This window comes from Synchytrium microbalum (genome assembly GCF_006535985.1).
Source record: "Synchytrium microbalum strain JEL517 chromosome Unknown SmJEL517_scf0006, whole genome shotgun sequence".
Taxonomy (NCBI): Eukaryota; Fungi; Chytridiomycota; class Chytridiomycetes; order Synchytriales; family Synchytriaceae; genus Synchytrium; species Synchytrium microbalum.
Genome location: NW_022158355.1, coordinates 1 through 554,038, shown reverse-complemented (window position 1 = coordinate 554,038; position 554,038 = coordinate 1). Strand labels below are relative to the sequence as shown.

Here is a 554,038-nt window from a genome sequence, read left to right as displayed (position 1 = left end):
ATGACGCGTCCCCTGTGTATTTCCAGGTGTAGACCAAGTAAGACTCAGTTTTTACACACATTCGCACCATCTGCAACCAGAAGAATAAGGAGTTGGAGCTTTGACGATGCCGATCCTGCAGCCCGAGATGGCGAAGGACGACTCGGATGATCTCGACGACGTCGATGAGACATTCAATAAGTTTATATCAAAGCTGGAAAATCCAGACTCTGCAAGCCAGAATAGGTAAGCAGTGTTTGGAGTTTGGAGCTCATGTACAGTAGTTGGGGTTGGTGAATGCCCTGATACCTAAAGTCAAACCAATTCTTATTTAATTTAATCTGATAGCCAAGAATCCTCTGACGTAATGCATCACAGATCATCAGAGGCAGACCCCATCACACACTCGCAGAATTCGCCAACGATCTCAACCTTCCACAGATGCGATGCCATTCCAACATACCTCGTCAAGCAAATGCTGAATACCATCGCATCACCTCATCAACAAAAGACTATATTACGCTCAATACTATGGGACTTGGTCCGACAAATCACAGCTGAAGGTGTTGAACACATCCTCGACCAAATACTCTCGGGGTCCACTGACTGTGTATTGCATTTACTGGCAAATTCAACCCTACTGGCCGAGAAGATAGATCAGCTGGTGAGGGAACGACAAAGAGCCATGGCTATGATGCTATCTGGTGACGACCCTGGGCAATCAAACGCGAGAACTTCTCGGTTTGATGGCATGTCGTTGACGCCATCTGACGTGAATGAACTTATCTCCATGAAGTCGATGGAGTTGCCTCCCAATGCCGTCTTTGTTGGTGAGGGTTTGTGCTGCGCAATTCGTTGGGCACCACAAAGTTCTTTTTTGGTGCCCATCCAAACTCACTCACACCTCTTTGCTGAGCACAGTCGAAAATCCACTCACTGTGATGCATACTTTCTCCTGCAGGCAACATTCCACCGAGGATGCGTACAATCGAATGCAAAGATCAGATACGGTCTGGCTTCGTTTCTTATGGGTAATTTTCATGCCAGATACTTCCGCTGAACCCATTGCTTCATTGGCCTCTACTTCCTTCGCTCTATAGAAAACTCGACCGTAAAGTCGACATTTTCAGAATGTCCACCTGCTCAATTGCCCTCATCTCATTCCGCAACAGTAGAGGGGCAAATGCAGCCTTGGCAGGGAAAACAATCTTCGCTGATCGTGAATTGGCAGTCCAGACAAAGCCATTTGCTCGTGCCGATATTCTCAACTGGAACTCGAACCATCCTGCCGATATGGAGTCTCGACTTAAGCTTCTTGGAAAGTCTTCACCTCTATTGTCGAGAGAAGGTCGACACTACTCTCCACCACCACAGAGCGTCAGATACGACTCGCGGCCGAGATGGAATGAAACCCACCGCAAGCTGTCTGATGTATATGATGAAGAAAATGATGAGGAGGTCGTTGTCATCGACTCTGGGGAGCTACAAACCATTGTCGCTGTTGAAAAATTTACGCAAGGTATAAATGGCCGATGTTTGATTCCAGTATAATCGAAGACTCATCACCTTGGTATATGTCAGAATTCGAAGCTGACAAGGACGTTTCTACTCAGACAGATGTTTCTCGAATTGCTTTCGTTTCAAATGTATGGTGGACGAAAAGCCTCCGCGACAAAAAAACTCGTATGTCAAGGAAATAATGAACCTCTCGATGATTCTAGGAATCTCAGCCGGTCATTCAAGAAGCTCAATCTGAAATGCTGGACTCATCTATGTCTATCAAAGAACAGGGCAAACAACCATTTTCCATCAATGGAGCTTCCCAGGAAGATCTCGATGTTGTCAAGACTGAAGTAAAGGTCGAACCTATAGAAGATGATGTTGTCGAAATGGCTGCAGCTTCAAACAATAATGACCAAGTAGAAATCGAAGATGCTGACATGTCTGAAGCAGAGCCCATCAACCGACGAAAGATAAGGGGTCGAGGTGCCCTCACATCAATGTATTTGGGAGCGTTGCAATCTGAATCTCTCCACGAGAGTCAGAGGTACCGTGCAACTCCCGAACTACGTATCTATCAAGACGAGCCTGATAAATTTGATTACGGACGTCGTCCGAGACGAAGTATCAAAAGCGAGAGCACAAGGGAATGGGAACGAGAACGAGTCAAGAGAGCAAGAGAAGAATTACTCTCAAGAACTATATTCGTGGGTGAGTTTCATCCGCTCTTTGCTGTATAATTTCTATGTGTACTTTAATTAGAGGTTTGTGCTTGATTGCTCAGCCTGTTGTTGCAAATACTAGATGGATTGCCAGCACACGGCCGCCACTTGATGGACAGCTTGAGAGGTGGCGTCCAGCGGTATGATTACTGTCATTTCTCAGGTGTTAGCGATTGAACCACAGTCTCACGGTCCATTACTCCATAGGCCATGCGAGAGTGTCGAGTTGAGTACATTGAGTAATGGCCGAACGAGAGCAACCATTGTCCTCAGGTTCAGGCGGGATGCTCAATACTATATTGAAAATCCGCCACGAATAAAGGGCATACAATCTCAAACGAAGATGGCGGGTTCTACTCGAGAACGTTACGAAAGGTCGAGGTCACCTCGCCGATCAGAAAGCTACTCACCAACTCGTCACTTTGATACCGCAATCGAGTCCGCCATATACGATACGGGAGTTACTACCGTCAATGCTGTACCAAGCAACGGCGGTGGTGGTGGTCGTAGTAATCGAACTCGATTTTCCGTTTTGGAACGTAGCATTGATAGTGGCTCTGCAGGATCTTCTGCTACCGCTTCTACCGTGATGGCCAATACTTCCAACATGTATATTCCATCCCATCAACAACAACTACAACATCCACAACCCCTCACAACGTATTGGCCATCATCAACACCCACAAACATTCTACATATATCAAACATGCCAACCACAGATTATCAATTTCATATGATATATCATCCATACGAACCATTGCGTATTGATACTCGTACATCAAAGTCTCGTGGTGATCGATATGCATTCGTCACCTTTCAGACTGCTGAAGTGGTTTCCAAGATATTGGAAGCTTCACTGAGTAAGCATGTGGTTGAAGGTAGATTGATACAAATAGGATATGGTACCATCATTGCTGACTAGAAAAGGGTGCGAGAGGAGATGTGTTGCAAAATTTGTAAGGTATACAAAGGCCACATAGGGCAAGTTTAAATTTATTGCAAGATGTAAATCCATGTTCTTGTATTAGAATAGAACTCATAAATCATACTAGTAGTTTCAATGTTAGAGGTCACAGAGGCCAAATGAGCATTGAATCTGTCTTGTCAGTTGGGCATAGATTTACAAACGTAAAAGACGCGTCGCTGAGCTATTTCCTTGTAAGCCATGGTATTAATGTGAAGTGATCTATAAATCTATAAATGGTCTAAACTTTTACTTGATTCGCATTTTTCCAACCACAACGGAGAATGAAAATGAAGACTTCTGAGGAATCCGCCGTCAGAGAGACGTTGGACAACTTTATGTCAACGTTTGGAAAGCCTAAGAACCGGTTCTCTTCGAACCACATTAATTCACTCATCCAAAAATCATGTGATTACTAGGTAAGAAGAAGAAATAGTACGAAGCGAAGGACACCAGATATGCATACTCAACACTTGTATGATGGACGACACTATCGACATGCCTCTGAATTGGCTTCGACAAGACCTCTTTCAATTCTAAAACATCACCAGCGGACAATTGCAATCTTGAAACATAGATTTAACACTTTCTTTCATACATTTCCGCTAGATGAGCACTTTCACAGACAAATAAAGTCATCCATCCATCATAATCTGCAACTCTAGCTGCTGCACACCTTGGTTTTATGGTCTTGCCGTCAACATCACAAAAACACGCAATTCAGATTTCAAGCTCCAGGAGCGCCCGAACAAGTAAATGAAAGAGAGAAATACACCCTCCTAGTGTCATACTACTACTGTCTATAACCCTCCATCAATGCTGGCAAGGACCAGCTCTCGTTCATCATCAAAACATCACTGCTGCCAATTGCAATTTTGAAACTTGTAGCGTCAATTTTCATCTTAGTGATCGGATGGGACAGTTTGACTTGTTTCGTGGGATTGGGGATCGGCAGGGTCCTAAATTTAAGAAATATGTTGACGATTTACTTGACACGACTCATTCCAATGAGAGTGCTTCTCCTTAAACAATTGCTCAAATTGTATTCCTTTGCGACGATTGTTACAGTCATGTACATCGTCCGTCTGACTGAGTGTATACATCCACATGCTGCTAGTCTCATCAGATATATTATATCCTCGTTTCTCCTTACAGACTAAGCATCATTGTTTGCAGGACAACAATCAACATGAACTTTGGTCCAAGAAAAGCACAAAGCGCGATTTGCGATATGCCCCTGCGTGGCATTAGATCTCTGAGATCTTGGGCTTAGTAACGATGACAGTGAACTAGCAAAGAGCAAATCGACCCCAACGCGGTTAATGTATGCTTCCGTTTTAGCGGTGTTTTCTCCTTCGTTTTTTGCCCACTAGTCACGAACAAAGTACTACACTGAAAAAATCCAAAACTCAACTACAAAAGCAACCATGACTGCCGCAGCTGAGACCACTGTGACCTATGCCAAGGGCTCCGTAACTGTACCAACCGGTTTATTCATAAACGGCGAATTCGTACAAAGTGTTTCTGGAAAGAAGCTAGCTCTTTCAAACCCTTCTGACGGTCAAGTGAGCATATATAAAAAGTGTCTATCTAGCTTATCTCACACCAGAGTACTGATGTTTCCTACCTTTTTAGCTCCTTGCCGAGTTCTACGAAGGTAATTTTGTTTGTCATCAAATTAATGGTGTTGTTGCTTGCAACCCGAGTTTTTAAGTTGGATGGATGGAAGTGAGGCGAGCGTAGTTGGCATTGGTTGCGACCATCGTTGTGGCCTGTTACGATAGTCGATTGGCTGGTCTTCAGGCCATAAATCGATCCACCATTGTTGTCACACACAAGCTTTGAGGCCAAGAACGGAAAGGAACAATGCATTTGACCCTTCAAACTTGTCGGAATTAGTGTGAATGTCATTTTGAACCGTTAAAGTGGTCAACTATCGCTTCTAGCTCGATTTGTAATCCAACTTTTATTTGGGCAAAACCGGCTTCCGTTGTACACAACGAAACACAAAAGGGTTTTGAGATGTGGAAGAACCGACATGTAATAATCTAACCCGATGAATCGATAGGTGATGCCGCTGATGTCAACCTTGCCGTCAAGGCTGCCAAGGCTGCTTTCGTTGGATGGAGCAAAGTCCCACCAGCAGAACGAGGACGATTACTCTCCAAATTGGCTGACCTATACGACCGTGACTGTGATTTGTTGAGTGCCCTCGTTGTACTTGAAAACGGAAAGGACATCAACTCTGCCAAGGGTGAAGTCGTTGGATCCGCCAAGTTGTTGCGATACTATGCCGGTTGGTCAGACAAGTTACACGGAAAGGTCGTTGATGTTGGTAAGCCCATAAATAGATTCACTTTCGTTGATCGATGCGCTTGATTACTTATGTTATGGTTTTTTTTGTGTCTTAGATCCTTCCCTCCAAACCTACACCAGACACGAACCATTCGGTGTTGTTGGACAAATCATCCCCTGGAACGTCCCAATTGCCATGCAATCCTGGAAGTTCGGCCCAGCTTTGGCCTGTGGTAACTGTATCGTCATGAAGTTGTCTGAAAAGACCCCCATGGCTGGTCTCTACGTCGGAAAGCTCGTCAACGAAGTACGTAGAAACTCGATCTGAACTCTTGAACGCCTTCTCTCGATACAGGCGCTCATACCCAATTCTATAAATAGGCCGGTTTCCCACCAGGTGTCGTCAACTTGATCAACGGTTACGGTGCTACCGCTGGTTCCGCAATGGCTTCCCACATGGACATTTCCAAGATTGCCTTCACAGGTTCAACTGCCACTGGACGAAAAATCATGGCCATGGCTGCCGCATCCAACTTGAAGAAAGTTTCCCTCGAATTGGGAGGGTAAGATTACAGCTCACGTTCACGCGTTTTATCGAAGCAACAAAAACTCACCTTCGTCCTTGATATAGCAAATCCGCCCACATCGTCTTCAAAGACGCCAACATTGACAAGGCTGTCTTCTGGGCCTGTATCGGTATCTACGCCAACCAAGGACAAGCCTGCTCTGCTGGTTCTCGTCTATTCGTACACGCTGACATCTACGGTATACTTTGATTTGATCCAAAATTCTTGTTGCGTACAAAACTTTTCTAATACTCGTGTTTTAGACGAATTCGTTGAGAAGTTGGGCAAAGCTTCTCAAGCTTGGGCCGTCGGTGATCCATGGAACGAATCTACCCGTATCGGTGCCATCGTTGACCAAGTTCAATTCAACCGTGTCTTGGGATACATTGAAGCCGGAAAGAAGGCTGGTGCCAAGGTAGTTACCGGTGGTGGACGTCAAGGTGACAAGGTATGTGCTTATTTATCAGAAAAGGAGATCATATGATGACAACACTGACGAATATAACCTCAATATAGGGATTCTTTGTCCAACCTACCGTCTTTGCCAACGTTACCGACGACATGGTCATCGCCAAGGAAGAAATCTTTGGTCCCGTCGTCGTTGCCCTCAAATTCACTGACGAAGCCGATGTCATTGAACGTGCCAACAACACCGAATACGGTCTCGCTGCTGGTCTCCACACCACTTCAATCTCAACCGCTATGCGTGTTGCTAACGCTTTACAAGCCGGCAGTGTTTGTAAGTATAGCTCTTGTTTATATTATGATGGCAGGAGAAGAAAAAATAATCAACCGTGATACTGACAATGATTCCTCCCATAGTCATCAACGCTTACCACATCTACGCCGACTCTATGCCATTCGGAGGATACAAGCAATCCGGTATTGGACGAGAGAAGGGCAAATACGGTCTTTTGGAATACCAACAAGTCAAATCCATCTACGTTAACTTGGATTAAATGGCTTTTTGTGTACTCTTCTTGTGAATTTTTGTGACTTGCTAAATTCCTCCTAAAAAATCGAAATAAAATTGTGCTCACTTAAGCTCGTATACGCATTTTGAATGTTCAGCGCAATGTTTCAACTGATATATAAAAGCGTCATATGATGATACTTGTAGGCAAAGTTTATTATTGAATCCGTCATGTGGACAAACCAATTCAAAACGCTACATATAATGATGCTAGTAGGCAAACATTCGTCTCTACCAAGGGAGTATGCTTCCATCATAACTAAAGAACTTGCCACTATCCTCCTTCTTCAAACCATCCTGTACCTTGAGCAGAGAAGTAGCGGAATACTCAACAGTGATGGCAATGGGATTCTTTGTCTCGTCCAGACCAGGGTTCATATCAGTCATGACCAAACCAGGCTAAAACAAATAAAGGAACTGTGAGCACAGCATGGCAGCCGCCAATAAAACAACCCTGTGACAACTCACATGAATGGCAATAATAATCACATTCGGCGTAACAGCAGCCAACGTAGCCGACAACATATTCATAGCAGCCTTTGAAGCACGGTATGCTGGAGCAGCACTGTACTGGATTGTGGACGCAACAGCAGCGATACTACCCATCCCAGTAGAGATGTTCAAGACCTTGGGATCTTTACTTTTTTCCAGTAGCGGCAAGAATGCTAACGTTAAGTAGTATGCGGATAGGGAATTGGTGCTGAAGCTATCCAGGAATGCTTTTCGCGGTCTAGCACAAAAAATACAATCAGTCCCTGCTTGTATGTCCCCATACATGGAAACCAAGCAAACATACACATCAGCAAGTGGACCACCACCAATAGCAATGCCCGCATTGTTGATCAGATTATCAATACCGTTTGGATAAGCTGTGGTTACTTGTGCTGCGAATGCCTTGATGGAGACGTCACTGTCAACGTCGAGAGCAAAGATGTGGAGACGACCTGGGTATGTCTTGGCTAAATCATCTAGGTCTGTGGCTTTTGATGGTGTGCGGACGCCTGCGACGACTTGCGCCTTGTCGCTTTGGAGGAGAGTGTATTTCACGAGGCCGAATCCAATTCCCTGTGAGAACAAACGTCGTAATAGTTTAGTTAGACTACATAAAGATCAATTCAGTTTCGAATTGAATGTTCAAGGGACTGACTTACTCGGGAGGCACCAGCGATAACCGTGACTGACATTTTTGTAAGTGTTTGTTGCGCTTGTTGGGATTGACTGGAGGAAGTGTGAAGGCAAGCAAAGGACTGGCTAGCTAGTATCCCAGTTTAGTTTATTTGGGTGTTGGAACGCAGTGCAAACAACCGACCTTTTATACGTCTGAATGGTATTTCTCAGCAGGTGCCTTGTGGTTTTGAAAGGTTGGTTTTGTAATCCGTGACATGCGTAATTCCAATGTAGACATGCAAGGAAGGTCCACGAAGGAAATGATAATTACGTGCATACGAGTCCTAATATCAGTTCCAGATCTTGAGATTGATGTGCCAAATAGTGTGAAGGAAGTAAATTTATGATTGCGTAAAAGTACAGACCAAGTGTCAGTTTGCCTTTGGTTGACGCGACAATATGCCATCAATGGAATGCAAGCAATCCTAGAAATTTTAGAAATCTTGCGTGTCACGTTGGAGCACGTTCCATATCAAGCGTTGCGTATTTTCGTACTATAAGTACTGTAAGTTTTCGATGCTTCTGCTGGTGCTCCTAGTAAATGTTCTGCATCTTATTGAAAGGTCGAAGCACAGCTCACCTCTCAGCCATTATAAAAGGGCAGGGCTAACAAATCATGTTGGAAAGATGATGCTAGATTGACAATGTTTATTTTATGTTCAGATAGTCATAGACCCTATATCTTTTACCAAGGCAATATACTGCCATCGTAGCTATAGTACTTGCCACTGTCCTCCCTCTTCAAACCATCCTGTACCTTGAGCAAAGAAGTAGCTGAGGTATCTACGGTAATGGCAATTGGATGCTGGGTCAAGTCCAAGCGAGAGTTCATATCAGTGTCTACCAGACCAGGCTGAACAGGAAAAAGAAATTGTGAGTATAACATAATAACCTAAAAAGGGGGTTTAAGAAGACTTACATGAATGGCAATAATAGTCACGTTGGGCGAAACAGCAGCCAGCGTCGCCGACAACATATTCAGAGCAGCTTTTGAAGCCCGGTATGCAGGCATAGGACTATACTGGATTGTAGCAGCGACAGAAGCGATACTACCCAGCCCAGTAGAAATGTTCAAGACTTTAGCATCTTTACTCTTTTCCAAGAGAGGCAAGAATGCTACAGTCAAGTAGTATGCGGATAGTGCATTGGTGCTGAAACTATCCAGGAATGCCTTCCTTGGTCTGCGAAACAAAAAAAAGTATGAGTATCCTAAAGTTGCCAAAGCTTCCCAAGTAAATGTGGAACCAAACTTACACTTCAGCAAGCGGCTCAAACCCAATAGCAATACCGGCATTGTTGATGAGATTATCGATACCGTCTGGGAATGCTGCTGCTACTTGGGATGCGAATGTCTTGATAGAGTCGTCGCTGTCGACGTCTAGGACAAAGATGTGGAGACGGCCGGGGTATGCTTTTGCTAAATCGGCCAGGTCGGTCGCTTTTGAGGGTGTACGGACACCGGCAACGACTTGAGCCTTGTCGTTTTGTAAGAGAGTGTGTTTAACAAGGCCTAATCCGATTCCCTGAGAAAAGCAATGGGAGGAATCGTGCGTAAGCTTGTAGGCAGAACAGGAATACGAGATCAAATATTGAGAGCGTTACTTACTCGACTGGCACCAGCAATGACTGTGACGGACATTGTTTTCGAGTTTGTTGGAATTGTGGTTTACTGCTGAATGTGAAGCTAAAGCTTGTTGGCTAGGTCTTGTCTAAAATTTATTTAGGATTGTATTCTCTGATGTTGGAATGAAGTGCAAACGACGCCCTTTTTATACTGTGTCTGGCAATTTCTCAGCTCTTGTGTCGTCGGTTGACTTTGGTTTGAAATCAATGACATTCGTCATGCAGAGTAGAAGTGGACAGAATGTCAAGGAAGTAGATTAATAAATCGGTGCATCCGGTTCCTCGTATGAGATCTGGAGCTTGAAAATGACGTGCAAGACGGTGTTAAAACAAGGACTGCGTAATTGTGTAAACTGATCAAGTTTTTAGTTCGCTGGTGCTTGACGCCGGAAGATGTCTACAAATATACCGTCAACAATTATAAAACTCCTCTCTGCTTTTCACGTAAGAACACGTTCCATATCGAAGATTGCGTCTTTTCGCGTCGCTCATTGCTTACGCTTCACGATTTCCAATGAAAGTCACGGCAAAGATCGACTATTCAACCAATTCATGCAAGCTAGAGCCAGCAGACCAAACCAGATGAATTTTGCTAAGTATGCAATGTTTATTTATCATCCTGGAGTCATGGACCTATATCGTTTACAAAGGCAATATAGTTCCATCGTAACTATAGAATTTGCCACTATCCTCCTTCTTCAAACCGTCAAGCACCTTGAGCATAGAAGTAGCGGAGGTCTCTACGCTAATGGCGATGGGATTCTTTGTCAAGTCCAAGCGGGAGTTCATATCAGTGTCTACAAGACCAGGCTACGAGAAACGCGAGAGAGATTGGTGTGAGCTTATAGAGCTTTGTGACAATTGCAAACATACACAACCATTTCCAAGATCACTTACATGGATGGCAATAATCGTAACCTTTGGCGAGACGGCCGCGAGTACCGCAGACAGCATATTCATAGCAGTCTTAGACACACGGTATGCTGGAGCGGCACTGTACGCGATTGTCATCGGGAGAGCCCCGATGCTTCCCATTGCAGAGGATACATTAACCACTTTGGCATCTTTGCTCTTTTCCAGGAGAGGCAAGAGTGCTACCGTCAAGTAATATGCAGACAAGGTATTTGTGTTGAAGGTATCCAAGAATGCTTTTCTTGGTCTACAAAGGAAAATGCGTGAATATAGGCTGCAAGCACGACTGTCAAACGTCATAGGTTGAAACGTACATATCAGCAATATCCTCGAATCCAGGAAACACACCAGCATTGTTGAACAGATTATCAATGCCGTCGGGGAAGGCTGCTGTTACAGATGCTACAAATTCCTTGATGGAGTCGTCACTGTCGACATCCAGAGCAAAGATGTGGAGACGCCCAGGATATGTCTTGGCCAGAGCAGCTAGGTCTGTAGCTTTAGCCGGTGTTCGAACACCAGCTACGACTTGAGATGTGTCGTTCTGTGAGAGAGTGTATTTCGCGAGTCCGAGACCAATTCCCTATTGTTAAGTTGATGTTCCCTCAATATGTACATAATTCAACGTCAGATTCAAGACACGAGGACATACTCGAGACGCTCCAGCAATGACTGTAATCGACATTTTGTGTGTGTGAGAGTTTGTGTTTTGGTTGGGGTTTCTTGGAATTGTTCGGTTATTGAACCGATAGGTGGTATCTAAATTAGTTGCTTTTGACACTTGGAATGCACGTAGACAGGTCTCTCGTTCAGTATTACTCAGCTTTTCTTGAATGTAGGGAAATTTGAAACCCGCTCCGTGTGTAATGTGTAATCCAGCGGAGAACTGGATGGAATGAGAAAAGTGAGCCAATGAATTGGTGCATCACTGAGTCTCTATGTCAGTTCTGGGGACTGAGATCAGCTTCAGATTATGTGTCAAACGAAACTACTGCGTGTTTGCGTAAACCACAGATCAAGTTTCGAGCTTGCCGATTGCTATCGTGTTAAACGCGACCATTGGACTGAAAATAATTATAAAATTGACATCCGCTCGGCCATCTCGACGTCTTCTATATGGATCTTGTTGCATATGGGGTAGTTCACCTCTGGCTTGGACGTTTCATCATTGCGAACCTTCTTTTCCCTCAAAGGGACTCTTTGATTGTCTTTGGCATCTATTCTGCGACATTTGCATTAACGAAGCCATGCAAACGTTCAACCTGCTGAGCTTCGTTCTAGTGCTAGGCGTCTCCTTTGTTCGATGTAAGTCCATCAAATCTGTGGGGAAACTCTCTGTGGATTTGCAGCGATACTACTTACAAGACACTTCTCTACTGAAATAGCTGTGACCATAACCGGATCATCATTTACACTTGAATCTGCTGTAAACGGCTCGCAAGCTCAATTCACATTCACGGGTAACGTGATTTTCACGCAACATTTCATTTTGTGGGTTTGCTGCTGTGGTGAGGTGAACAGGTTCACTGACTATTCAAGCTCATTTATTTAGGTCAAACTAGTCAATGGATTGGTTTTGGTGTAGGCTCCAGGTACTTTGACTCTTTGCTCAACAGCGATTGCAATTCGGATATCTTTTTGGACAGCTCCTTGCGATGCACGATCTCACTCAAAAAGCTGACTCAACTCTGTCGCCTTCGATTCATGCAGTATGAGCCAAGCTGACATGATTATTGTTTGGTGCACTTCAACCACTTGTGTCGCTGGTCGAAGATACTCACAAGGAGAAATCATACCCACGTACTTTACGACACAAAACCTCGTAGTGCAATCTGAATCTGTTACTGGCCCTACGTTCAGGATCGTGGTGCAGCGACCGATGGTAAGTCTGTCATTCATCTCTTTCTGAAACTGGATTTTGACATTGTCGAACATGTGTTTTCTAGGCTGCTTTACAAACCCACGAAATGGCACTCTCTAGTGGTTCAAACTCGTACATATATGCTGTTGGTGGTTCACCTAATGTTGCCACTGCAAGCGCTACATTCAATCAACACAAGTAAGCCAAGTCGTTCATGTCACTGTCAACAACCTACTGACCGTTCCTTTCGATCAAAAACAGCCCCAACGATCAAAACTCTTTTAATGCTGATCTGTTCCCATCTGCTTCATCAACTGGCAACTCCACAGCCATAACAGTTGCTGGATCGACTGTTAACTATACATTGCTGATTCAAGCCCATGGTGGTATCATGGCTGCAGTTTGGGTGGTGATTACGCCTCTTGCTATTCTTATTGCTAGGAATTTCAAGGCACAGTTGGGCATATGGTATGGACAAAAAAAAGCTTTCTTGGGTCAACAAGTATATTGACTGTGTAACGAAACATGTCTCGACTTTTAAGGTGGTTCCGTTTACATGCCTCACTGGCTTTGATCATCATGGTGGGAACTGTCGTTGGTCTTCCAATAGCATACTATGCGCATTCTGTCACCTCAACTCCCCATTTCTCGTTTTCGTAAGTTTAATCGCAGTAAAACGAGCTGCAAGACTCCTTGACAAAATATCTCACAACGAACTTCTCAGTGATAATGGCATACACGTCGTCCTCGGACTCGCGATCATAGTCGGCGTCGTGGTACAATTTGCCTTGGGAATAGTCATCAACGCTCTTTTCAACCCACAACGAAAATCAGTCCCTCTCACTGACAAGCTCCATTGGTTTCTCGGACGCTTACTGACTCTAGCTGCAGTTGTCAATATCTGGTTTGGTCTGTCGCTATACGCGCAAAAGCAGTCACTGTCAGTTGCTCTATATGCTATATACGGCGTATGGTTGGCCATCCTGCTAGTCTTGATTATTGCTATTCAGTTTAGATACCCTGTTGTCCATCACCTTAAGGGAAAGATTGGGGATAAGATTATGGAAGGGGAGGAAGAGGAGCAGAATGTCGCAGTGGCTGCAAAGCGAAAAGTCGAGAATGAATGATGATGGTTGGCATGTTGGTTTTGTGGAGATGTTGACTTTGGGACCAATGTTCTATTACTTACTTCTTATATATGTGATATCATTTAAATCACACGGAATATATATATACCTCTCTGTCTCTTGAACCTTGAACGACCTTGCGTCTTTGTTTCGCCGTAAAAATGATACTATCTACGCCTTGGTTGTCGCGTCGCGGCCCAGACGGTCAGCAGCGAGGAGAATTTTGAATCGGATGCATCGATACATACGTAGAGAGACGCTACAACGTACATAGAGTTGCAAAACACGTCCATGGCGCGTCTTGTATCTCAAAGTTTCATAATCTTACTCAATTCTGCCAGATAAGCCTTCAGTCGACAAATCTCAACAATCACGGCCGCAGAGTAATTCAACCACCTATGTTATTGATGAGATAGTGCTCGGAAGTGTCGGAAGTCGCTGATTTTTGATTAAGAATGATTTCAAAGACGAAAATGAAGTCCTCGTACTATGTTATTATAGCACTTTTCTTGGGGATCGCTTTACTTAAAGGTACAACTTATTTTTCAGAGTTTCTGTTCGTTTGCTGTGAATGCGAGGAGCTATAAGATGCTATCAAGGCTGAAAACTCACTCGGAAATGAATGCCATTATTCCTCTCATCACACTTTTCTAGTCAATGACACAACATTTTTTAAACTAGTTGCAAGGGCTCAAGTCGTCATAAAAGCCGACCCAATGAGCATGAGCATATTCAAAGTAAACGCAACTCATGCGACCGTAACTCTAACGGGCCCAACCAACATCTGGTTGAGCATCGGCGTTGGGGCAACCAGTAAGCCATTGTTGTAGCTCTTCCGGATGAACTTCTTCTTCAAGCAACAGTCTAATTTAAATCCTTATCCATTTCAATCCAGTGTCCAACGCAGACTGTGTGGTAGCATGGGCCAACGGCGACAACAGTGTGACCGTCTCAAGACGCTTCTCATCTGGCCTTGCAGTGCCAATGAACTATCCAACACAAAACTTGCAGCTCGTCAACAAGACTGTGGCTGGAACGACATTTACTGTCGTTGTGGCACGTCCTATTGCTGCGATGGGCGCTAATGAGGTTGCTCTTGCATATGGAAACCAGGCGTATATATATGCGTTTGGGAGTGATAAGCCGACGAGTAATATGGCGAATGCTGCCTTTGGTATTCATACGTACGTATTTATTATTTATTCCATCTCAGTTTTTTTGTTGCGTTGTTTGGAATGCTATCATTGACGGACTTCTAACACTTATTTTTGCGAAGGCCAACTGCCAGGAAGGAATTCATGGCCAACTTTCTTGATGCAGTAGCTGCCCCTGCTGGTGGTAACGGAACTAGTGCTGCAGCATCCGTTACATTGGGTGGTCCATCACCATTATACCAGCCTTTAGTCCAATACCATGGTATACTACTGTTCTTTGCTTGGTGCGTTGCTGCTCCCGTAGGAGTTACCATAGCAAGGAATATGAAGAAAGAGCTTGGTGTATGGTGGTTTAGGTACGCTAAGAGTGGTTAATTGTAGATGGTGTGATTGTTGAACTCACTTTCTGACTTTTCTGTTTAGGTTCCATGCTCTTATTGGAACGACAGTCTTTCTCTCTCAAATGGTGGGAACGTATATGGCCTACTATGCACATAATTTGGTTTCGACGCTACCTCATTTCAGTTATGCGTAAGTGTGTTTTCGAAACCTCAATCAGATTTATAATTCGTCGTTGAAACTATGTTCTCTCCGAGTGTGGACCAAACCATCACAAAGACCCGTCGTATTCTCACCACTCAATCACTTTATAGCAACACTGGCGTACACGGCCCACTAGGCCTAATAATCACCCTCGCAACACCCACCCAGTTTTTCCTCGGTATCTTCATTGACCGTATGTGGTCTCCAGGTCGTCAGGGCATCCCCTGGTACGATAAGACACATTGGTGGATCGGCCGTATTATCTCCTTTGTGGGGATTGCCGTCACAGAAGCGGGTGTCAACTTGTATAATAAGAGCAACCCCATTGATTTTGGATGGATTATCTTGGTTTATGGATGGGTTGTTATTATTACGATACATGTAAGGAAGCGCAGAATTTACATGATTTTGTAGTTTGAGGTCGTTGGTGAACATTTTTTTTGTTTACGCCCAACAGCAGGTGTTTGCGGAATTGATATACCCTCCTATTCATCATACTGGTACGCACCAACCTATATTGATTAAACCTTCACAAGTTGTACATTGCATTGCTACGTCCTCACGCTCACTCCTATCTCAAATAGCCGAAAACAATGACCTGTTTGAAAGGGAGGATGCAAAGAGTCACGCGTAAGTACTCAAACACGAGTCAGAGAGCACGACTCAAAAAAATCAGGTTTATTGTAAATACTGTGTGGTTTTCCTCTCTTGTCAGTTGAGACGGCAAAGAAATTGTAAATGGTCGCTTACTGCTCTGTTTTGTGATGAGGTATTATTCACTTACTCACGTAATACATATACCTCCCTAACTGAATCTTGTTGTTGTCCGTTTCGACGGCGAACCGAAAAACGAGAGGTTTCAGATCGAGTATGCCCTACACGCGAAGGACGGTTCTATCACGTACGTAACAGTATCAACACGTAAAAAAAGCGCTGCAAGTTCTCAAATTTGATGTTACTCATCCTCTCTCTTTCCTGGCACACATGAGAACCATCACGCCGCAAAAACCAAACCCACTGTAGTTTTGAGTGACGAGAAGCTTTGACCTACTAAAACTTACTCTTAGGAGCAATCAGAATGTTTCCGAGCTCTAGAATGAAGAGCTCCTACTATGCCATCTTGGGATTTTTCCTGGCCATCTCATTTAGCTGGATTAGAGGTACAAATCAAGTTTTGAATGATTCTGTTGAACAAGGCAAAGGAAAGACGTATCGAAATCATGTCTAAAATATGTTGCAAAGATGATATATCACTCCATTCTGCGCCTTTCCCTACATCTGCATCTCCGTTCCACATTGCCTTCTCAAAACCATTACCAACTAACCCCACCAAATCCCATAGTAACAAATGCCCAAGCAGTTGTAATAAAAGCCGATCCAATGACCATGTCCATCTTCAAAGTAAACACCACCCACGCAACCGTGACCCTCTCAGGCCCAACAAACATCTGGCTGTCCATTGGTGTCGGTGCAACAATGTCCAATGCAGACTGTGTGGTTGCATGGGCAAATGCAGATAATACCGTGACAGTATCACGTCGCTTCAGTTCGGGGTTGACGGTGCCCATGAACTATCCAACGCAGAATTTGCAGATTCTGAATCAAACTGTTACGGGTGCTACGTTTACGGTTGTTGTGGCTCGACCTATTGCGGCTGTGGTTGCTAATGAGGTAGCGCTGGCGCCGGGTAATCAGGCTTATATATATGCGTTTGGGACGGATAAGCCGACTAGCAACAAGGCGGATTCTACTTTTGGGATTCATACGTATATCTGCTTTGTGCTTTTTGCCTTTTTTGACATTTATTTCCTTTGTGATTATACTGACATCTTGTGGTTTTACATAGCCCAACAGGCCGAAAAGAATTCATGGCCAACTTCATGGACGCCGTCGCAGCACCCGCTGGTGGCAACGGCACCGCTGCAGCCGCTGCACCAGTCACACTTGGTGGTCCATCCCCGCTCTACCAACCGCTCATCCAGTACCACGGCATCTTGCTCTTTTTCGCATGGTGTGTCGCTGCTCCAGTAGGAGTCACTATCGCGAGGTATGTAGTTGGTTGGCTACTTTTTATGGTGGCAGTTGGACTGATACTCTATTGCAAGGAACATGAAAAAAGAGCTGGGAGTATGGTGGTTTAGGTACTTGCCTTGCGAAAAAAAAATCATATCTTCATTATCTAGTATTGAAACATTCTGCTTTGTAGGTTCCACGCCATGTTGGGAACCACAATCTTCATCTCCCAAGTGGTGGGTGTGTATCTGGCGTACTATGCACACAATCTGGTTTCTACCCTACCACATTTCAGTTATGCGTGAGTATTCATTCTCATTTTGCAAAAACGACACGGTATATCTCAAATCTATCTTTCCTCCCTTATAGAAACACCGGCTTCCACGGCCCAATAGGCGGGCTCATCACCATCCTAACACCAGCTCAGTTCTTTCTCGGCATCTTCATCGACCGCATGTGGTCTCCAGGTCGACATGGGATTCCATGGTACGACAAGGCACATTGGTGGGTTGGTCGTATTGCTACTTTTACTGGTATTGGAGGTAAGAGTTCGTGCTTTCCTCGTTCTTCTTGTTCAATATACGTTTGTTTGGTGGGTGGGTGGGAGAAGGGGCTGGGCTGACGCATTCACTTACTAGTCACCGAAGCCGGCCTCGTATTATACCAGAAGAGCAACACGGTAGATCCTGGGTGGACAGTATTACTTTATGGATGGATTCTAATTGTCACTGTTCTTGTAAGAGATTTACATTGTTGTTCACCGTTGCAGAGCATTTTTCCTCTAACGGGTATTGCTTTGGCAATTTGTAGCAAGTGTTTGCCGAGTTGATCTACCCGCCGATTCATCATACTGGTACGAGTATCAGATTGCTTTGGCTATCGGGGTTTTCTTTGCCAATTGCTAACAGCCCTTGTCTCATATAGCTGAAAACCATGACCTGTTTGAAAAGGGTGATAAAGACCACTCCTAAGTCTTGATCGCGTTGTTAATATCAATCAAGTCCTGTGTTCTCCTTGGTGGTTTCCTGTTGTTTCTTAATGTGAAGAAGATAAACTGATTCGATCTGATTTCAAGTCATGTTTTCAGACATTCACGGGAAAATAAACATATTCTCTTTGTTTCCTATTCATCGTGATATGTATTTGAGGATTTTCACTTTATTAAACATCTCTTTTTCGTTTATATATTTACACCTCATTTTCTATTCAACAAAACCTGCCTACTTCACTTGAACTTGATAACCATCCTAACAGAAGTCCTTGCCAGTGATGGATCAGTAATAGCAAGTTCATCCCCATCATGCAACAAATCCTTCATCTTCTTCTCCAAGTTGGGTCGAAGCATTTCTTCAAGAGGTGGCGGACCACGAATATACAATGATTTGGTTCCAAGAGTTGCAGATGGTGCTTTCAATCGTCTAAGAAAAGATAGGCAAAAAGTAAAGAAAAATCCAAGAAAGAATGCCTTCGATTTTCAAATCCCACAACTTACAAGTCCTCAATCTCAATCAAGGATTCAAAGAATTCCGACAAGGTGCTTTCTGGATTGACATCCATCTTTCGTAGTTCTGAGCCACATACAGGACAGTCTGGCTTACGTTCTAATGCAAACGTGTTTGTGTATAAACCGGCATCAGCATTGTACATGATGTAGTTGTCAAGATGAGAAGCACAATTCGATACGAGTTTGAAGGCTTCGTTTGCACAAGCAGCTACGGATTTAGAGAAGTATGTTAACACGAGGAAAACAATTGCGACAAAAAAAGCACAACAAGAACAGACTACAGTGAAACTCAGCTCAAGATGACGATGCTGTTTCGAAATCTTCAAAGTAACACTAACTCACCAGCAACAAGAGCGTTTGTAGAAGCAATCGCGGGTATGATGTTTTTCACTACACCCTGCGTCAAGGAATACGTGACACCTTGAATGTTGAACTCTTTGGCTCGAGTTTGTGCCTTTTCCAACAACCATCGAATATGATCTGGATCATCACCATCCACTTTTTGTTCTAATATGAATGTGACAAGGGTGTGAGGTTGTAAAAGTAGGTTTCGAAGCGGAACCAAAACAAATCTGCAACTACAGACGTCTCATGGTTTAGGTCGTGCCAACACCAATCTCATAAGCATACATGTTGATAAACCAGCAAGATCACATCCGCATACCTGGAAAGTGCTTTGGCCACTCCAACACCGAAGCCCACTCAATGCAATGTTCAGGCATACGTGGCGTGTTTGCAATAGTACATATCGGAAAGGTAACAGGTTTGGTCTGTAAATCCAACGAGCATTCAAAGCACGCAGTCTTTCCAGGCAAGATGACACGAGCCTGACCTCGAACACCTTCCGTGCCGCCATCTACTATAGGTTTGAAGCTGACTGGATCTTCTGGGTCGTACATTCCAACAATCATCGAGTTGATCCAGCGACGTGCGTCTACAGAGTCGAGCCCACATATTACAATCTGGAATTGAGAGTAATAGGCTTCGTCCTTGTCTTGGATCTTTCCAAAGTATCTGGATATGGGGAGGGCGTGATGAGTGTTTGCGAGAGCAAAAACAGGGCAGATACTGGGTACTCACGGCGTGATATGGACACCAGGTACTCGTTTCATGACAAAGTTGGCAGCAACTGTGGCTTTAGGGCTGCCAACGTCCTTCATGCTAATGTAATTGAAGAAGAACAGGTCAGCTCTTGCGCTTGTAAACCAACCGCGTCTGTTGAGCACTTAGTACCCGTACCGAAACAAGAATTGTCGATTGAGATTGGATACATCGATCGTGTCCTAATATAATAAACTGTAAGCTTCAAGGATCATAACCGCTGTTTGTCTAAAATTCACAAGCTCCATACCATATCGATGACATGAATGTTTCGAAAACCCATCAAAGCGAGATCCTTGAGTAATTCACATCCCAATCCACCCGCTCCTATAACCAGAACTTTGACATAATTCCTCATGGCATCTTTGAGCTGAGCGCGGTCGATGTGAGAAGACAATGACGACAGGTAACAGCATAAATCCATTGAATGCTTCAAATTCAAGGCCTACATCATCTCCAGGTACGAATTCAGCAGTAGAATAAGGACCAACACGATCTAGCGAGTAGTCAATGTGCTGCCATCGTGAATCCCAGTCGTCGTAGGAAGGTAGAGTGTCCTCCATCTCCTCGTCGCTCTCATTATCGGCCATTGTATCGTTGAGCTCTCTCTTTCTATGCTTCTATGTGGTATTCGATGAGCTCCGATGTCAAATGAAGCTTGGATTATTATGATATGGAGAGGCTTTACGGGATTTTCAAGTACCAAGCACGGTCAAAGAAGGTCATGTTACATTCGATAATATTACTTGACGCGTGGGAACTGCCTAGCTCACTCCACCCCGTCGTATCCATCAAGCTCTGGATATAATCAGACTTGAAATCAGACATTCAAGAATCGTGTCGATCTGCTCAAGATCCCAAGATTTAATACAACTCTGAAGGCATTACGATATAAGAATATCATCCACCTATATGTTTCGCACGTGACGATGTCAGATTTAGTCACTCTCGAAACATGATCTCGGACAAAGTCGCATACATTCGCCAATCACCAAATCGCAACATAGAACCTGCATACAAGAACCAACGTATTATTGATTTTTTAATCAGGCAAGATCATGACCAAGCTATCACTCTCCTTCTGGCCTCTGAAACTGAAAAGGAATGGATCAAAGCTCGCAAGCAAGGCCGCAACACCTGTACCTGTTGCTATCCTTCCAACACCGTCACCAGCAGATTCATCAAATGTAGCCGAGAAATCTGCCTCAATTCAACCAATAACAGCGCTTGAAACCTTGTTACCAGCCTCATTGCCACCACAGCAATCAACATCACAGCAGCCTGCACCAACTTCCGCCACCACACCCAACACGATCGAACCGCGTGTATCAGTTAGTAAATCTGCAGCTAATATAGCCCGGAATCCAGCTCGAGGTGGTACATTTAGAAGAAAGTTTCGAAGTGGCAAGAAGCAGTTGGTGTCGATCATTCGTGAGAGATCTAGCCTAGATCCATATATGGTCGCTGTCTCAACCGTGCTTGTATGCTTGGAAGAAGATGCACGAGGAGTTGTGGGGTCTGTGCATCCCACTCTGCTGTCGGTGTTTGCCGTGGTGTCGTTGATTTATGATGATGAGCTGGATCATCCTGGAAATAGCGTTAGACGGGCTTTGCTTGGTCGTATGGCAGGTAAGCCTTTCGAACATGTTGCCGTAGTTAAGGACTGTGACTTCTTCTTCTTAGTGACGTATTTTGTGTTGGTGGTTTTAGCTTGACGCAACCCTTTTGTGTTTTACGCCGTACCAGAGCATTAAAATAACTGTAACCCATCTCTAGATGCCGCTTCAGCTTTACGGCCACTCCGAGAAGTCCGATATATTCAACGTATAGAAGACAACCTGAACTCGATTATGGAGACAATGTATGGAGCGGCCGTCTACCTCGAGTACTCTTGTAAAGGGGACTCAGCCACAAATGGTATATATTAGAGCTTGATTTCACCCTTGATCAAATTACATTGATGACATTTTGGAAACTTTTTAGCCGATATATTCCATAACCACATGAGATCCTTGCAACGAGTCAAGGAAGAATTCAGCTCTAGTATACTTCAGCATACACCGACACCTCCCCGGCTCCATGATAGTAGGATATCGCAGATGCTCGATATGATGGAAGACCCCTTCCAACAAGCAATAGCTAGTCAGACAGTTTCAGAAATCGAAGCTAGAGCCGCCGAAGCTCGCTTCTCATCTCGCTTGAGCGGTCACCTATCTGCACTCCGTCAAAACATGGAGGGAATATTTAGGAAACCCTACGAACGCATCCAGGATCCAGCATTTGCCACAATGTGGAGAGAAGAAAACTGGAGCGGTAGTGTCAATGCTCTCGTCCTGTTAGAAGCCATATACGAACGCAGAGGTGATTTCTTAAACCCTATCGAGCTCGAGAACTTATACTCTCAGTATTTAAAACCGCCATATTCGTCCTTCTTGGTTGAATATTTGGACACAGATGGGAATGCATCTGTTAGCATTGACGAGTTGAATTCGTTTGTGGCTAGTGTTCCGTCGTGCTTTACGATGGGAGAACAATTGGTGTATTTATCTGCAAGTAGTAGCGCTCATCTAGCACATTTAATCACTCAGTTGCAGCTAACGAGCTCTGCCATGAATGCAGTCGCAGAGAAGCTGCTGACTGCACCGAATGGCGTACATCCCACCGTATCGAGACGGTATGCGAGATGGTTGAATGAATGCTCGTAAGTAGTTACATCATGTTGATGGTTGCTCGCATCTGCTGCACCTTTCTGCATGAGACACGGTCTCGTTTTGGTATTTTTGCCAACATCTTCACCTCTTTAGATTCCTTCTCTCAAACCTCAAAAAGCCATGGCCATCCTGGTCATCCAAACCCCTAGACTCACCCACAGACCGTCTCGCCGAACGTCTCGAAGCCCACATCGAAAACGACGTGCAAGAACAACTAGAATCCACATCATCCAAGCTAGTGATCGCTGTCGCACGCCGTCATCCAGCACTAGGATCATGGCGCGGCGTACCCCTCACAGACGAAGAACTGCCCTCGCCAAACCAACCCCCCGAAACCACGATAGAAGAATCTGAGACGTTACGGTTTGACCCAATACGGGTTTTCATACAGCTTAGAGGGACGTTGGATTTGCATGTGCTTGCGCTTGAGTCGCATATCGCGTGGACGATTGAGCAGGGAATGCCGATTGTGGCTGGTGATGAGTCGTGTGGGCTGCTGACGAATACGGGGTTTGAGGCCATGCAGGTGGCCGAGTCGCGAGCAATGGAGGTACTGCTGAATGCGTTTGTGAATACACGGCATTGGGCGCAAATGGGGAGGGTTGATCCGAGGCTGCATTTTCAGTACAAGTTTGGTGGGATTTTCGCAAAGTAAGAACATTGATGTTTTGTCCGTTCCGTTTTTTGTTGGTATCGGAGGAATCTGACTATGGACATTTTGTAGATGGTATGAGCTGAGTCTGCAGCCAGAGCACAAGCATAGGTTTGCTTATAAGAGGTACGATGATGTGCTGGTGGGTGAGTTCGATGGTTGTTTGACTCCTGAGGTACGGTGAAGACAAGTTGGCCATTGAAGGCTCCACATTCACGGTTTTTTCTGCTCCTCAAATACTCAACATACTCACAAGTCTTTTGACGTAGATGGAAGCCGTCCATGAAATCAAACGAATACTGGATACCATGCAAAAGCAGCTACAGGCTTTGCAAAAGAATGTTATTAAGAAATAGGGTTTCGTTTGTGGTCCTGCACTTGTTTTATTTTTCCGTATCAAACTGTCAAGACCCCCTTTTTGAAACGATTCAAATTGTTGATATTAAGCATAAAATATATATAACTGGACATTCTTACTTTTGTGATGTTGTAAGTTCGTATCAGTTGCGTTTGACAATACTTTGGCCCCAAACCATAGAAAAATCGGGAGATGAATTCGCAACCGATATACTAGTACCAACCACCGTTGTACTTGAAACGATAACAAAACGAATACTACTACGACGACCCATCCACCATCCTCTTCCTCACCCCATCACCATCTCCACCACCCATAGCCAATCCACTCGACGCCGACACTCCCATCCCAGCACCTCCCATTCTCGACGCAATAGCCCGCCGGACAGGATTCACTCCCAAAACACTACTAATGGTCTGCCACACACTGTTTATCGTGTTTGAGAGCCAGCCTGTGATTACTGAATACCAAGGGGTTGTGTTGTTGTTGGTAGTGCTACTGGATTGAGGTCGAGTGCCACCACTGGACGATGAGGTGAGGACAGTGACGATTAGTGTTGAGGAAGGGATGAGGTCTAGGTCTATGGAGGAGAGGTGTTGCTTAGTGGGGAACAGGCAAACAAGGAACATATAATATAAGGATACCTTTGAGGCCCTTCGACTCCTCGCTACTCGTGAATTTCTTCCTTGGAAGCAATTGCGTAAACTCTACATTCGTCCAATTCTCTGATTCTTTGGCCTATAAAGTCTACAAGTCAGACACTGGCACCAAAAGAAAACCGAATAATGATCGCATCCGTACCTGCAACAACCACTCTTTGCAATTCAACAATGTATCATCAACCGAAAATCGTTCACGTAACGTCAATCCGTTCGGCAATCTGAATGCAATGGAGGCATGAGTTGGTGCAGGTTTTGGTGATTCTGGTTTCTGTGCTGCTGGAGATGTTTTGGGTTTTGTGGGAGTGTTTGAGGAAATTATTAGAGATGATTTTGGGGGTTGTGGCGGTGATTGTGATGGTGATGTTGTTGAAAATGGAGATTGAGGGGGAGTTTGCTGTCCTAGTTTTCGAATGTTTATTTTGACTGGACGTATTGTCGTGTCGGTTTCAGACGGTGTGCTAGTTGATGGTGATGATGACAATGGTGGTGACTGTGATGCCCATGCTGCTGTTGGCGGAGGTCGTGAAGTTGAAGTTGGTTGTGTAGCTGGCTGAGAAGATGAAGCTGAAGCTGGTTGTGTAGCTGGCTGAGAAGATGAAGACGACGCACTGCCACCACCAGCGGTACCACTGGCATTATTACTAGATCCACCACCTATATGTTTGTTCAGCCGTTCCACGACTGATGCTGGCGATAAGCTCTCCTCATCAAAGACAATATCGACAGCGACTCCCTGTTTGACGATATAAACAGACGGCGTCTTGAATAGCGGGTATATAGAGCTAAATTGCTGTTGCTGTTGCCCAGCAGCAAGTTTTATAGCGACCGAGCTGGATTTGATGAGTTGAGCGACCTGTCGAGCAAATGTGATGGGTTTTTGACGTTTAAGACGATAAACAAGGGGGCTATAGCTTACAGAATCAGATTCCAGTATACGTAATAGTCGTTCGTTTGCTTCCGACTCATCTAAGAGGGTGAACAGTCATTATGAGGCTCAACTGTTGGGTGATCTTTTAAAATACCATTGAAGTGCTGTACTTGCCAGTTATAAAGACGATAAAGAGTTTCGCGTCGCTTTGGGCAGATCTTATAGCTGCTTCTATTGGGCCCGTAAACCACATGGTTGTCCGTCTTTCTCTCAACGTCGTCGTTGATGTTGTTTTGCGAATTGTGAGTATGTTTGGACGCGAATGACAATTACATCTTGATAGGTAAACACGGGAGAATCAGTTATCTATACACTATAATATTTTTCGTGGCTCTTGACGCGAGAATTATCTGCACAGCCTTCGACACCAGACCGACAACTTTAAACCCAACAAACTCCAAACATCAAATCATGTCTACTACAGGCTCTCCCCAACCGTACGCAACGAGAACGCAATCTAATCTGGTTGCTCGAGGAACCTTCCGTGAGAGTGTTCCAAATGCAAGGAGGCCATCAGTCGCGCTAGTTGGAGGTACCATCAACGTCAACTTGCTCTGTTTCCAACCCTGAAATGATGGACGATAACAGATCAACATTTGACACGTTAGAAAACCATCCTCTACTTGCTCCAAATGGCATGATCGGATCCATTGCTGTAGAACCAACATGGACAGAGTCTCTCAAGCAGGCCATTCTTGGATCTGGATTGAATGTCTTGTTGGTACGCATGCGTCTAGTAACAACGATAGGGCCGAGGGAATTGTTTCTTGGATTCGTACCTGTAGACAAGTCACAATTACGCTGCAACGATCTATTCAATGTTTCAAGCATCCCAGTTTGCCCCAGGGGACCATCAGTTCGGACCAAATCTATCACACTAACGTCAAACTTTTCAAAGATCTGCATTCCACTGGGAGTCCTCTCTGCAAAGCTCGAATGGCCTGAATACGCTACATTCTTCTTGAACTTTTTCGCAATCATTCCGCTAGCTGGTTTGCTTGGATTCTGTACTGAAGAGGTTGCGTTGAGAGCTGGACAGGTAAGATCCCCATATTTGAACGTCAATCTAGATAAATCGCTCACGGTACTTATGCTATCTAGACGATCGGCGGGCTGATCAATGCCACCTTGGGAAACGCTGTTGAATTGGTAAGGATTGTCGACAACAACACGACATGACATACGACTCATTAAACCCTTTCTCACCACCTACTACAAGATTGTGGGAATTTTTGCTCTAAGAGAGGGACTAATCAATGTAGTTCAGGCGTCACTGCTTGGAAGTATTCTGTCAAACCTTTTGCTGGTTACTGGATTCTGCTTCTTCTTTGGAGGCTTGAAATATCACACACAGTCGTTCAATACGACTGCCGCTCAAACATCGGCGAGTCTAATGGCGCTGACTGTGTTTGCGTGAGTGTGCTTTGCGGCACGAAACAAACAAAGAAGAAGTTTATTACTGACCATTTTGTGTACACAATTAGATATCTCATTCCTGCAGCATACGTTATGCAGGCTTCGTCTGAGGATCCAGATACTCTCAAGCATGTCGAGAGTCTGAGTCGAGCAACAGCCGTAAGGTTTTGGTTTTGCATGGATTTCAAACATTGGTTGATTAGCTATTCCTAGATCATACTACTGATCATATACGTCTGTTTCCTCGTCTTCCAACTCCATACACATACCGTGAGTGAATTCTTCCAAACACCCCACGTTCAATCAATCCTCACTGCCGCCTGGCTTTTATCCTAGGCCATATTCAACGACACTACCCAACACCACGACACCGCCAACGATGCAGACGACGACGAAGAAGAATCCCCAACCCTAAACTTTAAATTCGCGATTGTACTCTTACTAATCGTAACAATCTTGATATCAGTCTGTGCCGACCTCCTTGTCGGCTCAATCGAGGGTCTGACATCCAAACTAGGTCTCACGCAATCATTTGTTGGAATCGTGTTGCTGCCGATAGTGGGTAACGCTGCAGAGCATTATACGGCCGTGCTTTGTGCTATTAAGAATAAGATGAATTTGGCTATTTCGGTTGCTGTCGGGTCGTCTATGCAGGTGAATGTAGCGTTGAATTTGTATTAGCATTTGAGTGGTGACTGACGTATTGAAAAACAGATTGCGTTGATGGTGACTCCCTTCTTGGTATTGCTTGGGTGGGTGCTTGATCAGCCATTGACGCTTGCATTCCCGCCGTTCTCGAGTGTTACGATATTTGTTGCTGTGTTTGTGGTTAACAGTCTGATACAAGATGGAGAGGTATGTAACGTGAATACAACCGCTTTGTGGCAACTTTGCTAACTCCTTGTTTCGCTTTCTAGTCGAATTGGATTGAAGGCAGCATGCTGCTAGCCGCATATTGCATCTTGGCTGTAGCCTTCTTTTACATTGCATAGATTCTTCTATTTCGTTTGTTGGCATATGGACTCTTGTTGATAAAGCAATATTTCTGTTATTAAACAACGCCAGGTTGTAAACGTTTGTAGTCGACTTGTTTGGACCCATTTGGCTTTCTTCTCGCTAACAACGTTGGATACACAATAAATATTGATTCACGAGGCCAGCAAAAGTGGTATTTAAGTGGTATTCTAGTTTTTACAAGTTCTCTTCTCTCTCCCCAATGATACAGTCTCCCAAGCACCAAGCACCCCCTCAGATAAAGTAATGCGCCAGGCGCTTCCTCACATCATCAGTCCCCACAAACAGTTTATCTGCCATCAAAACAGTTAGCCTAAACTCGTGTGCATACCAACCCACAAACACAAACTCACTAAGCGGAAACGCTCCAAACGTATCAGACATCAGATTCGTGCCCATAGCCCACCTGTCCAACCAAAAAATCAGCATCACCGTAAACACGCAAACAATCCACAGTCGTCCACTCACCCATCATCAAACACCTGACTAATCACAACTAAATCCCCCACACCCAGCTGCACCTCATCGCTCTCTTTCGGCCGATACGGGTACGCGACCATGAACGGCTCCTCGTGGTTTGGGAACGAGTGCCGTGACGATGAGGGCGTTACAGTCGCAGACCGCGACGTGTTGCGGTGTTCAAGCGACGGTGTTATCGCTCCCTCGGTTATCATGCTGCTATTGCTAGGCTGCTGTCCAGTTTCCTCGAGCAGGCGATCGGATGGGAGTGGGAGTGTGCGTGAGTTCGTGCCTGTGACGCGGGGAAGGCTACTGGTACCGTGGATGGCGACAGGGCGGGTTTTACTCATCATGAAGGGGCGTGAGATGCGTTTGTATATCGACCAGCGGTCATCTGATACGTCCATGTTTGGTTGAATGGGTTTTTGTTTTCGGCCGCTGATGTGGTGTTCCTCCATGTCATCGTCGTCGTCGTGTTTGATGCCGTTGAATTGGACGGCGGCGGGCTCGTAGTCTCCGTAGATGAATCCGGGACCTGTGTTCGGGTGTGGGCATTGTGAATGTCGTGACAACAATGCAATAGGCTGTGTGGTGGACTAGCTTTTCGACTGCTAACGTTTCGAAGATATGGCATACCAGAAATAGATATTGGCTCCTTTGACTGGTGGTGGTTGCGATAGGCGGATATGGCAAGGAAGCCGATGAAGCCTACAAAGACAAAACATCCAATTACAACTCCTGCTAACGACCCAGCAGATAATCCTGTACAAGAAGGAAAGCGACGCGTCAGTTTCGATGCAGAAAAGTTGATATTTGTAGCCATACCTGGATCCTTGATAACAACAGGAGGATCTGCCAAACTCCCACCGACATACGATAAGACGGTCACGGAGAGGAGGACGAATCGAAGACGTTCAAGCATGGTATGGCACACGACAACATATGCTGGACGTGGCCTCCAAATCCCAGGAATGTAAGTGCTAAACTGGTTGAGATTCACACCTCCGACGCACTAGCACGAAATCTACAAAAAAATACACAGCTTTCGTACTACGCACCCGTTTGAACGGTGAACTTGGTTTTGGCGTGACTTCTTTGTAATAATTAATTATGCTTGATCGTTTACAAGTGGCTAGTATTGTTATTATTTACATTCTCCTCCTCCTGCTCCTCCTCCTTCTTTTTGGTGATTGCTGATACAAGTTCCCGCAATACCCCTGTGACTTGTTCCACATTCCGTCGTTCAAGTGCAGAGCACTCAACCACAGTACATCCCGCTCGACTCCTCAGCTCCTCCATATTACTCTGCGCGGCATCAAGATCCGCCTTATTGGCAATCACAACACTGGGCTTATCGGTCAATCCAGATCTATACGCCTCGAGTTCAAACCGCAGCGTAGCCAAATCATCCCAAGGTGCATTCCCAGAAGCATCGATAACATAGACGAGTACCCGTGCTCGTTCAATGTGTCGTAAAAAGTTGTGGCCTAGCCCTTTGTTGAGATGAGCACCTGCGATTAGTCCGGGTATGTCTGCTACGGTGAGAGACCACGAGTCTGGCCACTGCACCGTTCCGATGTATGGGTTTAGGGTGGTGAATGGGTATGCAGCGATTTTCGGGTGGGCGTTGGATATAGCGGCTAGAAGACTGGATTTTCCTGCGTTAGGTATCCCTACTAGTCCACAGTCTGCTATAGTCTTCAGTTCTAGTTCTATAAACGTTTCGTAACCGTCTTCTCCTCGCCCTGCCATTCCAGGCCCTCGCATCTCTGCCGATACAAATGTCGGGTTTCCTGCTCCTCCACGACCACCTCGAGCTAGTACATGTCGTTCACCGTCCACCATTAAATCCAATTCAATTTTCGGTGGCGGCGGCATCCATTGCGGAGCCCGTTCCAATATATACTTCAATCGATCAGGGCGTGGGAAGTAATCATGACGGAATTTATACAATTGTCGAGCTAGCTGTACTTGCGGCGTCATCTCGTACTCTGCTTCACTGAGTTCATCCAATCCATCTACAGATATACTAGCACTGCGTCTTCTATACTCGTTCGTATACTCGGCCGGCGATGATGGATTCAAGATACTCTTGACATCGACTTTCTTACTGGATGGACTGGTATACCATTCAGGAGGATCAATCTCTTTTACTGTTGTGCCTATTGGTACGACTAGTCCTATATCAGCACCAGCAGACCCATGTCTTCCACTTCCTCGTCCTGCTTCGCCATTGTTGCCAACATATGTGGTCTGAATGCCGTGCAGAGATGTGAGTTCTTTGGAAGCTGATACGTGTATGTTGCCGCCGTTGCCTCCGGAGCCTCCATCTGCAGGTCCAAATGGTACTCGAGATGTCCGAGCAAATGATATTGCACCATCTCCTCCTCTTCCTCCACAAATCCGTAGCCTTTTATAATCAACAAAGCGCCGAGCCTATATAGAAAAATAGAGTGTTATCTTGGTGCATGCATCAGTGTTACGCTTTTATACCTTATTAAGAAACCTCGGCGAAGCTGTCATTTCTCATTTCTTGCAGTGTTTTTGATCAACAGAAAAAAAGTGCACAATGCTTTTTGCAGTGGACGCGACAACGATATAGGATCTTGCTCGTTTAATTTCTGTACAAATAGAGCCAGACGATGTCGACCAAACGACTTTGCGTTCTGGGGTTGAGACAACCCTACTCCTCCGCAACAACTTGTTCAAACGAACAGAACCTAGCAGAGACTCAAAAAGGGATCACTTGCAAAGATGGCCGATGTAAGTTATGAATTGTTGTTGGATCGTTATCGTTTCTATCATGCTTATGGTAGAACATGGTGTTGTTACATTGTTACATTGCAGCATTTTCCAGGTTTGCAGCTCTCCTACTAAAGCACAACATTACTAACAAATTCGCTCTCGGACAGATGTCCAGAGCTACTTCAAGCGATCAGCTCTTGGAAACCGACAAATCACCGTTACCTTCTCCGATCGCGTCACCACGTTTATCCAAGTTGCGTACCTCAAATAAAATTGGTGTTGTTACCGCCAAATCTCCTACTACTAAACGACGATCTCCTATTTCTCCAAAACCCAAGTACTCTCCAACTTCTCCAAAGGCTCTCTGGCGAGGATGCTGGCCTTTAGGTGAAGGTGTGTTTTTACTTTGAAAGTTTCGACTCAAGTTTCTCGGTCCCCACTGGTCCAACGTTATTCACTGAACCGCTTCCTCTTTAGGATGGACTGGCGACAAGAAGCCATGGTCTCGTAAGAAACGAGTCTATGCTGGAGCTATCTGTTGTGTCGTAACCACGATTCTACTATTGGTCATCTTGTTACCCATCATCTTTCTGGTTATAATCCCTGGAATCATTCGTTCCAGCATTGACAACTCCGTTTTCGCCATTAACTCCAACACAATCTCGAACGCTACCGAGACAAACTTTATTCTCAGGCTTGTTACGGATGTCAGCAACGCAGGTCCTAATGGATTTAGTGCTGTAATTAACTTTGAGACTCCTCTGTTTGTCGCTTACGGTGGAAAGACAATGCTTAGCATCCCAATGCCGGATTTGCAACTCTCAAACGGTAGGTCGTTTTGACGTATACTGTCTATAGTTCAACATCCTCAAACTTTTCAACAGGTGCTGGAACGTTTGATCAGACCGTGCTCGTCTCTATATTGGATAGTGCTACGTTTGCCGCCTTCAACAATGCACTCTACAGCCAAAACGAAGTTGCGTGGCAACTGACAGCTACTAATGGAGTGAGTTTTATGGGCCTTCACTATGGTGGATTGACACTCAACAAGACTCTAACCTTGGCTGGAATGAATGGACTACAATTCTCGACTTCAAACTTTGATATTTTACCGGCAGACAATAACGGCATTAAAATCCAAACGACTCAAACCACAATCAACCCATCTACATTTTCAATGCCGTTGGGTCAAGTCAGTTTCGCTTTATACAACCAGTCTGATTACGTCTATACATTGAACATTCCTGATTTCAACATCGTACCAGGTGTGTAAAGCATCGTAAACAGCTTTTTCTTGTCGTCGAAACTGAATTTAGCCAATGTAAGAATGTAAGAATATCGACTTAACTGACATTGTGTTTGTAGGCACCACATCCAGCAACAAGACTATTGATATCACACCCACATCATCAGAAAACATTACCGGAATAGCCAAACTCTTCACCCTCGGTGAATCCTCCACCCCAACGACTTTGAATATGGTCATTACTGGTGTGAACATTGGTGGAACTCAAGTCTCGTGGTTGAGCGGCCTTGCTATCGGCAGAAGTTATCCAATCGTGTTCCCTGCAGCCCCGTCAAACGTCATGTCTGGCATATCGTTCCCATTCACCTTATCTACCTTCGTGTCGGGAACTGCTCAAGGAACAGTCAACATCACCAACCCATTTAGTATCACTTTGAATATTACCAGTCTTGCCACCTCCGTCATGTGGTCTGGCACTCAGATTGGAAGAATGACTTACAACCAATCGATTATTGTGCCTCCTCATTCTACTGTTGTTAGTCCCACGCTGACGCTATTGTTATCGTTGCCTGCTAGTCAAGCTTTTTCAGTGAGTTCAATATGTTGGTGTTATTAGTCTTGCAGAAAACCCTCTAACAAGTACATGTCACAAATTTATGCAATTTAGGCTGCAGCAGCTTACGTTCAAAACAAGTTGAATCTCGATATAAACAGTTCAATTGGGCTCGGTGTCAGTGGATACACAATCCCTCTTGAACTCAACAGCCATAACGTTTCAGCTTCAAGTTTGTAGTAGATGAACAAACAATTTATAAGATTCTCTATATGATACGCTTGGAATATTATCGATTTCTATTCGGATTATAATAATACTAAGATTGAAATTCTGAGAACTGTTGCTACGGCGTTACGACAGCAAACTCAGTTGCGTCCATTACTGATTTCTGTGCGAGTGGCAGTATATAGTTGAAATTTGAGAGCAAAGACTAAAAGTTGGCATTGTAGCTCAACATTTGTCGGAAAATCAGTGGTAAACAGGACGACGATCAATTTGATTGGCTGTCATGTACCCAAATTCGGTCTTGTCGACAAGAAGCGACAACAAATTTGCTGACTTGAAAAGGGAAACTGACGGTCTGCCGCATGTCTTATGAGGCATGGGACTCAGTAAGTAATAATTTGTTGTTCGTAATCTGATAGCCCTCTAGTTTGAAACTCTCGCTGACTTGTAAACACTTTTCTCGCAGTTTTCACGTTCTTCTTCGACGGAGGAACTACTACCACCAGAAGGTCCAACTTCATTGACGATTGATCCATCGACAAAAAGAAATCAAGTTTCGATTGGGCCAGACACTAAAACTGCGGACTTGAAGGGACTGAAAACCAGCAGACGATTGACATCACCAACACCACAAAACTCTAGTAGCCCAGTTTCCACCAAGAGCAATGTAATACGATGCTGGCCTTGGTCTGCAAGCAAAGAGCCGTGGACCAGAAAACAGAAATGGATGGGATGGTGAGATCGCGCATCACCACACCACTTGATAACAAGTGTTTTTAATCTGATTTGGCTGCGAATAGTGGAATCTGTGCCCTTATTTCCGGATTGCTCTTTGGTGCTGTTATACTGCCGATAATCTTTTATGTGGTTATACCGTCTATGGTTTGTGAGTAAAGCATTTTGTATCTAGTTTTGAGCTTTTACCGTTTGCTGACTCTCGCTGTCTTATCATTTCAATTAGATTCGGGAGTTGGCTCTACCAAATTCAATATTGTGTCTACGAGTATATCTCAACCAACCGAAAACAACTTCTTGATGAGAGTCATTGCTGACGTTTCTAACGCCGGACCACAAGGATTCACAAACTACCTGGACTTTGAGACGCCGTTATATGTAGTCTACAATGGAGTTCCAATGCTCAGTATTCCTGTCGTCGGATTCAACATTCAAAACGGAGACGCACATATAGATCAGAACTATAATGTCAGCATTATCGACACACAAAAATTCTCAGACTTCAACGCCGCTCTATATGCGCAACCTAGCTTGGAATGGGGCTTATTAGCCAATGTTGGAGTAACTGTTGTTGGACTCCGGTATGGTGGCCTGAAACTAAACAAGAACGTAACGCTCAACGGCATGGGAGGCCTAAAAGTCAGCACCTCTGGATTTGATCTGGTGCCTACCGCTGGACAAGGAATCCAAGTCGAGACAACAACCGTTATAAACAATCCATCATCGTTTGCAATCCCCCTTGGAACTATCAACTTTGGCGTTTACAACGGCACACAATACCTCTATACGCTCTCAATGAGTGATGTCAATATCTTTCCCGGAATTCAAAGCCTAGAGAGACGAGTCGATATAACGCCAACTTCACAGTCGAACGTAACCGATTTGGTTAGATTATTTTCCTTTATGCTGGGCACCAAGAACCCATCCGTGACACTGGTGTTGAACGCTGTGAACGTTGGAGGTCCACAAGTGTCATGGATTTCGAAGCTCGCTATTGGTCTTAATTTCACGCTGGGAGTTTCTCAAGGTTCAAGCAACTCATCAATGATTTCTGGAGCCACTTTCAAACTAGACCTGGCTGCTTTGCTAGCTACGAAAACAACAGGAACAGTCAATATAACGAATCCATTCAGTATACCGTTGAACATCACCGGATTTACCCTTGTCGTTACTTGGCCGAATGGCGACACGGAAGTACAGATTGCCCAAATTGTAACGACGGAGCAATTCATCATTCCAGCATATACAACTACGACGACGCCAGTATTAACTTTGCAGCTGGTGTTTAGTAGTTTACAAGTTTTCAACGTAAGTTGTTTTCGAACTGTTTTTCAGTACATGGATCTTTCTAATTGATTTTCGATAATATCTACACACTTTAGGCACTTTGGGCCTACATATCGGGGACGTTTACTTCAAATTATCATGGTTTAATAACTTTGGGTGTTGGAGGCTACGTTTTGCCTCTTCAGTATGACTATTATAATGTTCCCTCACTCTTGTCATAAGCCAGTAAAACACAATCCGTATTGAGAAGCAGCTATAACATTGCGGCAACGCTTGTCGGGAATTTGTGAACTTGTGTTTGTGTGTTTGGTGTTTGTCGCCGTTGTTTCAAACAATTTCGATTGTAATTGCTTTACGAAGATTTATAAGTCCCCGCGTGATGAATAGAATCAACGTATCATATTACGCCACCTTTAGGCTTCCTGGTGATTGTATCTCGCTCGTACATTGCTCGTTGCGTCCAATCGTTTTAGAGGAAGAAAAGAGTCGAAGGCAAGGACAAATGGAAACGAATCTTGCGGCAGGTATACGCACACAGATTGTTCGGAACCTCTTGACAAGTAGATATCAAGCAAATGGAGCAGAATACTCAGGCTGCACAAGCTGCGAAGGTACTTGTTTGACTGTTTGTTGGATCTGGAGCTTCACCGCTAAACAACTGCTTAACTCCTTCCTCTACACACAAATGCTATTTCTTAGATTGCAGCAATGGCGCAATCCCGCCTATTGCAAATACATGACGAAGTTCGAGCTGCTGCAGTTCCATCTGCTGGTGTGGTAACCAGGAATCGTGAATCATTGGACCGAAGGGATTTACCGGCAGTTCCCAAGAACTATAACAGTACAGCATCTCCTGATTTACTGTACTCTCATGACGGCATTCATAGCAAGGAAAAGTTTGGTGGGAATTTTATGGTGGAAGATGATGAGTATGAGCGACCGACATCTTGTTGGAGGACTTGTTGGCCGATGGGAGAGGGTTGGACGGGTGATAGAGAGCCATGGAGCAAGTCTAAGCGACGTGTAGCCTGGTATGTGTTCCTCTAGCTTCTGAGAGGATCGGATGTCGTGATCAAACCAGTTTATGATAACCAATATACTGATCTTTTTTTGCATAGTATTGGCTGCGTGGGCATAACCATACTTCTCCTTGGAATCTTCTTGCCGCTGACATTCCTAGTCTTTATCCCATCTATAGCACGCAGTGCGGTCGCATCATCCCAATTCACAATCCAATCAGCTACAATCAGTCAAGCAACCAACACGAGCTTCACTTTGAGACTGATTGCTCAAGTATCTCAAGCTGGACCAGCTGGCACAACCGCAAATGTAAACTTTGAGAACCCAGTCTCGATATTATGGAATGGGACGCTATTGAGTAATATGACGATGGCGGACTTTAGTATATCTAGCGGATCTGCTTATATTGACCAAACGGTGACAGTTACGCTGTTAAACCCTTCCGCGTTTGTTGGATTTACAAGGTAAATCGTAGCACTCGCGGTGATTGCTTTGGTGTTCTGACGGTTTGTTTTGCCTTTTAGTGCTCTTTTTTACTCAACATCCCTTAACTGGCAGTTGGTATCAACAGTCGGAGTATCAGTCGTTGGCCTTCATTTCGGTGGCATACCACTGCAAAAGAATGTCACCATTCAAGGAATGAATGGACTAGGCTTCAACGTATCAAACTTTGATCTCGTGTCAACGGATACGAATCAAGGTGCTTCTGTCGTTGTAACAACCACCATAACAAACCCGTCTCCGTTCTCGATATCGCTGGGCACCATAGGAGTAGATTTGTGGAACTCTAGCTACTTTTTAGGCAACTTGACCTTCCCGAATTTCGTACTTACACCTGGAACGCAAACTGTAAACTTGACGACATGGTTGAGTCCACAGGCATTTGTGACTGAGAATGCAAGGATAACAAGAGTGTTTTCCTTCTTCTTGTCAAACACTAATGCTACAATCAATATTGTTGGAACTGGTGTAAATATCGGCGGTCCACAGGTGAACAAAAATCGATATGTACTAATGATTGATGACCCAAAGCTCACGTCTTTTCTTATTTCAGGTCCCATGGCTATCCAACGTCTTTGTCGGATCAACCCACCCAATATTATTCCAAGGATACACCTCACTAATCCAAAAATCACAATTCGCATTGTCGGTCTCAAACCTCTTTACTATGACCACTATGGGCTCTGTATATGTCAACAATCCATTCACAACACAGCAGAACATAACGGCTATTATGGCTAATATTAACTGGAAAAATCCAGTCACGGGGGCTACCATAAGTATTGGACAAATCAACTCGGCTGCGTCACAGTTTTTGCTACCAGGTAATGCAAAAAAAACCGTTCAAACTGCATGACGGATGACTAACAACTGTCTTCTAACTTTAGCTCATGCTATAACAAAAACACCAGCATTACCTATGGCGTTGCTCTTCAACAGTGTTGACTCACTCAATGTAAGATCATATCTCTCCATTTAACTTTTTCCAACAGATACTAATCACAAATACCATGTCATTAGGCCCTGCTATCCGTTTTGAACAACTCATTACAAGTCTACATCTCTGGACAAGTAACCTTGAGCGTCGGAGGCTATCCCATCTCAGTTACATTCAGCCAACAGGACGTTCCAGCAACAATAACTAGCAATCCATAGTTTCTTGCTTACTTTTGTAGAGTCGTTTTTTAGTTTGATTTATTATAACTTAGTATTTTTAACACACACATCTAACTGTGACAAAACTGTTGCGTGGCCGTTTACAAGAGGAAAGAAAAAAGCAAGGGATTTCTGACATTATTTACAGAAACTTGAGGGAGAGTTAGGGCATGGTAACCATTACGAGCTTCAGCACATCAGTGGCATTGCAAGGGGATAGTATAACATCCGTTCCGTTCACGGCAAGACAGAGTGATCCAGATTGACTAGGAGACATTACATCCGATTGCAGTACAAAAGCAGCCTGTGTTTGAAGGCTGGTCATGGACGTCATTGTCGACGTCACTAGAGCTAAAGCATCGGTGCTTGTAGCGAGTGGTGGCATAACACTTGGATCTATTATTGGTTCTATACTTGAGGCGAGCGGTGATGCCTGGCTACTTGAGGCTATTGGTGTTGCAGCAGCTACAGAGCTAGTCATTATTACTTCAGTTGAGGTATAAACGGCTACAGATGGTGATGGATCTAAGGTGGCACTCAGAGGTGCAGCGGATTCAGACACGACAGATGGTATGCTGGTAGCTGCTACAGAGTCAGTTGATGCGATAGCGATTGGTATGCTGGTAGCCGCTACAGAGTCTACAGTTGTGACGGCCGATGCGATAGAAGTGGCAGCAGGAGTCGGTGCTATGGTAGTATATATTGTCATGCCCAGTGATGTTGGCAGAATAACCACTTTCACGATTTCGGATGCAACAGCTGTTTCTAATAGTGCTGTACTTGTCGTGTCAGATACTACTATAATTGAAGTCATTGCCTGGTAACTTGAGGCCAGGCTCGTCGGTGTGATTGTTGGATTGACTGACGGTACAACATCGCTGGGCGAAGGACTAGAGGCCGCATTACTTGTTGCTGCAGCCGAATTCATTATCATTGTACTAGTAGCATCAATGGTGGTTATAATGTCGGTGCTGAGGACGACAGCAATCGTGGTATCAGTAGCCATACTTGGGCTTGAAGTGAATACCACCGGCATTATTGAGTTCGGAATGGTCGTGGCGTTCGGGCTGCTTACAATTGACGGTGCAGCTGACATTAAGACCTTTACCGGTGCAGCAGACGGTGCTGTAGTTGGCGATGGTGCTGCAGATGGTCCAGGAGATACTTGAGCGCCAGAGAATGCTGCCTGTACGTCCACTACATACCACATAGCGTTATTAGCTGTACAGTCACCCATAATCGTGGCTCCCCCACCATTGTCTAGAAAGCACGCTCCTGTCCCTTGATTCTTGATAGTAGTTAAGACTCGACTTGGACCTGTAGGAAGACTAGACAATTTCCATTGTTGTGACGGGTCGAAGAGTCTGCATCCACTTCCTTGCGGTAGTTTAGTTTGGGGAAGTTGGGTAAAACACATAGATGTTTGAAGATTCGTAAGTGCCATGGAATCAGGAAAAAACGCCCAAAGCTGTGGCGGATCGCCACTCTGATATGGGGATGAGAAGACCTGGTTGTAATGGTTACTGTTAGCAAGATAATGCTGTCAAGACATGAAAAAAATGCATCATATGACTGAGCTAGGGCGAAATTGAGCCAACTTGTGCAACTTTTCCCATCAACGGTGCCAAAACCACGTACAGATGTTCCTTGACTCTGACTACCCCCGTTTTCAAAGACACCACCAGAAGAGGCAGACGTAAAGTAGTATATTGCAAATTTGAGATTCAGCCCTGCTCCTCCTTGATTGTAGCTGTTTGCAGTAACAGATCCAGATAGCGCCAACGCGAGTAGAAAACAAACAGATGGCGAGAGGGACCTCATTGCGTGGTTCTCGATGGGCAATGTAAGTCTACGGATGTATAGTGCTGTCTTGACTTGGAGTCTTGGGTATAGCGACAGGGCGTTTGCTGCAGAAGATCCAGATCGTAAATGTTTCGGTTTTTGAAAAACGCCCACAAACAATCTGTCCAAAGAAAACTGTGCAAAATGTATTGATCCCATTATTAGTATGTAGAACGTAAGGTTCATACGCGTAATACTGCCATATTTGAAGCTGCTCCTCCCTTGACTTCAAAAAACCAAATTACTTTCGAGTTGTAAGTGACCTCTGAATTCCTCTTAACTATATTAGCATTCCAAGCTTGGAATCCATCTAGGAGCCACAACGCTTTATAAATTGCGAAAGTCATTCGCATACGACTTGCTCTGCTGTCAGTCGCATAAGCAAGAAATGGAACCATTCAGTGGCAAGTTTGGCCTCATAATACCAGAAAAGAAGAAGGGCCCATCAGCATCCCAAGCTGCTAGAATAGCCTTCAAGCAAAAGCTATCCAAAAACCCACTCTTTACCGGTAGTAAATCAGACGACGAAGACGACAATGACACTGAACTAGGCCAGCAACGAATCAATAAAGAGCTACGAGCAGTCCAGTCATCCAGATCGTCAGCTGTAGAACAAGAACACGCCAAAGCACTAGAAGAAGATCCAACTGTATTTGACTATGATGGTGTCTATGAAACATTAAAATCCGCTGAAGACTCGAAACGTAAGCAGCGCTCTCAAGGAGGAGGAGGAGACTCTGGAGGAGACCGTAAACCACGATATATGGCGAATCTCATCAAGGCTGCTGAAGCCCGTAAACTAGAGTCTGAACGAGTGGAGGAACGAAAAGTACAACGGGAACGAGAAGCTGAGGGTGAAATGTATGCAGACAAGGAAAAGTTTGTGACTGCTGCTTTTAGGGAACGTCAGGCAGAGCTCAAGAGGCTGGAAGAAGAAGAAAAGAAGAAGGAGGCGCTAGAATCTGATGTTACGAAAAGGAAGGACTTGACGGGCTTCTATCGTGATATGCTAAACAAGACTACAGCTGATAGATCTGTCGTTATAAATCCAACCAATAGTAATAGCATAAAACCCATAGCAGTCAAAGATGATGATGCCGACGACGATGAAGTGAAACTTCTAGTCAAGAAGGCTATATCATCTGGTCAAGTCAAAGTAAATGATTCAGAAGAAGTCGTTGACAAACGGCAACTATTAGGAGCTGGTCTAAACGTATCACGTAAAAAGACTCAGGAGATTGCTGATGAAGAAGCCAGACGAGCTCGTCAAGAAGAAGAAGATAGGAAACGCCAGTTACAACGACAAGCTGATGAAGAAGCTCGTCGAAAGAAACGAGAATTGGAAGATCGCAAACGAGAAGCGGAACGCAGGGCTCGTGAATTGCTCGAGTCTCAAGCTACAGAGGCTCAGGAAAAATCCAAACGGGAACGAGAAGAGGAGAAGGAGTCTCTTGCTAAAAAGATGGCAAAGAAGGCTACTGAAGCTGATGTATCAGATGCTCGAGCAAGATACTTGGCAAGGAAAAACCAAAAACCAGCTGCCAAAGAAGCATCAGACTCGGATGATGATTGAGTCTTCTATATCACCGCACGTATTGAAACATAGTAATTGTAAACGAAGCCTGATAAAAGAGTAACTTGCATCAGAATGCTGTATATATATGAGGCACTGCTGTACAATAAACATAGACCGTCTAAAATCCGACTCAGAAAGAAACGACTATTACGAGTAATATAATAAGAATAATGATCAGGCCACAGATAGCGCATTGTTGCTTTGGATCTAAAGATGAAGGAATTTAGATCGGGCTGGTCGGGCGGGCAAAATTAAACAATCTTCCAAACCTACCAGCATTAGCTTTTATGAACTCGTCCATTCGTTTATAAGCAGATCTTAATCGACCCTGCGTGTTATCCACACTTGTATCTAGATCCTCCAATAGCCTATTTCAAGAAGATATGTTAGCAGGAGGGCAAAAAAAACACAAATATGACAGCGGCTGACGAGTCGTACCTAGTCTGGTCATCTAACTCCTTGCCCATAACAACAGCCACATCCTTTAAATTAGTAACAGTATGTAACACATCTCCCATCTGATCTTCTTGCTCAGCCATAATAGTTGATTGAGCTTGTTGCTCTCGATCGACGTGTCTCTGATTCGACATTTTGTAGTCCTCTTGTGTCCTGCCGAATCTATCTGTGTTTGTGCGGGATGCGAGTAATGCCTGTTCAAAGTGTAGTGTTACTTTCGGTAGGAGAGTAAATTTCAAACGTTGAAGCCTTACAGATCGATCATCAGTCCTCTGATTTGGTTTTTTCGATTGTCGATCATTCAAGTTACTCCTCAGTTCCTGCGAAACATGATATAAGTGAGATCAGCATGCTGAAGTGCATTTCAGTGAAGATCTTGTCCTACATGTATAGCTCGTCGTGTCCTCGTTATAAAGTCTTTACGATTGCCGACTTCTCGAGCATCCAGTCGAAACTTTGATGGGTTGACTTCCACCACCTTGATTGTATCTATAAATATTCCACAGTTTCAATAAAAGAATTCTGTCTTTCAAACAAACTCCAAGCGAGCTTGCCTTCCAAATCGTGTAAATCCAATTCGATGCTCTGCAGTGCACTTCGAAGCTCGTCGACCTTCCACCGGACCTCGTCGCTATTGGACGATCCGGAGTCTACGAGCCGTGACCATTGCTGGTATAGCTTGTTTGCATTATTGAGAGAAGCCTCTACTTCACTGTCGTCAGGTCGGTGGAAATCTCGTTAGATTTGCGATCTATGTCGTAGAGCGAGTGGAAGGAATATCAAGACTCACTCTTTGACTGCGAAAAATGGATCTTCAGACATATTTTGCCAGCTTTACTGTTCTTTATATATGCCTTTGGCTGTGGAGCTTAAAACGATTCAAATCAAGAAACCCAATCAGGATTTGGTAAGTGGAGCAAGCCAAAAACTAGGAGATTTTTTTGGACGAAGCGCGCGCTTATATTGTCATTATATTAATCGACGCGTTATTTCTTCTTGTTACATAGTCTATACACACCAAGCCATGGTGGCATCAACCGCTGCCCAACATGAAGAACTCATGCCGCCTCCATTACGAACTCGCCGATCATCAACTCAGCTAATACAAGGTGTCATGCAGAGTGCTCCAGGTACACGCTCTCGTCTCCCATCCGATGTACCGCCATTAAACAATTCCATCATCATATTCGACGAGGACGACGAAATCCACATGGACAGTTCCAACAACCGTTTAAACATTGACGCAAATTCAACCAGTCAGGAATTACGAAAACATGCAAGCAGTATATCTCATCCTGCTGCTGTATTGGGTGTCTTTGAGAAATGGGCTCTCTTGCAAAATCAAGGGCTGGCTGCCTCTCGTAAAAATAGTAGTGATGAGCATGGCAATGGCCAACATGTGGCGACAGAGTACGATGAACTTTGTATGGAGGTGCTGACAGCGTTGGGTGAATTGGAAGCATCCATGGAGGAAGTTATGAGATGGAAGGATGGTTTTATTAGCAATCAGGGTGTTCCTTCTGTCGTTAAGCTCAAGCTTGTCATTATGTTTACAAGGCTGTTTAGAAGGTATGTCACCTGTCTGGTTTAGGTGGTATTGTCGAGACACGGACTGACAAGCTTGAACTCTTAGCAAATCGGATTTACATGAACCCCTGTTTGAGCTTATAAAGCAAGTCAAGGTCTATTCTCAGCCGTGGCAGGAAAGGAGGGAGGCATTGCTTGCTATTGAACACGACTTTGAAAAGTATGCATGCACTTGCGTCGTTTCCTTTTGCTGTGAGTCTCACCTTTTGCGATCTAGTCAAAAACACTTAGTGGATGTAGCTATTCGTAGAGTCGAACATTTGGAATCGCAAGTAAGCCCAGCAAAATGCAAGAGAATTCTTATCAGCTGACTCGATCATGTATATAGATAGCGAGGATGAAGAGTGAACGACGGATTGCTATGTGGGAGAGGCTTACACTTCGGATGCTTGTAAGTCGCTTATGCCACGCATACTTATCAACTAGGCCATTCCCAAGCACGATTATGACTCAAAATGTGATACTTCTAGGAGAAAGAGTCCATGAAGAGACAACAACTGGCTGCCAATTCAAAATTTAATGCTGCATTGTCGTATCCTGAAAATGTGGAAGAAGATGATGCTCGTCCAGCCACAAGACCAATAACACCTTCGATTCGCTTTGACGGTGAACTCACTCCTCGTAAATCAGTAGTCATCAAAGACTCGGTGACGTTTGAATCTCCAAGACCATCCAGGTTTTTAGTCATTGGCCGTTTGTGTGGATTGTTATCAGACCCTAACAAGTTTTCAAACCACTAGCCCGACCAGAGAGTCTACCCTGAAAGAGGAAATGAACGCAAGATCCTTAGAGTCTATAGCGTCGTCCAAGTCGAATTTGGAACGTCAGTCTGAAGAGACACAAACAGACTCGGAGCTTCCAGAATCGAACCTAGTATTATCGGAATCTAGTAAACCTCCAAGCGCTCCAGTTACCGTCACACCAGCCAAGATATCATCATCAGACTTTTTCATATCCGATGAGCCATCATGGAAGGCACCCAAATTTACTCATGATGCACTCGCAGAGTTTGAAAAGACTCTGCACACCCAACATCCCAATATCGAGAAACAGCTCGCCGAACTCCGAGACCTGAATGGCAGAGGAGCTGTCAAGAGTATCAAAGCAGATCTACCACCAGTAGTACTAGTCAAACGTGGTATCAAACCTGAATCACCATTGATTCGAGGATGGACAGTCACAGACACTGCAGACTTTAACAGGACGAATTTGCAGTCTGCTTTAACTGGTGACATGCCTTCGTGGCTCAGTTTTGATGGAGATGTGCATGTTGGTCGGCATGTGGGACAGTCGAAAGACACGATTAGTCTGAGTGCACGAGAATCAGAAACTAGCAACGGGAATGCTAATGGTCTTGCGTTCACAGCCAATGTTGTGGAGCTGACGTCTCCGTCACCGCCACGACAAAATTCAAATCCACCTCTTCCTGCACAGTATCGACAAGTTCAGGATGCGAATGAAGCCAAGATGAAGGCTATGGATGACAATTATAGGTACGCATATGTATACTCTGATATTTGAATTGTAAGATCGCTTCTTATGACATCTATGCTTTTTTGGTCCAGCTCACGAATCGCAGAGCTCTCTGCCAAAATACTGGCAACTGCTGACAAGCCCATGTCTCTCCTATGCCCATTACCAATGAATGGCGGCGCACTAAGCACCATTGCCTCCAAAGCAAGCTCACTGGGCAGCCTCTCATCAAGCCCATCAACGTCCTTATCGCAAATATCACCAAATCCAACCAAAGTGGCCTCCGTCGCATCAAATCGGCCGGAACAACCTGTTAGACCATATGCACCAATACGAGCAGCTTCCATAGCTGCTGTTCCATCTCATCAGCAGTCATCACAAAACGTCGCACAACAAATCCAACCACGAATGTCGATTGCCACGGCAAGGTCTTCCAGCACTCGAAATTCAGAGACTGGTAGCGAGGCGTCTGTTGTGGCTCAAAAGTCCATGCATGCCGAGTTCATGCCACATCCTGGTGCTGTTAAGGCTTCGGTGCCTATTGAGGCTGTTATGAGACATGGTACGTTTGCAAAAAAATTAGAATTTTCGTTTGCTTTATCTTTGGTGGCTGAAGAGTTAGAGCTACTGAGGGACGATATTGTGATAACAATGGTGTGCTGAGACAGTGACAATGTTTTAAAGCAGTTTATGGTGCATGTGCTCTCACAGCTCGCTGTGAATGACTGGTCGCGATTCCATGATATTTTTTGAGCTGGATTCACTAATAGTTGATGGCTCGTTATTCTAACACTCTATTTTCTGAATTAGTGGTTGAAAGTGTAAGGATTTTACCACAAGCTGAATCAAGACATTACGCTTCACCGCAATCTCAATCCAGACAACCTTCAACAACTTCAACAACTCATCCATCCACCATCAACTTGTTTGATTCTGCCAGGAAGAGAAGCACTATGAGATAATTGTTCACTTTTTCAAACAATACAAGTTCTAGTGGTTTTTGAAAACGCAAGTCCAAGTTCCCTTTTCTGATTGCTGGATCGAGATTTTCAGAAGAGAGTGTTTGGTTATCTAGCAATTTGCATTTGGTTATCTGGCTATTTGCATATCAAGCCAAGCAAGCTCCAAGGTTTCGTGCGGTTAGATCGCCGTGCTTGGGACGTTCTCTAGCTACTTCGAGGCACATCAGCAACCCAAATGGACTGTTTGACGGAAGGCTGGACTGTTTGGCTGTGTGCTTTACATTGCTTTGCTGGCAGTCTCTCCACCATGACAACCTAAAAAAACATAATCCAAAGACACAAGAACAATGTAATGTGTTGATTGATATGCTTCTAAATTTTATTGATTCAAAGATTGCACATATTGTACAATACTTTTATCAATACCATGGCACGTTCCCAGACACACCCGTTATATGCTTTGCCAAAGCATTGAGGCAGGTTGTGTCTGTTACGTTAGCAGGTGTACACGTTTCCTGCTCGTGTACACCCCACACCACGTCCAAAGTAATCCAAATGAATACTTCGTCAGTGTTGACAAAGCTTATCTTGACGTAAGGGCGAACCGTCAAGCAGCGAATGCACCAGATGAAAAACTTGATTCTTAAGAGTTGGGTGTCTTGAATCTAATGAGGTAGTAAATGAAGTGCCAAGTAAGTATTTAAACAATGAACAAACGTAACCAAAACTTCTCAATAATATAAAGACATCATCATCGACCAATATGCAAATTGACAAACGGCATCAAAAAACGCTAAAACAGCCAGAGAATCAATTCAAACGCATTCCCAAAGGGACCTTACTTGCGACTTGTCAAGATCCGTTACGTTGCGTAGTGCCGTTTCTATATAATTTAAGGTTGGCTTAGAGTGAGCCTCGTCAAAAAATTGCACTTCGCTACTGAACGAGCGCCAGCAATCCAACTCCACTCATCAATCACCCCGCTCGAGAGGACTCATGGTTCCCGTAGGTGAGATAAGGTGAGATGGTTTGTTTCTCTCGACACTAACATTTGGGAGGTTGCTCAATGCTCATTCGGGGACTTCCAACCGTCAGATGCTGAGTATTCGTGTAGTCGTACTAGATGTCTCCCCAGGAAAATGATCCTTCAAAGTAGACTATCAGTACGGTTGAATAATGCCCACCTCGATTAAAAGCAAGTGTTAGGAAACGCCTCCCGCGGTTCCGAGTAGTGGAGGATGATGGATGTATGTCTTGAGACTGCATTAATATGTAGATCTAATAGAAGCATAAGAGAGAATGTGTTAGATCTATGTTTGAAAATACCAATTGGCGGCAAGTGATGCTTTGGTGATGAAAGAGAGCTGGTTCTTCCCAGGATGGTATACATGGTTATGACCAATAGTATGATAAGCACAAAAAGTGTGCACTGCTCATGTTTACTTGCCTTATTGGGCACTCCTGTAATTTGAAATTGGAATTGCGTGATTTTGTAGATGTTGACGGCAAAACCAACAAACCAAGGGATACAGCAGCCAGAGTAGTGGAATATGAGGCACAGATGTTCTGAGATAACATGTTTCTTGTGTATCCAGTAGAAATGTATTTGGAGAATGTGTTAGATCTATGTTTCAAAATTTCAATTGGCGGCAAGTGATGTTTTGACGACGGAAACAGAGCGGGTTCTGGCCAGTATTGATAGATGGTGATAGCCAATGGCATCATCATTATGCAAAGTGTGCATTTATGATGTTCATTTACCTCATGGGGGGCTCCTCGACCTTGAAATCAGAATTGCGTGTTTTTGGTGCTGTTGACGGCAACACCATAAAACCAAGAGTACAGCCGCCAGAGTAGTGGCATATAATGGATGGATGTCTAAATATGGCAGAACTAGTGCTCATCTAGTAGAAGCATATGGGAGAATTTGTTAGATCTATGTGTCAATGGGCGGCAGGTGATGATTGTGACAAGGCAGGGGCCAATTCTTGCCAAATTTGATTGACACTGATAGCGGAATGCATCATAATAGTTCATAGAAGGCTCACCTGGTCTTCTGCTCTTCGTCGTATTCCTTCTTTATAGCCTTTCTAGTAATCACATCATTTTTCGATGTTTTGGAATTGTTGGGGGATAACTTCCTATTATAGTGTGGCCAAACGAATGCTCTCATTGGCTGGAAAACATCGACTTCGCATGAGCCCTGGGGCACACAAGCTGTCACGTATATGCTATGTTTTGTATTCTGTATATGTTTTACAGTCACTACCAATACTTCAATCCTTCGACCATTTAAAATGGTCCATTTCTACATCTAATTCCTGTACTAGACGTTCATCTTCACCCGGATACGTTCCGTTATCACCACCATTATAGACGCCATCTCCATCAGACAATCTTCTGGGAGGCGACGTTACAGGCTCGGGCATGAAATCATTCAGAAGATTCGAAATCGACATGGAAGGCTGCTGTTTTGAAGTCAAGTCATGTGAGGTGCCTTCGAGTCCTTCTACAACTATGACCTGTTGGTCGGCTGAGGATTTTTCTACTGTAGGTTCATTCGGGGCGTCAGCCGGGCCGTACACGAGATCCATCCAAGTGTCCAAATCACCCGAATCACTGATAGGTCGATATATTGATGGGCATGGATGAGCAAAGTCGGGTCCAAAATTGAGAGTTGCGGAGCCACCAAAGTAGGACGAAATTGCTGGATAGTACTTGCCTGTGAAATAAGAAAATCTATCAGTAAGTGACATACCAAACCTGAAACCCAACAGCTTGACTCAACCGAAAAACTACCAGTCTTACCAACAAATAGATTCGAGAACGCTGCTCCCAAATCAACACCATTCTTATAATATCGTATCTCGGAACCTAAAGCGATTTCCATGGGCCGAGATCGGAAGGGCATGTACACCTCTGTTGGATTCCACAATCGAGCCAATAGCAGTTTCATCTTTTCTGGAGCTGGCAATGATATCGATACACCAATAACATCTCCTGGTTTATACCCTGCCGAGAACAGCTCTGGTGCATTCTCTCTGGCTTTCGCTTGATGAAATAGAGCTCCGTCTGAATTTCGATACGAATAACTATAGGCATCATATCCACATGGTGCTTGCAGATCTCCAGAGATCTGAGACCAACCAATTCTACGATTAGAATCATTGTCATAATTCCACTCAAGAGAACGAGAGTATGCAAAACCAAGAGAAGGAGATTACCTCAGATGTCCTTTCTCAGTCAAAGGCTCATTGATCTTGACTTCAAAGTACCATTCTCCTTCCCAAACACCATGCGTGGCCTTAGCCATACGATATCCCTTCTCATTGTATACAGTCAATCCATCGTCCGAAATCACCATTTGAGGAGCAGCATGAGTAGTCTCGGTACTCATCCGCGCGTCCATATCTGGATTATCAATATCTGGATACATGGCTATAAGGGTGATGATAGTGGTGAGAATAAAGTCCCAATGAAATAACTTGAGATGCGCGAGCTTACTGATGCCAACTCGATCATCTTTGGGCTCCAAAGGATGTTTTTTCTTCCTCTTTGCTTTTGGTGCTCGACGAGACACTGTGTCTGCACCTTCCTCCTTCTCTTTTCTTCTTTTACTCTTGCCAGGCTATATGGAATTGTAAAAGGGTGAGAAAATCACAATCCTCAAGTACGTCTTTCGCCTTTTTTTGGGCCTTACCTCATCACCATTTTCGTGTTTCTTTTTCTTCTTCTTCCTGGGTTCTCCCGTTGTTGGGTCAATCTTTGGCTTTTTGGCCTCTCCATTCCTCTCCTTTGAGTAAAGCTTGCTTACTCCTGGAATCGCGACAAGCGTACCGTCAGGAGCAATATCAAATGTTGCGTCTCGTTTCTTCTTTTCAGTTAGGTCAATAGGAAACACCATCTGATCCATTGCCCAATAACCTATAAACGAAGAAGAATTCATTCACGATGGGAAGGTGTGTTGGATTTCGAGGAGGCGAAAAAGACCATCCCAGATAAGATGAAGACGGTGCAACCATGAACACCAAGGCAAACAGCAGCAGAGGATAGGAATCTGCTCCGAGGTAAGAAAGTTTCCAAAACACGCATATCAAAATGCCACCACCATTTACCTTGCTCGTTGTTGAAATGCTTTGTCCCAGACACGAAACGCGGAGCAGTCGACAAGCAACTCGTAACCGTATTCCTCCAAGTGGGAAACTTGTCACGAATCCAAAACCTGTCCCAATTCTCATCGACAAACACATGAATATCGTCTCTCCAGTGATAGTATTTCCGTCCATCCGGACCTTGTTTCGAGGTTGGTTTTGTATAGGTCATGTTGTATATGGCGAGATTTACGATTTCAATCCATGATACTGGTGTTCTTCGGATTACTTCGATTCCGTGTGTACAGTCTCGGCATTTGAGAGTGTAGAAGCCGTCTGCGAAGAGTGGTTTCTCTTTCCAGCCTTTGATGGCGTCGATGCACTCTATGAGGTCGTGAAAGAGTATTGGTAAAATCGCCAGAGATATAGGTTTTGCTTGTTCATTGGTCAAGGGGCGTAGCTATTCTTGCGAGCTCTTTCGCAACACGGTCATTCATCGCTTTACCTATATGATACTTCTTGCCACACTTCTTGCAAGATAAAAGCGGCCATCTCCTACATTACGTTGCAAGTGTGAGTGCGATCTCACTTGATTCCTGAACTTGGGTTTAATGTAGGCGAACGTACGAGTCTTTAGCCTCATTACAGCACATCTTGCCCTATATAGACAACATATTAAATCGAGTTCAATGAATAAATCAGGTTTGGTTTGTACCTTTCCAGACTTCTCCTTCTCTGGAGGAACGCTTGCAATCTTGGGTTCAACTCGTTTTCGTTTTCGAACTTCCTTGTCGATGAGGCTCTCTGATGGACGAGCTTCCTTGGTCTCTGCATGTTCTGAAACCTGTTCAGGCACCGATCCCATCGGTCTGTTCTCCTCCATCGATCGTGCGCACCAAGTTTGACGTTGTGAACACGTCGCAGTCGACACTTAACACTTGGAACGCTTTAAAAACTGCACACTTTGCTTATTTTTATATTTAATTAATATCAGACTACATACTCAGACTTTTCTAAAGGGGTATCATTGAAAGATCGCAGTTTTCTCCTTTGTTTGCTTTGAAGCTAGTTGCAGAAGACGCTTCTTGGTGTCTGGCTCTAGCGTAGCCATGAAAAGAGGAAACCTGAAATTGAAATTTATGGTTAGATCCAACCACGCTAATATCGCACAAAAAGTCTATTTACACATTCAGCAGAAGGCCCTGAGTTACTTCTTGATATGATGCCTTGAAGATCTCAACGTCGGGAGCAGCACCACCAGCTTTCGCTTGGTCGAATGCAGCAATCACAGCCTTGACCTGCCATGATGGTAGGTTCAACTCGTACAGACTTCCCTTTTCAAAGTACATTGTCACAATCCTGCGACATTCGGGGAGCAGTGCATCGGGTATTGGTTGAAGTGGGTGCTTGGTAGTAGTAGAGGTATTGGCGGAAGGCTCAGCAGATGGAGTCTTCGGGGACAGCAAGTCTGACGATTGTTTTGCTGGTTTCTGCATTAGCAGGTCAGAAGACTGTCTTCCAGTCACTTTAGGGAGATGTGGTGAATTAACAGTATTGACGGTTGATGAGTTCTTTCTATTACCACCAGCTGCGATCAACGCATCAAGGTTTTGTTGGTATAGTTTCATAATTTCCAAGATAAAGGCCACATTTTCAACACAGAATAGCTTAGCGGCATGGGCTTTCAGTCTATTAGCTAGGGCGGCATCCTGGAGCGTGGCTTGGAGAACCATTTCCTTTTCCGCTTCCGTTCGATTGGCGACTGATACTCGCCCTGCTGGTACTGTGAACGAAATCAAACGGTCTGTAACTCGATATGATTTCAATAGTGGTAGGAGCTAGGGGAGCATAGCAGTGGATCAGTATTGCGTTTAAAAGGGGTTGTCACCTCAGCCAACACATACGATGGAGCCGAATTGAAGAACACATCCTCCAATTGGTAGTATTGCGAAACCTGGAAACATGCTGTAGCTAGCATTTGATTGGATGGCGGTCATGCCAAAGTAAAGCAACATGGTCACGTACAACGCCGTCGACAGGATGATGATCTCTGTCCTTATGCCCAGCTATGAGTTCAAAGTGTTAGCCCTCAATTATCAAACACGCCCAAATTCAAGAGAGGACCTACCCCATCATGACAGTTTCGAGTTTTGATCAATAAGAACGGGATTGATATAGCAATTGAAGCCATCATCAGGTACGCTGGTGTGAATTCCCAATCGACTATAGTCGTGCTTGTGAGACATGATACTTTGGCGTTGACTCCATACAGAGGCGACACAACCAGGCCGACAATTTCGAAAATGATGATCAGAGCAAGCACAACCCAGAACGAAATCCAAAAGACCCGGTTGTTGTATTTGCGTGTTGCTTTAAAGTCGGGTTGTGTCTTGGAGGGCTCTAATTCTCCTTGCTTTAATTGGGCCTGCTGAGCATTGTAATTGTCGAATAGTTCGGCGGATTCTCCAATTGTTGCGAATAGCAATCTAACAATGATGGATTGGTATCAAACAGACCAAAATGCGTTGAAGATTCTGTGCCTTACAAAATACTCCAGATAGGCCCCACGAGAAACACCATGACGCAAGAACAGTTGGTGTCGTATTGCCAACTCTTCAAGAAACTTTGCAAATGCATGAACAGCCCTCCTCCGGCCATCATCAATGGAGGGAGAAAAGGGCGTTTCTGCAACGTGCGATCCTCGTAAAACCGTCTGACAAAGAGAGCAGTCGAGATAACAACGAATGCCATCCAAAATCCAGCTGAAAATTTAAACACAGTTAGCTTAAAGCCTAAAATGAACGGCACGTCATAACACTTACATCCATAGCGAATCAACAACACCGTCGAGTCAGAAATTGTGTGAAAGGTCGTCACATTGGTGGCCATGGTTGGCGGCTTCCTGAGCGACTTTCAAGTCCAGAAAAAACACAAGGAGAACGTGAAGGTTAATGTTCAGTGTTTAGTACTGCGCCCGAATTCTTAAAATGTTGATTGGTTCCAATATCCTCAGCACAAGGTGATGGCTTATTGGTAGCCGAAAACCGTCATCCATAGCCGGCATCGGATTTAAATTTCAACAAGGTTGTGCAAATGTGTGTGAGTGCGTTTCCACAATCAAACATTTGTACGGTTTTAATGGGGCTTTCCGTTATTAAAAAACAATTTCCTTTCGAAATACACTGAACTGAGCATCATGAAGATGAAAATAGGATGAAAATCCCGTTCTCGTCGCCACGATCTTCAAAGTTCCTTCCAACAGCAACAAGAACCACAAAATCACCATCAAGCGATCAAGCAATGCCAACAGCACCATCAACAGAAGCGTCATCAGCGTCGTCACAATGAGCTATAGTGAATGCAGTCTGTGTTATGGGAGTAGAGAATCAGCCTGTAAGTTGGCTTGATTATATTCTTCCTTCTTCACTTTTAATTTACATATCAGTCGCTTCACTAGTATATAATACTACAACGTCACGACGTTGAGAGATTACGGAATTCTCCTTTATCAGCTTAGTCTGTTTGTAAGCTGTTTGCAACAGACGCTTCTTCGCTTCAGGCTCTAGTGCGGCCATGAAGAGGGGAAAGCTAATGAATCCTTTGGTTGGTTAGATCTAAACGCGAATCAATAAAGACGCAATAACAACTTACACATTGCCCAAAAGGTCTTTAATCACTTCCTGATATGAAGCCTTGAAAATTTCAATGTCTGGAATAACACCCCCATTTTTCGACTCATCAAATGCGGCAATCACAGCCTTGAACTGCCATGCTGGTAAGTTCAACTCGTAGAGACTTCCCCTTTCATAGTACAATCTCACAATCCTGCGACACTCGGGGAGCAATGCATCAGGTATTGGCTGCTTGGTGGTAGTGGAGTCGTTGATGAACGGCATGCCTGACGATTTGGCGGGTTTCTTCATTAGCAGTTCAGAAGACTGTCTTCTGGTTAGCTTGCCGAGAGGTGATGGAGTAGCAATACCGACTGTCGCCGAACTGCCTTTGCTAGTGCCGATGGCGTCAAGGGTTTGTTGGTATAATTTCATGATTTCGAAGATAAAGGCCACATTTTCGCAACAAAACAGCTTTGCGGCGTGGGCCTTCAATCTATTAGCTAGAGCGACGTCCTGGAGCGTGGCTTGAAGAATCTCCTTCTCGTCTTCCGATTCACTAGCTGTAGGTGCTTGACCTGCTGGTATCCATAATGAACTCAACAGGTCTGAAACTCGATATGATCTCCATAGTGGCAGGAGCTGGGAAAGACGGTGTTAATCTTGTTTTGGTAAACCGATGCAAATCGCCAAAGACACATACAATGGAGGCGAAATGAAGAACGCATGCGCCAATTGGCAATATTGCCAGACTTGGGAATATGCTGGAGCCAGCTCTGGATTGTAGGATAGTCACGCCAAAGTAGACAAACGAGGTCACATATAATGTGACTGCCTCAATGATGATCTCTGTCTTGATGCCCAGCTGTGAGTTCGAATCCTGTTAGCCCTCTGATATTTCAGATCGTTTCAAAGAGAGAACTTACGCCGTCGTTACAGTTTCGGGTCTTTATCAACGTAACCACTAATGTAATAGCAATTGAAGCCATCATCGCGTATTGTGGCGCGGCCTCCCAGCCGACGAGAGTGGTACTGGTTAGGCAAGAAATTTTGGCATTCACTCCATACAGAGGCGATACAATCAAGCCGACGATTTCAAAAATGATGATGAAAGTAAGGAGGACCGAGAAGGAAACCCAAAAGACCCGGTTATTGTATTTGCGTGTTGCTTTGAAGTCTTGCTGAGGACTCGACGGCTCTAATTCTCCTTGCTTCAATTGGGCCTGCTGAGAGGTATAATTGTCGAATAGTTCGGCGGCTTCACCAATTGCTGCAAAAAGTATGCTACAGAGAGTTTCTGTGAGTCGTTTTATGTTACTTTGCCTGCGGGTTAAAGACTTGCTTGGAAAACTACAAACGTTAAATGGGCAATTCCAGTAACGTACAAAATACTCCAAATAGGCCCCAGGAGAAATGACATGATACAAGAACAGTTGGTGTTATCCTGCCAACTCTTGAAGAAAGATTGCAAATGCAGGAAGAATCCCCCAGCAGCCATCAGTATGGGAGGAAGAAACGGTCTCTTCTGCAAGGTGCGATCCTCCGGAACGCGTTTTACAAACAGGGCGGTAGAGAGGAGAACCAATGCCAGCCAAAATCCAGCTGGAATATAAACACAGTTAGTCTCAAACCTAAAACTCAAACAATTCCTGACGCTCACATCCATATCGAATAACGAGGGCAGTCGAATCAGAGAAAGTGCCTATGTTTGTCATATTGGAAGCCATTTGGAGTCTCCTCGGTCGACCTCCAAGACTGAAATTAGGCAAGAAAAACGTGAAATTTAAAATTGGATTGAATGCCAGGAGCTACTGCGCCCCCGTCGATTTCGAGGTTGTGGGGAGTTGGCTTGATCTTGAAAACCATAAATTTCCAAGAGATCAGATGGCAACAGCAGCATCGACAGTAGCGACATCAGCATCGTCACAGCGAGCCATCGTCAATGCAATCTGCGTAATAGGAGCAAAGAATCAGCCTCTTTTCATAAAATCATTCAACACGTTGCCAGAGTCGTCACAGCTTCATTACCACTACATTGCTCACATAAGTGTCGATATAATAGAGGAGAAAGGTATGTCATGTCGAGTATTATGACCTGTCTTTGTTTGCTTCTAGTTGCAGAGTGCCTGACATGAAATCAACATCTTGACGTGAACTAACTCGCAGCATCTTGTCGCCAAACAACTAGTGAATGGGAGCAAATTGACTGACCTCTATCTCGGCCTGCTATACAGCATGGAAGATTACAGTGTTTATGGATACGTGACCAATACAAGAGTCAAGTTCCTCATCGTGATCCAGCTTGCAGATTTCGCAGTTAAGGATGTCGAGCTCAAAAACGTACGCATCACTTTGGCAAATATGATGATTATTGACCTGTTTCTGCTATCTAACGCTTTTTGATTAGATCTTTCGAAAGATTCACCAGGCTTACGTGAACTTGATACTAAACCCGTTCTACGATCCGGAATCAAATCAATTAATTACATCGAAGTCGTTTACAAAGTCAATGGAAGAACTGGTCACGAAACCTTAGTTGTATTGAGGGTTTATGTATATAGTGACGTGGTGGGTGGGTATAGATAGTAAATTAATAACGACCAAAACCTATGATGACGAGCATTGTGCAAAGTGTAAATCGCGTCCAGTAATATTCTTTGGAATCAGTTTACACGATCTGCTTGCTTTTTTTCATTCATCCTTCCAATCAACCATCCTTGCTCTCAACTCCCAACATTGCCGTTTCGCTGTCTTGCTGACCTCACAACAAGTCAATTTGACGAAAGCGAAAGATTTGAAACCGCACAGCTACCCTCACAAAGATCTTGAAATCGAAGTTAAAGGCAAGTCGCTCAGCACTTCAAAGTCACAGTGGACAACCACTTGGGTGTTTTCCGTGGGTGTATGGTTGTGTTGAAGCTCCTGAAAGCTTGACCAGTTTGCTCCGAAACAAGTGATATCTGACATCATAACCAGTAGCTAACCTACTTGTATTCCTTAGTTTGGATCCTGACGGGGTACATCTTAAAAGGAGAGGCAGCCATTTTGAAATCAAACACACATCAGTTGGTCAGAAGCAAATGACCTCCGAGACAGCCAACGGGGAGGAGCCAATAATCATTAATTCAACAGTATCTGTAGTAGAATCTACAGGTCTAGCTGTTGTCGACTCGAATCCGTCCGTTGAAAAGACACTCAACAAGAAACGCTCTTTCATCGCTAAACTACGTGACAACGCAAAGGAGTCGGTCTCTTCTCTGCTACATCGAGATTCCAATAATACTAATACAGCTGTGAACGGTCTAGTTACCAAGTCGCCGATAGCTGATAATCTCATCGCCGAGTCAACAACAGCGACTAGTCCAGTAGTCCCACTAGAAGAACCAACAAAGGGACTCAACATACGTGTGCCAAGGATACTGAGAAAAGTGCCTTCCCTCGTCGACCTCTCTGCCGCATCTCGCAACAACCAGAATAATAGTGCTATTGATCAGGTAGCCACCGCAACAACAAACGGTACTGCCAACACTAGTACTCCCAACTCATCAACCACATCGACTCTATCCGTGGCCGAAAGTAATACAGCCACCGTATCTGCAACTTCCACCTTGTCCGAGGAACTCAACACCACCACAACCAACAATAAGACTCCCGAAGGAACACACACACCCGATAGTATAGCATCAACACCCGTCCTCACCGAATCAACAATCCCCGATTCATCGTTACCACCAACACCACCACAGACTCGATCATCTCGGCCTAGACCAGTATCCGCCTTCTTTACTACTCTGGGTAGAAGAGCATCTAGATTGGACTTTGGTGTAAAACCATTCTCGCATCCTGTAACTCCTCCGTTATCATCAACAACAACTTCATCCATGTTGAGTGTCGTATCATCACCTCAAGGTGATGTATTTGATGCTAGTAGTCTTCATCCGGATGATCCAGCTTATGTAGCACCTTCATCTGTACCAACTCCTGTTTCTGCTACTCTATCGCCGCCTGCTTTGACTGAAAAGGAAAGGAAGAATATGAAGAAACGGTCTAGTATGCTGGTTATGAGTAGTGGAGCCATGACTGGATTGTTCCAGAATGCCTTTAAGAGAGGTGGAGACAATCAGGTATGAGTCCATTCGAAAACTCCTTTTTTTTGCTTCACTCAGTTAAATCTAATTAAGATCTCTTCCCTTAACAGAGTTTTGTATCCGCTGCCACTGACAACACAAACGGCACAACTAATGACTCTGGTGTTGGAGGATTAGATCAAGTTGGTGGTATGGTTGGTCTTGCACCTCCTGTACCCAAAAAACGTCCCACTCCTACGCCAGCTCGACGAGGTACTGGACCCATCAGAGTAGTGGATGCCGAAGTCGGTCCCAACTCTTTCCAAAAGATCAAATTGATTGGAAAGGGTGATGTTGGTAAAGTCTACCTAGTGGTGAGTACATCAAAAGTTTACATTTATCTTTGGTTTCGCTTTCATCACTAACATGCTTTTGTGATTCGTTATAGCGGCGGAAGGATAACAACAAATTGTTTGCTATGAAAGTTTTGTCAAAGAAGGAGATGATAAAACGTAACAAGATCAAACGAGTTCTGGCCGAACAAGAAATTCTGGTATGCATTGTGGCAAAAAACTGACACTTGCACGATTTACAAATTGAAGAACACTAACACTTGTCACTCTTTTAGGCTACCTCAAACCATCCCTTCATTGTCACGCTGTATCATAGTTTCCAGAGTGACGAGTACCTGTACTTCATAATGGAGTATTGTTGTGGTGGAGAGTTCTTCAGGTACGAAGAGTTGCTGATAACGTGTTGATGGTTTTTTGCTGTTTCTCACGTACTTCTCTCGATTATTACAGGACACTCCAAAGTCGACCTGGCAAATGCATTCCTGAAAAGGATGCTCGTTTCTATGCTGCTGAAGTCATTTGTGCTCTGGAATACTTGCATCTTCTGGGATTTATCTATCGGGATTTGAAACCAGAAAGTACGTTCTATGCATCACGCTGTTCAGTGGTTTTTTTTCTCTCTACTCTCAGGGACACTGCAATCGGATTGAAACTAATACAATCATTGAACTGCTCGTAGACATCCTTTTGCATCAATCAGGTCACATCATGTTGACGGATTTTGACTTGTCAAAACCATCCATAGTGCCTGGCTCACCTACTATGGTTAAATCTTCGTCTCCATTCGCCATGCTATCGCCTACTACATTCTCCACTACATTCTCATCATCTGTAGTAGATACTAAGTCATGTACTGCTAATCTTCGTACCAACTCGTTTGTTGGAACTGAAGAGTATATAGCTCCCGAAGTGATTCGAGGGTGTGGCCACACATCAGCAGTAGATTGGTGGACGTTAGGTATCCTCATATACGAAATGTTGTATGGAACAACTCCATTTAAAGGACCCAACCGAAATGCTACCTTCTCCAACATTTTGCATAACGAAGCCACCTTCCCAGATTCACCATCAACGTCACCGGCAATCCGTAACTTGATTAAAAAGCTGTTGAACAAGAACGAAGATCGACGATTAGGATCACGAGCTGGTGCATCAGATGTTAAATCGCACCCTGTATTTAAAGGATTGAATTGGGCTCTCTTAAGACATGCTCCACCGCCGCTTGTGCCTGTAGTCAAGACTGCTACGGATACAGCCAACTTTAGACATATTAATGAATCCATTGAATTGGATTTGGAATATGAACGAGTTGTGACGGATAATTATAATGAGTTTGGAGATGATCCGTTTGATGGATTTGAATCAGGTATGTGTGTTTGGGTCATTTTGCGTTGTTAATCTGGATGGTGCTGTCGTTGTTGTTGCTCCACCGTGGAAACAGAAAAGTGTTAATATCCTCGAAGACTTAACAGATTGTTAACCTCTTACTCTTCACGCACATAGTTACAATCCATCATCAAAATGAGGAATCATACTCTTCCACTCCAATTACTTCCAGAGGTTCGTCAGCATCAGCTAGTAGAGCATCTGCAGGTCGATAAAGAGGGTTGGGTGGGTGGAGAAATGGAAGCTTTTTTAATAACAAAGGGTCAAAGAGTTATTTTGTGAGGGACGTCATGTGAGAGAAGCAATATTGCAAAACAATGCGTGTGTCTAGTAGTAGTAGTTTATCTTTGCTGTGTTTTAATATACTGTCTGTTTCAACGAAAAAAATGCCTCTTCACAGGTCATATATCTTTTACAATTTTATTGGGTCAAACATGAGCGATAATATTTTACAAAGAATTCTATAGAAAAAGCTAGATGGAGAAGCCATGCCTCTATTTCGACGTGAATCGAAATCCAGCGTCGATGAAAGCAGACAAGAGTTTCAAAAAGTCGTCCAAGTCCATCTTTGCCGGTCTCTTTTCACTTATGTCCAGCGCTTCCAATACACCCATGACTTTGGCCTTGACGTCAAAGTCTGCTGGTACAATCTAATGGAACGAAGGTGTTGGTCAATATCAGCGGGGGAACCCCCACGGAAGATGAGCTATAGTTTCACACCCTCTCACCTTTTGCTGTATACTACAAACAGTCTTATAATTATGCTCCAACACATCCAGCACAGCCTGACTCCTAAAATTCGCAGCACAAGTCTTATTCTTCCTCACAAACAAGATCCTCAACAATCCATCCCATTCATCAAAATCAACTGGCGGTGGTGGTTGCTTCAACTCGATTCGGACGACAGATGATTCGACTTTGGGCGGTGGTCTGAAATTGTTTTTCGAGACCTTCATTATGTGTTGGACTTTTGCGACTAGCTGCACGTTGGCTGAGAGGCGGCAGTAGAGGGGGTCACCGGGTTGGGCGACGAGACGGAGGGCGAATTCGCGTTGGAACATGAGGACGGCACATCTAGTGTAGAGAGAGGGGTTAGGCGACACCGCTGGGGTATATCGTGTCTGACTTGTCCATCATCAGGCAAGTCGAGATCCTTTCTTCACCTCCATATAGGCCGATGCTGAAGCAACTTGAAGACAAGTGGTGAAGATATCTGGTATGGCGTATTCGATATACAGATATCAAAGTATGGTAAATCCACCTTTAGAAAGTCTCCAACAATCATTTCAAGCTTGCGTTGTTGTGGCCTACAAATCAAAGACGATTGTGGTTTGAGCTTTCGAGTGTTGATCGGTGACGACGATTAGCGTGCTTGACTCACGTTCCCTGTACACGTTTTGACAGTTCAGCAGCTAATCTAGCGTCCATTTCCACTGCAATACACTAATATGTAGACGTGAAGTTAGCTCAGTTTGTACGAAAGACATTATCGTTCACTTTTTTTTGCTCCAATGTTTTGATCAAACTCACCTTCTTGGCCTTCTCAAGTATCTTGACGGTAACATTTCCGGTACCAGGACCAACTTCTAACACTGTATCAGTAGACTTGACTCCTGCCTATGTGTTCAAAAGCTTGAATCAAAAGCAAGAAAAAAAGCGATTTCTGCGCTGATTACCTTTTCAATGATGGAATTAACAACTAATGGATTCTTCAGAATATGTTGTCCCAGTTCCTTATTGAACATGGGACCAGCTGTTGTTTTGGCATTCTTCGCTATTGGTCTTCCTTTATCGACTTTCGGCATCTTTGTGTTTAAGGAAGACAGCGACGCGGACAGATCACTGGCCAATTCGCGGGGAGACATTGCATCTTGATATTTTGTCCTCACACTCTTTACAAAAGTCAAGCGTTCTGTTATCTCTATTCTGTTATCTTTACATTGAAGAGCTTTACAACAGTGCCCGTCCATACGGACGGACACAATTTGCCTATCTCAGCATTTTGTCTATTTCCACTTTTCAGGAAGATTGCGCCCTAAATTGAGCATTGGTCAGCGACAACTCCCAATAGCAACTGCAAAAGGGACGTACCCATAAGAAACTCGAAAACCACACTCGGATAGGATCATTGTAATGGAAACGACGGACCAGTATTGGTTGAGGAAGAGGCAACAAACCAACGAGAGTGCCGGATTGAAGGTACTGGACTACTTGCTTCTCATCATTCAGTCCTCGCTCTACACAAAAGGCCTCGATTTGGGGACCTAATGTGTCAATCAGGGATAATAGTACGGCTAAGGGGAGATGCTTCTTCCAGTAGTCAAACTACAAGATAGAATTGTCAGTGAGCAAAAAACCAACTTGATATACAGTATGGACGCAACCTTACCCATTCTTTTGAAGGCTGGAATCGATTCTTATGAGTCGTTGTTGGCGTAGATGGAGGTAACGATTCTTCACTGCCAGTACTCGGCAACTTTCCTTTGGCCTTTTCTGATAGCTCGTCTGTTGCGGTTGTGCTAGACGACTTTGACAATGTGCCTGGTGTTCCTTGAGATGCTTTGGCTGCTTTTGCTTCACGTATACGAGTCAATTCAGCCAATGCATTGGTATACGTCAAGTCATTCAAACTAACAACTTTATCTTTGGCTCTTATGAGTGAGTATACCAATTGGGAGTTTCCTACGAATACCGTGCCTGTTGAGTTTTTTTTTCTTTCAACAAAAAGTGTTTTGCGCTCACCTGCAACTTGGAATTGAATCAAATTGTTGAGTGTCTCAATCATATAAAACACAAGTTTATGATTCGGTTCTGCTGACAACAAGAATGCTGGATTGGAGAAGGACTGGAAAAGTGACAAAAGCTTATTTGAAGTCACAACGGTCAAGGATTTGATATATGGTGAGATATTCGTCATGGTAATCATAAAGTTTTCGTGTAGAGTAGCAATAGGGGTTCGAGATGTGGTGGTGATAATGTGATGAATGCTTAATATCAGGAAGTCTCCATAACATCCTGCTCCAAACACCGGTAGTAGTTTCATTACTGGACCTGCGAGACCTGCTGGATCGAACGACGTATTAAGCTGTACGGCAAAGTTTCGATCTTGAGATAGGATGTGGATCAAGAAGCAACAGAGTCGAATGACTCCCAATTGAGCTAATGATATATGAAGGAGTGTGAGGAGATGTTCGTGACAATCGTTGGCAAAAAAGACCTCTTGTCACTTGATACTCACTTGGGTCTGATTTGCCATCTAGGACAAAGTACAACATGGATGTGAGCAATACCAGCACCTTATCATTCTCCATTGTATATCGTGAGAACCTCTGTACAAGCAAAGTGTACGTTATGTGAGCGTGGCTTCAAAAATCAGGCTATTACAAAATGACACATACCTCATTCACTTCCAACAACTTCCATAACAACATCAATACTTCAGCATACAATGATACTCGCTTTGTTGATCCAGGGAGGTAGACATTGGCAGACTAGGCAAGATATTGTTTGAAGTCAGAGAGTCAGCTCGTGAAAAAAAGTACACTCAACGTCTCTTTAATCGAATTCAAGGAACTCACATCAATCGGATTCCTGATCAGCCTAGTGATTCCAGTCAAAACAAAATTGGAGTCTTGGACTCTATACATGCGAGACATATAGTACTGAAAGTCATTATGTCTGGTCACGTCTAGGTCGTTAAGATGCAAAGTTTGAGAGATTAGTATCATTGATTCGGTTTTATAAGAGGTAAGATGCTCTCGTACCGTTCGTAGGTGGTTGAGTGCTGGGTTCGGCAGATTTGGACTGTTTCGTTGGTGACGACGGTGGTTTATCGGCGTTTGCTGCTTTTGTGACTTCTCCCTCTGTTGAGCCTTCAGTTCCACTGTGTTGTTGTTCACCTGCTGCCTCTTCGTCGTCATCGTCAGAATCATTTTCTAGGTCTTTAGATGCAATGACTCGAGCAACTGCCTTGTAATCCAACAAGACTGTCAATGTTTGAAGGCAGAGAGTGACTAGTTGTTCTTGTATATCCGAAAAGAGAATCTGAGCAAAAAATAGCACATCAATTGGGCTATCAATCTGGTAAACGGATTCTGCATCCGGGGTCATGGAACTTACGTGGTTGTAAGGTATGAAAGTCCACGAGTTTGGGTCATAGTTCATGGCCGTATTCAGCAAGGAGCATAATACTGCCAATACTGCCCTCCTTTCCAATCCTGTAACAAACACACTTGCCCATCGATTGTCTATGGGTTGTAAATATTTGCGAGGTGTCAATGAGGGTGGTAAATAAAATAAACGTCGGTCTGAATAAACTTGTCACATAGCACTCAGCAAACAAAAAAAAGGCAGTGGCATCTACAAAGAACTTACCAAAGTTGAGCAGCTCAGTTGGAACAACATACATGCCATGAGACAACAAGACTAGAAACAATCTCATTGTCTCAATCCTAGCACAATCAACCTCTCGTGTGCTGTTTGGCCCAACATTCACACCAAGACCTGGAGCCCAAATCACATACTGGAGCCCGTTATGATCAGACACATAATCTGGCAATGTAAATCCACGAATAAATAGTAATTTCACCACAGCTGTACATAGTTTAGCTCCTAACGTGTCCTTGAGTCCGCCATCAGCACCTTCAGCCTTCCAGAAAAGGTTTTCTTCGATAGGCGATTGTGGGACTTCGAATATATATGGCAAGATTCGAGTTAAGATCCGTACAGCATTGATGACACGTTTGCCGACTTCCTTGTCAAAGGGTTCTGTCGAGTTGGTGAAGGTGAGGATGTGTTCGACACATTTCGTTAGGAGGGTTACTAGATTTTCTGGGGCTGTATCTCGTGTCTTTTTGATATCAGCTGGTGCGAATAGATTGTGCACATCCTCGCTAGTCTCTGGGGAATAAAAGAAAGGATCAAAGAACTCGTAGTCCCGAGGATTGATTTTCTGGAATTGCCAACACAGAAGAGTCAGAGACACGAGGCTTGACTCGTAGATATTCATTATTGCGATTACCTTGTTCTCATGGAGTTGAAACACGTTCTTCCTCAGCTGAAGCTTGGATTCAGCAGCACCCTATAGAAACAGAGAATGTTGGTTTTGCGAGTGTTCAATACCAATGGATGCAACTAGTTCGCTTCAAAATATGATCTAAACTATCGTGGCCATAACTGTACTTACCATGGCAGGCAAAACCTCCTCCAAAAACCAATGAGCTCTGTCGAGAAGGGATTTGAACAAACGGGGGACGACGAGGTGAAAGCAAAAGAGTGGTTTTCCAAATTTTACGTGACCAACCCGGCATTCGCCATTGAATCAATTGAATCAGCGAATCGTTGAATCTGGAATCTGGAACCGCAAACCATGGCATGACTTCTCGAAATATATGTTGTTTGTGTTTTGTAGCATATAATAATAACAGTTCGGTTCCGCCTGCTCCTTTTTATATTAACTACCGTGCTCCGCCAACGATTATATTGTTGATGGGAATATGCACGAGTTTGACAATAAACCCAATAAAGCCCATCAACAGAAAGCCGAGTCCCACAGATTGAGAGATTTTGATGAATTCTGTTAATGATTGAGGTGACGAGTGTTTTGTAAGTTCATAATGTTCCAAAAATTCCATTCCATTCATTCAATGCGCCAACGAGTCTGTTGACACAACCACAGTCTCTTTCGAGTATTTGACATGCGTGGACAAACAACGTGACAAACACACCCACAAATTCAATGCATCCATACGTCACGTATCTGTTCTCCAAATATGCACGTTAATCATTTCAAGGTGGCTTCACTGCCCTATTCGACGCCCACCACTTCACCTCCACCACCACATCAAATGTTCTGACATTTCGGCGCCCTTCAATGTATAGTGTCCAACAGAGAGCGACTGTGATCGGCATACCTTTTCTATCTGGTTTTGTACATCGATTTATCAACTGTATGCTGTCTTTGAAGAACTCTTTTGGCACTTCGATAAATTCAGTCAACACGTCGCTCATTTTTGATATTAAATCTAATAACAAGTGATTAGTCAAGAGAGATAAGGTATGAATACGAGTACTTGCAGATTGGATAATCCTGCTTACAGGTTATTCAAACCTTTTAGAACGGCTGGTCTTTACGATTCTCGAAATGTGAAATTAGGACAGAGACGTGAAGGAGAGGGAAAACTGCCATTCTTTGCCAAAAGGAGTCATGCCTCTGTAAGTATCAAGTATCAACATTTTATACCGCCTTTACTTGTTTTGTTATGAAAGAAACACGTTTATTTGCTTGTCTTTCTGTGAAATTGGACAACATTCTATTCTTTTGCCTATTAGGGCTACTAAACACAATATGTCCTTTGTACAATGGTGAGTGCAACTGCCGAGTAAGACAATATTCACTCTCTTTGACTTTTATTGACATGGAAGGCAACACCAATGTCAATGTCAAACACTGTCCAACATTCCCTTCATTCACCATAGGGCCGTTACTCTATCTCTATGTTGTAAGTCTCTGGATCTATACTGGCACTAATCTCTTGACTTGTCGAGCTGATTGACCGAATGAATTCCCATTGGTGTTGCTTGAGACACCTCAGACGACGCTTTTGGCTTTCTGTGTCCAATGAAACAATTGACCAGACCCACCATCTAGTGGTGATAATCTTCACTGTTGTTGTCTTGGTCGGGAGCTCAATCTCTGCAATAATTGGATGTTTGATGGCATTCATTCTCATCGTCATTGGGCTCATCACTGCCATATATTGGCGTCAACGACATTTACGGTAAGCAAGACAGTGCAACGTCTCCATTTGTCTCCATCCGACAAAGGAACTGACCACTCTGTCTTGGCTAGTGATAACAGCTCATCTGTTGGGGAATCCCATCGCTACGAATCATCAGATTCATCGTTCGCTTCCTGCGAAGAAGCATCATTGAGCTCACCCATTTTTGACGACGAGAATGACGACGTCGATTCTGCAGTTCCATCACCACTTTCGGTTTTGGACGACACTCATTCTACTCAACGTGATATGTCCTCAAGGCCGTTATCACCCGTCAGTCAAAGCGAATGACGTGAATCTGTGCCATCATGGGCTAAGAGCAATTTGATTCGATTGGATTGATCAGGACGATTGAGGTTTTGAACAATGTCGTAAAGCGCTCCATCGTTCTTGTGTTTTCACTGCTTTTTTTTTTGACGGAAAGGAAAAAACAAACGTTCGACTCCTGTGAATGCATATAAAGCTAGTAGGATTTGTATCTGTAAAGCTTTCAATATCTCATTTGTATTTAGGTTAAATGTTGCCGCAAATGGTTTCTTGGACAGGTTTCTTTATTTGAGACAGGTTTCTCTACTTGAAACGGTTTACTTGCTACGTATGCGAGCATATCATGGTTGATGAGACCAGAACAGGTATTGTCTTGAAAGTAGTTCCGGCCGAATTGCGAAAAACACATTCGTCTGTGATCTAGACGGCGAAATGAGAGCTATACTTTAGGAACACGTTTCCACGCGTTCTTATATGAAGTCTAACAACAGATCGCTCGAAGATTCCAGTGCAGAGCTTGATTGAGCCTTGTAGTAACAAACGGATGGGAGAAAAGGCAAGTCACACGACTCGAGACTGTGAAACATTACCTCACATTCCTCTTTCAACGAACCTCAATAGCGGAATAGTGCCAAAAAGCTCTTACAGCCATGACTGTTGCCGACAACAAGAGAGACGTGCTCATAGTAGGCAAGTAAACATCTGAAACTGTTTCTGCGGCTGTTGTTGCGTAGCACTAAAACTCTCTATTGGAATTTTGTCCTCCAGGGGCTGGATTTGGAGGTAACTCTAGGCTCTCACAGCTCTATTTCGTTTCTATATGGCATTTTGAACTGTTGCCGTACTGATCTGGTCGTCGATTAGGTCTCTACCAAACACATCTATTACACAACGAACGAGGTTATTCTACTCAGACGTTTGAGACTTCAGATGAGCCAGGAGGAGTACGTAGCTTTGCTCAATCATATCGATGTTTAAGCGGTTGTGTTAATCATGTTTTCGTATAGACTTGGAACTGGAACAGGTTTGCACTTTTGGCTTTCGTTCTTTTAGCTGTAGCTTGACGCCCATCCAAAAACAGGTATCCTGGAGCACGTGTTGACATTGTCTCACGAGTAAGTGCTTGATCAATTGCCTTCTATTGCCTTTTCCGTTATTTTTCGATCTTGTCTCACTTGGTGCACTGTGGCGGACATTTTGACTTGAAAATAGTGGACATTATGGATTCTAGAGTGTTTTGCTCCAAAAGCTGGAACTATCGCTGCTCATAGTGATCTTTATGAACCATGATTGTTGTCTGACAAAAACTCTGTTTCTTCTTCACAGGACTACTCCTTCAAGTTCGACAAGGAACTGTATAAGGAATGGAACTGGTCAGAGATCTACGCACCACAACCAGAACTGATGGCCTACGTCAAGCACATTGTCAAGCGTTACAACCTCGAACCTCTGATTCAATTCCGCTCCAAAGTCATAAGCGCTGTATGGTCCGACACGGATTTCAACTGGACTGTTACCGTCGATCACCAAACAGCTGATGGCAAATCCGAAACTCAAACCTGGGTTGGTCGACACTTGGTATTGGCTACTGGTTGTTTGTCTTGTCCAAACATTGTTCCATTCAATGGTATGAAGGAGTTCAAGGGCAAGATCTACCATACTGCTCAATGGTGAGTGGAAACATTCTCCCCTTCTTCGGTTATGATTACTGAACAAGAGATTTTTTCGCTATAATAGGCCCAAAGGAGGTGTTGATTTCACCGGCCAGCGTGTGGCTGTCATCGGAACTGGATCATCTGCTCTCCAATCCATCCCTATTATCGCAGCACAAGCTGAGCACTTGACCGTCTTCCAACGAACGGCCACTTACACTGTCCCAGCTTGGAACCGCAAGCTCGGAGCACATGAAATGGATGAAGATAAAGAGAATATGGATGGTCTACGTGCCGTTGGCATGAAATCAGCATTCGGTAATGCAGTGTTTGAAAACTATTTGAAGCAAATGAAGGATCATACTCCTGAAGAAATTGAAGCTCGATTTGAGAAGGTATAGGAGTCAGTGTAAATTGGATGTTTGGTTGTGACCTTGGTTCTCAAATCTATTTTAAATACTCTAGTTATGGAATGATGGTGGACTGTTCTTCTACGGTGCCTTCCCAGAAGTGAGTGCAACTCCCACCACTTGTTTTTATTTACGTCAGGATTTGAACTGTTTTCAAACCTTATTCAATGTCTTAGCTACTGATATCTCAAGAAACTTCAAATGCTGCCCGTGCCTTCTTCCACAAGAAGATCAAGGCTATCGTGAAGGATCCCAAGACTGTAAGACAACGTGATTTCAACGAAACGGTTCCCCTGAATAACATAAATCATCTCTGATAGGCTGAAATGCTTTGTCCTGAGCATCCTCCAGGTTGCAAACGTATTTGTGCTGACACCAAGTAAGTGTCTGTCGCCAGAGAAAAACATACACGAAAACCCCTTCATTGACTGCAACTGACTCAACATGTTATTATTAGCTACTGGGACACCTACAACCGTGAGAACGTCAAATTGGTCTCCATCAAAGGCAACCCACTTAAATCCGTTGGTGGTGAAGATGGTTACATTGTTCTTGAAAACGGTGAACGGGTCGGTCCATTCGATTCCATCGTCACTGCTGTTGGTTTCGATGCCATGACTGGATCGCTGGATAAGATAAACATTGTCGGTCAGAATGGATTGACTTTGAAAAAGGCTTGGAGTGCTGGTGAGTAACCATCAGTAAGAGTGTCTAGATACAGTGCGAAATTTGTTCGTGGCGTTGCTGGGATGTACCAAGAGGAAGTGCAAAAAAGTCTTACCAGAGTAATGAATACCATATTTTTCTGTGCTATATAGGCCCCGTCAACTACCTTGGTCTATTGATCCACGGCTTCCCCAACATGTATCACATTGCTGGACCTGGATCTCCCTCCGTTCTCGCCAACATGATTTACGCCGTGGAGCAACACGTGGAATGGATCGGAGACGCCATCGTCAAAATGGACAAGGAGCATGTCAAGTCTATCAACGCCTCAGAAGAAGCTCAGAACTTATGGGTCGGGTAAGCACCTTGCAGTAGGTGGCTCTATTTTGTTGGTCTTATATCATCTTGCTTGCCTATAGACACGTCAATGCAGTTGCAGACAGTACTCTTTTGGGAAGCTGTAATTCGTGGTATTTGGTGAGTCTTTCTTTTTTGCGATTTCCTCCAGAAGGGACCGTTCTCTGACTACTATATCATCCATTAGGGTGCTAACGTGCCTGGAAAACCAAGAGTATTCATGCCAGTGCTTGGATTCGGAGACTATGTCAACAAGTGTAACGAAGTACTTGCAAACGACTTTGAAGGTTGTATCCTCACTAAGTAAACTACAATTCTCGACATCTCTTACTCTCATTCCAAAAATAAGATCTAAAATTTAAACTCCCGTCAGTGGCATGAGCTGCAACAGTTGAACATCTTAGTTTTTAGTGCCATGTGCTGTGTTTTCATTCAACATGAACTACACACAAAAGGTCCTGCGATCGCTACTCGGATGACATGGACTCTCCATCGCGGACTGTATATATGATATTCTCTACGCGGTTAGCATCACGTTCATGTGTGTTTCAATAATAACGTGTTGCATGAGGTTCCGCTAACTGCTGCGACGCCAAGAAACGCGACCATTCATTTTGTCTACACGCAGGATCTTTGATTTTGATCCTGGATTGGCCATTTCCTTACTTCATTCATCGTCCAATTTACTGGAGCAGTGTGACTTCCCTTTTTCACCCCTGGATTCTGCAAACTCAACTAATTGCCATAACAACCTTAGGAAAAGAAGTTGCCAACCGGGCAAATCAAAACCATGGCAGTCAAAGCTTTGATCTGGGCTCTTATAGCTTCAATCTCTTCCCAGATATTGCAAGTAAAAGCCGATACTCCATGGACGTCTACCTCACAGAATGGCTATGACTTGTTTGCGAGTGAAACCAACTTAAGATTCCAAACGGATCTGCCTGCAGGATGTGCGCAAGCTGTACATGACGGGCTGAATGCGCCGGCACTCGCGTGTGGTTTTGGACTAATCGACAACATTATGACAAAGACTCCAGCTGCACTTACTACTGCCAATGTGGACGCAACTTGTAAAGCAGTCACGCAAGGATGTAATGCTGCGATTTCTGAATTCTTGTCGGCTACTACCATGTGTGGCACGCATGGGATCTTTTCACCTGTTCGAGGTATGAAGCACGATTAGCAATGTGAACAGGCGGGAGTCATCTAACTTTCTGTATCCTAGGCTCTCCACCTGACGACCACAAGACAGACTCTGGCAACAACAGCACAGAAGAGATGGTGGCTGCTGTAAGTACAGTATGATCTTGAACAAGCTTACCGTCAACCCAACTGCTAACTCCTCACATCGACTACCACAAGGTCTTGCAAGGCAATAGAGCAAACCTCGGAACAACAGGTCGTACCGTTATCAACTTGGCGAATCTGTTTGCATCGACCTGGGCAATGGTCTGTTCAAAGGACCCAACCACGCTACAGTACTGCTTAATAGAAGACGCTGCTATTGCTTCATCGGCCGGCATAGGATCTCAGTTTTATTATAATGACTTGAACGCCGCCAACATACATGCGACTATTGCCAAACAGGGGACACGACTGTGTAATAGATGCACACAAGCTCGGATGCCATTTGCTCAGCAAGTAAGTCCTACAAAAGCATCTTTTTAGGTTGTCCCCGCATGACTAACATCACCCTTTGAATCTTAGTACGCCGACATAGCAGTCTTGGCCGATGTGAATATAGTCACTTTGGCATTAGCAAACAATCAGGGTATTGGGTGCACTGGAACGTACACACTAGCCTCATTGGATGATCAATATGGAAACCCAATAAGTAATTCCACGACTTCGGGTACGCCGCCTGCTGGTAAGTCCCCCATCCTTAAATTCCCACTGTTTCTCAGCGCTTACCATCTTCTACGTAGGTTCTAGAACGACCACAGCTGCCGCTGCTGCCGCTACCACACTTACTAGTGTCTCGACCAACGATGCAGCTGGCGCATCAACAGCCTCGTCTAATGGCCCGGGATTTCCAACGACAGCTGTTGCAGTCTCTGTAGTTGGAGTAGTTGCTCTGGCAGCAATGGTCGCAGTGTAAGCTGCAACTATCGTGTGCTCAATAGCAACGAAATCTCCCTGAAGACCACTGCTTATCCAAGAACTAACCGTTTGCAACCGTTTTAGCGGTGTTATGCTGATACGGAGGTCACGTAACCGTAAAACATCAACAGGAGGCGTATCGAATTCCAACCCACAACCACCTATGCGCCCAATGTCATCAATTACGGCACAGTCACAACCACTGTCTGATGCTGGAGTGAACCGAATGAGTTACCAACCATCAACTTTCACCGACGCAGAGAGTGGCGATCTAGGAACTTCAGCATCATTGGCACGTCCGTCATTAATACGACCAGAAGCCGTCTCGACTCTTGGTCGTGGCCCAACATCATCAGCGGTGTAGGGGGTTTGCGCATCGCATCCAGTATATATATTTGTATTAAATTTTATGCACAATTAGCTAGTAACGCACGTAATATTACACCAGTACAATCCTGAAAAAAGTCATGTTCACGTGCGTGTTGTTGTTTCAACCTCAATGTCGCAACAGTGTTGTTTTTGACAGTTGGCAACTGATCTAAAGCGAGATATTGCTATCTTTATTCGTAGACTACTACAAGATGGGAGCCGGATCTTCTCAGTATCAAATCCACCAGCCTCCTCTATTGAAACAAAAGAACACAGTGTTGGAATTGTATTTGTTTTCTGCCTCTGCCAAAGATCCTAAAGAGAAAAGTCAGGCTTCTGTATTTGAATATCATACTAGAAAAGACAGTGTAGAATGGGTCAAATCAAGTGTCCATGTACGTTGCCTTGTAAACCGTGACATTTGATCTTAATTTGTGAACTGATCATCTTTTCGATTGTTTCAGAGACTCAGGCTTATACGACATCCTGGAATTATTAAATTTATTAGTGTACAAGGTATGAGAGCGCTTTGCATCAATCATCATTCCTGATGCACGTTGACACTGTTGTCTTCAACAGAGGAATCGTCGGATGTCGTGAGGATTGTCACAGAACCTGTCCTTCCACTTCGAATGTTGTTGAATACTCTCAGTCAAGAACATGTGATACTTGGTATACGTCAGATCATCGAGACTCTGGAATTCTTACACAGTGAAAAGCTCTGTCATAATAATTTGAGACTTGATTCGATATATATTTCGTCTGAAGGTAAAGTTGTCAATCTTAAGCTGTATGTCCGCTTATAGAATCATTGAACGTGAATTCTTAGATGGGAGGTGGCTCGTTGGAGGACTGGAAGCCATGACGCCTTTCAATGATTTGAATCCAGTTGTATTGGCAAAACTAAGAATGCTCGTTCCAGCAGACATTGTTCCTCCAGAAGATCTAGATCCCACCTTGGTACGTATATTGTTGAAATCGTCGTGTGCCCGCCGCGGGTTGTGGAAATCATAGCGTTGCAAACTTCCAAGATTTTTTTGTTGGAGCTTTGGCGTGTGTTAACCGTCCATGCAATTCTTCTTAAGCAAGGAGAGCCTGCTGCTAGGGATTCATACGCATTGGGGTTCTTGCTGTCAGACATAATATCACGCTTCCTTGTCTCGACCAAACCAATGTACCCACCAACTCCTGAGAACGCAGCTCCTCCATCAGAAGCAACCACGAAAACAGATGTCTCACCCACCAAAACAGATTCACCACCACCGTCAAACGTGTACGACTGGTATGGTCTACAGGATTGTGCCGACAAGATGCTCAGTAGACAGCCTGTCAAGCGTTTACGGGCGTCAGAGTGTCTAAGGCATCCATTCTTCTCCCATAATCCTTTTGCCAATGCAATAGCAGCGTTAGGAGGCATTCGTACTCTTGATGCCAGCAAGAAGACGCAAATGTTCGCGTAAGAGCAAATCAACCTAGATATACTATTCTTTTTGTGCATCAACTAATTTGTTTCCATCCTTAGAGAACTACCTGCCAAACTGTCAATGCTGTCTTCTCAAACCGTCGTCGAGTATATATTACCACTGTTACTTCAGCCTGAGATGTTCTCGGAACCAGGCTCGTCAGCAACTTTTGCCGTCCTATTTTCGTGTCGCAACCCTCAACCAATATTAACTCCCAGCGAGTACCAAACCCACATACTTCCATACATAAAGGCGAACTGGACCATTAGAAGACTTGACGTTCGCCGTGGTCTTCTAGAAACCTTTGAAGAATATCTGCACGCACTCGTGGAAACAGAACACAAATTCATAGAAACGGTGCTGCTCTCTGAAATCCTGATTGGTCTGGAAGAAATCGACATGGACGTGTATATAATGTCTATTAAGTGTCTTTGTATACTGGTGCCACGTATAGCGCTTACGGATTTGCCATCATCGACACGAGCCAATATAACAGACCCACTTCGACCTTCAGCAGAGATGTTAAGACCATCACCTTTAGAAGTCAGTGCCTCTTCAGTCGATCCTACAAGGCCTGATTCTGCTACTCAATCACGAGCAGGAGATTCCTCGAGTCAACAACTACCCGCTTCGATGAGTATACAGAGTATTGTCGATGGATTTGTGATTCCACATATATTGACGGTTGTGTGTATGGAGGATGTTGATGATGGTGTTTGGTGGCAGGTTGTTGAGAGTTGTGTTATGCTTTGGAAGAGGTTGTGTGTGTTAGAAGGTCGTTATAAGGTGAATCAGATAGACTGTTATGTGCTATTTCGCTACCCGAAACTGACCAATCGATTGATGTAGATGGCTCAACTGCGAATTCCGACCAGATCGTTGCTACGTCTTATATCCCTCATTCTCAAATCCAGCTCCTCAACCCGCAAAGTGTTCATAGTATCCAAACTTATACTATCGGATTTGACACCACAAGGCATGAACGCCCAATCGTTTGCCTTTTTGCATTGGGGACCTCGAGCAATCGAATTGCTGACCCCCATGTTAAGAGATGAATCCAAGGACTTGAGAACTATGGCCGCATCTTCCATTCAAAAACTCGCAACAGCAGTATCAGAGGCTATGGATCACGCACCTTCTGTGCTTCGACGACGAGATGAATCCGAATCTACAACCCAAAGGCTACGTCGAGTTACTCACCAACACTCTGCATCACGAAGAATCCGTCTACCACGAATGGGTCCAAGAGTCGCCGCACCTCAAAAGGAAGAAACAGCCGGTCCGATAAAGCTCTCTATAGATCGTAGTAGTTTAGATGCAGAAGATGATTGGGTTGATGAGCCTACGAGTGCTGGTGGTGAATCATCGACTACTGGTATGGAAAGTCTCAATAGTAGTAGTAGTAGCAGCAAGACGAAATCAACAACACCAGCACTATCTGCCACCTCGTCGTCAACAACGAAATCATCTAAGTTGACACCTATAGAAGAAAGCAGGGGTAGTCATGAGGAGTTATCCAGCAGTAGTGCCGCTACAAGGAGCTCAAAGTCTGAAAAGGAGGCTAGTCAGTCGACGTCTGGAAATCAACAACAGCAACAAAACTCGAAATCTAAACCTCAGCAAATCAACACGAATAATTCTACAGACAGCAAGTCGTCATATAAGCCCAGCCCACTTAGAATGGCTCAGTCTGCTGCTGTGTCGGATGATGCACTGTCAAGTAGCGCGTCGTCATTGGAGTCTCTTAGTTACGACCACAATACGCGTGACGTGAAGCTCAATTCACCTTAGATGTCAACACGATGTGACCGTGAAAAAAGGATGTATTGTATATAGAAAATAGAAGTCCGTATGTGCATACCAAGGATAATCCTTGTCCGCATAGATGCTTTTTTTTTGACGTGATTGGGGGACGATAAGAGGGCAAAACGGCTACTCTACGTTCTTACACGAGCGTTAAAACATGAGGAGAACTTGTATTTATAGAGTTTCGACGTCATAGATCGCGTAGGGAATGCTGTCATTCGACATTGGCGGTTTGTCAACTTCTTCAATCATCGAATTCTTTGACAAGATCTTAACAGCCATTGTGGAATCATTCATGACGACGTTACGACTAGCAAGGCTTATAACATCTTCACAGCCGCTGGCTACTATGGCTCCATTGTCGCAACGGCTAATGCCTGTAACTCTGCTGCAGCAGACTAGGAAACTTGCAACTGAAAGAGTGAGAATTCGTCAAGATTTCGCTTAATAGGTCTTAACAATGTCGTAATAGCACTTTAAACTAACATATTCATTGTCTATATAGCCTCCTCACTTTGTCAAGATTGTCGAAGTCGGACCACGAGACGGCCTGCAGAACGAAAAAACACACATCCCAGCCTCAACAAAAATATCCCTCATAAACTCGCTCGCATCCGCCGGCCTCCCCGTAATAGAATCCGCATCCTTCGTCTCCCCCAAATGGATTCCCCAAATGGGAGACGCGACACAAGTAATGACTGGAATCACCAAACTCCCTGATACAAACTACCCAGTCCTAACCCCCAACATTAAAGGCTACGAAGCAGCCATCAAAGCCGGTGCCAAAGAAGTAGCGATTTTCGGTGCTGCCAGTGAAGCATTCTCGAAAAAGAATATTAATTGCTCGATTGCTGAGAGTCTGGAACGGTTCAAGGAGGTTGCTGAGCGGGCGAAACGGGATGGGATTGCGGTGAGGGGGTATATATCTTGTGTGCTGGGGTGTCCGTATGAAGGGGATGTGCAGCCTGAGGCTGTTGCGGATGTCGCGAAAAAGCTGTATGAGATGGGGTGTTATGAGATATCGCTGGGTGATACTATTGGTGTTGGTAAGCCCCTTTGGTTATCGTTGGAGTATGATTTGAGACTGAAGTTTGTGTATAGGAACACCGGCCAAGATGTTTGATATGCTGGACGCTGTGCGCAAGCATGTACCGATTGAGAAACTCGCTGTGCATTGCCATGATACCTATGGACAGGCGCTTGCCAATATTCTAGCTGCGCTTCAGGTATTACATTGTTTATTTGGTACGCTTGAAAGCTCTTGCCAACCAAGACAATCTATCTTAGCTTGGCGTTCGAGTCGTAGACAGCTCAGTCGCAGGGCTCGGCGGATGTCCATACGCCAAAGGCGCGTCCGGAAATGTCGCTACAGAAGATGTACTGTACATGCTTCACGGCATGGGTTTTGTCACTGGTGCTGACTTGAACCAGGTGGTCAAGATTGGTGACTTTATATGTAAAGAGCTGAAACGGGCGAATGGAAGCAAGGTTGGGATTGCGATGCTGGCCAAGATGGAGCCGGAGACTGAGGCTAAGTTATAACTTAATTTTTTTTGTGTGTGTGGATAATATAAGGTGTCAGTATTTTATTCAATTTGTCCTTGTCGACACGATTCTTTTGTACGAGCTTGTTGCTAGCATGTATGGCTTGAATATCGTATTGGTAAAGTCTCTTCCAAGTTGGGTTTTGGAGAATATCAACCTCCATAACTTGACAGCCAGAACAATGACAAGACGTTAGACACCGTGAGCTAGTACGGAATTTTGAGAGTGCTACATTCTTGGACGAAACTAAAGTGACGCAACAGAAGACATAGAAACGTGCCAGATTGACTTTGGATGGAAGAAAATATATATCAGTCCTTCCTTTGAGTATCATTTTACTATAGCAAAATTGTTGACAAGCGCGTTTGCGTACATGTGTTTACGTGAAGTGCGACGAGAACGAAATCAACTTCCAAGTTGCACGAGGCAACTCCCAAATACAGCTAATCTATGCTATAGATCTATTTGAGGTGCTCTTACAAAAAAAGATGCTTTACAAAATGTGTATGTATGATTTGCATGTAAAAAAACTATGAGACAAAATCTTGCTCTTTTGCATTGACGTGATGACTATGTATGAAGATCAACAAACCACCCAAACTTCCTCTTACTCTATATATCACCTATGCCTTTCCTACCTTTACCCACTAGCAATTGACACGTCAGACCAGGCTTGCTGCATTTGAGCGATATCTTGCTCTACTCTACTATATTGCTCCAAGTTTGCTCCAAACTGCTGCGGAAACAAATCTTGCAAGACCTGGTGCAATTGCGTGCAACACAATGCAAATCGTGCCTCGACTTCTTCATCGTCACCCATTTCCGCCAACACTTTTTTTCTGACTGTATGGATGGCGGGTATTGGTGCGTCACCGTCAACAGCCATGCTTTGGTCAGCAGCTATTGCGGGACCGATTGCATTCATCATATTGAGTGGCTGGTTTGCGATGCCTGTTTCGTTGTTTCCTGAATAGTATTCATTCATCTTGACATATATACTCCAGAATAGCTCAAAGACACCTGGAGTCGTCCTAAAGCATTCGGCGATAGGTCGACATTCGTCAGCCCCATCCGCCACCAGTAGAGCATAAACTGTTTCTACACCAGTTTGCATGTCGACTTTGTTTGATTTCGAGACTGCGTATGCCAAAAACTTGAGGAGCGGAAGCAGGAATCCTGAGAGGAATATGAGTTGTATGCATTCTGTATCTTTTGATGTGGCAATCTAAGTTTATAAAAACAACGGTTAAAAAACCCATTTCATCCGTAACTGGCGGTACATTCCGTCACTTACTTGATGCACGACCCAGCAAGCTTGTTTTCTAACACCATTATTGAGAATCGTTTCATCTTCTAACGCTTCCAAGACACAAAACAAGAGCTCTGATTGCGTGACTAGTCGCCCTGAGGGACTTCCACAAATCAATGCTGCTATTGCCATATTTATAGATCGCACCGAAGGATTGTTGCCTTTATTTGGCAAGAACCGTTTGAGTGTGGCCAAAATTCCTGATTGAATCAATTGCTACGTGACATTTCGCAAATGTTAGTGGAGTTGGGTGACCATTCAGTCAAAAATATTCGCATTACCATAACGTTTTCATCAGAGGAGGCACCAATCTCATGAAGAGCTTTGAGTGCAGGTAGCAAAATTTCGAGGTTTGAGGCGGGTGTCCATCTGAAAGAGTAAAAAAAGGGTTAAGATCTTGGCGAAAATAGCAGCAATCGACGACAGTAGAGACTCCTACTCTATAATATCGACAAGATATGGTGTGACGTATGCGGGCATATGATTGAAGGCAGTCAAATCGTAAACAGTAAAGACCAAGCTCTACAAAACGCCAGGTAAGAAACGAGTAAACACAAGCAAAACCACGAGCAACGAATGCGTACCGTTTTGGTTGCTTGTGTGAGATGCCTATGACATTGCAACAGCTTAGAGAAGACACCTCCAGCATTTTCAATCTGTTCAGTCACATTGGAAGCTTCCAATCGTGTTCGATACAATTCGAGCTGTTCTGGTGTAGTTTGGATGAGATCAGACCTGATTTCAATCCAATGGGCTGTCTCTAACAATCGTCTGATGGCAGACAAGCACGAATCTGGTATCGAAACGTCTTGCTGATATCCTAGAGCTGGGAAGGCAAATGTGTGTATATCGGATAGGATTTCACTGATGGCGTTTATGATGCCACAAGATAGCATTTCTACGTGTATATCGGGCGACATTGATGAATGGGTTGAGGCCATGTTGTTGAGGACTTCGAGAGCGTTTATGTTTATGTTTGGTAGTGGTGATGCCAACATCGATACGAGGAGTGGAGTGAGGCCGGCCTTGTATATGAATATTGCTCCAGCTTCACAGGAAGATACTGGCACCAAGACGCTGATTGCTTCAAGGGTAACTGAGTCTGGCACAAAGTCGAGGGAGAGAAGTATTCGTGGGAGGTACTCCAATCCAGATTTGAGGGCATAGCCTACACGTCTGGCTGTACTCCTTGAATCTAGGGTGGAACGATAGTCAGAAATCATTCGAGAGATGTATCTGGATCGTTTCATACCAGGGATCTCTGTGAGATAATCTCGAAGTGTTGATAATGCCTGAGATTGGTATTCCTGATTCTGAAGCGCCAATATGATAGAGTTCTAAAATTAGTAACAAACGTGGTGAGATGTCTGTATTTCCGACTGATGGTAAACAGAAGAGCAAATGGGAAACGGCATGTGCTATGACTTGTCAGCATTTATCAATAAAAGATATCGCGATTTCTCACCAGTCGGCATTGCTCCGAGCTGTAGTCGTCGACCAGATTCCAATTTGATGATCTGTCGGTCTCTGCGACACCAATAGAAGACAATTGTAGTGTAAGAGAATCCAGATCGTCCGAGGAGATGGGAGCTCGTCTGTAGCTTCTATCCATTGTTGGAGCAAGCGGCTCTCGTGAGGGATTCATCTGATCACGTTCCAAACAAAATGTTGAGCAGAAGTGGCGTGTGATCTCCAAGTCGTGTCCTATCAGCAAATAATACCAATCTTGCTATATGATATTAGGTTTTGAGTTGCAATTTCTATCAAGATGTGAGGCCGTTTCTACTGTGCGGCGAAAACGTGTATGGGTGACGACAACTATAAAATGGTGAAAGAATCGGGGATGACGCGTCCAAGCTGGAGAGAACGTGTTGCTTTGCGGATTATGGCTACGTAGACGTGATAAAATCTTTGGATCTCGCTCATAGCTGTTGAAAACGCCATTCAACACAAAAGAGATAGATTTGATGGCTTTCAAACACGAGTCATGCTTTTCCGATCTGTAACATACAATGCCGTAGTTTCGAGGAGCTTATTGAAGAGATCGAGCTGCAAGTTCGCCATGGGGTTAGCCTTTTACATCCGCAAAATGACCAGCCTTTGCGTCAACCATCAACACAGGAGCAGACAGTAAGCAGCCATTGCGTCAACCATTAACACCGAGTCAATACAGAACCAATTTCTATCTCACAATGTTTCAAAGTTATCTGACTTTATTACTACGATACTTGTTAAAACACCAATAGACCAAAAATACCAACACCGTACACCTCTATATACTATTTTTTAATCAAACAATGTCACTTGTTCAAGGGCGGCCACCGTTGCTGAGCTTGCCAACAACCACTTCACCACGTTTAGCTTTTTCTAACCATTCAGCCCATTCAGCATCCTCCTGTTCCTTGGACACAGCCTTGATACCGAATGAACCAACTAGGAATAGACGGCCAAACAGTCTAGATCTCATCAATTCACCAGCTCGTTTAGGTTGGAATCGAGTCTTTAGGTCAGTTCGTACAAGGAAGACAGTGGTCTATGTTTGGAATTGTAGAGTGTAAGCCAAAGGGCATTTTGACAGAATGTGATGGAATACGCAAGTTCTTACCAACCAGCCAATGATGACCACGGCAGACACCCAGTAGAAATCGACTTGGTATGAGACTGGGTCAACTAGTGTAGATCCTGGAACGTGTACAATGTTGTTGTTGTAGATGGCTGTGAAGATGAGACCACCAATGACACCCTATCGAACAACGCAATATCAGGACGTGGTCGGTAACCATGATAAATGCCAAATAAACCTCACATCGAAAGACCAAGCAGTTAATATGAAACCGTGAGTAGCACCAGTCATTTTGCCACCAAACTGATCAGCCAAGAAAGCAGGGATCAGACCGAATCCGGCTCCGTAACACATGGTAGCGAGCTAAGGCGAGACGAGTTTAAAGCTAAATCTTGGATGTTGTCGAACTGAGCGAGATAATGACTTACGAAGATACAGAACAGGAAAGCACCGTATATTCCAGCTTGAGCAGAAGCCAAGATACCATAGATACAGGCGATTTGGCACGATAGGGTGAAGATGAACATTGGGCGACGTCCAAAGTAGTCAGACATTGTGGAGAAGCCGATACGACCAGTCATGTTAACGAGCGAGTTGATGGCAACCATTGTAGTTCCCTGTAAGACAAGATTGTGAGTACAAAGTGGAAAAGCACCAAGAGACAAGATATCTCATACTCACTTCGTATGCTGGCTTTCCGAACAATTGTTGGACCATGTTGGATAGACGGGAGACGATAAGGAGACCAGTTATAGAGTTACCCATCAACATAATGTCTAGAAAGTCATAACGAGTTAGCTTGCTGTTCAAGAAGGATAATTTTCACAACTTACACATGAAGATAAAATCAGCGGAGAAGATGAGTTGCAAAAGATCACGAGATGAGAAGAGGTTGGTCTTCACAGCTGGTTCGTCGACGACCAAGACACCAGATTCAGCAGACTTAAGGTCTTTTTCGGTAACAGAGGCAGCATGTTCAGCGTTGATGGCGGCTTCACCCTTAACAACGTTGACGTTGATGGCACCAACTTGGTAGCCTGGTGGGGGCACTCTGAAGAAGGGGACACATAACAACATGACGACGGCGTAAGTGATACCCTAATGAAAGAAAGAGAGTTGAGCACTCATTGTTTCGTGCTCTGGAATTGTTGCATCAACTTACGGTAACGAGGAAGGAGTAACCGACACCGTAGGTTGTGATCAAGTACGAGATGAAGTAAGAAGCAACCAATGTTCCACCACCAAACCCGGCAACAGCCTAAAAAACCTAAGAGTGAGCATTCTTGTTATGTTTTCGAAGAATTGCTGCTTGGGCTTACGAATCCAGAAGCAAGACCTCTCCAGTCAGGGAACCACTTTTGTAATGGGGATACCGGGGAAATGTATGTAAGACCGAAACCGATACCAGAGATGCCACCGTAACCGAGGAAGACCAATGCGTACTAAAAAATTGTAGGAATGAATTCACTTTGTTTGCATAAGAAGCTGCAGTGCCATGTTCTTACGATTCCAGTGAAACATCCAACAGCAGCTACAACATGACCGATCAAGAAGAGAGAGATACCCAGGAGGAGAGCTTTAACTGGACCAGCACGTTCTATTTTGATAATGACTAGTTAGTTACTGACAAAAACAAACAGCAACAAAGAGTGGCATTGGCATGATACACACCCAACCATGGACCCAGAGTAGCGGCACTGACACCGAAAAGACCGACAGCAACGTAGAAAACGTTGGGGGCTTGAGCGAGACCTGGGTTTGCCTTAAAATTTGCTGCTCCCCACATTAACGAGTCGAGAGGGGAATTATAATTGGACCATGCGTCTACAGGAGAATTGAGCAATTAGAAAATGTTGCCAGAATCTTGTTTTGTCTTGGAAGGACTTTACATAGAGATCCGACAGAGAGTTGTACTACATTAGGAGTTAGGCATGTGTGAGTCAACATGTGAAGGAAACGATGCAAACGAGAGATCCTCACCGAGCACAGCAGCAGGCAAAAGCGTCCATCTGTTAAACTTGGGGCCTGATGTTTTTGATCGTTAGAGAGTTCTCCGTATGCAACAAGGCTTGTGATAAATTTTTCTTCCAAATGCTTGAGCAAAACACATACCTGCTCGTATTCCAAGAGTGCCGAGTAGGTATTGTTCTCGTTCTAAAGGGTAGAAAACGAATTGTTAGATGATTATAACACGTTTCCGTGAATCCAGTGGCGTAGATCTTTCATAACATACCGATTTGTGCATCAGACCTTATCAAGGTCGTATTGTTGTACCAGCCGAGGATAGAATCACGAATACCCATTGTTGTTGTATGTCTTTGGGATGTTTGATGGAGTCGAAGTTGGTTTCTTGGATGTTAAAAGTTAGAGACAGGGCTGGAGACGTTTAATAGGGGTGAGCAAGAGAGCAAAAGGTGATACATCGGTGAAGCACGCACTCAGCTGACGAAAAATTTGCTCGTTCCATGAGCGCATATACTCCATTAGGGCTCACGAAGCCATGAAAAGACCCCTTCTCCATCAGTCATCGTCGAACAACTTCCAAGCCAGCAGCACCAGCGTGACAGGAAAAATTGATGATCTTGTGGGCCTTTTCCTGGAAAAATGCTCAGTAAGCAGGATCTTGGCAAGCTGGAAGCAAGGGGATTGTCAATCGGTGTCGAATGGAAGTATGGTATGGAGACTTCACAGAGTACTTTGTCAAAGTGGTTGTCTGGAACTCACCATCTCGGGCGGAAGACTTCATAAAGATTTCTTGTACATACAAGTCCTCACAGCAATATACAAGTATATTCACGACGTCAATTTTCCGAGTTCGATCCAGGTGTATTAGAGCTTCAAGCGAGCTTCATTCATTAGGTCCCAATGGGGTTAAAAGTTGTCGATGTTGAAGGTAATGTTGACTTGAGCCTTCCCACATTCGAACAAAGCAGACAGATTCCATGATCCATAGGAGATTGTAGCTAGCTCTCTACTGCAATTCATCTATCGTAACATAACAGTGGTAAGGAAGCACGTTTGAAGACGTAGCTGCATTCTCAAATCCTCAAAACCCAGCTCATCAATTCGAGAACTTATCCAAACTGACGATCATTCGTCCAGCTAACAACAGAAAGGCGTAAATGATAGTAAGATTACCTATGCATACGGCGTCTGCACTCTCCTGTCCCAACCATGGACTTTGACTCGTTGAATTGGGTTTGCGTCGTTGGACAAAAGGTTGGCAATTTTAATTCATGATGTAGTACGTCAAAACACTCAATCACACCCGATCACCCTCAAAATATATTGTAGTCCTAGGATATCTATTCAAAATTCTAACAATTACGTTGCAATTAAACTTGCTGTGCTCGCAGTCATCTCCACTAACGACATTCTCCTGCTCTCGAGTATCATTGGCTGTTTAGCTACAGCTGCTGTCTTTGTATTGACAGGCTTGATATCGACAGGAATCTTGACGGCAGAAGCCTCTGCAAACAAGGCTCTCATTTCTCGTAAAGCCGTCGCAATAGAGTCTGATAGAGCACTTGCATTCAGCTGCTTGAGACATGTAACGGTGACTAGAAGGCTGTTATTCTTGACGCAGTACGGGATGCCATAGGCATTGGCGCAGACTTGGCTCCTAGAGGTCCAGGTGGAGTCACATTAGTATTAGGTGGCTGGTGGTATTTGAATTTTAGAGTTTCTTACCATCCATAGCCTTCAAAACACTCTGAAGATACTTGAGAGGTAGATAATATCCAAGTCCTGGTGGCATCGTATTCTGGATCAGCAAACATACGTGGTATTTCTTCTCCGGATTTTATCTGGTGTTTCAATCCTGGAGCAAGGTGATGAGTGGAGAGTATTAAAATGGCTAAACTAACTTAAAATAACTCACCAAGAAGATGTCTATCCACTCCCTTGGCATCTACTGCTTCGCCCATCCGTTTTACGTGTGACGTGATGGCTTTCAACAACAGTTCAGCCTTTTCATGCATCTGCAAAAGCTTATTTAGAGGGCATAGAGGACATCGACTGGATCATTTAAGTACATACCGGAAGTGTCGGATCTCCCATAGCTTTGCACCAAGCAACAGATTCAACAGAGACAGTCCGGCAAGTTTCAGTTCGACCATACGCATACTTGCGAGTTTGGGCACTTTCATATGTCGGTTTACAGTAACCGTACATCTTATAGTATCCTAGTTGTATGGCCATTTGTACAAAAGCGTCTGGGGATACATTAAACTTCTTAATCTGTTGTTTCCCAAACTCATGGAATCCAAGCACCTTCATGTCTTCCCGGGCATTAAGGTCTTCAAAGGCCCATTCTGCACTTTTGATATGGAATAGTAGAGATTCATTTAGTTCCCATCCGAGTTTGGTGGGAAGCGGTAGACTTGACGAGATTTCTGGTGGCCCGTAATTTATCTTGCCCTTGTCAAGACTACCAAGAACACGAGTGTGAGGTAAAAAATCAAGAAAATCTACAATTTAAACAACTCACCTATCGATTATGAACTCCACCATTCGTCCTGTGCTCGTACCGTCGATCATGGAATGCTCACCAACAAATCCAGCTTTGCCGTTTTCGTAAATGAGATATTGACAAGTGACTTTTAGAAAGGACCTAGTTAGTTCGATTATCGAATGGCATGCAAGACGGATTTAGACTCTGTACCATCATTCCATCGGTTTCTTCCATCACCAAGCCATGTACTTCTAGACACGTCTGTTAGAGACTCTGGTGATCCATTTTCTAGCACAATCATGAATGAAGCCGATTCAATCTGGTCCAGTGATGCCAGGTTTACTGAGGATTCCAATAATTCACAACGAGCTTGAGCCCAAGCATCACGATTGTTTGCTGTCAGTGAACCAAGGCAAACATCCTTTGTTTGCCCAGCCATCTGCAAAACTCTTCTAATTTGACTTTTTGAAAGGTTGCAAGGTTAAGAAAGGTCTACTAGACGTTGCAAATCACCAAAGCTTACGTTTCAAGCTCGGCAGTATTGAGCTGTACACCAGATGCATGTACGGCAGACACCGAGTAGAATTTGCCGTTCCGGGATACTATAATATGATTGTTCTTGATCTTGTCTGATACACGGATAACGTCTGTCCCTGCTTTTGGAATTCGGCACGTGTTAAATAGCCACTGATATTGATCCATAGACAACGGCCCTGTGCGAGTGCTGTCTGCCTCCATCGTCTCACTAAGAAGTGTTGGGTTTGGATCAATTGAAGATCAACAACTGAACGGATGTTACGAGCTTCGTACTTGACGAGGATAGATTTGAAAGACAGTGCCGCAGTACAGATTTCTGCAGCCCGGCGAGCTTGATTGTTTAGGAGACGGGAGACATCTCTGAATACATAGTAATACGAAACCGTAATAACTGGGTCTCTAAACGATAGATATTGTTCTAACATCCATTTGTCAAATATCCTACACACATAAAGTTCATGGTCAGTATTCCAAATTTTAATTCAAGACTAATTTAGTGCAAATACCAGCTCGTCGGAGACGTTCGACTGTTTGGGTGCGGTCGCCCTTCAATACCTTCTACAACAAACTGACCCCAATTGGTACATTGACATGTAGAGTGTTCAATTAGCCTCTGCTGGAGAACTTGTCCAGAACCTTCAACGAATTCTCTAACATTTTGTTCAGCTCTCGAATAATGGCGATCAGACAAAAGGGGTCGAATCGATCTAAGATATCTTTGTGCTGTTTCTTGAAGGGAAGGTATTGGCAAAGAAGGCAAGGTTGCTTGATGTTTATAAAGGACCTTTGTCTCGTCTGAAGGAACTATTACGAAACGGTGCGTAAGCTGAAGTGGAATAACACAATGTGATTCAAGTGATCTTACCAAGAAGGTGCATTTGGATGAACAAAGCTGGGTGACTTGTATGCGAAAGGTCAGGCAAAGTGATCTAACAATGTTGTTCGAGTTATAGATGCTCCTACGAGTGTAAGTTTCCTGACGTTGTTATGTGGAAGGCGCGTGTTTGTGTGAATCAAAGTTGTGCGACAGAATGAAGTACATGTTCGACGAACTCGCATAGGTTATGATGGTTTAGCAGAGGCATCGATGATACAGAAGAACGCATTTTTGATATTTTTTGAGACTATGGCTCCCAATCTTTGCCATCGATAGCGTTTTTTATCCTGTCGCGTAAAAAGGAACAACTATAAATGATCCAACCTCATGCACAAGGCTTGTCTGGAAAAATGAGGCCAAAAACGATTGACTATGTGCAAAAATTGATTGCCTATGTGCTCCAAAGTTCTCTGTAAGAGCGATCGTTCGAATGATTTTCCTCACTTAGTTTTGAATATTCTTGCACCAGGCACATCTCTGCTACTCACCACAACAGATTCGCTGACTAAAGCATCTAACCTGACTTGGATGTGAACTCGATCCTGTTTCCGAGTCTGTCTGCAACACCTTGGGTCCAATCATTTTCGACCTTTTTTGGGACTCACCACCTTAATTCTATTTGTTTGCGTTGACAAAACGTAAATGCGTGCATTTCAACACCAAGACTCAATCGACGTAAGGGCAGTTGAAAGTCATTAGGAGACAAATGGCTTCTCTCTCTACTGCTTCGACCCTGTCATTAACTCTGGGGTTCGGCATTCCTCTTTTATTGGCAATCACACTTCTGCCAGCGGTTATCTATATCTATTCTCTGGTTACAAAACGTAAATCTAGTCAAAGTGAAATCACTTCCAGCAAGCTTTATGTGGAAGATCTCCATACCGTAACCATACTTCCAATAATCTCGCCGCCGAACTCCACCGTTGTCTCGCCTAGAGACATCAAGTCCCCAATGTCAGCACCATCTACCATATATAAATTGAATCCTAGCTCTCCTGCTGTATCACTCACTACGCTAACCAGTGCAGTCAATGGGACATATAGTAGATTCTTTAACAGGACTTCATTCACACCACCACCAGTTCCTATGCCAGCTGCCTATAAGAGAGCTACGTATGATATGAGCCCTTTGGTACACAGGAAGACTCAGAGGACAGTGCCAACTATAATATTGCCACCATCACCTCCAACTACAACGACAAACAAGCCATATTCTCCAGTATCTGTAGTGTCTGTTGTCTCGGCTGTATCATCTAGTGGGGTGTCTTCAGGTCCAACATTGGTCTTGGATGATGATGAGGATGACGTCCGGGCTCGTCAACTCACATCTCCTGAACCACTCAATACGGACGAGTTTGGGTATCTCAACAGATTATATGGGCTGGACCACAGTGAGACGTTGAACGAGTCGAATGGGTCTGAGGTTTGAAGTGGCTGTTGGATTTGGAGGTATATTACATTAGAACTGTTGGTCAAAATCCATATTTTCCACTCATCTATATTACTATAATATTGCAAATAATGTGTAAATATAACTTATAAATTGTAGACAAAACAAATCGATTGTAAAGGCATTTCAAGTCGTTTGGTAATAGACTAGTACGAGATCCCTCAGAACTGCAGCTCTGAAAAACGAATTGCGTAGTTTTCCAGAAAAACTCTTAAGACAACAACAAACAGTCGTCGGAAGGTAAAATAGCATTCACTTCGTACCTCATTCGGTGGCTTAAAAGATTCTAACAAAGAAAATTGACACGAAAATTTAAGGTTGCGAAACGATTCGCAAACTTCACATTATTGAACTGCAAGTTTATTGTTTTTTCAAAAAGCACGCGACCGGGGCCAGCTCTGAAGCAGACAGGAATCTGATTAGAATATTCGAATATGCGTGATGATGGATACAATGCTGGATTCGAGCCTGCTCGACCTGGACGGAAGCATTCATCATACGTAGCAAAACAAAGTCAGACCAGAGATCAAAGAGACCAACGAGAGTCTCAATATCAAGATTCGCATGGATCTTATGGTCCCATAACGCCCACAAATCCACGTCAACAATATGTCAACACGTCACCATATGCAGAACAGCAACCAACATCAGACATGAGGAGGATTAGCACAAACCACAACGAAAAGAGGCATAGATCGTCTCCGCCATCGCCAAATAGACCTCATATGATGACGTCGCCGATTAGTCGGGTTTCTACGGCTTCCTCAGTGCGTCGAAATGATGAAGTCGCACCACCATGGAATGCAACAACTACGCTAGATAAACGAGCCTCAGTCTCAGTTCACGGTATGATTTCTTACTGTGAAATTATTCTGTAAACGAAAACAACTTTTTTATTTCGAAAATAGCTATAGCATCTGGTGGACCACTTATCGTCAATTCACCACCAAGAATTCCACCTAGACTACCACCACCAAGACCACGTGAATCTGTCACGAATAAAGGTCCTCGTGCCTCAACTGCCAGCAGTGGTAGTCTCGTAAACACCTCACCATCAAAATCCGTACTCGAAGTAGCTAGACTGAAAGCTGCAAGGGAAGAGAGACGAGCTAAGCAAGCAGAAAGAAAACGAGAACTTCAAGATTTGAATCCAGATGAGCGTGAGAATCGAGAGTATATGAACTCGATAAAATCCTTCCGTGATGAATTTGATGCCCAGATTAATGCTCTCGGAGACAGAATACGGAATTCAGATAGCAACTCTGACAGAATAAGGGTTTGCATGCGTGCTAGGCCGGTAAACCATCGCGAATCTCAAGACCATCAATTTAACATTGTTACTGCTGTAAGTCCACGATAGTTTCAACGCTTTGAGTAGAACTGGCTTTTCTAATATGACATACTTTCTTAGCGCACTACATCGTTCCCGTTCTCCCACTGTTACATTCATGAGCCTCGCCAACGGGTTGATCAGGTTGGATATTTTTGTTGAGGAACAAATGATACATTCGCCTCTTCTTAACAGCCCAAATCTCTTGTAGACAAAAGAAGTAGTGCACCATCGTTTCATATTTGATGACGTATTCGACGATACCGCTTCAAACGCTGATGTTTATAACGCTGCCGTTCGACCACTAGTCGAAAGTGTGTTCAGAGGAGGAAAAGCGACTCTTTTCGCATATGGGCAAACTTCGTCTGGCAAGACGCACACAATGTACGTCTCGTCTTCGCTACATCCAGAATGTGAAAAGTACTCACCCAATCCTTCTACTAAATTAGTTTTGGAAATGACAAGGAGCCAGGAGTTTACGATTACGCGACACGAGATCTTTTCAAAATCTTGAAATCCAAACGTGGTGCATCCGACACGTTTGTACTCGAAGCTCAATTCTTTGAAATTTATGGTGGACGAGTGTTTGACTTGTTTGCAAAGAAAGCACGCGTTGAGCTTCTTGAAGATGCAAAAGGGAATGCTCGTCTAGTTGGGCTGTCCTCTATACCAACCGGGACGCCAGACGAGTTAAGGAGACTCGTCGCTGCTGGCTCATTGGAACGAACAACTGGAGCAACCGATGCCAATGAACAAAGTTCTCGTTCTCATGCGGTATTGCAACTGAGTATATTACGGGAAAGTGAAAACGGTAAAGGAATGGTACCTGTAGGACATCTGGCTCTTGTTGATCTAGCTGGAAGTGAACGAGGGGCTGATACGGCTGGCAAGGATGTGCCGAAACAACGACGAGTTGAAGCTGCCGAGATAAACAAGTGAGAACATCACGACTTTTCTTTTGTGAAATTCGTTGCTAATATTTGTTGTTTTAGGTCGTTGCTAGCCTTGAAGGAATGCATTCGAGCTCTTCATCGAAAGAATGCAGCCCACGATGAAGACAGACACGTTCCATTCCGAGCGTCAAAGCTGACACAGGTGCTAAGAGATAGCTTTATTGGTCCACAATCACAGACAGTGATGATTGCTGCTGTAGCTCCATCCAACGCCTCTGTCGAGCACACCTTAAATACTCTCCGATACGCTGACCGAGTGAAAGAGTTCCGTGGCACTGAAGGTAGCCGTGGGTTCGGCGGTGGAGAAGAAGTACAGCGACCTGGTCTCGACACCTATATTCAAGAAGATATGGATGATGACGTGTCTCCTGATGGAAGTCGTGAACTAAGGGACTCGTCAACATCGCAAAATGGTCTCCATCCACTTGTAGAAGGCTATGAAGGTGCGCAAGACCTTGCACGACCACCTTTAAGACCGTCATCGACATCAACGACAGCCTCCAACTCTCCTCGTCAACAAAAGAAGGCCATCCCACAACCGAAATCGTCTAGCCAAACACCCAAACTACCGAAAATAGAACCACCGTCTGCTACTTCTCACTTCCGATCACTGTCAGCCTTACTTGAAGAGGAAGACGCTCTCCACAGGCTTCACAAGTCCTCATTAGCCCAGTTACGAGACCTAGATGAAACAGAAGCCAGACTACTGGCTGAAGCTGCACGTCCAGATCACGATGTCGATTCATATCTAGAAGGCATTGAAAAGATGCTTCGACGCAGGAAAACAGTGTGGGATGTCTTGAATGAGAAGGTTAGCCTCTTTAGAAAGCACATTGACGAAGCAGAAAACTCCTAGACTTCATAAAAACGCATAAAAAGAACTCACGTGTATATATCTGACCTAATAACGACCTAATAATACATTGACAATAAAGCACATTCTTTCCTTATTTCTTCTGCAATCACATGCAAGCATGCTTGAGCAGGACTGATCAAGAGGGCCAAGGAAGGCAGTTTCCATTCGATAGACAGGTTTTGATTTGCGCCATCCGACTCAATCCCTCCAAGTCCGTCAGCAATTTCTAATGATGCTCGCAGAGCAGAAAAGTGAAGTCAGTGGAATTGCCACAGCAGTTTCATCGTTCCAAGCAAAAGAAAAGAACGAAATTAGTCTCAATGAAGGCGATACACTATACGTCCAGTACGTGCTTCTGTGCAGCGTTTGCTGTTTTGGGTGGGCATCACATGAAACGTCTCTTTTAACTTTGATCTCTGTAAACTAGAGACACTGCTAGTCCAGGATTCGTTACGGGCTTCAACTATTCATCAAGAGAAACGGGCCGCTTTCCATTGGTCGCTATAACAATGGCCACCAAACAGCCGGCTAGTAGTGTTCCAGAGGAAACCAGTAATCCCGAACCTCTGGACTCTACGAGCAGTACAGAGCCTGCATCGGCGTCGGACCAAGATTATTATGTTGTAGCAGCCGAGTATCGCCGAACCAGAGATGATGAACTGGACTTGAATGTTGGAGACAACGTAATCGTTGTTCAGGCCTATAACGATGGATGGTGCAGCGGCAGAAATATCACCACTTCTAGATCTGGCATGTTTGCTATGAATCTGATTGTCTCGAGAAAGGACGGATCTGTACATCCTGAATTCTTAAAATTGTTGGCAAGTGGTGACGTGGAACTACCTGAATCTAGTATTGATAGTCCAGTAGAAGCCAAAGCTCCAACTTTCGTTAATGAAGACGCGAGTTCATTTGCTATACAAACTCTAGCTCAAGAAAACTCTGAAGCTCGAGAGTTGTGGATAACGTCTTTTGGACCGACAACATATACAGTGTCTTTTAGTGATGTAGTGTCGGCTCTAGCAGGGTATTTTGAATCCCCACTAAATATTGAAGCTCTGAGGAATCGCTTAGATCCGTTGAACACGACAACGGTATCAGCTGTCGCCTTTAGAACGATCGCACGACGTTCAAACACTATGCATGGAGCTTTTGGAATGTTTGTGAAATCTCCAGAGGCAGTTGACGAGCAACGACGTGACTCAGTTTCGTCGTCAGCTGACGGATTTAGTGTAAGACATCGGCCATATTCGTTCGTCAAGCGCCGAATCTCATACCCTTCCTCTCTAGCTGCATCTTCAGAGGAGGCCAACAAGCTCTTCAATTGCTACGTCTAGATTGACTGTGGATACAAATGATCTTCGGGAACGCTTTCGTGTACGTCTACTATTGCAGTCACTGATTCTCACAACGCTCACCCTTCACACATCATCTTAGGTTCTGAACGGCACGGACGCTGAAAACCTCTTGGTAGAGTCACCATCTGTGCTCGAGTCGCCATACTCGACCGTATCACGTCGGCCGTCAGTTGCATCTATAGCACCAAGCACACGAGATGCACATGCAACCGTATCCAGAAAACCATCTGCAATCTCGATAGCAGGCTCTACGAGATCCACTGCAACCATCACTCAAGCACGTATACTTCGAGGCAAAGCATCTCTGGCGTCCATTTTCACTTCTCCCCAAAACAATACCAATAGTATTCCAACACAGTCCTCCTCTGAGCTGAAACCAGACCCGATACCGTCTCATGAATACCCACCGGCATCACTGTCAGCAGTAGATTCCACTTTATCACGAACATCAAACATATCAACTCTGCCCAGAAAGTCGTCTATGAGAGGACCCATGATTAGAATGTTTACAGGAGGTCCAGAAGGTGCCAAGGAATGGCCCATAACAAAAAGTCCCAATAGTACGTCAATACCAACGCCGGTAACCTTATTCAACACTAGTACCGCATATGTCCCCAATGATAAAGTGCTTGCCATGGCTACAGACCCATTTTGTGCTACACTTTACACGGCCGTAGGGATGACTGGTCGAATATTAGAATGGGACGCTGGTAGCGGTGCGCTAGTTGGAAGTAGGTATCCACCAAAAATAAAACCAACCGGTGGATTAGGTTCATTCTTATCGCCAAAGGATCCCAATGCGCCCGATTTGGCAAATTGTATTGCCTTTTCAGCCGGTAATTTATATACAGGTCACCAATCTGGATCAATCAATGTATGGAAGCTGTCGAGTGCAGCAGCTATAAGCGAGCAGCAAACTCTGAAAGGACATACTCAGGCCGTCAAAGCTTTTGACTCTCTGTTTGATACAGAGCTCGCATCTACCAGTGCTGATAAAACCATAAGGATATGGGACCTGAAAACCGAAACTGCTAAAGCTGTGATACATTCACAACAGTCTGTAAACGATGTAGCGTTTGATCATTGGCAACTAGGAATGATATATGGAGCTATGGGTAATAATATTGCTAGGTGGGATTCACGTGTCGGAAGCAAAGAAGGAGATTCTTGGTTTGCTCATGATAGAGGAGTGACTTCTATAGTGCTAGATTCTTCCCTGAACACTATTTGGTCTGGTGGAGGCGACAAGCTCTTAAAGTGCTTTGATTTGAGACGATTAGACAAACCTTTTATAGTGTGTAGAGGTCACGATGGTGCGTTAACTCAAGTCAAACTTGCAGGAGGAAGACTCTTTTCTGCTTCAGCGGACGGATATATTCGAGAGTGGGGTGTGCCTGATGGCAGAGCGTTAGGAACATATTGGAGGGCACACAGCAGCGTGACATCAATGGTTTTGCATGTACATGACGAGTAAATTAAAAAGTTCCAGTTAATAGTAGTAATAGTAATAATAAGTTTAATGCAGTTTAATTAAAGGTGTTTCACATTGCTTAACATAGATATCCCTTCCCAGTACAGAATGCATCACCAGGCAGCCATATCCTCTTTCTCACTATATGCAGCACCACGCCCAGAAACACTACCAATCCAAAGACAATCATGCCTCGATCAATCAAGTCTCGCCTGCTCATACTCAGCACGAGTCTCTTGGATGAGTCTGTAACCGAGTCGATTACTTTGTATCTGTCTGATGTTTGTGCAAGGGTATCGGTGGATGAAGCTATAATGGAATCTAGGTGTTATTGAAGTGCGATCATAGTCTTCGTTTGCGTGTGTTCATACCCAACACTTGAGCAGACTCTGTACTCTTCTGGACTTCTTCAGACATCATTTTCAATGCTTCTCGCATCGAGTCCGTCAGTTCATTACTAGCTGAAATGACCGAGTCCTTTGATCTAAAGCATATAGTAGCAGGTGTTTGTATCTGGCAACAAAGATTTGACTGAAACAGCACACGACACTCACGCCAATCGTTTGATTCGTTCAGCAGCAGCTTCCGAAGTGCCTTTTGACATGAGCTCTTGTCTATCTGCCTCTGCCTGTAACTGAGCATTCCTGTTTGCTGTCACTATAGCTTTACGAGACAATCCAGTCAATCTATACCAAGAGACGCGATGAATGAGTCCCTTGTTCCGAGAATAAATAAGAGACAATCCAGCGTGCCTACTTTTCGTGTTCGTCTTCTAATGGCTGCAGTAACCTCAAAATCAATCTTGTGTCTGATTCTCGATCTTCCTCCCAGGCTGATTCCTTAATTTGCTACATAACAGTATGGTATTTAGGTGACACACTTTACTATGAATTTCTGTCCTTGCTATTACCTCTACAGTTCTCCCTATGCTCTGAAGCAACCCTCTAATCTTGTTTGATTTTTCAGTTATGGCATGTGTCGAGAGTTTCCCATCCTGGCTCGTCAACTCATCTACAAGTGTCTTTGTCAAGTGCTCTGCTTTGGCTAGAGTGTCCAGCTTCTTTTGAACCACATCCCTTGGTTTCGACATTTAAACTTGCTTGAGGATTAACGAGTTGTAAGGTGCAGAATGAGGATGCAGTTCAAGAAGCGCTTTGTGCACGTGAGCTGAATTCAACTTTGACGCTGATACTGCTCTGTATTGCGTCGCTCGACGTGATTTTGGTGGACAATTTGATTTGTCGTAAATTTACTCAGACAACGCGTCAACAATTAGTTGCACCAACAAAAGTATCTTAAATTAATACATCCTACGTACTTACATGTATTTGAAGTGGATCCATGACGTTTTTATCCCTTGTTGCGTCATTTAAGTTTCATCAGCAAACATAACCCAGAGAGGCATCGGGTGCTCAATTCTGGACGAGCTCGCCTAAAAAGAAGACTACAGTCTCTTTATACGCCCGTGCTGATAACATCTGGCTCTCAAAATTTATCTCCTACCACTTACGTCGCCCGTGAAATGGCATCAACACGACGGATAGTGACTCTCTTCACAAAAGCTGGTCAATGTAGCCTATGTGACGATGCCAAAGAGGCGCTGCAACGAGTCCAGAAACGTGTAAGTTAGGATTAATCTGCTTCTGAAGCCCATACACCCGTAAATGGTTTCTGACATTTCATTTTGTAGGTTGTGTTTCAAGTCAAAGAGGTCGACATCTTACAGAACCCAAGTTGGAAGAGACTCTATCAATATGATATTCCTGTAATACACGTCGATGACAAGCTAGTGCAAAAGCACCGTGTCGATGAGGAAAAGCTGTACAAAATACTCACAAACTAAATTATATGTTAAGGCACAACAAAGGCACTCACGCGCGATTTTGGATACATTTTCTAGTCTGTTCGAATGAGGTTTATAACATAAAGAGCCTGATCTGCATCGTATAAACGAACCTCCGTCCACACTACATGTCGATTGCGTGAATTTTCTTTTCGCTCAAATCCACACATCAACAAACCAACTTGATACACTCTGATCCGCTAGTCATGACTCAAACAAAGGCCACCAACATCGTATGGCACGACGGTGCCTTCACCCGTCCAGAACGTGAAGCTCTCGCTAAGCAAAAAGTAAGCCTCTTGTTTCGTTTCACTTTGAGAGCACTCGCCCGTCCAACTTGATTCCAAGTTCCAACAATTCCTGTTTATAGGGCTTGACCGTATGGTTTACCGGCCTCTCAGCCTCTGGCAAATCCACAATTGCATCAGCTCTCGAGCAGCATTTACTTGTACTGGGTCTTCGTGCGTACCGACTAGACGGAGACAATATACGGTTTGGATTGAACAAGGATCTTGGTTTCTCGCCTGAAGATCGTGTGGAAAACATTAGAAGGATTGGAGAAGTATGTCTGCTTTGAACCTTTTGAGTGAGTGCTTAATAATTTACTTACATGTACAACAGGTCGCAAAGCTATTCGCAGATTCAGCTACGATTTCATTGACGTCCTTCATATCACCATACAAAGCTGATCGAGAACTGGCTAGAAAGTTACATGATGCTGCTGGATTGCCGTTTGTTGAGGTGTATGTTGATGTGCCTATAGAAGTAGCTGAGACGCGGGATCCAAAGGGATTGTACAAGAAGGCTCGAGCTGGATTGATCAAAGGTTTGGCAAGATGACAATTTTTGGTGTGTGAGTCAGTGGCTGAAACGACTTTCTGCAATAGAGTTCACTGGAATTGATGCCCCATATGAAGCGCCTGAGTCTCCTGAAATACATTTACGGGCTGATCAAGTCTCTGTTGAAGAGGCCGTGCAGGTAACAGTCGTTGTCGTTGAAAGTCAGATTGAATTCATACAGTAACTCTTGCTTGTTTTTGTAGATCGTGTTTGAGTATTTGGTATCCAAAGACCTTGTACCTGCCAAGAACTAGACTACAACTTTCTCACTAGACTCGTGTTTGCACTCCTCATCATGTTTATGCAGAGAGATATGCTTCTATGAACAAGCGACAACCTATTGGTTTGTGAATTTAGCAGCTCGTTTCTCTGCAAAGGCAGACATTCCTTCTTTTTGATCTTTCTGTTTACGGAGAAGAAGAAGCGTAAGTAGCCATATCCAGTGCAGTTCATTCAAACCTGAAAACGTACGGTAGCAAACGTAGAATGGAAGAGTCTTCTTTCCAAATGTAACCCTTCTTCCAACGACAATTCAAACGCTAAAAAAGCATTTATCGTCAGAACAATACTTCAAGCGTCTCCAGAACATCCACCTACACTTATTAACAGCCTCCTTAGCCATAACAACAACCGGCGACGAGTAACTCGCAATCACTTCAGCAGTCTTGACAGCCTCTTCCACCAACTTCTCAACAGGGTATACACGAGCAACCAACCCAGCCTTTTCAGCTTCTTCAGCTGAAATCATGTTGCCAGTCAAAACCAATTCCATTGCTTTGGATTTTCCTAGTGCGTGTGTCAAGCGTTGCGTACCACCTGCTCCTGGGATTGTGCCGAGCTTTATTTCCGGTTGGCCGAATTTGGCTGTTGCGCCGGCGTATATGAGATCGCACTATGCATAGACGAGGGTTGGTGAGAAGGGTGACGTGGTTTTGGTTAACGTGTTTGGCATACCATCATGGCGAGCTCACATCCACCACCAAGCTACAACAGAATGAGAACATGAGCATTGAGATCATTGATATGCAGAGCGAACTCTCCTCTTACAGCAAATCCATTGACAGCAGCAATAATCGGCTTTCGAATCTTGGTAATCCCCGTCCAGTCCGCAATGAAATTGCTCGTGTATATATCAGGGAAGGTCTTGTCCTTCATCTCCTTGATATCAGCACCAGCTAAACCAAAAAAACACTCTCGTCAACACCCTACTTTCTCAAAATCCCAAATCACAAAATTACCAGCAAATGCCTTCTCGCTTCCCGTCAAGACCATACACCCAACAGCCGCATCAGCATCAAAAGCCTTTAGAGCTTCATTCAATTCCTTCATGAGGGGCGATGAGAGTGCATTCAAGGCCTTTCGGCGATTCAGTTGGACGATTCCAACTTTGCCTTCTCGAGTCACTAGAATGTGTTCATATGAGGATGTAGTAGATGAGAAGCGAGCTAGTCGCTGAGAGACAAGGATTCGACGAGCACTGATGCCAAACATGGTGTTTTCGGGTTGTGTTGATTGTTGAGTGCGTCAACGTTTGTGATGTAAACCAAGGATGGACGAAAGTACCTGTAGAATATCCGCATACGGGTTCGAAACGTACTTTCAAACAGTAAACTGTAAATTCTATTACGTGAACTATACAACAAAACTAATCTTAATGCGACATTTTCTCAACCAATATATCGATAACCCCAGGATCTGCAAGTGTACTCGTGTCTCCTAAGACTGCTCGTATACGTTCTGGGTCGGCCAGATCAGCTTTGGTAACTTCCATAGAAGCGATCTTTCGCAACACCCTATTTTGTTTGAGCAGGCTGTTAGATCCACGTCGCTCTAACAAAATATCAACTGTTTGAGTAAATACCTTCTCATAATCTTCCCACTTCGAGTCTTTGGAAGATCAGGAGTGACAACCACACGTTTCGGTGTCGCAAATGGACCAATGGTAGTGCGCACTTGAGCAGACAGCCCCTTTTCAAGGTCAGAAGCACCAATATGATGTGACTTGGGTGTACAGAAGCAAACAAGTGCTTGTCTAACAGGCGGATATGGATATCAGCAAAAAACTTGGCGGTCAACAAACTTCTAACGAGCCAACACTCACCCAGTCACATCATCTGGAATTCCAACCACAGCAGCCTCAGCACAGCCAGGGTGCGCCACAAGAGCACTTTCAACTTCAGCTGTACTCATACGATGGCCAGATACGTTGATGACATCTGGACCACAACAAAAAGGGGGTATTGAGTATAATATATTGTAACAGATGCTAGCACTTTGATCTTCATACCATCAACACGTCCACGAATCCAGTAGTATCCATCGTGATCTCGAGAAACACCATCACCGGTGAAGTAGAATCTACACAGATGAAGCCCGAGTATGAGCCAACAAAAAAATACGAAATACTACCCCGACCGATACCCTTTGTAAGGCTTCATGTATACATCATGATATCTCCCATGGTCTCCATGAATGGTCCTAGCTACAGAAGGGAATGTCCCCTTCAATGCCAACACGCCAGTAGCTTCACCCTTCAACTCTGCACCAGTGGTGGGCTCCAAAATAACTGGCTCAATACCAAAGAATGGTAGAGTAGCAGAACCAGGTTTGACGGCATGAGAACCAGGCAGTGGTGTAAGGATGATGGATCCAGTTTCAGTTTGCCAGTAAGTGTCGACTACTGCTGCTGTTCCTCGACCAACCATGTTGTAGTACCACAGCCAAGTCTCGGGATTGATTGGTTCACCGACAGATCCGAGGACTCGCAGTGATGATAGGTCGTATGGGGTGATGAGGTCGTCGCCTAGAGGTCTTAGAGCACGGATGGCGGTAGGTGCCGTGTAGAATTGTGTCAGCTGGAAGGAGAAACGAATGAGCTATTCGTTTCTAGAGTACTGCATTGCGTCACTGACGATATGTCTACCTTGTGATCTTGAATACATTGCCTGTGACAAAAAAATAATCATCAATGACCGAATACAAAGAAAGTTGTGAATTTCCACGTATATCTTACCAGTATCTTGATCCATCTGGATATGTTGGTATCGATTCAAACAAGAATGTAGTGACTCCACAAGCCAATGGACCATAGACGATGTACTACGATTGAAGGGTGAGGAAACCAAAAATAAACCAGAATTGACTCCCTTTTGATCTTACAGAATGGCCAGTAATCCATCTAGTAGCCGGTGAAGATTAAGACGTTTCTCGTAACATACTTGCGTTGCGTAGGAACTTACCCAACATCAGCCATACAAGCATGACGATCACCTTCATGCAAATCAAAGACGTATTTGGAGGTAGCTGCAACGCTCATCAGGTAGCCCCCTGTTGTGTGAACCACACCCTTCGGTTTTCCTGTACTTCCTGACGTGTATCTAGAGCGACAAAGGTTGAGTTTTCCATCTTGGTGACATGCGATGCCATGCGTATGAATAAGACTTACAGCATGAAAAGTGGATCCTCAGAATCCATACTCTCAGCAGGACATACTGGTCTTTGAGTGGCAATCTCTTCGTTCCAGTATACATCACGACCCGGTGTCATTGCCACATCAGGGTTTCCAGTTCGTTGATACACAATCACGCTCTGATTGTTTGTTGGTTAGACGAGAAAAGAATCGATCAAAAAGTAATTATATCGTTGTACCTTGACATCAGGACACTCCTTTAGTGCTTCGTCTGCAATCTTCTTTAATCGAACAGATTTGCCACCACGACGACCCTCATCAGCCGTTATCAACAAGGAGCAAGATGCGTCTCGCATACGATCACGAAGTGCTATTCAAGTAGCATTACTGTTAATCGAACGGGTGTTTCTTTGGAAGACGGAGCGTTGCAGCAACGTAAGAGTTACCTTCGGCCGAGAAACCAGCGAAAATGACCTGTAGAAGCAAAATAGTGATCAGCAAAGACATTAACATGAGAGATAGATGTAGCTCTCTCCCCTCCACCCGCTCTTCATCCGAAACAGCAGCACTCTCTAAAAAGCACTTTCGTAAGACTTACAGAATGTATAGCCCCAATCCTCGCACACGCAAGCATAGCAATAGCAGCCTCTGGAATCATTGGCAAGTAGATCGCAACCGTATCTCCCTTCCTGACACCATACTTTTTCAGCACATTGGCAAATTGACAAACTTCAGCCAAGAGTTCCTTGTATGTGATGGTTTGAGAATTTCCTGGTTCGTCTGCTTCCCATATGATGGCGACCTAGTACATGGGCATGGACATGAGCGACAAAAAAATACAAGATACAATCGATATACGAGCTTACTCGATTTGGGTCCTTCACCGCCCAGCGATCCACACAATTGACACTTGCATTCAGCTGGCCTCCAGAAAACCAAGCTATGTCACCGTCTTCGTAGGATCCAGAGCGAACGACGTCGAAAGGCCGTTGCCAGACTAGCATTTCTTTGGCCATCTGTCACACGTGAAAGACACATCTTTTAACAAATGAAGCTCTTCTATGACACGGTATAAGTCATTCTGATAGAGGCCTAAACTTACACGCCCCCAAAACGCATCTGGGTCTTTGATCGACTCATCATACATCTTGTGATATGTAGCCATGTCAGGAATATGAGGTATTGGATTCCCAGCACGAATAGGTGGTGGCTGGTATGTTTTTACAGTTGGATCTTCCTTGTTCAGCACATTGTCCATGTCCAATTCACTATATTTACCAAAACGTGTGGAGTCAAATGAATCTTAATGGACAAACAAAACACACTTGATCTGACTGCTTTGACATACGTTTGAGCCTGACTGCTAGCTTGTGATAGCTTGGTTGATACATGGAAGGAAGAACGTTGGCCAAGTCTAGCGTGTAATGGTCGAGTTCCAACATTATTCGTTGCGTGAGAAACAGTGAGGTTTGGTGAAGCTGCGATGCAGCGTATTTGGGAGCGTGAGGCCTTAGCAACTACCCTGCTACAAGTCCTTGAAATAATCATATTGTTATTGCAGGCTTCTTGCAAAAACAGTTTGCGACAAGCTCGAAATTCCAATGAATCGAAGTTGTGCAACATGCGCAACATGAGCCGGCAAGCAAACCTTGGAACGCCTACTCACGCGTACGCAATTTACAATAATCTATCAATGTAAAGACATGTCGAATCTCTCAAAAGTAGTGTCTCATTTCGTCTAAATTTAGTGTTTATTTCCATTTTCAAATTCTTGTAGGCGATTCCTTAAGCCATTATCCCATTTATAGTTTATTGACTCATCTTTTCAATCAGTAACTCTACTACCGAAGGATCGGCAAGCGTCGAAGTGTCACCTAAGACTGCTCTTATTCTTTCTGGATCACCCAAATCGGCTTTGGTAACTTCCAATGCCGCGATCTTTCGCAACACCCTATTGATTTGATCAGATTTATCAGAAGACTGATTGATACGATATAAGATGCATTGCATAGCTTACCTCCTCATAATCTTTCCACTTCGCGTCTTGGGAAGATCAGGTGTAACAATCACACGTCGTGGTGACGCGAATGGACCAATGGTCGTTCGTACTTGAGCTGCGAGACTCTTTGCGAGGTCAGTGGATCCTCCAGCGTGATGTGATTTTGGTGTACAGAAGCAAACCAGTGCTTGTCTATGAATACGAGCGAGCAGTGAGCAAACAACGTCAGCGTAGGACTTGGAAGACTAGACTCACCCAGTCACATCATCTGGGATTCCAACGACAGCTGCTTCAGCACAACCAGGGTGAGCCACAAGTGCACTTTCAATCTCAGCTGTACTCATACGATGACCAGATACGTTGATGACATCTACAACTCAGTATGTAAGTTGCCGGGAAGCAAAAGAAATCATATGCCAAAACGATCATACCATCAACACGGCCACGAATCCAGTAGTATCCATCATGATCTCGAGAAACACCATCACCAGTGAAGTAGTAACTGCGGTGTTATACAACCGTTTAGAATGTGAGCCAAAAAAAATTCAATCATAGCGCTTCATACCCTCTGTAAGGCTTCATGTACACATCCAAGTAACGAGAATGGTTTCCATACACAGTCCTCGCAATACTTGGGAAGATACTCTTGATAGCCAACACACCAGTAGCTTCACCCTCTAACTCAACCCCGGTAGTAGGCTCCAGAATGACTGGCTCAATACCAAAGAATGGCAGAGTAGCGGACCCAGGTTTGACAGAGTGAGATCCAGGTAGCGGTGTAAGTATGATGGATCCAGTTTCAGTTTGCCAGTATGTGTCGACCACGGCTGCTTTGCCTCGACCGACCATGTTGTAGTACCAGAGCCAGGCATCAGGGTTGATTGGTTCACCGACGGATCCAATGACTCGTAGTGAGGAGAGGTCGTATGGCGTTACCATGTCGTCGCCGAAACGGCGAAGAGCACGGATGGCGGTTGGAGCAGTGTAGAATTGTGTCAACTAGATTCAAAAAAAAGCGATTAAATAAACCATCGCAAAAGAGCGTCGTGTCGCGCTGTGAATGTTTGTACCTTGTGGTCTTGAATACATTGCCTGTGAAAATACAAATTTGTCAGACAACGGCACGAAAGAAGCAAACACATTAAGGACACGAACGTTTCTTACCAGTATCGGGAAGCATTAGGGTAAGTTGGAATTGATTCAAAGATGAACGTGGTGACTCCACAAGCCAATGGACCGTAGACAATGTACTAAAGCTCAAATTTGAGCAAAAAAATAACAGGAAGAGAAATGAAACAGGAATTGATCTTACAGAATGACCAGTAATCCACCTAACAAATCTCATAGTTTAGATCCATTACCGTGTACAAGTGGCCTTGCATATTTTACGTACCCAACATCAGCCATACAAGCGTGACGATCTCCTTCATGCAGATCAAAGATATATTTGACTGTAGCAGTAACTCCCAACAAGTAACCACCTGTTGTATGAACGACACCCTTTGGCTTTCCTGTACTTCCTGATGTATAACTATAGGTAGATAGATCTCAGGTTTGGGTCATTATGACGTCGCACCAATGTATGATACATACAGCATGAAAAGTGGATCTTCAGGGTCCATACGTTCGGGTGGACACACTGGACGTTGTTCATCAGTCTCAACGTGCCAGTATACATCTCTGTCGGGCATCATTGGTACATCGGGGTTTCCAGTTCGTTGATATACAATGACGTTCTAGTGTACATTATGATGAGTATTGATGACATTTGGCCAGATGTCGATAGATTTGATTGGTAAGGTTGCTTACTCGAACCGAAGGGCATTCTTTGAGCGCTTCGTCTGCGATTTTTTTCAGATGGACTGTCTTGCCTCCACGTCTACCTTCATCCGCTGTGACAAGGATACCAGATTGAGCATCCTGCATACGATCACGAAGTGCTTATTTGAATATTGAGAGTTGGTTAGACTAGGGGTTTGTCGTGGCGATGAGAAAACATCAAGCGTAAGTTACCATCTGCCGAGAAACCACCAAACACCACCTATACGATCGACATGATGAATCGGTATTAGTGGATTTGGACGAAAAAGATCTCTGTCCCTCCCTCCTCGGTCGAAAACTTACCGAGTGTACAGCACCAATACGAGTACAAGCAAGCATAGCAACAGCTGCTTCTGGAACCATAGGCAAGTATATAGCAACGGAATCTCCTTTTTTGACACCAAACTTTTTCAGTACGTTGGCAAACTTGCAAACTTCTGCAAGCAGCTGCTTGTAAGTCATCGTCTCGACATTTCCTGGTTCATCAGCTTCCCAAATGATGGCGACCTATGATATACACAAGTCGAATTGTAAACGTAAATGAATGTAAAGCCTCTCAATTTTGATCTTGTTTTCAAAAATGGTGTGGCCCCAATATCTTACTCGATTTGGTTCCTTGATTGCGTGTCGGTCAACACAGTTGTAACTGACGTTCAGGAGACCACCCTGGAACCACGCGATATCACCGTCTTGGAAGGATCTATAGGTAATCAAAGGATCAACGCTGGCTTCAAGACACTTGAAACGAAGAGATGTGCCCGAGGCTTTCTCAAAAAGAGGGATGCGCCAAAGATTTTGGCACAAAAGTCACAATCATGTGTCAAATTATCAATGTGATCATAATTGATAATAAAAGCCTGCGTTTGCAAACATTTGTGACGTGGCGCTCGTCGTCTTCAAACCAACACCATTCCATGCAGCAAACACCCAATCAACTTTGCCAAGATTGATGCAAAACATACCCAGAGCGGACAGTATCAAATGGTCTCTGCCAGTCAAGTAGTTCATTGGCTAGCTAAAAAACGTTCCAAGCAAAAATGTGAGTTTGTGAAACTCGAAAACAAATGCAGGCTAGACAGCATACTCTGCCCCAAAATGCATCGGGATCTTTGATGGATTCATTATACATCTTATGGTATGTTTCCATATTGGGAACGTAAGGAGTGGGCGATAATGTTGGAGCGTTGAAGACAGCGCCGGATTTGTCTTCCTCATTGAGGACATTGGTCATATCCAGATCATCGGTCGTCATGTTTGGGTATCAATATGGTATTCTTCCTCGTTCTGCTGCCTCTACTGCCTGAGCTACAAATGATTCAACCTCGAACCTCTTCGTTGAAACTTTTTGCGCAGACCAAGCTCCCCTGTTTCACAGGACAGACTCAGCACCCTTTTGGACTTAAGACGCTCTTTCAAAGGAAGTAAGGCCATTGGAACGTGCGAATACGAATGCTGTCGCTTGCAGGCACGGAACTCGAGCAACCGCTGCTGCTTATTGCGTTAAACCCGTGCCTTCGGATTTACGGTTTGATGTTCAAAAATTTTACTATGCCGCAGACCAGATCCTAGCTTCAAAACACCTTATTGAAGTGTCTGAACCGGGATTTCACCACACAATTCGTCTTTGTGTCTACGCAATTACCAGAATCAGGCCTTTATATGATTTCAGCAGCATTTAAATACCAAAACTACGATTCACGAATCCAGAATAGGGGATTTTAAAGTGCTTCAGCAGTTAAATACTCGTAGATCATTCTAGCTCCACCCACAGTCATACAGGTGAAACTGGCATACATAGTAGTGATACCAAGCGTCGATCCTAGAGAAGCCATATTGATAGAAGCCACGACGAAGAGAGATGCATTTACCCAAGATCCGGTAATGATCAGAGCTTTAGTGACTGGTGAGAGACAGTCTGCGACAGTTGCCCCCAGTGCGAGTTGAATCGTGCCCATCATTATGTAGTCGATCTATATCAAATAGACAATCAATATGGTTGGATATGACCTTCAAAGTGTCAAGAAAGTGCGAAGAAAGAAATTCATTCCCTGTATCCAGGCTAGAACTAACAAACGGTTGGTGCAACACCCCAATGTGCGATGCTCAAATGTCGTGGGCAAAACCACCATTCCACCATATAAACAGAGCGACCGTTCATGAATGAACTCGCAGCTACTAGCGCTGCATTCTATTCATCTTACTAACTGCATCACTCTTCCTCATCTACACTTACATGGCCCTTCAAAAACAACGATCGTGACTTAATTGGACCATATGGTTCAGTAGGTTTCATTTTTGAAATAACCCAGCCCATGCAGATAGCAAGCTGGAGCTCCAGCAAGCCAGAGATAAGGAGCTCATTCTTCTTTACAACCCTTCCAGACATTTTTTCGTTTGCGTAAACAAGTAACACCAAGCGTGACAAACGAAGGGTTTAGCAATAGGAGCGTCGAATGGTGGTGGTCTAGAGCGCGATCTAGAGACTTGCGAAACTCATTTGACGCGTTTCATAAGACAATCGGTCAATCGTCAACTGTGAATGATGTTTATGTATAAAGGGTATGTGATCCACTGTGTGGTTTATATACATTATGTGGGTACAATTCGCTTCTGTCCTGCATTCAATATTTGAATCATCGTAGTAGCCTGTTCTTGCTCATTTTGTTCCTAATGATCCCACAATCAGCAACAAAAAAAATTCCAAAAGTCCATCAAGGGTGTAAGCACACGTACTCGTAAGTCTTGATCCTTTGTTCTCCAGCCGTTACAAAGTTTTGCAAACGTGCACGGAAATCCGTTTGAAGAATCAAATCATCATCCAGAATCTCCTCGTCGTCTTGATCAAGTAGATTCTGCACGTCCTTGATCATTCTCTCATATGATTGAGCCACAAGTGCAGTGGCATAATTCCTTTGTCAACGTGGGGAAGGTTTTAGTGCAACATGGCAGTCTAATGCATATAAATGCCAATCCTTTACCCGATTCGTTGATACAAGAAATCCTCATCTCTAAAATGCAATACTTTACGTTTCCGTTCACCCACAACTTTTGACGCCTGTCCGGTCTTGTTCTGATGTGCTGCATCAAGGAATGAAGATGATGGTGACGCGCGTGGAGTAGGCCGTTTATAAGTTGGTCGTGGATCACCACCTAATTCTTCTGGCAAATGATCCAACACCAAATCCTTGGCTACCTCATGAGCCCATGTCTTGAAGCTCTCTATAAATTCCGTATGCGAATGAAACCTTTGTAACGCGTCCATGGGTTTGTTTCGTTCATTCTCTCTAAATTTTCTAGCAATCTAAATGGTGAAAGGCTTGTGTCAGTCTGTGCAGACGTAGAGTTTACCGTTCTATGGCAACAATTTCAAGTGGTTCAACCTTTGCTGCTTGAATCTTTAGCTCAGCTCTACATTCTTCTTCCAGTTCTTCTGGTAGACCTTTGATGTTGCAGACGAGGATTTTTTGTATCTGCTGTTGAAGTGAAGGTAAATCTGTCCAATTGGAATACAACAGAGCCTGCTCATATTTATACGTATCAAATTTTGTGTCCAAGAAGTTCAAACCAACATAGCGACACGTACTTGCATACGAAGACGTTGTATAATCTCCAAGAACTCGCTCTTGTTTCTCAAATTGGGAGGAATCGAATCTTCAGCTTCCAGTTCTCGAGCCATAGCGAGCAGAGTTATTGGACTCCTTAGATCCTTGTCAGTGGCATTTCCCCAGATATCTATCACAGAGCCAAACGAGAAGCGATATCGTACGTATTCATCCGGTATAACGAGACGGTTCTCCTTGAATCTTTTGTACTCGTGAGAATCTAATGGGACAATAAACGAGACAATGAGGTCTAAACCCTTCAAATGATAGGTACGAGTCGAGATATTACCTCGCAATGCTTTGAACTCCAAGATGAAGAATTCCTGCTGATCATCAGGTGAGCCCGAGTATCTTCCAGCAAAGTCTATTGCTCGACGATCAGTATCGTTGCTCAAAAGGTAATGATATAGTAGTCGACAACACTGAACGTCTTGAGGAATGTATTCCCAAGACGCCATGACAGATCTAAAGTGGGGGTTGGTTTAGGGGGTCGTAATGAAGTGTAGCATATAAATAGCATCGCAGTCCAAATTGCTTCACTTCATCTTTACAAAATGGTTCATATACACAAACGTTTGCGGAAGTTGATGTTGGTGTTTTCAGCGAGTGAGGACACTTGATTCAGTAACTACACCACATTCTTACCCAGAATGAGAGCCCATTTCGTCATCCTATAAGGACAACCGTGTCAAAACCTCTGTTAAAACCCAACAACAAAAACACTTCCTGAAAAACGCACAGCAGTCAACGTGTCAAGCAAGGCCCACGAGGATGCTGATCTCGAATAACTCAGTACTTGACGTCACGTAGTCTCTTGTCTATCATATGACGTGCAATCGTCCCGTTTCTAAGAAGCGAAGTCGCGATACGAGCGCACTGTTCAACCCCTCAAGCTCGGCAGTCCCCAGCGCCTGGCAGACAGTTCTACAAGCTTATTCGTCTTTATTTCGCATTATTCACAATACACAGTTATTTACGGAATGTATGGGTCAGCCTCAATATTTCTCGACAGCAGCTATTAGTTTGGCCAAGTCACCAATTATCGTTTTACCAAACCGAACAATCTTTGATTTCGTGTTTAAAACTTCGATGGACTGTGTCAAGGCAGAGTAGCGTACAGCAAATGGTCGCTCCAAGGATAGTGAGTAATCCCTTTGTGAGAAACAGTAGGTGAGAAAGTGATCGAGCGATTCCTTAACGGGCACTCTTACTTTACTAGTTCTTTCATATCACTGAAGGACTCGGCAACATAGTAGACAGGTTGATATTCCGTAATGCTGTGGAAAGTGAATAACATGTGAATTCCGTGACTAGCAGGAACATCAGCTTTTTTCCTCCTTATTGCTTACGGGTACTTTTGCACTGCAGTCTTCAATGGATCAAAGGGTCGTTTCTCAGGCTTGTCTGTCAAGCAGTACTACACAGGCATGAATAGTCAGACTTGAAAAGCAGACCCGCTTCAGTTGCCTCCAACTCAACTCACTTCAAGTTCACCGAAACTGGAAAGCAAACCAGCTCCAAACGCCTTGACTTCATCACCTTGTCGACAGAGTCCAAATTCAACAGTAAACCAGTATATCGTTGCTAGCTTGTTAATATCCTAATTGTGGCGAATACACAGTTACTTTGCTGCGTGAGACTGAAGCATATAGTCATGCTGCCTACTTCATCTGTAGCTCCGAGACTAGCCAGTCCAATTTCCTACTCTTGCTATCGTCAGCGACACTCTCCACAACATCCATATAGCGACAACCACAAATGTAACGTACTTGAGAAAAGTCGGCAAAGTCAGGGTCTGCATATAGAGGTACGTGGCCAAGGAGTTCGTGACACACGTCTGTGCAGATTGGAAGCAACCAGTCAGGCGATACAAAAAGGCTGGACCATCTTTGCGTTCAAAAGGAAGAAGCATGATTACCTGGTTCAGGGGTGTAGAAAGGCTGGGATGTGTGACGCATGTACTGCGTCGAGTTGAAAACTCTGAACGCAAGCGAATTTAAGAAATCACGTGAAGATAAAAGACCTATTTTAGAATAGACGTTCAGGATACCTATAACCGAAAACCCAATTCCCAACATCAGCTCACCCATAACAGGCCTTAACGTCCAGCCAGTGCAATCTTTCAAAAAGTTTGAGACATCCTCCAATTGAGGAATGTTGTCATTTCGATATCCACAGTTTTGAACCAGTAACTTTGAGGATTGAAAAGCAATATTAGAGCTACTCTGAGCTTTGAGTGGATTGTTCAAGCAATTAAATGACTCACAGGGAGTACGTATTGCACCTCTCTTACGGCATGAGTTGGGTATAGCTTTGTAAGCCCATCAAAAATCACGCCCCATGTCTTGACTTCATCTGGAGTGTATTCAATATGGGGAAGTTTGCCTCCATGTCGAAACTCTCGAGCTAATCTCGTTATCTCTGCTCGTCGTTCCCTGACCAAATGGTGCAAACCATATAGTTGGGATCTGTCAAAGCTTGGTAAAGTTTCATATCCTGATACCTGTATTTGAGGTCCTTGAATCCAGGATGATCAGCATCCAATTCCTAGCATGATACAAGAAGTCAGCCAACACAACGTTCGTCAAGTTTTTTTTTGTCGATGGTCCCCCCTACCGCGCCGTAAGAGAGCACACGATCGGCGAATTGATCCAGGTCTGTAATCTTGCGAGGAAACCATGGAACTCCGAGAGTAGCTAAAAATCGAGAAGTCAGGATTCGAACGTCACAACAAAGTTCTCTAACCGCATGACTTCCAGACCAGGTAACGGTCAGCAGACATACTTGTCTCGGAATCTTTGGATCCAGAGGACACTACTTTGACGCCCTTGACACAATCTTTGAGTTTGGTCACGACATTGTCAACTTCACGTGAATCAGCGGCTACGAAATCGACAACAAAGTCATATTCTCCTCGATTCCGAGAAGGACGAGATTCAATCGAAGTCAAAGAGACATTCAATCTTCTGATCTCGAAAAGTACGTCGTCCAATGACCCAACTTTATCTGAGATGGAAAACCAGAGCGTCGTTGGTTGTTGAGCAATTTTGGCTTCATTCGTAGCAGATCCAGCACTATTTATACTATTACTATTCCATCGTAACGTAGATCCAATGGGTCGAGAAAATCGGGTTTGTGGAAGAAGAGATCCAAATGTTTGGCTCGAAAGGAGAATGCTATGAGGTGGTCTCCTTGATATTAGTCTTGAAATTCCCCATATAACCATGCCGGTTTTGGTTTGCAATGTACAATTGTAGGCACTGATCTGTGTGAAAATTGGCGATTACTGATGAAGTATGAAGTTTGGATTTAGAACGGGCTGAGAACGAGAAACTATGAAAGGGAAGACTGTACCATACTGTATTTGCTACCTGAGAGTGCAATGAGCGTGGTTATCACGTGAATACCGCCTCAATCGCGTCGTAGATCCTTAGCTGGGTTGATTTGGTTTCGCGAGGCGAAGAAATCAAGGAATACAAGACGAGAACTGCTCGAACTACACATATGTATTACTGTACGTGATTGAAAACTAACTGGTTTGCTTGGTGTGCAATGAGATCTATTCAGTTGATTTTGGTTTTTACTCAAAACTAGAACTAGTTCTGGCCAGACCTCTCCTCTTTGACTTCGACCTGAAAGCTAGTAAGTAGTAAAGCTAGGGCAGTTACGTCGTAATCCATACAAGAGCCATTCGCTCTTGACCACCAGCTTCAAGGGTCAGTGTCAGTCATCGTTGGTCATTGGAGCCAAGCCAGAACGAACAAGCTAGATGAAGCATGTAGACCCCTCTCAGAAAATTTATGACTAATATATAGAGGTACCACAATTGTGACAAGGTCCTTAGTTTGACTCACCAAAGCCTAAGCTACTTAAACAAGAGCAACCCAATTCTACTCCACACACAAAGTTTTCAAGCTCTTAATACTACTCACTCACCAACACAAAAACCTTACAAGCTCTCATAACAAACTTCCCAACTCGCACGCAAATCTTTGATAATAATCTCTGCTCAAATGGCCGTCACCGCTGATACTACTGCTCATGAGGTTGCTCATGAACATACTAAGGAGAATCACGAAGTCTCACGCACCATTGTCATTGCCATCGATTCTTCAGCTCATGCTGAATATGCGTTTCAATGGGCTATCGATGTGAGTACAATCTGATCCAAACTTCCCTACAGTTGCTGGCGTGGATGCTGACAGCTTATCAGCACTTTTTACTTACACAACTCCTTTCCTTTCGTAGAATATCATCAAGCCAGAGTCTGATGAAGTCATCTTACTCAACTGCCGACCTCTGCCCCCAGCACCTGGTGCATTCGAATTTGCCAGTAAGTGTTGATATCTTCGAACCTAATACTGACGCGGTTGACTCACCCGAGGTTTCTGCGATGACTAGCCAACGACTATGGATTACAAGAATACGAAACCAAGATGAAGGAGGCTGCCCATACTCTATTGAAGCAATACGGTGCCAAGTTAGCCCAGGCTCATGTAAGTTATGATGATTCAAGCTAAAAATCGCAGTGCCAACCGACTTCACCTTGTAGATACAATGCAAGGCTATTGCTATTCAAGGGGATGCCCGAGACTCAGTTAGTCGCAAGGTCGAGGAAGTGAATGCTGGTCTTCTGATATTGGGATCTCGAGGCCTTGGCCCAGTGAAAAGAACCGTCATGGTATGTAATCAAAGCCTGTTTTCTCGTTAAAGTAACAATGTTCTTACAACAGTCCAACTTTCTAGGGCTCTGTAAGCGACTATCTCGTCCATCATGTACATTGCCCAGTTCTTGTGGTCCGAGACATCAAGGAACATACCAAGGCATCAACTGCCGTTGACGCCAAGGCCGTCCCAGTTGCTAAAGCTGCTCCAGCTGCAGTCAAGGCTTGATTCCTCTCCTAAACCATTGTAGACGTCGTAATCTGTTACAATTGCCCATTTGAAATAAATGATTTGATTTAGTAATGAAAGAAATCAGAATGATATTGCGACTCATTGTTTGATACCAGGTTTGATGCGAGATACGTCGTATGCCTCAACTTCAATTACTATCACACTGAACGTTGACGTTGTTCAATGTCCATGTGAAAGAGAATCAGTAGAGCCGAGTTAAAAGAATGAGCTGGATATATGCTGATGTAGCTGATCGTCCTATACTGGAAGAGTTGGCTGTAGTTCCTCATGCCAGGTATGCCAAAAGCTCAACGAAACCAAGAATTGAATTTCAGTGCTTTCTACCAGCTCTACCATTGTCAGACTATGTGGAACAGATGCATTCGTTAGTAAACTGCAGTATTTGTATGGAGGCCATCGTTGGATCTACCCTTTGTCTATCGTAAACGAGCGTACCGACCAACATCAATCTTTTGCGCGTTTTGAAGCTAACTTCCAAACATCCAATTCGATTTTAGGATATCCCAGACGGTCATTCAAGCTCCACCGCAATCTAGACCATTTTCTTCTTCGTCCTGTGGTGCTCGTAATCGTCGTCCACCTACTCCATCATCGCCGTCAAGCTATGCGCCTCAACTACGCCCACTACGACGGGAGAGTCCATCTTCGGCAGCAGGACGATATGGTGGCCTGCTGAGTCCTGTATCTGGTGGAACTACTCCGATCAATCCAAAGTCTCGCAACTATCGACTGAATGGATTTATGGTTTGACCCACCTCGCAAACATGTGTATTTTATGTTTCTGACATGTAACTAAACGCATTGCTAGTCCAAGATTGAGGATCTGACCAAATCTCCTTCTGATGAAGGTCTGCCATCACTCACAAGCCCCAAATCTGAAAGACCATCCTCGTCAACTGGCAGAAGGCCAAAGTCATCATCGGGCTTTCTCTTCCAAACTACAAACAAGGGTAAGAAAAAGAGCGCTCCAACACCTCTATTTCGTGTGGATGCCAGCAACAGTAATAAAAAGGCCACTCCAACACTTCTATTTGGTATGGATGACGCCGGTTCTAGAGTAAATACACCTATAAATAAAGTTGCTATGTCTCCGCCCTCGGGCTTCAAGTACACTCCCAACATTCTCTATACCCAAAATGATGATGACTTGCTGACGGATGAAACTGTATATGATCAAATAAGTAATCCTCGATACATGGATGCTATTGGTACGGGTGTTGGTGATGAGACAGTCAAATCACCATCACCTTCTCAATACTCTGGTGGGAACGCTATGGAACCCGTGCTCATGCAATCACGACCTTCTACTGCATCAATAACAGCAGCAACACTACCATCCGCGTTTCAGTATCATCCTCGTCGTCTTACTACGGAACTTGACAAAGACGACCAGTGTGATGATGGCGAACGTGTCACTAAAAACATTTATGCAAATCAGGTTGAACGTTTGTTGAAGCAGCAGCAACATCAACAGTTTGAAGGAGATGAGACTGCTAAATGGGAGGCAGCGTATACAGAAGATGCTTTGAATGCGGGGAGATTGCCTGACGAGCAAATATAAGAGGAATGTGAGGGTGGATTCTATTGATAGTCTGCAAAAGACATTGAATTGTAATGAGTGGATCTTTCAGAAAGTAATGAGTACTTGTTAAACTTTTATTTTCCTCTATTATTAATGTCGTTCTTGTATATATACACGTATTTACACTCGTTTCAGTATCTGTCTATCTTTCTGGAAGCGCAACAGTATCCATATCATCGCGGCAGCGAGTGTCATTCCACCAGCATAAAATATAGCTGGATAGTAATTAGGAACTCCGTTAACAGTGAACTTGTCTATGATGATTCCAGCCAAAGGAGCTCCCATGAAGTTACCGACGAGCATCGGCAGATTGAGAACCGCAAACAGGAAAGGCAGTTTCTGAAGTCCAAAAGCTTCAGCCACCACTACCGGCAGCAAACTCACAAGTCCGCCTTGCACAAAGCCGTTAAACTATTAGAAAGGAAAGTCAATGGTGTGGCATGTGAGCGCAAGAATAATTAAAACAAGACGTGGCTTACCACGCTGAAGCCCATAGTATTCGCGTAGCTGGTTGCGGTTCCCCATACAGACAAGACTGCAATGGCACTCGAAGTACAACAAAACAACATCATGTTGAATCTGCCTAGCATGTCTGCACCAATTCCTATAAGAATTCGACCAAACAGTCCTGACAAATTATACATGGAGAGACAGAAAGCGCCCTGTACAATGAGAAATGACGTGTGAGTCACGCTTTTGATGTGGATATATTTTCAAACTGCGATCAATTGCGTACCTGTTGGGGAGTCGCTCCGAGGGAGACTGCAAACAAGGGTATATATGCCAACGGCACTAAAAAGCCACAGCTCTGTAGGAATTGCTGAAGACATAGCAAAAACACTTTGGAGTCTTTAAGGTCCCTCCAATCCTAGCGTCGAATGTGGTTTTAGCAATTTAGAGATTCCATAATGAAAAAGAAAAGGGCTAACATTTTTGGAAGACTTCTTGGATGGCGGTATCCTTTGTTTCATTAAAAACGATGCTGACATCAATACAGCTGCCAAAATCGAAGTCCTGTTAGCGGAACTCAACTCCAAAACCTGCGACTTTTTTTCCCCTCAATCTTACAGAAATTGAGAAGGGCGATGACTCGCAATGTCCAGTGACTTCCAAGTGTATCTAGCAAATATTGAATCAGAAGAGACTTGGTTAAGCCCCCAAGCCCTGTGCCCTGTAGAAACAAAGCTGTATTAATAACAAACATACATTCATCCAGCGCCAACCATAACAACTTTGAATGCCTACAGCTACAGCGATTCCAGTAGCGAGTCCCCGCTTCTTGTCAAACCACTGAGCAGGCAATGTAGCGCCCGGAAAATAGCAAAGTGCGGTCCCCACGGCACTCAGGAACCCTTGCGTCAGCAAAATAATAGAATATTGGTTTGCGAAACTTGCTGCCAATAGAGCAAGACCACCAATAGTAGCTCCGAGACGAACAGAGAATGCATATCCAAATCTTTGGATGACAAAGGCTACCGGAATCGCACAAAGCTAGAGGAGAGTCAGGCTTAATGCATAACAATAATCATTTGACGTTTCACTGAAAGTGATAATTCTTTGACGCTGACGGTGATGATACCAGTCAACAGTTGGACTTACGCTAACACCTCCAGTTTGAGCAGAACCAATTAGTGCCAACAATGGATTCGATTCTAGACCTTCAGCAACATAGTATCGCTGCCAGACGCCATAGCTCTGCGTATCTCCCCAAATCATCACATGAATGGCGAATCCCGCAAGAACTACACCCCACGCTGCGTATAACGTAGGATTAGGCAGAGATACTAGAGCATACATGACGACTTTTCTTGTCATGACTTGGGCATTGCCTTACCTATAAGTCGAAGAGTTAGAAAGAGATCCTAAGCAAATTTAATAGTTGCGACTATGACGATTTGGTCATGGCCTTACCTGTAAGTCCTCCATCAGGCGGGCCTTCGAGCACAGTAGATGGTGCTAAACTCTTTTGATCCAAGTTCACCACTTCCTCTACAATCGGAACCGCAATAGTAGTCTCATCCTTTTGATCAGCAGTTTTAGCCTTCCATGGTATCCAATTCGGTCTTCTCCTGGTTGAAAGTGGCATGGATTTGGCTTGAATGTCGTCCTCGTTTTGCAGCCCATTGTGGTCACCGTTCGGTGTAAGAGTTGTTATATTGGATACTAGAGTCAAGTCAGAGCTGAGATCAACCTCCTCGTCGTCTCCTATAGGTGCCATGGTTCAATGACGTCGGGTTTCGCCAAAAAAATCGATTCGTGGAAAAAGATAGGTTGAAACGTGACAAGGGCAAAGTGGTTAAGGCCGCTAATTGTAAGAAGATAGATGATTTTTGAGTGCGATTTATAGCATTTCGCTGGACCAGAGACTCAGAACTTGACGTGAACTATCTAGATTTTCTTAAGAGCGGCCATTTTGTTTGAAGATCTTACACCAACATTGATTCGAACATGGACTACACGCCATGTGAATACTTAGCTTTGTGATTATGTTTGCAATTGGTATTTTCTTGAAATCGCTGTCGTAACGATCCACTCAACTTACAATTCTGTTTGAAATCTCTATTTTACATTTTTATAAAGGGCAGACCCAAGTTACGATGCCTACGCCTTCGTGGCAAACCCAAATATATGATACATGAAATCCTTCCTCTCTGCTTCTTCATCTAACGGTATTATCTCCACGTTACCCCATCCATCCATCTCCTCAATCATCTCGTCCAAGTTTCGATCTATTCTACATCCGTTTGCACATAAACTCCATAGTGGTGCAATCCACAACTGCGAAAATCGACCGTTGGGATCTGGATGTCGAATATGTTCGATAAATACTAGTTTTCCTCCCGGTTTCAACAGGCGTTGCAGTGATTTTAGGGTCCTACGAGGTCGGTGCACACTACACAGAGTCAGCGTTGAGATAATCGTATCGAATTCGCCGTCCATGAGACGTCCCTTGTCAATGGCGTCTTCTATGGTGTCCACCACAGTTGTTGCCCTATCGGCGGACAATCCAGCTCTCCAGCATGCAGCTTCTATATACACCTTCATAGAGTTGTTGGGCTCTAAGCAAACCATAGATGATACGTTTGCACTCTTTATGTGCATCATGTCATGACCCTAGACAAAAAAACGAGCAACTTCAGTCCTATGCCATATGTCTGACATCCTTTTAACGTACCATTCCGCTTCCCACATCTAGCACTCTTCCCGTAACATTGTCTCTAAACAGCTCAGCCTAGCATCGACTAGATCAGGTCGGGTTGACAAAAAACGTTTTCATAGAAACTGGCATTGAGTCGTACCTTGCACCGTCGCATTAGCTGGTTCGAGTTAGAAATTTGTGCCCATTGACTGGTAAGAAAGAAGTAGTAAATATTTACTGAGTTGACTTCGTTCTGCAGCATGAACAACCAAACAAATGTTGTTTTGGTTGCTAACCTCCAAACGTTGAACCAGTATCGTTCTGTATACGAGCTCCAGTACAAGGACGAAAAGTCTCCAGTGACCTATGTTTGAGTGCAAAAAAAATTGGACACAGTGTTGGTAAAGGTCGACAAAGACGCCTTTTTCTCGTTACGCATACCAAGAATCGTTCCAAGCAATGAGCTACAGCGCCAATTCCGCAACGAATCCAAAATGGAAGCAATGTTATGATTGTGATTAGATGCTGCAGCAAGCCCATCTCGTGGTCTCCTTGGCCTCTGCGAGCTGTTATCGATCTGTGATACAAAAGAAAATATGGAATTGTGCGATGTGATTTGGACAGTAGAGCTTTTGGATGGGTAATATCAACGTGTCATAGCCTCGTGCATCCAGCTCTTTACAATTCGCCACTGTTCCCAAACGGTGAGAGGTCGTGTTCCACGCGAGATCATATTATTATAAACATAAAGGCCAAAAGTATGGTGCTTATGAGACCAAACACGTCCAGCGCGTTGATATTCGAGTTACTTGTCGTAGTTGTGTTGCTAGTGTTGGTATTATTCACTTTCAGAGGGGTTTGACCATACCAGCCAGTAGGAAACGATAATGATGGTTGTGTCCCGCACGTCAAATTAAGTGTAGCCAGCGGTACAGATGCGATAGATCCCAGCAGGAAGATGTCCGAGTACTATATCAAAGTGTTGGTTTCAGCAAAAAAAGCCTATCGTTGGCAGCAGATCCTCACACCTTTTGAGCGACGTCAGCCCTGCCCACTGAACACGGTGTACAAAGATTCAAGCCGTACGCCGACCGTAGCTGAGAATACACCTGTGACGTAACCAAGTCCTAATAAACCGGAAAAGTCAGGACAAACTACCTCTCCAAAGCTTCAAGATTTGTAGCAACTCACCAGCTGCCCCCAGTCCATGTTTGACGCAGCACCATAATTAGCTTTTTCAAGCATAACAGCATCATTAACGACACAGTATACCCCATTATACTGCGAGCAAATCAACGAATTGGCTCCAGCCAGCAGATCTATCATTGACTGAAGATTCCTTCCGTTGGGAAGGTTTGCTCGATTCCCCTGTAAGATTGCAGCGACACATTCCTGCGTGCTATTATTTTGTACGTTGGTCACTTTGGCTTCTGTTGGTACACCTCGTACTGGGTAAAAGAGAGTTTGGTCTGAAGAGCATGCTGTAGCTGCACTAGATACAACATTCTTCAAAGCTCCACTACAGGTTAATTGTGCGATTGGGGTACATATTTTATCCAGTAACGTTGCGTTCTGTGGTCCCAGTTTCGTGACGGTGAGTTCGGCAAAGTACCCAAGACCACATGCAACAGCTAGTTGATGAACTCAGTGAGAAGCACTTCAATAGGGCAATAGCAATAGTAAATGCTGCAAAGAGAGCATAGAGCTCGTTTCTTACCAGCATCAGCCAATGGCTGTCGCAATGCAGCTTGACACGTCTGTGATATTGTAGACTGCCACCGAAGATTTGTCCTGGCTATGAGGTAATCGATAAATGATACATTGGAAGCACTCTCGGGCCAAGGAAAGGCAGGTTCAGTCCTGGCGGAAGTCGTTGTGTTCGTTGTACTGTTTTGGGCGTTGATGGAGCTGATAAAGCTCAGGAAAGTGATCAGCAACCTAGCAACTGTAAGCCGCATTTCGATCTAAAAAGTGAAATCGTTAACATTCAGTATGTAACCGCTCAGTGAAGTGTCAAAAACGTACCCTTCACTGTCCCTATTGCAAGTGGCGGTGGTGCAACTTCCCAAAGGCCAAAGAAAAGGGTCGCTAAATCTTGTATGAGACCAGCTACAATGTAACGATTATTATAATTCACTTGCCAGCTCTCGTTGCTATGATGTAGGTCAACTTGACCTAGCTGTAGCAGGAAAGGTGAAAAGCGGAAGTCGCAAGGAATCGTGACAACATCCAGTTGCTCGACACAGATCAGCAGATCAGTATTGCTAAACGTATTGTGGCGCTTACAGATGTACTTTCAGTCAGTATTTGAAGCCGTACCATTCTTTATGAGAGGTTCTAAGTACGTCTACATATGAAGAAATCATTTACAACCATTTACAATATATACGCTTTAACAAAAGCTTTTTACAAATCTTCAGCATCGTCTATAAGCAGATCATTCTGCAGCCTTGTTTCAATATCATCATCTTCACAAACAACATCTTCAAAGTCTTCCTCTTGATTAGCAACAATAGTTGAGGGTATAACACGTGGTGACTTGCTGGCGTTGAATTGTGGGCGTTCCGTTACGGATAAGGTGGCAGTCTTTACCGCGTCGACGATCGGCGCAGCTATTAAGGTCACCTCGTCATCAGAGCCAAAGATCTCAGGATAGCGTTCTATGCAGTACATCAACCATAGACCTCCACCACCACCTTGGTTCCCTGAAGAGGAGACGGAGGCGATAGCCAGATCTTGCAGAGGGTCTTCGCTTCTAAATATGTTGGGCCCAAAAACAACTGTCAAGTTGTATGGTGTCATGAGATTATCTGATGATTGTTTAGATACGGCATGGAGCAAGAAAAAGATTGCCTTTAATAAGACACGGCTTGCGGGTGGCAGACTCGGTATAACGTTTGTGCGGATATAAATAGGGGCAGCAGCGTGCCCGAGAGCTGATTTCAACACCAAATATGAGGTTAGTTTCCATAACTCTCATACAGGACACAATTTTACTTACTTGAGAGAATCTTGAGAGAGTGGTAATGAGAAGCAGGAAAGATTGGCTGACTCAATTCTCGAAAAAACATCTTGATCAATACACACGGTAGATGCACATCATCGCACAAAGATGACAAGTCGACCTTCTCTCCTCTCTCGTATAGGACTTTTATGTCTTTCAGTCTTTGTGAGGAAGGGGAGCGCCGGAAGAGTCCTTCCGTCTTCAAATCTAGAAGTTCGTTTTAGACAAAGGACATTAGATTAACCACCGGAACTTACTGTCATCACGCCGTATATATGCTATACAGTCTGAAATCACAAGTGGCACTCCCAATTCACCGTCCTTGCCCATCATATCTTCTAGTCTGGCACCAAAGTAGCGTTTTGGTCCAAGTAACTGTTTTGGCTTCATCAAAGATGACGACTCTTTTGGTTCAAACTTTACATTAGCACTATTTGAAGACGTTTGCGGTTAGCTATTGAATGACTGGCAACGGTCAGTTGACTGCACTCGCTCTCGAACCACATCCGGTATAATCAGTTGCTTGATAGGAATGAGAGTTTCCAGCTGAGTGAGATTATGTACAGATATGACCTTCTTGAAGAATTTGGGACTAATGACTGTTCCCATTACTTGCAAAAGCAACTACAAACATGAAAAGAGTTGTTTAGATCCAATACATCTCTATGCACCCCACAAGGCAAACATCTTCACCTTGGTCAGCATATTAGGATGCACAATATAGAGATTTTTTAGATTCTTTCGGTATCTAACCACAATAAAATCGTCAATTTGCATCATCAAACTGCCAGGTCAGGGCGTTGTTGACTCACTTTCTTCCAAGTTGCTTATATGCACTATAAAACCATGTCATTGGTGGCTGATACGAAGCTCCAGACGAAAACAGCACGACCGCATAATCACTCTCTACAAACTGGTCGAGTCTGTCCTTGATCAAGCTATTTGGGCGAAAGTAGGCTATAGGGTCAGTACTCGAAGACAGGCGTCTCGAAGACAGGATCAAGCATCTGACAATGATCAAAGTTCATTGAGAATATGGCGACACTCACGCGAGCAAACGATCATAATTGGCATGCTTGGGATTTGGTAAGTAGCAACCGTATATTGCTAGTAGGGGGCGTGATTCAAAGTCGACACCTACAAAAAGACACTCAAATTCAGCATTCAGGGAAGATGTTGACATGATCTGCATGTTCTTCTATTCAAAATGCCCTACTCCATCCTCCCACACAAACGCGCTTTTCTGTAATCTTTACCTGATTCGAGTATAAGCCTTTTCGCCACCAGCTCCTGCAGATCCTCATCGGTGACGTCGCCAGTGCTCCTAGTTGGGCTGACCACCATAGCTTATTTCTTACTTGGAAGCCTGCTGCAGTGGTTTTTTTCAGACGATGAGTTTGCCTGCGACTCTGGTCGACGCATCCCAGGTTGGGATAGAAGAAGAACACGTACATTCTATTTATGAGAAGATAGCTCCTCACTTTTCAGACACGAGATATAAGGTTTTGTAGTTGAATCTTGTCGAAATTCCATCCAAGATCTAACACCTTTTTTTTGTGCTAGCCATGGCCTGTAGTTGACGCTTTCTTGAAGTACGCAATGAAGCTACACCATGGAATTTTCTTTGAAGTCACGTTTCTAACACGTTTTTCATGCCCTCAAAGAGACCTGCCAGATGGAATGTGTGGTCTAGGTTTGTGACTTGGAGAGGAGACACTAGCCGAATTTTTTGTGCTGATTTCCATCTCTTCAAGATATTGGCTGTGGGAATGGCAAGTACATGGGTGTCAACCCCAACATCTTTATTGTTGGTTCAGACAGGTAACATTTTCCTAACAGGATGTCATGGCTGTCTGGATCCATGAAGCAAGAATAAAGTCTTGATTCTCACAATACTACTCTACATAGGAGTCCATCACTATGTGGCATCGCTGCATCAAAGGGCCATTCATGTGTCGTTGCAGACACACTCGCACTTCCACATCCTTCATCACGCTTTGTACGTTAGCGCGATAAAAAGCATTATGGTATCCACAACGAATGCTTCTTCTCAAAAGTCTTGTTTCTACCATTAGGACTTTTGTCTAAGCATCGCAGTTATCCACCACCTGCACACACCTGAACGTCGCCTACGTGCCATAAAGGAAATGTTTAGGTATGTAGCCAGCGATATCATCCTTCCAATTGAATCCATTCTCGTGCTCCAAAAAACGAATCATTACAATTCCAGGATCCTAAAACCAGGTGGTAAAGCCCTAATCTTCGTATGGGCTCTCGAACAGGAAACCAAATACCGGACATTTGAAGGACAAGATGTTCTTGTACCTTGGAATCTTCCAAAGAGATACGGTGGTGCACGGACGTTAGAGAATGCAGTAGCTGATAATGTCGTGCTAGAGACTGATAAGATCTATCAGAGGTACTACCACATGTTTGTCAAGGGGGAATTAGAAGGTCTCATTACGCAAGCATGTCCAGATGCTATTCTAGAGTCCGGGTACCAGAGAGATAACTGGTATTGCATGGCAACAAAGGTTGGGTAGTGCTCGTTTCTTAGAATTGGAAAACTGATTGTACAAGAGATGCTATATGTAGATTTTAATTTGTTATACTTATACAAAGAATATTGTTTAGATACATAAAAAATTGCATTTTTCTCGATAACCAAGTGGCTTTTAGTTCGATCCCTTAAGGAAATTCATGAGTCGTGCCGGCTGACTACTTGGTACACGAGCCTTTGAGGCAGGTCTTGCCGGGGCGATAGGCGGTCTAGATGATCCACCCTATAAGACATTGTTCAACACACAAGTCAGAGCAGAGAAAACAACCGCAGTAACAGATTTGCTGATTCAAACCTGTTTGGAGGTATCACTACGAGCACTGACTTGGAAGGCCATAGCACGTCTCGCCCCTCTAGAATTCCCACCACCATCATCTTGACCCAGCTTCCCAAACCCTTTCTCTTTCTTGCCATCAAGTTCAACCGGTTGGTAGGACGATTGTCTGGCCGCTGCTAGAGCTGGTGACATCTACAAACCAACATCATCGTTCAGGTCCATGTTTGAAAGATCTCCCATATTTGTTTCAAACATGCACACTTACATAAGTCCCATTTTGAAACGAGGATGCGCCCAACTTGGGTCTCTGCGAAGGTACATTACGATTACGTATAATGGTCAGCACGTCAAAGTTGGGTAGAGGAGGAGCATCGTCTCTTCCAGCTCGAGGTGCATCGTCATTATCTGTACCAACCATCCCACCCAGGCCAAGACTACTCTGTCTGTGACGACGAGAACTCTTATCAATCTTCTTCTTGGGAGCACTATCCATCTCAGAATCAGCTTCTTCACCATCGTCCATATCACCCAAAGTAGAGAATTTATATTTGGGTCTCACATTCGACTTGTGTGGTGGTGCTGATTTCCTGTCTGGCTCCTAGAAAATCGTTTGAAAATAAAAATTTCGTCAGTCACTTAAACCAAAAACAGGAAACAAAATTCCGAATGTCATACTTCTGATTCGACTGACAGACTACGTCTCATTGCACTATTATAACTCAGTGTACTACCAGTGCGGATTAGTTCAGCTCGTATCATAGTGGCTGTTGAAACTTTAACATCCGCTCCTTCATCCTCTTCACCAGACTCGGAATCCAACTCGGAGGATTCTTGAAAGACAGCAGCAAATGCTGCAGTTTCCGGATTTTTTGCTGCAATCGCCAAAAGAAGTGAGCGAGCCAAGTATACACAAGATACAACACCTCGTTGCAACAATAACTCACCTAGTTTGAAAAGAGCTGATCCGTCATCTTCCAAACTACGATGGTGTCCTCGTTTACGATGACGAGCCTTGAATCGACGAATATCCTCGTCCGTATCTGAATCTGTATTAAACCCAATATCACGATCATCACCACCACGATCTCGTCGTCTTCTTTTAGACATTCCGCCAGCAGTAACATCTTCTAATAATGTGTCCACGGCCTTCTTGTCTGCGGCATCCATTTGTTGCCTATTGGCGAAAAAAAGTAGAGTAATAGTAGTCAATACAAGAGTATCACATTATCACACATTCCATAAAGCACGATGTTATTTAAAGGGACGATTTACATACCGATGCAATTCAACAACAGCCGAAAAATCCTCAATAACGTCATCATCACCACTCAATGGTCCGATATCTTGATCTTCAACATCTCCATCTACACCACCAGCTCCTTTAAATCCATCTTCTTCATCTTCAGAAGCTTCAGCATCAATAAACATGGACTTTTGTTCAACCTTTTTCAAAACCATTGGTTTATTAAAGATGGCATCCCAGCCAGTTGTTGCAGACGCATCCGTCTTGAGTTGTGAAGCAGGTATCAACAAAACCTCATCATCACCACCATCAGGTCGTGAATCTGATGCATTAGCATCCTCATCTTCGTCACTAGAATCTTCCGAGCTAGAGTTACTAGACTCATCACTGGAGTCACTATCCGACTCTATGATTCGTCTTCGTCGACGAGTGCCAAATCCAGCTGGCATTTCGTCGTCCCTGTCGAGACTGGTCACATCAGTTTTATCTGGAGATTCATCACTTTCCTTTACACCATTGGCATCACCATTGGACGAATCACCATTGTGACCACCGCCAGACATATGATTGTTGTCATCATTCTGAGGTATATCAGCCTGTTCAGCATCAGCTGCTGGTTGTGTTAGGAATCGTCCAGAGAGCAAATCCATTATATCTTCTTCTCTACTATCGTTCATGGCATCGAGTGACTGTTGCTTTATAGGTTGAGATTCAAACTTGCCCGACAGCAAATCGAATATATTATCATCTCTATTTGAATTAGAGTCTCCAGCATCGGGAGCTCTAACTGGCGGTGACGGGAATTTGCCAGACAAAAGACCAAATATTTCTTCATTGTTGGCTGCTTCTCCTTCTTCGTCATTATCTTTGGATATAGTCAAATCGTTAGCTCCTTCAGGTTTAAAGAAACGATCCAAAGCACCAGGCTTTGCCAGTCGCGTGGGTTTGAAGATGGGCTTTAGACGCTGAGTAGGCTGTACTATAGGTGCTTGAGTTGGAGCAGTATCGATTTCTGGTTCATAATTTTGTGCCAATGGAGTGGGTGGTCGTAAGAGCTGAGAATCAGAGGGCATGTTTTCTTGAGTCATGTTTGCCAACAATCTAAAAAGAGTTGAAGGACGTCAAATAGTTTTCTTTTGTGGCTTTGATTCATATTTGCTAGTTATAGATTTACCCATATGGCCGGTTATCATCATCGAAAGCAAAGTCATAGCGCGCAGACAGAGATCCAAACAACTCCATCTACGTCGCATTAGAATCAGTGATGAGGTTGTTTTCCTGCTTTTTTTGTTGCTCCATGACATAAGGTACCTGAGAATCAAGCGTTCCATCATCAGCACCATCATTGATAAGACCTCCATCGTCAGCCTATTGATATTCTGCGGTAAGTGGCGGTGATAAGGTCAATGTTTTTTCGCATTTCATACCCCATCAGGTTGGTCCTCATCCACAGACATCTTGTCATCCATTTCAGCAGTGTCCTCCAGATTCTCTCCAACGTTGTCATCATCTTCATGGTCATCGGTCACATCATGTAGCTGTATGTCCGGATATAGGGCATCGCCGTCATTCTAGGGTGAGTGCAGGACGCGAAAAAGAACGTCATTTGAGTTCACATTTGATGCCTACTAGGCAAACTTGCTTACCGGTCCTTCTATTCGAGCTTTCTTTGCATCTGGTTCTTGACCTTCAATACCTTCAGCAGCAGGTGCAACGACTCCACCAGCAGCTACTGCTGCTTGAAGAAGGGCCTTCTCTTCCTCTTCTCGTTGTCTTTCAGCTTCTCGTTCAAGACGTCGAGCTTCTTTGGCGGCTCTTCTAGATTCAGCCAAGGCTAGCCGATTCTGTTCTTCAGTTACAAGTTGAACCTTGATCTGATTTTTTGCAAGCTGAAATAAGGCAGCACTTCTAGCTGCACGATCTGCGTTTGGATTATGAGGCTGTATAAATGGCAGTATTCGTGGAGCTTGTGGTGTCTTTGGTCTGATTCGCTGATTACTTTCATCCAACAATTCGACTATCTCCAATTCAATATCTTCGTCATCGTCGTCATTCTCAGCTCGTTCACCTATGAGACGTGACACATTTTCGTTATGTCTGGCAATGGCAGCTGCTTCAGATATCGGAACTACTTTATCAAATGACAAGTCAAGCTGGTTTTTGGCTTGCGGTTTACGTTTAGCTGGTGTCTTCATGAAACTAGGAGATGCTGGATTTGATACTATTCTCGGAGACTTGCCACCAGCGGGTGATGGTAGTCTGGCGCCTAATAAACCTCGAGCAGGTGTTGTTGGTTTTGATGAGAATTTTTGCTGCATTAACTTTGGCGACGTTGGTGCAGATGTTGTGAGGTTGTTGGATGCGTCTCCTTCCGCCACTCCTTCCATTCCTATTATAATGTTTGGTGCATGAGGGTTTTTGAAACCGAATCCTTGTTGATCTGGCAAAACACTAGAGAAAGCCTCAACATCGTAAATTCCAGAGTCACTAGTTTGAAACAGATTAGAAATAGAGATCAAAAGATGATATGATTGTGAAAACGTCAATGTGAAAACTTACTCTGGGACTGACATTCCCAACTTGGTAAGCAACGACTTGAAGTTGAGGGACGGCTTCTTAATGTGTGGTTCATAATAAATATCTAGTTTACGTGTAAATTAGCATCACTCTGGCTTTGTCTGTTCGAAACGAAAAGCCTCACTCCGCTCAGCACGTTGTTTAGCAGCCTTCATTTCCTTCAACGCCTTTATAGTAGCCTTGCGCTGCTTTTTATTCAGCTTGAGTGATTCAATAGCACCTTCACCATCAGCATCATGTCTATGTTTCTTAAGCGTTTTTGGTTTTGTACTAGGTATGACTTCTTGACCGTCCGAGTCTAGCACTGCATCATCGTCTTCAGATTCAGATTGATCTGAAGATGGTTTACTTGAAGCTGGTTTACCAGCGGATTGTGGTTGACGCATTGGTGATGATAAATTACGTGGCGATTTACGACTAGGTGATGATGGCTTGTGTTTGGGAGATGAGTTCCATGATGAGCTATTTAGGTTTGACATAGATGGCATTGACTGTTTAATACGATCGGGGAACATCATATCTGATAGTTCATTGTCTTGCTGACCGACTCGATCGTCTTCGTCATCATCGTCGTCGTGGTTTATAAGTTTCATAGGTGCGTCATCAAGAGGCTTCTCCAGCGGTTGATCATCATCTTCAGGATATGCTAAAGTAGAGATCTGACGCCTTGTGTCGTCTGATTCGACATCAGGTAGGTTGTCATCGTCATCTTCCTCCCCCTCACGTTGATGACCATCTGGACTGCCATTCCTTGATGAATGGTTGCCAGTTGCATCATTTTCCTGTATCTCGTCATCATCACTATCTGGATCGATTATACTTGCACGTGCCTTTGTATTATCCATAAGACCACCATCATCGTCTACTGGTCGCAGCACTAGTTCTTTGTCCGTTCGTTCTGATTTCTCTGGTAGATCTGGTTCATCTAATTTATCTAGTTTGCGACGTCCATAAGTTATTGCTGCTCTTTTGATGGGCAGCTCTGGTTCCATTATTACTGAGCTGAATTTGAATTTGGTTGATTTTGGGAGGATTTTGTGTGGGGTATTGGAGGCTACGTAGTGTTGTCGATTGCTTTCTAGACGATAGAAATTACAGTAATGGAACAGCACAATTTGGATAATGCTCTATCACCCTCCTCTCAGTGTCAGATTCGAGTTTTGTCACGTACAAGCCAAGGTGAAGAAGATCAAGCATCTCAACTGCATTTGAATCGATGAACGCGTTAAGCTACTCAAATTTTGATTTTATTGTCTGAATTGTTTGTAAACGGGTCGTAATCTATACGCTACTTACATTTGTTCGCCTGACAATCTGAAAACTCAATTGTTACAAACATGCAGCAGAAAAGTCGTTCCTAAGCGCAAATAGACCGATCTCGTTGACAGTTGTGGTCGATCCGGACTCATAATCTTGATGCCGACACTCTGTTTCGGTTTTTAGATGGGCTGAGGGGGTCATCTCGAATAATTCACCGGGGGCCCAAGCAAAGATTGAATCAAATGCTGGAGAGTTTCATGTAGATGGCTTCTAATAACAAAATACGGCCTAATTTGACTCCAGTTTCCTCATCTCAGTCCTCTAGGCCGATAGTGCGATTGCCTGAAGGTGAGCTTCGATCGACATTTTTGCCAACCAACGTGATTTTTAACACATTTTGACATAGGGCTGGATGCCGAAACCTTAGAGGCCATACGCGCCGCCTGGGCTATTAAAGGAGTCGGTGGGTGTCACTGTTTGTCAATACTGAGCGAACGTTATAGCTGATGCTTGTGGTTTTCATCGCAGAGGCACGCCGAGCTTCAACGCCACTTTCAGACTCTCCGAAAGACGTCCCAACAACACCAACAAGTGATTTACGCCAAACCGGGACAGAGCCAAATACAATATGGGGTCTAGCCACGAAACTTTCAATGGGATCGTTAAACCAAAAGGAACGCAAACGTTCAGAGGATTCCGTGTCGATAACTTCATCCTTGACTGGTATACAGTCAACCACGGGAGACTTTGCTAAGGGAACATCAACTTTATCCGTTGGAGCACCTTCCTTAGCTAGTTCGACCACATCGTTGGTATGTTGGGTTGGGCTGAAGCACGCTGTGCAACGATTTCTTTGAACATCCATATTCATTGACATTTCAATATAGCCATCAATACAAGAGTTGCCACTGACTTCACCAGTTACCCCGCTTCTGCTGGATCAGCTGACAAAGACGCCCTCTGCAACATACTCGGACAGCAATCACGTACGTTGAAAGTCTCACATTTGGTGTTGCCCCAGGCCGAGTCTACCGCAATACTTAATTTCTCCACCAATAACAGGCGGAGGAAGAAGAGGGGGATAGGAAACTGCACGTGAGAAGGAACACTGACGAAACGCACGCCGAAATTTTTGGTGTGTAGGCTAGACTTGCCCAAAGAAGCAATCCCGCTCAGCTCGAAAGTACTCATTTAACACGGGGCGTTAACTTTAGGACCGTCTCCCCATACAAGAAACGTGTCAAGATTCAAGTCGTTCCGAGCTATGACCAGGAGTGAGGTTATGCTTTCAACAACACCAACCTCTACTCCATCAAGAGCATCTTCTCTTGCTGTCTCGCTTCATTCACCGCTCGATATAGACGATGTTTTACAATCAGGAGAGGACTTCTTGGGCATAAAACTGAACAAGCAGTAAAAAACCGAAGGATATCTATACATATGTGCCTCATTTTTTTGAATATCAACAGTTCCACAGTCTTAAGCAGTCAGTAAGGCTGGATCCGGTTAAACTTTGAAATTGGGCTATAATCTCCAAAGGTGTGCAAACACCGTGTTTCTTCACTATCAACTTTTGCATTCCCCGGCATACAAGTTTCACTTGAAGAACTCGAAAACAAGGTCATCCAAGACTATTCGCTATTTTCATTTCTTAATCTGTGGTAGCAACACGCAGATCGAAACCGAAATCGCACGCAAAATCCGATGCACACACCCACCGCAACAACCGCAAAGGCGCATTTTCTAGTTCTGATTTCTTTTCCGTATCATCAGCCTAGTTTATGGTAATACAGCAATTGAGGCTTATGCACAATCACCACCACCGGACCCACACCCAGGCAATTGCTTTTTTAAAACTTGTTTGTATTTCGTTTTAAAAGCTGTTTATTCTACGGCCCGTCCCACCACTGCCTACTTACTCGACTATCGGCCTCTCTCGCATTATTGAATTCAGGTAATTCTGGTCAGGTCATCGATATCAAGACATAGCTGACCGGTTCGATAATGGTTCTAGAACGAGAGGTTCTTTATCACCGTATTAATGCTGTGCAGGCGACTGGGTCACAATAGCAGTGCGGTGAGTCCAGATTAACCTTAATTTTTAACTTAAATGTTAGACAAAAATAGACTTGAATCCCTGACGTTTTGGTTGTTCCAATTGCGAATGACTGAAAATTGCATCTTGACTTGCCGCAACAGCAGCTATTAGGATGAGAAAGAAGTTTCAAGGCATGTTTCAGGAAGACCAAGTAGAAAACTGAGCAAAATGAGTCGTTTCACCAACGAGATGTTGGCGTTTCAGACTGAAGTTTCATGTCGCCACATTTCTTGAATTTGACATTCGGATTTTCCACCAAAAGTTGACAGTCGCATATGCATCAAGTGCCCTAAAGCCTCGGCATACCATACGGCGACATACCTGAATCATGCAGCCATATGCCACACTCCTTCTTCTGGCCATCATCATCAAACTAGTCGAGTGTGGATCCGTTTTCGTCAAGGACAAGCTCAAAGTAAATACTGAAACAAGAGCAAGAGGACTCCTTCCAGCTTTACAGCCGTTACAAGGCAATGGAGTAGTAGAAGACACCTGTATTCCTTCATTGAAACTTCATGAAACAGGCCAAGTGACTTTTTGACATCTCGTTTTTTGACAGTTTCAAACAAATGGACAAAGTTGTTTACATAATTGCAACCCATTAGCTATATTTCTGCCCTGGAGACTTTGTGTCCTTTACCATAGCTCGAAGCAGCGACTGGAAACCTCTTCTATTGTCAGTGCTGAAGGGTTCCCAAACTCAGCATTTTTGTTCGTCGCTCATTGACACTACAAATGGAGGCAAGTACTATAGCATCTTCAATCCATCGTTGCAATGAATCTCACAGATGTCATACATTAGGATGCTATCGTCATTTAGTTGCCGATGATGTTGATGCCAACGTGGACTCAACCAAGTTTCAAATATTTCCAGTGGAGAAAAAAGATGATGTCTGGTCTGTGATTCTCAAGGATCATAATGGTCTTTGGGTTCAAAGTACACAAAACAAGCCTGTTTCTGAAAAGAAGGTGTCTCGTGATGTATTGATGTGAGTGGTGATGTCGTCTATTGCATCTGAACCAAGCTTAATCAACTCATATTATCATTCCAAACGCCGGGCGTCCTCATCAGTGTCGATGTAAACCAGCCTGTTATGGCAACAAACGGAACAGCAGAAGTGTTTTATTTGGTACCAACTCGTAGAGTCATTGGCGACTATTGGTTGAAACGGGCTTCAGATGGCTGCTTTTTCAGGCAAGTTGGACGGGTGGTTGGTGAAGTAAGTACGCAAACTTGCTTTCGCCTAATTCTGAAATAAACTACAAACTCAATTAGCCATACTCTGAAACAAACACATTCGCCAACTCTTTAGTCACACAGTCGTCGCAGAAACCTGAAGGACGCTTTCGCCTGTGACACAGACGTCTATGATGGACTTGGTATCGGCATTGAACTAGTAGCTCCTCCACACGACAACGTTTACAGTGCATACTCGTTGAGTGTCACGGATCTCTCGATTCGATGGAAGGAAGGAATCTTGAAACAATCTGAAGCTCCAGGTCTACTCTCGTCAACTGTACTCAACTATGCAAATTTAGTCCCTCGCGCACAAATGGCGTCGTCCACTACTCGGACAGATTCCATTTCATTCAAAAAGGACAGGACGTGGGGTGCCAATATTGATGTTGGAAATTCATTTAATTTTGGGCCAAAGGTGTGTCTTTAATACTTATTTGGAACATGGCGATTATGACCTGAAGGAGGACTAACCCCGTTTTGGCAAACCAGGATGCTGGCGGATTAGGTATATCTCTCAACATTGCTGGCAGTTTAACCAGAACGACAACCCGTGGTACTGAAACAATGAATAGTTCTACTCAGTCCATCGACATGTCGTCGTACCCACCTAGCAACTCGGCAATGAGAATACGTGCGCAGATATCTCAAAGCTCGTTGGCTGATGTTCCCTTCTCTTATATCAATCATCGTACATTCTTTGATGGGACAGTGGCGTCGTGGAATGTGACTGGAACATTCAATGTTGCATGGTAAGTACGACGTCGATACTAAATACTTGCACCTTGGTTTCTTAATTGTGTGTTGATCCATTTCTAGGTTTGAACAGTCGAATGTCTGCTTTGGCCAACCTGTAGAAATGAAGGAAGGAGAGCCCATCGAGCTTGTAGACTGCCCACTAGACATAAATTAAGACAGAGTTTTCATCAGCAGTTTACGCAATGTACACAATGTATTCAATAAATTCAACATGCTGGCATTTTAAATGAGCCTTCTACTATACTTGAGAGGTGTGTTATGAACAATGTGCTATGGACAAATACTTTTTGTTTTTTCACAGCGACTGCATGAGCTTTTTCATAGCGTCACGAGCTTCCATCTTCTCGACGTCATTACATATTTCAAACACAAAATCACACTGTGTGATAAACGTTTTGATGGTACTACTCACTGTTCCTCCCTTTCCACCCCATATGTTCTTTGCAAGAGCAACCAATTGTTTAGTCGTGTTACAGTACCGTGAAGGATAGACATCTCCAAAAGTAGATATCCAGTGTTTCTCGAGAAGCAGCATTAGATTTAGAGCAGACCATGGAGGTTTATACGATGCTACCGATTTCCATTCGGGGCCAAATGTCTGTCGGAATAAGTCTGCAAAGAGTGCGCTAAGGTGAGACTCCAATATTTCAGCTAGAACGTCTGATGCAGGTTTCTCTGATGGGTTCGACAGTGTTGTTTGGGGTTCTGAGTATATTGATGGTACGTAATCTGGTAAAAAAAAAGGGTTTGAGAACGAAGATTCAACTCTAAGAAAACATGAGGATATCATCTCCCTTGCATACCTGAATCAATTTCCATCGCATCAGCTTCTACTCCATACACATCAGCGACAGGCGAAGTCCCAAAACCATTACTACTACTCTGATATGCCCCGTTTTCCTGTCTAAAACCAGGCCCCTGATGTCTATGATTCAGCCCCATATGAGTCAATATCCCATTAACGATTCCATGCGGTTCTGGCGTTGGCACTGTGGGTATGAATATAACTCCATGCGACATTGCCGTGACACATAAATTCTTGTCTAGAGAATACAAGAATGTATCTCTACACACATTCTGCTGTATATAGCAACAGCAGTCCAGTATCCTCTCGTCGTTCGTCAGTTCCTGTGTTGAAGGGAAGAGCGTTTCGCTCCTCTTTTGCGGTATAACGACTGGTAGTCGTGCATTCAAGGTCGTAAAGAGGAAGTCGATGGCTCGACGTGCTAGCATTGATAATTGCTGGGCTCCGTTGCTGTTGTTGGAGTTCTCGTATGTAGCTCTGCGATCATTTGCGTTCTAGCATGGACAAGAGAGTGAGTAAGTTCAATCTTCGGAACCTTTCAAGCTTGGCAAACAGATGGATACCTTTAGCCCGTCAAGCTCCCTCACTACAATCCATGGAATGATTAGCGCTATATCGATTGGAAGCACGTCCACCAAGTTTTTTATAAGTGACAGGTGCGAGATCAAGACATTTGTATCGACGACGATGGCAGCTGACGGTGGATTTACTCTTTCCACCTCCATCTACAAAACAGAAAAAAGGCCATGAGCATGATCTGGAATGGAAATCATCATCATCATCTCTACAGTTAGAGTAGTGTTGGACAAACATTTGATGTCAACAAAAGCTACGTTTATTCAATAGGGAAGTCGTCCAGAGAAGATTAAGAAGGCCGATCATTCGTAGCCAAGGAAGCGGCTTCTACTGACTTTTTCACTTCACATCGCCTCTGCGCCATACAACCAGTCCTTTGACCAAAGAAACAAGTGACTTACGCTGTCAAGGCCACTTTGAGCGAAAAGAGGTTTGGAGTTAGCATGCCGATACTGATAAATGCCATGGACGATAGGATCCTCCATTTGAGGTCCAAGCCGACAACTGGTTGAAGTTCCAATTCTTAAAATGGTTCTGTGCAGTACGGTGACATAAAGTACGGTGAGACATTTAAACGGACAGAACGTGTATTTATATAGATTTATATTAGTACAATGCTCCATGATCTCTCATGGCGCAATCCCAACCCCTCGACAGTGGCCAATAGCGTCGTCCGGCGTGAGAAAGAATTTCGGAATAATCACCACACTTGCCAGCACACATACCCCTATCCCAGGCACAATCCAGCTCAGTAACCCATGATCCCCCTTCCTCTTACTCTCCGCACTCCTCTCGCTCCCCTGATACAGCGAATACACCAGATACAAAACGACAATCAACAACCCAGCCCTCTCTCGACCACCTTCTGTCCTGACATCAAAGTATTCATCTACGTATGTGACTTCTGGATCTGTTAATATCGTGTATGCGGTGTTTAGGCACAGGGCAGCTTGGAAGGGAAGTGTTGGGATGAAGCCTGATATTTGGGAAATGGAGAATGCGTTTAGTGTTGCGAGGAGACATGCAGTGCCGTATGTCAGCATCCAGTATTCGGGATCTAAGGTGAGAATTTTGGACGGGAAACAATTAGCGATGGTGGTTTGGTCTTGGTCGTCTACCACGAAAAGTTCGAGAAGCTTGCGAAGTTGCAACTTGCCTGGATCATTTATCTGTACGTAGGTAGCGTATGCAAAGAATGCAGCAAACAAGTAATCAGAGATCTTCCGTGGAAGCGACATTTTATAGATGCCTGTGCGTAGTAGTGAAGTGCAGGTGTTTTGGTTCACTTGTTTGTGAACACAAAATATGAAAGGTCGACCGTCCCTGCACAAGAAAACGGCATATAGATACGTGTGAGTCAGCAAAATATCATCCAACTGCTAGATCAACGCAGTGTCACTGCTCCTTGGCTGTCCGACAGAACAAAAAGCAGCACTCCTACGCTCCACAGATCACAATCTCCTAGATCGCCATGGTTCTCAACCGACATCATACTTTTTGAAAGGTTTCTATTGGTTTACTTTAAAAAAGAAATGAAAAACAACAACAACAACAACAACAACATCTAAGTCACTCCAAACTTCTATCGTTGACTCAAATCATCACGTACTCCTCTACTTCCCCCAGTTCTTGGCAGCAGCACTCAACGTATCAGCGACCCTGAAGAAACGGTTGTGTGAGCGACCCAGCAAAAAAAGTGATCCAAAATAATCCTGATATATGACTTGCGTCCAACGACTTACAACAAGGTGATCATAGCATGTGGAGCGATACGAACATAATAAGTACCAAATCCACGGTAGAAGGCCATTGGTCCTTCATTGCTGATAACCTTCATAGCACAATCTATTGATCCCTTGTATGGAAGCACACCAGATGCATCAGGTCGTTGCCTTTGAAGACGGGTCTTTACGAAGTCAAATGGCAGTGAGAAGGCGGAAGCAGTGAAACCGGCGATTGCTGATGCTCCGAATGAGGTTGCGGCTGATGGTGGGGTGATCTAGCAGACAAAAGGTCAATCCATAAATTTCCACAAGACCAAAAGTTCATCACGATGCGTTTCAATACATCAATACACACCTTTTCAAGTTGAACCTTGGCTTCCGAGAACGTAGCCAACATTCCCAAATTCAATGCCATGGCACGAACGACGGTTGGACCAGCACCATTCCAGAGTGCCAATATGCCTTCTTCACGAGTGATTCGAGTCAATGCGTTCAATACACCGGTATAGTTTGCTCGTTGAGCCGCTGGCATGGTACCATCTGCTTGCATACGGATCAAGGCCAAATCACATGGGTTACCAACCTATGTTATGTTTGTGAAATCGTCTGAGCGAAAAAGTCTACGAGGAGGAAGGGATTGGTGTTTTCTTTACCATAGCTCCCAAACCACCAGCAGCAAGTCCAGCAAGTGCTCTTTGGCCAAAAGTGATTGGCTTTCCTGCATTGTATTCCTTGATTTGGTCCATGAAGGTGCTAGAGTATCCAAACGTGAGCAAAGACAGCGACAGGTCATCACATGAGTAAAGCATATGCTTCAAATCAATGATCCGCATTCAAGATATTATCACAGTCCACTGAGACATGCAAAGAACACTCTATACATAAATAGACGTGTTTTTTTTGTTTCGCACTCACTTGAACAAACCCAATCTAGCAGTAGTGTACGTAGCCTGACGCAACAAACCAGCAGACAAACCCTTGTATAACGACATGAAACCGTCCTTGGCGATGATTTGAGATGCGATCTTGATGGGAGAAGCGTTACCACCAGCACCCAAGAGTTGGATTCTGACTTTGACCATGTCTATGGCTGTTATATGAAATTTGCGTTAGTATTGGTTTCCGGTGTGTGAGTGTTGGCAATAGAGAAATAAGCCACTATGTTTGTATTATTGGTAGGTTCAACCAAACTAGAGTCGTCGACACAAAAGCTAGTATCTTCCCAAGCAGAGCGAAACCATCGTGACACCTACGTACGTTGAATGACAGCAGTAGCAGTCATGCCAGACAATCCTCCAAACAGAAAAGGCTGAATCGTGGTCCAGGTCGACATTTTTCTAATGTTTAATGATTCAAAGCTTTGTGGTTAGTTCCCGGATAAGAAAGGAACACTGCAGCATTTCCTCAATTGATCCCAAATAATGCATTGACGTTCATCCGATTAAAACTTGCACGAGCTTGCTTACTTGAAGAACTTTTTTTGTTTTGCGGAGTTTAGAAATCTAAAGGTGTTGAATTTGGTGAGGTGTGTGTTAGAATGAGCCTCGTTAGGACGAGTTCCTTGCGTTTACGTTGCCAAAACAATCGGAAATCAACTTACTTAGTACGTTCTTTAACTCTTCTTGGTGAAGCTTCGCTGCTGCTTTGTTGAAAAAAAAAAAGTCACGGACGAATTCTGTGTCGTCACTACCACTACCACCTTCGTGAAACCAAAATAAACTACATGATAGCCACTATGTTTGAAAATGATTTATGTGTTTCTGTACTTGAGCGTGCACGCGTGTTTAACATCTATGTATAACATGATCTTCTCCAACTCCCTCTACAATTCTAAACTTCTTCAAAATTCCTCTTCATATCTTGCCAAACTCATCATTCCTCTCCTTCTTCATCTGCTTCTTCCTCTTCTCCCTCAATTTCGTCACCACTATCATTCCCTTCCTCAGCATTACTATCACTAACAACTTCATCGTCATCAAGAGGAGTAACCCTTTTGCGAGACGGTTTACGTCCAGAATTGGGATGATCTTTGGTTCCCTTTCGTATCGTATCCAAATTATCAAGTCCCCATTGTATATTTTCAGAAAAGGTTCTGGTCTCCAATTTGGGAATACGGTTTCGTAACCAAACCCATTTGTCTTGTAGAGTATCTCCTGGCCTAACGAAAAGTGTCAATATTAAGTTCATATGGGTGCCTTTTTTGTCTCGAAAAAGCAGCGCTACCAACTTGAAAACACTTCGATGACTTTACCAGTATCGCCATCCATTCCTGCCAGCTCCAAGATTCCACCATTTGATTTCAGTTTCATCAACGGCATTTTGTTGCAGCATTCTAACAAAAAAAAGAGAAAATGAGAATTCTGTGTATCGTCCTTCCACTTTCCACTGACCGACCTGTCACCCTACTCTTACCTTTCCAGAAGCGTTTGATCATCGTCTCGATTCCAACGAGCTCCTGGCACTCCATAGAGCAATCCAGACTCGGCAGATAGCTTCACATGTAGACCATCATTCCTAGACAAAAAATATATGTTAGCTTTGGAGAGTGTATTGGCTCCACTACCACCAATTCCAGCATCACCATCACATACCATTTCCTCATACACTGATGTGGTCGACGACTTCCAACCTGCTTCGCCAAGTACGTCCAATCTCGAATAGCCATAGGATCCTTAACGTTTCGTTTTTCCATCAGTTCCTTGACAGCAGCAACAAGTTTATCTTCTTCTTCTTGCGACCATTTACCAGCCTTCATGAGTCCGGTATCTTTGGCTTCAACAACGCGATATCTTTCTTTACAATTGATACGACCCATATCTTCTTCAATACGCTTCCATTGATGACCGTGGAGTGTAACTAGTTCTCGTAGCTTGTTATCATCTTCTGCAGACCATGGTCCTTGACTGTGTAATGGGTAGCGTTGTAACAAGAATCGTTGTACTTGTTCCTTGGATCTATTTATACTAGCGTTTGTATGTATGATGGCAAAGACTTGTTGATGCAAGTGGGCATGAGTGCCTCCATATCGACGGCGAAGAAGCAGTGGAATATCTTCATCGGATATACGATATGATGTGAGATATTCTGCGAGTGCAGCATCTACGTTGTCACGTTCGGTTTTTGTAAAGGCACCACGAGCGGTTTCACCTCGGCTGATAGTTTGTTGGCGAGACGTTTCGGGTTTTTTATATTCTACACCAGATAGTGCTGATCGGAAGCGAGAGTATTTGTTTTTTCGTTTGGATGCAGAAGTGGAAGAGGCATTGCCTCCTTCATCATAATCGTCGTCGTCGGCATCTGCTTCTGGCTCTTCTTGTTCGTCTCGTTCTAGTTCTTCTCTATCGGGTTCACTTCTAGTAGTATCATCTGCTTCTTCTCGTGGTCCTGTATCTTCAGGTGCTATATATGTTGTTGGCACTATGGGACGTTGACCTGATTCTGCTTCACGGATGGGAGGTACAAAAGTCGGAGGAGGATCATCCATAACAGGGGGAGTTACATGCTTGTCCTTATTCTCCTTGCTCCTTTTACTCTGTTTGTCCTTCTTCTTCTTGGTCGTTTTGCTACCATCTTGTTTATCCATTTCGGCTGGTGGCAAGAAGTCGTCTATAGTTGGACCACGTGGTTCTATATCTTCTTCTTCGTTCATGATATGTTGCTCTGGTAGTGGTTGGAGAAGTTGCGACTGTTGTACCATACTCAGAATACTATTCAACAACGGAGAATCTGCATCACCAGTACCATTAGAAGTAGTAGTAGCAGCACCTTTACGACTTTTCTTTCGTTTAGGTTGGGGTAGAGGCTGCTCCTCACCTTCGGAATGACTGGGTAGGTGAGTACGCGTCAAGTCTTCCATTTCACGTGGGTCATCCAAATTACGATGTACATCGGCTATATCGGTATCCTGCTCTATAATGGGTGGAGTAGACATACGAGGCAGCATGGGACCGAGGAATGGACTATGCTGGTAGACAAATGGCTGAGGAGGGCTGACATGTTGTTGAACTTGTTGCTGTTGCTGTTGTTCAACAGGAGGAGTAGAGGATGTGGAAGCACCGGTAGTCAAGGCCAATAATTCCGCTTCCTTTTGCTTCTTTTTTAGCTTCATGAGTTTTTCCAAAGCCTTTGTTGCCGGAGGTTGTTGTTGTTGATCAGGTTGATCAGGAGTGCCATTGTTGATGTCAGTTCTATGTTTCCTTTTCTTCTTCTTTTTGATGATTGTGCCCGGAGCATCAGGTTGGGCATCGATAGGAGCTTCAGCAGATCGCTTCTTGCTCTTCTTTTCAATAATGGCTTCCACCTCCATCGTCATCCTAGTCCTACAAGACAGAAGAAAAAATCGTTAGGATCATAAGTAAAGGTCCGTAGTAATATAAGCAACAAGTAAAGCTCCATATCGACGTAACAAACTTGCCTGGCGAATGTGGTGATTGAACTCGTTGACGTTCTTCAATTGGGCTCACTTTCAATAATAGTCCCCAAAATGAACGTCTCAAGTCAAGGGGATTGTTTTGGCTAGAGAACCAGAAATGGAGAGACCAGCAGCCTTTCTTGACCAAATCAGCGAGGATCCAGAACTAGAACTCAAGAAGAAGAAGAGACTGAAGAAGAGAGACAGTTTCATTTTCTTGTTTATATACAAATATATACAAATTTTGTTCACAACATCATTTATGTGCACAATCATAGTCTCTGCAGAACCTGGTGTCAACAGAGCATATACATAACTCGACTTGTTTAACTACTTCTTGGATTCTTGTGTTCGCGGCCTCTCTTGGGGTTTTCTGCAGCATTTCTGTTTGTCAACGTCAACTAGACTAAAAAAAACGGCAAGAAACTGGGGTTATAGAGCAACGACAATACGAAAAGGTGAGAAGAGAGACTGCTAGAGCATATCCTGACAGCGGCGACATCGCTACGTTCCTGTGAACTATGTTGTTTGAACGTTTAAAGTTTGACCTTTTGACACGATACCACGTAGAAGTACGAACAATGGTCCGATTCCATCACCAGCCCTTTACATACAAGCATGAATGGCAGACTGTTACCGCCGCTATATGGCAAAAGTACCCAAATCCATTCGCTAGGCATGTCTTGACTGCAGATGTCATTGAACGAACTACGGACCCAGTCACAGGCAAGTCTTATGCAGAACAAGAAGGAGAGAGGAGGCTGTACATGAACGCAGCATCTAGATTACGACTACGTGAAAGAGCACTGTGACTCCCGCTCATGTCTTTGAACTTGCAAACTCAATGGTCACAAGATCCTTACAGCTAACCATCATCCAAATCCTTGTATTATAGGTATTATGCACACGACAAGGCTGTTTACAAAGGCTGGCATGATGCCCAAATGGGGTCGAACGGTATGTTGCTCATCAGACCTTACCGCAAGCTGCACGTCGTTCTGACTTGGACCGGTTACACCTTTCACTTCCTACCTAGTTCTTCAATGTCGCCGGCACAGCATACATAATCGAACACTCAACGATCGATCCAATAACTCGAGTAATGACTACCCAAACACGAAACTTGAGTCACTCGAAACTAATGCTGGTGCTTGAAACACAACGAATACGACCGCATCACGAAAACCCTGACTGGACTGTTGCTGATACCGAAGCCAAAATCATCTCAAATACTGCATTTGCTCCATTAAGAGGTCGAGTTGAAGAGTTTGGAGTGTCCAAGTTTCGGGAGAATTGCATCAAGGTACTGTGCTTTGCTGTTTGTTGATGGAAGGGGTTGCAATACTAAGCTTGATATTGACGTAGAGCTCGAATGGTCTCTTACGGGTCATACAGAGGCTCATCGGCAAGGCCGATCCTCATGAATTCGCTTGGGAGCCACTGTAAAACCACTTGTCTTTAACGACGTGTGTTTGGCACAAACTCTTATTATAAATTAGTTTAAGTAAATTGGAAAGTTTTGTATATGCATTAGGCAGCACAACTCGCAAATATATGGCTCATCATCAATCAGTCGCGATATGCTCTGGGGTTTATGTTCGTTATTTTGCTCGCTACGTTTAAGCTTCACAAGAGAAAGAGAGCATCGTTCTTGGAAAAGGAACTAGATCGAAACGTGCTGATCGTGTAAGTAACATGCTGGAACTGCTTGACTTTGGGGTTGAATTTGGCAAAGAACCGTGTTGATGACACATTCGTTTCGGTGATTTGCATAGATGTAATCAATCTTACTTCGAATCCATTATATTAGATTTATTGCCTTAATTTAATGGCCTTCTTTGACTGAGCCTGCGTCATCGACCAACCAAATCAAATCAGAAGTGAGCGAGATCACACATTGCGCTGCAGACAGCAGTTGACTCGATCTCAACCTTCACATCACGTCCTTCCTAGTTCAAACCAATGAGCTACAATCCACACCAAGTATCCCTCAAATCCCTGCTGGAAAGCAAGACCACCTCATACACACCCAAACCCGTCTTTGATACGCCCATATCCTGTAAACCGCAACAGCTCAAGAAATTTGCTCCTCCGAAAAAGAGTATATTATTGCCAGATGATCCACCTGAAAAGATTACAGATTTCTTTTATCGGCAAGAGGAGCTGAAATCTATGGTGCATTTTCGGAATGAGGGGCAAAGTGACGTTGGTTCGAGATCTAGAGGGCAGAGGATGGCTAATCATGTGTTGGGGAATATGATGGATTATGAGAAGAGTGTTATGTTGTGTGTTGAGGAAAATCATGTATGGTGTTTCTGGCATCAACGCTCCTGTTTTTAGCTTGTTTTGTCGTTCTCACGTGTTTGAAACTATAGAGATCTATAGCAGAAACACATCTATACATGCAGCAAACAATCAGCTCTGGCAAAAACCCTGAAAAGCTTCTGACTCGACTGGACGATGAAATGTCAGTCGAGGAGTCTCGTAAACGGCCAAGCACTGAACGGGTAATAGACATTGTTAGAAGGAAGAGGGCACAAGCTGAAGCAGCTGCAAACGCTAGTGACTCGATGGGAGGTGGTAGTAGTAGTGAAATAGGGCTCAACTATTGTCATTTTACCCATCGTACCAGTTTACATGAGCAATGTTAAATATATTTTCAATGCAGGTGTTTGAACTATTCATTACTATATATAACAGCATGTTTTGTGAATATAATCATATCATCATCAGTAGCAGCAAGTCTTTTAAGAATTTACACTTCTGGACTTTGAGTGACACCGTGGACACGAAACAAGGAGTTGTTCATGACACCCCGGTAGTTCCACAATGGATGATCAGGTTGTGTGTTTTGTGAAGTATCAACTACAGCGGGGGAAAAAGTCAAAGACCGCAATCACAGACCAAGTATATCGTCACTGAAACAACCACCACTTACAAGCTCGACAAACAATCTCGTTCTGTTCAGGCAAAAACTCAACACTCAATTCAAACAACGTCCAAGAAAACACAGGCCCAGCTTTTGGTTGACCATTATTGAGTGTAGCAACCATCCACTCTTTACCTCCATCGACAGATACATCCACACGTTCAATAGCTCGACCACCACCACTCAATGCATATCCTGATATAGTGACGGGCCCTGCTGGTAGCACTTGGTTGTTGACTGGACTGCAAATCACAGATTGTACATTGAGTTCTTGAATGGATGGGCATTTATTCCACCATTCACAAGCAGTGAGTTCGTTTGCTGAGGGTGGTAGGACTTTGTAGTCTAGCTGTTGGTAGAAGGCTGTACTCTCTTCCTCCTGAATTGAGATTTTGGATAGGTATTTGACCCATCGTGCACCTACACAATAAAGAAAATATGAGCAAAAGAGCCCGTACAAGCTAAGCTTCTATCAAATCACTTACCAATATGACCTGGAACAACCACCCGCAACGGAGCACCATGATCACGACATAAAGGCCTTCCATTCAATTCGTAACATAGCAAGACTTCTCCCAGCGGATCCATAGCTTTATCAAGTGGTATCGAAGCTCCATAGTTGGCGTCCTCTTCACACGCCTCGACAGAATTGAATGCCACGTGCATTTTTCGCTCACGTTGGAGAGGATTTGTTGGAATACCAATATGTTCCAGGACTTGACATAGTCGTGCACCACTCCATATGCAGTTACCAGTCGTGCCAGCACCTATTTCAGTTTTGACGGTGAGTGATGAAGAAAAACAGTGATGAAAACGACCCTATGAGCACGTTACAACTATTTTTACCCCATATGACTCCTTTCGTTGGCTTCACGTCGTTGAGACCATCTCGTCGGTTTCCAGCACACATGAGTACTGCTGTTGTTGATACTTTTTCGAACAGTGTTTTGATGTCGTTCACGGTTAAGGTTACAAGTCCATCTCGCACACCATGACCTGGAAGAGATTTTAGAGTTGAGAACAAATCCTTCACACGAACATCCGCCTTTGTTGAATCCAACAGAGCGTTATGTAAACAGCAAACAAGACATTACTAGCAAGTCCTTGCACCATGCACCACCCGTTCATGAGTTCCCACTTACCTTCAAAAACAATCTGATGATCATCGTGACCCGATAGCTCCGGCACTGGACCATGAGTACGGACAAAGAGATGTTGGGTGGGAGTCACAAATTCGTCATCTAGTTGATCAAGTGGAGTCTCTGCATTGAATGGGATTGCCTTGCGCATGATGAGTTGCGTTGATGCTCGGCATGGTTCTATAGGAGGTCAATGAAGATGATAGTGAGTTTATCGGCGTGATCCATCTCAAACTTGAGACTTTAATATTGAGAGCAACATACCTTTTGAATAGTCAAGTGATATGGGAATGGTAGTTTGCGCACGTGCTGGATCTGAATTTGGAGAGTGGAAAGAGCTATTCGCTACGGGCGGCATCGTGATGAAGAGTCCGAGATTCTGTTTAGTGTTTGCGTATGTTTGAACTGTCCTTTTCCGTCAAGGAACGAACGGCGACTGGGTTGTGATCTTAAATCACGGGTTCAGAACCAGCGTTGTGCGTTGTGTGGGGAAGCCTGTCGCCGTGGGAAGCGGCGTGTTTCAGACTAGTTAATGGGTCAGGGATTTTGCAAATTTATCTGATTTATTTGTCTCTTTGCCAGTTTGGGTAAAGATAAAATAAATCTGAGAAACAAAACATTCCACCAAATAAATGTAACCGACAGAGACTAGAAGCATCAAGTCATTCGCGCCTCTCACGCTGTTTTCTAGACATCTCCGCAATCCTGATTCACCTCCCGAGTGTTGGTCGTGGGATGCCAATCATTAAACCTTCACATTTGTACCAGTGTTAAAAACTCCATCAAGGAGCGAGTTAATCACAGAAGTAGGCTCTTCAAGGCCTTATTCCAGTTCGTAATTTAAAGAGAACATGAATTCTCGTATCGGCGTGTCCTTAGATTCGTCAATGCACGAATCCACTCCGATAAACACTGTAGGATATCGCCAACTTTCTATTTGTTGTTTGATATGCAACCCACAACGGACACCATATACTAATGATATTGTATTGATTTAGGGCCTATCCGTGCCGTTATTAGACGCGACAGCCACATCAACAAATAGCTTACGCTCAAGTGAACGAAGACTGCAATCTGTGACGCAACGACGTCAATCTCGAACAATGTCCCACATTCAATCTTTTATAAGAGTGAAAGTCGTAGTAGATGATTCTGGCACACTTCGGAAGCCTTTCGATATTACCATCAACCAGGCCTTCACTATTGAGCAAGTCGCGCATCAGATTGAAGCCGAGTATGCATTCAATGCTGGGTCTGAGGGAGCAGCGATTGTAGATGATGTAGAAACTGCTTCATTCAAACCATTGACCTGTGGTATGATTCATGATGCTGGGAATATGGAGCTCAAGTTTTCGGATGTCATTGGCAATGTGGTCAAGTTTAATGACACTTTGTTTATTACAAACACGTGGCTAGGTAAGGCATGAGAATTAGTTTAAACGTCATAGTTTGGCAGACCATCACCTTTTTTTGCCTTGATTTCTCATTTATATAATTCGGGTAGGTCCAGTGATACCGAAGACGTTAAAGACATCCAGTGGATCTGACAGTGGCAGCTTCCCAGAGATTGAGCGATCAGCCAAAAGCCGAATTTCTGAGCTTGACCGCCCGAAAACTCCTACATTGGAAGTTACATCCCATCATCTAATTCCTCTAATAACTTTGGAACAAAACAGGCTCCCCTCCCTCCGAGACATGAGCGAACTATCCCCAGCAAAATCCAAATTAAAACTCCTCTCTCGACAAAACAGTCACGCCTCTTCAATCTACACTCCACTCGATATCCAAAGTCGTAATAATCTCGCAGCATCCTCAACAACCACCGTTGACACTGATATTGACAATGAATTACAATCGCTGCTATACTCTCGTATCGGATTAGATTTCTTGAGAGAATTCTGTACGTGTGAATTCAGTCTCGAACCACTACTTTTCTGGATGGATTGCGAAGTGTATCAAAGCTCGGATCCATCAGTACGGCGAATACTGGCTAAATACATCTATCTGACGTACATTGAACCTACCGCTCCCTTACTTGTCAATCTCGCCAATGAAGTACGACGCAAGTTGCAGTGGGATGTCATATGTAGTCCGAGTGAATCGCTGGATATTACAGTGTTTGATGAAGCACAAGAAGATGCATATTGTATGCTGAGAGGATATCAGTATTTGCGATTCGAATCCAGTCCGTACATGCAGTCTTACATCAACAAACGTGAACGAGGTGAGTTCCGGAGGATCGAACTATGACAAACAAAAAACGGACCCAGATTGTCGATTTATAGACATTTCTCAAAATCATTGCTTCAATATTCACGTTATCTGATTTACTAACCAAATCTCCTTCTCCCATTGTGGCAGACCTGACCGAATACACCAAAGGACAAATCAAAGACTCATACGCCCAAACATTCCAACCAGATATGAACTTTATCCGACTAGCTTGTGCAAGTTTGGAAGATCCAGATTCGGCTACCTCCTTTGAGGCCATACGTAAACTAGCCAAGGGCCGTACCGACATCACCATCAGCTCGAAATCATTCAAAGAAATCGTCCTGAGCCAAATCATTTCTCAGTATTTCGTCGGACTACGAGCCAACGCAGCAGCAGCCTATTTCTCAGATACAGCTCGTCTAACATGGGGCTTGAAGGAACGCAAACTAGCCAAAGCCGACAAACTATCCAAATTCTTTGGCCAACGATTGACGAATTACGAGTTGCAAGAACAAGCTGTGGGACGCGTGCATGATCCAGCTGACGACGTGGCATCGTCTGTAGACAGTATGAATAGCAGTCCAGACCGACGCTCCCATCGCAAAAGCAGAAAGGAAGGAGCCAGTAACAAGAGTGATGCCAACAAGCGTCGTAAACGGGCTGGGAAACTAGAAACTATTTTCGGTGAACGACTACCCAAACGGCAACTCAAGGTGCAGAATCTTGTTGATCAGTCATCGGGTGGTGAAACTATGAGTGAAGAGGACGATGAGTGGGAAGATGTGTCGGAATCAACCATGACTCTACAATCTATGGATGTAGTAAAGGATGAAGAGCTAGTTCCGCTCCAAACCATCAACAAATTGACAAATCGCCAACGCAAAGTACTAGCCCAACGATCAGCCAAACTCAAGAACATGATGGGTGCTGCGTTACGTGAAGATGTAGCTGCTGGTCAAATGGGTCTCCCACATGGTTTGGACCGCGCTCTATCGGATTCTAGTCTCTTGACACCAGAACCTCAATCGTCCCCCGATGATGTCGCTACCCCATCATCATCCAACCCGTCTCCGACTAAATCACCGTTGCCACAGATCAATACGGATGTGATTTTGTCAAACCGTGACATGATGCGTAAACGTCTCGGCAAACTAGCTGATGTGTTGGGTGAACACATCACAGAAGATGAGTTAGAGCAAGCTAGTGTTACATCCAACCAAATGCTTTCAAGCCCTTCTGGATTGGCGTCATCGAGAAACTTGATGTCTCCACCATTGACTGCAGATGAACGACGAGATTATTTGAAACGTACTGCTAAATTGGACCGAATGTTTGGTGCTATGCCACCTAGCTTGTCAGTTGTTTCTCATTGCAGTGATAGCGCAGCAGCAGAAAAATCGATATCGCCCGCCTCTGCTTTGTCGACACCATCTTCTTCTGGATCTGATAAAGATTCACCTACCGCTCGCGCCCGGCGAGCTATCGCAAATGTAGACTTGATTCTTCAATCACCTGCCGACGTCCAAGTCGCAGTATTCGAAGCCATGGCCAGTGACGATGAAGACACCGAACTCCACGTAACCCATGACGAAACAGAACGTACCAGCTTTGTAACCGTGAAATCCCTACTCCCATCAACAACCAACAAAGAATCTCTCCAAAAGAAGCTGTTGAAACTAGAACGCCTACTCGGCCGTGACAATTCTGACGTGCAAGGAGCCATCCAAGCCCAACTTATTAACGACTTGGAGCAGAGCATTGAAGATCAAGTCAAAGATCAGGACGAGCAAGCACGACTAAAAGACGAGGTTGGACTACTACGAGATAAATACCGTATACGACCTCTTTTGAGCGACGGTTCGATTGGAACCTCTCTCAGTGATGAGGATCAATGGGTACCGGAAACCAAGAATGATTTAGGTGCTGAAGAGAGACGAGTGCTGACTAAGTCAGCCAAGAAATTGCATAAGGTGCTTGGTGAAGCACTAGATGAAAACACGATAAAAACAAGTGGTGTGCTTGGATTTAATAGCTTGGCAAGAAGTCCTACAAGCCCAACAAACTCTAGCCCGAATACTGCCGAACAAGAAAAGACGGCAATCGCAGCAACCATGCCACGATTATTCAAGCGTGATGATTCAAGTTTGAATGGGAGTGAAACGAATCTGATTGCTGCATTCAACCATTCACTCCCCGAACGAATAATCGAATCACCTTCTGCTACTTCTACCGTAACTAGTGCCATTACTGCGGACATCCCCGGTGACGATCGCGAAGAACGTCGTAAACGACTAGAAAAACTATCTGCTGTGCTTGGCCAGACCATTTCTCCCATGGCACTGGAAGAAGCCGCTGCAGCAGCGACCAAGACCCGTTCATTATCTGCCAACGAGCCTCAAACACCACTCAACGAAGACGAGCGCAAAATGCTGATGAAGAAGGCCAGCAAGCTTGAACGAGTGTTTGGAGAACTCCCACCTGCAAATGCATTATCGGAGGGCTTCACCAAAGCCCAGAAATCAATTCAGGGTGTGACGGAGCTTCTAGCATCACCGAATGAAAACATGCTGGGTAGACTGCTCGATACTATTATTGGACCTGGACCGGCTGCACTACCTGTATCTTCCAACGAGTTGAATATCCCATCCTCCTCATCAACATCCCCAGACTCCGCAAACGTCAGCGCCAGCTACCTTCCCGACCGCTCAGTCTCCATGTCCTCAACGCAATCCCACCAACCAACAATCCCGTCCTTTAACGATTTCAGTAACGGACCGGACAAGGAATCCCGTAAACGACGCCTAAAGAAACTGCGTAAATTCTTTGGTGGGAATGGCGCCGACCTCGGTGCACTAATTGAACAAGTCGTAATCAAGGAACTCGAAGCTTCGCTAGACTATGAGTTCAATTCCGAAGAAGAACGACTCCAAATCCGTCAAGAAGTCGAGCAATTACGTCCTCTCGTCAGACGCCAATCGCGTGCCATAGCCATGGAATTGAAACAAAACAAGTTTGGATTGACAACCATGTCTGAGGTATCGATTGTCAACAAGGAAGGATCGGAAGAGTCGCTTGCAAGTGCTAGTGGAAGTGAATCATCGTCTCGTCGAGTGAGTGTTGGTGCGCCTCCACCGATGGTTACTATTGGAATGCTGTCTCCGAAAACGAATGGTAGTAGGAGACCAAGTCGGGAAGCTGGGGTTGGAGCTAGGCTTTCGCAGATTATTCCATCGTCGAGCTCGAGTCAGCAGCAACACCATATGGACGTACCTGGACAAGAACGAATGGTGGTTTCTGGATCTATTCTGCCTGTACCGGATGCATCAACTACTAGCTTTTCAGAAGCGATTGGATCTTGGTTGGCTATTGGTTCTAACGGGTTGAAGAAACAGCAAGCGGTATCAGTTCCTGAGGTGCCTGAATCGAAACGCAAGGCATCCAAATGACACCAAGTAATTCTGTAATCGTTTCAGTCATAAAGTTTAATCATTTCAACAAAAGAGGATTGTAAACTATTTTTCAACTGTAATCAACACGAAAGCAAGTTATAGAAAACCGCTGATAATGATATCTATTGGTTGTTTTGTTTATGTTTTTTGAGCTCTTACAATTGGGAGCTCTTTGAATCATTTAAAATAAATGCATGTTGTTGTCAAATTCATTTCTCTATAGTTTACCACTGTTTTGAAGCTTCCCAATGCGTTCTACCAAAGCCTTTATCTGCGGTGTTCCCGATGCCACAGCAACTTTCCCCAACCCACCAGTCTTGATCACCACAACTCGTTTCGTCTTTCCACGTAAATCTTTAAGCGGCTGTGGTGCAAATGTCTCAAACGACACCTTCTTATTACTGCTACTAGTATTGATGGCCTCTTCTACCGTTTCAGGGAATTTACCTGGATGAGCAGGTGCTAGACATACAGTATACACTCTACCAGTACCACTAGACGGATTGATTTGATGAGCAGCATGTACGCCAACAGCGGAATGCGGATCCAGCAGGTATCCAGCTTCATTGTATGCTCTGATGGTAGCAGCTGTTTGAGGATTCGATGCTCGGACGGCATCAAATGTCTTTTTACCGAGACTTAATTCACTCGACGAGACAGAGAAGTGGCCTTGAGATTTCAATTCATTCATCCATCCTGCTACTTTGCTTGATGCTCTGGTATCATCGGTTGCAGAGACACGGGACGATGTAGTGTTGCTGGCTTCGTCACCACGAGCTAGATACCATAGCAGACGTTCAAAGTTTGAGCTGACTAGGATGTCCATGGCTGGTGATAGTGTTTGTCTGACTTCTGATGATGCACTATTACTACTATTACTATCGGATGGAGCATTCCTGGCATAAGACCCAGACTCGAAGAATCTCGTCAATATATCGTTTTCATTAGTAGCTATAATCAATCTATGTATAGGCAATCCCATTCTCAAAGCATAATATCCAGCCAAGATATCACCAAAGTTTCCGGTAGGCACACTATACTGCACTTTAGGCAGTTCACCCTTTACGACTTTACCATTCGAATCAATAATGACTCCTGTTCGTTTCACGAGTGCCAAGTACGAAGTAAAGTAGTAGATGATTTGCGCCAATATACGAGCGGCATTGATACTGTTTATAGCTGCCAGATGATACTTTTCCTTGAATTCCAAGTCACCGAACAAGTTTTTTACGATTTCTTGACAGTCGTCGAACGTTCCTTCTACAGCCACGTTGTGGACGTTGGCGTCTTGTACTGTCGTCATTTGCAGTTCTTGGATTGGCGATACTCGGTTGTGTGGATGCAGGATGATGACTTCGACTGCTTTCTTGCCTCGTAGACCATAGATGGCTGCTCCTCCTGTATCTCCTGACGTGGCTCCTACTACAGTTATATGTGGTGGGGTTGACTTTTTACTATTCCCACTAGATTTACCACCTTTAGCAGCCTGCCTAACCAGAAAATACTCAAACAAATTCCCCAGCACCTGCAACGCAACATCCTTGAACGCAAACGTTGGTCCATGAAACAATTCCAATGCATACATATCCCTCCTGTTCTGTACAACAGGCAATTCCACCAATGGAACCACATCTGGATGGCTAAATGTTCCAAAACTGGTTTCTAGCAGCTTGCGTAGGTCGGCAGCGGGTATTTCGTCACTGGATATGTAGAGTGACAGGATGTTGTAGGCAATGTGTGCGAATGGGAGTGAATGCCATGATAGGATGGTTGCTAGAGGGAGTTGGGGGATGGTATCGGGTACGTAGAGTCCACCATCTGGCGCTAGACCTTCAAAGACGGCTTCTTCAAAAGATATTGTTGAAGAGGATGATGAAGCTCGTGTTGACTTGAATCTCATTTCAGAGTTATAAGCTAAAGAGAAAGGGGACAGTTAGTACTTGATTAAAGGCTATAAGAACTGAGTTGACGATACCTGTAATGTCCTATATCTCCTTATAGTCGATAGTTTGCGAAAAAGAGTTTTTTTGAACAAAGTGGACGTGTCATCCGCAAACCAAAAACTATCCCGAAACACGTTGCTAGCAGCCTCAATACGTGATTTAATATTAGTTTTATAGCAAATCTTCTCGTCAAGCTCGTGTTTCGGTAGAGAATACTCTTAGACGCAATATGTACCAACTTTTTTTTTTCTCATCCAAACACATTACATTTTGTTGTTGGCAAAGAAGAAGAGATACAGAATAACCATAGTTCTAACTACTCACGATGAGGTTAGAAAAGTGCTATTTCTGCTCAAGTACCGTGTATCCAGGTCATGGAATACAGTTTGTGAGAAATGATGCTAAAGTAAGAATGTTTGAAGCATGCTTTCGTTGTTTCAAAGTAAATAACACATTTATTCACTAGATATTTCGATTCGTAAGTCTCATTCAAGACATCTCTAACTGAAGATACCTGCGTTAGCTTATGACCACTAACATCTTCACATTTTTTTGCAGTGTCGATCAAAATGTCATAAAAACTTCAAGATGAAACGAAACCCACGTAAAGTGGCATGGACTAAGGCATTCAGGAGAGCTCATGGCAAAGAAATGACTATTGTATGTCCTGAAGTAGATGTAGTATCTATTTTTTTGCTCAACGACCAGTCACTAATCTTACCTCACCCATCAGGACCCAACACTCGAATTCGAAAAACGACGCAACGTACCCGTCAAATACGATCGCGAACTAGTAGCTTCCACCGTCAAGGCCATGAAACGAGTCGCTGAAATCAAGGCCCGTCGTGAACGTGTATTCTACAAAAACCGTATGGTCAAGGCCGGAAAAAAGGAACACGAACGATCAGACATGCTCAAAGATATCTCGACACATATCGATTTGGTGGTGGCTCCTGGTGTCAGGGAACGTGTCAAGGAAAAGATTGCCGACGAAAAGAAAAAGGCGTCAACGACAAAGATGGAGGTCGACGAGTAATTCTAGTCTTCGTAGTTGTAGTAGTTGGGGATTCCGGTTTCTTATTGTTGGTGGGCTCGTGGAGCTGCTCTCTCTCTCGCATTGTATAGTAAATATAGCATACGGTCTGTGTTCTTTCAACGAGCCATCCATTTTTATTTGCAAGTTATGATCATGGATATTACGAAGACGAAGATTTGCTCTTTTCTTGCAACGACACTACACTTTGAGTCAACTCCCATAGTTGAGTCTTTGATTCTAAATGTTCAACTCTGAGATCATCCTACAGCAGTGGGCGAAAAGAGTCAGCCTTGCGCTAAATACCGTGTATGTAGACAGGATCTTACAATAGCTTTCAAAAGTTCATTTCTCAGCGTTTCTATATCGTCTTTTGTGGCAGCAACAGATTTGTGTGTCTTCAAATCTGGTTTTTCACAAAAGGGTTTTGTTAGAATGCGTCTTTTAGCTCAATACTCTACAACTGAACACATACCTTTCTCAACAGACACGATCTTCTTTGTATAATCTTTCACTTTGGCAACAGAAGTTGCAACATCTTCCACAGTAGATAGTAACGAGTTGCTGCTTTGTTGATACTCATCCAGCAAGAAAACATAGCATGCTAATCCTGTCAGCGAAGTTCCAACCAAGAAACCAGTCAAACTAATGAGGGTATGCCAAAGAAGAGTCAACTTCTGTGCGTTTGGACAAAATGTTTGATGTTGCAAAACAGCGAGGGCTCTCATTAATCACTCAAGAAGGACCATCACATTAAAAAGGAATGCATTCCCAATCTCGTACCTTCCGGAAAAGTAGCCTCCTCTTCGTGGTGGTGGAGGTTTGACGACTACAGGAGCAACAAATGTTGGTTGGGGTTGCGTAGCTGTTTCATTGAAACGCTTGGTGCTCTGCTTTATAGCGCGTATCAATGACGGCTGCTGGAGCATCCGTGACGTTATTGCTAGTCGTATCATGTTTGCAGATGTGTTGCTCAAATGGTGAACGAGCTATTGGCACGGACGGTCCATCATTACAGCACAGACACCTTAAACCGACGCGATAAATTACAGGTTGGAAGCTTAATTTATCTATTCACAGCAAAACTACACAATTGGTTCACGAAACTCTTCCTGATACAGCTCTTGACTAGTTCCAATCTCTAACAGTTACGTGACTACAAGAGCTTCACCAAACTCTTCTTGATACAGCTCCTGACTCGTTGCAACTCTTTCTCCTCTTTTCATCGCCAACGATCCAAACCCAGCAACCACAGAGCTCATATATTGAGCTTCCAGCTGTGGACCCATAAGTGCCCGTGGAGGATGCAATCTTCGGCGTCTATCTACAGCTTTTATACGTTCCGGACCACTAATCACCTACAACATCACCAAAAAGGGTAAGAAACCAACTGGACGTCTTTCTCGACAAGCACTCCTACCTTGAGAGTGTAAATCAAACTAAGATGTGAACCCCCCTCCGCTCTGCCCTCATCAATCAATGTAACAACCAAATGACAGACACGATCATATTCCTTGTCACTCATTCCAGGTATAAACTGCAGGAGATTGTGTTCACTTATTGATTGAAGAAGCAGACATGTGGATGCGACGATTTCTTTGTTTTTGCGGTATTTTTCCAAGTAGCTTAGAGCTATTACTGCGAGGGCTGGCATAGTTGAAAGTGATTCTTTGTACCCGAGCTGTGGGGTGGAATTGAGATGTGAAGTGAGTGGGTGGAGCAAAAAAACCACATGCGGAGGCAACACTATGAGAAGTCAACACACCCAAAGCTCTGAATCCCATATGATAGCACGTTGAGCATCATTCAGTGGCCTCAACGAATCATCCAGCGTCAATCGAAAGAACTCAAACAGTGGATCTGGACCACCAGTCGTGAACTTGTAATCAAGCAGCACCTGAGGAGCAGAGATTATGAGATTTGCTGCATCGATTCCTATATCGCAAAGATATCAATCAGAAACCCCATTCTTTAAACGTTTCATAAGAGTATCCTTACCTGCAAGCAAAGTCTCAACATGTTTTCCATCAGGCTTGATCAAAACATCAAGAATTTTGGGCAGACAGTTCACAGCTTGCAGCTTTGAAGGCGCATCTGAGTACGTCACGTCACAGATAAAAGTACAAGCCAGCAAGAAGACAGATTCCAGATTCGAGTGTGTTTCCAGCAAGCGATGTATAGGAGCCAACAGTTGGGATATTTGAGGTTTGCATTGTGGCTTCACAGCTACAAAAGTATGAAATTAAGCAAAGATGATCTTCTTTAAGAATGATTTAGCTTAAAAACCTCGACTTTGCCTACCAACCCAATGCTCAACCAACTCCTGAAATTCTATCCACGCATGCCCCCGTTCATGTGGATTCAAGCCAAGACTCATTCTATAATAGTCCGTCAAGCAGTTCAAGATACTTGATAAGGCGTTTGCAGCGAGTTGGGCACTGCGTCTTTCGTTAAATGATTGATGTTGAACTAGCTCCGTGAGGAACAAGATTTGAGGGCACAGAATGTCACGAAACGTATTATCATGAGCCTCTAAACAGTACCGGCAAGTAAAACTAGGTTGCTGCGTCTCCATATTCTCAGTGTCTTCCAGTTAAGCCAATGAAACTTGCGATGGGCCGTCGAGTTTTACGTAAGTTATATTCTTGCAATCTCTACTATATTTACGGTGCTTACAGCTTACAGTGTATATTTACACGTTGTTTACACTTCACATTTCCCATTGAGCAGCTAAATATTTTCGCTCACGGTTCTCATCTTGTATGGCTCGCTTTCGAGCAGCCATACACCTATATATAATCTGCTCTTCTCGTTCAACACGTTCCAAAATATCTCTCTAGGCAAAGAAAATTTGGTTACATGAGAATCGAGTACTCAAAACCGTGCTTTGTGTCGGGTTTTACTGCACACTTACATGTAATTGAGCTTGCAATTCCAATTCCTTCCTCTTTGTTGCTTCCCAACCATCATGTTTCGGACACCTTCCTTTATGTACACATACAGTTGCTGGGTTTGGGACGACAGACTCATCGGAAGACACACAACCAGGTTCAAGGTCTCCATTGACAATGAGATTCAACCTTGAATCAAAGCCACATACATTGACATGGAATTCATGAGCTCTCCTGACAGCATTTTCAACATCACCAATCCTATTATCGAGCCTCATTGATAAATCCGTCTGTTTGTGCTTTGTCTCTTCCAATACTTCGAGGCGTGCACAATCTTTTGCGTCTAGAGCTTTGCAATCTGGGATTGGATATTGCAAGACAGCCTTTCGTGCGGTTTGCAATATTTGTTCGGCAAGTATCTTGGAGTGAGTTGTTTCACATTCAACGTTGCAGTATTTCCTTGTTTGGCTTTTATGGATGGAAATTTTGCATTCGGGGTTTTCACAGTTTTTCTGTGTGAGTTTACATCCGGGGCAGAAAAAGATGGCGTCCTTGTCGAGAGTTGGACTGACACATCGGTAGTGGAAGGGTTTCTGGCATTGTCCACATCGGATACATGCGAGTGGGGTTGAGACTTCGAATGGTTGATGGCATATACATATTCGCACTACTCGTGATTTCTTCGCTGGTGGTTGGGGGTTTGTCGGTTGTCCTTCAGCTAGCACTTGCTTCTCCTTTTTTACATTACGGGTTTGAGCTACAGCTGCCGTCTAAGTTTCATTAAACGACTTAGATATGAGCGAAACATCGCAAAAACACCTATGTCTTCAAGCACTTACCTCCTTCCTTTTCTTTGGCATCCGAAACGTCGACACGTCAGCAGGCTCTACCGGAGGCGCAACAGGCCTCCCATTCAATCCGTCCTGACTGCTGATACTCCAACTACGTTTCAGCGTCTGTTGCTGCATCAGATTTATTGCATTGTAGTAAAACGGCATCGGTGGCATTGCTTTCGGAGTTGGCACTCCCGACAATGTATTCGGAGCTGTGTAATAATATGTGTATGGCGGTGTCGGTGCTTGTTGCAGTTGAGTTTGTGGTACATTTACATTTTGATACGTCGGTTGATATTTCGGTTGCGGAAACGAAGCGTACACTGGTTGTTGATATTGTGGTGATTTCATCAAATGTGGTGTTCCAGGCGCTAGAGCAGGCGACGATCCAAACCCCATATTCATCTTTGCTTGCATATAGTTCTGATACACGATGAGTGAGTGCTGCTGACTGTCGTCCTGCTTGTCTGGAATGTGTGCGTTGGTTGTTTGCGTATATCTCGGCAGAGCGTCTAGCAATGCCGATTGGGATACACTGATACGTGTCGGCATGGTCGGCATATTGGATTGTTCGTGCATCATGTATGACGATTGTTGCAGTTGGCCAGATAACTACCAAAATCAGGTCAGATCTCGAGCGACAAATGAGACCAGATCTCGACCAAACGACAAGGACAGGACATTTCTGAAACATACCTTAGTGTAGGGATTCATCTGTGGGCTCAGCGCATGGGCTAATGAATGGGCATTCCATGGAATAGACATTCTCCAAAAAACTGGCGACGGAAAAGAGTGTGAGATTGACGAACGAAGAATGAGTATCAAACCAGTCTTACGGCTATTCCAAGTGGTCTCTCAATCTGCTTCAATTCGCACTCGTGGTCTCTCCACGCCAGCGTGAAGAATCCCCTGTGTTTGCCTGAAACTGCAAACGTTCGTGGTGTGCGAACGAGTTCAAGTCTATTCAGGCCTCAACGATGCAGAGGAGGAACGTGTTGTTTGGACCTATGGAAACTGATCTGGATATATTTGGGTTGGAACGAGCCGGATCTAGCCAAACTTGCAGTTGGGCTGGTTGTCATAGAGAGATGCGCAGACCTTACCTCAGAACTCATTGTTGGACGTGAAAGTGCGCACATTGCATCAAGAAATTCAATATATTCAATATTCAAACTTATTAACGAGCGACCGGATACATACGACACGAAAAATATTTAGATGAAAAAGAGGAGGTTGATTCCAATACATATCAGCAACGTAGCTAGCCCAAGCACGGCTCCAGGATTCACTCCACTAGTAGCCGACGTGCCCACTTTCAATACGCCACCATCCGAATACATTGATAGTGAAGTCAAATTCATGTTGGTGCCAGTTGGGTTGGTGATGCTTTGGTACATGTTGGTGTATGATAAGCAATCGGCAACGGTTTTGATCTTGAATCCAGCTTGTGTTATCAGGTCTTGGGCTGGAAGGGCGTATGCGGCTGTAACGGTATACAAGTCGTGTTCTAGTGAGATTATGCCTGTTGTCAAGTTGGGAGCTGCAGCGACCCATTGCGATACGTTGCCAATAATCCATGATGGCGTGAAATTCAGGGCGGGGTTGTTGGATTTCCAGTCGGAGGTGTCACGGTTCCATCCCATCACTAAGTGGGATTGATGTTTGTTAGTGATGGATACTGTGAAATCTGATAAGATTCATAAACCAAATTCCAGCAGTTGATGCACTCACTTCTCAATCCCATAGCCTTATAAACCGACCTAGTTCGGTCGTCCTGGTCACCATAGGGTGTTCGAGTACAAGTAGGCACAATTCCAAGCACTTGGTAGACAGCTTTAGCAGTCCAATATGTATCAGTCACGATTTGCTCGTTGGTCATCGCGGTAGGTGCAGCATGTGCCCAAGTATGAAGACATATCTGATGTCCTTCGTTGTATGTCCGTAGTAAGATATCTGGTCTTTGCAAGACACGAGACCCGATTACGAAGAATGTTGCGTGGACGCCTAGAGATTTCAAATGATCCAGGACGGGGACTGTGTTGTTACTACAATGTCAAGGTAAGTGTGAGCAAACTAGAAATCCCTCCAACTCGCAAAGTGATGCGAATCCTGTCGATCACGCATTCATACCTTGACCCATCATCATACGTAGTAGCCCAATCACCCTTCGTAGGACACGTAGTATATTCACCGCCAACAGACGGATTACCCGCTCTCGTACACCCAACACATGTAAAATCACAAACGCCATTTGCTCCGTAATAGTCAATCAATGTCGGATCACAAGCAACACTAAACTGCATCGAGGCTGGTCGTATCGTAGCAGAAGCAAGTCCAGTAAGATTAATAGAAGCTACCCATTCCGGAACTACGGCAGGCACTCTGTCCGGTGTTGGCCATTGCCCTGGTAGACAGATTCCAGCATTGGCAGCACATTGAGCAACACTATACATGCTTCCTATCAATTTTGAAGAGGCGATGTGAATGAACTGTTTGATTAAACCCACGCTCGTCCCTTCCGTTCTAGTTTTCTTGCAGATTTTCAGGAATTGTGTTACGAAATTACCTGGCTTCGGAAAGGAGGAAGCATTGTACTGAGCCCATGTACCACTAAACAAGGCTGTAGCAGCCAGTAAAGTTGCTGTCCGTTTAGCCATTGTCGTCTTGGTCACTGAATTGTTGCCGTTTGCGTCTATTTCAGTTTGGTCAATGATTCAAACCCTAACCCTTGCTGACTTTTGGAAGAGGAGCTGGGAAGGAAGAATGTATAAGCATCAAAGCGAAATGTAACGTTAGTACCCAGTGGAGATAGCATCAGTAGAGATCCTTGGTGGTCACAACGAAATAGAAATACTAAGCACACGATTTTGGAGAGAACCACGAACTTAAAAACCCGCTACTTAAAAACACTGGCAAACGAAACGAAAGCACACCAACATATTCTTCATCAAGTCATTCTATTCTCCCATATAATAATTGGCAACAGTAAAGTAAACAAAAGACATTTCCTCCTCACAACTGGCAATCCCATCCTTTTTTACACACACATCATCCTCATTTATTCCTCTTCCTCCTGTTCCTCTTCTTGTAGTGGTACTCCACCTAATTCTATGACCTGACTCTGCAGTCTAGACACCAAGTCCTCTAACTCCTGGAGGCGCGACTGTTTGCGGTTACGGCTACGGCGAGCCGCTTCCGTATTGCGCTTACGTTTGGCTTGGGCTTCCGCCAGGATCTCTAATGGATCAGTAGGTCTATTGTGGGTTGTGAGCGTGTCGTTCTTTCCCCAACACTGCAACAAACACGACAAGAACTCAGTCTTACCTAGGCTTTGGCTTCCTTCCGACTTTGTTCTTCTTTCGAGGTTGCTCGTCTACAGCCGATGCAGCCCTCTTTCTACCAGAAGTAGCCACAGATGTCTCGGCAGCAAGACTAGCCAACAGAGCATTCAAGTCCTCCGATGACGTAGCAATAACAGGAGCCGGTACGACGTGGCTGGTTTCCAGCGCCTTGGCCATATGTTGCTTGAGCTCAAGAGTCGACAAGTTAGGCGACATTTGTCCCAAATGCTTCATGACTTCTGAAGCATACAACAATTCGTTTGGCGATAGAGTTGCTGGCTTCTGTAGAATGGAGGTTGAAGCACCCATTGGAAGGAAGGTCGCTTCTATTCCTGCTCCCATGGGAGCAAAGAAGTCGAGCGATTCCAATCCTTCTGGTGATGGCAAGAAGGTTTCTAGTGGTGAGCCAGCTGGACTGGTAAGAGGAGATTCAAGGTCGTCTTTGACCTATGTGTGTTCAGTGGGACGAGTAAGCGTCAAAAAGAATTCTTCCGGTATAACGTCACAATGTGATGAGTGATCAAGGCAAATATACGCACATATGGAGAAGAGAATGAAGAGAGTGGAGATTCACAGTCTTCTGAATAAATAGGCATGTCACCCATCCATGCGAGGATGTCTTCTTCACTCGACACGGTGGTGAGAGCCGGCGACGACCCAAAGTATGTAAGGTCTTCCACTGAGAGAGTAAAGAATGTGTTGTCAGATTTATTGTTTTAACGACCAATGCATTTTGAATGTGCATCCTTCAAAGCATCTCCCACTTCAAGCCACATGGGAAAAAAAAAACCACCGATCAGATGTTGACTTACTTTGAGTATAATTCATAAAAGTAATAGGAGTAATGGTACGGTAGATGTGATTATATTATAGGAGATTGTTGACACTGACACTGGCTACTACACTGACGTTGTTGCTGTTGTATTTGTTCTGACCGTTGTGATTGTGGTATTGGTTGGGCCATTTTGAGCGGGTTTTGACTAGATTGTTGCGAGATTGCGAGCTAGTAGCGAGCTGGGTTGTGTGGATTACTGTGGAGACATCTTATTGTCTTGGTATTGGTTTCTTTGTTTCTTTGTTGATTGAGATGGTGGGAACGAGTAAAAAAAATGTTTTTCCACCATCCAACATTCAGCCAAGCCACCCAGCAATTTCCATAGTGTCATCGGAAACTCAAATGAGGGAGTTTTCGTCTGCTAAATAAACGCGTCTGACGATTGATCGATACTGTATTTTCATTCGCCAAGTTGCGAACGATCTTCAATCGCTCAGACTCAGAAAAACGGTGGGAAACGCGACAACCGACCATCATGGCATATCTTGACCTGATCTTCGTTGTAGAGAGCCGTTGTTAACAGCTGATCATGACATTTGGGACCATTTGAGCGTCAGTTCTTACCACTCACAAGCAGTTCCGCCACAAAAACACCGCGGCAATGAAGTTTGACGACGCAGAGATCAAGAAGTCGAGCAATTCGACCCGTGCTTGCGATGCAACTGCCTTAGAATTCACGAAATTCACGTAGTTGACACGTCATTGAGCTGTATTCAGAGCAAAATTTCCATGGCGTCTATAAACTTTTGTCCCAACGGTAACAATTTGCTGGAAGAGTCTAGTAACAGCACATGGAATTTGGAATTTCCAAAATCATATCGACGAGAACTCCTCCATAATTCCACGTAAAACGTAGATGTGGCTGTGAATCGTGTGATTCAACCATTGTCTTTGCTCTCAACAGCTTTCCAACAAAGGATCAAAAAAGAGTCAACCAGGTCAATAAGCAATGTCTAGCCCAAGTCCAACTCCACCGCCAGGATATCCAGTGGATCCAAGGCCTCTTCCTCAAGGCTGGGTGAGTTATTTTCAGCATTGTTTGGTTGCAACTTGCCGTTTTTGAAGCTCGCCAAGTTGGCGTTCTCTTGACGGCTGAAACTAGTCTTGCAACCCTTTTGAGCTATTTTGGACTCATTTTCTATACTATGCTGGCCATGTTGATCGACCAAATCGCCATGAAACTCTGAAATATTCAACATAAATGTTTTTATAACCCTTCCTAACAAACCGTCTCACTTTAGGCCCAACAATGGTCTCAACAGTACAATTGCTTCTTCTACCACAATATCGCAACTGGAGAATCTGTATGTCCTTCTTTTCTGACTGTTTTCAAATTGTCGCTCAAACACAAACTTATGCTCATACTAGGTCTGGGTCGATCCGCGTGGTCCAATGCCATCTCCTCCCAGTGCTCCTCCCATGCCACTTGCGGGAATAAATCCGGCTATGGCTGCCGCATATGCTCCGGGCAGTACTAGCACACCGCCACCATATTCGTCTCAACAACAACCTCAATATCAACAACAACCTCAATATCAACAGCAACAACAACAATATCCAGTCCAACAACAATATCAGCAGCAGCAGCAACCTTATAGCGGTCAACCACAATACGCTCAGTATCCTCAGCAACAACAACCTCAGCAAGTCGTCTATTCTCAGCAACCAAACAGCAGTCAATCAGGAATGTCGGGCTTGGGAATGGGAGCGTTAGGAGGTGGTGCTGCAGGTAAACCCACCTTTCGTAAACTCTGACGTGGCACACTGTTCTTACCTTACCCTTCAAACTAGGCCTACTCGGCGGTGTGTTGCTAGGAGAGATGATGTCTGGAGGATTGGGTGGACATCATAATCATCATCATAACAACTACCCTCATCCTATGGGTGGTAAGCAACATGATTTCAACGATCTTGTATTCCTATCTCATCTCCAACCTTTTTTAGCTCCACCGTTCATGGGCGGCGGATTCGGACTACCATTTGGTGGAGGTGGAATGGGTATGGGTGGAATGGGAATGGGTGGAATGGGTCATCATCATCACCACCACAGGGTAAGCTATATCTGAACATGTTGACGTTTGTCTGTCTCGCTAACACACTCCGAACTCGTATCTAGTGGTAGCCTGCGGGAAGACCCAACAAAGTCATGTCGTGTCCGAGCTCTGTTCGCATTTCAATTATTTACTATTATCAATCTCCTTTTTTTGTTTAACGAAATGCAAATCTTTATTTGAACAAAGACGAATATGAAGTTCAATGTCTTCTGCTTTTGCGGACACGCAGTCGTGCCTTGCTGGTACAATGCCTGTTCGCATCTGACCGGCTGCTTGTTGTTGCACTTGTTTTGTTCAACGACAATGCAAATCTATATTGAAATGAACAAGAACAAAAATAAAGTATACAAGTCCAGTCTTTTGGGTTCTTTTTTTACTTCATGGACGTTCCACTCAACGACTTGCTTATTACGGCTTTACCAGCTTGTAGTGATGATTGTTTGCTTGCACTTGCTTGGGGTGCGGCAGCTAAAAATTTGGGAAGACATATGAGCTGATAACCTTCATTAAAGATTTGAACAACGTAAACACATACCAGCAGCAGCCTTCTTAGCAGCAGCCTCCGCGCGTTCCTTCTTGATGATAGCCAAACGTGCCAGATCTGAACGAGCTTGTTCAGTCCTTCCCTCGTTTTGTGCCTTCCAGAAGGCAGCTTGTGCTCGTTCCTTTTCCATTTGTTCTCTGATATGGGAGAAAATGACGTGTCATGGTTTGGAAGTGCGAAAAAAATTGCATGCAACTCTCGAAAGACGAATAGATCATTCCAAATCAACATACCGTTCACGACGCGACAACTCCCTCGGCGCACCACTCTTCCCCAACTCTGATACCTTGACATTTTGTCTCTTTGGTGCATTCGGATTACTTATATCTATAACTGACGCTGGTCCCTTCTTCTTATTGCCTTCTTCGGCATCATCATCGTCTTCGTCTGCATCACCACCACCACCGCTACGTTGTTGTGGTCGTCCCTTTATTTCGCTGGTATCAACTTCTTCATCGCCGTCGTCTTCGTCATCAGTGGTTTTGGAAGTTTTGGTAGGTTTAGATCGTGGTGTTGGTTCTTCATCATCATCGTCATCGGAATCATCAGTGTTTTCTCCTTCGGGCCTCTGCAAGCGAAAAAAAAAGCCAAGTTTGTAAGATTAATGTGACTCGTCATCAAATAATCCTATCAACAACGATCGTATACAAAGATTATCTCACTTCAATGCCTTCAGCTTCAGCGTCTTGGTCTCGTAGATTTTGAGTGAATCGTTTTGAACCTGGTTTTTTCACGAGTTTTGATGTCAATAAGGGTGTTTGGATATCAAGCATTCAACATATGATAAAGAGTGTTGATCAGTCTAGGAGGATTGCAAATAGAATGGGAACGTTACCTCCTCTCTTTGTCTTGTTGTACTTGCCCTACAGAATCACAACGAAAGCAAATTAACAAACTTTTGCCAATGAGATTTGACAATGACTGCAAAGCATTAAAGAAGCTCAAGCTCGACAAGGGATCTCATTTCATGCATACCTTTCGAGCAGCAGCTTGTGCACCTGCAGAACTCATTAGATTTGGCTCAAAGTTCACCGAGTAAGATATGTGCAGAAACTTGATCAGAAAGTAAAATGAGTTTGTGAACTTCTTAAAGATCTTTTCAGTAAAGAGCTCTACGTGACAGCCATGTCCACGACATCCAAAGCGCGTCGCAACGTTTCATTTGAACGACAAACTGCGACTCTCAAGCCAAAACAAAAATTCTTAACAAGTTTCCAGGCAGGTGAGGTATAAACTGCAGCTTTCTATTTCTACTGTACATTTTGAGACTATTACTGGTGTTGCTTAAAAACACAAATTCTTAACTACCATTCAAAACGCCCGCTTTGAAGATACGTTTCCTGTAATATGTATACGAAATCAAAGAGCCTTAAAGGCATGTTTCTTGTAATACGCCAATTCACCAATCGACTCCTTGATATCATCTAAAGCCCTAAGGTTTTGACAGCGTCAAACATTCTCGCGGCCAAAAAAACTTGTCAAACAGGATACACCGCACACATACCTATGCGTAAAGGCCTTCTGCGGCGCACCGCCAAACACATCCGGATACCACCTGCGTGTCAATTCCTTGACGGTCGAAACATCCACAATGCGATAATGCAAGAAATCCACCAATTTTGGCATTTCCTTTTTCAAGAATGCCTTGTCTGCATGCACAGTGTTGCCAGCGAGGGGCAGTTTGCCTTTCGGGACATGGTTTGATTCGAGAAAGGCAATGATTTGGGATTCGGCTTCGGATGTGGATGTTGGAGATGCGAGGACTGATGCTGTGAGGCCAGACTAGTATGCAAATAGTAGAATGAGAAATCGTGAATGTGGGGTGATCGTGTTGGTGGTAGTTGGGGTACCTCTCCATGCTGTTTAGTGCACCTGCCAAAAAGAAGATCGCCGTGTCAGCCACTTAAACAAAAGGTCAAGAAGCAGTGATTTGAATTTATTTACCATTCGCCCATAGCATCCATAACAGATTTGGGCTGATGGACAATGATATTGGGTCCTTCAGCAACAATGTTGAGATCTGCATCTGTTATAATGACAGCAATCCTGGCGTAACACACATGATGATCAGAGCAAGATAAAAGGTTTACTGTGTTCAATTTTGATTGCATACTCGATGATGTGCTCTGTATTGACATCCAATCCAGTCATCTATTGAAACAAACCAAAATGTGTCGGAAAGGTTGTCTTTCGAGCTATTGAAATCTATAGAAATTCGTGAGAGATTCATTAGTCCTACTCACTTCGCAGTCAATCCAAACAAGTCCATTTTCGATATTGGAAGCCATGCTTGTTTCTTATGTGTGTGATAAAATTGGTCGAAAAAAAACCGACGCAAACTGACCACCCATGAAAGCTATCTATATACACACAATACTCATGTTTACAAGTTGGTTACCGGTACATCACGTTGCAAAGCATCTACAACACGTTCATAGACGCGTAATATGGAAGATGCACTGTCAGCATCACTCTCCGTATCTTGACTGCCAACATCAGTAGCATCAACAGTCTGCATGATCCCAGCGTCATTCGCCACGCGTTTGACTCCGAAAGTTGACCCAATTTCATCCTTGAGCCTGACTGCGGACGCTAGTCTAGTTCGGGACAAGTTCGAATCACCGGTTTGGATTGTCATTCGAGCCAGACATGTCATAGAAGGCGTGTCCAGCCAAATAAGCCTAAAGAGTGATTTGCATGGGTGAGCTATTGGTAAGATGGATCTCTCTATTGAAAATCTAATACCTTGTTGGAGAGACGAATTGCTTCTTCAAAGCTTCCAATTCGGCCAAGTTGGTGGGGAAGTTGGCGAGTATCCAACCATGCTCAACACAGTCCGGTTGCCGAATCCTCTTGGCGACGAGTTGAGCTATTACATCGGTCGGTGCTATCATGCAAAAAATAAGGTAATCAGGCCTTCGTATGGCACAGGCAGCGACAATATCCGCATACCCTCATGAGGAGCACGCGTATAGCGTTGCAATGTGGCTCCAATCGTGCTACGTGCAGAGATCTGCTCCAGTATAACGATTCTTGGGGAGACTAGAATTTCGAAACCAGTCAAAACAGTGCGATGGATAACTTTACCAGAATGTAAGACGTTGGACGTACCTAAAACGCATCCATAACGGTTAGCGCATAGTTCTGCGACTTCTTCAGTCACATTTCCGGGTAACGATGACAACATCAATCTGATGCCCCTTGGTGCATTGGAAATTGGGGTTGTCGTCAGGAATGTCAGAGCAGCTTGAGCAGCATCGTCTACGACTCGTCCTAATCCTTCTTCAAATGTCCATTTGCGAGCACGAGAGGGGAAGAGGTCCATGACTCCGGGAATATGACGACGGAATTCTGCGAGGTTGAGCTTTAGAGTGGGTGCTGCATTGTAAGCTGACAGTAAAGTGTGATCTGGCACGTCGAATACAACTAGCAGCAAGATGATTGGGTTAATTCTTGACAACAGTTTGTTTCCGTTGATCTACATGTACCTAAATGGTTTGGCAATATTCCTCGTCTCGCGAGCAGGAGCCCCTGTTCTCGACTCTGCGGGAACCCTTCTAACACATATCCTCGTTCTTGAGTATCTGGATCCGACAAGGAGCTATTCAACAAGGCCATAACAATTGGATCTGGTACTGGTTTGCTCTTGTCCAAGTACGGTTTGGCCTGTAAACCCAATGTTGTGCCTTTAGTGACTGCCTGCTGGATTAGTTGTGAGACTGATATATATTGGCAGCCCAGTCGTCGAGCAATCAGTGAGGACTAAGTGCGTTGTAAACTGTTAGATAACATTCTTGTATGCATTTTTTTCGATATTCGTTCTCTCGTTTAAACGAATAGATCTGTACATGAACAGCGTACCACTGCCGAGATCCCAGATGTAGGAGGCCCGATGACTACGACGGAGGGTACTAGAAATAACAAATGTGAGTTGATCTCGGTCTTGTAACAAAATCAAGGAAATGTGATGAGAACAGAAGGAACCAAACAAGAAGTTACCTGGACGTTTACGTAGAGCACTGATCATCCAATCTATAGGTTTATCAGGCTGCTCTAGCAGCAGCCCGGAGAGCAACGACGACATGGTAGAGAACAAATCATTCTTTTCAGCATATTCTGACATGCCGAGATCTGGTTGATGTGCCATGTTGAGTGACCAGGACGGTGTCTAGACTGTCTTAGTTGTGGTAATTTCCGAGGATCTCCACGCTATTTTCTCTCCTAACTTTCTCTCCTTGATCTGTGTGATTGTGAACAAAATAGGCACAGTCGTTCGAAGATGACGACAGAGACAAGAACTTGCTCCCATGGCACTCTTTTCAACTTTGAACACGTATTTTATTTCATATTTGATTCTGGATTGCACACCGTGACAAAAAAGACTTCTTAACTCAACAAGTATCCTTCATTACATCTTTGCCTGAAGGGCAGCGTGATCATAACCAAGATTCATTTCCTCCCATTTAGGATGCATGATTGCATCATAATCTATGCGTGGGATGAAACTAAGATACAAAATTCACAACCCAAATCACAAACAATTCAACCACTTACAGTCATATCCCGATCCCGGCCAATGCAGGACGAATCCATTTGGACGTACGTACCAACCGCCGCACGGAAGAAGCCAAGTTACCTTATTCTCGCGATGCCACTTTTGAACGGAGTCGTTGAATGCAGCTTGTACGTCGGCTCTAGGTTCAACGTATCTCAGGCCCTTCTCCTGTTGAAGCCTGTGCACTACTTGAATCATGTAGTTGACTGATTGCTCAGCGTCAAGGTACAAGTTTCCAGCCAGTGGTGGAGTTAGCTACGTAGAATCAGCAGTCAGCGAATTCCCGAATTTTGCTACTGAAGTTTGGTGCGAAACATACTGGACCCAATCCGGTGAAGTAGTTTGGTAGTCCCGCAACCTTTCAAGAGTGACAGTTAAAAAATTGAAAGAATAGCAACTGAATTTTCTTGGCACTACATACCATAACACTCTTATAGGCGTTGGGTGATTCCTTCCACAACTCTATCATGGAAGTCGAACTGTTAGGTCATCCATACTTCAACGACATCAATGTGGTATAGATCAACCTTCCAAAGTTACACCACGAGCCTTGACGGGAAACGGCGGCCGGAAAGAGACATCAAATCCAGTAGCCAACACCATAGCTTCACACGGATGATGGGTCGTTGGTCCAGTGAGATTTTCCTTTGGTGCAGTGATGATCCCTGTGTCAAAACCGCTGAAGGAATCAGACATCTATTCTGGACAGCAATTCCAACTTCATCCATTTACCTGTGGCGTTGATTTCGACAATGGTGTCGAAAAGAACATTGACGTTAGGAAGCTGGCACCTACAGACGGCAAATTTCATGAATGGGAAGAACTGGAAGTTTTCAAGGCAAAACAATACTCACTTTTCGTAAAAGTCACTGATGGGTGTGAAACGTCTGCACCCGAATGGATAGTCCGGAGTGAGCTTTTTACGCAGTTCTGGATCCTTCACTTCCATCAGTTTGGCTCGAGCAGTTTCGGTAAACATCTTGTTGACCTGAAAAAAAGAGAAGTCATTTTATCATCCCGTCAAACTAGTATTTTGGCAAACTTTCAGTTTTACACATACCTCCGATTCAGCATTGTGGAAGCCTCCCAGCTTGAAGAATTCCTCTCCAAACGTTGCCCCTTCTTTATAATACTTCCAAGCATATCGCCCATCTTTAAACAACTCTCGTTGCTCTTCTCCCATCTCATCAGGCTCAAACATGGTCACCTAGGTCAATAATTAAAGTAAAAAATTCAGATCAAAACATCCTTCGTAACTCCAAGCAAAGCTCAAACATACTCACCATCCAACTTGGCGTTCGCAAATACAAATCCATTCTTTTACATTTCGGTGCCATGGCACAGAAGGTCTGCAACGCAGACGACCCACCACCAATCAACGCAACTTCCTTGTCCGAGTAATCATAACTACGATCAAACATGGCTGTATGCAGCTGCTTCCCAGCAAACGTCTCAACACCCTTGATGTCAGGAAGACTAGGTCGATTCAATAATCCGATTCCACTCATGAGAACGTCGCACTCATCGTTCACGATACGGCCTTGGATGTCGACTTGGACCTTCCATTTGTAGCGAGCTTCGTCCCATTCACAGTTGATTACTCTGGCATTATAGGTCACGGCTTCGTCGGCACCGTATTTCTTCACGCAGTGGTTTTGGTACTCCCAGATCTATCGAAGAGACGGGTTTGTCTTTAGTATGAACTGTGCAAGACGATCCCTCATCAGTACCTCATCAGAGCCTGCGTATGTTGCAGACCAGTTGTAGTTCTCGAATCGAAAGCAGTATCGGTGGGTAGTCACGTCACATCTGCAGCCAGGATACTAATTAGAGCAGAGATAATTTAGAGTCAAAATGTCCAATACTGCTTGTTTATTAGTTCTGCAAACGCGTACCTTGTTCTCCAACCACGTGCCACCCAAAGTCGAATTCTAGAGGTATATGTATATGTGACAGTGAGCACGCGTTTAAATCAGACTGGCAGCGAAAATTCACAAAAGTGGACCAAACCTTTTCGTAGATTCTAACGTTGGCTTTCTTGAGTCGCCATTGCTTCATGATCCCAAGAGTGATGCCCGTCATACCGAAGCCGATGAATATAATGTCACTAATTCAAAGTTTGAAAAGAATGAGTAATAGGTGGAAGCCCTGCCAAGGCAGCTCCAGCAGTAGTGTAACAGTTTGGAAGTCATAAACAGTTCAAGAAGACACGATACTTACACTTCTCTAAGTTCAGATTCCGGCAAATAATACGGGACATATTGACTTGTACGAACCACAGCGGCCTAAAATCGTGTTTGATCAGCGATTGTCATGACATGAAAAAATCCGACGGTTCTGAAAAAGGACATATCTCAGGAATGAAACCCGACAAATATAGATGAAATGTTCACTCACATCCTCTGGTGAAAGCCAAAATGGGTCATCGTGGGTTGCAGGTGAAACGTTTGTGGCGTTTCGAAGTTTTGCGAATGGATCAGGTAGTGCTTGGATTTCTTTTCTTATAGCATCCCAGTCTGGTGGAGCCAAGATATCCTGGACAGTTCCTTCAGTTTGGGCCATGATGCTAGCTCTTTTCGTCGTCGTGAGGTGTCGAATTGCGTCCAGGTCAGTCTTGTGCTGTCACACAATGTGCAACAAAACACCCCCACTCCATGACAGGCCCTTTTTGCGAGTTTTCTCCACGCGAGCGGGCCACCCCAGAGTAAATCACTTGAATCGTCCCAGCAAATCCTCAGAATGCCACAAGGGACCTGTTTTTTAACAAAACCGTAAGTGAATACGTGCACATGAATTCAAGATTGAGAAGCATCGAGGTCAAGAAGTTAAATTCAATAATAATATAGGTTCAATTACAAATTTCACTATTTTAGATCGTGACTACAACAAGGGATACCAATACAATGACATTAAAAATGAAATATTCAAAGTAAGTGCTGCCTGACGTAGTCTTAAACGAAGGACTTTCTGGTGCGCTATCTGCTGTTGTGAGGTTCACTTTGCCGTTTGTTGCAGGGTGAGAAACAGAGCCAACAGAAGTAGATCCCCCTGATGTCGAACCACCACTACTAGTTCCAGAAGATCCACCAGTATTGAAGTTGCGACGCTCTCTGCGGTATAGAGAAATTAGCGTGTTTTACGGATTGGAAAGAGATGCAACAGCAAAGCATGCCCAGCATTGTCGGAGCCACAGGCCATAGTGGTATCACACTTGCTCTTGCAAGCCTGAATATCTGTTTCTGAAGCACCAGTGACTATTGAAAGAAGATTGTTAGATTGAATAGTTGAGAACAGAACCAAGATTGCCTACCAACACAAGCTTGATTACAATCTTCGCTTTCTCCTTGGCATTGCAGTGTTTGAATAGGAAAGCGATGGATGCCAAGACCACCACTAGTTCCATCAGCGCAAGTCTGAACAGGAAAAGAGGGCGAGGTGTGAGATCGTTTTGTTCATTGCAAGTGTCAACTGCCGCAGACTTACACAAGCCCATGCTAGATTAGATGCATCACTAAATAGTCAGTTGAGGATCATGTTACTAAAATAGAGCGACAATGCGAGGAGCGTCGGTTTACCAAGTGTTAGTTTTAGGAAGAGCAGAACCCTTGTTGTAACAAGATTGCTGACAATATTGCTGGTTCTGCTGACAGACGTTTGATCTGTAGCCGAGTGACTCCTTTGATAAATCGTAACTGTAGTTTTGAGCTTGAGCCTGAAGCATCAACTGCAATAGAGGAATCACCAGCAGAAATATAAGAGCATTCATGTTTGGAAACAAGATCTGGTAAAATATAAGAGTCCAGGAGACGATGAAGAGAGTTGTCGGTTGGGAGAGTTTTTAAAGAGCGAGACGGGATAGTCATTCCCACGAGGTGTGATAGGCGTCATCCTCGCGAGGATTGAAGTGTCGCGATGACTTTGCCGCAAAGCACAGGAAGTCATAGGAGGTTGGTCTATAGGAGAGGTAAGATAACTTGTAGCCTATAACACTATGAATGTTAGCTCTACGCAGTCACGGTACGCTCTGTTCAGAGCCATCGAACGACGTGTCGTTTCAAAGTAACACGAACCAATTTCAAAGAAAGTAACGTTCACATACGCTACATACCTTCATTTATACTTGGTAGCTTAATCAGAAATGGCATCTGGAAACAAGGCCTTGACCGAAGAACATCGTAATGCCATCCGGGGAGTCTCCATGCTCGGAAAGCGAGCTCTTATTGGTAAGATTTGGAAGTTACGGCGCATTGGTGCCCCATTCAACATTGGATCGCTTGGAATTGAAAGTTCTTGATGTTTTCTTGTATTCACGGTTCATAATGGTCATGTACACCTCTACATTCGCGCGAAACGAACTGTTACTTACCACGATTTTACTTCATTTGAATCTAGTGGGTGGTACTCAAGGTAAATTGCCATTCAAGCTGTCGATGAACTATTACTTACCACACGTACTACAGGATTGGGACTAGGTGTCGGCTTGTCTCTAGCAAGACTTGGATGCAGTGTCGACGTCGCTGGGAGAAACCAAGATCTTGCCGACAAGGCCATTGCAAGGTCGGCCCATCATTCCATGCAACTGTCATGTCAAAGCTGACCTGACCTGTCATTAGATTCCAGAAACTCTCTCCACCCAACTCGAGAGCACATTTTAACTTTGTTCGCGTCGACCTTGAATCCATGCGGGATGTAAAGCGCTTTGCGCAATCATACTTGGATGCCAACAAAAATGCCGGATTGGATTATTTGGTTTGGACGGCAGGTCAACTTATGAATGCAAATGCTCCATTGAAGATCACTGATGAAGGTTGGTCGACAAATTCTTGAACAAGTGCTTGCAACTCTTGACCTGATTCCATTTACTCCTCAAGGACTGGAGAAATACTTTGCTATTGACTACTTATGCCGTTTTGTCGGGGTAAACATATTGATGCCATTGCTTAAGTCCCGACGTGATTCTCGCGTTCACTTTGTATTCGCTGCGGCTCATGCCGGACAAGCACTTGACTTTAATGACATTGAAGGAAAAAAGTCTGGTACAACGAAAGGATTGACGGCAGTCCCGCTTATGGTGGACCTTCTGGTCGAGGTATACTGACCGAAAATATATGTTTTAAGGGGACAAAGTGCTGACGTGTTTACTACCAAACAGAGTCTAGCAAAACGACATCCTGAAGTAAGCTTCATCCATCAACAACCAGGTCTAGTCGACACGGATCTGTTTACAAACAGCCAGATCTCAGCTGAAAACAGCTTGTTTGGCAACAAGAACATTAACCGAGACTTTTGGAAGAATGGTCGAACTGTTGAGGTAACTAGCGCAACATTAAACACTTTTTGAGCTGGAACTTAATCTTGTTTCCATCACTAGGAATGGGGAGATACAGCAGCTCTAGTTTTGTCATCATCTGAATACTCTGCTTCCAAGAGTCCGCTCTTACTGAATCCAATGGCTAAGGCCGTTCCACGTATAGAATGGGCAAACAAGCATCCGGAAGCAAACCAAAAGCTTTGGGATTATAGTGCACGCGTCAGTGGGCTCAGACTTACTGGGGACGCGTAAATACTAAGCTTCCTGTCTTCGGCATTACATAAAAAATTGTTTGAATTGCACCAATATATGAAATACCGCGTCTCAATTTTTTGTCGCTGTCCAGATTCCAACATGACAACTTAACAGACGCTGTCGCTCAAATCACTGTACACAGCTCAGGCGTCTTCCAATACCACGTCAACGTGATAAGCGAACTTCAGCTGTTTCTTAAGTCTTGTTCCACTCGTGGTGACTTCCAAACTAGGTCGAAACCGCAGTAGAGGTGAAAAGGGTGGTTAATAAGGCGTGAATACGTGTCATAAAAGCCAGGCAAGATGACCCTTCAATGGAGGTAAGCCGTCGCTAATCACAACTAGCTGCCATATCTCAAAAGTGTTATTCGCAATCTAAATTCTAAAGCTCAACGACCATCCCATCTCTAGGCAATTCAATTTCGTCGATCGCTACACCGTATCTGATCCAGCAGATCCATCTAAGCCTGTCCAATGGCTTCAGGCAAGGCATTATTGAAAAGATTGTGGAAAATCAAACCATCAACTTCATCTTTAAATTTTTATACAGGATTTGGATGTAACTAGTTCGACGAGTGGACGCGGCCATTTATTTTTTGGAGATGCTGCTGGGTCTGTGTATATGGTGGATCATACCATGGCTGTCGCATACTCGTTCCAGGCATATCATAAACGAGTGACACATTTGAAGATGTTGAAGCAGAAGAATGTGTTGGTTACTATTGGAGTATGGAAGTTGCAAGTTGATTGTTATGCTTTCTTGGAATGTTTACTTATCTTTTCCTCTTGGACTTAGGATGAAGACAACAATGTTCCAACCCTCAAAGTGTGGAATATGGACAAGACTGAGAAGGGATCACGGAGTCCTGTGTTGGCTCGATCGACTAAATTGCAGCATGGAAATAAAGTGTTTCCTGTAAGCCAAAAAACAACCTCATCTCTACAAGGACGTCTACTCACACCGAATCTCACAGGTTACTGCCTTTGCAGTTTTGGAAAACATGACACAGATCGCCGTAGGTATGGAGAATGGTGTCGTCATCCTCGTCAGAGGCGATATATCACGAGATCGATTTACCAAGCAAAAGACTATACATGAGGGTAGCGAGTGTATTACTGGTGGGTGTGGTCGCAACTTAGGCCCTGTTGCAGATTCGCTATACTAAATTTCGCATAATCACAGGTCTGGGATTCCGTGAAGATGGCAAATCGACGACTCTGTATATCATCACACTGGCCAAGGTGCTTACATGCATCACATCCAACAAAGATATTAAGGTATACCTCTTTTACTTCTTTTGTTCAGTTACGTGACGGTGACTCCACAATACATTTAGCAAACATTGGATGAGCATGGTTGTGATGTAGGCTGTGCGATACTTACAAATACTGATGACAATCAAGAAATGGTTATTGGGCGACGAGAGGTATAGTGGTCTGAGATGGATCTCATATCTTTAGACCGTTTAATTGAAGTACAAGTATAGGCGGTTTACTTTTATGGGCCAGATGGTCGTGGTCCTTGTTTCATCATTGATGGTTGGTCACGATGCAAACCCTGTTCTTTTTGCCTGCAGGACTAAAAATTTATTCTTGCGATTTACAGACGACAAGGTATCCATGACTTGGTTTCGAGGCTATGTCGCTATAGTGTCTAGTGGTACTCGTAGTGCAGTCACTTCATCTGGTTCAACACCATCGGCCGTCGCTGCTTATGGTGAATCGTCTACGGGTACCATCCTGACGCTGTATGATTTGAAAAACAAGTATATAGCCTACACGGGAACGTTTGGATTGACTGGATCTGGTGTTGATGAGCGGGGTATACCTATATTGTGTGTGTTGAGTGAATGGGGTGAACTTTTGGTTGTTACTCGTGACAAGAAGGTATCCGTTTGGAGAATCTTGCTCTTTTTCTAGCCGAGAAGCTCAAAATCAAATTGCCTCCATTCAAACTAACAACAAATGTTTAGATGTTTCGGTTGGAAGACAAGGACTTGTCAACAAAACTGGATTTGCTCTTCAAGAAAAACATGTATACTCTCGCCATTAATATCGTCACATCACAAACACAAGCGTCGGCCGTTATATCTGGTATGGCTCAAAGTCCCGTAGACGAATCGTCAATAGAAGCCACTCCTCCAGCTCCTGGTAGCGGTGGTGAATACGATTACGGCACAGTTGTAGAAATCTATCGACGCTATGGTGATCATCTATACGCCAAAGGCGAATTCGATGCTGCCATGGCACAATATCTCATGACTGCCGGACAGCTCGAACCATCATATGTCATTCGAAAGTTTTTAGATGCCCAACGTATACATAATCTTACGTCATATTTATCGCGGCTCCATGAATTGGGATTGGCTGGACCAGACCATACTACACTGCTACTCAATTGTTATACCAAGCTTCGTGATGCTCGTAAACTGTACGAGTTTATACGAGGTGCTGATGGAGTAGGTGGAGCCAATTTCGATGTAGAAACCGCTATACGTGTATGTCGACAAGCAGGATATCACGAGCATGCATTATGGCTTGCTGAGAAGCATGGTCAGCATGACTTGTACCTGGCAATCCAGGTTGAAGATTTAAAGGAATACTCATTGACTGTCCGGTATTTGGCTACACTGTCTCCGATAGAAGCAACGAGGGCATTGAAAAGATACGGGACCCTCATAGTCAAGGAAATGCCCAAGCAAGTCGCTGATCTGCTAGTGAAACTGTGTACGAGTAACACCACGACCAATACCAATCCGGAACAATTCATTCATTTGTTTGTTGGACGCCCTGAATGGTGTATAGAATTCCTGGAACGCGTCTTGGATAGTCAGAATCATAGTAATAATGGTATATCTCCTGTTGTTGCATCGATACAGGCTTCCGTTGTAGTAGGAAAGGATAAGGGCAAGAAACCAGCTCTTACTCCTGATACTGGTATTGGTGGTTTGGTTGGATCTTCTCCTATAACACCTCCTGCTCCACCAGAACGCCGAGAATTGAGTAGTGAAAGTATGCGAGTGATTTGTAATACCTTGTTGGAATTGTATTTGGATGATGTTTCTGGTGATGGTGCGGAGACGCTGAAGAAGGAAAGGCAGTCTCGAGCTATGGATTTGTTGAGGAATCCTCAGGTGAGTGGCGAGTCGAAACTCTGACTAGATTGAAGCGCATAACGTTGAATCTTTTTCTCGCTCTAGTCCAACTATGACGTGGATCATGCTTTGGTATTGTGTGAGATGCATTCATTTTCTGCTGGAACGCTCTTTCTGTATGAAAAGATGGGATTGTGAGTATTGATCAAGCAGAAGAAAATGCAGTCGGTTGAGCAAAATATGTCTGATTCATGACCTCTAAATCGCATTATAGACATAGCGGAATCTTGCAGTACTACATTGACCGTAACGATGTAGCAGGCATTATAGATTCGTGTAAGAAATACGGGTAAGTACATTTTGAACACAAGTAGTTATTCCGTTGCCACGTTTCTGACAAAAAACGGGACCTTTTGCTTGTGGACAGTGACAAGGACTCATCACTATGGACACGATCTCTCGCTCACTTTGCCGAACAATCATCTTCATCCACCGATGCAGCCACAGCACTAACACAAGTGCTAGATCAAATCGATCGCCGGAACTTGCTACCGCCGTTAGGTGTCGTCCAAGTATTGGCTAGAAACTCATCTGTCACCTTGGGGATGGTGAGAGACTATCTCATCAAGAGGATTGAGAATGAGAAGCGGTCGATTGATGAAGTAAGTTTGAGCGAAACATGCGAAGGTCGTCGCGAAGTGCTAACGTTTTTGTGGTTGCGAAAATCTAGGATCAAAAAGTTATTCGCGGATACAAGGAAGAGACTGATCGAATGAGAGCTCAGATTGATGAGTTCAAGAACAAGTGAGTGTTTATGTTGAACTGTGACAATCAGAACTCTTAATACTCGATCCCTTGAACTAGCCCTGTAATCTTCCAAGTGACACGTTGCTCATCATGTTCAGCCCCTCTCGAACTGCCTACCATTCACTTCCTCTGCAAGCATTCGTATCATCAAAGGTGTTTGGGAGATGCTGATTTGGAGTGTCCAAGGTCTGGAAATACTTTACTATTCTAGTTCGTTTTTTCTGCTCACGTCCTTCGTTTTTCGTCTCTTGAACAGATGTGCTCCAGATCACAGAGTCGTGAAGGAGTTGGTAGCTACACAGGAAGCCAATCATGGAAAGCACGATGTTTTTCTGCGACAACTGGATCGAGCAGACGACAAGTTTGCACTTATTGCCGAGTATTTCAGCAAGTCGCCGTTTGGTGTTGCTAGCGGAACAGCATAATCTTTGTATAGCTACGAATGAGGCTCATTGTGCAGTGTATATAATAATTACTCTTACAGCGAATCCTGTCTATATCATCCTCTTGCTTCTTGTAACTAGCATTGAAAAAAGGGTGGTATATGTGATATTATTTATTTATCTATTAGTTATTTTATTCCTTACTGATACTGTTACTAACACTATTTGCAGCCGCGATTGCTTTCACTGCATTTGACCCCAAACGACACGTTGTGTGCAAATCCTAATCAGTAATCTCCTTCTCTCCAATTCACCTGCCATTGACAAGACGACTTATCACGTCTTGCGTGTTGAAATACACTCCTCGTACATGCCGTGGCCCAGTGAACTTGGTTCGTGCATGCAGCATCCTGAAATTATCATACAACACAAAGTCACCCGGTTTGAGAAGTGTACGATATTGGAATCGGGGGTTGCGCTAAACTCGAAAAAAAAAATCTGATAAGCAATCCGTCTGAATTCTGTTGCATAAAGACACACTTACACATAGCTATAATTGAAGCAAAAACGGTCAGAGAAAACGCCTTAATTCCGAAACAAGAACCGAAATCGCCACAACTCACCAGCGAAAACTCGTTATACGCCCGATAAAACTCCCTCATCCTTTCAAAAGCCACCCCAACATGCGGCGCATGTGTAAAGTACGAGTACCGCACTTGCACCAGCTCTCCATTCCCATCTACCTGCAGTATCGGCGCGACATGCAGTTTTGAGAATGTCGCTTGTTTACGATCGAATCTGACTGGCACTTGTGAGAGAAGCTCGAAGGCTCGTTCGTCGACTAATTTGAGATACCGGGCGGCTTGTTTGATGTCGCAGAGGTAGCTTTCTCCTCCTAATGGAATTAGAGGAGGAGTGAGCGATGCAAGTTGGGGATATGAAGAGTGGTGGTAACCTTGATCTGCTGCTACGATGGATTGCAGGAGCTGCATTCCTGGTGGATTTGGGAGGAAGGGCTGGTCGGTGTGAACGTCTACTGGTGCATCTGTGTCTGCAGTTCGATAACAGTGGAATGAATTTGATTAGCAATTCAGCTTTCGCTGCTTATATCGGTTTGACTTACATCCCAATTGATCTAACAATGAGGAGGTTAGAAACGCGTTTACAGAGGGATAGGCGAGAACACCAATGAAGACTTGCCAGTATTGCTATTAGTGGTGTTGTCGGTTTTCAGATCTTCTATCCTTCCAAAATGCGTTGGGACGACTTCACATCCTTCGGGAATCAAGTGCAATATGAGAGCCTCGGTATCAAATCCAAAGTTTCGAACTAAGGCGTGCGTGTGGTCGTTACGTCAGGGAAGTTGTAAATTGTGTATGTAACTTATCATTACCAATAACCAAGCCCGAGTCACTCAACTTTGAGCCCATAGCTCTTCGAAACTCAGACACCTTGTCCACTCTAGACGAGTTAACTTTGCCAAAGGCTTCAAAGTTGAGCGACACTGCTCCCAAGTCACTGCTTGGTGGGAGGACTTCACGTCTGTTTAATCCGTATGCGTTTGCACGAAGAAACTCGTACGTAAGATCAGAGACATGATCATCGTCCCATATAATATGGATTCCAGTTTCGTTCGAAGAGACTGTTTTAGGTCTGATATCAGCTGGAAAATCGGTGGAGTCAATCATTCGTTCGAGAGTTTTGGGATGCCGGCAGCCTAGTGTGATTAGATGTTAATTTAGAGCATAAAAGTGTTTTCATAGGTTATGTACTTCACCATTGAGACAAGGACAATTATGTCTCAACCACTGGTAGTGATAATCGGCATGGTCGTCAGATCTAGGAAATTTAATCCTCAGATACGTTTCCCTTAAAACTGGTGGGACTGGCTTCAGCTCGGGAGATGCGGACGGGTGGGCTACAATCCTCGAGGTTGCAAATTGTCTAACAGTCCAGTTGGGTTGTAATCTCGGCCTGCGTCTTCTGAGAAAACCGTGGGTGGTTAGTAAACAAGTCGAAATAGATGAACGGAGAAGCTTACAGCTGGAGAGGGACAGCATATCGTAGGAGCGCCACGCTCGCAATGATTGCCCTGTGGAGTCTCATCGTTGAGGCTCCCTGGGCGACGTAACTTTGAGATGTGGAAACGAAGCAAAAGGTGAATTTGGAACACCACATCAGTAAGAGTACTTCAGTAATGGCGCTTTGAAGTTGATAGCCAAACAGTATAAAACAGTGCTTTGTGCAATTCGTTCGAGTGGAAGATTATGCAAGTGTATATAATAGATACTCTTACAAGCCAACTTCTACTATCTATATCCCCATCCTCCTGGTCCTCTCAAGTAACCCGTAGCAGTTCCATACACCTTGTTCCATTCTTCTAGAGATTTTGATAGTTCGGCCTTGTCTGATATGGAAGCGACAATCTCGCCACCTTCTAGTGGTTTTACAAAGTGATGTAGATGCAGTACTCGTGACAAGTCCGTATCAGCAGTATGTGGAAGAATTTGTTCTCGTAGGGCATTTAATGCTGTGTTGAAGACAAAAGGTAATAAGGTATACAGACTTGTATAAGGCTGGTGTAAATGCCTTACCAGCTGCGATACACAAATTCTTCAAATCAGAACCACTAAAATCTTTAGTCCTGTCGGCCACCTCTTTGATGATTTCGCCCCGAGACTTTGACGAATCTTCGACTACTTCATCACGAAGGAGGACATTCAAGATTTCAACTCGCTCATTGACATCCGGCAGGTTGACCAAAATTCGACGAGGAAGACGTCTTAAAACAGCTTCATCAAGGTCCTAATCATTAGTTCAGTGAGTGAATTTGGGGTTTGGTCGCTTCAATGAGCTACTGTCATTCGTTTTTTTACCATTGGTCGATTTGTCGCTCCAACAACTATAACTCCATTGTTCTCAGAGTTCAGACCATCCCATTCAAGCATAAACCTAAATGCGTCAATGTATCACATTTACGTGTCTGTGTTGAACAAAGTTGGTAATTCCTAACTTACTCGTTGATTGTAGAGGTCACATAACTCGGCTGATTTCTAGCTCTAGCTCTTAACAAGGCATCAATTTCCTATCAAGCTATGTGAGATACGTGTCTCAGTGAGATAAAAACAACAAAACGGGGTTTACATCGACGAAAATCACCGAAGGACGCATTTTTCTATTCAACAATCGTCAGCATCACAAGTGACATGCAAGGACAAATTCATAAAGACGACAGTAATTCTGTACCTAGCAAGACTGAAGAGACTCTTCACATTCTTCTCATTCTCGCCCACTAGACAAAAAAAAAGTTTTGGCACAGATGTCGAATTTGAAGAATATTGAACATTTTTCAACGTACCCCACATCGAGCTTAAACTAGACATCGAAACACTCAAAAAATTTGCCCCAGATTCATGAGCAACAGCTTTTGCCAACAGGGTCTTTCCCGTTCCTGGCGGTCCAAACAGCAAGACACCAGAAGTGGATGACTTTAAGATACCAGTTTTAAAAAGATCCGGCCTTCTCAACGGCAACCGTATCAGCTCATCTATAGTCTGCTTAGTCTTGGCGAGGCCACCGATGTTCGAGAATGATGTTCCAGAGGCAGACGGTGGGAGATAGCAAGCTGCGAGCAGTTTCTCTTCATGTTGATTAAGCCGCAACCGATCTCTCGGATTGGCAAACAACCCACTGAATTCTACACCACCTGCGAGGGTTGCCAGGGCGGTCTGAGAATGATTGAATATGCTAATTGAGGTTTCTAATGCCTTGGTGCTGGGAGTCTCTTGGTGACTGGAAGCCATAAATACTATTTTCTCAATTTCGGGTATAGACAGTGGTCGTTCTTCCAAAATACCAGCTATGCTGGGATTACTTCGAAGAAACGAGTCAGCGGTTGTTGCGTTCCCAAAATCCACATCTGCTGCGTGAGCTACGATATCAATCTCCTTGGCGTTATAGTCTCTATATATAACTTTACAGTCTGCCTTCATCTTATCCAAAAATGTTTTCATTCCCGTCTTGTCTAAAGGCGGGTAAACATTTACAGTGGATACTCCAATCCACTCATCAAGCGGTGTATCAAACTTTACAGCTCTTTGAGGCTTCTTCGAGCCTCCCATCATCCCCTCTAATGGATTCTCTGATCCGCCCGACGACGAGTCCTCGTCAGCAGGATCTACGTGAGTATCATCATCATGTCGTCCACTTAAAGAGGCCATCAATGCAGACTCTATGGAACCACCTGCTTGCGATTTGCCACCTCGTTTATTAAAAGTGGGCGTGGACGGGGCAATCAATACTACAGGGAGACGAGAGCTTCGGGCTTTACCTATAGCTTGTTGAATGGCAGAGAGAGTATCTTGGAGATTCAGTGATGGGGATTTTAACAGCTGCATGAGGTCTTCGTAATAAATTATAAGCGGGCGAGTTGTGGGCACCAATTTGTCTACAAGACCAGCGAAAAATATGTCAAACGCTGCCTGAATTAATGTAATCTGTTCCGGTTTATCTACTGTTGTTGATGATACTCGAGATGTTATCAAAGACATGGGCTTTCCATGAATCGTGTACGGTTTATAATACGGGTATGGAAGAAACGGAGAATCCGTCTCCTTCTGATCTGCATTATCGTTTTCTTGGCCGTTGTTCATCACCATTCCACCACTACCATTCAAACCTATACTGACCACTCCAATATTTCCAAGCCCAAATTTGGGACCTCGTCTCCGTCCTCCCTCTGCAGCCCTTGGCCAGCCACCAGAGTCACTACTGGGCTGTTTTATTGGAGGGTTGGCGAGCACCTCATAGCCAGACATACGTTCAAAGAGATCCATTGTGGTTATAGATAGATATGAAGCATGAAGTTCGGCAGCTAGCGATTCTATTATAGCTTGAAGATACTTTTCTGATCCCCTGAAAGGGCTCGAGAGCACTACAATTCCACTAGACTGACTAGGAATTTTCTCTCTTGATGGTGCGTCTTTACCTCTTGCTAACGCAAACGGTGGTTCTACTAGAGTTCTAATTATAGCCCTCAGCTCTGAGAGAGTTGAAGCATGCAATGGATGCGGAAAGGATTGTAGTGATGGCACTTTCTTGATATTATGCACATCTGCTTGCCGAGAAAGAAGTTTAGTATAAATTTAAATAAGAAGTTACTGCGATGGAAATTTACTGTTATTTTTAAGCAGAGACATATTAACTCCATCCGGTGCCTTTGGATGCTGGATCCTCGAAAGCAAAGAACGCATTATTGGCACCTCATTGCTCACTACAACCGATAATGGTACTGGCACGACACGTTCACTAAACGATCCACTCTTCACACGTGCAGTTCGTCTCGTGATGCTAGGATTCGAAAACACCATCGTGTCGTCAGCTCCAGGTTTCAAATCAGCTCCAAGTTTCGAGACCTCCTTTACAATCTCCTCAGGTTTCAGCGAGTTCAGGCCATCTACACCATGTTTTGCAACTAGATCCAAGCTTAACACGTCGACTGGATCTGGATTTGTGGGTTTCTCTGTTGATCGATCTGATGTTGGGATTTCCTTGTCCGATGTCGGTTTAGACGAGGACGATGAATCAACCGGGTCATCGCTACTGGGTTTCGGCTTGCTTGATGATGAGGCATTGCGTATTATAACGTGATTGACATGTGCTATTTGAAACCTGCATCTGGCAATGCTTCTGGAAAGCTTCATCCTATTACCACGGACCTAAAGAAAAGGAAGAGAGCTACAGAGAGTTATTTCACTTATTCGATTTCGAGGTCAATTTGATGCCAGTGTTTCTCCTTCAACTTGGAGCATTGACGTTTTGTCAAAACACCCAACTGAAGCTTAGAGAATTGCATAGAAGGTAAGGGCGTAGCGAGAGGAGAGATCACTCATGTTTTGCATCCACTACACATCTAACTGTCTCCCAAACTCTCACAGACATGACTGACACGTCACCAACCCTCCCAAGCAACACCCACCACATCTTCCTCTCGCCCCATCTCGATGACGTAGTATTCAGCTGTGGCGGCCTGATCGCATCCCTAACGCCACTATCGACCGTCGTAACCGTCACAGCCCTAACGGCCGACACGCCTCCCAAACCGTGGAGTGCATTCGTACATCAATTCCATTCAACATGGAGGGCTCAAGCTCCTGAACAGATCTATGCCGCTCGTCGTGTCGAAGATGTGAATGCACAAGAGATGTTAGGTGCGCGGTTGGTGCATCTTGGGCTTTTGGATGCGATTTATCGGGATCAGAAGAGGTGTGTTTTTGGTATGTAACAGAGTTTGGTCATTTGTGGAAGCTAAATACTTCAATTGATAGTTATGTGAGCGATAAGACGCTCTTTGCACCTCCAAATCCGAATGACGTGCTGCCGAGTCAACTGGTGCCAATCCTGGAAGGAATCGCCAAACAACTGCCATTTGCTACATTCTACGTCCCTCTCTCGATTGGAGAACACGTTGATCATCAGCTAGTGTGTCGATCCGCTATACTGGCATGGCTCGGTAAAGTCAAAGTCGTGTTTTACGAGGTATATGTACAGTTAAAGCCTTGATACCCGTACGCTACTCACCCTTTTTTTGGTGGTAGGACGCATACATACACTCATATCGCAGAAATGGATTCGAACGAGTCATAGATGACAAAATCAAAGCACTGAATCTGCCTGCCAAGTTTAAACTAACACCGTATATTGCCGACATCACCTCGACGTATAATACCAGGACGAGAGCGTCTCAGCAGTATGTTAGTCAGGTGCCGGGACTGGGGAAATCAGTGTGCGCCTTGTTTACTCCTTTTCTGTTGCTTGTCAGGAGAAACTCTGAAACTGTTTTAATTGTAGAACATTGGAAAACGTTGCCGACCTATTCCGCCCATACCACTCTCTCGTCGGCGAAAAGTTCTTAGGACCTGGCAGACTCGGAGAACGGTATTACCTCGTTGATGAGACACCAACCGTCAAGCTGTAATACAACCGTGCGTTACTATTCGTTTTGTCAAACAGCAAACCTTCCCACACGATCTTAAATAAACACTTACTTCTGAATCACAAACAAAACCTCTCGTCTTACATTCAAAACAATCCATACTGTCACAACAATCGTCTTACTCATCATGCTCCTTCTTCAAGCTCATCCTCACAACACTCCTAACATTCCTCCTCATCATCATCCCAAACGATGCACTATCAGCATCTGCGCTACCCAAAAGCCAGCAAATGCTGTATCTTTTGAACATACTGTTGTTGCAACCCCAGCAACTCCATCAGCCGTCGTGAGTAATACCACCTTACAATCACACAGCTTGAAAGCTATCACTACACCTGCGCCAGATGAGATTCGTACTGCGGCGATTAGTACAGCTCATACAGTGAGTTGTGATTGAGTGTCTGCCAACTTGTTGGATACGTGCTTATTACCGGTCGGCCTTTTTGGCAGGCTGCTGTATCCCATCACCTTGGAGCCGCGCCAGCAAAAGCTTTACGAGGCGGGGTACTCTGAAGGGTACTCACATGGTGTGTCTGGCTTCATCCAACCTTCAATTGTTATCGCCTCTCCTTTTGTCGCCTTGGCATTTCTTAATCATTTCAATACCAACACCCACACTCATTAATAGGATACAACAAAGCACAGACTCCATCACACGACCGCGTCGTATCCTTCTACGGGTCAGGATACCTGCCAGAAGATACTCCATGCTCTGGTCTCTCTACGTGGGAAGAATCTGACTATGATTGCTACCAGCACTCATAAACATGATAGTGGCGGTAGTGCTGGAGAGAAGAAGGTTGCTAAAGGTGGTGGCAAGAGTTGTACTCATTACCTTGGTGATGGTGTGTTGGATGTGAAGGTTGCTGGACATCAAGGTCTATAGGCAATGCTTGCAGTGCGAGTTTTTTGGGGTGCGATCTTGTTACATCAGTATGGAGGTACGATGCTGAACAGTTATATTATCATGATAATATTCATTATTTATCTGTCTGAATTTGATTCACAATGCACGTTTAAGACTCTTCAGTATCATTCATTCCTGTTTCACTTCTCAATGATCAAAACAAAACGACACAAACAACATAATCAACAAATAATAATATCATGTTGAAATACACATACAAGAGCATCTATTCCTAGCTTTGAACAAAGAGCAATACAGCTAATAATTATTCTTTTTGGCCTTTTGAACACCCCTTTTTTCTTCTACCATAGCTTGCGAAAAACAACTCGTATACATGCTCCTCCTTTGTGAAAACACGAATTCTCTCTCTCTTTTTCTCTCATCTCAACCAGCAAACCAATCATCATAAAAAGCATCAAGCTCATCCAACTTCGTGAGCTGGGACAACCACGGAACTGAAGCACTCCATTTCTTTTTCAAACCACCACCACCACCATCCTTGAATTCAGCATCTGTAGTAACGGATTCCATAGATCTCGAATTGGTGATGTTTGATAATACTGATGCTGATGATGGAGAAGTCAATACAGAGTATGGTGATAGTGGTGATATGGTGTCACCAGCCATTGGAAACCATTCACCACTGGTAGTAGTCGACCAGCTTGTAGTGGAATTGGTACTGATTTCATGAGGTGTGGAAGCATCATCAGAAGAAGACCACGTTGATGGAGTATTCGATTCTTCAGAAGACCATGTTGATGGCGGAGAGGGAGTATCCATAGTTGTCGCTGATGATGTATACGAGTGCGTTGGTGGAGTTGGGTGCTTGTTGAATGTGCTGTATACAATATCGACACTAGGAAGGGATGTAATGTGTGACGAATTGGGCGAGAGAAAAAAGAAGCCACTTCACTGCTTACGCCTTTTTCACGTCTTCCTCAGTCACCCCATTCACGAGTAGCTGAGACACATCATCCAGTACGTCAACGTATACGTTTCGCATCAAACCAGCATCCCTACATCAAGAATTAAAGAGTCAGAACAATGTAATATTTGCACAGATTATACTTGAGTAGAAAAACAACGTACTCCAACAGTTGTGTCAAGCAACTATCTTCCAAATTGAATTTTTTTGGCACTGCAACCATCGCTAAAAAAATGAGTCTGAGGACGCTCTTCGCACGTAATCAATGAGTTTTGCACCTTGGTGAGTGAGAAATACCTCATGATCTTGCCCTCGCGACTTGTATCCTCCTCCATCATCACGGCCTCCTTTTGCATATCCTTGAGTAGATTGGATTTGAGAGTGTTTTTGGTTGCAACCAAAAGTAGCCGTGATGGTCTTGACGCTAATACAGAAATGAGGAAATGATTGTTGAGAATCCCATGTTTTGACTTAAACTGCAAATGCATTCATGTTTCTAAGTTAAAGCTCTGAATTGCAGAAACGAAAACCTTACCACATATCAAACCCAATCTCATCATCTCCCACAATAAGAATCGAATGTCCTTTGGAAGACATTACGAGTTCAATCGTTGTCATGAATTGGTTTGCGATACGTCTAATGTTTACAAAGAAAAAACCGTTACTTCCAATTAGCGAAAACGTAAACAAGGAATGTAACAATCAAACGCGTCGATTTTTCTTGCCGAATTTCGTTTTGGGTTGAGCGTTTTCGTAGTTTCACTTGACTCCATCCTGGAGAGATTTTGATGAGTTTGGAATTTGAATATGAGGCTATAGAAAGGGGACTGTTTGAGCATTGGATATGGAAAATGCCACATAAAGACATGAACTTCTATGTCATTGTTGTCTTCGTCATGCTCTTTCTCACCTGCGAAGTTCATCGTGCTGCCTGTTCCTTTTCGATAAAGCTTTCAAAAACACCGTTCACTCGTCTAGCAGACAACTGGAATTTATCAAGTATGTAGCCTGATGCGATGTTTTAGAAGGTAGTATCGTTTAAACGATCGCTTCCTGTTTGCTTGGGCAAGAGTCAGCGTTTGTGGGGAGTTGACGTGAAGGACAGGAGAAATTAGACGGATTCTGACGCGTCACACGCGTCCAAAGGTCGAATGTTCCTTGAGTTCATGGGTTGAATGTTGAATGACGATCCGCGTGCCTAACGAAACATCAGTTCCTTCCCCAAAATGACGACACATCATGAGTTAAATGACAATTCGCATACAAAAACGTTCACGAATACATGGGTAATGACAAGAGCGAGGAATATACGAGCGGACTTATATTGACTTGAATACACGGATACAGCTAGAATACAAACCTAACTTGGAACTTCTATATTTTATGGCCTCGGACCACCCCTAGGACCACCACGAGGAGCACCATTGGGGTCTCCGAATTGGTCTATAGGAGTATAAGCAGGAGGCGGTGCGTCAGGCCGTGGAAGATCATAAAACGATGGATTAAAAGGCAATATCGGTTGTCCGTTGACCACAGTCTGTTGTGGTAACTCTCCTATAGATGATGGGGCAGATGGTAGCAGCGGTTGTCGTTCAGCATCACTTCCTCCTAATCCAGCTTCTGGGTCTTCTTCATCATATGCAGGAGCAGGTGATGAATATCCTGACAATCGACGACCGACAGATCGACAACACGATGTCATGTTTAGCCATAGTCGGTACATGCCTTCTACAACGCTCATTCCGAGCAAGTACAAGAGCTGTACTCCACACCACGATACAGTTATGATTAAGATACATACGGCACAGGCTGTTCCTAGCGACACAAATACGGCTACGACTGCACCTTTACGTTGAGCGTAATTCACATTTACGGTATATGAGTCTCCTATTGGTGGTGCTACGAGGAGTAGATAGTATGGTTCTTGCAGTGCCTTGAAGGCAAACTCACAATCACCCGCTCCAACCATACACGAGTGATCAGGTTTTGGATCTGTGAGGGCATAGGTATTTGATGTAATATAAAAGTCTGCGGTTCCTGACGTTCTAGCTTGGAAGTTGGTCTGTAGGAATATTATATAATACTCTGGATTATCATGCCCTTCCGTAATCAACGTATACTCTCCTACATTAGCAACCTGATCATGAATCTTCATGTCAGATCGCAACCCACCAGTCGTCCTCCACTGTTCAAAGGCTTCAGTAGATCGAATAATCAGCAAGCGACATGGCAGTCCAAGCGTAGTGAAACTCCACGATACTCCTAACGTCGATCCTCCTAAAAGATTGTATACCATATAGTGATACTGTCCGGCATTCAGAGCCACCTGTATACGTTTCGGCGGGAGGGTTATAATCTCTCCGACACGTGGTTTGGTTGTAAATATATATCCTTCTACGTCTGAAGCACCAGCGATTGTTAGGCTGTCTAGCCAACGACCGTCTACGTCTTCGAGGTATCGTTCGCCCATAATCAGTTGTTTGGTCATTTCAGATGGGTGTACGGTTGAGGCAGTTATGATGATTGTGATGATGAACCCAAACAAGATCATCAAGCAAAAGGAGCATGTCCACCTCCTTGTAACGAGAAGAAATGAGTCAGTGATTGCAATCAATTGATCAAACAACCATGACAAACAAGAGGAAGAGAGATAATGAATCGACTTTGATGACAATTAAGATGCAAGTAGCTTACCTTCCTGGATTTGACGGTACTGGAGGAATGCCACTAACTTGAACGTGGTGTCGAGGATGTGAATAAGATGGAGGTAGAGGCGGTTCTGGAGGCGTGTCAGGCACTCTGGGTATTGTTGTACGATATGATCTTTGCGTTGGACCATTTGCAAATGGCTGTCTATCATCGGGTATAGTAATCGGGACGTGTGTCTGATTTCGAGATCTTCCAAACAGATATCCCATCATTCCGCCCAGCACGACACCTATAACACGGCGAATAGTCAGTTCAAGTGTTTATATAGTCAGTCTTGTAAGTGGACGTACCTGGAAGAACACCTCGAAACCCATTTCCTTGGTTGTGATGGTTGTTGCCGTTACTTTGATTGTGATTGCTGTTCCCATTATGAAGGTGACTATGACCGCTATGATCTCCTGGAGACAGTAGATTCAGTGTTCCTGCTCCTTCCATGGCTCTAGAATATGAGTTGTTTCAAAGAAGCTTTGCTCTCGTCTGAAAAACGATTTGCTGGAAACAATGCGGAAATGCCACGAGCCACGAGAACTGAGAAGATGGTTGATTTGTGAGCAAATTCTGTCTAGTTCTCGCCTTTATTCACTTGAGAGAATGTGATCTACGCGACTTTGGGTAAACTTGTTTCAAAGCTTCATGAATTTGGAGTTTTCGTGACGATCACCGATCTGGGGATATGTTACCTACTAGCGACTAGGACGCTGAGTACATACTCTATAATGAGCACGTGGAACGCGTTCAACTCCACCAATTGACCAATCGGGCGAATTATTGACTTGATTGTCAGCCGTTGGCGAAAAATCACACTAAGCAAACCAAGTTTTGAAGAGTTTGAAGATTTCCGTCTCAGCATATTGACAAGAATAGCCAAGATCTATCGTATTAAAACGCCCTTAGCCACCAAACCCTCTTTCATCGTGTTGCTCTCGTTGCACCACTAATCCCAAAGCGACCAAACTTCAATTTTAATCTTTGCCCGCCCTTCGTCATTCCCATCTCGACAATCAAGGACGTCAAACTCAACCCATAATCAAGTACGTCACATGCATCCATGCGCCTCATTCTCGTCGAGCTCTGCAATTCGCCCAAAGTTTTTATCGTATGACGACACTAACATTTTATCTTTTAAAGGATGGCCCCAATAGATTCAACTCCTGCCGTCCCTGGCCAAAAGAAACCTGTCTCGGTATGAATATACATGCCATACATCTCTGCTATACATCACCGTCAAATCCCCATCAACCCCTGACATTAACACCACATATTCACCAGGCAATCAACTTGGCTATCGGAGCAGGTCTAAACATGTTTGAAGTATCAACTCTAGGCCAGCCATTCGAAGTCCTAAAGACCCATATGGCTGCTTCTCGTGGAGACACTCTGCTAGGGGCTATTAAAAAGACATACCAGCGTGGTGGTGTCTTTGGCTTCTACCAAGGCTTGATCCCTTGGGCTTGGATTGAAGCTGCTACAAAGGGTGCTGTGTTGATGTTTGCTGCCAGTGAGTTGGAATACCACTTTATGACTTATGGATTCTCGGGTCCGGCTTCTGGTATTCTAGGCGGTATGGGTGGTGGTATTGCTCAGGTGAGATAGAGATAGATGTGGGTTGTTGCAAGTGTATTTTGTTGATTGGCATGAGCTGTGAGGGACGTTGAGACTTTGAACATTTGCCAACAACAACAAAAACCGCCAACGTCAATAAGACATCTTTGACATGACACCCTTCAAACATATCTTCATCATCTCTTACTCACACTACACTCAAACCCCTACCACTAGGCATACACCACCATGGGGTTCTGTACATTTATGAAAACCGTCGAAGTCACCCGTCACAAAGAAGCCGGCGGTAAAACAACAATCCAAGTCGCCCGTGAAATCTTTGCCCGTGAAGGAATCCGTGGTATAAACAAGGGTGTCAACGCTGTCGCCGTCAGACAATGTACCAACTGGGGTTCTCGGTTTGGGTTTACTCGTATCGCCGAAGACGTTACTCGAACAATGACAAACAAGGAAAAGGGCGCTCCATTATCTCCTCTGCAAAAGATTATGGCTTCTGCTGTCGCCGGCGGCATCAGTTGTTGGAATCAGCCTATTGAAGTCATTCGTGTTGAAATGCAATCGCAAATCAAACAGGTTGGAAGACCTGAGAAGATGACTATTGCAAAGGCTGCTGGTTGGATTTATAAGAATAGTGGGTTTATGGGATTCTATCGTGGTGTTACTCCTCGTATCTGGTACGTGTCACACTACAGAACGGTTGCCTTTTTGGCGAAAGCTGTGATGGACAATAGTACTCATATGTACCTTTTTTCTAGTTTGGGTGTATGGCAAACTATTTGCATGGTCTTTGGTAGGTTATACAACAAAATCATCGACAGTTTTTTTCTTCGCTTGAAGTCACTGAAGCCAAACACCCAATTCAACACACGACATCTACTAACCCACGTCTTCAACAGGTGGAGACTCACTCAAGGCCTACGCTGCTGCTCGTTCCAAAAAGTAAAGCACCTCTAGCTCTACTTTATTATAGTTATCCATAATCGTTGGACTGTATTTTCGCCAGAGACACCGTTTATAGATATTTCCAACAAAACATGCCTCCTATTGCCCCTATATAACGCATAATTAGTAGTCTGTTTTAATCCGGATGCTTAAATTCATGCCTAAGCGAGTTCGCCCAGAAACCAATCTCACAGTATTGCGCAGCAACCCAATCAACAGCTTGAAAAGCCTTCGCACACGTTCACACACACACACACACACACACACTACACGTGTAAAGAAATTAATGGCAGACGAACACATACCACCACTTACAATCCCCCTCAAACACGACAAAACCGATGAGACACCATCCCCATCCCCAACAACAACATCCCCATCACGTAAAAATTTCAGAGCCAGTGTCGAGGAATTGAAGGCATCCGTACATTCCCTTACAGCCGAAGTAGAGCTCGCGAAAGAAACCGTTGCGTCTGTACAAGAAGACAGGAAAAAGATTACAGGCAGTGTAGCGAGTCTGAGTGATGCGATTAGGGACGGGAAAGTGTTGGTTACCGGGTCACTGGAAGGTGGTGTTGGTGGCTTAGGGAGGGAGAGGAATGGGAGTGTTGAGGGTGGGAAGATGAAAGGTTTGTTTTTTGGTGTTGTGATTAAAAACTATCGAGCGAGGCTAACGTGTTTTTGGGTGTAGGAGCACGAAGAAAGTCATCGATGCAGGAATCCGTTACGGCTGATGATAGTCTGTGGGGCGGGATGCGAGGTGAACCTGTTGGAAGGAAACTAGGTGAATCGACACCAACGGGAAGTGAGACCCAGGTTACTGCGCCAGTACAGCAAGCTCCACAGCCACAGCAGCCATCGGTTCCGGAAGAAGAGGAGAGACAGAGCCGTGTGTCTCGCAGCAAAGGGATACCACACCAACTACCACATGCACAACCCGCTGTGGCACTTCCACCGTTACCATCCGACAAGCCAGACACGATACGAAACAGCAAGGTTATCAAAGACCGTACATCAACAGTCCAGCCAAACCTTGCATCAGCCTTACACACCACATCAGCAAAATCCCCCGACCAACCCCGCACAGACTCCTACCACGTAGAACCCATCCACGCCCCATCCTCCTTCACACCGCACCGCTCAACACCATGGAAAAAACCATCGTCGGGTGGGCGTGGCAGTATGATACAATCGCTGAGTCTGGCGTACAAAGCCCAGAAGGTCGCTATTCAGGCGCCGGCGCTCGAGGCGGTTAATTTGGAGATTATTAATAGTGTTGCTGAGAAGGCTAGTAATGGTGTCAGGACCGAGGTTTCACGTATTGCTAGACCGGCATCACCGAAAAAGGGAGTTACTGTCAAGAAACCGAAACGGCCATCCACTGTGGATGTCAATGTGCAGGCGCAAGCTGGTGATGAGGATGAAGGGATATCAAGACTACTATGGGCACACCGTATTATTCCTTCCAAAGGTGGCCACGACGATACAGAAGAAGATATAGGGCTTGGTGATGTTGCGCCGAAGTACGTACATAATCCCAAACCGATACGGCCACGACGAGATACCAGCAGGACGTATCTGTCCATGATACCTGTTTCTCCATCGTCAGCAGCTTCTCCGGTAAAGGAAAGGGTGTCGGCAAACAAGCAGGATACGTTTGGCAGTGGTATTAAAGGGTCGTCGTTACATGCTACTCGTCCCCGGACAGCACAGAAACAGAGGCCGGCTACTGCTACGTTGTCGGTCGTTAATGTTGGAGGTGTAGGCTCGATGTAGGCGTTGATTCAACACGACAGCAGGGATGATCTAGTTTCGCGAATACATAATATCTATAGACAGTATTTAACATTAGCATTCAATTAATTTGAAAATCAAACAAAATAATGATACATACGCGAAGCTTGCGAAAATTTTCAAGAGGCAGCTTGGTTTGTTATCTTGCACAGTTTGACGAACAACACACAGCAATGACCACAAGGATACGAAAGCCCAAGAAGGATCGTCCACAGCAGCCTATCGTAACATCCGACAAAGAGGATACGGTTGACGCTACAGGCAAACCAAAGATAGACTTCACAGACTGGAAGGTCATCATAAAGTACTTTTGGCCATCCATTCTAGTAATCTGCTTTGCCCTAGCCTACTTTCTGGCCCTGCCCCACTACAAAGCTGCACTAAATAACCGGATCTTGAAAGTAACGGAAGAGTTCACCGGTGCGTGGTTTGATAAGGAGTGTTCTGAGAATCCAACATTTGTTGAAGGTATGTTTTTGTTGGCTGAGATACGGATTGTGTCATTTTAGATCATTTGTACACTATCAGAACTAACGTATTTGTGGTGTTTGTAGGATGCTCACCATCGATATGTGGTCGCTACATTACCGACAACTTTGCAACACCAAAAGAAGTCCGGATTTTGAAACTTATCGCAGACAAGGCCATGAATCTCTCAGATACGAACTCGTGTGCTACGATATTTGATATTCCTAGTGGTGCGGTTACGCTGAATGACAAGTTCGTGAATGTGTATGAGGTGGTCAAGGCTGCGAGAGCTCGAAATGTGGATGTTGATTGGATTACGGCGAAGGAGCTGGCTGTGCTTGAAAGAGGTATGCATGAATCTCGAGATCTAGTTGAAATGTATCTTTTGGAGCTAACTTACACGTTTCATTAGTCCAACACCGCATCAAAACACACGTAAAATCCATCTTTGGCGCACAAACCGTGCATCTCGCCAAGCCATCCTTCTTTAGCCGTATCGACGGTGGCAAGAAGCCTGCCACCGAGCACGACGAGTATTGGCACTCGCACGTCGACAGAGACCAATATGGGACATTTGTGTATACGGGACTGTTGTATCTGTCTAATGCCAAAACGGATTTCGTGGATGGGGAGTTCGTGTTTTTGGATGCTGATGAGAAGAGGTTGATTCTGCAGCCAAAGGAGGGGAGGTTGAGTTTGTTTACGAGTGGGAAGGAGAATACGCATCGGGTTAATAAGGTCAAGGAGGGGAGGAGGTATGCGTTGACTGTTGCGTTTGAATGTGGGGATACGCCTGTAGATTACAACGAACAATTACAACGAACAATTACAACGTAATCAACGTAGCAATAATTATAATCAACGATCCATCTCTAAACGCCTCCTCATGTGCTAGGTGGGTTGAGGGCGTCTGTGGTATAGATTTATTTGGACGGTTTTTGCATCGGCATCTGTATATAGATCAAGTTGTTTGCCATCTACAGGTATAGGCTAATTGAGGAGATTCTTGCATTAGCTTGGTAATGAACATTTCAACATTTGAGAAAACACATTCCGCATTCTTGGCGTCGTCTGAACTTTCAAGTTCGCAAGGCAGATTTTACACAAATGTCAAGCGGGTAAGATCCGACAGACATTGAACATTAAACAAGCCCTAGAATGTAAGTGTTCTGTGCTTTCCCGTCTATTCATTCAAAAATCTAGTTCTTCCTCACGAAGCAGTAGTTTTGATTTCTATTTATCCTCCGAAACCCTCGCTCCACAGTCGAACAAAATATCACTCGCATCATTCTTTCGGCAATTTGTGGTCATCTCAAAAATTATTCATTTATTTTGGAACTTTTGAATTGTCCCTTTTGTGGAGGTCTGCTAGAAACTAATCTCTCAATTTGAATCCCCACTCTTGAATTATCGGTTGCACTTTTCACACCTACGCAAAGCACCAGATCAAGAGAAGGATACTGCTATCATCATCTAGAGGTATATAGATCAACTTGGATTTTGTTTGTTGAGACTACATTGAGAGCAATTTCTGTATTAAAGGGTTGACTTTACACAAACCGCAGCCATCACATCATCGCATCAACTCATTATTATCTTTTTTTCTGGAAACAACGAAATTAGACAAGGACGCTAGTAGACATATCAGCTATAGATCGTTATTCCCTATTTTATCCCTCCTCGTATAACTATACTGTGCAAAGTAGTAGCCCTTCATTTCCGAAACTCCAAAAACACCACACGATGGACAACGAATCAATCCAAGTCCGATCGCTCAACGATATCACTCCACCACCATCCGAAACCGGCACAATCACACTATCCAGAGATAAAGGTCTCTTTGGAGCTGACCGCTGCCTGTTTGACAATACACACCACACATTGTCATTCTTTAGCTTTGATGAAGATGGAGAAGACCATATCCCACTCGCAGCTGATAAACCAGATTACTGTGATCCACCACCAACGCTACCGTTATCGTACCAGCAGTCGTCGGTATTGTGTCGTGAGAAGGGTGACGCCATTGTTAATTGTGAGATGACGGGTAATACCAATAACAGTAGTAACCAGTCGGGAAGTATACCAGTTGCATCATCACCTATACAACAGCATGACGACGATGATGCGTATATGCAGTTGTCGCTACCGGTGGTGTCTGATAGTATGGGTGCTAGTACTGGATTTACGGCTTCGTATCCAGTTTCAGGAGCAACTGCAGGGACTGGGACGCAACAGGTCGCGTATCCGTATAATATGTATTATACTCATTCTGGACAGTATTCTGGGAGTCCTATATCGCCAACTTCTGCAGCTCAGATTGGTGCGATGGCATCATCTCAACAGCAGCAGCAGCATCAGTCAACGTCTCCGACTCAGCAGTTGCAGGGGCAGGTTATTAATCAGGTGAGTTTACTGGTGGAATCAATATGGAATTTGTTGCTTGAAGTTGCTGTCGGGATGAAGATGGCCTGTGTCGTCACAGCGCTAATACTTCAATGTCTTGCAGATGTATTCTTTTTGCTCATGCTCAAACCTAACGAAACTTTTCTACATCTTCTAGTACATGTATGGAAACCAACCATACTACTATTACTCAACGGCGTACAGCAACTACCCACCAGGCTCCTACATGGCATCTCAACCAACTCGAGGCCCAGGTCGTCCATCAACTCGTCCAACAGTAGTATCAGCACCTCAATACCATCCATACCCACGTTCGCACCCAAATGCACCAATCACGATTCAAACAAATGCAACTCAACTCCAATTACAACATCATCAGCTCCAACAACAGCAACAACAGCACCAGCAAATCCAACAAGTCCAAATGCAAAACCAGCAACAGTTACAACAACATCAACAACAAATGCACCATCAACAACACCAACAACAAACAATAGGATTAAACCACTCAGTTATAAATAATCTCGCAATGAACATGTCTCAACAACAACAAGTACAGGTACCATTACAACCTACAACAGTATCGCCAGCCACAGTCGCTCCCATACCCGCATCTCAAATGCTGGGTACCCCCATCATCGTCGCCACCAAGACAACCGTATCATCACCAAGCACATCAGCATCCACATCCGCATCCACATCACCCATAATCAAATCTGTGTCTCTGCCCATTCGCTCACTGACACCCGTACAGCAAATACCACTCGAGCGAGCATCTCCACCACTCCAAGCACCGCAACAAAAGCCGAAAAACCGGGGCCGGGCACCGAAACAACCTGTAATCAAACCTGAAACGCAGGACGATGGGTTGATTCGTAGTGCAGTGTATTCAAGTGTGCCAGTGTATGAGTTCACCACTCGTGGCGTGTCGCTCATGAAGCGGGTCAAGGATGGGTTTATGAATGCGACGCAGATACTCAAGCTTGCTGGGATTGATAAGGGGAGACGGACCAAGATTTTGGAGAAGGAGGTGCATCCGAATGAGCATGAGAAGGTTCAGGGAGGGTAAGCGAATGTTGCGTTGTTGAAAAAGTTGGATGAGCCAATACTCATGCCTTTTTTTACAGATATGGAAAATACCAAGGAACTTGGGTACCATTCTCTCGTGGTATTCATCTAGCTCAGGAGTATGGTGTTGAGGAGTTGCTACGTCCGTTACTGGACTACAAGCGAGTAGAGAAATGAAAACATTGTTTGATTCTAAGTGGGACTTTGTGTGGGTGTATCACACGGACAGTTTTGTGTTTGTCAAGTCAAAAGAGCAAAAACCTCATATATCTCACCACCTCATTTCTATGTGTTGTAAGAAAATTGTAAAGTCAAAACAATCGTAAATAAATGGTCTATACCAACAAAAACCTCTTGTGGCCGTACAAATTACTTGAAAACACCATCTATATTCATCTGGAATTAAGCGTGCGAATCAACGACGCGAACGTCGAAAGCTCCCTCAACTGCTTCTCAGACCCTTCAGTCGGATCGCACCCCCACCGTCTCTCAGCCAAGAGTTTTTGGGCCTCATCAAAAGTCATTCCCTTGTTCTTTATCAGATATGCGATTACGACTGATGTTGACTGTGATGTCCTAGCGTGACAGTGTACAAGCACATGTGTGCGTGATTCAATCCCTGCATGGATGAACTCTAGCACTCCTCGATCGGTCAGCAAGTGTAATAGATCTTCAATCTCGTCATCTAGGAGTTTTAAGGCCATGTAGTATGAGAGGTTCTACAACGACGATAGCTTGGGTCCGAGCTCATGGTTTTTTGTGGTAGGTCAAGACCAAATGTCCAAAATCTCTTAAGAAAAAGCCACATTGCCAACACAACCATACCTTTCCATGGCCTAATTTCGCCTCCTTCAAAGTCTCCTTGTCGTTATCAGCAGCCAGATTCACCACCCAGCCTACAATACCATAGATTCCAGCCCTCATGGCAATTTCCTCTCCCGACACCCGCAAGTAGTCTTTGATATTTGAGATGTTGTCTTCTGAATCGTCAATGACAAAGAATTGTTGGCCGGTAGTACTGATGTCGGATGTTGGGGTTGATGCTGGCAGTTCTTGACGATCTCCTGCCTGTTCAATGGACTAGAAATTATGGATGTATAAACAGTTAGTATATTGATTGAAATGACGCGTAATTTGATGCATCAACATGTTGATATTTTTTTATGCTCCACATTCTTACTTTACGTCATCCACAGTAGTAACCTGCGTAGGAACAGGCTTGAGAGACTTTGTCAGATATGATCATCTCAAAATTTAAAAGTCATCAAAACAGTCGTGGAGGTATCTCAAAGGAAACAAGTTGGGAAACAGTGTCACAAACAGTCGTTTGACAACGAGCTATACTAGGATCCAACGAGAGACACACCAGCAAGCATATCCTTGAAGTCCGTTTACTGTATCAATCCAACGACGTTCTAACTCCAAGGATGGGAGCTGAAGACAGTCAAGCTGCAACCAAAGTGATTGTGGAGTACATGGACGCATGGAATAAGCAAGATTTGAAACGAACAAGGGCTACTCTCCACTATCCAAACTTTGTTATGGGTGGCGAGGAGCCGCTCATCACCAATGACTCCTTGGAAGGTATACGTCAACGACATTAGAATTTTTTTTTGGATTTTTTTTTGGCATCCATCAACCACCATACATGCATCAAACCATTCCCAATTACTAACTCCATATCATTCTAACATAGACGTATCAAAGCGCAACACCATTTTTCTATCCGGCTCTCCAGGATGGACACACTCCACAACCGACCACATGGAAATAATATCATCCAAACCTGGCGCCGTGTCCATCGCACTGCGATTTACAAGATATTCCAAGAACAAACCTCCCACATCTCATCGATCGCTATGTGAGTTTCGTTGTGATGTGTGTGTTTGACTGCTGGTGATGATGGTAGATGTGGCTGACATTACCAAAAATCTCAGACTATTGCATCAAGTCGACAAAGACTGGGAGATGGGGGATTCAGGCGCTGTTTCCGATGGAGTGATATTTATCGGATGGAATGTTGTGTTTTTGTTAGTTTACAAGTGAACTGCCCTTTTTTAAGTAATATGGAAATTGAATTGATTTGGCATGTGTATTGTCTGTTATGTTGTATGATGTTGGGAGGTGGCACGGGTTGTGGATGGAACATTCGCACTGGGGTTGCTCACTTTTTTTGGTCTTGGTCTCTAACCCATGACAAAAAACGAAAACAAACACCGCTTCCTTAGACAGTCATTCACTCCTCTTGCATGGAGCTGAATGGATACAAGAAATTTGAATGAAGCAAGATCAAATCAAAGTTCAACTTAATCGCCAGCTCGACGTTTAAGATGTCGTGATTTGGTTTCATGCGTTGTACACATCAATATATCTTTTTGATATGAACATGTATTGGGAATGAATAATATAATTAATATATGATATAATCAATATCGGAGGCCAAACGCGTCGAATTCGGGAGTTGCGTAGTCACTGTTATTCCTCCTGCTTTCTTATAAACGTTGTGGTTGAGAGGCGCATACTTGGTAAGAGAGGACGACGAAGCGCAATTGGCTCTAAAGCATTCTAGTCAATTCTTATGAACGCCTAGTCTTTTCCTATCGTCGCTTTCCAGATTACTCGTATCCTTTGACATCTAATCCACATTCATTGACAAAACATGATGGCCTCAATGACAGAAGAAGCAGTCAGGCTGCCTACTGAACTCATTAGAATACTGGAATATGTTGAAGATTATGGAGTGGTGGATATCATGACTCTTGGTCGTGTATCTCGTGCATCAAAACAGAATGAATGAGAACCACTTATTTTCGTTTCGACAATTTAGATACCCTACTACACTAATTACTCCTTGCGTAGGCTCTTCGTATACTGTACAGGACAGTGCCGCTTCCTGAGGAGACAAAGCATCGCTTGTGTTGTCATAAATTGGATGTCACACTCGCAAATGTCGCGACATTTGGTCAAAAGCATGTCAAGAAACTGCAACGTTTGCATATATTTACACGATCTCTTGAAGCTTATGGTTTGACTTGTTGTTGGTATGCAGTCCAAGAGAGTCGCAACTGTAAGTTCAGAGACTAAAGAAAATCTCAGTTCCAGCGATTTCAGACAGCTACAATTGGAAGAACATCGTGTTGCTCGCCTAATGCAACGTTGCAGCAATCTTCGTCATGTTGAAGTTTGCCAGGAATATGTCTGCATCCTGGAGCATGCTGGCGGTCTGGAGCATCTTCACCTTCAGTGCACGTTCGGGGACGAATTCGACTCTGCATCTATGGAAGCGGCAGTCCCTCGATCATTCCTCGAAAGGAATCTGAATTGCAAGCTACATATGGGAATTTGCGCAGCAGTTCCACCACGTATATTTGAGACGGCCGTGCAATTTATATATGTAGAAACCATATGTCATGAACCCTTGGTCTCACCGAAAACATTGTTTCGACTTCTACCAGGCACTAGCCTGACAAGTCGCAAGTCAGTGATTCTCCTTGATGAGATTTTGGAGGATTTGGAGGACTGCTCATGATTGGGATTTTTCCGAGTATTTTAATCTCAACGATGTAAACTGCACTTCTGGTCATGATCCCTTGGAGAAATATCGTCGTGTTTTGACATCTTTAGCATCGCCATCATGTAAGCTTCAAAGCTTAAGACTCGTCAGCAAATATGAAACAGGACTCCCTTGCACTTTAGTCTCCCGCTCCTTTTACGTCATGCCGCCACTCTTCGTAAAGTCACAACTACCATCTTGGACGATGTAGTATTCAATCCACCACTCGCAGTTTCATTCCCATATCTCGATGACCTTGCTATATACATGAATAAGCCTTCAGAAGAACTCTAACGTTTCCCTTCACTCTACCTTAGTTCATGGTCTGGAACAACTCAAGAATCTTTCTGATATGAATTGTGTATTTGTGAAAATGAGAAGTTGTATATAAAAGTGGATCCCAAAAACCAGAGTTAACGGTTATATTACAAAGAGAGAACCCCCTCTCCAAAATGTGGTTTATATTACCCACTCATTGAGGATTTGAACGACCAGCGTTCATACCTCTTTGAGAGTACTGTTTATTTGACATTGGTTGTTGTAATTGTTGCTGTGACTGCAGCTGATAATTCATCTGCTGCGATTGGTGATACTGCTGCATATGCTGTTGTTGATGCCACTGATGCTGCTGATGTTGCACTTGCTGGTTATAATCCTGAATCGGGCGATTCGAAGACGATACTACTTGAGGTCTAACAGTCACCATTGGCGAATGCTGCCTCACTACAGGTGAATTCCTCTCAGAATTCCCATCCTTATCACCACGCCCAAAGAGCGAAGCAAAGAAACTTGTCTTCTTCCTCTCCTGACTTCCTAGAGACACATTATCATCCTCCTCATCTATTATTCTGCGACGTTGCCGTTGCACTGGTGATGCTCCAGGCTCAGAGCCACCCCATTCTCTAGGACTCTCGTCAGCTATAAATCTACGAATTTCTGATATGGGTACCGTCCGTAGATTCGATGATGAGCCTACAAGTACTGGACCTCCTATTTCCTTGATTTCAGACTTAAATTTCTTATATTTCTTATGGTTTGGTGTTGCAAAGGATGTCAGTGTCACCGTGTTGTTGAGAGAATTTGGTGAGGAACCAGGTTGAGATGGTCTGGATCCTTCTGGGTTCTTTGTGGCTGATAATAGACGGGATATCCTGTTACGATTCTGTAGAGAATTGCCATTGTTGCCTTGAGTTGTGAGCACTTCTCCGACACCTGATATAGATTCAGCCAGTACAGAGCGTTCTAATGAAGCGTTACTTTCTTCTGATTCACGACGTTTACTAGTCCGTTCTGTTGCTGGCCGAGACATATTTTCAGCTGATCTCATCCGTCTTACATTATGATGATCTGATGAAGTCGATGCGAACTGCGGTGGCGGCTTATTTGGTGGTGGAGGAAGATGAGATAAGAATTCTATCTTGGCATCGTTATATTCCTGTTCCTGCTGCTGCTGTTGTGCCAGTTTATCTCGTTTCTGTTGTTCATGGAGCTCTCTATATTGTTCAGGAATTGGTGGTATAACTGATTCCTTTCTCGGTGGAAACACCTTCATATACGACTCCACCTTGTTTGAATCGTGACGTACTGGAAACTTCAATAGATTGTTGGCATCAGGTGGTGGGTGTCTACGTGGGGTTGGAGTTAACGATGTCTCTGGTCGAGGGGGTGGTATAGGTGATGGCGCGGTTACTGTTTTCTGACGACTAGGAGGTGGTGTTGCTGATTGCTTTGCTACTACATATGGTGCTGTTAGTGCATGAGCTGTCGCTGGTCCCGCGACCACAACAGCAGAAGCTGAAACTACGGTTGGCTGTTTACTGGAGCTAACACCATGCACTACAGCATTCTGAGCAGCTGTTGTAGGTAACTCCACAATCACTACATGTTTTTGAGACAGTTTGGCAGTCTTTTTACCATTGGTATTCTTCAAAATACCAGTCTTTACTACTGTGGTATCGGTTTCAGTACCATCACCATCTATAATGACCACTTCCTCCTCGTCCTTGCTTGGAGGTTCAGGTAGTTCATTTTGAATCGGAGTACTATTCATACTACTGCTACCAGCTTCATCCATCTCTTTGCGAATCGTGCTGATATGTATACTGTTGTAATTAGTATCAGGATGATCCTTTCGACTTGGACTACCAATCACACCACTGCTACTAGCAGTTTCAGGCATTTCTTTTCGAATCGGACTATTATTCACACTACTAATAGCACTATCATTCCGTGCTACTTTGGAAGACATTGGTGGTGGCGTAGGTCGTTTGGACTCTGCAGCTGGTGCACTATCTACTTTTCCTCGATTTGGTGTGTTTGATGCAGACGATGGTGGTGTTGGCAACTGCTTTACGTTAGAGGAATCTAGATTCATCTGTGGTGATGGTGCAGATGGTGTAGTAGCCAGCTGGTTTACAGTCGATTTTAGATTAATCTGTTTAAGTTCTACTTCCTTGCTTGAGTCAATCTGTTTTAGCATGTCTACAGTTTCTTGCGGCGGTGCATGCAACATAGACATGGTATGGCTCGGAATGTCTACAGAAAGCAACGACGACGAAGACACGGAGCTATTAGAAGACATTGGCGACATTGATAGCTTCTCCATCTTTAGTAGACCTACACAAAAAAACTATCAAGTCTCTACTGCGATTCTGTTCAAGTGCAGAACTCACTCGTCTCCGAATCCACAGTTCTGGAAAGCCGATTAGGAGAACTACGAATAGGAATACTTGGCAAAGCTCGATCCAGCGATGCTGCCGGCAACACTGGTGAAGAAAATGAGCTGCCGCGTTCTGGTGTTGTTGGCTCAGCCTAAATTCAGAAAACGCATTGAGACATTGTAGCAACGTCATAAAAGGCGGTAGCAGTTGTTCATGAGCAAACCGGGACATACTTGGAAAGAGTCCATGCTAAACTTTCTGTGAGGCACTGTTGCCGAATCAGGTGTTCTCACAGATACAGTCGGACCTTGATTGGGAGCTACATAAACCGGCTCGCTGTAATTGTTACTGCTAGTTCGTGATGCCGATGTCGGCATGGGTACGACTTTAGATAACGAATTATTTCGAGTCGGAGGTGTCATCTGTGGAGTAGGAGATGTTGGAGCCATCCCTGCCGGAGCAGCCGGCTTCGCAGTTGGTTTCGGCTTTGGTGACTTTGCTGCTACAGGACTTGTAGGCATTGGCACAAAAGATGTTGGGCTGGTCGGTGAGTTTGCGAAGAGACTGCTAAAGCTTGGTAATGATAGATCCAGCGTCGGTGGCCTGTCCAGACTATCAAAGATTCCCATAGTCGATTGTCTTTTCATAAACGAGAGTCTCTTTGGCGAAGGCAGTGTTGACGACCTGCGACTTTCATTCAAGCTTGTTGTAGTGTCCAGTTGTCCCAACTGGAACTTCTTGACTGTACTGCCTACAAAAGATTCGCCATCTACAGGGCTCTCCTCTCCTGTAGAATGAGATAGCAATGCGCTCTCTGCCGTGACATAAGATAACTCCTTCATCCGTGGGAAGGTCTCAAAGCTAAAGTGTTCGAAATTGGCTTCCCCTGAAGATGCTGAGCTCATGATTCAAGACCACCAAAGAGCCTATAAGATACTCGATACTAGTGTTGAAACAGACGTTAGAAGTCTCTCCTTGCTGGTACCACCCTTCCTCACAAACCAATCTGCTGGCAATATGCTGAAACGACTTGCGGCGATGTTGTTTTTCACGCCATTCACATGGAACTTACGATTGCAGAGGATGAAGCAATGCTCTGTGATGCTAATCATGGAATTGCACCGTCTCCTCCGGGCGTTGGTGTTGTTTTTGAGTCGAAAGGCGTGCGGTTTTTGAAAAGGTGAGGAGTGAGCGGTGCAGCTGTGATCAGACTAAACACCCCTCAAGTCGGACGCAATCTAGAATGTTATTGGGCGCATAATGCTCACTTCATACGTATTTGATCCTATCTCGTTTTGCGATAATTGAAAATAATAGAGTGCACATAACGCGAAATCTTCGTGCGGTTTGCTCGACAGGTAGTTATAGCAAGTCAGATTAATACAAGCAATTCTTACGTTTTAAGCACTTACATTCTCCCAAACTTTATATTCGAGACTGCAACTTGAACCCTGCGCCATCATACTCCCAGTGCTCATCCTTACCACCAAAGGTATCCACAGTCAACTTAGCAGCCTTCATATACACACCATTCGAATACCCATACTTGAGCTCATCCTGTTTGAATGCGCACACCAGTTTAGGTATATGATCGTCTTTGCTGGCGATTCCTTTGGCCATGACTTCAGACCACACATCCCCACCCTCACCTATCGGATACGATTCCACGACTTTTGAAGATACAGGCCATCCACCTTGAGCCCAACAAGCTATAATCAGCCCCTGTACAAAATATCGAAGTATTGCTACCTGATCTTCTGTTCGTCCATTCAAATACTTTACGATACATGATAGGGCGTGAGAAGCTGTTACTCCATGTGCCATAAAGAAGTCCAGTTTCGGTGGTGGTTTGTCATCTCTACTTCCAAAACTAGTGAAGGCATACATTGCGGCTGTTCTGATTTCTTTGACTTTATCTGCGATACTTGCTGTTGTGATGGTTTCACCTAACGACCACATATCCACATACTTGTTTATGATACTCGCTCCATTTCCAGATGCCGCATTATGAGCTCGGTCATCAAACTTGTCATTATGTTTTGCATTGCTCTTCAATTCCGAGTCGTTCATAGCCATACCTACAACCTCAACCAAAGACTTGTTTCCATCATGACTTCGAGTGTTTATCGGTGATATTGGGTTACTTCCAAAACACCAGAATGCCAACGCTTCAGACAAGAGTAGCGGGTGTTCGAATTCAAGAGCAAAGCCCATATGTATAAATGGATGGAAGGCTTCCGAGATCAGTGATGGTATAAGACGTGGTAGATATGTATATACGGTCTGGGAGAATCCCAAGCGTTCGATTTCAGAATCGAAAAAATCGCGATAGTCCTGCTTATACTTTTCTTGGCCTAGATGATGACTCCAGTTCTGAGCATTGATGTAGTTTATAGATGGTTTGGGAGTTTCTAGGTCTGTGAAACGAGAAGATGTCAAAGAGTACGCAAAAAAACGACGAGATCATAGCTCACATGACGCATGATAATCATAGCATTGTTGGATTCGTGATATAGGAGCCTTCAGCTTGTACAAGGAGAGCAAATCATGAGCCACATGAGATGCGAAATACCCGTGGTATACAATTTCGAAGCGCTTGTGGTTTTCCTAATGTTGATGGATGGACGCAAGGTTAGTAAACGAAAGAAACAAAACGATCAAAAGTATCAAATATTGATACGTAATTTTGATCGATGACAGAGTCTACATATGACCTCAACTTGGGTGTCAAACCTACCTCGAGCAGCCTAGTGACAAGCTTCCAGGACTCATCTGTCACAACAGGACGAAGTTGTAAATTGAGAGCTGTAGCCGACATTTTTGATATGCTCCTGAAAGTTGGCAATGGGATCTTCATGTGGTATGTGGTCCCCTTGAAACGGCCGTGTATTCGTTATGTCACGGGTTTACCGTTCTTATGCAGACGCGAAGTGAAAGCAACGGTATAACCCGTTTCATCCAGCGATTATATGAATCAGATCTTTAATTTACACTCACTTTAAAAATTACAAGCATATATCACACAACTTCCAACTACTTCCAAACCTTAATCACCCCTTGCCTATCGCCACTAACCAAAAGTGGATATGGCACTCTCAAAACACCCAGATCCACAATAGCATCCAAGTGACTAGTCAGACTTGGCGACGCCGCCAAGCCAATACCCAATCCAGATAAGAATCTAGCATCGGCTCCCATCGAATTACCCCCAGCAGAAGAATGAGTTGAACGATTATTGCTGTTTCCACTACCAGTTCCACTAATTGATCGTCCTGTTCCAGGTCGTCGTTGATTGTTTGTGTTGTTGATGACACCGGCTCCATAGAGATGCGATTGTGTATACTCGAGATTAAATGTTACATTTGCGTATTCGTGTGATCTAGTTGATGTTGGTTTTTGTGAGGCCGAGGAAAAAGGAAAGTTCTGCAGCTCTATATGCTTGTTAGGGTTACCAAGACAACTTACGCATATCGTGGTGCCAAATCATCAACATCTAACCCCGAAACCACATTGCTCAATTCAACATTCACAGTATCCCATAATCGAATCTTACGATCCGTACCACCCGTCAGCAGGAAGGGCAAATCAGGTTGCGAGACAATAGCTCGTACCGAATTGTCATAATTATTAATGGCTTCAGGAGCAAAGAGGGCAGGCACACCATCAAAGTCTGATTGTGAAGGTGGTTGTCGTGCCTTCATACCATTACCATACATTCGTTGCATTTCTTCAGCTGGATCAGCAGTGGTGCTACTATTACTACTATTATTATTACTTCCACTAGCATTGTTGACATTGATGGCATCAGCATTAGCAGATGTCAAACCTCCATGAGTTGGATTACTATTAGAATTACTATTACTGGTGGTATTACTACCACTACCAACAAGACACCACACTTCTCGACATTCAGCAGCTTCCAGATCCCAAGCAGAAACTTCACAATTACGTCCCTGCACAGCTACAAGAGCAAATTTCGTTGATCCATTCGATATAGCATTCGAACCAGTAGCTGATGCAGATATGGACGATGCAAGTCCATATGCTGGAGCTGTGTACGGTTCTAGACGATGTATACGGGCCTTGGCTGGATGGCCCCAAGATCGCACTCGTATACCAAATCGAATGTCCCACAATGACATGATACCACGTTCAGTTCCTGTTAACGCCCATGCTCTCCTTCTATCGAGAGTTAGAGCAGTCAATGCACCGTGATGTGCTGGAGAAGTGAATGTCCATGCTGGTCGTGAGCTGCGTAAATCTAATCCGACTAGTTTTCCTCTGGATGTCGCATAGACCAGCACAGATTCCATTTCTACAAGTGTGATGAGTTTGCTGAAAACGTAGGACCATCAAGAAGAGAAAAAACACTGAACAAAATCGTGATGTACCTGTGTCATAATGTTCCATACACACAGCACTCTCTCCTTCCTCCAACTGAAAGTGCCGCACAGGTATGTATCCATGATATTTTGGGCTGTTGGATTTCTGAAGATATTCAATCCTTTTCGTGTATGAGAGGTGCACGTTAGAACCGAGCGAGGCAAAAAAACGTAGACGTAAGTGTATTGCACCGATGACACATACCGACAAACATCAATCGTCCCATTCGTAGATGCAGAAGCAATGCTATGAGTCCCTTCACAGAATGCTATAGATCGAACTTCACCACCTAACCCATTGACTTAATTGTCAAATACATGTGGCGACCAAAAAAGTACATATTGAAGCTGATTGATAACTCGCCTTGCCGATAAGTTAGCCTCGCCTTATTCGTAACATTCCTTTCCAACCTCAATGAATCCCAAATCTTGACCGACCCATCTGTAGATGCCGAAGCGAAAAACGCATGATCTGGTGCAACTCTAATCTGCGTAATGGGGCCCTTGTGTTCTGTTAGATGAGCAACAAGAGTTCCTTCAGGTCTCCATTCTTTGATATCATTTGGATTCGAGGAGGCCGCAGAACCACTACCACCACCAGCTCTCCTTTGTCTACTGGACATACTGAATGTCGACGTTGCGACTTTGGGACCAAGTTCTAAGAAGAAGTACCAATAATGAGATTGTTTTGTCCATATCGGGCAGTCACGAACGCAAAAAATGACGTCTCGCAGTCACAAACAAACCTGGAATAGGAGGTGGAAACAACTCATACGTCTTCTTCTCCAACAATCTCTTAATATTCCTCTCACGACCAGCAAAGGGACTAGACCTCGGATCTTCCTTCAAACTGGCCCGATGATTATTCCCACTACCAGAATTACTTCCACCACCTCCATTGACCATATTCATCAATCTCTCAGAATCAGATGGATCAACAATACTAGCTTTCTTACTATGTCCACGATCCATCGGAACTGACGACGATGAAGACGATCCACCACCTCCTCCACTACCATGAATATCAATCATGCCACGAGCAGTTTCGCCACTAACTGCTACAGCAGCTGGTAGTTTCACTTGAGCACCACGTCCTACCATCACATTAGAGTAACTCTTGCCGCCACTTATTAGGCTGAGTGAGCTTGCTCCATCTTCAGAGCCTCCCGCTGCAGACAACGGTGAAAAGAATTCCGCAGAACCCTTTTCAGGAGTATTGTTGTTTGCTGCACCTGTTGAAGAAGTAGCAGCAGCAGGATGTAGGTTTCGTGATGGTGACATTATTGGTAGATCTGGATGTGTTTGTCGATGAGGACTTGTTGGTTGTGATGTTGGGTTTGGTGAATCTGATCGTCGAGTTTCTGTACGGATATTCGATTCTGTAGCTAGACGTGATAGCTGTGATAGAGCTTTCGGTTGTTCAAACTGTACGTTCAAGGAACGAGACGATGAGAAGCGACCAAAGAAAAAAATTTCAGGCAAGACTAACCTGAGAATCCTTCCCAGCTCCAGAATAATTCTTGGGTGGGTACAAGAACTCATTACGTGGTGTAATACCAAACGCTTTGAGATTTATTGTTCCAAACTTCAGTTCAGTCTCTTCAGTAAACAAGCGATTTACAGCATTCGAAGGAGGTGATTTTCTGTCAAGAAGAGAAATATTGACGTCAGTCAGTTGCTTCATTTGCACTTTAGAAAATCGACGAGTTCACCTTGACTTGGCCTGTGTACTCTTGAAAATATAATACTTCATAGCAAACAGTTTCTCCTTGTCTTCATCCGTCATTCCATGTTCACGTAACTTTTTCTCAAGATCATGCCTGCAACAAAACAGATTATCACCTGTCCATCAATGACATTTGTTGTCAACCTCTAGTACCTCTCAGCAGTCTTCCCAGTCGCAGCCTCATCATTAGAATCACGAGACGATTCTAAATCAGTCAAGGATCGCATGCCAATATCAGGTCGAGCAGGTGCTGCAGATTTCGAAGAGTGCTGAAGTGCTTGATCATACAAGACTCGACCAACCTACCCAAAAAATATGAGCCATGTGCGTGTTTCGTACCAAAACAAAAACGTTCTCTGCATATTGAACCATACTGGCTCTTTCAAACAATCCATTATCGCCAATTCAGTAATTTCAGGAATATCGCCTTTCAAAAAGGTACGTAATTGTGGATATATGACACATCGAACGTCAATGAGTGGCAGTAATCGTGCTACAGATACAATGAATGCGAGTGCACCTATTGAGCAAAAAGCGTCTGAGCAATTACTCTATGCGCATTGCATCCGCGCACACTCCTCTTACCATGTCTCAACCACACATTAGGATGACAAAGCAGCGGCAAAATCAAGCTTGCTAGCTCCTTTAGCTTGACTTTTTGAATCAATTTGACCTCAGCCAGGGAGGTTAACGAATTCAAAACTCGTTCAACGACAAACTCTTCCGAATCTTTGAAACGAGGACCAGAAATAAATGAGTGTTCCAATAGGATCTTAGCTGAAACGTTTTCTTTTTGCTTGCCTGTCAGAGCTTGTATCATCAACGGCAGAATATACTCTTCCAGCGATCGAGCTCCCACAAACATTCCGACCCCAACAACACTTTCAAAGAATGCGCTAATAATTTTGGCTTGAAATTGGAAACAAAAAACCGTAGCGTCCACCGTACGAATGCATACGCGCAATTCCATCTCTAGCCATACCTTCTAAGCTGCCACTCCAAATCATTCAAATACGTAATCATATGACTCAAAAACACATCATTCGTCTTTTGTTTGCCAAACAAGATACACAATCTTGGCATTTCACTCAGGAGGGCTCTCTTGACTGCTGGTTCAGTATCAACAAGCAGTGTTCCGACTTCATCTTGCACCATGTCCAGCAAGTCACGGAGTAGGACGTCGTGCGGTGGAGCGGTTAGCGATGAGTCTGAATCTGGATCAGAGGATCGAAGTGTTGCTGATAGGTCGAGGAATCGTTTTGCGGTTTCCGCTAAGCAAAAGAATGAAGTTTAAGACGTGCTATACACCGATTAAGTGATCTCCAATGATTACCCAGGCTAGCGATACATTGGGCATAAGTAGCTCGTACAAAGACTTCCGAGTCTGATGTAAATCGTCGTAGATTCGGTAGAATGTATTCTGGGAAGATGTTTGCATCCCCTGTTGATATGCTCTCCACCATCCATATCTTATTTGCGAAATGTCAGTCTCAAAACAACAAAAAAATGACGTAGTCACGACAACACTCACTATTTCAGTAAGAATCTTAACGGTCGTAGCTCTCACTATAGCAGCTTCGTCTGATAACAGCGAAACAAGATATGGCACAACACGGTCCAGCCGGTGTTCATCAGACAAGTGAATACTCAGGGCCAATAATAAGTCCAGAGCAAACAGTTTGGATGATGGGTACAGAGTGTTTCGTATGCATGAGCAGACAATGGATGTGAATATTAGACATCCATCAGCTAAAGGGGGAGGGGTGTTTGTATATGGATATGATGGAGACGAAAATATATTTTTTGTTGGGATGACTTTCAGCGAGACTTACCAGCTTCAGCTCTAGGTTTGATACTGACTGAAGAAACAGCATAATTGGGTATATTTAAATTGACGGGTAGCAAGCTAGCATTATTCGTTCCTGTTGCAACAAAATGTGTTGTAGAGAGCGAAAGAACGCTTAAACGGATGCAAAATATCCGGATCAGACAACCAGGGAATGAATACCTTGTCGAATCGGATCACCAGCCATTCCTCCAGGCTGTTCCGTCTTAGACTCATCTTTTACAGCAGATGGCCGTCTACTGGCACCTCCATCTGTTCCACCCATACCTAAAGCAACAGCAATCTTCCCAAAATCAGCATAAATTCGTTCAATTTTGGCATCAGCATCAGGAACAACCCATTTAGAATCCAACGATCCTGGCGTTGTTCCAGCAGACATGACACCCATGCTATCATATGTACTCGGAAGTGTGACTGCTAATGGTGTAGCAGATGCCGGATCTGTAACGGAAGCAACATATTGATGCAAGAATGAATAAAAGTATTCTGGAAACGCGGTTCCTCGACCACGACTTAGATACGATTCGGCAGATGATCGTTTCGTAGGATCTAGCTGTATCATTTGCTTCACGATATTTCGGATATGCTCGTCTTCGATTTTGGCTAGATCGGCAGTTGGTTCGTATTCTTTATTTCGATATCGAAGTAGCTGTGGGAATGTGAATAAGGGAGATCCTTCTAAGAATAGCTCAGCTATTGTACATCCCATTGAGAATATATCCATGGCTGCTGTAACCCGGCCTTCCGCGTCCTTGTCACCGAATAGATTCTCGCCTGGGGCACAGAATCGTTCGGGAGCTATATAGCAAGCTCTACGTGATGACGTGTCAAAGAAGAAGGAGAAGTCTGCAGGATTGTCTTCAGGGAGATATGTAGGTTTGAAGGGTGAAAAGTCTGCCAGGTAGGCCCAGTTCCATGATGTAACGAGGACATTCTCAGTTTTGATATCTCCATGATATATCTAGAGCGAGAGGAGTGTAAGAACGGCTGTCACATTTTTGGCAATCAAATCAGAGTATGGTTTTACGTGATGAGCGTGTGCTCCTGCTAAACCAGACAAGATTTGGAAGGCAATCCACTTCTTTTCAGCCAGAGTCAAGAATGGCCGTGTGCTAATATTAAAAGGTCAGCAAAAGCGCTTAAAAAACGAGGTATCCATGGTGAAGGTGGATAACGCGTTCAACCATCGTCCTGTCCCTTTACCTGATTCGATCATACAAGCTACTAAAAAAGTATTGTCGAATCAAGTATCCAGCTCGTTCCGTTTCGAATATACGTTGATAGGGAAAGCAATTCGGTATTTCGAGCAAGACATCGCGTTGATCTATCGTGACGATGATTGATAGTGAGAGTCTGAGTACATGAGTCCAAACGTGCGAATTCATAGATTGATTCTGCAGTAAAAACCGACAAGATCTATGTATAGATCATGTCCCCGTCACATACTCTGCAATTCCTTGACCCATTGTCTCAATGACACACTGATTTCAGGCTTGACAAAGATTTTGACGACAATGGGACCTTCTGGGTGCCTACAACGGATTGTTTTCAAGAATCTGGCACTACCCAAACTAGGTTAAACAAGTGTATGTTAAAGCTTTATGTCATAATATAGCTTGGAGATTTGTCAACTTTCATAACATCATTATCATACCTCCGTTCATACAGGACACTGGGAACCTCACTAACATATGAATCTATGCCAGCCGTGGTCGTACTCGGCGGAGTAGCACTTGATATTATGTTGCCCATTTGCTGATTGACTTGTTGATGTGAAGAGCGTGATCAAGAAGATCCACTTAAAGGCAAAGGAGGTGGAATCACGTCAATTTGAAGATATAGATCGTATTGAATTGAAATTTCTTAACGATTGCATACTTTAAATCCCGTGTTATTGGTGGTCTGTAGGCCTCAAAATCGTAATCAACAACGGCATCAAGAACTGCGAATGCAAGCGGTGGAACATCCCTCAAACCAGCTAGGACACGTTGGAAATTGCAAATGAGATCGAATTGAACGAGCCTCGTTGCTATTCCGCAGCGTTGATCATGGAAATCACGTTCTTGCTTCAAAACATCACCCACATTAAAACCCCATTGAAAACAGCTGACTTGGAATGAAGATCAATCCAATGATGGGCGTCGCAAAGGGCGACTATATTCTAGTTCCAAACGACGATCATCAGCCCATAGCACCTTCCAAAAGGAATCATCAAACCATCACACTGACGGTGCTAACAGCTCTAGCCCTTTTGGGGGTTCTCATCGTCGTCAACTGCAATACACATCGATATGATTTATTCATCCTCGACCTTATCAACCACAGAAAGGAATCTACCTATGCCGTAAGTTTGATCTGGCATTGTTTTGCATCGACATCACAAACCATATGTGACAATACGTTATGAAGCAGAACCACACATGGTTTAACGACATTTTGAACCAATAATCGACTTATTAATCTAATCCTTTCTTCCCCATCGTTAGATCGGCGTTGGCAAATACGACGCAACAGGTCCTATCGCAGGCGTGAATATGATGGGTTATGCTCAAACAAACCAGACTACTCATGGCATACATCAACGGCTATACGCTCGAGCATTCATCATCTATGACACTGTATCGAATAGACGTGTCGCCATCGTCAACTTGGACGCTGGCATGTCGGGAGCTGGTGTCAAACGTATGGCCGTTGCTCGCTTACAAGAAGAGTATGGTGACGTGTATCGTGATGATAACGTCATGATTTCTGGAACGCATACTCACTCGTAAGTGTTGACGCACGTGCACATAGCTGCTGTGCTTGAGACAATATCTTCTTAACCATTGTTATTTCTTCTTCATCAGCGGACCTGCTGGCTTCCTTCAATACGTCTTGTATCAAATCACTTCGCTGGGAGTAGTGGATCAAACTCTGCATGCTATGGTTGACGGAATCGTCGGTGCAATAGCGCGTGCTCATGAAAATCTGGAGCCCGGCACCATCAGAGTAGCTTTTGGTCATGTTTACAATGCTAGCATCAATAGGAGTCCAGCTGCTTATGACAGTGAGACATTTTGTATCTCTTACAGCAAGACTCTTTTCGCTAATTTACCAAATCTCTGAAAACAGACAATCCAGAAGCAGAACGTGCATTGTATGCCTCCCGAGTAGACACAGACATGACTCTCCTTCGCTTCGACTCGATATCTGGCACTCCATTAGGAATACTTACTTGGTTTGCTGTTCATTGCACTAGCATGAACAACACTAATGAGCTCGTTAGTGGAGATAATAAGGGTTATGCTGCGTACTTGATGGAACGTGAAATGGGGAATGGATTTGTAGCTGGATTTATGCAAAGTAATATGGGTGATGTGTCTCCTAATACTGAAGGACCCAAGTGTTTGGATACAGGATTGGAATGTGACTCAGTTTCTTCTACGTGCGATGGACGCAATGAGATGTGTGTTGCGCGAGGACCTGTGAGTACAGATTTCTATGATTATCATTCTGTCTTTTTTGCTGACATTGTACGTTTGATAGGGTTGGAGGATTGGAGACTTTGAGTCCACTCGAATCATTGGTGACTTGCAATATCGTGCAGCTCATGAACTCTTCCATAATACTTCGATATCTGTGCATGTATGTGTTCATGTTCCTTCGAATGTGGTGTAGTTTCTTTCGCTCACGTTATTTACCTCCAAAAACAGGGAGCAGTCGAATCCAGACTCAAATACATAGACATGACATCCGTCTCGCTAGAAGTAGACGGTCAACAAGTCAAAACATGTAAAGCCGCCATGGGCTTCAGTTTTGCAGCCGGAACTACAGATGGTACAGGAGCCTTCAATTTCATACAAGGAGATAACGGCACAATATCACACCCGTTTTGGAATGTCGTTAAAGGATTTGTCACGAAAAAGCCAAGTCAAGAACAAGTTGACTGTCATGCTCCCAAACCTATATTGCTTGATACTGGTGAATCGACTCGGCCTTATGCATGGCAGCCGTCTATTGTTGATGTACAGGTGTTTAAGGTTGGGAATGTCGTATTGTTGGGAGTGCCTGCTGAGTTCACGACCAGTAAGTGATTTCTACATCGTTTTTTCTTTGTTTTTTCGTTCTCCGTGACCCAACTAATTTAACGAATTGTTTCTTACTTTTTGTAACCAAAACAGTGGCTGGAAGGAGGGCACGACAGTCTGTAAAAGATACATTAAATACTCATGGTGTATTGAGTGAGGATGGTGTGGTCATATTGACTGGTCCAGCTGGTAGTTACTCAAGTTATGTGACGACGTTTGGTATGTTTGGCTTGTATGGACGTTGTCGGATTTTTTTTGCCTCAAACAAGTCACACGTAGAGGAATATCAAGTACAACGCTATGAAGGAGCTTCTACCATATTTGGTATGCATATGATGTCCAGATATTCTCGTTTCCACACCAGTGCAGGATATCAAGATTTTGACTCCAAATGACATCTGATAGGCCCTCATACACTGTCGGCATATATTCATCATCTGAATGAAATGGCAACATCACTAGTGCCTGGTAGTCCTCTTCTAGACAAGGGTATTCTTCAGAATTTTGTTGTTCTGTCCAACATGTTCTCTCGAAGTACTAAAGACAACTACCACATTTAGGCCTTCCCGTCCCAGATTTGATTGCAGAAGCTATTCGGCTTCAACCTGGAGTCGTGTATGATGGTGCACCCATCGGTGTCCAATTCGGAGATGTCAAGCAAGACATATCTCCCAGTTCAAGAAAGATTGTAGCTGGTGTTGGAGGTCATCATGGTCGTGGTGTGACTGTTTCGGCAGTGTTTTGGGCTGGTCATCCGAGAAATGATTTGATGACTGAAGGTATACACATGCGTTGAAGTCAGTTTGGTCATGCATCCACCTTACAGCGCTTTTTTGGTATGGTACAGGAACATACTTGACTGTCGATCGTCTTGAAAAAGATGACCGATGGTCAATGTATAGGACAGATAATGATTGGGATACCCGCTTGAAATGGGAGCAAACTGGTGCGTCTGTGCTTGGATGGAATCTAGCTACTGTGACGTGGGATGTTGGATCTGATGTTGAAGGTATACTTCACTCTACACTTGACTTTGTCTTTGGCTCGAACGGGGTTTAACTCTAAACAAAACAACCCTTTCTAGTCGGAACATATCGATTACATTACTATGGCTTCCACAAGCAATTTGGTTCTGGAAAGATACTACCTCATGAAGGGATCAGTTCCGCTTTTGAAGTGGTGCCCAATCTGTAAAAAAATGGACAACCTGCAAATTTATTATATTCCCCTGTACACAACCACCAACCCATTCTGATGCAAGCTAGCATTTGTACACCTTCGCTCCCTCCTCAATGAATATATCCGCTTCTCCTTCGACAACAAGTCCAATGTTGATACAGCTGTGCATACTGGTCTTTCTTTCCTTTTGATTGTTTTCTTTTGTTGGAATGGGGAATGGACATGTGGTTGGATTCACCCGAAGTAGAATGGGTGGCGTGTCTTCTAATACTGAAGGACCAAGTTGTTTGGATACAGGGTTGAAATGTGACTCGGTTTCTTCTTCGTGTGATGGACGTAATGAGATATTTGTTGCGCGAGGACCTGTGAGTACGTCAGATTCCGTAGCGGTACTCTATTCCCTTTTTTGGCTGACGTTTTTTTTTCCAGGGTTAGAAGATTGGAGACTTTGAGCTCACTCGAATCATTGGTCATTTGCAATATCGTGCAGCTCGGGAGCTCTTACATATTACTTCGATATCCCTGCATGTAAGAGTACATGTTTGCATCTTCATTATTTGAATTTTTTTGGTTCCTCCTCACCTTCATCTTGACTTTTTTGGTACGTTACAGGAACATACTTGACTGTCGATCGTCTTGAAAAGATGAGCAATGGACAACGTATGGAACTGAAGATGATTGGGATGCCCGACTGAAATGGGACCTGGTGCTTCTGTGCTTAGATGGAATCTAACTACTGTGACGTGGGGTGTTGGGTCTGATGTTGAAGGTATTCTACAGTCTACAGTCAACCTTCTTTTTTGGCTCGAACGTTTTGTTAGCGTCAAGCAAAACAACGCATCTAGTTGGAACATATCGATTACTATGGCTTCCACAAACAACTCGGTTCTGACCATATATTGCCTCATGAAGGGATCAGTTTTACTTTTGAAGTGGTGCCCCATCTGTAAAAAATGGAATACTTTTGCAACCTTCAATTTATATTAAACTCCCCTTGTACACAACCAACAACCCATTCTGATGCAAGCTAGCATTTGTACACCTTCGCTCCCTCCTCAAGGAATATGTTCTCTTCTTCGACAACAAGTCTAATATTGATCTTGGCGTGCCAACTAGTATTGATCTTGGCGTGCCAAGTGGTCTATTTTTCTTCCTTTGAATCAAATCTATTTCTGTTGGTGTCAACTTAAAAAGGGATTGCGAAAATATGATAAAAGGTGTTTGCCCCGATAAGAAGATGTTGGATTATTTTTAACGGCGAGGCCCCCCAAGGTATAAAAAGAGTTTGAAGACAGAGTAGACAATAAAATTTCTCTAAAAAGTCCCCCTGACTTATACGCCTTGCATGCCCATGCCACCAGTGAGGCTGCTCTTGGTTGGTGTTTCTAATGAAGAGAGGGTGTGAGCGAAATGCATAAAAAAGCGAGAGAAAAGGGGATTTCCACTCACCCCTCTTAAACATCGCAACGAGATAAAAGAAAAATGTCGCCGACAAGGTAATGGCACACAAAATGAGTGTGTCGGCCCTGATAAGGAGAGACAGCCATTCCAGTACGGCAAATGCAGCGTATAGGAATACTCGAGTTACATTTCGTTCAAAGAATTTGATAAAGTTGTCACTACCAGCAAAAAAAAAAAGATTTGAGCCGATTGGTTTAATAATAGCACTCCTTCAGTAACATTTAAGCAGAACGGGACCCAAGTTCTATAAACATTCAAACATCTACTTGCTCCTCAGTGGATTTTGGTAGATCAACGGGACTTACAATGTCGGGTTTGATGGACAGCATCGAGCCAACAAAGGGATTTCGAGAAAGACGAGGACGAAAGCGATTATCCATCCGATGATTGAGAAAATTGGGTTTCCCAATAGATTCATGATACCGAATATGATCAGGACTATTGTGTAAAAGAGGTAGGTAATGAGGGTTTGGTGAGTCAGACTGTTTCTGTGGTGTTTCTTCATAATACGAAGGAAAACAATGAAGGCTTTGTGGCACAGGCCAACAATGGCAGATCTGAGATTTTCATGAGTATAAAGTCCAACAAATCTGCTCCAGCTCCTCCTCCCTGTGATAAGTCAAACAAACACCTCCAACATTTTTGTGGACCTTTGACAGGTGCATGAGACGTGACTGATCCCGATATCAAACTTGCTTACAAATGACTGAGAGAATCGCCGACCTAAAATATATAAGAGTAACGACTTAGCATGCTTTTATTATATTCATGTCTGTCTTGCCGCCAATCCAAGAAACAGGCCAGATCTTGGTTCATGTATCGACTCAAGACCTAGACCCACAAATTACAGCCAAATGAGCTTCAAAAAAGACCTACCACTGTGCGTCTATTGAAAGGAAGAGCAAGAGTTAAAAGATGAAATGATATTCTCATTGCGATATAAAGCGTTCGATCTGTGGCATTTCTGGCAACGCGAAAGCCCAACATGGTTTTAGACACTTACAGAAGGTCATATGCCCAGAGCGGACCTCATCCATGCTACATAGGTATGGGGCTTGTTAGTGAAGTCGTGGTTGAATCTACAATCATGCCATCCATTTTGAAATAAAGACGCCACGCGGATACTGTCTTTGATAACGCTGCAATAATAGTATCATTGTGGCAGGAATACATACAATGACATTGCTGCTTTGTCTGTTAGTTGCTTTTGGAATGCCAAGGAGAGCTTTGGGGTGTTTGATGTGGGATGCCAAAGTGTGAAAATGTTGGCGGAACGTGATGAAGGATTAGTGGAGGAGTGATATCTTGTGAGGGAGAAAGAGGCATATGTTTGAAGCCAGGATTTACAGCTAACCAATTCAGGCGTCTTAGGGATCCGAACGAGGAATCTGACACGTCATCAACGCCAAGGACGGTGCTCAAGCAGGACACCGTGTTCTTCACGGTCCACGTGATATCAGGCGACAGTAACGTGAATGGGCGCCGCTGAACCTACTCTCTATTATATTCGCTGTTACAGCTCTTTAAAGGCAGGCAGCTCACGAGGTTGTGTGTTGTGCATTCACACTTGCATGCACAAGCACCAGATTATGCTGCTCGTCGTGCATGAGATGTAGATGCTTAGATATTGCCCAATGCACGGTTCTGCATCTGTGTGTGTTAGACGGGATGTTTTTCCAAGACCCGTTTCGACGTTTCTTACCACCTTGTCATCGGAATGCTCTTGGCCCTCATAGACGAAGAGAGGCACGATGTCTCGCAGACGAACGTTTTTTGGCTGTCAGGTCGTAAGCTTGACAGGCTGTTTGTCAAACGGGACTCTTCCCACACCATCCAAAATAAACTCTGGACCTTCCACGCACAAACACCTTTAATTCACTCTTAAATCTCTCAAAACACAAGCAACACCAAATTACAACAACGGTCTCAATAATCATGGTCCTCTGGAAGCTCACCTTGACAACAATTCTCGCATTCTTGCTGGTCATCCCTAACGAGAAGGCACTGGCAACCGCGTCTGGTCCCAGGCACAAATCAGCTACTGCTTTATCTCTTGATCATACTTCTACTGTAGTTGCTGCAAGTCTAGCTGCAGCTCCATCTATCGTCTCGGCCGACAATACACCGTCAACGCATAGTCTTGAAGCCATTACTACACCTGTACCAGATGAAATTCGAAGTGCTGCTTTGGCTGAAGCTCATATTGTGATAATAATCCGGTGGTGGAGTTCTTGTTGTAAGATAATTCGCTGAGCTTGGCCTCATTTTTTAGGATGCTGTATCTCGTCATCTTGAAGCTGGCCAACAAAAGCTGTACGAGCAAGGTTATTCTGAAGGCTATTCACATGGTATGTCTGCATTGAAGAATACATGCTGGTCTTCTTGTCAATTTTTTTGCTTGACCTATTGTTAATCATCTCTTGCCCCTACACCTTGCCCTACACCTTGTATAGGATACGGTAAAGGACGAGTCTCCTCACACGACCGAATCGTCTCATTCTACGGCTCTGGTTACTTGCCAGATGGTACTCCTTGCTCTGGTCTCTGCACTTGGAAGACAAGTGACTATGATGCAAGCAACACTCATGAACGGGATAGTGGTCATAAAACTGCAGAGAAGAAGGTTGCTGAAAAGAAAGAGAAGAGCCGTACTGATTCTCATCCAGATAATGTGCTGGGTCCTTTGAAGGTTGCTGGGCATCAGGGTCTATAAAGTGTTGCTGAATCTCGTTTTTAGGTTGTAATTGTTCTGTCAGTATGAAGAAGGGGACACCAGAACGAGCGATGCCGGGGGTTAGATTTGGTGCATATCTGAGAACTGATGATGACCTACTGAGTTTCAAGTTTCAAAAGTTGAAAAGCTGATCCCGCTTGATCTAGTAGTAATTCTGCGACGCGTGTTTCAGATCTCGCAGTTTCAAACTGTAGAAAACTACTCGTGAGTAGTTTGGGCGTAGTCAGCATTCTCGTTTCATTCATTTCTGCATCATCTGCAACATAGCATGTCCTGTGTAACTTTTGTTCAACAACGTTTTTTTTAGTGTTCTGATCGCCCAAGGAATCAAGAAGAAATTCACACGTCTGTTAGCCTGGATTGGTTCTCTATCTATACCTGGTTTCGGGTTTGTGGTGCGCTGGATTTCGCAAAGTCAAACAGTCATCAAGAACAAACCAGTGCTTGCGTATAACTCATCCGTGATTTTCCCTTTAAATGTGACTAACAATATTTCTTACGAATCGGTACATACATCGCCTGAATCGACTTCTCTATTATCTTATTTGGGGGTGTGAAATTCACCGAGATCTGCTTGCATATTTCCAAAAGTCGAGATATGACGATAACAACTGTAATATGAGCAATGAAGCGAGGAAATGAAGATCAATATCGTCGAAGCTTCAATTGAGTCGTTGCAGACTCCACCATCATCCTCGTCAACAACAGTGTATCATGCAAGCAAGGCCGACAAGCCTATGGCAAGACTATTAGCAGAAGGAAAGCTGGAAGGCAAGATTCCGATCCAGTACCCAAGTAATACGAGTTCTCAAAAGCAACATTTCTCTTTCAAACTCGACATGAATTCTAATAACGTGGACAAATCAGCAGCAATGTCACAATCCGATGATCTGATGTCTTTGGATCTTCCACGATCGTCTGCTACTGATACAGAATACAACAAGACATCCCAACGTACCTATTTCGATCCCAACGCTTCTCAACCTACGTTGAAAAAGAAGAAGATAATAACGTGGCAGAAGCGCGTGTACACATTCCTAACAGCACACAAGTCAAGTCGGCTAGGTATGTTGCACATTTTCTTGGTTGGCTTTTGTATGTTTGCGCCAACTTACATGATCTTTCGCTTGGAAGCCTGGTGGTGGCACGCTCTTGTAGTCTTCCTGGTCATTGCCTCCATTCTCACCATGTGTGGCGAAACTGTGCTAGCATGGAACGGCACAGATTTCCAACAAACAATATGGAATGGTGTCGAGATGTTTATTGCAATATTTTTAGGTGTTGAGTGGTTGGCCCGATTTTTACTGTTTCCAAGAAGGCCATGGTACACATTTCTTACCAAGGATTGGCTCAATGTGTGCGACGCAGTCGGTGTGCTGCCCTTTTTCATAGAAGTCGGCATTAAATCTTCGTCGAACGCCAAGGCCACTGCAGTCTTGAGATTATTTCGGCTTCTTCGATTATTCAAAGTTGTGAAGCGATCGAAACAGCTACAGTTGGTATGCGCTTTTTATATAGTTTTCATTTATATACGCTTCTCATATGTGAAATTTAGGTAGGAAAAGCCTTGGCCCGTGCTAAAGACGGTCTTTTCTTGCTCTTCAGTATTTACACCATTGGTGTAGTTACATGGTCGACTTGCATTTTTTACGCAGAAAACCAGTACTGTGATCTTGATCCGAACACTGGTGTACGTCCGATCGCAAAATCGTGCAGTAATTATGCAGAAGTCTCACATCAGTATATTGTAGTTCTACGTCTACGTCAAGAACGTAGGGGCTGACGCACTAGGGACGTATTGCTCCTTTCAGTCAATTCCTGATGCTTTTTGGTTTACGGTGGTGCGTTGTTCGTGTTTGATTTGGTTATCTGATGAAAGACGAACACGTTTTTGCATTGGGAGGACACTAGCAAAACGAGCCAGAATTAATGACTGCTTCTTTTTAGGTCACAATCAGCACAACTGGTTATGGCGACGTTGTACCTCACGGTTTGGCGGGGTAGGCTTGCTAGTAGCACAAACAGTCTACATCACTAACACAAAATGTATTCAACAGAAAGCTAGTCGCCGCCGCTACAATGCTTATGGCAATGCTGATTTTCAGTTTGCCCGTCACCTTGGTATCGGGATCATTGAATGAAGTCATCCAGGAGAGTCGATACCAACGCACATTGAAGAAATTCGAAGAGCAAGTGAAATTGCGGAGAGAGGCGTCGCCATCCCGAGAACGTTCCATAGGCGTGTATCGAGATGAAACCAAGGTCCTCTCACAAGCAATGCAAGAAGATCCATTGTCAGATCTACCACCAGTCTCTGAAGAACAAACGCAACCTCGTGCGTCAGCCTCACTTTTACAAGTCTCATCTCCCCACATGTCAGAAAGACAAAATGGAACCCCAACAATGAACCGAACAGTACTAAGGTCCTTGTCAGGTCTACGAAATACTTCCTTCACGAACGAAACAACACCCGAACCACCACCACCAATATCTTCTGCTGCCACTCCAACCACAACAAGAAGACGACCAGAGCCGAGATCTTATGCTGATGATAGACGCTTCTCCCTAAACTCGCCCTCCTTCAAAGAGATGCCAAGTGCTGGAATCTCTACCAGTGCAACCGGAGCAAAAGGACGTAGTGAACCACTTTTGCAAGATGCTGAAATGCAGTTCGCACCTCGTCATTCGGGAGCTCACGCTGCAGCAGGGATGAATATCTTGCTGGATTCGTTGAATCCGCATGGAGGCACATATCATGATATAAAAGATGTTATAAGAGCTGTTTTGAAACTCTCGGAGGCTTGTGACAGAGAGCTAGGGACTATTCATTCGAGAAAGACGGAGCTGCAGGCCATGAAAACTGCTATGGAGGTAATTTGTTGGTTGCTGACTTGCCATTTTTTGTCAACTCATTTGTTGCGTCTTCAATTAAGGATTGCGCATTGGTCTTGCACGACATACAAGGACGAGAGAGACAGGAATCTGTAACAGAAAGGACTGAAAAGACTGAAAAGGCGGAAAGGAGAAGCTCCAGGCCTGTATCTATGGTAGAAAGGCCGCCATCACCTAGAATGAGTGAATTTAACTCAACACAAAACCCAATACAATAGCGATATTATTGTTACCAATTCAAGTTATATATATTAGTTGATCTCCTTTCTTCCTCTATTTTAACTGAATTCAGTTTTTCATTTTACAAGGGTGTTTCTATTTACAGTGTGCTACTCTCTCTCCGTTTTACAAGGTTTAACTTGGACTCTCCTTTAGAAAATGTCAATTTGTGGTGTGTCTTACACCATGCTTGAAGGCTCGCGGGCTCCAGCCGCGCATCCCAAGCATTCTTCAAACATAGCCATATAATGACTGACGAGATAGATTGTGGATCCTAAAACAACAAAGTTCAATAAGAGACCAGCTCTGCAAGAACACGATACTGCTCTCCTCAAACATACCCATAAAGCGAATCAAGGACAGAATGGTCACAGACCAGAACAGGAAGGTCAAGAAGGGATTGACTGAACCTAATGCGGAAAAATGCGACTGAATACCACATCCTCATATGCATGCCATTCAAAATTCCTCACACACCTTGAATATCATGATGCAACCTAATGCGAAAAAAACTTTTCAAAAACCAAGCATTATAATCCAGCTGGGCATCTAAATACCGTACAGTGCAGTCTCCAAACTTGGGCTTGTGAAGACAATAATCATCAAAGCATTGGAAAACATCCACAAGAGCACAGTTCTTGTACGGAAGAGTTTGAACCAGTCTTCCATCTTGGTATTGGCATCTCGTTTCTGTTTTGGAGGCGCGACGCCCTTGTTGATTCGAACTGCTTCTAAGGATTTCATGGCAGTGGTCCAGCCTTGTGCAATAGCCACTTCGTTCACTTGGGCGACTGTGGCGGCGACGTCTTTGGGTTCGTTGGCTTTGTTGAGGCCTGATGGAGCTAGTCCTTGTTGTGAGCCTCCATTGTCACCTTGAAGTGAAAGAAAGTGTTGTTGGTCGTTTACGTTATTTCGGATTTGAGGAGAATGAGGGCAGTGCTTTACCTTTTGTACCCCAAGACACATCGTTCAAATTGCAAAAAGCGTAAACCATAAACAAATTGATGTATGAAGGCAATAGCAAGAAATATTGAATCATGCTTGTGACGATATGCCATGGGTCCATATGTAGGATACTCGAAACGACATAGACGCCATATGTGGCCGTGAGGGAAATCACGACGTCACGGAAAGTAGGTGAGCTTTTAAAGTCAAACCATATGTTGTTGCCACTATTTGCTGCTGCTACAATGGCTAAGTAGACAGAGTAGATTGCAAGGAAACTCCTGTATAAGGGTAGTAGGATCACGTTAGAAAAACACATAGTTTAGATGCCTCTAACACATCCTGATGATATACCAAGGGTCCGTATCATCAAACAAAAAAGCCGAACAACGCATGAACTTGCATGACAATAAAGATCGAAGCAAACAAGACGACAATCACGTAGTAGAGCGTTGAGGAGCCTTGAGGGCGATTTCCCATAGAGGAAATAAAGACAAGAACGATAGCGCCCAGGTAAACTTCTCGAATCACAGCAAATATTGTTGGACCCCATGGATAGAAAGCTAGTAGAAAACACAAACGATTAAAACAAAGGGAAAGCGCGGCAGTGCACAGGCTCACTACATACGATCGACACGAACTCCGAATCCTTGACGATGGGCATCAGCTGATAATACTTCAGAGTTGCTCAAGTCGAATACTGTTTAAAAGGTAGCGTTAGATCAAGAAGCGATACTTCTTGACACATGGAGATGTACATACAGAACTAACGAAAAATACAAGAATTAATACGTAATCTTTTCAATATAGGGATGGCAAAAAGGAAATGAAAAAAACTCACGTAGAACGACAAGTAGAAGAATGCAACACCAAACCACGTGAAGAAAATGTTGACTGCAGTATACAAGAGCTCAATCAACAGCAGCATCTTCCTGAAAATCGTGTGGCCCTGCGAGAAAAAAGGACTTGTAAACAGGAGGAAAGACACTCTATGGCAACACAAACACCTTACACTTCGGAAGATATAGTAGAAGTGAACGAGAGCATGTACAGAGGCAAAAAAACTACCATTCAGCCATCGTCGTCTTTGTGAGATGAGTTCAGGAAGGTTGTCTGGCACATCAGTCTCAGCCTTCGCAGATTTTACGTATTCAAGAATCCATGCTTGTTTGCGTTTTGTGACAAGTTCATAACACACTAAGAGAGCCAAAAACAAAGTCGCGTGGGTTATTTAATCATAAAGCAAGCTTTTAAAGCGTTCAAAGTGTTCCTTGTGACTTCTGTTGAAGAAATGGTAAATACACTCACAGATACGATCTTCAGCCAAGTACATGTTTGCCGCCATAATATCTTGACTGCCACCATGTAGTGCTTCACCACGGAAATAGACATCAAGAGGTCCATCAATCAAAGCCTATTTTGAGAAACTCGGTGAATGAGGTTTCATGATATGAGGGATTAGATGAAAAGGATTGTGGAAGACCATGACGATACCCTATATCGGTAAGCCGAAAACGCTCCAGGGAGCACAGAGATGAATCCAAACACACTTTCAAGTGGCTTGTCGAGAATGTTGGACATTCTAAGTGACAGATTGAGATTTTTTGAGAACCAGCGCAAGTACTACAAAAAAAAGTTGAATTTCAAATACATGAAGAATCTTACTTGTATTCAAAGTTTTGTGCAGCAACCAAGGGGTTCAACAGTTTGTTCCATGCAGTTCCCAGTTCAGCAGCAATTTCACCACAACATCCAGCCACTGCAGGATCCCTCTCAAAGGCACGAAACAGGTGATAGAAACTTGAATTGGTTGGTCTGGTTCCGACGTCAATCAGCATGCTAGGGTGTCAAGACGTTTTAGCAATCATACACAACGATCAACTCAAAATCCAGATTTACCAAGTCTCTGGTTGTAGAACTTTGCCGAAAGCGTTAAAGAACCAACGATGACTGTTGATCTTCTTGGCATTCTTCTCCTTGAGACAAAACAAGAACTACAAGAAAGACATGAGGTTTTCAAGCCAAAAACAAACGATGATTGTCCTGGCGTACCTGAACAGGAACATAGTCCTCCTCGGAAGTTCTGATTTCCATGTTTCGATTAACAGCGATTTGGGCAGTGTGTTCGAATACGTGAGCAACCACTTCCTTTTCCTGCACAGTAGTTTGCATCAAGCCGTCCATGTAGCAACCCATGACGTTGAGTACATCCAAGACCTTTGGGTTGATTTTGGTGCGTCCATCAGAAACGATTACTACTACGATATTCTTCCAGCCTTCTGAGCCCCAACTAGAAGAAAGAGCGTCATTGTGAGTAATTTAGAAAAGATCTCGTAATGTCGTGGAACAAGTGGTATCATAAGTCTTGGCTCAAAAAAGCGCACGATATAAACTTTCGACATGATTCAAGCTTCAGCTGATTTTTCTAATATATTATGATACTTGCCCATATTTTGAAGTTGTGCGGCAGAGATAGGCCACCTTTGAAAGTTATAAGTGACACGTCAGAACGGTGTTATAACCCAAAGCATGGTGAACTTTTCATAACCCTTACATTTCTCATCACAGCAGTCAAAGTCTTTGTAAACAACTCTTCAGATTCATTGTACATTGTGACTACGACTGCGATCTTTGTATGACGCCCGTACTCGGCTTGTCGCAAGGTGTAGTTTTGAGAATATTCATCAGCTCCACACGTGGCGGCAGTGTATCTATAGAGATGAATGTGATTTAAGCTGATGAATGAGACGCACAATCAAAGTGATCTTTTGAAAGATGTCTGAATCATCATACCGCAAAGTCGTGAATTCAGGTCCAATCTTGAATTTGGCATTCTTGAGAGTTTCATCAGAGACAGGTACTTCAACGACGTAGTTTCTATTCTTCATGTTTGGTACATGTCTGATGATGGTTTCTCGTCGTCGAATCGGATTTGGCGAGTTTGCGGCTGTTGCTGTTGATGTTCGAAGTGAATCGTCGAGGTAGAGTGATGTATCACTGAGCATGGAAGGAGCTGTAGTGATGATATTGGGAGGAGTAGGCAGGCCACGAGGAGATCTTGGAGGCTGCATCGGACTTGGACCTTTACCCAAATCCATTGTGTTTTGTTGTTGGCGCCTCGAGAAACTATTAAAGCGAAGAGCAGGGAATACTGTTAGTTCTAAGCAATGCATCTAATAGTTCCACCTGATAAGTACTTGTAAAATGAGTGTACTTGCCTCTCCAAATGATTCTACTTCTCTCTTTTCTATAATGCAGAGGCCTGCTCTGTGTATGCTGTATTTTACTTGTTTTAGGCGATGTAAACGTGACAAAGAGATAGCTTTTCAGCAAAGCACGGAGACTACGCATTATTGTTATTAGAACATGATCTTTCAGTACATCTTCGTGGCAAACGGAACGGTTGGATACAATGGATTATTTCTTGAATGAAGAATGTGCAAGTGCCGCAATGTCGATGGCAAGGAAACCAACAATCAGATAAGGCATAGTCAAGAATGTTTTCTGGTGCATCAGGTCTAATGTTATGGCGAGACCATCTTGCTCGCGCTAGTGAGATTTGGGTCGTCGGAAAGTTTGACTTCAACCTCGAATCAATTTACCAAGTTTAAGCTTGTTGGTGGTCTACGGTGAGATTTTCGCAGGTGATGCCCTTCAGAAAAGATCTAGTAGAAAGACGAGTCTCTTTCTACGTTGGAAGCCAACCCAAACAACCAACATCAAATGCACTTGCTGAGGACGAGCAGACAGATGGAAGATCAAACAAGACCAGACGGATGCAAGACCAGAGACGCAAGTCTATAACTGTAAAAAGGCCGTTGACCTCTTCCAAGATACGAGAGATTAGTTTATCGACGCAGTGGTTGCCGGTCCAGCCCCTGCAGACTCTTCAAGATCAAGCTGCTGCAAACTCTGAGCTCGCCAACAATAGTTCTAGTGCTCATTCAGAGCTCGCCAACAATGGTTCTAGTGCTCATTCCACTAGCAGTTTGATTCTACAATTTGGCCTGTATCAAGTCAAGTATGTCCCCTTCCAACAAAAAGGTCTTAAAAGTGTGATTGACCTCCCAACCAAGAAGTACCGAGGGTCTGCAACGGTGTCGACTCTGGATGCTAAAGGGATCTGTCTATGGAACAATGCCATGTCACACCTTGTCAGTCGTGTGGCCTTTGCATCGAAAATACGGTCTAACCGTGAGGGATTACAAGCGTTTTCGAAATGGACGTATTCTAGTGTCGCAGAATGCTTCATTGTTGGAGGAGATTCACCAGACTTACGTGTGCTGGACTTGGACTTTGTAGAACGAGCTAGCATTGTCACCAACCGCAATATTCTTTGCCTCCTGTACATTGAGTCTCGAAATGAAGTCGTGGCTGGTGAAATTGGCGGAATACACGTATATAGTCTGATCAAACGAATATCGAAATCCAAGAATGCCACATTCGATTTGAGAGTCCGATTAGATATTCGAGACCTGAGAGCTGATGATTGGGTGTCTAATGTTGCATACGATGAAACACTGCTCAAACTCTTTGGCATGAGTGAAACTGGAATCATCGTAAGTGTAGCGATGAAGTTGCTATTATCAGAGGTAACGAAGTACTTTAGATCTACGACATGGAATTAGGAATCCGAACGCACACACTAAAACTCGAGCCACTCGAAGTTGGAGTATCGGTAGCATTTTATCCTCCTCTCGAATATCTCGTTACTGGATCCAGAGACGGCAGGGGTATGAACAGGTCTTGAATTCTTCCTTTACTGGGACAACTGGTAACCCTTCTGTCACACTTAGTGCGAGTTTGGAATTCTCGGCTAAAGCCCCTCCACGAATTACGAGGACACACGCACCAAATATCCAGCTTGGCCCTCATGGAGAAAACCGACGTCAGTCCTTCCAGCTGGGGAACATTGCCTGTGTGCATATCTTCATCATGGGATGGTTCAATTCGACTGTGGCAAATAGAGACAGGCGAATGTTTGCAAAGAATCGACGTCGGACAACCCGTTCTGCAAATGTCTTTTATGTCACCCGATGTACTTGTGAGCGTCACTGACGATGCCATACAGCATTTTGGTATTGGAAGGCATCGTCTCTTCTTTTCGCAACTTGGGTAAGGACAATTCATGGCATTTTGTAATGCTCATTTTATTGAAATTTCAGATACATTTAGATCAACACCAACCATCTTACGCCGAATAAACTCTCTGCCTCCTCGGATTCTATGTGCAACAGTCGATGGAGCCATTCGATTCATTTCTCCAGTGTCTGGACAGACACTGTCCATAGGCTTTCCTTCGCTCGCCAATGTTGTGTTTACGAGTCTAGAATACGATCCAACACGAAGACGGATCTACGCATTCTCAAGTCAGTCATGCTTTGTGTATAGTGTTGCGACCAATCCTATGACGATCGTGGCGGAGCTAAAGACATCACGTACGTCTCCGCAATTGTAACGAGTGGTGATTTTGAAATATTGTTGACGCTTTTTTTGTGATTCTGACTAGCTGACCATACCGTATTCTGTGGAGTCTTCAATTCATATAATCAAACATACTTTGAGCTGTTATCTGGATCTCGAGATGGCAAGATCGAGAGACTTGATGTGGATGCTAACTTTCAAAGTCAGAGGCTGGCACTAGCCCATGCTGGTCCTCTTTCCATTTTGACCTTTGATTCAACAAACAACCATCTTGTATCTTACGGCAGTGGTACATCCAAAATTGTAGTTACACGAACCCCCGTCTACGTGAACTAACACAAAGTCATTAGATCTGGCAATAAAGATCTGGGAACCCGTTATGAGTCAAAGCAAGGACGGAATTTCATCTATTTCAGGCCTTTCGCTACTACAAGTGGTTTCACTTCCTATCAGCCTCACATCCCGTATATCATGCCTAAATCCCGCAACGAAATCCATAATATGTGAGATTCACGGGCACTTGAATGTCTTTGGTCTCACACCTGAAAATCAAGAGAAACTAGTACTGCAAGATCATGCAACAACGCTTCCATCAAAGGCGGTAGACTGTCTGTCATTATATGGTTGTTATGCTTCAGTTTCAGAAGATGGCGCCGTGAAAGTTTGGGATCATTCTGATGGATCTATGGTTCGAGAGGTTCAAATTGGCGCAAAGTCACAGACAATGTGCTTTGCAAATGAGAGGGGAGATCTTCTTGTCGGGACTGAACAAGGGATATCTATTGTAAGGTGTCAGGAATGTAAGTTGGTAACAAGTCTTTCAAGTCTTTTGCCAATTTTCTATGCAATTCTTGATTAATCGTTTTTTTGTCGTAGATATGCCTCCTCATCTAATTAGAAAGATATTGGATCTTGGACCCAAAGATGATTCTCTCGAGTCGCTCTTCCCATTTTCCGATGATGCAGATCTGTGGCACTATATCGAAGAGCGAGAGGTTTACGAAAGGTATCCCGAGGATGAAGAGCCTCCGACGATCTGTATGCTGACTCTCTGCCTCTATAGTTCTGGAAGAGTGAGTAAAGTCGGTTCATCTAGTCAGTGGTCAAGGCCAAGCTCTGCTACCCCGTTATCTAGTTCGTCGTGTCGTCTGCCAACTAGACGGGAACTCCAGCATCGTCGAATGAGAGTAAGTAAACAAAGCACAACAAAGGACAAACATTTCATAACCGAAATACTGTCATTATAGGAAACAAACGAAGCCGAATTCATTAATCGAGAAACTGCAGTCTTTCGACGTGGACAATCTCTGGGGCTTCCAAACCCATTCACAGAAGCTAATCCAGCACATTCATGGCAAATCAATAACGAAAATCCAACTCGAGATGTGGATACGATTATGGTTGAGAATGTTGAGTTGGGAGTATCTACTACGGACTTGTGTGTGGAGGTTGATGTTGTTAGTGAGGAGAGACCAACATCAGCAGCAGCTACGATTAGCCGTCACTCTGTAGTTCAAGCTGCCTTTGCAGACCCTGGTATGTACTTTAACTGTCTCATCGCAAGCAAAAAAAAGTGCTCAAAGAATTTTCCTGTACTAGAATACTCTCTAGATCCAACTCTACCAACAGCAACAGTATCAACCAAAATCGCCTCTCGTGTAAAACCTCGCAAAAAGATGACAAAGGAGCAAATTGCAGAAACCCACAAACGTCGAGAAGCACTTCGACTAGCCTTACAAAGACAAGGCTACAACCTTCCGAACTCGTTAGCACTGGAACGGGGCGTTGCTAGTGCAACGACACGAGGTAGACCAGGATACCAGCGTCCCATAAGAGCTCACCAAGATCCAGACGCTATCTTGCAATGGGAAGACGAACAATTTGAAATGAAGCCATTGTTCAATGATGATCTTGGTTCTGAATACGAGGAGGATGATGGTGGTGATACCGATTCTTCTAACTCGTCGGAAGGGACACCGTCTGAAGCGTCAGAGGATTCGAATAAGGTTGAGCGACGAGTACCAGTGTTACCACCTATTCAAGCCCCCACGACACAAGCCTCCATATCAAACAACGAAGTGGCTCCCACAATAGCTTTTGTAGTGAATGGACGGGATTCGACGTTAGAGCCGTTAACCAAAGTAGACCAAAAAGCAGCGGAAGCGTACACATGGGATTTAATGAAACAAGCAGATCTAACTGGCAAAAACCGTGACGAAACCCTTCATAAAGTGACTGAACAGTCCTGGTTTCCCGGGTTGGGCTCATTGGCATTCACCTTATTCAACATTATCAAGGTCGTAGTCCAAGTGTTACTTCATGCCGACAAATGGGAAGATCGCTGTGAAGCATCCAAAGCACTTTTATACCTATCTGCGACATTCCGAGATGATGTCAAAGATCCAGTGCGAGAGTTTATTCAACCGACACTCGAAGCTATGGCTGATGAATCGACGCATTGGAAGGTGCGAGCTACATGCTGTGCTCATATACTGGCGTTTGGGATATGGTCGGCTGAGGTGATTGCTGCTCTTATTGGGCGGCTGCAAGACTCTGAAGAGAAAGTGAGAGAAATTGCTGTCAAGGCTCTCATCAAGATTGGGATTAATACTACGGATGCGTTACGAGCTACGCTGGAACGGTTGGGTGCTCGTCATTTAAATCCAAATCTGGATATATGTTCTACTTATGTGCCTTTGGATGTAAGTTGTTGTCGTCGCCGATGTTGCAATTCTCTAGGTGCCGTTGACGTTTCTTTTTCGCTCACTGTAGATCTTGCTCGCAAAAATCTCACGAGAAAAGCTCGATCATAAACTGGACGAGACAAATCCAGATGTTGAACGATGGATTAGAACAGTACCAGATTTCTCTCCAACCGGATTGTCTCGACAAGCTAGTTACTATGAGCACTTGGCAGGTTACTTCTTCAAGGACGACAAACGACAAGTCATCTTGCCAGAGTACTTGACTAGCAGCGCTACCTACCGAAGCAGTGCTCGTGGTCGAGAAGATGAAACAGCCGGTCTCAACGCTCAACCTCTCTCACGCCCAGAAACAGCATACGTGTTATCACGACCAGGAACTCAGTCTGATATAGTCCGGGTCATGAAAGCTACTGGACCTTCACGACCATCAACAGCAAGGTTTTCAAGACCTGGTACGGCTTTTACTGGTTGCTCGACATCCAGTTCTCGTGCTACGACAGCCAAGGCACTGTCTCGCCCAACGACGAGAGAAAACCACCGTCCGTTTTCACCTGACTGGTCTGCGAAATATCATCCATCAGCAATTGAAAGACGGGAAAGTGGGTTCATAATGTAGCAAATGTTTCAATGTTTCTAGCCATTAATATTTCTAAATACAAGTTTAATACTATATGTAAAGGTGCGGACACGGTCAGGTGTTGGATTTATACCATAATTCAGGTGCGTTCATTTCTTTTTGCCCTTCTTGCCACCACCCTTCTTCTTGGAAGCCGATAACATCCCACCATACTCCATTATACCCTTAAATACCTCTGACGACATGTGTTCGGTGACTTTAACAGCCATAGTTGGCATAACCGGATTTCGTTTACGATCAACCAAAAACTGCAGCACAGTCTCTCCACCCTCAGATCCAATATCGTTTCCACGTAAATCCAATGTCGCAAGTGTAGTGTTAGTCGCCAGCGATCCCAGCAAAAGTTTCAAATGATTGATTTCTTTTTTCTCTCCATTCGGTAGTTGAGGCAGTATCCCGTTATTCGGCTGGTATGTTGAGGCATTGTATTTTTGGTATGGTGGCGGTATGCTTGTTGATGCGAGACTGAGAGATTTGAGGGACGAGTTGCTGGATAGTGCTCGTGACATGTGTGCGAATACGGAATGTGACAGGGGGTTTCCTGTTAAATCAAGTTCAAGTAGAGATGACCCAACGCCGAGAGCGAGTGAGAGGGCTTCGCCACATTCTGCACCTATATCAGCCCATTTTAACGATATGCATTTGGTGGCTTGGTTTGTTGTGGTTGCGTCGGGGTCGTAGTTGTCTCGTGCTTGTACGAGGCCTGCAAAGAATGATGCGACTGCACGTCCTCCTGCAAAATAATGTATAAGCATCCTTTCACTTTCAGAAAATTTGAATGTAACTGACCTAGATTGACATTATAATCCAAATTCACAAACTTCAAATCCTTGGCCTCAGCAGCAAGCCTGTTCAAGCATTGCGCTGAATCTGATCCTAAGTCACATCCCATCAAATGAAGCGTCGATACAGTACATCCCGGAGTCGTAATGAATTTCGTTATCGTGGATAGCGAATCAACCGTCAGCGGTATCCTCCACAGACAAAAAGTCGTTACTTGGTTGTATGCAGTGAATGCCTGCGTTATAGCGACCAATTCTCGTGACAGAAGCTGCTGCCTCGATAGTACAATCTAATAAAATTACAAAATGAGTCTTGATGATAGGGCGATCGATACAAGGCACACGTCGTGTGCATCGTGTTTTAAATTTCCCAAATGAACAAACCTTGTTTAACGATAACTCTGACTGCTGGGCATCACCAATAGCAGTCTGTACAGACTTTAATGGTTCAACTCCAAGCCTTTTACAGCTCTCTGAATATTCTCGTTTTAAATTCGTTATGCATTCCAATCGTTTCAGTTTCTCTTCTTCAGCTTTACTGCTCTTGTTCTTGCCACCACCATCAGCTTTCTTGGAGCCCTTCTTTGGAGCCGGCATCGTTCGAAATTACGTTTTTGAATGATGTCGCTTTCCAGGCTAGTACGGCTTCTTTCGAGAACAAGTTTGTAAATGGAAAGCGATTTTCGACACAAAAACCCTCAAAATTGTTGAATCAACCCAACAACACCCTACACACTCTGATGCAATCGGTGCACGACGTGTAGGAGGAGCGATGTAGACACAGGATAATTACAAAGGTGCAAATTTTTACTTACTGCACATGAAACGTGTGCACATTATGGTGCGACGGGACTGATGTAGATTATTGAATAAATACAGTTATGCGAATTTTTACAATACATGAAATGCTTCTATAATGCTATACTAAAACCCATCGTTCTTTACGACGCGTCTTTTCTCACTGAAACGATCTTCCTGGTAGGTCTCGAAGCTACCGTTATCGTCCGTGAGTGACCATGCCCGTGTCCGTGTCCAGCACTTAGTCTCAGGTAGTTATATGCGGCGATACCTAAAAATGCGACCAGATAATCAGCGATAATCAGCCTAGATACCTTTCGTTCTCTTCAGCAACTCACCAATAATGCTGATCCCAACACCAAGATACTGGATAAAATTCAGCATGTCTCCAAAGACAAACTCGGCAATAGCAATCACGAATACCTCTTTAGCGATACCAGCAACGCTCAACGTTACTACACTGGTCTTTTGTAGCAGCACTAGTTCCACCAGTGTCACTATAATAAACAAAAAAAGTTTTAAGAGTCACATTTTTTTTTGTATCAGCTTATAACCAACTTACTGCACAGCGCCAGCACACCACCACCAAACAGCAGCCCACAAGTCTCCGCACCGCGTCCAATCCCACTGAAGAACCCACTGCTGCCAACCATGCCCGTAGCCACTTCTCCAATAATACTGGCACACCCGATAACAACAGCCATTATCGGCGATATATAATACAGAGTATGTATCGGTGAATCGACACCTATATCGGTCGTCTGCAGCATGATTTGTGTCAGGGCCCACCGTAATCCAGAGAATATGGTTGCGGCGCTGATTAACAGGAAGCCAAACATGTCAAAGTGCACTTCGCCGACTATTGTTAGCGATACGCCTATGACAACGGGACGGGTTGGCAACACGGAAAAAAAACCGACGTGAGAAAGCTACATTGGTGAGATATCAGACTCTTACCAAATACAATCACGAATATCACTGCGATGAGAGAAGTTGTGATCTTTTCAAGACCAAACAGGAAGGCAAACAGGAGTACAAAGACGGGCACCGATGATTTTATCATCACGTAGAACTATACACAAAGCGTGTTAGATCAAGGAAGTCATATCCCCAAACCAAAAACGCATTGAGCTCACTGGCAACGACACGTAATGCAAAGACGCATTGCTCATACAAATATCTAAAAAAGGATGCAAACGTTCAGATTCACATAAGACATCCACAACCGACGTTGTACATTACTTTTTTACCTAGTGCACCAGCAAGAGCAGTTGGGATAACAAAAACCAAATAATGCCTCGCTGTAACCGTATTCGTCGGCAACGGATCATCCAGCTTATTAAAGCTCGTCTTAAACCCCTCTATACAAAACAGTGGGACACTCCCCTTCACCACAGCAGAGCAAAAGAGAAATTGCATTCCGGTGTGTATGGAACACATGAGCAATGGGAGGTTGAAATTATATTGATCCTATTGATTTGAAAATTTTGGAGAAGAGGAATGAGCCTCTGGCACGTTCTCGTTGTTGGAATGCGAGGGTTGGCGTGGAATTTCAAGGTGCCTATGCGGCTGAAATAGAGATTTAATGTTACCTTCCCTAGGAGCGTCTTGTTATAAAGACTCAGCGACGTACTAAACAGATACCTATTTGAACGAAATGTGTTAAACCACAAATGGTGACGCAGTTACTCCAAAAGCGAGAACTCATCTACCATAGCGCTATATACAGTAGATTCTTGAATGAGCTTGTTGGCAGATTAGCAGGAAATGGGCCAGGCAGTGTCGTTGAATGTGGGTTGAGGTTGATCGAGACTGATGCCTTACTCGGTGAGCTTTTGCCTGCATAGTTTGTAGGAACGGGCTGATACATCCATGCAACGTCAGAAATCGGGCCCTCACTCTCGTCCCTGCCTTCTTTTCTCCGTGTTGTTGACGACGAGGTCGACAACATTAACTGGTGAACGATGCACTGCATTCTAGATATAGAACGTGGTGTCTCGACGCGTTATTAATAAACTTGAACATAGATGATCATTCATTGATTGCAAAACGACACGAGAAAAAAATCGTTCCGGCAAACTGTGACTATGCGACAATCTCACAGTTCATTGCATTTTTAATAAGCACTATCTTCAACAGCCTCAATCTCTTGCTGCAATCGACCCAAGAAGGAAATAATTTCAATCACACGTTTGCGATTCCTCCTGATCTCTTCGTCATGAACACCCGAAATCACTTGCTCAGTGTCTTTTGCCGAGCCAGATACCAATGTGTCCTCCTACAAATGTCGTTGAATGTCAGACATGCTATGCTGTAAATGACAAGTATAGTGAGCTGGAAGATACCTGTTGATCTATCCTGGCCAGTCTAAAATCATGTGAGGCGTTCACACTGTTGGTTAACGAGTCCTTGTCTGATATGAGCTATATAACAAAAAAAATTGACCGTTGAAACCTTTGTATTTGATGAACTAATCAAATATTTTGAACTCACATCACGGAAATCATCATCAACATCATCGACAACTTCTCCCTTAGTGTATCGATCATAAGCAGCAGAAACCGCCTCAGTAAATCTTTCATGGAATTCCGTCTCGTATTCTCGTAATCTTGCAAAACACGTAGTAGCGAATTCAGAGATGCCGCTTGCGAGTTCGGTGTATGCTCGTTCGAATTCCTTGATTACGTCCTAATGAAGTGAGTCGATTTCGTCAAGACAACTGTCATGATGATTATCTACATGCCGAATTTTTTCTAACCTCTAATTGTTCTACAAGCTGCATCTCAGCTCTCATCATCAAGTCTGATAATCTCGTCCCTTCATCTCGTAGTGTTCTCAACGCATCATCGATTTCAGATTGCTCACGAAGACTAGCAACCATCTTCAATACCTACAACAAAACAAACGCTTGAGTATTCAAGACAGAAAGTCATCATTATAGAGACTCATACTTGTTTTTTGCCCCTCATAAACCGATCCAATTCCTTGGTAGCCTCCTCATCACCAGGAGCCCTCGCATCCTCAATAGCATACTTGAACCCATCAATCTCATTTACACGTTCTAAATGTCTCTTCATGACGAAATGTATCAATTCGTTAACGGCCACATCGAATTTTACACGGTATTGTTCGCGAATGTCGCTTATTCGATCGGTGTCGAGTGGGAGGAGGCGTACAAAGTCCTTGTCCTCGTTGAAGATCGAGTCGAATAGTTTGTCAAAGCCTGGAATGTGGGCTTCCTGTGTATATGGAAGGGTGGTGTCAACGAAACGATTCAAACAAAAAAAAAAGAGTACGACTCACAGCAAACTTGGCTCCCTCTTGTTGCGACTTGGTAGCAATAAGCTTCTTTTCAGTTGCAATACGTTCTTCTTCTTCCATTGCGATTATGTTGTCCATGTACTTGCTTCGAGCTTCCTTCATCTATGTCAAACTGATGAATGAGAAAACAAAAATTTTAAGAATACAAGCAACAACAGATCACACCTGTTCCTCATCAGCAAGTCTGTAATCCAGATACCTCAAGTTCCGTAACCTCGCGAGAATATACGGTCGGTAATCTTGTATCTTGCACAATGGGTTTCCAGCAAGATTAAGTACTCGAAGGTTTTCAAATCGTCGTAGGTATTCGATCTAAGTTTCCAAAACATCAGAAACGACAAAAAACAATGATCTGAAAAGCATTGGATGAAGCACACTCACAGCATCAACTCCAGATATTGCATTGTTTCCCAACGACAAGACATTCAACTGTGTCAGTGTATCCAATCCCTTCACTTCGGTAATGCGGTTGTTGTAGAGTGTCAAGTCCGTTAGTTTCGTGAGTTCTTCTAGGCCTTCAATAACAGCAATGTTGTTGAATGACAAGTCTGCGACAAAAAAATAACTTTAGCCAACTACATCAATATCACAATAATCAGTGATACGGACCCAACCACGTCAAGTTCTTAAGAAACCCGAGATTCTCTATCTTTTCTATAATATTATTGTCTAGCTGCAACTTGGTGAGGTTTTTGAACCGCCATAGATTGTCAATCTTCAAAATGTCTGTCAATGCAGAAAAGAAGTCAGTCACACAGGTTGATCAAACAAGCATTTTCAAACAAAGCTAAACACTATAAAACTCACTCTTGTAGTCCAATTGCAGACTAGTGACGTCTTCAGGATCAATTCCTTCCTCTTTTGTAAGAACTGAGATCTCGGCGGGTAGCTGCTGATCTACTCCCTTAGATAGTAGATCTTCATCTATAACCGTTGGCTCTGTACTGGAGTAGTTCATGGCTGCCTAGTTTGCCTTCTTTGGTTCCAGTTTAATGCTGGATTTTGTTCTGTGTTTTTGAAAAAGGTCAAGCAAACAGCTTATGGTCGCTTGGTCAGTATACCCAGACATGAATAGAGGATGTAGATAGATTCTCGAACAGATATAACACGTAATAGCAGATTTTCAACGTGTTTCAAGAGTTCAGACTACCTTTTGCATTGCTTTTTGTCAAAGCCTTAGAAAGCAGCAATCTGATGCACATGATATGAACCAAGACACGACCAAGCTCCTTTTATACAACTGAAGACGCGCTATACGTGCAGATGATGCAGCTTGAACCTTAAAAAACTACGTGAAGTAATCCTATTGTGGCTGCCCTGTCACATTATTTCAACATTCTTTGCCACTCAAAGTTGAGCAACTCTTCCAATATACTAGTTCCTCCCTACTACAACTCACATATGGGATCCTGTTGCAGCTCTGAAGAGCCTAAATCTGGCCATACTTTAGCATCAGCTACTCCATCACCAGGCAACACAATCCGCTCATCGCAAAGTGCTGGGTCTGCAACCGACCGTGAGAGAAGAGTCAAGGCTGCTGAAGCTCGAGCCAAGGTGAGGCTTGATGCGTGTCTTCTTGCTTTTTGTTGCCAAGTCTGTTGTTACCGTACATTTGTCGACATCAAAAATCCCAACAGTTGACCCAGTTTTTCTCTAGGCTGCGGAAACCAGAGGTGGTAACGGCGAACTCTCAAAGAAGCTCGCAATTCAAAAGCAAACCATTTCTCCCGGAAGGATACCCCCGGCTGCACCTGGGGAAGGAGATCAACCATTAAGAGTGAGAACATTTGCGATACACACTCTTTTGCAGTCACTCATCTCTTTTCTTGGTATAGTGGGACTGAGGTTTTCCTCGCCAAGTAGAGTACAAGACTGATTGTGGTGCTATTTCGCATGCAACAGCCAACCACAAATCTCGGATTTTATGATGTTTCATATGATCAGAAGTAAGATTTGCCAATTCATATTTGTTTATATATAATCAAAGTAGTTTTCTCAGATCCCAAAGAGCAATAATAATACAAGAAGTTTATTCAACAAATGACCAAGTTTCACAATCAACACATGCCTTTTCCACCCGACATTCAGGCACGTATTCCCATTTATCAAAGTACGTTTCAATGGCTCTGACCATAGAGTGCATCCGTATATCGAGGTTTGCAGATGCTCGTACTAGTTTTGGATCTTCAGCTGTTTCTACTGGTTGTCGGACTTCCTTTGGCAGAGTGTGTCTTACAGGTGCATCCACCTTTCGCAAGATAGGACGACCATTACTATCCGTCATTGGCTTTTGATATTCTTCGGGGTCATATAGACATGTCTTGCCGACATGGCATCGTGTTTCCAATGCATAGCCTCCATAGTAGCAACTAGAGGAAGCTCCATTACATACACCCAAAAAGATTGGATCTTGGGCATTCCCAAAGTGATATATCGGGAGCATGTCAAAGAGCCACGAGTAGTCTGGCACCGAGTCATGATTACGAGGTGGCGGTAAGAGACCTAGGCGTGATGCATACAGTACATCACCTGGGGCTTCATAGGCAAAGGCGGGTGCTCCGTTTGTGAAGGCTAGTAGGGCAGCTAAAGCTCCACCTAGAGAATGTCCTGTGAACCAAATAGATGCCCGAGGGTACATTATCCGTGCTTGCAGGTATATAGACTCTGCCAAATTATAATAGGAATCTGCGAAATTAGCTTGCTTTTGCACACATGAGACCGAGCATGTGGTAGAGTCTTGGCAGCAGTCACATATCGGTGTCCATGACCTATCTACTTTCGCGCAACAGCACGAGAACATCATATTGTCCTAAAGAGAGCGAGGAGTTGTTGGTTTGAAATGCAACCATAAGCTTGGAACAACGATCTCGAAAGAAAAAACATTAATGCAGCAGCAATATGATGCGATAACTTACATTGTACTTGTCACGTTTCGAAGTTGGTCCACCTCCAATACCAAAGACCTGTGCAGAAGTACCTTTGATGGCAATAACCAAAACATCTTCATCATCAGATTTAAAGACGTAGCCTCGAATACCATCAGAGTCCCAACCAAAAGGTAACGACTAGGCACAAAAAACCCAAATCAACACATGTCAATGACAACGACAAAAACCATGTCAATAAACAAGCACATATACACTCTAGACTTACAGCATTCCATCCGTCTACAGGTACCCATTCCTTCTTCACGGGCTCTGTATACGAGTCAAGAGTCATATATGCCATAGCTCTGACAGTATCCACGTCGCGAGCATTTGGCATAGCCCGGAGTTGAGTCCTTACGTTACCACTACCACTATCAGCACCACCCTGTTCTACAAAACTTGGCATGACTTCATGAATAGTAGATACGGTATAATAAGATTGTCGACCCGTAGCATCACATTCAGCTTTAATTTCAGATGGGTCCCAGTCCATTTGGGCGAACGAGTCCGGGGCGACGGTTCCACCACGATGAAATGCATGTGCGAGTCGGAATGTAGTCTGTTTTGTTACGGCATTCGAGGTTGTTGGTGCAGAGTCTTGTTCATTGTTGGGCGGCATCAGCCCTCGAGATAACGAGACGAGACATAAGAAGGCGAGGAAGGGCGATATGGATTTGTTCCTGAGAATCATTTTGAGGTTTCCTAGATGTCGTTGCTTGGACGATGCTAGTAAGTTTGAAGAGCTTTCTTGCAAGGAAAATGTTTCGACAAAACTAGAAGAAATCGCATCAGCTGATATACTCACGAACGACCGCACACTCCAATGCGAATGTGAAATGTTCGTGTAAATCACGTATGATGTATGATATTTGATTGTTACGTCCATATCTTCATTCCTCAAATACGTCAACTCGTTTGTCGTTTGTCTGTTGTCTCAAGCAAGAAGCTTGATCCAAAGGAGAACTTGCTGACTCCACCTTTTCAAGCAGGAGCAGGTCTCTAGCTTTGTAAGGACTCCTGTACACGTGCTGACAACGCTTACCATTTTATAAATCGGTCTATGATATACGATGCCTAAGAAAGTCTCCATTGTGTTTTGGGACATTGAGAATCTACAGCTCCCAAACAAGGAAAAAGATGGTATGAGCTTATTAGAACTTTGAAATCCATAGTTTCTCTACCGGCCACTCTCTCACAACTCCTCAAACAACTCCAGGTCAATCGCCACAAACCTGCATCAGGAATCTGAAGCTCCTAGCTCAACATGGCCTCGACCCAGCATCAACGGAACCATCGGAGTTGCTAGATATGATTGCGGTTGGGAATGTTGTCAACATGCCGGAACGCAACCGCAGAATTCTGTCGAACGCAAATGTGACGTTAATGGATTGCGCCAGTGAGAAGGAATCAGCTTCAGATCTGTCGTTGGTGGTAGAGGTGATGAAGTTTGTATACAGACACAAGCCGCCAGATGTCGGCCGAATCGTCATAGTATCCGGCGACTCTGATTTCCACAAGGTTGTAGGATTCCTCGACTTTGTTGGCTATGAAGTGCTGCTCGTGGTCAGAGACAAGGTATTTGGCTGTCAATTCATCAGCTTAAATGCAGCTTGCTGACTTGTACAACTAGGCTGTGGAGTACTTTAAGAGTGTCGGTGTTGTTGCTGGAGCGATAATATCCTGGGAAAAAAAGATATACGGCGCTCACGAAGAAGCTACTGCCAGCCAGGCGCATACCACAACCAACGGCACTACCACAACGAACGGTAGTAATATCAATAGCAGCAATAGCAGCCTCCTGGCCTCGCTGTCAAGGCCATCCTCGCCAACTCAAACTGCCAGCCCTGTAAAAAACAATCAAACAGCCGCCACCATGACGGCAACCGCCACATCAACACCTAAATCAAAGCCTCGCTCACAAGTAGAAACCATGTCTCCACAAGAAACATTTATAGATTTAACCGCAGTAGTAGCTCAAGGCATGAAATCCACAAAGCAGATTGAAATCTGTCTGACGGATTGCTGGCATCAGTATGGGTTCGATACGCTCAAAGAATATCTCGATGCTGCTGTAGAGAAGGGAATCGTGTGCAGGCAGGGTGATTTACTTGTCTTGCCACCTGTTGAAGCAAAGAAGGAGACAGTGAAACAGGGTACGACGCCGACAAAGGGGCCGACGACACCAAAACCTATCGCCAAAGTCGTTGACGCGATGGTTAGACAGAGGATGGTGTCTCAGGACTCTATATTATAGTGATACACTGTAGCTTTTAATACAGGCGCATCGTTTAGACGGTGCTAATAGCATATGTCAAATAGAAATAGAGAATTCGATATCGACGTACATCGTGAAGGGAGCCTTGCAGTTGCTGTTCCGGTCGAAATTGCTGTTGATACATGTTGCTTCTGTCCTGTCGCTGGGTTGACGAGGCTCTGGACATGCTTCACGAATTTTTGGCGTGCAGCAACATGGCAACATCGGACAGCTAGTTGACCACACGGTTCATTTGCGAAAAACACGACTTGATGACCCCCAAATGAATTCCAAGTTTGACCTGTCACTTCCAACCTTCTTCAGTGATGGGTAAAGGAAAGCTTGCGAGTGAAGGCGCGAGGATTTTTAAAAGGTTTAAATAGTTTAATAATACCGCTGGATAAGTCCATCAGGAGAAACCGTGGGACACTCCTGATGCAGTTGTGATGTGAAATGGCCGTTAAGAAGGTGATATGGCCGTTTGGCGTCAACTACAAACGGAATCAAAATGTACGTGATGGTTGTGCTTACGGACTGTAAAAATGCGTCAGAAAACGCAAGCAGCTCAAGATAGATCTCTATGATACATTTGAAGTTTGTATTTTATCTTAAATATGAGCAAAGGATTGTATCATATCTCCCCATTCCATCATGAGGAGTACAGCATCATTTTTATATACAAGTTTTATTGTTGATCAGCAGAGGCAGCAGCAGTATCACACAAGCACCACTTTTCAAACTCTACAAGCTGGCTCATAAGACTGAGATTCGGACTTATATGTGGTGCACGTTCCTTCACATACGTGTATGCTTGCCAAGCAGTCATATTCATCGACCTCATGATGTAAGCGATAACCAGAGAAGCTGACCGAGATACTCCTTGTTGGCAATTTACTAGCACGGCTCGGTTTTGGCCTCGTGCGGCATCGATAAAGCTAAAGGCTGAAGGGAGATGGGATATTATATGTGGTTCGTCGTGTGACCATGATAGGTTTTTATATACCAGTGTGTTGTTGTTTACGTGCTGTAGCGTTGATGGTGAAGTCACTGACGTTGATGGCGGTGGTGTGGTGATACTATTGCTGCTGTGACGTGATAATGTACTGTTGATTGATGAATCACTTACACATCTTTGATGGTGAGGGTTTTTATAGATGTGGTGTGCACGACGACTTAATGCTGGTGATGACTCTAATAGGTTGCGTAAGTTCTCATATAGCGCCATATCAGAGGGCGATGACACTGTATCCTCATACGACGAGTTGGAAGCCGTATCCGAGAAGCTGCATGATCCAGAAGAGTCTTCGTCCATAACAGGCCTTGGTGCTAAAGGACTAAGCAGAGAATTAAACAGTTCTTGTAGTTCTTCAGCTCCTTGAGATGTACCATCATCATCATGATGGTTTGACGCTCCTAATACAACCTCCTGTGCTACATTCAAAACATATCCTATGCCAAGTTTGATATTACGGCTGACATCCCTGGCGTTGATTTCGGAGCCGAGATACAGGTTTGGCAGTATAGCAGCTGGGCCATTCGTATACGGTGGTAGCGATATACTCGATTCACTGTTACTTTTACCATGTTTACTGGCACTATGAGGTGGTGTTGTGACAAATCCTAACGTTGGTCCTTGGAGTTCATATGTTGAGGTTGTTGGCGTCGACAATGGCGACGTAGATGCTGATCTTCTTGTTGCAATAGATAATTTAGGTGGATTTTTGGTGAAGGATAAAGGCGTCGGCCTTGATTTACGTCGGCCGTTGTTGGTTATGTCCAGATTTGAGAGCGCTGGCCCAGTGCAGACCAGAGAAGAGCGTTGAGAGGGCAACGTGTTTGATATTGTAGATAGCATTTTCCTAGCTATTTTCATGCAAGAAGGTCCTCCACACTCTCTCTATGCTATTAGAAAGTTTAAATATTAATTAACGGCCTGCAGCACAACTTTGCGAGCCCCGAACGATACACACCTCTCCCCACAACGAGACCTTAATTGGAAATGATCCAATGCTGCTACTATGCCTTGTAACTGTTTCTTGTTGACGAAGTTGGGAGAGAAAGCGAGGGACTGCTTTGATGTTTGTTGCGGCGAGAAACGGTGCAGTTCATTTTGGGTGGGAAGAGAGATGAAAAAGATCCACCACCAAAACAGACCCAGCTAGATAGAAAGAAAAGTGCCCTCCGGCAACTTTCAAGCTACCAGAGTGCCGTAGCAAAGGAAAATCTTGGAAACAAACACGCTGCACTGGTTGTCAAACTCGCAGCAAAACACACGAATTCAAGACACCAATATTGTGTATTATTAAACATTTATCGCATCGAGATGCACTCAAATCTTGAAGATCCTACTCACAATTATTCGATTGTTCTTTGACTGCGGAAACCATACCTGCTCAGACTCTCGTCATTGATCTTTGGTCCGAAAATTTTCAAGGTTTTGACATTGTTTTCAGCCGCCATTGAAGTCTGATCAGAGTCGGCGTACGCGAGACTGATCAGATGAAACGTGATTCGAGTCGCCTTGCAGTACTCCGCCGCCCGCCTGGTTCGCGAACTTTCGGCTTTTCGTTCACAATCGTCAAAAAACAGGAAGTGACAAACAAAAGACTTCTGAAAGGAGACTTTTCGAGGCGCAACGGCACAGGTATTCAACGCTCTTGCATCCAACAATCAATATCATCGCTCACAGTCCTCGTTCTAGCCGGTCAATACTCTGCTCTGGCCTAAAGTGGACACTTTTGAGACAAATCCGTCACCCAACAGATATTCACAGGAAAACCAAACACCTTAGATGTTGGTAGAGAGCTCGCCATCACTACTGAAACTGAATGCAATGTTCCCCCCTGCTACCTTGCTCTTACTGCCCAGACCTACTCCAACACATCACCAGCAACAACATCCACCGGCTCACAGCAACCACAACAGTATGATCTCCCAGCGTGAAATAGCCATCATGTTGGCCCAAACAGCCAGTCACAAACTGAATCAGGAACTATCACGCCATGCTTCTACGTCTATAAGGAAGGTTGTATTGATGCAAAACCTCCTTACGGCTATTCATGAAAGTTGGTCGAATGTCCAAAATGTCGGACGATACTCTGCTGCTGAATCATCATACAACTATGGAAGTAATTGTAATGGTAGTAATAGTAGGGACAATTCTGGATCTTGGTCGGCTGGTTCTAACGATGATATAGTAGAACTCACGTTGGAAGACATGGTCGTCGGAGTTGATTCATCACAACATAAACCATCATCACCAACAACAGACAGTATAGAAGCAGAAGAAGAAGATGGAACACCAAGTGAAACAGAAACTGAATCGGATTCCGGGTTGAGTGATTTAGATGCCCAATTCGAATCACTGCATCTAAGTCTGTCGCAACCACCAACACTACCACCACAAACATCTGCACCTCATGTGCCTCTACCTAGTACACCATCGAATAACAACAGCAATAGTAATAGTTATAATTATATCGTAAAGTCCAAGTCATGTCCCATCTACATCCCACCAGTGGATGATACTGATGATTCCTTCTTTGGTGATGAGGGATGTGGTGAGGATGGTGGTGGATGGGGATATGCTACCGAGAAGATCAAGGCTCTGGTGGTGCCATCCTCTAGACCTATAGTTATTGAGGCTTCTAGTGTATGGGAGACACCAAAGGAACTGGATATATTGGAACGATTGTTTGATGAACACATGTTTGGATCGCCTACCATGGCGATGTATGATGTCAGAGTCTAAAAGAGTCGGAACAATATGGGTTTGAGAGTGTGTGGGGGAGCGTGGAGCGGGTTTTGGCTGTTTGGTGAGATCTGTACATCGAAGGGTATTGACATAACAAACAAGAACGGACCTCTGTTATTAAATAAGTATTTAAAAGCTGGGACATTTAACGATGATATTCTAAAACAGTGTAGTGACAACTGAAATATATAATGACTGAAGATCTCAAAAAAACATAATCTTTTTGGCTAGAACGCAAGAACTGAGCTTCTAACGCGTCAAATCGGTCAGCAACACGTACATTTTGCACGGAACGTGTTCGCGAAGCCTCGATCAGATGTCTCGGGAAGGATTCACCACCATTTGAAATTTACACGTTGTGGTGAAGACAAAAGATCTTGTCACCTTGCATTTCTCTATCACTCTCGACGATCTTAATGAGTCGGAACGGAAGCATTCTCAACATTTCATCGGTAAGCTGCGAAATCATTAACTCTTGGCATCTCGTCTCAGCTCCGCTCAGACAAAAAACATCAAAACTGACTCAACTTTCAAAACAAACAGAACTCGATCATCGCATAACATATCAAACCAAGAATACGACCATCTATACAATGACTACAGAGCAAGTGCTACCCACAACTGAACAAGACGTCTTACCGAGCTTTGATGCACTGGCTCTGTCTTCATCAACCCAACTCAATCAACCACACGAACAGCAACAGCAGCAATCAGTAGAGCAAAAGATAAAGACTCTGATCTCTCCATTCCCACCATCGCCAATGTCTCCTAATAGTACCAATAGCACAAACGGAAGCAATGCTCTGTCTTCAATGTCACTACCACCACTTCATACTCCATCAATGGCACAAACTCGATCCTTGTCAAGTAACAATATTCGTGCTGGATCGCCCATTCGCGCTCGTTCGGATTCTCCTCATCCCTCTCTGTAAGTTGCATTGTATCGCATCGTGTGTCTCTCGATGTGTTTTTTCGGGAGATGGGTCTCAACATCCCAATGCTACTGTAAGCCATTCACACAACTAACTTGTTACAACCCCGTTGTGTATGCTAGAAATGGCAAAGAAGCAATAGACGAAAACGGACTCTCATGGCCAGCCCTCTCAACCAAAAACCGGATGACTGAATCTCCTCACGCTCGTCAAGGTCGTCTCGACAAACTCTCAGACGCCGTAAAAACAGTCCTGGGATGTCTCGGTGAAGACCCATCTCGCGAGGGCCTCCTCAAAACCCCCGACCGATTCGCCAAAGCAATGCTCTTCTTCACCAAGGGCTACGAAGAGACACTATACGATATCGTGAACGATGCAGTATTCGAAGAAGACCATGATGAAATGGTTATTGTTAAGGATATCGATATATTTAGTTTGTGTGAACATCATATGGTGCCCTTTATGGGGAAGGTCTCGATTGGATATATTCCTGATAAAAAGGTGCTGGGTTTGAGCAAGCTGGCTAGGATTGCTGAGATGTTTGCTAGGAGGTTGCAAGTGCAGGAACGCTTGACCAAGCAAATTGCTCTTGCTATTATGGATGTTTTGCAGCCACTTGGTGTTGCTGTTACTATTGAAGCCTCGTATGTTTCGTTATATCTGCTTTGTGTCTTCTTTTCTTTTGAGTACTATTTTCGTATCTACTTTACTCAAACACTTCCAACCATATAGGCACATGTGCATGGTCATGCGTGGTGTTGGAAAGCCAGGCTCCAAAACAGTCACATCCTGTATGTTGGGAGTTTTTAGGGAGGACCACAAGACTCGTGAAGAGTTTCTTCGTGTACGTAACCCTCGTCTCTAGAAACGGTGTTTTGGATAACGATGTATAAAAAAGAATAAGGATCTTACGCTTCCCCTCTCCCTCATTTTTTAAAGCTGTCTCGAGATTAAATAAAAACCCAAGAACCTCTCTCTCTGTCTCTCCATCTCATTTGTTGTCGTCGTCGAGTAGTCTCCCATAGAACTCTTTATATGTATATTTCGTAAAATAGAAACCAACGAGACAGATTATTTTGAAACTACTCCGTCTCTGTGTGTCTGATGTATTAACAATACAAGAAATATAAACAAATCGTTCGAGAATCTAAATGAGTGTCATTTTGATATAGTGGTATTGTTGTGTGTTTGACGAATGATTGAGAACATCCTGACTCAAAAGTCATCCAAATCATCCGAGCTGAAGCCATTACTTATATGCACATTCTCCAAATCAGCATTGTGCGGCGTTATGATATTCGCACTTCTAACCGAGTCGAAATCAACGTTTCCTGGCCTGGACAGTAACGGACGTCTGTTCCTATATTCACGCAAAACAGGGTCAGACCAAAGTCTTGAACGAAACACAAATCTCAGGAAACTCACTTTCTCAACATGAGCACCAGCCTCACAAACTGTATCCCATTCCTCACAACCAGCAACACCGTATCCAGCACCGCTTCTCGCGACCGTGCCTTTGTGCATTCGCCAAACAGCAGGTAGAGCAGTGTCATGCCGCATAAGAGCACCATTACGAGGTCGACAATGTTCCATGTTGATTTCCAGTATAGCTGTATGAGAAAAACTGTGAGATACGTGTGAGGGAAGGAGTTTGGAGTGTAGGGTACCTTTCCAAGCGCAATAAATCGAATCGACACTTCAGCAATCATTGTTAGGTTTACGACTGCTTCGAGGATGTAAAACCAGCCTGATGGACTACAAGAAAGAGAAAATGAGCTATGGCAACAGGGGCTACCAGTGCATTTCGTCGAGTTCAGCATACCACGTGTCAGATAACGACTATCAAGAGCAAACCGTCAGCGAAACACCCACTCCCAATACACCAAAACAACATCTCTTACCATTCCAACAGATATCAAACTCAACACCGCCATCACTAGATACAACCCCTTATAAAAGTTCGAATGCAGCAGCCTGTTTGCACCTGAATGTATGATTTCGGATGTCGTCAGCTTGTAGGAGCTGGGCATATTGTATGTCGAGCCAGTCCATGCTATGGAGGACGCGCCCAATACTGAGACGGGAGATGGTAGTTGGGATCCATTGCTAGTAAATTGGGAAATGTTGGTTAATGTGCGAATAAAGCGGGAAGAGTAGTAAAAGGAGGGTTTACAGGAAGGCGGCTTCGTCGGCATCAGCATCTACAGCAAGAGACGATCGTATCCAGCGTTGGGCCTTGACTTGGAAGGTTTGGGACATTTGCGTTGGTTGAGTTGCGGGGTTGAGGTTTGTGAGTTTTCAAAGACGAGCGAGAGCTGAAACCCTCACGAGTGGCGCATGAGGAATCCAGGATTTTCGCGTTTCTACATCATCTTTGATACTCTTCAAACTTGACGCAGAATCGCGGAATGATGTTTTTATTACCGCCAACAATATCAACTGCCAACACAATCTGTAATTCGTTGAAACAATGGGCGACCCTATATTTCTGTGGATACAGATCTTTAGGAGAGATGCTGAGAGGGCAAATCACCCTTCTGCCCCAGTCGAAGAGTTAAGGATGTGCAACAAAAGTAGAAATTGATCCCAAAGAGACTGCATGTTATGCACATTTACCGATCTGGTTGCTCAATGGAAAGTCTTTTGGATACACGCTGACAGGGAGATACGACAAACGCAAATTCTCACGGCCTATCAAGCTATCTGGTTTGTAGAGCGTATGGTTGGAGTAGGTTTAAAGTCGAACGCAGATGTCTATCAGGACGAGCTGGATACGGTCTTGTCCGCTGAAGCATCACAACGATGCAAGGTGTTGAAACTCTCTGTAAGCAATGAAAGTGCTGATTTGTCGGAGGTGAGCCCATATCCTGACGAAATGACTGATGAAGAGGTGCATCTTGAGAAATTGAAAATGGTTTATAGACTAGTCGAAGCCATCCGCGGCTCGACCGTAGATGGCCAGTAGGCTTGTCGACCATCGCTTGTAAATCCGTTGTTTCTTGTAAATTGCTGCATTATATAGATCTTGGATCTATATAGATCAAATAAATTATTAGATTCACATAGAAACCCCTTGTCAAGATCGCAAAACGCACTTTCAATTCGATCATACGGCAATATATAGAACAAGTCTCATTCGACTTGTACTCGGACGTTGACAATTGGAAAGTTGGACAAATTGGAAGATTTTCGGCGCAAAGGGTGCCACACCCGTTTCATCCTGACAACATATTTTTGCGTTCTGTGGTGCAAGAAAAGCTAGGATTTATGTTTGGAATTTAACTATATACAAGTTCGATGGTGGTTGTGTTGTTGTTGTGTTGTTACGTGACTGAGTTATTAGCTGTCACTTGACTCATTAACCAAGTCTCATAGAATTGTCACGTTTCGTCTTTTCTTGACTATTTTGGAAAAAAGGCTGGGTGATTTAGTGTTTGGCATCAATTTGTCACTAAATGGAATCTGGGCTTTTGAAAATCGAACTGAATCTGGGACAGATCATTTGACAATATTTGAGCGGGGTTGACTGCCATTCAGATGTTCCCAAAAACTTACGCTAATTGGATTGAGAAATCGACTGTATCCTCTTCGTCTTCCCATGTATCGTCCCAAACGTGTTCCTGTTGCTTTGATTCGTCAGTGTCTTCCCATGCTATGTATAGATGTAGGATTTAGTTGTTAGACGGTCTCTTTCCTGGTGAAATTAATGCTTGAAATTCGTGTCTCCTGTCGTGCAAGATTTGATACATGATGGTGGACTATCATACTCATGCAAATTCAAATTTTCAATTATCAGACATCAGCGGCTTCTTGGCGATATTCCAATTCCTCGTCTTGTTCCTCCGTACCGTCTTCGTGTTTGCAAAATGCTGATGACGAGTCTCCTCCTCCAACGACATAGCATCGTTGCAGATGCATTGACATGGATAATTCCAAGCAAAATATAGCACAATTCATCTGATCTCTTCTCCTCTTTTCCAAGTATCGTACCTTCAGTTGGAAAGTCTTCGAACTCATCGTCTTCCTCTAGCAAGACAATCTTCTTTTTGCTATCCTTGTCTTTATCCTCTACTTTGGCATCTTTGGAAGCAGGAGTAGCAGTCTTGGTATCTGCTGGTTTGGGTACTGGAACTGTCATTCTTGTTCTGGTATGCGTTTGAATGCGAATTCATGAATTATGAATGTGTAGCCTGTGAGGGAGCAAAACGAAATGAGGCCAGTCTGTATTATAAATCATCAGATTGCCTGGAAACACGCGTTTCGTCCAGCTTTAAGCAACGCAAAATTGCCAAATTGGCCCAAGACCTTGTTCATATCACATACAATGCAAAGCAAACATATGCACTAAGAATGAAATGAAAATAATTTCGTGATTTGTATGTAACTGAACGAATGCAAAGGGTTTCCGAGACTGGAAAGCGTCCTCCTGAGCAGCAGATCATGGTGGTTGTCCTAAAATGTTGCCGTCTATTCGTCACGATGTTTTGCAAGGGGTAAAAGGGAACCGCTGGAGGACATAACGATTCATTCGGCGTCTTTTAAGTACTAAGTCGGCGTAAATCACGTTCGTCTCACTGGACGTTTGCAGTAAAGTCTGTTTCCGCCGTTAACATTGGGTGGTGACAAAAGATCGTCAACACACTCAGACACGAAAACATGATGTGGAAGGCTGTGATCTTGCTGGCTTACTTTGCTGGCCTTGTATCATCGGCGCAGCTATTCACCACAACGGTATTCATCCCGTCGAACCATTCGGAATTCAGATGGACCGAGCTCGCCAGCCCTCCTGATGGTGCACCAGGTAAAATGCATTCAAGGACATGACTATCATGTCGACTCAACATTCCCTCCCTTTCCTTGCTCAAATCCCGTCTCAATTCCACAAAGACATCAAATCAGATTTCAGCTAACTTTTCTTTTACCTCCATCTGACTGCAAATAGCCATTTCAAAGACATCCTCCATTAGTATAGTGGGCAACAATGATGCTGCAAACAATCTGCAGGATCAAACCTGGGTGCGTTTGTTCAACTATAGAACTTTTTCGACATTGTTAGACACGCATGGGTTTCATGTCGAAAGCTAACACAGTCTCGTTATAGGGCACTGCATACCAGTTTGGAGGTGCTTCTTGTAACGATACCATCATACCTACTCCACCACCTGACAACTACAAGGTGTCGGCGTTCCTGCTCCTTCCATATCCACCAAACTCTGGACCATGCTCAGAGGCTGCATTGTTTGCGAGAGCCTTGAATTACTGTAAGATGATAAGTTTGCACTCACATTGCCACTCTGCATGTCGCTCCAAACACAATTCTACAAATGCACGTCCACTCCTTGACACGTAATCCTTTTTCTTAGCTGCCCAAGCGGTATTTTTCGCCTATTCACCAGCTCCAGCAGACTATTCAGGTGCAATCACAACAGCCATCAAAAGCACTTCCATATTCGTGCCTCTAGTGGGTCTCAATCTGAATGACTTTAGCAGCATGTTGACTGCGATACAATACTTTAATGCAATGGGAACTGTCTATCAAAACACTACCGCCTACAATTTTACAGAATACGGACCAGCAGTGAGAGCTGTACCTGGCTTCCTCGGTGTCGCCGCAGTATTAAACCCATCTGTAGCCAGCTCATCACTATTACTTCAATTCTTCCTCGCATTCGTTGCAGGTATCGTATTCGTCGGACTCCCATGTATATGTGGAGTACACCTCCTCGCCCGATACCGCCGTCGTCAACTCAACGGTGACTTGGCAGAAGGTGGACCTCTCCGAACCGGTAAACCAACACTCGACGCTCTAGATCTCGAAGCCCTCCCCGTAAAAGAATATCATCCGAAAAATAAAGGTGGACTGACTGATCCACCTGGCACACCGAATGGAGATAACGGACAAATGATATCTGCCTTGGAAATGATTAGAATGGATCGTATGAAGGCTAGACCTGTATCGGAACCAACTACACCAGTAGCTGCTATAACACGAGCTAATAACCCCTCTAGAGTGAATGTCCCGATTATACCGTCTTCATCATTAGGTGATGAAACACCATTACTTGCATCTGCTGGATCCTCTGTAAATAGCGTCGAGGGAGCCTTGTCGAATACTATGCCAAGCAGTCCGTCACGGACTATTGTAGCTGATCCTGAAGAAGAAATTAAGCCCGCTTCATTACCCGTATCACATAATTCATCTAGTGCTTCGTTAGGTGCAGATACCATACGACGTGCTACCCGTAAAACTAATCCAGAGACGGCTTCGATCGTCTCTGCAGCACCGACTATTGAGACTTGTGCTATATGTATAGAGCCGTATGAGGATGGAGAGTCTGTCAGGGTGTTGCCGTGTCATCACTTTTTCCATGCGGTTTGGTATGTAAATGTTGTTGGTGAATATCATGACAGTGCGAGTCATTAGCTTACCATTTCTCTGTTGTTCTTTTCGCAGTGTGGATCAATGGCTAAAGGAACGGGCAGCGGAATGTCCTATATGCAGAATCGAGAGTATGTTGACTCTTTCCATCTTCCTGTTTGCAAAGAAAAATATCGAGCTACAACAACTCCAAGAAAACCCAGCAACATCATAGACGTATGCTAACGCTACTTTTTCACCCACAGTCAAACCAGCACGATCCTCATTGTCGTCACAACGACAAAGGATAACCATGGACCTACTCAGGGACGACTCCTCTGCCATGTTTATCGCACCACCTACAAGGTCAACATCCGTATCCGTTACACCGATAGCCTCATCTTCTTCGTCTCCATCATCGCCAATATCGCCAATACATAGTGATACGACTACATTAGTCGAGTCTCCTGTTGAATCGAAACGGAATAGTGTTAGTGATGAAGAGGAAGTGGTGGTGGTTGGAGGTGGCTCTAGAGTGACATTTTCACCTGATACAAGAGATGAGAGTGGGGGAAACTGATTCAGTAATTGTATTTTGGATTTTTTTTGGTGGTCTTGCTAGGATTGTAGCAGAACGTTCTTTTTGTAATGTATTTTGCGAGATCCTTTTATTACTAAACATCAATTCGTATTGCTTCGTATATATGGCTTTCGCGGTTTGCTCGTAGATTTGGTTTTTCTGAGAAGTAATAGCGTACATACATCGCTTTTTTCGCTCACTTGTTTATATGACGATGCTTGTTTATGATTTGGCAACTTGATTCTGTGCTTATACAAATCGGGTTTATAAAATGATTTTTTCTTTTTTCCTCTCTCCCTACTCTTCATCATCGTCATTTCCTACTTGTAATCTCTTCCACACGACAGTTTACTTGTGCTGCACCCCATTTCCATTCGTCGCACCCCCCAGATCCTGGCTACTAGCCCCCGCAATACTCATCTTCCTCAAATTATCCATAACTTCACTGACTTCCTTTCTTGCAGGTCCCGGCACCGCCTCACCAGGTGCATTCCCACCCGGATCCGTAAAAGTACCCTCAAACCCTTCATCACCCTGATCTTCAAACGTTTCCTTAATCTTGGGTGAGCCTGGGGCTGATGCAGGTCGTCCAACACGTTTAGCGCCTTTGCCAGGTGATGGGTGCATGACAATCTGTGGCTGAGTGACGACATTAATAGGTTCAGGATACTGTTTATCGGTGGTAAACAACCCTCCATCCTCTACATCCCCTTCTTCAGCACCTGTCGAGTGATGTACAGACGACGATTCAAATAAATCGTCATCATCAACATCAGATCCTTCCGCCCATTCATCCTGTTCAGCAATCTCAGGCCACTTGCGACGTATCGCGACCCATCGTGCCTTCATATACTCGTACCCCATACGTTTCCAGTCTAGCAAGTCAGACAGCCGCTCGGTACGGTTTCGTTGATTGATGCGTTGACGGCGGGATTTCTGACAGAAGTCCATCATGCTGTCTGTTAGCTGCTGGACGGACTCCTCGACAGATTTCAGACGGCGGTCTACGATATATATGCCATAGTCTTCTGGATGGGATATCATTTCAGACATGAAGCAGCCAAAGCCTGATAGGTTGGTCGTGATACTGGGTACGCCCATGACGGTACATTCGGCTGGTGTGTACCCCCATGGCTCGTAGTATGATGGGAAGACACCGAGATGGGTGCCTCGTACGAATTCTTCATAGTCCATGGATAGGAGTGGGTTGTTTACAGAGAGGAATTCGGGATGGAAGACTACTTTTACTCGGTCGCTGGATGAGTTGAAGAGGTGGACTGTGCGGACTTGGTTTAAGATTGGGTCGTTCAAGTCGTCGGCCATGTTGTGAGTTACGATGGGTGGGAGTGTGTCTCGTGATAATGCAAAAATGCGACGTTTAAGGACAATGTTGTTGGATGAGGATATTATTTGCGAGCTATCGGGTAGTTTTCCTCTAACAACGATGGTAGGGAAATGTCAGGTTTCTTTAATTTTCAAACGTGGAAAGAGGCTGAAAACACAAAGTGGTCATGTGGTGTTGAGTGTAGTGAAGGTGACCAGGCCAGTCGACAGAATAACGATGCGAAGAAAAGAACGACAACCCGTCACAATGTGGAGTCGGCACCACTAGACTGATACACTCAACTAATTCACTCAACTAGTACTATTCTTACCTGGCAGCTGCTTCAAACAGACGAGTACCAATATCACGTTGGACTTCAGCAACAGTATCACGAAGTTGCTTCATGACTGCTTGACCTTTGAGTGCTTCCACAGTATAGCTGTGAGTGGCAGCTGGCATGATGATGAAGGCAACCACAGTCATTGGAGAATTGTAGTGCTTCAACCTCGCATTCAAACCTATACAGTAATGATGAAAACTTAGTTTGCTGCGACACAAGCACGTTTTTACTACCACCACCAATCATTGCCAGCACTTACGAGCCAAAGCCTCAATAAACATATCAACACCCTTGTTCCTGAATTCATATCGCCCAGCAGTAAAGAAGTACAATGTATTATCTAAGTCAAAGTCCTGATGCCCATAGAAATGCCCCCGCACAAACTCGTGAATCTTTTCCTTTGATCGAGCATGGAGATTCTGGAACTCGTGCAGAGCAGCAAACTTCACGACATTCAAACCATTAGGTAATACACCATCCGGTTTACGTTTCAGCAACCATTCAGCTTCATATGCGGTGATGTGGGATACGGTAGTGAACACATCAGCACAGTGTGCCGCTGCGCGTTCAATACAATATCGGTGGTAGATGCCACGTTTGCCGGCTTCGTGGTCTACGTTGAAATATCGGAGATTGTTGTAAAAGTCGACGTCACCTGCGCACAGGTAGCGGCCGAGGAGAGTAGCGTGGGTTGTGAAGACTGTGGCGATTTGGAGAGCTCGTTTGCGGATTAGAATGAGGGCTACACCTGCCAGCCATTCGTGGAAGTGGGCAATGACGACAGGGTGCGGGTAGCCTGGTCGTCCGTCCAGACCGACGACAGGGCGATGCTATTGATGGTAGTGGTGTGAGGATGTTAAAGATTGAGTCAAATGATGGAAAATGATGGAATGTCATGTTTGACTTGTCACTCTTGAGCAAACAAATGAGTGTTCAAAATCAAAATGCTTACAAGCTGCTGCAAGTTATGAATAACTTCACCCAAGAACCACGCCACCAAATACCCAAACACTATAGTATCATTAGCCTCGGTATCATCAGGTGGAGATGGAATTCCAGCAATACTCCATAAATCCGACTTCCATTCATTCATCCGATCATAACCAGAAGCGATATCCAAAAGCAATACAAAAGGAGCACCTTCCACGAGCCATCGTCCAAATACATATTTCACACCTCTGGCAGAGAGTGATTTGAGGGTACGTCGTAGAGCTTCCCAAGGCGGATCATCTATGACTTCAACTTCAATTTTGGCAGTTGCCCATGCCAATGGCCCAATAAGACAATATCTGTCTCCGTATTCGTTGACTGTGACTGGACATTTGGTTTTTATGACAGTGTAGATTCCTCCGACTGTGGTAAAGAGTAATGTGAGTCAGTTTTAGTTTGAGGTGCAAGCTAGCTGAGTGTGGACAATTGGCAAGTTCGAGTACCCTTGTTTGCGACCTCCATAGCACATTCGAATAGAATTGGTTTATTTGCATCGAAAGGCGGTCTGCCTATCTCTGCCGTCGACATCTTGAGCTGTAAGACAAGGTTTGAGTAAATGTCTGACAAAATGTTGGCGAGGAATGCGTTGATGTCGTCGTTTCGAAATCGACGGAATATCGAATTGTTCAGGCACTCTGACAGTTCGTAATATTCTCCATTATGGTCCCCATATCATTCCAACGATCAAAATTTGAATTCAAAAACCGCAAATTACTTCAAGCCAGGCAAGCTTGACTGTAGCAGTCTTTCAGGTAAAAGGAAGATCAACAGAATGATTTACACGTACCTAACGTCTGATTGACCGTCTTCTCTTTGAATAATACACGCTATTGAATAACCGCTAGGGTCCTGCGTTTTTGCAAATGTTCACGTCAAGCGAAGGAAGTACCGCAACCAACTATAAAAAGCTTACGACGCCACGCGCTGGAAAATGGCTTCTATTGGCAAAATTTACACCTCTGAGAACAGCTTTGTCACGTAAGCTCGTGTCTTAAACTAGCTGGCGACCACACACTATTTTTCAACATTTTTTAACTGATGGATCAAACATAGGGCGAAACTGCTGATTATCGCCAAATATTCTGGCGTTTCTGTGCAAATAGAAACAGTCACCTCTCTGGACAAGTTGAAAACCAAACTTCCATTAACTAAACTCCCAGCATTTGAAGCTCCGGATGGATTTGTCCTATACGAGTCAAATGCAATCGCTTATTTCAGTAAAGAATCAAAACATTCTTATCATTTTATATTTTGATGCATGTCGTCTGACCCTTATTTGCACACTTAGTCGCCGCATCGTCAAAATCCAACATGTTGGGAGCTTCAATACCCGATGCTGCAAGAATACAGCAATACGTGTATCTCGCCATGAATGAAATCGCTCCTGCCCAGAGCGCATGGGTGTACGCTTTGCTTGGATGGGCTGGTAGTCAAGCTTCGATAAAGCAAGGACAGGACAGTGCGAGGAAAGTCATGAATGCGTTAAACATTCATCTCAAACAAAACACGTTCTTGGTCAGTAATTCGGTTACAATTGCTGATATATTTGTTGTGGTTGGGTTGTTGCCATTGTATCGTGTGGTAAGTGTTGGGTTGTCGTCATAACATCATATATCGCGTTCATACGTCTTTTTTCTGCTTTTAGGCATTCGACACAACATTCATATCCGAATTCAAGAACGTGAATCGATGGTTTTCGACATGTATCAACCAACCACACTTTGTATCCATACTGGGGAAAGTCGAGATACCTTGCCTGGGAGGTGATCCAGCCAAATACAAGGCACCTGCAAGAATCAGTGGGGCGGCTGCTCCTCCAAAAATACCTACTGGGAAATACCTGGTCAAGACTGATGCTCCAAAGAGAACTGTTGCATTGTCGTCAGAAGGTGTGTATTGCATATGTAAAGGTTTTTTTGGTGATTGTACAGACATTGACTTGGGTTTGTGTTATTAGAACGAGCGGTATTTGATACACATACTAAAAAATATCCATATCTGAATGATTTGGAGTCGAAGACTACTGTTGAGATTCAGAGTATGTTGATGAACATAACAAGTTGACGTTGGGGGTTTTTTGGCTCACCCTTCTCAAATATAGTGTCAAACCTGGACAGCTCCAGTATCGCATCGCTTTCAGCTTTACTAGCTCTGCCTCTGATGGTTCAGGACCTAAATCTTTCATGCAAGTTGACAGAATGTGCAATTGGATAACCCGAATGTTCACAGCTAACACTCCATTGTTGTAGCCAACGCACTTGGTGAAAATGGAGCTGCTGCTCTCGCTCAAGGTTTAGCTCTGAACAAGTCGTTGAAGAGATTGTATTTGTCAAGTATGATGGGACTTGCATACCTCAAACCTTTGCCATGTTTTTTGTTGACGGAACTCTCCTCCATATGCTGTAGACTGCTCTCTTGGAGATACTGGAGTCAAGTCTATGGCTGAAGCCTTGTCAAAAAATACATGTGTTGACGAAATCTACCTGTCACGTAGGTTATCGTTGCACGTCAACCTATGTCACCAGACTTTACTAACTGCGTTGATGGTATAGAAAATGGAATCACGGATGGTGGAGCTAAGCTTTTGGCTTCAGCTTTATCAAAGAACGCGAGACTTCAGCTTTTGTCATTAACAGGTACGACGGAATACCTTGTGTTTACATGAGATTTGAAATCACTGAAGGCATGTTTTTTTGTCACAGAAAACAACATTGCGGATGACGGAGCGAGCAAGTTAGCTGATGTAGCCAAGAATTCGAGCAGTGGATTGGTTATTCTTTATCTCATCAGTGAGTATACGTCGTTGTTCTTTGGTTTTGAGGTTGTCTGACCTTCTCGTCATAGAAAACAAGATCAAAGACGCCGGTGCCAAATACGTTGCGGGTGTATGGAATAGCATAAATCCTTCAAAAAGCGCCCTTGCAAAGGTGTTTTTGTACGGAAATGACGTGTCAGATGATGCAAAGGATGCTCTGAAAGGACCCGCAGTGACTTTATAGATATCGCTTGGTTTGCATAAGAGGATATTAATAGAATATTATCAAGACACTGCGTTTATTATCCAAAGGTTGTCTTCGTTTTTTTTTTGGATCTGCGGCAACTCACACAATTCGCTCCAACAACAAGTACTCACAACGATGCCACAACACCACTTCACGAACTGGTCGAGGACGTATTCATGCGATGCATCGCATTTCATTAACGCTCATAACGAAGACGATGTCACCAAGGCCATTGAACTTGCCCGTTCGATTCGTAAACCATTGAGAGTTGTTGGAAGTGGACATTCGCCTTCTGATATCGTATGTACTGATGGGGTATTGCTGAGTTTGGATCATATGAAGAGTGTAGTCAAGGTGAGTTGTCATGTGTTAGTATTGTTGAGTCTTGTTTGAGCAATGACATTTGGGCCGTGCTTGTGAAGGTTGATCTTAATCATGAATAAGCCGGGGATGCAATGTGTAAAGGCATAGATTGATTGTGTTTGTGCGTATATTTAGGTTGACAAGTCGTCAAATACTATTACAGTAATGGCTGGCATCAAATTATGGATGCTGAATGAAGTATTGCACAAGTTGGGATGGGCATTACCGAATCTTGGATCGATAGCTGAGCAGTCTATAGCTGGAGCTATCTCTACGTGTACGTGAGATCACGATTTGAATTCGAATGCCCAAAAAACCGGCCTAACCACTGTGATATAGGCACACACGGCACTGGAGTCTCACTCGGAAACCTATCAACAGCAGTAAACTGACTCGAACTTAAAGTCCTCGTTTCGTACATTCAGCTTATCCGTCTCTACATGTTAGGTAGTAGGCCTTACACTAATAAACGCAAACGGCACCATCCAAACAATCACCAAGAACGACAACCCATCACTCTTTTCAGCTGCAGCATGCTCTCTTGGTGCCTTAGGCGTCATAACACGAGTAACGCTCAAATGCCCTAACTCATTTCGATTAAAGGCATACCAGTTGCCAATCAAATTTAACGAGATGGTTGAATCATTTGACCAGTTGGCTGCTTCTGCTGATCATGTACGGTTTCATTGGTTCCCATTGACTGAGGATTGTGTTATGTGGAAGGCTGGGAAGACTGCTGAGGTAAGACAGCCATGACGAATTTTGAGCTGTGTAGGACTGCCAAAAAAACCGGCTATCAAAACAACTAAATAGGCGATACAACCTGCCAAATCAAACTGGTGGAATGACAAACTCCGTGGCTACTACCTATACGAAGCCGCACTGTACGCATCAGCCTTCCTTCCATCCATAACACCAGTCCTCAACCGTGGCCACTTTGCACTAGCAGCCGGTCCAACAAATCAACCACCATCCGTTATCATTGACGACAGCTACCGCGTATTCGCCATGGAATGTCTGTTTAGACAATACGTATCTGAATGGGCTATCGATCGGAAGGATGCTCCTGCTGCGTTAAAGCAATTAAAGGCACTGATTTTGGAAAAGAAGTGGATGGTACATGCGCCTGTTGAGGTGCGGTTTGTGCAGAAGGATGATATCATGCTGAGTCCTGCGTATCGGAGGGATACGTGCTATATTGGGATTATTATGTACAAGTAAGTTTGGTTGTGAGGAAACAACATGGAATATGATTGGACCCTTTTTTTGTTTCACTAGACCATACGAACGAACAATCCCTCATGCTGAATATTGGACTGGATTTGAGAATATTATGAAGTCATTTGGTGGGAGACCACATTGGGCAAAGGTAATAGCCGGTCGTGCAAAAAAATCCTTAGAGAAGGTTTTCATATCACTGACTGTGTCGTCTCTGTCATTAGGCCTTCCAATTAGGACCATCGGAACTATCCAAAATATATCCTCGCTTCACGGACTTTGTTGATTTGGTCAGGAAAATGGATCCTGAAGGCATTTTCGCAAACGATTATATCAAACGACATATTCTTGGGAGCAAGAATCCTGCTTCTGTTACATCCAAACTATAATAAATTCGGTCTACTCTCACTCTACATGTCTTTGGTTTCGAAACTAATGGGATCGTATCTGTTGAATTTCTGGATGGCAACGCAAACCTTTGGAAGAGCAAAACTTCTTTCTTGGGAGTCGGCATCGTGCTCGACGTGCTTCAAGTCAACAGTGGCATATGGTTTCAGAGTGTAAACCTTGAAGTAAGGTACACATCTGTGCTCGTTTCGTGGTTGTTAAACACAACAGTCATCTGTTAATGATCTGGAAACGAAGAATAACGTTGAACTTCGACGTCAGTTGTAGAATGTGGAAGGGCATGCATTCTTCTCCAATAGCATCTCACCTTTTTTGTATATAAAATAGTTACAACCCTTAGGGACCACTTTCATTCGTCAGAGTCAGTTTCAGGTCAATGGCTCCGGGTCTAATCTTTCAAAACTAGACTTCTTCATGCTTGTTTGATAATGTGTACTTTGACATCAACACGGACGAAAACCTCTGGTTATTATTAGTCTAATGCTCCTTACTTTTGGCCAGCAATTTGGAAAAGACAGCAGGTGGACCAGCAAATCAACCACCCTCCGTAGTAATTGGCGACAGCTACAGTGTATGCGCCATGGAATTTCTATTCAGATCATGCGTATCTGAATGGGCTATCGATCGGAAGGATGCTCCAGCTGCGTTAAAGCAATTGAAGGCACATATCAAACACAGAACAAGAATGCTCGTCGTAGACATTGCTTCGGGTAGTTTAGAGAAACTCAACATGTTTCCCTCCGTAGACAGCTTCTTGCCACACTGACGAAATGAACGAACAATCCCTCACACTCAATGTAGGATTTGATTTGAGAATATCAGAAATTCCATTTGGTGGAAGACCGCATGGGGAAAGGGTGGAATTCACAAAGCAAAAGAAGTGTGCGTTCGAGATAAATGACACTTATGCTTGTCGTCCTTGTGTGTGCCTCTTTTCAAGTAGGACCATCAGAGCTATCAGTCGAACGTATGCTCACTTTACAGGCCTCGTTGATATAGCCAAGAAAATGGAATCCTGAAGACACCTTTGCAAATGACTGCATCAGACGACACACCCAAGCAACCAAAACTGCCAATACCATTCCAAACTACATTAAAAGAATTGTGTGTCTCTATTTACAACTTATCCTCTTTGAAACAATGGAGCAACGCCAATTTCATCAAAACCACTATAGACATGTCCCTCAACTCAGATGGCGAATCCAAAGACATTAACTATGACATACATTGTCTTTGAGTCGTACTTGTAAGTGACAGATCCTAATAGAAACAGGTGGTTAGGATGCAGGACCTGTGACCATTGTCGTTTTGTGTTTGTGTGTTTGTGTTGGTATACCATCAGTGGCTGCATCCCAGTAGCACGATGAAGCAGCATGCAGACCAGCACCGTTTTTCTGCATTATCGTGCATGTTACTAGGTATGAAATATAAAACGTAAGATTCAGCATTCAAGGAGCAATCGAGTTCGTAGGGTGATGGAATGGAGAGGTTTTTTTGGGCCATACCTATATACTTGAATGGTCGATTCAAGCCACTTAATTTCTTGAGACATTGTTCAATGACGTTGCTATTCCATTGGGATACTTTGCCGTGATGGTATGGCGCGTTTTGTATCGTTGATTCGATAGACTAGCGGGTAATAAAAAGCGATAAAATGGTAGGAATATGGTTACTCATAGGATACACCATCGTTCTCTCGTACCTCTTTTACAATGTTGGTAACGTCTTCTGCCACAAATGCTTTCTATAATAAAAGTTGGCATGAATTTTTGATGAGTTGCGTTGTAGTGGTGAATGCGTTAAGGAAGAAGGTGACGACAATGGATTTTATGCATGTAAGATCTAAATTTTGTATTGCCTGACAGCAACTTGAAGGATCATATTCGTCGGTTTTTGCCTTGTCTCTTCAACTTTTCTTTAAACAAATGAATTGCACAGTCTGTGATAGTTCTTCAAGAAGCAAGTCCGAAATGCAATGATACAAGATATGATCTGTGTGATCCCACTTACCTCTTCGTTGATCTCGTCCATTGGAAGCAAGACTGACAAGTTATTGATGTGTTTTCGGGAATTCTGAAATCTAGAGGTATGTGGAGTTCAAATGGAGTTGATAAACAGTGTGAACGGACGTGAGATATAGTTTGGTGAGTCAGGATGCGATTTACGTTACAAGATACAGCTGTTTGGTCTCTTTTGGAATGACATTGAAGCTCAACATACACATTTGACCCCTTATTAGAACTGGAATTGTGAACCTGTACCTTGTCGTACGTAGCAAGATCACGATTAAGAAATGAAGAGTCATCCCTCTCCGAACGTTGCCAATCCAAATGGAGATCGTTGAACGAATCTCGTCGAGATTTCAAGCTTATCGAACTCTGAAATTTCGAAAATACCTTTGTCGATATTTGACGCGTCTCATCTGTCTTGACAAATCTGTGTTTCACGCACTCCTTCCCACACTGCTCCAAAACGCTCGCACCAAAAACAAATACACAAACACAAAAACAATGCACATCCTCGCCTACCTATTCATAATCACCTGCGTCTACCACATAACATGCACTCCAAACCCAATCATCATCAAAGGCTCGAAATTCTTTGACTCGAAAACGCATGCCCAGTTCTTCATCCAGGGTGTCGCATACCAACCACAGAAAGATGGCAAGATTATTGATCCGATAAGTAACGCACGTCGTGCTGAATGGGGTCGTGATTTGAAGCTTATGAGGGGGTTGGGTGTTAATGTTATTCGTGTTTATGAGGTGGGTAGTGCATTTGATTCTAGAGTGCATGATTTGAACGATAATGAAACGCTTTTGTGCAGGTGGATCCAGACGTCGAACATGATGAATTCATGAATGCTTTGGCTCAAGGCAATGTGTATTTGTTGCTGGATGTTGGATCTGGAAAGCAGTCCATCAATCGTGCAAATCCTTCGTATACGGTGGAGCTTTTGAAGGGATATGTGAAGACTGTTGATGCGTTTTCAAAGTACGTATTAATAAGCGTGTATACAAGGAATAATTGTATTTCATCCAAACTATCTATGTGCACAATTTTCTTTGATTAGGTACGATAACTTATTGGGCTTTGTTGGAGGGAATGAAGTCATCAATAAAGCGTCTAATACCAATGTGAGTGTTATTAGAGATATGAGTAACTTCGGTTTTTTTTGTGTGCCTAAGAATACTTACTTCCTTTTACTTCAATGATAGGCTGCTCCATTCGTCAAGGCCTTGATCCGAGACTTGAAGACGCACATCAAGGAAACTGCTCCTCGACCAATACCTGTTGGTTATGCAGCTACAGATGACGACGCTACGAGACTTGCTGTTGCTGCTTACATGGCTTGTGGTCATGCTAATGAGACGGCTGATTTCTTGGGAATCAATGTAGGCTTTGGATATAACGTATTTTTGCTCGATATGACAAAACTCCAACACCATCTTCGTGACCTATAGCTCTATGAATGGTGCGGCAACAGCTCGTATGAAATCAGTGGATACAAGGATCGAACGGAAAACTTTAAGAATTATCCGATTCCAGTGTTTCTTTCTGAGGTAAACGAGTAAATATCTGTATAATCTAAAAACGAAGGAAGCCATCGATCGTTTACCATTCTACGTCCTTTTTCTATAGTATGGATGCAACATGCCACTTCCTCGAACGTTTACCGAAGTAGCCACTATATATGGTCCAGACATGACACCTGTCTTTTCAGGCGGTCTGGTATACGAATATAGTGACGAAGGCAACGACTATGGCCTTGTCAAAATATCTGCATCCAACACGACCATACTGCCAGACTACTACACGTTCAAGAATGCTCTATCACAAGAACATCCACATGGTATATCTATGGATCAGCAATCTGCTACATCACCATTATCAACATGTCCGAGTCAAAGCAGCACATGGTTGGCAACCTCAGTACTTCCACCCACACCCAACTCGTGCATTTGTGATGCTATGGTAAAATCGTTGACATGTGTCTCGTCGTCTATGGTACAGACAGCATCAGCCAATACTGTAGAATCCACCTTGTCTAAAGTGTGTGGGATGTTGCATGCTCAGAATCCTGACGATGCTTGTCCAGAGATTGCACCTGGAAATGGTACGTCGGCTAGTGGGTATGGGGTTTATAGTGCGTGTTCGTTGGAACAGAAGCTTAGTTTTGCTATGAACAAGTGAGTGCAAATGCTTGCAAAAAAAACGTTCCTTTGAGCTTTGAAAATCTGATTCCTTTTCCACTCGTTAGATTCTACTTCAAACAACAGTTACGAGTTCGATCTGAAGCATGTGATTTTGCAGGAATGGCTCGATTGGTGTTGTCTCGAACTAGACCCACTTCTGCAAAATCAGTCGATACAGCCCAATGCACTTCTGATTCAATGTCTTTTCCATCGTCTGATAGTAAACCTGCTAGATCTGGTACACGAATAGTAGTTTACAGTATAATTTCATTGTATTTTTGGGTGCTCGTTTTGCTCATAGTGTTATAAATAACATACAAGTTGGCGGTGCATACATACAAACAATATTTATATTTAACGGACACCGAAGCCCATGGCATCTTCCACGGCTCTGGCTGCTCGAGATTAGTAGCTTGCACACAGATCTTCGCCAGATATCTGCTCCCTTAAATCTGACGGATTACCTGGCAGACTCTCCATATGTTCAATGATATTCATGGTCATTATCAAGGTCGCCCATCTTTTCTTTATCGATTGCGGCTTGTAGTGGCATTGTTGGGGTAATAAGAAACGTCAACATCATTCAGCGATTTCTCCCCAAAATTCCAAGATTATTCCTCATGCGCCACTCGGTTTGGCCTTCTCTATGCTTTCAGACTTATAAATAGATATTGCTGGTTTTCCCAAAGTAATACAATTTACAAATTTGCAGAAAAAAACTCATGGTTTAGCAATAATTCAGCTGGTTGACCCTCGAAGAGCTCAGCGATCAAAGATGAAGGAATGTGCGCCCGGAAATCATCGACCATATAGGCGACCGACTGAATATCGTTCTTTGGACAATAATTTCCACCTTCGTCTGTTGAACTGCCAACAGCCGGAGCCCTCCAATGATTCAAAGTAAAAAGCGGTCTAGTGTAAGGTCTACCACCATTTTCCAGGTCTATTATCACCCAAGTCGTTCCACTAGTACGGATTACATTCTCCCAACTTACTAATACACAAAGATAGACTCAGCATTAAACTATCCGGTTTGCGTGAAATCCTGATTCATTACTCACAATCTCTATGCACCAGGTTGGCTCGGTGTAGAGTCAACAATCCTTTCAATATACATTTTAAGCAGTGCTGCAACTCCTTGGCATTAGATGGACGTTGATGATATCCAAGAGGCTGTAATGTAACCCGATATACGTTTTTCTCGACACGTGGCCCAGTGAGCGCGTGTATGACATATGGAGTCGTAGCAGCAGCAGCATACAGATCAATCAGGGCCTAGTGAAACTACAATGAATATTCTACATGGCAATTTTACGTTAAAGCAGTAAATGCACTTACCGTCAGATCTGACCAAACGTAGCGATTGAATCCCGCAATCTTCTTGTCAACACGATCATCATACAGAATCAGCGTACGTATCTAAAGGACCACAGAAATACTGAATAAATAGGTAAATGCCACGCCAGTACCAGAATCGTAGCGACGCACGATTTCCATCTCTTTAGATAAAACCTTGATATCTGGCTTGAAAATACTTAATCGGATATTGTCCCATCATATTCATTGTAAGCTCGAAGAACACGACAGTAGTTCAACATTATGACAGACGCTCTGATTCGAGACATTGGCGTCCGGAGATCGAGAAGTGGACTGACAAATCTAAGGCTTCTAGACTTGTCCAACGAGAAAAACCTGGAAGGATGGAAAAGAGGTTATAAATGGGCTCAATGAAGTTCGGGCTTTCACTTACTGCACCAACGTTCCACAGGTAGCGGTACACAATTACATAGGCTGCGGACCATAAGTCACTACTGACCAATTAGTCGCCTTCTCAACGAGCCCCTGTCGAGGAATCTCGATTGGGCTACCACTTTTCTTCTCTTCGGCTTTATATATCAATCGACCGTTCAGCCATATACAGACGTCAGGGCTCTTTTGGTGCAGCGTAGCGGAAGACACATCCATCTTGTCTCGATTGTACTCTACAACCAAGTCCGACAGTTTACAAAAATACAGCAAAGGCTTCAATATCACATCATCCCATAAACTGATAACTATTGACACGAAAGCCTATCAGCCCAACTCGCCTACAAGACGAGAGACAAGGACCTACACATTTTTTCGTTGCCATTTGCAGGTATACTGTCTTGGCGAACTACTTTTGACCATGTACGTAGCCAAGATTCAGGAGCAGAAGGGTCGACCGTGAGGTATTTGAGTTGGTCGAGGTCTTCTTTGTCACCAATCCATTCTCTTATAGGACAAGGTTGAGCAGGAGATGTTTTCAGGAAGGATATAATGCTCTCAGAGTCCATGCGCCCAGCGCAACGAGAAAGCAGAGTCTGTATCAAACCAGCGATTGTAAATTCTGTTTGCAGAAGAAGTGAGCCAAACATGGGACTTTCAAGCATCGAGTCAACGTCGGTATTGAGTGTTTCATGGGGGGCTTTTCTTGCGAGGCAGCGTTGGGCGCTGTAGTTACTTGGTCCTTTCATGTTCAATGACATTCTACTAGCTTGAGAAAGCGTAGGTATGACGACTCTCAGTGGATTGTCATAACTTGTATTGGTGATGTCTTTGATTGCAGCATTTGATTTGAGTGGCTGTTTGCATTCCGGATCAGTATACACATGCAATTCAGCAACAGCGACATCATCCAGCCTTGGCTTGAATGTATCCTTCACCAGTTGTTTCAAATCATGTACAATGCTATCTGCAGGAAACTTCACTGGAGCTGGTTCCATGCCTTCGACCTCAATAGGGACATTGTCGGCGTCTCGCTAGTATAGCCTGACCCATACCACTGCCGTCTCCATGGTGCTCTTATACGGCAAGTATACATATATACCTTTGTTTGCGATTTTTACGAAAGATGGAGTAGAGAGACTGCATAACGAGACGCGACAAAGAATGCCAGAAAAATATGCTAGATTATGCCAATATTCAATGTATGTTGCTATTGTCGAGTAAAGTTAGCGTTTTTTGCTTGGACAGTCTCTTTGGATCATCTCCCATCCAAACAGAAAACCTGCGAAGTTTGGCAGCACGAATCGATTTTGTATTAGTGAAAAGGAAGGAACAAGATTCCATCTAGATTGTGCTGCTACAGGCAACCTGGATGAGTCTACTACTGTGCCGTATCAATCATGGAGACCAACAATCAAACCTTTCCACAAAGAACCGTCCAACAATCAATAATACCGACGAAACCGAGTCAACCAGTCCAGACTCTCCTATCTCCTGCTGGATTCCCACCATTTAGAAGCGGAACTGTGCCTAAAGAACCATCGCCATTGTATTCAACTCCTCCTCCGGCTAGCAATCAATCAACGTCCAGTACGACTACTACGACGCAAGGGAGTAGCAACAATGCTGTATCAAGTAATAGCAGTAATAGTACAACAACCACCAATGCACCATCTACAGCATCGCATCCGCCAATACCGTCCACCCATAATGTAATGCCTCATACAATGGCTGCTTTCACAATCCCGTCCAATACTCAATCCACGGCAATAGGTCTAGCACCGTCTCTGCTACCTCCACCACCATCGCAGCAACACTCCAATAATATATACTCTCAGTCGCCACAACACCATCCTCAGCAACCAGCACAGATCAAGACTGGATCAAACCATTTGTCCGGAACGGGCTCGCCATTACCACCGCATCAGCAGCAACGGAATACGAATAATACGGGGTATACGAATACCAGTGCTGGGAATACTCGAGATCAACAGCATCTGTCACCTGGTAGTGCTAGCATGCCAGCAACTACAGCACCACAACCAACCGCAAACCCATTCGCATCGTCACAGCAGCCATCGATATATGCCGCTCCGCCTCTTAAAAAGGATGCTGCTCCTGCTCCCTTTGGTGCGAGAGGTAGAATAGGCGTCCCACAGAATAATAGCAGCAGTAGTAGTAATAACACGTCACCGCTACCCCCAATACCAATCTCACCGTATACAACCGCCGTGTCTGCAAACATGTCGTCGATACAAAACATGGCGCAGTCGAATAGCAATAAGGGGTATAGAGTCGCGCATGCTATGGATCAGGCAATGTATGACGATGAATCGCAAATGATGATGACTAACAGTCATTCGGGAGTCATGTCGCATCATCCTGCTACGTCTGCAAGCAATAGCAGTCTGATACCGAGACAAGTCCATGAGGATCATATAGTGAGTGAAGAAGAAGCTGCTTGGAATAAAAAACGTAAAGCCATACCGCAGGAAGAAACGCTAGGACAGTTCCTAGGTCTGCCCAAACAACAGCTGCATCAGTTTCAGTTACAGCAGGATGATCGCAAGAAACGTAAAGTGGGAGATGTTGTCGTCATTAACGATGATTCGCTGTGCAAGATACCGGATGGAGTCACTGAAAAGTTTTTGGGACATGTAGTGTATACAGGTGCTACAGTAAGGGGTAGCAATATGAAACAATTTTTGTTGCCGCCATTCTCGACACGAGATCATTATGCTACTATTGAAGTGCGTGTGCCCGCAAAGTACCTGTCAGTTAAAGATAATATTGCTGTCGCTAACATGGCTGTATGGGGTACAAATGTATATACTGATGATTCAGATGTGGTCGCTATGGCTGTACATGCTGGGTTCTTCAGACCGTATGATGGTGTCAAGGTCGATGGTGCTGGTGCAAAGAGTGAACCGAATAGTGCTGCTGGAGTGAAGGCTGAAGTTAAGGCTGAAGTCAAACAGGAGAGTCATGTTGCTAATGATGCGAAAGAAGACGCTAAATCTGCCGATGCTTTGAATGATATAGTAGGAGTAGGGACCAGGTCTGATGATAAACAAGCGAACAATGTCAATAATAGTAGTAGTAAAGCGTTAAAGAATGGCACACCAACACCACCACAGCAATCCGAACCAGTATATAATCTCTTTGAAGTACAGCCACCATCACCAACAATACCAAAACAACGACTACTGCCTCCTCCACCGTCAGAACCCATTCAAGGGGAATTCAACCCGAAAACAAATACACCATCACACGATATATCAGTCACATTACGTATCTTGCCACAACTATTGCATTACTATCCATCAATGAGACATGGCATCACATCTCGAGGATGGGGTAGTAGTCACGATGGTGAATCACTACGAGTAGAATCCGTGACGATTATAAAAGATAGGCCACCTGTAGATTCGTCTGGACGTAAAACTGGATCTAAGGAATGGAATGTCTTTGCCCGTGCTGTTGCTCTAGATATGCTTGGAGTATCTAGTAATAATAGCCCACAGCCAATGACACGACCACAAGAGGGATGGGAGACTGAATACTCGTTAGGAGGAGGTGTCACCGTTGTCTTTTCACCTCTTACAGGAGTAGCATGTCTGAAATATGCAGCCAAGATATTACTAGATTGGCCGCCGCATCTACGGGACTTGTATGCAGCAATCCAGAACCCTGTATATGGACAAGTTGTGTCTGTGGATGGGGATAGTGCTGATGGCTTTTCGAGAGCTGAAGTACGACATGCTGGATCTGAAGGGTGGCCGTACTGGAGGCTGAAACTGAATCGTGGTGACGTGTTGTGTATAGAGGATTCTGATAACAAGGGGTACGTCTTATACGGACTTGGATTGAAAAGGGGGGTTTTTTGGATTGGAAACTAACTGTGCATATTTTACAATCAACTAGGTATATAATCAAACTGGAATCTGCCACCCAAAAGATAATTTTGCACGAGCAAGGAGGAGCAGCAGCAACAGCAGATCAAGACGATGCTTCGTCTTCCAACAAGAAAAAGGATGTCAAGGGTATTACATGTGAGCAATTGAGATGGGAGCCTGAAGGACTGTATATTATGAATGGTGGTGGTGTATCGAATCCTCCTACTCTGATTGCTGCTGAGCGTGTATACTGGAAGAGCAGGCTGTCTGCTGCTGAGGCTTCATTGTAGTGTAATTTTTTTGCTTGTAGAGACGTACTGATGGAAACGGTCAATATAAAAATGAGGATATATTTGCAATGATACAAAAAATAGTGAGGGATTGTTACTGCATGCGATTAAAGCGTTATGCTGATTCTTGCTACTTGTAACTTGCGTCTTTTGGTGCGTATCACAAGGCTCGACAACACTTCTGCCTTCACATCTTTGCAGCATAAAGCTTTCAGATCGACTTACAAGAGTATACTAGATCATATCTTCAAAGGCTTGCAATAATGGCACAAGCACAACCAGACTACTCGACCCTAAACTCGGAACTGATCAAGGTCGAACTCAAGGACTATATCGGCGTAATCACATTAAACAGACCTGATATTGGCAATCTCTGGAGTGATGATGTTGCTAAAGAGGTGAGATTTGTGTGTATAGATGATTGTTTATGTTGGGTGATGGAGCTGGGGGTTGGCAACATCAGGACATTTCCCACGTTTGTGAGCTAACAAATGGAATGTTTGGTGGACTTAGGTTATTAACGCCTTCCAGACGCTTGATGGCGATGATTTATGTCGGGTTATGGTTATTACTGGTGCTGGGTATGTGATTTCGTGTCTTGCAAAAACCACGCAATGGAAGCTCAAACCAACATTTTATTGTCTCTTGATCATTGACCTATAATCTAACAACGTTTTCAACTCACAGACGAATATTCTGCGGCGGCGCCGACTTCCGCGGTGGCAAAGATTTCGCATCTCGCAACACCACATACCCCACAGGCGAGCACTACCTCCTCGCACGTGAGGGAAACGGCACGCTCGCGCTGCAGCAGTTGCGTAAACCAACCATTGCGGCCATCAACGGTGCCGCTATCGGTATGATTCATCTCATTTAACTATAAAAACAAAAGCTGAAGCATGATACCATCCACAGGCATCGGCGCCACATTCCCTCTAAACCTCGACATCCGCATAACCCACCGTAAAAACAAGATCGGATTCGTCTTCAACCGCCGTGGAATCAACCTCGAAGCCGCTTCATCGTGGAACCTGCCACGTCTCGTTGGCCATGCACGCGCAATGGGGATTGTGTTGCGAGGCGATATACGTGCTGCAGAGCATCCGAGCTTGCGCCCGTTATGGGAGACGCTTGTCGAAGCGCCTGAGGATGTTATGCCTGCTGCGATGGCGCTAGCGAAAGAGATTGCGGTGCAGGCTAGTGTGGTTAGTAATATTGTGAATAAGGCGTTGTTGCTGCATCCGAAAGGTACGGCTTGTGATTTTGCAATATATATATTTGGAGATGCTGATTATTTTTGCATGTAGATACGGCAGGACAGCAGAGTCATTTGGAGGGGACTGCATTGTTTTATCTGGGTGGATCTGCGGATTCCAAGGAGGGCGTCCAGAGTTTCTTGCAGAAGAGGGATCCGAAATACACGAGTGTGCCGTCAAGGGATGTGCCGCCGTTTATGCCGTGGTGGTGAGTTGAGAGAAGATGAGGGCTGTTTGGCGAGGCATTGGATGTTTGTTGCAGGGGCAGTTTCTTTGCGCAGTTTTCTCACCTTACTTGTCAACTTAGGTCGACGCCTGATATGTCCAAGGGCAAGTATAAGCTGTAAAAGATGCAAGCTGAAGCCGTGGTTTGTAGTGGTACTTGGTACTAAAGTTGTTCCATCTCAGACAAAAAATGAAATACAAAAAGAGTCAGTTGTACTACTAAACTTGAAAGATTTTATATGTTTCAATTGAAAATACAAAGGGGAATTGATTAAGTAAAAGGTTTAAAAAGTTGACTGAGTGTAGAGCAAAAAAACTCAACTACGATTATTCATAGATCGAATCCATCAATCTTCATGCAAGACATCCTCATCTCGCCCACCACCACCATTATCACTATTACCCTCATCGTCAAATCCAGCACCAGCGCACCCACACGCATCCGTTATCTCCTCCACACTCGTCCAAAACGCCGTATCCATCCCCTCCGCATCAACGAGCTCCTTGACCGCACACGTCAGCGCATTTCCCTCCACCTTTAATAGCAAACCCAGCGCCGCCCACCTCCTAGCCCGTAGCCAGTGCTTGACACTATCTATAAACAGACGTGTAGCAGTCTGTGATATGATCATTGCGACTATAGCGAGTATCCATGATGTGATGGCTACGAGGGCCATCATTACGAGCAGTAACCGTGCGTCTAGGAGCACGTACTGCTGCTGATCTACTAGTGGTGACTGTGTTGGTGTTTGTATTGTGGGAGAAGATGGTGTGGTGTGGGACCATGATGTTGATGGAGGGATGTATATGTTTGCGGTGTGTATTCGTAGTTTGGGTGCCTGCGGCTGCAGTATCACTGACTCTATAGGTATATTATCACTGGTGGTTGATGATGATGTGCTATTTGATGCGCATCTGGTTCGTATGCCGAGGTAGTCCGCTAGAGATGGCTTGAATGATGCGAATAGTTGTGAGAATGTGCATGTCCAGTAGTCCATGTTGCTTGTTTGGTTGTGGGAAATCGATTCCGAGTAGAACGAAAGAGAGGACATTATTGGCCGATAGCCCCCAAGTAAGTTCACCGAAATGGAGGCCTATGTATGAGTGTTCGTAGTGAGATTGATCTCGTTCGTTGAAGCTTTGGATATCTCAGATCGATCAAGCTTTTGTAGCTGTAACTTTTTGTACGTTTTGAATGTTGAACTTACAAGACTTGACTATAATACTAGGCCACTAGGAAATGAATTGTCGATCAATTCTACGCGATGCCAGCCTCATACACCGCTGTACATCCAATCTCGTGCACAAAACACCAACATCAAAAATGACACGTTCTACATTCCATGTAAGCTTCCCCCTTTATGTTTTTTGACTCAAACGTTGAGGTAAAATCGCTCACCAATATGAAAATCTATGCCATAGCGTCTATTCTCATCAGACACACCACCGTCCGGCATAGGAACAATCCCATTCGTCGAACCTCCATCCGAAATAATACCATTACGCACTGGATCTTTACGTGCAACACTCCTGAATCGACCAAAGGCATTAAATGCACTCAGTTTATCAATGATGAAGTCATTGACGAATCATTTGACTGACTTTGATCGTGATTTGACGGGTATGGCGTTGATGATTAGCAAGTATGGAGAGTGTAGGGCGTTTTGTTCGGGTGGTGATGCTAAATGTGAGTATAGAAAGGAGTCTATTGTTGTCGGAAAGAGCTGAAGAATCATACCTCCTGATTTATATTGCGTGTGTTTTTTGTTTGTTGGAGTGATGTTGCTCCAATTTGGAAATGGGAATCTATGTCAAGCCCATGCGTTTACGCTTTCTGTATACCTTCTTTTAGCTGTGGCAACATACTTGTCAAGTGGTGATGAACAGGGTAAAGCTTCTGCATATGAAGTCTTAACTACATTGTACAAGACTTGCCATGCTATCGGAACGCTGAATACGCCGTTAGTGGTCGTAATGGATGGCTATACTAGTAAGCAAATGATATTTTTTTGTTTCTTTGGAGACTTCTCGCTCTTACAGAACTCATTTTATTAGTGGGCGGAGGTCTTGGACTATCAGTACACGCTCCAATCCGAGTCGCAACCGAAAACACATCAATATGGGTCCCTGAAGGTTCCATTGGTCTCTTCCCAGACTCTGGTGTCGCATGGTTTCTAGCTCGTGGTATTGACGGTCCTGCTGTTGGATCCTATCTGGCGCTCACAGGACGCAAGATTAATGGCATGGAGGCTGTGTATGTAATATGGTTCAGCGCAAAAGAAACAATCCGCATTCGCATCAATGCCTCTGCATTTTAGGCTATCAGGATTCGCAACACACTTCGTACCATCCGACCGTCTCCCAGCAATGATTGACGCATTGTCAGATCTGCGGACGACTGATTTGCGAGTTATTGATTCAGTCATTGAGGATTTCGTGGGCAATGCTCCATCTGTTGATGAGTGGAGTAATTGGGCTATATCTGGTGATGTGAGAGATGGTATTGAGAGGTGCTTTAATTCTGCGTCGTTGGGGAGTATTGTGAAGGCTCTTGATGCTGAGGTTTGTGTATTACGGCAGCGAAAAGAGCAGATCGTCAATGTTGACTTATGTTTTTCTCTAGAACTCATTATGGTCTTCGGAAACACTGAAATCAATGCAAGCACAATCACCGACTGCTATGAAAGTCACCGCTGAGCTAGTACATCGAGCTCAGAAATTGGATTTTGCGAGCTTTATGAAACTTGAGCAGAGGTTGGCTTGGTTTTTTACGGTATGAGTGATTTTGTCCTGGTTCTGTTTTATATTTTCTGAAGTGCTAGTTTTCTTAGCATACTGTAAAAGATTTCGCAACTGGAACAGCTGCAAGTAGATTGCAGTCAAAACAAGAGTCAGTACCAGCATGGAGCCCTACATGGGAGGAAGTTATAGATGGAATAGCGTTTACTGATAACGATGTGAAGATTGTGTTTGGAGATCAGGATGCGTAAGTGTTGGTTAATTCCGAAGGTTGAGAATTCAAAAGTTGATAGTTGCATTTTTTCCGCGATGTCGAGTCAGACCTTGCATGACACTCTTTTCTCATTTTTACAGCAAAATACCCGAAGACGCACTCCTCCCACCCCTAACAACCCAACCCACCCTCTACAACACCAAAACCTTCCAAAACTACATTGGCCACACAGTCGTCGGCGTGCCCTCCGAAGAAGACGTCCGCAAATTCATAACCGGTGAAGCATCCGGCGCAGGCTCATTCGCATTCACGCGAACAGAGCTTATAGACTGGTTTGCTGCTAACTGGGGTGCGTTCTTGGATCAAGAGCACCTGACTCCTATCAGCGTTATTGATGGGAGTGGGACTGGTGGTAGTCGGTATATAGATCCCAATTACGATGAGGTGCATGGATTGGGTGCTGGTGGGAGACGGAAGAGGGAGAGATGGGGTGTGAGACAGAGGATTGAGAGTGTTGTGAATAGGAGGTGTAGTGAGAAGGATGGGTACTTGAAGTGGAAGGGCTGAATTCATGAGGTAGATCATGGAGAAGATTTTTTGGTATGGTTGATTACTTGGAAGCCATTGTGGGGATATCTTAGGGAGGATTTCTGTTGCATATATAATTGTACAAAGCATCGATATTAAGACAATGTGACAATACGTTATCAACACGACGCGAATATGTCAAACTCCAATGCGTCATTTTTTTGCCTGCAGTTGAAATAGATTTGCGACATTCATAGAACATGATTTCATATTATTTGGAGACTCTCGCTGTTTAAAATCTTGCACACAAACACAATTACAATTTCTGACTGGCAGAACTGCCAAATCCAGTCAGCTTACTCAACGGACCACCATCTAAAACTTCCAAACAGATATCACCCAATTCACGGAAATTGACGTAGTTTGCTGCGTATGCTGAGTTGTTCTATATGTGATGATGTCAGGTCAGTGCTTTGAACCTTACGGAGCAGAAAACCGATTGGATATTCAGGAAATGATTGGTTTACCTGACCAAGAGCAACTCGTGCAGCGATACCTTGCCTTATGACAGTACCTATAGAAAAAAATGAGGGATGAGTTGGCTTGCAATCTTGCTTCGTTGTATGGCTCTGGTCCTGTTTTTGTGCATGGAACTGCGGTTCATAAAGAACACCGACACACACCTCTAAACATGGCAAACACAATACAAAAAGCCCAGTTCTTGATTGGGTATTCACGGCCTGCTGTTTGGCAGCTGGTGAAATACAATGTGGTTAGGAGTGTGTTGACAGAGCCGATATAAAGAAACTTATATCATATCCTCTCATATCGCTTACTATCGTCTAATGAGCTCATCAGCTTCCGGAATAGGGAGAGGACGGGGGGCATCACGTAACCCTTTGGGAGCAGGGGTGTACCACATTTGTGGTGTGTGGGCCAAGTCTGCTAAGGGGTGGCCGATTGTGCTTAGTTCTATAGATGGTATGAAATAGTTAATATACTGAGAGCTTTGTAGGAAGAGCGGTTTCATGAAAAATAAATGGGTGAGTTTTTTTCCTACGTACCCCAATCCAAAACAGCAACAATCTTAGGCTCGTTCATGTCGTATATGACATTGTCACTTTTAATGTCGCCGTGGAAGAGTGTTACTGTTGTTGCGAATGGTGTGAGTACATCAGCCAAAAAAGAAAGGTTAGTCCATGGCTACATGTTGGAACATCACACACCTTCATCAGCAACCATATTCTTCCTCAACCAATCTTCAAGTTCGTCTTGTCGTGTCATTGGTCCAATTGGATTTCCAGTCTTGTCTTTTACGCTTCCTTGAACTGGTTGAACAGATGTCAATTAGTATACTGCCAAAGAATACCTCCCACAAGAATAGTAATACCTTTAGACAAGTTCGACAAATTCTTCAATTGCCTCTCATAATACCCTCCCAAACGTCCATAATCTTCCAACCCGACCTTCTTGACATCAATCTTGTGCAAATGCGCCATCTGATCAATCATTTCGAAGTAGTATGTTCGTCGATCATTGTATGGCACGGTTGGCAGGAGTGGGGATGAAAAGATGCGGCCTGCGATGAAGGACATGACGAAGAAGGGGGATCCGATTACGGACGAGTCTTCGCACAGCACGTAGGCTTTGGGGACTGGGTAGTTGGAGTTTTGGGAGAGGGCACGGATTACCTTGTATTCTCGTTCGACCTATCATAGGGAAGAATTGTTAAGAGTGTATTGGGTTAAGAGCGATTGTGTCAGTAACATACTGCATGGGCTTGCTTGCTGATGAGAGAACCTGGAGGCTTCTTGCGCACTACGAACTTGGAGCCTTTGGCGTCCACGACAAAGAAACTTGGATTTGATTGTCCTGTTGACGTCAAAAGGAAGGGTGATCAGATATACAGCTTCATTGCATTGGCTTCAATATGTTCAGCGGATGAAAAGTCAACATTATCCCAACGAGATCTCTACAACGTCATCGCACGAAATGTCGATCCAACACACACCAAGCTTGAATTGTTTGAGCTCAATAGGAGCTACGAGATCAGAGACATGTTGGACCAGGTAGCTTTCAAGTTTCTTAACGTCGAATTCGTGGCCAGCTCGGAATTCGGTGACATCTTGCTGTGAAAACGTTATAGAAAAAGTCAGTTCCAGCGAGCAAGACACGAATGATGCTAAAGGATAGAGTAAGCCTCAGTACGTACTCCGTGTTGATTGTCTCCTTCCATGGCTGTTTGGGGTGTAATGTTTTTGTTGGTCTTGCAGATTTGTGAGAATCACTTTATCCGGGCTTCACGAGTTTGAATTGTATGCGTTCGCTACTACTAGAAGCCTCTATCGCGTAAATAATATATAGGAATTCACGAATATAACGAATTTCGTCCCGTATCTGGTCCCGATCGTGTTTACATGATATCTTTGTACACTCTCGTACCAAACTTGGTGCAGAATAGGAAGACGTGCGGAGAAGGCAATCTTTTATGCAGCCTGGCTAAAGCATACTCAAAACGCGATGCAATTATGCGGCTTCGATTAATAGCTGACCAGTAGTAAAGATATGCCAGAGCGCTCCGAAATCTTGAATTTCAGGCATTCAGTCATTGACGATCCAAATCGGTATGTGGTTGATTTCATTGGATTTTTATTTAAAGGTCTTCTATTTATGTGATGATAGATAGCTCTCGCTGGTGACAATAGTGCAGAAAGGCGTCAGACATTTGATAGACAACAACTTGAGAATGACAAAAAATCAAGTTTCTTCGGCTTGATGACGCTTGAACGGGATTTCAAAACACGTGAAAACATGCGGATGACACGGCCCTTTGATGTCATGCTAGTCCGAGCTGATTCGCATCACCTTAACTCTCACACGAACCCCAACTGAAGTCCAGTCGATCTCCCAGCGGACGAGAATTATTTAACAAGCCACTATCAGTAACAGAATGGAGTGACCGTCTCGCCATACATCATATTTGGTTCCAAACATCTCTTGTTGGTAAATATGTCGGGGTAGCGGACACGAACAATGGTGGTGATGCTGCTACTACTACGTACTACTACGAATGGAGCTCATGAAATTATGAAGAGTATAGAAGGTATAATGAACCAAGAAGTTTATCGACTTATTACGAAACGTCAACTGACATGTTCACTCAAACTTTCAACACGTATCTACAATGCCAACCTTATCATCGTCATGGCCATCATCAACATCATCAGCATCGGCATCACCAGCAAGCGAAGCACCCATGACATCAATACCATCCTAGTACGGTTCGAATATCGCTCATACTACTATAGTAGTGGAGATTCTGTCGTACCATCATCACCAATATTCGTTACTTACGAATCTACTACTCACAACCCTTCAACAGCCAATTATGTGAATAACGGATAAGGGTGGGATACTAGGCCGGCATGGGTGAAGAATCTTCTGCAATTGGATTTGAGTGCAGAAGATGGGTTTTTCTTCTAACTATGCTAATCCACAAACGAAGCACATCAAAAGCTGCTGGAATGTTGAGCATATAGAAAGCTGTACAAAGTCATGATGAATTTGAGGGTTGGTTGCATATATATTGTAACATGAATTTCATTTCAAGAGGAGCTTCATCAACCATCTTCGTTTTGAGAACGTTGGATTAAATCTTTTTTTGATTTTCAAATATGATGTTGGAAATGATTTCTACTTCGTGTCAACATGATGTATCGTCAACTGGTCGAGACACAGAGGTGAGTTTCTTCGTCGTCAACGACCATTCAGAGAGCCTCAACCTATTTCAAGACCCTGGTCCATCGGCAAATCGAAGACATTGGCGTGAGAATGAGCTGTTGTTAAGCACGAGTCCTTTGGAAACTTTGGATCGACTATGAAGAGGTTTTGAGATGGAATGATCAGAATGTCCTTATGTTAAGCAAATCCAATCAATAGTGAGAGCTTACGCACCAATGAATGATCGAGCTGTACATTAAGAAAAATGGAACTTTATAAAACTATGCTAAAAAAAACACACAGGATCTCATCAAATGAAAATACACCTTTGTTTGGTCGGGAGACATTTTGAGAGCCAGCGAGTGATAGCATCTGACGTTCTTGGCTTCAAATATATTTTACAGAATGCCACAAAAAATGATGGCGAGTGCGACAAAGCAACTAACACTTTTGGAACATCATTCAACTCATACCACCCATCCCACCACCACGCCCATTCCGCCTTTTCGATGGTGGAGGCGATTTGGACTTTGGTCTGAGCGATTCGACCTCTATCAAAATGTAATAGATGTTGAGAATGTTGAATATCATCATGCAAAAAAAATTCACAAAACAAAACATAATGAATCTTAATCATACAGTACCCTGTGAAGCACCAACAAGAGTCCCATCAGGTCCATCAAATTGAGGCCAGTACTTTGTCGGATTGAAATCAGATATAGATAGATCCGATCCTACTGTTACCCATCCAGGTCGCATGTTGTGGTCCTGGTGGGGAAAAAAGGTTGGAATGCGAAATCGAAACATCTTCGGTTATGATGCCTTCGCACAGTTTTCTTTTTTCTTCACAGTCCAACAACCCCACACATCTCATACACATACCTCTCCAAATAATTCAAGTCGTCGTCGTCCAAGACAAAAGTGTTCAATGAGATGGTACATTTCTTCAGGTTTGGCTGTACCTGTTTATGCCAAAAATTTTTGAGTCATGACACTTGACGTCTCGTGTTGAGAGAGGATTAGCAACATATTGCATTGGGATCAATCCAGTACTCACTTCCAAAGGGAGGCTCTTCAGTAATAATGACATCAGTATCAATATTACAATGGACAAGATGTCCATCAGTGCTTCTACGAACAGTTCCACGTATACCCATCAAGCAATGTTCTTTTGTATGCTGTAAGATTCCTCTTGGTTCAACGATTTGTACACCCTTTACGAGTAAAAGTACATGTCAAGAAGATTATTGATTGCGAAAAAAGATACCAGCAACTTCGCCATATTACCTGCGAAGTTCGATTTGTTTTAATCCACGCAACATCTTCAGACCTTCTAAACCCCCATCGATGTAATACTTGACGTCCCTTGTCAAGTCCCTCGGCATCACCAACCCACAAGAAACAGAAGGATATGGGAGCAGCAATGTCTTCGATTCTTAGAGCTTCGATTTCAGGCCACGACCATGACGACTGTCCTGTTTTGGAGAGGTTTGTGCTTCCTGCGACGGCGGATACTCGTGAATATCTGGTGTCAGGAGAGCGAGGAGCGTCAGCCAACCAAAAAAAGTCACTTTCAAAATTGATGCAAACCACTGATACACACTCTTCAAGTGGTGGATCGACAAGAATAACGTCAAATTTGCCACCTAGACTAGCATTTAGGTCCAACGTCTTTAGGTCTGCACGCAGAGACATGCTAGGAGTAGCTCTTCTAGCGACATTGTCATCCTTGAGTCTAGTCAGTTGAGCAAGTCTTGGGTACTCGTCGTATCGAGAAGGCAAGGGTGGTTCACGAATAGTGTTTTGTGGGCGCACACCAGTGTTTATAAAGTGTTGAGAGTAATCGTTCCGTACTATTCTTGTTTCCTAATGGATAAATGGTTTTTGGTGTGAGTGTGAATATCATGTGTTTGATATCGATAATGTTGCGACAATCTGACGCGGTGGCATCGTACCTTGACAGGTTGAATGGATTTTATTGGATATTTTCCAATGATTTGTTCGTTTAGTAGATCCGTATATGTCTTGATTTGAGCAGCTTGATGTTGTTTTGGTCGAATGTTATGAGATCCAATTATATGCGATCGACGTCGTTGTCTCTCACGTATCTCGCGAATGAGATCTGAATGAGTCGATGCAGGCATTATTACAGCCTTCCCTCTGTTGGCGTTAAAGTTCAATACTGAATGATCACGCCAATTCGATATTTTCAAAAAAACAAAAAAGTTAGTGATGGCGAGCTTTAACGTGTATAAGAAGGTGATAGAGTACGGAGATCATGTTGTGATGTACACGGTAAGCTGCGTTACAGCATTTATCACGTCTGACCTCGTGGAAATTCACTAACAAGCTTACACCTAGACTCCAGAAAACATGCAGCTCATCAAAATTACAGAAGGAAGTGTATATAGAAACAAATACGGCGACTTCAAACACTCGGATGTAGCTGGAAAGAGATACGGTGACAAAGTAAAGCCATGCATCGATGACAACAGGAATTTTCTTCGCATGTCTGACATCCAAACATTCACACGTTAGATCAGCTCTGTAAATAAACGAGGATTCATGACCCTCCTATTCCCAACTCCTGAAATGTGGACTCTCTCCCTCCCTCACAGAACTCAAATCCTCTACTTTGCAGACGTCGCCTTTATATCTGCCTACCTGGAACTCAAACCAGGTGTCAAGATGATTGAGTCTGGGACGGGATCGGGGTCGTTCTCGCATTCTATTGCTAGGACTATTGCGCCTACGGGCAAGCTGTATACATTCGAGTACCATGAGGAGAGGGCTGAACGTGCGCTGAGGGAGTTTGAAGAGCATGGGTTGGCGAATGGTGTGAAAGTCGAGTGCAGAGATGTTTGCAAGAATGGGTTTGGGATGGAGGATGCCGTTACTGCTGGTATGTCATGTGTTGAAGGTTTGCCTCAAACATTTCTCTCATATACCCATTGGTTTTTTTGCTAGTGTTCCTGGACTTGCCAGCTCCTTGGGAAGCAATACCAGCTGCTAAATCTGCATTCAAAAAGAATCGAATTGGTAGAATATGCTGCTTCAGTCCAAACATAGAACAGGTTACGAGGACTGTTGACGAGTTGGATTCTAATGGGTTTAGAGGTAAAGTAAAAAGCGTTATGCATTCAAGTACAGCATGTCCTCCTCGTCTCTAAGTTTCTTTCAACTTAGAAATCAAAATGTTTGAATGTCTATTACGCTACCACGAAATGAGACAAGTCGGCTTTAAAGCAATCCCAGCTGCTTTACCTGCTCCCATACCACGAAACAAAATCAGTCCTTATGACTTGATTGAGGGTACATGGGATGAAGTCTCTGAGGACGCTGTCTTACAATTCGAGGCTTCGAACCCACCAATAGCAGATGATGCCAGTAAAAATCAGCCTACGAATGATATGGAAGTAGATGAAGTAGAAGAGACGGATACGAATAAGGAGGATGCTGTGAATGGTGATGGTGCTCAGAGACCTCATGCTAATAGAAGGCAAAAAGCTGTGCTGTTGGGAGAAGTGGCTATGTCGAGACCTAAACGAGATATGAAGAGCCATACTGCGTATCTTACGTTTGGGATATTGCCACCTAGGGCATAGAGAAGGTGTTTGCCTGATAAGATATTAAAGTTTTTGTACATAACAGCACAAAGGAATAGACGTCATCAGACAACCAAAAAAAACGTCCTCAACAGTTACCGAATATTATTAACTAATTAAAATGGAATGCATTTGTAACGATTAAAAACATAAGAGGCCCTAAGGCACACGAGCGAGCAAGAAGAAAAAGTAATATGATTCCCCCCAAACAACATAAGCTAACCCAAAACAGCATTCACATCAGAAGATTGAGTGACACAGCCACATCTCTCCTAATCATCATTTTCGTTGACTCTCCTGATATAAAACCAGTTCACTATAATGAGGATGATTGAGAAGATGGCGAACGCGACCTCCACATATCCTGCGTTATTGTTGTGGTCTACAGCCAGGTAGAAGATGCACACTCCGATGGAGACTAGGAGCCAGACAATGTAGTAGAGCTGTCATATGTTTAAGGTTAGTGAACGTAGCAAAAAATCGACACAGACTATGTTAGCATCACACTCCACATGGTCTTGCAGCTTAAGTTACATGTATACACAACATACCAAGTTTCCATATCCAATAAGAGTCCAAGATGAGCATATCAGTCCGAAGATGTTGAGAGCGCCCCTATCATCACCAAAGTGTTGAATTCTCTGGCGTAACCAGTTCTTTTTTGCTTCCAGACAAACCCATTCATACCAAATAGCCAATATAATCCCAACGATAAGCGCAGCAAGCGATCCAAAAAATGCACTCCAGATAGACAGTCCGATCAACAAGAAATCACAGAATGCGAGAAACCACCTGGTTCCTCTTGTTCTCTACGTAATGATACAGTGTCAGTGTTGCAGGAGTGTGCATTTGAGCCGTGAAATCACTACACGGTTAACATGTTGCTATGTGTCTTTGGATGTGTTCATGGCTTGCTGCTCCACCACCGCCCAGGCTTTTCAAACATCGGGAAGGCGGAGCGCAGTAGAGATATGGGAGGGGAGCTTACTTCGTATTCACGACGCCTGGATTCTTCTTCGCCCATTGTTTTGCTATGTGCTATTGGTTTGTTGAGATTGTGTTTGGGAAAGCGGAAGTTGAATTTTTTGGAGGCTGTAACAGCAGACGAATGAAGCTATGAACGCATCAATAGACGTGTTTTGAGGATCTAAAATAAACTTATTTTTGTAGATAAAATTGCAAAATGCGAGAAGATAAACATATAGACCAAAAAACCGTTTCTCTCCACTGGGTAGATATAGCTCGTTCAACCATTTCCTTCTCAGACATCGCAAACAAAAACACGCCTTAATCATATTCAGCTTGCCCAGCGTCACCATATGAACAACCCAGCAGCCAACGAAATCACGAATGGACAAAGGATGTGATCACCGATACCTCTTTTCCATGACGATAGTATTCAAGACTCAACAGGACAATTCAACAATGATTTTGGTGAGGATTTGAGCTGGTTTAATGCTACTACTATAGTGTGGTAGAAAGTGGTTAGGAAAGCTGTTACGCGCATGATGAAGACTGGTTGAGTACTTTTTTTGCTGGACTGGCCTCAGTTTCAGTACCACCATACAAGAATAACAGACGTCCCAGCAACGTTCCATATTTGTTTGCCCTTTTGGTATTTGTCAGTTCTTATATCCAATGGCGTTTCAAATCATGTCCAGATGAAGCCAAACAACAACGACGACATCGTTCTTGATACTCCTGAAAGCATATTTGTTTGTCAACAAGTTGTCCTCAAACTGGTTTTACTCGACAATCTCGGCATCATCATCCTCGAAAATCCCTCGTTTCCAAATAACTGCATGAGTATACTTCAGTCTCTATGAATGGGAGAAGTGTGAGCTCAGTGATGAGCGAAAAGCATGTTGGACTTTTGGGGTTGAGGTAGTGCGGAAATATGTGCTGTGAAAGGTGACTGATAAGAAGAGCGACCCCTCAGGGAGTGCCATAATTTGTCCAGACGGTTTTGGCTTTTTTGTTTGCATTTTGTCTTATGACAGTAGTAGGCAATCTTGTAGAGCAGCGCCCTTTTTCGGCACTTTAACGACGTGAATAGAGACCATGATCTCTTCATTTGGGATTTTACCATCGACTATGATGTGGTTTAAAGAATGTTGATTGGTGACGAGGAAGATGACAGAAAAATATTGCCAACTTGAAAGGAGCTCTAGCAATTTTGGACGCTCTTGACTGACAATTCACAATGAGAGTGAATTGGTTCATTCGCAAATACTCCCAGTTTCCTGAATACCGGCAGCGTTTGGAAACCTCCAAGCAAAACAAAATGTTCGACACCGGAAGCTTTCTATGAAATGTCAAGCAAAGACAGCCCTTCATCAACCGCATTGCATCATCATCGATAACACATGTCGGTTCTCTTCTGACGTGTTTGCAAATTGTGGTAGATGTTAGCAAGACTCACTACTCACATGCTGTTCGAATTGATATTTAGCTACGTGATTTCAACACGGCATAATGCAGAGTGAAGCCTAATGCGATTCTAGGTATGTTGAAATCGTTCTGATGAAGTTTCTTCTAGACTGTTGGTTGGATTGCGTCCAAAGCATACAATTTGACTTTCTCACAAAGTTTATGAGTTCTAACGATTCCAGTCAGTTTAACGAAGGTCCGATTATCAAGACGCCAAATGGATTTACCTTATAGGTCACTGAGGGCTGGAATGTCATTAAGCGTCGTTAATACACCACGAAAGCTTCGAAACTGGGAACTGGTAGGTTTTGCTCATTTCAACGTAGCGTTGGTTTTTATGGAGGTTGAGTTTGAATCCAATATATTCTACATATCGCCAGTATGTAAAATAGCGCTTTATACACGAAGCAGAGGCTCTGAACACCATCTTCAATCCATTGTCAACATGTCACAGCAAGAGCACCACCTTCCAGCAATTATTATGGGGGCTACAAGATCTCGCTTGGAACCTATTTGCGCCTAAAATCATTGGACATTCTTACAGAGTCGAATTTCTTCATGCAGGCACTCGTTGTTTCATGATAACAAGAATTCCTTTTATGCAAAAGTTTTGTACCGAAATAGTAGTATAGACTAAAAAACTTGATGTAAAAGAAATCATGTTTCAACCCCTTCGAATTTTCCTTTCGTTCTCTGACAATGCAAGCAACGACAAGACTTCTCCATCTTCAGTCTGCCCAAAACCATCATACCAGCCATGAAACTCTAATGGACAGATGATTTGATCTGCGACACGTTTCTTTTCAATCATGGTAATAGTATCTGAAGCACCAACAGGGACTGCGACGATGAGTTTGGCTGGGTGTAGAGGTTTGAGCTGTTTGAATGAAGCCCGTAATGTGGCTAAGAAGCAGAGATTGGAAGGCGGTCAAGAGCATGCAGCGAAGTTTACTGTGTTGTTTTTGGTCTCTCCCCCTGTTGTAATATCATCATCCACGACAATAAAAGTCATTGCAGCAACATTCAATGGTGGTTTGCCTTTTCTGTATTTCTCATTTTGACGATTGAGTTCTCAGTCTAACGTTAGATATGGTTTCCGTCATTCAAATTCCAACAAAAAAGACTTCTATCTTCTTCGGATTAACGCCCTCAAGGACTTTACCCCTTCTCAACAACCTTCCTCACATCATCACTCGGCAATCCCAACATCGATACCCCCTTGAATTCATGTCCCCACAAATAGCACCAAATGCCAATTCCTCATTTTCAGGTGTACCCAAATTGCGATAAATGATGACGTCGAGTTGCACATTCAGTGCCTTTGATGCCTTTGAGACTTGATATGCGATTGGCACACCTTCACGAGGTAAAGTCAGGACGATGGCGTTTGGATTGAGTCGGATGTGATGAGGTTTGACGCACTTCAAATGTACATGCAGGCAACGTGGAGGTTGATCAACAACAAAGGAAAAGTTCAAAATGACGACTTACCTGTCTCGATAACACACATGAGCCTCTTTTGAAGTATAAGCTGTTTGTTAGTTTTTACAAAATGTTCGACGTGATTGTGAGCTGCAGTGTGAAACATGTAATAAAGCAGTAAGTTCTAAGTCAATAGCGTGTTAATAGATCTTCTTACGATTTTGAGTCTTCATTCTTAACACGCCCAAAATTCAAGCTTGCTTTTTTCTACAAAAATATTTCACGAACAATGAGCTGTGACACTTCTGATCCACTTGTAATTTGACAAGGAAAACGTCTCATTATCAAGAAAACAAGGCGATTCACCGTCCGGCATCATGGACCCGAATAGTAAGTTTGAAATTAAGTGTGAAAGCTTGCTTGATGTTTGACTCACTTCAAATTTCAACGTTTTTAGCATTGAATCAGGTCGTGGAGGTGAGTTTTCTAGCCGAATCAAGTATATTTTAAGAGATACTAGTATGTAAACTGATGCCTTATTCAAAAACTAGGCTCTGAACACCATCTTCAATCCATCATCAACAAACGACCAACGACGAATAGCTCAACAAGTACGTTGCTGATCCAACAAAGTTTGCGATCCAGAAAGTTTAGATTCATTATTCTTCATATTCATATCACTTGCATCTGACGGTCCAGCTTCGTCTTGACCAAACACATAACACACTCCACATTCACAATCTAGTTCTGTGAAAGTGTCAAAGAAGCTCCTACTGGACCCATCGTTGGACACTTTCTCGCTCGTAAAGATTCAGGACAACCAGATGTAGTCAGGCATTTTGGATTGTCAGCACTCGAACACGGTATCAGGTTTCATTGGGCTCAATACACGGCACAAGAACGTGAACAGATTCGAAATTGTGTTGTTGATCTTGTTCAGAATGTAAGTTTGAGATATTGCGAGATGCTTACTACAAGGAAGAGGCTCTAACACGTCATTGTCACGAAAAACAGGGCACGAAAGATATATTAATTGAGCCATTATACATCAAAGAGAAATGTGCTCGATTATTTGTTGAAGTCGCTAAGCGTATGTGGCCTGGACAAGCTTGGGACAATGCTGATAGGCTTTTGAGGCAGCTTTATGATGCAACTGTAAGTTGAAATAAACTAGGGTCTGCGTTGTCATATACCATTGACCCACGTTTTTTAGCCAACTACACGAGAAGTAGTCCTCCTCATTCTCAGGTCACTAGCAGAAGACGTATTCGTATTCGAAGATGCAGTCGCAGAACTCCGTAAACGTGAATTATGTTCTGCAATGATGGCATCAGCTATCTCGTCACATTTACTCGAACAAGAACGCCAGAGTCGACTTGCTGAAACACAGAACGCTAATGGGGGTGGCATGGTTGGTGTACCTGCTGCTACTGCTACTGGTGCCGTGCCGATATCTGTTGCTGGCATGTCCAGGAAGTTGGATGTTGACATGTTGAGTAATTTACATCAGATGGATCAGAACAATGAAGGGTGGCTTGCGAGGTGGTCTAGAGCGTTAGGAGAGTTGCATGATGAATGGAGACGAGAGGTGAGAACCTGCTATTCAAACTTGGAAGCATGATCGGGAAGGTGTTTATTTCCCCCTTGTTTCTAGGGTCAAATTGGAAACGCGCCAGCGTCCAGTATTGCAGAAAAGTTATGTGTAGCTACTTTGAATGCTATACAGATGTATTTGGATTGGGTGTGGTTGAGGTGAGACACAAAAAACGAACTTCTCAGAACTGCTCAAGAATTGTCGGTTTGTTTAACGGTCTTGCTCAATAGTTCATTGGTCGAATGCAAGCTAGTACATCGTATCATCGAGCTACTCATTTCCGACAGTCCCTCTATACGCTTAGTACGTAATCATCAACTTACAATCAGGTGCCACGATGTCTTATCGTTTTTTTTGTAGGCTGCTGCTGAATGTTTGACAGTTCTCGGTGATCGCCACATTCCACCAACAGATACTTACCGAGACTCGTCCATAATTGAACCTGTATTCAGTTTTGGTCTTGATACAATGTTTGCTGCATGGGCTCGATCTCATAATGCTACGACTTTGGATCCAAGTACTTTGAATACTATAGAACAGACTGTTCTTGTTCCTGAACAAGAATATGCATTTTTGAAACGCTTTGTACAGGTTAGTGTTGTATCGCAGTTGGCATGACAGTCATATGTGATTTCCATCTAATGCTGTTTGTTTTGCGGTTGGTTTCTATGGTTGAAACTCATTTCTCCCTGAATGTCGTAGGCATATACACTCATTGGTGAAAATCACGTTTGCATGAAAAAACAAGTTAGTGTGGTACCACAATCTCTCAACAAGTACGTGCATGAACAAAGAAAAACCTTGCAGTTACGCGATTTGATGGTGGTATATACCTGTCACCCGTCTTAGATATTTAACTCTCATGATACTTATTGCCGATCACCCATCACTTTTACTTTCGTCATCAACGGACACGTTCTTTTCAGAGATCCTGAAGCATGAGAACTTCAAAAATGTACATATTGACAAATTGCACCTTTCTCTTTTTTTTCATGAGAGCCAACTTTTTCCCTTTAGACTGCGGAAATTCAAGCCATAATGCCAAAACTATTGGAACATTCAATTGAAGGCATATCTACCTCTGTAAGAGACACAGCTGGCTAATCTCGTCAACTCATGGGAATTAAACTTACTCGGCCCTTATTGCAGGTTGAGATATCAGAAGTCTCGAAATACTATCGAGATTTGGATTTCGCTACCACATCCGAATATAATATGTACCTTCAAACCAACCGCGTGAAGATCAAGGAGATTGTGAAATCGATTGTTGCTCTGAAGGTATTATCGCATTTCGGTCTTTCTCTGACAAATCCCATTGTTGATATCGTTTGATTTTTTCCCTCTAGCCTGTGGAATCATTCCAATGGTTGATTGGAAGGATACAATCTACATTGGTTGTTCCTGTCGAATCGTCTTCGCTGAATGGTGAGAATGCGATGTCCGTGAGAACCTTTTTTTTTGTGGCTCACATAGACACTTTACTCAGAGAAGGGCATGCTGACTCCTCAAGCTCCTGTATATCGTGCATTTGAAACAACTGCAAACTTAGTCGAAATCATGGTGCCTGGAATACCTGTTGAAATCATCAAGGGAACAGATGCGTCCAAGGTATAATATGTTGTACATGCACTACTTCGGCGCCACGTTTGTTGCTGATAGGATTTTTCTCTGCCACTCCGCAGATTGCCATTCATCAACAACTGCTACCACTGATGCAACAAGCTGTTCAAGCAATCATCAATTATGTTTCAAATGATTCAAGCATTTTGAGGTTTCAAATCAGCATGATATTACCTTTTGCTGCTGTATTGAGTACCAGTCGAGACTTGTTGATGGCTACTCTGACAAAAGTGAGTCTGACTGGATCTTTCTAGCTGTTTTTTTGGTTTTTACCTTCTCTTGCTCTGAAAGCTGTTCTCAATGGTGAGCTTTACTATGCTGTCTGAAACCAATGCTGTGCAACAACGATGGCCTATGTCTGAAGAGACCAAGATTGTTCGTATCAAGGCGTGTACTTCTTTGAGCAAGTTGGGAGTTGTTATGGCTGATGAGCTATTTGTGAGTATCACACTCAATTGCTCGGGGGTCCTGTTTGCTTTGTTTTCGCAAGTCCGTTAAACGTCAGAACATCTGTCACGTAGACTGTGTATGATCAAATCACTGGAGCCATAGCTGGTCTGATTCAAAAGGGACTCTTGTTTGAAGAAGAACATCGACATCTGGCTGAAGCGCAAATTACCATATTGTGGGTAGCTGGTCCCTTTTTTAGCAATACTCTATTACGATCTAACCTTCTCCATTTAGACATTATTCATCACTCGCACCGGACGAGAAGAGACTACGATTAAAAGTTGTGGTTGATCCGTACATTCAGAACTGGGCTTCGGTTCCTATGGCAGAGTTTGCAAGCAGCCCGACCAACTTTATGACCTTTTTGGGAATTGATGTCATCGCGTCGAATGTGGATACGCTGAATCGAGTGGAAGGTTCGTTGGAGACCGTCCAGCCTGCATTATATGAGAAATTGATGCAGAGAAAGTTTGACCGTAACAAGGTATACATATGTTTGACAAGACTTTTTTGGTCTGGCAGTTGCTGACACATGGACTTTTGTAGGTTGGGCTTATGGTAGCTGCATTGACTGCATTCCTTCGTCGAACAGTCGACACACGAAAGAAGAACAAGCATCCACTTGGTATACCACCATCTTCAGCTAAACGTAGAGAGAAACGGAATGCATCCAGTCCACCACCTCCCAACAGCTTTTGGAAAGAATTCTTGCCGAACATTGTTCCAAATGTGCTTTTGCTCATTCAGTAAGCGGGTCGAAACATTCGAGATATTCAAGCTTTGCTTTTTGCGTGTCTACTCCTAACGTTTTATCGTTAGGTCAATCCATTCCTTATGGGATATTCGAGCATGGGAAGGACTACCACCAGAATTGAGCAGCATTCGTGATATAAGTCCACCAGAACGCCAATTCTATGTATTTGGAACTGCTACGAAACGAGTTGATGACGATGGTACTGAAATGTCTGCGGGGCCATCTGGAAGTTCTCCTGAAGAGCTTGACAGGCAAATGCAGATTGTGCGGTTGTGGCTTGTGCATATGCGTGAGAACTGGTAAGCTTCCAATCAATATTGCTGAATCAATGCTTTCTTTTTGCAGAACCAATCGAAACGTTGACCTTTGGTTTCGTCAATAGTTATCACATGCTGGCATTGCTGACATATATCGATACAGACTTGTATACGCTTCCAGGCTTCTCTGAAGCTCTTACGACGTCTCTCTTCTCAGCCGCTCTCCACTTGGATAATAGGCATTGGAAGTCTCTCATCACAACAGCACTACCACCACTCATCATGCACTGTCCACCTGGAAATCCACTACTTCATTTAGTGCTACCGCCATTCTTTGAATATGTGACGAAACGTCTTGATTCAGAATGGGGTAGTGCAGCTGCTAAAGGAGGCTTCAAACCTGAGGATGAAGAGAATGGCATTGGCGTTGATGATGAAGACAAGATGGAGGATGTTAGTGATGAGATTGTATTTGAAAGAATATTGAGGGATTTTACGAGGTCTGTTGCAGAGTTTCTTGCTACTGTGTTTGCAGCTTCAATTGAAAAACGTAAGCATTACCTCATTTTATTGTTGCTTTTTTTGTCGATCATCTTCGTCTCACATTTCAATCTAATTTACTAGCACCACCACCAGCACCACGGCCAGTATTTGCCAATGAGGAGCTGGCCGAGTACATATTATCAAACGCCACTATATATACACCCATGTTGCATTGTCTTGCCCGATTGATTGTATACGAAGACACCAAATCAAGTCGTCGAGCATTGAGCACGATGATTCGGCTTGTACCCGTCATGTGTCGATCTGTACAGTTCGCTAGTTTTCTTGGTCGTGATGTGTTGATAGCTTCTTTGACGGTGAGCAAAGCTTCAATTTGGTTTTTTGATTATCTTTGCGCACAGGAGGATTGTGATGTGGATGCTGTGAACTTGGGAACGTTGGTGTTCCCATATTTGAAGACCTTGTTGCGTTTTTTATGCTCGTACTGAAAACACTCATCTCATCATCAACATAGACATTACACGATGGATATCACACGGAAGTACATAACGAAGCAGTCGCGCTTGTAGCAGAAATCCATCTCCGTCTCCGGTTTGGCCAAAACTCGACCATCCCATATGAAACCATGTTATCACTACCTGATATGACACCACAACGACTAGATGCCTTTGAAACAGAACTGAAAACAAAAACATCACCCAAAGATCAACAAGCTGTAGTCAAACTGTTCTTGCAAGGGATTACAGGAATGGCGATTTCTCAATGGTTTGTCAGGAAGGATTCATTTGTATTGTCGAGTGGGCCCAAAGAACGATTGCAGAATCGGCCGGCAGAGAGGGATTCACATCGAGGTGATATTATTGAAGGGACTGGGACGGATGAGTCTGTTGGGATTGATGGTATGTTTGCTAGCTCATGAGAATGATGGAAAGTTTTGTAGGAGGAAACTTGGTTATACATACACAGTGAGATGTTTGCATTATGTTTGCGGTGTTTGTGTTGTTTTGGGTCTTGTTTGAGGGGTGACGAGGTGTTTGCTCTTGTTGGAGGACAACAGCTTTTCGTCTTGAGTTGCGGGATACTGGAAAGCTTCACCTACGAACAGAGTGCTCAACCCTAACGGATGGATTTAGAGAGAAATATGAATTCATTTGTTGTTGAAGCTGCTTTTAGTTTTATGGCCTCAAACTCCCGGGGCCGCGAGAAGTGCCCTTCTAGGAACTTTTTCCCAAGAGCCTGATAAGAAAAGGCGGTAGACTTTGAGGCTATTACTGGTGCGTTTGCATGAAATAAAGGACGTTCATTGCTTTGAGACTATAGAACTATGATAACATTGGACGTGACTGACGCGTAACTGACTAGACTCTGCGGTGAGGTCAACATAACACTGGCATTGACCAAAATGGCACCTTCAAGCACCATCAACGGCGCATTCGACCAGTATATCCAGATTCCAAATTGCTGCTTGATTGACCGATATTAATTTATGTGGATCTCTTAATCCTCAGTGGCGAGAGAGAATAAAAAATGTTTTTTCTTTATCAGAGAGAGGAAAAGAGAGATCCAAGAGTGGCTGCATGCTCATCGCACTACGCCGTTCGTTCCTTTTTCAACTATATCTATTCTCTTCAAACAATATCAACAACTTATAATTTCTCTTCTTCTAAGCTAAATAACTCCCTCCTTCCTCTGCTCCCTCTCCTCGGTACCAAACCCCACAATCGCTTCCGCCAAAGACCACTAACACCTCCTTATGATCTAGCAGATAGTTTCCCAGCGATTTCAGCCTGGATTTCCTTTTGCTTTTTAGCATCAGCAAGAGCACCAATAGATCTCACATCATTGACAATATCTCTTGTCTTGCCGAAATAGATTTCACTGATTGCGTCTCTCATTCGTCTTTCCATGTCTTCTACCATTCTGCCAATGTTTGCCACGTGTGTGTCGTATGTGTCGACTGGTGCGTCTGTTTCGGCCTATTGGTGAGATATGGGGTTGGGAAGGTTAGCGATGCTGGCAAAAAAGGTGCTAGATCGAGTGGTAGATTGAAAGGTAGCCATTGCAATCATTACAACTGTCCAAAGATGAAGCGACCGACACCGAGAATATGCCATTTTCGTACAGACTGCTTCGATTTTTTTCTCCCTCTCTTTTCTCCCTTTTCATAGGTCTTACCTGTCGTGTTAGTGACCCCGACAAGTTCAGACCCCCTTGCTTTGCACTAGCCATTTGTAGCATGACTGTGGCAGTGAGTTTGTAGTGAGCAGCGCGACCTTTATCTTGGACTTCGACAACATGAATCGAGTCCCATGATCCCTTCACTTTGGATCCTTCATCATTGACTAGAGAATGTATCGGTGGAGAGTGAGGAGAGTGAAGGCAAGATGTGAGTTATCAATTGTGCAATAGAGTTTGAACATTTTTTTGGGCATTACCTTTTTTGATGAGGACGACACTTGCAAACCCATCATCGAGATCCCACATGTATACAGATGATACGCCACCTTCGAAATATCTAGATGGCGTGGTTTGATTTAGTTGGTTCAATCGTAAAACAAGGTAGAAGCGTATTCAACAGAATCCCAACGTTATTGGGTGGTTTCCACTCACAGTTCACGATAAGTGTCAAAAGCCTCATTAGCGGATACTTCCAGTTTCCTCAATTTAGTGCTTGGTTGGGCACCGTCAGAGAGTGGTGGACTGTATTCGTTCGTCCAAGGTGACCTATGAGTTGTTGGGTGTTATGACTAGAGGAGCTTCAAGAAGACACGACATATATTCAATGAAAATCCCGATATATCTCTCCAATCTAACTCTCATCCCATCATCGTACCTGTACGAGTCGCCATCCCTATTGTAATCACATAGCAAGTAATCCTTGCCCGTGCCAGGACATCTGTTGACCTTGAGAGGCTGGTCGACGGCGGAGAGGAGATCTTCGGTGAGGTCTGGTACGAGTTCTATTAGATTGGATAGGTTTTCTTCGACCTTGTTTGGAGGTAGTCTCCTCATCAAATCTAGTGCGGCGTCAAGTGGATCCTTTCATGGGAGGAGATTGAGTTAGTAAGATAGTGTTGGGAATATTACGAGAATATACGATGTAAAGTGATTAGTAGCTTACCATGATGTTGGATGTCCAGTCTTGTCCTGTCTGTGGATTTTGGCAACGAAACGTGTGATAATTCAAGAGCAGCGAACTCACTCAGTCGTGTAGGATCAAAGTAGCGTGATTTACGTGTAAACTAATGATATCTTATCAGATATTCTATAAAAGCGCGCTACTTTTTACCAGCTCGCTCCAGCACCCACATCAATTTAACACCTCCATTCACAACACTATCAAACATCATCTCATATACAGCACGTGGGTCCCATAATGGAGAGATATACAAAACTGGAAAAGCTCGGCGAGGGAACATATGCTGCTGTATTCAAGGGAAAGAATCGCCTTACTGGAGATACGGTTGCGCTCAAAGAGATTCAACTCGATCCAGAAGAAGGCGCTCCATCCACGGCTATTCGCGAAATATCCCTCATGAAGGAACTCAAACATGACAATATCGTAAAGCTATATGATGTCATCCATACCGAACGCACTTTGACTCTGATATTCGAATTCATGGTACGAATGAAATGTTGGAATGAATGTAGTAGAGGATTGGGAATACTGTGGAAGTGTCATGTAGGAAGTGAATGTCATTGAATTCGTTATCACAATGTGCAGTCACTCTATGTACTCGGCAGTCTATGATGTGCTGAAGTGTGCTGAAAGTGGTGCAAGTTGAATGTTAGATGAAGCAATGACATTGGTTATATCCAGATCCTCTACTCTTATTGCTTTCACATACTCACAACCTCCCACCATTACTGTCCCAATAGGACCAAGACTTGAAAAAATACATGGACACCAATGGAAAATACGGTGCTATAGAACCAATCCTATGCAAATCATTCCTCTTCCAACTATTACGCGGCATCGAATTCTGTCATGAAAATAGAGTACTTCATAGGGACTTGAAACCTCAAAATCTGGTATGTGAGTGATGGAAGTCAACGTGGAGGGCATGCTGCATGGTGTTGATGGTGTTGTCTGTGATGACAGATGTCAATTGGAGGGACATTGTGTGGGTGATGTTACAGTGAAGATTCAACGATGGTTGGAGTTTAAATTGGCCACGTTTCCTTGTTTTTCTTCACGCTGTTTTTCCATCCTCAAAACCTTGGATATGTTGTGTTAAAAGCACGTTATTGGAGTGTTTGGTGGAGCTCATTGTTAGATTGGGAATGGCGGAAGTTGAACTGCACAATGGAGTCATTGATTGTCTATTTTCTCCAGATCGTTTTTTATGTTGCATAGCTTTAACCCCCGCAGTTCACTCACCAAACCTCCTCCTCTCGTTTCAATAGCTCATTAACGCAAAAGGCGAACTAAAACTAGCAGATTTCGGTCTCGCCCGTGCTTTCGGCATTCCCGTAAACACATTCTCCAACGAAGTCGTAACCCTCTGGTACCGAGCCCCAGACGTCCTCCTAGGCTCCAAAACATACTCTACAACAATCGATATGTGGTCAGCAGGCTGCATCATGGCTGAAATGTATTCAGGAAAACCACTCTTCCCTGGTAAAACCAACGAAGACCAACTACTCAAGATATTCAAATTGTTGGGTACTCCATCGGAAGCTACATGGCCTGGCGTGTCTGGATTTGCGGAATGGAAGAAGACCTTCCCGTATTATCCACCGGTTGCTCTACCTAGTAAATTGGGGATGATGGATGCTTTGGCGTTGGATTTGTTGAGTAGGATGTTGCAGTACCAGCCACAGTTGAGGATATCGGCTACCCAGGCGCTACAGCATCCGTATTTTCAGGATATGTTGAGTGTTGGGCCTGGTGTGGGTACGCAGCAACAACAGTTGCAATGATGAGTTAGGACTATGAGGAAAGAGCACAGAGATAGGGAGAAGTGAGGTGAGTTGAGAAGTACTCATTGCATCTTCCGATGGTCTCTACTATTTTCTTCCTCTCTCGAGTACTAACATTTCAGCTATGTTTCAGGAGTGCCGAGAGAATTATCATTATTTTGGTTTTGAGAGAGAGAGGAGTGAAATTTTATCGTTTCTTGCACATCATCACAATGTTTGCATTATAATCAGTTAGTATCACGGATATCTTTTAGAGGAACGAGCAGAAAGACGTAAAGGGTGTATTTGTCATTCATAACACACACAGGGATGACACACGACATTAATAAATAGAGTTATAGATATCAAACGAACATGATTTGAGGACAGTGACTACTTTATATCGCTCTTCCTATGGGTCTCGCTCTTGTACATGTGCTTTTTCAGTAGAAGATGTGCAAATTGAAAATCGAGGTTTATAGATACTTTTGTGATAGACTGGCTATCAAGAACAGTTTGAAAACGAGGTTTCTCTCAATCTCCTTCGTTCTCTATTGTTTGTGAACCGTTGTCTCTCCACACCATACGTCGTCTTTCTGCCGAGAAACTCTCAAAATATTCCACCCCAAACAAGACACACAATCATATAAGTGGGAGGTGTCCCGAGCATAGATCTGTAATGATGCAGCCTCTATACCATCAGATCCATGCATATCAGCACCATGCAAGGTCACTTTGTCCTGTTCTTAAACAATTGCCGCATGTTGGATTTTTGCATCATTCTAACAACCACTATTACATCTCCTAGATTGCAGAGATAGGCTCAATATGTCTAGTAGTCATTGCTGCACTACCCAAGTCTCCTCAAGGTTCCGAATGGCTGCATCCTGAGCAGGACATTAAAAGGCATCAACCAAGTTTCTCCTGCCAACAGGATGTTGTTGAGTAGTCGTACGAGGTGACTTCCTAGCGTTTTTGCAGAAATTCAGCTCGAGTTAATACTTGGGCACTGCAGACAGAAACGACGTTTGAATCCTGGCGCTACGAACCAGTGACTGCTCTTTGTGAGTTTTCGTACGAGGTGAATTCCCAGCGTCTTTGCAGACTGTGAGCTCGAGCTAATACTTGAACACTGCAGACAGAAACGACGGTTGGATCCTCCGACGCATGCCGCAACCAACCAGGGGACTGTGTTGTTTGAGTGTTCGACGAGGTGAATACCCACGTTTTGGCAGACAGTTAGCTCGAGTCTATACTCGGGCGCAACGACGGTTGATTCCTCGGACCTATGCCGCAACCATTCATGGCCTTTGGTCAAATAGTCGTGAAAACCCACGTCAAGGTATTCATATTTTCGCTGTTAATGAACTAACTTCAAACGTAGGTGATGTGGCCATAGCCAGTCCCAAGCCTGGTTGACAAGTCACATTACACACAAAACACAGAGGGCCTACTTTGCACTCTTCATCTATAGGTCTACACACTTTTGAAACTGCGGCTTTGTGTATACTATTGAACTGTAATCCTCGTGTACACCGTATTCAAATCCAGACGAACGAAGCTGCGAAAACAAGTGTGTGCAATATTTGTATCTACATTGAAGAGGTCTATGTACTTTACATTTGGGACTTGAGTATCGTTCCAAAACAAGGTCCATCATCGTTTAGTGCGGCACCGACGTAGGCAATAACGTATTTGGTGTAGTAGGGGTACCCGATTGGCTCCCTTTAAACAGTGATCTTGTCATGTATAGTTGCGTGATTTCACGCACAATTTCTATTAAATGTTTTTTAGCAAGTTAGTAAAGTATATGTAGTGCAAGTGAATTGACCAAGGCACAATGCCCTAAAAACGTATTCACAAATTCCCACGTCTCTTACCCGTTACTCGAGGCAATTTCACCTGAGACATTTCCCATACATCAACTCGTAATTCTTCCTTGATTAATGCACATGCGATGTATAGTGCTGCTATGGCTACTTCTTTGGGATGATATTGTAATAGCAGTGGTAGTCGACAACTAATGTGTTGAGAGAGAATGGAGATTAGTTTCAACATGCAAAAGCAATGACGTTTGGTACTTTTTTTTTGGCCCAACAAAGATTTCAATCTACAAATTTTACCTGTCACTGACAATACCGATAGCTCGTTCTCCCACTTCTCTCTTGACTATTTCAAAAGTCAAAAGGTCCAGTCAGAAATTCACAGAACGTTCGGAGTCGGTGTTGGAATGGCGAGCCGAAAAAAGCCTCAAGCTTAGAAGGTACTTTGGCTGATTCTTTTCAACGCCATAAGCGATTGACAAAAATGCATATAACACATACCTCCCAATCGATTCCCAAAATCAAAAACATAAGTATACGGTAGTTCAACATACAAGTCCCAGGACAATGCTTCACAGAAGATTTGTTCATTAAATAATATCCTATGCTTCCAAATGTTCCATTCCTATTGAAAAAGAGAATACGTTTACACATCGCACAGAAATGGGCGAGAAATTGATGTCATCAATCTTAGTTACTCAGACAACAAAAAGGTGACAATCGTTGAACAGATCACTGCAACGAGCTAGCTCTCGAATCTCTATCTCATCACCACCAGCAATCTCCACAAACACACTTACTTTTGAATTAGGTTCCAAGGTCAAATTATCATTTCGTTCAGCTTTACGAGCAACCACCACTATATAATCCCCTATCTTGGGTACCGCTGAGGCATCAAAGTCGACCTTCCATGCTACCCATAGCGCTGTGGCTGCTATTTCCTGTTGATTGTAATAGTAGAGGTATCAGTGTTTTGAGATTCCCAACCAACAATAACAAAATCGAGTTCGATTTGAAAAGAGCTAAGCTGTCGGATCTAGTTCCCCACATGCCTATTTGGGCGGGTGCGTTGGGTGGTAATACACTTACAAAGTAATTTGTATTCTGCAAGCACTGCTTCATGTAGAAGCGATGATATAGCGTCTATTTTGTGAAACAAGAACGTGAGAAATCGAGAGATATAGATAGCAAATGAGGGATCTTCATGTTTAGAAAGCAATCAAGGATTCAACTTGCACTTGTATGCGAAGTCACAACCCTCTCACGTACCTGAGCAGTAGCAATCAACTCTTGCGGCGCATTATAGACAATACCGACCGAGAAGATCAGGGTAGTTCCTCTAAACCTGAAATTAGCTTCCTCTTTAGCCTCTTTTGAATCCTCCGATTTCATTCGTGTTGGAGTCCAATACATTTCATTGTCTGTGAAATTACTCCATTCATTTGCATTCTTGTTATGAGATTGGGTCGCTGGATTGTTTGGATAATTGCTGGCATTGCTGGTTGATATTCGTTGGAAAGTCTTGTGTGGTGAATGCGATGCCGATGGGAGAGGACGGGGAGTCGGAATCAGTGCCGGTGTATGCGATGGTGGCGGGCCTTGATATGGAGGTCCTAGCTGCTGCATCATACTGCTTGCTATCTCACAAACTGAAAAGCTACTGATGTTTTGTGATTTTGAAGGTGTGGCGAACATAAACACACAGTTCCTCGCAACGATGATAACAACGTCATGCGAACTGTTACCTGCAGCCAACAATGTTCATAATATTGAACCGAATCCGGCGTAAAACAAATGCAGATGATACATTATCGCGAACAACCTGACACTTTAACCCTTGCAGCAGCAATACGACCTAATATAGTGACAGCTTCGGGAGCTAAATCCTCAATAACTTTACAATTTCAATTATTTGTACAACCATCATCATCTATGCAAACCCTCATAACAAACCACCATAACACCACCACTTAATCATTAGCACCCATCAAAATCTCAACCTCTGCAACACTCCTCCCAAGCAACGTAGACGGGAACTCGTACTTGTTTTTCGGATCTTCAACTGCCCTACATATACGACCATATGTAGCAACAAGCTGTCGACATCCTCGCTTCATTATAGTACGTGCCAGACGTGACGATGTAATGCGTGACAGGTCGGACGATATGTCAACAGCTCCAGATGAGAGGAATGTGTCGAGTGTTGTCATTGCTTGTGATATTGCGAGGGCGTCTGTTGTTACTTTTCGTGATAGTACAACCTATATGAGTCAGAAGCGTTAGCGGTCAAGTCCAAAGAATGAAATGAGACCTTATTTCAAGTGTGCCGTGAGACTCAAGAGATATCACCAAAGTCTTGATGCCTCGTCCTTCTTTTCATTCTGACCTGATCATCATTCTTGTCAATCTCCTCAATAATGGGGTTTAATCCACACTTGATGAGGAGAGTCATGTACTAGAAATGAAAACATAAATAATGGAGACTTTCCAATAACCGATTTTTTCAGCCATACACATTTTTACCTGCTCAGAAACAAGAGCATCCACATTCGAGTCAATCTGTAATTGTAAAGACTGTACGAGACTCGTAGCAAGAGAATATGGTACCAATGCATTCTGCAGCGAAAAAATAGATTTCAGAAGTCTTTGGACTTAGAGCCGTCCCCATCAACACAGATTTTCGAAGCGTCACTTTCAAAAAACTCACATGAATCTGTTGCAAACAATTTATCATATAAATAGCTGATTCAGTAGCACTCAATCCTCGTGATGCCAATGCACACATTGAAAGTAATGGATCTAACATGGCAGAAACCATATTAAAGATATCCGTTTCATGTTCTGTTGATGTGTGCATTGATGTTTCATAGATGGTTATTATCTCCTTCTAAAAAAGTGGATTGGATGGAGGTGAGTAAAGCAATAGTGATGGATGGCCAATCAAAAATTCCGTTGAGGGTTTTGTTACCATCTGAGATACAACATCTTTGAGTATCGAAGGAGGTTGTAGTTCATGAGTCGGTATCTAAGGAAGAGAAGACGGATAGTAAGTGGCGTATATGACACTTCCGCCATCGTTTCTGGCCACCGAAAAACAAACTCACAGGTATAGATCTCATCATACTCGAAGCTCGAGCATTCAGAGTGTTGAATAAGGATTCGACTCCTACGACTCCGATTCTACGTTCGAAAAACAACAGAAATCTGTCAGATAAAATTTCTATCAAGAATAAAACTGATCTAACATTGACGAATTCCTTACTCTGCAAGGGTGGAAGTCAATTGCCCATCAGGTCCTAGCGTCTTGCTCATAACAACATGATAGAATTGCACCAGATTCACAATTTTGTACATGTCAACCACAGGTGGTTGTGATGTGAAGATCTGTTCCATTCGAACCTACAGAGAGTCATTTTTACTAAGCTCAGACAGCGAAAAAGCAGACCACGTAGAGCGCCCAATACCTTGAGAGGCCTACACGTCCCTTCCATATTCTTATCCAAAATGTGCCTTATAGTCTCTTCTTCGGCACCTTGGGTCGGTTTGGCAAATGATTCATCTTCTCCACCGTTCTCATCACCTAAACCAAAAATAGAGTGAATGCGTTCCCAGAAACCAACTTGCGGTTATGAAACGAGCTACTACTTCCACCATCTCAATTTTTTCCGTACCTTGAACTCCAGCATCCAACAGCCCCTCTAATATCTCTCGCTCAGTGGCGGCAGTTTGATGCAACCATGCAAGCATATCACCAGCATATCGTTGAGGATCCACAGCATGTATCTCGATAGGTCGTGGCATTCCGCTTGGACCGCCACGTGTCAAGGCATCCAAGAATGCTCGCACAATGGCGTTTCGTCGTATATGTGAGATTTCATCGATGCATGTTCTATTGGGCGGAGAAATGTAAGTAAGAAGTAGGGGAGCTTATAGACATTTCTTTTTGTTTCTCAATCGAGAAATACTCGTGTTCAAATGTTCAAAGTAACCAAAAAAGCAGATGGGGACAAAGCGTTTATGGTAACAACGAACTTACTGAAATAAAACGGGTCTCTGCTTCAAAGCCTTCATAGCAGATCTCAATGCAGGAGACACTTCAGGAGAATCACGATTCATGGAACGACATTCGGATTGTGCCCATTTAAATAACTTTTCAAATGCAGATTCTTGTATTGTTGCCATTCCTTCCATGATTTCAAGCCTACAACATTGACGAAAGCGTCAGCAAACAAAAAGCTGTCATGGCAACACTCTGCATGGCAACGATTTCTCGTCAGCCGGCACTTCTTTACCAATACGCACCCAGCTTGCTGATGATCCGTAATCAGCAACGCTTTACAATCATCGTTAATCTGCTGTAATCGTTTCAGAGCCTCAAAGTATTCTGGACCAACGGCGTCTTTGGATGATGTCAAGACCGAGACTTGAGCGTCAGATAATGTGAAGCGTGAAAGGAGAGCTTCTACGATTGTTTTGCGGACTTGACAGCGATGTCTATTGTGGTTAGATGTGAGCAATAGAGAGAGGAAAAACAGGAGCTGAAATAAAGTACTATGTCGCGAGTCTGGCAAAACCAAAATACAACCACACAGACATGCCTTTTAGCATTCAGCTCCTGAGCATGTTTCATCAAAGGCGCAGTAGCCTGATTAGCTTGTTCTAACTGCATCTCCATTTCCAAACACGTAGCGTTCATCATTTTGATATCCATTTCAATAGCTGACAGTTGCTAAATTCCAAATTTTCAAATCAGCATACAATCCAATTTAAATTCCAAATACATACGATGTCTTACTTGATTGACAGTTCCAAGCGCATTCAAAAACTGGCGATTCACTAACGCAGCACGTTTCTCCAAATCACCACGTAAAGTACGTCGAGAAGTGACTGTATTCGATGTATAGAATCCTGATAGGCTTGTTAGAGCTTCCTGTGTCGGCGCATCTGTTCATTTGACGTGAAAGATGTTGAATCAGCTTGGTTGAAATTGAAGATTGATGTTCGTGAATATACCATCATAAGAAGTATTCAGTATCTTTTGAAGCTTCCTAGCTAGTGGCGCTGTCTTGGACAGTTTGTTTTGTGGTGCCTGTGATGGTGTCTCCATCGTGCTGTTAGTACCTTGCTTGAGCGTTTCAGGGGATTCGGAAGTTTGCCAGTCTGGTTTGCGAGTATGAGCTGAACATAGAGTAAAAACGATCGCAAGGATACGTGAAATGTATCATCGGCTATCGCGTCAGCACACGCAGACATCCATAATTCAGAGGGTTTTCAAACACGAAAGCATCGTTCGCGTCAATGTAGCTTCCGCTCCTTCATCAATTAAATTTAATCATAAACTAGTACTGTACACCATCTTGAGGTCTCCCACCTCCAAACTCTCCTCCTTATACACTTTCACATCCTCAAAACATCAAACGACATTGATATCAGCACATCAGCTACCCAAAAATCAAACCTACAAAAACAATATGATCAATAACGTCGGTGTCCTCACAGAGAATTCAACCCAAGCCATCACACATTCCAATCTGCCTCGGATCAAACACATTTGGTTCACGAAGATTCAGAATCGCAATAACTGCGTAAAAGAAACCAACGAATAGGCCTTTTAACATGTCAAAGTTAGATCCGTTCACTACATAAAACGATTCAACTTGTTAGAAGGGAGCAAGAAGAAAAGAATGCACGGAGCCGGAACATACCCGCTTGAACGAATCGTTTGCTTCAACAGATCTTTGCGCGACTGCCATATTCTGAATCCATTCTTCTTCTGCTGCCTCGAAACCTGCGAGTAAAAGGCGTGCGCGAGAGTGCGAACCGAAAAAATACCAAATACTTAAGATGCCACCCCATCTCTAAGTACCTTCTCCGTCACCATTCGCATACAGCCTCCCCCCAACTTGAATGAACCCGATGTCTAAACCCTTCTTCCTAATCTTTCCATGATCCCAAATCCAGTAATCGATCCAATCCCATTGGTCGTGCAACCATCATATCTCCCCCCTGCGAAATCCAACCATCATTCCTTCATTGATCATTCAAAAGATATCAGATCCGTGTTCTGTTGATGCGTGTCCTGGCATTTAATAGATGATTATGATTTCCTTGAAAAAGAGTACGTTGGCATTAATCACAAAAGTCAATGAAAAAAAACCTTAGGCGAGGAAAATGGGATGGCCTCCACCTCCGCAAACTTCGTTTCTTACCATCTGCAAATATCTTTGACTGACAAAGGAAGTTGAAGTTCATGACTGGATATCTGGATGTGAAACAGAATGAGCGTCATGTGAATGCACTTTCGATAGCATTTCATGCTTTGTTGCCTCAGAATCCAACAACGGACTCAACAGGTGTAAATCCCAACATACTCAAAGCTCGAGCATTCAAAGTGTTGTATAAAGATTCGACTGCTTCTACTCCAAGTCTTAAATCAATAAAACCTGCTTCAGGGTATAAAACAAGCTGGTCCCTCAACTTCCAAATCCTTACTCTGCGAGCTCAGAAGTCAATTGCCCCTCAGGCCATAGCATCTTGTTTATAACAACATGATACAAATGTACCAATTTTGCAATCTGGTACCTGTCAACCATGAGTGGTGGCAATGCGATTATCTGTTACAGTCAAACTTACGGAATTTGCGATAGAAAGGCAAAAAACAGGGCAAGGACGATCCACACCTTGCGAGGCCTTCCACATTCATAGGCAAAACATGTCTGAGGTCTCGCCTTCTGCACTGTGAGTTAGTAGGGCGGAGGATTCAACTGCACCACCATAAGCGACAAATCACGTCCCCGTTCAGCATATCGTGCGTTGCTTATCGGATCAATAATCTTGCAATCCTTCAGTGGGTATTATGCGACTTGCTGAATAAATGACTTGTTGTGCGTTTTCGAGTCAAAGATTTTCGAGGCTTTGATGATGATTGGGGTTGGAGTGCATGTAATGTAGTGAAGATAGGTGGATAAGCATAGTTATACGAGGATTTTCAATGTTTTGGTGGTTGGGTATATTGTGTTTGGTTTTGGTGTGAGTGTTTTGATGTAGGTCAAACACAGAGCAGTCAAGAGATGACACGCGTTCAAAGACTGAAACACTGAAACACGTAATTCGAGATTTCAGAGTTCCATCAGCTTGAAATCTTGACGCGATTCGTTCAACAATGTTGTTGTGAATTGATGATCGTTTGAAATCAGCAGCGCTGGGAACGAGATGACTCTTTCTTTCTTGATCATGATCCTGCTACGTAAGACAGAGTATAGCTCGACAATTCCTGTTCTACAGAGTGGTCAAATGTGTGTGTTGGCCTTTCAAATGTCATCTCAAATCAGACCTAACGGCAGTACTCCTTTATAGCGACATATATTGAATGTTAGCATGATTTAGCATAATTTTCTGGCATTCTTTGTCCCGTCTTGTTATGCATTCCCTCTCTCTGCCTCTTCTCCACCTTTTGTAGAAAATCGTAAATCAAGGTATATGTATACTTGCCGTATAAAAGGACCATGAAACCAGCAGTAGTATGAGTCCAGCTATACCAGCGAGACGCCAACAATGAGCCTATTGAAGTCCAAGGCATGCGGGCAAGAAAGGTGAAGCTTCCTCCAGACAGAATTGTACATGATTTGAAACAACATCTGGTTGAAAAGACATTCCAGCATCACTTGACTGGTGTCGCTGCTGCTCAATTGTATGTGTATACTGATCCGGAATGCAAACAGCCACTCAAACCAAGCGCTGCAATCAAAGACATCACCAGAACATCAGACGACAATCCACTGAGAGTCGTCATACCTACTCTCTCTCAAACTAGTAGAATGTCATTTACCATGGAAGGACAGGGTAACCACAGCCGCCATCGCTGCCTCGCAAACCAAGCCCCCCATTAAACACTCGATACCTCCCTTTGACTAGTACTTGCCCTCTTGTCTGAGATTAAGCAAAACCAGACCGAGATTAAGCAAGAGCAGGCTGAGATAAAGCAAATATGTGAGCCGTGGAGATGTCTCATTCTATCAGAGAGTCTAAAGTATTCTGTCTGTAGTGAAGGAGACTATTGTGGACAGCATTGCAGTCTCAAGTGTAGACCAGCCTAAATTGGCCCTGTTACTGAATTCCTTCAGTTTGGTCCCCATATCAGCTACGCAGTACATAAAGCCACTCGACCAAAATATGGAGTTCAGAGAGCCACCCAGCCAAATTATAGAACCTTTTGTTTGGGAAGCAGGGCCTAATAAAGATCAACAAGCTCATAAATATATGGAATGGTTCAGAAAGCATTTGCCGTCAGCGAGGCTGAAAAGGTACATTGTGTTCTCGTCTGTGCTTGGTGCTGAAGTGACATGGCATATCATAGGGACCACTGTGAAATCAAGGATGTGTCTGGAGACAAGCAGCTATTGTCGATACCGAAAGGTTCCTTTATGAAAGCTCCAGTAAATGTACATGGGACTACCGATGTGGTTCTCTATCGCTCAGGTATCGATGGCAGCAATTTTTTTGTGTTTTCCGTGGTTTTTTTGCTGACTTTGTTAACAACAATGTCAGATTTGGGAAGCGTATCGCAGTCTCTGGTGGCCATCATTGAAGTGAAGAAATCATTGAACAAGGATGGGAAAGCGATAGATATATTCAACGACGGAAATCGATACCAAGTAATGACTGAACTCATTTCGGCAGATGTACATTCCTGTTTATGGACAATCGGGGTCTTGACCGGCCTGGCTGCTCAATGGGGGGTCTTTTGGATACACGCTGACAGGCAGATACGAGAAACGCAAATTCTCAATGCCTATCAAGCTATCTGGTTGATAGAACGTATGGTTGGAGTAAGTTTACAATCGGACGCAGATGGAGATGTCTATCAGAAAGAGCTGGATACGGTCTTGCCTGCTGCAGAGTCAAAACGATGCAAGGTATTGACCATCGTAAGCAATGAAAGTGCTGATTTGGCCGAGGTGAGCCCATTTCCTGACGAAATGACTGATTAAGAGGTGCATTTTGAGAAATTGAAAATGGTTTATAGGCTAGTCGAAGCAATTCGCTGTTCCGCCGGTAGTAGCCAGTAGGCTTCTCGACCATCGCTAGTAAATCCGTTTTTTCTTTCTTGTAAATTGCTGCATTATATAGATCTTGCAAATAAATTTGTAAATTTATGGAAACCCGATGTTTGAGATCTCAACACGCACGTTCAATTGGATCATACGGCAACATATAGAACAGGTCTCATTCGAGGCTGGCGCGGAGGGTCCCGAACCCGTCCAACATCGTAACATTCGTGACGTCTTGTGGTGCCAAAAAAAGGTGCTCGGATTTAAGTTTGGAATTTAACAATGTCCACGAAACTGATGGTGATTGTTGTGTATTTATTCCTGGCAATACCCCTTTTGTACATGGTCTTGAACACTACAAGCAAAACCAGCACCCAAAACCAAAACAAGCACCCAAACCACCCATGCCAATGACCGAGAAGCTCAACACCTCCACCTCCTTTTAGCCCCACAACAGTGACGAAAGCGTCAGCAAAAAAACTCATATGAAACACCCTGAATGGCAACTGTTTTGCCTTCAACCAGCACTTCTCTACCAACACGTACCAACCTTGCGGAAGATCAGTAAGCAGTACCATCTTACAGTCATGGTGAGTCTGTTGTAAGCTTTTCAGCGCTTCAAAGTAGTCTTCCAGTAACGGCGTGTTCAGGTTTAAGTGATGTCAAGACAGAGACTTGAGAGTCAGATAATGTGAAGCATCAAAGGAGACTGTTGTTTTGCGGACTTGACAACGATATCTATAATGTGAATGGAAGAAGCCGTTGACCAAATGGTTGAGAACAAAAAGTGCCGGAAGGGCTTGGATGTTGACGATCATCGACCACGCACACAGCAACAAACAGCGAACGGACCTCTCAGCGCCTCTTAGCCATCGACTCTCAAGCCTACTTCGTCAACGACGCCGTTGCTTGATTGGCCTGATCTCACTGCATCCCCGTAGCATTCTTCACCTTGACATCCATTTCAAGGGCTGAAAGTTGCCACAGCGTAAAATCAAACAACAATAGAACACCTGTTTCCATCTCACTGATTTCCGACCCGCCCAGAAACCGGAAAAAAAGCCATTACATCCAAAACCACCATTCGGATCAAACATAAACCCGTCCCTTCATCAACTTAATTTAATCGTAAGGTGATACAGTACAACATCATGAGGTCTCCTTCGTTCCAATCCCTCCCCTTCATATACACTTCACATCCTCAAAAACCCAAAAGACATTGATATCAACAACCCACAAATCACACCTATCAAAAAAGAAGCAACAACCATCAAGCTACATACTCACAAAGCATACATCACAACCGCACATACCAATCTGCTGCCTCGGATTAAAGACGTTCGGTTCACGCAGATACAATATCGCAATAACTCCAAAAAAGAATCCAACGAATAGGCCTTTCAGCATATCAAAGCTGGATCCGTCCACTACATCAAAAGATCGCTGAGTTAACACAATGCGGGAAAACATGCGTAAAAGTGCAGACTACCTGCTTCAACAGATCGTTGCGCAACAGCCGTATTCTCAATCCATTCTTCTTCAGCTGCTTGGGCAGCTGCTTCGACACCTGCGATGTAATCAGGTATAAGCCGAGACAGGCAAGCGAAAAAAACCGACGTATGTGAACGTCTCAGGTCTTGTTCAAACCGTCAACATACCTTCCCCCTCCCCATTCGCATACGGCCTGCCCCTCATAGAATGAAACCGATGTCTCAACACCTCCACCTCCTCTCTCGAGAATCCCAGATCCAGCAACCGGTCCAGTCCCATTGATCGTGCAATCGTCATATCAGGCACCTACACATCCAAACACCTCAGTTCCAATCCCACCACAAATCAGGTACGTCATATACCTGAGGTTCACTAGCAGGCGTCTCAGAAACCGAGCAGTGTATATAAAGCGGCAGGTTGTCTGGTGATGTGACATCAACTCCTAGATCGTTGATGGTGCTTGATTGTGAGAGGATTCGGCCTCTGAACAGGAAGCGGAGGTGCTGTGTTTGCCATGCTGGATTGGTTCGTAGGACCTATTATATTATACAAGTTAGTTTGCTATGCTTTAGATGATAAATGTCAAGTTGACGAAAACACGTTTTTACATGTTGTGATAAATCTGCTATTGTGGAGGTTGTGGAAGGTAATAGGAGAGATAAGTCTTCTTTTCCGTTGGCGAATCGTATGCATAGTGATACTGGAGTGTCGCTGCTTGAGCTTGTGGGCATGCTCATATATGTGTTATTTGAAGCTTTGTTGCCAAAACATGCAGCACGGTGAGCATCGGTTCTTTTTTGCCATATCAACTGAATTTTTTGATGGGCGCTACAAAAAAATCATATTGTTTTCTATAATATTCTGCTTTTTACTTTGATTTTATCAGACCGCGTTTGATCATTTCCTATATGGCACGAAATTCAGAGTCAGCAAACGAAAAAAAGCACAATATCGGTATCCTCGTATACTACAAACATACCTGTTTCATGGCAACACCCAACTGAGCAGGACTTGGACAAACAATAACACCAACAGCCTCTAACGCAGCAACCTTATCTTCAGCTCTTCCTTTACCCCCACTAACAATAGCCCCCGCATGTCCCATCCGTCTTCCAGGTGGTGCAGTTCGTCCCGCAATGAAGGATACAACGGGTTTAGGGTTCTTGAGTGTCATATTGTGATGTTTCAAGTAGTCTGCAGCTTCTTCTTCAGCGCTGCCGCCGATTTCTCCAATGAGGATGATACCTTCAGTGTGTGGGTCTGCGAGGAAGACACGGAGACAGTCTACAAAGTTGGTTCCGTTGAAGGGATCGCCTCCGATACCGATACAGAGGCTTTGGCCTAGCCCGACGTTGGTTGTTTGGCCGACGGCTTCGTATGTCAAGGTACCAGATCTTGACACGATGCCTATGATTGGTTATTGATGAGAGAGTGAGTGGGGGTTATGAGATGGGTCAAGGATGGCAAGAAAAAGCACAGAGGCACAAAACACCCCTATATTCGTTATACGCCATTGTCTTTCACCACAATACACCCATATCCCCATCTCACATACCGATATTTCCAGGCATATGAATATGCCCAGGCATGATTCCAATCTTGCATTCACCAGGTTTGATGATACCAGGACAGTTGGGGCCAATCAGACGAGTTTTAGATTGAGCCTTTAATATCTTGTTTACACGGACCATGTCTTGTTGTGGGATACCCTCAGTGATGCATACGACGAGGGGGACTTCGGCTTCTACTGCTTCTTGGATTGCTTTGGCAGCACCTGGTGGTGGGACGTAAATGACTGAGGCTGTTGGTTTGACCTTGTCCATTGCCTGCGTAGGTGATGAGGTGGAAGTGAGACGAATGTATGTGGTCAGGGATGACATAGGTTGGAATAGATGATGGAGCAGAAGGTGTTTTTCGGCTATGCATGTTTACCTCTTTTACAGTAGCGAATACCGGAGCCCCCAAATGTGTGGTTCCAGCCTTGTTTGGAGAAGTACCACCGACGACATTTGTGCCATAGTCGATAGCTTGTTTGGCATGAAATGTGCCCTAATAGTAAGTGTTTGTTGTTGAATATGATGTGTCGGGTTTTCAACATTTGCAACCAGCAGTTACTCTTGCTATACCTGTTTTCCAGTAAAGCCCTGTACGAGGACTCTGGTATGTTTTCCAATAGCGAGATTTGAGTAAGTGTCATCATAAGTCCTTGCAGCGGTAGCGAGACCTCTGGCCAGAACTAATGTTGCCCGAAATGGCAAAGTTTTAATGATGATGTCGTTGTTTGACATATAACGAAATCCAAGCAGTGAAGGAGAGTAGTAGAGTAGTAGCAATGCGATGATGATATCAGTGATGAGGTCTGTGTTGTCTGTCCAGTTCCATAGACAGCGTTCAACGTTCAACCTGTTCCGAGTTCTTCCAAGCTCGTTCTACGACCACGTACCTGATGCCTTCCTCAGGGTATTTGATACTGCAGCCATAATGAGAATAGGGCGAGATGGAATTATATATATGTCGCTCCTTCTCCTATATAACCTCGAGCGACGACTTCAAATTTTTTCAGAGACAAACGTTCGTGCAACGATAACGAGAAACGCTTAAAGAACATATAGAATTAGCAAAGAGAATTAGACAGCGTGTAGTAGTAAGCTGTAACAATAATAGTCAGATGGCTACTCCCACAGCCAGAACGACGTGTCTCCTCCTATTACGCAAACCATTCAAACCATTCCCATCCATACCACATCATCGAGCATCCTACTCAACAACAGAATCAGGCCTTCACGCAGGCTACTTCACTGGCAATCCCAAATACTATGATGCCCTAATCAAAGTAAACAACCTCATCAAATCCCGTGGTGGCCTGCCAACATCCACTACTCAAAACATCAAAAACAACCCAATGTGGATGACACTCGACGACATCAAGGCTACGTATGGTTATAGAATGGATGAACTCACGTACAACTCGTTTATTGCAAAGCTGAATGTGCTGTATCAGAGGAGGTTTGTGGGTGATGAGTCGGATGGGCTACCTCAAGGTACTTATGAGTAGAGTTGCAAGGCGTTTTTTTGCATGTTTAGTGATGAAGAACCCTCACTACACCTTTATCAGTCACGTATCTACCCACCCACGTTAACGTCACTAACACCGCATCCAACTCTCATTGTAGCCGACACAGAAATAACCACCCTCCTCCAACGCTTTGTAAAACTCGGCCGCGACATATCCATACAACCACCTCCACCTCCAACTCTCGACGCCGAAGGCAAATCATACGCATACGCATCCCGCAAAACAGCCAAAGCCCAAGCATGGATCCTCGCCGGCGACGGTGCCATCTACATTAACGGAATCCCAATGGGCGACTACTTTAAATCAGCACTCGAGCGAGACGTCGTTATGAAACCGCTGGTTGCTGGTGACGTGCTGGGGAAATATAATATATGGTGTTTGGCGAAAGGAGGTGGATTGGCGGGACAGGCGGGTGCTGTGATGGTGGCGGTTGCGAGGGCTTTGGTGGTGCATGAGCCGGCGTTGGGTGAGGCTTTTAAACAAGGTATGTTGTGGAGTTGGTTCCTTTTTCTGGTTGTTTGACGTTACGAGCTGGCAAGGAAAAAAAAAACAGCTTTCTCTCAATACATACGTTTCCTCACACTTCAATTTCTACTTCTTAGCTGAATTGACCAAAGTTGATACGAGACAAGTAGAGAGGAAGAAGACTGGGTTGCCTAAAGCTCGTAAACGTTATACTTGGGTCAAACGATAGACTATGTCTCTGCTCTCCTTTTCTTGGCATCGTCAGACATGCACGAATGTATCATATAGAACTTGCACTAATAATAACACTTACTCAACACTTTGCTCATATTGCCAGAGTGACCTGTTGAAACGGTTCCATGTTGCAGACCATTGTTGGTTGAACAAGAGCAGACGAGACCACGAAGCTTGCGTCATTCAGCGAGCGTGTGAAGGGCTTGTTTTTGCATCGCTTAATAAACATTGCAAAACTGCCATCCAAGAGCACAAGCTACAGAAAAATCCAAGTAGTGTATTGTTTCTAACGAGCACAGTGTATTATATGAAAAAAGTAAGGAAAAATTCTAATGGTATACTTATAATAAATTGTGTTCAGAGAAGCGAGACAAAAAAAGCCATTAAACACCAGTATTGGTGAAGTTCTCTATTCCAAACTATTTCCACCTTCCATCCCCCACTCACAACTCTAATTCCTCAACTCTGTCAGCGCAACAGGCCCAATAACACAAACAGCCTTATAAAGTACTTGCACACTTCGAATGATATTAAATGGTAGCTTGTAGAATGGTCCGGACTTGCAAATCAGGAAGGTGCCATAGAGTGCGACAGCAAAGAAGTGGAGTATTAGTGTTATGGGTGATGGGATGAGGCTATGAGGGGTGGAAGAAGAATAGTTAGTTGATTGAAAGAGGAGGAAGGAGGGTGTATCAAATCACAAGAAATATGTTGAAACGGTATGAGCGAAAAAAAAATTGTAAATCATGCTTGAAGTACGACACATTTTAAGTATCAATTGAGCTTACCCTGCCAGCAGACCAACAGGAGTAGATACACATATACCACCTAACTTGAAGTATCCAAAACATGCTGCTTGCAAGTCCTTGAGTAATGGATCTATCGAAGAAAAGCCGCCGAAGGAGGACGGTGAGCAACCAAAAAAGCTCCCACAACCAGTAGATGATAGTATTGTGTCAACACTGCAAATCAATCCAACCAAACTTACTATCACCAGCCGAAAACAAATCATACAACGCCATCGCCAAAATATTGACCACACTAGCCAACGGCTTTCTCTTCCAATGCAGCCTCTTCATCGATGCAACAACAGCTTTCGAGTCACTTAACGACGGCACTTTATCTCTTGACAGTAAATCACGGACGTGCACCACATCCCATAATGCAACAGTCATGCCACCACCGGTAAGAGGATGTCTCATGTTCATGGCGTCACCGAGGAGGATGACGCCTTGTTGCTTGTTGGTTGTAGGTGGGAGGAAGCTGTTTGGCATTGCGCGGAGACGGTCTGATTCGAGGGCTGCGAGGAAGCTGGGTTGGATTGCGAGGGGGAGCTGGGTGGAGACTGTTGTTTTCATGTATTCCTGAGTGTAGAAAGTGTTGGAGGTTGTGTGTGTGCGTTGACAAAAAAAATTCGCAAAAACGGTGGAGTGATGGTTAGTACCTTGAGTTCGCCGTTACCAGCACTAGGTACTTTTCCAGGTATATCGACCAAAATACGGGTATCATGAGTTCCAATCTAAATAGGCAAAAAGTCCGTCAGAGAAGCTAGCCATTTTGAGGTCGTAGAAATCATCAGTTTCCAGCAACCCGCTCCAACATACCTGATATAACAATATAGGACTAGGCTTTGCCAACACGACATGTCCGTAACTAGGGTATGGAAGTGGACAATCATGTAATATTATTCCAACAAAGTTGGATTTCAGCAATGGATCTTTTTCAGGATTGATTTGTTTACGGAATTTGGAAAAGCAGCCATCGGCTACTATTGTTAATGGTGCATTGAACTATCGTTTGAATAAAGGATTGATTTAGATTTTCGAGGGGCGACAAAAATATGTCAATGTCTTATCAAACTCACTTGACGTTCTTGTGATTCTCCATCTTCCTTCTTCACGGTAGCAGATACGCCCACTATTATGTCTCCGACTGGGCCTTTTGTTAATGATGCGACTGTAGCTTCCAGACATGTAACACTGAGTGTGAGAAGGATTTGTGAGCTGCAAAATTTGGAGCTGAGAAGTTGTATTTTTTGGCATGCACATACTTTGGAGCAGACCTCGCAGCCTTCCTCAAATTCATAACAAATCTCCCATGATGGAAGGATATACCCAACGATTCACCAACACTCGTCTGCTTCTTCTCATCACCAACATGTCCATTCGCAAATCCATTGACCAGCCCATTTCCATTTTTCTTTGGAGCAGCAGGTATAGGGTTTTCACTCATAGGATACGTCAAGACCTGTGGCTCATTATCCTTAATCACGACATAGCCCTTAACAGGGATTCCATCGATTCCTGTGATGGTATGTTCGAGTTCTAGTTTGCGAAGTGCGTTGATGCCACCTGGTTGCAGTAGTTCTCCGACGATACGATCTGGTTCCTTCCAGTCTCGTTCTAGATATGTTGGATTTTCGATCGTAAGTATTGGTATTGTGTGATGCGATTGCTTGCAGATGTTTGCAATGTTTGATTTACCAATAAGAAGTACATGACGTCCGTCCCTTCCTAGCGCAGATGCCATAGCAGATCCAAGAACTCCAGCTCCAACTATAATCACATCGTAATCGGTCTGATCGATAGTGTAAAACGTGTTAAAATCTTGCCTTTGCAAAATGTGTGTTTTCCAAAGCTTGTGCGAATCACCTTTGGAACATTATTGGAGTAGATGGTAGCCAGTTGTGAAGCGTATGCAGAGCCTGGCATTATCAGGATAAAATGACGGACTCAGATTGTTTGATGGTGGGGTTGTCTATGTCGATTCGACTTCGCCAAATTTTTGTAGTGGGGTGATATTTGGGAGGGTGAGTCAAACATCGCAGGCAGGGACGCAAGTAGGGAAAACTGGAAAACTAGTTCCTTACGCGTTGTAGTATCATTTTGAAGATGTTTCACGTATTGTATCAATCCAATCGCGTGAAAAGGGTCGTTTACATGACAGCTGAGCTGAATTCAGATCAATTACTACTATTATTTAGATGTCGACATTTCTACAAGTTTCTATGCCCTATATTAATATATTTAAGAAGAACTCGGTCCATTATATATTTAAGAAGAACTCGGTCCATTAATCCCTTCAGACAAGACGTGTTTTCTATGTTCGACAGCAACCAACCTCACATGGTCATTGTTTTCATCAGACCAACTTCTCCAAAGATAACTCTACTGTCCATTTCTCAAATTCCACTGATCCAGGTCGCTAACAATCTACTATTCACCACGCATCAAATACGTTTCATAGCTTCGAATTCACACCAAACGCTTTCGCCCTCCCCTCAACAGTCCAAAGCCCAGCAGCCTCCAATGCCTTCTGCAGCTGTGCAACACCAGATGCGGCAGCTCCTATAGCGTCCTCATCTACACCCTCATTACATGATTTGCACGGCGCAGAGGGATCCACCAAATGATCGTGGGTTCCATGATTACATTCTTCGCCATGAGCATGGTGGTGATGATGTGTTGATACCAGGTCACCTAGTTGATGAGACTGTATAGGGAGTGACGATGGGCGGTTTACGGTTCCTGCTTTCTTAAAGCTTATTGGTACGGATGGAGCATGGTCATTGTGTGTTGTTTTTGAATTGCAAGCACATTGGGAAGGAGTGCAGTGGCATACGCCTGCGTCTTTGCATGACTGGCATGAGTCCTTCGTTGGTTGGGACATGGTTGTCAGGTTCTAATGAGGGTGGTTTAGAGTTTTAGAGTTTGGAAGAGCGAATATGCGAATATGAGCGAATTGTTGCTTATTGAGATGATTAGGAGGGCAGCGCCAGCAGTTTGCTACGCGTGCTTGCGTGATATGTGTAGTTCCTCGTGCCAACAAATTGCAAAGATTCAAAACATCGAAACGTTGCGATTGTTGCGAATTGCGAAAAGAGCAATTGCAAACACCGGATGGCTTCGGGAGGTACGGGATTAGCTTCGACTTATTGGTAAGCAATGTGCTAGATGTGTGATCTATCATTGTAGGACTCAGAACGACTTTGGTCTACATTTTTCACAAGCTTGTGTTGAGAATTTGGCAATGGCATCATTGAAGCTCGCGGTGGCAACGCTGAGACAAAGGCGCTAACGAGAGTCGACCAGTAAATCCATGATACTACTCTTGATCTATACTTCTAATATACATTTGATGACTTGCCGCCAAACAACATCAACACATCAAAATTCAACAATCATCAACTTGTGCCTTACATTCTTCAATACCGCATAGATCATCGCAGCTGTCCAGATCAAGAGGCTGCAGCAACCAGCCAGCTGAGACAAATCGTGTTGGTTTGTGGATGCTGTCCATGACTCTAGTGATCAAGAACGATAAGGAATCATAACCAACACGACCCATATCTAGACGACCATCGTATCAATATTATTGTGGTTGTAGAGTACCCTGAGACGTAGTCTTGGTTTGTGAATATACAACTGGTTCTAGTTCTTCTTGCCTTCCATTGGAAACAATCAAGATTCAAGCAAGCGGTTTGATGGTGTTAAAATCTAGTGTATGATCCAATCTTTGGAACTCATTTCCCCTCACACGGAAATTAGGTGTCCAAGTCTCTAGTGTTCAAGAACAATGAATAATCATGGACCAACACGACCCATCTCTATGACGGCCATCGTATCAAAGTGATTGTGGCAGTAGAGTACCCTGAGACGTTGTGTTGGTTTGTCAATTTACAACTGATTCTAGTTCTTGTTGTTTGCTTAGAACAATCAAGATTCATTGATGGTGTTGAACTTTGAGCTTTCGGGTATGATTTCAACTTTTTTTTGAACTCATTTTCTCTCGAAACCCCATTAAGAAGCTATGTATCAGGAGATCCAAGTAAAATCTTCTCGTTTCAAGCTAAAGTATCATGGTCATCTAGCCCTGACGGTTAATGTGGCCATAGCCGGTTCCCAGCCCGGTTAAGAGACACAGAGGAACCAAAAATTGTAGTCGTGCTAGTATTGATCGGGATTGATCATTGGGAAGTCAAGAACAACTGGATAAGAGGATGGCCTGTCAACAGTTGGCCTTTTAGGAAACCTGGTACGATGGAGCATGGAAATTGAGAATCTGAGTGGATTTACCACGCGTGGTATCTCGACATCCGAGCTCCTCCATGCTTGGCTTGAGCCCAAATAGAATTCTTGCTGTACACGTGTCATTTACTTAAAATTACACTTGATCCGCATCGTTCTGCTAGTTCGCGTTCCTCAGCATGCGTTGCTCAGTATAAATCCTTCTCGTATTCTTTTTTATGGCCTGAGTGTTTTGTAACGCGATTCGAAATCATACTTCAAAAAACGATTGGAAGTGACTCCGACACTTTTACAAAGCTTTGGCATCTGGAGAGGCGAGGAGGCGGCAATGTCAACGATAGATTCTACTATAGGAAGCATGCTTTCAGAGGTAAATCATGCACACCAACATGTTTCATCAAGAAACTTTTCAAAAAACTTTGATGTCGATCTGTCACTAACTAACCTATGTTTTTGTATCGATCTAGTCTACACCTTCGATGCATGGGATTGAGCCATCTGCTCCCAATGCCTACCAGAAGATGATGTCGGCTTGTGCTGGTGCAGTTTTGACATCTCTTATTGGTAATGCAAGAAAACACACATCGACAAGAAATTGAAGCTTATCAGTCAAACAAACCCACTTGACTCACACCATTCTTTTTAACAGTAACTCCATTCGATGTAGTCAAGACTCGAATGCAAGTGGGATCCGATGTGATTGTTACAAAACCTTCACCTCCCGTTGCTCAAGAAGTGTGTTGTCGGTTTTACTATATGGAGATGGATAGCGGAGTGTGTAGGATGTATCCTGCTATGGAATGTCCGTCAGGTTTTGATGCGAGGATACCGGGTGTTGCTGCTCCACAACCGAGTATCAAACCAGTGTCGACTCCGTTTACTGGCACGCTCGTAAGGTTTTGGTTGTGTTATGAAAAGGAGTCAGTTTTGTTAATATTTATATTTGTGTTAGGACGGTGTCGTCAAGATTGTAAGACACGAAGGAATACCTCAGCTGTGGAGAGGATTATCACCAACTCTGTGAGTACTTCAAAGGACTTCTCAGCGGTTTTTTGCCCAGTGTACTCATTCTCTTAATATGTGTAGGGTTATGTCAGTCCCATCTACTGTAATTTACTATGTCGGATATGAAAACGTCCGTGATTACCTGATACCTTCGTTTCGGAGACGCGGGATGGAGGACTATGCACCATTGTTTGCTGGTGCTACTGCTAGAAGTAAGCTGAACGCAAAAAGTAGTACACCAAAATGATTGGCAATGAATAACCCTTGTCTTTCTATACTCGCACTAGCTTTTGCTGCTACAATCATCTCACCACTGGAACTTGTACGAACGAGAATGCAGTCTGGTGGAGCAGACAAGTCGATATCTAGAGTTGTCTTGGGTGTGGCTGAGATGGTGAAACAGAATGGGCCAAGTTCGTTATGGAGAGGTTTAGCTCCTACTCTGTGGAGAGATGTTCCCTTCTCTGGTAAATAGTTATCATGACGACAAAAAAGCCCATCTACAATGAATAATGCTTCCACTTATTCGTAGCAACGTATTGGGCTGGATATGAACTACTTAGGCATCGATTACCACGACCAAATATGTCGAATGAGTTTGTACGAGATTTTTGGAGTTCGTTTATAGCTGGTGCTATATCTGGAACGGTAAGTTATTCGCTTGTCGATCGACCACCAATCCTGGACGTTGAATCTTTTTTTTTTTGTGCTGCAGGTCGCAGCTACTATTACGACACCATTCGATGTCGCCAAAACGACACGACAAGTATCGAGAGATACTCATGTTCGAGCAGACGGTAAAATGCTGAACCTCATAAGATTTATTGTGGAACGAGATGGCTGGAAGGGGTTGTTTCGAGGATTGTCACCTCGAATCGCTAAAGTTGCTCCAGCTTGTGCCATCATGATATCCAGTAAGTGCTGAACCATTACTCTCTCGTGATGATGACACATGAAGTTAACATTATCGAAAATAGGTTACGAGATGGGAAAAGTGTTCTTCACGACTGGCTTCGCTATGAAACAGGCGTCATCACCAATACGGTATAATGCTACGTGATTTTGAATTCATCCCGACGTGTCAATAATGTAATCACGTTCACTATGTATATAACAACGTAATTTTTGTCTGACTCATAATCCTACAAACCAACAAAGCTTTATCCCTCACTTGCATCGATGCATCGTCTTTGAGTGATGGTTGAGCTTACAAGTGTCTGGTAGTAAAATGCATTGCAAGCGAACTCCAAAGTACAAACGCGATACAGGAATTGTGGGTAGGGGTTTTCCGCTCTGGGAGGCCTTGGTTGAAAATAATTTGTTAATGTTGTTCAATAAGAACAGATATCACGTATTATTATAAAATCATGATTAAAATTGTACAATTGTGTCAGCCATTGCCTTTGACGCGTCCTCAGGCTCGTACTTGGCAGCCCGTCTCTTTGTTATTTCACACTTTCATCTGAAACACCAATACTTCAGCTGAAGACAATAGACAAACATTAGAGCTCTATAAATTATATTACTTTATTTTGAGTTATATCAACCATGGCAGGACTTGGAGGAGTTCAGAATCTGAACGCTGATGAACAGGCGAACGAACGACAACGCTTCTTCCAGGAATTCATAGATCAAGACGTAAGTATCGTATATGATGATTATCATATTTTAACATTGCAAATTCAATGAATTATCGTCCTCATCTGGACGGATGACGTGAAGATCAAGTCTAGCTCACCAACTATTTGAGTGATTTTGTCACTGCGCATTGCTAACTCGTTCATCTTGGATGTATTTCTAGTATGGACAGAGCGAATACAAGGACCAAATACGCAAGATGCTTGCAGCTGGTGAACGACGATTGGTCATTAATATTAATCACCTGAGGACATACAATGCTGATTATACTCAAGGGTACGAAAATCGAATGCTTTGGTAGCCGTGATGCAAGAACGAGACAAATGACTGTAATAACAGATGTACTGGCTTACTTTTTGAATTACTAGACTACTCCTACATCCAACGGACTACATCCCACCTTTTGAACGAGCTCTCAAGGACGTAGCACTCCTACTCCACAATCCAGCCCGTGATGGCAAGATCTCTGATACCGCTAAATTTCATGTTGGATTTGAAGGTTCATTCGGTGATAATTTGTTGAGTCCTCGTAATTTGAGTGCCGCTCATTTGGGCAAGTTGATTTGTGTTGAAGGAATTGTTACGCGATGTGAGTATTGCTGTTTGTTTCGACAGCAAAAAAGCCCTTGTCGTCAATTGAATGATGCCAACATTGGAATGTTTAGGCTCTTTGGTACGACCCAAAGCTGAACGTACTATTCATTGGTGTCCAGTCACAAATGTCTTTCATTCCAAAGTCCATACGGAGGAATCGTTCAATGGCCCAATTTACCCTAAAGCGGTGAGTGCTTTTGCTTGCAAAACGAAGCCCCTTGATAAATACAAAAGTATCCAAGGCTAATGGTCATTTGACTCATTTAGGATGATGCCGGCAATGCACTAGAAACTGAATTTGGATGGTCTACGTATCGTGACTACCAGACAATTAGTCTTCAGGAAATGCCTGAACGTGCACCTGCTGGTCAATTGCCACGTCCAATTGATGTAGTGCTGGACGATGACATCGTAGACGTTTGCAAACCGGGTGATCGTGTTCGTATTGTTGGAATTTATCGAAGCACTAAGCGGAGGAGTGAAAACTCATCGGCATTCTGGTGAATACCATGATGTCAGCTAGCGCTTTTTGCATCTATGCTCTAAAATGGAATTTTGATGTGTAGGACTGTGCTTGAGGCCAACAACATTCGTTCTCTCGGCAAAGAGATTCAACAGCCATTGATTTCTGATACCGACATTCAAGAAATCAAAAAGATTGCCAAGAAGGAAAACGCTTTTGATTTGTTATCATCTTCATTGGCTCCATCTGTCTTTGGACATAATTACATCAAGAAGGCTATTCTATTACTCTTGCTGGGTGGTGTTGAGAAGAATTTGCCTAATGGAACGCACATCAGGGGGCAAGTGCAAGAAAGAGCCAGAAGGTCTTGCAAAGTATTCACTCGACTTTTAATTTAGTGACATCAACATGCTAATGATTGGTGATCCATCCACTGCCAAGTCTCAATTACTTCGTTTTGTCCTCAACATTGCTCCTCTTGCTATTGCTACGACTGGAAGAGGATCTTCTGGTGTTGGGTTGACTGCTGCTGTGACCACTGATAAAGATACTGGTAATATCCAATGGAGTTGGTTTTTTGTTACAGGTTTTGAACTCCTTGGTATTTTTCAAAAAGGTGAACGTCGATTGGAGGCTGGTGCCATGGTCCTAGCTGATCGTGGTGTCGTCTGTATTGATGAGTTCGACAAGATGAATGAATCAGATCGTGTTGCCATTCACGAAGTTATGGAACAGCAAACTGTCACCATTGCTAAAGCTGGGTAGGTTGTTTCCTTATGTTATGGAAACAAAAAAGGTTCTCATATTTACATCGAACAGAATTCATACATCCTTGAACGCTCGTTGCTCTGTGGTTGCTGCTGCCAATCCTGCATTTGGTTCTGTACGTCTCTCTGGGAATGCACTCAGTCCTCCAGTCATTAGAGCGTTTTCAAAACTTACCAAGACCTCGTTATTTTTACATACTAGTACGTTGATGCTAAGAAGCCATTCGAGAATTTTGCTCTTCCAGAATCGCTATTGTCTCGTTTCGACTTGTTATTTGTCGTCTTGGACAATCTCAGTGATGAACACAATCGTTTAATCTCAGAGCACGTCTTGAGAATGCATCGCTATGTACCTGCTGGTCATGAAGAAGGTATTGCTAGTTCTTATCCCTTGCGATGTTTCTTGAGCCTCAGCCCTCTTTTTGCGTCTGACCAACTTTATTCCAAAAAACAGGATCTCCCATACCAGACGTACCCTTCCAATTGCTCAGCATGGACGATGATGAGCCTACACGAACTAGAGTATATGAGAAATTCAATCCACTTATTCATGGTGCTTTGGCAGCTGCTCCAGCCGGTTCACGTTCACGTTCTCGACGTGGTCGTACTGCTGGCATGCCAGAGATTATCTCAATCCCATTCCTGAAAAAGTATATTCACTATGCCAAGACTCGAGTCAAGCCCATCTTGACTGAAGAGGCTAGTGATATTATTTCAGAAGCTTATGCTGATCTGAGAGGTCGTAATGAGGGAGAAGATAACAAGTACAAGGTAATGCTTAAATCCCATAGAAGATGGGAGGGTATTTTTCGCTAAATCTTTTGTTGCTTCCAGACATTGCCAATCACTCCACGTACATTGGAAACCTTGATTCGTCTATCATCAGCACATGCCAAGGCTCGCTTATCAAACAAAGTAGAAGAACAAGATGCAGAAGCTGCCAAAGAATTGCTGCAATATGCACTATTCAAAGAAGTTGTTGAAAAGAAACGTAAACCTAAACGAAGACGTACTGAAGGAGACGCTGCTAATGAAGATTCTGATGGATCAGACGGTGGTGATCCAGAGCATGGTGGTGGGGGAGATGATGATGCGTACAGAGAGTACGTAGTCCAAATAGTTTGTAAGTTGGTTCTTTCCAGTTTCCCGTATCTCACAATATTATCTCTGATTGGTGTAGGACGAAGGTCAAGTCTAAGAAGAGTAGTGGAACATCAAAGGAACCCGCTATGAAGCTTGGTGGAGGAGGTATTGATATCAAGGGTAATTTTCTGTCAGCTTAACAACTACTGATATAAACGTTCGGGTTAGTTGGACCAGCTGATAAAGACGATGCTCTTCCAGAAGACGATATTCGTGAAGAAGAGCCAGAGGACGATGAACCAGAACAGCCTGGTAATGCTATGGACATTGACGAAGAGGAGGCTGCACCAGCAGCTGAAGAAGAAGAACAGCCACCTGTTGTTCTTGATGACCAGAGGTATTAAACTATGACGAATTCGATTTTTTTGGTGCTGTGTTGCTGATATGACACATTCTTTTCTTAACTAGGTATGAAATGTTCAAAGAACGTCTTCACCTCGTGCGAGAGACATGTGAACGTGAAGCTGCACGTCGAGGAGACGACAGTGCCAGCATTATGGTGCATGATATTCCAGATAAAATCAATCCTGGATTACCTGGATCGTCACAATTTGTTGCACCGGAAGTTATGGCTGGTATTATGAGAGCCTTTGATGAGAATCTGATCTTTTATGATTCCAAGAATCAGAATGTAATATTCATGTAGAAAATTGGTGGTGGTAGTGGCCGGCATGAAAACTTTTTTGTAAAAAAAACTCGCTGTTGTTGTATCTGCCTTTTTCTATGTACTTTTCTATAAATCCGATACACAAACCAAAAATATTGTAAAGTGAATCAGTGTGTTTGTTGATGATGGTTTGAATGTTCAGAGGTTTTCTGGCGTGTAATTCAAACTGTTTTCCATAGCCTGTAACCTCCTCAGCACTTCGCCAACAGCAGGTCGTGATCTACCCTCCTACGCGAAAAAAGCCCCAAATCAGCTATTGGAATCAGTTATTGTAGTGTAACTTATACGCACTGTCGACAAGACGGCTTGAATGAATGCTCTGAATCCTGGGCCGTATGGATCAGGCTTTGACGGGAAATGAACTATTGGGTTAAGATTTAGTGTTTGATTGAGCCAGCAGAAAAAACGGAACGGTATTGTATCGGATGCTCACCTCTACCACCAACAGCAGCGGTCATGCTACCATCAAACGGCGATTGACGATACGCCATGGCATATATCGTGCATCCTAATGCCCTGTCACGAAAAGCAAAGGATGGTTAGCAAACAAGGCAAACAAAAAAAATAATTCCAAGGACAACGTTGGATACCAAACATCAGTCTTCTCATCAATCTGCGATTCACTTGGTGGATCGAACAGTTCTGGTGCTCTATATGGCTATATTTTTGTACAAAAGGATGGATGTTAGAATTTCCAAGTTGATGTCCACCAAAAAAAAAGGATATTAAAGTAGCCAAATGTTAACTCACAGCAGTCACAGTCTCCGCACACAGCTCTTGTAGCGCAAGTGCTTCCCGTCTAGATGTTATCGTGACGCGACTTGGAGCGACACTGCCTAAATCCATGAGGACGCCTCGTCCATCATCGTCAATCAATATGTTTGCAGGCTATGAATTCAAACTGGTTTCAGCTTTTGAGGCGTAAATCCGGGTGGTATAAGATACTTTGTTGTACCTTCAAATCACGAAAGGCGAGCGGCGGTTGATGTGAACTGGCCAAGAGGTTTGGTTACCAACGGCATCCATACGGATATGACTGATGTTTTTGGCAACTTACTGAAATGCAAGTAACCCACGACACACATCAACCGATACTCTTAATATAGTCTTCATTGGTATGAATTCACCGCTTGGCGTGTTATCAATCATATCCTGCACTGTGCCGTTTTTCAGCAGTGGCAGTAGCAGCAGTCCCTCCACAGCATGTCCATTCTTAATGACGAGTTCAGAGTCGAGGAGTTTCAGAACGTTTGGGGAGTTTACTTGGTTGTGTCTATAAAAGAAATGGTTTTACGTTTTGGAAGGTGGTGAGGAGCAACAAATTCTGGACACAATGAAAAGAATTACTCACGCTGCAATCTCCGACTTGACACGATCCTCCCATTCAGGCAACTGTATCCGTATCCTCTTCAAAGCATATCGAAGTGGCGAGCTCGGAACGCCAGGTGTGGATTCCTTGACTTCGTATACGAATGAGAAACCACCTAAACGAAAATCAAAGCATTAGTCAATCGTAAACCTCTTTTCTTTGGTCATCATGCCGCCTGCAAACACCACACCAACAAAAACTTGATGCCTCAACAAATCACACACAACAAATTACCTTCACCGAGCTGTCTAATAACAGTATACGATCGATTCTTGATTTTAATCGGCGGCGTAGCTCCAGATCCGTTCGAGAATAGTGAGAGGATGCTCATATAAATGGATACTAGGAAGGCATGCAGCACTTCAAGTGGCGATGTGCCATTAGATTGCCTCTGTCTAGGCTCAGAGTCTAGCAGTGAGAGCTCTTGGAAGCCACCATTCGAGCGATCCGGGCTGCTTGGGACGCTTGAAAATCTCATGCTTGAGTCCTTGTTGAATGGTCAAGTGCGAAAATGGCGCAAACCAACGATCACGATCAAGTGAAGGCTTTATTTACGAAAAAATCCGTGTATTATGGATAGCATTACATTATTACTGGTTTGATGAACTGGGTGATTATAATAAAAATAATTGAATGAAGTCTTGCTGCAATAAAAAAGTGGTTCTCTAACGATCTAACTTCCAAACTCTTGAAATAAAAAGATTAAATAGGTATCTAAGTGTCTAAGTGACCGTTTAGCAGTCAATCCATTCCCAGTCGACGTCAGTGACGCCGTCGTTGACTGCTCCAATCATCTTGTAGGCAGAGGTGGACCATATGTCGATATGTTTGCTATGTTGTGAGTACGAAAATACCTTAGTTTGGTTGATACGAATGTTGAGACTTGCTTGGGAGACTTACGCAGTGTGGAAGTCACAGTTCTTTGGATCACAGACATCAATGACCTACAGGAAGCAATGGAATCAAGACTCGACCAAATTAAATTGACGAGTACATATTTAATCTCGTTGAAACTGTAGTGCTCTTACCACAGCTTTAGGAATAACACCATCAGGTCCAGTAATCTTCATGCACTTGCCACAGAAATCTCCTTGCATGGCACCAGGAATGACACCGTTAATAGCAACACCGATTTGTCCAGCTGGCTGACGAGCGTTGCCAAGACTATCCCAAAAAATAGCAAACACGTGATTAGCGTCAAGACTCGGTGTTGGCGCCAATGCGAATTGCAGAAGGAAGAGACAAAGTGGTCACGACATACCATTGTGTCTGCTTATCCGTAAAGAATGTAGCAAACTATTTTGTAGTCTGGGTTAGTATGTGGGTATATCTGTACGTTGATGAAAATGCGAGTTGCGTACCCTAAAGAAACATTAGGTGAGTTTATTGTGAAGGGAAATGACAACGTGGATGGACATACCCAGCGACAACGTTCCCGGTATTGATCCCTTTTAATTTACTTGCTGCATCAGCCTCAACAGCGGCGTCTGTACTTGTTGTTGTTATTTTGGCAGCTGCTTTGACTGGTGTGGTATCGACAGCTGATTGCACACATGCGTTCTGGGTCGGTAGTGCTTGGGATGTGACGGCGAGGAGACATACAATGAAGAGTGATACTAAGCGGGCCATTCTTTTATTTGTTTGGGGTGTTGTGGAAGATGAAGAGGTTTGTGTGTTTTGATATGAGATGGTGGTGGTTGATCTATATACCAAAGGGGAAGTTCTTGGTTAGATCTGATACTAGATTATGTAGTAAAACATTATGCCTACCTTTTTTAATTGATATACAGTTTGTTGGTCGAGTTATCAAGTGAAGTTTAAAATTGAGAAAGCGCCAACTTGATCACCACGGGCCAGCCAGTCTTCTGGACAATTGCGATGCATGAGACAAACAAAAAAACAATTCGCCGCACATATACCGCTAGCCTGTCCGAATGCATCGTCTCTCCGCTGCAAGCTATTGGTTGCTACAACCCGAATATTGAATAGGCAACTCGTGTCAGAACATGAGGGCGCGAACAACCAACTTCTCAATCACGTGAATTCACATTTTCAGTCACTATACCTTATTTTATTATATATACCTGCTCTACAAGCTATACCGAGATTACATGGCCTCTGGCACCCAATTCTTTGCAGCATCCCAATAATGCATCACATCTTTCGGTGCCAAGATCTCCTTTACACGTGTTTCAGTTGGAGCCTTGAAGAAGACGAATTTCTCAAACGCTGGTGTCTTGACTTCACCCTCCCACACAAGCACACATTGATTTGGCTTGGCATCTTCCTCCTCTTCTTCTTCGTCATTGTCATCATCACGTGTCATACTCATTCCATTAACTTCCCATTTGATACGCTTGAGCATGAGCTTCTTGTACTTTTTGATCCCCTTTGGTCCACCTTCGACGACCACCAGCGTAAAAGCCTGATATACAATGACACACCCCGTGAGATACAATTGCTGGGCATTATTGTCCACCTTGAATTTATGCTGCTTGTTTTCTAAATGTCCGAGTCTGAATACAGCTACTTCGACTATTTCAGATGTATCTTCTTGCATTTTAGCACGATTTTTTTCTTTACGTTGCTCGTCGGTGAGTTTATTGGCAGCGTCGTGAGCAGCTGCAGCCGTCTGACGTGCCTTCATTTGAGCTCGTACGGTGGCTTCCATCTTGGTTGGATCTGATACTGCCTCTGTTCCTAATACTCTCATCAAGTTGGCTATACGTAGTTTTGGTACATCGGGTGGTAGCAATCCTATACGTATCTTGTCCATCTTTTCTTTTTGTGCTTCTAGACGTTTTTGACGACGTAGTTTCTTTTGCTCCTTCTTGGTCAACATTAATGGCCGTGCTACTACAGGTGCTTTATTACCAGGTGGATCAAGTTTCGAGGGATGGTGCACTAGACTGGTTACTATATCCGAGTCGTCCGTCAGCTTTTCACGATATCGTCCTAGGTCTACATCCGTATATGATCCTGAAGGAAGTAGTGGTAAATCCCACCATTCAACTATAGGCGGTGGCTCCTTTCTTATGCTGAGATCAGACACCAATTCCATTTCAGTTTCCAGACCTGATTTCTTGACTGATTCGGCAATAGCCTGTTTCAAAGACTCTAGCTGAGCAACAGCTCTAGCCTTATTGGCTTCTTCTACAAATGCACCTGGTTTTACAAAATGAAACGTCTTTTTGTGTCTCATCTTGGGAGCCACAGCAGCCGTCAACTTCGGATCAAAGTATGGGTTTTGGCGTGGATCAGAGAATGCTGCTGTATCTGGTCGTTCAATCTTCAATTCCTTTATTTCGAACTTTTCGGGTTTACTAGTTTCACGGATGTTGGCTTTTGTGGTAGCAAATGAGGATTTCGGGATGTTTGCTTTGATGGTTTCGAGATTGATAGCTCCACTAGTCAAGTCTAGACCAGGAAAGAATTCAGCTTTTAGACCACGTTTGGTTTTATCTTGTGGCATTGCAAGTCCAGTGCTTGATAGACCGGCTGCTACTTTGGCTCGGGCTTCGATTATTTTTTTCTGGATTTCACTTATATTGATGGGTTGTGATGCTGCGGGTGTGGTGGATTGTGGTTTCGCTGTTAGTGTTGTCGTTGCTGGTTGAGGCGTAGCTGAGAAAGTGGCAGCACTCGTAGCTGATATCTGTGAGCCATATTTAGCTTGAACCTAATGTAGTAGATATAGACGTTGAACAGCGATAGTCGTCAATACACAGTTGCAACAAAAATGATTCTGATGTTTTCTCAATCCAATTCCAAATACGATATAATCCAAAACGAGTAGCCTACCTCTGCCTTCCTAGCAGCAATCATGGCTGCTATCTCTGCTGGATTCATACGAGGAGCTCCAGCTGCTTGTGCTGCAGCAACAGAAGTTCCGTTTTCTTGCTTTGGGCGTTTTGCGTCTGGTAAATCCCCATTAGGAGCTGGTCTTTTACCTGGTGCACTCATGACGTGACTGCTAGCACAAGCTATGCTCTCTGCATGTGAATTAACTACGCTACGGATGAGCTAAATGTGTAAAAACATGTTTTTGTGCATGTTGGCACAAGCAACGACCTACGCATATGGTAAGAGTCAAGCAACATAATAAAAGACGGTCAGTGATGTTGCTACGAGTATTTTCTATTCACGTAATTCACGTAAAAAAATGCAAGTAAATGAAATAATGGGCAGGTATATGTCTCGATTCGGTAACAACATGAGCATCATATCAAGCCAGTCTACTCCTTTATCGCAGCCGGTTTACTAGTAGTCGACAGTCTAATCTTTGCAAGTCCAGTTTTTTGCAAAGTCTCAAAACACGGAGAACAGTAAATCTTGTCATTGACTGAAATTCCCTTCAGATCCGCTAGTCGATTTTTGCACTCCTCGCACGTGAAACACTCTAGATGGTAGTTCTTGTCCTTGTGCTGAACTAGCGACACGTCACTTGCTTGATCTTGTATCCTGATTAGTTTGGAGCATTTTGCACAGGTTGGTGCGTGTTTGTCATCGAAACATGGCTAGGGTGTTTGATGATGTTAGGCAGTTTATCGCAAGGCTTGAGATCACTTAAGCTTACCAGACAGAGAAAGTTGTTATCTCTGTGAATGTATTGCTTGTTGAGCACTTGACTGCATGCGTCACACTTGAAGCACTGTTTTGAATGGAAGAGATTTGGTGATGAGGAAATGATTGGACATTGACAATAGCGTAAAAGTGATGAAGATGCTGACCGTTTGGTGGAATTTTTTCTCTCCAACCGTCACAAAGGTGCCATTTGAAAGGATGATGTGGCAGACCTCACAAACTCCAATTTCCGTCTTGGCGCACTAATCGGGTTTGAAAATTGATGAGTATACACCATCCCCCACTTAAATGCAACAACATGCACTCACAACTTCACAGTAGATCATTCCGTTCTCATAAAAGAGGTTCTTGCCCACTTGCATGGGTTTCTCACAATGGTCACACGTGTAGTGATCTTTGTGGTAGCGATGGGTTACGCCATCATATGCGAATGTGATGTGGTTTGGTCCTCTAATGGCAGATTTACATTTCTCGCAATGCCCTAGAAGGATATCAAGGACGTGAGATCATCATTGCATGAACACTCTCTTTTCTTGGAAGATGGTGGGTCCATGTCGATTTTGTTGTGAATCTTTTCGAGGAGTACAGATTTGTAACATAACTGCACTCAGCATTGGACCACCAAAGAAGGGTCACAATAAATGATTGACTATGGCATACGCGTAGGATGAAAAGTTACCTTCAAACCCTTCTTCACCAACCATTGCCAGATCTATAAAATGTTGGCGAATTGTGTCAGTGTTTTTGCATAAGAGCAAGAAAACAGAGCGATAGATCAGTTCATCATACCATTAGTGAGAGTTTCGAGTATCCTGGACAGATCGTCTTCCACATTGGATTCCCTCCTTTTAGCCATATTGTTGATCTGGTTCGAAATCACGAAGCGGGGGGACGTGTCTTAATACTTGATTAGGATTAGCCTGAATAAGTACACGTAACTCAAATTGATTAGCACGCGATTTCGTGATCTTGTAGTTCAAATGTGTCTGCCTATCCTGCTTCCAAAATCGAGCAAAGTGTGAAATCACGACGATTCTAAGTATTCTAAGCTCAGTCCCAAGGGAGAGACAAGGGCCAATTCATACAAGATCAAGGCTACAAGGCTACCTTTGCTACATATCATTATACACAGGTAACAATCGAAAGCTTCCGTTTGTATAGACATCATAATTCGTGTCAAGTTTCATCCACATTTGAACTCACTAGATTTTTTCACGTCCAGGATGCCACCTCGCACGGAGGGCTTAGTTTGCAAATACTACAATCGAGCGGGAGGATGCATTCGAGGAGACAACTGCAGATACCTTCATCTCGGCATCGATGGATCCTATGACATTGATGCACGAACGGCAAGGCGTATGTAAGAACCCAGTTTATGACTTGTTTCGCAGTGATATTCTGTAGTCAAGTTGCTCGACGGTCGTTTTGAGCAGCTTCGTAACTTTCTTGTCACTAATGCTTACTGAACCCTCATTAGGAATCCACTGGCGAACGCAATGAATCCCACGGGTGCTCCATGCAAATTCTATCAAATGGTACTTGAATCGAAAACTGACTTCTTTCAGAATCTCTACAAAAGCGAGTGCCCCCAACATTGGTCACCCAACAATCACTTGGCATTTAGGGAACATGCACAAGAGGAGTGAATTGTGCATTCAGTCATGGCCGCGACTTTACTCTTCCTCGCTCTGCATTCAGCAATACCAACACGAACCCAGGCTCCTCATCAAAACCTGCTCGATCACCAGCTCTCTCATCTGCTACATTGAACGAGAAATCATCATCAAAACAATCGTCCAGTACTTCTCCTATACCTGCTAGTGCTGAAGGTCATGGAGAAGAAGAAATCATCTGTGCAATCTGTTTTGAGACGTAAGTGACTGGTCTTTATGGATTTTCATAAGAGCCCTCAGAATTTTCAATCGCACCAAAAAAAAAAGCGGAAATTAACGCTTTGAATTGCTCTTTGGCGTTTAAACTAATCAGTGTAATTTTCCTTCTAGTCCTTCTGTGTATGGTTTATTGCCATCTTGTACGCATGTATTTTGTTTGGAATGTGTGAGGAAGTGGCGAACCAGCAAGTCAGAAGTTGTAGGTTTATATTACTATGACACACTATTCATCTTCTTTTTGCAGTCAACCCAAATCTCTCATCATCACCCATTTTTTATCCTCCAGCTACAGGACTCTGGAGCATCCAAGAACTGTCCCGTGTGTCGTGCCGAATGTAATTTATCAGAATTTAAACCAAGTCTGATTATAATAGCTTGTACTGATTTGATTTTGCTCTTCTAGCGACCTTCGTATGCCCATCACCAACGTACCCAACGGAACCATCCCTCAAATACGACATCATCAACAACTACAAGCAACGCACCGCACGAATTCCATGTCGATACTTTACACGCACATCACGATGTCCATCGGGCGACGAATGTCTATATGCACATAACGATGCATCTGGACGACGAGTCCTTGGTGTACGTCGACCTGCTCCACGACCTAGCAGAGAAAGGATTGCTATTCGAAGTGTGCAAGATTTGGTTGCGGTAGGTTGTTGAATGTGCTTCGTGCCAATTATTGATTTTGGCTGAGTCTTTTTTTTCCGCACGATAGAGCTTTGATCAAATGCTACGATCTGGAACCATAACGTTCATTGACGGAGTCCCATATCATTATGAATCTGATGAAGATGATGATTATGAATATGAAGACGATGAAGAGTATGATGATGAGGATCCAGAGTCTGATGAATGGCATACTGATGGTGGTGGCTCTATTGATGGGAATGAACGAGAAGAAGATGAAGATCCATGGGGTACTGTTGATTAAAGAGCAAATTTTGAGGGGTTTGGAGGTGGATTTACGAGGGATTTAGGTGAGGATTCACGTCTCGATACCTGCACGATTGTGTGTTTTTTGCTTAGTTGACTCTTTCCACTTAACTCTGTACAGGGAAGGAGACTAGCCAACACTCAAACTCTGTATGTATATAAAAAACCTCATAAAAATAAAATTAAGTAGTAGTGTTGCTCTGAATATACCAGTGAAAGATAAGACAAATCAAGTTCGATTCAAACACAGTTGCAGAAACGGATTTTGGGCATGCGAATCAAGTTTCATTAATATATGATATGGGTGTGTTCTGTGGGGAGCGCATATACAAAAATGTTATCTGCTGCTTCAAACCCTAGTAAACACCACAACAAAAATAACAAAACAAAGGAGGAACCAACTACATAATTTTTTCGTGTCTTTTAAATACCATCCATTTCGGATTTATGGATGACCATTAGCCACATTCAGGTGAAAGATATCAAACACAGCTTCTGGGACTTTGTAGTTGTTGTGCACCACATTCATCAAAAACCACGTATCGTGGATTTCTGTAATGACCTGAGCGCTCTTAGATTTGGGGTCGTATAGATTAGACCATCGGCCCCATAACTCGAAAGCTTCGTCCTAGTCGATATTGTATGGTGTTCGGGTTATCGAACGAAAAATGAGCCAACGAACACAAACTACAGGCAATTCTATACCTTCCATGCCATAAAGCTCACAGCTTCTACTACAGTTGGCTGAACAATCTCTTGTCCAGGGAAGACACCCCATGTCAATGCATTTGGACCATCGCCTTTCGTGTTAGTTCGTAAATCACCATGACGGTTGACTGCGTAAAAGGTTATGGATGGATCGGTAGCAATTCGAGCAGTCAAGATATCCAGTGCTTCGGGGGAGACGAAGAATTCCAAGTAGGCCTACAATGGACGTGAATTACTACACGAGTTTTGCGCTGGCGTGTTTGAGAACTGACATAAAAACTACAGTAACACCCCGTAACGGACGTAGCAACCATTCTTTTCACAAACCTACAACACCACTAACCTTCTGATAACAAAATCCATTCTTGGGTCCCCATCCAACTGATCGATCTGCACTAGGTGCACCATCAACAGCCGGCTGAGAATTAATCGTCAGGTAACCCATGACATTCATTTGTGTCAGGTTGTCACGAATACGAGATGATTCTGGAGCCAATGGTGATTCAGACCACGGTAATGCCTTCAATTGTCCGCGACAATAGTCGGCGAATAGTTTGATGATGTCTGCTGTTGATTGTGGTGCTCCCCACATTTCTCGGCATTCGTCGTGCTGTTGTGATGGTTGAAATTGTTGAGCAAAAACGAACCGTTTGCCAAGGCATGTACTTACGGAGTACTTCAATGAGACACCATAACCATCTAAGTCACCATAGGCTGAACAACGTAAAGGTCGTTAATTCATTGTTTGATTTGGTCAGAAAAACCGCAAGTTCTCACGTACCTGGCGACCTTGAGTCTCCCCATCGTCCATTTGGATAATCATCCCATGATTCGGTGCGTGCAATATAGCTTTTTGTTCGGTTGGCCCAGAATATTGGCCTGACAGTCTCCTTGTCTCGTCCTTTGGCTAGACTCTGCAACAAAAAAACCACTCAATCTTCCATGATTGCATCACACAACATTTCAAACTCACTGGAACCCATGGTAGCGGCTTAACAACCTCAGCATCAACGTAAAACTCTAGCCCCTCCAAAATTCGTCGCACAGATTTCTCCAAATTCAAGGTACAGAAATGGAAACTTCGGACACCACCAGCTCGTAATTCGTTACACATTTGAATACTCAGTTGAATACCAAAATCTTTTACAGCTGCGTCGTCGTCCTTTATTGGTTCTAGTCCTTGTTTGATAAAGTCGGGTACGATGGTTTTTGATAGAGTTGTCATGCGTTGGAAGCCGCCATATGATTGGATGGGCATGATTCCTGGGATGATTGGGATAGTGATGCCTGTTGTTTAATGTAGATTAGTGAGTTTGGCAAGTCAGGGATTATTCGTGAAATATTGATGTTCTTTATTGTTTGCCTCGTACCAATATCTCGACAGTCCTTGAGCCACGCAAGGTACAGATTCGTATCATAAAACATCTGAGTGATAATGAAATCAGCACCACAGTCGACCTTGAGTTTTAGTTGTTTGATATCATCGTCCTTGCTTGGATTGTCCAAATGTCCCTCGGGATATCCTGGAGTTGATGCAAGGTTTTTGGTCAGATATTTTAATAGGAACCCGTGCCAAAGAAGCAGGGTTTGATCTCGTACGTACCGGCAACACCAATACAAAAGTAGTCGCCATACTGCTGTCGAATGTATCCAACGAGATCCGAAGCATGAGCAAATCCTGTTTCTACAGCTTCCCAATGTTCTTGTCCACGTGGTGGATCACCTCGTAAGGCTAGAATATTTTGGATGCCAGCATCCTTGGCTCCCTTCAATGCAATATCGACTTTTTCACGGGGCATGTTGGTGCATGTTCTAAACAAATAATGTGTTAACAACCCTCAAAGCGGTATACAAATCCGAAAGAGGCGAATCCTTTCAATAGATATTTCTTCAAAAGACAGAACGCCACTTTTTTTGTACCAGCTCTCAAAAATGGAAATGCCCACTTGTTAGCCACTTACAAGTGCATACAAGTTTCGAGACCATATACGGATTGTGAGGTTGTGCATATATCCAATGTCAAGTCTGAAGTCGAACCGCCGGCGTTCCAAGTCACATCAATGAATTCTGGTCCCAATTTGTACATTCGCTAAGAAAATTTTGATTTTGAGTTTGATGTCCGTGTAAGTTGCTTTGACGGTTAAGCGAAAAGGAACGATGCAGGTCGGGAACATATGGTAGATTTGATTCTGCAGCATGTCCAAGCTTGTTCCAAGTTGAAGTTTCTTACCTCTAGACGATCATACAAATTGAGAACTCCTTGCTCCGTTTTTGGAGGAAAGTACTCAAAGCTCCAGTGGCATTTGTCCTCTTTCAGCTTCTGGGCGATCTTGTCCGTGATCTTGGTCATTTGGAACTTTGAATCCTCCTTGCTCGTTGAATTTGTTTGGATTCTGCTGAAAGTGATGAGTCGACATAAAACACAACGTGCTAACGTGTTCACGGTTCGAATAAGTTACAAAGCAAATCTATAATTATTCTAAACCAATAATTTTACAAGCAGCAAATATCACTATTCTGCCAAGCCCCGTTGACACATCTCCAAACAATTTTGCAAGACATACCGTTTGATCACGTTCAGATTCACACCTATGACACTAGAAATCACGTTCAGACTATACGGATCTCCGTTCCGCACTACCATCACAATCGACCTGTGATCACGTCTCAGATAATACGAATCACCAACTCAGTATCAGAAGTCTCATCTTCGGTGTCTTCAAGAACGTCCTCAGCACTACTATTACTTTTTAAAGACGAAGAAGATGCTGCTGGATTGGTCAAGAAGAGCGGGATGTTGGCAGGCAATCCAAGTATAATGGCACCGTTCGATAGATACTCTACCGTTGCTCGTGATTGACGTGTTTGACGTGCGAATGGTCTGCCCCCTATACCAAGCAGCTTCTTCCAGGCTGAGGACCTTATAGCACCTTGAGAGTGTGGTGGATCCTGTGATCAGTAAAGGACTATTAGCTTAAGTTTGGATTGACATTGCTGTGTAGTTAGGTACCGCAAAGTTGTGAATGATTTGACCAGTTTCAGACAATACCAATAATCGCGAAAATCTGAAGAAAACACCAAAAATTATGAGAAAACACAACTTCGACAAAACAACACACAAAAAAAGATAATATTACTTAAAGCTTACCCAAGAGCACATTGGACCATGCAAATTTCTGGGTTTCCAAAGCATGGGGATGCTACATTGTTGACGCTCTCCAAAGGACCCAACCAAGGATAAATTGGTAGTGTCTCATCTTCAAGAGGGTTTATGAAGAACTTGGAATTCTGGTAGACATAGCGCCGTGCGAGAGTGAATCCTTCTTTGTCGTCTCGGACTCGTTGAGCTAACAGAAGCAAGTGTTCAATGAGTCACACGTCATATTGGCTTCTCAGAGCAAGACAGCCGAAACTTAAAAAAGTAAAAGTGATATACCGATGGCTTGAGGATGAGTCAGCAATAATGTTTGCTGTTTACTCAACAGTCTATCTAGCAACTGACTCTCTCGCCACCCCAGAATGTTCTCGTGAGGGTTTCCAAAAGAATCACATTCAAGAAGCCTTCTATATCCGAGCTCAATGACACCCTCATTGACAACATCCAGTACTTCCATCGTCTGAATAAAGCACAGCCATGTTCGAGGACATTGTGCTGATATGACGTGTGTGATCAGCGGATGGTTTGTTCTCAAGACGTTAAAGACACGCGGTACACCACGAGTAGGTCTATCTGCTGAGCCTTCGTTCAGTTCCAGCCATGTTTGACTGAGCACAAATCGATAAGCGTATGTAAACTGGTCTTCAAAGTCCGGTGATTTCACGAGGTTCATATGTATGTTGGCGGAGTATCCTTCATCATGGGCAGGAGGTGGCAGACGTGCCAATGGAGACATTACTAGGCGGGTATGGTTTTGTAGAGTCTCGTTATATCGAATACAGTAATATGTTTGCCAGTTCGTTTTCATGGTGCTCGGTTGCATTCGAGAGTGATTGATGGCAGTTCGGGTACGTTCTCCTCCAAAATCTCGGATACATAGCTGTTTAAACGACATTGAAGCTATTTTAGATACGAGAGTTCGGTTAGATCCTGTGCGAATGCGTTCATCCGACGGTGAATTGATAACGATTTTACATGCCTAAAGCCTGCCAACTTCTGCAAACTTGCTGGCATTTACAGAGATCTGAGGCCGCCAATTTACAGAATATGGCATCGAGAATGTCGTCCACGAGTCTCACACTGATCTGATCTGCCATTATGAATTATATCGGTATAAACCTGCTAGATTACAAGATTCGGAACCAGATCAATGACAGTAGCACATACCAGTACCTATGGAGACAGAATAAATGCTATGAGATTAGCTATGAGTGACAGACAATCTGCTTCCTCGAGGACTTATGAGCGGTTGGGTTTAAGGATTTCACGTGTCGAAGTGTGTGTGAAAATGACGTGCGGTGTCCGATGCGAGGAGGCTACTGACAGCTATTTCGATTCTTGAAATATTGGAATTGGTATCCCATCAGTTTCAGATACGATATAACGTTGAAAACACGTAGAAAGTCAAGTTAATAGGCAGCAAAGCAAGCGACAGCTCTAATCGAGACGGCAGATCTCTGTATCGAAACGCTAGGACGCAGTATCGCAGTATTCAGATTGATGCTTCCAGCATGCAAAGTCCCTGAATTTGAGGCCGCGATCATGCTCTGTCCAAACCATTATTGCAAGAATTTCACCAAATCTGAAGGCTAAGACGCGTCTTTTGGCGGAAAGACTTGCGTTTTGCGTTTTATGACATTTTCATTGTAGTCGCCGTCCTTTCGGATATAAATGGAACTCCTGCTTCGTCGCGGTCTTCAACACACCATCTGACAACAAGCAAGGTGCTTCTGTCAATATAAAGCTAGGCAACATTATTTGCACCAACTCCTTATGATGGCGGAACAAGATCAGGGTGCTCCAAGTATCAACGGCGAGGCAAGTCGAATGTACTTTTTGTTGCAAGTTTGAAATATTCGTTGTCAGCATTGTCAGCGAGCAGGAAGCTTACGTTGCAAGAGGGTGTCGCATCAGTCAGAACGCGTATTTTACGTGAAAGAATTGATAGATGCGTCCCTTGGCAGCGCTTGATACTTGAGCTGGTTGTCAATCGACCCGCATCAACACTGTTTCAAAACCAACACACCTTTGAACAAACAGGACACGGACTTTCTGTCTGGCCAAGAACAATATGATATGAATTACACGAGCGCTCCTGTACTCAATTCATCACCAGCACAACATGGCGGTGGCATGCTGCATCACCAACCATCACACCATTATAACGAGTCTATGGATCCTTATCGAGATTCAGCCATGACTGCTCCAGCATCTTTTGGATCGTTAATAGTCACCATGGACGAGGGTATGGATGAGGAAATGTCTTATGACGGGTACAACAATCCGCCACGACAAAGTGGACATCATCATCATAGTAGCCATAATAGCAACAGTACGCGAGAACGACCATCGCTATTAGGACATCATTCCCCTGTCGGATCACCGTCTCATAAAAGGTCATACGATGGTGCTTATGACGATATGCAACGTATACATCAACGACCACGCCTTAATTCATCATCACGACCGACTTCTACACATGTCTCACCGGCTGCATCACCGAATTCGAAAACAAATAGTCCACAACTTTCCATACCGCCGACTCATAATATCAATAATAGTGATACTAGGGCTGAAGATGTACAATCTCCAGCATTGGGACTCGTCATGTCACAGCAACAACAGAATTCGACATCATCACCACCACCGCCTGACGAAGAACTCGTTAGTGAAGCACTGGAAAATCCACGACCATCAGTAGAATCAACTGATGCACCACCAACAGAAGCTACAGAAGATGAGGCTGAAGTAGATGGCAGTGACGGAGACTTTGATTATCGAGCAAGCTCTCCAAGGACTACGAGACGTGGAGGCTCACGAGCACAAATACCACGTAGAAATAACTATAGTGCGCCTCTAGCTCCAGTAACTCGAGGTGGTCCACGTCGTCGTGGCGCAATAGCAGCCAAAATATCACGATTTGAACGATATGATTCAGCTACCATGGCAGCTCGAGTGCCTCCTCTATTATCCGCTGACCAGCGTGGTGAACCATCACAGCTAGAACAACGTCATTCAGCTATAAAAATCGATGATGCACTTGCAGCCTATAAACCTGAATCCGCGGAAGCCGTCCTAAAGAGATGGACTGAAGAAGAAATCGAACAATTAGATGCTGGTCTCAACCTACTCGGCCCTAAAGGTGGAGCTAAAGCAGGTCACTTTTATGGTGCTGCCGGTCGTCCTCAATACAAGTCTCAGGATTGGTTGGGTGCAGCTGCTAAAGCAGTCCCTACAAAATCAACTCGAGAAGTAGTCCAATTCTATTACATGTTTAGGAATAAACTCCCGTGGTGGCGTGCTCGTGCAGCCGATAAGTACCGACGTAAAATGGCTGTGGAAGACCGTGAATATGAAAAGGCTACTGCTTCTGCTCGTGATTGGGCTGAACGATGTGAAGATGAGATTGACAGAATGGCGCGCTTTGAATCTGGTGGGGGGACTCGGCGGTCTGAACGTGCTAATGCGGGTGCTAAACGACGACGTGGGAAGAACTATGTGGAAGATGACGATGATGAGTCGTTAAGAGGGGGATCTGTGGGTCCAGTAGATAGGGCCAGGAAGAGTCGTGTGTCGTTTAGACAGAATAGTGTTGATTCAGAAGACTATTAAATAATTCAGCATGTAACATTTCTGAACAGGCTTTTTGTATCATATCAAAAACAAGCTCAAACAATATAAGGATATGACTTTTAGCATAGAAAAGGTTTAAAAAGGCAGTTTCTAACGTGGGTTTATGATTAGACCAGCAATGACAGAGCAAAAAACTGATTCGAGGCTTTTGAAACTACTTGTTGAAAGAATCGTTAGCATGATTAGACCAGCAATGAGAGAGAAAAGAAACTATGAGTACCCGTCTTGATTCAGCTGTGCCTCAAGCCTGCTGTGATAACTACCTCTTATTACCATTCATTCAATCGATATCTCCAGCCAGTAGAGAATGAAGGTAATGGCATCGTCATATAGTGTCTGGTGATCCAAAGCTACCAAGTAAAACGGAGCCTAGATACACTTCCATACGTCAACTCCTCATGATCATTATCGGATTCTGGAGTAATTCCGCAGCCATAACGTGATTCTCCATTAAGTAATGTACCATCACCACCACCAAAAATTGATGTGCTTAAACCCACGAGTCCATCAACACACACATGTAATACTACCCGCCGTCACTTCCATCACCACCATCTATTGCGAAAGCGACACGTATAAAGCAGCAAGTCCGTCATAAAGCAGCATGTAATCTTCTAAGCAGTGCCATGCACGACGATCTGTATCCTGATCCAAACAGATACATGTGATTCAAGGCATGATATAGCTCATACAGATCGAGTCGTCGTTCAAAGCCGGATTCTTTCGGAAAGTGTGTGTGATATGATTCATAAAAGTCTATTGGAATGGTTGCTCATGAGTGTGATAGTAAAGAAATGATGATGAGTTTGAAGTAGATCCAAACCTGAGGAGAAACCACCAAACATTCTCATAATTCCCAGATCAGCTTCATGATGACCATAGTAGGACGCAGGATCGAATACTACTGGATGAGTGGTGTAGCCCCAATTTCCAGACCCTGCAACAAAAAAAGGCAACTTTTAGCGAACTCGTGTTATTCAACTCACGCAACCTGTCTTTCCTTACATAGATCCCCATGAAGCAGTGAAGGCCTAATCTCATCCACATTTCGAAAGAACCTGTCGCAGCCTTCCACCACCTCAAACCCCATATCCAACAACTCCCTCTGCTGTGAATGCTCCCTCTTCACATTCACCAACATTGGCTTCAACCTCCTCTGCTTCCAAAACTCAATCCAGCTGCTCATATACGTGTTATCCTGTTCCGTAAGTCCACAATATGTAGGACAATCAAATCCAAACTTTGCATTGGGCGATGTGATTTGATGCATCGCTGCAACCATGTTTCCAAATTCAGCGTGTGATATTTTTGGTGGTGATTTCTTCATGTCTAGCCATGACGTAGCTAGATACGCACCACCACGAGGGAGGGTGCCTTGAGATATTGTTTGAGGGCAGAATGTTGGGAGTGACGCGGATATGGTTTTCAGGGAGTGGGCTTCACCAGCGAGCATTGACGGAGCGTATGAGTTCCGATTGACCTAGATAGATATTCAGAGTACTTATCAGTGGACTTCAGGTGTAAAATTTATAGTAAACAAAGACAAATGTTAAACTTGTGGCAGTGGATCTAATGTTCAAATGTCACGTACTTTGACGAATATAGGACGGTTGTCGCGTGTAGAAACACGATAAGTTGCATTTGAACTGCCTCCATATTCATATTCTTCAGCCTCCTGCTCTTGATCAACTATCAGATCGTCCAATTCCAAACATCTCTTCACATCAGAAGCCAACATTGTGATGGAAGCTGACACGGACGAAGCTCTAGCGAGAGATCTTCAAGCGAAAGAATATGAATACGACAATGGCAATACCAGTAGTAGGTTTGGACGAAAGGATTTGGTGCTAAATGCTGGTGACGAAGAGTTTGCGAGAGCTCTACAAGAGGAAGAAGACAATACTGCTCTTCAACCTAAAGATCCCTTACAAGCTGAGGAAGGGGTCGAGGAATATCATCCTAATCTGCACGAGACGTTTGCTTATTTCAATCAAAAGGTGCAACGTCAACACATCAAAGCTCATTTGTTACATTTCGCTCTTTTTGAGCTAACGTCCTTGTTTATCTTTATTGATCTAGCATTTTCATCGTGTTTTGGACTCTGTAGAAGTTCGCTGGTCCACCAAAATGACTCTTTGTGGTGGAATGTGCTGTAAGTGTCAACTGTAAGCTCCCTGTTACCTCAAGTTTTTGGCAGATCGTACGACTAGCCCCAACGATTCACATCGCTCAACCAACCTTGAATTAGACTATTACAAAGGAGGTTACTGCAGTGTTCGTCTCTCGGAACCTCTCCTGAAATTCAGGACTCAGGACGACTTTTTCGACGTGCTACTTCATGAAATGATTCATGCATATCTCTTTTTGACTGGGAAGTGCAGTGGATCTCACGATGGTAAGGCCGGATTATGCCTATAAGTCGTGCTGAAGGATCTAAGACATCTGTCGATAGGACATGGTCCGCACTTTTTGGAAATGGCTGCAGATCTCAATCGAAAGGAAGGTCGAAACATTACAGGTAAACAAATCTACAGATCTGTAAGAATGTTGACTCTACAACTTCCTCACGCTTGCATATTTCTTAGTCTTTCACAAATTCCATGATGAAGTGCGACACTATCGCACTCATAAGTGGGTCTGCAATGGTCCTTGTAAAGACCGAGCTCCATTCTTCGGCCAAGTCTCCCGCTCAATGAACCGACCACCTCAGAAAGCTGATCGGTGGTATGAAGACCATCAACGAAGCTGTGGAGGATCTTGGACAAAAATTGATGGGCCCGAATTCCATGAAACCGAGGAGGACAAGAACAATAAGAAACAAAAAAAGAAACGTAAGCCGAATGATGCTGATGGTGGTGGTGGTGAAAAGTCAAAGAAGAGTGGTAATGGGTCTACTTTGGACGATTACTGGAAGAATTTAGGCGGTGGTCGTACTCTGGAACCACTTGAACCATCCGAGAAGAAGAAGAAGGAAAAGTCTCCATCAGAAAAGAAGGACTCTCCAACAAAGAAGACGGAAGCCTCATCATCGTCTGCGCCGGCATCGTCAAAACCTGTGGTTAAACGCAAAGCAGTATTCGAGCACGATTCAGACTTTGAAGAAGAGGATCCTCCGGCGTCTTCGAAGACTACGCAGCCTATTATAATAAATGATGACGACGATAACGCCAATACACCACCACCTCGCATACCATCCGATAAATCTCATACACCCACATCCACTGTAAATCCCGAGTATATAAATTGCTTTGTTTGCCAGACTCGTATCTTGGCTACGTCCATTAATGACCATTTAGATATGTGCTTGAACAAATAGTAATGTAGAAAGCAATTCCAGCCACCTGTCCATGTATAGCGAGACCTCTATCATAAGCCTATATATAAAAGCTGCATTTTGTAAACAACCTCCTTTCAGAATTATATTTTTACATGTCTACAGAACTTTCAATTTATTTGTTTAATATTACTCGAAAGTTGTGTCCAGCACTATTCAGTAGTAGTCTTCCAAAAGGAACACTATCACGCGTCAGAGAGTCATCATTGAGGTCCTTGTAGATTATATATTGCTTCAGTTGTTTTCATCAGCGTGTTTTCCCTCTTGTTCCAGCATAACGTCGACTTCATTCAAAAACCGAAGACATGCAAAAGTCTTGACTAACCCATCACCACACAGCAGAATGACACTAAAAAAAACCTTCCACGAGCTATTCGGAGACGACAGCGATGACGAACCAGCTCCGTCTCCTCCAATACCAACCACGTTCACCGAAATCCCTGGCCTACACCTGTATCGCGACCACTTGCCGCAACCCTTATTAAATCGCCTCCTCATCACAGTCCGAGCAATGCTAAATCCATCAGAGGGACGTAATCAGGCTATGCTATTCGGTAACTTCCCTCCTGACATGTCTGAGCTCGCTGACATCTGTAAACCACTGCTGCCAACATCTTTACGTGAACGACAACCTGCTTTCAATCAGTCGATTGTAAATCATTACGAGCCTGGTGAAGGGCTAGCGTTTCATGTGGATTTGATGCGGTTTGATGATGGTGAGTGGACGTTGTAGACGTGCCGATGAGGGATTTGCAATCAAACTACACAAACCATTCGCAGCATTGATGGTACATGAAACGAGACACCAAGTTATCTCCCTATCTCACAATTCTGCACGTTTTACTAGGGATTATAGTTGCCTCGTTGATTGGAACATGCATGTTTCAATTTCGACGGACGTGTACATGTAGACCTGGTGGTAGTGTGGGATGTACATGTGGACGTGTCGGCGTTGACTCAGATATCGTCTCTGTATTCCTCTCAGCCGGTGATATCATATTACTCACGGGGAAATCACGCTATGACTGGGAACACGGCATCCGCGCGGATTTGCAGGACGTGCATCAAGGTGTCACGTATACCCGAGTGTCCAGACTGAGTGTGACTCTCAGGAGACATTCAGAGTGAACGGCGAGATTATTCAGGTGGATGTGCGGATATTAGCAGTGTAGCCCCAAAACGTGATAGGCTTTGGGTTAAGCGATTGTGCAAATCTCTGTTAACTGGCCTTTCTCCATGACTTTTTAAGAGCAGCCGTACAACTACAGCAAGAGCACTTAAAACGTACAGGATTATATCATCGTATTACACTTCATGTCACCGAATCGAATGGCACCAGCTCCATCGTACAATGCCAGTGCACCACCTGCAGCATACTTCACCACACAATGTGACGACGAGCTCCCACCATACCACGAAGCAACCTGTGACTCATCCACAGACTATCTCCCCCACTGCCCATCCACACTCTCCTACACTGACGAAAAACATGAACGAACAGAAACAGTCTCATCTGGCGTCCGATCTCGCCAACTGAGCACCGTACCCAGCGTCCCACAACCCTTCTCACGATCAAGGACTTCGTCAGCTGCTACATCCACAGCGTCGCAACAAACATTGCCTGGTAGTCGCTTATATCCATCTGTAGCACTCACACCTGAACTATCGCCCATAACCGCATTCATAAAGGAAGAGTGGGAACCAGCGCTGGATTTGACGAGGAAGGGTGGATTGTCGGGGCTTATGAATCGGGCGAGGAGTGTTAGTGTGGAAAAGAATTGGAGGTTTGCGAGGATTGAGGTTGTGAATGGGACTATCTCGTGCAGTGAGAGTAAACAGACGGCGGCGAGTATCTGGGGTGGGATGGAACAAGAGGTAAGGCAGTTGCACTAACTGGAACTTCTTGTTCTATGGATGAGGTGTTGACGGCTTTTTTTGTGTGTTAGGCAAAACCAGAAGCACTCATGGCCAGCTTCCGCCTACGACACGCCACCATCGAACCACCACGACACGTACATGGTCGCGACCACTGTCTACAAATCCACCTCATGAATGGACGCACGGCAATCATATCATTCACCGATGCCGAATCAGCCAGGATATGGAAGGACGGTTTGTCTGTAGAGATCAGTTATGCATCTACCAATGCAAGCTCGAAAGCAAGTCGAGACAGATCACTAGCTGCCAAAGCACCACATTCACGATGCACGTCGATAAAATCTGCACTGCAGTAAACATCACAGGAAACAACACAACACAAAACAGTAACAATATAATATTATACCATATACCACCCATATCATGAAAAGAAATAGTTATAGTAAGCACAAGTGTACAAAATAGCTGACACAACAAAAATAATAGTAAAAACTAGCAATGGTGTGCTTTTCGTTCTTTATTCTAATGCTTGATACCACTCGCCCTTGACAACCCGTTCATCAGCATCAAGTTTGAAGAATGCAAAGTCGTGTCTGCCTCTCCAGTGGTAGACCAAATACATTGGTTTTGCGGGAGTGCTCTTGTTGTCGATGAATGGACCTGGCATCAATGGAGCTCCGTCAAGGCCTATGTAACGGGTTTGTTCGTCACAAGCGGAAAAAAATCGTAACAAACCCAGTCAAATACCCTTTTCAGGATTGTCAGAGATCTCATCAGGAGGACCTACATAACATAAAGTTTGTTAGTGATAATCCAAGAAGTGTTGAACACACAAGAGTACGTACCCATGATCCTAACGACATCCGATCCCGCAGTTCCTGGTTTGCCCAAAGCTGTTACGAGTTGCTGCATCATGACATGTTTCCTAACAAGCATGCTGTCGTATAAGAATCGGCCTTTCACACACTATCAAGACGGTGAGTATCTACCTTCCACTTGGAGCATCGACTTCCTGCACGAATTCACTCGCTCCTTCCCAGTGTCCCTTGGTTTTGCGAAGTGTTTGGAAGTCGTTGCCTAATGTCTTTAGTTGATCGTCTTGCTCTGTGGTAAGCTATGGTAAAAAAGAGAAGTATAGTCGGTTTCAAGATGTTTAATGATCTTGGAAGCAGACCACGTAGTTGCATACCGATTGAATTGGATCAGATACCATGAGGGGCATGTTTGAATTGAGTTTTTGGATTGCTTGGTGAGAGAAATCTGCGAGATAGGGATATGCGAATGCAGCGAGTATGAGGGTGATGATGATTAAGAAGATGTTTGATTTGTCCTGCATCAAGTAGATGGGTGGAGGGTGTAAAGTTTTGATGCGAAGAACGGCAAGAGCGACGTGACTAACTATAAGAGCGATCGGTGGTGTAAGGAATAGGACGGATCCCGGTAACTGAGTTTGATAAATTGATCACGTGGCTGCTAGCGCGACTGGACTGACTTGCGTCGGCTGCTTATGAGCTTCACCGCTTCAATATTTTGTTTTACTTGACTCGTTCTTTGACGCGTCAATTCAAATACTTTCTGTTCAAAAGAGTAATTAGAATGCTTTCTACATTTCTACAATGATTTAACGCGTCTGTAAGGGTCTACCTCTCCCAAAATGTCCAGTTACTGCGATCTATTTCGTTGTGACTATTTTTTTTTTTTGTCAAAATCCATCACACAACATATACGCATCAAGTGCATTCAATAGCTTGACAGCTTCCGTAGCAAGTCTCCTCATATTAATCCCCACATAAATATGGCCGCTATAACAAGCACCGACACCCTCACATCATACTGCTCTACACACGGAATAGCAGCCAAACTCCATCAACATGCATCCACAGACTCGGTAGCCTCATGGGCTGAATCCATACGCTCACTAGGTGCATTCCCGGCCAAATGCCTCGTCGTAAAGCCAAAAGGAATCAAGACGGGCGATCTGCCCATACTCATTGTCGCGTCTGAAGCTACCAAATTGGATTTAAATGGGATGGCTAAGTTGTTTGGTGGCAAGGAGGCGAGAGTTGCGGCTGACAGTGTCGTCGTGGATGCTTTCAAGACTCCGAAATTGGATGGTATGCGGGGTTTTGATCATTTAATGTGCATTCAAAAGGACGTTTGAATTCTTTTTTTGTTGGTCGATCTTGACGGGTACTAACACGTCAATCTATCTCAACAGTAACTCCATTCGCATTGGCCAATGTACAAGATCCATCAACAGTCATGGTCGTCTTGGACAAGGCACTGACTGAATCATCCGCTCCAATCGCATTCAGAGCTTTTGCTTCGACAGCTTCTATCGCTGTCTCGATCGCCGACTTGCAAAAGTATCTCGCTTCTACCAAAGTGGAAGTCAAGACTGTTGAATTTGCTAGCTTTGGAGGTGCATCAGCTGCTGGTGCTGAAAAGAGTGCTGCAGCGTAAGTCCATTTGAAATTGGTTTTTTTGCTGAAATAAACTGACACGCTTCGCAACACCCTAGTAAAGCTCCAAAAGCTGCACCCGTAAAAGCTGAACCTTCAGCGGCTGAAGCTGATGGTGACAAGTCTGTGTTGATTGGAATTGATGTCAAGAAGAGTGAAAATTTCCCTGAATGGTACCAACAGGTAACGTTGTTGCTTTAATAATAAGTCTAATATGAAAGGATGATTGCTTATTATATACGTTTGAACAGGTGCTGAAAAAGTCGGAAATGATGGACTACTATGATATTAGTGGATGCTACATCTTGCGTCCATTGGCATTCAAGATTTGGAAGGAGATTCAAAGTGAGACGCATTAATTGAGTTGATGTATCAATACTTGTGCTTGACATCTTTGTTTTTGGTTGTTGCTTCCAACAGCATTCTTTGGCAAATGCATCGAGGACAGTGGCGTAGAAGACTGCTACTTCCCAATGTTTGTGTCAAAGGCTCGTCTAGAGAGAGAAAAGGATCACATTGAAGGTTTTGCTCCTGAAGTAGCATGGGTCACGAAGGCGTAAGCTGAGGGAATGTGCTGATGATTCGTAACGTGGACTTACTATATGTATTTTTAGCGGATCTTCTGACTTGGCAGAACCAGTTGCTGTAAGACCTACATCTGAAACCGTTATGTATCCTTCATATGCTGATTGGATACGAAGTTACCGTGATCTTCCTCTGAGATTAAATCAATGGTGTAATGTTGTGAGATGGGAGTTCAAACATCCTCGTAAGACATTCTGCATACCTCTACCATCTTTTTTTCGCATCGACCAATTTCTTCTTACCCACACCAGAACCATTTTTACGAACCCGCGAATTCTTATGGCAAGAAGGCCACACCGCATTCGCCACCAAACCCGAAGCAGATGCCGAAGTCCTCGAAATCCTCGAATACTACCGCCGCGTATACGAAGAAGTACTCGCAGTCCCCGTAACCAAGGGCGTCAAATCCGAAAAAGAGAAATTCGCAGGTGGCCTTTACACAACCACCGTCGAAGGCTTTGTTCCTGCAACAGGTCGTGGCATCCAAGGAGCTACATCCCACTGTCTCGGCCAAAATTTTTCGAAAATGTTCAATATCACCATACTCGATGATAACATGCAGAGCTCATTTGTATGGCAGAACTCATGGGGGCTGTCTACGCGTGCTATTGGTGTATGTGTCATGGTACATGGTGATGATAATGGGTTAGTGTTGCCGCCTCGAGTTGCTGCGACCCAGGTTGTGGTTATTCCTGTTGGGATTACAGCAAAGACTGCTGTGGGTGATAGGGAGGCTTTGATGAACGCTGCTGAGGATGCGGTGGCGAGGTTGAAGGCTGCTGGTGTACGTGCCAAGTTGGATGCACGAGATAATTATACGGCCGGATACAAGTATAATCATTGGGAACTCAGGGTACGTTCAGGGTTGGTTTGTGACGGACGCTGTGACATTAGGTTGAGTATCGTTTACAGTTTTGTCTGCAAAGACCGAAAAAAAAATATTCAAAACCTTGACAGACAATCCACCCCACACCTCTCTAGGGCACTCCAATCCGCCTCGAAATCGGCCCCAAAGATCTCTCCAAAAACGAAGCAAGAGCCGTCCGACGAGACAATCGAGCCGCCATGCAACTATCCCTGACCCACATAGCAGATGCATGCAAAACCCTCATGACTACAATCCAATCCGAAATGTTTGCCCGTGCCAAAGCCGAACGAGATGCACACTTGATACGGCTCGAGACTTTTGATAATTTCGTAAAGACGCTTGATGCCAAGAATGTTATTCTGGCACCGTGGTGTGAGAGGGTTGCGTGTGAGGAGGATGTCAAGAAGGAGTCTGCTAGAATGTAAAAATGTTATTAAATCTTGTCTTGTTCTTTGTTGTTGCTAACAATGGTTTTTTACGATAGTACCGCAGCAAACCAAGCTGGTGCTGAAGAAGACGAAAAGGCTCCATCTATGGGTGCCAAAACACTATGTATTCCATTTGCGCAACCAACTACAAATCCATTGCAGCCGGGGGTTACGAAATGCTTCTTTTGTAACGAGAATGCGACAAGATATGCAATGTGGGGCAGAAGTTATTAGAAAGGGAATGTAATAAGAAAATAGTGTTTGGTCATATATAAAAACCGAAGGCAACGTTAGAGTGTATCCATATGTTTCTCGGTTTGTTTTGTTGTGCAGCGTGGAGGACTTAGTGATAGTTCTGATAGCGAAAAGAGCGATCTTACAGTCGAGCAATGTGTCATGCATTCATTACTACCTTAGCAATATATTGTTTATACACAAATGCAAACTAAAACCACTGCTACAACCCCTCACTCCAACAAGCTCGCCATATGCTTAATCTTCAACACCTGCAATTCACACAACTCATCCACCATTCTCTGTGCATTGCCCTGCTCATATCTCGCCAATATACGGGCTTCAGACATTGCTTCAGACATGGCTTGTTGTAATGCTCCAGCCATGAGTAGTTGTTTAGTGGGTTTAGTGCTGTTTTCAGGTAGTATTTTAGCGAAAAAGGCTATATCTTCTGTGTTGTTGGGCTGCGTGTCGGGTGTTGGTTCTGCTTTGGCGTCTATGCTGCTATTATTGGTGGTGTCGATGATGGGTTTCACGTCTACAGGTACGGCTGTTGTTGACACAATAGGTTCAGCCTTAACTTTAACGTCCTTGGCCTCTAAATGCATCGGTGGAAACTCCAAATCCATCCAAGACTGATCATCCAAGTCCATACTTGGCTCTATTCCATATACTGTGCTGCTAGATGCAGCTGCAACAGGAGTTATCTGCGACTTAGTGCTGTCATCATCCAACACTTCATCCTTAACTTCCAGCTTCAAGTCACTTTCATCACTATACTCAATCGGTGTAGCTTGTTCCACTACGGGAGCATTAGAAGCCTGTTTCCTTAACTGCAGTATCTTAATCATAGCCCCTCGAGAAGCAGCAGCAGCAACTTGCGGTGCAGTGGCACTACTCAACGTCTGCAATAAATTCATTAACGGGTTTTCAACACCAGCACCTAAAAGCAGCGGCACACATTTCCTAAACTCTTGCTCCCATTCATTGTAGCTGCTGGTATCTAATGGATGTGTGTCGTGACGAAACGAGACTTTCTCTTCGTCGAGGGTGGTACGTAAGAATTTCTTCAAGCATAGTTCTTTGGATTTGGTGCCTCCCATAGCTACAGATATGGCAGCCCAATCATCAGTGCCGTGTTTCTCGACGGCAGCCAAGAGTCGATAATACTCTTCATCGGTCCATTGTCGCGAATGCTTTTGCTTGACGGGTTTATTACTGTTATTATATGATGGTTTCGTCGCCTTGACAGGTGAAGAAGAAGTAGGTGGTTCGACATCCATCATGGGTTCCGAAGATCCTAAACGAGTCTCTGGATTCGTGGTTGCTACTACACTACTACTACGTAACGATGCTCGTCGTGGCTCAACAGCAACATCAGAATCATCATCGTCGTTGTCATCGGAATCTGTAGATACCACCTGGCTCTCGTCGTCATCATCGAATTCATCATCTTCTGGATACAGAGCCGGCAACTCGATTCTCACAAATCGATTACTCTGCATATAATACGGATATTTACCATCTAGATAGCACGATTCACAGAACTCTGTTGCTGCATACTCGATCGAGGCGTATAGGATAAAGAAGCACGTCGCTCCACATGACATACAAAAGTGTTTTGATGAGGTGACTGCGGTGGTATGTGGAGGTATTATAAATGGTGGCTTATCTGACGATGGAGGAGGGCCTGAAGACTGTCCAGCACCATCATGCAAGTCAGCAACATTCTTATATACAAGAGACCCCAACGATGCTCCACGAGTTGCCTCTTCTCGATTCTCAGACGGATGCAGTATAGCCTGATAATTTATGAGACCCCATCGTTCCAAGAATGTATGTAGACGATACACTAGACTGATGTCTTCCTTGGCATCCACACCAAGGCATTCCGTAATGGGCAGATACTCTATCGGCCGTCTTCTATAAGTATGTATAATATAATCACGGACCATTTTATAAGTGTTTTCATCCGTGTTTCTGATCATCATGGGATCTTCTTCTGGCATAATCTCGACATCGTCCACATATATGGGTTCTGGTGGTGGTTGCGGATTGAAGATGTCACCAAAGGCAGACTTTTCTAAATTATGTATGACACTTATATTAAACCATTGGCTCATGGCTGGTGTGACGATTTTACGAGTACCAGGCCAAGGGATGGTTAAATCATCTGTAGTCTTTTGTTGGCTTTTATTCACTGGCTGGGCAGCCTTCTCAAGAAGCAAATCCCAAACTTCTCCTTGCTCGCCACCAGCAGCATTAGCAAGGTCGAATAAACCACGAGATCCTGCGTTATTCGTATATATACATTGTGAGATGTTTCGAATCAGACCATCTGCTACAGGCTCCCATTCCCATCTCTTTGTCTGACTCCATATACGTTCATTCATATTAATGAATGTCATTCTCGGGTACGGTTTGGGCCCTGTTCGAGCTTTTTCTCGTAAAGCCAATATATTCTTCTTCGGTGGTCTTGGCCGACTTGGACCTGCGCGTCGTGTACCATAGTCATCGTCATTACTCTCTCGAATAGGTCGAGCGGCTCGTGACTGTTTACTACTACCAGCACCAGATTTAGGTGGACGTCTTGATCCATAATCAAAGTCGTCTTGATCAGCATCTGGCGGTTCTTCACCGTCATCGGAATCATCTCCTCTGCCACCACCTCGATCATCGTCGTCATCGTCGTCTGCATATTGATCTATGAAATTATCGTCTCCTACAGCACTTTGCTCGTCTTGAGACTCGTCTTCATCGAAACTGTCGTCGGCATTGTTGACTGAAGATTGTCGTTTTTGTTGTTGGGTATTGCTACTAGTGGTTGTTCGAGCGACAGGCGCTGGTTCATCAACTTCATAGTCCTCCTGATTAAGGGATGAGAGTCAAAAAACTTCTACCACGTCAAACTGTTGAATACGAAAGCCACCTCGTTCATCCACTCGTTGTATAGCGCACCATCACGAAGCCACCTTGCCGATACACGCCATATTCCGTGATGTTGTGGTGGTGGCTAGAAAGTAAAATCTGTGAGCGTCCAGCACTTGAACAGGTCCCACGTCTTTCTCTCTACCTCAGGCTCTTCGAAGTCCCAAGGGTTTGCCATCCACGCATCAGCACTATCTGGCGTGTACCAGTAATGTACCAGTGCCATATCGTCCTTCTTCTCGAGAGTGCGAAGATATGTTGACTCGTCAGGTTCTTCAACCCAATTCTCAACAATATGCGTTGCTTCCTTGGTACTTTGGACACCAACACCTAGAAGAAATTCATGGTTACATTCAACGTCATGATTCGGTAGAAAATAAACGCCTTGAATCAGCATACCATTCAATGATCGTAAAGCGTCAGTGAAGACCTTTTGTCTTGCTGGAGGCATTGAAGGAGCCCAATATACGAGCGGCGGTGTTATGATCCTGGCCTTGCATAACTGGTCGTAAATATGTTGGACCAAGCGAATGGCGAAATCCTGTCTGCTAAAATCAGGCCTTGGTAGACCTTGAGACTTGGTAAAGCCATATATTGCACGAACGACATGCACAAGTCCTCCATTTGGAGTGGCATCCTTGAAAACTTTGCCCGGTATACGTAAAACGTTATTTATTATACGTGTTCTTCCGAGATTGTCTTCCTAAAGTTGATTGTGAATGTTTGTCAGATCTCACACAAAACTCCAAACATCTTTATCAAATGTCTTGCGTACTTGAAATTGAACCAGTTGGGCTACGTATTCTGCAGCTTCTAAAATATTTTTAGAAGCTAATTCAGGAACGATTTGGGCCAACCGTCCGTGTAAAGGTTGCCAGATGCGTTTGATGGTTCTTTGATCTCGATGCCATTGAGCAAGAGACATTGATTGTGCCATATTCGAGATACCAATTCACCAGAATTCTCTTAAACTATAGACTCTGGATCTTTGAAATCAAGTAGAATCGAAGGTCATTTAGGTAAATTTGGGACATTGAGCTGAGATTGGAAAGTTGTAAGGTTAGGAGATCAGCACGGCAGACATCTCTTTCTTGCTCGACGAACAATTCAATTTCTATTAGGAATTATATTGATTGGAAGGTGGTGCTCGTAGAAAGGACGATGAAGAAACGCCGACGTGCTGGTACAACTCGGCCTCGACATATCGTTCCTGTGGACGAAAGCCTAACGGCAAATGCTTATAAACCTTCGACAATCTCAGATTCACGAGATATTGCCTTTTTGGCTATAATCTGGATTTGCTGTCTCGCATTTTTGTATGCTGGAATCATCAGCAAACTCCTTCCACTCACTGGCAATGAGGCATGTCTTGCTAGAACTAGCATTTACACTCTATGACAAATCTGACATGTTTCGAAATTTGATTATGCTGACAACTACCATCTTTAGATTTTGGACGCGATCCGTGAGGACGAGTTTTACTGCTATTTTCTCCCGACTCTGATCCCAATCTCCATATATTTTGTGTTTTACGGATGGATTGGAATGAAGCTGTTTCGACACAGCTGACTTCCGACGTGTAAAGGGTGCGTCTAGACGTGGAAGGTAGGAAGTCGTCCTTACTGTTAAAACACGTGTGTCAGGCTTTACGTCTGATCTCTAGTAGTCAGTGTAAGAGTATAGAAAAGACACAGTGTATAAATGTATATCAAATGATGTTAATTGGGCCTCTGAGTTGCTGTTCGACCACGACATCGCGTTCTGATCTCTGTTTGAAGATTTTGGAAAGTTGTTGGGTAAAACACACCGTAGTCACCTTCTTGCCGTCTTTCAACGATCCAGTACAATTTATTACGCGTAAAAGCGCGCCAGACACCTTGGGCAGGTACTATAGCAACATACTCGAGAAGCTCCCAAATCTCAAATAAATCTGTAAATATCGCGGTGTCATGTAAGGCAAAGCAAGCTGACGTCTACAACGCTTACTTGAAATCAGTAAGGAATTCTTCATCACTCCCAGAATTGCTCCCTGGGATGTTAATTAGGTGCTGCCTTCATTCGCGTCCAGCTTCGCATCATCACAGCACCAATCTGAGAGCAAGATGAATCAAACTGGTAAGATCTTGATGATGCATTGATTGCCAGACTCTGATACCCGAATCTGTCCACTCACAATATCTGTTCCATTAGAACATCAATCAGTTCTGTTCTCCGTGCCTATTAGCTTGACGAGGGCTAAGATGGAGAAGAGACCATTCAAAAGGACCATTGAGTGAGTAAATGATGCCTCTCTGTGTGCTCAATCTCGCATGTTAACCGAATTCGTTTGAAATAGGTCAATTGAGAGAAGGACAAATACGAGCATTGCTGTTGCACGAACCGTCCACGGCCATAGTCTGATTATTGCTTGGACTGCTGGGACTACGAGGATGAAGTTCGATAAGGCGTAAGTTTGGATTCGTGTTGTAGTCGACGATGCTGCTCGGCCATGACCTACAATGATGAGGATACAAGATCATATTGTGTATATTCAGATTGATATCTACTGATGCGTCCATTATCTCATTGTCCTCCTGTCAAATAGTGTCCAGGAAATATCTGAAATGCTAGGTACTCGACCATTTCAACCAGGGACGGCCCACCAAGCTATGCCTGATCCTCCCATACAAGTGCCACAGCAGCAGGATCCGCAGCAACAACAGCAGCTACAACAGCAACCACAGCAACCACAACAGCAACAACAAACTGGTTGGGAAGAAACTGAAGTATCTGAGAGTCCATGGGTGGTTGAACCCGAAGAAGAAAATACAGAGCCAATTCAAGGCAAGTCATTTCTTCTCCGAGGCTCCCTTTTCTTTCACTAACAGTATCCTTTTAGAGCTGTTGAACATTCCTCGCAATCTGAGCGCATTCGATGCAGCAAGACAACCAGACTACTTCAAGTAAGCTCGCGGCTCCTTCTCGCAGCCCCAAAAACTCAAATCTCATCAAATTGTTATAGAAACATGAGCAGCTCGACCGGCACAGCTATTGAAAGGTTGGGAGATGAGCAAATTGTGATTATTGGATTGAAGCAAGACGGCGTAACCGAAGCGTCAGTGTTTAACTTGATTTCTCGACCTCTGGGATGTGCTGACTGGACCGTAAAACGCTTATAGTGCCATTGCCATACAAAGCTTGTTGACTGAGAAGACAGTCTCCTCCGCTTCGTCTCTCACCACCTCAGACTCATCAACAACAGCATCTACGAACGAATCAGTGACGCAACCATCATCAAGAGACGAAGACAAACCAAGAAACTGGTACATATCAGGAGACGAGGTCAAACCAACAAACTGGTACACTACTAGTGACGGATACTGGATTACCAGTGAATTCGCTGATGAGGTCGATTGGCCAAATTCGCCATCAGCATCCATTGCTTCCAAAATTGCGCAAATGACGACTACTTCCTTCTGCAGTGGCTACGGCTCTACAAAGGCTTCCATGTCAAACGTAAGCAGCAGCTTCGATGATTCGTCGAGTTGGATTGAGCATCTAGAAAGACTCGACTAATAGATCCAAAGTAGTTCTACACCTGGTAGGTCATATCTTTCTTGCTCTCCTCTATAGTCTCAAGAGCCATTTAAAAGACTTGGCACATAAAAATATCTCATAAAACATCTTTGCTAAATTATCCTTTTATATAAAGCACAAAGCGCTCATTTTCTCATAATTTTTTGCTTTCTTTCTGACTTCGTATCCTTGTTCGTATTCTGGTTCTGCGGTTGTGTGGTCTTCGTGGGGTTTGGCAATATTTGCACCTCCAGGTCCGTTTTGCAAAGAGAAAGGTCGTTCTGAAGCCAAGACGAGCTGCAATACTCGACTTTTACGTGAATCTGATTGATGCTGTAGTCTTTCTTGTAGTTCCGTGCCTCGAAACGCTTGTATCAACGTGGACTGTTGGAATCTTAACGAGGACAGATAACGTGTTTATGACGATACAACACGTTTAAAACGACTGGAAATGCTATCCGTATCAGTTGATAAATCAAACGGTGGTCCTTACCTAGTCTCGGATGTCGCCAAACCGAGTAAACCAACCACCATCAACCGTGAATCATCGACTACTATTTTCGAACTCAAGGTCCAGATCCCGTCTGAGCTAGCTTCCTCTTGGCAGACGATACATGATTGCGGTGAACGGCTGAGAGCTATTCTATCGGATGTAAGTTTGTTCTGCACGAACTGAGGTCGTCCAGGACTAACGTATCATTTAGGATTACTTTGAAGTGCACTCGCATCTCGCAACAATCTTGGTATATGCGCCACATATACTATTACGACCACCTCCTGATTCGCCTCAACCGGAATCTCTATCAACACCGTCGTTGATCACAATCCAAACTGCAGGAAACCGTGTGTCGCTAATAGTCGAACGAACGTTATCGGTGCTGAATGAAAGATTGACCATTGGACTCAATGATGAAGATGCTGTAAATTATGGACGGCTGGAACGTAAACTCATTGATGCAACGGCTAGCATCGAAAGGGTCGTGAACAGGTGTAAAGAATACGAACTATGGAGTGGCAATTGGGAAGATGCAAAGGGTACATATGCGTATTTGATGTCAAATATAAAGGGATTTGCTACCTCTTTACGTGATTATGTGCAGTTGATTACGGAGCTGGCTTCACATCATCCAGGTATGTCTGACCTCTCGCAGCTCGTCTCTGACCAACCGTACTAACGATATCATGTTTTAGACACTTTCCCGATGGCTGAAAGCCATGAAGCCTTGAAGCCGTTGTTGCGAAGACGAACCAGTAAGTTGATTGCGAATCGCTCTCCGTGTATTTTCTAACTGCTGTCTTTCTAGTTGGAGATAGAATCCTCAAATCGATTGCTGCACTTCGAATGCACGGTCTAGTGCAAGTAGAATCTGAGAACACTCCAGTCGCGACCGTGACTTCGGAAGCTCGAACATCCAGGTCAACAATCTTTCGAATGAGCCAGACACCAGAGAGTCTGCAAAGAAGGACACCGTTTGATATGCCTGCTCGTAACAGAGTTTCGTTTGCATCTGAAGCTCAATCGTTGGATGGATCCACTGCTCAGAAACCCTTACCACCTATTCCAGAAGGTGTTACGGAAGCCGGTATGTAATAATGTGACGTAGCTTTTTTAATTGATATTAATTTGCCTCGCAGTAGGAACTTCATCACCAACCGCTGCAGCTGTATTGAAACCACCGGTGCCCGTTCAAGTCCATCTCGTTCCTTCAACCGCGAGTCTCGGAGTTCGTGTTGCTACATCCATTGCTGAAGCATTGGCAGCATCGGCTATATTGCCAGGTATATTGCCAGGACCTCATGAGAATGAAGGCATTACAGTTGAGCACGAAATCCATAATTCCCTAAAACGAAATATGTCTGTATCATCGGCCGCACAGTCTGTTGAAATGGCTGTTCAAGAACGGCAAAAGCATGGCAACCTTCTCCATATTTCGGAGGGTGGAGTTGAGGTGCTGATCTTAGAAGATTTAGGATCTAGGCTTCAGATCGTGGCTGGGACAGTCGACCGACTTATTTCGCGACTGGCGGACGAACATGCTACTGGTGAGAATTCGCAGAGTCATTTGGTCACAACCCGACTCATGAGGTCGTTTATTTTAGACGACGAGTACTTGGACATTATGATTCAGACCCACATGTTCTTCGTTTCGGCACGAGACATGTTTGATCAGATGGTTGCAAGATTTCATTGTCAACCTCCTTCAGATGGGACGACGGATACTGAGTATTTTGTCAAGTGGCAGAAAGTCATCCAGTTAAAGTCAGTATCTCGCATTTTCAAGTATCTCGCATTATTCTCATTATGCAAATTCCGATAGGGTGTTGAATGTAGTAGGAAGATGGTGTCGCTTGCAATTTTCCCCTGATTTCTCTAATGACTCAGCATTAAGAACTGCTTTGAATGGATTCTTGGCTGACGCTCATCTGAAAGGATACAAATCAGAGGCTGATCGAATCAGGCGTATAGTCACATTACAGGGCACCGATAAAGTGAAATCAGGATCTTCCCGTACTTCGACAGCGTCGAGTAGTATGACTTCATCACCTTTTTCGACAGCTCGGCCATTGTCGAATCTATCCCAGCTCTCACGTAGTAGTAATCAAAGTCAACAGTCGTTGCCGAATGGTCCTGCCACATACTGCAGAGGCTTCGATTCTCCGGTATTGGAGCTTGATCCTGCCAGTGTTGCTAAATATCTGACGACCACTGAACGTCGAGCACTAGCAAATGTGACTGTTAGTGATGTATTAGCTAAAGTTGCTGGTGGCATAAAATTGGCTAATCCTTGGACTGGTGAAGTAGATATTAGAGAGCTCATTGTAAACAGTACGGGTGCCAAGGTGGAAAAGATTGATAAGATTGCTGAAAGAGCAAACCGGATTCATAATTGGGTTATCTTAGAGATCGCTTCTGCCAACTCGGTCAAAGCGAGAGAAAAATTGCTGCAGAAGTTCCTGAACGTTGCTAAGGTATGAAATTTTGAGACCAACCAATGTCTCTTAGAGATCGCCAGTGCTAACGCGACCAAGTCTAGCAAATCTTGAATTGCTTTGACGAGATCTAACTACTTTGTTTTCACATGTAGCAATGTTACGCATTACAAAACTTTCATACTATGCTTGTTATTGCAGCTGCTCTTTTATCTCCAACAGTATCGAGGGTATCGAAATCTCTGCCACCACTACCGCCATCTCACTTCTCTACACTACTGATGTTGGAGAAGTTGCTAGACCCTTCGTCGAACATGAAGGCTTACCGGATTGCATTATCTTCAATACATCAAGGACAAGCTGTACCACTGTTTCCAATAGTGCTAAAGGACGCGACATTCGTAATTGAGGGATCACCACCATTTGCTCCTCTTGCGAATGAAACAGCTGATAAAGAGCAGCAACCACCATTGGTCAACTTTGATATGTATAGGACACTGGTCACAATCGTTACTGCTTACTTGGATATAGTTAAGGAACCGTATAGCTTTGAATCGGATAGGAAGCCGCATATTGAACGATTGATTGAGGATCGACTTGCTGCAGCCGATGATGAGGCTGGATGGGACGACACTGGAGTGCTGTCCACCGTATGGAATATGATTAATTCTGATTCGTAGAAGTTGAGGAGGGTGTAGTTTTGGTTGGTTCTTACTGAAGCTTGCAAATGGACTGAATGACTCTATATATGATATTGAATATTGATACGAGCTCGTAATTAAATATGCCTGTAAATGCTGTAAAATGTATATAATCGACCCGTCCTTGACAAACTGACACCGTTTAGTTACGTGTGTTGATGTTCATACTTCGCATGAGTAACTCACAAGCATTGTCAAAATGTACGTGATTGACGAGATTTTTGGTGTCGCTGGGTCTTCCAACCCTCTTGCTTTGTTTCATGGGACGCGTCGTCACTGCAAGTTTCAAAAATGTCAGAGTCAACAGAGCAGAGAAGAGGTAGGGTAGCCGAGTTTGCCCAGATCACAGGAGCGAGTGCAGAACACGGTAAGCTCAGACTTCGCCCTGTATATTTCTCATTCTAGAATGAATACTAAAGGCTCGAAACCAAGAGCTCGAAATTCAACATTGACTTGTTTGAGATCATTTACTAACCAGTCACGTCTATAGCGGAATTCTACTTGGCAGCCAACGATTATAATTTAGAGGTATTTTAGCGCATCTTTAAGTTACTTCTTGTCAAGGACATTTGACTTGAAAACAGCAAAAGTCCAAACCGCTTACCATTTCGACTTTTCATGTCATAGGGAGCACTATCATCATTCTTTGATAATCCACCTGGAGACGGACTGAGTGATCAATTACAAGACGAAGACATTGAACTTGAAGACGAACCGCCATCTCCTCCTCCAATAAGAACACATCAACCAATCCAAACACCATCAATACCACAAACCATGTCTGGCGACAACAAGAAGCCTGCTGCTGGTGGAAGGTAATGAAATTGAATATTGTGGTAGATCCAAAGTGCTGAATCAAAGGTAAAATGTCTTTGTCATAACACGTCTTTTTAAGCTCAAGAAGGGTTGCCACGTTGGGTGACTTGAACAGTCAAGATCATGACGATCACGAAGGTCATGATCATGGCGACGAAGGACAAGACTACTTTGCAGGTGGTGAGAAATCTGGAGTCATGGTACATGGTACTGGAACAAAACAACCAAACCCTGCTGCGGATCTTGTCAATGACATTTTGAGCAAAGCTGCCAAGTAAGACTTGATGATTGAAACCCGAACTCGATTTGTCGTATCCTTTGTGACTAACGCTCTGTTTTTGCTTCAGAGCTGGACCGCCACCAGAATCATCATCAAAAAAAGATAAAAAGCCAGCAACTTTTGCAGGATCTGGTTATCGATTGGGTAGTGAAGAAGATCCAGCACCTACAGCACCAGCAGCTTCTGTCGCACAGTCTCTACCACAAGCACCTGTTCCATTGGAACCAGTCGAAAGGCAACTGACATTCTGGAGGAATGGATTCAGTATTGATGATGGTGAACTACGTGATTATAAAGATCCAGCAAACGAAGAATTCTTGAGGGCTATAAACAGCGGGTATGTGATTGTGTTTTGAGTGTTCTTTCGAAGGCATGGTGTCGTTATTCAATGTACAGCTCCAATTATTTTTTCCCAACACCCATTTTTCTATATCTTTGCAGTCGTGCACCTACAACCTTGTTGAATGTCGCATATGGTCAACCAGTCGAAGTCAAAGTCGCAAAACGTATGGAAGAAGACTACAAACCACCACCAAAAAAGCCTGCTGCTCCATTTGGTGGATCTGGTCATCGTTTGGGAGCTCCAGTGCCAGGTGATGCAGCTCTTGGAGGCTCTAGCAGCGGTGCTGGTATTCCAGGATCATTCCCTGGTGGTGCGGCTCCCGCAGTGTCCTCCGTACCATTTGTGTTCTCTGTTGATGACAGCAAGCCTGTTACGTCTATCCAGCTTCGACTCGCAGACGGAACAAGGTGAGATACTTTAGATACTCGTCTGTCTTTTTTTGCTGGCAAGTCTTCCTTTATGCTGATTCTCTCTATGTTGTAGGATGATTGCCAAGTTCAACCACTCTCACACTGTTGGGGACTTGCGCCGGTTCATAAATCAGTAAGAAAAAAAATGGACAATCGTAACGCTGTAGTGGAGTACTCATTCTCTTGCTTCGACTTTTACTATAGTTCACGCCCAGGAACCTCTGGAACTCCGTATGTACTCATGACAACGTTCCCAAACAAGGAGTTGACTGATGAAAGTGCCACTTTGCAAGCCGCTGGTCTTGTAAATTCTGTAGTTGTTCAAAAAATGGATTGATCCATATACCGTTATATGTCTCTGGCATATGTATATGTTACCCCTTGCTACATATAAACTCTTCAAGAACTTCCCAATGATACTATGGTTCCCTCAAGGCTGTTGCTGCTGTCGCCTCTTCCTGAATCTCATGTACATTGTTGTGCGATTGATCTGATATTGTCATTTCGATTGGTTTATATTACACTACTTTAAAAAACTTGACTGAAACTACAAATCTTGCTTGCCAGGAATATGGCCACGGTAACCAGGGATTGGTCGTTGATCCTTCAATTTTTTGGCAATAGGAACATCGTCTTGGCTTGGTGCTGGCTTGCCTCTTTCATCACGGTTGTTGAAGGAATCGTATGCAATCAAAGTTGTTCTTCCAAAAGTCTGTGCAATAGTTCGTGATGCAGATGGTATGAAGCCAGTGAAGCCTAATGTCAAATTCACATTCATCAATATCGTCGCGTCGGTCCAACAACAACTAAAAAAAGACCACAGGGATGGAAACATACCAGGAATAGGCTGCTTGTGAATCAACGCCTTTTCATGTCTCGTACGATCTTCAACAGCCTGCTTAGGCGCCGTAAACTCATCAATAGCCTTCTTGACACTAGCACTGTAACTCTCTCCAAAAATATTCTGCTTGCGGGGTACAAAACCCGTATATCCAGACGGGAAGGTTCTTGGTGCATCACGACCAGGCAGTCTAGATGGCGATGGACTACCGGCATAGCTAGTGTATTGAAACAAGTGTGGTCGTTGATCACCTTCGTATGTTGGTTCGGGAATCAAGGGCTGATGAGCGTTTTTCACGGCTTTAACACGAGGTGGGAGCTCGTTCTTGCGGGCCATCATTCCTTGGAATTCTGAGAGGGATTCGGAGGTTGTTTGAACGTACGAGTGTCCGAAATGTTCTTTGGAACGGGGGATGTAGCCGGTGCTAATAACAAAATGAAGGAGAGCCAGTTAGAATGATACCTTATGGAGTAATTTCAATTGCTGAAACGCGAACATACTATCCAGGAACAGGTGGGAAACTGAATCGATCATCACCAGTCGCCCAAGTCTTTTCCTGACCCCAAACGACATTATGTTCTGGCTGTTTGGCAGCGGCTCGTCTAGCTGCTTTGGCAGCTTCTCGTTCCTTTTGAATACGTCCTTGCTTTAGCGAGAGGTTTTCGTCGAGGATTTGTTTGGTGGCTATTCCAAATGTGTGCCCGAACGACTCGCCCAAAGTAGGGATAAAGCCGCTGTAGCCTGGTGCGAACGAGAGCTCCTCTTTGAATCCCATGCTTTTTTACTATTGCTTTTGTTGAAACGGGCAAGAAGGCTTGAGAGGAAAGTTAGTGTCAATCACGAAAATGTTGAGAAAATTGTGGGGGGCGCGCGTCACGGGCGATTTAGAGATTTCGGAGAATTATATTTTGGATCATTGAGTTTGTCGCAAATCAAAGCTCTGTGGTATGTTTGTCTGGTTGACACATGGACACCTCGACTTTGGTTTAGTGGACGCAAAGCGCGTTTATAAAGTAGGGATGCTTCAGCAATCTAGTAAAGAACTGAAGAAATGAATGTTTACTCGGTCTGAATGGTTTTGTTGGTATTCTGTACATGTCATAGTCAAAGCGAGCTGGGTGTCGTCAGACCAAATTCACGCTTAGCACAACCAATGAATCATAACTCACAATACCATAAAAGATGCTAAGTAATATTATGGCTATCCAAAAAATACATTATGTTAATTGTTTCCTCGAAATCATATTATTGTATATTTTCTGCTGTGACCACACTAATCCTTCGGCGGTGGGATTGGCGATGGAGGCATCTCATCACTCTCGCCCCTCGACATCGCATTAATCGCGTCAGGCACATCAAACGGCGTCATAGGTCTAACTGCATCTAATTTATAACCAGATGAGCTCGTACCTGGAGCTCGAGATTCCATTGGTAAATCCGGTGACGATGATACATTCGATCTCGGCGGCTGTGGCGATGACGACGAGTATCCCGTACTCGCTGAGTTACGTTTCGATATATACTCGAATGGTATAGGTGGCGACGGTTGCGATGGTACAGGTACAAGCACAAATCTACTAAATAACGAGTTTCGTTTCTGTGGTGCCTTATTTAGCGGTGCTACTCCAGTTGAGAATAGATGCGACTTGTCTAGTGTTGCTAATGCCGATGGGTATTGTAATTGTGTTGACGCGTTGGCGGATGCTACGGAACTATATGTGTCTGATGACATGCGGAGCCATGGTGCGCTAGCTGATGATCCGACTGCAGAGCTTAGTGCCGAGTTATCGTTTTGGGAGGATAGTGATGTTGGTGATACGAGGGATGTTACGGAGGTGTTGGACGATGAGCTGCCAGTTGAGGATGATGATGCTGAGAAGGATGTTGGTGATACCTCCTTTGATGCTTCGAGAAGAGTGACACCGGCACTAAATGAAGTTATCTGTTTGACTGCGTTCACTTGTCCTCGGCGTTCTCGTTCCCATAACGCCCATCTGATTAAAGAAAAGTGTGAGCCAAAAAAAAAGGAATCTAGGTCGACGCGAATGAAATTTATACCGTTTCAGCACCACTCGATTGGTATCATCTCCCGACAGCGGATCGTCATTATCCTCCACCAACACTATATTCGCTGCACCCTCCACTCGCCGTGTCTCCCCCCACGAAAAGTCATCGAAATGCCACCATGCGTATAATGGCAATACCAGATTCCATATAGGGATGGCCATAATGTAAAAGATCATGTAGAAGAGGTAAACGGCTTTCCTTGGTGTTGCTAATAGCACCAGAAGTGCTGGAAGTCCCAAGGCTCCGACAAGCAGTGAGATTGTAAACCAATCAGGATGGCCGGTAACGATGTATACGATGATTAGACCAACACTGAAAATTACTGCTACTGGTAGGACAACAGTTCCGACTAACTCCAACTAAAAAAAAACAGAGGTCACATTAGCATCTAGAAACTGAAGAGTCAGCAGGCATGAGGCAAGTACTTACAAAGACGACAAATTGCATAGAGAAGCAGAAAATTCCACACAAATCTTTGACTAGCATTAGCTCAAGCAAGTTGTGAATGGTGCTATTAATCCACCGACGACGTTGAGATAGCAGGACACGGAAGGTATCAGGTACTACTGTATGGCACACCTAAAGCAAAAGAGGCGAATTAGTCTCGGGCAAAAAACACCAGCTGGAGAGGCAGCAACGTACCGCTTGAGGCACAAATACCGTCTTCCTCTTTGGAAAATTACTGAGCATCAGTGTAGTCAAGAACCGATCTTCACCCAATAGTAACAGATTCTTCTTGTGCAGGGTATCAACGACATTCTCAGAGTACTCTTCCACGATATCAGGATTAATCAGCAGCGGCACCCAAAATCCTTCCGGCCCTTTGCGGACCTTGATTCGATACATACAGAAACAGCCAGGCAGACAAGTAACACCTCCAAAAGCAGATTCAAATCCTTTACCCAAGTGATGCGATATGTAGTACTCGAATACTTGGATGAGGGTAACCCATGAAGCACGTTTGTTTCCGATACGGGTTTCACCACATAATCCCATGATGGAGCTATCGTTTTCGAGAGCGTTTACGAGTTTTTCTACGGCGTCTGTGGCGACTCGGGTGTCTGCATCCACCATGAGAATGGCTTCAAAGGCGTCTGGTGCATGAGAGCTTAAAGCCTCAATTTTCCAAAATAGATCATAATCTAGGGCAGTCATTCTGTCGTCCAAAACTGCACGAGATAAAAAGTTCATAATCATGAGTTGGGAATCACGTTTTCCTCGGTTTCCTGGTCGAGCTTCGGTGCGTTCGGATGGGGCTCCTACTTTTACTATTACTATTGTCGGTACACGATCACCTGTCGTGGTGTAAAACCAGCCTCCGTACTATTCAATTTGGGTTGAGTTGAGTGCGAGAAAAGTATGCCAAAAAATAAATGTACGCAAATCCTAACGTGAATGCATGGCAACACTCACCACTTTAGCCATTGAATGTTGACGAGCACCTAACCCAATGGCCAGATAACTCTTTTCAACGACAGGACCCAGCATGGGTTCCAATTGTATCAAACTCAATACAATTTCCGGTGTCGAGCGATCGTTACCAGCACCCGTAACAACACCATCACAATTAATGACCATTAATTTACGATTATTTGGGTATGACGAGTTAGCCAAAGACTCTAACGACCGTCTCAGTGATTCCTCATTCTCCGAGTAGCACGTGACCAACATCAGCACCAGCATATCATCACTATCCATATTCTTTGGAGATTCCATCGACTGCGACAATGCCGAGTACTTTGATACGAATCTACGTCTGCTCTTTTTACTATTGGGTGCTCGTGTGCGAGTCAGGTATGGGGATATAGTCCAGTGGAAGAAGAGCGACATGACAAATCGTAGTGTAATCATGATTCCGACTACGGTGATGATTAATACAAACATGACTGATGCCAAGAAACAGCCTAGTGTTACTTCATCTACCCAGCCTATTTGGTATCGTTGGCGTAGACATGCGGCTTGATCCTGCAAGTCCGCTGATCTCATGAAATCACGGGTACCGTCTCTACCCCACACGTTCCTCAATACTGGGTTTATGAGTCCATCGCTTTGGACACTGTCAAAGAAGGTGCCGTTGTAGTCGTTATAGTATCTGGATATATTTATAATGGCACCGTTTATGACGGTGATGGCATTCGGAGGGGTGTTGGTCAGCTTAATTTCACTCCAGTCCATGTATAATCTCCATCTTGGCACCATGGGAGCTATTACTGTTGGATTAGGACATGCAACACCTGCTAGTGGGAGTGGGGTTCCACCGTGAGGTGGATCTAGAGTACAATTATACTAGGAGAAAACCCATTGTTAGAAATCGTGTCCTTTGCTTATCGACAAACTGGATGCTTACAGTGCCTGGAAACCACTTTGCACACTTGTCATTCGTAGGCTTAAACAACTTTGTGATATCAGTCCCCCTCCAGTCATCATTAAATCCAAAACTATATCCTCCCAATGCAAAGAATAATGCATCAAAGTCATACAAGAAACCGCCAATAATAAAATCACCACCGAAAAACGGTTGAGGTCTCGGCCAGCGGTATGATTGGTTGAATATAGGCATCAAGTCCTCGTAACCACCAGTAGGACAGACAATGTCCCGTAAGAAGAATGTTAATAGTACCACCAGGGCACATGATAAAAATATTATAATACAGAGAGCGACCTAAGATGCATTGTGAGTGAGAAACAACCATTTCTCTGCAATGTTCACAACGACACACACCTTTTCTCTCCAAGCCTGCTGTACTTGATCTGATTTGAGTCCAAGCAGGCCCAAGAACGATGCAGGGAAGCAACAGGTCAAAACATGCGACGTTTTGCTCCACCAATTATGACAACAGCCAGGCGACCTGCCTGTGTCTGACACCATTGCACCCCACCTATCCAGAGTTGAAAACTGTTCTCGTCTTGTAGATGTAGCGCCTAAGATAGAGTAAGGTTTAGTAGTTTTTGGTGTAATCTATTCAGCAACACAAAGTTACAAACCCACCACTTCTCGCAAACGGTCTGTCAGCTGTTGAATCTCTCATCAACGGCCTCCGCTTTAAACTAGCACCTCTCTACATCAAGTTGGTAGTGGTCAGTCCAGCATACACAGTTTTCGCCACCAAGTTTCAAAATTCAAACCCCAAAAAGTGCTGTTGTATGGGGGCAAGGACTGCGCAATACGACTCCAAAACTTACATCAGGGCGAGACAAACTGTGATGTTTCAAGTAAGCCTTGTCTCTGAAGGGGTGGTATGTATCATCGATGTAGGCTTTTGTGAGGGTCTCTGTACTGGACTGTTTTTTGAGCACAGGGGGGCCAGTGCCAGCAAACGGAGCCTCCTGAGCTTGATTCTCCCTTGATGCATCCTTTGGTGGCACTTCCATTGGAGCAATCCTGTTGGTTGGGAAGGTCGGGAGCAGATTATTACTATTGTCGGACGGAGGTTCCATTTCCCAACGGATGATTCTAGCTACAGAGCCGTTTTCATGCAGCAAATGGCGTCTTACGAAGGGGGTAGACGGCTTTAGTACTTGATCTTAGAGCGATCGACTAGATAAATTTCTGGGTGGAAGGATATGTTTATTCTGGCTCGTCACACATGGCGAAAGGAAAGACAAACACCACCACAGAAACCGCAATGCCAAACCGTTCCAGAATACTCGGTATATTCGACCTAGGAAAGGTGTAATTTGGACGAGAGGCGGAAGTGAGTGCCGACCACTTTCAGGATCTTGCGCCAGTTGAATCTCTCGACTGGAGCAAATGGCAAAAGCACCAAAAGTGCCTGAAGTAGCTGCTAAACCAACCAAGACAAGGGCCAATAAGAAGAACAAGGCTACCACGAATGGCATTGAATCTCTCCCTCCCACATATCTGGCGCCAGCGCTACAGGACTTGGAATATGGGACATCGTTGCGAAGCAGATCAACTGTGAACAAACTCGACAGAAGTGCGAGTAGGAAACGAGTCAAGCCGCTGATGCGAAGAGCTTCTGCTGCTCCACCGCTGGCTAGAGCAGGCATGTTTTGTGTATTTGTGTTGAACTTGCGTTGGTTAAGTCGCAATGCCATGATATGAGGTATTTACAACCACGAAATGATCTGTATGTCTAACCGCGTCGTGTTCATTAGGTGCTACATCTACTAGACATGAAGGCTGGGAGGCTGACGGGTCTGGAACGCTACATCGAACACACAAAACCCTCAAACAACAAGCTGTATCCAAAAAATCACGACGTAGACCATACAATTGTTGGGCTGCTTTTGCTATGATGTTGACGTGTTGCTTTCCGCCGTATCTGCTGGCCGCATGCGGCAAACGAAATGCATCTGTGAGACAGGCCTGGCGAGAAAAGGTTTGTTGGAGTCAGTCTAGTGTGTCAACACTTACAGATTCTCATTCGTACTACTGCACATTTATAGATCGCTCTTTGCCTGATAATTTTGTTTATGTGCCTAATGGTTGGTTTCATCACTTACTTCTTGAGATCTCTACTGTGTCCTACTGGAGGCTACGACGATGTGATGGTAAGAATCTGACTTTTCCCTGCAATTTCCTGCAGACCAGCTAATTGAATTCAATTGATAGCCGGTCTTCAATCAGAGTTACAAGTGGCCGAGACCGATGCCCTCCTTTGGAGGTGACATGATTATAAACGGCTTCTTATACGACTTTGACAACATATCAGCCACACTAGGAGCATACTATGGATTTACAGACGAGTGGAGAGGCGCTGATATAACAAAGCTCTTCCCACCAAAGCCAGACCATTGTCAGCAATTTCTTGGATATACATCGTATGATTGCACGATGCTTGGACCTCACGGTGGGCCAGCTCTACCTGCTAATGGCCAAGACTGTCCCAATATGGCGTATCTACGAGGCGTGCCTCAGATGTACAGACTTTGGTTTTCATGGGACGATATCAGGCAATCAACAACCTACCCGCACCTCCTCACAGTATTCGACGGCAAGGTGCTTAATTTAACAGGCTACTTTTATGGTGCTAATGGTCTACAGGGTCGTTTCCTGGACACTCTCGGCTATAGAATCGCGTCTATAAAAGTAAACGAAACGATCGGCAAAGACGGCACGAAGTCCTTCTTTTCCAACTCTGAATCATATGAAGCTGGAATGTGCTTCTCGCAGCGATATCTAGTAGGATATGTAGATAATACGACAGCCGGATGCTTCTTCTCCCAGGTTATCATGATATTGATTATAGCGGTGGTTGGTACACTGATGCTCATTCGAGTCACGATGGCCTTCATGTTTTACTGGGTAATGTCGCGAGGTCTGACGAAATCCAGGGATCCGAAAGAAAAATGGTCGGCTACGGATGCTGTGAATTTGCGACTCAACAATAAGCGGGGCCCGCCAGATGATTTGAGAACTGTGTTGCTCATGACGTGTTATTCTGAAGGTCGTGAAGCCATTTCACGTTCTATAGGAGCTCTGGTGAATTCGACGTATGATGATAAGAAGAAGCTGCTGTTTGTTGTCTGTGATGGTGTAATTACAGGGTCTGGTAACAAGCAGTCCACACCTGAACTGGTCTTGTCGTTGATGGAACAGGACGAGGAGTTGGGTAAAGTAGAACACAAGGCGTATATTGCTATCGGTGATGGTTCGAAACAGTTTAATATGGCCAAAGTGGTGAGGCCCTCTGTCTGTTCTAGCCCTTTTTTGCGTGTGGCTACCTGTTAACACCTTCGCTTGACTAAATAGTTTGGAGGGTGGTGTCGAACCAAGAAAGGCGGCAAAGTCGCAACCATAGTAGTAGTCAAAACTGGTGCTCCAGCCGAACGATCAGAGAAGAAGGCTGGTAATCGTGGTAAACGGGACTCTCAGCTCATCGTGATGAACTTTTTGTCTCGAGCTGTATTAGATGATCGCATGACTCCCTTGGATTATGACATGTTTTGGAAGATTGAGAAGCTGACGAATTATACAGCAGATAAATTTGAATCTATACTAATGGTGGACGCAGACACCGAAGTCAAGCCAGACGCCCTCCAATACCTCACGAACGCACTCAAAAACGATTTGAGCATAATGGGACTATGTGGTGAAACGCGTATAGCAAACAAGGGACAATCGTGGGTTACCCTCATTCAAGTGTTTGAGTATTATATATCGCATCACTTGGGTAAAGGATTCGAATCCGTGTTTGGTGGTGTCAGCTGTCTGCCGGGCTGCTTTTGCATGTATCGTATCAAAGTACCTAAAGGGCCACAAGGGTATTTCGTGCCGTTGCTGGTCAATCCTGATATCGTGGAAGAATACTCGGAGAATGTTGTAGATACGCTGCACAAGAAGAATCTGTTGTTGTTGGGTGAAGATCGGTTCTTGACGACGCTGATGCTTCGTAACTTTCCCAAGAGGAAGACGGTGTTTGTGCCCCAAGCGGTAAGTCCATGGACTTGTTTGTATATTTTTGCGCCACTCATCTCACTCTCTCTTGTCGATATAGGTTTGCCATACAACTGTACCCGACAAATTCAGAGTCCTGTTATCTCAACGCCGTAGATGGATTAACAGTACTATTCACAATTTGCTTGAATTGATTTTGGTCAAGGACTTGTGTGGAATATTTTGTTTCTCCATGCAATTCGTCGTGTTTGTAAGTTCACTGTTTATGCAAAAGCCTCTACAGCGAATTTAACAACTATTTTCAACATAGCTGGAACTGGTATCAACGGCCGTGCTTCCTGCTGCTGTAGTCTTTACAGTCTTGCTCATTGTAAATAACATCATATCCGGAAAACCAGACTGGTTTACAGTAGCCATGATTGCCGGTACGATGCTCCTTCCAGCCATCCTCATTCTCATAACGACGAGAAAAGTCCGCTACCTTGGTTACATGGTCTTCTGTAGGTGCCAGTATTCTCTTTTGTTCATCCCAACATTTCAAAGCCAACACAGCCCATTTCAAACACTTTCTCAACATACCGTTAGATATACTTGCCATACCAATATGGAACTTTATCCTCCCCGCCTACGCATGGTGGCACTTTGATGACTTTTCATGGGGCTCCACCCGTGTAGTCGAAGGTGACGCCAAAGGAGCCCACGATGAATCTAAAGGTGTCTTCAACCCGCGTAAAATCCAGCTCAAGACGTGGGATGAATGGGAAAAGGACCGTCTCAAAGCTATGCGAGGTGATGTGGACGAAACTGTGGGCCAAGCGTATGATCCGTATGGTTGGACAACGTTTGCTGATCCGTATTATGGATGGCATTATTATGGTGGTGGAGCTGACGTGTATAGTAATACGTATTATGCTGTGCCTCCGCCAGTGCCTTTTGGAGGGAGTGAATGGGAGGTTAAGAATCAATATGATCCTGTTTTGGGTGGTGGCGATCCTCAATATGGACAGAACATGTACAGTCAGAATCCACCGTATAGTCCACCTCAGTCATTCATACAGGATCGTCAGTATGAGCTGTATAGTCAACCCCAGCCATTTATACAGGATCCGTATAGTCAAACTCAGCCGTTCATTCAAAACCCGTATGCTCAAGATTACATCGGGTAAGTTTCACATCTTTTGATTGTTCACATTTCTGGACCGACTGTCAAATCTCATTTTTTTTCTATCTCAAACAGGCAAGGTCAGATGTACGGAAATCAAGCTGCTGCATATACTAACACGTACCCCGGAGCTGGTATTTACGATGCATACGCTTCATATCCAAGTCACGGACGGGATAAAATGTCAACGGGCTCAAGACATGGCAATAATACCCGTGGTCGATCATTGCCACGAGCTGATGGTAATAGTAGTGGAAGTCAACCACGTGGCAGATCTAGATCCAAAGAGAGCAAGGTGCCAACAGGAGAACGTGGACGAAGTGCCAGTAAATCATCGCCGAAAGACAGGAAAGGTGGTGCCTAATCGAAATCGAGGGAGAGGAGTACATCTGCTTCAAGGAGCAAGAAGGGTGGTGCCAAGTAGGGAGGATTATTATTATTATTTTCATTTTCATCAGGCCTCATGTTTGTAGTGTAAATTCCTCAAGAGATTCACATTGTACATTTGGAAAATGGGGTTTTACGCAGATTGAGAAAGCAAGCGACTGAAGGGCGAGAAGGAGCTGAAATTGGTCTTTCATGCCGTTACTCCAGTCCGACAACTGATTTGACTTTTGAAATTGGGGTATCTGCAAAACGAAACATGAGCCCGCTTCAGCATACATTTGAAGAAAAGCTTGTGATTGTCAGTGTTTCTACAACACGCGATAGAGAGCTTGTAAATGCTGGATATCTCACACTCCGATCTCTCTGTGGTCTAAAATTACATAGCCGCTCTGGCCTTCCCCACCAACTTGCTCTCGTCAGCCAAACAGTCTTTTTGCTCCTTTCTCCTTGCGCCAACAACCGTTTCCACAATCAAACTCAGAACAACAGAGGGCGGGACCAAAGGCAGGTTGTGTCTTGACCCAGTACATCTCCTGTACAATTCCTCAAATGGTCTACGATGCGAGCCCCTTCCATCATGAAGACGAGTCCACCTTTTACAGCAATGACAACCAATCGCTGAAAACTCCTCCAAGAGCCATGCAGCATGACACACTGGACAACAAATACCCCATGCAGCCTATAATAGACTCTGACAATCCATTCGCCAGCCACTTTGCCGAACGCAAGAGACAAAAGAATGTTGGTAGTAATAATCCCAGTCGAACGATATCGCTACGGAGGGGAGCTAATAGGTCGATGAACAGACCTAATCGTGCACCCAGTATGCGTCGAGTGCAGCCCATGCTGAGAGGAGAGGACGAGCCACCGCCGTTGGCAAGAGCAGGTGCCACCTCATCACGAAAGAATAACGATGGGCTGGATGCAGGTGCTACGTTGTCGAGAAAGACACCGATAATGAAGAGGAAACAAGTTACGTGGTGGACGCATCTGTCGTTGCTGGCAACGTGCTGCTTCCCTCCTTCGTTCTTGATGGTGCTGGGGTTGAGGAATGAACCAATTAGGCAGGCGTGGAGGTACGATCTTGATTTAATTATGCACCGTATCTTGCTGTTGTTTTGTTATTTGGATTCTCTGTTTATTCTTGACGATGCAAAGTATCTCACAATTAACTTTCAAATCTCTCAATTCACTTCTATTCCGCGTTATGTTAGAGAGAAGGTATGTGTCTTATATGCTGTTTCAATGTTATTCGTGAATGATGATACTGATTATCTTTGTACATAGGTCGCTCTCTGTCTCGTTATCTTCTTGCTCTGTGCTTCTGTTGGGTTTCTAACCTTCTTTTTGCGAGCACTGTTGTGTAACGGGCTTGGAGACAGTAAGACGCTCTCGACGCTAACCGCCCCACTATCTACATATACTAACCCACCTAATAACTCTAGTCGACGGTCTATCTCTCTTCAACCAAACATATATATGGCCCAAACCACTCGCCAATCTCGCCGGTGTGTTGATTATAAACACATATGTATACGACTATGATAAGGTGTATGCCGTGCTAGGAGCCTACTATGGATTTACCGATGAGTGGCGAGGAGCAGATATAAGTCGCATGTTCCCACCGGGATCAGACAGCTGTGTCCGCTTCTTCCCTGGAAACTATAATTGCTCAATCCCAGGTCCGCATGGAGGGCCCAGTATACCAGCAGCAGGCCAGCAATGCCCGTCGCTATCATCGCTTAGTCGTGTGAAGCCCGCATACCGTCTTATGATGTCGTGGGACGATTTGTACCAAACAAAGGCCGATCCGCATCGCCTCACTGCATTTGATGGCGCCATAGTGAACCTGACTGCATATAGCATAGATCCGTATGGTGGATTTGCTAATGGCCTGTCACAAGCCACCGCGCGGCTCGCAGTCGCACCTGGTCGGGACATGACGAAATCCGCATATAGTAATGAGGACTCGCTAGATACCTTTGCCTGTATGCGGCAACGGTACCGTGTCGCTTCTCTAGACTCAGATACAGCTGGCTGTTTCTTCTCGTTTGTAATATTTATATTGATTCTGGTCACGGTCGGCACACTATTGGCAGTCCGATTCGCTATGGCTCTGGTCTTTTACTGGTGTATATCGGGCCGACTTACGAGACAGGTTAATCCAGGTGTCAAAACAGATCGCAAGTTTGCATCTCGGTTTACATCTCGTGGTGCCGACAGATTTGAATTCAAGGCCAATCCATCTGGACTTGATGACGAGCAGGGTGAACCGCCTGTAATCATGTTTGTTACGGCGTACTCTGAAGAGGAGCTAGCATTACAGTTATCGTTATCGGCACTGGTAGATTCCGATTATCCAGATGGTCGTAAACTGCTTTTCGTAGTATGTGACGGTGTGGTTACCGGATCCGGAAACACGAAAAGCACACCTGAGATGGTCTTGCAGCACATCCAGCTCGAAGAATCATTCGGGATACCAAACCACCAGTCATACCTCGCCATCGCAGAAGGTGCACGTCAACTCAACATGGCCAAAGTGTTTGGCGGATGGTATAAAAACAATATAGGCCACTACGTACCCACCATAGTCGTAATTAAAACAGGTGCACCATTCGAACGATCCGATCCCAAGAGCGGAAATCGTGGTAAACGGGACTCGCAACTCATCCTGATGAATTTCCTATCTCGGGCCGTGCTTGATGATCGAATGACCCCACTCGACTATGAACTATATTGGAAGATCGAAGCGCTTACAGGTAAAAAGTTTTTGATTTTTACATTTACAAGATATAATGTATAATTCTCTTTTGCACTTACAGGCCGCCAGCCAGATTCCTTCGAGCTAATCATGATGGTGGACGCCGACACACGTGTAAACGCCGACTCGATGGCCCACATGGCAAACGCAATGAGGAATGATCCACAAATAATTGGCTTGTGTGGTGAAACCCGTATTGCAAACAAACGAACATCATGGGTGACACTAATCCAAGTATTCGAGTACTATATTTCACATCATCTGGGCAAAGGGTTTGAATCCGTGTTTGGTGGTGTCACTTGTCTACCTGGTTGTTTCTGCATGTATCGAATCAAGGCTCCGAAGGGGGAACAGGGGTACTGGGTGCCGCTGTTGATTAATCCTGATATCGTGGAGGAATATTCTGAGAATATTGTGGATACGCTGCATAAGAAGAATCTGTTGCTTTTGGGTGAAGATCGATTCTTGACTACGCTCATGTTGCGTAACTTTCCTCACAGAAAGACAGTATTCCTTCCTCAAGCAGTAAGTGGTGTGCGTTTTGAATGTCGTCTAGCAATCCTTCATGAGCCAAACATGTTTTTTTTTGCAACAGATTTGCCATACCACAGTCCCAGATACCTTCCGTGTCTTGCTATCTCAACGACGTCGTTGGATTAATAGTACAATCCACAACCTTATGGAGTTAATGTTGGTCAAGGACTTGTGTGGAATTTTCTGTTTTTCGATGCAATTTGTCGTCATGGTTCGTCTCCAACACTCGGGTTTTTGCATCAGCGCTCCAAGCTCATTATCTCTACCACCCATAGTTGGAACTACTAGGAACTCTCGTCCTCCCCGCCGCCGTAGTCTTCACAGTCCTCCTAATCGTAAACACTATAATCACCAGCAAACCCGACTGGTTTACCCTCGCCATGTTTATGGGTGTCCTGGTACTCCCCGCCATCCTAATATTCATAACAACCCGTAAAATGGTATATCTCTTCTACATGGTATTCTACCTCATGGCCATCCCAATCTGGAATCTTATCCTGCCGCTATACGCATGGTGGCACTTTGATGATTTCCGATGGGGCGAGACGCGCAAGGCGCATGGTGATAAGGCTACGGGACATGATGAGGATGAAGGAGAGTTTGATTCGAGCAAGATTGTCTTGATGAGGTAGGAATATCTTTTGTTTTTTTGCAAGTCACTCAAGGTTTCTAACTCCGTCTTATTTCACAGACTATCCGAATGGGAAAAAGAACGCCGCGACCGCCTCACCGCAACCGGCAAGCCCATAACACGCGTCATAAACCCCCAGTACAATAGCAGCCATGCTGGCATGGCTCCCTCCGAAGCTGCTCTTGCACCAGGATACCGCTCCCAACCAGGCGCACTCAAATCCGCTCTCCGCATAAACACGCCCGCTACAACCACGTATTCAGCATACTCGTCGACCACAGCATCCAGCAGCACCATGACGATGCCGCCAACAACAGCTATGCCAATGACACATATTACGTATGCACCACCACCACGTGTCACGCCGACGGTTGCGGCACCACCGTTGCCAACGCCGACATCCGTCTACCGGGAACATGATAGGTCGTCAGGTGGGGTACGTGATTCCGTGTATGCTAATGAGCTGGAGAGGATGCTGGATGCAAGTCCGTCGTCGCCTGTTATGACTGCACCGGTTAGGAGTACCAGTAATAGTAATAGTAGTAGTAGTAGCAGTAGTAATATACCGGCACATGTGGCACTTCCTCCTCCAACACGGGTATGGAATGCAGGAGGTGTTACGATGAATACGATGGATTCAGCACAGTCCAAGGCATCGTGGGAGAGTAGGAATGATGGTGATCTTATGTCGCCGAGTGGGATTAGTGGATGGGAGAGTTTAGAGAGGATGTTGCAGCAACAGTAAAGAGTACATTATATAGTTATAGTCGCAAAAAAATAGTTGAAAAGTTCCCCAATATAAGTTACTTCACGTGAAATCTCTTATTGAACTGATTGACCTCTTCAAATGATTTTATGCAATTGACTACGCGCTCAGAAATTCGTTGAGTTCGTGAATGTACTTTAGTTGAATTGCCGAAACAAGCAACTACCAAGCTCTTTCACCTACAATAATGACAGAAGAAATGGACTCCAAGAAGGCCCGTACAGATGACAAAGCATCAGATACTCTGGCTCACGCAACCAAACCAGATGTAAGTTCACCTCAATTTGCATACCGCCCACATCAACATTCTCGTTCTTGCAACGAGTATCGCATCAATGAACCTGCAAACAACGACATATGATACATAATCATTGAAAAGGCTTGATACAGTCGTTTCCACCATTTGCAACCGCTTCAGTTGTTGTTGTATCGTCCCAACATTTGATTTTTTAGTATTGTACTAACTTTGTTTACATGGACATAGGTACCAGTGGAAACGCAAACGAGGTTGATTAATGTTGGCATGAGAGTCCGTTATGCTGTTGCTCGAGTAAGGAATCACCTGAATTGCACTACTTAACTCTTGAATAACACTATGATAATCAACAGGGCTACCAAAACAAGCACATCACCACCGTCGAAGCCGCCATCTCGGACGCACCTGCTGTAGTCAATCCACGTAAACGCACTCTGGTTCCATACAGTGACTAGAAAAGGAGAGCTTCTGCTCAAAATCCAACCAGTCATCAAGTGTACCATATGTCTTGTTTTCTAAACCTCACAAACAGCAAAAAGCCCAAAAAGAAATAGTCATTGTAATTCATTGTCGGCCTCTTTTTGCCATTGTATACTGGGAATCCCTGAAATGTTTGTTATATGAGAAACGTCGGTCTCGTCTGTATTATTGTACACTAGAACATAAACAAACACACAACATAATAAACAGTCAATATTCATAACGATACAATGCATTGTGGTCTGACTATGGTTGTTCTATTTGATACGTGCTACAGAGAGATGCAATGTCACAGTGTTTGACACAGATTTACATGCGTGGGGTATATTTCATACGATGAGTAAACCAGTGTCTTTGAGTTCAGTTTATGCATTAGTAAAGTAGCTCCTCTTATTAAGACTCTTCCCGACACCAATCAGCGTAACAGTTCCTAACACTACAACGAGAGCAGACAAAAACCCCATTTCAGGCACCCATCCAAACTTCTCAAAGATGGATCCAGCGACGATGGGAGCAATCGATAGACCTATTCCGTACACGACGTTAAAGATTCCGTATACTCGGCCTACACCACTTGGAGGCACGACTGCATTGGAGGTATAATGAAGTGTCGTTAAAATAGAGCTCTCGCTTAAAAAAGACACGATCAAGCTTACCACTTGCTAAGGCGGGAATAATAGTCGAAAACGCCAAGTTTTTTGCCACAGAATAAAAGCATAGGGCTAAAGCCAACCCCCACGCACCAGGAGCAGACGCAGCTGCACCCATACTTGCAAAAGCAGCAAGCATTAAAACCAATCCAACCAGAGACGTCGGCCTAAATCCATATCGATCATACGAGAATCCAGCCAACGGACCCGCGCCTAATCCAGGCACATCAGCGCACAGCAGTATAGCACCTATTCGAGCAGTATCTAGTTCATATCGGTCTCGCAACAAGATGGGGAAGCCTACATCCCATGCTGCCACAGCAGACCATAAGAAGGCTCCAACTAGTAAACTGAGTAGTGCCCGGTTGTTGAGCAGTTGCTTCCAGCTCAGCATGGATGTAGACATTATAGAAGATGCCGAGGCGTTATTATTTGGTTTGGCGTTATTGTTGAGGTTTGCGGTTTCTGGTACAAAGTACCACGCTACAAAGTCGATTGCTATGAGGATGCCACAGAATAGAGACGGGTACCAGGCTTGTTGGGTGAAGAGGAGACCGCCAATAAGGGGACTAGAACGAGAGAGGTTAGCTCGAGTAATAATTGGAGTAACCAATTCGATTTCACATACCCGGATATTTGGCCTTGTTGTTGCCGTAAAAGAAAATTGTTAGCGAATTATTTGGCATGTAAGAACCATCATTAAAGCGACTAAACCTACCAACATTCTGTGCCACATTGACCACAGCCATGGCTTTCCCTTTGCCATCTCCGTCTCCAAACACGTCAGATACCATGGCTAGAGCTAGAGTCCAGCACGCGCCAGCTGAAAATCCTTGTAGGAAACGAGCAAAGAATAGTACACCATATGAAGCATCCACGAATGCAAGACAGACCATAGCGGCTGCTGCAGCAACGAGACCACACATCATGATAGCTCGTCGAGAACCTGTTTTGTCTGATAGCCAGCCCAAGAATGGTGCGCTAGTTGTAAAGTATTGGGCGAGGTCAGTTAAAGTAGAACATATTCTTCCAAGACAAGACAAGACAAGAACAAGAACAAGACGCAGACAGAGAGGAGAGGAAGAATAACATTCTTCCAAAACTAGACAAGGCAAGACAAGACACGAACATACCTTATGATGTTGCCAACAGAGTAAGCAGTAAGCAAGATAGAAACAGAAGTTGATGACTGGTCCACAGCGGTGTAGAACGGAAGAATGGGTATAAACGTATAAAACGACGCAGCCTCACAAAAGATAGCCAGAGATGCAACTCCTACAACATATGCCCTCGTCCTGAAGAATCTCTTCACAATCCCAGTCTTGTTTGCGGCGTCATCAGATACAATCCTGTTACTGCGTACAGACGAGTGTCGTGACGTTTCTACAGACGCGACCAGATCCTCATCGATCTGGGTAAAGAAGGATGGAACAGCAGTAGATGATCTGCGACGTGGTGTAAGACTGGCGGCGTCGCCCTTTGTGTCCCCTTTTAGCGTCGATGTCGAGTAACGGGGCGATGAGGCAAAGTAGGATGGTAATTCCTCATCGCCCAAGTCCAGTTCCTCATCATCGAAAGAGGAAGCGTAGATTGATGCTGGGTATATTCCTGATGAGGATGACGGGCCAGTGAGTGTGGTCAGTGGGATACTCATGGTGTGTCTACTAGATGAGAAAAAGTTTTGAGTTAGAATTTTGGAAAAATGTGAATTATAGAGGCTATACGTGCCGGATCAATGCCGTACTTGCCTATACTGGGATTAAGATATGTGTCAACAGGATAGGGGCTCGTGGATCTATTGATTTATTCAGTGTTTGCGGCTGCTATGTGTAGTATGAATTTAGAAAAGTTTGTGGAGGCGGAGTCTGAATGCTGTAACTGGAAAAAATATGAGTCGCTTACAAACAAACGAGAGCTTTGAATGGCGTCTTGGAATGCATACGATTCGACTTTGGATCGTGATGGTTGTGAGAGATCGTGTAAGGGCACGAGTGAAGGACCCAGCACTCGCAGAACTTGGTGCATGTAAACGTAACATCCCTTCCCATGGAGTCTCAAGTCAGCTGCGCGCTGCTGACAACGAGACCTGGATCAAGATATTCTATTTTGTTGGCTGAGAACGTTTCTGATACGTCCGCAACTACCGATACTCTTGAAATTCAAAGAGATTTGACGACATGTATCTTTTTTGTTTCAAGACTATGGAAAGTCTAAACGGCAGTCAAAGATCAGCACTACACGGCCTATATGGCTCATTTATACTTGAGCGGCTCTTCAAGAAATCCTTCGACACTCGGAAATACTGTTGGAGCTTTGCACCTGTTGCACCATTATGTTTGACACTCATGACTTTGACAGGACAACTTCCGCTTCTCGATGTTTAAGACATCTGCCGTCGGGGTATCGCTGACGAATCCGGCTCATCCCAACAAATAACGCTTTCTCGAAGTGCATGACTTTGACTGACACAAACCACTATCCTCGAGGTATACTTAACTGACGCACTGCTTTTACTCAACCAAACAACCTCAAACATCCCATCACTTTGAAATCAACAACCATCCAAGCACACTCCTATATACCATCTCCAAAAGCAAACAATGGAAGCCTTTTTTGTCGCCATCCCCTCTCAACGAAACCTCACATCCAGGTTTACCTCACACTCAGTCTTACTCAAGGGCCATACATTTACTCTCAGCATCGCTCCTCGTCGAAATACCAACTACTATGTCGGTACCATGACTTGTACATCAGAACATCCAAACGTCACTCTCTTTGTAAATGTCGTGTTGCGAGAGTCATTGAAAGGTGATGATATTGTACATGTCCATCGATGCCATACTTTTGATCACTCTTCTGATGCTGCTGCTTTGGAAATTGGCAAGTTTGCCAAGTCTGAGGATACGAGTTCTGCTCGATACATGGTAATATCATATAGTGAGCCAGACACTGTGTTTTTTTTTGGTTGGTGGTTTCAATTCATATCTTGACATTCGCACTCAAAACATAGGGAGTCTTCTGCTGGAAGGAAGCCATGGAAGGACAATCCAAACCATGTGCCTATCTCGTCGAGAACGATGAAGGTGTCTTCTCCGTCGTCTCTACTGGCACATCATCCAACAAGTCCATTACCAGCAGCTCTACAGACCCATCAGTATCAATCTCTACCTTCTTCAACCATCCCGTAAACGCAGACCTCATATTTACCACTGTCCCACCTATACACATACATAGGATTGCACTCATGGCGGCCAACGCCAAAATAGTCAAAGATTTGGCATCACCCCCAGCACCAACTAAAATCAACATTCCATCTCACTTGACTCAAACTGGGTTGCTGAATGTATTGAAGTCTATATATACAGGTGCTCCATTCAACGCTATCTTGGAATCTGCTGGTTTGGTTGATGTCATGGACGCATGGTTTGCATGTGAATATCTCTTCTTACCTGAAGGTATTTTTCATTTATATATTTGGTTACTTAGATTTGATTTTCATCATTTGAGAATTCACATTTATTATTCCTAGCCAACTTGGAAGAAGTCGAAAGGATCTTTGGAAGCAAGCTGAGTCCAAAGAATGTTGCCGAAGGCATTACAAGATGTCATATGATGGCAAAGAGTGAAAGTTTGATGTCTATTATGATCGAGTATATGGCCAAGAATTGGTAAGTTGGGCGCCAGGTTGCATTGTGCTGTCCACATCTGTTGTTCTTTTTTCACCCTTCAACTCACACCTTGCTTCCTTCTGAACAGGAGTGAAGTTCGCGTCAGCGAAGGATTTGCTCTCTTGCTCAACGAGCCCAAGGTACTCAACAATGCTTTGATTTCAACGATTCAAACTGACTTGTCACCTTCTTTACAGACGTATGGTGATGTCCTGACCAAAGTATTAGGTGCCTTACGTGTTTAGCATAAAAATCAACTTGTACCATCATTTTGTTATCTTTGCTGTTTTCTCTTTGTTTTACGTTAAAAATACAAACTCTCATCATAACCTAGTAATGTACACTGTCTATGGGTTTGGCTTTAACGAGTTCAACCAAATCGCACCAGACACCACCACCCCAATCACAATCCCACATATAATCCTCAGCTCTCCCTCCAAACCTCTAATCGCATCCTCATGGAGCACAACAGTCATAATCTCCTCAAACACAATAACTATCCCCGGTTTCCTCGCCAACCAAACAGGAAAATGGAGCACTCCATTACCACCTTCATGCGGCACACCATCGCAACTCCTCGTACACGGCACCTCCATCATCATCTGTAACGAAATCAACGAAATCTGGATTCTCGCATCGCCCACATTCGGACGCAAACGCAAACACCACGATGATGATACATTGTGTGACGAGTCCCTCATATTCAAGAACGTGTATAAATTGCATGATGGATGCACATGCATATCGTCAAACCGCATTTCGATTGTCGCTGTGACGAAAACCAAAGAGCTCTTGATGTGGGATTCCGATATGACGTGTCGTGTTATTGAGATAGGACAGCCTGTGAGGAGTGTATCATGTGGCAAGACGCATTATATTGTATTGTGTGTTAGTGGGGACGTGTATGCGTTTGGAGGCGGGTTGCAGGGGCAGTGTGGTGTTGGTGGTGCTAGTAAGGATATTGGCGTTAGAGTTGTAGCTGCGCTGCAGGGGGTTAGGATTGAAGGTGTGTGTGCTGGTGGGTGGCATACGGTGGTTTGCAGTGGTGGGGATGTGTATGCTTGGTGAGTTGAATGTGTGCTACAAACACATTCTTTATAAAGAAGGTGTTTGTAGCAAAACAAAGCAGAGACTAAAGGCCTCCTAATTAACGTTTAATATTCTTGTAGTGGCATGGACGATAAAGGACAGCTCGGTCTCGCTGAAAACGAGGAACCCGTGACGGATCAAACGGTCCCGCAGCTACTTGACCGTGATTTTGGAGCTAGTGTGAAAGTTGCGTGTGGATCTAAGCATACTGTATTAGTCACTGAAGATGGTGATGTGTATAGTGTTGGTTGGAACAAGTATGGACAGTGTGGTAGTGCAGATGGTGAAAGGGTCGAGAAATTTCACCGTGTGGTGTTTGAACGTGATGTAAAGGCTGTAGATGTAGTTTGTGGAGATTGGAATACTTTTGTTACGTGTAAAATTGTAGATTCGAGTAGTAATATATCGGGGTAGAACGTGTCTTGAAACGTGTTTAAAACTGAAGCAAAAAACTACCAAAGTCACTATAAATAAGTTCTGTTACAAACTCAGCTCAAACAACAAACTTAACATATAAAAACAGGTATCCAGCCCTTACCATCCAGGAACGATGCATCCATCAAGCCAGCTACGGCGCCATCTCCTCCTGATACTACGCCAACAAGCATGTCTCCACACCCAAATCCAACAGCAACGAAACATCCAAATCCCATCAAACGCCCCACACATATCTAAATCCCTCGCCATTCCACCCGCATACCCGCCAGATGTAAAAGCCCGTCTAGACTCCTTAATACCACCCTCATATCTCCCAACACCATCATCAAACCCACCAACATCAGAAAATCCAGACCTCCCAAACATCACAATCAAGCACCTCATAGCATCAGGTCTGCATCTCGGCCACTCGACAGATCTGTGGCATCCCAACATGCTGCCCTACATCTACGGCAGCCGTCTCGGCATCCACATCATAAACCTCGAGCATACTATAACGCATCTCCGTCGTGCGGTACACGTAACGCGCGAGATCGCCGCTGCTGGAGGCAAGATATTATTCGTAGGTACACGTAAAGCCATCCATAAAATCACGTATGACGCCGCGGTATCGTGTGGAGGGTTTTATACGCTCAGTTGGGTTGGGGGATGTATAACAAACCGTGAGAGGGTGCTTCGCAGGTCGTCGAACTTTGATCCGGATAAGGTCATACAGCCCCCTGCTGTCCCTGGTGTCGACGATATGGATGTGTCTACTGAGGGCATGAGTGGTGTGTTGGGGAGTAAGAGGCAGCCAGTGGTGCATGTACCCGATTTGATTATATGTCTGGACTATCCAAACACGTTTTGGGCTGTGCATGAAGCGAATCAGGCACATATACCGGTTGTGGCGATATGTGATACGGATTGCGATCCGACGAGGGTGCAGTATCCGATTGCGGGGAATGATGATGCGGTTAGTAGTGTTGAGTTTGTGGCGGGGTTGTTGAGTAGGGCTGCTTCTGAGGGGGCGCTTATGAGGGCCAGGAAGAGCGTTGATCGGTTTATGGCTCCAAAGGGCAAAGGTAGTAGAGGTGGTAGACCAGGTTTTGTTGGTGGTGGTGGTGGTAAAAGTGGTAATTATGGTAGGAAGAGTGATGCCGGAAGACAATAGATGCATGCAATGATAGTAGAATTCAAAGACAATTATATAATCATATTGGCATTTACACCGATACAAGCAACGTTTATAAAATTATTTGTGTTTTATACAATAATGCAAACCGTAATGCAAACCGTAAACGTCTCTCCGTCCAACTACCAGCATCATCTGTATACCCAACAACATCATCTACTTCTTCATTCCCATCATTTGCGCCAATACCATATCCTCAAAGTCCGAATCCACCGCTTTACTACGCGGCACACTACCATTCGTCAATGAATGCGATACACCAGCAGCAAATGCAGGAGCACCACTAGACGGTGGCAGCAACCTCTGCGCTGTCTTTACTGAAGCTTGCTGAGCTTGCTGAGCAGCTCTCATTGTAGTAGCTTCAGGAGGCTCTTGTCCAGATGCCCAAGATAGTTCGTATTTGGATGTTAGGGAGGTGTCTGATATCGCTTGTATCTATAGCATAGGGAAACTAGGAAGTGAGATTTGGGATGCAAAAAAAGCGTTCTACACTCAGAGATCATGCACTTACAGCAGCACCGACATCCTTAAACGCCACAAGAGCAGTCTTGGCAGGCCTTCCCTTCTTACTAGGCAGCAAAACATGCTCAACATTTCCATACTTTTCAAACACTTGCGTCAGCTCGTCGTCAGTTGGTGTTGTCGTGTTTGGATTCCATTTCACTGTTAACGTTGCTTTCAAATCTGGCGTATCGTCTGCTTTTGGAGCCGTATTTATAACAACAGATTCCTTTGCTATTTTCTGAGCCCGTTCAGCAGCATCAGCCAACGACCTTTCATGTTGACGTAGTTTAGCAAGTCCGGCTTCACGCAATCTATCTATTTCTTCTTTTGTAGCTGCTTCGGCTTCAGCATCTGTTGTGCGTGATTTCTTTGCTGCTCGTTCTCGTGCTTCCAGTTCTATGTTATGTGGAGAGAGTGATGGGGAATCAGTACATCAGCATGCCACAACTTTTTTGCATTGCATCGTGCAAGCACAGACAACAACACATTACCATCTCTCATCTTTCTACTCTCCGCATTCATAGCCTCCTTCCTCTTGAGTCTCTCAAGCTTGCCCTTATGCTTCACATCATATTCAGCACGTTTCGCTTGATCCGACAGCACATCATAGGCTTTCGTCAATGCCAGGAAGAGGGCAGCGGCCCGAGTATCGTCGGGGCCAACCTTGTCTGGATGACATGTTAGAGCTTTTGATCTAAGTGGGGGTAGATGTTAAGATCCAAATGTTTGATGTTCAATGTGTTCGTGTACCTGCCTGTAACTTTTGGCGATTGCTTTTGAGTTTGCGGTTATGTCAATGCCTAGTAGGCCGTAGTAGTCGATATCTTCGTCTTCTGTGGGTCTTGATGCCATTTGAGAGTGATTGAAAATGAAGCTTGAAAGTATCACTAAAGAATTAAAGGTTTATGTCTTGTTCTGGAGGTTGATCAGGCGATGATTCCGGCGCATAAAGTGATTGTGAAAGCTGATTTAGTCTTGTACAATCTAGTAAGGGATTTATGGGGTCAAAGTCAGATTTGAATGTTTTGGATTGTTTGTTGGTTGCTGCGAGGATGATCAAAGAAAGGTGAAGAATACATGAAGCTCGGATTACGTGTCGATTAAGTGATTACGCATATTCGCTGCATTTCTTTGATGTTTAACTTTGGTTTCTATACGCTTCGCAGCATCGACAACACCGCAAGTTTCAAGAGTTTTCGACCATAAGAAAGCTATACTATCATGAACCAACCTCATCATACTAACATTCAAAGCAAGCTACTATGAGTGAATTCAGCTCTGAGTTCACGGTTAGGAACGCCGTCCAGTACAGAAAACTTCGAAAGGCTGGACTCGTGTCTGGTGTGAACTCAGTATTGCCAACATATGATTATGACGATACTGAAAAGAAGAAGGGAAATGATATTAGAGCTATCTCTATAGTGCAGCTGGCTGTACAGGTATGTGGTGTTTGGATACATGTGTGTTGGAGTGTAATTTGATCAATGTTCTCGGATCTGATGTAACTGAGATTTGTAACAAATTAATCTGATCTATATAGATCTTGCCCTCTCTGCTTATTGCTCTGTTGGGACTCGCGTTGGCTGGGTCAAGGTTGGATAGGTTGCAAAAGTACGCATCGTTTCAAGCCAAACCTTCCTTGTTTATACTCGCACCTGTGCTGCTCAACCTGTAAGTTCATAGGTTAATGATCAACGATTTGATATACACGACCATGGCCACATTATACCGTGTTATGACGTGTGACGACGTTTCTGTCGTATTGATGTTCACTATGCGCGTTTTTTCTGTGTTTACAGCAAGGGATGTCTCGAAACAAGCCTCGCATCCCGCATATCAACATCCGCCCACCTCGGAATGCTAAACTCGACACACCAAATAACCACTTTTGCCACTGGTGCACTGGCACTCTTACAATGTCGAGGCATGGTGGCTGGCTGTATTGCTGGCGTCTTCGCATGGACTGTATCGAGATCGTCGTGGAGAGACTTGTTTGCTTCGATGAGTGCTGGGATGCTGTCTGCGTGTTTGAGTGGAGGCATCATGTCGGTTGGGTTGACAGTGTTGGTGGTGTTTGTTAAAAGGGTTGGGCAGGACCCGGATATCTTTGCGACGCCGTTAGGTATGGAGGTTTCGTCTACCTGGTTTTTTTTTCTTGCTGATATTAGAGTATGTTGATTCTAGCGGCTAGTGTTGGAGATCTTATTGCTATTATTGTGCTGACGAATGTTGCAGAGTTTATTCATGCTTATATGGGTGAGTAAAAGAGTTACAGAATGTACTGGTCGAGACAAAAACAATGCGGTAGTTAAAATCATACCTTTTCGTTTTAGGTACTCTCACATGTTTCTTATTGGTGGCGGCCATGTTTTCAACCCTTCCATTCTGGGTGACGCTAGTGCAACGCAACAAGGTGAATAATATTTGGCCTGTGTGACTGGACTGCTTTGTCTTCAGCTTATATTTGTTTGTCACTAGCACGTCAGTCAGGTCCTAACAGTTGGAGCACTACCAACAGTACTATCACTCGGAATATCTTCATTAGGTGGATTTGCACTAGAGAGAATGATGTTGCCATTCCCTCATTTGGCTGCATTCGCTCCTGTTATTAACGTGAGTGTCTATATCTAGTCGTTGAGTCAGTTCTCTTAATATCGCATTACGAGAAATCAAAGCCACTGCGGTGATGCTGGAATCATATTTGAAATCTTATATAGGGAACCTCCCATAATCTAGCCACGATATTCGCCAGCAGGCTCTCAACCCGTCTCCAAGTCTCCAAAGACCAAGACACGGCCTTGAGAATAGACGCCATGGCTCTTGTGATTGCAAACAGCATAGTCCAGATCCTATTCCTTATATTAACAGCCGTGTTTTCGCTCGATGCGATATGGCTGCATCCGTTAGTTGTGGTTGCCGAGCTGTTGGCTAGTGCAGCAACGACATTCTTGTTGCTGGGACTTGGTGTGGCTCTTGTCAGGAGGCTCCACGAGCTGAAGTTGAATCCAGATGATTTGGCGTTTCCGATATTGACTGGAAGTAGTGATCTTTTGGGCACGTGCTTCTTGGGACTAGCTGCTCTGGCGTTGAAGGGTTTGGGGTTGACGCCGTTCTCGGAATGAAGAGGAAAGAGCGCTCCAGTAGAGTTAGGCAGCTCGACTTGATGACGACTATCACTTGCATCATCATATGTTAAACACGTGTATAGTAGTATAGTATTATAATAGATTACACATGAATAGAAAATAGATCATATTATTAACCAGTTGTTCAATGAAGTCTTGCTGGTTTTTATTCTCTCCATCCTCCGTCACAACACATGTTTTTCGCAAAACCGCCTACGAAAGTCCCAGACCTGAAATATCGACTAGTACAATAGGTCGGATCCAGTCGTAAGAAGATCTCTAATCGCAGAATGGGCGACGATTATTCGTACGTTGTTGTAAACGCAGTCACGTTAATAAATTCATTGATTTCAAGAACTTGGAGCTAAAAACAAGGCATTTTGTGATACAGGGATGTGACTTGGGACACTGCTGGACCGCTATCTGAACGAGTACGTCTCCGCTTGGCACTCCTGTAGTGCAAAAATTCAAAATCACTTGACGGCATCTGTGGACTATCCATCCTTTTTCGCAAGCAACAACGAGGATCTATCCGTTAAACCCATTATCAAGAATACAAATACTGATATTTTCTGTACCACTAGAATCCACTAACATCACCAACACAAAACCCAATCCTCTCTCCACCTCAAAACAACCCGTTATCAACATCACGACCATCAAGCGGCTATGGAGAAACCCACAACCATACTAGCAGCGCTAATAATATATCAACACAGGCATCATCGAGCTCGAATAATAATGACAATAACAAGCCACAAACGCTGACTTCGTTTGCTATTGCTTCGAAAGGTGCTATACGTGTCACGGTCACTGATCCACAGAAACATGGGGAAGGCGGTGGGTCGTATGTTACGTATCTGGTTACTACAAAGGTCTGTTGGTGCGAGTAAAGACATCGTGTATTTCCTGTATGATTTCTTCAACGGCAAATGTTTTGTTGATAGACGGTCTTGGACAGTTTCTCAGCACCAGAACAATCAGTCCGTCGACGGTTTACTGACTTCGTGTGGCTGCATCGCCAGCTACTAGAAGAATACCCTGCTGTTATTATACCGTCGCTGCCTGAAAAGAGGCGTATGGGTACGCATGGAACCAGTCTACGTTCTCCTATTTCCTCTCGACACTAACATCCATCGCCAACCCCCAGAGAGCTACGTAACAGGCGACAGATTCGCTCCCCTCTTCCTCGAACGCCGTCGCGCATCCCTTCAAACATATCTCGACAGACTTGCTCGTCACCCCACAATACAACGCTCGGGACTTCTCAAACGATTCCTCGAAGCATCTGCTATCGAATCGTCCATACTTTCTGATGTGCAGCCGCCACCTGCATCGTCGAGCAGTATACGGGGACGACAGTCATCGGGCACGTCGTCGACGGGTGTGATTGATAACTTGTCGGACACGCTTATGAATGCGTTCGCCAAAGTCAAGAAACCTGATGAGAGGTTTGTGGAATTGAGGGATGTTATTGAGAAATTTGAGGAGAATTTGAAGACTGTAGAAAAGTTGACTAATAATTTGGAGAAACATCAGACAGGTATGTATATGTTGTAGTAGTAAGCGAAATGAGAGCTTCTTGATTTCCTTTTTCGCTTCTCACTCGTTTTCCTCTTTGCTCACAAGATATAGAACAAGATATGATGGAATTCAGTGGATGTATGACGACATTGGGTATCATGGAAACTCAAATCACGTCTCCACTAAGTGCATTTGCTGAGACTTTCAAGAATGTTGCGTCAGTCCTCAAGAAGAAGGTATTGAGCAAACGTAGGGTTCCCTTTTTTCGATTGAATGAAATCTTGCTCACCACAAACATTCACATCTAGATTGAACATGAAGAGGCAGATTACTTGAACGCCCTTCATGATTACATAAATTACTGTCAAAGTGTTAAGGTAAATCATTCGTAGTACTCTACCTTTTTTTGCACTTTCTCACCAACTCGACTGTTTTACCAAATAAAGGATGTCCTCAAACTACGAGACCAGAAACAAGTAGACTATGAAGAGCTCACAGCCTACCATGCATCGTACTCAGCAGAACGAGATCGACTCGTGGCAGGACGAAATGCCAGTGGCATATCAGGTTTCTTCAAGGAACGATACAGGGATTTGAGAGGAGTTGATCAAGAAAAGGCTCGACATGCAGAGATTGCGAGGTTGGAGAATCGGATTACTGAAGTACGTGCCATAAGGCGGTCTGGCGGCATTTTTTTCCGCCTTGTTTGGCCATATATTTTTTCTGAAGCAAACACACTCACTTCAATAGCTATCAGACGAAGCACAAAAGGCACAACATATATCAGTAGCATTCTCAAACGAGGTTGCGAGAGAAGTAGATTTCTTCCAATCAGTCAAGGTGTTTGATTTCAAAGAAATCATGACGAATTATGCGGATTCGCAACTCAAGTTTTATCAAGAGGTATTGAATCAAGCATCAGTATGTATTCTAAGAGTTTTCACCTTTTTTTCCGCCATAGGGATTCAAATACTGGGATGAATTGATTCCAATATTGGACAAGATGAAGGCTGAAAAGGTTGTGCCTGAGGTTGCGTCATGAGTTAGTTTGATTTATTGTTACCCTTGTATCGATCGCGATTGTATAAAAATGAAATGATGGAACTGATTTGGTTGGTCTTTTCAGCGAACAAAAAAGGGACGGAAGTTGAGAAGAAACATGCGTCCATGTAGCAAAAGTCAAGGGGTAATTGTGTAGTAGTACTAGCAAGTTTTATTTTTTTAAGGTGGCGTGCAACTGTATAGACAAAGATAGATGAACAAACATCATTCAGAGGAAAAGACTGGGAAAGGATTTAACCAGTCTTCCTTCGGAAAGAGCAACCCTCTGTAATACAAAAAAACCACAAATCGTGAGTATACAATTCTCGATCGATCGGATTCCAGCAAGACAACTCACCACTTAGTCTTGCCTTTCCACCTGAAGGTTGAGCCAATACTTGCGAGCAAGAGCCGCACAAGACTACAGTTTGAGCGTGTGAAAACACGGTGGTGATTTGGAAGCAGCCTATTTATACAATATGCGAGTGAGTTTATGTGTGTCACACAAGGCAGATTGCGAGATATGTTCAAGGACGTAGTAACCACATCAAGCAAATTCTTCTGCTAGACTTGTAACTCAGATATGCAGTCTGATATCATCTCCAAATCCACATCTTCATCGAGAGAGCGATTTAATATTTACCTGGACACTTTACATCCATAAAGTACGAGTTTGGACTTTGCACCAAACGTTTTAACTTGTGGCGCCTCTTTTCAGTTGACTCGAGAGGGTTGAGGAGATCAACAGCCAACTAACAAGTACAGAGGGTGGGTTTAGTCACGAAACTTGGGTTGTTTGTGTTGCAGAGAGCTTCAGCATCGATATTAGATGTTTGAGAAGCGCATATATGCGTCCACAATAATCCAGTAATATCTGCAATGGTGGGCTCTTGCTGCTGTGTACGGTAACTTACAGTCATTTTCGGATTTTATAAAGGGCTGTTTGATGGAGAGAAATGTTAGATTTTGTGTTTGATTGCTGGATGATGAGGCTGCCGAGTGCATGAGTGCTTGTTGAGCTGTATGGAGCTTGCACACATTCTCTCTTTCCATTCCATATGTCTCTGTATGTTGCTTGCCCATATCCGATGTCTATGAAATCCAAGTTCCATCCCATCCATCCATTCGAAAAGCAAGGAAATCGAGGGGGTAGAGGACACTCATGCACTGGCAATGCCTTCATTGATATGTACATACCTTTTTTAGTCTTGTTTTATGTGGTATGAGTTCGTTCTGATCAACGAGTGCTGAGAGAAGGAGCAAGTTAAGTACTGCTTATTAATCACTTACTAACGGCTGGAGTTGCAGCTTCAAAACTTGACAAGTTGTAAGGTGATAATGGAGTGATTATGAGACAATTGACTTAATTTACAATCTTTAGAAAACGCGTCTTGTGTGCTCCTCGTGTGTTTGTAGTGATCTTGCCTTGGGGAGCGTCTTCACATCAAGCTTGACACTCATCCAAATAAGCTATGGGCAACGAGGCCCACGACATTGACGTATGGGCCGACGAGTCCACCCTCGACGATGCATCGTACGATCGCGTCATGGCCGATAGATCATGGAATCGTATGCATCAACAACACGGAGTTATCGGATACAAGGAAGGCAAGAGTGAAGGACGTGAGAAGGGACTGCAAGCTGGATTCGATCAAGGGCTGAAAAGAGGTGTTGCGCTGGGTGTTTGTGTTGGGAGGGCTGGTGGTATCATTAGGTATGGTACATCAGCTTTGAATTTGATTGCTACATTGACTCTATAAGGATCCAGATCTAACATTTGATCTAATTCTATTCAATCATAGCACACTGCAAACATACAACACCCATAAAGCCTCCCCATCCGAAAAGCTGTCGGGCGATATCTCGTCCAAGCTTGAAGCACTGAAACAGGAATACGATGATCTTACTGTAGACAAGGTATTCACTGCTAGATATGTATCAGAGTGGGATGAGGAGAACAGTGTTGAGGTTGTCGCGTTGAGGGAACGGGTTGATGCGTTTTTGAAGAGAGTTAAGGAGGTTGCTGCTGCTTTGGATATCAGTGTCTAGTTGCTTGTAGTAAGAGGGGTTGGATATATGTCTCTGTGCATCTGGATTAGGTGTGGACGGAATCTGTTGGATCAAGGGGATAGATCACGGTCATGACACGTCGCTCTCTCAACATCTTGTATAGTTGCCACTAGGAACCGCTTGCAAAGAACGTCATTGTCCGAGCTAGTCGTTTATCTTGTAATAGATTGCAGTAACCGCTTATACAGGAAACCCAACTACAGCTGATCTCATATAACACTCTTGTATTTAACTTTACTTTTAGCTACAATGTACACAAAGACTCTTATATACAATCTCAGCAACAATCTTCCTACGATTGCGGCGGCACCTTATTCTTCTCAACAAGCAACTTCCACTCCTCATCTCCAACACTCGCGTTCCTCCCACCACTCCATCCACCAACATCAGGCACGCTTGGCGCCCTATTACTAACATTACTCTTCTGCTCATACCTCTCAAGCCACTCATCAGTCGGCACAGTCAATATCCCATCAGAGTAATCAGACTGGTCATCCAACGCCCCTCGTAAGCGTTCTTGTTCATCAATACCATCATCGTCAGGTGGCGTTTTACGATATCCACCATACAGAGTAAATGGATCTTCATCGTTACTATTGTTTACATCATCTGCTTTCGGCATTATTGGTGAAGCTGGAACGGAATCTTCGTTGTGACTGGCAACGCCAAAGGTATCTCGAGAGTTTACGATATGGGCTCGTTGCATGTAGAATAGTGTCTTGTTTCCCCCTCGTTCGCTGCCGTCACCATTACTACTATTCTCGGCACCGATGATTTCTGGTTGTGTACTGGCACTTAATAAACCGACGGTTGAGGAAGCATTATCATCCATTTTTGGAGGAAGCGGTGCATCGGCTCCACTAATCAGTGGTAGTCCAAGGCGTAGCAGTAGCATCGAGCCCCACAATACGAGCACATTTATGATTCTAAATAACAGAAAGTAATCATCAGTCGGATATCAGATGAGAATCAGCAAAGCTGAGTAACAGAATAATCGCCATTCGCCTCGTAAATTCCTTGTTACAGGCTTACATGTAGATCCTGAGTATCAGATCTCGTATAGCAGGTAAGAACTGTCTCATTGCAGCCTATCAACAAATGTTCGTCAACGGCTCGTCGTCACAATAGTAAACACCACGAGTACTAAACGTCTAAAGACTCACCACAATCATACTCAATCCAACAACTCGATTCAACACCAGCAAACAAATAAGGAATATCCTAATCCTCTTGTTCTTAACGGGCTCATACTCAAAGACTTGTAGTCCACGTTGAATTCGCCAAATGAGGATGAAGCATGTCAAGTCCACTAGAAGTTGATTGGTTTAACGATAGTTGAAAGTTAGGCGTCTGGTTCCAAAAAATGAAAATACAGTATCACGAGCGGGGCGACTTTTTTACCCAAAGAATCGATGACTATAGTAGAGCCTGTAGAATGATGCTCATATCAGTCAAACTGCGTCGTAAAACAAGGATCAGTTCAATCTCACCCAGTGAAACGAAATCCAACACTCTCTCGTTAGCGGCATACGAATACATCTGTGACTTGATGGTCATGTACAGATTAGCAATAGATGTCACGACCCATAGCAAAGTAACACCGATCTACATTTCATTCAAGTTAATGAGTCTTTGTTTGACATGTGTCGCGCAAATCTGCATAGCCAATGCCACTCAAGAAAAACAGGCATCATCACCACCGCGTTATACTCACTTGAAGAGCAACTTGCAACTCTCCAGGAAAATACTTGAAATGTCCCGTATTCTGAAACACTGATAATCGAAACAGATTGATACAGCAGGTTATTGCAGCAGCTCCATTGCGTAGCACTGCTGCCACTGCGACGAATAGTATATAACTTGAATACGTGATATCTGGTATCAACGTATTGTCACTTAGCAGGAACAGCCCACTATTTACGAATGTTTTTATCAGTGTGTTGTCGCCAAACCAAAATGCGAATGTGATTTACTCGGTGATGATGAGCAACAAGAATGCAAGTGCCAATCCAAAGTAGACAACTGATCTGCGTCTCCAGCACAGTATCGAGACGAATGCCAAGGCCAGTAGCGAGAGGCCGAATGAGATAATTAGGAGAATGACTTGAATTGCAAGTCCCATGTTTATGCCCTGTATGCGGATGGATCAAGTTAGTTAGAGTGTGGAGAAAGTAGATTAGTGTCTCGGAATGTCGTTTAGAGGCTCGATCTATTCACCTTGAGCTTGTAATGCAGCAAGAACTGTTATTTCATTATGGTGTTGGTTTTTTTTTGATGAAAGTCACAGGTCGCCAAATTTCCTCTGAAACGCACGCGACGACGAATCTTGGGTCCAGGTTGCCAGTTTACTCAATGATAATATATATATAGTACAACTCGCAACACGTCCAACGCCAAATTCCGCAGCAGAATATAGAGAAGATGGTATATTGGTCCTAGTTTCCTCCCTTCCTGACTTTAGCTTGAGGGGAGGCAGGTGCGCAAAGTACCACCTCATTGACAATCATTGCTGCAGTATTGTTTCCAGCAAAGTCAGTCAACTTGACGTTATTTATTGTCACACTTTGTAGCTCAGTAGGACTGGGGACCTTCAACAAGAATCTTCTTGTTTCGAGCAGCCTTGTCATTTTCTGGCGTGGATGCAGACGTATTTGCCATTTGGTCATTCGTGTTGGTGACATCTACACTGACTGTAGTGCCTGCTGGCGCTATGTTAGGCAACCACATGTGAGTTAATGACGGTTGAGGAAGTAACCATTGAATAACGAAGATGAAGGATCAAAGTGCTTACAAGTGAAAATGATATACATGCTAGTGTAAGCCTTCAGACGGAGCGCATCTATGAGTGCTTTATCCACGAAGGTTGCTGAACTTGCTCCGTTGGCGTTTGATTTCAGGATTACGGTAGAGCCATTGCAGGTCATTGCACCTGAATAGAAGATGGTTCAAGGAAAGTCAGTAAATAATGAAATAAAAAGTGTCCGCAGTACTCGTGTGCAAGGATTCTTTATACCAAACAAGGCATAGTTCTACAAATCAAGCGCTCACTGCAAACTTATCACCACCACCAGCTGGCTTATTGGGACATTTAGCTACTGCGTCCTGTATGTCACCATCATTGAATTTATCGACACATCTAGCTGGAAGTGCTATCGTGTCGTACTTCTGTATTGATTTACAGGGCTCGCACTAGTTGCCTGCCAATACGAGTATTGAGCTGACGACAGAAAAAACAAGGAGGTGCATCAGAACTAGGATGATTCCTGATCTATTGGTGTCCTTTTTATCAATTTGGTTGGTGATGGTGCGTGCGTTTTGACGCCACAACTCCAGAGTCGGCTCACAAGGGGACATTCCAGGGGAAACATGTTGTCATTGCTTTAAATATTCTTGTATTAGAATCAGGGAACTCGGCGAAATCCCCGTCTTGCGTACTCCTGCTAACATTCGAGAGGCCATTCGAGTTTCACCGTCAGAAATCAATGAAGGATTGGGAAATCTAGGAGGTCAGCGACATAGGAATAAAATTCTAGCAACGGCTTGTTTAATGAAACAATTTCAGATATAAATTGAATTCATTCAGCCATCAGCTACTCCTCCAGCTGTGGATTTACCTGATGCATCGACAATTGCGTCCAAATGGTCTCTCGCAAGGTTTTTGTAAGCAAGGCACCACCTTCCGCGTCCCAGGATATCTACGAATTTAAGATTTAAATGTAAGTTTCCATTGCTGCTTCCCTCGTGAAGCTCCTTCGTGCTTGAGAACTCATCGGCTATACGATTTCCAAACCGGACTCGTGAAAGTCAATTGGTGTTCCACCAGTAATTGTCCTTCAAAACCTAAGAAGGAAGTAACTCAACGGTAAATATGGCAGACACCAGCTCGTTGATACTTGGAGCTATTGAGCGCATTTCGTCACAGCTTCCATCATGGAGGGTTCTTGTTTCAGGGGCAGCGGTTTCGACTGCTTTGTACCTTTACCTCCTTCCCTCAATGAGGACTAAAATTGGAGGAGTTCCTGGTAGGAAATTAAGTTTAAATGCTTTCTTAATTCAATGCCTATCCTAGCGTCCTGACTCCTTTCTGTAGTAACCTGTGGTTTGCCATTCATTGGCATGACCAAAGAAGAAATGAAATTGATCCATGCACCGTTCCTAATCAGCTTTGACAAATTCATGCGACTGGGACGTATATTTGGTCACTACCATTGGAATCCATTCACAATCAAACGAGTGTCAGTCGCTCATCCCAAGGTTATCAGAGAAATCTTGCAGTCCGAGTATCTAACGTACGACCACGGGGCTGAGCAATTCAAAATTTGGTGAGTCTTGACATGAAGACCATTGTTTCGTGGTGTTGTTTGGTTAATATGAGAGTTTCTTTTAGGTATGATGTCGCGGGAGGTCTTGTTTTTCAAGAAAACGAGCCCTATTGGGGCTCAGCACGTAATTTGGTGAGTATGCTTATCAGCTAGTTGGCCAGTTGGCTCCAACGCATGCACTCTTGTTTCGACATCTGTGGTTTAACCCCTCGAATTTTCACGACAGTTCAACCCCTTCTTTACTTTGCCATGGATGAAGAAGATGAACCCACTGCTCACGGAAATGATGGAGTATGTAAACTTTTATTGCGGCATTCTGCATATCGTCTGTAACATCTCGTTTGTAGCAACCTTATGAAGAGTATGGAAAGAGACATGGAACGCACGCCAACTGGCTTCGACTGCCAGATCTTATTCTTAAGAATGACCTTTGATACCATATCTCGTATGACGTTCGGTGTCGATACACACACTCAGATGCATGAAGGTTCCAAGTACCTGGCTGCATTTCAGTAAGCAGTATCTTCAGCTCGTTAGCTATGTAATGAATCTAAACTGGCTGCTTTGCGTTAGATACATGATGACAGATTGTATGCGTCGTACGTTGCGCCAGCTGGTAGTACCTGCTTTTTTAAACGCTCCTGGGGCAGAATATAAGAGACAGACCGCTACCCTTCGATCACTATGCTACGACTCTATTGATGAAATGGAGAGCGGGGTATATGATCCAAAGAAGGCCGACTCGATTCTCTCTGTGATTTGGAGTGGCAAGAAAATTCCAGAGTGGATGAATAGAGAGGAACTAGCAACGCATTTGGTCACACTCATGTTTGCAGGTCACGATACTACGAGCGTAAGATTAGGGTCAATTCAGTGCTTCAGAGCTTCTGAAACGATTTTGAAAATCGACTTTGCGTTTTTTCTAGAACTTGTTGACCTGGATGATGTATTACTTGAGCCAGCATCAAGACTATCAAGAAAGAATCCGTCAAGAGGCTTACGCTACCTTTGGCAAGGACGGTCCCATCTCGGCCGAGGGTCTAGAAAGCCAACGCTTCACCAACGCATTCATCAAAGAAACTCTCAGGTTGAAACCAAGTGGTCCAGAACTAGCCCGAAGGCTGAACAGAGATTTTGAAATGGACTGGACTGACGAGGATGGTGAAAACCATCATCTTGAACTGAAGAAAGATACCCTGATTTCATACAGCATTTACGGTGTACAGGTAAAAACTTCATTAAAAGTCAGTAACGGATATCGGTTGTCTCACCAGATTACATATAGAATCATCCTCTGTCGTACCCTGATAGGACTGCAGAGTTCATTCCCGACAGATTTATGGTTGATCCATTAGGATCTGCAACTTCAGTATATGCATATATTCCCTTTAGTTATGGTCCAAGAAGGTAAGCACAAAAAAACCGCGTTTGGCTTCAAAATCGGCTTTCCCACTGCATCAGAATTATCATTTCTGATGTCTAAAGCCTGTATTGAAACCACCGCATTAAGTATGTCCTTGAGCTCACTCTTCGACTCTTGTAGATGCCTCGGCGAACGTTTGGCTTTAACGGAAGCTCGCTGGGTTTTAAATATGGCAAGTCCTTTCATAAGACGGCAGCGACATGAAATGCAACCTAACCCCATTTTTCTGATAGTTGACGAGAAAGTACAAAGTAATACCCGCGGAAGACTGGAAGTGTGAAGTAGCTGCCGAAGGAAATATGAGGGCCAGATATGGAATCGGTTTGAGACTTGTACCTTTGTGAGGAAACTCTGTTGTTGTTGAAAAGTAGAAATATGTGTTATCTTGTTGAAAGTAGAAAATTTTGCGTTTAATTTCCCCTTTGAAAAAAGTAGTAGATCAATCTGTGAAATTGGTTTATTGTCTCAGTTCTCGTTTTAGTTACTTTATCGACATTTGCGTCAGTCTATTTATATTGTTTTGGCACTCCAAATTACACCACTTATCAGAGCAATGCTGCAGCCATAAATAGTAGTGCCACTACCCATACGCTGATGCTGATACGTTCACCATTACTCTTCGCCTTTGGAGCAGCCGTTGGAGAAGCTGCTGCGGCGGTAGTTTTAGCGGGACTAGGACCAGCAGAAGTTGTAGGTGCTGGCGCTGTTCTACAAGTACAATTCGACGTAACCTGCGGTGTAGCACCTGACCCAGCATTAAGGAGTCCCCAAGCAGGCATCACTCCAGCAAAGTTTACAATTCCACAGGAGAATGATTGGATTCCGAATTGTGTGCATTGGTCACTACACAGCGTTTTCTGAGACGAGCACGACGAGATCGCGTCTGCTGATAAGAAGGTGTCAGGATTTTGGATGACATAGCCTGCGGAATCTAACAGATACAAGGAATCAAGTGAGTTTGACGATACAAACAAAATCACTGCCCTACGATTACTACTCACTCTCGTAGACCTCAATGATAGAGTCCACTGATGGATCATAGCATGTCTGTGACGTGCTAGAACTGACAATGATATTACTGGCGTTTACATATCCGTAGCAGAATTGGATCTTCTTCCAAGAAGCAGCACAGTTTCCAGAAGCAGCATACGTCGATGCGCCTAATATGAATAGATTTGGAGTTATACTGAATAGATTGAGACGTGTGTATAGTGTCTTTCGACATCATCAGCTGAACTTAGTGCTTACAGAGAGCCTTAAGATTAGAATCAGTTTGTGCTACGATTGGAACGAGCTCCCAGTCAGTTTTTTGGTCCACAATATTCAACAGTTGCATAAGCAAACAACATGAATCAACATACGTAGAGGAACTAGCTGTGACGGGTATCCGTTTGGAGCATCGGGCACGCATAGACACTGTGAGATATATCTCGATACTCCTGCTGTATCACTGCCTAATGCGACACAGCTGTTCATCAAGACGTAGGTACCACAGTCATTAAGGCATTGGCCGACGAGGGAAAAACATGGCAATGTTTGTCCATTGACTCCATATCTAAAGATTAGGAGAATGGAGAGAAGTAATCCTATTTACATTCAAGTGTTAGAATCGTGATCGGCTCAAAGGTACGGCGTTCGTACCCGAATACATGTTCGTTGTCATCACTTGAATCAGAATATTTGACATGTACAGTTACAGCAGGAAACGAACACCAAGGACGAGAGAGACTATCCTATGCACTATTAAACGTTCCTTCCAACAATCCACTGGTGGAGAACTACCCGGATCTATCTATTTCGCGCTGGATCAATAGCGTGTTTTTTCAATGCCAAGTTTCGAGGAAATCAAAAATCCAAACATATAACGGAAGCGTAGCAACGAGATCAAAAAAGAGGAGATCAATGGCATCCTTAATAATTCTCGCATTCATATTGGAATTAGTGTCCTTGACTCTGTCACAGCCTTTCATTCCATCAGATCCTTGCTATGCTGCAATTGGAACTTGCAGAGACAACTGTGGTGGGTTTGACGGATTGAGGATAACGATGTGGAACTCATACTGATTTTGAATTGACTTTCTTTGCAGGAAACGCGGTCTTGATCAATTCGTGCGTTGCAATTGGTAAAAATTCAAAACTCATTTAGAGATTTGCGATGTTGACCTTTGCAAAATATTGCAACCTCAGATTGATCTTAGTCAAACTCGTTTATGCCATTTTCTAACGACATCATTCCTCCACCGCTTGATAGGCTCATCGTATTCCACGGTCAGCTCATTTGTGACTGCCTGCCAGTGTGTCCCAGGAGCTAGCACTGGCCCTTTAATCTATCTCAATGCATTGGGTACTGCTAAAAATACTAGTATTTCGCATTTCTGAGTCCACGACCGCTGACTCTCTCAAACAATATTAGATCAAACTGATCCAACATTGCAGGCATTCTGTAACCAAGCTTACGCTGCGTCAGGTGCATGTGCTGCGTCTTGGATACCCTTAAAGTTCTGTTACGGATATGTGAATAGCACCGGTGGACTAATGGTATCTCAGGCCAACCAACAATGCTATAACCCAAGCACGCAACAGATTTTAGAGGTGTTTGAGAGTAAGTACCCTGCTTTTTTTAACGTCATTTGCCAACTTATAGTCATCTAACAAAATTCTATAACACGTCATAGATTCCCAAAACTACACATCTCGAAACCCAGACACTACATTAAGTGTCTCGACCATCTCATCGTGTACGGCTGCCGACACAGCGTGCACAGGCCGATGCTCGGCCACAAGTGTACAGAACTTTACGTGTGGAATTAATGGATTCAGTGGGTTGTTGCCTGCATGGCCTTTGTTGAGTGCTGCAAACCAAGGAGGGCCGTCGATTACGTCGTCATGGTATGGATCAAAGGAAGTTAATTTTTACATATTCGATACGCTAACCACGTGTTCCTCGTTCTGGCAGCGTTTGCAAGCCTGGCACGAGCGTATCTGCAAGTCCTCTGGCCGCATCTGCCACCTCTGCTGCCCCTGTTGTATCTGCTGCTTCTAACTCTTCACCCAATGGGCCACTATCGTCCGGTGCTATTGCTGGGCTCGCTTTGGGTCCGTTCATTACTACCACATTCCTGTTTTTTTGGTTATTGCTCAAGACTGATACATAATCACATCGTTACAATTAGTGGGAGGATCTGTACTATTTGCTATAATTGCTGTCTCGATTCTTGTCAGAGGTAGAGTCTTCCGTCGTCGTCAAGCTGAAGACGAAGCTGCTGCCAGAGATGAAAGTGAGGCTGCTCCAGCTGCCTCAGGATGGTTCCGGCTACCACGATTGTGGTGAACATTAATTTACGAATCTGTAACTGACTTGTTGTTGGGATCGTAGCTTTAAAGCTTAAAATGAGTGTGTGTATATCTATATATTGTTTGGTAAAAAGGTCTGTTACCTGTCTTCAATAAAGTGAGAGGACTATTTCACAAGTCGCAATTTCGTTTCTCTGTACAAAATGAAACAAGGTTGGTATGATTAAAGAATATGTCTTATTATAAAGTAGAACTAGTATTAAGAAATCGGTTTGCGGTCTATTAGGATTCAGTCCGTTTTAGAGGCTAGTCTTTCTGACCTTCAGGCCTTGGCAGCAGCCTCAATAGCCTTCTCCTCAGCAACAATCTTGTTCTCTTCAGCATCCGTGATGATCTTGACTGGTCCTTTAAACCACTTTCGAGCAGACACGAACCACGATAGCAGTGAGCCGATTAATGTTACTCCAACAGCGACGCACGTGTAGTTCATGGTTGTAGAGATCACTGGATTGACGGTCGGTAGACAGAAGATGATTGTAATGAATGCAATCCTAGAGTGATCATTGTTAGAAACGACGGCTTTTGGACACAATGGGAGAAACATACCAAACGACAGCAATCCAAGAAAACATGACTCCAGCAAAACCGAAGGTGACGGGTCCGGGAACAAAAGTCTTTGCACCAATGGTCAATCGAATCAGTATAGGAATGCCGTACGAGATGTACAATCCAATGGTTCCGATTGAAGTTACAGTCGAGAAGGCGACTAGTAATGTTGAAGGAGTCTGTCAGAACTTGATTCATTGACTACCAAACGTGTGGGCCTTACTTGGCGATCCCAGATATGGTAGAATCAAAATGAAGGCCAACACAGCGGCAAGCCTAGTAAGTTTTGAGAAAGATGTTCAAGACATGTTCATGCTTGGAAACGTAAACTGGGCGCTGACGTACCAGACAGTGTTTACTGGAGTTTGAGTAGTGGGGTTGACGACATGCCAGATAGCTATATTTGTGAATGGGGTGAGCGACAACGATGAGCTAAGACCTGCCCTCGGACACCAATTTTTTACCCAACCGGGTGAAGACATCGATCACTTACAGCTCAAAGGCATTGCGCCATCACGGGAGAAAGCGTACATCATACGACTGTTGGCAGTGATGGAAAATAATCCACAGAAAAACATGGCTCCAACGGTAATGAATAGAAGCACAGTGGCTCCTTGTGCACCAACGGCGTCAAAGTAGACTGGTTTGAGGATAATGTAGTTAGAAAATGGTGGAGCTGAGGAGCACCGAAAGCAAAAGACCTACTTTGGGCAACTGGGGATATGAATCCGGTGCCAATGACAGCTAAACGAGAAACAATTCATGAAGATGACGGAAGGCAGCCAGAACTGAAGAAATGCACCCACCATCAAAGTCTTGGATACTGAATAGCATAGTCACAATGTATATGAAACCGACGACACCTGAAATCACGACTGATGAAACCATTCCTACAGGGCCTCCGACAGCAGCATTCTAAAAAATACCGGTTTGAAATCGATTCTCCTCAATCGAAAGAAACACACGACAAGATACCTTTGTTTCTTCTGATACGTGAGCAGAAGCATCGAAGCCAGTTAGGGTCTAAGTCGAGCAACTTTGTAAATTTCAAGCCAAAAAATGTGGTGACCGTCACAAACTTACATATTGAGACATCAAAAGACCAATTAAAAAGACGTAAACGGGCGAGGCATTGTCAGGCGACCATCCGGTGTTGTCAATGAACTGGGTGAAAACCATTGAAGCAGGCTGATGGGTGGGAGCTTTGGCACCTACGACTACCACGAGCAACAGAGTTCCAATCAAATGCCACCAGATACTGACATAGTTCAAAACTCCGAGAATTGTTACGGCAAAGGTGTTTAGTAGAGCTTGGATCTAATGATCAAACGCAGCATGAGTAATCACATTTCGACGCATTTTTGATGTTCTCGCTGAAGCAGTTCCTCACAATTATAACTCCCAGCGTCACGGCAACCTGGATTCCTTGTGTAGGCACAAAGTCCGGTTGGGTGAATTGGACGGTAGCGCATAGGAACTGTCCACAAGCTAGATCGATTCCGGCTGTGACACCAACTTGGCCCTGTATAGTGTTGATAAAGTTGGCCAAAATATGAAAATGGAAGAAATGGAGCTTAGAATTGAATCCTACCAATAAGTTAAACCATCCAGTAACCCACGATGCGAATGGACCCCATTCAGGACCAGCAAGCTTGGCAGCCCAGAAGTAAAGCCCTCCAGCTATTTCAGAAGAAGCCGTAACGTTTTGTTAGCGTAAATGGTTCATGTTCATGGTCGTCCTCCATGACAAACCCACAACACAGGCTCAATTCAACCTACCCGTGGGGAACGATGAGCAGATTTCAGCCATTGCCAAGCTCACGATCGTGCTCATGATCGTTACAAATATCCATCCAAATGTCATGGCTGCTGGACCACCGGTATTCAATCCATAGTAAAAGAGCGAGGGAATACCAGTCAAGATACCTGTCAGAGATCTTTGTTAGTACTGTACATGCGAATTCATTCATCTTTTCCATTTTGATTACTGCTCATTCAGCAAGTGGGTTTAAACCAAGTTGGGGGGCTTTTTGTGGGGGAAAATCAAAAACGTGAAGTTGCAGCCATAGGCGGAGCAAAAAGGACACGATTCATCAGCTTCAGCTACTCACTGATGATTGAAAACGATACTCCAAAGTTGCTAGAAAACAATGCGAAATGTGTCAATTTATGCCAAGCGATTTGTCACGATCAAGGTCACGCTCACTGGAATGAGGTAAGTTCACGTCGTAGTTCCTGCTTGTAGCCGAGCTTGGCAAGCATAGCTACGTTTGAGACGGGTTAGAATGTGTCTTCTTCATGTTTGTATTTGACCTCCACTTGATTGATTTCGATGACGCACATATGAATCGACGCAAATGAGGATTGTGAAGGTGAGGAAAGCGATACGTACCTTCATCTTCGATTTTCATAGTAGCGTCTGCCATCTTCCTCAATCTTCCGATATTGTATTTGAGCCTATTTATATTGGGTGTTTGGAGTGTGGTGGTTGCTTGTTTGTGTTCGGGTTTGAAACTTTATTCACTATCATATCAAAACCGGTTTAAATGGTTTTTATTTGTATCGGTTTGTTGAAAACCTCCATCACTTACAATGAAACGTTCGCCTGGGAGGATCGATCTGCACAGATATTAATATTGAGCTTGCAGTTGTAGTATCGCTCGCAATTGGCTGCTTAAGAAACGGCACCAACATGCTTGCAACGAGTTCTAGGTTTTGAAAGCATACCATGATCGATGGTCTATCCCGAAAGGATGATGACCACCGAATGGTCGCAGATTCGATTTAGGATTCACCTCGCCATCATGACGCTCCTCTTGCAATTCTTGTTCACTGCTGCTGCGTTTTCAACGCGTCCAGTAGAGAACCAATGCGAGCAGTTCCCAAGTTCTTTAATAGAAGTCATTTTTTAACTATCGCTCGTTGTCGCGGTCGAATCTTAAACGTCAAAACGCTCCTCATCGCCATCTCCAAACTCCAACGCATCAACTTCAGCGAGCGATTGAGACATAGTAGAAGATGCCACCTGCCTCTCCTATTCCAAGACCGAACGATGATACGAAACCATTAAGGTATTAACAACGAAACAATGCTTAACTTTTCATAATCTTCATTGAGAGCAACTCAAACTGACTGTCAACTTCTAGTGACGAGGAACGCAAGAATGTAATTTGGGACATGCGTACTGAGCTCGGTGGACTAGCTGATGGCGTCGATGATTACGAACTGCTACGTTTTGCAGTTGCCCGTCAAAACAACATCGTACGAACTGTGTTCAAACCAAAAGAGTCACCAACCTCTCACACTTTCTCGTTAGAAACAAGCGTCCAAGATGTTTACCGAGTATCTTGAGTGGCGTAAACGAGACCGAGTCGATGAACTACCTGTCCCAAGTGTAAATGGAGCACCGCTTTTACAGCACGTTAGAGGATACAAGACCATTCCCGATGGTAATATCAACCCGCATCTTGATGGCGTGCCTGAAAAATTCAAGTCTTGGTATGGATATTCTGGTGGCGGAGGCTTCCACAAGCTTGACAAGGACGGACAACCTGTCTTTATCGAACGAATGGGTCTTTACGATGTCCAGGGAATGATCAAGTACTGTACAGCTGAATCTATAGTGGATATACACATCCGGAATGCTGAATTTCTGACTCGAGTTCTGATGAAGGAGTGCTCGGATCGCGCTGGAAGGAATATAGGTTGGCAATATGTGCTCAAGAGTCAATTTTCTTTATATGCCCTTCGCTGATGCCTATCTATGCAATAGAGAAGCATACAGTCATATTTGACTTTGAAGGAACTGGCTTCCATCAGTTTGATATGAGGGGCTTGGCCTTACTTAAGAGCATCACGGAGGTAGAACAGGCTTATTATCCGGAACGTCTAGATAGATTGTTTATCATCAACGCACCATGTGAGTGCAACGATGCCTTCAGTAGTTCTCTCTAATATATGAATTGACTATCTTCGTCTCCTATAGTCTTGTTTACAAAAGTATGGGCAATCGTAAAACCATGGCTGGCTCCGGCTGTCCTAGACAAGATACATATATTCGGCTCAAACTACCAAGACACCCTTCTGAAACACATTGACGCCGACAGTCTTCCGAAATATCTAGGAGGAACCTGTGAATGTGCTCACATGCAAGGAGGGTGCGTACCCTCACCACAGCTCGATCACAAGCATCAGAACTATGGGTTTCAGGCTACAATAGATGGGAAAGATGAGCATACTTTTGAAGTCGAATGTCCGCAAACTGCTACGAATGGAGCTATGTTGGTGTATGGATTCAAGAGCTCGGGACAAGGATGTCGTTTTGAGATTCGGCATCGACAGCAAGGGGGTGTTGCTGAAACAAGGTAGATGAAGTCGTCTGGTGTATGAGAATCCTCGCGTTTTTGAGCGTTACAATCTCACACCAACATAATGTATTAGCATCCTCCCATCTACTCTACACGACAGCGACAAGAAGATAGTGACGGGCCAATTCCCAGCTATACCTGGAATCTATATATTTGGCTGGCGAAAACCACCTGCAGGTATGTCATGTCACGTAGTCTGTGATAGCGTGGCAAATGATTCGAATGATGCTCGTTACTACGCAATAGGTTGGGTGTTGAGTGGACCAGCAGTGAAATTAGAGTACAATATCGAGGTACTGGATCCGACTGAAGCATTAGGATTGGCAAATCCTACTGATGCTCCCGAAGAACCTGTTAATATGGAGTCTGATGCTCCTGTAGCATCTGGAGCTCCCGCAGAGTCGGTATAAGTGTTTTCAGTTCGCATAACTGCCATTTATGTTCAGTAAATTAATAGAGTACTAGTGACCAGTTGATGACGAGTTGTTGGTTTTGACTACAAAGCGTCAATACTTCTGATAAGGAACTCCTTATATGATGTCGGAAGTGAATCACGTCTTTGCGTTCAACAGCTCCCTTCTTCCCTTCCACCTCGCTGTTCCGCCTTGCGTTCTTTCAAGTCACAAAAAACAAAAAGCACACACTAGCACAAGCGAGACCAGGGTCGAAAATGTATCTCAGCGGTGAAGACGACGTTGATCTAGTGGAAAAACAACTATTCTTATCATCGTACGTACCTCCGAGCTTCTCATTCCTCGCCTTGATGTCAGAAAGCTAACTTTTTCGCCTGCGCATGTGTTAAATCTAGCTTACAGCCCACATTGAACAAGCGAACGCTTCAAAAGTACAAGATAACACACATTATCAGTGTTATTGATGAAGAACAGCCTGCTTTTCCTAATGTAAGATCTTTTGGCGTTGGGACATGTCGCTGAACATCTTTTGCCTTGTTTTTTTTTTTGATCTATGTGATCTATGACTTTTACGGTACAAGTCATCTATCAAGCATACGATCAAAGACAAATTCGTATCCATGATCGTCCACTGTCAAAAATTTCTCATCCTTCTTCTTCAAACCTAGGATTTCACATACATGACAATCCCAGCGATAGACTCTGAAGAAACCAACCTCCTAGGCCACTTCCCTGATGCTGTCAAATTCATTGAAGACGCTATATCCTCAGGCGGGAATGTACTGGTACATTGCTTGGCCGGTGTGTCAAGATCTGCTACAATCGTGTTGGCCTACATGATGAAAAAATACGATATGGCCCCGACATCTGCTCTCAAAGTGCTGAGAACTAGAAGGCGAATCGTGTCGCCTAATGATGGGTTTTTGAATCAGTTGGAGCTGTGGGCCGAGTTTGGGTATACGGCCGAGTAAGAATTACTTGTTTGTTGTTCTCTTACACTTTGGTAGAGAGCTTACCACTTTTTTTTGCATAGTTTAAAAGACGCTGGTTTCCGACGATTCATGATGGAGGTGACAGCGTCAGTCATGACTGACAATCTGGACGCTTGGAATATGGGCGAGATGGTGTTGGCTCCAGACCCAGCTGCTCAGTCACGTCATGGTGCTCTAGCGACGAGGCAGAGGGTTTTGAGGTGCAAGATGTGCAGGTCGGTAAACAACTCTTCAAGATATTTTTTGGTTTACATTGTTGTGCTTACACGAATCCTTCCTTCCCTTCACATTTGTTTAGACGAGTCCTCGCTACACGCGACCACATTGTGGACCATCCCCGCGGCCCAGGCCCGGTATCATTCGCTCGATCGTCCAGAAAAGATATGGATTTACTCAGAGTGCAACAATCGAGTGGATCTACGGCGGCACATCCACCGTGCTCCATGGTTTTCATTGAAGCTATGGAATGGATTTCGCATATCCGTGATGGACATTTGAAGGGGACGTTACAGTGTCCGAATCATAAATGTGGGGCTAAATTGGGTAGCTGGAGCTGGAGTGGTATGTTGTGAAGTTTGGATCGTTTGTTTCGACCTTTAGTTACAATTGATGTTTGATTTATTTTTCTTGTCTAACTTTCTTTTGTGACGAAATCAGGATCACAATGCTCTTGTGGTGCATGGCTGTCTCCTGCGTTTGGACTACATCTGAGTAAAGTGGATCTCATCACTGCGGCTATATGAAGGTCGTCGATTGTTGTTTGAATCTGTGACTGTGTTTCTATGGAGAGCTTCGTTTATATAATCTTTGGAAGGGGGAATCATTATAATAGTATTTAAAATCGTGTAAATGGGAAGTACTGAAACAACGTGTGCGTTTGGGACTGAGATATGAAAGTGTGAATGTTTGTGCGAAAGTCTTGGTCTGAAGTACAAGCAATTACTTGTTTTCTTGAAGTACGAGTCTTGAGTAGAAAACGTACATACATTGAAATACTGCTGTTTGACTTGCAGTGGTGCAGCGTGCATAGTAGTGTGAGTCTGTTGGTGATGTGGCATCTGATCCGCGCCTGGAAAGAAAGAATGCGAGTTAGACAAGCCATTTTGAATATGAGTAAATGAATATGCGGTGCATGATTTTTGAGATTTGATCGCCCAGCCATCACCAAACACCTAAAAAAGCGTATCAATACAACGCAATGCCACACCAGCAACAGCTCAACGTACCTGCGATACACTATTAATTTCGGCAGGAACGGCTACAGCATACTGCTGTTGCTCGTTATACTGAGGGTTTGCCACTTGCTCAAGACAATAATCCCGTTTGCGACATTTCCGCAATACAGCCAGTTTCAATACGAAGGCACGAATTAGCTGCATCGTTTGATAGAATTGATGCAATCCATACGTCTCGAATCCTTGGCCGTCTGGATCTACTCCACTAAGAGACCAACACCGTCATAACAATCCAAGCTTCGAAAGTCCCAAACTACAAGTCTTCCAAACCAATCTATATATGTGCCACAACACTACATCCGACGAGCTAAACAACGTACCATTCCATGCATCAACCCACATGCACAAACTTCCTCCTACTCTTCAAAGCACATAGGCATATCAGCCTTGCCAATGCACAGCACGCTAGCCATCAGTACTTTTCGCTTCACCCAAAGACTTGCATTAAACTTATGCAAACCAGAGCAGTTAGGAAGCACACATACATCAACCAAGCTTCTACAACGCAGACCTCTTCACCCAACCAAACTCGTCAACCTTCCACCTTTCCTTCCTTGCTGATACTGGCGCTTCCGGTGGTACGGTTTCTGTCTTGCTGCTGCTCCTCCTCCTCGTCTTCCTCGTAATTTCGTCCGCCGGTACATCCCAGTTACGAGTCCACCTTCCATTACTTTCGATACTTGATGTTGAGGATAAGCAGGATGATGAAGACCATAACGATCCAGGATATTTTGGAATATTGAGTATTTGATCATCCCATTCGGCTTCCCAGGAGTAGATGATCCACGTGCTGTATACAAAGGAGCAAGATGGGATTTTGTGTTGGGGTGGGTGTTGTTTGTCTTGTAGTTGGGTGGATGTTTCGCGATTAATGATGTGACTTCTTGTGTCCTAATAATAGAATGAATTCTTTAGTCTGCTGGTTTCATGTAAAAAGTTCATCAATCGACGGCTACATCACCACAAACCAACTGTAAGATGTAGCAACTTACGCCATATCAAATCGTTTTTAACGAATCCGTCAATCATGAGCGCATGTCCGTCCGCTGTTCGTACTTCGGTTATGGTACATCCTGTTTTCCGTCTGATGCGTCTGTTTGTCAAAATGTTTGGAAAATGTGAGGTTCAATTCTCGATTCAAGCATCTGAAATCATTCAAGAGTATAATGATGTCTTTAATAACACATGTGCAAATACATGCCCAAGTTCATGTTGTATGTTCTTCATAGTTGTATTGTCGAAGAGTGCTCCAAGAGGAAGTATCACGTTCCAGCTTTGAAGACCTATGAAGGAGGAAAGAGAAAGTGAGCATTTCGTGACCTTACACTATTTCATATATAGTGGCGGTCGTTCCATATGTTGAACGTTCCCTCATGTCAAAGTCTTACCGTTGGTGCGTTGCTCGTCATGATAAGACACCATCTCCCATATACAAGATCCCTTGCGGAGGGATTTTTGATGGAAAGAGTCGGAATAATCAGAGTATGAAGGTAAAATGTCTTGAATACAAATAGGTTTGATGGGAGGTTTTGTCTGTTGTCTTTGTCGCGTAACCCGAGAAAACCACGCAAGGTCAAACAATCACGCCAGAACGAACTATGGCATGAAACTCGACCTGGAAGTATACTTGTCTCGTCCTTTTGCAAAAACTTCTACATCTTGTATTCTATGCTATACACTATTACACTGTTTTACGACAAAAAAATAATCTTATTGGAAGAAGCTCGCTGCTTCGTATTCATATGCTTCAGCCATTGACTTCAAGAGGGCGGAGATGGGCTCAGTCATGGCATTGGGTTCCACATTCTCCGTAGCTACTACTGGTATACCACCAACACGACCCTTTTTGGAGTTTGGTTGTTGATGTTGCTGCTGTTCAGCGTCCATCATTTCATCTTCTAGCCTCTTTCGTTTAAATACTAGATACTCCAATGAGTGCACAAGCGGTTCTTCTGAAGCTACTGCGGTCGGCAGAACGTCCAATGGTGGTGCTGTAAACCATTTGAGTCGACCATCAATTGTAGCGTCAAAGTAGGATGCTATTGAAATTTGCAAAAAATTCGTGTGTTTGCATTCTACCAGACACAAAAAAACCACCATGACCGGCGAGAAATACCTGTTTTGCTGGAAATTCCATCACGATTATCTACCATATATTGCGTCGCAGTTTGCAATGGTCCGACATGATTCTAAAAATGAGACAAGGAATAGAGGCCAAAGCGTAAGATAGACCTTCGAGATATACATACGACAACTGTCATGTATTTTTTTCTCACCTGAAGTTGAGGAGGAATATAAGCACCAGGAGGCGGAGGATGGAGTTGACCAGCTGGCATAGCCGGAACAGGTCGTGCAGGAGCTTGCTGTCGAGGAGGAGGGCCAGATTGAAGACGACTTGGAATTCCCATCTAGAATACCAGACGGCAAAAAAATTAGGAATTCGTTCAGTGCTGTAACGACGATCGTTGTCTTGTACTCGTACATGTCTCCACCAGACTTTTCCAAACTTACCCTATTCCTTCCACCATCCCGTTCAGCACCAGGCGACCTCGACCTCCTTCTTAGCGAAAGATACTCTGATGGTTCAGGTGGTTCAGCACTTGGTGCACGTCGTCGAGATATAGGCGGTGTCTGCGTATGAGCATCCTCTCTCGCAAACTCTGCAAAGTATTTACGTTGAGATTTCGGTTCAGGGAAATTATCAATCTCAATCTTGTTTTTGCGAGGTAGACATTGCTGCCAGTTCTTTATCTTTTCTTGTCTTTTTTGATCAGTGTATCTTGATTCGCAAGCATACACTGTACAGGACTTTGGTAAGCCTCGAGGTCGGCCCTTGTGGTATTGTCGCCACCATAAGACAAAGCAGCGGGATTCGATTTCTTCCAGTTTGTAATATAGGGTTGTGTTTGTTTTGAAGACTTCGTTTTCGTAGAATTTGGCCCCTGGTAATTGAACTGTTTGTTCTGGTCTCAGGTACCACATGGCCTTGATATAACTAGGACTACAAAACAGACTCGAAAGCATCAGTAATTACGAATAGAACACTCCAGCATTCCCAGCAAGTACAAATACTAAAACCCGTTTGAAGTCGAGCAATACTCACCCATCAGGTTTACTTGACTTGATAATTTCCCATATCTGACCAATAGTTGGTCTACTCGGATCCAAAGGATTCCTAATATGACACCACTCTCCAACCTTCCAAGTTTCACCATTAAATTTCACTTCTTCCACAGAGTCGCCTTCAGGTGTAACAACCATAGCGGGTGTTAAAGTTATAGGAGCTGATGATGACAGGTCTCTGGCAACCAAGGTTTGGAATAAGCGCTGAAAAAAAGAACAATGAGTGATAATCCAGTCACAGGCTCTGGTTCTGGTTCTTCCGCACAAAATCTAGTTACCTCCAGCTCAACTGCATCCTCATAGATCTCTGACCCTTCCTTGTTATACCGCTGTGCATTCTTGAACATGATTTTCATGTCTGTTTCGAACTGCTCTTGGGTGTCATACCCTTTTCCATTTAATCGTTTGGAAATCATGTTGAGACACATTGGCGTTTTGATCTGTTATTGTGTTGATTTGCGATAAAGATTAGGTCGATGACAAAAAAACCAGATCGGATGGAAGAGCCATGAGAGGGAACTTGCCTCTTGATAATAATCTGGATACTGGTCACGATCCGGCAAATTATCAAACATTTGAGAACAAAGTCGACCCCTACGAAGCCAAAGTGTTGATACACAAAAAAGCGTAGCGGAAAAACTGTAGAATGTGGGTACTCTGCATTCTTGTGATTTGAAATCTTTTTCACTATCGCCTTCATTTCATCATTTGGCTGTTAAGAATCCAACAAAAGGTGTCAAGACTGATTACTAAACCCCCATCATCACAAAGTAAATCACAACAACTTACTGATCGTGCTTCAGTCCTGACTTCAGCCTTGACTTCAGCCTTGACGGCTGGTAGTGATTGTGATGGTTGTGGTGTTGGTTCGATTGGAGTGTGGGAGATTCCATAAGCTTCAAGCTCTGAGCGCAAGGTAGCTTCAAATATTTCCTGGATGTCAAAGCAAGTGTTAGACATAGAATTCTTGATGTAGATATTCTTAGCTCTCATATCATACTTTGAGAGTTGCAGCATCCTTCCAAACAGGCGACTTGGTCTTGTTGAATTGTTGAGCATTCGCAATCATGATATTGAAATCCCTTGTAAAGTCATCCAATGATGCGTATTGGTTTGTGTTGATCTTGTTCTGTGGTTGGTTTAGGTTAACGTGTTTGAGGTTTGGACAAACGCAAGCCAGTATACAAGGTCGCAAAATACGACAAGAGAGTAAAACGTACCTGCATAGTATCGAACGCGACGACATCACGGAACAGTTGATAATACTCTGGATACTCATTTGGATCTGGAATTTGTATGAAATGAAAAGCGTAATGTCGACCAGTCCTGTAATGAATATGGCGTCAAAACATACTCAATGAATTTGTATTTGAATAATAAACATTGCCTTACTCTGGTTCTCTTGCATCTCTCGCAGTCCTGGCAACTTTGTTCATGATTTCTCGTTTTTGTTCATCTGTGAGGGTCCTGATGCTGTTATTGCTCGGATTAGGAGCAGGTGAATTCGCTCCTGGTTGCTGCTGATGTAGTGTAAGTTTGAGCTTCATCCTAGTTTTGGCTCGTCCTTTTTGACTCTTTTTTGTGTGTTGTGATGGATCTTCCGAATTACCAGAATACCCTAATGTCATGTATACACGCACCGAACGTAAGATACGCTAGACAACATAATACACATCTATAAGACGCGTATATCCAGGTTCAGCACGTACTAGACAAAGCTATCTCAACAGACCTGGAAACTTTTACACGCCCAACATCATGCAAAACACAAATCATCACAAGACGAGAAGAATACTCAAGCAAATCACGTCGCGAAGCCACTTTATATGCATTGTTTGAATTGTAATAAATTAAATGATGTCACTAAATAATGCATGCTTCATGAGTTCACTGACTACGACCACATTCAAGCTGTTCCCAACCAGTTTATAGCACTGTATACGCGACAAACTACTCGGAAACTCAAAGTAATGCTTATCATTACATTTGCCTTCGCTACCACCCTGCTCCTGCAGAGGTAGTCCGCGCAGTTTTAAGTTAGCATCACCATCCTGCTCTCGGAGCGGTAATCCATGCAGTCTAGCGCATTCAGTAGGTGTAAAAAACCTCGGCTTGAGGTCAATTAACGTCTGAGGGTTCAAATACTCAAAGCTCTTGCCGAAATCTCGTGTTTGTAAAAAACTGCCACTCCCGATTACGTGATGACTTCCATACGCTTGAGTAAAGACACTGCACAAGTGTTCATTGGGCTTCACTACATCTGTGCAAAAAGGTGGCTTAATGAATCCGTATCATCAGAGAGATGGCACGAAACATCGCGGTGACAATGTCATCCCTTTCATAACATACCAAAGTTGAACTGATGCCGCTTCAAAATGTACTCGTCAGGCACGTAATAATCTGCTTCAACAACATCAGAGTCCAAGTATTCGCTCAAAGCTGGTGGACTTTTGGGAGTTTCAATTCGATCATTGATGGGCCATCCTGTAATCATTGTGGCACGTTCTATGTATGGCTGTGTACCTTCTGCTCGAGATTCAAGGACTCGACGAGCCTAAAATGGCAAAAAAAGTCAGTCAAGTCCTCGCCTGGATGAGGTTTTCTCAGTTACGCACTGTAAGGTAGTATCGCCTTCTATCATTTGCAATCCCAAATTGAAGAGGCGTCAATAGGAATTCGTTGATATCGTAGCCTAATACGTCTAATTGTTCGACGAGACGAGCTCGACTCCTTGATCTCTATGAAGACAAATAAAAAAAAATTCCCGTGAATCTCTTTCAGCAAAGGCTTTGCGCTGTAGTACTCTTGTAATGCATACACATCCACATACCTCAAAATTAGGGACATTTTCAAGAAAGATGTAGTGGGGAGGTTTATGCAGCTTTGGCAAGATCGAGATCAAGTGCAACAGACCCTTAGCTCTTGGATCTAGATCATCCAGTTCCTTTCCTCCTTTAGTGAACAAGATTTTCAGCAAACTGTACGTGCATGAGTATGTGGCGACGAGTGGGGAAAAGCACCATTCAATAATTTCCATTGTGGTTTTCTTTTGGCTGGTTTACCTTGCGTATACGGTTGACAAGGAGGCGACATGGTCCAAATATCAGCTTCATAAGATGCATACTTTTCAGCCGCAATAGTCTCAATATTCCATAAATGAGGTCGAAATCCAAAATTGTGAAAATAGCAATTGTTGGCGTTGATGTTGATGTCAAAAGCTGCAGCTACTATAGGGAGTTCCTTATCACCGAATGCACGCTCCAAGGAATAGTGCTAGAGCATTGTAAACGGGTGAGCTTATTGCGTGATGATGAAGGTTTAGATCAGGCAACCTAGTTTTCAAAAACACAACAAAGTGTCATATAACTTGCCATTCCACCAAGACCACTAAAGAATTCGATGCATTTCATTATAATTCGCATACAAATAGTGCTTCTAGACTATTACAGCTTATTTGCGTTAACGAGCTTGTCAAGTGTCGTAACCCATTCGTCTTTTTTATCAGAATTGCTCAATGTCAATGACAGAACATCATTGATAAACACCCTATTCATGACATGATGATCAGTTTTATGATTCTAGGTGTTCAAAGCGCATCAAGAGCTTACTGAGGCGTTCCAGAGACACCACGAGTGCACCCATACTTCCACGCAACACGAGCTTGCGCATCAGCCGTCGAATTCCGATTCAAAAGCTGTCGAAATTCCAATTTATCCAACGGAAACCGTTCAATCAAGAATTTAGACACAAATGTTCTCGTGTCAGCATCATTGAGTTGATCCGCGATAAACGAATCCATTTCCGAGAAGACTGCGTCCAAGAACTTGTACACCATATCTGTTTCTTCTTGTCCTCTATATACCAAAGAAGTAAATTAGATCCTTTGCAAGAGCTGATTTTGTGTAATGTCAACCTTTTGGGTTTGAGCGATTTCAATGTCGCAAATGCTGCCTGACAAACGAGATAACTGTTTTTGTGATAGGGAAGAGGAAACAAGTGGATGACTATTTTGAGTGCTGCATCTCCATAGTGATTGGATACGTCCTTTAGTAGTGGGAAGACGCTTTGCGAGTCGTCACACCTTGTTCATGGGCGTTGCTTGGTTAGTTTTGGCAATTGAGACATGTGGGAGAGGTCATTTTCCTAGCTTACAATGGATCCAGGAATACATCGAGTCTCAAGTCTCCGCTTCCTCTTGCAAATCCTGGTGTTTTGGAGGGTATTGGAGCTGCCATTGCGAAAATGTGGAACAAAGATGTTTGGAGTCAGCAAGCTTTAAGAGACGGGTGAAAATGTTGGGAAATTTGGGAGATATCGCGATTCTGTAATCGTGGTACTGGTGTTGAAGTGGCTAACACACCAAACGTTCACCTCAAATGCACAAGACATCACCATTTTATCGTTTTACATATATTCCGTGTGCAATGGGTAGGTACTAATAAAGACAAATAGAAGACTGATAACCACCACCATCACAGTCAAGGCTTTGCCTCTTCACCCTTGCCGCTCAACATTTCCCCAACCTTGGATCCAGCACTCTTGATCTTCTCCATCAATCCAGGTTCTTGAGCAGCAGCACCTTGAGATTCCATGTTTTCACCACCGGACTTCATTCCAGAGCCAACAGTTTCTTCGGCCGATCCTGCAGTAGATTTGGTCTTGTCTCCCATAGCTGAGGCGGTTTCTTGGGCTGATTGTTTGGCTCCTTTTGCGTGTGCTGAGACACTATGGTGAAGCATGATGATGATGAGATGATGGTGGAGGTGTTGGAAGTACAAGTAGTTGCATGCACATAAAAGTGAAGCATCGTGACCAACATGCACCGATCGCATCGATCGATCAAAACAACTTACGATTGACCAATATCAGCAGCCGTAGCCTTGACATCTCCCAGTTTGGATTGAGCAGATTCCTTTTCAGCTTCAAATCCCTTTTGAGCCTTTTCAGCAATGCTAATCACAAGTGTGATGTTGAGTGTGATGGTTGATCGAGAGACCGTACGCTCATAGCAAAAGACTATGCAAGTACCTCTTTGCTTCTTCATGGACCTTTGAAGCAGTGGATTTCATAGTGTCCTGTAAAAGAAAGGCAGTAGAATTGTTGCTCAAGGTACTGATTGATGACAACTCAAAGATAAACTCTTCAGCACGATACGTACTTTTGCTTGTTCTGTAGTGCTAGACATTGTTTTCAGATTCTTTGATGTGAGGATGTTATATCTTGCTGTTTGGTATTGGCTTGTGAGTTGGGGTAGTGCTTTTGGGAGCCGTTGCATTTATAGATTCCAAAAGGGGTGAGGAAGCTTGAGGTAAACCTCAAGATAAAAATTGACACGTCGCGGCAAGAATCAAATACCGGAGCAATTATCAAGAATGACAGCTTTACGCGTCAAATCGTCGTGTCAAATCAGTCATGACGTGATGATCGCGAGCTGGTCTTGACTTTTGACGATTAAAGAAATACCATACACTATCGTTGTGGATAATAAGGTGCTTGAATTGGTAGTCTCATCGATGTTGCTCTTAAATGCTCCCTTTTCGCAACGATCAAATTTGTCAAGTCAGAAATTGTTGTTATTGATTATTGTTTATTGTTGATCCATATGAACCATGTGGAATAAACGCATTTGAAGCGGAACTGTCAAAAAACAATGCAACTTGTTGTCATTTACAAAACTATGATCTCTTTAACTGTTATTGTGTGGGTTTACTTTACAATATTGGTACAAGGGAGTGACAGTCGTTTACTCTTTTAATCCCAACATGTCACCCAATTTGGCTCCAGTATCCTTGACTCGATCGAATAGAGATGGGTCTTCGACTGAATTTGTTTGATGTAGACGATCTCCCACTGCGCCGAAATCCGGTTGACTGGCCCGTGCCAGTTCACTTGCTGTATCGGATGGAGGACGATCACCGTTTTGAGGAGCAAAGGATGTGATGGGAGTGCTTTGTGCTTCTCGTCTGGCATTTGCTTCAAAGCTATTGAAGGGGGGTCGAGGTTAGACCAGTCTGCCTCATCGTCGTCACCCAGCATTTCTCGTGCTATGGAGGCAACTTCCACCACAACAGCAAGATCCAAAAGACTTTCAAAGCCTATATACACCGAGATCCAAACCAACGGGAAACTCTGTAACAACTGAGCTATAACTTACTTGGCTTGCTTCAAGTCGCCATCTGTATCGTACACGGGGAGAGCATTGTAATCACCCTCGAATGACGTAGCGTCTTTCTCTGGAGCATTACGTTTGGCAGATTCAGCATTCAGTGTGAATCTACAAAGTGGTTGACGTTAGTGAACGTTGGGAACGTTTCGATTAAACCTCACGCCGACTTTACAGGATCCAAAACTACAGGCTCTTATCACGATCTACCGGCAACTTACGCGTGACCAAAGTCTTGAGAAGCGGATTTCACATCGTCGAACTGGACATGTGCAGTCTTCTTACGGTAATCTTGGTAGTTGTCTTGAGCTTCGTCAGTTGCCAAGCTAATGAATTAGAAGTGGAGTCAGGAAAACATGTTATGGTGTGACGACCTCATTGAGGTTAAGGAGACTCTACGTCTCAAAACAATAAACAGTTGCCCTACCTGTGAGTTTGATTGTGTGCCATGTTTCTGTTTGATGTTTTGTGGAGGTTGCTAGTGTTTCCCGATGAATTCTTATTGTAATTTTTAGTACAATGTTAAATAGAAATCGTTTGTCGTTTTTTACTATTTATAGTCTCCATTTCACCGCACGGTCATGATCACGAAATTCCGCCTCAACCTTAGCAAAACCAAAAGCCGCAGATCAAACCTAAATAATAGCACGTCGACGACGCGTGAGTATCGGTGTATAGCCATTCAAACCCATTCATACATGGAAAACATCAATCTCGTTAGCTTGATACGCGTTGTTTTGGCTGGTATTGTCAAAGTTACACATATTGCGGCAATGACTGCGAACACTTGACGCGTAGAGCAAGGACATTCGAAAATCATTTTAATGTCCAAAATTTCAAACTTCTCAGTCTTATGCGAGTTGTGCTTTGCTGAGACACATGGTACCAACGCTACTGCTACTGATATGGGTCAATCGTAAGTTACTCGAGCGATCGGTCACGATGTTGTTCCACCACAATTCTCTGTATATTAGTGTCTCATCTCACGCAGAAGGCGCCAAACAATCAGCACAAGAAACCGCTTCTGCCATGGGAGACAAGGTCAAATCATCTGCAGGATCGGCTGAAGAAACTCCTGGTTCTGGAATGAAATCTGGTGGTGAAAAGATGGAATCTCAGGTGCTGCTGCTCAAGATCCTGGATTGATGAAGAAGCTCAAGAGTGCTGGATCCAAGGTTCGGGAAATGTTGAGTGGAAAGAGCCAAAACCTTGAATGTGAGGGTGGCGGTATCTGTCTTATTTCCTTGCACGTAGTATACATGTATCTGTTTGCACAAATGTACATATAACAAGATGATAAAATGGTGAAATCAGGGTTGGTTTGTAGCGATTTCACCCAAGTTAACAGGATTCAATGAATCTCCACAGGTGCAGAGTGATTTACATTCTTAATTCCTAACATTTCTATTCTGAAGAATGAGCTGATCATTCAGACATTGTCCAATGTTTTCACAGGAGAGATGTCGAATCCGAAACTTTTGCAAGAGCAAGCGGGAAGATGAGACTTCCTATCGTCCTTCATCCATAGTAAGATTCAAATGGACTTCTTTCATATCGGCTGATTAGCAAAACCTGACCGCACAATTCTCTATTTTGCATTAGATGTGACAATTCACACACTGCTGTCACGACGAAACCATGCGGTCAGCCATCATGGAGATCAAGCAATCAAAATCGTCGTCTACTAGTATCCTCCATCCTACCTATCACAAAACCCGTCAGGCATCATTTGCGATATTCGAATTGCTGAAATTTAAAATGCTGATGAAATGGCGAAACGACCTATACAACATGGTGGAGAAATTGGAGCTGTATTATTCCTGATTAAGATACCACGATGAGGCTGTTGCCACTATAGCAAGCTTTCGCTATACTTCACAAACTTTGAACACACAATTACAATGACCAACATTTGACACAATTGCAAGACGACTGTTATGAGTTATACTGCTATGATTTTATTTCAATGTGTTGAACTGTTTACTATACATTTTGTTCACCTTCAGCCCATCCCCTTCGCAAGACTAACTAATATATTACTTTAAGATTGATTGTTGTGGGGCTTTCGGTTCATTCCTCAGCAACCTTGCCAGATGTGGTTGTGGTGGTGGTACTTCCACTGAGACCTAGCATCTCACCGACTTTGGTTGCACCTGACACGACAGTGTCTTTCACTTGGGTGTATAGAGATGGGTCTTGGGCTTCACCAGCTTCATGGAGCTTGTCACCGGCTTCCTTCATGCCTGATCCGACAGAGTGGCGAGCAGATTGGGCCAATTCACTAGCCTTGTCACTGGCAGCGTTGATGTTGTCTTTAGCTGATTTCTTGGCATCTTCCGCATGGTTTGAGAGGCTGTTGTGAAGAAGTTGGTGGAAAGGTAGATGTTAGAAGATGATATATCCGAATATAGCCGATGCATGTTATGTAATAGAATGTTTGAACAAACATTTGATGTTTGACAAAAGTTTCGAGTTGCGGCGAAATCAACAAATATGAATCTTTGTACTTACGAGTCACTGACATCCGAAGCGTACTGCTTAGCATCCTCAAGCTTTTCTGAAGCGGCCTTCTTGGTTGACTCGTATGTCTTTGAAGCAGAGTCGGCCAATCTAGAACAAAAGATGAATGTTTGATTTCGTTAGTACAATGATCTAGATGCAGGCGTAGAATAAAGTACATTTGTATTCGTTAACTTACTCGTTGTATTTCTCTTGAGCAGCTTCAGCCATAGAATTGGCGGAGCTCTTAGCATCTGCTTTGGCAGATTCAGCTTTGGCTTGAGCTTTGGTTGAAGACATGATTGTTTATAAGAGACTAGAGAGTGGTTGAGTAAGTGTTCTATAGAGTGAGTTGTTGCTTTGAATAGTTTTTGTGATTGAAAGATTTAGAGCGCAAAATGTCTCCTTTTATAGTGTGTGCGGCAGATCATCTGAGATCTCCCATTCGCGCCTTTAAAAACTCAAACTATAGTAAACTTTCCAGCACCTTCCACAACCTTAAGATTTCGTCAGAGAACTTGTTCCAAATCAAGTAATTAGTGAGGTCGCTTGATTATCTACAAGTATATTGCAAAAGACTATAAAGGCGATCTTTCCTCAAGTGTTTCCATCAATACATCTCAATGACCCAACCAAAAATCTGTTCCTTGATTCGCCACTTTTGGTTGGCGGTTTATTGCAGCGAATCTCGCATCAGCTGTAACTGCTTTCTCGCGCATCTTTCGCAAATCGGTTTCAACCGTGGCGTTCTGTTTTATTTTTAAAAATATGGTTAATGATAGGCGACTCGGATGAAGAAAAAGTGAAGTAGAAGTGGCGACTAAGAGCCAATAACACAAACACATACCTTGCCAACATCAAACGCCCTCAACTTCCTCAACGACATGACTTTTCGTTCAGCGTCTGCCCTTTCCAAACTCTTGACCAAAGACTCTGTAATCTTATCCTTTTCAGAATTTATCAAGTCCCTTGCTTGCAATAATCTCTCTATGGGATCTGGTGCTGCTCGCTCACGTATCACACCCAGTTGTGACTCCATACTTGCTTGTGATTTCGTGGTTGGGGAATTTGGCTGCGAGTTTTGCTGTTGCTGTTGCACGATCGAGTGTTGTGGTGCCAGTGGTAGTCTACTACTTGAAGGCGGTATTAGAGATGTTGTGTTTATGGGTTTGAGAGTTGTTGAAACAGAGTCTGGGATGTTTAGATGGCTTGGTGATATTGTTGCTGATGTGGATTTGCCTTTGGTGCTGAGAAAAGCAGAAGAAAAAAAATTAGTTGTATCTATGGTATATGGGTCTGATGACTCTTGACACTCGTGTCTCTCTCGAAACACACCTTGCAGGTCTTGTAGCAGACCAAGCACCACCATACCCAGCACTCTTCTGTCTCTCTTTCGATGCAATAGAGTCACCTCCATCCGTTGGAGCTCGTGTGCGTCCATTCAATGCTCGTTCAAGAAGTCCAGAATAATACACTTGCTTAGTCCCATCTCCAACATTGGCATGAAACGATGATCGTCGACTACTTCGTGCACGTTTGACTCTCTCTTCTTCTTCTTTCCTGATCGTCTGGTCTAGTTGCTCGCATATTTCCATGTATGATATCCCAAACTTGACTGAATGGATTCGTGCTTTGGACTGGGCAATCTTGTCTTTGAGATATGATTGTCCGTTGCTTCTTCGTGGTTGCACTGCAGCTACATGGCAAAAAAATAAAGCTTAAAATCACTTTGTATAGCTTAGAGTACACAGAAACTCGTTTGGCTACCTATTCTCTCCAACCCTTGAGCAACCTTTTCGAAATACACCTTGTCTTCTTGAGCTTCACTTAATTGCTCATTGTAAGACCTAAAAAAGGAGCCAAGAGAATTTGAGTTTGAGCAGTCAATGAATACGTCCTGTCTGCACACGTACTGCTCGAATGGGTTTGAATCCAAATGCATTGGGTCTTGAAGTATCAAAGCTTCTGAATTCAGTACCGGATCACCTATTGAAAACTTGCTGAGTACCAGTTGTATAAATGATCGGTATTTTTTTTGTCTGTGCCACTCACCCAACGCTCGATAAACCTCTTTGGTATCTGCACAAAATCCACAAGAGTATACAGCCTAGTCCAGCATACTATAAGTACAATAGTAGACTTTACAATGCTGACATCGAATCCTTAACGCACCTTGTGACGTTTTGTCCGGTCAGAAACAATCCTTGGATAGTCTCGAACCTCCATAAGATCCACCTTTCGACATGTAACCCGTTCAGGCTCGTATTTGAAACTTCGTTCCATTCCTTTGTCGAGTATAGCCTGTCTAATATGTGGCGACAGCATGGCATCTCGATCGTCTGCTCTACTCATGAACGAGTTGTGGGAAATCACATTATGGCCACCGTGTGTGGTATGTCGTTTAGTTGGTCCTGGGATGACAGCAGCATTATTACTGGCAGCTGTACCAGTAGGTTGTAGGATTCCATGTAAACCAGTCGTTGGTACATTGGCGAGGGTTACTGAAGCGTTTCGTGCAAGTTTGGTTTCTTTGGAAAATGTCAAGACACTTGGAGAGGAAGGACGTGATATTTGCATCATGGTCGTTTGCATAGTTCAAATGTTTATGCTGCTTGACTGAAACCACCTTGGCTGACAAGAAACAAGTGTTGGGGTTCATCAAGACCCTCAAACTTTTTTTGTTGGCAGGACACGACTGCGCGAACAAAAACAAATACCCCTGCAGCACTTTTAGAGGTTTTATACTCACGCGCTGAATGAGACATTCGGCTCCAGCATCTCTTGCTCACCTAACGTTTGCTGCACCCGTCGGTTTGCGATATTGCGTCCTGCTCGCTAACTTTTCGTAATAGAAGAACGCGTCACAATCCTCCGATCTGTGTCTGTGCCATGAATAGTAAGTCTTTCAATTGTGTAATTGATAAAACAGATCAATTTTCTGAAATATGAAAATTAGACTTCCAAAAAGGCTGGTGGTCTGTGAACGTTTACCCATTTTTATGTCCTCCCTTTTCTAAATTCTCCAATTGAGTCGAGAAACCACTTCGGAGGAGCCACACAGCCACTCTACCTAGGACCAAACTGTCTATACTGATACAAAATTCGTTATCTGTCAATCTGTCACCCTGCCACCAAATGACCACCTACTAACAAGAAAACGTCCTGTCCATCACAATACCGAAAAGATTTTCGCCCAATTCAATCCCACTCTCCTTCTGATTACCGAATCCCAAAGCTTTGCCTTGCAGAGGTCCGCAAATAAGTCGACTTGTCGCCATCAGTGTCACGAAATCAGCACCTGTGAAGATGGCTTGGAAAAACCAACAGATCTTCTTCTTCTCAAAGGACCAGCTTTCTGCTATCAATTAGTAGACTCCAAAAGAAATTCGAGTGTTTGGTCGATTTGAAGGACTCTGCCACCAAAAGGGAAAAGAACCTTCTCCACTTTCAAATCCAAATTAGCCTCCCTTTCTCCATATTCCAAACCTCAACACCGCCAATTCTATTGCGGGGCTCTACTCTGTCTACGTCTTGCGCCCAAAGGATTTCAATCACTCCTCCAACCAACCTTTCAAAATCTTCAAAGTTTTTGACAATCTTGGAGCTCACTTTTCACCATAGTGAGCTCCCAGTACCCTCTTGGACCTAACTGTACCGTACGGAGGAGGGTAATGTGGCCATAGCCGGTTCCAAGCCCGGGTTGAGAAACACAGAGGACCCTCTTTTAACAAATTTGCCATAATTGCTCTGGCCATAGCAAGTCTGTATACGCCATAACTTATGCCATATACCATATAATGCTGTATATTATTGATGTTTACTCTCTTTTGTACATTCTTGTAAGACTTCTACTATGATGCAAAAAGGTATCCACAAGGTTTGGTGTATGTTTAATTTAGCGATCTGAAACGAAGAAAAAACCGTCAGCGGTAGCTCAAGTGCCAGCATAGACAAAATCGTCCTTGTTCAACGTGACAACTTACTCCTCATCGACATCAGATATACTCTCACTTGTAGCCCTCACGGGAGCGTACTTGGCAGTAGAAGCAGACCGCTGACCCTTATTTACAGGTATCAGTCTTTTAGGCGGTGTAGCCAGCTTCGGTATCCCAATCTTTAACTTGTCCGCAAACCGTTGCGATGGCTCTGGTGATGCATCCGCTTTGGAAGCATTGCCATTATTAGACCGACTTGTCACAAATCCATTCTCCATACGTGGACTTATATTTCTGCTACCGCCTGGAGAAGATTCGTCTGATCCTGGAGCTTCGAGATCTCCACTATCTCTTCTTGAGGCTGATCGTAGGAGAGATATGTCTCCTACTTCTTTGAATTGGTCTAGATATTTGGTGTCTTTGCTCATTATAACATTGTCGATTAGCCCTGGAGGGATATGAAAGTTCTTGTTGCATGGGATGTTTCTTAGAAATTCGTCTTTGCGGTTGACTTACATGCTTGCAGGACATTCATAACTAGAGGAAACACAAACATGACAACAAACACTTCCAGCCGAGTGTCTTCTGGATACTCTAAAGGTCTTAGCAGTAGCGATGCTAACCCAGCCAAGAATGGGAAGACATCCAGCATGGCGACTACGGACAGCTTTACTAGCAGCCATGCAAACACAAACAGAGACAGCTGCTTAATCCATGCATTTACACGTGGAGGGTTTCCATAGACTCCACTTTTCATATCAGTTAGTCTCAGGTATGTTGCAATGTTGTTTAGCATCCGTAAATACAACCATAGGAAGCCTACGCCTATTGTTGTATCCACCAGTATCTAGATCAGTATATCTGAAAGTCAGCCAAGGGAAAAATATAGATAGCATCAACCTAAAAGATCTCACATTCAGAAAGTAAAAGACACAGGGGTTTGCTGAGAAGTCGCTGGTTGAACCACTGACTAACGCCAATGCGACATTAGCAATGTGGACTGCACTGGCGGCGATGGCCTGCTTTGACGTATCAAAGAACCTACATAGAGAATTGTAGTAAGAAAATGAATGTCGAGGGTGCCAAGATCCGTCATCCAAGACACCCGACACGGATCCAAAGCCTGCAATTGAGACCAACCATATTAGATAAGGCCGTCTAGGAGATTCACGATGCCTTTTATACAAAAGTGACGAGAAGGCTAAAGAAGCGAGCGATAGCTGCACGACCACAGCAAATGCTAGAAGAGAACAGCAGAGACGGGAAAGTCACTCAAAGTCCAGGGATTCCATAAAAATCATCAGATCTCTTCTTCTCTTTCACAATATAGGTTGCTTGGATGGCACTTGCGTAATTTTCATTATCGCTGCCCAACTTTTTTGATTTCGCACACGTTTTGTTCTTACCATCCATTAGTTGACAAGAGCTGCCAGTGGCAGTTATATGCATATCCATATTCTGCAGACACCGTGTCCCTCCTCCTCTATCAAAAAAGTCAATAGTCCCTCAATGTTGTTCGCGTCGTCAATTGTCAAAGAGGACAACACACTTTCTCAAAACAAGGCAAAGGAGACACTGGATTTACGTGATTTGATCAGATATTTAGGTATTTGCGTATTTGCTAGTAATGACCGTGTCTGAATACGTGTTTGCCACGTGTTTGATCTATATCTTTGCTTTAAGCAGCTGATTTACTGAACCATCTTTGCAGATTAGCATTCGAATAAGCTATGGAACAGGTGGATTATATAGAGATCCAGGCATATAGTAAAGAGGCTACTCAAGACATCTCGCTACTACGAAAGAGAAAAACTCATTGGAATGACACGTTATCGAAATATGTATCAGTCACCAAGAGATCAAGGACAACAGTAAATGGTGATGACAAGGATGATAAAATGGAAGAACGAAAGGTCATTCAATCGCATGCTGAACCAAGCTCCAATGTAACTCATGATCGGGTCATCTCTGATCTAGTCGTAACGTTGCTATCGTCAAATCACACGAGCCTGCCCATTTCACTGCCATTCTTACTCACTCTGTAAGTAGGGCAGCATCAGGATGACCATTTTGCATTGTTTTGCTGTCTTTCGGGACGATTGCTGTCTTTTCGAAAGATCCAAGTATTGCTAAACCTGAGCTTGACCCAACAATGCCAACACACACCGTCTCGTTTACGTATAGCCTCTTGCAACAAGAACAATCCTTGACTACTCAACCTGCTGCTACCTTTGTAGTAACAGAGGCACAAGTCACTCTCATCTTACAAAAGCTACGAGGTCAAGGAAGCGTCATACTTGACAGTGTCAAGTTAAATGATTCCGATACTGAGGATACTCTGATCATCGTTGATGCTGGCCGAACAAGGTACGTATTCATGCTTATAAGTGGTTGCAAGAGTAGTACCGAGAGTGTGGTCAAGTCAGAAGTTGTACGCCATATTTCCTGTTACCTGATTGTGATTTTTTGCCGGTTTACGTTCCTCTCCTACCAGCAACACGTCTTCTGCTCATCGCTCACACCCAATGTTTTTCAAAACATAGTCGTCATTTGCCTCTTCGACACGTCACAATCCCATCACCATCAAACAACAACAAGTCACCAAACATTCCAAGGCTCGACATCTGGACCGGCTCAAACCCTGATCTTAAGGAAGCCGAAGATCTACTCGCCAAGAAATCATTCCGTGAAACTCAAGTTGAATCGGTTTGGAGTGCCATTGATTATATGATCAACAAGCCTACTGCGAAATCGCAACTCGTTAATGAAAAGGTAAAAAATAATAATAATACTATGGAATCGCGTCATTTCAGTATTGTGGTGTATCTCCCTCATTCTCTCGTAATACCATGCAGTTATGAACTGTTATGTCTTGTTCTAACTGAACTAATCATCATCACACCAAACTCTAGTTGAAGGGCAAGGAGGATGTATCTTTCCGAGAATTTTGTGAATGGGGTTTACGAATTGAGTGTAGACGAAGATGTGCTCCTGGTGTCCATTGCTCAAAGGTATGTTTCCTTCTGGTAGAAAGGAAAACTTGCGAATGGCGAAAGTGGAGCTGAAAGCATGTTCCCAATCCACTCTCCGTGGTAGTGCCTCTTTTGCGCTCATCGCCAACACCTTTTTTGGTGCATACTAGCTACACTTTCGTCGAATCATGCTTCCTCAAACTGACATTAAGCTTGGTGATTGCTCATATCTGAATACCTGTCATCACATGGACAACTGCAAATTCGTTCACTATGAATTTGATGAGAATGTGAGGGGTGATATTGAGCGACCTCTTCCGGTAAGATTCTTGGACGTGCATGAATACTAATTTCTTTTGCTCATTCCCCTCACCTCGTTTCTTAGATTTTGAACGTTGGAAAGCCTGTAAGTTTTGTAGGGATCAGCGTTGTTGTTGGTGCTCTTCAAACTCGAGTCGTATGGAGTTACCAAGGTCGACTGGAGCTGAATCGTTCAAGACATCTCATAAAGTTTTTGTCCATATATAGCTGCCAGCTCAATGGATCAACTGTGATGTTCGACGACTGGACTACACCATTTTGGGTAAATTCTCAGTCATTATGGCCGATCCTCCTTGGGATATCCATATGCAAGTACGACAAAATGACGGTTTTTTGTACGTCGAAAACGACCTCAAACCACACATCGCTTGCTCACTTTTACAACCAGTTACCATATGGAACAATGACGGACGAAGAAATGAGAAGCATGCCAATCTCAGTCCTTCAAGATGAAGGCTTCATCTTCCTATGGGTTACAGGTCGAGCTATCGAACTAGGTCGAGAATGTCTGACGACATGGGGCTATGATCGTGTTGATGAATTGATCTGGGTCAAGACCAATCAATTACAGAAACTGATTCGAACTGGTCGGACTGGACATTGGTTTAATCACTCCAAGGAACATTGTATTATCGGTGTTAAGGGCAATCCCACATGGCATAATCCTGGTGTTGATACTGATGTTTTGGTTGCTGAGGTGAGTATCCTTGTATGTGAGGTTGTTTTTTTTCTGGTGTTTCGCCTCTTGCGTGTCAAGGGGCCTTGTTGTCTTAGTGACAGTCCTGAGACAAGAGCGGCCACGAGGACCAACACGTACAGCGACTTACGATTGGGCTCCTGCTCTAGGTTCGAGAGACATCATGGAAGCCTGATGAGATATACGGTCTGATTGATCGATTGTCACCTGGTACACGAAAACTCGAGATATTTGGAAGACAACACAATACTCGTGATGGTTGGATGACTCTTGGGAATCAGCTGGATGCTGTGAGGATTTATGAACCTGATGTCTTGGTATATTGAACGTTCTCATGTGATACTCGCGCTCGTCGAGCCCTCATAAGCTAGATCGTTAACAAAATCAATATATAATATTGTAGGAACGATACAACGCAGCATACCCAGATCACAAGGTTACTCTTTGCAAGCTTCCATACTAGTTGGCTTCACACGAACTGTATTCTCAAGAGACTAGTTTTACTTGACAAAGGCCGTTATTGAGCAGAAGATTTATCATTGCCATGATTGCCATGGTTGCGAGGATGGTGTCGTCAATGTCGACATGATCTTGATGTCTTCGTTTTGGCAAAATTCGAAACTTGCTTGCCAAGCATATACTCATAGCATGCGAGTCCATGCGTGAATACTACTCGCGCGACAACTATGATAGCTGGAACCATTGCGAGTGCCCCAAAAATGACTCCATTGTCATGTCCAAAACGGAATGACGTGGCGGTCGACACACATCATGTCAGTGTTATTTGGTGAACTTCTATGGTGAATTTATTTATTGTGAACAGTGTTATTTGGACTCATTTCCAGGGACATCAAAAACATTAAACTTTTGAATGTTGTTGCAGTTTCGCATCGCAAAACTATGTTCCCTATTTTGCAGACTACATATTAACTCTTCACTCGCATAGGCCTATAATTCAACCGGTCTTCAGTTGGCTTCATGAAACACACCAAACCAATTCAGCACCCCCACCCAATTCAGCAATCCCAACCACTCCATCCAAAGTTTCATGGACCAATTGAAGTTCCTGTTGTTTGCATATAGCACGAAGAGACCATTGCGTGGTTTGCTGCCCAAGCGTGAGATTTGTCTTTTCTTCCAAAACACAATTGAGGACACACACCTCACCAGTGGATGGGCACCTGGAAAGAACGTCCAATGTTGCTGATTACCATTATATATTGTGTGCCGGTGATGTTTAGCGAAGCAACTTACGAGCCTGATTCCCTTGATGTCAGGTATGTTTTGATGGAGCTTTGATATTTCTTGCCATTTCATTCCGTATACTCACTCTGCCTCCGATTATCAAATAGTTTTACGGCGTGCTGTATGCTGACAGGACTAGATAGAGTAAACCCATTCAAGAGTACGGGTCAAGTAGCCTTTCTGGATACAAGGGAATTACCTAATGCCAACTCTGCTCACGTCAAGCATTTTCAAAGTAAGAATGAGGTAAGAACAAGGCTTTTTGAAGTAAGCACTTAGCACTTAAATTGGCTCCAACTTCTAGGCGGATGATGCGGTGGACTCTTTTCCTTAAGTCTGGAGATATTTAGAACGCTTCTAAGGACAACAGTCTGGCAGGACTATTCTAGGATAAAAACTGCTAGGACTATTTGTAATGGTAACGAACTCTGTTATATATTTTGAACGCGGAAATGGACATCTATAGTATCGCTCTTACAATACAATATTTCGGTTTCCAAGCTACGGAATTCTTGTCTGATCTATGGTCTATGGATCCGTTCACGTCCCTCTACTACCCGATTCTTACGCCTTCTAAGATTCACCTTCGAAAAGCAGTAACGCAGACAAAACTGGGTAATTTGGATGCGTCGGAAAAGGGCCAAAGCAGGAACATATAGACAATATTCTATTGTTTCCTATGACCTTCGCAGAGGCTATACCTCGTGAATACCGTCGAGTTCTCCACTACCGTAAGGAACGACAACAGCGCCTTCAGCTATAGAAGGCAAGAGCGAAGCAACCCAGCGTGGGGGAGCATCTCAAATGTCATGGTAAGTAATCCATCCATAGGCACAGCCAGTTCAATTTGCTTGAAACGTTGCAAGAGCTTCGAGTTTCGCTTTCTTATCGCATTTCTGTGCTAACTACATCGTTGGGGGGTAATAGGGCCATTTACGGCTTCACCATCGATCAAAATCAAAGCCTGGATGACTTCTCTCTTTGCTTGAGTGTCTTCGGACTCCCATTCCACGACATCAAACTCAAGATCAACACTTTTGTCATCTTGTCGTTTCTTCAAATAATTGTCATATTGATGGTTCTAGTCTGCAGAGCCTTTACTAAACTTTGGCTCGCTTAGCACTGTCATTCAACTGGCCTTCGGTTGGGTTCATGAAACACCTCAAAACCGTTCAGCACCCCCACCCAAATCAAAAACTCGAGTGAACTCACTCCCAACTCACTCCATCCGAAGTTTCATGAGCCAACCGAAGTTCCGGTGGGTTGTTTATACCACGACGAGACCTTTGCATGGATTGCTTCTCAAGCTTGAGATTTTTCTTCTCTTCAAAAGAAAACTTAAGGACACGCACCTCACCAGTGGATGAGCACCTGGGAAGAGCGTCAGACTACCAGGCCCGAGGTGCGCCAGGGATGGTTTGGCGAAGCAGCTTACAAGTCTGATTCCCTCGCTGTCAGGTAGAACTTTTGCATTTTCAGCTATTTCATTGCGATTAGGTTGCACAGTTGCTCTCCCTTTACTAGTTGTGACGGCCTGCTGCATTGCTGACAAGACTGGAGTAGACCCATTCACAACTGACGGATCAAGGGGCCTTTTTGGATGCAAGGGAATGTAGGTGACGTCGGCTCTGCTTACGTCAAGAACCTTTTGCGTCGGGATGAGGTAAGAACAAGCTGGTGCGAGTTCAGTACTTGATCTGACAAAAAACTTTAATCGACCAGCTTATGGACATTGGTGCTGCTTCTCTCTCAAGCCTACGAGAGATCCCCCTTGCAAGGGCAGATGGGTTGCAGGACTACTTAGGAATGAGGCTTGCTTGGACTGTTGTGACGAATTCAGCTTCTTAGTTGGCCTTTGAAATAGATATAAAGTTACCCCAATTCTTGCTCAAGTCCTAATTCTGAAGAACGGTATAAAATGATAAGAGTTCTTATATGAATCTTCCGGGACGTTCCATGACACGTGTTGACACTTGCTTCGCTTTTTTGGACTTGATGTACTCGCTATTGTTGGCTTCGCACGTGTTGGACTCTTGTCGTTGCTGCTATTGGTGTTGTCGCCTACTCATTGCATGGCACTATTGCCAAGTCATCTTCTTTCCGCAAAGTAAGAGAACATCCAGATCACGTCCCGCTTTTGACAATGATGAATCTTCTACTCAATTTCGGCCATTGTCAAGTTTAGACTTTTTTGAATACTGTAAGTGTGATGCCAACAAATATGGAACCTTGCAACGTGTAACCTAGTGCAACCTAGGGATCTGGATATGCTGAATTCTATCATTTCTACATCATTCGGTTGGGGTTTGTTAACGGTCCACTTCATGAGGTGGAAAGGACGTGCACAACATGCTTACCACAACATCAGGTTCTTTCTACTAACAGCACCCAGTCGATTCCCAAGAGCCAACCAATTCAACCTTCACTAGAGCTGTTCACCACCAGGAGTGTCCACTTTTTGAATATTTAGAGCTTTGTAAGACTCCGACAGCATCCTCATGATTTCACCATGGGATGCTCCACCATTCTGCTCTCTGGTGGCTTTGAAGTGGTCCTGCAATTTTTGAGTTCGTACGTTTTCTTTTAGCTTCGTATCATGGTAATACGTGAAGTCGTGAGTCTCGATCGTTACCTTGACATGCAAAGCAAACTTTGAAGGTGCTCTGGGAGTCCCGTCCTTTTTGGTATCAGACTGCCTTGCCAACAATATCAGCCTGGAGTTACAAACTCCGCAAGCTTGTTTGGTCGTGTCAATAGATTTGGAATGTCGACAATATCTAAAAACGAAGCTAACGCTGTAAGAAAACAAGCAGTGCAATGCAGTGACATGACAATAATGCTTCGCTTTTTTTGTTCTTAACAGCTCCAACCAACCTCAACAAAACTTACACTTTACAGCACAAGGAGTTCGTGCATTGATAATGAAACTTGTAGGAAATCTCGTAAGAATGAAGTGTCGTAACTTCAATGTCAGCATACTGTCGTTCCGCTCGAGTGCCCCATTTCTTGAATACTCCTCCGTGAGGAGGTTTATTCGAGGCATCGACTATCCAGGACGCCGCATGACATAGCTCGTGAATGAGAGTATTTCGTAGCTTGTATTCCTCATCGATAACTTTACTCGATAATTCAATTCTAGCCAACCGAACGACTTCTCCGTTTCGCATTTCCCTAATGTAAGGTGTGATATCGTCAGAGGCCTGCATGGTACTTCATCAAGTTTTGAATAGCAGGACTGAAGTTCAAAGAAGACACGTTCACAAACGTACTGCCTAGTCCAAGTCCTTCCAGCTGTCTTGTTCAACTTAACAGACCACGTGATTGCCACATCGTTGAGACGGTTTCCAAAGACTCGAGTATTGAATTCTGCATACAAACTTTGAGCCATAGATTCACGGGTCTGTTTGAACTTCTTTGATGCTGGTGTTGCACTAGGAAGTTTGGCTAAAAACAGGAAGGCCACTTTGTTGTTGTTTGAGACAATGTTAATCAAGTGCACACGTTACATACGTGTAGCTCTCATCAAAGGGGTCGAGACAGTATGTTTCAAGTCTGGTGACCAAGCTTTTTTGGTAACAGGACGAGTACTGCTCGGTTCACTAAAACACAAAATGTGTCAAACGGATGTGGCGATAGAAATTGAAAGGCACCGTGCAAACCACATACAAGTGTAAGTATCCATCAGAATTCTCATCCTGATTCTCCTTGTCTTCAACATCATCACAGTTCTTTACAACTGCTTTGCCCTTAACATCACGACCAACTATACGCACATTAACCTCCTCCTCGTCATCATCTGAGTCATCTAGATTAACAGCATATACCGGTTTTGGCACCCTTCTCGAAATCACTTTCACAGACTCTTCGGATTCACTAGACGAATCATGAATGACAAAAGGTTCACGATGCACTGGTTGTAATGGTGCTGGGTTTAATGGACGAATGTGAGTTTTGGATGGTGGTTGAGAGTGTGACAAGACAAGTACTTCGTCTTCATCATCCTCCGAGATGATGGCACGTTTACTCTTCTGTGGACGTTTTTTATATAATGCTGGTGATGGTCCTTCGTCCTGTTCTACCAAACTAACGTACTGGTCGTCACGGGGATCTGGAGAGGTTGAATTTTGACAATTTATAAGGTCTACTCGTGCTTTATGAGGGGAATTTACTTCTTCGTCGTCTTCTGCGTCGGCTTCTTCATCTTCATCAGAGGAAACGACGACTCTCCTTCGAGCTGCAGGTGTACCTCTACGTCCAAACAACTTTATAGGCGATTCCTCCTCACTTTCTGCCCCTCTAGTTGGCGTTTCAGAAGGATTCGCTCCTGTTTCTATGGTATCGTCATCGCCATCATCGAGTTGATTTATAGGATCTACATCACTTTCATTATGTGCTGAATTTAAATCAGGCTCTTGATTTAGATCAGATACTTCCGATGAAGGATCTGACTGCTGCTGTGATTCATCTTGTTGTGTCTCATCTTCATCTACTTCAGGACCATGCTGCTCATCATCATCCGTTACACGTAAATCCTCCGATATCTGCAGATGTTCGAAACCAAGTTCTTCATAATCATTCTGATAATGATAGTCATCATTTAACCCTCCATCAACATCATTATACACTGGGGTAACTTGAATCGATTGCTGAGGCGATGATGCATGTTCAGATGGTGTGGTATAAGCCGATGACGTAGGAGATACAGATATCTTACGTGGATCTGTAGGCGACGGCGAAGAATCGATGATATTTCCGGGAGTACAGTATGGCGTTGCTGTGACAGTGACTGTAGGTAAATCACGACGGCGTATGGGTTGAGGAGGCGTGATGGTACTCGTAGCGATATTGGCGGTAGTATGATGAGATGTAGTTCCTATCTTGAATGGACCTTCTTCCCAAACTTGCTTAACCAGTCGTTTTCGAGGTGTTTTGCGCTTCGTTACGAACGAATCTAGTAGATAATTAGCAGCAAAACATGTCAAAATATTGCATAAAATCATAATGAACGTGGTTTCCTCCAGATCAAACGAACAAATAATGTTCAATCACATTCACCATCAAAACCCAAATGTTGATTTGCAGACAATGGCTGCAACGTTTCGAATCCTTCATCTAAATCATCACCAACAAGTCCACCAGAAGCTATAGCGCCTTGACTTGGCTCTTCGTTCGTAGCTGTACCAACTTTGTCGTCATCGTCTTCCTCGTCGAAAGCTTTCACTTTCTGATATATGGAAAGCCTGCGTCTTACGGGAGCATCCGATAGTGGGATCAATTGTGTTTCGCTCATTATGGCAGTCTCCCCGTCCTCTTCGTCCCCAGAAAGCATTGGATCAAGCGAAGTGAAGTGTGTTTGCTTAGGGTGTTTTGGACGGTTAGGTTTAAGCAAAACCGAATAACAACACTAAAATACGAGGCAGAACGCCGTACACTGAATGCTGAAGCTTATATTATGAATATTACGTGTACTAATCTTGCATCGCGAGGTTCTAAATAATATACGAGTGCTAATGCTACAAATCATGGCCAACCAGACCCTTCACCAGCTGTTGTGATAGTCACATTATTCTCATCACTTGGTGGTGTTAACTGACTCATTTGAGTACCAGGCCCAAACAAATCAATTTGAGCTGGTGTTCTCTTCACAGAAGGTTTCTTTTTTCGCGCAGCCTTCTCTTCAAATGCTCCATGACACAGCGAGGCAATGTCATCATCGTTCGAGACGCCTGCCTGTACTAGGTCGAGAAGTTCCATTGGCACTACTACACCAGAGTCATATTCTATTGATTTGGTAGTTGATATGCCAAACAAAAGAGAGCCAAATGGTGAATAATGTAGCAGGCACTTACTTTTGCAATGATCATTAATCACTCGTGACCATAAACGTGAACGAGAAAGCAAGCCTGCATTTCCAAGCACAAACAAGTGACGTTTTGCTCGAGTAAGCGCAACATTGACTCTCCTAAACATGCTCATTGTCAGATATCATTGTTTCAAAACTTGCAAAGACTATTGGTATCACCTCGTTTCATCAATGAATCCAATATTCTCAGTCCTGACTGTTGAGAGTATGATGACTGACTTCTCAGCCCCTTGGAACGCATCAACGGTGGATACCTGGACAGGACTCTTTCTCGATCCACCTCGCAAAGCTGTATCAATGCTGTCAGCTTGACCCTTGTCTATCATATGAAGAATTTCAGCAAGTTTGAGGGAAAACAGATTATTGTACAGAAAAAAAGTCAAGCGCAAGAGATCGAATGCGAAACTTACACAAACAAATCACACCAATCTCCGCAGCAGGAATCCTTCGCTTCAACAATGCATTGACCAATCGTACAGCAACATCACATTCTTTCGGATTACAGTACGTCCCACCTCGTTGGTGTTCTTCATTTCCATTTTCTACATCAACAAACGCCAAAGTCGGTAGTCCTTCAATCAAAGGCGTCAGATCTTCCTCTGTACATCCATTGATTAACGTGTTGCCATAAAAGAGTTCATTGGCGATACTGGAAATGCGAGGATGACACTATAAAATAAGGGCAATGTTAAAACTGACAGAGACTTCTCCAGAACAAAAAATATGCATGTAGTATACATAATATGCATACTCGATATTGCACTCGAAGCCGAATCGGTTTCATTCCTATGTCTGCAAGGCGTTCAAACATTGTTCGACCAAGACCAGTAGAAATGGCTGATTCTGAATTCAGTGTTGGTGGCAATTGCTTTGGATCGCCAACCAATATCTAGAAGCAATGACTGTAAATGAAATGTATCCAGTAAAAAAAGCGCCCGAGCACATATGACCTACAGCCTTGGAGCAGTTGAATTGCTTTATGGGACACAACGATAGAGGTTCCGGAATTTGACTGCTTTCATCCAATATGACAATATCAAACTCTTTCTACAAGTAGCGCGAAAAAAATGAAAAATTATAAAGGCGTACCAAACTTCCAAACAGGAAATACACTCACATCCTTGACGGCTTCAAAGCTGGTAGCTATACATGTTATACCCATCAAGAAGGCAGAATTTATAGCTTCTCTGCCTTTGTCTGATTTGAATCGCGCAATGGCCTTTTTAACATCACGATCATCTCCTTCGCCATCATTATCATCACCGTCTCCTCCTTCATCATGTCTTGAAACGAGCTCTTTAATCTCTAAATGTTGCTCGCTCCAAGTTAGACAGATCGAGGAAAGAAAGATTAGTCGTGAGGCTTTAATGCACAAACCTTCTTGTGACGGCTTGACTTGACCAGCAAATGGCAAAAGCTTTTTTGAAATCCTTTTCAGACTACCAACACGTACAAAGTCTCTAAACCCGAGTTTCAAAAGGCCTAGTAGTACTCGATCGACGGCAACTAAACCTCAAACGTCAGAAAGTATTTGCAGAGAACAGGAAAAAACTAACGCAGACGGAAGCCATGCCAGAAATCGCTCACCATTTGTCATTGACGCAAAGGCTACTCGAAACTTCTCTTTTGACGTCATCTCCTTGGTTGTCAGACCAGCATCCGCGACTCGTTTCAAAAAGATAATCAACACCATCAACAAGAAACTCTTGCCGGATCCAAATACACCATGTACTAGAGTGACATGGGATCCACCAGAGACACTAGCAGCAAAAGCATTCAATACCGCAGTTTGATCGGCGTTCAATTTATATTCCTTGCCCACGTCGTCTCTGATTTTTAGAAATTTGGGCATTTCACGATTTATAATCAGCGAAGAGTTCATGGCAGGGCTCACAAACCCATTGGTTGATGAGCCGGCGCGAGTCAATGGTCCTTTTGTTGAGGCAGTAGTAGTTTGCTTGCCGTCCAGTAGATATGGAATCAAACGGCCTCTGGCCTTCGATTCAAGGTTCTGGATCATGATGTCTTCGGAGCTGGCTTCACATAATCGTATGGCGTAGAGTGCTCTTTCGCCTGAAGAGACTGAAGCTATTGTTGAGGCAATTCTTAGATCCTCAGGAGAGTATGGCACCAGCTGTTGAAAGATGAATTGTGAGATTCAGCGATTTGTTTTGCTTGAGAGTTATTCGTACTCACGTCTAATGACATATTTGACAATCCATAAAAGAATGTCTTGGCAAAAAAGGTTTCGTCCTTGATAAAGTCGATAGAGTTCGAGACCACCCAAATGGTGCCTATTACATTTCATATTCAGCGTAACGGCGACAGCGAGAAAAAAATTGTGAATTGATGTTAACATGCCTTTGGAGTAAGCTGCATTTGGTTCCTTTCTTGAGACACCCAACACGAAATGAGCTTCGTTCGCTGGACGACCTCCCTGTCCTCCTGCGAATGACGGCAGAGACCGGCGTCTACGGATTAATCTTGTGAGATAGTGATATGACTCGTATTGTGAAAAGACACTTACTCAAGAGAGCATCTTGCGTATATTGGAGTTCCTGACTTCTCAACTGATTTGACCAAATCATCACCACGATGAGATGCAACAGCCTTGCGAAAAGCGACAGCAATGTTGGATATTTGAATCTAGACAAAACACAACGAAAGTTTCAGCCTATATAGATATTTCTGTATGAGATGGGAAAGTGGAAAGCTCATCACTTTACTTGCAAACATTCCGTGATTGCATTGACAAAGGCAGTGCGATATTGGTCCTTGTTGGCAAACCGTGTTGGAATATCCGACACACGTAATAATCTACGCTGACCCATTTTTTGACATTCTAGAGCACATAAAGATAACGTTTGTGCCTGGAATATTGAGTACGACTCGGAATAGGTTTAACAACACACTCACCTTCTGCGGTCGGAAAGCGTAAGAACCGAGAGTTTGGTGGTATCATGGGTGTCCTACTCGGAAACGAGGTGAGTAATTATATTAAGCGTTAACCCCTTTATTTGTGCTTACACAATCACAGGACTTGATACCACTTCTCCTGGTACCACAACACCAATTTCTGGCAGTCCCTGTGCTAGGTCCACTTCCTGATCAAACTCATTCATTTCAAATTCAAGTTCAGGCATTTCCAACATATCAGAGCCCCCATCAACATAATCATCACTATTACTATAGTTGTCATTGATGGGGTGCAATACAGCTTGATAGAAGTCTTTACTTGTACCGACACCTTGCAATTCCAGAATACGAGGTGGTGGTTGCTGCTGTCCATCTACCTGATTGGCAGCACCTTCAACCACATTATCAAGATCTAGACCAAAGACTTCTAAATCGAAATTCCAATCCATTAATTTATCGTCCAAGCCAGCTTCGATAAGAGGTGCTGCTGGTGGTAGATTATTTTTCAAATCTCGTAAAGCAGCATTTAATGGGCTTTCAATTACTTGCTGTTTAATGTCAGATGGAAGATCAAGGCCAAACCCAAAAGTTCGAACAACTGGTGGATTTGATGGTCTTGCTATGTTATCTCTAGTGTCGTACTGTTTGGTGTCAACTCGAGGTACTGGTTTCTGTTGGTTTGTGATGGTTGGCTGCAATACTCTGAGACGGCTATCTATCATTTTCTCCTTCAACTTCATCAATGCTTCGGTAGCCGTCAGCTTGAGTCCATTTATATGAGGTTCAACAGGATTATTATTTACACCAACTGATTGCTCCATCATTCCGAGGTTTCGTTTCGGTGATACTCGAGCTGGCGTACTACCAAAGTCGAGTATAGCATCCAGATCGTCCATAGGATCATCAACCAAATAGCCAATAATAGATGCAGGTGGAACGGGTCTAACTAGTGTGGATTCACGTCCTTGGACTACTGGTGCTTCCGACCGAGTGACTGGTACTGGTGTTTCTACTACCGTATCAACTAGCGGTGGACGACTGAATTCAGCCATAATCTCAGCCATGGTCTTTGTCTTTTTGGCGGGAGGTGGTCCATCAACAAGAGCCTCCTGCCCTGTACTTGTTTTCACATTCTGGAAGTCTGTGTTTGACGTAGACACGGGATTAGACGCTGACACGGGTGCTAGACGTGATAAACCAGGGTGTCGCCGTGCTAATGGAATTGGTAGGGTTGGAGGACTTGGCTGGCAAGGTTGATCTACAGTCACTGCAGCAACTACAAACGGAGATGCCGTTGGTGCCGGCGCTAGTGGAGGAGGCTGTAGATCCTCACGATCAGCACGAGCTGATGAAGGCTGATTTGCATCTGGCGAGACACGTGGAGTAGTTCGTGGTCGACCTGCAAGAACTTTTCGAATAATGGGAGCATGAGCTGTTACGACCTAAGGTGTAAGCAAACTTCAATAAACGAGAGCGGTAACCAAAATTTGTGAAACGTTCCAAGATATTTACAGGTGGCTCTACAGGCTTCCCATCAGCCGAAAGAGCCTTTTCAACTTCAACAAGGAATCGATCAAACTGAACTTCAGCTCCCGATTCGAACGAGATTGATGCGTTTACAAATAGACTAGGGAATGATGGAAATATTAGGAGAATATCAAGCGTAGTACTATCAATATCGAGCTGTCTTTTTACCTGTCGAGTTTGATCTTCCTGTCATCATAAAGTACTGCCCTTGATGAATCCACTGTGATGATGCCATCATTCCAAGTCTTGCGCTTCTTCTACGAGATATGTAATATAACATTAAATCAATAAAGAGAAATTAGCACTTTATGCATCTGAATCCTGTCAAGATCAAGCTAAAACTATTGCGAAAACTCCAACCAGAAACTTACATCCTTGTACATGTTGGAACACCACAGAACTTGATAGGAAGTCATGGCGCTCTCCTGAGATATGATTAGATGGGACTTTCTCGTTCTTCCGTCTGTTACTAGTGTTGAGCTTCATTCAATAGCGGGTGTGTATCATTGTCGAATTGAGCCCAGTATTCAAGCTTACGCGGTTAACACGTTTATACGATCACAGGGAACTATGTATAATGCAAATTACAGACTACAGAGATCTTAAATCTTACATAACTACAAACACGTTGTCCGTTTATCCTTATTATTACCTAGTCATCATCATCATAGTCATCATCATCGTCAACTTTAGCCTTACGCGATCGTGCTGGTGGTTTCTTGGCCGCCACTCGAGGGGAAGCTTGCTTGCCCTTAGTCTTCTTCTTTTTCGATGTTACAGTCTCCACAGATACGTCAATCGAAACGTCAGACTGCCGTTTCTGTTTATCTAGCAGTAGATGACCAACGTCAGTACTCGAAAGATCATTTCACGATACCAAAACAACAATCAGTTTTGTGTGTGTGATTTACTTCGTGATGTCTCGGCAGCAGGTTGCTCAACAGAAGCACGTTGTTCAGTAGCAGTAGGAGTTGGTATAGTATTTGAGCCAGTGTTGGCAGAGCTGGAAGCGGTCAGGACTATTGTGTCATATTAGTAACTTTCTGACAGCTTGAACATAAAAGTGTTAAATTCAACTTACGTGGACCGACTTCTGGAGCAAATCCTGGCAAAGGGTCGAAAGAGAAGGACATTTGTAATTGACGAGCTTGATACTCTCGCAGCGTTTGAGCATACATTTGCAACGACTCTACAGAAAGTGTCGGATGTTTTAGCCAACATGTCTCAAATCCAATGAGGGTTGCGACGCTTACGTATGGGTCCACTTGACGAGTTAAGGTTGAAATTTATCAGCTCTCGCATCTGTCCTACAACTTCGGCAATCTACACCGGAACAGTGTTAGCGTCAAAGTAACTTCAGTATGCTCTTCAATCCTTCACACCTCTAAACATCGCATCGTCCGGACTGTAATGCCAAATTCATTCACAGGTGAATCTGGTAGTGGTTTCTGACCCGTTGCACTTCCTTGTTGATTTGGGCGAACACCGGGCTTCTGCGGCAGCTGTGACCGTTGCCGGTCATTGTCTTGGGGATCAGTTTCAGGGGCAACAAGAGCCCGTGGAATGTATTCAATATGTTTTGTCGTTATAAACTCGAATGTCTCAATCTTGACCTTGTCATTAAAGACAACTCGTAGTCGGCCCGCGGCGAATAACTAATGTTTTATAATATGTTAGCTCCCTCCAACTAGGCAAGGGACGAGGTAGACTCACCTGGACTCCATTGTCAAAATGATATATGATGGATGCTCTTGGAGCTTCCACTATAGATCCGGAATGCGGCGGAGGAGTAGTGGATTCACGAACCTGCTCCACCACTAGCTGAATGTGGCCCACTCCCGATTCTGAATTTACTTGAAAATACCTTGGAAGTATGGCTACTCCCATGTCTACCAGGGATGAATAAGGAATCAGCGAATAATGAATATCGAAAATTCGTGAGCTGCAGAAGTGTACCAAAATTTCGGGCCTCCCTATGCTGTGAATTCCACAACGTGTACTTGAGTATTCCAGTTGGCGAGTAAAACTCATTTACAAACATCTTCCAATAATTTATATTCGTCTTGTGCTATTTGAAAATGCAGGCATCAATCTAAAGTGATCTAGAATTACTGACAAAACCTCTTACTTCTGGTGGTGGGTTGAGGAATTCTGAATAATGTAATAGTCTAGATAGCCCCGATTGCGGTGAGTTCGTTGATCTAATAGAAAACACACGCTCAGCCGTCGTTTGCACTGTCGGGCAACAACTTACAAACAGCACTCACGGAATGTACGAGTTCGAAGCAGTTCTTGCAATTATCGGATCATCGAGAGGTGGTGTAGGTGCTTGCACCGGGCTCATATACGAGTGTGGTATCTGCTGCTGAGGATATGTCGGTGCTCCCTGTGGCAGAAAAGCCTGTGATGAGGTCGCCATGTGTGGTTGTTGTGAAGGAATATGGACTTGTTGCTGCTGTTGAGGTTGAGGAGAATAGATAGACGGGCTAACTATACTCTGGTGGTTCATACTGAGAGACCGTGTTATAATCTGGGGAGGGACCATATGATTTGGCCTGTCCGTATACGCCTGGACTTGATACATTGTCTGCTGAGGTTGCACGGTTGATGTTTGGGGAAGAAACGGTGCCTGTGCTGTAAATCCAGGTATAGTGGGAGCCATTCCTCCATGATTCTGCTGCATCTGCATGTAAGGACTGCCATTGTAAGGTGGTGGGCGTTGGGCACTGTAAATTTGTTGTTGGTGCGTTTGTTGGCCATTGTATTGTTGCTGGCCTGGCGCTGAAGCCATACAGCACCGTTAAGGGATGTGAAAGACGACTATAATATATCGTCCAACTCTCCTGTAACTTGCTCGATTGGTCCGCGGTGTGAAAAACAAAAAATGAAATTTTGGATCGTTGTCTTGGACTATTTTGCACGCGTTTTGACCTGGAACGGCTGAGCAGTGGTCGACACACGCAACTGGCCGACTAGACTTATCCAAATTACAAGTTAGAGATAGCGAGGACCCGGATATCGTTCCTCACGGCAGGAACTGGACGCGAAACAAAGGCAGTACAATGTGTTGCCAGATCCCAGCATCATTGAACCCTTGCATCTGCTACTATAGTTCGTGATACTGAATTTACTAGTGAATAATACGACGTCGGTTAAAAACTAGATATTTTTTACGATGATTCTTGAATCCAATTGATAATGTCCTCAATACCGCTAATCTCGTCTTCTGTACCAGCTAGGCATGACTTGACAAATGTAATGTCGCTCGGTACGTGATCAAACTTGAACGCCTCATTGTCAAACCCCAAATACACTTCTTCTTGTCCACCACTATCCTGTTTATCCAAGGCTGCTGCTCTGGTTGCTCGAAGCTTGTCTCTACATAAAAATGATTTGTGTTAGCAAACGATTCATATCGCTGTGGATCTCATGAGTTTTACATTTCCGTTTCCAGCAACGTTCGAATCTTGCCCTCAGAAGCAGCCAGCAAATGATCCGACTTGTTGCAAACCACAAGTATAGGTATCGGTTTGGGTACCGTAGCATGTCGATTTGCCAATATATCATATAAATATTCAGCGGATCTTCGTACTTGTTGTGTAATCGTCGAAGAATCCACTACAAAAATGATTGCTCGTGCGATCGGTAGGAATTCTGCAAACCTGTACCGTAACTTTTCGTGGCCTGGCACATCTACAATGTGGATTGGTGCATTTGCCTTGTCGGCATTCTAAGTTTGATAAAAACGTCTCGTTGGCACCTTGCGATTTTGGAATATTGCGATGCCAAACCTCCGTGTGTAAGGCAAAAAGCCCTTCGTTTTCTTGCATTGATGTATGCGTAGGTTTTATTCTTCCATATCGTAACTAGGCGAGTTAGTACAATGCGTATATCAGTGGATCATCACAAAATGTTAACAACAAATGTCTGCGAGTTTGTTGCAACGTACACGAAGGTATAGGGTAGTTTTGCCAGCATCTGAGAGGCCAGTGATCAGGAATGTGTCTCTGCGACTGGTAGCCTTCCTGAAATAGCTCAATATCACAACTAGCACAGTGGGTGGAAATGGTCAACAAACATTCCGTGCAAGTTTCGACGAGATTGCCTTACCAATCGTGACAGCAAGTACGGCAACCAACACAAATATGAGTGCCGAATCGAGGTATACGTCTCCCAGGATCATCGTAATGCTGATACGGCGCAAATGGCGTCAAAAGTTCAATTCGAATTATCAAACGCACATTTACAAACGACAACGCAGGTTTCAGCGTGAGTTTACGTGTATTTCCAGATTAGATATATACAGAAACAGAAATCCTCGTATCAACACACTAAAACTGACCGCTCTTTTGTTCTAAACTGACATTCCACGGGCACGACCCTCCACTTGCCGTCCCACACTATTGATTGCAGCTTCATGCCGCCTCCAAAACGATTGTTTCCATGCTTTCAAATGTGCTTCTCTATACAAGGGATCTGCAGGTAATATTGCCTCGGCAGGTGGTTGCCATTTCAGGACGTTCGTCAACGTTTTTAGCGATGGCCTTCGTTTCCTTTGTTTTCGTTTATGGTCGGAATGGATAGACCCTCTCCTGTTGTCATTGGCTGATTTGAATCTTACTCCTCGTGAATTGCCACCACCACTGATACTCTTGCCACTACTATCTTTTTGACCTGTTATATCTTCAAGGTCCTTGGCAGTGATGCTCTGCCTGCTCTTGTTGCTTTCAAAGCTTTTCGAGCTGCGTAACATGGCACTGGGTAGTCTCGGAGCTTCCGTATTTTGGCTGTTGTGGGTGAATGATCTGAGTGATGACTGGCTTGGTCTGCGACGGTCAGCTTTGAGGAGAGGGTTCTGAAGGTTGGAATTGGATGATGGGTTGCCGACCTGAAGGAGAGAATTACTCTGTATGTATGAGGGATTTCGTGACGCACGGCGGGAAGTGGGTGAATGAACGATAACATTCTCTTGGCTTCCATCGGAATCTGATTCTTCTAGGAAAGAATCTGTGCCGCTATCACTCTCATTTCGACTACTGTTTTCATCGTCCACTTGAATGGAGAGGCTTTGATTCATATGTGACGGATGTGATTCGTTCCTCCTGTGGTCCATTCCAACAGAGCTTCTGCCAGGGAGCAGTATAGAGGCCCCACTCTTGCCGGGGGTCGGTCCTTGGCGTGTGGATACAGTTAATGATGTGGTACTTCCAATAGCTTTGACCAGCATTTTGGAAGACATGTTGATCACTCTTTGTATCATAGCACTGCTTCTCGTTTGGATGGTTTGTGCAGCGAGTGCGGCTGCAGCTTCTGCTTCTTGTCTTCTGGCTTCTGCTGCCTTAACTTCGTTTTTAGCCCTTTCTTCCCTCCGAGCAATAACAGCTTGAGCAACACGTTCAGCCAGTGAGGGGAATCGAGACAGTATTTGCTGAAAATCGTGTTTGGAGAGGACACATAGCTCGGTTTGTCCTTTTCCACGTGTCGTAGCAGTTCTTTTGCCACTGTCAGAATCAAACAGGGCTAATTCTCCAAAGAAATTTCCAGGACCAAGAGTGGCTACCACACGCTGCTCCGGACCGATACATATTTCAATATTGCCGGATTTGATGAAGAACATTTCTTGGCCTTCGTCTCCAGCGTGGAAGAGAATCCATCCGTCCAGTAACATCAATGGCTAGAGAGAAACACAAATGGTGAGTTCAATTTACAAAGACTCTGAAAGGAACAAACAACCAGATCTTGGTATATACCTTGATGGCAAAACAGACGGCTTGTCGTATCCTCTCATCATCAACACCACCAAAAAGCGGCACTGATCTCACTAGCTCCATGTACAGCTGTTCTTGAATTTTTTGCTGTACAGATCTTGGAATGTCATCAAAAAGATGCGCTTCGTCCATTCCTTGCACACGTCGATACTGTATTTCCTTGTATGCCAATACTTGATCTTGGACTTCTGGGGGTAGACTGTTTTCTCTCATGTACTCTCGCACGTTGTCCATATGCAGTCGATGCTCCACATCTAGAATGTAGTGTAATGTTTAGGATGACTGCGTGTTTCATGCGTACAATACTTTTCAAGTATACCTTGGTGAGCTTTGGTTGCAGACTCATCAAACATACGTAGTACAGCAAAGATTTCAGCAAACAGAGTACCATATGCCAATATACCAGCGATGAACTATGTCGGACGAAACCTGTCGTAAGTACCAGAACCGTAATCGTCTGATCGATCAGGGAGCGTACCTCAAACACTACAAATAAACACTCGGATGGCATATACGCTGTTCTCAGCTTTAGCACTAAACTGGCCAAAGATCCCAGCAGCGTGACAGGATATTGTGTAGTCCAAGAAATCTCAGGGTTGGTCAGCGGTATGGCTGTCTCGTCAATCCATCGTGTTCCAGGCGGTAGACTGATTTCCACAAGCCAAAAGAGACATGTATCTATATGTCCAATCAGCATGAAAATAGCCAGGGATTTACAGAGACGGGAAATTGGCTAGAAAATAAAAGGTGTCAAAGAACACACCCCAAGTCCTGGATGGTCAAACGCTGTTCTTACTATTGGTAGACCTGGCAGGTTGGCATTGAAGACGGTTGAAAGAGGAAATCCAAATATTGACTTGAAAACTCGGAATAGGGCCCACAGTCGTATTTGATGGCATCTGGAATTGAGTTTTAGAGCATTTGAAACGAATCGCTTCAGGTGACATGCAAATGTTGATTTACTCACCCCCAACCGCTAGGCATCATTTCGCACGGTACAGCAAGAGCTATAAAGTCCCACGGCAGAGCGCCCAGTAGTTCAAAGATACCCAAACTCTTGATCATATAGTCTTTGACAACAACTTTGAGGTCAATTTCTTCACCCCACTCATTTTGCGTATGCAGCCTTGTCTTGAAAAACACATGACACAGCAGTGCCATGTCAAAGATGAAGCAGCAAATACCAAAAACCAGCAGCATATGGAACGAGTCTCCGACGAGGCCCGGAACAAATGACATGATAAATGGCATAACTATGATTTGTTCCATTTGGCAAAGGAGTATGATTCTGTTCCACCATATGTACCAAGTTGCGTTGGGGTCTATCTTCGCTGGTGGAGCGAAACGTTTCAAAAAAGTCCATATTATCATCCTGTACCTGAGCACAACTTCCCAGTAGCTCGTCAGCGATTGCCGAGTCTTCATTTGCCATGTAACTTGGGGAGGAGCTTCGCTGTATTGAGGCTCTTCAATGTATTCTTGCGATCCGCAATCTATCGGTTGCGATGATTCTATAGGATCATCGTTGGAGGAGGTGACACTTCTAGCGGGACCCGACATTGACTTTGCTCTTGCAACTGTATTAGCAGCTGTATTAGACATGGTAGATGGTGTTGCTTTGATTCTGATGGCGGAGACATTGATTGGTATTGGTTGTAAGATTTGTAGGGATTCGATAGATGTGGTTCGTGGTTCCTGATATGATACAACTGAGCCACTTCTACTAGCGATATAAGGTGTCGAGACGTATTGTGGGTCTGTTGCAAGTGGCATTTTCTGGGGAGAGCTTCCAACAGCAGCACGTTGGACTAGCGAATTTCTGGCTATAGCAAGTTTGCTAGCCGGCGAGGCACCATCGCTAGCATCGACAGGCAAGACTGACAGAGATCGAGGATCGGAGCCATCAGGAACTACGCTGACCGACAATATTCGATGCTCCTGTTCTAGCCTGTTGAGTGATAAGGAGGAGGCTGTAGAGGTAGTTGTAACTGATGCCGACCTTTCTGTAGCTGTCGAATGCCTTCTTAACTGTAAGGTATTCCCACTGGTCGTGACGGGAGCAAATGTGGGACGCGGGTAAAGTGTATCAGGTGTGGTCGCGCGAGCCGGTGTATCTACAGGAGTATGATCGGGGGGAGTATCAGCAGGAGTTACCTGCACACTTGGTGCACGCCCGATCAAGCGTGTTGGCTCCTGCATGCGTCTTCCAATATGACCTTTCTGTAAAAAGCGAAAAAGACGACCACTGGTACATCGAATTACGTAGATCCATGATATTTTGCCAATCACCTGAACGTATAAGCAGTGATGGTCTGTCTCTTTGGTGGGTATCCTGATACGTCTAAAGGGTTTTATTGGGGTTTTGATTCGGCGATATATCCAAATTCGATTGCAGAACATGACAAGTCTTCAGTACAATTCCAATTTTCGTGTAGCTCGTTGTGTCTAATAGAAAGATCTTCATGAAACCACGTGTCTGTTGCCCTGGTCTGTTGCAGTTGGTTGCAAATGCTAAGTGTCAATGTTCAACGTTCGTAAATTAGATTAAATGACGAGTACACAGAAATGGAGGAGGAAGGTCGAAACAGTGACGTTAGCCTAGTCTCCAGTGCGAATATAGGCGGCAGCGAATCTCAAATAGGCTTGCAAAGAGAGGCGGAAGACACAGCTGCAGCAAATGTCGAAAGTGGCAATATTGACATTGCCGAAGCACCACCATCATCCGCAGGCCAACGAAGAAGTGAATCGGCTAGAGGCATCAGCGACGGCCAGTCTAGTAACGGAGATCAAGACAGTGACGAATCCGATGACGACGAACCAAAACTGAAATATCAAAGACTAACTACTGGACTGGCCGACCTTCTCAAAAAGGACTCTGTGAGCTGCATGACTGCTTCTGAGAGATTTCTGGTAAAAAATTCTATATTTTTATTCTTCTGGTTCCTCTCTCAGTTTGCTCTCTTCCGACACGCAGACAATAACAACACCATACTTTGATCTTAGGCTCTTGGAACTCACTGGGGCATTATTCATATTCTGGACTTGGACGGCAACGATGTCAAGCGTTTCCAATGTCATTCTGCTACTGTAAACCAATTAAGTATTGATACCCATGGAGAATTCATTGCTAGTGCTTCTGATGATGGTGAGCTGTCTTGAGACTTGTCTCCAATGCCAAAGCACACCTCGGATTCATCTTATCATACATTAGGACGCGTCCTGATTAACAGTCTGTATTCGGCTGATGTTCAGCAATTCAACTACAAACGTCCCGTCAAGGCAGTATCCTTAGAGCCTGAATATAGTAAAAAGTCGACACGGCACTTTGTATCTGGTGGCATGGCAGAACTATTGAATTTGAGTGGAAAAGGTATGCCTCTCCATCCTCCGCGTGCCTCCTTTTTTTGCAAAGCTCTGAAAAAAATCAATTCAAACTAGGCTGGTTTGGGAACAAGGACGTTGTTTTACATTCTGGTGAAGGTCCTGTTTATGCAATTCAGTGGAGAGCATCTCAGATTGCGTGGGCCAACGACGCAGTATGTCTTTCACAAATACTTGATTATGCAAGTTGCTGATCGACAACTTACATAACTAGGGTGTCAAGATCTACGATACTGTTCTTCAGCAACGATTCGCCTATATCGACAGACCTGCTGATAGCCCAAGACCAGATCTCTATCGCTGTAATATATGTTGGAAGTCTGATACTGAATTGTTGATTGGATGGGCAGATAGTGTGAAAGTTGGTGTGATCAAAGTACGCTATATATAACTTGCTCTTTTATCTCCTCGCATCATATTAATGCTGTACGTTACCATAGGAGAGATCCAAATTTGACGTTGCTTCTGGACTTCCGCCAAAATACGTAGAAATCGTTGCCCAGTAGGCCGACTTCAAAATTCCTGCCATTTGAAACTTCTGTCTGACATCACAAACTCTAGATTCCGCACCGATTTTATCGTATCTGGAATAGCACCATTCAACAACATGCTCGTTGTCTTGGCGTTCATGACTGATTTGGACGATTCACGCACTGTTGATGTAATCCAAGACGGACCTGCCAAGCGAAAGGTGGATACAGAATCATGCGAGTTGTCTTTTTTTGATAAATCTGAAATGAGTTTTCCAAATCTTTTAGAAATCCAGAGCTCCAGAAATATACATTTTGGACGCTCAAGGAGAAGAGGTCGCAAACGATGTCTTGTCTTTGAATCAATTTGAGCACTTTCAACCCAATGATTATCGTCTTGGTATTTCCTCGCTTGAATTCCAAGAGTCGTAGTGTGCAAGCACCTGTTTAGCGTGTTATCAATTGTAACCGTCGTGTTTTTTGCTGTCCAGAATTTTCTCCATCGGAATCAAGTTTCTTCATTGTTTCTCCAAAGGACGTGGTGGTTGCCAAACCTCGTGATTTAGAAGACCATATCGAATGGCTTCTCGAAAGAAGTCGATACGAAGAAGCTCTTCGAGCTGCTGAAAAGGCTGGCGAGTCGTACGGCGGTCGATTGCAAGTCGCAAACATATTGGATATTGGTCAAAAGTACATGAATACTTTAATGGGTGAAGGTGTGGATGAATTGGAACCGTTTTGAGATATTTGTGAAACCCGTACATCTTTGCTCAACTCGTTGTCTTTCGCAGGGAAATATGCTGAGGCTGCGGCAATGTGCCCAAAGATTTTGCGTCAGAACGTGGATTTGTGGGATCAGTGGATTATGGCTTTTGTAGAAGCGAAGCAGACACACGTATAGTCTACCCATGTTTTGTTGTATACGATATCTTTTGACGTCCTGTTTCTTTGACAGGCAATCCGTCCACAAATACCGATCAAGAATCCCAAACTCTCCAGCAACATTTATGAGGTGGTATTGGCTCATGATCTTGGTGCCAAGGCTTACAAGGTATGCAAATGTCAATACTTTCGGAAGTTTTAATGCCAACGATTTCAACCTTTTTGGGCCATTAGGAATTCTTAGATACCGTCAAATCATGGCCGCATGAAGTCTACGATGCCGATAGCGTGATCAAGGCTGTGGAAGAAGCGTTACTAAAGGAGCCATCAAATACATTCTTGAGTGAAGCTGCTCTTGAATTGTGAGTAATGCAATTTCTGGGCGTTACCATATATATTTTTTCTTCGTACGTTTCCTCACATTTCTGTTTCTCTCAAAATTCAGATACACTCGAAACAAGCAATTCGACAAGGCACTGTTACAAGGTCTCAAACTTCGACAACCAGGAATTCTTGACCTGGTATGGATGAACAACCTGTATGGGTTTGTGTCATCACGAGCAGTTCTCATGTTGGAGTATGATCAAGTCATGCTGGAAAAGGGCCAAGTAGTATCAACCGCTATTGCTGAAGCAATGGACAAGAGTCAAATCGAAGAAAATGATGAGGATGTTGGTCCAGCTATTGCCAGCATTCGAGCTGCAGGTCGAGCACCAGGAGTGCAAATACTGGTTCAAAATACGGATCGAATACCTGTAAGTGTTGAGTCCATCAAGTGCCGATGAATATGACTTCAATGAGTCTTTATTTTTTGTCCATATAGATACCTCAAGTCATTGCTCAGATTAAACAAAATCCGAAATTCCTCCACATCTATCTGGATGCCCTGTATCGAAAAGATCCTCTTGTGGGTGCAGAATATCATCCATTGCAAGTCGAATTGTATGCCGAGTATGATTATGCCAGGCTATTGGACTTTCTCAAGAGCAGTACATTTTATCCTCTACGAAAGGTACATGTCGCTTCAGATTTCACTCCGTCTCTCGACAGCCTTAGTGCTTTATATTCATCTACCATTTCGTTTTTTGGTTGACTATCATTAGGCTTATGAGATTTGTGAAACACGTGAATTCATACCCGAGTTGGTGTTTCTATTGGGCAAAATGGGTAACAATCGAAAAGCGCTCTTCCTCATTATTGAGAGGTTGGGTGACGTCCGACGAGTAAGTGTGCATCTTTGTTTGGAAAGTTTGGGGAGTGTTGTTGCTCAGTCTGTGTAATCTTGTTAGGCCATTGAGTTCGCAAAAGAGCAAAACGACGAAGAGCTGTGGAATGATTTGATGAAATATTCCATGGATAAGCCAGGTAGCTTTCTCAATCTTATATATTGGAAGTTTTTGCCACCTCTTAAAGCATTGTGTTGAATTTTTTACACACTTTAGACTTTATTGTTGGCCTACTGGAGAATCTTGGATCTGTAATTGATCCCATCAGATTGATTCGTCGGATTCCTGCTGACTTGGAAATTCCTGGATTGCGTACAGCCTTGATCAAGGTCATGCATGATTATGGGGTCCAGATGAGTTTACGGGAGGGATGTGAACGGATTTTGCTGGCTGATACGGTAGAGCTGCTTACAAGTCTGCAACGAGCTCAGAAGCGTGGGATGTCATTTGTTCGTAAGTCGCATAGTCGTTTGTTGTTTGCATACGTCTCGCTTGGACGTTCAAAGGGCTTATTCTGATTCTGCCCTTATACAGCTGAAGTGCAGTGTGCCATGTGTGGTGGTCAGATATTCCAGGACAGCAGTAAGGGCTGCTTTCACCGAGGGTTGACTGACCGGTTTTTTTTGTCTAATTCAACTATAATTTTAGATCCAACTATAGCAATGGTTGCCTTCTTTTGCCGACATGTATATCATTATAGTTGTCTGGCAGAAGGACGAGCACCAAGCAGTTTCAATGTGGCAACGAACGCCTTTTCTAACGAGAGAGTTGCTCGTGCCATGTCTACGTTGTATGCCCGTCCAGGCTATAGCATGAAGGAGCCATTATCTTCCAATCATCCACCATCACGAAGTACTAGTGAACGAAGCCTACCTGAACCTGCAATGCCACTAGTCGGTCTATCGTGTCCACTATGCAATCACACAAAAACACCACTGATACCTCGAATGAAACTGGATGAGCCATCTCCAAAGAGGGGAGAGGTTGAAATAGGTGGGTTGGTTGGCTCTGTATCTAGTAGCTCGGGAAGTTTAGGACTCAGAGGTAGTAACTCTGGCTCAAAAGCTCTATCTGCTATAGTAACTCAAAAACCGGCTGTGTCAGCTGTTGTATCGCCACCAGTAATTGTGAAAAATGTATCAAAGTCAGGGAGTGTTGCACCAGCACTACCCCCTCGTGCTCCAACGCCTTCCTTGAAAAAGTAAGGTATAGATAAATGTAGAAGTTTTGTAACATTCTTATGCAAGTAAATAGAAGATGCCATTTGCACAACGGTAACATGTGAATTGCTGTGGGCTCTTGTTGCCCTCAATCCAGTAATCTTCTGCAATGCAGCGAGTAATGGCAAAAGCGGCAATTCCAAATCAGCTGAATCCACTGGCAACACAGCACCGACTGTTTCAGCGATCCCACACAATAGCACGGATCCCTTCTTGCTCTTCACTGCAGCAAGACTCAAGTTAAGTGCTTCAGCAGCTTGATTATTACGGACTCCGTGAATGGGTGTTTCGAATTTTACCATATTTGGGAGGGTCATTACAGATATATCGTAAGCCTACACAGGCCATAGTTCATGTGATAGATGAAATGTTTGCAGAAGACCCATTTGAGTACGCTGCATCTTGTCGAAGTACCCTGTCGAAGTTGCCTGGTGGTGACGATGTTCTGCGCAGTGGGTTTGGGACATAGACTACACGATGGTGCCTGTAGATGATTCCAATATGGGGGCAAATGGATTCGCGAATCACCTCTCAAACCGTTCGTGGAAAGCTCTAGCCAGTCGTGGAGAGGTAACACTAGGAATATTGACAATTCTTTTGGGCTCTAGTATGGGGCACCAAGCCATGCCATACATTGGTGATTCGTTACCAGTGCGGTTGTTCGTTCTCGTTTACGTTCGTTGCTTGTAGTGTTGATGTTGGTGCTGTAAATATTCATCGAGGTGGCAGCCTGTTTACTTTTATCCGCTGGTACAACACCTTTCAACTCCTTAAACTCAAACAGTTCCGATGGATCAGACTTCATTCCTTTATTCAACTAGCTATTTAACAGCGTTTGCTCCAAAGTGGGAGTATCAATTGTCGAAGAAATATGATGTCCGTATTGAATGAACTTGATAAAAGCTCCTCTAACCTCCAATCCCGTGGGCAACTTGAACTCGCCAACGGTCGTTGATGTCCCAGAATGGAGGATGAAAAGAGAATCCATCCCACTAGCAATGAAATGAATATGTTAGATATGTCTGGAACCCCTAGGCATGATCTAGTGCATTTACCGTCTCATCCGTCTCAAAAACTTGCAACGGGTTCTTCAATGATGCTTGGAATTTGGGACCGTTCCGACGCAGATGGCCATCGTTCTTATTCATAGCAGCTTACCTGCAAGTGTTGAGTACTTGATCCAATTATTCGTCCAGTCTGGCTTCATGTGATTGTTTGCTAGATTGATGAGTTCTTGTGAGCGAAATGCGGAACCACATGTTTCAAGCATATACAGATATGGACAAGAACACGAAGTCCATTGACTTGTACGTGAATGTACCTATAGAGGCTCTACGTCTTTTGTGCGATCCGTTGCTCTCCACATTAGGTATGCGAGCTTGTCGACAACATGTTGGAATTGAAGACCACCATGATGCAGAACTTGCGTCATTAGGAGCACAGCGAGCATATTTTGAGTTATGAGAATCTTATGACACGTTGCCATAACTGTAATGATCCTCAGTCAGTGTTTTCCTATCTCGCCTCTGACTTTTTTTTTGTAAAGCTTTAGATCATTCAAGCCGCGATGGGCAAGCTTAAAGGAGCCTTAGCGAGGCTAAAGGCCACTGTCAAGACCTCGAAAAAGAAGGCTTCGAGCAGTCATCAGCAACCAACCGCTCCCAAAAATGTCTCGAAAGACTCGAAAGCTCCGAAAAAGATCATGCCTTACACGCTAGAAGACGAGATCTTACTTGTAGGAGAAGGTAGAACCACTCGTTTTGATCTGGGTTCCACCTGGTAATATACTGACCGTGATCTTATGTAGGAAACTTTAGTTTCGCGAATGCATTAGCCCTGTTGTTGCAATCTGGTGAAAACATTACTGCTACGTGTTACGACTCGGAGGAGATATTGAATCAAGTTCGTATCTACGCTATGACTTCATTGAAGCTTTACTCTTTTCGCTGACGCATCCCTGGTGTCGTGATCTAGAAATACGATGACGCAAAAGCACACATTGAAAGCTTGCTCTCATTACAAGGGACAGTGTAAGGCATCTCCTCATACCATTTCCTGTATCGGGATCCTTATACACCTCTCAAACATAGAATGCACGGAGTCGACGCTACACAACTATCCAAACACAAACGCCTAAAGCTAAAACGCTTTTCCAAAATCATCTTCAACTTCCCACATACCGGTAGCGGGATCAAAGACCAGGAGATCAATATCCGGACAAACCAAAAGCTATTGAATGATTTTTTTGTGACTGCCAAAGAACATGTGTCCATTCCAAAGACCAAGTTTGAGCAGCCTGGAGAGATACATGTTACGATCAAAGATGGTGAGAATACGTTGGAGGGAATGCTTTCGAGCTACATGGTGTTGACAGCTGTTGGTTTAGGTGAACCATACGCATCATGGAATATACGAAAGATTGCCAATCAATGTGGACTGCAATGCCAGACGTCATTCAAGTTCCATCCTGAACTGTACGATTCGTATCGGCACAGGTGAGTCGACTGTGCGTACTTCAATGCCAAGCGTCTTCCAGGTTCCACGCTGACATCTAACTCTTCATAGGCGAACACTTGGATATCAGCAAGGTCTGTCAGATGATGACAACAACGAGGTCTCTTCTGCACGGACGTATGTCTTTGTGATTGCTCGTGAGCCTGAGAATCCAAAGAAACGAAAGAAGGGAGGAGATGATAGTGATAGTGACTAGACTCGTCCCGATATGTATATCCATGTTTGTACAAACAGCAGCACCCTCATAACATAATCAACCCATTTCAAGAAAATGCTTTTGGCGATGATGATGATTAGGTTTTTCTATTATTGTACGTGTTTGCGCCGGCCCAAGTAATATACAGGGTTTTATGCGAGAGCTTGATTTAATGAGCATGACCATGACCACTATGAGAATGACCATGTTCCTCATGAGAATGCCCATGTTCCTCTTCATGCAAACGATCGTCGTGACTTTCATGAGATACATCATGACCTCCATGTGAATGGCCATCATGCGAGTGTTTATCGTGACCTCCATGATCATGAGAATCTTCCAATGGTCGAAGACCTAAATTTCCTTGAATGCCACGAATCGTACCACCTCCGTATCGTAGACCTGAAGGGAGCGTCGGTGCGACAGCTTTGATGAATCCTCCTGTTGGTGGTGGTGGTGGCATCGAGTTTGCTTCTAGTGGTATTTGATCGGTATTTGTTTGGTGTGGAGTTGCTGGCATGGAAGTGGCATGGAGTCCTACGTTTTCAAAGTCTGATGTGATGGTTTCTACTGTGCTGGATGATATTATAGGTGCTTCTACTGCTGATGGCTCAGGTGCACCTGTAACTTTTTCGGCCTTGTATGGTGTCTGTAATGGACCTCGTTTGATTGTTGGAATGCGATGTATGTATCCGTAGCCAATATCACAACCCAAAGTACCAGGCCCTCCCCATGCTAGTTGATCATTGGGAGTTAGTTTATCAGCACAAGGATATGAAACAGATAATCTCTTGAACTCACTATCATTTGGAACCAGCAACACCTCCCGCACACTATCAACATCCTTGTTGTAAACAAACAGTTGTAATGGTTGACCAAGAGACCTTTCAACCAGATCATATAGATCTTGCTGATCTCTGAGAGTTGCTTGTGGAGATCCAATAATGTAGTCGGAATGTGCCTTCAGTCCTGCTTTCTGCGCTGGCGACTTGTCATATCTAACCAAACAAATGGTCGTGAGCTTTGAGCTTTGAGGGCATTCAAAAAGCCATCTTCACAAGCACTACGAGTAGACTTGCGAAGTCTTGAACACTCTTACATCTCCAAGATATGCCAGACATTCTCTCCAGATCCAGCATAATCACAGAATCTCACACTGCATCCAATCAATCCATCTTCACTCTTTCCCCATGTTCTTGAAGGCACCAACGTAACTTCTACAAAATCATACATAAAGAATGAGTCAAAATATGGAAACTCTTTCAAGTAACATGAGATACGCCATACCACGTAAATCTTGATATTTGGCACTAAACACATGCAAAAGGACTTGAGATTCCAAGTTCTGCGTCAACACGGTTATGAGAAGCGACGATTCTTCATCCTAAATAAAGTAGGGATATAGCAATTATTTAGCTTGAAACTCGTTGCTCGCGCACATCAAAGTGCAAAGTTATCATCAATTTACCAATAGTTCTCCATTGATTGCGACGAGATAGTCAAAGTAAGGTTCAAGACCAGCAACATCACCAGGAGACCCAGGCACGACCTATTGTAAATTGCTGGGGTTAGTATTCAAGAAATGAATTTTGCGACAAGCATATGTTGATGAATGCAGATTGATTGCCCTTGAGGTACCTTCAAGACATGATAGCCACGTGTACTGCCAGTTGGACTGCTCTGCGTGGAGCCCATCTATCTCTAATTATAATCAACTGGAATCAACACTAGACGTGTACTTGAAACAAAACTCAAAGCCCACCAATGGATTTTTGCTTTGGGCCAACCAAGACTTACCTTTCCTTCAGAGGAACGAATAGATCCAAGCGTGCAATTGCTTCAGGTCGTGATTCTTATCTATCACAGAGCCAATTGTGACTTTTGGACTTTTCAGCACCAAGGCTCTCAGACTTCGCTTTGCAAAGGTCAATGACAAAGCAGGTTCTAGGGCGCGTGTAGGCACAGCATCTGTAAACTATTATAACGAGTCTGGTAATATATACGTAATGTTGCGTCTTGGCTCGGAAAAGTGAATCTTCAGGCCTGATCGCGTTAGAAAGTCATGTTCTATTGGGTCATATCCTTTTAATATCTGCGCATGCCGTAAGGCTGTCGTGTTGACCTTCCTGTTTCCTTTTCAACCCTACAAATGCAGCAGCTCACAAAAACTGACAGCCTCACACGTTTTTGTACATTGCCTTGTCGCTATTCCCTAGATTCTTTTACAAACTTGCTTCATGAACTTCTTCCATGGATATTATTATTATCTACGACCTGCTATTCTTGATGTAATGACAACATCTCTCGGTGATGGATACCGTGTTGCTGTGACGGCCTGTACTAAAGCAGTTCTGATGGGCTGAGGTGGTTGGAAGGCAGGCACACTGGCAAATACGGCCATAGTAGGTGCTATCATGGGTACTGGTACTGCGGTTGTCGCATTTATGGCGCCTTGGAAGATTCTCATTCCTCCAGCAGCCTTCTTGGCAGTAGCTTCTTCTTCCCTATCTGCATACATACTACCTACTGGTACTTTTGACGCTCTTGGAGGTACTCGTGGCCGAGTTACTCCTGGTGGTAGACCTGGTCTCACTGGATTTAGTAGTGGCACTGTTGGGATTACTGGAGACGGAGCTGCTGATGAAGATGGTGTTACGTCCATTTCACTTGTTCGACGTGACGCTCCAACGACTCCTGTTGATGGTTTTGTTTCAAATACTTCCAATAGATTGCCTAGAAAGAAAAAACACTAGTCAGCAAGAAAAACCTAGACATATATTCCGAGTTCAGGATTAAACGTCGATCATCACTAGCTCCATACCATCGGCGAATTGACCATTGTACTTGGCGATAGCAGCTAAAGCAGCCGAGCGTTCTTTAAACATGATTTGAGCTGTTCCTGTTGACTGGCCAGCCTGATCTTTAGATAATGTTGTCTTGGTTATAGTTCCGAAATCCATAAAGCATGCTTTCACATCAGCCTCGGTAGCTTCCAAATGTAGGTTTTTGATGGTAATCGTAGTCGGGCCATTCGATTGTCCTTTAATAGATACACTAGTGGTTGCTGCGGTTGGTTGATGCAAGATCTCTACTACATCTTCCATCTGTTCATCCTCATCTGTTAAATCTAATACTTCACGAGATTGGATTGTGCTTTGCGGACGTGGTGGAAGCGGTGCTCGTGTTGATGGTATTTGTTGCATTTGCTGTACAGAAGGCCCACTGAGTCTGGCTGTGATGGATGATGACTGGTTGTGGTGTTGTTGTGGAGCAGCCATTCGTGTAGGAGCAGCAACAGCACGGACGTGTACTTGACGGACTTCAGTCACTTTATGATTCGTAAAGAGACTCGACATTTGGATGTGGGAAGAGGGAGCAGCAGCATGGTTTGTAAATGTAACTCGTTGTTGAGGTGCATTCTTGGTCGTTACTCGAGATATAAAGTCAGATTGGGGTTGTGGACCTCCATTTCGTCCTGCTGGTTTCTGTTGGGTTGCAAAGAGTCAAGATTTTAAAAAATGGTTGATGTTGGCGAGCAAGGCAAGTGAGGTATAGAAGATGAGGCGGTTTATTACTTTACCTGATATGGAGACGTTCTCTGCGTGCTGACTCCACCATTGTGACTCCGTCGGGGATGCTATCATTGACAAAGAACTAAAGTCAGATACTTGTTTGCCATTGCGAACAGTTGCCAAGGCACTTACCATCACATGCAGCTCAACGAACTATGTTAAATGGCAAAAAGAACAGCTGGTAAGCCTTTGATGTGTTTATGTGTGCCTTCACACTTTCAATAAGTCAACATCAAATTGATGCTTTTGCAGAGCACTTGTGATCTTGCTTGCGTGACACTTTATGATAATCTATTATTTTCTAAACACTATTGCTGACTCTGCTGACACGATACTAGCTGCAAACCCCCATATATCACGTCTTCAAGTTCAGAATGGACGTCGCTGGATCAAACGTAAATGTTTTGGGCTAATTTCATATTGTAATTTGTCTATTCAATATCTACAGTAGTTTGATTACAACTTGGCTTCATCACTCAATTCATATTTACATCGTCCTTCTTTAAATCACGGGTGGTAGTCTATTAGGAGCTCGAGGAGGCAGACGCGGCACGTTATTATTATTCGTCGACGAAGATGGTAAAGGAGGCACTGGTGGCACAGGACCACTACTTGAAGACATAGGTTCAGAGCCTGATTGAATCCTGATCCACTTGTCTGTACGAATGGTGGTGCGTCAGATTCACAGAATTCATGTATACTTTTGGCACGTTTCGCCAGCTTTCTGAAAAGTCTTACCTGGCACCATAACAAAGTATTGTTCCATGGCCCTCTCGAAACGTTCCTTATATTGTAATGGTGGGAGCACCGTGACGGAATTCTCAGCATCTTTCGTTCCAAGACCCACACGTCCAATAGTCAAATTACGGAGACTGGCTTGTTTTAGTGCTGTCTTGGTCTGATTTTCCAAATGCTTGAATGTGGTGTAGCGACCAATAAAGTCGACTATACCAACGACAAGTTCGCGACGTTCATCATTGACTCCGACAAGCAATGAGTAGTCCATAACATTACAGGATGCTAAGAATGCTGTATCATTCTTGACCGAATCCATGATGAGCCGCTTGGAATGTGAATGGATCATAAGAAGAGATTGATATCTTCCGTCAATCCAATCTTGATCATACATGGTTCGCTCATCATGCTTCTTGGGATTATCGTTGGCTGGTGCAAGACGATCTGGAATGCCCTTCAAGTCAAAGGTCTGAATAGTTGAGTTAGCTTCTTAGGTTCTGAAGATAGCAGCAAGCAAACACTTTCACTTACTCGAGAGACCTTGATGTTGCAAAAGACATGTTCCATTACCAACAGATCCATTCTTGTGACTACACCTGTAACTTCATTTTTGTGCTTGAGAGTATAAAATCCAAATATTTTAGCAAGACTGGTTGGATTCTATCAAACATTGTTGGTTGGTAATCTGAAAATGTGTTGGATCGTAAAACGAAGACACTCACTTTGTCAGAATTCGACATGTATTCAAAGTAATTGGGAGCAAACTTGAGCAACCCATCCTTTTCCACGGTAGTCCAGTTTGTGGTAAGCTGTTTGATTACGAGCTGATCATCTATAAAAAGCCATCCGTTGGCAAAAACCCGCGAAAAATATATTTTATTACATTAATTCGACATACCCATTGTTTTGAAAAAGCCCACTTTGCTTTTACCGCCTTCGGCCCTCCAAGAATTACAGCGGACCAGAGACTTGACATAAGAAATGTCGAACCCACAGCGCCGACGCAACTCCTCAAACTGGAAGGCGAAGTATATGGCGCAAGAGAAAGAGTTCTTGCCGTCCGAGAATTCTGGGGAACAAACACCCACATTAGACGAAAATTCATTAATTCAATTTCACAGACAGCACATACTGTGTTTTACATGAACGCGAGGAGCATCTGGACCTTCATGCGAGAATGCTTTCAGCTTGAAATGACAATCACCAGCAGTTACATCCCACAAGACACCATTGGCAGCAGCACCAGCACCAAATGCTTTAGCGTTTCTCCAAATACCAACTTCACGCAAGTATTCTCTGGAACTATAAACAGATGGGATGAGGTGACAAATAAACATAAGATGACCTTGGGATTGCTTACTTGAGTGCCATTGCGATTATCGAGCTTGGCTCCTCTAATCGTACCACAATACATGAGTTCGGAAAGAGAAAGACTCCTTTGGCACTGGAAGGCAGAAACCAAAAGTTCTGGTTAAAAGGAATCCAGATACAGCGAGATAAAAATTGTAGCAATCGAAAAGGAAAAGCCATTCACCTCATATACTCTGGTAGCAAACAATCAGATATGGCAACAGAAGGAGCATTTCGAATCCTCCAATCGTCCAAACGACCAACTGTGGCATCAGCAATCTTTACAAAGCGCCGTCTTAAATTATTGGCTGCTGATGGTACTATTCTTGTAAGCTGTTCCGTAAGCCCAAGCTCTTCATCTCGGAAATCTCGACTCATTTCATCGAGACCGACTTGCATTCGAACCTGTACCGGCGTCCCTTTGTTCATCCTTACAGCTGCTGCTCCTGTATGTTGCTCCAACATCTTGACTACATCTTTTACCGATCCATAAAAGTATGCAATCTCCATTCGTAGTTTGTCTGTGATTTCAGCTTGTTCGGAGATGGTCCACGAAGTTTGTTGCGTGAGCTCTTGAGGTGGAGGACATAGATGGGAAGGCATTACTTGTATTTTAGGCACACGCATCTCGTAAAGGCTGATTGGATCGGCGATTAGAGATATGGTATAACGTCCATGCCTGAAACATCGACGTGGAGCACGTTTATCGGACGTTACGTGGTTGCATCCACCTTGAGGTACAAACGACGGGTGGTAAATCATCAGTTCGAGGTATTTACCAAAAGAATATTTCCACGTTGCTGTTGATATTGGCGCTGCCACATTCCTCCATCCACACATTGTGCATTCAGTCCATGCATAGACCTGAAACTGCGAGTCTTTGGGCATTACTGAGTCGTCTTCCAATATTGAGGCAGTGACTCTGACGGATCCATGAGTGAATCGGTGTTGATGCTGACTCATAGTCAAACGGCAAGTTATGTCTGGGCATGGGTCATGTACTGTTCGAAGCCAAAGATCGATCTGTTGACCTATCGTCAAATCGAGGGTGTTGCTTTGCTCTTTTTTATAGTATTCACAGATTCTGACCACTGGCGGTTGACACGGGATGGTACTCGAAGACGATCTATATAATGTATACGAGTATGCTAAAGACTGATGTTGGACTATACCAGCGAGAGAATTGTTATTGGTAGTCAAATAGCCCAGTCCACTCTTTTCAGCGGAAGAAAGCGATGTTTTAATAGCAGTAGATAGCCTTTTGACATCTTGAGTAGTAATAGTGGTAGCACTAGCAACCGAGCTACGGTCCGCATCTTTGCCCCAACTACGAAATCGTTTGCCAAATACACTAGCGTCAGAGAGGGGCTCTACATCCGATTCTGCATACGATTTTGGTCTATGATGCTCGTCCGTAGCAGCTTCTTCATCTCTCAGCCTTACAAGAAGGTGAGGAGGAGGAAACTGGACGTCTGGTGAGATGGAGAGTGTGGTCTTTTCGATTTGACGTATCACTCGGTCGAATCTATTGGATATATCAAAGTGCTCGTCTTCAGGTAGGGATTTCAAGGTGCCAGACCTGGATTTGCCTTCTTTGGCAAAGATATTCCAAACTGCAGAAGAGTTTGTAGATGTTCGACTTTGACTACTGCTATTATTATTACTATTACTCGGCGTATCGTGATTCTTCTTGACCATCTTGATTGCAGCAGTCAGATTACTTCCAATCGTTCCTGATCGTGACGGTGGGTGATCATCTTGTAGAGTTTCCGGATTTCCCATGCGCACACTACCATGATCGTGTAATAAACACATCTCTAGCTTGAGATGAACGGCGATAAAGGCGACCAGTTCCATAATTCTAGCTACTTTGGCAATCTCTTTTGGGTCACCACGTAGCTTGCACACTCCGCCCAGGTCTCTTAAATGTGGGACTGCTACAAGAGTTCCGTGACGACCACTTTCTTCATTTGACGATCCTTTAAGAAAGCGAGAATCCTGAGGTGTTCCTGTCGGTATAGTCTCCACTTGAATTATATGATGGATGGGTACACGAGCAACTTTTGGTCTGCTCTGTTCCTTGGAATCTATTTGAATAAATATGTTATCAGAATATGAGTTTGAAACATTTGAGCGTCATTGAAAAGAATGTGAAAGATGTAGAATTGAATCTTCACTCACCTCTTGGTCCAAAATGAGCAGCTCGTTCATAAACCTCTCCATCTACTCCGGATCTTCCTACAATTTTAAGAGCACTTCCAGCACCATCAGCGATTTCTAGACCTAATCTGGCAAGAACTGGACCCCACGGCTCGTATTCAAGATGGGCTTCGTGTAGACACTGTTGAATGATCTTGTTCAAGTGTTCGACACTCGCCGAGTCTAGACCTGGAGGTAGAGGTAGTGGCTTTCGAGCTACAAATGGAGCAGAAGGAAGAGGCTAAACAAAGAGAGTGATAAAATCAGATCAGTATTTTGTTGGTTACATGTTTTGTAGTGAGTGTACCAATAAACCGATACGGTACACGACAATATAGTGCCGATTGAGCATCAAAACATTGTTCTAAAAACATTTTCCAATACTTCTTCTCTCTTCTTGCACATCGTCCAAAATGTTTTGTGTTGAAACAACAGCAACAACGTGCAAAGACCATCATAGACAGTCAAATAGCATACCTTGTCTGATTTACGATGCTCCAAATCATGATCTTTACTCAAATCCAGGGCAGAGTCCTTCTTGTCACTTGTTGTATTGAAGAGCGATAGCATTCTCACTTGTCGATTATACGTAGTTCCTTACTAGTTCCAGCTAATACTGACAGTCCATAGCGACCTTCTATATGCAACGAATGGTATGAAAGCTCTCCGCGAATGAGAGCTGTAAAGACCGAGTCTGAAACCTGTCTCAGAACTGTTGTACGAGTTTGGACAGTTGGAGGTGTTACTTTTTGGCTACTCAGGCGTTCTGACGTGCTTGATACGTTTGATATTGATAAATCAGCCTATTCAATACATAAATCATGTATTGGTTTCTGTTTTACACGCGAATGCACTCAAAAAAACAATTTGGGTATCAGAGGAATTAGAACTTTAGCAAGAAGCGGTGAGCAAGATCAGATGTCTATTTCAAAGTAAAACAATGAAGCTGAGTTCGTTACAGCAGTCCAAGCAAGCTTCATTCCTAAGTAGTCCTCCAAACCAGCTCCCTTCAGAAGGCAGATTAAGTACTGAACAACTCCTGAATTCACACCAGCTTGTTTTTACCTCATTCTGAAGCGGGAGATGTTTGGTATGAGCTCATTGGCTCTTTAACGTGTTACCAAATTATGTTTTCACCGACGACGATGTTGCAGATCGAGCTAGTGGCTAGTAGAGTACTGCGAAACCATTCACAATCTTATTGGTTTGCAAATAAATCTATTAAATATCTAGTTTCTACCGTGATGCAATCACCAACAAACAACCCGTCTTCTTCACAACGGATACCGAAGGTCACCATGCTCTTCAAGGTACGCAGCCATTCTCTTCAAAAACGCATTCTTCCTCCCAATACACTCTGAATCCCCAATAACACACAAATGCTTCTTGGCTCTCGTCAATGCCACATTCAGCCTCCTTGAATCAGACAAGAACCCCACTTCACCATCTTCGTTACTCCGCACAAGGGACAGCACGACCGCTTCCTTCTCACGTCCCTGCAAACCATCGACTGTACCTATTTCCAGATCGGGATATGTCTCTCGGAGACGGGTCCGTAGCAGGGATACTTGGCCAGAGTATGGTGATATGACCACAATGTCGGAGCTCTTTACGCCTGCTTGTACGAGAGAGTCAACGTGTTTGACTACGAGGTCGGCTTCTCCTTCGTTTAGTTTGGATTCAGAGAGGTCTTTGAGTTTCGTGTCTTCGGCTTCACTGGTTTCGCGGAGGTCTGAGCTTGATGTATCGATGAATACAACGGGTACTGTAGTGTCATCTATGAATAAGAAGGTGTTGAGCTTCATTAGAACGCGTGAAAGGAGGCACGCGAACCAACCTTGTTTTACCTGTAGCTTTAACCCCAGCAAGCTGAGACAAGAGCCCATCTTTCACACTATTATCAGCGATAAGTTCGTCATGATAGAATTCATGGGACGAGAAGTTCATAATCTTGGCATTCTATCGAGACGAATTGAAGAGGATTGAAGCATGCAAAGAAGCTGCAGGCCATAGAATGGATAAATTCGCACCATTCGATACTGCACTTTCAACATCCGCTTCACAGAATCACCATACATCTCTAGCATCCTATCAAACAGAGTGGTTTCTAGTGGCGATGACTTCTTTTTACTGCTCGGCGTAGATTTGATTGTCGGCGACAATTGAAGATGATCTCCTGCAAGAATGACTCGTTTAGCTTTGAGTAACGCAATCCATGATTCTGGTTCAAGTGCTTGGGAGGCTTCATCTGTTTGAGGTGGTTGTGCGTGTTAGGTCTGTTGACGAAACAAAAAGAAACGATGTTCCTACCAATGACAACAGTATCAAATTTCTCTCGTTCAACTACTCGACTGGCAGCTCCAGACAATGTAGAGAGTATCACTTGTCCCTTTCTGACAATGGCGTCCATGACTTTTGCTTCTCGAGCTCTAAGCTAAAAAAAATCCGGTCAGGAACGTTGCCTATGATGGGCGACACTCCATACTACCAAATACCTCAGTCTTCAACGATTTCACATCTGCATAAATCTGTCGACGTTCTTGCCGAGACTTGCTCTTACTAGCAGCAGCAAGCTGAGAATCAATATCCTTGCGAACATCTGTTACAAGTTGTCCTTCATCAGAGGTCTTTATTCGAACCTCTAATCAATCGAGATACTGGAGTAATTTTTTTTGGTCTAACGCATTTCATAACATTGTAATAATTTACCAAGCGAATGATCCAACACTGAAGCCAGTATCCTCGCAGGATGTCCCACCCGAACCATCTCAATCCTAGCCTTCGACAACCTCTCTACTAAATTATCAACTGATATATTCGATGGCCCACATACTAGCACTCTGTCACCTCGAGAAACCAGTTGCCGTATAATCTCGACGCAGGTTTGTGTCTTGCCTGTTCCAGGTGGACCGTGTACTAGTGCGACGTGGTTTGCACTTAGAGCGAACAGGACTGCTTGCTTTTGGGACTCGTTCAGCGATGTGTCTAGGTATGTGATGGTGGGAGCGGTTTCGAAGGAAGGTTTCTCAAGGCCGAATAGCACTGAGACGAGGGATGATGAATTTGGGTCTACTGATTTCAGGGTCTTGAGTGCGGAGGTCATCCTAAATAAAACATTTGGTTTGCCTGAGTCGTTTGCGATTGCGTTTGAGAAACAGTTCAACAGCTTTTCGTACCTTTCATAAGTGACGTTATTTGCAAGTTTCGATCTATCGAGGCAGAAGTTAGATCGTGAGAGAAAAAAATAAGATGACTCCTTTACATTTTACAGATCTGAAACTCATCCGTCCAATCCTGCTTGAATGCAACCGTAATAACCTGATCATTCAGACGATACACGACACCAGACAATCTCGTATCTGATGTCGTAGCAGTAGCAGCCTTCTTGGAAACAGTTTTCGACACATGTTCTTCAACAGCGACAATATCACCAACACGGAATGTATGAGTTGGTAACGCGTTCTGGCCTCCAACGCCACTTTCAAAATCAACCAAACTAGAACCAAAAGCACGATGAGGCTATGGTATAAACGTTCGTTTGAAGAGAAGCAGCACTAACGTTTGACCACCAAGACCAGATCTTGTTCCAGAGACTCGAAGTGAGCTTAATATTATTCCAAGCTTTTGCAATTGTGGGATGGAGAATCTTTCGTGTAATTCAGTGACCTTGTATAAGATAAACGCGTCGTTTCAGAAAATCGTTTATACTGATGTTACAAACTTCACGTTTGTTTCTTTCAGTGACATGCCTGCTGAATCTCCGATTGCCTTTCAGCTTCAACCAGCTTGATTCTTTCTTCCACGAAAGCCTGTATTGTCTCTGTCATTGTCGTCAATCACCAACACTTCTAAAAATCCAAACATTTGAGTTAGTGATCACTTCCGACGAACAATATAGAGATAGATAGACACCAAAGAATGGACGGAATACCTGATGAGATACTTCTCAAGATATGCCAATACCTAGTAAAAGCCCACGATCTCTGGACGTTTTCGAAATCATCCAAACGCATCAACGCTGTGGCCAATGAGAACACGTTATGGCTGGACGTGTTGGCTAGACGTGTGAATTCGTCCGCCAAGCAGCTACTTCAACGCCCGTGTTGCCATCCGAGTGGTTTGAACTGGACATCTGAAATCACGACTTTATCCGATATGAACTGGAGAAAGGAATACCTATGGAGGACTAGTAAATTAAAGCTCACGCATCTTCTTAAGCAGTCTTTTGTGTGGAATGCTGTTTCGGATGAGGAAAAGGACCGGATTTATTCGATCAACTCAGATGGAACTCTCAGGTATGTGCAGAGGACGAGTAACGATATAGTAGTGGACAAATACTGAAACTTCATCTTTATTTAGGTACTGGAAGGTCGAAGATGATTCCTGCACGACAGTATTGACCAGATACTGACTTTCACTCTTTGTTAGGTACTGGAAGCTCGAAGATGATTCCTGGACGGAGGAAGCCGCCTTCCCGGTCGAAACCGCATTCCAAAAGCAGGCCGTCCTGCTCCACGACGTAAAACCCTCGCGAGTGCGACTCGACCGTGACAGTCTCCTCTACCTGTCAGCCTTTGAAGTAACGAAATCACACATCTTCAGCTCATGGAAGGGCTGGCTCATATCGCGAGACATTAGCACCGGACTAGTAGACTATAGCATCGAAGCACATCCCGGTAATCTCGTAACCGCAATCCATAATTGGGATGAACATGTCGTCGTTACTGGATCTGTAGATAAGAGTATTAGATTGTTTGATGTACGGGTTGGGAGGTACCATGTGGCGGAGTGGAGAGAGGAAGGCACTGTGTTGTCACTGAAACGGGCGTGTGAGACCGATGTGCTTGTTAGTTGTGGGAGGTATAAGAATCTATCTGTATATGATTTACGAAGTAGGAAGCTGGAGAGGGCGTGGTTTGCTAATAGTCTTGCAACTCGATCTCTCGTTGGGTCAGAACGAGGAGTTCTGCATACGGCTACTAGTAGTCGCGGGATGGGAACTGTTGATACATGTATGGATTCTGTGAATTCGGGATTCTAACCGTTGATACAATTCTAACAGTTGGCACATATAGGGGATGTGATAAATGGTGTGCGTATTGCTCGAACGAGAGACTTCAGATTCGGAGAAGTCGTATTGGGTATGGCCTCTCACGGAGCGCGCATTGCAGTATCATCTTGGGACGGGAAGATAAGTTTGCTAGATAGTGGCACACGACATATACGGACTCTGGTATCTGCTCCGCCGTTTTGCTTCTCTAATATCAGTATGGGAGCTAAACGGTTGGTAGCATCTCATGATCAGGGTATTGCGATTCTCGATTTAGGAGGCTTGCCTGAACATGACGATGACGAGCATGTAGAAGTGATTAATAGGTCTGCCTTTATGACGCACGAGGACGACGATCTGCCAACAAGTAGGACAATCTTCACGTCGTCGTATAGTGGTAATAACGGCCAGACAATCTGGTAGAGTCGCAAATGATATCCTTAAAACTGCTTCACAATAACAAACCCAATCCGTAATTCAATCTAAAAAAATCCTTGTTTTGGTTCTTAAAAATGCTAAACTTGCTTGCGTCAACTACAATTTCGTGGTATATTATCTTTGCTGGGATTATAGTACTGGGTTGTGGAAGAGATATGATATGCTTTCTCCATTGTGGGTACGTCGAATAGCTTCAGCGAGCACTCCACTAATGTCAATAATTCGAAGCTTCTTGGTCATGGCCTTTTTAGCATCTGATATGGGGTATGAGTTTGTCACGATAACCTATTGAGTGTGTCGCAGATGATGAACTTGAGGAACAAAAAAAGACATAGAGGTAGACGAGATTACCTCATCAACGGCATCACAATCCTCAATTTCCTGACACGCGTTACCAGCCAGGATACCATGAGTGGCGACAATATACACTTTGGACGCTTCAGAGAGTTTCAAATGTACTGCGGCATCGAGGAAGGAGTGGGTGCTGTCGATAGAGTCATCCTGGGAAATACGTAATGGGTGAGTGCACAACAGCAAAAAAAAAAATCCCCATAGCCTCCATATACATACGACAATGAATGCAGGCTTCCCCTTCACATCTCCCACTAGAGTCAACCGCGTTGTCTCAATCTCTCCAAACCCATCATCCTGCTGGTAGTGGTAGATATCTTCTGACGTCTCGGTGCTATCAGTTTCGTTTCCATTCAAGTCTTCTCTCATATGATTCTTTTCACGATGAATCAATGCGAAATCAATCTTGAGGCGATCTGCTAGCGATGTTGCCCTGAGAAATGTGGCGTAAGTCTGGGAGAGGAAAAACAGTCGAACGCGGAGAGTTCCAATCAAGCAAGACGTTCTTACCTCTTGGCACCACCAGCATTCTTTGAGATGATGACACCATTCTGCCAGTCTGGGTACTTGTCGCGAATGTACTTTGCGACTGTTGGTTCAGCGAGGAGGTTATCGACTGGACGGGAAAAGAAGCCTTGCACTTGGGACGAGTGCAAATCCATGGTGATGACGTGGTCGACACCGGCTACGCTCAACATGTTTGCTACCACTAGAAAGGGCGTGGTATTTAGAGAGCAGATAGAGGAGGCAAAAAGAACACAGTCTGTTGGACATACACTTTGCAGTAATAGCCCCCCTTGCAATCTTCTTCTTTTTAGATTGCTTGTTATATGGAAAGTAAGGCAGCCTAAACATGCGCAGAAAGAAACGTATGAGATCACACAACCACCTCTGCATCATCAGGATCTAACACATACACTGCAGTAATACGTCTCGACGAAGCAATCTTGCAAGCATTTATAAAGATGAGCAGCTCCATCAAATCATCATTGACTTGTGAAGAGCCAGATTGGATGATGTAGACGTCCTCGTTTCGTACCGAGACACCAATCTCGACGGCAGTTTCAGCATTTGAAAATCTTTTTAGAGTTGCAGTGGCAGGTGGTAGACCTAATCGTTCTAAAATCATGCCTGCTAGCTCAGGATGCGAGGATCCACTGAATATCTAATGTAGGTGTTGTGGGTTTGTGAGTGTGACGTGTGTCAGATATGGTCTATCTCGTAGTGCTTTTTGGCTGGTGTTGCCAAGTCGCAAACGGGGGCGATAAAGAGCAATGCATTCCAATAGCCACGATAGTGCGTATCAAATCCAATGTAGTCCAAACTCTTCTCAAGTCCAATTGTAGCATACCTTTACTTTTCTCATTGCACGATTTGAATCAGAGGTTGTTGATGTTCGGAACGGCAGCTGTCTTGCTCTGGGAGCAGATGGGGACGATGGAGAGCGCGGCGGTGGAGAAGTTGGTATGGGAATAGAGGGAGTCTCGTCTCCTAGTTGTTGGTTGTCGACAGCCTCAGCAAAGTGTTTTTTATTGCCTTCCTCCAGTTCGACGAAACTCCGTTTTTCAGAGTTCTGACAAGCCTATTTGAGATGCGATAAAAAGAGTGTCGATGTGTCTTAAATCCTTATCAAAGGACTGCTATTACGGTCTTGATAGTCTCATAATCTGGTAGCAAAAATGGGTTTTTTGGGGTTGGAAGTGAAATTCATTTTTTTGACTGGCTGGATACAAGAGTGGATTTTATTGCACGGTCGCTACTGTAAAGCAACGCATATGAATTGGAAACTCGTGCCAGAATCCACAAGACGTGCAAGTCACGTCCTTCATACACTCCAAACCCCATTCGTTCACTTGGACGCACCAAAAACACAGGTTGCAGTTGGAGCTTGACGAGGACTCAAAGAACAACCATGGCAACTCAGGGACGTGTAATCTCAATTCCGGACATCCAGACTCAGTCCTGGTCATGCAAAAATGCCTACGCTGCAAAGGGTACTCCCATTTCGCGTACCATGGTTTTTGGCAACATTCAAATTGTTACATCCAATGTATAGATATTATAATGTATAACCTAGCGTTGGGTGCTAAATGCCAGAACGGCCTGGACCTTGTCTTTGAAGGAGATCCAAACTTCCATCCTCTACCAACATTAGGTACGACAACGGTTGAACCGAATACACGAAACATTTCACTGAACGTTTCACGTCGAGATTTACCTATTTATGCCAAGGAGAACACGGTTTTAAGCTGGTACTGACCATACTTCTTACACAATATAGGCAGCATTCCCGTAATCTCAGTCATGGGTCCCGTCACTCAGTCAATGAGCTCCTTCTTGCCTGGCTTCCAAGCCCACAATCACGTCCATGGAGAGCATTATCTTGAAGTACGCTCTCCATACCCACTACAAGCTAATCTCACCACCACTGCTCGAGTCGTGGATGTGGTAGACAGGAGATCCGGAGTTACAGTGTGTGTAGGAATCACAACTGTGGATGATGCCACCGGGAAGGAACTCTGTTACAATGAATGGACGTCGTTTGTCATGAAGGTTCCTGGAGCTGGTGCGAACAAGACTGCTATGGATCGCGGGGCACGTACTGCGTCGAACGAGCCTCCGAAGAGGGCTCCTGACGGTGTTGTTGAGGAAAAGACGACACCTGAACAGGTATGAATACTGCTGTTTATGTTATGTTTCGTTAGTTTGTTTTCTTAACAGTCGCTGGTTGTAGGGTGCCTTGTATCGTGCTGCTTCTGGAGATTTGAATCCCTTACACATAGATCCCAAGGTAAACAAAGCACACTTACTGACAAAACTATATTGTTTACCCTTACACAATCTATCGCTCCTACGCAGGTTGCCAAAGCTGGCGGTTTCCAAGGCCCAATTCTCACCGGAACCTGCACCATTGGAATTGGTGTGAAGCACGTAATCGACTGGGCAGCCAATGGCGATGCTACTCGCTTCAAAAACATTAAATGCAGACTCAGCAAGCCCTTGTATCCAGGCGAGACCATCGTCACAGAGATGTGGAAAGAAAGTCCTACTCGAATCGTCTACAGAATGAAGGTCAAGGAAAGGAATGTCTTCATTATTAGTAACGCTGCTGTGGAATTGACACCTGCTGGATCAAAGATGTAGAGGGTGATTGATGATCGAAAACCAAAAGATGTTAAGAAATAAAGTAGGTTTTTACTAAAACAAAAATGTTGTGATCAACATTATGGATGTTTTATGATTGTTTAGTGAAGCGACGAACGAACTCGTCAGTCATCTTGGGAGAAGTCATGCGATATACCTTCAAGTGTGGGTGTTGCATAAAACGTTGTTGGAAGGGAGTTGGCCCAGCCCTCCAAAGCGTCCAAGTCCACGCCAGCACTGAATCCCGTGTAAAGAAGACTTTATAGAAGGACTCGTGTAGGTCTTTTCCAAACAGCCGTTCTTTAGTGAATGATCTCACAAGTGTCCTCCATATAATTCGAGGCCAAAGAATATACCTGAAGCCAAGACGTATGAGTGACGTAACTTTGTTGGCGATGATAGTAGCCTACCAGGGATAGTCAAGCCATATGACTTGACGACACATTGGAAATAAGTGATCATCTAGAACTCTGAATTTTGTTGTGACTGAGCATGAGTTTACAAGTAGCTGATCTAGCGGCGACAGAAAGAACCTTTACCTGTAGTTCCCATCAACAATAAATTCATCAGCACCCTTCAAAGCTTTATCAGTCCTTTGCTTCAGTTTTAGTGGACGTGTTGGCACCCAATCTTCATTCCAATGTAATTGATCAATGTCGATACGTTTAATGTTGAGCTGTTTCGATAATTTTTCAGCCAGAGTGGACTTTCCCATTCCGCTAATACCACATATTCGTATTCGATACGGGCGGTCTGGTATCTCCTCGGCCAGCTCCATATTCCCAAAGCTCGAGAAATCACAACAAGAAACAATACCCCGGTCGCTATAGTAAAGCGAGTGAATTTCGAAGAATCCCGATCAAATCCATACTTACCACACAATCTACATGACCTGGTAGTCGAAATTGGCACTACTTCGCAAACTGTGCACGATGGGAATTTTTCAAGATTGGAGTCATTTTGCAACAAACCTGCAATTCTTGACAAGAACAGGTCTAGATCTACCGCAGAATCCGAATCGTTTATTATTTAAAAGATGGCCCGTGGAACTTATGGACCCAGAGACAATGGGAATCTACTCGCACACGATCCAACACCAGGCACAAATTCCGAATACAAACCATTGATTAAACGATCAGTTCCAAGAAATCAACCTGCTCCTGGTATCAAAGCATTGCCACCCATCATGCCACTACAGAACTCTACTCCTTGGGGTATCGACGCATCGATGCCAATGATTGCCCCTGCTGAAGGCCCAGTACGCCAATTCCGTCAACAGCAATCTCAACCTGACGTCTACGTTATGCAGCAACGAGATCCAAGAAACCGTGGAATGACTGATGCTCCAGATATGCCGTATCGTCAACAGCGGCAACAGCAGCAAGAACGTGTGCAATCTGCACCTCGATTATCACGAGAGTCGTCTATTCCATTGATGCAAAAGCCACCGACGCCTGATGCTCAACGAGGATACCCATCTCGGTCCAGAGAGGCTGAGAGGACTCCGCCGACGTCAAGGACTCCTGCCAGACCAGATCCTACTGTTCCGATTCAAATGTTGCATGAGAGGTTGATGGAATCTGAGAGGACTACGCAGGCTGTTGCAAGGATGCAAGGAGAGGCTGTTGCTGGGCTTCGTCAGCATGAGGAGGTGTTGAGGGATGAGACGAGAATGAGAAGGTGAGCATAACTAGCATAACCATCTCGTGGATTTTAAAAGGTTTACTTTGTTTATCAGGATGATGGAAGGCCACTTGCAATCATTACACCCAACCCTGGATCGCATGCAAAATACCATGACCTCCCTACAACAAAACATGCAAATGCAAGAAGCCGCCCGTGAAAAGACGCTTCGAGCACTATCCGAAGACGTTGACCGTCGTATTCGAGAAGCCGTAACAATGATGTCGTCTCAAATCAGAGAAGACCTGCTACATTTCCGTGAAGACATGTCCAGAGCCCAATCCGAAATCCATCAGGAACTCGCTGCTACACGATCAGAAGGAGACGCGCTACGAGCCGGGCTTGGCCAGGAATTGAATCAAATCAGAGAGGCCATCAAGCAAGTCGCAGAAAGTGGACACAACGTGTCAATGAATTTGGCAAATGAGAGTAAAATCCGTGAGGAGAGTCTCAGTCAATTGTCGCATGCTGTCGGAGACGCAGTAACTAGTATTAAACGCCAAGAAGAAACCGAACGTGCCACTTTACGAGAAACCTTCATCAACGAACTACGACAAGTACAAATCAACGCACGGGAAGACAATGCCGCAGAAATCCGAAATTTGCAAGCCCACATCCAGAACGAGGCCACAGCAACAATCCAATCCCATTCGGAATCCATCTCGGCTCGTTTGGAAGGCTTGCGTCACGATATGGAAGATTTACGTGGATATGTCAACTCTGGTATGAAAGGGTTTGAAAGTATGCTAGATGGTGAATTGAGAAACCAACAAGCTCAGCAAGACCGTGTTGGGCAGGAAGTCGTCGGAGCTATCTCGTCTATGAGAGCTAATGTTGGGGTATTACGTGATGAAGCTCGGGAATCTGTTAAGGCTCTGCAACAGGAAACTCTTAATGGGTTGGATAACTTGAGAAGTGAACTCAAGTCTGAAATGAGACGTTTGGCTAGACCTCTTGTCGTTGTTTAGAGTGTAAATAGATTAAAATTTTCCTTGAAATCACGCGTGGTAGATCGATATTATGCGATGGAATGAATTAAACGCGTAAATGAAGTGGATTCGACATATACATCAGAGGTTTTTTGTCGCGGAATTCGCTGACTGGAAATTCTGAAAGTAGTAGTTTAGTTACCTGGGTCATGGGGCAGTGCTGACAAATATATTACTCACTGTTCTATGGGTTTGGCCCTGTCTTGCATATACTATGGCTCTCGTCCTGTTCTGTCCTTGCTTTCTTTCTCTCTCTTGCCGCTCCTTCGCATTTGCTTGTTGTTGCATTTGGCACAGTTGGCACCTGCTGCAGAAGTATTACAATTAAGAATCTTTTGCTCACAAGTTACTCTTACTCATGGTGAACCTGTCGATATGAGTGTGCCCGAAGACTATCCACAATTAGTAGATGCATCAAACCCATATTATTTCAGACGGGGTAGCACCATCAAAGAACGATGGGGTATTTAGCATGAAACCTTCTATCCTATTCCAGCAACAGCTGTGGACGAAGTCAGACTTATCAATGGCCAATTGCGCTTATAGAAGGCAATAGATCTCTCCGATTCGAAAGACCCAGAAAGTCACATGCACGTCACCAAACAATATCAGAGGTATGAAGGTAGACGATTAATGGGGGTTTTATATGTCTACTAGATTTTATGCACGGGTTATTACACGGCGACGGACGATTATTTCATTGTACAAGCTTCTATGGGAATTTACCATACGGTCGATGTCTGTTCGGGGAATCAGTTCTGTTTCCGTCATGTCGACTCCCATGAATGGATTCGTGTTCTGGATTGAAAAATGTTCAGCAGCGCAGAAGGCACATGTGAGATCTGTATTATTGTGTGGGTAACCAACAGCTTCCGACAACCAGTCTAGGCAAATCCCGCAGCAATAATGTTCAGGAGGTTCCGAATCAATTGGTTCGCCTTGGCGGATGCGTTTTACTATCTTAGACACTCGTTTCCCACGGCCCTTCCATATAGAATCAGCAATGGCTGGCTGCTGCATTTTCAATTTAACAATAGCTTTGAGAATTTTAGCATTTGTCAAGGTTCGAATGTCATTCACATTATGGCAGTCCGCGGCGATGATGACCTCATTTGTTTTCGGTCCTGCGTCGTATATCTCTGTGATGGGTGTGGATCCGGTGACTAAAGATTTGATCATTATTGAAATGAAGCAAACGAAAAGCGAAAAACTGGAAAATACAATACCAATGTCTTGGATTTCAGCTCTTGGATATTCTTCTTCCGTTTCACTCATATTCGTTCACCGCTGAAACTGCAATAATGTGAGAAAGAAAAAGCAAGAAGTTGTGTCATCAGCGAAATCCGGGCTTGTTATGATAAAAAATCCTCACGACGCGTCATGACAACGTTTTCACGGTGTTTATGTGTTTATGGGCATTATGAATTATGAATAAATATTTTGGTCATGGGTCATGGGCCATCATGCTGGCCATCACGATCGTTATCAGTACGCGTTTTGGTCATGATAAAAGTCATTGTTTGTAAACTACATCATGAGCGACCGTGAGAACTCGACCCACGGCCATCATGATCAAGGCCCAGTTTTACGAATTCTTATGGCCATTATGATCATTTTGCTCGCCACTGCCTTGGTCATGACGGTGCGAATCCAAGGCATAAAATAACTCATGGCATCGATTGACGCTATTATCACTTGAAGGGACTTAAGACAGATTACCACCATCAGGACATGCTTTCATGCATACTACTGAACTTCCCTGGTGGTAGATCTTGTTCGTCTGCTAAGAATCAGTTGAGATATCAGTGATAGAAACATGACGGTTTGTGCAATATGGACAGTTGGAAGACACTCCATTAAATCAACGAGCTACACTATGTCAACACCCCTGCTTTTTGATTCGTGGATATGCTCTGAAGACGTCCATACTTGTGAAAGTGTTGTCGTTATAATTAAAACAGTAACGATCAGACACCTAGATCCGTGCTTCGCAAAGGATGACTCTGATTCGAGTATTATACCCAGTACAGTATCAAGTCTCTGCTTTCTATGGCAGTTTGATCACTCCTCTCCCCTCACACGGTACGTCATCAATCGTTGTTTTGTTGAAGGTATTTTCATGCATGGCAAGGGGGATTTGACGACGACTGATGCTGTGGATTATGAAGAACTGCAGTCGATTTTTGTATGTCCTTTCCGTCGCTGCTGTGTGCACAGACGAGACGTACATCGACTATGGTTATTCATTTTTCACTGCATCAGTTGTGTGATGGAGATCTCGATCATTGTGCAAGCACTAACGTTCGCTCATGTAGTGCATGTTACACGTTCCGCTGAAGGTTATCGTTGGCCCCACTTCATTGGTAAGTTGTCAGAATCGCAATTTCTCAACTATATTTTGTGTTGACAATGGATGCTTGTCGTTATTTGTGGATCTGAAAAGGGCATTGCTAATTGCATCTTCAATAGAGTCTTAAATCTCCCTTGCTGGAATGCCAGATGGTGGCTCAAGTTGATATATGCATATTTGTTTACCACAGTACATTTGATCAATTTCATAATTATGAGAATACTAAGAGCTTATAAGTGGTCATGACAACTGTGAACTGTGAGTTAATAAATCACGACGTGTCATAATGGTCGTGAGAATGGACTCTCACAATACCATGACACGATGCGTTTGTCATGAACCACCATGAGACTTTCGACGCGTCATGACACTGTCATGACAAAGCTATGTCTACACGGACTCATGAGGGCCCGTGAAGCCATCCCCGACTTCGCTGATGTGTATTGTTGTATTCTCATTTTGTCGACAATGTTTATACGTGTATTAAACTGAAAAGAAGAAAGCACATCTAAAGTACTACTACAACCCTCAAAACACGTCCCCCTTCCTCATGCGAGCTGTCAGCTGCAGCCCCACACCCTTCATAATAGCGAACCCAATGCACACTACTGTACTTCCGAAAACCCCTAAACTCACTGAAAACGCAGAGGTTTAAAGATCTCAGTAGATAGACAGAGTCGGAAAACGTAACTTACAAGCAGCCGTCTATGGGCTTTCATGTTCTCTAATAGCTTATTCTCATCACACAACACTTGGTACGCATCGTCACTTTTCTGTAATCTCAAAACATTTCATCAAGCTTTCTGGGAACTCCCTTTCCTTCCAACATCCATTCATATGCTAATATCACTCGATATCTATCATAGGAGAGGATTTAAAAGGACTTCCGCCACGCCTAAATCACCAGCTTGAGTTCCACGTCATCAAGCTTCTGAAAAAGCTTTCAACCAACAGACATTCGTAAAAATGCCACCACACGCCAACGATGGTCCAGCCAATCCCACTGGAACCCACCAACGTCCTACAATCCGTGTAAACAGTCCGGATGTGACTTACAAGGACGATCAGTTATACTCGAACTACACTTATCACAGTGCACAGGTTAATCGTCAAGGAGATGAAGTCATTGTGGTTCCCACCACTCAGTCGTATCAATTTAAGGTTGATTTGACTGTTCCTCGTGTCGGGTACGCTATCCTCTTGCCAAATCCCATGTTTTTTGTGCTTTTACCAGCAGCAAACTGACACCTTCCAAACAGATTGATGATGGTCGGCTGGGGTGGTAACAACGGTTCCACCTTGACAGCCTCTATTATCGCCAACAGACGCGATCTATACTGGCGCACCAAAGATGGACGTGTCAATTCCAACTACCTCGGAAGTCTGACACAGTCCTCTACTCTGAAAATGGGTCGTGACGCTATTACTGGACAAGACGCATATATTCCATTCTCGCAGATCTTGCCAATGGTACATCCGAACGATTTGGTATTGGGTGGTTGGGATATCTCAAAAAAGACATTGGCTGAAGCGATGGAACGGGCTTGTGTTTTGGAATGGGATTTGCAGAGACAGGTGTGGGATGAGATGAATGGGTTGCGTCCGTTGCCTTCTGTCTATTATCCTGGTATGTATGAGGACATCATGGCGTTGTGGAGCCTGCATATGAGGCCATGATCCATTTTGCCATCATTTTTTGCGTCTAACAACTTGCATATTTGAAATAGACTACATTGCAGCCAATCAGTCCGAACGTGCAGATAATCTCATTCCCGGATCTAAATATGACCAGCTCAATCATATTCGACGTGATATTGCCAACTTTAAAAACGTTAATGGATTGGATCGAGTCATTGTTGTTTGGACTGCAAATACTGAACGCTATTCTGATGTAAGAACCAGCTTTAGTCGATATGTGCTGTATCATCCTTCAAATCATCCGACGGGTTTTTTTATCCACACCACTTGAAACTACAATAGATCATCCCTGGCGTCAACGACACTGCCGAAGCACTCTTGAGCTCCATCAAAACATCACACTCAGAGATAGCTCCTAGCTCTCTCTTTGCTGTAGCATCCATCTTGGAAGGATGTCCCTTCATCAATGGATCACCCCAAAACACTTTTGTCCCCGGTGTCGTTGCACTTGCCGAACGTCATCAAGTCCATATCGGCGGAGATGATTTTAAATCGGGACAGACCAAATTGAAGTCAGTTTTGGTTGACTTTTTGGTTGCTGCTGGTATTAAACCTCTTGCTATCTCGAGCTACAACCATTTGGGAAATAACGATGGGCTGAACTTGAGTGCTCCACAACAGTTCCGTAGCAAAGAGATATCAAAGAGTAACGTTGTTGATGATATGGTCGCTAGTAATAATATTTTGTATCAGGTTCGTGGTTGGGTACAATTGAAATCTCGCTGCAGCGGAGGAATCCGAAAACTGATACTCCTTTTTTTTGGCAGGAAGGAGAACACCCTGATCACCTTGTTGTCATCAAGTATGTTCCATCTGTCGGAGATAGCAAACGTGCAATGGATGAATATGTTAGTGAGATCTTTATGGGGTATGCAGACGTTCTTGGGATTCTTTTTTGGCTCAACTCTGACTCACTGGACGCTGTCTTGCCTCAAATCCAGCGGTCGATCAATCATTTCAGTATACAACCTCTGTGAAGATTCTCTCTTAGCATCACCTCTCATTTTGGACTTGACCATTATCACTGAACTCATGACTCGTATCAAATACAAAACGGACGATATGTCTGACTATGCACCATTCCATGCTGTCTTGTCAATTCTGAGCTACATGTTGAAGGTAAGATCGTTTGCAGCACTCCGATGTATCCTTGTATGACTTAAACGAAAGTCTGCCTTGACAACAAAAAACGGGACTGCTTTGAAGATTCATTAATACTCAACGCACTTTTACCCTCGTTAGGCTCCTCTGGTACCCTCTGGTGCTCCTGTTGTCAATGCTCTAGCTAAACAACGAGCCATGCTGGAAAACATATTCAGAGCATGTGTTGGATTGCAGCCACAGAATGAACTGTGGCTTCCAAGCATGAACGAAACCAAAATGAGACAGTAAAGTAAATAAGTAGAGTCAGCAGACTTTTGTGTGTCTTTTACACTCTGTTTTTACCCAAACTAGAAAACCAAATTGAACGGATTTTGGTGATTTAGTTGTGTGTGTCGTTTATCTGTGTGCAGTAGTACGTGACTGTCTAGTATTTGATAGCATTTTTCGCTGTGTAAGGAATTCAGTGAGATGAGTATTGGAAACATCGCTGATCGTGTACAGCGTAGATTGGTGCTTCAAACCTACCAAGAAGTCTAGATCTAGCAAGCATCCATGTCCCTGTCCAGCATACGAGATGCCTAGAATACCACGAGTTCTCCAGCCTTCCATGGTGTGAATTGGTCTCTGCAGCTCGAACTTCAAACGTGCCCTGGACAACGTCACGGGACTACCCTCGTCTGTACTGAAATTGTCATAACCTGTATACAAACCACGGGCCTTTCCTTTTGTGGTAGTCTCGAAATTGAAATCGTGCCTGGGGCTCAAACTTCAACTTAGGACTGAAGATCTGCACGGGGCTACTCCAAGAAAGTCCTTTATCCTGAAATCATCGCCACCTGGATCAATACCACGGGCGTTCTCGGGTAACAGCGCCAGCTTTCCATTGTTTGAATTCTTTCCTGCAACCGGATCTTCAACTTTGTACTTATGAACTTTACGGTACTACTCGCACAAGTAAGTTTCTTCTGAATCTACCAAAGTTTGCATGACTACCACTAACCCTGTGTTTACGTGAAAAATGAATTGTTTCACTGGATTGACATCGACTCTCTGAGCGTCTATGTCGTTTAATCGTGTATAAGTTTTACCAATTCCGGTTCGAAGTCTATGCTGCTCCTAAGCGACAAGCTCTACATTCTCAATTTGCCGTTTTCGTGCCTTTACGAAACCGCTGTCAGGAGAACCGTACAAGCTGTTGAAAGCTACTATTCAGAGCTAAAAAGCAATGACACAGCTCGATCTTTCGAAAGTGAGCTGGGCCCTTCTAAAGTATCGAATCGATAATTGTATGTCTTTAGATATGCTTTCCGACGTGAGAAATAGCTTTCATTCGCTTTGGGTCACATGCTGCAGCTCCGTAAACAAAATCACTGGAAATCCGCGATCAACCAATCCACTGAGACTGTCAGACAGTCCAATAAGAATTGCTGAAATCATAAGTGGATGACAATGATGATTCAGGATGAGAGCAGACTTCATTGGCTCTGACTTACAATATAAACCACACGGTAGTTAAGATCAACATTTGCAAGACAGCAATTACAATTTTGCAGCCTTTGGATTCAGGATACCGTCCAACATATCCAATTCCTTCTTTCTATACGTGTCCGGCTCCATGTGAAGTCCCTTCAGATCAAAAACTGCGACCTTTCCAGACCCTTCGACATATTTTGTCCAACTCCTGCCAGGAGCACCAGTGTATGTAAAGGTAATCCAATTCTCACTTATGGTATGCGCCAACTTGAGCTCTTCTTTCGTCAAGAAATACTCGTTTGAGAATACGAATGGTATTTCACCTAACAAACTCTCGTAAGATTTCAAGAAGCGTCGAATGCATACACGGAGCTTACCAGCATGATGCGCCCCAATATTCAGATGAGACGAGAACGACATTGGATGTTCAAAGCGATATGCATATACGTCCGAAGTTTTAGCTAGTTCCCGCATGGTTGCCCGTACAGGTTGATAAAACACGGCGTCTCCGATATATTTTCCATAAGACTTCACTGCCGTGGCGGCTGCAGGATCATCGTAGATACTCATTAGCTCATCCATATGTTGAGGATTGCGGCCGGCTATAGTAGCTCGTAGTTGGTCTCTCGTGCTGGGTACACGGGGATTCAAGGTGAATAGAGATCCCTAGATAGCGATAGTGAGAACCACGTTCATTCATATAAGTAACCTCAGTCTCACCTCGTCACTGTTGGTACCGATAATGAATTGCTTGACTGTTCTCTTGCTAGACCTCCAATTCTCAGGTAGAGATACACCATCAACGGTTGGGAATGATGCTCCAGCGATGAGATTAGCTGATGCAGCCAATAATTCCTGAGTTGATTTGGTCAACAGGAAGTTGACTCGGTCTATTCCGACAAGAGACTCTGGCCCGTTTAGAGCGACATACAATTTGTCAAAGAGTATTTGAGCATCTTCAAGACGGTTTGGAGGGAGTGTCATGGAAGTCCCGGACTGCATGATGCATCGTTTGAACTAGTAGAAGCTTGTAAGCACAAAAGTTTCAACAGAGTGTTTTGGTCGCGGGACACATACCAGCTTTTCTTGTGCAAACATGATAGAAAGGTAATCAACAGACACACCACCGGCTGATTCGCCGAATATGGTCACATTGGTCGGATCGCCACCAAAGCTTGCCTATTACGCATAGTGAGTTGTTGGGTGACGAAAATCGCTCGAAAAACATAATAGTTACAATGTTCTCCTTGATCCAACGCAGGCCACATCGCTGATCAAAAAAACCAAGATTGCCGGTGCTTCCATCATCCGAGAACTGCTGTAGTTCTAAATCATGAGTCGTCTGTCAGCAGCAAGTCGCGAGAACATCAGATCTGACTTCATCACGTACCTTTAGAAGCCAAGAACCCAAACAGATTAATACGGTATGCGATGCATACGACAATGACAGGCTTCTTGAGCTCGGCTGAAAGTCGAGCAAGGTATTCCCCAGAATGCCTAGCATCAAAACAGCCTGAGCACGAAAGTCCAGGTTTCAAGAAGGCCCAAAAAAATCATCCTCACGTAATTTTGTTGGTTTGGCCTTCCGCAAGACCACCTATAATGTCATTAATCAATGCGGATTCAGGAGAAATGCGTCGTCGTCGACGTTGCACATAGAAGCAAGCACGATTCTGTGTCAAAAATTGGTCCATTTCGTACCGCCGTAAATCCAAACAAGCACGGGCACCTTATTAGTACTCATTCCAGCTGGTTTCCATATGTTCAGATACAAACATTCTTCATCGTCAAAGTCACCATCGAAAACTTCATCGATTTTCAAGACCACGGGAGGGCGATTCTGTGGTGGGCTAGGCCTGAAAGAATAAATATCCATGTAAGCTCAAAACATTGAACGTGTCTGCGCTTATATAAGACTTGCCCAAATCTGTTTGCTTCGAAAACACCTTCCCACTTTTTCGTGACTGGCACAGGCTTCCTGAATCGTTCAGCGGTGGCGAATTGTATACCGAGGAACTGTGCGACGTTGCGCCTGATGCTGCCTCGTATGGTTCCCAGCGGTGTCTCGACTTCCATGGTGTTAGTGCTTGTTTGGACTTAGGTTTTTTGAAAGAATGGATTTTATGGAACAGGTGCCTACAATGTTAATCGATCGGTTATCTCATGCCGCAAATAACGTTCATTCAAGTTATTTCAAGTTTATAACTGGTGTCAAACTATAGGTTTAAAATCGAGATCCCATGTAAATCGTTGCCGAGTATTCGTGTGTAAAGCTTTACAGTCGAGACCCAATACCATGAGCTTCAGTAAAGACCTTATCACAAACATCCAACGCCTCCTTCCTGAAATCATCATTTTCCAGCGTCATTCCTCCACTACCAAACACTGCGATTTTGCCGTTCACTTTATACTTTGGCCACTCTGGTGCTCCATTGTAAGCAAAAGTGATCCATTGCTTGGTCATTTCCTTTGCCAGTATCACCTCCTTCTCGTTCAAGAAAGCCGCATTTGAGAATACAAAGGGTATCTCTGATGCATGGTGAGCTCCAATTCTGTACGGTTTCGACGTGGCTAATGCGTGGTCGAATCTGTATACATATACGTTTGCTGATGTGGATTTGGAGCGAGCATATTGCCGGACTGGATACTGGAAGATTGTATCGCCAAAGTATTCCGTGAACGCTTTCTGTACTGTGCCGTATTTCTTCTCGTCATAGACCTTTAGCAGTGCGTCACGATGTTGTGGGTTTTGGAAGCGAGCGCCGATTCTGGCACCTAGTTCCTGCATTGTTTTTGGAGATCCAATCATTGTGAATAGGGTGCCCTGCGACAACGAAGCAGGGTTAGTGACTGGCTTCGCCAGATTGATTAACATGGCAAAGTACCTCGTCACGAGTCGTCCCAACCATCATGTCCTTGAGAGGACGTACCACATGAGCCCAATCACTCGTGATCGCAACACCATCAATTACAGGAGATATAGCGACTTTCAACGCCATCTTGGACCATGCCTCTTTGACTTCTTCTGTCGATCTGCTTAAGAGATATTCGACTTTGGCCTTCCCTTTGAGATCAGCAGGCCCCTTCGAATGCTCGTAAAGGAGATCAAACACTCGTTGGGCTGTTGCTACAGGAGCTGGCGGCATCGTCAAAGCTACACCTGACTGCATTATACATCTTGTAAACTATTGAAAGTAAGCCAGTTGAGCGTGATGCGAACCAAGCAAACAACATCCAGCTGATTTACCAGTTTTTCCTTGGCAAACATGATCGATAGTATGTCAATGGATGCTGAGCCTGCCGACTCGCCAAAAACAGTAATATTCTGTGGGTTACCACCAAACCTGGCCTACAAGACAACGTAGTCAAGGTCTGGATCAGCTTGCATGTGAACAATGTTTGACCTACAATGTGTTCCTTGACCCACAAAAGTCCCAAACGCTGATCGAAGAAGCCCATGTTTCCGGTTGTCCCGTCACCATTCCATTCTTGAAGCTCTGCAAGTTGAATATCGTAAGGCTCCACGTTGTACCATTGTGTGACGAATCTTTGAAACTACCTTTGGAAGCCAAGAAGCCAAACACGTTGACTCTGTAGGCGATTGAAACCACAATGACTGGCTTGTTCAGCTCAATTGAAGCCTTGACCATGGGTTGGCCATCATACCTGAAACGACAGTCATCAGCAAAGTTGGTTGCATGTTTAGATCCAAGCTTCACACTTACGCGAGCATGTTAGTTTGGCCATTCGTCAGCGCTCCGCCATAGATCCTAGACAGTTTAAAGAACGACAAGATGTCCATAAGTATGCTGCAGTAACAGACGGCCAACTCACGATCATGTAACAAAGCTTGGCTCACCACACCATAACCGGCAGATTTCGACCTTCCGCATTTGGAGGCGTCCAAACGTTGAGGCAGAGACAATCCTCAGACTGGACATCACCCTCATGTGTGTCAACGAGCAGCGAGATGGGGACGGGCATATTCATTTGTGGGGGAGATGCACTACAGCGCATGAGTTAGATGCATAATATAGACTACATATGATACGGGTTTCATACCTAAAGTTAGTAGCATCATACAGATTGCTCCACGGTTGAACTGCAACAGGTCGCTTCCATCGTGCTGCAGTTGCAAACCGTACTCCTAAGAATTCACGGATGCCACTAGGTGCAACTTTGCCTCTTATAGAACCAAGAGAAGTCTGAACCTGCATCGTTGCTTGTATGTAATCGCAACTGGTCGTAGTACACACACTCAAGGAAAAACACCGTTTCAAGTGTTGATGTTCTCGTGCTGTAAGACAAAGCTCATACGAATCACGTACCAAAACGCGTTAAATTGTGTAAGCGTGCAGTAGCTATTAGCGATCGCATGTGGATTTTGGTTGAACATGTTGAACATTCAAATTTCCCGATGTGCCTGTGTTCAGTTTTTCACGAGGGGCTCACCATCTTGATGATCAATTAACTCTCATACATGAATATAATCGAGACATCGTAAACGTATCGCGCCTCAACTTGCTCAGCTCAACGTTTTGGGCTCTCTCACCGTCCATCATCTCTTGATCATTATTTTTTTTCAATTCGACAGCTTACAAGATTTCAATACGACATGGCAGGAGGTGGAGCGTCAGGATCTAAGCGAGGCGGCGGAGGTGCTGGAGGCAAGAAAAAGTTCTACTCGACTTTAAATACAAAAAGCAAGGTAAGCTATCTGCAAGTCTTGATCACTTTCAAAGAAACACATTCGCTTGCAAACAGACACTAATCTCATTTCACAGGCGGGCTCTTTCAAGGCTGGTATAGAAAACAAAACAGCTGGTATCCTGATTTCATGTGCTCAAGGCAAAGAAACGAAAGCTGCTACCGAGATCAGGAATTGGTTGAAAGAGGTATGAGAAAAATACACAAATTCACGTTCGATTGGACTATCTACTAACAGTTTTATTTGATATAGATTGCAGACAGGCTGTACGGTCCAGAAGAAGCAGCCGAGGAAGCTGACACGAAAGATGGGGATGTCGAAAAGGCTCTACAAGCTGAATTGGACGGGCTCAAGAAAGAGAGGAGGGAATGGAGGTTTCAGCAAGTGCTTATGAAGTCTGATTCTATGATATACTTTAAGGTGTGCCTGCTCTCAGCGTCAGATCAATCCGATTTTCTGTTTCACACATATTTTGGTTAGACAATCGCACCCGTCAATCCCGTTGAAGTGGTCACAGAACTGATGGAGAGCGTCTTGAAGACCGGCTCAAAGAGATCTCGTCATTGCATTCGTATAATACCGATTCAAGAGACTTGTTACGCGTCAGTGGAAGAGATATCCAAAGTCGTCAGCAAGCTTGCTAAACCTGTTTTCGATGTTGACGGTGATGAGACTGTTATAAAGGTAACCGCGATGCCTTTGCATATCTGCTTGGAATACGACCTTTAAATTAGTGGGTTTTTTTCTTAGTGGGCACTCGTACAAAAAGTCCGCTCACATGCAGCTCTGACAGGAGAGATGCTCATAGAATCGATACCTGGTCTGATTCCCAAAAGGCATAAAGTAGATTTGACTACCCCTGAAGTGTGTATCGTCGTTGAAGTTGTCAAGGTAAAAAAAACCAAGCCGTATGATAGCCGCATTCGACCAATGTCAGATTCGAGTTTGGTCACCATTGTTACATCCGCCATTCGTCTTATACCACCTTCTTCTCCATCATATAGACCACCGCCTGCATCAGCATACTACGAAACTTCAAACGCTTCAAACGCTTCAACTTACGCTCCATATGGGACGACATGCATCCAGACGAGAAGGCAGCCATTGAAGCTGAAAAAGCCGCCAAAAAAAAGGAAAGATCTGCACGTGGCGAGGAGGTTTGGAGAACGGGCAAGAAATTTGACGGTAAAGCTAAAAAGGGCAAGGGTGTTGAAGCTGAAGCTGATGATGATTCGGATGACGATGATGAAGAGGTGGAAGCATCGACCAAGAATGGATCTAAACGAGGTGCTGATGAAGAGGGCGTTGAGGATGATGATGCCAAGGAGGAGGACCATAGAGATAAACGTGTCAAAGAGGATGTAAAAGAGGATGTTGCAGAGTAGTCAGTAGGTAGTAAGTCCCACCTTGTAATAAAAACCAGCATTTTGGATGTTTGTACTTGAACGAAGTGGTTGATTTCAAAGCTGGTGACGGTTGAGTTAGGTATTATATTATTAGGTTTGGTATTGGGTTCACGATTAGGTTCTATATTAATACTACGATTGAGGTATTGAATATTGAGGCGACGACGGCGTATGCAGCGTTGCATCAGAGTACACGCTCGTTCTCGGCGATGTGGGTGACTGTGGCGGTGTCGTTTCTGGGGATGCTGCCAGACCATCACCTTTACTGCTACTACCATGGTCCTGTTTACTACAATTACAGTTGCAATGCTTCTCCGGTTGACTAGGCAACACCCAATGCAAATGGTCTCCGGGAGTCCTCACAAACACATATCCGACATAGTTAAACACCACTCTAACAGCAGGCTTGTTCAGTATACGTGCTCCATACGGCGTATCCTTACTCTTATGCTTTTCCTCGTGAGATTTCGATACGAGCTGTTTCTGATACAGCAATCTGCGGCGTTCGCCAGAGATTGGAGTGTCGAGATGACCGATGTCGTCACGACCGAGATTATATGGAGATGTGAGCAAGAAGGAAAGGGAATGTATAGATGTACTCCATTTGAAAAAGTCCGTCTTTGCCTTTTTTATTGCCTCGATATTGTCCTGCTTGTTCTTTTCTTCCCAGACGATCTTCTCATCCTCGCTCAATCCCTTGGGAAGCATTTTCCAACCGTGATGTTCCTTCAAGTGCGTCCGTTTACTCTTGATACGGGGCAAAGCTTCTTCTAAATCCAAGGTCAGACGAGCAAACTGAAGATTCCGCTCTTGACGATGGTCGCTCAAGGTCTCCTGATATCTGTTGAAGTCATGACAGCAGCTCAGCACGGAAACCGATCTGTAAACATGTTTTAAACTTACGCGGAGTTGATGAGCGCGATGAGAATATTGATCAACATTAGGACAGACACTGACGCCCAGTATAGATAAACGAAAGCGGTAAGATCCGGTGTCAGAGTATCCGAGATATCAGAATAGGTTCCAAGTTGTAGTACAATTCGCAACGTATATCCAATTGACGACATTGTGTGTACGAAGCCGGCACCTTCCATATCATCTGGCGTCAAAGTCACAATGTGCCAGGCCAATCCAGCGCCAAGAAGCAAGACAGCGACTAACGGAGAGGAATCGAATCAATCAACCGCGGACATATGTGATGTTAACAAAGATGGTGTACTCACATAGCAGCAAGAAAAACAAGAGATATTGTTTTAGTACTTTGGCCACTACTACAACCAAAGCTCCAATTCGTTTCGATGCCGAAACAAATGAAAACAAGTATGCCCACTATTGAGTGTGTTAGTATTGCACATGAGGAGCGACAAACTTACTCAAAACTTACACCCAAGATTGCGATAAACACTAGCAAGACATTCTCAGCAGGAACGTTGCCCTTCACGCGACATGGCACGCACATTATCACCATAGCAGACCACGTAATTTGCATACAATCTACGCAAGAGCATCAGTGTAATCATGGTCCAACTTCCCAACAGATTCAAGAAACCTACTTCTGAGTCCACCAAACCCAAACATATAATATCTCAGCTTCCCAAGCAGGCTATTACTTCGCGAATTACGTATAATCTGAAGCACTTCGATAGCAAACTGAACTGTTGCAAAGATCAAAAGCATGATCTCCATTGCTAAACGTGCGTTTCCACGACTTGAACTGAAGTAATCCAGTCGATCTGACGAGGTTGCTGGCATCATTGCCAAAGCTACTGACATGACCATTATGGCGAGGAATGACCAGAATAGAAGCCACAAGTAGAAGCGATAGAGATAAACGTTCCATTTTATTTGAAGTACCATTTGGAACAGATGATGAGACACCTGTTTAGCCAAGCACGGTAAAACGTTAGCCTTGATGATGCAACTTCAGAAAACCGTTGCACTCTTTCGCAGAAGACCCGCAACGATACTAACCATTTCTTTATCGTCATTCATTACAGCCAGCTCCAAAGCCGAATGCGAAGGGCGTTGGTAAAGGTGTGGTTCAAACTCTGGGTATTCCTTCGATTTATCCGTTGGATTGCTAATCGTTGAATCAATATCCTACCAGACACTTTCGTCAGCGACAGTTAATCACATACCAGAAGCATCCATAAACGCTTACCTGAATATCAAAAAAGCAAGAAGAAACAACAGTCTGCATAGCAGGCCCTTGTTGCTTCTTGAAGAAATCGATGTGCGACCTGACGAATTCGTGTTGCTGTCTATCAACGGCGACCAAGAAAGGAGTCAATTTCTTGTTCCCATCCAGAACACACCCATTCAAGAGCTGGTCGTTGGGACGATCAAAGTCTACGAGAATCAGTGGGTCAGAATTGGAGCCGTAAATCAGCCGAATTCAGATAGTCTTCCAAAACTACAAACCTCCTTTTGGATGAGCACTGTGCAGCGACAAAATTTTTTGATACATATCCCAGTTTCCAAAATACGCTAGAAGATGCAATATGCTGTTTCCATAAAAGTCTTGATAATTGATATCAAGTTTTGGCCCGTCACCAGTCTTCTTGACCAAAAACTTGACAAGTTCAATCTTGTTGGTGCAAGCAGCGAAAGATAGTACAGAATTCCCAGCATAAACGTTTCCATAGCCTCTCCGGAAATAAACTCCTTGAGCCAGCATTTGTCTCTGCTGATCTGTTTCAACACCGTTTACTTGAAGCCCCAAGTACGCCTTCTTCTCATGCTTGAAGATTTATAAATGTGAGCTGGCACTGATCGTTTGAAACTAACAGAGCGACGTACGTACCAGCTTTGTAATCAAACTGGTAGCCACGTCATCAGTAAAGTTCAAGGCAATTAAATGAGCGGCAGTTTCACCGAAAAACCGTCGTCGCGTAAAATATGAGTTCAAGAAGGCAACATGGTCTTCTGCGCTGTTTCGACGATGTGATTGTTCAATGATGTAAAGGATGCAATGCACATTTCCATCAGTTACGTTGGTGCATGCCTAAGAAAGCTCGTTGAGCCGAAAGAGTTTACAACGAATTACGAGAACGCTTGATCCTTACCATCATAAGGATAGTATCTCCTTGTCTTTCTCGTTCTTTACCAGCAAAAAGGTTGCTCCAATTGGAAGGATTTTGTTCAATGAGATGTTTTAGCAGGGCAATGTCACCATTTTTAGCTGCCGTCCATATAGGTTTCATCACTATTTCCCAACTTGGAATGAATGGTGTTGCATTGAAGAATGCTTCGCTGAAGTTCAATTTCCTGAGTACTTTGTTATCATCCTCAACGAATGGATCACGATAAAACGAAGACCGCCATGTATATGCGAAAAAGCGTTGGTGTATGAGCCTTTCTGATTCTTTACTGGCCACCGCGACTTCTTCTGGTGGTTGATCGGAACCTTGCTCAATATTCTAGATTATCAGAAGAATGCATTAGTATACAACAATTCAAATGTGGAATATCATGCATCAGAAGACAAAAATAGAGACCATGTAAATGAAATCCGGCCTCACCGCCGTCATCTTGTGCTGAGTTAGAAGTTTTGACAAACGTAAAAACTGGCCACAAGCCAGCCAAACAGGCTTCGAGCTGCAGCTCAGCTAATTGCACACGGCTCTACGTATACGGTGATGCTCAGCAAGGTCGATACCGGGTTTAAACGGCGGAAATTCGTCCACTTGCTTGCTTAGTGGACTTCTGTGGGTGCATAGATAGAGTAAGTCGCAAACAACTCAAGCAAGATGCTCAAAGTGCAGACAACAGGCGAGATACGCTGTAGAGTATTGATATTTTAAACAAATCGTGCTATTTTGAAAAAAGGTAGAGATGAGCCATTCCAATTCCATCCACCGCACCCAACAATCAGCCCAGCTCCTGTACCATGAACTCACCAGCTACGTCAGTAATTGTAGCGCAGTGGAATACTACCTAAGTTTGTGGGGTCAAAAATTATATTGAAATAGCAAAACTACAATACAACAGTAGTTGAAACCGTGAGAGCTGACGCACGTGAATAATTGATAGGCAAGCAGCGATCAGAGCCTCATGCTAGATTTCGCAGTCCAGCAAGGTTCTGGCAGTAATCGAGCGCATGGAGCCGAATGTCTCAAGATCTCTGACACGTATTTGACAAGGTATGTGTGGCCCTGTGGTCTGTGGTTTGCAAAGTTGACGATACCAATCGCAACATTGGTGACAACAATTCTCAACAACGCAAACTACTTCTTAGTATTCCTCCACCACTCTACAGACTAAGCTCTGCGTGGATTTACGTGTGACGATGGTTGTAAATGTGGCCGTGGTTGGAAAGTCTTTATTGTGGTCCTGCTTCATCACAGTCATTTGCAGTCTGCCAGAATGGTCAACAATACGATGCGCTGGATGGATGGCCATGTGTATTGGCATTGCTTCCACGATTGGGTCTGCCGCCTTCAAACAGTCGTGAGCAAACAACGTTCAGTTTACGACCGGTTCCTTTAAACTTACACCCATTCGTGTCAGACGTATCATAAATCTCTGTCTAAAAGCAGTCCAATACGGAAACACATCGCTGACTATCCTAGTCCTCCAATACGCCCTTGAAACGGACTGGATCGCGAAAAGCACAGCACCATTCAACCCACTTATAAAAGTGCTTTTGGCGCTATGGCTGGTCTACCGCTGTCTGTATGGCTTCTTACACCTATTCTATCTCTCTTTTTTGGATGAAATGCACGGTCGAGATATCATCGAGCTAGATCCCTGGTTTCAATGTATGTCGCTGGGAATATTAAGGTTGATTGCCAAGGATTTCAGGACCGCCAGCCCTCCCCATGATATAGGCCCACCACCAGCACGAGCTCTATCCTTGTTGGAAGTAGAAAAAGTACCCCTTTTCAGCGCAATAATGAAAGCTACCGAAATTATTGATGGTTTCAACCAAAACCAACATATGGAAATACGCGAGCAGGACGCTGAAAGTCTTCGGATATTAGATATGTATATGCCGAAAGACAACCAGGCCATCATAACGTACGATAATGTAGATCTGGCCAGATTCATATCCACCGTAAGAAGAGATTTCATTGAAATACTCGACATAATCACAGGAGACACAAGAGCAGTCTCATCAAGACAAAAATATAGAATAAGGAGTTATTGTAATATCTGGCTGGTTGCACTATTATAAGGCTGGCAGGGTTTGCAGCTATATATCAAAATGACAGCATCTCGACGACTTCCTTGTACAGGAGGTAAATGGAGTGGTTTCGATGGCAGACGACTTGGTTTGGATGTATGTACAACAGACAAGGTGGCTTTCTAAATGTGTCCAGTGAACCAAAAATGGATTAGGAGGAAGACGTTGTGACATGGTTAACGCATGGTATCAAGACAAACGTACAAATACATCCCTGTAATCCCATCTTAAGTATTGACGAATTTTCCAAAGTTTAGAGTGACTTTGCAAGACATGAGTGGTACAAGCTTCAACACTACTTCCAATGGCATTTAGGCAGCCTCGACTCCACTAACCTGTCACAAATACAGAGCAATAACTCGACTGGCAATGTATCTAACATCATAACAGAGGAAGAGGTGTCGCTCAAAGCATTTACATGACCAATGTCTTGAGCAAATGACGAATCAGCCTCAATGGTGTTCATTCATGGCATCACTTTCATCATGTTGGGTTTGATGAGGTTGATTTTCAAAGACACAGAGCTATTGGAACTCATTTATACATAACTTTGAGCAGGAAAATATTACGATTATATGACTACAAAGTTCCATGAAATGTAATTAGCTGGAAGTTCGAAAGGTCCAAACCCAAAACATGTAACGCGACATTGCTTAATCAAAATGATAATTCTCACCAAGTAAAACGCGTAGCTCGGAGTTCCGTGTGCCTGTAATACGATTGGCGCTACTTATGTCGTCCTTGGTCTCTGCGTCCTTGGAGCTTCAAATGCGTCCTGAGCCTCTTGAGGGTCATTCAGAGAACCGGTGCAAATTACTATGGAGATTACTGTAAATATAAAGCGTGATATTTGAGAGAAAGCTATCTACTACTACAAAAAACTACAAGTATATCTTTATGAGCGTTGATTCTTTGGCAAAAACTTTTGCACCTTTTTATGCGTATTATCAACACGAGCCTGAACTTTATCAGCCTGTGTCGTAATCCTCGTGAAGCTCCCATTCTGCCCATCAATCTCCTCATTCATTGCCGAAGCCATGAATTTCAGACGCGACAGCCCACCACTTATTTGATCCAAATTGACATCTATTTCTTCTTCTGTATCATCACGTTCTACGCCAGCTGGAGTACTGTACGAGGATCCACCACGAGGACCCATACTGGCTTGCGCATCCATGACTCGTTGCATGCGGTCGTTGCGTTGTTGATTGGATTCGTCTCGAGCTTTATCACGGTCTTGACGTTGTGCGTCACGAGAAGCGATACCGTTTTCGTTGCGTGCGGATTTGGCACCCCATGTTGGGAGGAAGAAGGGACGGTTGAGTTTTTTTAGTTCATTGGTTTTGGCATCTGCTTCAAAGGCTTTTTGGTCGGCCAAGTCCAGCTTGCGTTCAATATGATTTAATTGTTCTATTTAGGATGAGATTGGTGTTAGGTTGCTTTGGAAGATCGAAGTGAGTTGACAAGTTGTAGTTTTTGGACTCCGATTGTGCTATCATGTAATGACAGCAACGATCAAGATTGCAGCAAATTCATAACTGTAAAGCAGCGATATCAACAGTAAATGATAGCTTCTCCTCCACATCAAACTGATCTCGCGCTACTTCACCAAACAAGTTGGCGTTTCAAACTAACCTCCTTGAGCAGACACCTTCGAAAGATTGGACTGAGCTACCACTTCAGTCTCCCTGACTCTCATAAGAGCTCGACGAGTAGATGATAAACTCTCCTGCTGAATGTCCCTTGTACGAACTTGCAAGTCCTCATAATCGTCTTGCTCATCATATAGGGCTTCCGCTCCTCGTTGAAATCCACCACCTCCAGTAGCCTTATCTGCTGCAGCAGACCATTTGGAAGCTCGATTTGACTCGTATGCAGGTTCTTCTATGTATTTTGCTGAATCTTGTCGACTGTTTCGTGATTGAGGTTGAGAGTTGCTGCTGTAGCGAGACATTTTGGTATATGGTTATTTAGAAGGTAGCGGGCATGTGCTATATTGGTATTAATAGGTCCGTTCAGGTTTCTGAGACGACTCTGATCCTCAAGACTGGTTATCTCGCTTTGTTCAGCGGTCAATGAAAAGTTGTGATCGGAGGAAAGAGAGGAAGGTGCCACACAACATTTTGCTCGAATAGAGGTGAATAAACTAAATATATTGATTATTTACGTGATGTAAAATGCTAACTTGCTCTTTATGCGATTGGTTTGAACTAACTCTTACAACGTTTGAGGACTTTTAATTTTTTGGGGTGATCTATAGATTCAGGGTTCCATATGAGAGTTCAGCTGCTACGGCCTTTACTTTGGCGTGCAAGTATTCATTACGACGCCTGATTTGAGATGGCATGTTTTCGTGAACGGGGTGTTCTACTAATGCAGTAATAAGGACTTGCTTGATCTTGGATATAGATTGGTTGCTCGCAACCCTCGAGAAGCCTAATAACGCAGACTCAGTTTGTGTTCTACACTCTGTCAAACTTGCAGAACTTACCCAGATCAGTACTCATCAGCACGTAAAGCGGATGTGACGGGTAGAATCGTGAGAATGCCATTTCCAAGTTGGCCAAGACTTCCTCTCGTGCACGAGCAAAACACGTTCTAGTTCCTTTCCGAACCCCATCGACTACCACTCTGAGACATCGATGCGATACATTGATTTCGAGTGCTGCATCAGATGCCAAATAGGTGTGGAAGATGACCTCGGCCGAGTTGTCTCTATTAGAATGTACTTTTTCTTCAAATAGTTTCGAGTCCACCCAAAAGAGCTATTGATTCACGTGTTAGCGATGAGACATACTCAGATAAGTCCACATTATCATCACATTTACCAAATTCTCAGCGTTCTGTTCGTACAGCGTCATTGCAAGGAACCACAGGAGCGGAATTCTGCTGGAAAGTAGAGCAGGAAGTCTTAATTCTTCGATTTCCGGGATCGTGATATCAAGAGGTGCATCTGGGAATAGGTAGCCGAGCTTGCGATTGCTTTTACTGAGGACGCTTCGAGACGAGGCCAACAGCGACCGAGTTGGCAGAGCTCCATACAGCGATGAAGATGGCCATGAGATTCCATCTGGTGACAATCCTTCATTTACAGGTTCGGCAGCCGGAGAAATGACGTCTTGATCTACCACAACAATACTGTCCAGTTCAACGGCCTCCACAGTTGCAATAGAGTCGAAACTTGGTAGGGTTGGCAGCGACCATCGTCTAAAATGTCCAACAGAGTCTTGATCCGAGTGCATTGATTGCTGGATATCGTTTGCTGAGGTGGACCGTGTTGTTGATGTTTCATGCCGCCAATCGTTGGGAGACTGAATTGTGCCATAGGAATAGGATGTCGAAGTTTCAGAGGTTGTTTTTAGTCTGGGAATGGTCAGTCCTAATTTGAGGCCAAGCTTTGAAGGGCTGCCATGGCCAATCTAGAACAATATTGTTAAAAATCACCTCGAACCATGAAAAAACGAAACGCTGACTCACTTGGAAAGCGATAATCCGGCTCTCGTCAAATCCCAGCAATGCTGATACCTTGACACGCTGTTCATGATCTCTGACTCTGTGAAGAGTATTCATTCTCCCTGTGTGTTGACAAACTGAATGCTTGTGTGAAACGAGAGTTGGCTTCCTGGCATGCAGAACTTGGAACAAGGGCGACGATGCATTCAATTTGATTTTCGAGGAACTATTTCATACCAGGACGTTTAAATACCTGTATCAGACCGTCCATCGCGAAAAGAACTGCTGCCGAGAATGGTTCAACTTTTTTTTCAAACACAGTCAAACACAATGTAGCGAGCATCTCTTATCTTGTATTCGTATTTCTTATCCTAACTACAGACACATGATTTGTTATAATATAACCAAGTTTGATACGATCGAGGCCCCCTACTACAACAATTTCATAATAATACCCAAAGCCCCAACAAAAGCACCCTTTTTACGACCTATCTAGATATTTTTACTTTACTAGCTGAGCAGCAGCAGATCTACCCATTCTAGTAGGAGGCTTGTCCTTTGTAACAGGCGAAGCCTTCCTTGTTGGTTTTGTCTTTGTGGCAGTAGTACCGGATGATGCGACGGGAGGTTGAGTATTGGCAGCGACGGATTTGGATGAAGTATGCTGTTTAGTAGGTGGCAATGGCTTTTCTTCTGCGATTGGTTCGGTGTCCTTGTCATTTCTAGCAGTAGTAATGGTTGATGCCTCGATTGTCCGGAGAATGACACCCTTGCTGAGACTTCCTACAGGTAGCATTATGACGATACCAGGTATCAGGTCCATTTCTACATGTTTGGAAGGAGACCTGGTTGGAACGTGCTGTTTTCGATGTTTTCTTATTGAGGAGACATTGTCGGTCTCTGGACCTAACGAGTCGGAAGTTTCTGCTTTACGAGGTGAGTCTGATTTGACTGAAGACTTGACTGATCTCCGCTTCATGATTGCTATCTAGAGTGTGCCTATGTTGTGAAGTATTTTGTGTTTCAAGGAAGCGTTCAGCAAAGCCATTTCACTTGTGAGCACTAGTCATGACTCTTTTCACCGAACAACGCTGAATACGATGATTACATTTATTTATTTCGTAATCTGGCAATTTTGATCGTGTATCTGCGCCGGATCTGCTTCTTAACTTAACAAGGTTGGTTTTGTGAGCAAACACCCCCACAGCTCAGGTTGAACCCAACTAATACAGACAACGTGTGAGCAAGTATTGATGTATGGGTGCTTAGATTCAACTTGCATGTTAATACCCTGCTCGCCCTTTAGGTATTTCCGTCATTGCTTTGTGGCTCTTGAGTCTAGAACGTCGACCGTACCGTAAAATACGTTGCAACACTCACAGCAAAATTCACAAAAGGAGACTCTCCGAGTGGTAGGCAAATACTCTTCTTCAGTATCTTGTCGTGTGTAGTCGTTGCTTGCGGTGAAGATTCGTCCAGCTCATTGATCGTACTGTAGGTTTTCTTCGTTGGATTTCTCATGTGTTTGGATTCGGGACAATAACCATTGTACAGTCTTTAAACTTTCCTCCTGCCATTGTAGAAGGACTGGATCGATTTCAACTCTAGTCTTTTCCTCAGCCCAACGTTGCTTATTACTGGGGGGACGACGTCTTTTGGGTGGTCATCAAGATTTTTAAGATTTTGCCTTAACTGTAATCGGCAACCAAAAGCAGGCGTTCTAGTTGAAGGAGACAGTGCTTAATGAGCAAACCTGCTGTAAACAGTGAGTAAAATCACCTTATGGGATGGATCGAAGGAACAAGCAACTTACTACCCTTGTCCTCTTCCACCAGCTGCACCATTCATCTTTGCATTCCCTTCTCCGAATCCACGTCCAGTTAGAGCATCTCCCGCCCAACTTTCGCCCGTCGTCATCAAGGAATCGCCAGTAGTCGTCAAGGAGTCGCCAGTGCAAGCTAACCCATCCCCAAAACAGATGCCAAGTGCTGTTGTCGTTGATCCATCACCAGTGGTAGTAATCAAAGAGTCACCAGCACCGATAAATCCATCTCCAGTAATCAAAGAATCACCAGCCCCAGTTGTACCAAGTCCAGATAAACCTAGCCCCTTCGTCATGGCTTCAGCAGCTCCATCCCAAGCGCAACCATCACAAGCGCAACCGTCACAAGCGCAACCATCACAAGCGCAACCTTCACAAGCTCAACCTTCGCAAGCTCAACCATCACAAGCTCAACCATCAGCTGCACCTCCGTCTGCTGCGCCGTTGAAATCGGTAAGCTCATACAAAAACCACCCCCTTTGGGAAGAGCTTACCCTCTAACTGACTTTACATTAGGCCGCGCCATCTCCTGATCCTATTCAACCGTCGCCTGTGCTTGCCAGTCCAGTGCAACCATCAGTACGTAAAAAGCACTCCTCGTTGAGTTGAGTTTTCAAACTAATTTGATTTTACAAACACAGGCTGCACCGTCTCCTGATCCAATAGCTCCATCACCTGTAGTCGCTAGTCCCACCCCGATACAGCCATCGGTATTTATAAATGGCTGGTGTTTTCTTGCTCCTCGTTGACTAATTTGACATTATCCACACAGGCTGCGCCATCTCCAGACCCAATAGCTCCTTCACCTGTGGTCGTCGCTGCTAGCCCCAACCCAATACAACCATCTCCTGATCCGATAGCTGCCTCGCCAGCACCTGTGGTCATTGTAGCGAGCCCAAACCCAGTACAGCCGTCGCCCGTAATCGCCTCGCCTGTGATAGACGCTGTCCCTAGCCCGGTTCAGGTATGTTTGTCTTTATTTCCCAAGGAGTCATTTCACATATCTGATTCGGGTGCTTTTTTTTGTTAATTTTCGATTAGCCAAGCATCGCAGTGGTCCAACCCAGCAATGGTTTCATTCAAGCCTCACCTGGCATCTACCAACCATCTCCAGAAGTCGTAATCCCAAGCGCTGCACCGCCAGAACCAAGCCCGGTAGTCGTTCCATCTCCCATGCCAAACGATCCAGCTGGTGGCTCAACAGCCGGAAACGTAAATAGCAACTCGTCAACCGCAGTAGGAAACCCAGCCATGAATGCATCTCCATCTGCAACCACCGGCTTCCTGCTCTCCAATGACAAGAGTACCAGTCCAACACTCGGCGGTGGTGAAGCAGCAGCTATAGGTCTCGCCGCAATATTCGTCGTACTAGGGTTTGTCGTCGGGTTTGTTATATGGCGACGACGTGATCGCCCCAAACCGTCATCGTCGTACTTTAAAGATGACGAGGGGCCGCAGTCTGATATGCCGCTTACGCATGAAGATCCTGAGAATGCCGGGTTTGAGGGACACAGCCCTGATGGGGAGTTGTGGTTGCCGCCAAATAGTGGAGATTTGGGTGTTTCGACACGGAATGCTGCATTAGGAGCCGCTGCTGGAGGTCTTGCTGCTGGTGCTTATAAATACGCAGCTCAGCCTGTCGATGAGTTTTACGTGCCACCGCCATTGAATTGGGTTGCAAGTAGAGACTATCACCCGGTTATGAATGATGAGGTTGAGTTTAGATATGCGGATCCTATTGATATCGAGTAAGTGGAACGAGAAAGTATCTCGGTCTGATTTGAGGATGGAAGAACAAAACCCCGGAGGAAATAGAGTTCTGAATACTTGTTTGTTTCTTTCAGGGTCATATATAACGATGGATGGTGCAGCGGAACTAATTTAAGAACTGGACATCACGGTACGTTATCGGAGCTTTCTTCATCTCAACAGTATCTGACACAACCGCACTACAGGAGCCTTCCCCATGATAATCGTCACAAACGCCGACGACATGCATTCCCTCCCAGCCCCGCTCCCACCATACCACTACCCATACGACCAACAAAACTCTCTATCCACGCCATCCCCTCCCGTCTCACGCGCCCCCACAACCAGCACCAACGCCTTCTCCTTCCGCCGCGGTCCCAACGCCGAGCAGCTGCAAGTTATGTACCGCCGCAACCCCAACAGCACAAACCGCAGCGGAAACGGAACCGTAGTATCACGCGGCCAGACGAATTATAGTAAGATGTCGTCCGGGGGAACGGCGTTCACGAGACAGGATGATTTGCAGAGTATGGCGCCATCGTATGCGACCAATTCAACACATTACAGGAACGTGCCAGAGGCGCTGCTTGCTGCTGGACAGATCAGTGAGGATGCGTATCTGCAGCTGTATCAGGTACAGGTGGAGGAGGAGGCGAGGTTGGCAAATCTGTCGCCGATTAGTGAGGAGGGTAGTAGCATGCCGCTTGCTCATCCTGAGCTGTATACGCCAGAACCAAGGTCGGCTAATGAGTTGCTGGATGTTTATCGTGGGATGCCACATTCGGCTGCTACATCGGCTACGGGGTCTGATGGTGTTAAAGTAATAGGGGAGGAGTGGGTTTATGGCAACTAGCTTTAGCTGTGTATTACGAACGTATGTTTTGGGGGGTCGCTTTTAAACCAATTTTGTTATCTGTGCTGTTATTTACTTTTGATTTCTATTTAAAAACACAACAAGAAAAACGGTCGCGTATTTAATAAAACTCTATTCTATTTCGTTTCGGTCTTTTTGAATATACGAACATGAGCAAAAATTGATTCTATGAGTCTTATAATCGTCCCTGTGTGGGTACTACTTCTACTAGGAGACGACCAAAGTTCTTGCCTTCAAACAATGACGCAAAGACGTCTGGTGCCTTGTCTAGCCCTCTCGCTAACATTATGGGCCCCTTGATAAAGTTGCCTTCTACCCATTCGAATATCTCTTCCCGAGCTTCGACTATTTCAGCCTGTGTGTATGATGATACAGTAAATGTCTTCATTGTGACATCTTTCTTAGATGATGCTAGGAGACAAAAAGAAGTCAGAACCTGGTGCATATTGGACGCAGGTCATTGCAACTTACGAATCTCAGGCACAACCACCTTCCCATCAAGCTGACTCGTAGCCCCACACAATGCGATTCGTGCGCCCTTATTCAATCGTTCTAGCACCAATTCAGTAATTACTCCTCCAGTGGTATCAAAGTATCCATCAACACCATCTGGAGTAACCTTCTTCAAGAGTTCTGCGAAATTAGGTGAGCGATGGTCGATAACATCGTCAAAACCCACAGCAGATTTCACGAACTGGCATTTCTTAGGGCCTCCACATATACCGATTACGCGGGCGCCGAGTGCGTGTGCTATGTTGCCTGCGATGTTGCCTACGGCGCCTCCAGCTCCGGAAATGAGGACCTAGAGGGTTGAATTGTTTAGGATTCTGTGGTTGTAGTAGAAGTTTTTCTTTCAGTACCGTTTCTCCCATCTCTGGCTGGACTATCCGCGTAGTTCCAAAGTAAGCAGCAAGACCGGTGTTGCCGTATAGGTTTATCCCATCGTGGACACCGCCTAACAACACATGCAGATCTTAAGTACTCAAGTAGTAACATATCTAATATAAAAGAAGACTCACAATCCTGTGGAAATCCATTCTTCTGATCTATCTTCTCGATGCTGTTCTCATCAGCGGTAAAGTATTCCTGCCAACCAACAGTTCCAATAACCTGATCTCTGATTTTGAATTTCTTGCTTTTTGATGCAATGACGATTCCAGATCCAATTCCTGGTACTGGTTCGCCGAGTTCGGCAGTAGAGAATTCGGCTAGAGAGAACAAAGGGGTCGAAATTAGTATCTAGCGTGTGTCGGCTGGTAACGTTCGACTGCACCTCTCAAGCTAGGATCCATGGCCAGCACGAGCACTCTGATTCGAACTTGTCCATCTTGTAGTTCAGGGATTGGGGATGTGACTGTCTATTACATGGATTATAGTGTGAGACTCTCGATGCTGAGTTTCAAAAACATGATGTTGATGATGTCACATTTCCCCAAACCAGGCAAGCCAAAGGGCGAATACTAACCGATCACGGCCACTTACTTGATACTGTTCTCTTGGCACGATTTTAAAGTTTCTTGGTCTAGTGCAAAAAGTGTTGTTGAGTTGTAAGCAAGGATGTAGACAACCAATCGGTCACTGGCGCGGTAAGCAAACGAGAGGTTTGCTGTACTTATAACATGGCGTACCGTTTGACGAGCAGTATCTGTTTGTTTGTTTTCGGCTGCTCCATGTTTGCTTGAAAGTTGAATCTTGTATTGGGAGTAGTAAGAAGCGAACAAAAGCTAGACCAATCATGGGAAAGAAAGATTGTAGTTTAGAGACGCGAAAACCACGTCAACATGCAGCATCAAACTCTTTAAGAGTTTAGCAAATGATCTATCGAGGATGCAAGAACAAAGCTAATTAAGGGAAGCAAGTCGCAAAAAGTCATCTAGTTTTTCAACAGATCGTGAGTTGTAATGGATGAATCCCTTGGATTTGTTTGCAACCGAATCTATTCTTTCTTGTGGCGTCTTCTGTGCACATGCTGCGTTGTCTGTCCGGTCTTTGCGCGATCTCAGCTCTACCAAAACCCCTCTGTCGCGTCAAATATCATTTCAAATAGGTAAATCAAACATGAAATAATGATTGAGTCGAGTCAACGCGTGCGTATGTGATATATACAACCAGCCGTTGCTTCTCTCTTCGTCTCAAACCTCATTTCCCCTTCCATTAAGATTGAAGGCCAGAAGGACTGACGTTGGAATTAGATCCATCGTATATCTAGTACTTGTAATTCATTGCCAGTCGACTGATTTATTATATCATATTCCATCCCGTCTGATTCGCATCCAACAAACACCCACACCACATATTGAACATCGCATTTGGAGAGAATGTCTCATCAGGCTGTCTATGCTCAGGATGAATATGGCAGACCATTTATTATTCTAAGAGAACAAGGAAAACGCTCAAGAGTCTCGGGTCTGGAAGCCCAAAAGGTATAAAGTCAATCCCAAAATGCAAAAAATAATCAACATTTGTTGAACTGCGCAAATCCAAACTCTTGACGGGAAGCCATGTCATTAACACTCATATTATATATTATAGACACATATATTGGCTGCACGGACTGTCGCTAATATCCTAAAGACCTCATTGGGCCCAAAGGGACTGGATAAGATTCTCATTTCTTCTGATGGAGACATCACGGTGACAAACGATGGGGCTACCATCCTGTCTCAAATGGAAGTCCAGCATGAAATTGGAAAGCTGCTTGTACAATTATCTAAATCTCAAGATGATGAGATTGGTGATGGTACCACTGGTGTCGTTGGTATGCAAATGTGGAATGATTATGCATATGACATACATACACATCAATATTGATACTAAACCCCCTTCCTGTTCATTTCATAGTCATGGCTGGTGCGCTATTAGAACAAGCAGAAGATTTGCTAGATCGAGGAATTCATCCCATTCGTATTGCTGATGGGTTTGAACGAGCTTGTAATGTCGCTGTTGCCCATTTGGACAAGGTCGCTGATACTATTGACATTATGGGTGACAACAATGTCCTGCTCAAAACTGCCAAAACCTGTTTGGGTTCTAAAATGTATGTTGATCTGTCGCTTGTCCATCACTGATATGATTCGATTGATTAAGCCTCCTTGCCTTTTTTTCTCTCCTGGCTAGTGTATCGAAATGCCACGAACAATTCGCACAAATGGCCGTCGATGCAGTCATGTCTGTAGCTGATCTAGAACGAAAAGATGTGGACTTTGAACTCATCAAGGTCGATGGCAAGATGGGTGGGTCTCTATCAGACTCTAAACTTGTCAAGGGTGTAGTAGTAGACAAGGACATGTCACATCCTCAAATGCCCAAAGAAGTACGAGACGCAAAGATTGCCATCCTTACCTGTCCATTTGAACCACCAAAGCCAAAAACCAAGCATAAACTTGACATTACCTCGGTTGAAGAATACCGTAAACTTCAAACCTATGAAAAGGAAAAGTTTGAGGAAATGGTACAGCAAGTCAAAGCTACAGGTGCTAACTTGGTTATCTGTCAATGGGGCTTTGATGATGAGGCAAACCATTTGCTTATGCAAAACCAGTTGCCTGCTGTACGTTGGGTTGGTGGTCCAGAAATAGAGGTACGATCGATAGTTGATAGTCGATTTTTTTTCGTTGGGTCATTTCACATACTAATATGCCATCTCGTCGGATCATAGTTGATTGCTATTGCTACCAATGGACGCATTGTTCCTCGATTTGAAGAACTATCTGCTGCCAAGTTGGGTCATGCTGGAATCGTACGAGAGATATCATTTGGTACAACCAAGGACCGTATGTTGGTTATTGAAGAATGTGCCAACACCCGAGCAGTCACTATCTTTGTTCGTGGAGGCAACAAGATGGTAATTTTCTCTCAGACCATTTCGGTCTTTTTTGCTGACGAAGAGAGTTTACTAAATCCAACCATTCAATTTTGTAGATCATTGATGAAGCCAAGCGCTCGCTCCATGATGCCATCTGTGTTGTCCGTAACTTGGTTCGTGATGCTCGTATCGTATATGGTGGTGGAGCTGCTGAGATTACTTGTTCCTTGGCCATTGCTGCTGCAGCGGATCAGATATCTTCTATTGAGCAACATGCCATGCGTGGATTCTCAAAGGCGTTGGATGCTATTCCATTGGCATTGGCTGAAAACTCTGGTTTGGCACCTATCGAGACTTTGAGTGAAATCAAATCTCGTCAATCAACTACTGGCAATTCCCGTTTGGGTGTTGACTGTAATCAGACTGGCAACAATGGTTAGTCATCTTGCTTTGTAGTATATATTTTTTTGCTCGTTTGATTGGAGACGACCTCATTTTGTAATGATAATATACTAACGCCCTTTACTTGGCCATGTAGATATGCGAGAACAATTCGTGTTTGATCCCCTCATCTCTAAGCGTTCTCAATTCTTGTTGGCTACTCAATTGGTCAAGATGATTTTGAAGATTGATGATGGTAAGTGGTTTGCATTTGAGTCGACACAGCTTTGAACTATATCCATTAACGATCTTCTCTTCTGCACAGTTATTATGCCTGGAGGAGTAGGTCCTGAAGAATAGAGGGTTGTCAACGCATACCAAAAGACTGTAAAATAAAAAGCTCTTGTATGTATGAAATATCTACAATGTAAAACCTAAGCTTTCTTAGCACAATGTTATAAGTTTCTTAATCGTAAAGCTTGCGCGTTTGGATTTGATTTGATAACTCAGCACAGAAGAGGATCGAGCAAGATGCATAGTATCAAATACTCGCCGACGGCTACGCGCAGCCTGCAACAGTGGGCACCTCTGATAGTCTCTCTGGTCATCGTTACGAGCATCGTCACCGTGAATCTGCTCGCACCATTCTTCAGCGCACCTGAAACCAACATGGAGAAGGCTCTCAGAATACTCGACCAAGCGCCGATAATTGACGGGCAAGTTATACTTTGAATTTGCACGCGTCTTTGCTATGTTTTGTGCTGCATCGCATTTCGCCAGGCCATCAACATCGCAACATTACATTAAAACATTAAGCTTACACACCATCGGCACGTTTTCTTAGACACAACGATTGGCCACTCAAGATCCGATTCTACCTGAACTCCTCGATTAACGATGCTGATCTCACCACCTTGCCTGAAACGTTCGATACAGGTAAGTCCATACACACTACTTGGCCTCCCTTTTTTTATCGCATTGACCACACCTAACACCTACGTTCCCTCCAGACATTACCCGTCTCCGCAAAGGCAAAGTCGGCGGCCAGTTCTGGAGCGTCTACATGCCCTGCACTCCCAACGTCACCGACTACACCACAACCCTCCGCGACGTGGTCGAGCAAATCGATCTCGTGAAACGCATGGTAGACAAATACACGGATGTGTTTCAGATGGCGTACAGTGTTGCTGATATCAGACAGGCGTTCCGGCATGGCAAGATTGCAAGTCTGGTGGGCATGGAGGGTGGACATAGTATGGATGATAGTTTGGGGGTGCTGAGGCAGTTGTATGCCCTGGGAGGTTAGTTGTGGTGCTATTGACGGTTGTCAGTTTTTTGTTTGTTTGCAACATACGTACATTTACTGAAACGTAAGCTTAATGTTAGCACGATACATGACACTAACACATACATGCCACACCGCATGGGCGGACTCTGCTGCTCCTCCACCGCTTCATAACGGGCTAACACTGTTTGGGGAGTCCGTCGTGTCAGAGATGAATCGGTTGGGAATGCTGGTTGATATCAGCCACGTGTCGCCGGATACGATGAGACATGTGGCACGAGTGTCGCAAGCACCGCTGTTTTTCAGCCATAGCTCTGCGGCTGCGCTGTGTAATATTACGAGGAATGTGGTGCGTGGTGATAGAGATTGGTACTTTTCACACGATGTAGAAAATCTAATTGGTTTTCTTTTGGTCTTGGATTATAGCCTGACGATGTGTTGGAGATGGTTAAAGAGAAGGGCGGTATTGTAATGGTTAATTTTTTTTCGATATTCGTGTCGTGTAATACGGTATGGCTATCATTCCATGACTTCCTTCGGTTGTTCGTGTGCTGACTATCTGTGTTGTGCAACATGTTGCTTAGACGGCGACGCTATCACAAGTAGCGGACCATATCGTGCATATCAAGAAGGTCGCTGGCGCACAACATATTGGACTCGGTGCCGATTACGATGGCATTAATTCGTGGCCTGAGGGCCTGCGTGATGTATCTACGGTTCGTAGTCGTTGTAGAACGTGCAGCTTTGTTAGCCCTGTAATCTCTGTTAAATTACTCACAGAACCACCATCCTCATCTAGTATCCAAACCTAATCGCAGAACTCCTATCTCGCGGCTTTACAGAATCCGAGGTTCGCGGAATCGCGAGTGACAACCTGATTCGAGTACTAGATGAAACGGAACGTGTCTCAAGACGCTTAAACTCTATGAAACCGGTTGAAGAGACACTACGAATCAACAAGACGTGTCCGATACGGGCGGAGGAGTTGTAGTAATGAAATACAATTAGAATTTTCTTAATTTTCATCTCTCTGAAATGCAAAGTATTATCAACAAGGGAGGTTTTACAACTTGTGTGTGGTTTTGGGGTGATGGTGGTATTGTTATTCATCTACATCGTGGTCGTGGTCTGTCTTGTGCTAAGAAGAGAGCCTGGGTTAGATCTTGCTGTATGGGGATCGACAGGGGTATGTCATAAGCTTGCCTTCTTCTTCTATATGACGTGGACGCAATTTGGGTTAGAATATTGGGACTGATTCAACATGTTCCTGCTTTTTTTTACCTTCTTCTTTTCTTGACTGCCGTCAACATCATCAATGTCCATCTCATCATGAGATCGTTTATGTTTCTTCTTTTTCTAAAACAAGGTAAAACGTGTACATAAGCTTCTGAAGATGCAAAAAACGGTCCTAGAGTCCAAGCACACCTTTTTGGCTTCATCACCCGACCCATACGGATTCCCAGCGTCTGAAACTATAAACGAACGTTTCGGCAACCGTGCAAAATAAAACAAAAGATTTTTAGCACACTCACTCGACCCAAGCATCGGCAATCTTATCTTCAGTTTCAACGACGGCCCTGTCGTTGTAGCTGGCGATGCAAATGTTACTGTACTCGTATTCGGGGTTGGTGCAGCAGCTGTTCCTGGTGGTATTGTGGTACTAGTAGTACTAGCCGATTCAGGTGTTGAAGCTAAGGTTGGTTCTTCTATACCGAGCCATGATCGATCCAGCTAATTGAACTGTAGTGTAAGCCTACTGCTGGAAAGATAAAACAACCGATGGCGTACATGTGATAAAGCCTGTTTTGATTCTTGCAATGCAAAAGCACGCTGTAGTGTTGACTCGTCGAAACGTCCTAGAGGTAGTGGTGGTGGTTCTGGCGATGATGACGATGATGCTGCTGTTGGTAGTATGCTGTGTGCGAGTCGGGATAGTGTATCGTTTGGTTGTGGTGTGTTGTTTCCTGTTGTTGCGATTAAGGTGTTCAGATTTCAAAGATCATTCCACATTTCCACTGTGGTTTTTTTGCTGCACAAGAGACAATACCTGGCAACTGTTCAATATACACTCCAAAAGATGATTCCGATTTAACCTGATCAGCATGGTGCTTTGAGCCCCCAGCAGTGCCTGATGATGATGGTTGTGGTTGAATGTGTCGCTTGTACAGATGTGTGAGATTAAACAGGTCGAGGAGATTCCGGTCTGCAGTCAATGGCTTTTCTGCAGCTAATAAAATATTGGTAATAAATATGACGAGTTAGTATCTAGATCCAAGATTGTAATTCGACATTCCACAAAAACACGATTCCAAGCTTAATCGAAACATACACGTTGAATCACCAAACAAGTATAGGGTTCCATTAGACATAGTCAATAGCTTGACTCGGATTACGGGCATCAAGGAGCTTCACTATTAGCTAGCTGGTATGAACATATGTTGCATCATCGAGTGTTTTGTGTGTTTGGCGATTTTCTGGACCTTACAGCCTAAAACGTCTTACTTTAACGTAGATCTCGTTTGGATCTTTCATTTCATCGCTTATTGAACACGGTATCATGTCATCGCAAGCGCTGGACGTGTCGAAGCTACGTGATTATTGGCAACATTGTATTCCATGGTTTGATCATTCACGGCCATACAAAGTGCAACAGGCTGCACACGGGCAAGGTATTCTCCATTGAATGTGTTCAGTTCATGCTGAGCTTCTTGCCTCTCATTGACAAGATAAGCTGACTGTCTCACACGAACTCTCGCTTAAGGCAACCCAACATTCATAATCACTGACGCTACTGGAAAGTCCGTCGTACTCCGGAAACGCCCCGCTGGCAAACTAGCTCCACAGCTGCACCGTGTCGATCGTGAATACCACGTCATCAAAGCTCTAGAATCGACGACGGTACCCGTCCCGAAAGCACTACTGTTATGTGAAGACGAGTCGATCATCGGAACCGTGTTTTTCGTCATGTCGTTCCTGCCTGGCCGGATATTTATCGATATGAGGCTAAAGAGCTTTGGGCATGATGAGAGACGCGACTAGTTGAGTATCGTCGTTCTTTTGCAGTTCAATAACGTTCCCTTAACATACATATACGATCTAGTTACTACTCTGCCGTGAAAGTCCTCGCACAGCTACACAGCATCAACCCATCAACACTCAGCCTCCCATCGTCCATAACATCCAAAGCAGGCAACTTTTACGCAAAACAGCTTGTCATGTGGGACTCGCTGTCGCGACAGCAGGCTAAAGTAAAAGATGTTGAGACGGGAGAAGAGTTAGGGATGCTGGATCGATTTGACGATATTCTGGGGTGGTTGAAGCGGAATATGCCGAGAGATGAGGTTGCGGTTATGCACGGGGATTACAAGTTAGTGAGTGTGCATCTCCTTGTGTTTGTGATTCACAGTATCGTTGATCTAACAATTTGTGTTTAGGACAATCTAATGTTCCACGCAACAAAACCAGAAGTAATTGGCCTGCTAGATTGGGAACGATGGAGCTTAGGACACCCACTAGCTGATCTCGCAAACTTGGCTTTAGGACGATACTGGACTTTTGAAACACTATATAACTTGAACGAAACCGGACAAGAACCGGATATTGGAATTCCAAGCACGAATGAGCTCGTGCAATGGTATTGCAAAGAATCTCACCGAGCATACCCCATTCCGGCATGGAACTACGCCAGGGCTTTCAGTGCGTTCCAGATGGCTGTCGGTGCACAGAATGTAGCTTCGAGAGGCATGCAACGCACGTCCAATACACCTCAAGCTATAGGGACGCGAATAATCATACCGGAACTGACAAGGCTCGTTTTGTCGTTTGTAGATAGAGGTGACTTAAAGTCGAACTTGTGATGATGATCTCATGAATTAAGAAAATATAAAGGGCCTTGTATGTAAAACGAAGAAAGTGGGGTTTGGTGTTTACAAATAGTTGGCTACAGCTCATTTCGAATCGTTTCCCAGCGTTTGAAGGTGTAACCTATTAACAACGTCGTTCCAAATCAGTTTTACATCCAAAACAAAAAAAACGCAGGTAACAGGATTGTAAAGCTCTTACCCAAGAAGGCTAAATCTTTGCTTGTTCCAACACGCCCTGTTCCTGTATCACCACCCATATTAGCCCCTTGATCAACCGACATCATAACCTGATCAGGAACACCAGCCAATTCTTCAGTAGGGAAGTAACTCGTATCCGTTATACTCTTGAGTTCAGGTATGAAGGGTGCTCGTGTTCGTCGTAATAGTTGCCAATCTATACCTCTAAAGAATGGATGACTCTTGATTGAATCTACAGTGAGTCGTGATTCGGCATCACATAATAATCGGCGGATGAGGTCTTCGGATTCAGCGGATAGGTGTACGTCGTCTGGGATATATAGAGCGTCTCGCCATGATATGATTTTGCGGTATGTTTCGGCTGGTGTTTCTGAACAAAAGGGTGGGAATCCCACGAGACATTCGTACATGATGGCTCCTAGTGACCACCAATCACATTCTTTTCCATATCCTTTCTGTGAGAAAACTGTGTAATGGAGTTAGTATACTGTATGTCGCTGTATTCGTGCAAAATGAAGGTCCTTCATTATTTTTGCCTCGCAACACGACCATCTACACACCTTCTGGAGCAATGTAATCTGGAGTTCCAACTGTTGAGTAAGCCAATGCCCTTCGATTCCTCTTCCAGGTGGCTGCTCGATCCCTCCTTGAGAACGTCAAATCAATGCCACGTGTCGTTCCCATATCATAGCTTGTCGCAATGTTTGCAGCATTTCCATTCTCTTTTTGTCCAAGCAGTCGTTGATAATATGTCGAGTCGTGTGTTTTGTGGAAGCCTGTTGATAATCCAAAGTCCGATAGTTTCAAGTGTCCGTCCTTGTCAATCAACACTGCGAAAAAAAAGCACGAAATACTTATCAGGCTCCATAGACTGGACGAGTCAGTTGATATGAAATCACAAGTCTTACGATTGTCTGGTTTGATATCCCTATCGCAGCAATGTGTTAAGATGCGACATCAGTAAGAATTTGACCAACACGCAGATATACCGATGAACAAATCCAAGCTGATGAACAGCCTCAATGGCACAAACACATTCAGCCATATAAAACTGTGTGACATCTTCAGCGAATGTATCTTCTTTTATCAACATTGTCATCAGATCGCCTCCCGGTAGGAACTCCATAATGAGATATAGGAATATGGGATCTTGGAAGGAGAAGAAGAGTTGAACTACCCATGGAGTGTTTACTGATTCTGCTAGAACATCTCGTTCTGCTTTGACGTGGGCCAGCTAAAATACAATAATGAAATTAGGTCAATCGAGCTGGATGCGTTCGTGTTTTTTTTGCTAGTACCTGATCCTTCTTGACCATCTCTGACTTTCGTAGTGTTTTCATAGCATATATCTTTCCAGTGTCTGCCTTTTGTGTCAGTCGCACCTATACAACAAGTTCTCTAAGTCCATCCTCAACAAATCTCATAGCCACATGGGACACACCTCTCCGAAAGCACCTTTCCCTATGACCTTGACAGTGATGAAATCATCTACACCTAGTCTCACTCTCCTCAGACGTAAGAAATCAGATTCCTTTCTACCGAGATTTGCCAATTGTTTGCCACGTCGTTCATCAGACATTGTTTCTGTTCGTAGTTTTTCCTCTAACTCGACTCTCCTATAGGGTTTGACGATGGGCAGCTGTCAGAAAAGGTAAAATATATTCAAGGTCTATTGTTTCCACTCTGATCCTGCCCTGTTCCAAGTCAGAATCTGACATGCAACAACACATTTCAACTTGTCCAACAAATGTTGAAAGGTTTACACTACTTCCAATAGTTCTTTGCGGGACTTGATCTTTACGAAATAATGATGACAGGCGTAATATTCGCATACATACCTGGCTTCACGATCAGCACTTTCGGATACCTGCAACTTGTAGAAATGTTCCAGTCTATATTTTGCGGCTGCCGCACGATCAATGGTGCTCCTGGAAAAGTTATCGACAGTTCTAGGGAAGGCGTATGATGCTTCACTGCTGGCGGCACTGTACTCATCGGACATTCGCATGTCATTGCTTTCCTCCATTGCTGTTTTGAGCAGAATAGTTGGTTTGTGATGATGCAAAGTTGATGTAAGTGTACAGGGCAATAGCGTATTTATGTTTTATTTTGATATTTCTATATAGGTAAGCGCGAATGGCGATGGTCACCGTATGGAAAATCACGTCCTTTGACACTTCAACTGCTGATCTGTTGTGCTGTTGTCGCCTGAAACGCACTGAGAGAGAACCGTTGATGGCAGTTCTTTCAGATATTTACTATTACTGGATTTGTCAATTTTATAAAGGCATTCCTATGCAAAGCACCAACAAACTGTTTTGGCATTCCAAGACCCCAAGACCCAAGTGATCCAAGGTACGTTTCAAGCAGGAAGATGAAATGAGCAGGTAGGGCAGGTACCAGCGTATTTACAGGTAGGGCTGCACGTCCTGACGCGTGATTATGGGCTGGGATCTGTAACAGAGCTGGGAGAGAAGATTGTAGTTGGCTTTGATGCCAGCAGATTTTGCAGATCTTCAACATATTTCATCATCTTCAATTAGGCACAATCAATATCCAAGTAGGATACGTGGCAGCGAGGCCTTAGATCTATCTTTGACTCATACGTGTATGGCAAACTCTGGTGAATCTATTGCTATGCTCCCCAATAGTGAAAAAGATGCACCGACTGTTGCAAATGTCGAGGATGATATCGCCCTCAAACCAAACCGAAAATGGTGGCAACTGGCTGAAAAGGACAAGACTGCTAAAGATCCCCCCAAGAACGTGCCTTATCTCAAGTTGTTTAGATTCGCCTCTCCTTTGGACCGTCTTTACATTTTCATTGGACTCGCTATGGCGACGGCACAGGGTGTTGGGCAAGTTCTTGCATTTTCCTTTCAAAATCCTCTTGATCTTTGGAGATCTTGATCCCCGCAGCCTTCCTTGGGTGTGGTGGTATCGCCACGTATTTCAACCGTGCCATTCACATGTGATTGTGATGCAACACATTCTGTTTTGCGGAATTATATGGTCAATATCTTATCTAATGCAGACCTTTTACCGTTATTAGAATGCCGTTAATGACCATTGTATTCGGCAACGGAATTCAGGCCATCATCACTTATTCGCCCTTGATACCTGGCTCTGCTGATAACTTGAACACTCAAGTTACGACCGCAGTTATATATTTATGCATCATTGGAGTGGCCATGTTTACCGCCGCTTATCTCAATATGACGATGCTCATGCTATCTGCTGAAAACCAGTCTCGACGCATCCGTCAGGTACCACTTTCTAGGTTTGCAAACTCACACGAACAGCAGTGTCTAATCGTTTTGAATTCTCAGCGATACTTTGCTGCCCTTTTGAGGCAAGATATTGGGTACTTTGACGCTACTCAAACTGGAGAACTAACGTCGCGTATGAGTGGCGATTTGGGACTCATTCAAGATGGTATGGATGGTCTGGCACATAGCTCACTGCTGCTTTAAACAGATGGTTATGATCTGACCCCTTTCGTGTTAGGCATTGGCGAAAAGGTCGGAGTCGCTGCACAATCCATTGTAACCTTTATTGCAGGATTCGTGATCGCTTTCGTGCGTGGGTGGAGGCTGGCTCTTGTGCTCCTATCAGTTTTTCCTGTGCTTGCTGGTGTAGCAGCTTTAGTTGGCTCTGTCGTTGGGTCCGGAACCGGTGCTTCTCAAGATGCATATGCAGAAGCTGGATCAATAGCTTCAGCTGTTATTAGCAGTATCCGCACTGTAGTCGCTTTTGGTGGAGAAGCAAATGCTGTCAAGCAATATTCCAAAAAGCTCGACGATGCTATGAAGAGTGGCATCAAACGGGCTATATTCACGGGCATGGGCATTGGAGCCGTTATTATGGTTGTGTTCAACACATATGCATTGGCGTTCTACTATGGATCGAAACTCATTGGATATGGGATCATGAATGGAGGCGAGGTGCTAAATGTTTTCTTCTCGGTGATCATTGGGGCGTTCAGTATTGGTCAAGCCTCACAGCCTGTTGCAGCCATGAGCTCTGCGCAAGGTGCTGCGTACCGTATCTTTGAAACCATTGATAGGGTCTCGCCTATCGATTACAAGAGTAAAGAAGGCAAAAAGCTCGAAAAAGTTGATGGAAATATTGAATTCAAGAATGTTGACTTCAGGTAGGTGGGAATGTATCACTGTTATGAGGAAGGCAATAAGCTAATGCTATTGTAAATAAGATACCCTACTCGACCTGATGTTCAAGTCCTGGCCAATTTTAATCTCACTGTCAAAGCTGGTAGCACTGTAGCGTTGGTGGGAGGATCAGGTAAGCGAGAATATGCTGTTTTGTCTGCTCTTGATCCTTCTGTAACGGCGCCTTGATTCATCAGGATCTGGAAAATCGACAATTGTAAAATTGGTCGAACGATTCTACGATGCTGAAAAGGGAGCGATTCTAATTGATGGAATTGACGTCCGGGAATACCAAGTCAATTCACTTCGTCAGCATATTGGAATAGTCTCTCAAGAACCTGGTCAGTTTATCGTTCTAATTCGATTTATAAAAAATCGAAAATTCACCAAGTTTGAACTTCAGTGTTGTTTGATGCCAGCATAAGGCGCAACATCCTCTATGGCTTGCCAGAGGAGTCAATTGGCTCGTATACGGAAGAACAGTTGGATCAGTTGGTCAAACATGCCTGTAAACTTTCGAATGCTTGGGATTTTGTGACCAAGCTACCTAAAGGAATGCATACTATGGCTGGAGAGGCCGGTAGTATGCTTTCGGGAGGTCAGAAACAGAGAATCTCTATCGCCAGATCGGTCATAAAGAATCCCTCCATACTTTTGCTTGATGAAGCTACAGCGGCCTGTAAGCGCTTTGGATAATCATCATCGCCGTCACTCAAAGCTTTTTGTCTCACGGTTGCTTTGCAAAAATAGTGGATACTATCAGTGAAAGACGAGTTCAAGCTGCTCTCGACAATGGTATGTGCATGAACCTTTGAACCTTCACCCCTTAAATGTCTTCAAGGCTAAAATTCCACCACAAAAGCATCGAAAGGAAGAACAACCATCGTCGTGGCACACAGATTGTCCACCATTAAGAACGCAGACGTCATCGTATGCATGAAGGAGGGTGTCATAGTCGAAACTGGAACACACAACGAGCTACTCGACAAGAATGGGTACTACTCTAGTCTCGTTGAAGCTCAAAATCTACGATTTGGTGGTGACGCCGCACTGCATCACAAGGACTATTTGGCTGATGAAGACGATGATGACTTTTTACCACCACAAGCATCACCAACTCTAGGTCCTCGTCGAGGTTCTGTAGCAACTTCTTTCGTTAGTAAGATGTCTGATGGAGTGCATGTTGCTATGGGTAGTCTGAGTCGTCGAGGATCCAAAACACCATCGTATGCCGCTGTACAGGAAGCTGAAAAGAATGCAGAAATTGAAGAAAGGTCAAAGCAGTTGAGGAGGCCTGTTAATTGGTGGCGTCTCATTAAGATGAATGGTAAGGACGGGTTTGCCTTTTTCTCGTTGAAGAAGCATATATAGGTTAAGACTTTTCAATTCGTGACCAATAGCTCCAGAATGGTGGATCCTGCTAATTGGACTAACTGGAAGTGTAGCCAATGGTGTCACTTTTCCTGTCTTCGCTTTGGTTTTTGGCCGAATTTTGGCCGTATTTGGCAACCCTGATATAGAGCAGATGCAACGGGATGCCTCCTTTTGGGCGTCAATGTTCGTAGGTATGAGAATAGTGATTTTTATGGCGAGAGGATGTGTCAGGAAGTGAAAACGGTCTAATTTTCCTATTGTATGGTCCTAGTTCTGTCGGTCGTGGCAGGGTCTGCGAATTTTTCGCAAATGGCTTTGTTTGGCATTGCTGGTGAGCGCCTGACGAGGCGTCTCAGAGAGATGTCCTTTAGAGCTATTGTTAGTCAAGAAATCGTAAGTAATCCGCCACGGTTTTTGTCTTTGTCGTTGGTTTGATGGTTTCTTTTTTGGAAGTTTTTGTAACTGCAATGGGTAACTTGGCACTCAAACGAACGACTCACAATAGGCATTCTTTGATGAAGACAAGAACTCGACTGGTGCTTTGACTGCCCAGCTTAGTGAAAATGCGTCGTTGGTTGCTAAAACTACCAGTAATGGGGCTGCAACCCTCGTACAAGTCACAGCGACGTTGACTGCTGGATTGGTTATAGCGTACGTTGAAACTTCTCGCCGCTTTTTTTCCATCTAGGGTGCTGTTTTGATTATTGCTTCCATCACAATCGAATACTCAAACCCCGTTTACAGGTTCTCCAACTCCTGGCAACTCACGTTGATCATACTCGCGATTGTACCTCTGATTGCTGTGGCTGGTGCAATAGAGTTCCGGCAGATGGTAGGAGTTTTTTGATTTTGTAGTGTTTGGTGTGGTCATCTCCCTTTCTCAGACCTCTACTTTTTTCCTCTTCAGACCGGAACCGGTTCCCGCAGCAAGGTTGCTCTAGAAGAGAGTAATCGAATCGCCAATGAAGCAATTTCAAACATCAGAACGGTTGTGACGCTAGCTCGTGAAGAAACCTTTTTGCAGTCTTATGTCACTAGTATCGAAAAACCACATCAAATAGCTATACGAGGAGCACTGACCTCGTCTATTGGTTATGGGATAAGTCAAGGGGCAATGTTCTTTGCGTTTGTAAGCACTTGTCTAGCAGAATGTTCAACCGACGAAATATGTTTCTGACTTTTGCTCAACTAGGGTCTATCCATGTTTTATGGTTCTCGGCTCATCCTGTGGGGTATTCAAACGCCTCAGCAGATCTTGTCTTGTCAATTTGCTGTCATCTTCACTGCTCAGGGGGCAGGTCAAATCTTGACTCTGGTATGAGATCAGCATTTCATTTGAGAGCATCTTGCATGAGATCGCATGAAAACAATCAGAGTCGAGATTTCATCTTGATGTATTCATTGGTGCATTTACTTTCAATTTGTAGGCTCCCGACATAACCAAGTCTGGCTTGGCCGTCCTTTCAATTTTCGTACGTTGTCCAATTTTTACAAATTTTGTTCTGTTTTGTATTTAACATCGTCTTTTTAATGTGGTTAGGACATACTCGACCGTCTACCACGTATTCTCGCCTCTTCATTATCGGGCCAAGTGCCCAAGACTGTTGAAGGCAATGTCAGCTCTAGTGAAGTTGAATTCACATATCCAACTCGACCTGATACCAAAGTGCTGAATGGTTTGAACATTGAAGCTAAAGCCGGAACTGTCGTTGCTTTGGTCGGGTCCTCAGGCTGTGGGAAAAGTACCGTCATTGCACTTTTGGAGAGATTCTATGACGTTGATGATGGTGAAGTATCAGTCGATGGGATTCAAGTCAAGGATTGGATAGTTTCAAAGTTACGAAGTAATATGGCTCTTGTTGGACAAGGTAGAGATCTTTCGATTACGCTTTTTTTTTGGCCTTCCCGATCTCACTTTTCTCTCATGTAGAACCTGTATTGTTCTATGGAACCATCAAGGAGAATATTGCTTATGGAGTAGAAGGAGACGTGTCAATGGAAAGGATAGAAGAGGCTGCTAGAATCTCAAACTGCCATGAATTCATAGCGTCTATGCCAGCTGGCTATGAGACCATGGTTGGAGAGAAAGGAGCACAGGTATGTTTCAATGTCCAGAATCGTTGTCAATTTGTCAAGATTCTAATTAGTGACCTTTGATTCTATAATAGCTCTCTGGAGGGCAAAAGCAACGCGTGGCACTCGCTCGTGCGTTGATCCGTCAGCCAAAGATACTGCTTTTAGATGAAGCAACCAGGTATTTATACTACTTGGTCGTTTTATGGTCCTTCTATGGTCCTTCATGACATATCATGGTCATTTCCAAAAACAAACCAATAAACAAAGAGAACTTTCTCACTTTCAACTTTTGTAGTGCTTTGGACTCTCAATCAGAAGCTATAGTACAAGAAGCCTTGGATCGAGGTATGTTCAAGTGTCGCCTGAGCTGTGAAATTGAAGTGTAGCTGACATTATCAATTTTCTCCAGCGAGCAAGGGTAGAACTACCGTCGTGATCGCACACCGACTGTCCACCATCCAAAATGCCGATAAAATATATTATCTCAAAGATGGCATAGTCGCAGAATCAGGCACTCATAAAGAGCTAGTGCAAAAGGGAGGCCTTTATGCCGAATTGTATGTTAAACGTCCATAAGGTTTTGAATCATCACAGTTTTACTCACGTTGACCTCGTCACTAGGGCTGCTCAACAAGAATTAAACAAGCAACCTCAAGCTTAACGTTGTCCAGTGTACAAATTATTTCAATTTAGTTAGATCATCCATTTTGCCCTTTAAACATATAAAACATCCAAAATCAGTCAAACCCTACTATAGTAGGAACTTTACGCTCGAATTCCTCAACTCCGTGACGGCTTATTATCACCAGTCGTTCCACCGCATTGTTCAGATTTGCAGCAACTGGTGTATATATTGCTGTTTGCGGAAGTACAATCAGCACAAGTTCGTTTCAGGAATCAACATCGTTGGCTCACGTACCTAGGTAGTTCAAAACTACAGCCAGTGTAGCTCCCACCATGGATATACTGGCAAATATAACTGTTGGCAAATTATCTGATCTTGTAACCAAAGACGCAATAGGTCCCTATTGCAAAAGGATGTGAGGTTTTCAAGTGCCAATTGCTGACCTAGCAGCTAACGTACTTGTATAATCCCAATGTATCCATGTCCCAAGTTCACTATGGCTGAAAACGTGGCTCTTGGGCTAGAGAGAAAAACAACATTGTTCAGAACGAGTTCCAAGCACCATGGCACTGAAACTCACCCTTTCGGCGGCTCAACGTCTATAAACGTACCCGTGTGAGTTCATATATCATATTATGCGATGATCATTTCACTCACTTACCAACATGCAACCACGAGACCACAAACGTACTTAACGTGCCGACAACGTTGAACGGTAACGTTAGCTAGCAAAAGCTTACGATGATTAGATCTCGCTTGAATGAAATACACCAGATTCACGTACATACCTTTTGAGCTGTAGAAAGATTATTTGTAAACAGGGTACAAATGTTGAGGAAACTTGCGAGAGTCGTTATTATCGTCGCGACTCGAATGAAGAGTCGTCTGCCTTCGTAACCGTCTTTTATAGGCTCAGGTGTTGTCATGCTTGATTATGGTATAAATGCTTTAATATTAAGGATAAAGGATGGTGGTTGTGACTGTGCTCAACTCAGCCACTGTTGAGGGGGGGCTTAGTCCGAGTTCGAAATTGGGGCTTTAAATTCAGAATAGAAGAGACCATTCCGAGAACACCATGGACCAAACTTGAATATTTGCTGGCTACGTCCTATTCACCGCTGGTTGATATGCTGACGAGTAAACGCGTGCAAGGAGTACGTTTCAACAACACACCCAGCAATATTATAGAAAATCTTCGGTATTTAACAATTAGTGTATTGTGACGCTGAAAAACTACTCTAAAGTTTTCTAACTTCTTTGTCTCTACTCTACATTTTCTCTAAAAAATCCACACAGAGTCATGAAGCTCACAATTCATGGAAAACACGGAGTCTAATAGCCTCACCAAAGTCTTCCGCAAGAGGAGTATAAAGTGCTAAAATCGAAACACAGTCAGCGGAAGATCCCACCACCAGCGTCACGATTGGAGCCTGAATAAACCGAAATGAGGAAAGGGATGGGATTTTAGGTGTGCTTTCGATTCCAAATCCTCCAGTACAACACATACCTGAACGACTGCGAGGTAGCCGCTAAGCAAGTGTACCAGAAAAGTGATTTTCTCGCTTCGACTAAAGGGCAACAACAGTTGGGTCAATTTGAACTTTCTCGAAAGTCCCACAATTAACATGCAACTACGTTTGAGGAGGGTCGACGTCTGAATACATAGAACGAAAGATTGAATAAACTACTTTTCCTTTGCACAACTTTCGATGCTGTTCGACACTTACCAATATGTAGCCAGGAGACTATGAAGGTCCCTACACTCCCGACTACTCCAAATGGAATCGTTAACTATAAGACGACAGTTCGATATTAGAAACTATGATGAAAGTTAGAAGCACCAATGATTCGAGACGAGAACAATTACCTTTTGAGCTACAGACAGAGTGTCCGTACGGACTGAAAACACATTGAGCAAACTGGTGATTGCTGCGAAGACAATAGCAACTTGAAGTAATATGACTCTCCCTTCTGTTCGAAATTTGGCTGTTTTTGCTGTGGTTGACATTTTGTTGAGCAAGTACAAGTGTAGATTGTATGGTGGGCTGTTTGTGCTATGTGCTCGTGCTCACTTGCTGACTTCTTTTGTTGATTTTCAATAGAGGGCACGTTGATCTTGATTGAAGAATCAAGAATTGTGGTCCTCACACCTGCTGCCACAACATTCGTGCGGCGGCTCTATTTCATAGGTGTCCAAACAAGCGATGTTCATTGACGTGCAATCCCAACCGATATGGGAGGGACGGCCAATTTCAAGGATAATGAAATCAAACCGAATTGTAGAAGTAAAAGAACAATTCTTCAGTTCAAGTTCTGAATTACAAGAAAGCCGTGCAGTGAAAGTCACTACTTCGTGATGTCGAACGATTGAGGGCGTGTTTCTTAAAGAAAGAGTCCGTAAAAAGAGGAGTACACCTTGGAAAGATTAAAAAGAGGTAGAACAAACGTGTTTGATGCACACAATTGAGGTCTCTTCCGAATCTGTCCAAACAATCCAAACACCCAATCAATCAACATTAAATCCCGAGGCCATGCCATGAACTCACAGGAGATCGAGACGGTACTTGAAGAATATGGTGTAGATGCTTCACATGGCCCCAAGTTCTCTGAATTGCTGGAAAATGGCCAGGAATCCGAAATCACCAAACTCTCCGTTTCAGTGGCAGGTAGGATCCAGGGCAAGGCACTGTTTAGGAGGCTGACGAATAGAAGCCGTAGTGACTCCATCAGTAGTGGCAGAGACTCCCCCTCCCCCTCAAGTTTGAACTACAACGCCGCAGAATTCGCCCCTTCATCAACATCGGCTATCTTCACCAGAACGCACAGCAGTACTAGTTTGAGCAACCAGGCCACATACGATGATACATATAATAGTGATTACGTAGAAGAGGATCACGATATATCACCGACAAATGACATTGAACGGGTCGTCAGCTTCCTAAGATTGGATGATGTACAGAACGAGGCGCCGACCAATACTGAGCTTGAAACAAAGGACGTTTATGACTCAGTTTATTATCAGCATTCCAATGAAGATTCTGACGAGATGTATAATTGGAATGAATACTACTATGAAGCTGAGCAGCAGCCTGAAAACCAACTCCTCACGCCGTTACAAGAGATCGCAGCTGTATTTGGTCATATGCCGATCGAGAATATAAACGCCATCTTAGAACTCGTAGGATATGATGTAGAGTTGGCGCTCGACGCGCTAATGCAACCGGTGGAAACAGTAAAGCCAAAAGAGAAGAAGACCATTTGTAGGCACTTCCTCGCCGGGGGTTGCTTCAGAAAGGTATAAACAATCAAATATTCCTTCGGCAATCGCTGACCCTTCTTCGCCTACTTAGGACTGCTGGTTTTCTCATGATTTAGAAAAAACCGTATGCAAGTACTTCATTCAGGGAAGGTGTCTAAAGGGAGATGAGTGCGACTTCTCGCATGACATGGATGACTTTTTGAGGGCATCTCAAAGGGCCTTAAATAGCTCCTCAGATAGCACAGCTTCACCGCCACCTGGCTTAGCGCAATCACCGATAACTGATACCCAGGAAGAGTTTCCGTCGCTCGCTTCTGCAGCTTCAATGCCTCAAAAGAAGCATCACACTAGCTCGAGTAGGTTTGCCGATATTGCACGAAAAGGTGCTATGGCAAAGGTAGAGAGTACTACTCCAAGTACAAAGAGTAATAACTCCACGAATCAACGCAATAAGCCAACTCTTGTATCTGGTAAAGTGTTTTGGGTCGACACAGGTCACGCTGTTGCCAAAGCATACAAGATGGCGCGGCAGGAGGCAGTCGACTGTGCAATTGCCCGGAATAAGCTCTTTCAAAGGTAGCCAATAACATTGCTGGGACTGCTGTAACCATTCGCTTTGACTGAACTCAAGTTTGTCCTTGATTCCTGACCACTTTAACAACCTTTAGGGCTACAGAAGCGTACAAATCTGGAGACTCGAGGTCCGCCAAGGCCTTCTCTTTAGAAGCTCACGCATACAACCAGCGAATGCAGGAGCTCCATCAAGAAGCTGCCTCGCAACTGTATACATCTCGAAATTCAGCTAATACCAATACGTTGGACTTGCATGGACTCTTCCCGCAAGAGGCCATTCAGATACTTGAAGGAAAGCTGCAACAATTACGTAGGACTGGCGGGAGCATCTTTGTCATAACAGGAAGTGGTCATCATAGTAGAGGTGTGGCGAAATTGGCGCCTGCTGTTAGAGAATGGCTAACATCCAATAGTTATTCGTGGAAGGAGGCTGATATGGGAGATGGGTACGGTGGTTGCGTGTATATCGAAGTAGGTTGAACATAGTAATTACATATAGTTTAGTATCATGTCTAAATGACCACCTGTGTTTATGAGAGGCTCGCAAGAATGCGGTCGCTGACGTCGCTTCTTTTGGACGATGATGGATTTACTAACGTGGAAAGTTTGCGGGAGTGTATCCCATGTAAGTGACCCTGGAGTCCTTCGTAGCCGATGATCAAACCACCGAAGGGTCCAAGCAAGCTCGTAGACCAGAATGACTTTGCAATAGCACGACGTGGAGAGCCTTGAAAACCTGCTCAGATCTGAAGACTTTTACAGGAAAATTGGAAGGAAGGCCCGGGAATATCTAGCAACATCGCACATTCGTCGAGTTTTCGGAACGTCGACACACACGTGAATTCGGAGAGGGTACATGCATGGTCAAGCTCAGGATTTGCTGAAAGCGAGGTTGGGAATACAGTTTCGATATGGCTACAACCACCCTCGTTTATCCAACTTTTGTAGCTCCAACCGCTCTCAAATTTTCAAATTTTCGTCAAAACATACAAACCGAAAAGAAAACTTGTTGAACTCGAACGCACTACTTTGCTGCTTTCACCTCTCTTGTTGGTTTGTCATGGCTGGCAACGATTGTAAACGCTGCAAATCCCTACGATGTCTACAACACCCTCACGCTTCCAGATGAATGTAGCGACAAGGCAAACAGCGGCGACATAGAAGAGATGATTGTGACTTGCCCTGGTGGCCCGAATGGAGTATGTTCGCTGGAGATGTGTGTTTTTCGAATATGGACTTTGTGTGAGCGTCGAATATCGAAACTGAACACAGCAAAAGAAGATATATCAGTATTCTACCATGGCAAACTTGTTTTCATACGCTTAAGCTGTTATTCACGTTGCTCAAGGGAAATCGATTTTAGGTAGAGCCATGAGGAATCATATCATCCAATCTGGTTTGCACCTCTTTTTCAGTTAGGCCCCGAGTGGTTTGTGGCCATAAAGAAAAGCGATTTTGTAGCCATAAAAATCGACCAATTTCTCACTCCATCAACCCAAAAAAACCACCCAAACAACGAGCAGTCTAAACTGAATCAACGCTTCATACAATGCACTTCCATGCGTTTACTATTGCTGCTTTGTCAATGTTGGCAATGACTGCAAACGCTGCTCCAGCGAATCCCTATGACAAATACAATACCATCGCTTTGCCAGATGGTTGTGTCGATAAGGCAAACTCTGGAGATATTGAAGAGATGATTGCTACATGCCCTGGTGGCGCTACTGGTGGTAAGTTTGCTTTCGATTTGTCCGTTGTCCTCACTTTACGTGCTTGTTGCCTGTAGTCCATCGATCTTGCACAATATGGTCTTTTTGCACTGACTACTACTCGTCTCTGTACTATAGTCAGCCAGACCTGTGTCGGTCCGGCTATGACGGCCACGGTTGATGCCAGTGGAATGGCCACCATTGTCTTTGATGCAAAGACTTTGATCAACCTTCCTCGCTTGCAGGCTTACACTAGCATGTACATTACGTACACAGGTAAGCCTTTTGATTGTTTTGATTGATTGCTCCTGGATAGCCATGTCCAATCTTTAACTGAACTTGCAACTTGGGAAGTTTCAGCCACCATATCTCTCATATCTCCTTCTCTTTTAATATCTAGCTCCAGTAGGAACGACTTGGAACGTCGATGTTACCAACACCAATGGCCAAGCGGCTCGTACCACTACTGTCACTCCGGCTGGTACGACGAAGAAGGTCAAGAACACCTTCCTTCTCCAAGTCCCAAACCCGACTGGTACTCTCCAGTCTGTAACTTGGAGTGGAGTCAAATTGGCTGACTTTGCTGCCACTACTGGTACTCAGAAATTGAACGAAATCGTCATCTGCGTACCACCCGCCCTTCAAGCACAATATGCTAAAAACAGTACCAGCACAGCTGGGCCCAAAAGCGGGGCTTAAACTTTGGTGGTGGTGTGCACTCTTCCCTCCTTGAATTACAGTTTTGCTGTTCAAAATACATTCTTCACCATTCTTCTATAAATCCACTGTGTGTTGGTTGTTGTTTGTCTTTGGGAATGGGGTTTGTGTTTTTATCTCCTACCACGTGGTTGCCGATTTACAGCGACATCAGCTGTCGGCACTGCTACCTCATGCCTTTGGCGCAAAAATTGTAAGTCACCATACAACGTTTCCTTGGACTGCTCTGACTTGATATTGGGAAAGAAACCACGAATTATCGAACCTGAAGTACATATAGCAGAATCTAATACAACCTGGACCCAGCGTACTGATCGTCTCGGAAGAAGTATCATGGAAAGCTCCCTCATCTGCCATGATGTCTATGGCCACAAACTCCACGGATGTACCACTTGTTGTTTGGTGTGGTCATATGAATAACAAATTCTCCCCTACAAACTGTTATGTGGTGTGGCCATAACGCAAATCTACAAATACGCAATTTCTCCTGTTCGCACTTCTCCCACCAAAAAAACCAAACAACAATCCAAGAATCACTTTAAACGTTGAAAACAAGGCAATGCATTTTACTACCTTTACTAGCATTGCTGCCTTGTCGTTACTAGCAGTCAGTGCAAACGCTACTCCTGCTCCAGCCAATCCCTACGACAAGTACAACACGATCGCTTTACCTGATGGGTGCAGCGATAAAGCAAACAATGGTGACATTGAAGAGATGCTTGCAACATGCCCTGGTGGCCCGACTGGTGGTATGTTGATCGTCTGACTCGTTTGAACACTGCTGATTATCACTCAAAGTCGTTTGCACAACAGTTTGTAATCCTTGTAGAGTATTAACATACTCTCAACTTTGACATAGTATCTCAGACCTGTATTGGTTCAGCCATGACTGCAACCGTAGATGCCAACGGATTTGCAAGCATCGTCTTCAATGCAAAGACATTGATCAACTTGCCTCGTCTGCAAGCGTACACCAGCATGTACATCACCTACTCAGGTAACATGCAATTTTAATACCATTGAATCATCAATCAGTTTTCCGCAACTCTGCTATCCAAATCACAACCTCACACATCATTCCCGAACAATAGCCCCTCAAGGCACAACTTGGAACGTCGATGTAACCAACACCAACAACATCGCTGCTCACACAACCACTGTGACTCCAATCACCACCAATGGCGTATCAGGAGCTGCCACCACCGCAGGATGCAACCCAAACAAGATCGGAGCACCTAAAATCAAGCAGACCTTCCTTCTCAATGTCCCGGCTCCGTCTGGAACGCTTCAAAGCGTTACCATGAGTGGTATGAAGTTGGTTGACTTTGCCAATACTACTACTGGTACTCAGCAATTGAACGAAATCGTTATATGTGTCCCACCAGCTTTGCAGGCTCAGTATGCTAAAAACAGTACCAGTACTTCTGGAGGCAAGAACGAGAATTAAATTCGTTCATAAATCTGTGACTTGGGAGAGGGCAATAGGAGGAAGTTCTGAGGGGTGGAATGATGTGACTTTTATTGTTTTCTGTTCATCGTGATTCATTAATCGTAGGTTTGGTCGCCAAAATACAATCTTCAATATTCTTCCATAACATATTTACGTCTTTTTGTGTGTTTTGTTGGCCATTGAAGTTAGCATACTTTTTCAACATCGAGACACAGCTCATAAGGTACTTTTTGATTCTATTGTACAAGAGCAATATACAATCCCTTTTGCATTTACACAACTATGATATACACTTTCCTTATCTTTATCTACATTACGATAACAGCCTTTTATACTCTCCTACTCATTCGTGATGGGTTTTGTATACACGGCCAGGCTCTGTGATGAGGTTATGATAAAAAGACGAACGACTTGTTGAGATTTGGCATACCCTCCAAGTGCACAGGACAGTTGAAATTCAGAGTGGAACCTAAGTATGAAATTGCGAGGGTTCAGAGTCCAATGTCATCCGACCATTCCTCGCAATGCAAGCAGCAATCCAACCCTTTCAACTTTTTTACCAAATTCATTTCGAAGAGTGGTCGCACCAACGGTCCATACAGCAGCACAATTGAAAATGAGTCTACTACGTGGCCTATCAACCACAGATACACCGACAGTGGTCGGCGTTGTAGCACTTTGGTTTGAATTGATTCCAACCAAGCCGCAACTTGCCAAGAAGTTTGTAATAGCTGCTCCAGACGATGCGGGTGATACAAGTTGAATGTATAATGACGAATTTGCATTCCTGGAGGACTGAGGTGGCACCGAGAATTTCGTGAATGATGACGAGGCAATCACAGTAGTTTGTTGGAGTGGATGATATGCAAAGCACGTCATTTCGTCAATAATTGTAGTGAGATCTAGGTGTTTAATAATATGTGAATGCTTATTGTGAGGAGTATCCGATTCCATCACAAGGTTTACAATTTGAGCTGTCGACTCGTACACCCATAGAGAAGTTGAATGAAGCCATAGCAGGGTTTGATTGCAGCTTGACCAAATCCAGTGGAGAAGCAGTCGAATTTCGGACTGATCTCACATGAATAGCTAAGTGATTTTGAATATGAGATCATCAAATTCTCAGGAGCATGGATCGACCACCCGATCCAAACATCAGAGTCACAAAGATCGATGATGATGCATACTTGGGCTTCTAGGGAAGCAAAAGAAGACAATAAGAATGATAGCCAACAGCACAGACAAGGCCAACCCCAGGATCAACCACCACTGAACACGTCTCTTCTTCTTCCTTTCAACAGCAGCAGTGACAAAAGCTCCTTGACTCCAAGCAGACGGGGTGTTATAGATTTGATCGAATGGGTTCTTTGGGCCTTTGGCTTTACTGGGAGAGACCAGGTGGTCTTCGTTGATGGAGTGCATCAGTGAATCTCTTTGATGAGGAGCAGTAGGAGAAGTTGAAGGGAGAGCGACACTAGGTCTGGAATAAGTCATTGGCATTGTACTTGTTGGACGAGATAATACTAGAGTAGACATGACTCGTTTGGGAGGTTGAGGACTGTTGGGTTGACGGTCCATTTGCTATGTATGTGGCAAGTCTCTTGAATATGTAGCTTTGATAGCCTATTGAAATGAGATGATTATGACTTGATGCAAACACTTCTAGCCCAGTCTCCTGCTTGTTTCAAGTGCTTGCTTGCAATATAGAGAAGTTTTCGTAAAAGTTTGACAAATGTGATGCTGTTCGCAATGAAGGGATGGAGTGACGTGCCACGAAGGTCGCTGATCAGAAATTTCTGAGTATAAACGACAGTTTGTACGCAGCTTCAAGCCTGGATCACCCTCGTTGAGCTCAGAACGCGTCTGACAGGTGTGTTTGTTAACAGGACAGATGGTGCCTTTAGGCAACGCTAGGATGGCCAGAAAGGACATTTGCAGAATTCAACCAGAACTTCAATGTGGATTTCCTGGTGATCCAAAGGTGTTGGAAATTGCGCGTTTGGCTGGTCTGATTTCATAGTATGCACTTGTAACGGTGGTAATGGATGCCCACTAGACTCAAGGCATCTGCAGGTGTATTTGACGTACGTTCGACGTTAGAAACCATATTACTGGCGAATAGATGAACCATTGTTTTACCAGAACCATAGCGTTAACACCAACATCAATAGCAGCTACCATCGACCCGATAATAAAGGTAATCATAACAAGTGGGAAGAGATAAATACGTGCTTTGTAAAAGATCCAAATCAAAATCCGGAGCAGCTTGCCCAAGAAACGAAACAGGAGAGCATCCTTGATTACACTTTACTAGCGAGCGAAATATTCGAGGAATCGAACCAATTCAGTCTTGATGAATCGACGTTGCAACGTGTGAGTTGAACATGGAATCAATTGAAGAGGGAGCTTGGGCGACGTTAATCAAGGGAGTATCTGAGTTATGCGGTCCCTGCAGTTCTAAACCAGTATGTACTTTGTCTTGGACATGCTCGATAGCCGATAACTGTAATCATTACCCTCGTGGAAACATACAAAACAATGAGCGACACTATAGTGCTCTGGATTCAGCTCTATAAGCGACTTGCTGACAGGGCAAACGATCAATCTGCTGCTGTTGAAGAGTTGGGACGTGCTGCTGAACTAGCAGTGGAAGGTGTTCAAGTCACAAATATCGATAGACTCTGCTTTGCGCCTTTGCGCGACTTTAGCAATTTCCCAGGCAATTTCAACCAAGGAGCAAATCGATAATGCCGGCGAAAATGGCCAAAGTCTAGAGGCGGGTACTGAAAATCTACAACTTGAGTATTCCGGTGTTTTTCGCTGTGCGGTGGTAGAAAATCAAAACTTGACCGACCAAATTCCTAACTATCCGATAGAACGAAGGAAGAGGAGAGATTCATTTAACGGGTACGTCAGTATTTATCGTTCGACCTACGAATGACTTTGGCCATCCTGCGTTCTGTTACGTTGCCGAAACAAGCACCAACAAAGTCAGCAACTTTTGGCAAAGGCTTTTCTGTCCTTGTCGGTTGTTTTCTTGCAAAAGATTGATCAACAGCTCTAACATTCTTGCTTTTCATTTATAGATCTTGCATACTTTATTGGAGCTACCGCACAAATCTCCAAATTCGACTAGAAATCGCTCAAATTCGAGAAATGACAGCTGGAATCACCTCTTCTGGTCTCTACGATTGGCTGTTGGGACCTAACAGTATCGAAGTGCCTCAAGGCCCCGTCGTAATTTCTGTAAGAGTATCATCAAAACATGCATTCGAATCAAGCCACTGACAAAATGCCGATCTATTCTTCAATTTATAGGGCTGTGATACTGGTTTTGGAAATTCTTTGAGCTATGAATTCGCAAAACGTGGTTGGTGAGTATCAACCATTGCATGTTTTAGTGTTTTCATCTCAGGCTCAATCGTTTTCAGGAAAGTTTACTCGGGCTGTCTAACAGCTGCGGCTGTCAAGGAGTTTGAAACTGCTGCTCTCGGTGATCCACTACTGAAGGGCATCCATCCCATTTGCTCTGATGTGACAAAGTCCTAGTACATTGAGAACCTTCGCCAAACCATTGTCAAGAACGAGATCGGCGGCTCGGCTAATGTCGTGTGGATCAATGAATTATTACCTACTTGGTACGTAGACGAGTTGTGATATATTAACAATGCTCAATGGCTCCAGACGTATGTACTAACAAAACTCGTACTTGAAACATGTAGGGTTGGTTTTTGACAATTTGATATGGTACGGGATGCGTCGAGACTGCACCCTCCCTAATGATGCTACTCCATACTTTAAGAGCCCAACTTGGTGGTAGATTGCCTATTTGTGCTGCTCGTGTTGATGATTGATGGTTACCCGCATTGTTTCCTAGTCCGAAAATGTAATATGTTGTGTTTTAGACGTCCCCCCTCATATGATCAAAAGTTTGTTCAAAAACTGTCCATTTTTTGAAAGTTATCGCACGCGTTATATGACTTGCAAGTGGTCTGGGGTGAAGGTTGCCGTTACCGAGTCGTTCATTTCAGATCGCTAGATCGTAGATACCCGTCGTCTGGTGTCATCAGTACCATTAGAATCTCGCTGACATTTCGTGTATGGAGTATGGCCTCTCGCCTAGTAACGGTGGACCTACACACCACACACTGAAACGATTTGAATATGAAAGCAGAAAAGAGCGCAGATTTCGTCTTGTCTATTGCTATTCCTCAATATCATATTCAACAGCATCAGCATGTTCCTTGCTCTCATCAGCAGTACTGCTTCCCTCCTTCGTTGTAGTCAACTTGGAAACTTTAGGAGACCAAGAAAGCAATAATGCTACTAACTTGTTGACTCCCTCACTTTGTTGCACCAAACTATTATCAAGCTTTTCTTGCATTTTCTGAATCTCATTTGCTAATTTTGAATTTGCCTCAATCACTTCCAGTTTCATGGAAGCTACTTGACTAGACAGCTTTGCCAGACTGGTTGCATCATTCAGTAAACGATCGATGGGGATTTCGTAATAAACAAATTTGGGAAACAGGACGACATTTTTCCGTAGTGGACGAAAGATTGTCAATATCTGTGTGAGAAAACGGCATCTAAGTACTTTTTCCCAAACAAAAGTGTGACGAGACTTACTAAAACTTCCATCTCTAAACATGCATGAGCAATTTCGTCAATTAAAATGGAGGATTGTCCAGATGCTTGCAGATTACCGAACACGTTAATTAAAACTGCAATGATGACACTAAAACAAAGGATTAGTTGAAGGGTGATCCTACAAACGGAAAGTTAACAAACTCCATACTTGAGCAGCAAGACTGACAACATCACTTGAAACAATGCATGCATCGCTACCGCAATCCAATTTTCATTATGATTTTGTATGGCAGCAAATTCTCCAAATGTGGCATAGAAAACTGATCTATAAAGAATGTGGAAAGAAATTGCTGTTTAGATAGGTACCAAAAAGAAGTCAAACAAAACGACAAACCTCAGAGAATTGACATAAGTGCTAAATGTGTTGGATCCTATATTATTTCCAGGATCAGCTTGAAGCAAAACAAAGAATGAGTGTCCAAATGCCAACGCCACTGCCAAAAGAAAGGCCTATAAGTATATTCTTTAGTTTAGCCTTGAGAAATGGACACAAATGCAACACTATACAATACCAATAATGGAAACACCCTAGCTATACTTTTCAATGCCGAAGAAACAACACCTCCAATATAAGACATGTTTCTCAGATAAGAGATGACTTTAAAATACCACAATAGCAACCCAATCGACCAGCACCCACTTAACACATTGGAACCATCCAAGTCTACTGCTAGTTCTACACAAACTAACACAAAGGTATAGATGGTAGCTGCCACATCCAAAAACCAAAAAATACGCAAAATGTAGCGTTCCCGTAAATACAGCGAAAGTATCACAGAATAGATCAGATTAGGGAGTATTGTAAAACCCAAAAATACTAATAGCAGAGTATTAGAGGGCGCCGAGGAGTCGTATAAAGCAATTCCAAGCAAAATTAAGCCAATAAAATCCATCAATCCCTTGATGAAATAGGGAAACCAGTAACTAGTGTATTATTTCAGTGAGCTAAAGTGACCATCGAACTAATGAGTAATCGCTTACAATTTCCACGCAACAAGCGTTAAGGCTTCATATTCTAATTCACCAAGAATATCTGCTACGTCATTTTTGACCAATTGCATGAATTCCGACTAAAAAAGACACAGACTGGTGATTGTTTGCAATAGGGAAAATAGAGTTTACTTACAAGACCACCATCATGACGCGGTTTCAATATTCCCAAGAAGGGAACTACATAACGATATGAAGGCTGAGGACTTGTGTAAAATAACTGAGTAAACCAGGTCATGTTTGTTGATCCCACAATCGAAGGATTTGAATTCCCAAGAATGAAGTAGTAAATATGCGTAAACCAAGAATCTTGCGTAAGACTTCCTTCAGTGTCGACCAACATCTGGAGAGACATCGACCGAGGGTATCGTCGATCAAACGCAGTTTCTGTGACTTTGACTTTCGTAAGACTCTTGAAAAGGTCTCTTAAGCCGGCGTGGTGATCAGGATAAGTAGCGTTGATCATGCCAGTCAACCATTCTAGGCAGGTGTAAGCCTGCTATTTGCTTAGCAATACTACATAGTGTTGAATATTTTTGAGAATCCCACTCACCCCTGGAATGCCTAATATGTCGTCACGCAAGTTCTTTAAAAGTGTGTCTACTAAATTTGTCGAGTTCTTGACCAAAGAATGGGGCTCGGTAATTGGTCTGAGAATAACGGCTTGGAGCAGGTTTTCCGACACATAAGGGTAATGAAACTGCTTTTCTTCGAAATTATCTGGAATGGAGCTACATTTTAGTGCATTTTCATTGAATAAAAGTCAATTCTTCATGTACCTAGCTGTATCTTGAAAGTATAGAAGGGAAACAGGATTCTCTTCTCCCCCTTGAACAAGGGGAGTAGATAATCACCATTCTTGACAATTTCACAAAGGGTCAACAGCAATGACTTCCCTTCATGAACTTGGGATGCCAAATACTAATACAAGTGCGACTTTTAGCGTTTTGATTTTTTAAATACGTAGATGAATTCTGAGCAATAACATACCGGATGCTCAAGGATTTGGTCCATAATTAGTTTCAAGATTTTGAGGTAGAGCTCCATACGGTGCTCAAATACGATGCTCGCTTTTGCCTCAACTTTCTGCAGAGCTGCCACCATCACCCATACGTTGCTCCGGCTTTCCGTGTCGATCTCGTACGAATATAGCATTCGTGCTATGAATTGAATTTTGTCAACAGCAGTCTGATGAAAGAGACCGTAAACTCACATTTGTCCAAAACCACCACTTTGCGTGACATAGAGTCTGACGCCGGACCAACCGTATCTTCATAGCCCCCGAAAATAGATTCTGTATTGACTCGGCTGCGAGCCTTTCCAATGCAAGCCTTTGTCACTTCCGTATCTCCCTTCAGTCCATCAGAGAACCCGATTTGTTTCAGATCATAGGAAGGAAAGTCCAAAACCTGTTAAGACAGTTGTTAACAAACATGATATTTTATCAGTCCACTTTCATGACTTACATAGAAAAAAGTTGTGTCAATGACAAGCAGAAATCCGTGGTTTTGATTTTTAACGAAGTTTAGACACAAAAGAGTATCAAAGCTGACGAATTTACTATCATACAGGAAATCACTGCCTTTGTCAGACGAGTTCCATTGATCATCAACGAGCTGGAGTTTCGTATGGGTGACTCTCATGGAATTTGAAACAAAGAGCACCGTCTCATTATCGGTGATATTGCCAAAACAGGCAAAGGATATAGATAATGGCAGACTGTACAACTCTTTCTTCCGCTCACTTCCTCGTAAAACAAAAAGGGTCCTCTCATCCGACATCGTGTCGTCATCAGTCAGCAACATTTGCAAAGAACCAGAAGATATAAGATCTTTGATATCACCTGTATATTCCAACTCAGAAACCACCTGGTTGTTGTTAGTGCTACGCACTTGAATTCCGCCACCAAAGTACGATGAATGCAGCCTTGTATTCCAGGACATCCGTTCCATTATCTGCATAAACCGGCCGTCATAATCGTTCTCTGCCTCAGCAGCCTCGGTCTCGTCTTCAGCGAGCTCGTTCAAAGGTTGGGCTTCTGGTCTGGGCGTACAGAGACAGTAGTACTTTCCATCTGAACTCAAACATAAAATATCTCCGTTTGTCGGGACTTGCTGAGTCGAGCCATCCGTGACTCGGAAGAGCTTGGAGTCAGATGACAAAAAATACACCATGTCGTTCACAACAGCCAACGATTCTACTGTAGTCTCAGATTCTAGAAAGCTATAGAGGGAATGCGGTTCGTGTACCCTGTTTCTCTCTATCTTAGCATCCACAGTTTCTTGATTACTGATACGTCGACCTGTAAATGTTTCCCATTTGTCGACAAACCCGAGTACAAATGATTGATCACGAGACACTAGGCTGATGTGGGTGTTTGCATCAACACTCACATAAGACGCCAGGCATTCTTTAGACTGCCAGTCGTACAAGCTGGCAATAATATGAGGATCGGGTCGGTCTTTCGGATTGTATTCTACAATAAGATACACCTGTCCATTTCTGCATCTCACATCAAAATCGACCACTTCATGATCCATAATAATGGGAGACAGGTGCTTCTTCAGTTTCAAATCCTTTATTATCAGTGTGGTTAAAAAACTGCGAATGGAATGTTGACATATTAAGGGCAACTTACGAAAACCGAGATACTTCGCGTGCCGGCATCCACCATTTTGCTGAAAAATAAGAGTGCGTCATCCGCCAACCGAGCAAGAATCTGCGGAAACTCTGGAACTGGATGGCTAAAACTCTGTATCGTGACCCAGGATGATGACTGTTCAAGGGCAGTGTTTGTGTGGTATTCAGTAAAGAGTCAAGAGTTCCTCACAACGTGACGCCCTACCACGATATCCCATAGCTTGAGCTTTGCATGCATTCGAGCTGAGGTGAAGTTGGGAGTATCCAAAACGGCAATGATATTTCTTGATAGCCATCTCATCGCAACTACAGGATCGTGAACGCCGCATCCGGCGATTTGGGTGTTGTCCCGGCCCGTCGTCGTCACGATGAGAGTCGCTTGGTCCTTGTCGACCTGGACGACACGAGCTGCGTGCTGTTCTTGATATGGATCATCTTCATAAGGACCCGATCCCCGAGGAACCACAGTCTCTCGGGGAACTATATTGATGTAGCTCCACATTCTGTCTTCTGTCCTCACAAACACGGTGAATTGGTCCAAAGGGGCCAAGAGCTGGTCAATTCTATCTATTTAAGTTCGCCCATAGCGTTAATGGATCTGTGGCGTCTCTCTGGAAGTCAATACTAAATCATTCGTTACCTTGTCGAGCTTTGAACTTTTCAATATCTGGTAAGGGGTGTGGAGTAAGCATCAGCGAGTCTCAAATATGAAATTCAAGTGCATCATACCTTCAATGCTCCTAAGCACCACATCAGAGACGTTAACCGCAAAGGCTGACATCACTGTCTTCTGCTGCTCCTTTTCAGCAACTCGAGTTGAACTTGAACTTGAATTGCTGAATAACTGTTTCCCCTGGCTGAGCTTCACCAGTCCAAAAACACAATAGGCAAGGCGCAACCATAGAAGAGGAAGCCAGAGCTGAGATATCATCCAACAGGTACGTACTAACGTTTCATGAATTGCATCTATGTAGCTTGAAGGTTTCTTCGCGTTTGACTACAGTTCCAAACTCTGTAAAAGCTTTGCCTTCGGCAGATACATCATATTAATCTCGAGAAATGACGGCTGGAATCATCTCTTCTGGGCTCTACGATTGGCTGTTTGGACCTAACAGTATCGAAGTGCCTCAAGGTCCCGTCGTAATTTCGGTAAGAGTATCATCAAAATAACCGTCAAATGACCAAAAACCAATCGATTTTTCAATTTTTAGGGCTGTGATACTGGGTTTGGAAATTCTTTGAGCTATGAATTCGCAAAACGTCGTTGGTGAGTAGTATCAACCATTGCATGTTGTAGTGTTTTCATCTAAGTCACAATCGCTTTCAGGAAAGTCTACTCGGGCTGTCTCACAGCTGCGGCTGTCAAGGAGTTTGAAGCTTCTGCCCTCGGTGATCCACGACTGAAAGGCATCCATCCCATTTGTTGTGATGTGACAAAGTCCGACGACATTGAGAACCTTCGCCAAACCATTGTCAAGAACGAGCCTGAGGAATTTACTGCTTGATCAACAATGCTGGTAGACAGCTGGCTCAAATTATTAGATCTATTGAATATCTGGTCTGACCAATTCCGCTCTGTTATAGGCATTGGCTACGGAGGATCTGTTGAGTGGACGCCTATGGAAGCCTACCGGAAAGTTATGGACGTCAATTTTATGGGCATGGTGGAAATGACCAAAGCTTTTCCTCCTTCTCTACGATTACATGTCAAGGTAGCGAACATCAATAGCATCTGGTTCAACCCCCATCATTTATCGCAGCTGTCACTAGAAACGTCCTGATACCTTGGCACCACGTATTATCAACATAACGAGTGTGGCGGGGCGTATTACATCAGGTGGAATTTCTGCGTATTGAGCGTCTAAACATGCTGGTGAAGGTAATTATTCTGTTTTGATTTCCCTTTTCTGTACGCCTAATACCTCATTCTGACAACACCTTTTCAACAATTTCTTAGCATTTTCTGATGCTCTCAGGATTGAACTAGCTCCATTCGGTGTGCGTGTTGTCATCATCGAGCCATTTTTTGCTATCAATCATGAAGACTTCAATACTCTGTTGGATGGTATTAAATCAAGTCTATTATATGTATATATGGATGCAGAATGCAACACGCCACTTGAGGCCGACACATCATTGAATGCCATTACAACATCTGCCAAATCTCCATTGAGAGTGGTGAGGCCCGCTCCACCTGTTAGTAGGATGTCTTTTACTATGGAAAGACCAGGTGAGCTCCTCATTCACTAGTTCTGTCGATGCTTGAATGTCACATGTTTGACTCACTATTCTTCGTTCGCTCATCATGCTATCAGCCTTCTCTCTTTCTGGTCTGAGACAGAGTGTTCTGATTCGATATACTGGGCCCATTGAGACCGATAGCATTATATCATTCCTGAAAAGCTCTCCTACCGAATTCATTCCTATTAGAGAATGGTTTCGAGATCCAGCAGACCTGGAGCAACTGAACTATGTCAAGGTCGATAAGTCTGCTCCAGAACCATGGCTGCATATTTGGTCGAACTTTGTACGCCAATTGGACATGCCTGATAATGGCAGCGAGAGCCTATGTAAGTCGAGATTTGTCATGTTCTGCAGCGCTCGTTAAAGCTTACAGACGTCCGTGTCATTAGACCATTTCTTCTGGGACTGTATTCTGTTGCGCCCTTTGTTGTACTTCTGTGAACTGTCGGAACTGGTAGTAGAGTACAATCGAGACACAGCTGATGCGTCGTCAGCTACTCTTCGCCTAAAACGGCCTGACGTCTGTGTATGGCTGAACGGTCGATTGGTTTACAAGAGTGAAGAAAAGAAAACTGGTGTCGGGCTAGGCGATCCTAGCGATGAACTTGTTGAGAAAGATACGAACTGGTGGATCGTAACTTATGGACAACTACCCATGTACTTGTGTACTGCTACTAATGGAAAGCTTGTGCAGTGAGTGTACGCTTCGATTTGGAGGGCACCCTTGATAATCCCAGTGTTCCATATTTCCAGGTTTTTCTCGTTGGATAGGACAAAAGCCCTCAAAGTTGTTATTCCGCTTCTCAATCTGCAGGCTCCTAGCAGTCGCATCAGAGCAGCTGTATTCATGATGAATTACTCTCGAGTTCTTCAAGCCTACAAGCAGGACCAAGGCCCAGGATTACCCCTAAGTATTTTCAAACCAGATGTGAAAGTTTTATCAAAAGAAATGGGAATTGTAAGTGTTTACGGTTTGGTACAGAAGTCGTCAGTTTAACCAGTATTCCTGCGGTCCTAGATTCGCACGCTGATTCTCTATGATGATAAAATTGAAAAGAAGATTGAGAACTTTGATGGTTACATTTACTCGGATTTGGAGGTAAGCCCACTATTTCAAGGCTCCACTTCCATGAAAAATACTCATTGTGGTTTTACTAGACTTTGAAAGAACTGTATGGTACAGCTGCAGACACCATACATCATACACTCATACGCTGGGCCCTCAATGCAACACAATACCTATCGGGTTGTATTTCAGCCACTTAGATATCATTCACCGCCGTCAAATGCTTGGGAGCTACAAAGCTGTTTGAGTGTATCTTGGAAGGATTACGCAGTTTACACCGGGCTGCTCTTGTGCACAGAGATTGTGAGTAATGATCAATATTTATTGCATGCACCGGGTAGATTGATACTGACTGTGTCTCTGTGGGTTAGTGAGGTGGGAAAATGTGATCAGAACTCATGGAATGACATGGGTCATTATAGACCTGGAAAATGGTGGTCGAGCAGACACAAACCCACTGTTTGCTTTGGGTCATTGGAATGATCAGGCTGTTGGGAACGTCAAGGACGAGCGTGGAAAATACTGTCCGAAACACGACATTCAGTCGGTTGGACCTATGATTGACAAGTTACGGCAGTACATACCAACAGCATATGCATCCTTAATCACTGTTAAATCTATTTCATATTGAGCAAACAATTTCATTCAAATTATACTAGTAGATTGAATTGTGTTGGTGTGTTATATAATACAGTATGTTCCATTCCAGATGGGTCAATACATGCCCCCATCCTATACCTATAATCAGGTTTCAAAGTAATGTAATGTAAAAATTCCATAAGATCTAGAATATAGTGAAGAGGTTCCTATCTATCAGCTGCATTGGTCGTCGATTGTGCATTCCTTTCGTGGTTGTTTGATGGATTTGTGTTGAAGAAGGTGTGATCTCGTGCGACAGCCCTTAGAATGGCATCCGTGCCCTCCGTCACTGCATTGCGACGACGATATAGGTATGATGGCGCAGGTGATTCAGGCGAGTCCTCGTCCGAATGGTTGTTATTGGTAATCGTGACAGAATTCATTGTTGATGTCGAGGAGATCCGGAGGGGGAATCGGTATTCAGTTGGTATAGATTTAGTGGGCATCCAGTGATGGTGGATGAAACGATTCTCTTCCCAGCTAATACAGTCCTGCTTTTTTTCGTGTTCAACCTTAAAATTCGACTTTTCTCTTGTGGTGAGAATTTGATGATCACGAGCTGTAATTACAGTTGAGAAAGGGAAAGCGATCATGCGGAATCGCAGCAATATATATACCTGAATTGAGCGATCAAATTGATCACGCTGGCATCAGGCTTCAAACGGTCAATCAACACTCTCACGCACCATGAAATTTTTCTTGACGCAGCTAAAGAAAGTATACCCAGCTTTGTACGAACAAGCACAACCAATATATTTTTCATACCATCATCACACCAATACTTCATCCTGACACGCTGAATCAGGCGAACTGGGAGCGAATAAGCTCAAAAACGACCGATTGGTTTCTAAAATTGCAGATTTGACGCGACTGGTGTTTCTATCACGTAAAATCATATCATAAATACCTTTAGCATATCAAAACGTGCGACTCTGACCGCTGGAATCACGTCCTTGCCCTCCTATTGCTGTTGAAGTTAGACATCACTCTATCAAACTCAACCACCAACAAACCCAAAACTTCCACCGTTCCACTCCCATTACCAGCTAATTGTACGAGTAGCCATGTTCAGACTATGCTGTGGAAATGAGGAGGATGTCATCCAGCCAAGAAGAAAAGCCGCAGTAATCGCTCCAGTGGCTGTCAAGAACGTTGCTGCAGTAGCACCTCCAACTTCAGTGCTGCCAGTGTTGTTGGCTCCAGAATCTGTGCCTGCAGAAACAGCTGAACCTGAGGTACCTTCACTTGCATCCCTCATCCGCTTGGCGAAATGTTGTTAGGGTTTCTCCAAACATCACATCTGGAACTAACCCCGCACACCCATTTTCAACTAGGCAATTACTGATTCTGGCACTGTAGACGTTGTAAAAACTCTCGAAGTTACTCCTCAAACTGAATCAGCTCCTGGCGTAATCACAGCAACCACTACTGCAACCACAAAGGACGTTGCTGGTGATGATGTTACAGCCACCAAAGTGCAACAAGTAATTGCTGACGATGATACAAAGATCGCTGTCGTCACCAAGACTCTGGAAACTGAGCATGCGCCTGATGCATCAGGTGTTCAACAATCTGAGGTAAGGGCAATACCACATTTTTCCATTTGGCTGGAATCGCATTTCAACGGTTTCAAACCTTGTAGTTCATCGAAACTACCGGCATGGTCACTGATAGTGTTAGACATGGTCCTACCGGAGACGTCCAAGTGCACGAGGAAACATCAGTGGAACGTTCTGGTGATGCTTATAGCGGAGAAAAGGAAACAAACGCTGTAACAGATACTTTTACTCGCACAGTTCATACCGAGAGTCAAGAAGTTAAGGATACGGCTGGTGTTGCCCATACTATTGAGTCGCGTGAAGAGATTTTGGAAGCTCGCCAAGAAACCGCTGAAGTATTGGGAACCGGCGTTTCAGGTGCTGATCCTGATTCTGTAAAAGTTACTACGTGAGTGGTTTAGAAAGCTGCTTTTGAAATGGCATTATCGTCTCACTTTCCAACAACACAAATTTAGACACTCGACATTTGTTGATGGTGAACTTGTCGCCCTATCTAAGACAACCGAATCTCATGGCGACATGGTTGTACCTAAAGAACTGAACGAAGAATCCATGAAGGGCCTTTTAGACGAGAAGAAAGCCAGTTGGGATGCCAGTCACGCATCAACTGAAGACGTCGCTAAAGCTGTAGAGCCCGCTACTACTAGTGGTGTCCATCCAGCTTTACTGGCTGGTGGTGCAGCTCTCGTTGGTGCCGGTGGGTTAGCAGCTGGTGGAGCTGCTCTATTTGCTAATAAATCAGAAGCCGAACCTGCAGCTGCCACTGAAGAATCAAAGGACGTAGCTCCAGTTACCGATACCACACCAGTAGTAGCTTCGACTGAAGAAGAAACTGCTCCAGCTGCTACTGAAGAAGAAGCTGAACTAGTACCAACCGATGTGACCAAAACAGTAGATTATGTGCCTGCAGGCGAAGACAGCCCTGAAGTCACTACCACCACCACTACAGCTAAAGCTGTCGATGAAGACGGTGCTGCTATAACTTCCACTGATGTTGAGCAAACTGTCACAAGTGATGATGGTGCAACTGCAATCGTCACCAGTACTGTCGAGACTGATCATGGCACTGATGAGAATGGAGTACAAGATATTGAGGTAAGTGGCCAACGTGGTTTCTGTGTCGCTCATGAACGATATCTGAATCCAATTGCTTTGTTTGCATAGACTGTTGAAAACACGGCCACCACAACCGAGGCGGTTGTCGAAGGAGACAATGGAGAAGAAATCAAAGTCACAGAAAACACTACTGGTGAAATCTCTTCCGAAGCCTTGTCAAATGAAGACCAAACCGATGCTGTACAAGATGGCATGTACACCATCACACACAGCGAAGTCCGTACTGAAGTAGATGAGAATGGAGTAACACACACGATTGAAGAGCGTGAAGAGGTAAAGTCTGCTAATTTGTGGTTCGAATTTCTGCGTTTTGGTTGGCTGATTACATTTGATCTCACACTAGGTGCTGGAAGCTCGTCATGAGGAAAGCACCGTCCAAGATGGTGAATTGACTGAGGAGAACCCTGACGATGTCCTTCGGCTTGTAACGTGAGTGGTTGTATATTCCAAGATTGCATCGATTTTAACACCGTCCTTTACTGTATAGACACACCACGCTAGTAGACGGTGTCGAAACCTCAGTGACCAAGACTACTGAGACCGAAGGTGATGTCGAAGTACCCGCAGAAGTGAATGAAGACACCATGAAGGAGTTCCTGGCATCGAAACGTGAGAACTGGGTAGCTGAACACACTGAAGATGCCCCTGAAGCAGGTGAAGCTACTGAAGCAGGTGAAGCTACTGAAGCTGTGGCTGGTGACGCAGAAGCCGGTGCTGCTGAAACTACTGAACCAGAAGAAGCCGATCAACATCATTTGAAGGCTGCTGCTTTGGCTATCACTGCAACTGAAGTATTGAAGGCAGAAGAATAAGGTTCCTGTATATTGGTAACCTGTTATTTTGCAATCCAAGTCGTCATCCACAAAAATCACATCTCACGTAATGCAACCCAGCGAAACCATAATTCTCTTAATCTTTATCATATTATACCGACAAAATAGAAAAGCACTTCTTAATAGTCCTTCACAAATTGTTGTCAACGAGCTTTGAACGAGCTTTTGGTCCAAAAGTTCTTTCACACAGTTTCCAAACCCAAGTTAGGAAGACATACACAAAGAGACGATAAAGAGCAGAGTGTCATGCACTGTATATACGAGGAAACATAAATGGGCCTTATCAAGTTAACAGATCTCATAGGATTCGACCTCAACGGAAGCCAGTTTCAACACGCAAACAACAATCACACTTCGATTCCAGCACCACCTGTAGCAACATCTTCAACACTAAGAAGGATGACAATCTCGTCTACAGGAGAACACGACGACACTCCATTTCCCGATCCCATCCAAAAGGCCAAGAATGTCTTGCTGGCTGATGTAGAATCAGAGTATCAACGAGTGCTGCAGCTTGAAGAATCAACGCTGGACATTCAGAACAGTATAGGAGCCGTACTACCAGCTCTTGGCTTTGGTGTAAATAGCCTGCTAACGCAGTGTATAATGTCAGGACGTGCTCAGCAACGTGTGTTTGGAAGTTTTGCTGGATACAGATTACCGGCTACGCAATCAGCAGTTAAGGGGATAAGCAAGTCGCTTTTGTTAGGAAGTATGGTGCAAGCTACTGTCGCTACGGTGGCTCACGCTACGAGAAACGGGCTGGAACGAGTGTTGGGTATGAGGAAGGCCGATAGGAGTCTTGTTTTGGATTGGGGAGGCGCTTACAGGCCGTATCTCATTACCACTTTGCATTGTGTATGTCGTGGGTATGTGCCAGTCGCAAGTTCTTGGGGGGGGGGGTGTCGTAACTTTAAATCGTACTCACATATTTCATCAAATAGTGTTGGATACATGGCTGCGTATCCACTATATCGGCTTCAAATACTATCTCTATTAGGAGTTGACACATGGACGCCCGTCGCATCACTAAACAGCTTTAAATGGACGATGATACTATGGTCACTTCGAGACCTCTCCGAAGCAATAATCCACAATTTTATAGCCTCAATAATTCAACTCCCCTCATATACATTGCCAGCATACGCAACTCCCAATTCATCAAAATCAACAGCCTCGTCACGAGCACAGTCTCCCGAGCTAGGTCGACGAGGCATTGACGGGTTGCCAGGCACGCCAGAAGAATCCATATACTCGGAGCCATCGAAACGCCTCATATCGTATACATCAGTTAGTAGGAAGCTAGCACCAGAGAATACGCCCACGCTGTTATACACCTTCTATCCCAATTTTGTGGTTAGGCTGGTGGCTATTACGCTGTCGCAGGTTGTGACACATCCTGTTGAAAGCTTGTGTATAAGTGCGATGTGGGAGCAATATTCGGGATTATCTGTACGGGGGTCTGTGTTCGATGGAATTGGAACGTACATAGCAGATTTGTTTATTGCGTCCGTTATAGTGGAAAATGTATATTGGGCCACAATATACGCTAAATCGTGTTTTGTTGAGGAGGAAGAGGACGATGGTGTTATGGACGAAGACGCTGAAGCTTATGATGAGGTAGAGCATGATGGGTACGATCGTTGTGAACGGGAAGAGTAGCGTTGAGGGATCTGTTGCAATCGTAGTAGTAGTATTGTAGTCTATAAAGTATATGTATATTGGAATGTACCTGCAGTTACAAGTTTACCTTTACCACAGGCTTACAGTGTTAAGGAAAGTGCACTTGCACACTCAACTTGTCCCATCTCGCAAACTCCCGTTTGACCCTCTTGACCAACATCCTCCGTTCCACCACATCAATACTAACAGACTGCTCGGGCCTGTACTTGTTGTCATCATAAATGCTCACCCTGAAAACCTTTAGTTTCTTACGACACAAGATATCCAGCGCTTCATGGATATCTTTAGGCAAACATAACTGTCCCGCTAGCTGTCCACCTATAAAATGTGTACGGTTGACTACAGCCAGCTCCAGAGTTATGCATGCATCCAAGCATGATGCTGTTGGCATGATGTAGACTTGACTGTATGGCGATGTTAGACGTCCGTTTAGTTGGATTACTGCACATTGGACGTATGGTAGTTTTGGCAGTGGTATCGAGTCTGGGGTATGGGTCATACTGTCCCAATGCGTCCATATCTTTTTGACCCGTTTGGCATTCAGTGCGTCACATATAGTGTGCGAGAGTTCACAGCCAATTCCGATGTTTTCGAGTCTGCTAAAGCTGTTTAGGGATTGTATCGCTCGAGGCGGCATTAGATCCGACAAGTGAGTTTGGAAGACTAGTTCTTTGATCAGGGGAGATGCGGCAATGACACATTCTAGCATGGATGATACGACTGCTCGGTATCTCATTTCCACGTATTTGACGTTGGGTGTTCTGGATAGGATTATTTCAATGTGCTGTTCCCAGACGGCCCATATTCTTACGTGCGTGACGTTCTAATGTCACAACCTCTGTTAGCCTTTGAGTGATTGTCACTTGTGTATGTAACGTACCGGAAGTACAGCCGGCAGACAATTCAAACTATCTCCATCATGGATCGTGATTCGTCTTGCATACTGTATTAGTTTCGGATTGACGACATGCTGCTGTCGATTTACTAAACTCAGATCGAAAGTTTGAGTGTGATATCAAGATTGTCAGCCATGACACAAAGCTTACGAGAATCAACATCCACGTCCTTCCAAAGCAAATGATTCGCAATGTCAGTCCACATTTTACATGTAATGGCACATGCATACAAGTCCGATGGTGGCAAGAATTCCATAATTGCGGATATCAGTTCAGTCGGTAATGTGTAGTTGATGGGTTGGTCTGCAAAGAGACTTTCGTCTTCAAGAATGTCCAGTAGCTGGTCCATTTGATTATATAAGTAGTAAAGTCTGATTAAAGACGTGATAAACAATGAGAGTAATGTCAATAGTCTGTTGTTAAATATTGCTAGTTGTCAAACTCACATAACGGCAAAGCAGAGACACTCACCTAAACCGTTAAAGAGGAAACGCTGACTAATACGATCTCGGGCTTTAATATAGGCTGTGTCTCTATTGCTTGCCTCTCCGTGACGGAGATCTTGCTTGAATTAAACTTTGGACGCAATTGTGATTCTTGGACCAAGGGAGATCTTACTATTGATTGAAGGTTTTATCAGAGTGATCTGGTACGTTAGTTCTTGGTCATCAAATGGTCATCGCATCGTTCTTTGCACATTTCGTGAACGTTCAGCACGCTGTCTTCATTGCTAACGTCGTAACGACGTTTACAAACAGTTCTTCCTTCTTGCCTCCCACGCTGCCTCTTGCCTCCAAGCGACACAATTATGTCTATGAACGATCTACCGATAGAGATAATCTCACAAATCGCCTCCCACATCCATCACCAACCAACTCTAGCACAATTATCATTGGGAAACAAGACTCTGAATGAAATCACGGCTCCCATACTATATAATTCAGTGCAAGATGCTAATGGTGTTCGAGTATCGGAACTTGGGAGGACGTTTGTAGGGTTTAGTAATCAAGAAGGCATGCAGGTTGTAACCGCAGGCCTCAAGTATTTGAATCTGTATGTGCTTCAGAGTGCGATATGGACGTTTCTTGATCCGGGACGAGATGTTAGTTCAAGGTACGTTCATGTTACTGTAATCGGTGGAAGGCATCTTACCCTCTCATCCAAAGGTTTTTGTATGGGCCAATAACTCAGGCCCTCTTATGTAAATGCCAAGGGCTCGTGTCAGTGTCCATGACACCATATATGAATGCCTTGATAGATTCTCTGCCGACATCGGTGGAAGAGATCACAATAACTCATAGCTCTGACGCATCAAACATGTTTGACGCACTACCACCACCGGACTTTTGGTATATAGTCAGTCGACACCTTCCAGGATTGAAACGGATTAAGATCGAGCAGGACAACACAGGTCGTCTTGACCGTATTCAGCAGCTACATGAATATTTTGGAAAGTCATTGGCAATCTTGCATCTCACGCATATTCAATACGAAACGAGGTTTATACGAGGAGGCTTCCCATATGTAAATGGACCAATGCCTGTATTGCAAGAGTGTTTGGGTGGTAGCTTGTTGACTTTGAAGAGCTTGTGTCTGACTGGGATGACGCTTGCAGACTTCAACTGGCTCTACATGTTTACGAATCTGAAGGTATTTAAATTGAATACTGGACATGCTAGCTCTGGAAGCCTTCTCAGCCTTAGTACGCTCCGACTCGAAGTAATTGAAATGAGTGACGGAACGGACTATGAATTGGCCTCCATACTCGCTGGCAATTCCACGACCTTAAAATCCATCACACTTCTCGGCAGTCTTAACAAGCTTAAACAACCCATATTCCAACACAATGATTTCCCACGCCTAACCCAATGGGACTCATCAATAACCGTGGCTCAAGCAACCTGCCTCCCAATAATATCACATGGTCATCAACTGGCACATCTCCGATTATGGTCTCCAGGACTCTTCAAAGCATTAGCAGATGTTGTAGATATAGAGGCCATTACCACGTATTGTCGTAATCTCGTGACACTATCGTTTAAGGGGGTATACTTTGATGCTCGACAGTATGAGGTTTTGCTTGTCAATATGCCTTCTCTTAGATTGCTGGACGTATCTACAGGAGAGCCGATATCAGGGAATGTGCTGGTGGAAGGATCGCGACGCCGATGTGGTGGACATTATGTGTTTTTGCAGGTGTATGTAGTTGCAACAAAAGTTGTGTTTACGGAGGGTGTTTGTAGCGAACATGTAGGCAAGCAGAGCTTCATGTTGAGTCAGGGAGTGAGGCTATCGGTTGAGAATTGTGTTATGGAATGGAGTTAGGGTTGCGGTAGGCGAGTAATTTTGAAGCGTTGTAATCCGTGTAATACGTTTAAGGAGTTAAGGAGGTGCGAAGACACGAAATAGAAACATGTCCGGATTGTTTTGTATATATTACCTTGTTCGGGTCTTCTTCCTGTAGATTTGTAGGATGCACAAACCTGCAGCAGCAGGCGAAGAAGAACATACGAACTATAGTAACCTTGGCGTCCCTGTAGCGTTCGTATTGTGTCCAGGGAGCTGCTTCGAGCTCGGACTGTGTCTCCTGGTCTGAAGATGATGGAGAGCCAGGTGCTCCTGCAACAACCAGTTTATTCGACTTCCCTTTTGGACGAAGTGGCTGGAAGCTCATATAAACTTGCATGTGGACAGTGTGGTAAGTCATGTAGCAGTCCTTTTCAAGCTAATTTTCTTATGAAACCCGTTCGCAAAACTCATCATTATATTCTCGCATCATTAATAGGCTGGATTATCGCAACTCACTCACGGAAGGAACCTAGTCTCATAAACGTGCAGCCTCTAACAGTTCAAATAGCTAGAAACGAAGTTAACCGTTGTGTTTTCGACTGGACCTCGAAAGCCCTCCATGCTCGGGGCTACGAGGAGACACCTGTGTTATGCAATTCCAAGCATCGAATCGGAACTCTTAAACGGTTTCCTGGTAGAGAAGCTGATGCATTTCTCTCCATGAAGAGCGTATCTGTCATAATTCATGGAAAAACAACAAAGTTTACTTTGGAGCAGCTGGTCAATATGAATCCTCGTCTGACTCCTAGACTCTCCTCTGAGTCAGCGTCATCATTGGCATCATCAGATTCATCGGCTAACATATCGAGGCAGTCATCCGTTGATGTAAGAGTTGAGAGACTATGGGCGACTGTCACCTTGATCACAATGCTAACACCACACCCTTTCAAAAGCAGATTGAAACACCAGAACCTGTAATACCAAACACACAAACTCTTACGCCATCGTTTACACCACCACATGGATCGAACGTATTGAAGAGGCCGGCCGATGAGTCTTGGATGCTACAACACCCCAAACGTGAATTCAGTTTTGAGACCCCCGAGAGTAGTGAGGAAAAGAATATGAATGAGCCGAAAATGGATCAGGTTAGTCCAATGGTTGGAGCACAAGAAAGTCGTTTTTCATTTCTCGCAAACACTGAATCTAACTGGTAACCCTCTCCACTTTGCTCGCATAGACGAAGAACGTCCAAGACCTTCTCTTCCTACTTGAAAAACAACTTGGGGAACGAGACAAACGTCTAGCCGAACGAGATGCCACTATGGACAATTTGAAGATGCTAGTACAACGTCAGGGAGAGATGCTAGCTTCCATGGATGCAAAATTAAATAGTGTGGCTACAGAGTTGGATGTATTGAAGAAGCAGCAGCAGCATGGTAGTAGCATCATACGAGGTGATTCGTCTTCATCAGTCAAGGACGACGATATTGATGGGTTGTTTAAAGGGTTCAAGTAATAGGAATCGCTGTGGTTATTTGTATAGCACATTATGTAATTTTTATTGTGTTAAAGCACATGTTTTTAACCGACGAGCTGTCTATGTTTTTGTTGTAACAGCTCCCAATTGGCAGCAACGTGCACAAAACGTTTCGTAGAGGAGTGTTGGTGTGAATGAGACGGAGGATCAGATTCAGCCCGCAGATCGCTGTTTTAGAACGGATAGTTGAAAGATGCGCCTGTATATCGCCAATTTATTGTGTGTTTGCGATGAAACTCAATCCGTCACAGCCATCCCGTTGTCAACGAATTTAACTTAGAATTGACGTGGATCAGCAGGAAATTCAATTGGATCAGAATCTTCTGCCTATTTTACACGTAGTACATATACGGAATCAGGCCCTTTCCCCAATAAACTATGGAGGAACTAGGCAGTACGTGAGTTTCTCAAATCACTCCAAACAAACAGTCTCTTGCACAGTTTTCAAGAGAGAAGAGAGGGACGGAGACGATCAAATACACTATATACATAGCTGCCATAGTTCAGTCTTTACTAGTGACTTCCACTAGGTTTCCGCACTCGTTTCATAGACATCAAAAACAAAGATGAATTCATGCTTGCCATCCGATCACATTTTCGTATCTGAATGAGCTCTGATTACGTGCATTCCATACGGATATCATAATAATACGATACATTGATGGTTTTTTCTGGATCAAACCCCTCTGAACTGCCCATTCCGTCGACATCAACAAATCATGTGGCTAGAACGTTGCTTTCGCAAGTCTGGCCACCGAGTTGATTACCAGCAAGATTTATTTCCAAAGAATGACTTAAGGATTCCACGAAGGCCTTACAAGATCACGAATAACATGCAAGTTTACAAATTTAACAACTACAGTGAATCTGGACAGGAGGCAAGGGTACCTGGCGAGTGTTGATGATGGGTTGAAAAGATTGGGACATTAGGCAGTTGCGTCTGCCATAATCGTAACTTCCTTCTTGTAATAAAAGACCCGTTGACCAGCAAGATAGTGATCTACCTTCTTGGAGATGGTACAAGCAAGCAACGTTGGCAGAGATATAAGAAACCACTCATGATTGAAATATGAAGTCCCCTTGTCTCCAACATATAATCCTCCATTTCACAGCAGCATCCATCCGAAGCGAAAAGACAGCACTGATGAAAAGACCAAGACCAGAATCCTTTTGATTAAAGTCTTGATTAAAGTACATACATGCCTGATTCTCCTCTCTCCTTCATCGAAAATTATGCAAGAAGATGTTTGGAGTTGTTTGACGGGTCAAAGTATTGACTACTGCTTATACCCTTTGGTTCACTCTCTGCCACTGTGCGGTCGGTTTTCTGGCTTGGGCTCTATGTTGTTTCCGTTGTTTCCGTTGTTTCCCGTTGTTTCCAAGACTTGACCTAAGTCTCAAGTCAGTAATTTCTGAGACTGAAACGTACACTTATAAGTGAAGTTAAATCAGTTTTAAGTCTATTAAGTCTCGTGCGGAACACTAAACAGTACAAAAAGTACAAACATAGAAAACATTGTTCTGTCGTTATGTCCCTTTGGCAAAATCAGGTGTCATCACGCCACTAACGGTGTTTAGGTATCTCCACCTCGGTTGGTGTAACCTACACTGAGCCGATTTCATTTGTTCGATTATTATAGCTGGTGGTGAAG

The 554,038-nt window shown here is 44.0% G+C and overlaps 145 protein-coding genes across 145 annotated transcripts; 70 read left to right on the top strand and 75 right to left on the bottom strand.

Moving 5' to 3' along the window:
• Positions 1-4,592: 4,592 nt before the first annotated feature.
• Positions 4,593-6,985, top strand: SmJEL517_g01816 (uncharacterized protein; the record flags this gene model as incomplete). Its single annotated transcript, XM_031167744.1, has 9 exons — positions 4,593-4,730; positions 4,801-4,822; positions 5,234-5,500; positions 5,577-5,767; positions 5,842-6,023; positions 6,092-6,225; positions 6,290-6,474; positions 6,543-6,765; positions 6,849-6,985. 9 exons carry the CDS (start codon positions 4,593-4,595, stop codon positions 6,983-6,985), a joined length of 1,479 nt encoding a protein of 492 aa, XP_031026357.1.
• A 4,963-nt stretch (positions 6,986-11,948) lies between these two features.
• On the top strand, positions 11,949-13,689 carry SmJEL517_g01815 (uncharacterized protein; the record flags this gene model as incomplete). Its single annotated transcript, XM_031167743.1, has 8 exons — positions 11,949-12,006; positions 12,087-12,161; positions 12,254-12,293; positions 12,412-12,583; positions 12,648-12,760; positions 12,824-13,030; positions 13,105-13,218; positions 13,287-13,689. 8 exons carry the CDS (start codon positions 11,949-11,951, stop codon positions 13,687-13,689), a joined length of 1,182 nt encoding a protein of 393 aa, XP_031026358.1.
• Positions 13,690-14,162: 473 nt separating this feature from the next.
• SmJEL517_g01814 (uncharacterized protein) lies at positions 14,163-18,370 on the top strand (the record flags this gene model as incomplete). The annotated part of the gene is made up of 15 exons (XM_031167742.1): positions 14,163-14,220; positions 14,371-14,502; positions 14,585-14,873; positions 14,966-15,199; positions 15,267-15,374; positions 15,497-15,767; positions 15,844-15,886; positions 16,454-16,546; positions 16,729-17,152; positions 17,233-17,433; positions 17,593-17,700; positions 17,769-17,941; positions 18,038-18,135; positions 18,210-18,252; positions 18,324-18,370. The coding sequence occupies 15 exons, from the start codon at positions 14,163-14,165 to the stop codon at positions 18,368-18,370; spliced, it is 2,322 nt and encodes a 773-aa protein (XP_031026359.1).
• Positions 18,371-18,624: 254 nt separating this feature from the next.
• On the bottom strand, positions 18,625-20,594 carry SmJEL517_g01813 (uncharacterized protein; the record flags this gene model as incomplete). Its single annotated transcript, XM_031167741.1, has 8 exons — positions 18,625-18,817; positions 18,892-19,111; positions 19,246-19,410; positions 19,568-19,917; positions 19,984-20,064; positions 20,143-20,186; positions 20,255-20,374; positions 20,454-20,594. 8 exons carry the CDS (start codon positions 20,592-20,594, stop codon positions 18,625-18,627), a joined length of 1,314 nt encoding a protein of 437 aa, XP_031026360.1.
• Positions 20,595-25,726: 5,132 nt separating this feature from the next.
• On the top strand, positions 25,727-27,723 carry SmJEL517_g01812 (uncharacterized protein; the record flags this gene model as incomplete). The annotated part of the gene is made up of 10 exons (XM_031167740.1): positions 25,727-25,847; positions 25,924-26,150; positions 26,214-26,354; positions 26,417-26,464; positions 26,535-26,728; positions 26,800-26,890; positions 26,945-27,001; positions 27,068-27,385; positions 27,446-27,586; positions 27,649-27,723. 10 exons carry the CDS (start codon positions 25,727-25,729, stop codon positions 27,721-27,723), a joined length of 1,413 nt encoding a protein of 470 aa, XP_031026361.1.
• A 1,603-nt stretch (positions 27,724-29,326) lies between these two features.
• Positions 29,327-30,727, bottom strand: SmJEL517_g01811 (uncharacterized protein; the record flags this gene model as incomplete). Its single annotated transcript, XM_031167739.1, has 2 exons — positions 29,327-30,640; positions 30,698-30,727. 2 exons carry the CDS (start codon positions 30,725-30,727, stop codon positions 29,327-29,329), a joined length of 1,344 nt encoding a protein of 447 aa, XP_031026362.1.
• Positions 30,728-39,904: 9,177 nt separating this feature from the next.
• On the top strand, positions 39,905-41,089 carry SmJEL517_g01810 (uncharacterized protein; the record flags this gene model as incomplete). Its single annotated transcript, XM_031167738.1, has 1 exon — positions 39,905-41,089. One exon carries the CDS (start codon positions 39,905-39,907, stop codon positions 41,087-41,089), a length of 1,185 nt encoding a protein of 394 aa, XP_031026363.1.
• A 133-nt stretch (positions 41,090-41,222) lies between these two features.
• On the bottom strand, positions 41,223-42,370 carry SmJEL517_g01809 (uncharacterized protein; the record flags this gene model as incomplete). Its single annotated transcript, XM_031167737.1, has 7 exons — positions 41,223-41,299; positions 41,366-41,460; positions 41,531-41,742; positions 41,803-41,868; positions 41,934-42,037; positions 42,088-42,260; positions 42,339-42,370. 7 exons carry the CDS (start codon positions 42,368-42,370, stop codon positions 41,223-41,225), a joined length of 759 nt encoding a protein of 252 aa, XP_031026269.1.
• A 202-nt stretch (positions 42,371-42,572) lies between these two features.
• Positions 42,573-45,570, top strand: SmJEL517_g01808 (uncharacterized protein; the record flags this gene model as incomplete). Its single annotated transcript, XM_031167736.1, has 8 exons — positions 42,573-43,117; positions 43,182-43,295; positions 43,353-43,407; positions 43,464-43,526; positions 43,606-43,811; positions 43,876-44,628; positions 44,701-45,170; positions 45,419-45,570. The coding sequence occupies 8 exons, from the start codon at positions 42,573-42,575 to the stop codon at positions 45,568-45,570; spliced, it is 2,358 nt and encodes a 785-aa protein (XP_031026268.1).
• A 2,276-nt stretch (positions 45,571-47,846) lies between these two features.
• SmJEL517_g01807 (uncharacterized protein) lies at positions 47,847-50,544 on the bottom strand (the record flags this gene model as incomplete). The annotated part of the gene is made up of 9 exons (XM_031167735.1): positions 47,847-48,292; positions 48,379-48,722; positions 48,795-49,008; positions 49,075-49,198; positions 49,271-49,494; positions 49,686-50,045; positions 50,167-50,216; positions 50,289-50,320; positions 50,377-50,544. The coding sequence occupies 9 exons, from the start codon at positions 50,542-50,544 to the stop codon at positions 47,847-47,849; spliced, it is 1,962 nt and encodes a 653-aa protein (XP_031026273.1).
• A 4,612-nt stretch (positions 50,545-55,156) lies between these two features.
• Positions 55,157-55,808, top strand: SmJEL517_g01806 (uncharacterized protein; the record flags this gene model as incomplete). Its single annotated transcript, XM_031167734.1, has 3 exons — positions 55,157-55,343; positions 55,461-55,612; positions 55,680-55,808. The coding sequence occupies 3 exons, from the start codon at positions 55,157-55,159 to the stop codon at positions 55,806-55,808; spliced, it is 468 nt and encodes a 155-aa protein (XP_031026272.1).
• Positions 55,809-56,352: 544 nt separating this feature from the next.
• SmJEL517_g01805 (uncharacterized protein) lies at positions 56,353-59,293 on the top strand (the record flags this gene model as incomplete). Its single annotated transcript, XM_031167733.1, has 7 exons — positions 56,353-57,396; positions 57,471-57,713; positions 57,788-57,892; positions 57,968-58,071; positions 58,143-58,270; positions 58,393-59,058; positions 59,196-59,293. The coding sequence occupies 7 exons, from the start codon at positions 56,353-56,355 to the stop codon at positions 59,291-59,293; spliced, it is 2,388 nt and encodes a 795-aa protein (XP_031026271.1).
• Positions 59,294-59,572: 279 nt separating this feature from the next.
• SmJEL517_g01804 (uncharacterized protein) lies at positions 59,573-60,883 on the bottom strand (the record flags this gene model as incomplete). The annotated part of the gene is made up of 6 exons (XM_031167732.1): positions 59,573-59,728; positions 59,807-60,152; positions 60,242-60,385; positions 60,460-60,521; positions 60,609-60,695; positions 60,755-60,883. The coding sequence occupies 6 exons, from the start codon at positions 60,881-60,883 to the stop codon at positions 59,573-59,575; spliced, it is 924 nt and encodes a 307-aa protein (XP_031026270.1).
• Positions 60,884-60,999: 116 nt separating this feature from the next.
• SmJEL517_g01803 (uncharacterized protein) lies at positions 61,000-64,394 on the bottom strand (the record flags this gene model as incomplete). Its single annotated transcript, XM_031167731.1, has 13 exons — positions 61,000-61,113; positions 61,170-61,403; positions 61,468-61,760; positions 61,821-62,237; positions 62,317-62,407; positions 62,477-62,569; positions 62,657-62,766; positions 62,843-63,122; positions 63,198-63,325; positions 63,453-64,029; positions 64,099-64,158; positions 64,264-64,300; positions 64,381-64,394. The coding sequence occupies 13 exons, from the start codon at positions 64,392-64,394 to the stop codon at positions 61,000-61,002; spliced, it is 2,448 nt and encodes an 815-aa protein (XP_031026277.1).
• Positions 64,395-64,534: 140 nt separating this feature from the next.
• On the bottom strand, positions 64,535-65,087 carry SmJEL517_g01802 (uncharacterized protein; the record flags this gene model as incomplete). Its single annotated transcript, XM_031167730.1, has 2 exons — positions 64,535-64,653; positions 64,991-65,087. The coding sequence occupies 2 exons, from the start codon at positions 65,085-65,087 to the stop codon at positions 64,535-64,537; spliced, it is 216 nt and encodes a 71-aa protein (XP_031026276.1).
• A 705-nt stretch (positions 65,088-65,792) lies between these two features.
• SmJEL517_g01801 (uncharacterized protein) lies at positions 65,793-71,673 on the top strand (the record flags this gene model as incomplete). Its single annotated transcript, XM_031167729.1, has 17 exons — positions 65,793-65,857; positions 65,929-66,130; positions 67,451-67,794; positions 67,862-68,171; positions 68,242-68,286; positions 68,363-68,446; positions 68,507-68,565; positions 68,644-68,873; positions 69,005-69,209; positions 69,272-69,329; positions 69,397-69,474; positions 69,967-70,375; positions 70,435-70,499; positions 70,572-70,850; positions 70,917-71,076; positions 71,135-71,303; positions 71,394-71,673. 17 exons carry the CDS (start codon positions 65,793-65,795, stop codon positions 71,671-71,673), a joined length of 3,042 nt encoding a protein of 1,013 aa, XP_031026275.1.
• A 217-nt stretch (positions 71,674-71,890) lies between these two features.
• Positions 71,891-74,932, top strand: SmJEL517_g01800 (uncharacterized protein; the record flags this gene model as incomplete). The annotated part of the gene is made up of 7 exons (XM_031167728.1): positions 71,891-72,073; positions 72,143-72,194; positions 72,258-72,446; positions 72,508-72,638; positions 72,764-73,134; positions 73,201-73,927; positions 73,991-74,932. 7 exons carry the CDS (start codon positions 71,891-71,893, stop codon positions 74,930-74,932), a joined length of 2,595 nt encoding a protein of 864 aa, XP_031026274.1.
• Positions 74,933-75,155: 223 nt separating this feature from the next.
• On the top strand, positions 75,156-76,489 carry SmJEL517_g01799 (hydroxymethylglutaryl-CoA lyase; the record flags this gene model as incomplete). Its single annotated transcript, XM_031167727.1, has 4 exons — positions 75,156-75,368; positions 75,453-75,993; positions 76,049-76,173; positions 76,235-76,489. 4 exons carry the CDS (start codon positions 75,156-75,158, stop codon positions 76,487-76,489), a joined length of 1,134 nt encoding a protein of 377 aa, XP_031026392.1.
• Positions 76,490-80,109: 3,620 nt separating this feature from the next.
• On the bottom strand, positions 80,110-82,667 carry SmJEL517_g01798 (uncharacterized protein; the record flags this gene model as incomplete). The annotated part of the gene is made up of 14 exons (XM_031167726.1): positions 80,110-80,334; positions 80,407-80,544; positions 80,608-80,727; positions 80,793-80,981; positions 81,046-81,140; positions 81,198-81,462; positions 81,527-81,622; positions 81,684-81,806; positions 81,870-81,961; positions 82,036-82,188; positions 82,254-82,277; positions 82,345-82,389; positions 82,477-82,518; positions 82,598-82,667. The coding sequence occupies 14 exons, from the start codon at positions 82,665-82,667 to the stop codon at positions 80,110-80,112; spliced, it is 1,677 nt and encodes a 558-aa protein (XP_031026391.1).
• Positions 82,668-83,688: 1,021 nt separating this feature from the next.
• On the bottom strand, positions 83,689-85,555 carry SmJEL517_g01797 (uncharacterized protein; the record flags this gene model as incomplete). Its single annotated transcript, XM_031167725.1, has 7 exons — positions 83,689-83,986; positions 84,055-84,184; positions 84,245-84,344; positions 84,403-84,793; positions 84,854-84,962; positions 85,028-85,269; positions 85,341-85,555. The coding sequence occupies 7 exons, from the start codon at positions 85,553-85,555 to the stop codon at positions 83,689-83,691; spliced, it is 1,485 nt and encodes a 494-aa protein (XP_031026390.1).
• Positions 85,556-88,115: 2,560 nt separating this feature from the next.
• Positions 88,116-90,820, top strand: SmJEL517_g01796 (uncharacterized protein; the record flags this gene model as incomplete). The annotated part of the gene is made up of 6 exons (XM_031167724.1): positions 88,116-88,527; positions 88,590-89,026; positions 89,093-89,155; positions 89,223-89,395; positions 89,461-89,946; positions 90,004-90,820. 6 exons carry the CDS (start codon positions 88,116-88,118, stop codon positions 90,818-90,820), a joined length of 2,388 nt encoding a protein of 795 aa, XP_031026389.1.
• A 2,908-nt stretch (positions 90,821-93,728) lies between these two features.
• SmJEL517_g01795 (uncharacterized protein) lies at positions 93,729-94,739 on the bottom strand (the record flags this gene model as incomplete). Its single annotated transcript, XM_031167723.1, has 5 exons — positions 93,729-93,958; positions 94,021-94,133; positions 94,204-94,335; positions 94,406-94,497; positions 94,560-94,739. 5 exons carry the CDS (start codon positions 94,737-94,739, stop codon positions 93,729-93,731), a joined length of 747 nt encoding a protein of 248 aa, XP_031026388.1.
• A 432-nt stretch (positions 94,740-95,171) lies between these two features.
• Positions 95,172-95,492, top strand: SmJEL517_g01794 (uncharacterized protein; the record flags this gene model as incomplete). The annotated part of the gene is made up of 2 exons (XM_031167722.1): positions 95,172-95,270; positions 95,340-95,492. 2 exons carry the CDS (start codon positions 95,172-95,174, stop codon positions 95,490-95,492), a joined length of 252 nt encoding a protein of 83 aa, XP_031026387.1.
• A 206-nt stretch (positions 95,493-95,698) lies between these two features.
• MET14 (adenylyl-sulfate kinase) lies at positions 95,699-96,586 on the top strand (the record flags this gene model as incomplete). The annotated part of the gene is made up of 5 exons (XM_031167721.1): positions 95,699-95,782; positions 95,863-96,054; positions 96,114-96,318; positions 96,380-96,471; positions 96,536-96,586. The coding sequence occupies 5 exons, from the start codon at positions 95,699-95,701 to the stop codon at positions 96,584-96,586; spliced, it is 624 nt and encodes a 207-aa protein (XP_031026386.1).
• An 83-nt stretch (positions 96,587-96,669) lies between these two features.
• SmJEL517_g01792 (uncharacterized protein) lies at positions 96,670-97,823 on the bottom strand (the record flags this gene model as incomplete). The annotated part of the gene is made up of 6 exons (XM_031167720.1): positions 96,670-96,735; positions 96,804-96,871; positions 96,930-97,224; positions 97,287-97,316; positions 97,380-97,507; positions 97,571-97,823. 6 exons carry the CDS (start codon positions 97,821-97,823, stop codon positions 96,670-96,672), a joined length of 840 nt encoding a protein of 279 aa, XP_031026385.1.
• A 160-nt stretch (positions 97,824-97,983) lies between these two features.
• On the bottom strand, positions 97,984-101,289 carry SmJEL517_g01791 (acetate---CoA ligase; the record flags this gene model as incomplete). The annotated part of the gene is made up of 16 exons (XM_031167719.1): positions 97,984-98,125; positions 98,194-98,364; positions 98,434-98,548; positions 98,620-98,690; positions 98,754-99,187; positions 99,256-99,277; positions 99,346-99,431; positions 99,492-99,510; positions 99,572-99,709; positions 99,778-99,920; positions 99,981-100,111; positions 100,188-100,215; positions 100,340-100,543; positions 100,608-100,757; positions 100,844-101,009; positions 101,090-101,289. 16 exons carry the CDS (start codon positions 101,287-101,289, stop codon positions 97,984-97,986), a joined length of 2,220 nt encoding a protein of 739 aa, XP_031026384.1.
• A 261-nt stretch (positions 101,290-101,550) lies between these two features.
• On the bottom strand, positions 101,551-104,813 carry SmJEL517_g01790 (acetate---CoA ligase; the record flags this gene model as incomplete). The annotated part of the gene is made up of 16 exons (XM_031167718.1): positions 101,551-101,692; positions 101,759-101,932; positions 101,996-102,110; positions 102,172-102,242; positions 102,306-102,739; positions 102,811-102,832; positions 102,905-102,990; positions 103,053-103,071; positions 103,134-103,271; positions 103,334-103,476; positions 103,550-103,680; positions 103,754-103,781; positions 103,865-104,068; positions 104,165-104,261; positions 104,524-104,576; positions 104,646-104,813. 16 exons carry the CDS (start codon positions 104,811-104,813, stop codon positions 101,551-101,553), a joined length of 2,025 nt encoding a protein of 674 aa, XP_031026383.1.
• Positions 104,814-108,158: 3,345 nt separating this feature from the next.
• On the bottom strand, positions 108,159-110,389 carry SmJEL517_g01789 (uncharacterized protein; the record flags this gene model as incomplete). The annotated part of the gene is made up of 12 exons (XM_031167717.1): positions 108,159-108,315; positions 108,375-108,440; positions 108,513-108,580; positions 108,647-108,763; positions 108,829-108,864; positions 108,933-109,000; positions 109,082-109,186; positions 109,250-109,355; positions 109,430-109,598; positions 109,667-109,710; positions 109,780-109,859; positions 109,948-110,389. 12 exons carry the CDS (start codon positions 110,387-110,389, stop codon positions 108,159-108,161), a joined length of 1,458 nt encoding a protein of 485 aa, XP_031026304.1.
• A 3,393-nt stretch (positions 110,390-113,782) lies between these two features.
• SmJEL517_g01788 (uncharacterized protein) lies at positions 113,783-115,880 on the bottom strand (the record flags this gene model as incomplete). The annotated part of the gene is made up of 8 exons (XM_031167716.1): positions 113,783-114,073; positions 114,142-114,324; positions 114,399-114,530; positions 114,592-114,659; positions 114,731-114,833; positions 114,908-115,153; positions 115,262-115,491; positions 115,574-115,880. The coding sequence occupies 8 exons, from the start codon at positions 115,878-115,880 to the stop codon at positions 113,783-113,785; spliced, it is 1,560 nt and encodes a 519-aa protein (XP_031026395.1).
• Positions 115,881-119,207: 3,327 nt separating this feature from the next.
• On the bottom strand, positions 119,208-121,149 carry SmJEL517_g01787 (uncharacterized protein; the record flags this gene model as incomplete). The annotated part of the gene is made up of 8 exons (XM_031167715.1): positions 119,208-119,737; positions 119,803-120,012; positions 120,063-120,235; positions 120,290-120,429; positions 120,499-120,553; positions 120,618-120,743; positions 120,855-120,942; positions 121,062-121,149. 8 exons carry the CDS (start codon positions 121,147-121,149, stop codon positions 119,208-119,210), a joined length of 1,410 nt encoding a protein of 469 aa, XP_031026302.1.
• A 47-nt stretch (positions 121,150-121,196) lies between these two features.
• On the top strand, positions 121,197-122,348 carry SmJEL517_g01786 (uncharacterized protein; the record flags this gene model as incomplete). The annotated part of the gene is made up of 7 exons (XM_031167714.1): positions 121,197-121,307; positions 121,369-121,397; positions 121,470-121,498; positions 121,560-121,626; positions 121,714-121,804; positions 121,881-121,960; positions 122,036-122,348. 7 exons carry the CDS (start codon positions 121,197-121,199, stop codon positions 122,346-122,348), a joined length of 720 nt encoding a protein of 239 aa, XP_031026303.1.
• An 8,207-nt stretch (positions 122,349-130,555) lies between these two features.
• On the top strand, positions 130,556-131,970 carry SmJEL517_g01785 (uncharacterized protein; the record flags this gene model as incomplete). The annotated part of the gene is made up of 6 exons (XM_031167713.1): positions 130,556-130,565; positions 130,623-130,809; positions 130,893-131,040; positions 131,134-131,475; positions 131,550-131,809; positions 131,877-131,970. 6 exons carry the CDS (start codon positions 130,556-130,558, stop codon positions 131,968-131,970), a joined length of 1,041 nt encoding a protein of 346 aa, XP_031026393.1.
• A 2,840-nt stretch (positions 131,971-134,810) lies between these two features.
• Positions 134,811-136,254, bottom strand: SmJEL517_g01784 (uncharacterized protein; the record flags this gene model as incomplete). Its single annotated transcript, XM_031167712.1, has 6 exons — positions 134,811-134,856; positions 134,940-135,196; positions 135,277-135,504; positions 135,575-135,674; positions 135,837-136,011; positions 136,179-136,254. 6 exons carry the CDS (start codon positions 136,252-136,254, stop codon positions 134,811-134,813), a joined length of 882 nt encoding a protein of 293 aa, XP_031026394.1.
• Positions 136,255-136,793: 539 nt separating this feature from the next.
• SmJEL517_g01783 (uncharacterized protein) lies at positions 136,794-139,233 on the bottom strand (the record flags this gene model as incomplete). Its single annotated transcript, XM_031167711.1, has 4 exons — positions 136,794-137,079; positions 137,173-137,253; positions 137,334-137,435; positions 137,513-139,233. 4 exons carry the CDS (start codon positions 139,231-139,233, stop codon positions 136,794-136,796), a joined length of 2,190 nt encoding a protein of 729 aa, XP_031026298.1.
• Positions 139,234-139,913: 680 nt separating this feature from the next.
• Positions 139,914-140,778, top strand: SmJEL517_g01782 (uncharacterized protein; the record flags this gene model as incomplete). The annotated part of the gene is made up of 4 exons (XM_031167710.1): positions 139,914-140,127; positions 140,228-140,289; positions 140,369-140,635; positions 140,698-140,778. 4 exons carry the CDS (start codon positions 139,914-139,916, stop codon positions 140,776-140,778), a joined length of 624 nt encoding a protein of 207 aa, XP_031026299.1.
• Positions 140,779-142,087: 1,309 nt separating this feature from the next.
• Positions 142,088-143,758, bottom strand: SmJEL517_g01781 (uncharacterized protein; the record flags this gene model as incomplete). The annotated part of the gene is made up of 6 exons (XM_031167709.1): positions 142,088-142,197; positions 142,271-142,681; positions 142,747-143,028; positions 143,108-143,257; positions 143,404-143,580; positions 143,665-143,758. 6 exons carry the CDS (start codon positions 143,756-143,758, stop codon positions 142,088-142,090), a joined length of 1,224 nt encoding a protein of 407 aa, XP_031026300.1.
• Positions 143,759-144,251: 493 nt separating this feature from the next.
• On the top strand, positions 144,252-149,060 carry SmJEL517_g01780 (uncharacterized protein; the record flags this gene model as incomplete). Its single annotated transcript, XM_031167708.1, has 4 exons — positions 144,252-144,314; positions 144,399-144,816; positions 144,905-145,624; positions 145,762-149,060. 4 exons carry the CDS (start codon positions 144,252-144,254, stop codon positions 149,058-149,060), a joined length of 4,500 nt encoding a protein of 1,499 aa, XP_031026301.1.
• Positions 149,061-149,280: 220 nt separating this feature from the next.
• Positions 149,281-150,963, bottom strand: SmJEL517_g01779 (uncharacterized protein; the record flags this gene model as incomplete). The annotated part of the gene is made up of 1 exon (XM_031167707.1): positions 149,281-150,963. The coding sequence occupies one exon, from the start codon at positions 150,961-150,963 to the stop codon at positions 149,281-149,283; it is 1,683 nt and encodes a 560-aa protein (XP_031026407.1).
• A 368-nt stretch (positions 150,964-151,331) lies between these two features.
• Positions 151,332-152,042, top strand: SmJEL517_g01778 (uncharacterized protein; the record flags this gene model as incomplete). The annotated part of the gene is made up of 4 exons (XM_031167706.1): positions 151,332-151,412; positions 151,473-151,484; positions 151,565-151,666; positions 151,740-152,042. 4 exons carry the CDS (start codon positions 151,332-151,334, stop codon positions 152,040-152,042), a joined length of 498 nt encoding a protein of 165 aa, XP_031026406.1.
• Positions 152,043-152,202: 160 nt separating this feature from the next.
• SmJEL517_g01777 (uncharacterized protein) lies at positions 152,203-152,995 on the bottom strand (the record flags this gene model as incomplete). Its single annotated transcript, XM_031167705.1, has 4 exons — positions 152,203-152,304; positions 152,369-152,445; positions 152,515-152,684; positions 152,823-152,995. 4 exons carry the CDS (start codon positions 152,993-152,995, stop codon positions 152,203-152,205), a joined length of 522 nt encoding a protein of 173 aa, XP_031026409.1.
• Positions 152,996-156,977: 3,982 nt separating this feature from the next.
• On the bottom strand, positions 156,978-158,420 carry SmJEL517_g01776 (uncharacterized protein; the record flags this gene model as incomplete). The annotated part of the gene is made up of 4 exons (XM_031167704.1): positions 156,978-157,408; positions 157,495-157,808; positions 157,894-158,221; positions 158,330-158,420. The coding sequence occupies 4 exons, from the start codon at positions 158,418-158,420 to the stop codon at positions 156,978-156,980; spliced, it is 1,164 nt and encodes a 387-aa protein (XP_031026408.1).
• Positions 158,421-162,366: 3,946 nt separating this feature from the next.
• Positions 162,367-163,548, bottom strand: SmJEL517_g01775 (uncharacterized protein; the record flags this gene model as incomplete). The annotated part of the gene is made up of 6 exons (XM_031167703.1): positions 162,367-162,461; positions 162,529-162,674; positions 162,771-163,105; positions 163,200-163,258; positions 163,373-163,400; positions 163,513-163,548. 6 exons carry the CDS (start codon positions 163,546-163,548, stop codon positions 162,367-162,369), a joined length of 699 nt encoding a protein of 232 aa, XP_031026411.1.
• Positions 163,549-163,896: 348 nt separating this feature from the next.
• Positions 163,897-166,684, bottom strand: SmJEL517_g01774 (uncharacterized protein; the record flags this gene model as incomplete). The annotated part of the gene is made up of 12 exons (XM_031167702.1): positions 163,897-163,969; positions 164,042-164,319; positions 164,388-164,409; positions 164,482-164,583; positions 164,651-164,688; positions 164,936-165,218; positions 165,283-165,424; positions 165,490-165,579; positions 165,649-165,963; positions 166,026-166,299; positions 166,399-166,448; positions 166,537-166,684. 12 exons carry the CDS (start codon positions 166,682-166,684, stop codon positions 163,897-163,899), a joined length of 1,815 nt encoding a protein of 604 aa, XP_031026410.1.
• A 6,276-nt stretch (positions 166,685-172,960) lies between these two features.
• Positions 172,961-176,984, top strand: SmJEL517_g01773 (uncharacterized protein; the record flags this gene model as incomplete). The annotated part of the gene is made up of 15 exons (XM_031167701.1): positions 172,961-172,977; positions 173,069-173,126; positions 173,208-173,384; positions 173,454-173,573; positions 173,632-173,776; positions 173,841-173,935; positions 173,995-174,084; positions 174,145-174,196; positions 174,264-174,544; positions 174,631-175,791; positions 175,858-175,946; positions 176,027-176,101; positions 176,180-176,414; positions 176,483-176,556; positions 176,816-176,984. The coding sequence occupies 15 exons, from the start codon at positions 172,961-172,963 to the stop codon at positions 176,982-176,984; spliced, it is 2,838 nt and encodes a 945-aa protein (XP_031026413.1).
• A 2,267-nt stretch (positions 176,985-179,251) lies between these two features.
• On the bottom strand, positions 179,252-182,644 carry SmJEL517_g01772 (uncharacterized protein; the record flags this gene model as incomplete). The annotated part of the gene is made up of 8 exons (XM_031167700.1): positions 179,252-179,472; positions 179,537-179,747; positions 179,819-179,894; positions 179,960-180,027; positions 180,087-180,117; positions 180,189-180,234; positions 180,301-182,055; positions 182,119-182,644. 8 exons carry the CDS (start codon positions 182,642-182,644, stop codon positions 179,252-179,254), a joined length of 2,934 nt encoding a protein of 977 aa, XP_031026412.1.
• Positions 182,645-184,063: 1,419 nt separating this feature from the next.
• On the top strand, positions 184,064-184,822 carry SmJEL517_g01771 (uncharacterized protein; the record flags this gene model as incomplete). Its single annotated transcript, XM_031167699.1, has 3 exons — positions 184,064-184,318; positions 184,387-184,440; positions 184,565-184,822. 3 exons carry the CDS (start codon positions 184,064-184,066, stop codon positions 184,820-184,822), a joined length of 567 nt encoding a protein of 188 aa, XP_031026415.1.
• A 2,327-nt stretch (positions 184,823-187,149) lies between these two features.
• SmJEL517_g01770 (uncharacterized protein) lies at positions 187,150-188,912 on the bottom strand (the record flags this gene model as incomplete). The annotated part of the gene is made up of 3 exons (XM_031167698.1): positions 187,150-188,344; positions 188,463-188,706; positions 188,768-188,912. The coding sequence occupies 3 exons, from the start codon at positions 188,910-188,912 to the stop codon at positions 187,150-187,152; spliced, it is 1,584 nt and encodes a 527-aa protein (XP_031026414.1).
• Positions 188,913-189,606: 694 nt separating this feature from the next.
• SmJEL517_g01769 (uncharacterized protein) lies at positions 189,607-190,983 on the top strand (the record flags this gene model as incomplete). The annotated part of the gene is made up of 5 exons (XM_031167697.1): positions 189,607-189,660; positions 189,747-190,061; positions 190,257-190,714; positions 190,796-190,830; positions 190,937-190,983. 5 exons carry the CDS (start codon positions 189,607-189,609, stop codon positions 190,981-190,983), a joined length of 909 nt encoding a protein of 302 aa, XP_031026323.1.
• A 4,004-nt stretch (positions 190,984-194,987) lies between these two features.
• On the top strand, positions 194,988-196,892 carry SmJEL517_g01768 (uncharacterized protein; the record flags this gene model as incomplete). Its single annotated transcript, XM_031167696.1, has 3 exons — positions 194,988-195,647; positions 195,805-196,712; positions 196,775-196,892. The coding sequence occupies 3 exons, from the start codon at positions 194,988-194,990 to the stop codon at positions 196,890-196,892; spliced, it is 1,686 nt and encodes a 561-aa protein (XP_031026324.1).
• Positions 196,893-204,353: 7,461 nt separating this feature from the next.
• On the bottom strand, positions 204,354-205,746 carry SmJEL517_g01767 (uncharacterized protein; the record flags this gene model as incomplete). The annotated part of the gene is made up of 3 exons (XM_031167695.1): positions 204,354-205,345; positions 205,403-205,535; positions 205,666-205,746. 3 exons carry the CDS (start codon positions 205,744-205,746, stop codon positions 204,354-204,356), a joined length of 1,206 nt encoding a protein of 401 aa, XP_031026321.1.
• A 215-nt stretch (positions 205,747-205,961) lies between these two features.
• SmJEL517_g01766 (uncharacterized protein) lies at positions 205,962-212,634 on the bottom strand (the record flags this gene model as incomplete). Its single annotated transcript, XM_031167694.1, has 20 exons — positions 205,962-206,307; positions 206,394-207,243; positions 207,320-207,432; positions 207,516-207,600; positions 207,639-207,968; positions 208,057-208,735; positions 208,800-208,953; positions 209,023-209,130; positions 209,190-209,338; positions 209,411-209,556; positions 209,622-209,932; positions 210,019-210,307; positions 210,370-210,505; positions 210,568-210,785; positions 210,869-210,958; positions 211,045-211,843; positions 211,910-211,994; positions 212,086-212,206; positions 212,329-212,453; positions 212,537-212,634. 20 exons carry the CDS (start codon positions 212,632-212,634, stop codon positions 205,962-205,964), a joined length of 5,232 nt encoding a protein of 1,743 aa, XP_031026322.1.
• A 382-nt stretch (positions 212,635-213,016) lies between these two features.
• SmJEL517_g01765 (ceramidase) lies at positions 213,017-216,143 on the top strand (the record flags this gene model as incomplete). Its single annotated transcript, XM_031167693.1, has 12 exons — positions 213,017-213,226; positions 213,369-213,649; positions 213,729-213,928; positions 213,994-214,346; positions 214,408-214,506; positions 214,575-214,947; positions 215,043-215,168; positions 215,229-215,273; positions 215,355-215,438; positions 215,510-215,728; positions 215,797-215,958; positions 216,034-216,143. 12 exons carry the CDS (start codon positions 213,017-213,019, stop codon positions 216,141-216,143), a joined length of 2,262 nt encoding a protein of 753 aa, XP_031026319.1.
• A 1,171-nt stretch (positions 216,144-217,314) lies between these two features.
• SmJEL517_g01764 (uncharacterized protein) lies at positions 217,315-218,007 on the bottom strand (the record flags this gene model as incomplete). Its single annotated transcript, XM_031167692.1, has 2 exons — positions 217,315-217,747; positions 217,895-218,007. The coding sequence occupies 2 exons, from the start codon at positions 218,005-218,007 to the stop codon at positions 217,315-217,317; spliced, it is 546 nt and encodes a 181-aa protein (XP_031026320.1).
• Positions 218,008-219,524: 1,517 nt separating this feature from the next.
• SmJEL517_g01763 (uncharacterized protein) lies at positions 219,525-220,302 on the top strand (the record flags this gene model as incomplete). Its single annotated transcript, XM_031167691.1, has 3 exons — positions 219,525-219,794; positions 219,862-219,937; positions 220,043-220,302. 3 exons carry the CDS (start codon positions 219,525-219,527, stop codon positions 220,300-220,302), a joined length of 606 nt encoding a protein of 201 aa, XP_031026317.1.
• A 3,311-nt stretch (positions 220,303-223,613) lies between these two features.
• On the bottom strand, positions 223,614-227,477 carry SmJEL517_g01762 (chitin synthase; the record flags this gene model as incomplete). Its single annotated transcript, XM_031167690.1, has 15 exons — positions 223,614-223,708; positions 223,776-223,844; positions 223,912-223,931; positions 223,997-224,306; positions 224,380-224,660; positions 224,771-224,942; positions 225,008-225,079; positions 225,688-225,793; positions 225,874-225,961; positions 226,045-226,218; positions 226,279-226,373; positions 226,432-226,669; positions 226,764-226,804; positions 226,934-227,090; positions 227,173-227,477. 15 exons carry the CDS (start codon positions 227,475-227,477, stop codon positions 223,614-223,616), a joined length of 2,223 nt encoding a protein of 740 aa, XP_031026318.1.
• Positions 227,478-228,026: 549 nt separating this feature from the next.
• SmJEL517_g01761 (uncharacterized protein) lies at positions 228,027-233,124 on the top strand (the record flags this gene model as incomplete). The annotated part of the gene is made up of 11 exons (XM_031167689.1): positions 228,027-228,938; positions 228,989-229,112; positions 229,176-229,494; positions 229,555-229,817; positions 229,889-230,092; positions 230,154-230,603; positions 230,680-230,809; positions 230,867-230,990; positions 231,051-231,339; positions 231,403-232,505; positions 232,576-233,124. 11 exons carry the CDS (start codon positions 228,027-228,029, stop codon positions 233,122-233,124), a joined length of 4,467 nt encoding a protein of 1,488 aa, XP_031026315.1.
• A 110-nt stretch (positions 233,125-233,234) lies between these two features.
• Positions 233,235-234,524, bottom strand: SmJEL517_g01760 (uncharacterized protein; the record flags this gene model as incomplete). Its single annotated transcript, XM_031167688.1, has 3 exons — positions 233,235-233,878; positions 233,935-234,217; positions 234,312-234,524. 3 exons carry the CDS (start codon positions 234,522-234,524, stop codon positions 233,235-233,237), a joined length of 1,140 nt encoding a protein of 379 aa, XP_031026316.1.
• A 344-nt stretch (positions 234,525-234,868) lies between these two features.
• Positions 234,869-236,676, bottom strand: SmJEL517_g01759 (uncharacterized protein; the record flags this gene model as incomplete). Its single annotated transcript, XM_031167687.1, has 8 exons — positions 234,869-234,996; positions 235,064-235,222; positions 235,288-235,602; positions 235,683-235,797; positions 235,862-235,905; positions 235,976-236,195; positions 236,318-236,369; positions 236,438-236,676. 8 exons carry the CDS (start codon positions 236,674-236,676, stop codon positions 234,869-234,871), a joined length of 1,272 nt encoding a protein of 423 aa, XP_031026405.1.
• Positions 236,677-236,841: 165 nt separating this feature from the next.
• SmJEL517_g01758 (uncharacterized protein) lies at positions 236,842-239,004 on the bottom strand (the record flags this gene model as incomplete). Its single annotated transcript, XM_031167686.1, has 10 exons — positions 236,842-237,003; positions 237,071-237,148; positions 237,219-237,413; positions 237,484-237,615; positions 237,677-237,964; positions 238,029-238,148; positions 238,212-238,358; positions 238,428-238,594; positions 238,656-238,772; positions 238,854-239,004. The coding sequence occupies 10 exons, from the start codon at positions 239,002-239,004 to the stop codon at positions 236,842-236,844; spliced, it is 1,557 nt and encodes a 518-aa protein (XP_031026404.1).
• A 1,071-nt stretch (positions 239,005-240,075) lies between these two features.
• Positions 240,076-241,664, bottom strand: SmJEL517_g01757 (uncharacterized protein; the record flags this gene model as incomplete). The annotated part of the gene is made up of 3 exons (XM_031167685.1): positions 240,076-240,855; positions 240,962-241,111; positions 241,200-241,664. 3 exons carry the CDS (start codon positions 241,662-241,664, stop codon positions 240,076-240,078), a joined length of 1,395 nt encoding a protein of 464 aa, XP_031026399.1.
• Positions 241,665-243,912: 2,248 nt separating this feature from the next.
• SmJEL517_g01756 (uncharacterized protein) lies at positions 243,913-245,082 on the bottom strand (the record flags this gene model as incomplete). The annotated part of the gene is made up of 1 exon (XM_031167684.1): positions 243,913-245,082. The coding sequence occupies one exon, from the start codon at positions 245,080-245,082 to the stop codon at positions 243,913-243,915; it is 1,170 nt and encodes a 389-aa protein (XP_031026398.1).
• Positions 245,083-246,018: 936 nt separating this feature from the next.
• SmJEL517_g01755 (uncharacterized protein) lies at positions 246,019-246,978 on the top strand (the record flags this gene model as incomplete). The annotated part of the gene is made up of 1 exon (XM_031167683.1): positions 246,019-246,978. The coding sequence occupies one exon, from the start codon at positions 246,019-246,021 to the stop codon at positions 246,976-246,978; it is 960 nt and encodes a 319-aa protein (XP_031026397.1).
• Positions 246,979-247,574: 596 nt separating this feature from the next.
• FOL2 (GTP cyclohydrolase I) lies at positions 247,575-248,778 on the top strand (the record flags this gene model as incomplete). Its single annotated transcript, XM_031167682.1, has 3 exons — positions 247,575-247,909; positions 248,036-248,557; positions 248,646-248,778. The coding sequence occupies 3 exons, from the start codon at positions 247,575-247,577 to the stop codon at positions 248,776-248,778; spliced, it is 990 nt and encodes a 329-aa protein (XP_031026396.1).
• Positions 248,779-249,128: 350 nt separating this feature from the next.
• On the bottom strand, positions 249,129-250,172 carry SmJEL517_g01753 (uncharacterized protein; the record flags this gene model as incomplete). Its single annotated transcript, XM_031167681.1, has 6 exons — positions 249,129-249,273; positions 249,339-249,523; positions 249,581-249,668; positions 249,736-249,752; positions 249,815-250,019; positions 250,087-250,172. The coding sequence occupies 6 exons, from the start codon at positions 250,170-250,172 to the stop codon at positions 249,129-249,131; spliced, it is 726 nt and encodes a 241-aa protein (XP_031026403.1).
• A 2,397-nt stretch (positions 250,173-252,569) lies between these two features.
• Positions 252,570-254,851, top strand: SmJEL517_g01752 (uncharacterized protein; the record flags this gene model as incomplete). Its single annotated transcript, XM_031167680.1, has 6 exons — positions 252,570-252,714; positions 252,856-252,929; positions 253,015-253,174; positions 253,277-254,291; positions 254,368-254,423; positions 254,538-254,851. 6 exons carry the CDS (start codon positions 252,570-252,572, stop codon positions 254,849-254,851), a joined length of 1,764 nt encoding a protein of 587 aa, XP_031026402.1.
• Positions 254,852-255,199: 348 nt separating this feature from the next.
• SmJEL517_g01751 (glycogen(starch) synthase) lies at positions 255,200-258,033 on the bottom strand (the record flags this gene model as incomplete). The annotated part of the gene is made up of 5 exons (XM_031167679.1): positions 255,200-256,286; positions 256,507-256,693; positions 256,775-257,345; positions 257,468-257,868; positions 257,949-258,033. 5 exons carry the CDS (start codon positions 258,031-258,033, stop codon positions 255,200-255,202), a joined length of 2,331 nt encoding a protein of 776 aa, XP_031026401.1.
• A 403-nt stretch (positions 258,034-258,436) lies between these two features.
• Positions 258,437-260,504, top strand: SmJEL517_g01750 (uncharacterized protein; the record flags this gene model as incomplete). Its single annotated transcript, XM_031167678.1, has 11 exons — positions 258,437-258,483; positions 258,559-258,722; positions 258,794-259,086; positions 259,151-259,394; positions 259,463-259,543; positions 259,607-259,705; positions 259,755-259,838; positions 259,912-259,995; positions 260,058-260,141; positions 260,208-260,294; positions 260,350-260,504. 11 exons carry the CDS (start codon positions 258,437-258,439, stop codon positions 260,502-260,504), a joined length of 1,422 nt encoding a protein of 473 aa, XP_031026400.1.
• Positions 260,505-260,642: 138 nt separating this feature from the next.
• SmJEL517_g01749 (uncharacterized protein) lies at positions 260,643-262,477 on the top strand (the record flags this gene model as incomplete). Its single annotated transcript, XM_031167677.1, has 7 exons — positions 260,643-260,861; positions 261,006-261,147; positions 261,210-261,253; positions 261,318-261,611; positions 261,684-262,087; positions 262,149-262,239; positions 262,313-262,477. The coding sequence occupies 7 exons, from the start codon at positions 260,643-260,645 to the stop codon at positions 262,475-262,477; spliced, it is 1,359 nt and encodes a 452-aa protein (XP_031026313.1).
• A 1,208-nt stretch (positions 262,478-263,685) lies between these two features.
• SmJEL517_g01748 (uncharacterized protein) lies at positions 263,686-264,527 on the bottom strand (the record flags this gene model as incomplete). The annotated part of the gene is made up of 5 exons (XM_031167676.1): positions 263,686-263,756; positions 263,833-263,910; positions 264,002-264,125; positions 264,199-264,240; positions 264,507-264,527. The coding sequence occupies 5 exons, from the start codon at positions 264,525-264,527 to the stop codon at positions 263,686-263,688; spliced, it is 336 nt and encodes a 111-aa protein (XP_031026314.1).
• A 479-nt stretch (positions 264,528-265,006) lies between these two features.
• On the top strand, positions 265,007-267,001 carry SmJEL517_g01747 (uncharacterized protein; the record flags this gene model as incomplete). The annotated part of the gene is made up of 8 exons (XM_031167675.1): positions 265,007-265,261; positions 265,324-265,490; positions 265,570-265,633; positions 265,715-265,891; positions 265,961-266,059; positions 266,139-266,686; positions 266,758-266,930; positions 266,994-267,001. 8 exons carry the CDS (start codon positions 265,007-265,009, stop codon positions 266,999-267,001), a joined length of 1,491 nt encoding a protein of 496 aa, XP_031026305.1.
• Positions 267,002-269,838: 2,837 nt separating this feature from the next.
• On the top strand, positions 269,839-272,624 carry SmJEL517_g01746 (uncharacterized protein; the record flags this gene model as incomplete). Its single annotated transcript, XM_031167674.1, has 2 exons — positions 269,839-272,282; positions 272,363-272,624. 2 exons carry the CDS (start codon positions 269,839-269,841, stop codon positions 272,622-272,624), a joined length of 2,706 nt encoding a protein of 901 aa, XP_031026306.1.
• Positions 272,625-272,887: 263 nt separating this feature from the next.
• SmJEL517_g01745 (uncharacterized protein) lies at positions 272,888-274,227 on the top strand (the record flags this gene model as incomplete). Its single annotated transcript, XM_031167673.1, has 6 exons — positions 272,888-273,022; positions 273,138-273,205; positions 273,312-273,481; positions 273,540-273,872; positions 273,932-274,088; positions 274,188-274,227. 6 exons carry the CDS (start codon positions 272,888-272,890, stop codon positions 274,225-274,227), a joined length of 903 nt encoding a protein of 300 aa, XP_031026307.1.
• Positions 274,228-275,429: 1,202 nt separating this feature from the next.
• On the top strand, positions 275,430-277,625 carry SmJEL517_g01744 (uncharacterized protein; the record flags this gene model as incomplete). The annotated part of the gene is made up of 8 exons (XM_031167672.1): positions 275,430-275,450; positions 275,528-275,792; positions 275,958-276,095; positions 276,161-276,359; positions 276,424-276,667; positions 276,729-276,878; positions 276,937-277,091; positions 277,199-277,625. 8 exons carry the CDS (start codon positions 275,430-275,432, stop codon positions 277,623-277,625), a joined length of 1,599 nt encoding a protein of 532 aa, XP_031026308.1.
• A 277-nt stretch (positions 277,626-277,902) lies between these two features.
• Positions 277,903-279,822, bottom strand: SmJEL517_g01743 (uncharacterized protein; the record flags this gene model as incomplete). Its single annotated transcript, XM_031167671.1, has 10 exons — positions 277,903-278,031; positions 278,114-278,160; positions 278,270-278,340; positions 278,423-278,558; positions 278,651-278,734; positions 278,813-278,914; positions 278,977-279,295; positions 279,358-279,458; positions 279,598-279,715; positions 279,799-279,822. The coding sequence occupies 10 exons, from the start codon at positions 279,820-279,822 to the stop codon at positions 277,903-277,905; spliced, it is 1,131 nt and encodes a 376-aa protein (XP_031026309.1).
• A 1,946-nt stretch (positions 279,823-281,768) lies between these two features.
• Positions 281,769-283,450, bottom strand: SmJEL517_g01742 (uncharacterized protein; the record flags this gene model as incomplete). Its single annotated transcript, XM_031167670.1, has 7 exons — positions 281,769-281,857; positions 281,951-282,074; positions 282,189-282,268; positions 282,364-282,520; positions 282,594-282,831; positions 282,910-283,172; positions 283,262-283,450. The coding sequence occupies 7 exons, from the start codon at positions 283,448-283,450 to the stop codon at positions 281,769-281,771; spliced, it is 1,140 nt and encodes a 379-aa protein (XP_031026310.1).
• An 88-nt stretch (positions 283,451-283,538) lies between these two features.
• On the top strand, positions 283,539-284,911 carry SmJEL517_g01741 (uncharacterized protein; the record flags this gene model as incomplete). The annotated part of the gene is made up of 5 exons (XM_031167669.1): positions 283,539-283,601; positions 283,668-283,775; positions 283,845-284,208; positions 284,274-284,423; positions 284,493-284,911. The coding sequence occupies 5 exons, from the start codon at positions 283,539-283,541 to the stop codon at positions 284,909-284,911; spliced, it is 1,104 nt and encodes a 367-aa protein (XP_031026311.1).
• Positions 284,912-289,140: 4,229 nt separating this feature from the next.
• On the top strand, positions 289,141-294,861 carry SmJEL517_g01740 (uncharacterized protein; the record flags this gene model as incomplete). The annotated part of the gene is made up of 24 exons (XM_031167668.1): positions 289,141-289,153; positions 289,221-289,240; positions 289,315-289,374; positions 289,509-289,706; positions 289,778-289,918; positions 289,977-290,351; positions 290,418-290,515; positions 290,588-290,660; positions 290,718-290,948; positions 291,060-291,133; positions 291,207-291,312; positions 291,375-291,440; positions 291,507-291,635; positions 291,704-291,782; positions 291,844-291,965; positions 292,040-292,207; positions 292,269-292,415; positions 292,499-292,602; positions 292,662-292,911; positions 292,974-293,173; positions 293,247-293,480; positions 293,564-293,988; positions 294,063-294,298; positions 294,457-294,861. The coding sequence occupies 24 exons, from the start codon at positions 289,141-289,143 to the stop codon at positions 294,859-294,861; spliced, it is 3,954 nt and encodes a 1,317-aa protein (XP_031026312.1).
• An 832-nt stretch (positions 294,862-295,693) lies between these two features.
• On the bottom strand, positions 295,694-297,066 carry SmJEL517_g01739 (uncharacterized protein; the record flags this gene model as incomplete). Its single annotated transcript, XM_031167667.1, has 6 exons — positions 295,694-295,918; positions 296,118-296,284; positions 296,378-296,457; positions 296,553-296,666; positions 296,776-296,981; positions 297,064-297,066. The coding sequence occupies 6 exons, from the start codon at positions 297,064-297,066 to the stop codon at positions 295,694-295,696; spliced, it is 795 nt and encodes a 264-aa protein (XP_031026248.1).
• Positions 297,067-297,318: 252 nt separating this feature from the next.
• Positions 297,319-298,915, top strand: SmJEL517_g01738 (uncharacterized protein; the record flags this gene model as incomplete). The annotated part of the gene is made up of 4 exons (XM_031167666.1): positions 297,319-297,564; positions 297,822-297,974; positions 298,350-298,839; positions 298,908-298,915. 4 exons carry the CDS (start codon positions 297,319-297,321, stop codon positions 298,913-298,915), a joined length of 897 nt encoding a protein of 298 aa, XP_031026247.1.
• Positions 298,916-300,507: 1,592 nt separating this feature from the next.
• On the bottom strand, positions 300,508-302,293 carry SmJEL517_g01737 (uncharacterized protein; the record flags this gene model as incomplete). The annotated part of the gene is made up of 7 exons (XM_031167665.1): positions 300,508-300,620; positions 300,725-300,864; positions 300,968-301,013; positions 301,169-301,292; positions 301,468-301,608; positions 301,757-301,810; positions 301,937-302,293. 7 exons carry the CDS (start codon positions 302,291-302,293, stop codon positions 300,508-300,510), a joined length of 975 nt encoding a protein of 324 aa, XP_031026244.1.
• Positions 302,294-302,637: 344 nt separating this feature from the next.
• On the bottom strand, positions 302,638-305,774 carry SmJEL517_g01736 (uncharacterized protein; the record flags this gene model as incomplete). Its single annotated transcript, XM_031167664.1, has 14 exons — positions 302,638-302,928; positions 303,054-303,122; positions 303,191-303,283; positions 303,375-303,554; positions 303,636-303,692; positions 303,772-303,847; positions 303,930-304,066; positions 304,132-304,247; positions 304,339-304,556; positions 304,704-304,868; positions 304,970-305,147; positions 305,258-305,396; positions 305,463-305,611; positions 305,681-305,774. The coding sequence occupies 14 exons, from the start codon at positions 305,772-305,774 to the stop codon at positions 302,638-302,640; spliced, it is 1,962 nt and encodes a 653-aa protein (XP_031026243.1).
• A 5,136-nt stretch (positions 305,775-310,910) lies between these two features.
• Positions 310,911-311,945, bottom strand: SmJEL517_g01735 (uncharacterized protein; the record flags this gene model as incomplete). Its single annotated transcript, XM_031167663.1, has 6 exons — positions 310,911-310,963; positions 311,031-311,144; positions 311,207-311,284; positions 311,376-311,514; positions 311,571-311,744; positions 311,817-311,945. 6 exons carry the CDS (start codon positions 311,943-311,945, stop codon positions 310,911-310,913), a joined length of 687 nt encoding a protein of 228 aa, XP_031026246.1.
• Positions 311,946-312,076: 131 nt separating this feature from the next.
• SmJEL517_g01734 (succinate---CoA ligase (ADP-forming)) lies at positions 312,077-313,688 on the bottom strand (the record flags this gene model as incomplete). The annotated part of the gene is made up of 6 exons (XM_031167662.1): positions 312,077-312,112; positions 312,188-312,615; positions 312,764-313,034; positions 313,141-313,257; positions 313,335-313,444; positions 313,652-313,688. The coding sequence occupies 6 exons, from the start codon at positions 313,686-313,688 to the stop codon at positions 312,077-312,079; spliced, it is 999 nt and encodes a 332-aa protein (XP_031026245.1).
• A 188-nt stretch (positions 313,689-313,876) lies between these two features.
• Positions 313,877-314,978, top strand: SmJEL517_g01733 (uncharacterized protein; the record flags this gene model as incomplete). Its single annotated transcript, XM_031167661.1, has 3 exons — positions 313,877-314,249; positions 314,382-314,768; positions 314,887-314,978. 3 exons carry the CDS (start codon positions 313,877-313,879, stop codon positions 314,976-314,978), a joined length of 852 nt encoding a protein of 283 aa, XP_031026240.1.
• A 456-nt stretch (positions 314,979-315,434) lies between these two features.
• SmJEL517_g01732 (uncharacterized protein) lies at positions 315,435-317,694 on the bottom strand (the record flags this gene model as incomplete). The annotated part of the gene is made up of 8 exons (XM_031167660.1): positions 315,435-315,618; positions 315,772-315,862; positions 315,972-316,347; positions 316,428-316,502; positions 316,588-316,773; positions 316,848-316,962; positions 317,034-317,560; positions 317,635-317,694. The coding sequence occupies 8 exons, from the start codon at positions 317,692-317,694 to the stop codon at positions 315,435-315,437; spliced, it is 1,614 nt and encodes a 537-aa protein (XP_031026239.1).
• A 2,644-nt stretch (positions 317,695-320,338) lies between these two features.
• On the top strand, positions 320,339-322,075 carry SmJEL517_g01731 (uncharacterized protein; the record flags this gene model as incomplete). The annotated part of the gene is made up of 9 exons (XM_031167659.1): positions 320,339-320,380; positions 320,478-320,574; positions 320,660-320,901; positions 320,963-321,030; positions 321,097-321,227; positions 321,303-321,482; positions 321,548-321,663; positions 321,731-321,929; positions 321,993-322,075. The coding sequence occupies 9 exons, from the start codon at positions 320,339-320,341 to the stop codon at positions 322,073-322,075; spliced, it is 1,158 nt and encodes a 385-aa protein (XP_031026242.1).
• A 488-nt stretch (positions 322,076-322,563) lies between these two features.
• Positions 322,564-326,266, top strand: SmJEL517_g01730 (uncharacterized protein; the record flags this gene model as incomplete). The annotated part of the gene is made up of 15 exons (XM_031167658.1): positions 322,564-322,653; positions 322,817-322,929; positions 323,022-323,242; positions 323,319-323,434; positions 323,515-323,747; positions 323,814-324,074; positions 324,109-324,263; positions 324,327-324,471; positions 324,530-324,593; positions 324,680-324,848; positions 324,932-325,248; positions 325,312-325,580; positions 325,658-325,740; positions 325,789-325,957; positions 326,029-326,266. The coding sequence occupies 15 exons, from the start codon at positions 322,564-322,566 to the stop codon at positions 326,264-326,266; spliced, it is 2,643 nt and encodes an 880-aa protein (XP_031026241.1).
• A 159-nt stretch (positions 326,267-326,425) lies between these two features.
• On the bottom strand, positions 326,426-328,134 carry SmJEL517_g01729 (uncharacterized protein; the record flags this gene model as incomplete). The annotated part of the gene is made up of 9 exons (XM_031167657.1): positions 326,426-326,515; positions 326,579-326,649; positions 326,721-326,803; positions 326,878-326,945; positions 327,038-327,175; positions 327,243-327,279; positions 327,345-327,560; positions 327,639-327,771; positions 327,891-328,134. The coding sequence occupies 9 exons, from the start codon at positions 328,132-328,134 to the stop codon at positions 326,426-326,428; spliced, it is 1,080 nt and encodes a 359-aa protein (XP_031026343.1).
• A 1,629-nt stretch (positions 328,135-329,763) lies between these two features.
• Positions 329,764-331,619, bottom strand: SmJEL517_g01728 (uncharacterized protein; the record flags this gene model as incomplete). The annotated part of the gene is made up of 2 exons (XM_031167656.1): positions 329,764-331,335; positions 331,458-331,619. 2 exons carry the CDS (start codon positions 331,617-331,619, stop codon positions 329,764-329,766), a joined length of 1,734 nt encoding a protein of 577 aa, XP_031026344.1.
• A 2,117-nt stretch (positions 331,620-333,736) lies between these two features.
• SmJEL517_g01727 (uncharacterized protein) lies at positions 333,737-335,072 on the top strand (the record flags this gene model as incomplete). The annotated part of the gene is made up of 6 exons (XM_031167655.1): positions 333,737-333,775; positions 333,865-334,112; positions 334,244-334,331; positions 334,419-334,467; positions 334,536-334,789; positions 334,857-335,072. 6 exons carry the CDS (start codon positions 333,737-333,739, stop codon positions 335,070-335,072), a joined length of 894 nt encoding a protein of 297 aa, XP_031026337.1.
• Positions 335,073-335,519: 447 nt separating this feature from the next.
• On the bottom strand, positions 335,520-338,132 carry SmJEL517_g01726 (methylenetetrahydrofolate reductase [NAD(P)H]; the record flags this gene model as incomplete). Its single annotated transcript, XM_031167654.1, has 10 exons — positions 335,520-335,702; positions 335,780-335,998; positions 336,126-336,392; positions 336,453-336,496; positions 336,564-336,696; positions 336,756-337,069; positions 337,153-337,305; positions 337,386-337,594; positions 337,744-337,871; positions 338,013-338,132. 10 exons carry the CDS (start codon positions 338,130-338,132, stop codon positions 335,520-335,522), a joined length of 1,770 nt encoding a protein of 589 aa, XP_031026338.1.
• Positions 338,133-338,449: 317 nt separating this feature from the next.
• SmJEL517_g01725 (uncharacterized protein) lies at positions 338,450-340,036 on the bottom strand (the record flags this gene model as incomplete). The annotated part of the gene is made up of 5 exons (XM_031167653.1): positions 338,450-338,731; positions 338,793-338,847; positions 338,931-339,129; positions 339,219-339,839; positions 339,958-340,036. The coding sequence occupies 5 exons, from the start codon at positions 340,034-340,036 to the stop codon at positions 338,450-338,452; spliced, it is 1,236 nt and encodes a 411-aa protein (XP_031026335.1).
• A 979-nt stretch (positions 340,037-341,015) lies between these two features.
• SmJEL517_g01724 (uncharacterized protein) lies at positions 341,016-342,551 on the top strand (the record flags this gene model as incomplete). The annotated part of the gene is made up of 1 exon (XM_031167652.1): positions 341,016-342,551. The coding sequence occupies one exon, from the start codon at positions 341,016-341,018 to the stop codon at positions 342,549-342,551; it is 1,536 nt and encodes a 511-aa protein (XP_031026336.1).
• Positions 342,552-343,164: 613 nt separating this feature from the next.
• Positions 343,165-344,025, bottom strand: SmJEL517_g01723 (uncharacterized protein; the record flags this gene model as incomplete). The annotated part of the gene is made up of 3 exons (XM_031167651.1): positions 343,165-343,328; positions 343,396-343,509; positions 343,578-344,025. 3 exons carry the CDS (start codon positions 344,023-344,025, stop codon positions 343,165-343,167), a joined length of 726 nt encoding a protein of 241 aa, XP_031026341.1.
• A 289-nt stretch (positions 344,026-344,314) lies between these two features.
• SmJEL517_g01722 (uncharacterized protein) lies at positions 344,315-345,896 on the top strand (the record flags this gene model as incomplete). The annotated part of the gene is made up of 6 exons (XM_031167650.1): positions 344,315-344,569; positions 344,652-344,724; positions 344,821-344,967; positions 345,025-345,090; positions 345,158-345,806; positions 345,869-345,896. The coding sequence occupies 6 exons, from the start codon at positions 344,315-344,317 to the stop codon at positions 345,894-345,896; spliced, it is 1,218 nt and encodes a 405-aa protein (XP_031026342.1).
• Positions 345,897-346,249: 353 nt separating this feature from the next.
• On the top strand, positions 346,250-347,034 carry SmJEL517_g01721 (uncharacterized protein; the record flags this gene model as incomplete). Its single annotated transcript, XM_031167649.1, has 2 exons — positions 346,250-346,622; positions 346,754-347,034. 2 exons carry the CDS (start codon positions 346,250-346,252, stop codon positions 347,032-347,034), a joined length of 654 nt encoding a protein of 217 aa, XP_031026339.1.
• Positions 347,035-347,220: 186 nt separating this feature from the next.
• Positions 347,221-348,140, top strand: SmJEL517_g01720 (uncharacterized protein; the record flags this gene model as incomplete). Its single annotated transcript, XM_031167648.1, has 2 exons — positions 347,221-347,781; positions 347,853-348,140. The coding sequence occupies 2 exons, from the start codon at positions 347,221-347,223 to the stop codon at positions 348,138-348,140; spliced, it is 849 nt and encodes a 282-aa protein (XP_031026340.1).
• Positions 348,141-349,579: 1,439 nt separating this feature from the next.
• Positions 349,580-352,361, top strand: AIM10 (proline---tRNA ligase; the record flags this gene model as incomplete). The annotated part of the gene is made up of 9 exons (XM_031167647.1): positions 349,580-349,898; positions 350,003-350,243; positions 350,306-350,429; positions 350,498-350,591; positions 350,667-350,802; positions 350,861-351,015; positions 351,083-351,684; positions 351,813-352,120; positions 352,184-352,361. The coding sequence occupies 9 exons, from the start codon at positions 349,580-349,582 to the stop codon at positions 352,359-352,361; spliced, it is 2,157 nt and encodes a 718-aa protein (XP_031026417.1).
• A 233-nt stretch (positions 352,362-352,594) lies between these two features.
• Positions 352,595-356,226, bottom strand: SmJEL517_g01718 (uncharacterized protein; the record flags this gene model as incomplete). The annotated part of the gene is made up of 5 exons (XM_031167646.1): positions 352,595-355,228; positions 355,291-355,374; positions 355,435-355,619; positions 355,689-355,992; positions 356,065-356,226. 5 exons carry the CDS (start codon positions 356,224-356,226, stop codon positions 352,595-352,597), a joined length of 3,369 nt encoding a protein of 1,122 aa, XP_031026416.1.
• Positions 356,227-359,295: 3,069 nt separating this feature from the next.
• Positions 359,296-362,455, top strand: SmJEL517_g01717 (uncharacterized protein; the record flags this gene model as incomplete). The annotated part of the gene is made up of 8 exons (XM_031167645.1): positions 359,296-359,496; positions 359,549-359,975; positions 360,036-360,095; positions 360,149-360,427; positions 360,483-360,887; positions 360,945-361,104; positions 361,163-361,814; positions 361,931-362,455. The coding sequence occupies 8 exons, from the start codon at positions 359,296-359,298 to the stop codon at positions 362,453-362,455; spliced, it is 2,709 nt and encodes a 902-aa protein (XP_031026425.1).
• Positions 362,456-362,767: 312 nt separating this feature from the next.
• SmJEL517_g01716 (uncharacterized protein) lies at positions 362,768-364,662 on the top strand (the record flags this gene model as incomplete). Its single annotated transcript, XM_031167644.1, has 8 exons — positions 362,768-362,843; positions 362,967-363,004; positions 363,104-363,291; positions 363,372-363,566; positions 363,640-363,909; positions 364,014-364,322; positions 364,399-364,458; positions 364,530-364,662. 8 exons carry the CDS (start codon positions 362,768-362,770, stop codon positions 364,660-364,662), a joined length of 1,269 nt encoding a protein of 422 aa, XP_031026424.1.
• A 210-nt stretch (positions 364,663-364,872) lies between these two features.
• SmJEL517_g01715 (uncharacterized protein) lies at positions 364,873-365,941 on the bottom strand (the record flags this gene model as incomplete). Its single annotated transcript, XM_031167643.1, has 3 exons — positions 364,873-365,081; positions 365,163-365,590; positions 365,667-365,941. The coding sequence occupies 3 exons, from the start codon at positions 365,939-365,941 to the stop codon at positions 364,873-364,875; spliced, it is 912 nt and encodes a 303-aa protein (XP_031026423.1).
• Positions 365,942-366,439: 498 nt separating this feature from the next.
• On the bottom strand, positions 366,440-370,671 carry SmJEL517_g01714 (chitin synthase; the record flags this gene model as incomplete). The annotated part of the gene is made up of 9 exons (XM_031167642.1): positions 366,440-367,160; positions 367,225-367,592; positions 367,663-367,812; positions 367,876-368,556; positions 368,647-369,519; positions 369,581-369,895; positions 369,956-370,155; positions 370,223-370,292; positions 370,417-370,671. 9 exons carry the CDS (start codon positions 370,669-370,671, stop codon positions 366,440-366,442), a joined length of 3,633 nt encoding a protein of 1,210 aa, XP_031026422.1.
• A 313-nt stretch (positions 370,672-370,984) lies between these two features.
• Positions 370,985-375,120, top strand: SmJEL517_g01713 (chitin synthase; the record flags this gene model as incomplete). Its single annotated transcript, XM_031167641.1, has 9 exons — positions 370,985-371,270; positions 371,353-371,576; positions 371,644-371,748; positions 371,810-372,877; positions 372,950-373,630; positions 373,695-373,844; positions 373,905-374,094; positions 374,180-374,756; positions 374,832-375,120. 9 exons carry the CDS (start codon positions 370,985-370,987, stop codon positions 375,118-375,120), a joined length of 3,570 nt encoding a protein of 1,189 aa, XP_031026421.1.
• Positions 375,121-375,692: 572 nt separating this feature from the next.
• Positions 375,693-379,814, top strand: SmJEL517_g01712 (chitin synthase; the record flags this gene model as incomplete). The annotated part of the gene is made up of 8 exons (XM_031167640.1): positions 375,693-376,219; positions 376,358-376,364; positions 376,431-376,524; positions 376,589-377,902; positions 377,966-378,429; positions 378,500-378,649; positions 378,714-379,066; positions 379,130-379,814. The coding sequence occupies 8 exons, from the start codon at positions 375,693-375,695 to the stop codon at positions 379,812-379,814; spliced, it is 3,594 nt and encodes a 1,197-aa protein (XP_031026420.1).
• A 1,122-nt stretch (positions 379,815-380,936) lies between these two features.
• SmJEL517_g01711 (uncharacterized protein) lies at positions 380,937-382,875 on the bottom strand (the record flags this gene model as incomplete). The annotated part of the gene is made up of 5 exons (XM_031167639.1): positions 380,937-381,157; positions 381,228-381,790; positions 381,850-381,862; positions 381,940-382,202; positions 382,355-382,875. The coding sequence occupies 5 exons, from the start codon at positions 382,873-382,875 to the stop codon at positions 380,937-380,939; spliced, it is 1,581 nt and encodes a 526-aa protein (XP_031026419.1).
• Positions 382,876-383,821: 946 nt separating this feature from the next.
• Positions 383,822-386,392, top strand: SmJEL517_g01710 (uncharacterized protein; the record flags this gene model as incomplete). Its single annotated transcript, XM_031167638.1, has 7 exons — positions 383,822-384,145; positions 384,232-384,676; positions 384,751-384,889; positions 384,978-385,029; positions 385,087-385,117; positions 385,224-385,953; positions 386,059-386,392. The coding sequence occupies 7 exons, from the start codon at positions 383,822-383,824 to the stop codon at positions 386,390-386,392; spliced, it is 2,055 nt and encodes a 684-aa protein (XP_031026418.1).
• Positions 386,393-386,528: 136 nt separating this feature from the next.
• SmJEL517_g01709 (uncharacterized protein) lies at positions 386,529-387,569 on the top strand (the record flags this gene model as incomplete). The annotated part of the gene is made up of 1 exon (XM_031167637.1): positions 386,529-387,569. One exon carries the CDS (start codon positions 386,529-386,531, stop codon positions 387,567-387,569), a length of 1,041 nt encoding a protein of 346 aa, XP_031026325.1.
• Positions 387,570-387,746: 177 nt separating this feature from the next.
• On the bottom strand, positions 387,747-388,946 carry SmJEL517_g01708 (uncharacterized protein; the record flags this gene model as incomplete). Its single annotated transcript, XM_031167636.1, has 4 exons — positions 387,747-388,025; positions 388,102-388,490; positions 388,586-388,757; positions 388,845-388,946. The coding sequence occupies 4 exons, from the start codon at positions 388,944-388,946 to the stop codon at positions 387,747-387,749; spliced, it is 942 nt and encodes a 313-aa protein (XP_031026326.1).
• Positions 388,947-389,356: 410 nt separating this feature from the next.
• SmJEL517_g01707 (uncharacterized protein) lies at positions 389,357-391,216 on the top strand (the record flags this gene model as incomplete). The annotated part of the gene is made up of 7 exons (XM_031167635.1): positions 389,357-389,533; positions 389,635-389,765; positions 389,894-390,216; positions 390,279-390,350; positions 390,428-390,507; positions 390,573-390,707; positions 390,812-391,216. 7 exons carry the CDS (start codon positions 389,357-389,359, stop codon positions 391,214-391,216), a joined length of 1,323 nt encoding a protein of 440 aa, XP_031026331.1.
• Positions 391,217-391,509: 293 nt separating this feature from the next.
• On the top strand, positions 391,510-393,785 carry SmJEL517_g01706 (uncharacterized protein; the record flags this gene model as incomplete). Its single annotated transcript, XM_031167634.1, has 10 exons — positions 391,510-391,526; positions 391,611-391,650; positions 391,804-392,094; positions 392,167-392,302; positions 392,370-392,762; positions 392,855-392,979; positions 393,052-393,120; positions 393,190-393,405; positions 393,494-393,646; positions 393,705-393,785. 10 exons carry the CDS (start codon positions 391,510-391,512, stop codon positions 393,783-393,785), a joined length of 1,521 nt encoding a protein of 506 aa, XP_031026332.1.
• A 253-nt stretch (positions 393,786-394,038) lies between these two features.
• SmJEL517_g01705 (uncharacterized protein) lies at positions 394,039-394,446 on the bottom strand (the record flags this gene model as incomplete). Its single annotated transcript, XM_031167633.1, has 3 exons — positions 394,039-394,070; positions 394,143-394,250; positions 394,428-394,446. The coding sequence occupies 3 exons, from the start codon at positions 394,444-394,446 to the stop codon at positions 394,039-394,041; spliced, it is 159 nt and encodes a 52-aa protein (XP_031026333.1).
• An 810-nt stretch (positions 394,447-395,256) lies between these two features.
• SmJEL517_g01704 (uncharacterized protein) lies at positions 395,257-395,833 on the top strand (the record flags this gene model as incomplete). Its single annotated transcript, XM_031167632.1, has 2 exons — positions 395,257-395,498; positions 395,587-395,833. The coding sequence occupies 2 exons, from the start codon at positions 395,257-395,259 to the stop codon at positions 395,831-395,833; spliced, it is 489 nt and encodes a 162-aa protein (XP_031026334.1).
• A 4,015-nt stretch (positions 395,834-399,848) lies between these two features.
• On the top strand, positions 399,849-401,943 carry SmJEL517_g01703 (uncharacterized protein; the record flags this gene model as incomplete). Its single annotated transcript, XM_031167631.1, has 10 exons — positions 399,849-399,876; positions 399,945-400,176; positions 400,242-400,308; positions 400,403-400,467; positions 400,524-400,688; positions 400,750-401,029; positions 401,103-401,402; positions 401,462-401,583; positions 401,720-401,759; positions 401,833-401,943. The coding sequence occupies 10 exons, from the start codon at positions 399,849-399,851 to the stop codon at positions 401,941-401,943; spliced, it is 1,410 nt and encodes a 469-aa protein (XP_031026327.1).
• A 6,574-nt stretch (positions 401,944-408,517) lies between these two features.
• Positions 408,518-410,276, top strand: SmJEL517_g01702 (uncharacterized protein; the record flags this gene model as incomplete). Its single annotated transcript, XM_031167630.1, has 7 exons — positions 408,518-408,570; positions 408,646-408,760; positions 408,816-409,203; positions 409,272-409,418; positions 409,485-409,863; positions 409,940-410,043; positions 410,113-410,276. The coding sequence occupies 7 exons, from the start codon at positions 408,518-408,520 to the stop codon at positions 410,274-410,276; spliced, it is 1,350 nt and encodes a 449-aa protein (XP_031026328.1).
• Positions 410,277-410,536: 260 nt separating this feature from the next.
• SmJEL517_g01701 (uncharacterized protein) lies at positions 410,537-412,014 on the top strand (the record flags this gene model as incomplete). The annotated part of the gene is made up of 6 exons (XM_031167629.1): positions 410,537-410,595; positions 410,675-410,768; positions 410,948-411,246; positions 411,313-411,486; positions 411,570-411,832; positions 411,929-412,014. 6 exons carry the CDS (start codon positions 410,537-410,539, stop codon positions 412,012-412,014), a joined length of 975 nt encoding a protein of 324 aa, XP_031026329.1.
• A 2,202-nt stretch (positions 412,015-414,216) lies between these two features.
• On the bottom strand, positions 414,217-417,176 carry SmJEL517_g01700 (uncharacterized protein; the record flags this gene model as incomplete). The annotated part of the gene is made up of 10 exons (XM_031167628.1): positions 414,217-414,545; positions 414,623-414,695; positions 414,783-414,914; positions 415,018-415,507; positions 415,610-415,833; positions 415,908-416,069; positions 416,419-416,562; positions 416,630-416,758; positions 416,850-416,955; positions 417,022-417,176. 10 exons carry the CDS (start codon positions 417,174-417,176, stop codon positions 414,217-414,219), a joined length of 1,944 nt encoding a protein of 647 aa, XP_031026330.1.
• A 303-nt stretch (positions 417,177-417,479) lies between these two features.
• On the bottom strand, positions 417,480-419,864 carry SmJEL517_g01699 (DNA (cytosine-5-)-methyltransferase; the record flags this gene model as incomplete). The annotated part of the gene is made up of 8 exons (XM_031167627.1): positions 417,480-417,889; positions 417,979-418,183; positions 418,245-418,367; positions 418,460-418,581; positions 418,692-418,902; positions 419,115-419,175; positions 419,238-419,483; positions 419,782-419,864. 8 exons carry the CDS (start codon positions 419,862-419,864, stop codon positions 417,480-417,482), a joined length of 1,461 nt encoding a protein of 486 aa, XP_031026249.1.
• A 5,047-nt stretch (positions 419,865-424,911) lies between these two features.
• On the bottom strand, positions 424,912-426,871 carry SmJEL517_g01698 (uncharacterized protein; the record flags this gene model as incomplete). The annotated part of the gene is made up of 7 exons (XM_031167626.1): positions 424,912-425,040; positions 425,139-425,538; positions 425,627-425,987; positions 426,059-426,138; positions 426,205-426,277; positions 426,344-426,398; positions 426,464-426,871. 7 exons carry the CDS (start codon positions 426,869-426,871, stop codon positions 424,912-424,914), a joined length of 1,506 nt encoding a protein of 501 aa, XP_031026250.1.
• Positions 426,872-429,956: 3,085 nt separating this feature from the next.
• On the top strand, positions 429,957-433,795 carry SmJEL517_g01697 (uncharacterized protein; the record flags this gene model as incomplete). The annotated part of the gene is made up of 13 exons (XM_031167625.1): positions 429,957-430,267; positions 430,411-430,593; positions 430,770-430,998; positions 431,139-431,237; positions 431,369-431,518; positions 431,584-431,604; positions 431,727-431,831; positions 431,908-432,216; positions 432,366-432,533; positions 433,300-433,334; positions 433,458-433,493; positions 433,569-433,707; positions 433,766-433,795. 13 exons carry the CDS (start codon positions 429,957-429,959, stop codon positions 433,793-433,795), a joined length of 1,815 nt encoding a protein of 604 aa, XP_031026253.1.
• Positions 433,796-435,886: 2,091 nt separating this feature from the next.
• Positions 435,887-438,751, bottom strand: SmJEL517_g01696 (uncharacterized protein; the record flags this gene model as incomplete). The annotated part of the gene is made up of 7 exons (XM_031167624.1): positions 435,887-436,015; positions 436,094-436,175; positions 436,351-436,632; positions 436,731-436,905; positions 436,972-437,060; positions 437,128-438,412; positions 438,517-438,751. 7 exons carry the CDS (start codon positions 438,749-438,751, stop codon positions 435,887-435,889), a joined length of 2,277 nt encoding a protein of 758 aa, XP_031026254.1.
• A 230-nt stretch (positions 438,752-438,981) lies between these two features.
• Positions 438,982-444,150, bottom strand: SmJEL517_g01695 (uncharacterized protein; the record flags this gene model as incomplete). The annotated part of the gene is made up of 18 exons (XM_031167623.1): positions 438,982-439,241; positions 439,311-439,423; positions 439,484-439,643; positions 439,735-439,993; positions 440,076-440,213; positions 440,279-440,371; positions 440,442-440,629; positions 440,702-440,830; positions 440,912-441,458; positions 441,521-441,618; positions 441,725-441,795; positions 441,852-441,970; positions 442,051-442,166; positions 442,241-442,293; positions 442,352-443,682; positions 443,753-443,867; positions 443,936-444,024; positions 444,139-444,150. The coding sequence occupies 18 exons, from the start codon at positions 444,148-444,150 to the stop codon at positions 438,982-438,984; spliced, it is 3,891 nt and encodes a 1,296-aa protein (XP_031026251.1).
• A 2,787-nt stretch (positions 444,151-446,937) lies between these two features.
• Positions 446,938-447,950, bottom strand: SmJEL517_g01694 (uncharacterized protein; the record flags this gene model as incomplete). The annotated part of the gene is made up of 5 exons (XM_031167622.1): positions 446,938-447,145; positions 447,208-447,497; positions 447,559-447,633; positions 447,717-447,814; positions 447,878-447,950. 5 exons carry the CDS (start codon positions 447,948-447,950, stop codon positions 446,938-446,940), a joined length of 744 nt encoding a protein of 247 aa, XP_031026252.1.
• Positions 447,951-448,121: 171 nt separating this feature from the next.
• On the bottom strand, positions 448,122-451,734 carry SmJEL517_g01693 (uncharacterized protein; the record flags this gene model as incomplete). Its single annotated transcript, XM_031167621.1, has 6 exons — positions 448,122-449,441; positions 449,518-449,789; positions 449,855-449,948; positions 450,014-450,268; positions 450,332-450,434; positions 450,503-451,734. 6 exons carry the CDS (start codon positions 451,732-451,734, stop codon positions 448,122-448,124), a joined length of 3,276 nt encoding a protein of 1,091 aa, XP_031026257.1.
• A 366-nt stretch (positions 451,735-452,100) lies between these two features.
• Positions 452,101-456,699, top strand: SmJEL517_g01692 (uncharacterized protein; the record flags this gene model as incomplete). The annotated part of the gene is made up of 19 exons (XM_031167620.1): positions 452,101-452,445; positions 452,539-452,680; positions 452,747-452,905; positions 452,974-453,071; positions 453,131-453,292; positions 453,357-453,418; positions 453,478-453,607; positions 453,675-453,786; positions 453,878-454,102; positions 454,178-454,281; positions 454,342-454,437; positions 454,503-454,630; positions 454,714-455,023; positions 455,092-455,280; positions 455,372-455,491; positions 455,558-455,633; positions 455,711-455,947; positions 456,029-456,076; positions 456,143-456,699. 19 exons carry the CDS (start codon positions 452,101-452,103, stop codon positions 456,697-456,699), a joined length of 3,300 nt encoding a protein of 1,099 aa, XP_031026258.1.
• Positions 456,700-458,281: 1,582 nt separating this feature from the next.
• Positions 458,282-459,424, top strand: SmJEL517_g01691 (uncharacterized protein; the record flags this gene model as incomplete). The annotated part of the gene is made up of 6 exons (XM_031167619.1): positions 458,282-458,459; positions 458,522-458,616; positions 458,689-458,744; positions 458,805-459,040; positions 459,101-459,209; positions 459,280-459,424. 6 exons carry the CDS (start codon positions 458,282-458,284, stop codon positions 459,422-459,424), a joined length of 819 nt encoding a protein of 272 aa, XP_031026255.1.
• Positions 459,425-459,593: 169 nt separating this feature from the next.
• SmJEL517_g01690 (uncharacterized protein) lies at positions 459,594-461,119 on the bottom strand (the record flags this gene model as incomplete). Its single annotated transcript, XM_031167618.1, has 5 exons — positions 459,594-460,422; positions 460,524-460,641; positions 460,712-460,808; positions 460,893-460,973; positions 461,063-461,119. The coding sequence occupies 5 exons, from the start codon at positions 461,117-461,119 to the stop codon at positions 459,594-459,596; spliced, it is 1,182 nt and encodes a 393-aa protein (XP_031026256.1).
• Positions 461,120-461,687: 568 nt separating this feature from the next.
• On the bottom strand, positions 461,688-467,850 carry SmJEL517_g01689 (uncharacterized protein; the record flags this gene model as incomplete). The annotated part of the gene is made up of 15 exons (XM_031167617.1): positions 461,688-462,157; positions 462,246-462,909; positions 463,005-463,061; positions 463,129-463,149; positions 463,508-463,653; positions 463,735-464,200; positions 464,263-464,391; positions 464,454-464,563; positions 464,630-464,800; positions 464,864-465,033; positions 465,092-465,175; positions 465,266-467,168; positions 467,263-467,521; positions 467,588-467,644; positions 467,758-467,850. 15 exons carry the CDS (start codon positions 467,848-467,850, stop codon positions 461,688-461,690), a joined length of 4,800 nt encoding a protein of 1,599 aa, XP_031026346.1.
• A 704-nt stretch (positions 467,851-468,554) lies between these two features.
• SmJEL517_g01688 (uncharacterized protein) lies at positions 468,555-471,027 on the bottom strand (the record flags this gene model as incomplete). The annotated part of the gene is made up of 10 exons (XM_031167616.1): positions 468,555-469,057; positions 469,128-469,239; positions 469,311-469,528; positions 469,591-469,714; positions 469,776-469,921; positions 469,990-470,384; positions 470,457-470,489; positions 470,543-470,776; positions 470,840-470,946; positions 471,007-471,027. The coding sequence occupies 10 exons, from the start codon at positions 471,025-471,027 to the stop codon at positions 468,555-468,557; spliced, it is 1,893 nt and encodes a 630-aa protein (XP_031026345.1).
• Positions 471,028-472,897: 1,870 nt separating this feature from the next.
• SmJEL517_g01687 (ribose-phosphate diphosphokinase) lies at positions 472,898-474,964 on the bottom strand (the record flags this gene model as incomplete). Its single annotated transcript, XM_031167615.1, has 9 exons — positions 472,898-473,053; positions 473,120-473,269; positions 473,339-473,552; positions 473,630-473,828; positions 473,896-473,966; positions 474,037-474,284; positions 474,471-474,701; positions 474,767-474,786; positions 474,880-474,964. 9 exons carry the CDS (start codon positions 474,962-474,964, stop codon positions 472,898-472,900), a joined length of 1,374 nt encoding a protein of 457 aa, XP_031026352.1.
• Positions 474,965-482,251: 7,287 nt separating this feature from the next.
• INO1 (inositol-3-phosphate synthase) lies at positions 482,252-484,375 on the top strand (the record flags this gene model as incomplete). Its single annotated transcript, XM_031167614.1, has 7 exons — positions 482,252-482,472; positions 482,545-482,912; positions 483,013-483,176; positions 483,266-483,676; positions 483,751-483,851; positions 483,925-484,102; positions 484,226-484,375. The coding sequence occupies 7 exons, from the start codon at positions 482,252-482,254 to the stop codon at positions 484,373-484,375; spliced, it is 1,593 nt and encodes a 530-aa protein (XP_031026351.1).
• A 1,251-nt stretch (positions 484,376-485,626) lies between these two features.
• Positions 485,627-487,636, bottom strand: SmJEL517_g01685 (uncharacterized protein; the record flags this gene model as incomplete). The annotated part of the gene is made up of 8 exons (XM_031167613.1): positions 485,627-486,226; positions 486,281-486,556; positions 486,638-486,739; positions 486,798-486,886; positions 486,951-487,057; positions 487,124-487,233; positions 487,290-487,416; positions 487,515-487,636. The coding sequence occupies 8 exons, from the start codon at positions 487,634-487,636 to the stop codon at positions 485,627-485,629; spliced, it is 1,533 nt and encodes a 510-aa protein (XP_031026354.1).
• A 199-nt stretch (positions 487,637-487,835) lies between these two features.
• Positions 487,836-489,777, bottom strand: SmJEL517_g01684 (uncharacterized protein; the record flags this gene model as incomplete). Its single annotated transcript, XM_031167612.1, has 8 exons — positions 487,836-488,384; positions 488,446-488,745; positions 488,808-488,909; positions 488,969-489,057; positions 489,120-489,226; positions 489,286-489,330; positions 489,420-489,566; positions 489,623-489,777. 8 exons carry the CDS (start codon positions 489,775-489,777, stop codon positions 487,836-487,838), a joined length of 1,494 nt encoding a protein of 497 aa, XP_031026353.1.
• Positions 489,778-490,175: 398 nt separating this feature from the next.
• Positions 490,176-491,653, top strand: SmJEL517_g01683 (uncharacterized protein; the record flags this gene model as incomplete). The annotated part of the gene is made up of 6 exons (XM_031167611.1): positions 490,176-490,268; positions 490,345-490,455; positions 490,521-490,688; positions 490,749-490,952; positions 491,019-491,159; positions 491,273-491,653. The coding sequence occupies 6 exons, from the start codon at positions 490,176-490,178 to the stop codon at positions 491,651-491,653; spliced, it is 1,098 nt and encodes a 365-aa protein (XP_031026348.1).
• A 6,101-nt stretch (positions 491,654-497,754) lies between these two features.
• On the bottom strand, positions 497,755-498,813 carry SmJEL517_g01682 (uncharacterized protein; the record flags this gene model as incomplete). Its single annotated transcript, XM_031167610.1, has 2 exons — positions 497,755-498,269; positions 498,495-498,813. The coding sequence occupies 2 exons, from the start codon at positions 498,811-498,813 to the stop codon at positions 497,755-497,757; spliced, it is 834 nt and encodes a 277-aa protein (XP_031026347.1).
• Positions 498,814-499,113: 300 nt separating this feature from the next.
• Positions 499,114-500,429, bottom strand: SmJEL517_g01681 (uncharacterized protein; the record flags this gene model as incomplete). The annotated part of the gene is made up of 4 exons (XM_031167609.1): positions 499,114-499,295; positions 499,351-499,624; positions 499,688-500,278; positions 500,337-500,429. The coding sequence occupies 4 exons, from the start codon at positions 500,427-500,429 to the stop codon at positions 499,114-499,116; spliced, it is 1,140 nt and encodes a 379-aa protein (XP_031026350.1).
• Positions 500,430-507,075: 6,646 nt separating this feature from the next.
• Positions 507,076-509,303, top strand: SmJEL517_g01680 (uncharacterized protein; the record flags this gene model as incomplete). Its single annotated transcript, XM_031167608.1, has 8 exons — positions 507,076-507,180; positions 507,290-507,515; positions 507,599-507,794; positions 507,875-508,337; positions 508,416-508,601; positions 508,679-508,997; positions 509,101-509,199; positions 509,269-509,303. 8 exons carry the CDS (start codon positions 507,076-507,078, stop codon positions 509,301-509,303), a joined length of 1,629 nt encoding a protein of 542 aa, XP_031026349.1.
• Positions 509,304-509,474: 171 nt separating this feature from the next.
• SmJEL517_g01679 (uncharacterized protein) lies at positions 509,475-511,219 on the top strand (the record flags this gene model as incomplete). Its single annotated transcript, XM_031167607.1, has 7 exons — positions 509,475-509,663; positions 509,810-509,879; positions 509,954-510,244; positions 510,330-510,577; positions 510,655-510,738; positions 510,813-510,944; positions 511,028-511,219. The coding sequence occupies 7 exons, from the start codon at positions 509,475-509,477 to the stop codon at positions 511,217-511,219; spliced, it is 1,206 nt and encodes a 401-aa protein (XP_031026265.1).
• Positions 511,220-511,330: 111 nt separating this feature from the next.
• SmJEL517_g01678 (uncharacterized protein) lies at positions 511,331-512,627 on the bottom strand (the record flags this gene model as incomplete). Its single annotated transcript, XM_031167606.1, has 7 exons — positions 511,331-511,366; positions 511,510-511,584; positions 511,654-511,700; positions 511,761-511,959; positions 512,017-512,192; positions 512,276-512,455; positions 512,558-512,627. 7 exons carry the CDS (start codon positions 512,625-512,627, stop codon positions 511,331-511,333), a joined length of 783 nt encoding a protein of 260 aa, XP_031026266.1.
• A 158-nt stretch (positions 512,628-512,785) lies between these two features.
• SmJEL517_g01677 (uncharacterized protein) lies at positions 512,786-514,085 on the top strand (the record flags this gene model as incomplete). Its single annotated transcript, XM_031167605.1, has 4 exons — positions 512,786-512,897; positions 512,990-513,266; positions 513,329-513,599; positions 513,663-514,085. 4 exons carry the CDS (start codon positions 512,786-512,788, stop codon positions 514,083-514,085), a joined length of 1,083 nt encoding a protein of 360 aa, XP_031026259.1.
• Positions 514,086-514,168: 83 nt separating this feature from the next.
• On the bottom strand, positions 514,169-516,315 carry SmJEL517_g01676 (uncharacterized protein; the record flags this gene model as incomplete). The annotated part of the gene is made up of 8 exons (XM_031167604.1): positions 514,169-514,212; positions 514,291-514,755; positions 514,850-515,119; positions 515,198-515,217; positions 515,279-515,523; positions 515,588-515,671; positions 515,731-515,905; positions 516,128-516,315. The coding sequence occupies 8 exons, from the start codon at positions 516,313-516,315 to the stop codon at positions 514,169-514,171; spliced, it is 1,491 nt and encodes a 496-aa protein (XP_031026260.1).
• Positions 516,316-516,899: 584 nt separating this feature from the next.
• Positions 516,900-522,569, top strand: SmJEL517_g01675 (uncharacterized protein; the record flags this gene model as incomplete). The annotated part of the gene is made up of 23 exons (XM_031167603.1): positions 516,900-517,140; positions 517,209-517,260; positions 517,342-517,555; positions 517,619-517,724; positions 517,797-518,442; positions 518,503-518,591; positions 518,656-518,799; positions 518,862-519,137; positions 519,209-519,253; positions 519,321-519,785; positions 519,859-520,023; positions 520,104-520,225; positions 520,338-520,483; positions 520,577-520,664; positions 520,740-520,961; positions 521,025-521,147; positions 521,260-521,304; positions 521,373-521,700; positions 521,763-521,929; positions 522,001-522,086; positions 522,204-522,253; positions 522,318-522,465; positions 522,530-522,569. 23 exons carry the CDS (start codon positions 516,900-516,902, stop codon positions 522,567-522,569), a joined length of 4,008 nt encoding a protein of 1,335 aa, XP_031026261.1.
• A 2,500-nt stretch (positions 522,570-525,069) lies between these two features.
• SmJEL517_g01674 (uncharacterized protein) lies at positions 525,070-526,845 on the top strand (the record flags this gene model as incomplete). Its single annotated transcript, XM_031167602.1, has 3 exons — positions 525,070-525,828; positions 525,884-526,368; positions 526,461-526,845. The coding sequence occupies 3 exons, from the start codon at positions 525,070-525,072 to the stop codon at positions 526,843-526,845; spliced, it is 1,629 nt and encodes a 542-aa protein (XP_031026262.1).
• A 3,785-nt stretch (positions 526,846-530,630) lies between these two features.
• On the bottom strand, positions 530,631-531,819 carry SmJEL517_g01673 (uncharacterized protein; the record flags this gene model as incomplete). Its single annotated transcript, XM_031167601.1, has 4 exons — positions 530,631-530,710; positions 530,802-531,143; positions 531,208-531,330; positions 531,429-531,819. 4 exons carry the CDS (start codon positions 531,817-531,819, stop codon positions 530,631-530,633), a joined length of 936 nt encoding a protein of 311 aa, XP_031026263.1.
• A 7,761-nt stretch (positions 531,820-539,580) lies between these two features.
• SmJEL517_g01672 (uncharacterized protein) lies at positions 539,581-542,462 on the top strand (the record flags this gene model as incomplete). Its single annotated transcript, XM_031167600.1, has 12 exons — positions 539,581-539,670; positions 539,733-539,788; positions 539,849-539,910; positions 540,106-540,233; positions 540,292-540,358; positions 540,479-540,751; positions 540,837-541,091; positions 541,155-541,458; positions 541,537-541,723; positions 541,784-541,864; positions 542,032-542,134; positions 542,203-542,462. 12 exons carry the CDS (start codon positions 539,581-539,583, stop codon positions 542,460-542,462), a joined length of 1,866 nt encoding a protein of 621 aa, XP_031026264.1.
• Positions 542,463-554,038: the final 11,576 nt, after the last annotated feature.